The sequence below is a fragment of the Chiloscyllium plagiosum genome, unplaced genomic scaffold, assembly GCF_037043375.1.
Source record: "Chiloscyllium plagiosum isolate Xiang-an unplaced genomic scaffold, Cpla_swu_hap1 HiC_scaffold_37, whole genome shotgun sequence".
Taxonomy (NCBI): domain Eukaryota; kingdom Metazoa; phylum Chordata; class Chondrichthyes; order Orectolobiformes; family Hemiscylliidae; genus Chiloscyllium; species Chiloscyllium plagiosum.
This window is the reverse complement of record NW_028270175.1, coordinates 23,884,054-24,438,268: the sequence shown is the minus strand read 5'-3', so window position 1 is coordinate 24,438,268 and position 554,215 is coordinate 23,884,054. Positions and strand designations below refer to the sequence as shown.

The 554,215-nt window shown below is 44.8% G+C and overlaps 7 protein-coding genes and 1 long non-coding RNA gene across 12 annotated transcripts; 5 read left to right on the top strand and 3 right to left on the bottom strand.

The window, feature by feature from the left end:
• The first annotated feature begins 8,824 nt into the window (after nt 1-8,824).
• On the top strand, nt 8,825-14,354 carry fndc10 (fibronectin type III domain containing 10). 2 transcript variants are annotated; one of them, XR_015753461.1, is made up of 2 exons: nt 8,825-11,193; nt 13,122-14,354. XR_015753461.1 is itself a non-coding variant. In XM_043675440.2 (1 exon), the coding sequence occupies exon 1, from the start codon at nt 9,841-9,843 to the stop codon at nt 10,618-10,620; it is 780 nt and encodes a 259-aa protein (XP_043531375.2). In that variant the 5' UTR covers nt 8,825-9,840; the 3' UTR covers nt 10,621-11,233. The 2 variants fall into 2 exon arrangements, 1 of the variants encoding a protein (XP_043531375.2); XM_043675440.2 differs by lacking the exon at nt 13,122-14,354 and having other exon boundaries at nt 8,825-11,233.
• Nucleotides 14,355-67,456: 53,102 nt separating this feature from the next.
• ssu72 (SSU72 homolog, RNA polymerase II CTD phosphatase) lies at nt 67,457-161,044 on the top strand. 2 transcript variants are annotated; one of them, XM_043675800.2, is made up of 5 exons: nt 67,457-67,609; nt 82,816-82,959; nt 157,183-157,322; nt 157,414-157,532; nt 160,752-161,044. In XM_043675800.2, exons 1-5 carry the CDS (start codon nt 67,530-67,532, stop codon nt 160,851-160,853), a joined length of 585 nt encoding a protein of 194 aa, XP_043531735.1. In that variant the 5' UTR covers nt 67,457-67,529; the 3' UTR covers nt 160,854-161,044. The 2 variants fall into 2 exon arrangements, with proteins under 2 accessions (XP_043531735.1, XP_087836592.1); XM_087980466.1 differs by having other exon boundaries at nt 157,414-157,656.
• Nucleotides 161,045-161,353: 309 nt separating this feature from the next.
• On the top strand, nt 161,354-165,567 carry tmem240b (transmembrane protein 240b). The gene is made up of 4 exons (XM_043675801.2): nt 161,354-161,928; nt 162,101-162,207; nt 162,856-163,064; nt 163,922-165,567. Exons 1-4 carry the CDS (start codon nt 161,872-161,874, stop codon nt 164,068-164,070), a joined length of 522 nt encoding a protein of 173 aa, XP_043531736.2. The 5' UTR covers nt 161,354-161,871; the 3' UTR covers nt 164,071-165,567.
• Nucleotides 165,568-173,198: 7,631 nt separating this feature from the next.
• On the bottom strand, nt 173,199-239,074 carry atad3 (ATPase family AAA domain containing 3). Its single transcript, XM_043675799.2, has 16 exons — nt 238,836-239,074; nt 238,516-238,592; nt 235,246-235,347; nt 234,710-234,769; nt 229,661-229,730; nt 227,447-227,612; nt 224,048-224,117; nt 216,537-216,692; nt 214,397-214,453; nt 214,129-214,254; nt 206,740-206,864; nt 206,049-206,100; nt 199,618-199,688; nt 195,254-195,421; nt 189,303-189,411; nt 173,199-177,802 (listed from the first exon to the last, which is right to left on the bottom strand). The coding sequence occupies exons 1-16, from the start codon at nt 239,050-239,052 to the stop codon at nt 177,626-177,628; spliced, it is 1,803 nt and encodes a 600-aa protein (XP_043531734.1). The 5' UTR covers nt 239,053-239,074; the 3' UTR covers nt 173,199-177,625.
• Nucleotides 239,075-239,322: 248 nt separating this feature from the next.
• Nucleotides 239,323-253,699, top strand: LOC122540300 (uncharacterized). 3 transcript variants are annotated; one of them, XM_043675802.2, is made up of 5 exons: nt 239,323-239,387; nt 241,191-241,300; nt 243,699-244,617; nt 246,163-246,336; nt 248,687-253,699. In XM_043675802.2, the coding sequence occupies exons 1-5, from the start codon at nt 239,332-239,334 to the stop codon at nt 248,760-248,762; spliced, it is 1,335 nt and encodes a 444-aa protein (XP_043531737.1). In that variant the 5' UTR covers nt 239,323-239,331; the 3' UTR covers nt 248,763-253,699. The 3 variants fall into 3 exon arrangements, with proteins under 3 accessions (XP_043531737.1, XP_043531739.1, XP_043531740.1); XM_043675804.2 differs by having other exon boundaries at nt 239,338-239,866; XM_043675805.2 differs by lacking the exon at nt 239,323-239,387 and adding an exon at nt 242,776-242,815 and having other exon boundaries at nt 241,204-241,300.
• Nucleotides 253,700-254,115: 416 nt separating this feature from the next.
• On the bottom strand, nt 254,116-357,534 carry vwa1 (von Willebrand factor A domain containing 1). The gene is made up of 6 exons (XM_043675806.2): nt 357,328-357,534; nt 283,195-283,758; nt 264,969-265,247; nt 261,723-261,995; nt 258,004-258,279; nt 254,116-255,844 (listed from the first exon to the last, which is right to left on the bottom strand). The coding sequence occupies exons 1-6, from the start codon at nt 357,431-357,433 to the stop codon at nt 255,780-255,782; spliced, it is 1,563 nt and encodes a 520-aa protein (XP_043531741.2). The 5' UTR covers nt 357,434-357,534; the 3' UTR covers nt 254,116-255,779.
• Nucleotides 357,535-390,794: 33,260 nt separating this feature from the next.
• Nucleotides 390,795-513,302, top strand: LOC122540302 (uncharacterized). The gene is made up of 3 exons (XR_015753527.1): nt 390,795-390,906; nt 391,327-391,398; nt 513,202-513,302. It is a non-coding gene; the product is annotated as an uncharacterized LOC122540302 (long non-coding RNA).
• On the bottom strand, nt 491,582-527,097 carry tmem88bl (transmembrane protein 88b-like). Its single transcript, XM_043675808.2, has 2 exons — nt 526,293-527,097; nt 491,582-494,569 (listed from the first exon to the last, which is right to left on the bottom strand). Exons 1-2 carry the CDS (start codon nt 526,566-526,568, stop codon nt 494,300-494,302), a joined length of 546 nt encoding a protein of 181 aa, XP_043531743.2. The 5' UTR covers nt 526,569-527,097; the 3' UTR covers nt 491,582-494,299.
• Nucleotides 527,098-554,215: the final 27,118 nt, after the last annotated feature.

The following is a 554,215-nucleotide window of genomic DNA, read 5'->3' as shown; positions in this document are numbered from 1 at the left end:
GTTTCCAATTAGACACAAGTTTTAACAGAATAGTTTACTTTGACATGGGACTTCAGTTGGGAATGAATAAAATAGTGGAGGTGCTAAATAAAGATATTGCCTTAGTTTTTGTGGGGAAAAATGAAAATTTGGATTGTAGAATGAACAGAATTTGGTCCAGAACAGTTGGTGCTAAATACATTACTGAAACTAAGGTACATATAAATATTTTTTTCCTGATGGTTTACATTGACACTCCTGTCAGAAGAAAGTGGTGGACACAAAGTTTTGTATCTAAGCACTGAAAGATAGCATTGGGCCAGACAGCAGACTTCTACAAGTCAAGTCTTATTTAAAGATCATTGTCATTCTTTAATATGACTCTGTAGACAGGATAAATTAAGGAAATGCAGTGGATATGTTTAGATGGATTTTTGGAAAATATTTGATATGTTCCAAATAGGAGACAGAATATAGCAACTTAACGGGGCCACATTGCCAGCAGAGTATCGAGGAAAACAAAGAGGAAATGATTTATCAAATGGTGGGGTTATACTTTTCGACTAGAGTCTGTTAGAATTGCATTTATTATTCAAAATATAACCAAACCAAATTTAGTAATTCATAGCAAAATACTGAGATTTGCTGATTTGAGGGGGCTTAGTAAATCTGTGGTTATGGGAAGGCTGAATTTCCACGCTGTAATTAAAAATACCTTACATCCTTTCTCCAGCACATTTTTTTTTCATGTGACTTAGTAGATTTTTTTGATTAGATTAGATTCCTTACAGTGTGGAAACAGGCCCTTCAGTACAACCAGTCCACACCGACCCTCTGAAGAGTAACCCACCCAGGACCATTTCCCTCTTAACACTAACACTAATGGGCAATTCAGCATGGCCAATTCACCTGACCTGCACATCTGTGGACTGTGGGAGGAAACCCACGCAGACACTGGGAGAATGTGCAAAGATCCTCCAGAGTGATTTAGGAATCCTATTTAATACTGTTACACATGGAAACCATTCTCCACCAGCAGCTATAGCTCCCCTACAGTCAGGCCACGACCAAACTGGACTCATTCTGTCATCTTCGAATGACAGAGCCGGCTCAAGGGGCCGAATGGTCGTTATTTCTTTCTTTCGGAGACAGTGTTATGGTGAGTTTCAGAAGGAGTCAGTTCTGATGATAGGCCACCAACCCTTAACGCTTGGTTTCTCTGTTCACAGATTCAGTTTGACCTGGTGAATATTTTCCAGCACCTTCTGTGTTCATGTCCGATTTCCAGCATCCACGGTATTACACTGTGGTTTGGTTTTCGTTTAGATGTGCCGCAGAAGTTGAGTTCTCAGCGCTGAGCTTGATTAGGTTTGTCTGTTACAACAGTTGGAGCTTTCACAGGTACCTTTATGTCATCCAGAACATGGCTGACAGCTTTGTCATGATAAATGTGATGTTTAGTATTCAGCGGGTCAGGACTTTGGTTTAAAAAGTCTTAACTGTGCAGGCTTCTTAATCAAGTGTTACACAGGAAGCCTTGAACAACCTGGGTTAAACTTAAAAAAAAAATTGTCACAAAACCTTCTCACAGTATTCCAACTATCTTATTACAAATTTGTTTGTCAGTATTTTGTGTTTAGTTCATACCTATTTATATTACCCTTTAGGTATATATTTTACAATGATATTTTCATTCCAGAATTATGCTCAAATCTTTGTGGGGGAGAGTTGTTGGGAGATCTCATGGATGCCATCCTCCCACTGGGTGCATTTTAAATTTCATCCTCGCTGCATTGCTGAGCCTGGTTTTAGATATGAGGTTGAAGTTGGAAATCTGACCTTTAGCTAATCTTGCACAAAGAGAACTGAACTACAAAGCCCTCTCTAACCAGTTTACATCACCTGGCAGGAATTCGATTCAGTGTACAAGTTCCAATCTTTAGGGCTTTCTTTCGGGGCCTGGAATCTTTTTGGAGTTGGGTATATTGTGTAAATAGATCACAAACAAGATCTACCAAACCAGGAATGCAGCTTTTCCCCAGACTAAACTTAAGTGATCTCGGACTAAGACCCGCTCTCTGCAAGTGGATCCTCAGTTTCCTGACCCACAAGCCACAATCAGTGAAGGTTAGGGACAATATTTCATCCTCACTAACACTCAACACTGGAGCCCCCCAGGGCTGTGTACTCAGCCCCCTACTGTACTCACTGTATACCCATGACTGCATCACCAAATACCAGACTAATGCCATTTACAAGTTTGCTGATGACATCACCATAGTCGGTCAAATCTCAGCTGGCAACAAAACAGACTACAGACGGGAGGTGGTAGACCTGGAAAAATGGTGCACTGAGAACAACCTAGCTGTCAATGCTGGCAAAACCAAGGAACTCATTATTGACTTTGGGCGGGATGTTACTCATGCCCCCCTACACATTAGCAACACAGAAGTGGAATGACTGGAGAGTGTCAAGCTCCTGGGAGTGGTCATCCACATCAAGCTTCCTTGAACTCTTCATGTGGACGCATTGGTTACAAAAGCCCAACAATGTCTCCTCTTCCTCAGGCAGCTGAGGAAATTTGGCATGACAGTGAAAACCCTTGCCAACTTTTACAGAGAACATTCTGCCTGGATGTATTCACTACCTGGTATGGTAACTGTACCATTCAAGATCGGAGACAGTTACAGAGAGTGGTGAACTTGGCCCGGACAATCTCAAAGGCCAGTCTCCCATCTATAGAATCCATCTACCAGGCCCGCTGTCAAGGAAAGGCCGCCAGCATTCTCAAAAATCCATCCCACCCTGGCAATGTTTTTCTACAACCTCTACCACTGGGAGAAGGTACAGAAGCCTGAACATACGCACCAGCTGGATGTGAAACAGTTTCTACCCTACTGTTGTTAGAATACTGAATGGACTCTCAAACTCTTAACATTTGCCTGTTTTTGTTTTTGCTGCTGTTCACCTATTATTTACTTATCTATGCTACTTGACTATGTGATCTGCCTGTATTGTTCGCAAGACAAAGCTTTTCACTGTTCCTCCGCATACGTGACAATATATTCTATGCTTTGACAAATTCCCAGAGAATAGAACAGCAATGAGCAGCTGAAGAACTGAAATCTGGAATATTGTAATACTGAGGTTTCTAGGGCTGGGTTTGTAATATTCACATCTGCAATAGTGTGATGTTATAACAAGCTTTAGAATATGAAAATTTCCGGTAGTATGGTCAGTAACAATGACACATGCAAGAGGACTTGCATCATGTCATGAGGTCAGAGACTGACACCTTTCTAAAAAAAAATTAATAATTTTTAAAAATTAAATCATTTTTCATGTCACCAGATCACAATGTTAGCCTGGAGAAGAAGCTTTTCAGTCCCATTTGGTATCATCCATTCCCTCCACCCCTCCCCGCCGCCAGCCCCCAAATCAAACTGGCACTTCCCCCTGTACAACGTCCTGCCATTTCAGATGGTCCATTGTCCTGAACGATAGTAACTTTTCTTCTAATCTTTCCAGTTGTTTAATTATCCCTGTATAGATACTTAATGATTATTGGCCCTTCCCAAATCCTGTTTCTTCTTCTACACTGACATATCTGCAAGTATGTTACTGGAATTACTTTTTCTATTCCATTATGTGCCATCTTCTAGAACATTCCATCAATGATGTTTCTCTTTGTTTAATGAGGCCTGGCTTATTGGTGATCCACAAATCATGGTTCTCTCGTACTGCATTACTACAGGATCCAGGTGGTCTGTTTGTAACATGTATAGCACATGATCTGTCCCCATTTCTTCAAGCAAGAGCTTCTCAGTAACATTCTGAGTACTCCGGATAGAGTCATAGGAAACCGACGAGCCCAACCAGTCCAGGCTGAACGTAATCCCAAACTAAATTAGTCCCACCTGCCTGCTCCTGGCCCATATTCCTCCAAATCTTTCCTACTCATGTACTTCTCTAAGTGCCTTTTAAACATTGTAATTGTATCCACTTATAGAGTCATAGAGATGTACAGCAGGGAAACAAACCCTTTGGTCCAACCTGTCCATGCCAATCTAATTTAATCTAGTCCCATTTGCCAGCACTTAGCCCATTTCCCTCTCAACCCTTCCTATTCACATACCCATCCAGATGCCTTTTTAATGTTGTAATTGTACCAGCCTCCATCACCTCCTCTGGCAGCTTATTCCATAAACGCACACTGTTTGTGTCAAATCGTTGCCCCTTCGATCCCTTTTTAAATCTTTCCCCTCTCAGCCTAAACCTATGCCCTCTAGTTCTGGACATTCCCCATCCATCCACCCAAAGGAAAAGACCTTGTCTGTTTATCCATGCCCCTCATGATTTTGTAAACCTCTATTAGATTACCCCTCAGCCTCCAACACTCCAGGGAAAACAGCCCCAGCCTATTCGATCTCTCCCTATAGCTCAAATCCTCCAACCCTGGCAACATCCTTGTAAGTCTATTCTGAACCCTTTCAAGTTTCACAACATCCTTTCTATAGGAGGGAGACCAGAATTGTACTCAATATTCCAAAAGGTCCTCAGGAAATTCATTCTATACCCAAATCATCCTCTGTGCAAAAAAGAATTGCCCCTCAAGCCTTTTGTAAATCTCCTCTCACCCTAAAAATATGGCTCTAGTCTTGAAAACCCTATATTAGGGAAAAGACACCTACTATTAACTCTATCTGTACCCCTCATGATTTCAAAAAGCCTCCACAAGGTCACCTCTCAAACTCTTATGCTCCAGTGAAAAGGTCCCAGCTATCCAGCCTTTCTTTATAACGTAAACCTTCCATAATCCTGCCACATCTTGATAAATCTCCTCTGAATCCTCTTTTGGCTTAATAATGTCCTTGCTAATTCCTTCCCATCCTTCCGGGCGATTGGAACTGTACACAGTACACCAGAAGAGGCCTCACCAGTGTCCTGTACAACCTCAACATAACTTCCTGACTCCCATATTCAAAAGTCTGAACAATGAAGGAAGCGTGCTAAATGTCTTCTTAACCATACTCCAGCTGTTGATTCTCAGCACCATACTGACTACTCCAGAAATGGTTCCTAGCTGCATAGCCAGCTCCACACTCCAGCATCAGTGTTCCCAGCAAGATAAACTAGCTATGTCACACTTGCACTACATAATTAGGGATGAGGAGCAAAAACTCCTAGGTGTCTTTCAGTTATTCTTTCTTTACTAAGTTTTATCCCACCCAGAACTGCAGTCAGTCCTGCTTCTACTTCTAAAATACTAAATTCTCCTTGTGATTCAGGTGATAGATGACTTTAGGTGTAGCAAGAACCCAGATGAAGATAGTCCCTAGCTCTTGATCCCCTGTCTATCAAATCATCTTACAAAGGGGAGCAGTAATATGGTTAGTTTCAGAGCTGCTTTGCCAGACAGCTAAAAAAATAAATCAGCCTTGCCAGTCCAGAGGCTGTACATTCATAATGGCACATTTCCAGTGAGGACAGGACTGGGTCTTCTCTGATAGTTCTTCATGATTGGCACAGGGATCAGTACGCTCAAGAACAGTTGGAAGATGATTGTTGTATGTAAAAGGATAATATTTTGTGCTGGGTATGATTCAGCCCTCAGTGCAAAGGTTATGTTATGCATTGATTCACAGTTGAGAATTTGAAACACTGTAGGAAGCACAAAGGTGGAAAACTGATAGGGTCAGTCTGGTTTTTGAAGGTATTTCTAACATCCGAATTGTAATACTGAGGTTTGTAGCATCTGGGTTATAGAGTGTCTGTAATATTGATACTGGAAATACTGAGGCTTGTGTGTAATAATGAATTTTGAAAGATCAAGCCAGCTCTAGAAATTACCTTTTAAATAATTAAACAATTCCACATAAGAAAGAAGTTGCACTCTCAAGTGCATAACTGCATTACTCGAGCACCAGGGAGGGATGTGAGAAAATTAAAGATTGACAGGTAAAAAGAAAAATCAGAAAAACTACAATGGAATAGGTAGACTGTAGTGGTTCTACACAATAGAGTCAAATTATGTAGAGTTCAAAAAGTATGGATAGAGTTATGTGTAAAACAAGGTCTCTATACAGTATAGTTAAATGGCCAAGTCCTGTGCAGATTTCAAAAGTACAAAAAAGGGACTTCAGAATCAGAGAGCTCTGCAGTGGGTACCAATACAAAGTAGGTTAGCATGGTTCAGGTCAGGTTTCTGAACCTCTGAGAAAGTTCCTTTGATTTCAGGTGATAACTGAAAAGAATAGAATGTTTATTGTCTTAATAAATGGCTTTGCTTAAAACAGAGCTTCCTAATCTAGCAAGAAACTAGGTACTCAGGTACCATCTGAGTCATAGCATCCACCAGTGTTTGACTGCATGTGTGTGTTTTAATTCTGCATCTGAATGTTAGTATGTTTCTATCTGCATGTATCACACACTACATGTATTTGTATGCCTCTCCAAGTATGTAGCTGCATCAATGACTGTCTGTACATGTATATGTGTAAGAGTATGTATAACTGTGCATATCTCTCCACATATGAGTTTATGTAAAACATTGATGATTCTCAATTAACACCTCTCCTCATCACCTTCCCCAACCCAATTTCCCCCTACTTCCCCCCACCACCCACCCCACCCCCCACCTCTGCCAGCAACACCCCCCCCCCCCCCCCCGCCCCCCCAAAAAAGCCCCACGATTACAGAGACTCCTTGGAAGTGCCAGTAATGAATAAAGTATGGAGCCAATAAGGGGAAAAAGGCTCTTGAAAAAAATGTCTCTTCAGCACCATCAAACGAATGAAATAAATTCATGTGTCATGTGAACTACTAAATGTTATCTACTAAGGTACTTGATGTTTTGTATGGTGCTGCAATCTCTGCTCCAGTCAGGAACTTGTCCGGCTTCTTCTTGAAGGTAGACTGAGAATCAGCAACCACTACATCAGCCTTCAGTGCATTCTACAGGTTTACTGCTTTCTGGAGGGAAAAAAAAGACCTGCATAACATCCATTCTTGTCTCCCTCTGGCAAAATTTAAACTCATGTCCCATGCTTCTCCTCAGACTGCAGGGAAACAGACCATTCGGTCCAACTTGTCCATGTTGAACAGATATTCTACATTAATCTAGTCCCATTTGCCATCTTTTGGCCCATATCCCTCTAAATCCTTCCTGTTCATGTACCTATTCAGGTTAAATGTTGTAACTGTACCCACCTCCACCACCTCCTCTGGCAGCTCATTTCATTCCATTCCATACACACACCATCCTTTGTGTGAAAAATATGCCCCGTATGTCCCTTTCCAATCTTTCCCCACTCACCTTAATGTCCCCTTGTTTTGGACTCCCCTCCCCTGGGGAAAAGACCTTGGTTATCCATGCCTGTCTTGATTTTATAAACCCCGAGAAGGTCAGCCCTCAGCCTCTGATGCTCCAGTGAAAATAGTCTCTGTTTTTAGAGATCACTATTACATCATCTTTAAATTTACACTTCTCTACACAAATAATAGGTTATTGAGAATATCTGAGCAACTGTAGTTCTGAAAGCCAGGAATCATTTTCACTGCTCTTCTATGGTTATTTTCAAAGCCAATATATCACTCATCACGATATCAACTAACCGTACATTAAGGTCTACATTAAGGTCTAGCCAACAGTCTGAATGCTTCTGTGTTTGTAGACAAAGATTTGTAAGATTGCATGTTCCCATGTTTGTATAAGTCACTCTCTCTCTCTGTGAATACATATTTCTGTGCAGATATGTGTAAGGTTCAGGAATGAGTGCAACTCTAACAACCCTGAAGCAGCTTCAACACACCAATCCAGGGCAGAGCAATCCACCTGATAGGAATCCCATGCAGCACCTTAAACGTTTACAGACTCCAGCACCAGTGCACATTTGCAGCAGTGTGTCTCAGCCAGAAGAATCACATCTGATGTACCAAGGCTTATTCAACAACAGCTCCCAAACCACTGACCTCTATTATCTGGAAGGACAAGGGTAAAAGGGCCCTGGGAATTCTAAGTAACTGCCCAAGTCAAACACAATCCACATTTAGAAATAGACGACTTTATTGTTGCTGGGTCAAACTCCCGGAACCCCCAATCTAACAGTACTGTACCCTCATCAATGTTCAAACAGCCAGTTCACCTCCACTTTCTCAAGGAGAATTCAGGATGAGTAACGAATATAGGCCCTGCCAGCAAGCCTACACTGTTCAAAGAATGAAAAGTACAAATGTGCCGAGGTAAGTGTGTGTATTTATATTATCTTTATAGGTGTATCTCTCTGTGGGTGCCTCACTTTTTATGTGTTTGTCTGTGTGACAGATGGGAAAATGTAGTTTAGTGACGTCAGTAGTATTGAAAGAGAGGGCTAATTATTCCTCAAATGAGTTTTTACGACTGAATGGGTTTTTATTTGTAAAACAGCTATAGCTTGACATTTATCCTCTTTCAATTGTACGTGGTTTGGGATCTACTCAGGAATTATTTTGTCCTCATCTCTTTCCGAGCACTATTTGAGCTTTCGCTGAATAGGGAAGATCATCAGGACACCCAATTACTTTGAGTTATAACAATTATGTGGACATCTGGTAATGTTAACGTCAGGCTCAGATGTGATGAGCTCTATGATAAAGTAATCTATCAACACTTTCTAGACTCGAACTTGAACTATGGCCATTTGGGCAAAGTACTGGAGGGTGTGAACGAAAGGACAGCGGGAAGCCAGACCCTTCGCAAAAGGAGGAAAACAAAATCGTCAGAAGCACTGGTTCAGAGTGACACTGGCACCGACTGCTACAGGGGAATTGGATGCTGCACTGATACAGAGAGGTGCATTCGGAAAGGGTAGACCAATGAGGATTAGTTGGCAGAGTGGGACTGGGTGAAATAGAGATATCGTTTGATGAGATTGAGTGTTCTGATGGAAAACTGGAACTAGGTGGTTTGAGCTGGAGTGGCACTGTGCAATACAGTGGCTGCTGGGTACATGGAACTGAAAAGGATACAGTGAACGCAGGCTATTCGGCCCAACAAATCCATGCTAGTGTTTACGTTCCACTTGAGCTTCGTCCCATATTTCTCCATCGAAATCGATAATCGCTCACTTGGACCTGGGTTTTGCAGCAAGTGTGAGGGGCACTGGGACTGGGTATTGCAGGGGAAGGGGCGGAGCTGTGGAAGTCACCTCTCCAAGGTTCGACCCAATTCAGACGCTAATCTCCTGAAACTAAAAAGAAGGCATGGCAACAGAAGCGCCCTTGGTCTTTAAACCGTGAGCACGCTGTCTGTTGGGACTGAGTCTTTGGAAAGGGCAGGACTCCGTGAGTTTTTTTGGGCCGTTTGCCTCGCTTCGCTGCTTGGACACGGCGTGTGGCTGCAACGATCCCTGTACTTCAGGAATTCGGTTTAAGAAAGGAACATCCAGCCAAGACACGACGCTGGGAGCTGTGTGTGAGTGAGGAGAGTGGGTGTGGGGCCTGTGTACCTGACCGTGGAGGGGAGGGGAGGGGAGCTCCCAGTTATGAGGGGAGTTTGAGTCCAGTGTGTGTCTGTTTCCTCATCCCAAGGACATCAGGTGGACTGAAAGTCAAGGCAGTGACATCACAGAGAGGCTGGCTGCACTCACTCTCTCAGGCGAGCGGCAGCTACAAGGAGAAAGCAGCAGCTTCAGAGGGAGAGGGAGAGGGAGACACAGAGACCCCCTCCCCCTCATACAAACACACACACACACACACACAGGGAGAGAGGAGGCGCTGGCGGAACCCCTAGGCTGGAGGATGTGAGTGAGACAGAGAGAGAGAGAGAGCGGAGGCTCGGTGCCTTTCCTCGCCCCCTTTACCCCCAGGGCTCCGGGAGGCAGGATGCTGCTCCTGCTGCTGCCGCCGCTGCTGCTGCTTCTATGCTGGGGCGAACCCCGGCTCCAGGACGGGGACGCGCTGGTCGGCAGCTCCTGGAACACCAGCCGACCCGGGCTGCTCAGAGCGCGGGCAGGAGCAGCAGGGGAGACCGGGGCGCCGAACAACAGCGAGCCGGAGCCGCAGGAGGAGACGGGCAGCGGCCTGGAAGACAGCACTTGTGCCTATAAGGTGCTGCTGAACGGGAGAGGAGGAGGAGGAGGAGGGGGCAGGATCTGCTTCAGGAGCACGGACAGCGGGTTCCGCTGCGGCCCGGGGAGCTGCCGGGTGTACCGCTCGGGCCCCTGGCTGGTGGCGAACGTACTGGCGAACAGCAGCGTCTTCCTGCAGTGGCGGCCGCGGAGCCTGCGCCACCTTCGGGGCTTCCAGCTGAACTGCAGCTGGAGCGGCCTCTACACCCAGTTCCAGTGCGACAGCGTGCAGCTCGGGGTCGCCTGCCGCGACTACCTGCTCAGCAGCGTCCACGACAGCGTGGAGTACCGCATCTGCCTGCACACCCTGTACAGCGGCGGCGGCCGGAGGGACGAGGAGTGCCTGCAGTTCCGCGCCGAGCCCGCCGGCATGCAGGACATTGTCATCGCCATGACCGCTGTCGGGGGCTCCATCTGCGTGATGCTGGTGATCATCTGCCTGCTGGTGGCCTACATCACCGAGAATATCATGCACCCCGCCTTCGGCCGGCCTTCCGCCAAGCGGGCACGGGAGGAGCACCGGCTCGCCACCTAATAATTTACACACCTCGCCCGCATTTATAGACAGGAACAAACCAACCAAAAACAAAAAGAAAACCAAACTTTTTCAGGAGCAGCCATCAAAAGTAGCCAGGAGGGGGAGCAAAGAAGAGGAGAAAGTGCACCTGGAATCAGCCCTCTCTCTGCAGTTTGAGGAGGGACGGGGAGAAACACACACACACACACACAGTCTGCTGGCCCCCTGCCTTTCCCAGGAGGGATCTGTCTGCAACGTCTGGACTCCGGGGATGATGAAGGTCGACAGACACGGACAGACGGCTCTACTTTTGAGTTGGAATGAACACTGGGAGCAGCTGGAGTTCGCCCCTTGCTGTGTCCCACTTCAAAAGTGACTTCCTCCCCCTTTTCGGTGTCAAGGCGACCTTGGAAACGCTGACCGCCCGGAAGGAGCGGACTGCAATCGCTCTCTGACACGAAGAAGCACAACCGATAACACGAGAGACCGTTTATCTCCTGTTCGGATCAAATTCTGTTCGACTCGTGTGTTTTTTTTTTAAGATTTAAATTCTACTTCAGAGAACAGAATCTGTCCCATGTAAATATACAGGTACCGTTCGAGGGGAATAAAGTCCGAACATTGACTTGTATGCGCTTTGTACCCAGTATCCGGCTGTTTTCAAACTGAAGGGGTCTAGGTTTGACTATTTCTCGTGTTGCACAGCTGCAGTTGTATCGGATTGATGGGCTGGGAGGAGGACAAGGTGAGGCAGACCAGGATTCCGGCCGCACACATCCCGCAATCTGCGGGCGACAGGGAAGGGAGGACCTCGAGACTGACAAACAGGGAGAGGCACAGCGTACAGGCATCAGAGACACAGGCCAGGCACTCACTGAACAGATGATCAAAACCAACACTGGAAAGTTGCTTAGAGAAGGAGGGATAAAAAATGGGACCATAGCGGAAGAGAGAGAGAGCACATAAAACAATCCAGAACTCGCTGGAGAAACTCCAGCAGGGAAAGTAACATCAACTTTTCCCGTCCAGCTGATGGATGCAGCCAGACCCGCTGAGTTTCTCCAGCAATATCTGGTTTTGTTTGATTTACAGTATCCGCGCGTCTTAGTTTTGTTTGAAAGCAGAAGGAATCCACATCCCGAATACCGGGCGCTGAGTACATTTCGCTGAGCGCATTGACAGCGTGGGAAACAGTGTAAGGGAGCGAGCAGCGAGGGTCATAGAACAATACAGCGCAGAACAGTCAGAGAGTCAGGATAGCTTCTTTCTGCACGTTTACAAATCCCAACTTTCCCAGTCTCGGCGCGGAGACTCACACTGTTAGTGACAACCAGCAGAGTCTGACACTGGGGCTATGTTCCGGGAAAAGGGGTGGGGAGGGGAATGGACTATCGAGTCCATTCTTTTCGTATCCGGGAAATCTGAACGAAAATTTAATCTAATCCCGAGGAAACAACTGAACTCCGTCTTTAAAATACAAATCTCCAGTGGCTGTCGGGAGAGAGTGACAGCCCTGATTCAGAACAAGGATCCCGGAATTTCACTGAATTTCTTGCAGATTTAGTCACTTTTGATACACTGTTGGTGTAAATGTGGCGTATTCTCTGGTTTCCTGGCAAAGTGGGAGGAAGGTTGGACAGAGTTTCCCTTTTACACTGCGGGCAGAGTGAGCCGGTCACAAATGGGGAAAATAAACGAGAAATTAATCCTGGGATTGGCAGACGGTCGGAACGAGAGAAACCCGAGGTGATGGGCGAAAGCGCGAATGTGATCCTAATGATAGAGCTAGAGTCATCCAGCACGGAAACAGACATTTCGGCCCAACCAGTCCATGCTGACCATAATCCCAAACTAAACTATTGCCACCTGCCTGCTCCTGGCCCATATCCCTCCAAACCTTTCACGAACGTATCCAAATGTTTTTTTTAAACGTTGTAACTACCCGCACTCGTCACTTCCTCAGGAAGTTCATTCCACACACGAACCACCCTCTGTGTAAAAAGTTGACCCTCAAGTCTTTTTAAAATCTCTCTCCTATCATCTTAAAAATGTGTCCTCTAGTCTTGAAATCCCCCATCATAGGGAAACGACAGCTACCATTAACTCTATACCTCTCATTGTCTTATAAACTTCTATCAGGTCACCTCCGAATCTTCCGCGCTCCAGTGACAAAAGTCACAGCCTACCCATTCCTTATAGTTCAAACCTTCCATACCTGGCGGCATTCTGGTGAGTCTCATCTGAACCCTCTCCAGTTTGATACTATCCTTCTGGGACACCAGATCTGCACACAGTATTCCAGAACAGGCCTCCTGTTTTGCTGAGCGACACAATACCAAGATTTTCAAATAACAAAAACTGTACAGTGTTACTGCAAGCCAAGCGCCCATTCAGCCCATCGGTTCAGCCTATCCAGTCCCATTTTCCAGCTCGCAGCCCTGATTTCTGTGGCGATGTATTTCTAGATCCAGATTATGCCTTGACCTCCTAATTTGACAGTTTTTCTCTCTCTCTGTCAGTGCAGGAGAGGCTATGTGCGGAGATCTTTGGGGATCTGGTTCAATATCTGTTGCCAACACCATCAATCTCCCTCCACATTTGTTATATTGGAACTTTTAAACGGATAAAGTTCCCCGTTGTTGGAATCCCAGCATTAACTCTCAGCGGTGAAATGATTTTCAAAAATCATTCTAACTGAAATTATGTTTCTTTGAGACGATTTTGTCCCTGCGGAGACGGATAATAAAGTGTCATCCTTAAAATGACCGGTTTGTTAAAAGAGTGGCGTTCGTTAATATTTGACTATTGTGCGGTCTTTTTGTATAAGAATTGATATTTTATGATGCATGCAAAGCCGCGGTAGATTTGACTGCTTTCAGACTGACTGCCCCATGGGTTTAATCACTTCCCGAAGCCTAAAGTTTTAAATTCATGTGTTGTGTGAAACATTCGGAGCAGCGTTTAGCAACGAGGAGAGAGTCTTCTGTGGACAATGGGCGTTACCAATGCAACCGAATGCAAGTGTTGGTAAATGAGAAGACGAGGAAGTCCAATGGTCTGATTTGCAGAAGAATATGTGGCTGGTGGAGAAAGCGGGCGGTGTTGTCTCCAGGTAGACAACAAAGGATTTACCAAATGGACATAAAGAGGAAACTAACAGCAAACGAGATTCCATACGAAGAGATACCTATACACGTGACGGTGTCAATTAACTGATGGTGAAAAGTGATCTCAGGATTAATAGGAATGGGGCTCAAATGGCCAATCTCTGAGGGGCTGTAGTCAATGCAAGCATTAGAATACCGACTACAGAGTTCAACAGGAACACAAGCAGGAATCGCTGGCGAAACTCAGCAGGTCTGGCAGCATCTGAGGAGAAAGAAATAGTTAATTTTTGGAGTCCAGTTCTGAAGAAGGGTCACTGGACTCGAAACGTTAACTAGTTTCTCTCTCCACGGAGTCTGCTTGACCTGCTGTTTCTTTTATTGGTTTCAGATCTGCAGTTTATTTTATTACAGAGGTAATGGACCCATTGTAATGCAGTGGTACGGCCCTTAGCTCTGAGCCAGGAGACCCGGGTCCAGGTCCCACCTGTTCTAGGGGTATGTCATAATATCTCTGAACAGATTGATTAAAAAGACTCTCGAGCTAAACGGGAGAGTACACGTTCAAGTGATCCACACCAGACTGTGCTGAGCTCTGGTCAGCTTGCTCCTGGAGTTCCTGAGTCTGTTTCAGAGAGAGACATTTGGGGTGCGGGTGGTAGTTCACAGTGCAATCCCTTCAGCAGAATCCAAAAGCACTTAGACCGATATTTGGGAACAACAGTCCTGTTATGAAATTTCTGAGCTTGGTACCATTAAAAATCTGATTAAAATCTAACTCATAGAAGTCGGTAATGTTATAAGACAATAAGATATAGGAGCAGAATTGAGTCATTCAGCCCATCGACTCTTACACCTCCATTTGATCATGGCTGAAATGTTTCTCAACCCCATTCTCCTGCCTTCTTCCAGTGCCCCTTCATCCCCTTGACAGTCAAGAAACTATCAATCTCTACCTTAAATACACTCAAAGTCAGATGTCACACAACACCAGGTTAGAGTCCTGGTTTATTTGAAACCATCAGCATTCGGAACACTGCTCCTTCAACAGGTGACGTTTCCACCCCAGTCAAACACCGGCATCTCCACATCATTTAATACACTCAATGTCTTGGTCCCCACCGCCGTCTGTGGCAAATGAGTTCCACAGATTCACCAACTTCTCGCTAAAGAAATCCTTCCTCATCTCAGTTCTGAAGGGTCGTCTCTTTACTCTGAGCCTGTGCCCTTCAGTCCTACTCTCTCTGACTAATGAAAACATCTTCTCCAAGTCCACTCTATACAGGGGTCTCAGTATTCTGCAAGTTTCAATCAGATCCACCCTCATCCTTCTAAACACCATCAAATGCAAACCCAGAGTCCTCAACTGCTCCTCGTATGACAACCCCTTTGTCTCCAGGACCATTCTTGTAAACCTCCTCTGGACCCCCTCCAGTGCCAGCGCATCCTTCCTTAGATATGGGGCCTAAAACTGCTCACAATATTCCAAATGTGGTCTGACCAGAGCATTATGCAGCCTCAACAGTACATCTCTGCTCTTGTTTTCATGCTCCCTTAAAACAAATGCATATTGCATTTGGCTTCCTAACCGCAAACTGCAACTCTATGTTAACCTTAAGAAAATCCTGAATTAGGACTCCCAAGTCCCTTTTTTTTCAGATTTTTGAAACCTTTCCCCATTTTGAAAATAGTCTATGCCTCTATTCTTCCTACCAATATGCATAATTTCACACTTTTCCCACATTCACAGTATTCCATCTGCCACTTTCCCCACATTGTATTCCATCTGCCATTTCTTTGTTCACTCTCTTAGCCTATCCAAGCCCTTCTTCAGCCTTCCCATTTCCTCAACACTACCTACCCATCCAGCTATCTTTGTCTCATATAGTCACAGAGTCATAGAGATGTACAGCACCAAAACGGGCCTTTCGGTCCAACTCATCCATGCCGACCAGATATCCTAACCAAATCTAGTCCCATTTGCTAGAACTTGGCCCATATTCCTCTAAACCCTTCCTATTCAATTACTGATCCAGATGCCTTTTAAATCCTGTAATTGTCTCCAAACTTAGATAGTGGAGAAGTTGGGAACATTAGTGCTGTCTAGGACTGGGCTGTCTTTCATTTAATTCAGCCTCCTTGCTTTTTCTCCATCCTCTTTAGAATGAAGGGGTGCTTCCTCCCTTTCACTCTACCTCTCCCTCACTTTGGGGAGGGGGGGAATGCGGGGAAAGTCTGCATTGCCCTTAATGGACTTTACATGCAAACTAATCAATTGGAAAGCATGGGTGATTTATTAGTGATGGTTAATAGATGACAAAAAGTGTCATGGCTGATTTGAAGATGGGGTAAAGACATTCTGGATAGAGAAAAAAAATAGAATGAGGACTGAGATGAGGAGAAATTTCTTCATTCAAAAGGTGTGAATCATTGGATTCCCTATCTCCCATACAGCTTTAGATGCTCATCCTTTAAAATTATCAGGACAAAGATAGATACATTTTGGAAGGTAATCCTGGGAAATGACAGTACTGCAGCAAGGTGGAATCAAGATAAAAGATCAGCCATAATCTCACTGAATGATAGAGCAGCATGCAAAGGCTAAGTAAGTTAGTTCACTTTTATAATGAATTCTTCTTCCACTCATCTCTGGAAGGGCATTGATGTCTGAACAACTCACTGTGAAAAACAAATTTGCTAATCTACATTCTTTTTGTCATTTATGTCCTCGAGTTACTGACTCACCACCAAAAATTGCTTTTCCCTATCGACCATGACCAAATCCTTCATGATTTTGAGTACATCTATTAGATTTGCTCTTTCTCTTTTCTGATGCAGTCCTATTTTTTTTTCTCTTCTGTCTGCTGATTATGAAAGGGTCTCTCCCTAATGAACAACTTACTAAAAGGGACCCAGAAAGTAAAAAGGTTAAGAAAGACAGATCTGAAACAGTATTTCAAGGTAAATCATAACTGATAAACAAGAACACGTTCAAATTACAGAAATTTACATCAGAGAATCTTTCAGTAACCAATATGGTATTTCGATGAATGCCTGGATTGCACAATACCAGAAAAACATGAACTATTTTATAAATAATTGATGCAGTGATGAGAGTGAAGGGTCATTCCTGATGGGTGAACAAAAATGGGTAAAATTAATACCTCATGGGTTTTAGTGCAAGCAGATAAAAACAGGATAATGTTGTGATTTAATATGACATTAAAAAATATGTTAATAATTTGTAATATTATCTAAGATGAACAAAACTATGAGGAGGTAAGGTGCTGAACTCAGTTTAATCCCTGTAAATTTTTAATATTGTCCATCCATTGTTACAAAGTTTTTCACAAAATGTATCTACATCCTTTAAATCACAATTCACATTCCAAGAGAAAGTTCTGAACATTAGACTTAAGAGCAGGAGTAGGACATTTAGTTCTTCAAGCCTGCTCCACCATTCAATAAGAGAATGGTTGATGTCTCTATAGTTTCCATTTCACTTTCCTGTCTGAATACCATAACCCTTGACTCCCTCATCTATCAAAAATCTATCTAACTCAGAGTGTGAATAAACTTAAAGATAGCCTAAACTGTGTTCTTAGTTTTTGCCTGCACCAAGTGTACCATATCCAATCCTCTCAAGATCTTATATGAATGCCGCAGGGTGAGGCAATTATTCTGCCAGAGGTATGTTGAAGATTTATATTTGTTTCAACATAAAATGATACTTTCCTGTAACTTTCTAAAAAGTGCATACTGAATAAATTTTAGATTAGATTAGATTACTTACAGCGTGGAAACAGGCTCTTCGGCCCAACAAGTCCACACCGACCCGCCGAAGCGCAACCCACCCATTTACCATACATTTACCCCTTTACCTAACACTACGGGGCCAATTCACCTGACCTGCACATCTTTGGAGTGTGGGAGGAAACCGGAGCACCCGGAGGAAACCCACGCAGACACAGGGAGAATGTGCAAACTTCACACAGTCAGTCGCCTGAGTCGGGAATTGAACCCGGGTCTCTGGCGCTGTGAGGCAGCAGTGCTAACCACTGTGCCACCGTGCCGCCCTATTATTTTGCTTTATCCAATGTTGTTGCATTCTTGGTTTCCAATGCCTCCCTATGATGATCTGTGAATGTACCACTATAGCAGGTTACAACTTTAATGGGTTATCTAATATTTAGCAAAGACATGATGGAGACTGAGTGCAGATAGATTTGAGCAAGGGAACTGAAAATGGAGCAGACTTTGGTGCAATCTTGTATTCAGAGTGATTTGAGTGTCCTTGTGCAAGAAGCAGGGAAATTCAATATGTAAATATAGCAAGCAAATAGGAAGGCAAATGGTACTTTGAACATCACTGTAAGAGGGTTAGATTATTAAAAATAGGGTAGTCTTGTTGCAATTATCCAGGACTTAGCAGAGATCAAACCTCAAGTACTGTGTATAGTTTTGGTGGTACTACTTAAGGAAGGAAATATTTGACTTGAGGGTGTGTAAGGAAGGTTCACTGGGTTAAGAGGTTTGTCCCATGAGAAAAGATTAATAGAATGGGCCTATGCACTTGGGAAACCAGAAGAATGAAATGTAATCTAACTGCACCATATAAGACTCTGAAAGAGTTTGACAAAATAGATGCTGAGTTTCCCCAGATTTAAGAGTTAAGAATGGAGTCAGAATCTCAGAACAAGGGTATTTGAATTGAGATGAGAATGTTTTTCACTCAGTGTTTGTGAATTTTTGGAATGGTCTACCTAGAGGGTTATGAAGACTCAATTGCTGGATATATTCAAGGTTGAGATTAATAGCTTTTTGGACCGTAAAGGAATAAGGGATTTGGGTATCAGGTGGAAAAGTAGAATTGAAGCCAAGGATCAGCCATGAGCTTATTAAATGGTGAAACAGAATGAAGTGATTATAAGGCTGACACCAGCTCTCATGTTTCTTAACATCCAGAAAGGCTTCAAAACCAATTCACTGTGCACTTTCCCATCCAACAAACATCTGTGTCAATCATTCCCATTTTTACCTCAGGTACTACTTCTGAGGCATTTATCAAAGAAAATTTGCTGTGTTGCCTCTTCCTTCTGTGAGTCCATTTCTTTCTCCTTCCCCTTCACCCCACCCTCCAGCTTTTCTTAGCCCTCCTCCATACTTTTGATTTCAGGACCCCCTACCCTCTTACTTGTTCAAGTGTCTCCTCCATCTAGCCCCCTGATGCCGCCGTACCTAACATTCTTAACATCTCCCTATTTCAACACCTGATCAGTCAATGCCCTCCACTGTCTCATGCTTGCCAACATTATCAACTTGTCCCTATCTTCCACATCAAACCAGCTGTCTTTACACTGTCTCTTCTGTTCACCCCAGAGAATGAGTTGCTGGTTGTGTGCCACAGAGAGCGATATACTTAAACCACTGAACCTCTAAGAGTCTCAACAGTTGAAGGACTTGCTGAGAGTGGGAATTGAGTTCTCATTTCCCTCCAAGAACTATTCAACAGATGAAGTTGTGAAGAATGATAAATACTCCAAGCCAACAGGACTGCCCAACTTCGCTGATCGAGCTCTCCCTCATCCAGACCAAATACAGTGCCTCTTAGCTCTCAAATAATATGGTTGCAAGTCTGGTGCCAAATGGAGAAGCTGATCTGTTGGGATAGTGGAGGGGGGACATTCAACAATAAGGTCCCAATTGGTGAAGCCAAGCTGAATGAGCCACCTACATCTGGTTAATTCCTGTCCCTGAGGCTTCATCTCCCTGTTAACTCAGAGCCCTCTCTCCAACTGTTACCATCCCACATTGTTGGAAAATCTAAAAAAAAGGTAAGTGTGATAGTACATTTTGAGCAGATTATTTGAATGATTGATATGGATTATTGTGAGGGACATATAATTCAGGATGGGCAAATGTGGAGATGATGCAAGTAGTTCATTGCTTTTCGTCATTTATATAAATGATTTAAATGTGAACAAAGGAGGTATAGTTAATAAGTTTGCAGATGGCACCAAAATTGGAGGTGTAGTGGACAGCAAAGAAGGTTACCTCAGAATATAATGGGATCCTGATCAAACAGACCAATGGGCTGAGGAATGGCAGATGGAGTTTAATTTAGATAAACATGAGGTGCTGCATTTTGGAAAGGCAAATCAGGGCAGGACATATACACTCAATGGTCAGGTCCTAGTGTCACAACACTGGTTCTTTTTACAAGGTTACTATGCCTTTGAGTTTTCTTCTGATTTTAATCATAATTCAAACTGTGGTATTTCTGCTGTCTTTTCCTTCTCTCTTGCCTCTAACTCAAGCTGCTTCATTTGCAATTGAATTCTTGCAATTTCTGCAGATCCTGATGGTGTTTCCAGCAAATTAAATACTGAGCTACTGGTGAAATCATCTCATCTTTCCTCACATTAAAAGGTAAATTCAACCCCAGTTTGTCTATTAATTCCTGCAGCTTGGTCTTACTTGCCTTTTATAAAACCCTCAAGGTAATTTCTTCTACCTCCAGAACCTACTCGGTGATCAAAAGAGCCATTGCTATCCGAGCGCTGTTTAAACCAACAAAATCAGCACCCAAAATAAAAGACACTTAACGCCTACCACTCGCTGTTTAAATCCCACAAAGAGCCCCAATCTGTTATGGACTAGGCCAGACCCCTCAAAGCATTTTTAAGCAGGTAGCCCAGACTGTAACTTTGCTATTTGTTTTAGCTTAGTGTATAATGGATATTCCCAGAGTAAATTAGCTAGTTCGACTGCCAAGTTTTAAACAAATTTATTTACAAAATAACAGAATGAAACACAAAGAACAGAAAATAGAATATCAGATAACCTATTCTATCCAAACCTGACTTAGTGATGCTGTTCTGAAAATACTGGCAATAGTCCCAGTACACACATCCCTTAGCACAAAGAGTAAAAATGACACAAACAGCTTACAGTTTGCGAAGTCAGGAGAGAGAGAAGATCCCACAGCATTTTCCACACATAGTTCTGAACTGAATTAAAAAATTTCTAATCTAAATGAAGGCTAGCTACACAGCTAGCTGGCCACTCCCCTTTGATTATGCCAGTTTCTTTTAAGACATTTAAGTCTTAGGCTGGAGCTATTACCTGTTAGGGTAAACAAAAGGCCCTAACAAACCAGTCAAACTTCAGACATGATGGAACCTTGGGTCATCCGTACTTCTCTGAAAAAATACACAAAGGCATAGTAACCTTGTAAAAGGAATGAGTATTGCGACACTGGGGAATGTTGCTGAACAAAGAGACCTTGGAGTGCAGGTTCATAGTTTCTTGAAAGTGGAATCTCAGGTAGATAGGATAATGAAGAAGGTGTTTAGTATGCTTTCATTTATTGGTCAGTGCACTGAATATAGGAGTTGGGATGTCAAGTTGCCATTGTATGGAACATTGGTTAGGCCACTTTTGGAATATTGTGTGCAATTCTGGTCTCACTTCTATAGAAAGGATGTTGTGAAACTTGAAAGGGTTCAGTTAAGATTTACAAGGATGTTGCCAGGATTGGAGGATTTAAGCTACAAGCTTCATCGGATATGTGGAACAGTCCATCTTCCGCAGCTACACTGGCACCACCCCCCACCTTTTCCTCCGCTACATTGATGACTGTATCAGCGCTACCTCGTGCTCCCACGAGGAGGTTGAACAGTTCATCCACTTCACTAACACCTTCCACCCCGACCTCAAATTTACCTGGACCGTCTCAGACTCCTCCCTCCCCTTCCTAGACCTCTCCATTTCTAGCTCGGACATTTACTATAAACCGACCAACTCCCACAGCTACCTAGATTACACCTCCTCCCACCCTGCCCCCTGTAAAAACGCCATCCCATATTTCCAATTCCTTCACTTCCAATTCCAATACCGAACAACCCAGATGGCCTCCTTCTTCAAAGACCGCAAATTCCCCTCAGACCGCATCTCCACCGCATCTCCTCCACTTCCCGCTACTCCGCCCTTGAACTCCGCCCCTCCAATTGCCACCTGGACAGAACCCCACTGGTCCTCACCTACCACCCCACCAACCTCCAGACACATCGTATCATCCTTCGTCATTTCCACCACCTACAAACAAACCCCACCACCAAGGATATATTTCCCTTCCCTCCCCTATCAGCGTTCTGGAAAGACCACTCCCTCCGCGACTCCCTCGTCACTTTCCTCCAAGTCCCCAAGGGATCCTTCCATATCCGTCACAAATTCACCTGCACCTCCACACACATCATTTACTGCATCCACTGCACCGGATGTGGCCTCCTCTACATTGGGGAGACAGGCTGCCTAATTGCGGAACGTTTCAGAGAACACCTCTGGGACACCCGCACCAACCAACCCAACCGCCCCATGGCGGAACACTTTAACTCCCCCTCCCACTCCGCCAAGGACATGCAGGTCCTTGGTCTCCTCCATCGCCAGACCATGGCAACGTGATGTCTGGAGGAAGAGCGCCTCATCTTCCGCATAGGAACCCCCAACCACAAGGGATGAATGCAGATTTCTCCAGCTTCCTCATTTCCCCACCCCCACCCACCTTATCTCAGTCCCAACCCTCGGACTCAGCACCGCCTTCTTGACCTGCAATCTTCTTCCCGACCTCTCCGCCCCACCCCCTCTCCGGTTATCACTTTCACCTTAACCTCCTTCCACCTATCGCATTCCCAATGCCCCTCCCCCAAGTCCCTCCTCCCTACCTTTTATCTTAGCCTGCTTGGCACACCTTCCTCAGTCCTGAAGAAGGGCTTATGCCCGAAACGTCAATTCTCCTGCTCCTTGGATGCTGCCTGACCTGCTACACTTTTCCAGCAACACATTTTTCAGGTTTGAGCTACAGGAACATGCTGAATAGGCTGGGGCTGTTTTTCCTGGAGCATCTGAGGCTGAGAGGTGACCTTATAGAGGTTTATAAAATCTTGAGGGGCATGGATAGGGTAAATAGACAAGGTCTTTTCCTTGGGTTGGGTCAGTCCAGAACGAAAGCCCAGATTATATCTCACCTCTCTGACTCATCCTCTGTGACACATTCTTATTCAACCTTATTCGTCCTACTGATAAAGATGACTCAGCAATAAACTGCTCAACTGTCCCTGTAGCTCCTTGTTCTGTTGCACCAATAAGAGATGATGTTGCTGTATTAATAAATCTCATTGGTTACTTTCTTCTACGTATTTTAATGAAAGCTCACTAAAAATGAAGGAAATGGGGAGTTAAATAGGATTTCTGAAATGCTTGATCAATGAAAAATATAGATCTTGCCTTTGTATATTGGTTTTCATAACTTTAGAAGTTCATTTTATAATTAATGAAGTCCTTTTTGAAGTGAGGTTGGGAATGTCAGCTCCCACAACAACTATATGATGATATTAAATGTTTTAATGATGTTGAGAGAAGGATAAATATTGGCCAGGCCACTCGGGATAACCCCACTGCTTTTTGAAATAGTGTCATGGGATCTTTTACATTAATGTGAGAGCCAGGGCCTCTGTTTCATGTTTTTTCTGAATAACATTAAGTATTTGGCTTCTGGCCCTATTTTTACATATTCCCCATCAATCAGGAGAAGAATATATAAATGCGATAGCTGAATGACCATGATAACCCCTGACTATAATCTAGTCAAAGTCACAATCCCCTGTATAATAATTGTATACCCTTTAGGAATTTTTTTTATGTAAAGATGCTTAACCCTCTCTGGATTCAATTAAATCTGGCTTTCTCATAAAATGAGACACATCTCATTTTCTCAGCTCCTGCTAGGGCTGCAAAATGGAACACTAATCATCTGTAAGTCAGAGAGAAAGAGACAGATACATATCCAAAAAACAAATGTTGAGAAAATGTGAGTCCTGAATGTTGACATGAATCCAAACCAGCCAGCTGGAGCCAAATATGAGCTCTTGATCATCTGGGAGAGTGCAGTAGTTGGTCTGTGAATTGGCTGCTATAAATAATCCATCTCTGCTCATCAAAATGTATCTGTGTAGATAACAGTTCATTCAGTGATGGAGCACCCTTAATTACTCATATTGAAATCACTTAAGGGTTCATTTAAATACTGCATTTCCTTGTAATTATCCTCTTGGTTTTCCAATACCTGTCATTGAAAGTGCATTCACATGCGAATTGACCTGTGTGCAGCTGCTAGTGTTAGGAATTTGACCAATAATCTTGCGCATGACGCCAATGTCTGAATATCGGGTGCTAATCAATCTCAAGTGTGGTTTGGTAAACAGCAGACTAATGAAACAGTGAATTCTGTTTTTGGTGGTATTGTGTTTCTTTTAATCAATTTAAGTCCAAGTTTAAGGGACCAATTAAGCATTCAAAAACAAATAAAAACTAAGATTTTGGCACTATTTGTGAATTAGCACTTCCAGGTCAGGTATAATGCAGATTCGATGCAAGCTAAAATTTATTTTTTTTCTTTATTCTTTAATGGGATGTGAGTGTCACTGGCAAAGGTAGCGTTTGTTGCCCATCCCTAATTGCCTTTGAACTGACTCATTTACTAAACTATTTCAAAGATCAGGTAAGCATGACAGCATTGCTACAGGTAAACAGTTAGAAGCCATCTTAGTAACACTAATTTTTAAAATGCTAATTTCCTTATAAATGCTTCCTTGCTCATGCTCTCTCACATGCGCACGTACACATGCAAATAGGGAAAATTCGGTTATGGGGAGAGTAAATCTAGACACAGTTCAGTGGTCTCTGTTTGCGGGTTGTTGCAATGATTCTTATGCTGGTCAGAACATTGCTGATTTGTCGTCTTTCTTCAGACTAAAATGTAGATATAATCAAACACTTCAATAGCAGCGTGAAGATTGTCTTACACAACGTGCTACCCCAGTGAGGTGTGACAATATTGACTCCAATACTGTCTTCCTCAATTTATGAGTTTGAACTAATTGCAGTACTTAAACCAACCAGCTATTATTATCATGAAGATATGAATTAATCTTCAAAGGCTGCCATGATTGACTTTCCTCACTGGTGGCTGAACATTCTGCAAAATCATCAAATTGTGCGACTAATAATAGCTCTTGCACATTTTACTTAAATACAACAGTGAACCTGATCTAGATGGCTGAGGTTGTGAGTTTGAAATGTGCTGTTGGAGAAGCCTTTGTGAGTTGGTCCAGTGCACCTTGTAGCAGGTAAACGATCCTACCACAGTGAGCACTTGAAGCCACAATATTTATATGACTGGTTAATTGTGTTCCCTGAATGTTGATAATGGTGCATTCAATGATGTCAAAGAAGATGATTAGAATCTCCCTAATTGCAAATGGTCATTCTGAGGCGTTTGGTGCAATATATACCTTACTATTTATTTGGCTATCATGAATATTGTGCAGTTCATGTTGCATTTAGGCACAACTTGTTTAATTTTCTGTGGAGTTATAAATGGAATTAAACACTTTGAAATCATTACCAGACATCCTAATCTTTTGTTGAAAGGAGGTTAATCTCTTGAAAGGGTTCAGAAAAAAATTACAAGGATGTTGCCAGAGTTGGAGGATTTGAGCTATAGGGAGAGGCTGAACAGGCTGGACCTGTTTTCCCTGGAGTGTCGAAGGCTGAGGAGTGATCTTATAGAGATATACAAAATCATGAGGGGCATGGATAGGATAAATAGACAAAGTCTTTTCCCTGGGGTGGGGGAGTACAGACCTAGAGGGCATAGGTTTAGGGTGAGAGGGGAAAGATATAAAAGAGACATAAGGGACAACTTTTTCACGCAGAGGGTGGTACGTGTATGGAATGAGCTGCCAGAAGAAGTGGTGGATGCTAGTACAATTGCAACATTTAAAAGGCATCTGGATGAGTATGAATAGGAAGGGTTTGGAGGGATATGGGCCGGGTGCTGGCAGGTGCTGGGCGGCACGGTGGCACAGTGGTTAGCACTGCTGCCTCACAGCGCCAGCGACCCAGGTTCAATTCCCACCTCAGGCGACTGACTGTGTGGAGTTTGCACATTCTCCCTGTGTCTGCGTGGGTTTCCTCCGGGTGCTCCGGTTTCCTCCCACAGTCCAAAGATGTGCAGGTCAGGTGAATTGGCCATGCTAAATTGCCCGTAGTGTTAGGTACGGACTGAAGGGTCTGTTTCTGTGCTGTACATCTCTATGATTCTAAGTTATTGTTAAAGTAACTGAAGATGGTTGAGCCAAGGACATCACCCTGAAGAACTTTTAATGTTGTCTTGGGTTGAAATAATTGACTTCATAAATGATAACCATCTTCCTTTTTTGTTAGGTATTATTTCAGCGAATGAAATGGTTCCTCCACCCTTCCCGCCTGACCCCACCTTATGTAATGTCTAGAGAAGGTATTAAGCTTGAATTAGAACTTTAATGTTCCAAAGAGAGTCAATGGTCCTAATACTGACTGTGATAGGATAATCCATTTGGAGTTGGGGAGAGGTTCTATTGTCATCAGAAAATGCACAGTTTCAACTCAGTGGCAAGCGTATTTTGTAACAATAATTCCCTGCCTGGAAATCAAATTTGTTGGACAGGCAAAGAGACCACAGCCTAGAAGCAGGTGATTTTGTGTTGTTTGGGTTACAACTTGTAAAGATGGTAAATGCAGAGCATGATGTGAGGGATTAGGTGTGAATGCAGTGATTTTGAGAGATTGGGAGAAAAGGTGGTGAGTTAGTAATAGTAGAGGAGTATGTATGTGTTTGTGTTTGTGTCAAAGGTCAGGTTTTGTAAGAAAGAGCTTGCAACTATATGCTGACTTTTTACAAACTCTGAATATCCCAAAGTGCTGCCTAATCAAATGTATCATTGCTGTTATAAAAAAAATTACTGTTTTTTCCTTTAATGCAAATGCAGTCAATATGATCCCCTAAACTCGGATTTAATTTAAGAGAATTCGAGAGAAATCTTCAAGCTTTGTTTCCCTCTCGATTTTATGATTTTATTTGGTTTGTCTCAGGAGATGATCTGGCTCCAGGGGCGTTTAATCACAATGTTTCAATCATTAAGCCAGTGTGGGATGGATTGGATGAACCAGATGGTCTATTCCTGCCTGCCATTTTCTTAGTCTCATATGTCACCATGCACATATGTACCGAGTACATGGGCTTTTCATCTGCCCAATTCTAACACATTCCCATCTGAGCCACATGAAGGCTTGCATTTGTGGTACAATTGGCTGATACAAAACATGAGTAGACATCTGAAAAGAAGGAAACTCAAATCAAGGCCCTATATTTGATATGAACAATAAGTAGATTGTCTTTTGTCATGGATTCTTTGGCAGCTTCTTCCTGACTAGTGAGCATTGTTTGGGTACGGTGGAAATTCATACTGTGCGAGTGAAAAAGAATTGTTCAAGCACATTGGGATTTGATGTAGAAGACTTGATGGAAATTAGATACAACAGGAACACTGGAACATAGAAACAAGAGGTCATTTAACCATTGAGCTTGTTCTGTCATTTAATTAGATCATAGCTGGCCTACATTTTAACTGCATTTATCAACTTTAGTTCCATAACTCTTAGTATCTTTGTGAAACAATCATGTATCTCAGCTTTTTCATTTTGAATGTCTGGGCCTCAGGCGAAGTAAGGAGTTTCAGGTTTCCATTCCTTGGGCAGATAATGATTTTGTGTCAAAGTCAGAAACTCATAACGTGATTCATATTTGAATTATTCTGACAAGTTTGCAAATATATTGCTGACAGAGTTGGATCAGGTTCAATGTTGTATTTAAGTAAAATGTGCAAGAGCTATTATTAGTCGCACAATTTGATGATTTTGCAGAATGTTCAGCCACCAGTGAGGAAAGTCAATCATGGCAGCCTTTGAAGATTAATTCATATCTTCATGATAATAATAGCTGGTTGGTTTAAGTACTGCAATTAGTTCAATCTCACAAATTGAGGAAGACAGTATTGGAGTCAATATTGTCACACCTCACTGGGGTAGCATGTTGGAAATCAAGCCCTGTTATTCTCAATCATCACAAAAGTTAAATATTTGAAAATAAGTTTTTAAAAATCCCCAATTTACTTGACTTTCAGACTCAGATTGATAGAAACCATGGACTTGGTTTCTGCACTAAACAAGAATTGCAACTTATTACAAGTAATAAGACTCTAGCTACAGGTAAACAGAAGCCATCTTAGTAACACTAATTTTTAAAACTCTAATTTCTTTATTAATGGTTCCTTTCTCATGCTCTCACAAATGTGCACATACACATGCAAACAGGGAAAATTCAGTTATGGGGAGAGTAAATCTAGACACAGTTCAGTGGTCTCTGTTTGCGGATTGTTGCAATGATTCTTATGTTGGTCAGAACATTGCTGATTTGTCATCTTTCTTCAGATTCTCCTGCTAGGCAGCTGGCTAGCATTTGAAGGTCTTGTCTCTGTCCTATCAATTTAAAAGCTTACAAAATAGCATGGGGCAGAATGGTGGCTCACTGGTTAGCAATGCTGCCTCACAGTGTGACGGACCTGGTTTCAATTCCAGGCTTGGGTGACTGTGTGGAGTTTGCAGTATTCTCCTCGTGTCTGCTTGTGTTCTCTCTGGGTGGTCTGATTTCCTCCCACAGTCCAAAGGTGTGTAGGTTAGGTGGGTTGGCCTTGTTAAAGTTGCCCACAGTGTCCAGGGATGTGTAGGTTAGGTGGATTAGTCTTGAGAAATGCAGGGATAAGGTGGGGGGTGGGGGGGGGGGGGAGAGTGTGATTGGGATGCTATTTGAATACTCTGTGGATTTGTTGGGCTGAGTAGCCTGTTTCCACCCTATAGGGATTCTATGAATTGTGGAAGGAAAATGAGCTTTTTCTTCGGATTTAAAATGAATATTGACTGCAGGGAAAGAGGGACCATTTGTGTGCTAGTGGAGATCAAATCCATCTCTGAGCTTCCTCTTAACTCCAAACTGTCCAGTTAACTGAGAATGAATCACAAGAGTTGTTGGCAAGCAACAGGCCCTTGTTATCAGTAACTGGTCTCTAGTCCATAGACGAATCAATGTCTTGTTGCCAACCAGTTATATCTGAATACAGAACCCTTTATCTCTTATACATCTTCAACCACTTAAATTACTCCTTGTACAAATAACTACTTACAATGCTTGCCTTGGATGCCAATTTATTTGGGGAGAAAGTGAGGTCTGCAGACGCTGGAGATCAAAGCTGAAACTTTATTGCTGGAACAGCACAGCAGGTCAGGCAGCATCTAGGGAACAGAAGATTCGACGTTTCGGGCACATGCCTGAAGAAGGGCATGTGCCCGAAACGTCGAATCTTCTGTTCCCTAGATGCTGCCTGACCTGCTGTGCTGTTCCAGCAATAAAGTTTCAGCTGCCAATTTATTTGCTTTTCAAAACACTGATTTGAAAACAGTTCTTCCTCATTTCACTGCACAATCCTAAAAAGCAATGAAGCAAACAATACACAGGCCTTACAGTACTTTACTATTGTCTAATTCTAAACAAAAGGTTTTCGCAGAGAATTTGCAATAGGGAGCTATTGGAGGATGGAATCAGAATTCTGAGCATTAAAGAACATTAATTTTGGATTGGAACATTGCTGCAGAATGCTAAGTATTCATTACTACAAATCACAAGGATCAGCGCCAATCCTTGAATCAATAGGGTAATAAAGATCAGATATGCCTCATAATGCATCATAAGGCTGCCCTTGTCAACTGCATAGCAACGAGTTCTTGACAAATTGTATGAAGCTGGAATGAGCGCATCTACTGTGGTACATATCCCGCTACTCTCTCTCAATATTCATTGGTCAATAATAAGACATAAACTATTACTTCTATAATCAGCCTGATGGTCAGTGGGCAAACATTCTGTCCACCTACAGAATGGAGGCTTACAAAGAAGATCCTGGTGGGGTAAAGTTCCACTTAACTTTCAACTTCTTTGGATGGTGAGGATATTAGTTTTCCAGGCAAGAAATTGGCAATGGATTATTTACACAGCTTTAGTATAGCATTTGTCAAGATCAAGGGAGTTGTATTGCAGCATATAGTAAATAGAGACATAAACTCTGGCAGATTAGCAGTAGGAAAGCTACCTAAGAACAGGAATCTGTACTGTGGAAATGAGTGCCAAGTGAAGATTCCCAGTTAGGCCTGCATGGAACCGTACCTCAGTGTATCAGTGCTTGCACACTGTCTCCCCACATGGGTCACTGCGAGGTGAAGTGACCCTTCAACCAGCTAGCCCCAGTGGAATCAAGGAATTAGATAAGTTGATTAGACCTTTGCTGTATACAGGTTGAAATTCACACAAATATGTTTTCCAACTGCAAACTGGCTTTCATGCTTGCCCTGTTTCTATAGCAATGGAATTCTTGTGGGACATTTGTTTCAGTTGGAGAGAGTTTTAGTTACACTAGTTCAATGTTGTTAGACTGCTGGATGGCAATAGTTCACGTGAATATCAATCAAGTATTCTCTGGAGATCCTGAGGGGAATTATTTATAGTAGATTATACTAAATTTGTAAGTATAATGCTTAGGATGCTGCTTATGTAGATTTGTATGTAACTAAACATATCTTATATCCTAAGACTACAAAGTTTACTATCTAGCCCAGGAACTATACTGCCCTAAAACAATAAGATTTGGTGAGTGTTATAATTGTGTTTGAAACAAGAATTACAGAATATTCTCTGGAAAGAGTAATGCTGCCTTAAACAACTATAGATCGTTGGATAAGGCTGAAGATAACAGGGACTGAAAAGAGGCCAAACAATGGGCTGCTTTGTGAATGGAATCACACTATATCAGTCAGATCTGCTAAGAGCTAAAACTACAGGAAATCAGGAACTGCTGGCTATATTGGATAAGACACACATTTGGACAAAACATTCAGCATAGCTCATGTGCATGGATAAATCCAAATAAGACATGCATTTGGACAAAATGTTTAGAATTGGTCACTCCTAATTCCAAATAAGGCATATACATAGCATATGTATAAAGAGCCTGAAGTAATCCCTTTTGTTCAACAATACTTCGAAAATTAATTTTGTGAAAGAGGTACCGTACCCGACGTCAGGAGGCGTGATGAAGACATCGAGTAATTTCAGCCTGGCGAGCTGCAAACTTGCCCATGTAATAACGTTTGGGTTTAGTTACAGAAATTAGGGAGTTAAAAGTATGTGTTATTCATTTAACAATTAATAAATGAATTGTCGCTTTGTAGAGCTCTAAGTGTGTCCACTGTATCTTATTCTATGTATGTATCTCTCACAGACAGGCAACAAGATACAGTTTAGAAAGCTAACTTATTTCTTCGGAATTTGATTAATACTCAAAAGAAGTAAAATACTGCAGACTTGAACTATTCCAATTTATCAAATATTTGCTTGTGTTGACAGAATTCCTAATGTAAATATAAACCCTGTGCCTGCAGTATTGTTGCTGTTGCCAAATTCACCTCAAGACAACAGTGCCAGAAATTCTGAATGAAATATTCTCTTGGAAAACACCTATGCATTGCTGTCAATCTGATTAAATCACTGACAGAATGACTGAAAGGTTCAGGTTGTGAAAATGATCACACTGGCAATTTTTAATCCAAAGTTTAACAAGATCCAGAGCCAAACATGTTTTACCAGGTCAGGGATCAGTGGAATGCTGCATTTATTCATTGGCACAAACTAGTATTACTTATCACAAGGCTATTGGATGACATTGAAACAGCAAAATCTCTACACAATCTATTAAAAAGGATGTAATAGCAGGGCATTTAGAAATACATATCATGTATCATAATATGATCAAGTAGAGTCAGCATGGCCTCATGAAGAGGAAATCATGCCTGAAAATTTCACTTTAATTCTCTGAGGAGGTAATATGCAGGCCATATAAAGGAGAGGTGGTGGATGTAATATATTTGGATTTTCAAAAGGCATTTGACAATGTACCTCACATTAGGCTACTTAATAAGAGCCCATGGTGCTGTAGGTAGCATATTAGCAAAGATAGAGGATTAGACAAGGGAGGCAACCTGTAAGTAATGCAGTGCCACAGGGACCAATATTGGGCCACAATTATTTACAATAGATATGAATGATTTGGAAGGGGAAAGTGGATATACTGTAGCTAAGGTTGCAAATGGCACAAAAATAGGTGTGAAGGCAAGTGGTGAGGGTGATACAAAGAGTCGGGGTATAGACAAGTTAAGTAAGCAGATAAAAATATTGGTCGATGGAATATAATGTGGGGAAATATGAAGTTATGCAAATTGGCAGGGAGACTAGAGGAGCTGAAAATTATTTAAATGGGGAAAGCCTGTAGAGAGCTATGGAAGAGTGGGATTTGGTTGTCATCATCCATGAATCACACAAAAAAAAATTAGTATCCAAGTTCAGCAGGTAATAGGGAAAGTAAGTGAAATGTTGGCCTGTATTTCAATGCTCAAAGGAAAACAACCTTGGGCGGCACGATGGCACAGTGGTTAGCACTGCTGCCTCACAGCGCCAGAGACCTGGGTTCAATTCCTGCCTCAGGCGACTGACTGTGTGGAGTTTGCACATTCTCCCCGTGTCTGCGTGGGTTTCCTCCGGGTGCTCCGGTTTCCTCCCACTGTCCAAAGATGTGCAGGTCAGGTGAATTGGCCATGCTAAATTGCCCGTAGTGTTAGGTAAGGGGTAAATGTAGGGGTATGGCTGGGTTGCGCTTCGGCGGGTCGGTGTGGACTTGTTGGGCCGAAGGGCCTGTTTCCACACTGTAATCTAATCTAATCTAATCTAACCTATACAATTAAAGGTCAGGCCTTGGGCAGTGTTGTAGAACAGAGAGACATAGGTGTTCAGGTATGTAATTCTTGAAGTCTGCGTCACATATAGGTAGGGTAGTTAAGAAGGTGTTTAACATGCTAGCTTTCATTGCTCAGACCTTTGAGTATGGGACGTTGGTGAGGCCTTCAGTACTGAGTCCATTTCTGATCACCTTGTTATAGGAAGGATATCAAGCTGGAGACGGTTTAAAAGAGATTTACCAGGAATGAAGGACTTGAGTTATGAGGACATGCTGGGACTCTTTTCACTGCAGCGTAGGTTGAGAGGTGATCTTACAGGGATTTATAAAATAATGAGGAGTATAGAGAAGGATGGGGATTTAAAAGACTTGGGGGCACATTTTTAAGGTGAGAGGAGAGAGATTTTTAAAAAGACTTGAGTGGAAACTTTTTTTTCACACAGTGGTTCCCATGTGGAATGAACTTCTTTTTTAGATTAGATTCCCTACAGTGCGGAAACAGGCCCTTGGGCCCAACCAGTCCACACTGACCCTCCTAAGAGTAACCCACCCAGACCCATCTCCCACATGCACCTAGCACTATGGGCAATTTAGCATGGCCAATTCACCTCATCTGCACATCTTTGGATTGTGGAAGGAAACCGGAGCACCCAGAGGAAACCCACGCAGACACGGGGAGAATGTGCAAACTCCACACAGACAGTCACCTGAGGCTGGAATCGAACCTGGGACCCTGGTGCTGTGAGGCAGCAGTGCTAACCACTGAGCCACCATGCCACCCCAAACTACCAAAGAAAGTGTTGTACGTGGATACATTTGCAACATTTAAAAGACATTTGGGTAAGTACATAATAAGAAATGTTTGAAGGGATGCAGGCCAAGAGGAGGCAGGTGGGACTAGTTTAGTTTGAGATTATGGTCGGCTTGGACTGGTTGGATCGAAGGGTCTATTTCATGCTGTATGACTCTGTGATGAAATATGAAATCAATAAAACTCTGAAATAAAAAAATCATTAGTCTAATCGTGACCATGCAACCACTGTCAATTGCCTGTTGTTCACAGTAGGCAGGAAGATGACTCAGCTGGAATATCTTACTCTAGCTTGTTTAAAGTTCATCATTAGCAAAATGACTTAAGTGGCTGGGATTGTTCATATTTAATAAGGTACTTGCTTGTCTGAAGCTAGTATTACCAAAGTCACATGCTATGGCATTATGCTATTTTAAAAGATGGTGTTCATTTTTTCAAAAATACACCTTCAAATTTTGTAATATCTTCATGCCTGTATGAGGCATGACCCAGACTTCATGGCTGACCAATCTTCTTTTGCTCCTCTCCCAACTCTCCCAGTCAGACCTTACTGAAGTATTTACTGCATGCTAGTGTTCATTCAAATGTGCAGCATCCTGTCCACTTGACAGGAAAGGCTGGATTCTTGGATCATTGGTTATTATTTCTAATCCAGGAACATTTGAAGGCAACTGCTGTAATGCTGGGATAATAAAACTCCACCTGGTCTGTATGCCTAGGTAGCACATTCCACCATCGATTTCGCCCTTAGACTATCACTTCTCTTTTAGTTGTGGTTGTTTAGCCTGAAACTCTAGGGCCACATATAAATTCTGAACCCTGATGATCTGGACTTCAAAGCCCAGGCAAATGGTGACTGGATGTTTGGGAAAGGGTGGCATTTAATACAATAGTCAGATTGGCAGAATAATTATAAAGGAGCATAGGTCAATCTATTTTACTGAGAAAACTATGATAAATGCCAATTTTTGATTTAAAATTGCTTAGAAATTCCATGCTTGAGTTGGGGAGAGGCAAGAGCCAATGGGTTCATTTTCTCATGTCCAAGAAAGAATGTGAAGATGTATCCAAGTGAATTCTATGACTACTCCCACTGGATACAACTCTGATAGACCCAGCATAGCTGGTGTAGGTGCTGTTCTCCGCAAAATATAGGCCCCATCAGAACGGAACTCAGGGCCTACATTTTCCAGACTTGCTTGTCAATATGGGATGATCTCCTATGAACGTCTGGTGAGATATTGGCTTAGGGACCAGTAATGCCCTAGATCAGAGTGGTAAGTTGCTGCTCTGATATTCTGGTTGGAACATTGGGTACCCTTGATGGGTGACTACAGTGAATCCATGTTGAAGATTCAAAATGAGGTAATGTCCAGATCAAAGTAGTAGCTGGAGGTTTTACAGGGCTTAATATCCAGTGGTATAATGGTAGGTACTACAGAATGTGTGGCTCTGGAAACTCTGTTGTACATACCTGTCCAGACCATGAAATCACAAGATTTAATACATCTAAATGTAAGTCAGTCATTTATGTTGTAGGTATTTTATGTGTATCTGCTAATTTGAGCCTACCAACTATTTAGTGCAGTTAATGCCCACATCTGTTTCAGTGGAAACATTGGCTGTGGCCAAATATTGTTCTGATGTACTTTCACTGGAGCTTACTGTCACAAAGCTGATCCTTTTTGCTAAAAGCTGTTCCTTTTCTCAACGATACTGTGTCCTTGATTTCTTCAAATGAGTCGTAAACAGCCCCAAGCTCCAATTAGACGGGTTTGGTACAGACATTAAAGGGTATTGAGAGGCCTTTTTGTTTATACGTAACCAGATGAGACTTTAGGCCAAAGCTTTTAAGTTTTTAGAAGTAACCCGTGTAAACCAAGGGGGAGTGGCCAGCTTTCTAGCTGAGCAGTTCAGTCCAGAACTAATTGGAGAGTTCAGCTGTGGGCTATGTGGGAACAGGCTGCTAAACTCTCTCTCTTTCTGCCCTTCTAACTTCAACCTGTAAGCCTTTGTTTCATTTTTACTGTGTTTAAGGGGTTTACTTATTGGGATGTTGTGGCCATTCGGAACAGCATAATTAAGTCTCGTTTGGATAGACTGAGTTCCGTAGGGGTACTTTATTCTGTTCTTTGTGTAATTTTGTGAATAAAATTTTTATCTGTTTTAAAACCTGATAGTCAAACCCAGCTACCTCACTCCGGGTAATTTTCATTGTACACTTAACTAAACAAATTGCAAAGTTATAGCCTGGGCTGCCTGCTTAAGAATGTTTTGAGTGGTCTGGCTTAGTCCATAACAGATTGGGGGCTCTTTGCAGGACTTTAGACAGTGAGTTGTGGGTGCTAGAGTATTTATTTTGGGTGTTAGTTTGGTTGGGTAGACAAAGCCTGGGATAGTAGTGGTTCTTTCAGTTGCCAAAAGTATTCTGGAAGTGGATGCAGTGACTTTGGAAGTTTTGCAAAAGGTGAATAAGATCAGCTGCAGGAATGAGCAGACAAGCTGGGATTGGTGCTGCCTCCTTCTGTGAGGGAAGGAGAGATAATTACAGCAGTAGCTCAGCATTTAAACTTGCTGGAGAAACCATCAGAATGTATAGAGATGGCAAAGACTCAATTGCAAATGAAGCACCTTGAATTAGAGGTGAGGGATAAGGAAAGGGCAGCAGAAATGAATCACTTTGAGTTACGGTTAGAAGCAGAAGTGAAAGGAAAAGAATGAAGGGCTTTAGCAGAAGAGAAAGAAAAAGAGAGAGCTTGAACTTCAAAAATGACACTTAAACAGTGAAGACAACTTAAAAGGCTGGGGATAAAGGCTGAAGGTAAGCTTAATGTGGAAGAGCAGAGAGTTAAAATGGCAAGGTTAGCAACTGAAGTGGTTGATGGATTATGAGCTGGTCCATAAAATATGGTTTGGCTTCCAGGATCAATTTCAGTCCATGAGAGATCGAAAGAGAAGATCATAAGGAGAACTTACGACAGGGTAAAAAAGAAACCCTTGATGTGGACAAAAGTTAAAAAGCTCCAGTGTTTTCATTGTAATAAAGTGGGCCACATGAAACAACTGTGTTGGTGGGCGAGGAGAAAGCCAGCTATAGGAAAACCAGATAAGCCTGGAAGTTTTGTTGGACTAGTAACAAAAAGCACAAGGGAATTTAGACAACTGCCTCAGTGTATACAAGATTGCTTGAAAAATGTACATGCAAGGGTGAAGTTTATTCACATAGGCCAGGAGTAGCAGTTAAAGAGGTTACAATATTAAGGGTCACAGGATCCTCTCAGTCTGTGGTGCTGAAAGATGAGGAAATATGTACTCCTGAAGGACTATTGCCAGAAAAGGTACTGGTAACAGGAATTCATGGTGAGGCAAAAAGTGCTCAGTTATATAAAGTCAGGCTAGAGAGTCCAGAGAAGAGTGAAGAATTTATGGTAGAAGTACTGGTCAAATTCTCAGCTCCAGGAATATAATTTGTCCTTGCAAATGATATAGCTGATTCACCTGTAGGCATGCTGCCTATTCTAGTTGAAAAGCTAGTCGAAACTCAGGCAACTGAAGAAATGCAAGGCATTTATTCAGAGATCTTCCCAGATTGTGTCATCATAAGATGACAGAGGCACAGGCTGTAGCAGGAGAGATCAAAAGGCACAGATAAGGAAGCTGACATAGCTTTATCGGGGACTTTATTTTGGATCAGATAAGTGGGACAGAGTAGGAGCAAATTGGTAAACATGCAAGTATCTATCTCTGCAAGCTGATTGAGTTACAGCAGAAAGATGAAAATTTAAAACAGTTATATCAAGAGGCATATACAGAGATGGAGAGTGAATGCATTCCTGTGCGTTATTACCTAACAAATGATGTTTTAATGAAGAAATGGAGACCATCACATATTCAAGCAAATGAGAAATGGGCAGAGGTTCATCAAATTGTTTTGCCAGTAGGGTATAGAAAGGAGGTGCTGCAAATGGCACATGAGCTACCACTTGGAGGTCATTTAGGAGTGAGAAAAACACAGGGTAAAATACAAAGACATTTTTACTGGCCTAGACTATATAACGGCATAGTTGAATTTTATCAGATGTGTCATACATGCCAGTTAATCGGAAAATCACAAGCTGTAATAAAACCTGCACCTTTAATACCTATTTCAGCATTTGAGGAACTTTTCACAAGAGTTTTGATTGCTTGCGAAGGACCCCTAACTGAAACAAAAAGTGAGAATAAGTATTTATTAACAATAATGGATGCATCGACTAGATTTTCAGAGGCAATCCCATTACACAACATCACAGCTAAAAGGATTGTAGAAGAATTAATCAAAATTTTTACTAAATATGGACTGCCAATATAGAATCCAGTCAGATCAAGGGTCAAACTTCACATCCAAGCTATTCAAGGAGGTTATGGATAACTTGGGAATAAAGCAATTCAAACCTACTGTGTATCATCCAGAATCGCAGGTAATGCTAGAGAGATGGCATCAAACATTAAAGACTATGTTGAGGGCTTTTGGTCAGGATTATGCAGATGATTGGGATAAAGGTGTTCCATTTGTACTTTTTGCGATCAGAGATGCACCAGTGAATTGACCAAATTCAGTCCAGTTGAATTAATATTTGGGCATGAAGTAAGTGAACCATTAAAATTGATTAAGGATAAATTAATAAGTCAGAATTCAGAGACCACACATTTGGACAATGTGTCAAATTTTAGAGAATGACTAAATAGAACTGGAGAGTTGGCTAGACAGGATTTAAAAGTATCACAGCATACATTGAAACAGGAAGCAGACAAGAAATAACAAATTCACAATTTTGCCATTGGGGATAAGGTGTTGGTGTTACTTCCAGCAACAGGTTAAACTTTAAAAGCCAGGTTCAGTGGACCTTATCAAATCGAGAGGAAATTGAGTGAGATGAACTACTTGATAAGGACTCCAGACAGGAAGAAATCTCACAGAGTGTGTCATGTGGATATACTCAAAGGTATTTTGACAGGGAAAGAAAGCAAGTGGAGGAGGTATTAAAGATTACAGCACAGAAGGAATAACTGAGTTCAGAGGATTCTGAATTGGACATTCCTCAAATCAAATTGGACAATGAGGAAGTTGTCAAAAATTGGAATAAATTATTGAGTTACCTTCCACAAGAAAATCGAAATGACCTGAAAGATTAATTACTATCACATGGGGAGATATGTGGAAATAAACTGGGAAGTACTAACCTAATTGTGCATGATGTAGATATAGGAGATGCTGTTCCGTTTAAGCAACATCCTTACAGGCATAACCCTCTAAAGATGGCACAGGTTTAGAAGGAGATAGAACACATGCTCCAAGATGGCATAATCGAAGTGAGTTATAGTGACTGGAGCTCACCCATATTCATGGTGCCAAAGCCAGATGGTACCCAATGGTTATGTATAGACTATCGCAAAATCAACGTCATTACCAAAGACTGATGCATATCCAATTCCACGGTTGGAGAACTGTGTTGAAAAGGAAGGACAAGCAACTTACATTTCTAAGTTGGACTTGCTCAGAGGCTACTGGCAGGTACCTCTGTCAGACAGAGCAAAGGCAATTTCGGCTTTCGTAACGCCAAATGGACTATATCAGTTCAAAGTCATGCCATTTGGTATGAAAAATGCTCCAGCCACATTTTAGAGACTAACTAATAAGGTCATTGTCGGATTACCCAACTGTGTGGTGCATATTGATGACCTGGTGATTTTTAGTCACTCATGGAAAGAACATTTACAGCATTTACCGAACTTATTTGATCGACTTCGGAAGGCAGGCTTGGTGATAAACCTAGCTAAAAGTAAATTTGCCAACGCTCAAGTCACCTTCCTGGGCCATGTTATTGGACACGGATAAATGGCTACACGAGATGTGAAAACGAAAATAATTGGGGAATTGCCCACACAGTCGACGAAAAGAGAAGTACTACGGTTCCTGGGGTTGAGTGGATTTTACCGAAAGTTTGTGCCGAATTTTAGCAGTGTGGCAACTCCACTTGCCGAATAGTTTAAAAAGCGCAACAAGTTTCAGTGGACAGTGGACTGTCAAAAGGCTTTTGACAGCCCAAAAGCTGTGTTAACCACTGCCCCGGTATTCGCCACACCAGATTACATGAAGCCTTTCAAGGTGGCTATCGATGCCAGTGATGTGGGTGTCGGTGCGGTGCTCCAGCAGGAGGATGACAAGGGAATAGAAAGACTCATCAGGTACTTTTCCAGGACGTCGAACGTTCATCAACAGAAATATTCAACAGTGGAGAAAGAGACTTTGAGCTTGGTGTTGGCATTACAACATTACAGTGTTTATATTACCAGCAATGCATCTGAGACAGTCATATACACTGATCATAACCCATTGATGTTTGTGCAAAAATTTAAGGACAAAAATGCCAGACTGTTTAGATGGAGCTTGTTGTTGCAGCCATTCAATTTGACAACGGTGCATGTGACAGGTCACGAAAACGCGATTGCTGATGCATTATCGAGACTCGAATGAGATACAGAGGCGCTCGGTGGCAGGTGTGCCACACCCTGAATTCGCATGTGGTTGTGCATGTTTGTATGTATATAGTTAGTATAGTGTGTATGTGTGTTTTAGACTACTAACCAGTTTGTTTTTGAGGGGTTTTAAAAATGAAGCTACATCACTTGATATTGATGGTCCTTTTTTTTAAAAACGTTGTTCCTTTTCTCAAGGGCACTGTATCCTTGATTTTTTTTCAGAGGGATCATAAACAGCCCCTGGCTCCAATTAGACTGGTTTGGTACAGAGATTAAAGGGTATTGAGAGGCCTTTTTGTTTATACATAAACAGATGAGACTTTAGGCCAAAGCTTTTATGTTTTTAGAGGTAACCTGTATAAGTGAAGATGGGAAGGGCATGGCCAGCTTTCTAGCTGAGCAGTTCAATCCAGAACTAGTTGGAGAGTTCAGCTGTGGGCTGTGTGGAAACAGGCTGCTAAACTCGCTCTCCTTCTGTCCTTCTGACTTCGACCTGTAAGCGTTTGTTTCATTTTTACTGTGTTTAAGGGGTTTGCTTTTTGGGATTGTTGTGCCCATTTGGAACAGCATAATTAAGTCTAGTTTGGACAGACTGAGTTCCGTAGGGGTTCGTTATTCTGTTCTTTGTGTTTCATTGTGAATAAATTTCTGTCTGTTTTAAAACCTAGTAGTCAACCTCGCTAACTTACCCCGGGTAATTTTCACTGTACACTTACTGAAACAAATTGCAAAGTTATGGTCTGGGCTGCCTGCTTAAGAATGTTTTGAGTGGTCTGGCCTAGTCCATAACACTACTGACAATAAAAAAAAAATTAATGTGAAATCAATGAGAAAATCTAAGCACTCACATGAAGGGAACAAAATATCTAGAAAAATAAGAACAAGAAAAACTAATGTTTGTCTTGGGCTTAATAATTATGGTGAATCAGACTGAGCCATTCATTGTGCAAGGCCTGCTTCTCTCAGTTGATGTTGTTTCCAATAATGTGTTCTATGAATAACTTGTGTTCACTTAGATGAGTCTGTGTTTGCTTGAGGAGAAGCGTTTCCATCTGCCAGTGTTCTCAATAAGGCAGGGCTAATTTCATTAAAAGCTCACTCTTAATTTTTCATTTTCTCTCTGAGGTCCCACAGGGTTTGTTGTTTAAACACACGTTATTTCTCACACAGGATAATTCATTGTGCCTGTGGCAGGTCATTCTCAGAAAATGGCATTCATATTGGCTCAGAATAAAAGGGACCATTCATCAAGTTATGTTTCCTTTCAAGCTAAGTTGGAGGCTAAATCCACCTGACATTCCCAGTATACAAACAAATTCAGATGTTCTAATCACTGAACACATACATTCAGACAGAGCTTTTCTGGTGAAGTTTACTTTTAATCCATTTTTCTGTGCTGTAAATGGATCATAGAAAAGCAGAGTGAGAGGGAATGGCATTCCATTTAATACCCTTTACACTTACTGGAATCTTTTGCAGTGAGTGATTTCTCATCATTGGTAATTATAAGCTTCACTTCAACTCCGGTAACCTACTGTCCTATTGATTCAACAATCGCCCATACTTTATTGTCCTAATTAAGATAAAATCCTCTTTATTGCTTGTACGTCACCATCTCACCTGGGCTCTTTGTACCCTAGTCTTGAACTCTAAACCAATTTCTCATATCCTTTACTATCTAATGCCACCCACATCCAAACCCATTCTGTCCTGCAGTCCCACCACTTTCACCGTTACATTCATGAAAAATAAACTAAATATCAATTTACAATCCAAATTTCAACTTTACTTGCTTTTGATCCTCCACTTTCCAATACACTTTTCCATGTACTAGTTAGCCTGTTTAAACACTTCCTTACCTCTAGGTTCAATATTTCAAACCAAGACTTTATTCCAGCCTTGCAATTGTGCTGGCACAGGCCCCACTGCTGTGCTCTCTCAACTCTTGAGGATCACAAGTTCTAATGTACTTGCAGCCTAACTGGTCTAGTAGGCCGTTGTCAGATTTGGTATGACCAAAATCTGTGCTTCATTCTCTGCAAACAAGTCAGCCAACTATAAGACCATCCTGGAGAGCAAAGATAACCTCAGCACTTTTCCTCTGGCTTCTATTGCTTCACATTAATCCTTTCACTTTGTACACCAAAAATGAGGAACTCACAGATTTTGTTCACACAATCTATACAGTTGCCAATATGACTCTGTGTTCCAAGACAAATTCAATCCCATTTAGTTTATTTGTGAATTCTTTGTTTGGAAATTTTAAAAATTATTTACTGTGGGATGTGGGCATTGATGGCTGGCCAGCATGTATTGTCTGTCTCTAGTTACCCTCAAGAAGGTGGTAGTGAGTTGCTATGTCTCTCTTTGCAAATGGACGAGGTGGTTATTTAGAATATTTAGAGCTTTGTTTCTCATCTTCATTTTCAAACCAGTTTACATATTTAAAGTTTTCATCTCTTCTGTGTGCTCTCTTGCTGTCATGTTAATGATTTCTTTTTACAATCACACATGGCTTTATTTACAATGTATCTTGTTAAGGTCTCCTCTTGCTTTAAACATCACCTTTTTTAATGTGTTTCAGATTTTTCTTTGTGTTTACATTCATTAAACCTTGCCTTTCTGAGTATTTGTGGAGGCCAATTCCTTCCATTATCTCTTAATTTGTCATGAATTGACTTAGGGTCACATTACTGACTGTGTGAGTTTTAGAAATATATTTAGCCTGCAGGTTTAGCATAACAACTTTAAAGGTATTCCATCTGCTGAGGTGTTGTTGAACCACCTCCTCCAATTTATTTGCTTTAGTTGATCTCTCAATTCATTGGACATAATCTTAAATACATATCTGACACTGGGCTTAGATATTTCTGACACCTGCATCATGTTACCTTTATCATCAAGTAGTCTCTATCTTCTCTTGGATTCTACAATTTTCATTTTCTATATATTTTATGGATCACATAAATGCTAGATAAAGATGAATATTGGTGTTCATGGTTCCTTTGATACATGGGGACGAGAACTACCTCGGCACAGTGAATAACCCCTATGCTCTTGGGGTAATGTTGGAGTTCACTTGGTAATACTTGATCTCTTTAGATAGATTGATCCTTGGGAAACAGAAATGACAGATAACTTCTAATAAAGAAGCTACTGTGATTTTTAAAAATCTTTATGTAAGAAACTAGGATTGTCCTTCAAATCCAAACAGAGATGACACAAGGAAATACATTTTTAGATAACGAATTACAAAAATCTTAATGCAGAGCCCGAAAGGGCAGAGTAACAGATTGAATGATAACATTTGACAGGAAATTCGATAAATAAATGACATGAAGGTAATGTGGAGAAAGAACAGGGAATAGGATTCATTGGAAAATTCTACTGGTACTGTCCTGAGGGGTTAAATAGTCTATATTTGTATCTCGGATTCTATTAACACATTTGCAATAGTGCAAGGCATAACAACCATATCAAGTCTTCCTCAAGGCCATATATTATATCTCATTGACAGGTTGCTAGGCATTAGAAAATAGCTCTTGATATGTGACTGATGGCCTGCACCAAAAGTGCACTTTCAGAACTCCAGAAATGAGATTAAATCAATGATTAAAAATTGAAATGAGGAACAAAGAATAATTATCCACATTAGAAGAAGGTAGAAAATAGTTTTTCATAAGCATCAGTGCTTGGACATTTATTCATAATTTCTATTAATTGTTTAAACTCAAGACTAAGTAACTCAATATAAAAAGTTGTGAGTGATACCAGACTGGGAAAATGCACATAACAATTGAAGAAAGCAACTGTAAAACATTAGAAAACTGGTGGACTGGACAAATTGGCTTTACCATAGACAGATGGAGGGCTAAAACAGAAATATCACTGATACCTTAGAAAATAAGAAACTAAATATTGTAGAAGAGCAAGAAATTTAGAGAGAAAGGTGAACATTACATTAATAGCAGATTGCACATCAGCAAACAATTATAAATGGTGAAGAATGGAATTCAAAAATAGTGAAGTTATGTTAAGTTTGTATAAGACTTTGATTTTGACTCCCCTGCATTGCTCTGGTTTACATAACAAAAATAAAATAAAAATACAGAAAATTGCAAATAAAATATTTAGGGATGGTACCAGAACTGAGCTATTATAACTATTGGGAACTATAATCACTTTTGTTTGTAGACTGAGGAAGTTTTCTTTAGAAAAGTGATGACTTGAAAGTAACCTCTTGGAAGTCTTTAAAATTATTATTGGCATGGAGAATGTGAATGTGAAAAGAATTATTCCATTTATGGGAGAATACAGAACTAGAGAACATAATTACAAGACATTGACCGATAAATCAAGAAGAACAAGTGGTTAGAATGTAGAACCTGCAACCACAGGAAGTAATTTGAAGCAAGTTGCAGGATGCTTTCAAAAGAAAATCAGACACTTACATGAACAAGTAGAAATAAAAAGATTTACAGAAGCACATCATCAGTTCAGATGAGCTGGGCTGAAAGGCCTGTTCCCATGATGGATATTCAGAGTAATTCTGTCATAACCTTTAGCTGTGATATAAATTGTGGGACTGGAGTGAGAAGGAAGGGAGCAAATTATGTGGTTTATATTTGTAGACCTGATTCAACATGTCAGCTGTATAAATATGAGCCAATTTTCAAACAATGAGTATAGCAATTAGATTTGCTTCTTTAAAATTTGATTGCAATTCTAATCACAACTCCAATGTTCTGCTCAGTTTTTGGTTCCGCCATTTCTTTGAACTGTCAGTGAAATCAGGATTTGTCTCAACGTTTTAGTCATCTTGTTTCGGGAGTCTGATCACTTCGTTCCCAATTGAAGCCGTGAGAATATTTTCATCGGCATTGTTCCATAGTGCCAGTAGGGGGCAGTGGCAGTATATTTGCAGGCTGTCCATTTACGGCAACAGTACAAAGCAGCTTCAAGTGGATTAATGAACCGAATGTTAGTTTATGATTGCAGAAATGACATTTGCAAATTCAACTGCTGTACAAATCCAAGCAAAAGAGAATGGAATTATAAATGTGTTATAATTCCTTCCTGAGAGCTTCTTCCCCAATCTAGAGAATGTTCTTTTAGAATTATATGTCAAAGCTTACTTTGTTTAAAAATATTAGGCGTTTAATTAAACTGTAATATCTATTGATCAGACGGGTTGAGAGACAAAGAGAAAGGACAAGTGTTGTTCCTTTCACTCTCTGACAGTTTTCTTGACCAACTCCTATTTTCGCACCTTTATCATCCTTTCCAAATTGACTAATTGAAGGAATAAAATTAAATTGACCGAACTGGATAACTAGGTTTTGTAATGGTAACCCAAGAAGTGAGGCAGAGGACAATGGATGTTTTTCATTTCTACACTTAATTATTTTACATTGTTACTCTCATTTAACTTTACATCTACTTACTCTTCAGTTATCTTATTTGTATAAGTGGATAAATCTATAATGAAATGGATAATGACATAATTAACATTTTGAAATTTTCGTCTCTAAATAGAATCAAAAGATATAGAGAGTTATAAAAGGAAAGGGTCAGAGTGTACAAACACAGCACGTAAATTAATGGCACAAATACAGGTTAAAGGGTATGATCTCATAACCATTATGAAGACATGGTTGCAAAGAGATCAAGGCTAGGAACTAAATATTAAGGGGATATGTGAATTTTCAGAAGGACAGGCAGTAATAAAGGGGTGTGGGACAGCTTTGTTTCTACAGAATAGAATATGTATGGTAGCAGGAAATGATCTCGAATGAGAAGATGTAGAATCCATCTGGGTGGAGATAAGAAATAACATGGGGAAGAAGACAAAAGGTGGGAGTGGTCTCTTACCTGTAGAACAAAGAATAAATCAGGAGATAATGAAGGCATGTTAAAAAGACAGTAGACTAATGACTTGAATCCTTTTGCAGATTGGGAAAATTAAACTGGTGAAGGTAGCTAGGAGGAAGATTTCATAGAGTGCATTCAGGACAGTTTCGTAGAACAACATGCTGACGATCCAACCAAGCTTTAGGTTATTTTGTATCTGGTAATGAGGCAGTTTTAATAAATGATCCTAGAACAAAAGATTCCCGAGGCCACAGTAACCGTAACGTGGTAGAATTTAGCATACAATTTGAGGGTGACAAACTTGGGTCAGAAACAACTGTGCTAAACTTTACAAAGAGTATTTGGAAAGGAATGGGGGCAGATTTGGAAGAAATAGACTAAGAATAGGGTTTTGCAGAAGGACAGTTGATGAGCAACGATGGACATTTTAGAAAACAGATGACTCGCAACAAATATATATCCCAGTGAGGAAGAAGGATTCTAGGAAGGGGATAAGTCAATCATGGTTAACCAGGAAAGTTAAGGATAATATCAGATTGAAAGAAAAAACATTCAATGTGGCAAAGAGTAGTGATAACCCAGAGGACTGGGAAAATTTAAAAACTAACAAAAGATGACTAAAAAAGGTGAAAATAAACTTAGAAATTAAATTAACAAGTAATATAAAAATGGGCAGTAAATGAACTTTAAATATATAATAAAGGGAGAGGCCAAAGTGAACATAGACCTCTTAGAGGATGAAGTTGGGGAAACAATAATGGGGAATCAGGAAATGGCAGAGGAGTTAAAGAAATACTATGCATCAGTCTTCATGCTAGAGGAGACTAATAGTACTCCAACAATGCTAAATAATCACGGCAATGGTGGGGGATGAAATAAATATAACTAGAGAAAAAGCCCTAGGGAAACTAATGGGACTAAAGATTAATAAGTTCCCTTGGCGCATTGGATTGAATCTTAGGATGTACTGATAGTAATTTTCTGAGAACCCTGAGATTTCGAGAAAATTCTCAGAGGATTGGAAAAATGTCTATGTAACATCTTAAAACAAAAAGGGAGACAAAAACAGGTTTTTATAGGTCAATTAATATAAAACATTAGTCATTGGGAAAATGTTAGAGTCTATTATAAAGCAAGTAATAGCACAGCATTTAAAAATACATAAATCAAATAGAATCAGCATGGCTTCATCAAGGGGAAATCATGCTCCTTAAATTTATTAGAATTCTTTGAGAAGATAAAAAGCAGCATTGATAAAGGGAACCAGTAACCTGATTGAATTTCCAAAAGGCGTTCACATAAGGTACCACACATAAGGCTATTTAGTAAAGAGCTTATAGTGTTTGGGGAAGTATATTAGTCTGGATAGGTGATTGGTTAACTAATAGAAGAGAGTTGGAATAAGGGTCATTTTCAGGATGGCAACCTGTAACTTGGGAAATGCTGGGACCACCATTGTTTACAAAATATATCAATGATTTGGATGAGGGAAGTGAATGATAACATAAAAATAGATGGGAAGTGGTAAGGATAATAAAGAGTCTTCACAGGGATATTGACAAAATATGTGAGTTGCACAAACTTGCCAAGTGGAATATAATGTGGGAAAATATGAAGTTATGCACGTTGTCAGGAACAATAGAGGATCTGAACCTTATTTAAGTGGAAAAAGACGGCAGACACCTGCAGCAGAGAGGGGATCCTAGTATGTGAATTACAAAAAAAGCTAGCATCAAGTTCCAAGGGTAACAGGGAAGGTAAATGGAATATTGATTGTTATTTCAAAGGGAAAAGAGTATAAAAATAGGGAAGTCTTGCTAAACTATATAAGGCACGAGCCAGACCATTCCTAGAATACTGTGAACAGTTTTGATCCTGTTATCTAAGGGAAGGTATACTGTCATTGCAGGCAGTCCAGAGAAAGTTTACTAGGTTGATCCAGAGTATGGATGTATTTTCCTATGAGCAGAGATTGAACAGGTTGGAGTTCAGAAAAATGAGTGGCAAACTATTGAAACATACAAGATCCTTAGAAGGCTTGACAGGGTAGATGTTGAGACATCGTTTCTCTTGTGGGACAGTCTAGAATCAGATGGCATAACGTTAGAGTATGGGATTGCTCAATTAAGAGAGAGATAAGGAGGAATCTCATCTTTCAGAGGATATTAAAACTGTGCAATTCTTTACTATACAGCTAAGATAGAGAGTTTTAATCAGTAAGGTAATCAAGGGTTATGGTGGAGTTGAGGATTATCGTATTAGCCATTATCTCATTGAATGGTAGAACAGCATCAGTGGGCCTTATGGCCTACTTCTACTGCTGCATATTGTAAAAATGTATAGAGGGAGATCTATGAATCTTAGAAACTACCTCAATCAGCAGGATGAAATGCTGTTTTTCATTAGTTATCACTTCCTGTCTCACTTTGTTCCTTCATCCTTGTGTTTAACTTTATCACTCTCTGAAGATGATGAATTGTATTTAGCTGAAAAGCAAATCTATTCCTTTCAAAGCAGAACTAGATTCCAAATACTGTAGATAGGAATGCAAGAAGTGACATTTTTGAAGCAGGTTCTTTCCCACTCACAGAGGAAGGGAGCCTTCTTGCAACAATGCACTGGATCTGGTAGGAGTGTCAGTTCCAGCCACAATGTATCTTGCTTTATCACAGATCTTATTGGAATTTTGATGGCTGAGTCAGCACAGTCCTTGTGTGGTTATACAAAGGAACAATGCTACATTTCTGGCTGATTAATTTGAAATGCTCCATCAGCGAAAGTGCAGTATGGTCTTGCGTTCAGTGGGCCCAGACTACTAAAAAAAATCTCTCTCCTTTTAATCCATCTACATTGGGAGAAGGAATGTATTTGCTTGAACAGAACTCCTTTAACATAATCTGATTTCGAGGAACAATTTAACTTGAAGAGCTGCTGCATTGATGATTACTACATTTTCGCAATCTAATTTAAAGATAATTGATTGAAGGTTTCTATTGTCTCAAATTCTGCACTAATTATTTAAAAGTGGAAAACACTGATCGGTTCATACATAATCGCTTAGTTAATGGATAAAGAACATAGCGTTTTATTTTAGGAGCCTTTGCAAATAACCTTTACTACTTACAAGAATCCCAATGACATTACTAGTTTGGAGTTTTAGATATGTTGAGAATGCTGTTGAGAAAACACATTTTATTAAAGAAGGAAGCAACAAGTAGTTCCATGATATATAAATACAGTTAAAATTCAATTATAGTTTAAGGGGAACTTCTAATAATAATAATAATATTAAAACAAAGAAAGAGAAAATAAAAGGATGAAAGCACAGAAGGAAAGCAAAGGAAATTAGGAAAAATGTTATAAATGCTGAAAAGATGTGTGTATTTGTAAATAAACCAATAAAGGCAGAATTGTCAAAAGCAGAATGGTAAACCTGTGTGGATGGAATTGTCAATTTGTACACTATATTCAAACTTTTTAATAGCTATTAATTTTAATAGCTATTAATTAATTCATTGTACTTTATTAAAATGGGTGGCACAGTATGTAATACTGCTGCCTCAGTGCCAGGGACCCAGGTTTGATTCCAGCCTTGAGCGGAATCTATCTGTGTGGAGTTTACATGTTCTCCCTGTGTTTGCATGGGTTTCCACCAGGTGGTCTGGTTTCCTCCTGCAGTCCAAAGATCTGCTGGTTAGGTGAAGTGGCCATGCTAAATTATCCCGTTGTGTCCAGGCATGTGTAGATTAGGTGGATTAGCAATGGTAAATATGGGGTTGGGCGTGGGTTAATCTTTGGAGAGTTGGTGCAGGCTGAATGGCCTCTTTCCGCTAGATGGATATAATCCACTGGATGTAGTGTACAAAGTATTTAAGAAAAGCATTTAACAAGAAACAGAAGATAACTTGAGAAAATTAAGCAGTATGGAATCAATGAAGGATGTTAAAGGCTGTTGATTATGAACCTCAGGTTCAAGTCCCACCTACTCCAGGAGGTATGTAATAACATCTCTGAACAGACTGATTTGAAAATATCTCAATGAAGAATGGCAAATTGGATTAAAAATTGCAGGAAAGGAGAAAACTGAGTGTAGGAGTTCAAGGCAATTGAAAGTGGCTAGTGGTGTGCCTGATCCTGTGTTCATATCATTCCCTTCAATCCTGCCTAGCTTTTCATCATCCCTCAACTTTTCTCACCATACCTTTTTGTACAATATCCTTCAAACCTATCAAGCCATTTTCCTCACTTTTGTTGTAATTCATTCATGGAACGTGGGCATTAAAAGCTAGGCCAATATTTATTGTCCATCCCTTCAGATTCACATGAGCTAGACCAATTAAGACTGGCAGATTTCCTCCCCTGAAGGGCAATACTTACCATCAGGCCAGCTTTTTATAGAATTCAATTAAATCTGCCAACAGTGGGATTTGAATGCCTCATTCCTGATGAAGGGCTCCAGTCCGAAATGTCGATTTTCCTGTTCCTCAGATGCTGCCTGACCTGCTGGGCTTTTCCAGCAACACACTCTCAACTCTGATCTTCAGCATTACGGTCTCCCTATGTTCATCATGGGCTACTTCTATTCACTGCAAAAAAAGAAGTTTTTGTTAATAATTTAGAAGACTTAAATAAAACTGAAATTAATAAGAGGAGGATTTGGGCAGATGGAATTCAGTACCAGTCCACTTAAATTGATGAGATTTTGTACATTTTGGCACAAAGGTAGCATCAGTCATCATCCTTTTAATGGCTGTTTACTAATGCTTTTGATGATTAGAGGGATTACCTGATTAGATATTAAAGGCACCATAACAGGTTGATAAAGTTGTTTCAAGAAAAACTATTGGTTTACAGATCAAGATATGAAAAGTATGAAAGATAAAAACTGAGAGTTAATGATGAACTTGTTATGGGGTGATATGATAGAAATGGGGTGACAGGGTATGTGGAAACAGCCTGTTTCTATTAGATTAATGGTTATAGATGTAAGATTAACTGTCAGGAATTTAAGAGAGTTGGTTAAATCTATTTGCTTGAGGCAGAAAAAGTGGCAATATTCAAGATTTGTTTGGAGGATGAAGGTCAATGAGGAAGATGGTGATGAAGGGGTGTGAACATGGAGTTGGTCAATATAAATATGTGCTCATTTGAAGGGTGAATGCCTTCATTGTTTGATTGGGGTGAATTTCTCTGTTGTGACTTCTATTTATGGGCGTGAGCAAATTTCAGTGAACCCACAGGCTTGCATTCACATTGGGCCTGCCCTGTGATGTGTACAAATGGTATTAAGGAGAAAATTTTAATGGGAACATATTTCTGTAAAATGTTTAATAAAAGCTAAAGGAAAACCTTATTACACAAAAAGGTGACTCAGTGAATCCAGCAAATAGTGATAGAGGGCTCAAATCCTTGAAAGCAGAAGTTAAAAAAGAAAAATAACAAAAGAAAATTGAGAGAACGTTTTCATACAAGCGATAATCAAATTGTAGAATAGGTCAGTTCAGGGCTGAGAAATGGATAGCACAGGAGTTAAGCTCAACTACATTTACAAAGTAAGAGGAAGCATTGATGTAGTGGTGTTGTCACTGGCCTAGAGACTGAAGTTAATACTCTGGGGACACAAGTTCAAATCCCACTATTGGCAGATTTAATTGAATTCAGTAAAAAGCTGGCCTAATGGTAAGTATTGCCCCTCAAGGGAGGAAATCTGCCAGTCTTAATTGGTCTGGCTCATGTGAATCTGAAGGGATGGACAATAAATATTGGCTGAGCTATTAATGCTCACATTCCATGAATGAATTACAATAAAAGTGAGGAAAATGGCTTAGGTTTGAAGGATATTGTACAAAAAGGTATGGTGAGAAAAGTTGAAAAGCTCGGCAGGATTGAAGGAAATGATATAAAATCTTGGATTAAGAGATAAATTAGAAATTGAGGAAACTAGATCTACAGAAAATTGTTTCTGTATCTTTATAAACCCATCAGACTAAAATGCCTCACCGTTACCAAGATAAATGGGATAACATGATGAAACGATGACATTTCTGAAGAAGGGTTAGTCAACCTCAAATGTTAACTCTGATTTTTCTCCACAGATGCTGCCAGACCTGCTGAGGTTTTCCAGCAATTTCTATTTTTGTTTGAAAGCCTGAAGCATGCCCTGCCATTCAATAAGATTCTGAATGGTCTGCCCTCAGCCTCAACTACTACTTCATGCCAGCTCTTCATAGACCTTGACTGCTCAATATTCCAAAAATCCATCTACCCCCTCTTTAAATACTTTCAGTGGATCAGATAATTTCAGACATTCACCACCCTGAGAGAAGAAATTCCCTTGCATCTGTTTTAGATGAGTATCTCTTATTCTGGAGTTATGATCCTAATTTGAGATTCCCCACGTGGAAAAATCTTCTTAGCATCTGCACTGTCAAGCCTCCTCAAAATCTTGTGATTTTCAATAAGATCACTCTTCATTTTCTTGACTCTCGCAAATAATAGCTTAACTTTGATAAGTCAACATGTTCATCCCAGGAATCAGCCTTATAAACATCTGTTGAACTGCCAGTATATCCTTTTATAAACACTGGGACAAGAATTGTACACAGTACTCCAGGTGCAGCCTCACCAACATCCTGTAGGAGTTGTAACTTGACTTCCCTATGTTTAAACTCCAAATCCCTAATAATAAAGGCCAAAATTCCATGTGACTTCTTAATTATTAACCTGCATACTAACCACAAATGTTTCATGCACAGGAACATAAAAGATCCCTTTGTGGCTTTCATTGAGTTAAAAATGTTCAAATATTTGAAAACCTCCTAAATGCATTTAATAACAGGGTAGATGTTATGGGGCACTTTAACTTTCCAAATATTGACTGAAAATGCTATAGTTCGAGTACTTTAGATGGGTCAGTTTTTGTTCAATGTGTGCAGGTAGATGTGCCAACAAGGGGTGAGGCCACACTGGATTTGGTACTGGGTAATGAACCCGACCAGGTGTTAGATTTGGAGGTAGGTGAGCACTTTGGTGATAGTGACCACAATTCAGTTACGTTTACTTTCAAGATGGAAAGGGATAGGTAGACATTGCATGGCAAGAGTTATAGCTGGAGGAAAGGCAATTATGATGCGATTAGGCAAGATTTAGGATGCATAGGATGGGGAAGGAAACTGCAGGGGATGGGCACAATTGAAATGTGGAGCTTGTTCAAGGAACAGCTACTGCGTGTCCTTGATAAGTATGTTCCTGTCAGGCAGGGAGGACATGATTGAGCCAGGGAATCCGTGGTTTACGAAAGAAGTTGAATCTCTTGTCAAGAGGAAGAGGGAGGCTTATGTAAAGATGAGATGTGAAGGCACAGTTAGGGTGCTTGAGAGTTACAAGTTAGACAGAAAGGATCTAAAGAGAGAGCTAAGAAGAGCCAAGAGGGGACATGAGAAGTCTTTGGCAAAGAGGATCAAGGAAAACCCTAAAGCTTTGTATAAGTATGTCAGGAATAAAAGAATGATTAGGGTAAGATTAGGGCTATTTAAGGACAGTAGTGGGAAGTTGTGCATGGAGTCCGAAGAGATAGGAGAGGCGCTAAATGAATATTTTTCATCAGCATTCATACAGGAAAAAGACTGTTGTCGAAGAAAATACTGAGATACAGGCTATTAGACTAAATGGGAATGACGTTCATAAGGAGGAGATGTTAGCAATTCTGGAAAGTATGAAAACACATAAGTCCTCTGAGCTGTACGGGATTTATCCTAGATTTCTCTGGGAAGCTAGGGAGGAGATTGCAGATACTTTCACTTTGATCTCTGTCTGGCTTGCCCTATGATAGTAGTGTTGTCCCAGGGACTGCACAAAACACTATATAGGACAAACAGGAAGACAGCTAACAATCCGCCTACATGAACATCAACTAGCCACGAAACGACACGACCAGCTATCCTTAGTAGCCATATACGCAGACAACAAGCAACATGAATTTGACTGGGACAATACTACTATCATAGGGCAAGCCAGACAGAGAACAGCCAGGGAATTCCTAGAGGCATGGCATTCATCCACAAACTCCATCAACAAACACATCGACCTGGACCCAATATACCAAGCACTACAGCGGACAGCTGAAACTGACAACCGGAAGCGGCAGGGACAGACCACTATAAACACTGGAGGAAACATCAAGGAGGCGCTTCGCAGGAGGCTCACAAGCACTGATGATGTCGCCTAGCCAGGAGTTGATATGGTGTATATGGATTTCAGTAAAACATTTGATAAGGTTCCCCATGGTCAGCTATTGCATAAAATATGGAAGCATGGGATTGAGGGTGATTTAGCTGTTTGGGTCAGCAATTGGCGAGCTGTAAGAAGACAGAGGGTGATGGTTGATGGGAAATGTTCATCTGGAGTTCAGTTACTAATGATGCACCACAAGGATCTGTTTTGGGACCACTGCTGTTAGTCATTTTTATTAATGAATGGATGAGGGTGTAGAAGGATAGTAAAGTTGTGAGTGACACTAAAATCGGTGGAGTTGTGTACAGTGTGGAAGGGTGTTGCAGGTTACAGAGGGACAGAGATAAGCTGCAGAGCTGGACTGAGAGGTGGCACATGGAGTTTAATGCGGAAAAGTGTGAGGTGATTCAAGTTGGAAGGAGTAACAGGAATACAGAGTACTGGACTAAAGGTAAGATTCTGAGTAGTGTGAATGAGGAGAGAGATCTTGGTGTCCATGTGCATAGATCCCAAAACGTTGCCACCCAAGTTGATAGGGTTGTTAAGAAGGTGTACGGTGTGTTAGTTTTTATTGGTAGAGGAACAGAGTTTCAGAAACATGAGATCATGTTGCAGCTGTTAAAAAACTCTGGTGCAGCCGCACTTGGAGTACTGTGTACAGTTCTGGTTTTTTGCCGCAATATAGCAAGGATGTGGAAGCATTGGAAAGGGTGCAGAGGAGATTTACCAGAATATTGCCTGGTATGGATAGAAGGCCTTATGAGGAAAGACTGAGGGACTTGAGGCTATTTTCATTAGAGAAAAGAAGATTAAGAGGTGACTTAATAGAGACATACAAGATGATCAGAGGATTAGATAGGGTGGACAGTGTCACAAAGCTGGTCCTTTGTCTCAGAGCTGTTCCTTTTTCTCAAAGTTATTGTGTCCTTGATATTTTTCAGAGGGGGTTGTAAAACAGCCTAGGCTCCGAAACGGCTGAGTTAGTGGAGAGACGAATGGTTTATTGGGGCCCTAAACAGATGATACCTCAGGCTTTCATGTTTTAGAAATAACTTGTATAATGAAAGGGGAGTGGCCAGTCCTGGCAGCTGAGGTTTTTGGTTCAGTTATGGCAGGGGATGCGTGAAAAGCTGCTGGGTTTCTCTCTTTCCTTGCAAACTGTCAGCCTTTGTTTGATTTTTACCTTCTGTGTTAAGGGATGTGTGCAATGGGACTGTTGCCTGTATTTTTGGAATAGCATCATTAAGTCGGGTTTGGATAGGATAGGTTATCGGGTATTCTATTTTCTGTTCTTTGTGTTTTCGTAACTTAGTAAGTAAATTTTGTTTGTTTAAAACTTGGCAGTTGACCCAGCTAATTTACGCTGGGAATATCCACTACACACCTAGCTAGACAAATAGCAAAATTACTGTTTGGGCTACCTGCTTAAAGAGGTTTTGAGGGTCTGGCCTAGTCCATAAAAAGTGAGAGCCTTTTTCCTCAGTTGGCTAGCATAAAGGGACATAGCTTTAAATTGAGGGGTGTTAGATATAGGACAGATGTCAAACGTAGGTTCTTTACTTAGAGAGTAGTAAGGGCGTGGAATGCCCTGCCTGAAACGATAGTGGACTTGCCAACATTAAGGGCATTTAAATCATCATTGGATAAACATAGGAATGATAATGGAATAGTATAGGTTAGATGAGCTTTAGATTGGTTTCACAGGTTGGTGCAACACAGAGGGCTGAAGACCCTGTACTGCGCTATAATATTTTATGTTATAAGATTCTTAAAATCGGAACTTACAGTCTGTTTTTTTTTAAATTGAGCTGCACTATTCTTCTTTATCAGATGTCTGCAGACCCAGTGTAGATCTCATTGTGCATTTGAGGAAAACACTTGATATATATGATTGACTTTTTGTTCACTGTCTTCAGTCTGATGTTTCTGAATGCAAATCAGAAACTGAGACAGGAATGAAAATAAAATAATTTTCTTTTGCCAATTGTCTTCCTCCTTTCTCCTGAGATCCTGACTGGGATAAGGATTCCACAACTACCAGCCATGTTTAAGCACATTAACTGAAGGGCTTCTGTACAAAAATCTCATTTGACACCCAAATGTAATATTTCTCATGACAGGCTGAGAGGCTAAACCATGACCTTGTCTGCCCTCTCAGGTGGATGTACAAGATCTCATGTACTAACAGCGGGGGAGTTAAACCTGATGTCCTGGCCAATAGTTATCCCTTAAGCAACATAGCAAAAGAAATGCTCATCGTGTCATTATCATTTGTGGGATCTTGCTGTGCATGATTTAGCTGCTGTGTTTCCATAACAGTGACAAGACTTCAGAAAAAGGCATCACTGGCTTTAATTTGTTTAGAGGTTGTGAAAGGCACTGTATGAATCCATTTTTTTCCCTCTTGACCAAATCTTCACATTTTCCATCTAAGGTCACTGATGGTGGTTAGGAGAAATCCTGGCAGATTTTTCTCTACCTAGTATATGACAATACCTTGCTTCCTTCAGGGCAGCTAATTGCACTTTTTTTTTCATGACATATCAGCTTCTGATGAGCCTTTTGCCCCTTGCTTAAATTTGCCATTTTATCCATTTGTAACTCATGCCAGTCACTGGACAGCCAATTACACTTCAGGCAATCAGTAATTCTGAGAATAAATGGAATGCCTTTAGCAGTCCTCGAACTATTTGCAAAGCAACATCTGTCATCTCTGGGGCTGAGGGGAGTGATGATCAGACTCATCTGTCATCAAGATGCTGCTTTCGTCTCCTGCACTGACAGCTCTGTCCTGGCATATCTTCTAGATCAAGTGCTCAGCACATTATTCCCAGCAGACTGACATTGTTCAAAGAATCAGATTGCTGCTGTCAGCAACTACTCTCCATCCACTCTCCAGCTCGATTAAAAAAGAAAAGGTTTGAAATTAAATCTATTCAGTTTCCTCTAATACAAAGTGGATTTTCATTAACAATCTGTCTATTATATCTAATGTTTGTCAGTTAGTTAATGAAGGCCATTGTCAGGGAGGAGATCGATTATTAAAGTGTAAGAAATTCCAAGGACTAGTCAGATTTGTTTCCATTCAGATAATGAGTGCATCCTCCATCTAAATGTATATTGTTTGGTGTACAAACTAAATTCAATTTATATGTAAATCTGATAGACTTCATCCAGCGCAGATTCCAGGTAGAGGACAAATTCTGTAGTTCATTGTTAAAGTTAGTTTGCATCACTGAGTTATACTGCACTGCTCACACCTTGAATTAACTCCAATGATAAGGGTTTCTCACATACCAGCTGTCAACTCTGCTTTTTATAATAATGACATTTCCATGGCTTGTGTACTTATCAATGCTTGTGGCTTTGCATTCACATCAAATAGAGGGTTTCCAGAAGCAGTCAATTGTGCTTTGAAGCAGACCTACAACTTCATAAATATGGCTTGTGTGACAAAGCTACTCCTTTTACAACCTTATGCAGTCTTTGTTTTTTTGTTCAGAGAGGTCTGACACAGTCTCTGAAAGGTCTGGTTGTTGAAGAGTGTTATGACCAATTTGTTTATAGCTAACAGATACTGCCTCAGGCAGAAACTTTCAAGTTTAAAAAAAACACTTGTGCAATGAAAGGGGAGCAGCCAGTTCTCTTAGCTCAGCTTTCCTCTGGTTTGACTTGGTTTTAGCACTACTGTGAAAAGGTCCAGGCTGGTACTTTCTTTCTGATTTTCATCCTGTAAGAACTTGGGTTTGATTTTACCTTTTGTGCCAAGGAGTGTTTATGGGGATTGTTGCAAGTATTTGGAACAGCATCATTAAGTTGGGATAGTTTGTTGGGTTTTCAGATAGGATAAGTTATTCGGTATTCTATTTGTGTTTCATTCAGTGATCTTGTAAATAAAGTATGTCTTGGTTAAAATGAAGTGGTTTGACCAGCTGATTCTCTGCGGAATATCCACTTTATACCTTCTTAAAACAACTAGCAATGTTAGAGTCTGGGCTACTTTCTTAAAATGTTTTGAGGGGTTTGGCCTGGTCCATAACACTTGTAAGTTGGCACAATCTGATCTGACAATTGAGGGTAGAAATTCTGTTGTGCCACTTGTGGTGTGAAAGAACCACAGCTTCTTCTCTAGTGTCTTAAATCCTAGGGTTGGTGCTTGTGTTTGTAAGGATAACAGAATCAACTCTTGGAACCACTGTGATGTTGAAGCTGCAGCTAAGAGGTTAATTCCATTGAAGTTGAGACGAGCTTATCTGACACAAGGCTCCAACTGCAATGGCAATGCATCCCTATGGAATCAGTTGCTGTTTGCTGGTGAAGTTTATAGCGCACTTTAGTAACCAGGAAATCCATGCTGCAAAAGGCAGCAACTGCCAATGAAGGTATGAAGATGATGAGGAGTGCAAAAGACCAGATTTGCAGAAGCAGGGAAGTTGAGAAAGCTTGTTACATTTCAACACAGAGATGAGAGAAGCCACAGAGCAGAATTTTCATTTGTCGGTCCTGATCCAAGAGAAAATGCAGGTCAGGAATTGACACATGCTGGCATTGGGATCCAGAGGAATTCTGGAGGAGAAGGCTGATTAGATTGCTACATCCAAGAGCCCCAATCCTATTCAGGCTTCAATGTCTTGGGTCTGGCACTGGTATTCCTGATGCCATTTCACCCTGCCACCTCCCCCCACCCAGGTCCAAGAAGATCAGATTTAACCTGGTGCATAGTCTTCTATGCGTTAGCAACTCTGCTGGTGTTATCCCTGTAGTTGCATGCGGGGTGGTTGTATAATCAAATATCAACCGTTATAGCTTGGTATCTAGCAACACTGTAGGCTGTTTCTTCAAGTATGCCTTCAAAGTTTGGACTGCTTCCAGGAATTCGTGTGTTGAAAAAAATCCATGCAACTTTTCTATTGTTATCTCCATGTTTGATGAATGGATGCTATGCACATCCAACCAGTTGTGAGTGGGCGTCCATAATGTCTAAGAACATTGAGCCCATGAAAGGACCTGCACAGTCAATGTGTACCTGCAGCTAAGATTTACCCCGACATTGCCATGGATGTGGGGAAACTGCTGGTCATAATGTTTGTCCTTGGTGGGACACAGTACACTGCCCCACCAGTGTGGCTATGTCTGCATCCAAGCCTAGCTACCAGGTATAATGTCTCACCAGCATTTTCAGTTTGGAGACCCCGAGATGATCTTGACAGAGTTCAGCTAGTATCTGGTGGCGACATTTGACCAGGACAATCACTCTAGCTCCCATAACAATTTGCTATCCTCTACGCTGGAGCTGGTGTTTCTAAGTCCAAAAGGGTTTCAGTTGTGGTTGTGTCAGCCCTTTGGTTTCACTCATCACCATCAGTTGTTTCAGTTTTGACAGAATCTGATCTTTCTGTGACCAAAGTTTGACATTGTCTGCTGTGACTGAAAGTGTACCAAAAGAATTTCAAACTATTACAGACTCCTCCAATGGTCATATCAGTGGTGGCGTATCTGCCAACAGGAGGTGACCCAATGCTTCCACATTCGATACTTGGCCTCCCAGATGGTTACCTAATTTATAGGTACATAGTATTAGAGCCCACAGCTGAATTTGGCCTGAAGGTATAGGTGGCACTGCCTTGTCCTCTTTAAGTAGACCTAGTAGGGGTTTGTGACCCATTATTATCACAAATTTTCATCCATAAAGGTACTGATGTAACTTCCTGATTCCGAATATGACCACCACTTCTTCTTTCTCTATCTGGCTATATTTACGGTCTGTATTATCCCAAGTCCTGGATGCATATGCTATTGAGTGTTCCTCTGCATTGGGCCACCTATGAGCTAATACTATCCCAATGCTGTACTGAGAGGTGTTGCATGTCAATATCAGATCTCGCAACACCTTAGAGGATGATGGTTGTTTCTTCAATTCACTAAAGGCTTTGGCTTGGCTACGCAACCATTTCGAAGGCTGACCCTTTTTTAGGAGTTGATGCAAATAGGTCAGATTGGAGGCCAGGTTATGTATGAACTTTCCATAATAATTTACCAGCCCAAGAAATGACCTAAGCTCCTGGACAGACATGGGAGCTGAGGTATCTATCCCAAATTCATTTGCATGGAAAAAAAATGCAATGTTTTCACATACTTTAATGGCAGGGTCAAACAAGTCAAGCTTTTCAAATAATGGCATGATGTAACAAATGCTTACAGTCAATCGACGACTGTTGTGATTGAATTTCTTCAGGAATGTGCTTTACTCTCGTCACCACTGAAGTAATTCCACACAGTCTGATATCCCATCACCAAGTCACTCTTTATTTACATGTGCAACATTCTTGACTCTCTGGCATAGCTCCATCAATAGTGTCAGAATCCCTGACACTCCTCTTTTTAATCTGTCAGTCAGCGGTTCTGATTGAACCAGATTAACAGTGAACTCATATTCTATGAGGTCCAGCTGGCTGACTTCATTACAATCACTACACTTCCCAGCCACAGAGCAACATTAGCATTGGAGAGAAAATTGGGAACCAGGATGAAATCACCAGTAAGGAGCTTCCCAAGTTTGTAGAGCTTGTTCCTGTGCCATACCGTTCTTTGTTCTTCGACCAAAAATGTTCCATTTTCCAACCAAATGTTGAATGACAACATAAGATTCTATGCAGTGTGAGGTAAGAGACCTACTTGCCTGCATTAGCATGCATCAACATCTCATTATTAGTTAATATCACCTTATTAATATGCAGTTTCACATTCTTCCTCCACTGGATGTTAACTAGATAGTGGCAATTTCTAATATGAAACACTGAGCGGTAACCTGGCAAGTCCAACTTGCAAAACAAAAAATTGAAAGAACTGCTTATGCTGGAAATCTGAAACAAAAACAGAAATTGCTGGAAAATCTCAGTAGGTCTGGCAGCATCTGTGGAGAGAATTCAGAGTTAATGTTTCAGGTCCAGTGACCTGTCTTTCATTGAATTTCTGTTTTTGTTTCTAACTCCAACTTGCTGCTTTCTCATATGGCTCTCCATCTTGGACAGCAGTCACTAAATCTTCAATGCATGTTCCTTGGGCAGAGACGCATGAAACCTCCATCCATCCTCGCAGCATTTCTATAATTAGAGTCATAGAGATGTACAGCAAGGAAACAGACCCTTCAGTCCAACCATCCATGCCGACCAGATATCCCAACCCAATCTAGTCCCACCTGCCAGCACCCGGCCCATATCCCTCCAAACCCCTCCTGTTCATATACCCATCCAAATGCCTCTTAAATGTTGCAATTGTATCAGCCTCCACCACATCCTCTGGCAGCTCATTCCATACACGTACCAACCACTGTGTGAAAAAGTTGTCCCTTAGGTCTCTTTTATATCTTTCCCCTCTCACCCTAAACCCATGCCCTCTAGTTCTGGACTCCCTGATCCCAAGGAAAATACTTTGTCTATTTATCCTATCCATGCCCCTCATAATTTTGTAAACCTCTATAAGGTCTCCCCTCAGCCTCTGACGCTCCAGGGAAAACAGCCCCAGCTTGTTCAGCCTCTCCCTGTAGCTCAGATCCTCCAACCCTGGTAACATCTTTGTAAATCTTTTCTGAACCCTTTCAAGTTTCACAACATCTTTCCGATAGGAAAAATAGACAAAGTATTTTCCCTGGGGTCGGGGGAGTCCAGAACTGGAGGGCATAGGTTTCACAACATCTTTCCAATAGGAAGGAGACCAGAATTGCACGCAATATTCCAACAGTGGCCTAACCAATGTCCTGTACAGCTGCAACATGACCTCCCAACTCCTGTAATCAATACTCTGACCAATAAATAAAAGCATACCAAATGCCTTCTTCAATATCCTATCTACCTGCGACTCCACTTTCAAGAAGCTATGAACCTGCACTCCAAGGTCTCTTTGTTCAGAAACACTCCCTAGGACCTTACCATTAAGTGTATAAGTCCTGCTAAGATTTGCTTTCCCAAAATGCAGCACCTCGCATTTATCTGAATCAAACTCCATCTGCCACTTCTCAGCCCATTGGCCCATCTGGTCCAGATCCTGTTGTAATCTGAGGTAATTTTCTTCGCTGTCCACTACACCTCCAATTTTGGTGTCATCTGCAAACTTACTAACTGTACCTCTTATGCTCGCATCAAAATCACTTAGGTAAATGACAAAAAAATAGAGGGCCCAGCACCGATCCTTGTGGCACTTCACAGGCCTCCAGTCTGAAAAACAACCCTCCACCACCACCACCCTCTGTCTTCTACCTTTGAGCCAGGTCTGTATCCAAATGGCTAGTTCTCCCTTTATTCCATGAGATCTAACCTTGCTAATCAGTCTCCCATGGGGAACCTTGTCGAACGCCTTGAAGTCCATGTAGATCACATCTACTGCTCTGCCCTCATCAATCTTCTTTATTTCTTCAAAAAACTCAATCAAGTTTGTGAGACATATGATTTCCCACACACAAAGCCATGTTGACTATCCCGAATCAGTCCTTGCCTTTCCAAATACATTTCATTTACAATACAGTTTTGCATTTCACTCCTGGACTTTGGAGCACACTGACATCTTGCATTGGAATGCTGCTGCCAGAACACTTTGCATGCAGGTACAGACATCACACTCATGATTTTGACCAAGCTGCATCTCAGGGATTCTTGCTTACTCATTTTGTGTCTACTTTGATGATCACAGAATTTCTGTTTTGCCATTCAGCGAAAGCTTAGAAATTCACGTTACTTCTACCTTGCTTTGCTGATATAGATTGAACCAAACTGATTTTCACAATTATCAGTCAAGGGAGTGGACATGTTGCTGTATGTCACTGTGTCACTTAGATCTCACATTTGTACCATGTATCTGGTACATACGTGGCAAATGCACTGCACTGCACAAATGGCTATGTGTCAAAGTCTAAGGGGAGTATTCCTCAGTCAAGGGTGACATCCTTCAGTCAGGGGATGCTGGCAACTTAAGTCAAGGGCAGCCTGTGATATCAGCCCAGAGGCAGTTAGTCTGGAGTGGTCATGGTGAGAGGTCTATATCTCTACACTTCACAGAGTGGGTCATGGTCAGCTCTGTGGGTCTAGTGAAACCAGTCCAGACAGAAAAGACTCACTCCATGCTGTTCACTGTTAAATCTCAAATGGCAAAGAACTATACCAAAAATCACTATTTAAAGTATAAATGAACAACTTTATTCTTTTAAGTCTAACAGAGAATATTAAAACTAACAACTATTTACAACTCCCTTCTCTTAAATCTATCTTTTACCTCCAATTAAAAAAAATCCCGATTAAGATTTACAAAAAAAATCACATTTCAAAATCAGTCAGCTTTACTGAGTTTCGTCTGTAGATTCTCTCCAGACTGCTCACAGACAAGTACCTCTCAGAGAGCTCTTGAGCTAGCAGCCTACATGTTGGTCTTTTGGCAGTTCTCCCTCAACTGTTCAATTTTTCCTGGTTTTATACCCCAAAACATCAAATTGTTTCATTGGTTTTAATCTTATCAAATTACTAAATTCAAACTTAATTGGAGTTTGGGATCTTGGGGCATAATTTTAACTGATTGGCCGAATTTGAATTTTTGTCTCGTGGCAACCCAGCTACTGCTAGCTGTTTCGACCAAATGTTATCTTGTTCAGAACACTTTGCACTGAGTCAGGCAGGTCTTGCTAGTTTTGATTAGATTCCCTACAGTGTGGAAACAGGCCCTTTGGCCCAACCAATCCACACCGACCCTCCAAAGAGTAACCCACCCAGACCCATTTCCCTCTGACTAATGCACCTAACACTATGGTCAATTTACCATGGCCAATTCACCTGACCTGCACATCTCTGGACTGTGGGAGGAAACCGGAGCACCCGGAGGAAACCCACGCAGGCACAGGGAGAATATGCAAACTCCAAACAGACAGTCGTCCAAGGCTGGAATTGAACCTAGGACCCTGGTGCTGTGAGGCAGCAGTGCTAACCACTGAGCCACCATATCGCCCCAACTTTCTTAAAGGTACAGGACCTCGACATAGATAATTGAATACATAGAAAAATACAGCGCAGTACAGGCCCTTTGGCCCTCAATGTTGCGCCGATCCAAGCCCACCTAACCTACACTAGCCCACTATCCTCCATATGCCTATCCAATGCCCGCTTAAATGCCCATAAAGAGGGAGAGTCCACCACTGCTACTGACAGGGCATTCCATGAACTCACGACTCGCTGAGTAAAGAATCTACCTCTAACATCTGTCCTATACCTACCACCCCTTAATTTAAAGCTATGCCCCCTTGTAATAGCTGACTCCATACGTGGAAAAAGGTTCTCATGGTCAACCCTATCTAAATCCCTAATCATCTTGTACACCTCTATCAAGTCACCCCTAAACCTTCTTTTCTCCAATGAAAACAGCCCCAAGTGCCTCAGCCTTTCCTCATACGATCTTCCTACCATACCAGGCAACATCCTGGTAAACCTCCTCTGCACCCGTTCCAGTGCCTCCACATCCTTCCTATAGTATGGCGACCAAAACTGCACACAATACTCCAGATGCGGCCGCACCAGAGTCTTATACAACTGCAACATGACCTCAGGACTCCGGAACTCAATTCCTCTACCAATAAAAGCCAGTACGCCATATTCCTTCTTCACCGCACTATTTACCTGGGTGGCAACTTTCAGAGATCTGTGTACATGGACACCAAGATCCCTCTGTCATCCATACTACCAAGTATCCGACCATTAGCCCAGTACCCCATCTTTTTGTTACTCTTACCAAAGTGAATCACCTCACACTTACCTACATTGAACTCCATTTGCCACCTTTCTGCCCAGCTCTGCAACTTATCTATATCCCGCTGTAACCTGACACATACAGCTGAAGGAGAACAGGAAACACGTATTTATAAATATGGGAACACCTGTATTTCTTTGTTCTTATTCACCATTAAGTGTAACCTGGGCCATCTAAGTTCCTTCAGAAGGTCTTCTTCTTCCTTTCCCACCCACTGTCTTGATATAGTCCCGAGCTCCACAGCTGGTATGGAGGAGGTTTGCTCTACAGTGAGGTATGTGCCTTAGTATCTTGAACAGGTGACCTTGGGGTGTTTGTGCATAGAGGACCTGACATACTACATTCTGCCCACATGGAGGTTCACTTCCCTTGGCCTGAACTTCTACAAGGCTGATGGTGACAGCCATGGCGAACATGAACTGGCCATTTCTGGACCTTCATGAGATTTCTGGAGAACTAGTACATGCTTCATCTTTCTGCATATGCTTACTGGCACCCATTATCTCTTTGGGAGCGAGGGGAACCTGGAGGCACTCGGCCCCTGACTTCATTACAGCCTTGGATAAAATTTGGTCAAAAGAGCTGAACTCCAGAGGTGAGGTCAAAGTGACTGTCCTTGACATCTGGTTACATTCCACTGAATTATGGCATCAAAGATCCTCGCAAAACTGAAGAAACACGAATGTTCACAGATGATTTCACAAAGCTTAGCCCTATTAGTGACTCCTTAAATACTAAAACTCTTCAGGTCTGTATGTGGGAAAATCTGGATAACATCCAGGTGCCAGCTAAGTGGCAAGTGACATTCTCACCACACAAGTGACAGGCAATGACCATCTCCATCAAGAGTGAATCTGACGATTGCATTACGTCTGCTGAATTATTTATAATCAACATCCTGGGCATTATCGTTATCCAGAAGCTGAATTCTCAAACAGTATTAATACTCTTGCTGCAACAGTACACCAAACTTAGTGAGTAAATCATGGATGCATGGGAACACCAACAACGTTCCCCCCCAAATCACGCACATCATTCTACTTAGAACAATATTACCATTTCTTCACTTTTGCTTGGCCAAGATCATGGAATCGTTTTCCTAACAGCATTACGATATCTGTACAGACTGCAGGTGTTCAAGAAAACAGCTCACCAACACCTTCTCTCAGAAGAAAATTTGGCAATGAATGCTGGCCAGAAATGCCCACATTTCACAGTTGGTAATCAAAAAAAGGGTGCGACTAAAGTTGGTGGATGGTATGCCAATCAAGCAGGCTGCTTTGACCTGGATGATATCAAGCTTCTTCAGTATTTCTGGAGGCATACATATCCAGACAAGTGAGGGATATTCCATCACATTTCTGATTTGTACCTTGTAAATTGTGGTCAGCTTTGGGGAGTCAGGAAGCGAATCAATTGATATTTTTAAGGCAAAGGTAGATGGATTTTTGACTGACAAGGAAGTGAAAAGTTATCAGGAGTAGATAGAAATATGGAGTTGAGGTCACAATTATGTCAGCCAACATTGTATAAAATGGCAGAACGGGTTTGAAAGCCTACCTGTATTCCTAATTTCTACATTTGTATGAGCTAATGACTTCAGAATTCCCAGTCTTTGTATTACTGTTATAGCCATAGTATTTATATGGCTAAAAGCAAATTACTGCGGATGCTGGCATCTGAAACCAAAAGAGAAAATGCTGGAAATTCTCAGCAGGTCTGGCAGATGCTGCCAGACCTGCTGAGATTTTCCAGCATTTTCTCTTTTGGTTATTTATATGGCTAATCCACTTCAGTTTCCGGTAAACTGTAACACATAGAACGACATGATTTATAAATGTCTAAACATGTATTATCAGCCTAGTAAAACTAAATATCATAGTGACAATAGCTAATAATATATATAATAGCAGGTAGTATAGTTGCTAGTTCAAAATAACATTCCACATCAGTTCCTTGGGAACAAGTAGAATTATTTTGTAAATAATGAGTCTGATTGGAATTGTATAAATTAAATTGAACCTATTTATCTATAGAAATGTTTACTCAGGAGCTGTGTTGGCTGTAGTTCAGTTGGTAGTTGCCTTGAGTCTGTTTTAGAAGTTCTATTCTAGGCACAAAAGCAGAAAATTTAGGCTGTCTTTTAAAGAAGATATTCTCAGATGGAGGTAAAAATCCCACAGCACTATTACAAAGTGTAGCAGCAGATATTTCTCCATTGACTATCGTATACAGTACTTATTTCTCCATCAACATCCTTCACCTATTTTTCTAATCAATCTTTTAAGAGATGTTATTACACACCTCTAGAGCCAATGGGACTTGTACCCAGGCCTTCTGTTCCAGAATTAGGGACTCTACCTCAGCACCATAAGGTCCTATCAACATCCTGAAAACAGATTACCAAATTATTATCACATTGTTCTTCGTGAGAGTTTGCTGAGTACAAATTGGTTGCCATGTCCCCTCCAGTAAATACCCCTTAAACGTACTCAACTGATTGCAAAACGTTTAAAGACATCCAGAACTTTAAAAAGGCACGATTTAAAAAAACCCGAGGATTTAGAATCTCCTCAAAAAAGATAAAAGGCACGATTAAGAATGTTATTGTTGTAATTCCTTCGTGGGTGCTCCATCTGGACAACACTCACAAAATTGGGCAGGGTGTCTAATGACGCCATTTCCGTTTTCGGAAGTGCGCACTTGGATTATTCCCGCCGGAAGTAGGTGGTAGTGTGCCGCCATTTTGTGTCTGACCGGGCTCCGGTCGCGCGGTTGCCGCTTCCGGTCGTTTTATTTTCGTTTTTCTGGCGACGGCGCGAGGAGGAGATGCCCCAGAATCCGCTGCGAGTGGCGGTGGTGTGTTCGAGTAACCAGAACCGGAGTATGGAGGCACACAGTATCCTCAGGTAACTGAGGTTCCGCCGTCCGTCGGGCCTACCGGTCAGCAGTCAGCAAACCGGGCCCGACGTCTTGCCTGCCTGCCTGCCCGCGCTCTCTCTCTCTCTCTCTCCCTCCTACGCCCCTCCGGGAATTTGACCTCCGTCCGCCAGCGGGCCTGTCCCGTACCTTCTCGAAGCCGTTCTATCATTCTGGGCCCAAACACGCGTCCGCAAAAAAATAATTCCAGTGCCCGGGCCTGACGCCGAGAACATGCCGTCGGCCGCACCCTATAACTATGAATTGCTCGGTAACAGGACTTGATTGTGGTTCACTTCTCTCTTCCCTTCCGTTACGCCACCAAACAAATCTTTGTGCGGCTTCTGGGCCATCCTTTTCTTCCTAGCCGCATACTGTTCACTGATGTGTTTCATCTTTCCTTCCCCTAAATCTTAACACTCATCTATCTTTATTTATTTATTTATTTCGTTCTCCTATTTCTCACCCCAAATTCCTGGAATGCAAACTTGGCCTTGGCTCTTAACCATCATTCACTGTCTCCTTGAATGTGTGATGATTTCATGGCCTTTCAGATCTCCGTTCTACTTTTTTCTTTGAGTGTCTGTGCAAACTTACCTGTGTTTCACCTCCCTCCCTCTCCTTTTTGCCTCCTCTTTCTGCCACATGGCAGTGGTCCTGGACTTGAATCTTAAATCCATCTATTCTTGACCAAATAGCTGCTAAAATGTTACTCACCTAATTTTCTTTCCTGGCCTTCATGCAATCTATTAGAATAGTCCATTTTATAGTTTTCCTCATTAACATATCTCTGTTTTGTAATTGCCTCATAGAGTATCTGCCTTTTGTAAACTACTTGCCACACTTCTTCTTCCCCTTCTCCTCAAGTTTTTGAATGTTTTGCTAATTTGAAAATCAGTGCTTGTTTTAGCAGTGCTGTCTTTTTGAGCCTCTTCATTTGTGAATTTGCTACTTCCACAATACTGAAACAGCCCCTAAAGTTGCAATGCTGTCCTGCATCTGTTCAAGGTGTACTATTCCTTTTGACCTGTCTGCAGTCATTGAAATGATTGACCGACTATATTCTCTACCAATGCTATGCCTATTGTTCAAGTGAGTGGGACTGCTTTTTCCAAACACCCCTCTAAAGTGCAGAATCTGCTGTGTTGTTTTCAGTCCTGGATTATAGTAATGTCAATCAAAAACAAGTTCCACTGTGTACTGATTATGCATAGTTTTACCCCCAGCACTACTTCCCATAGCCTCATTTCAGGCTGCTTATCTAACATTAAGGTTGGCAGTAATTTTCTCTGATAGAGTATTGGGAAGACAAAAATTTTTGGCCCTGCTGCAAGTTCTGTCCCACTACTCCTTTCTTTCTATCTGTCTCAGACTGAAGTCTGTAGGTCTGTTCAAAGTCCAATTTGACTATGAACTGAAATTCCTCCACCCCCCCTGCCCCCATTTGCTGCTTTCAACTTTCATGTTATTAGCCATTTGTGCCTCTGTCTATTTGCTGTTGCAAGCCTAAAGTGTTTTCAAACTCCAAACTCGCTCTAGTCAGGCTACTTTCATATGTTTTGCTCTCAAGCTTAAACACCTTCAAAGTGAATCAAATCAAATTCAGTTTTGGTGCCTTGTTTTAATGTTTGCTAAAATCCAAATCTTTTGAATTTTGAAATCCTTCTGATTTGGATTTTTCCTCTTCTGGTTTAATTTGTTTTTTAATAGGTATTCTGTGAGGCATTCTGTGAAAGCTGTACACTTTGAACATGCAATGTGAAGTGTAATGTCACTCCTACATGCTGTGTACAAATATCTCATCATCCCACTCTAACCTGGGTACATGTGACTGGAAGGGTTCTTATTTCAGTAAAAATTGTGGTGAGCCCTATCATGGATTTGTCAGTTCATGGATATTGAATTTACATAGAGCAATATAGTTGGACTTGGTCCTGGCCGGTAACTTTGGGCTGCAGGGCTTGGGAAATTGGCAGGTTTTGAATCTGAGGTTCTGATCTTCCAGAGTTTTGAATCATTTGGATATGCTAAATTCAGGGCCAGACATAAAGCTTTATTTTCATTTTTAAAAAAAAACTTCAGTAGAAAGGTTAACAAAAAGTGATCTGGAGCTTTTCTGGATTTTAAAGTATGCATTAACATTCCAAGTGTCTGTGTATAGTTAATTTTCTGAAAGATTTGAGTGTATCTAACTTTTAAAACTATTCTCCTTGCATTTCTCCATGTTGTTGGGTTGTCTTGCACTGATGTGGAGATTTCAGTTTTATGGGTTGCCCTTTACCTTCAGTAATTTTTTTCTTGAGAAAATTTGAACTTTGAGCAAGAGTAAGGGGCTAATTCAACTCTAGGTAAAGCTAATAGTGGAATATTTTGCACCAATGGGTTTTATTTCATACGAGCAATATAGGTAGTTACACTCCGATTCCACAAAAGGCTTGCCTTTGATTAATATTCAGTAGTTGCATGTTGAGGTGGCTTGAATTGTTGGTCACCCAACAGTACTGATGTTTGTTACCTTTATCTTTACTCTTGGCTCTCCGTTACCTTCAGTTAGTTATTGTATTGAAAGTTATCCTTTAAGTACTCACTTGGGGAAAGTGATTAATTAAATGCAGAATGAGTGTCTTTATCAACAGCGCATATCCTTTGGGGCAAGTCTATTTTTAACTTTTCCCACTGAGTGGTCTCTTGGGTTTTAAGCGTGCCCAATTAGTGTAGTCCGTAACCTTAGAAAATTGTTTTTGGACCAATTCTCTCTTCACAGCTCATTGCACTTTGAAGAGCTGAGTTGTATGAACTTCCAGGTGGCAACATTCTAACATTGATCCACTGTGTACAATCTTTAAGACATGCAAGATTGGACAAATACTTGATGGAAACTGCTTGCTTCCTTCAGTTTTCTACTGGTTTTTGTGGGGATTTTATTAGACATTTAAGTGTTAAAGGTGGCAGTTAAAGAGTCAGAGATGTATGGAAACAGACCCTTCAGTCCAACCCATCCATGCCAACCAGATATCCAAACCCAACCTAGTCCCACCTGCCAGCACCCAGCCCATATCCCTCCAAACCCTTCCTATTCAGATACCCATTCAAATGCCTTTTAAATGTTGCAATTGTACCAGCCTCCACCACTTCCTCTGGCAGCTCATTCCATACACGTACCGCCCTCTGTGAAAAAGTTGCCCCATAGGTCTCTTTTTTATATCTTTCCCCCTCACTCTAAATCTACACTGTCGAGTTCTGGACTCCCCGACCCCAGGGAAAAGACTTTGTCTATTTATCCCACTCACGCCCCTCATAATTTTGTAAACCTCAATAAGGTCAACTCTCAGCCTCTGATACTCCAGGGAAAACAGCCCCAGCCTGTTCAGCCTCTCCCTGTAGCTCAAACTCTCCAATCCTGGCAACATCCTTAAATCTTTTCTGAATCCTTTCAAATTTCACAACATTCTTCCGATAGGAAGGAGACCAGAATTCCACGCAGTATTCCAACCATGGCCTAACCAATGTCCTGTACAGCTGTAACATGACCTCCCAACTCCTGTACTCAATACTCTGACCAATAAAGGAAAGCATACTAAATGCCACCTTCACTATTCTATTTACCTGCAACTCCACTTTCAAGGAGCTATGAACCTGCACTCCAAGGTCTCTTTGTTCAGCAACACTCCCTAGGACCTTACCATTAAGTGTATAAGTCCTGCTAAGATTTGCTTTCCCAAAATGCAGCACCTCGCATTTATCTGAATTAAACACCATCTGTCACTTCTCAGCCCATTGGCATCTGGTCCAGATCCTGTTGTAATCTGAGATAACCACCTTTGCTGTCCACTAAACCTCCAATTTTGGTGTCATCTGCAAACTTACTAACTATACCTCTTATGCGCGCATTCAAATCATTTATATAAATGAAAGGTAGAGGACCCAGCACTGATCCTTGTGGCATTCCACTGGTCACAGGCCTCTGGTCTGGAAAGACAACCCTCCACCACTACCCTCTGTCTTCTACCTTTGAGCCAGTTCTGTATCCAAATGGCTAGTTCTATCTGTACTGAGTTCTAACTTTGTTAGCCAGTCTCCCATGTGGAACCTTGTTGAACACCTTACTGAAGTCCATACAGATCACAGCTATTGCTCTGCACTCATCAATCATCTTTGTTACTTCAAAAAAATCAAGTTTGTGAGATATGATTTCCCACGCACAAAGCCATGTTGACTATCCCTAATCAGTCCTTGCCTTTCCAAATACATGTACGTCCTGTCCCTCAGGATTCCCTCCAACAACTTGCCCACCACCCATTTCTGGTCCATAGTTCCCTGGCTTGTCCTTACCACCCTTCTTAAACAGTGGCACCACATTAGCCAACCTCCAGTCTTCCAGCACCTCACCTGTGACTATCGATGATACAAAAATCTCAGCAAGAGGCCCAGCAATCACTTCCCTAGCTTCCCACAGAGTTTTAGGATACACCTGATCAGGTCCTGGGGATTTATCCACCTTTATGCGTTTCAAGACATCCAGCGCTTCCTTCTCTGTAATATGGACATTTCGCAAGGTGTCACCATCTATTTCCCTACATTCTATATCTTCATCAGTAAATACTGATGCAAAATATTCATTTAGTATCTCCCCCATTTTTTTTGCGGCTCCACACAAAGGCCGCCTTTATTATCTTTGAGGGGCCCTATTCTCTCCCTAGTTACCCTTTTATCCTTCATGTAATTGTGAAAACCCTTTGGATTCTCCTTAATTCTATTTGCCAAAGCTATCTCTTGTCCCCTTTTTGCCCTCCTGATTTCCCTCTTTAGTATACTCCTACTGCCTTTATATTCTTCTGGGTATTCACTTGATCTATCCTGTCTATACCTGACAGATGCTTCCTCCTTTTTCTTAAGCAAACCCTCAATTTCTTTAGTCATCCAGCATTCCCTATACCTACCAGCCTTTCCTTTCACCCTAACAGGAATATATTTTCTCTGGATTCTTGTTATCTCATTTCTGAAGGCTTCCCATTTTCTAGCCGTTCCTTTATCTGCAAACATCTGTCCGCAATCAGCTTTTGAAAGCTCTTGCTAATACCCGTGAAAATTAGCCTTTCCCCTATTTGGAACTTCAACTTTTAGATCTGGTCTATCCTTTCCCATCACTATTTTAAATCTAATAGAATTATGGTTGCTGGCCCCAAAGTGCACCCCACTGACACCTCTGTCACCTGCTCTTCCTTATTTCCCAAGAGTAAGTCAAGTTTTGCACCTTCTCTTGTAGGTACATCCACCTACTGAATCAGAAAATTTTCTTGTATATGCTTAACAAATTCCTCTCCATCTAAACCCGTAACACTATGGCAGTCCCAGTCCATGTTTGAAAAGTTATAATCCCCTACCATAACCACCCTATTATAGATAGCTGAGATCTCCTTACAAGTTTGTTTCTCAGTTTCCTTCTGACTATTAGGGGCTCTATAATACAATCCCAATAAGGTGATCATCCCTTTCTTATTTCTCAGTTCCACCCTAATAACTTACCTGGATGTATTTCCGGGAGTATCCTCCCTCAGCACAGCTGTAATGCTGTCCCTTTTCAAAGACACCACTCCCCCTCCCCTCTCCCCTCCATTTCTATCCTTCCTGTAGGATTTGTATCCTGGAACAGTAAGCTGCCAGTCCTGCCCATCCCTGAGCCATGTTTCTGTAATTGCTATGATATCCCAGTCCCATGTTCCTAACCATGCCCTGAGTTCATCTGCCTTCCCTGTTAAGCCCCTTGCATTGAAATAAATGTGGTTTATTAGTCCTACCTTGTCCCTGCCTGCCCTGACTGAGTCGCTTCTATTCTGAACTGTACCAGTCTCAGATTGATCTCTTTCCTCACTATCTCTCCGGACGCACATGCATGCATGCACCATGCACCCACACCTCCCCCCACCTTTACTAGTTTAAATGTTCCTGAGCAGCTCTAGCAAATCTCCCTGCCAGTATATTAGTCCCCTTCCAATTTAGGTGCAATCCGACCTTATTGTACAGGTCACTTCTACTCCAAAACAGATTCCAATGATCCAAAAATGTGTTTTACCACACCTCAGTCTTTGACCACATATAGCACCATCAGATTCTGCTTGCTTGCTGATTCATAGTGTAATTATATATCCAAATTAAGCCTGTCTTCCACATTTCTATTTTGACTCTCTTGCATTGATTGCTACAAATGCCAGGGAAATTGGGTCAGACTAGTATGCTGATGCAGACCTAATGCCACATTGGTGTATGGGATTGTCTCTGGCTGGAAATAACAAAAGTAAACTCTATTTCAGAAAAGGAGAAAGTGAGGACTGCAGATGCTGGAGATCAGAGCTGAAAAATGTGTTGCTGGAAAAGTGCAGTAGGTCAGGCAGCATCCAAGGAGCAGGAGAATCGACGTTTTGGGCATACACACGATTATCCTGCTCCTTGGATGCTGCCTGACCTGCGCTTTTCCAGCAACGCATTTTTCAGCTCTATTTCAGAAAAGGCATTTTTGGCACTGCAATAAATGGGTAAATATTAAATGAATCCTTAAGTACAATAATATGCTGTAGAGTCAGATGTACAGCATGGAAACAGACCCTTCGGTCCAACCCGTCCATGCCAACCAGATATCCCAACCCAATCTAGTCCCACCTGCCAGCACCTGGCCCATATCCCTCCAAACCCTTCCTATTCATATATCCATCCAAATGCCCCTTAAATGTTGCAATTGTACCAGCCTCCACCACATCCTCTGGCAGCTCATTCCATACACGTACCACCCTCTGCATGAAAAAGCTGTCCCTGAGGTCTCTTTTATATTTTCCCCTCTCACCCTAAACCTATGCCCTCTAGTTCGGGACGCCCCAACCCCAGGGAAAAATCTTTGTCTGTTTATCCTATCCATGCCCCTCATAATTTTGTAAACCTCTAGAAGGTCACCCCTCAACCTCCGACACTCCAGGGAAAACAGCCCCAGCCTGTTCAGCCTCTCCCTGTAGCTCAGATCCACCAACCCTGGCAACATCCTTGTAAATCTTTTCTGAACCCTTTCAAGTTTCACAACATCTTTCCGATAGGAAGGAGACCAGAATTGCACGCAATATTCCAACAGTGGCCCAACCAATGTCCTGTACAGCCACAACATGACCTCCCAACTCCTGTACTCAATACTCTGACCAGTAAAGGAAAGCATACCAAACGCCTTTTTCACTATCCTATCAATACTGTTATTACTGTCTTGTCTCTTTTACATAGTTTTTTAAGAAAAGAGTACTGGTGACCTGATGGAGATTTCTGAAATGACAAATGGGTTGGACAGGAAAGATGTAGAGAAAGGTAAACTCGGGCGGCACAGTGGTTAGCAGTGCTGCCTCACAGCGCCAGAGACCCGGGTTCAGTTCCACCTTGGGCAACTGTCTGTGGAGTTTGCACATTCTCCCCGTGTCTGCGTGGGTTACCTCCCACAGTCCAAAAATGTGCAGGTGAAGTGAATTGGCCTTGCTAAATTGCCTGTAATGTTAAGTGCATTAGTCAGAGGGAAATGGGTCTGGGTGGGTTGCTCTTCGGAGTGTCAGTGTGGACTTGTTGGGCTGAAGGGCCTGTTTCCATACTGTAAGTAATCTAATCTAAAATGTGTCCCTTCTGGCGGTTCAAAGCTAGGGACCCATAAGTACAAGATAGTTACCAATCCTGTATGAGTAAACTTTAAACCCTTAACCACATGGGGCAGTTGAGATATGGGATATTCAAAAGGAAACTAGAATAGGTGAGAAGAAAAACAGTCAAAATCAATGAAAAAATAAATGTAGTTTAGGGAGGAGATCAGTGTGCTAACCCATGGATTATGCATTGGTACCAACTAGTTAGGGTGAGTGGCTTGTTTCTGTGCTGTATATTCTATGTAATTTCAAGTATCTGATTTGGAAACATACATTTTTGGTAAATCTTCTATCATTTTCAACTTCTTTTAATCCTGCTTGTTGCAATCCATTTCGAGTCATAGAGATGTATAGCATGGAAACAGACCTTTTGGTCCAACTCGTCCATGCCGACCAGATATCCTAACCTAATCTAGTCCAATTTACCAGCACTTGGCCCATGTCCCTCTAAACCCTTCCTATATATATACCCATTTGGATCCCTTTTAAATGTTTTAATTGTACCAGACAGTGGTAGTTTTATTTGATCATTAGAGTGTTGAGAATTATTTAGCTGAATAATTTCAATTTTTATGCCCTTTGTGCAGTGTTTCAAAATGCTAGGATTTCTGTGTAGAATAGTTTTAGTTTTTGCAAATTGCTATCAAGTACATGTTACGATCTAGAATAATACTAGACTAGACAATTAAGTATGGATCTAAGTTTAATGACTATGTTCAGGATATAATCAAGGGATAACTTCTTCAAGCCAAATATGAAGAAATATTCAATGTTTGGTTTTGGTGCAAAACTCTTTAAAAGCAACGGTTGAAACTACTGAATCATAGCAGCATTCTGGTTTTTGAACATTACCACCTGGAACTCTGTTCTGATTCCTGTTTTGGTAAAGATAAGCCATACTTGCAGTTGTGCAGATATGTGGTGTTGTCGTCTCCTGCTTTATTGCAGCAATAGGAACAGCAAATCCTGTGCAGTTACTTGCTTTGAACTCCTCCACTGAATGTTCTTTGCTTTGCAGGTGGTGGTTTTCAACCATTTTACCACAATCTTGTGGAGCTTTCTAAAAGTGCGTTGTTCTAAATCTATGCTATTTAACCTGAATACTAGGTTGACTGCTTTCATTTTACATGGCACTTTTTAAAACTTTTTTTTCTCCTTGTTAAAGCTTCAACCTTACAAAACAGATTTTCTAGAGCCCATAAAATTTGTTTATAATATGCATTTCTTGGTTTCTCGGAATCCTAAAATGAAGCACAAAAACAGAATTCAGCTTAATGTCTAAATGAAACCCAGGCCTTTGAAATTTTGAGGTGCAGTTGCCAACAGAATAGTTAGCAAATAGGTTTAAGTACAAGTACATAGCTTGTAGTTGGAAACTTCATAGATTCTGTCATATAAAGAAATTATTGCTATACCAAATGAGTTACTATATGTTAGGTTGAATGCGCAGTTGGTTTTGATCAGAGACCCTAATTTCCCATCATGCTATAGATTTTAAGTTAGTGATTACTTTTTGAAATGGGTAATTGAATTTTTAATATTTCCTCTGCCGTCCCCAAGTGAAAGGGCGGTGACTCTGCAGTTTCTGCTAACGCATCATATGTGACAAGACCGTGTATTTTGTAAGATGGAATTCAAAGCAGATAAGTAGTGTTGCAAAAGCATATATAAAACCTAAACAAATCACATGATTGAATTAAGATAATATTTGAAGGAAATGCTGCTGAAATACTGGAGCTATCAAATTGGACCCATAATAAGACAAACATATGTGAACTTGAGTTCAAGTTGTGAATTTTTGAGGTGTAAAATAAATTTGCTTCACACAGAATCCAACTTTAAAAACCATTTGGAGAGAGTTTTCAGAATTACCATGAGCCCTATTTATCCTCTGAATTTTAAGGCTGTTGGAATATAGTATGATACGGTAAATTCTTCGAATCTCATTTTATAGTCTGCTCATTTTTAATCCGCTTTTGTCTTAACTCATTTCACTTGCTCAGCAGTTTGGCTTTGCTTTAATGTTGCGTTCAGTTCTATGGCCTGAATTCACTTGAAGTACAGAAACCTTTCACCATCCAAAGTTTCTCCACTTCCCATCAGTATTAGATTGGGCGTCAGTTAAGATTGCATTCAGGCTAGATATTGTTGACATTAAGCGAAACTACTGTGCTCTTTTTAATGTAATATGACAACCATATTATAAAGTAACGGCAATGTTGAGCTCGTGATCTAATCAAATATGTTTAAACTAGTCATTTAATAGCCAGCAATTTGAGTGCAGTTTTGTTGTGATTTATATTCTGAACATAAATCAACAGTTCAAAGCTTTGTGTAAACATGACTGAGTCTCTGCGCAACCCTTTCTTCTGGAAAGTTCAGGTGCACTTGGTCTTTGGATGGCTGTAGTTTCTTTGTTCACCTGGGATACCCTAATGAAAAGTATGAATGTCAAGTTGGGCATGTTGGGTGGCACCAGCTATGAGTTTGCCAAGCAATTTGGAGGCAGCACAATTTTCTTTCTATTAACTACTAGTTTGAATTTTGTGGATTTGGAGACTTGAGTAGCTGTGGTATCTAGCACAAGAGCTATGTAACTGGATTAAGTTAGACTTGAGGCATTACATAGGATTTTGTCAAAAAAAAATCTACAGAAGTTGATCGCAGCTCTTCAAGCCAATTTGCCCAAACATATTCTTAAAGGAATGTGAGGCATGGGAACAGGACATATGGTGGGTGAGGTCCATTACTCATGAAGGAGGTGGACTTGTTGGGCTCTTCTATTATAAATGTTATGAAAGTGCTTCTTTTGATAAAATTAAATCAATGCTCAGATTTGTTACCAACAAGGCTTCAAATGGAGTGTAGTTTTAAACTGTATGTAGTCTTGAAGTCTGGATCAGTGGTGCTGGAAGAGCACAGCAATTGCCGTGCTCTTCCAGCACCACTGATCCAGAATCTGGTTTCCAGCATCTGCAGTCATTGTTTTTACCTTGTAGTCTTGAAGTGCCTGTGTTATCCACAACAGAAAGTTTGGCTACTTCTTGTCTAGGCTAGTGCATGAAATGTTTGCTTGAGTGAAGTAAATAGCATTTGGCTAATGAGTCAGTATGTTTGGGATCTTTGAATAAACAAAAATCCTTCTAAAAAGAATATTTCAATGCGGTCAAGATCGATGAACTGCCTGTTGATCTGACACACCAAATGAATCAAATCCACAGTTCATGTGTTCTTCTGTTTTGTCCTTTTCCAGAACATAAATATTAATGTGATGCTTTCAACATCTTGTAACTATCAGTAAAAATTCAGCAAGATCTTGCGCACATCAGAATTTAACAACTTATTATTTGACAAACTAGTTGACCCCATTTGCCTCAACTAATAATGTTGCATCACTTGAATTGCAAATGAGTGCACTGGGTTTTAAACTGTCTGCTGCTAAACTTTAACCCTTCAGAACAAGTTTTCTGAAAGTTAGAGCACTGACTGACTGTCCAAGGTGTCCTTGGATGTTTTTCTTTTTATCCTGGGAATTTTATTATTCCTGCATGTCACCTATGGAGATGCACTTGAATTACTTGCCTTGTTTATTTCATGAATCTCTAATGCAGATTAAATATTAACATTCCTACAATTCATCAATCAATGCTATCCTGCCATGGAGCCATAACATTTTGCTGGGTCAAAATCCTGAAACTACTTCTGTTGGTGTACTTAAACTAGATACATGGAGTAGTTTAAGAAGGTGGTTTACCACTTTTCAACACAGTTAGGAGTGGGCATTAGAAGCTGGCCGTAGCAGTGTACTTGCATCTGATAAAATAATTTTTAAGACTACCTGGGCTTCTAATTTGAGACTACCTGATTACTAAATTCAAATCCTTCCTGAATTTCTTTATCTTTTTAAGCATAACTTCTTCTCCAGTCAACCTGTCTGCCTGGATGGCATTTGCAGCTGTTTGCAACTGTGTTCCATAGTTTTATTCACCTTAATCACTGAATTCAAAAATATGAATCTAGATCTGGATTATTTGGGGGATTTTTAGGTGAAATCAGCTTGGTGTATTGGTGTGCAGTGCCTGTTAAGAACTGGTAGTTTCATTTGACTGTCAGGTATGATGTTTCTTGAAGAGAACTTTGCCATTTGGGCATTCATGATTGCAGTGGTTCAAAATTCCGAAAGAACCACTTTGTCTAGATATGCAGACTTTTTTCAAGGATATACAGTATTTGATTCTGTTTTGCAATTTACTATTCAATCTGTTTCCATTACCTTTCTCTGGCAGCACTTTCAGATCTAAACTTTGTTGTTTTTTTTTCAAAAGAACAGTTCTCTTGATCTTAGCTCCTAAAGAGAGACACAGTAGGGATCAACAGATTCCACCAGATACAGGGATTATTGTGATGCCCTACAAAAGCACAGTATGGATGTTTACTCATAAGTGATGTTTTGGGTTCAAATGTCTTGAATAGTGAAAATGAATACTGAGTTTACTTTCCACACTCTTGTCAATTTTCTAGGTCAAAAGTTGTTTTCTTAGTTTGCATATTTTTGTTTGAATATGTTGTGTAATATATTTTTTAATGATGAGTCATCAATCTAGTGCTATCTTCTGCTTTTAATGTTTTCAATTAAATTTCTATTTCAGACCACAGTGTTTAATGGGCTGATGCACCTTCAGTTCTTCATCTGGAAAGGGATCATGATCATAAACTACTAGTCAAGTGAAAGGTCATTGCCCTTCACTGATAGTTTAATAGCTTGTTTGATGCAAATTTGACATTATCTCTGAATCTTTCTCCAATCCTCGTTATATGTAGCCTCTTGATGGGGTGCAACTCCATGGAATCTCTTGATCTCTTGCTAAAATGGCCTGTCCTTACCCAACATTTCTTGTGGACTTTCTTGGAATGAAACATTGGCAACTATTGTTTTTTTTCCCATCTTCTCCACTACCATGCGTAAATGGCGACCAGTTGACTCTAACACAATTCTGACTTAGATCAACTGACTCTGACCAAGAAATGAGCCAAGGATCTTTTATTATCTAAGGTGTAAAACCATCCCAAATATCTTATATGCATGCTCTCAATTCTACCCAACAGCTGGACTCTTCCTTCAATGTAATAATCAGTGAGATATTATCTGCCACTTGTATTATTTTACTTAAATTGTTTAAACTTTAACTTAAGTTGCTGAGTTCTGTCATGGGGCTACCTGTAATCTCCGGTCAAGGGTGCTCGATGAAGTAATTTTTTTGCAGCCTTCTCCTGTAAGAAAGGATTCAGACTTGCAATTATTTGCTTAATCTACCTACATTTTTTCCTCTTAATAGCAGTTTAGAGACCAAACAAATTTGAAACTTATGGAGTATAACTAGTCCGCAAACTGAGCAAGGAACACCTACTGTTTATGTAGGCTTGGGGCAGCCAAATAAGCATTTTATATTTATCATTGTTTGATACACCAGTTTCTATATTGACATATTAATGAAAATACTTTTGTAGTACAGAATTAGAAATATTTTGACTATAGAGGAACGCCGATTTATATCCGAACAAGGTGGGATGCTTGACTAAACTGTGTTTATCCGACATTTGATTATCCAAACAAAACAGTCCCCATCCATGTTCAGCTAATTAAGGTTTCTCTGTATTTGGAATTTGACTCCGCTTCCATTTAAGTTTGAAAATTCAGATTCTTTCTCACATGCAGTGATATCTTGCACCCATCACTACTTACAATAAAGAAATTCATCTTGATTCATAATTTTTACTTTGATTTGCCTCGTAATAAATCTTTTTGTTTAATGGCATATGCAGCTTGCTTTAGTAAATTGCTTTTTGCAGAGAGGACTGGTTTTATTCTGTTGTATTTGAAAAATTTTCTTCCACTGCTTGTGGCTGTTTGACTATTCATAGTCAATGCAATGCAGCAACAGTACTTGAAGTAACTTGCAGGATGAGTTGTACCACTCTGCAGCTGCTAGCACCACTCAACTCTTTTTAATTTCTTTTTGTTCTATCTGTATAATTTGTAGATAAACAAGAGAAATATGGTATGTGTAGGAAAATGCAAATATGTTAACAAAAACTATGGGTGCAAATTGTTGCTTGTGATTGTTTTGAAATAATCTAGCCATTTCAGCTCATCAGCGGGTATGTTACTTGAGAATTTTTTGAGATTTGATATTTTCGCTTGACAAACCCAAGCATCTCGTGACTGTTCTGGGCAAAATTTATTGTGGAAGTACATTATTAGAAAATCTTGGTTGGAAGTGTTTGGATTTGTGCACTATTTTCATAGCATCCCTACGTTGTGGGAACAGGCCATTTGGCCCAACAAGTCCACACCATTCCAACTTGACCCATTCCCCTACCCTATTTATCTGGATCTTCCATGACTAATCCACCTAGCCCACACATCCCTGAATACTATGGGCAATTTATAATGGTTAATTCACCTAACCTGCACTTTGAACTGTGGGAGGAAACCCACGCAGGCACAGGGAGACAGTTGCCTGAGACTGGAATTGAGCATGGGTCCCTTGGTGCTGTGAGGCAGCAGTGCTAGCCACTGAGCCGCCCTGCTGTCCTAATTTTGCAGACAAGCATTGAAGTAAATACGTTTCTTCAGTTGGAGTAATGTTTTAATGCTCTTAAATCAGACTCAGCCATTGAAGCGTTTTGAAACTTGGGAATGAGTGGCAGCAGCTAAATACTGAGGGCTGTGTCCAGGTAATTATCATAAATACACACCCTGTTGTCTTGTATTTCATGTTCCAAGGTGTGTTGGGTGAATAGCAAGACAGCTAATTTGGAAAGTGAATTTTGAATCGGGTTCCAGTTTGAAGTCACATTGAATCATTTGATGACTATAAATTTGCTACACAATGAAAAGTTAGCTAATCAATTGGCTGGCCAAAATACCTTATTTTGTGTGCTGTACAGCAAATTCTGAAAGCATTTTATTTAGCTGATATAAACTTGTGGGTTCATAGTGACTGGTCATAAGGTAGCTGTAGCTGAAATCTGTTGAGACCACTAAGTAATCTGTCCATGTCCAGCACTGCACTTACACTCCTTTCTTCTATCATCATCACCCAGCTAGTTTGGAAACTCAAGATTTTGCACAACTGCCCTGTCACTGTTGAGGATTCTGCAATTTGCCCCCTGTATGCCATCAGTTTAGTTGGTTTTAAATGATTAACCTTTTTAAGATATCCAGGCAAAATACTGTGGATTCTAGAAACTTGAAACCGACTATGGTGCAGAAACTCAGATCTGGGAATATCTGTGGAGAGACAGAGTTAACTTTGAATCTTCAGAAGTTCAGTTCTGTAGAGGCCTACCAGATTCGGTTGGCTCTGTTTCTTTCTCCCCAGGTGCTGCCAGACTTAGTTTCTCAAATGTTCCAGGTTCCAAGATGTTCATACAATTGATTCTTTAGAAGTTGCTTAATATTTCATGGTATTGAAATTATTTGAGATTTTCTGAATTCTAAGGTTGTTTATTTCTCTTCCCTCTTGCAGCAAAAAAGGCTTCAATGTCCGTTCGTTTGGCACAGGAACACACGTGAAGCTACCAGGACCGGCTCCGGACAAGCCAAATATATACGATTTCAAAACTACATATGATCAGATGTACAGTGATCTCATTAGGAAAGACAAAGAACTGTATCCATGAGGCACACTTTGTTTTTAGGTCACTGGTTCCAAGGTGTCTGTGTTTGTATTTTTATTGTAGTGGCGCACCTACTCTGCAGTTCTGTAAATTTCAAAGGGTAAGAAAATACAATGCCAAGGATGAGTCAGGTCTCTTGCGCCTTCTGGTGTTTTCAGTCTGCTTTAGTTGAGTAATGCATTTAATCAGTGTTACACTAAGCACAGCTTGGCGCAGGTGAAATAACTCCTGTTACAGGGTTGCACATAAACTTGTGTAGTTAATGCAGGGTCCCATTAATTTCGTCGCTCCATGTCCCAACAAACTTTCTTCACTCAGCTTTAGGTTCTCTGTATTTAGGTACTTCAGATCCTGTAATAACCTTTAATTTTCATTTGAAAGAAATAGAAACTTTGGTACTGGGCATCTCATTCTTCACTGAAGAGTAGCAGAAACATAAGAGCCAATTTATAGCTGAATGATCTCTCTGTATATTAATATGCTTGGAACTTTTTCTAATGGGGAGCAGACAATCATGACTCAACTGTTGACTAGAACAATCTCAAACAAGTATAAACAAAAGTTATTACTGCACTGAATTATGAAATTAGTGCAGTGGGATTAATGTCTTCAGTTCTGATTTGAGTATACATCTTCGTTCTGAATTCCAGTAATCTTGATTGCCAAAATGTGATACATGGAATGTGGTCTGATCCATGTTGAATGAATTCACGCTAGTATGACATCATGGAGAAAGCCAAGTATGTAATCTGCAGTAATATGCGCCAAATTTACAGTCCATTGGATAATTTAACTGAAGATTACTGTGCACAGGGTGAAAGACTAGTGACATTCACTGTAGTTGAAAGGTGAACATGAGTAAAATTATTTGAAAAAAATTGCAGCATTAAACTAAATTGTGAGCACATTAATTGATACTGCAATTTGTCTGTGACATTTTTTTAAACATTTGTGCACAGGCTGAAGCAAATACACTATATTGAAAATAATTAAATCGGTGATAATAATCACTGGCTCATCTTCAAACTAATTGCTGAAAAGTAATTTGACACTTTAAAAAAAATGGATAGTTTTTCGTGCTCCTGTAGTTTTCCTCTTGTTATCAGCTGTTTGGCTTATTTTAAGTTGTGTAACTAGATGCGCACCAAATTAATCTTTTGCGTAAGTAGTTGTCCTTATTTTTCCTAATCGAGATATTCTGCATTCAATTTGCATTTAACTACTGTCATAACCTGTTTGGAGACTGGAGAATAATTTCTTCAGTCTCCAAACAGGTTATGACAGTAGTTAAATTATTCTCTAGTAATGAAAAGTAGGTTCAAAATCTGCTTTATCAACTGGCAGCACAGTTTCTAAGAATTGACATGACTGCTGTGAAAATTCAATTAGTACACTAATTTAGCCTTTCAGGTAACATCCTAGGAACTAAAAGAGAATGATTGATTAAAGTTAAGCTTAATTAAATTGTGGCTAACTGATGCTTGTTAGCAACTGTATTCAGTATAGACTTAGAAATTTGCCACAAAAAGAGGTCATTTGGTTTATTCTGTGGTCAACCCTATTAATCCCATTTTCTAACTTCCAAACAAGTGACTATCTAAATGCTGCTTGAATGTTGAGTTTCTGCCTCAATGACCCTTACAGGCAGAATTGCAGACTCCCAGCAACCTTAGTGGGAGCAGAAAATTCTCAACTGTCCTGAGGATCTTTTAAATCTTTGCCCCTTGATTATTGATAGAAAGAGTGCCTTCCTATTTCACTCTATCTTTTACCCTCATGACCTTCTATACATGTAACAGGTGCCCTCTTGGCTTTTGCTGTTTCAAGGAAAATAACCTCAACCTATCCAGTCTTCGCTCAAAGCTCAGACCTTTCAGCTGGGGCAAGGTATGATATTTTTCCTCTGCACCATCTCCAGAGCATCCACAACTCTGCTATAATGTCACCAGAAATGAAAACATTACTCCATTTGTGGTCTCACCAGAGCTTTATACAGCTTCAGCATAACTTTCTTGCTCTTGTATTTTGTGCTGTGCTCATAAAGGCTGCCTTACCTACCTGGTATGTCACCTTTTCAAGATCTTTGGGTATACAAATCAAGATCCATCTAATCCTCAGTATTTTCCGGGGTCCTACCATTTATAGAGTAACCCTCCCAAGTGCATCACCGCATTTTTCTGGGTTGGATTCCACTTGTGACTACTAGGTCTGGTTGACCCAAACACTGTTGATAGCCTGCAGGTTACAGCTATCCTACTTGCTATTTGCTGCCCTACAATTTTTATGCCACCATGAACATCTTGATAATATTCCCTACATTTAAGTCCAATCATTAATGTATGCAACAAACAGCAATGACCACAGCACCAAACTGTGACATCCCACTGGAAAGAGACAGCACTCCACTACTATATTGACTTCCAGCCTCAAAACCCTTTCGAAGATCCACACAGACCACATCAAATACATCAGTCACATTGACTCTTAGTGCTTTAAAATAAAACAATTTGTTAAATATGACCTTTGTTTGACAAATTCATGCTGACTATTCCTAATTAATCAGTGTCTCTCCAAGTACAGATGTATTCTGTCCCTAAGAATTCTATCTAATAACTTCCCCACCACTGAGGTTGGACTGACTGGTCTGTAATTTCTTGGTCTAATCCTAATTCCTTTGTTAATAATAGAGCAATGTTAACAGAAGCCTTGTATCTGACCTGTAGCCAGAAGGGATTTGAAAATAATTCCGTGTCTGCGTGGGTTTCCTCCGAGTGCTCCGGTTTCCTCCCACAGTCCAAAATTGTGCAGGTTAGGTGAATTGACCATGCTAAACTGCCCGTAGTGTAGGTGAAAGGGTAAATGTAGGGGAATGGGTCTGGGTGGATTGCACTTCGGTGGGTAGGTGTGGACTTGTTGGGCCGAAGGGCCTGTTTCCACACTAATCTAATCTTAAAAAAAAAAAATTGCCATGGCCCCTGATATCTCCTCCCTCAATAGCCTAGGCTCCATCTCTCCAAACTTGTGGACTTATCCTCTCGATGCTTCGAAACCCACTATGCCTCCCCTTTCAAAGTCCTCCACCCTGATGTGTATCTCTATTTTCCTCTTCCACTGTATATTCCACTTAGTCTTGCTAAACTTGTTTCCTTCTTACCTAGCCCATGTTTCCTCTGCTTTCCAAACTCAGTTGCTCTCGTTTTAACTTCTAAGTCCATCTCTGCTTCTTTCCCCTTTGAACTAAAACCATTCCAACAGTATTTCCTGCAAGGCTGTTAGTCCTATTCTGGTCCAACTTGTACAGATCCACAGAAGCCATCCTTCCAGTACCATCTATAGAGCCATGGATTCATCTGCATCCTTCTATACTTTTACTACTGTATGGCATCAAGAGTAAACTGGCGATTGGTGTTTAGAGTTCTGCACTTCAATTTCTGACCTAATTCCCTGAAGCCTGCTTGTATTACCTAATTTCTCTCTCCTTTCCTTGTTAATATCAATAACATGGACCTTGACTTCTAACTGTTTATCTATTTCAGCTGTTTTGTGATATCCTGGCACCTAGGAGGCAACGTACTGGAGTCATTTTTTCATGGCTGCAGAAGCACCTGTCTATTCCCCCCTCGTACTGCTGTTGCTCTTCTAAACTTTCTACTCAGGCTGATAAAAAGTGTGGAAGCAAGGTGCATTTGGAGGACTCCCTCTCCAATGCCTGATTCCCTTCTGTCTAGTAGTCACCTATTTCCTCAGTCTCTTCTTGCTTAAACAACTGGGTGTTCATGTTCTGAGGTATGCAATCTGTGAACTTCTCTCGAGTTCATAGTGCCTCAGCTGCTGATCGAGCTCCAAACCCAGAGCTTGAGTTACTCCAGCTGGAGGCCAAAGCCATTGAGGATTTCCCACATGTTGTAGGTCTGAGCTCTCCAGACATTCTTTAGTTAAGTCGAATGTGGTCCTTTGATTTTATTTACCCTTACATAAATATATTTGAATTTCTGTTGTGGAATTTGCATATTTTTAAATAGTGCTGGCAGTGACTGAAACTACTCACAAGAATAACTTACAATGTGCATTCTCTGCGCCATTTAAGCTGTAGATCATTGCTAATACATCTCTGCTTTAACTACTGTAGAATCAGGAGTATTTACCTTTATAATTTTGTACCTTTTAGTTTTCACTAAAGGATAGAATTAACTAATACATTCAATTGGGTATTTAAAATTTCGGTATTTAGTTTTTAACTCCTCACTTGGAGTTGTTTGGCTTGCCAGTCTTCTAGATTTTCCTTTAATTTGTTTTAGATGGTTTGTTTTGCAAATGTAAGAGTCAAAATCTGAACATGGTTTGCCTATGTTTGTACAGTAACCGCAGATTGCATTGTTATGGAAGAGGGCAATTGCTCCATCTAGTAAAGACAGTCAAATTTTCTTTTTCTTTAGCTATGGAAATAGTAATTTGTTGAGAACACAGCACACTGTTATTGCAGCATGAGCAGTGGGCTATTGACCAAATTGAAGGCTGCAAAGCTCTGGAGATTCTCAAGTCCTGACAGTCTGACCCAATTCCATTCTCTTGGTATTGGGTTCATTATTTGTTTGTCCCAGAGGCTTGCAACTGGTTATTCTTGTTGCAGTTGCTGGAGGATTAAGCTTAAATTGGGCTTAAAGTTTAAAAGCTGTCAATATCAATAGTTGGACCTTAAATTTTGTGCACGTAGCCCAGGAAGATGCAAAACTTGGACACTTGTTTCTGCCAAACCCAAAAAAAGTAGTAAAATTGAAGAATTTCTGGACTGAGTTCAAGTTACATTCAGTTATTGCTGTGAAGGTTCATGGTTTTACAAGTCTTGGTGATCTTGATGCCACTTTGGTAGGTATAGTATACCATGTATTCCCTGAATACAGTCTACATGCAGGACCATTCGGCCTGTTGAGTATGCATATGATCATGGATGATCCTCCCCCTCCATGTTATGTACTGTTTTCTTCCATGCGTTTGATAAATCTTTAGATAAAAACATCAATATCTTTCATGCATGTACTCACTGACTGACTTCTGTGGTAGCGAATTCCACCCTCTGAGGGAAGAAATGTTTCCTCCTCCTGGTCTGAAATGACTAGACTAGACCCCCCCCCCCCCAAAAAAAAACAGGTGAAGCAGCCTCCCTGCATTTATTCTTTCTAGCCCTGTTTAGAATTTTATACATTTTCAGTCAGGTTCCTTCTTATTCTTAAACTCTGAATACTGGCTAAGTCAAGCCAATCTGTCCTCCTATGACCGTCCTGCATCCCTAGCCTAGTGAAACTTCACTGCACACTCTATGGCATGGGCAGTTGTGGCACAGTGGGTGGCACATTTGAGCCAGAAGGGCTGCGTTCAGGTAGCACCTGCTCCACAGGTATGTAATAAAATTTCTGAACAGCTTCTTTTAAGAATATCTACTCTTGCGTGGGGGGGCCAAAACTGCATAAGCATCTCCATCAGTCTTACAAAGGCCTTGTATAATTGCAGTAAGACATCCCTACTTCCGAAAACCCTTCCTCTTGCAAGGAAGGCCAACATATCCTTTGTCTTCTGAATTTTTGCAGCTGTTGACTTCCATTGACTGGTGTGCAAGGACAACCAGATCCCTTTCTGCATCAACAGTGCACAATATATCACTATTTAAATAATGCTGCTTTTCACAGTGAAGTGTCTAACTCCGCAATTAGCTGTGTTGTGCTGCATCTGGCGTGTTTGCCCAAAGGCACTCAACTTGTTAAGATTGCCTTGTAGCATCATGCCTTTCTCAACTGTACCTTGTTTTGTCAACAGCAAACATAGAAATATGAGTTGGTTCAGTCATTCACGTCAATTATGTAGATTGAATAGTTGTGATCTGAAAACTGATCCCTGCAATCCGTCATTAGTCACTGCATGCCACACAGAAAATAATCCAGTTATTTCCATTCTGTTTCCAGTCTCTCTCCTGATTCTCAATCCGTCATTATTACCTGCAATCCTGTTTAATTTTACTCTGTAGGCTCTTCTGTGGGACCTTATCAAAAGCCTTCCTGAAATCCAAGCACCCACATCCATTGGTTCTCCCTCAATTCCTTCTTCTAGTTACTTTTTTTAAAAGGAAGCTTAGTTTGGCATGATTTCCCTTATGTAAACTCATGTAAATAGCCTTGTTCTGTTACTATGTCTCTTATAATCGACTTCAACAACTTTTCCATTTTTGATGTTAGAGTATGTAAGTTTCATTTTAGTCACTCCTAAAGCCATAAATATTGCTAATTTGAGACCACAGTCAAAATATGAAGAAAAAATGATAATTAGCTTTTATAAAAATGAGAAATTAGTAATATAGAAAGCAGAGTATTTCTTTCTGGAATAGAAGGGTGACTTGGAGCAGAATGCACAAGTGTGTAGCTGATGTAACAACTGAAGAGTTAACAGTTTAATACCTTGTTCGTGTGGATTAATTTTATTCCTATGAAGTTGAGTCTACTGCAATTTTTTCATCCAATTTATGTACTTCGTACTCCCAAATGCACAATTCCCATCTTTGTGTTGTGCAGTTTTTAAATGTTTATTATATTGTTTTGGCTTTTCTGAGTACCCAATATCACCTACTGCACTAAATATTAGGAGTGCAGTATACAGGAAATAGTGCTGCATCCTTGCACTCCTTAGATTATTCTTGTTCCAGATCTATTTTTGAAATTGAATACTGGTAGCCTCCCTAGCCTCTGCTGTATCCAGGACAGTTGGTGTGAAAGCATTCAGTCTGTGAAAAGTGCTGATTTGGAAATTGGGTCACTACATGCACAGTTGCAGTAAGTTGGAACGGTACCTTTACTAGAGGAGCAGGTGGATCCCAGCACTTTTAATTGTGCGCACTGTAGTTGAGGCAGATTCTTAACTTGGAACCTAGAACATTACAGCGCAGAACATTACAGGCCCTTCTGCCAGTTGAATTGGAATAATACTCTGAAGAGCAAGAATGGATACTTTGGGCAAAGTATCAAGCTTCTGATTTAATTCCTGGGTTCTGTCAGGATATCTTTTGCTTGAGGAATACTGTAGCAACGCAGATTACTACTGAATTTCAGAATAAAGTTTGTAGCCTCTGTTGTGAGCCCCAGATTAAATGATGGCTTGGAACTTCCTTTCACTTCATCCATATATAGGTATTCTCTTTATAGTTTAGTTGTAATTGAAAGTTGAAAATTCTCTGGGTAACTGTGAAGTGCAGTCAAAGTTAAATTGGGAGTTATAGAAGACAAGTTCATGTGTACTCGATCACTTCAACCATTTAAACACCTCTAATACGGGAGTACTGATTGTATACTTGGATGATGTAACTCAATTGTATAAAGTTGCCATAGTCTCACCGGATATTAGGGATGTGCGCACTCATTGGTGGTGGTATAACCTCACCGTGCCTTATGAGGGGAGAGGCGGAGAAGGAGAGTTCTTCATGGTAACCTCAGCCACTGTGGGAATTGAACACATTCTTAGCGTCACTGTGCATTGAAAACCAGCTGTATAACTCTCTGCTAAAAGATTATATGAAACTGAAAGAACTGCAGATGCCGTAAATCAGAAACAAAACAGAAGTTGCTGGAAATGCTCAATGGATCTGGCAGCATCTGTGAAGAGAAATCAGTTAACATTTTGGGTCTGGTGACCCTTTCCCTGATCTGTTGAGCTTTTCTAGCAACTTCTGTTTTTGAAAAAGTTATAATCTTGCTCCAATATTTTTCTTTCCATATGAAGCATTGGATAAGCAAATTCCAAAGAGTTTTTACCCGAACTGTCAATTTTCCTCATCCTCTGTTGCATGACCTGCTGTGCTTTTCCAGCACCACTCTAATCTTGGAAAAAATCATTTTAGCCTGTGCACTATCGTGAGCATAATTTTACAGCATCTCTTGTCCTCCAACAGATGTGTTTATGCCCTAAGCCCACCTGTCCCCAGTTGCTTCATCAGTAAATCTTTCATTGGCATATGGTCAGATATAGGGATGTTTGCTGATTATGCAATATTCGGTACTTTTTATTTTTGAGACTTATCAGATGCTGAAAGCAGTCCTTGTTCAAATGCAGTAAGGCCTAGATAACATTTGCACCACAGATGTTGGGCAGTGACTATGGTCTTCAACAAGAGAGAATCTTGCTACTTTCCCTTTATATTCAATGGCATCACCATTGCTGAATACCCAACTGTCACTGCCCATGGATGGGGTTGGGATTGATTGAATGCATCCTGAGGCAGTGAGAGCAGGTCAGAGCCTGGGAGTTTTGCTGTGACTACCTCACCTGCCTCCCTAAAGCCTAACCACCACATCCATGTCATAAATACGTGTATTGGGTACTCTCCACTTGCATCTCCAACAGCACATGATGCTCAACACCATCCAGGGTAAAGCAGCCTGCTTGATCTGTATTATATTCATGACCGTAAGCATTCACTCCCTCCACCACCACTTTGAGGCAGCAGTGTGTACCATTTGCAGTTTGCACTGCATGAACTCCCCTTCATTACGACTTATGAAACATGACATTGAGCATGTAGAAGGACAAGGTGAGCAGATGCGTGGGCAACACCCCTACAAATTTACTTCCAAGCCACATGCCACCCTGGCTTGGGACCAAGTTACTGTTTCTTCACTGTTGCTCAATCAAAATACTGAAACTTCATTTACAGCATTGAATCAGTGCAAACGTTACGTTGTAGTGGTTTAAGAAGACAACTCGCTTCCCTTGGAGGTGGTTGGGGATGAGTAACAAATGCTGGCATTGCTCACACCCAGTAAAATTGTATTTGCATTAAGCCATAATCCAGTTTAGGAAGCAGATCAACATGGGAGATAATTCTCCTGGCTTAAGGCAATCAAAAGTCGACCAGGTGACCAAATTGACACTGATTTGTATAAATTACTGTGTTCTGTCATCATCCACTAAGTCGGGTATGTTTGAGGCCTAACCAGTCATCTTTTAAGACAATGTAGCACTGTTTTTAGTTTAATTGCCCTGGTAGTGCATCCAAACACCTTGAGAATTAAACACCTGAGCAATCTTAATCTTTCCCAACAAACTTCCCTCCTTTACTGTGTGGGATACAAGTAGGTGTGACATGGACTTTGATGCCTTAATAGCATCCTCTGTTAATGTGCCCCATGTAGGCCATTTTGCCATTGAATCAAGACCTTTATACTGGCGCATATCTTTGTATCATATTTTTAGGCTGGATCTTGCCCTACCACCATGCCTATCAACTCCATTTTATTCTGAGGAGATTTTCTACTGACTCCAGTTAAGTTCTGCATGGAAAGTCAGGCTAATATGCCTTTTCTATAAAAGGCAAGTATATTGTTTTCAATGCAGTTTATTTTAACAAGGATTTACTCACTCAAAATACTGCATTAAAACGCTGCCATAAAAGTGGTCCCTCTTGACATTGCTGGAAATTTATCTCCAGGTAGTTCCATAATCATTAGAAGTGCAGTTGAGTCTTAGCCCAGTGTTGACTCTTTCTATTTATCTTTAAAAATTTTTTATTAGATTAGATTGTAGCAAGTAGAACTGATTATAATCAAAAACTTTATATTAATCCAGTGTGACTGTCAAGCATACCTTCGTTTACCAACCTTAAGTTTCTTAAGATTCAGTTTGATTAGTAAGACACTGATTTTTGCAGAATTTGTGTCTTGAAGTAATGTACCATTCAGACAATCATCTAGAGCATTTGCCTATAAGGAAGCTACTGACTTGCTCTGGTGCATTTCTGCAGGGATCAGCGTTCTTTATTTCCTTGCCAAGTAGCTATGCTTCATTTGTGAATACCAGTGGTAAGTATTAAGTCTATTTCACCTCATGTGAAGAGGAGAGAATTGGTAGGATGATAAGCTGCATTGTTCTCATTTGACAGTTACACAAGCCCCTTTCAACAGGAAAGCCATGAGACCTCTGCTGCTCCATCCCATGGATTCTAAGGTGTCATGGCTAACTTTACTGAAACTTCAATTGCTTTGCACAGAGCCAGAGCCTCCCTTACTTGTCTGGCTCTGTTACCTTGAATCATGGCGAAGCTACTCTTTAGTTAATTTAAGCTTGCCTTGATTGAATTTTACTTATGATGAAACTCAAATCATTCATATGTCAGTGAAAACCATTCTTGAATTTTAAAAATGTAGAATTATCAGAATACTTTAATTTGTTTAGTTGAATTTATACAAACCTTTCACCTGTACCACTTATTGCTTCTGAGGATTTATAATTTCTCGAGTAGATGGATTTAAGAATCTGCCATGAACCAGTTGGTTTTTCTCTAACCAATGAATGATGGCACATTGCACTGGACTTCCAAATGCCTGACTAAAGGTATATGAAATTGAGTCAAGCTTCTTTCTTACCTACATGTGTCGGTTGTTTAGCATAGGCAGCCCATTTGGCCTGATGAGTTCATCTGGCATTTATGCTTCACATCCTGTTCTGTTCATCTGAATGTGTCAGCATACTGTTTTTCCTTTTATATTCCACTCGAGTGTCTCCTGTTCTCATCAGTTATTCATTGTGGCGGCAAATTTATCTTCCAACCTCTCCAGTAAAAGCTTTTTGGTTGAAAAACTTATGGCCATTTGCTTTTTTTTCTTCTACCCTTCATTTGGTGTTCTGTTCTTTGTGTAATTTTGCATGTACCGAAGGACACCAGTAGGTTAGTTAATATTTTCCCCTGTAAAATAGTTGAAGAGTTAGAGTTCTGGTGCTTGCTGTAAATACTTGCTGCACACTGAATTCTTATTTCTTTGATAAACTCTCACCAGAGCTTCCTCTGTGTCTGTTTGAAAATGTGGGGTTTAGACTATAGATTTGTTTTTTTAAAAAATTGGTTGGTTGAACTCCAGTTTGGGTCTTACCAGTCTTGAAAATTATCAGATGAAGAAATTTACTGTGAACTACTGTGGACTAAATGAGCATTCTCAAACCAGTAATGCACAGTATTCTTAATGGATCCAGTGCTGTTGTAGCTGGCTGTTTCTCAGTTTGCTATTTCTGTCTTTGTCTTTCTGCCCCACCTCTTCATTTTATTGCAACCCCCTTTTTAAAAGGACAACAAATTCTAAATTTATAGCTTTGTCCATTGATGTTATCCCTCATTTGTTTTTGCAACATTTTGGGAGTTGTGAAAAATGCCTGAAATTAACTAGCTGTGTATATTCAAAAATACAAATGAAGGATTTTTGGAATATTCATTATTGTTACATTTGCAGCTTCATGTAGTTTCTGACCTCGCTTGGGAAAACTGTACTTGAATTTTCGTGGCTTTAGATTCTGCCAAGATATGTAGTGATGGCCAGTGAATACTGTCTGTTATATAGCTACTCCCCAAATAGACTCTACAGATCCTAACTACTGCCATAATATGGTTCTGGAACCAGTAATGTCTCAAGCACTCTTTTATTCTCTTGTGGGATATTGAGGTTGCTGGCTGGTCAGCATTCACCCATCCTTAGATACTCTTAAGGTGGTGGTGAGCAGCTGTCATGAACTGCTGCAGTCCATATGCCGTAGGTCGGTCCACAATGCCCTTAAGGAGCGATGTGTAGAGATATGCTGCTGCTCAACGAACACAGGGATACTGCAATCTATAACTGGAATGTTAATGTTTGCCTCCTCCCTTTTGGCAGTGGGAACACCCTGAACAAAGGGATTTTATTTTTCCCAGGGTACAAATCATGAACCAATAGTTCAGTTCCAGAATGGGAGAGTGCTGAAAATGATTGCCTCTAATATAATCTTGCCTCCAAACCTATTCAAGCTCTTGCCCGGACCAACCAACCCAACCACCCTGTAGCTCAACATTTCAATTCCCCCTCCCACTCCACCAAGGATATGCAGGTCTTTGGACTCCTCCATCGTCAGACCACAGCGAAACGACGGCTGGAGGAAGAACGCCTCATCTTCCGGCTAGGAACCCTCCAACCACAAGGGATGAACTCGGATTTCACCAGTTTCCTCATTTCCCCTCCCCCCAGCCTGTCTCAGTCAAATCCATCAAATTCAGCACCGCCTTCCTAACCTGCAATCTTCTTCCCGACCTCTCCGCCCCCACCCCAGTCTGACCTATCACCCTCACCTTGACCTCTTTCCACCTATCGCATTTCCGACGCCCCTCCCCCAAGTCCCTCCTCCCTATCTTTTATCTTAGCCTGCTGGACCAACTTTCCTCATTCCTGAAGAAGGGCTAATGCCCGAAACGTCGATTCTCCTGTTCCCTAGATGCTGCCTGACCTGCGCTTTTCCAGCAACACATTTCCATCTCTGATCTCCAGCATCAGGAAAGTGATACACATATGGGATTATAAAATCTCCACTAATACAGCACTCCCTCAGCTGAGATGTTTGTGCTCATGTCTCCAGTTTTTGGACTTGACTGCAATTGAGTTCAATAGTTAGATCCCTTACCAGTTTGGTTTATTTTGGATGTTTCTCCTTCACGTACTTTAGACATAGCCCTTAACCAAAACAAATAATAAGCTATTGGTAACTGAATGATCTGCCTAACCTTAAGTATAGGTTGTGAAAAATGCCTGAAGTACCTGAACTGTAATTGAGAAACCTCTTCCAAAATATTTTTCCTCCTGCTGGGGAATATGGTCCAACACTCTTACTGGGTAAATGAAAGAATTTGGTGCAGCTTGGCTTCCACCCCTTGAAATTGGGTAGGTGCACGGGTATTCAGTTCTCACCTCGCACCAGGTGTGCGTTTGTTACATTCCCTATGTTAAGCTTAAAATGTCTGAAAGATGTTGGCTGATTTTGTCCAGCACTAACTGTCATTTAGTTTACAATTTTCTGAAAATGCAACAATTCCAGCAGCATTTGTGGACCTTTATGTTCAGGTTGTGGATTTGACTGGCAAAGAAGGCACTTATTACCTGTTCCAACACTGATAATAAAAGGTCAATCTGTCTGAAGTCTGGAGACCATGACTGAAGCGAAACTTGGTAGTCCAGTGCATTTGTTTTCCTTGTTCTGGGTGACAGTTTAGTGGTTTGGAAGGTGTTACTTGCAGTGTAACCTTTTGGATCGAATATGCTCAAATCACAGTAAGTTGATGGCGGATGGAGAAATTGTGAAGCTAGTGCTGTTCAAGCAATTAGGAAACAGCCTTCCTTTGACGTGGGGCACAGTTCACTATAAGCAATTGAAAGGAGTTCAGTCTGAGATGCTGTTATCTTCTGGGGCTAAAATGATTGACTTTGCAATAACTACAGCCATCTTCCTTTTGTACTAGGGACAACTGTCAGTTTTTTCCATAGATTTCCATTTAATTTCTGTTCCACTGTATTCTGCACTTTTACACCAATACAACATTCCACAATGTTATTTTGTCACTTCTGAAATTCTGCTCTTTCACTCCTGTTTGGAGTGAACGTTGGTACCCATATCCAGACAGAACCAGAATTGAGTGTTAAATGTTGTTGGTCCTGTTTGTGTTTTGGATGGGACTCACCAAGACAATTCTCCATGTTCACTGATGCTGATTGCAGGCGTTGCAGCTGTATGAGAATAAATTGAACCAAGACCATCTTTCAGTACTACTTCTGCAACTTTTACTCTAAGTGACTGCTGTTACTTAATGTTATGTGGTGAATCAAGGCTGCTGTAGCCAAGTGAAAGCAGTGGCTTTACAGAGGAGACGGAAAAGGATTGAACAGACCAACTGAAGATTTGTGCACACGTCATCCTTGTCACTTTTTAAAAAAATTCTGGGGTGGGACATGTATCTAACTGGTCAGCATTTATTGCCCATCCCTAGTTGCCCTTGAAGTGACGATGGTGAGCTGTTGTCTTGAATCACTGCAGTCCGTGTTGTAGGTAGACCCACAATATCTCCCTACAGCGAGAGAATTCCAGGACTTTGACACTCAGTGAGGGATAATATATTTCCAAGTCAGGATGATGAATGACTTGGAGGGGAATTTGACGGTGGTGGTGTTCCCATGCATGTGCTGCTCTTGTCCTTCAGGTACTAGAGACTGTGGATTTGGAAGGCTGTCTAAGGAGCCTTGGAATGCTAGATGATGCATACACTGCTGCTCGGATCAATGGTGGCTGGAGTGAATGTCGAAGATGTTAGATAAGGTGCTGATCAAGTGGGCTGTTTTGTCTTAGATGGTGTCAAGCTTGAAGGTTGTCGAAGGTGCACTTATCCAAGCAAATGGGGAATATTCCATTACACCGCCTGATGTGTGCCATGTAGACTGCGGATCAGCTTTGAGCAATCTGGTGAGTTACTTGCCACAGAAACTCCAGCCTTTGACCTGCTGTTGTAGCCACATTATGGAGCTGATTCAGTTCAGCTTCTGGTCAGTAGTGTCCCCAGGATACTGATAGTGGGGCATTCAGTGATATGCCATATGCCATGCCAAAGGATGTTTGGATTCTCTTTAGAGATGGTCATTGTTTGGCAATTGTGTGGCATGAATGTTATTTGCCATGTATCAAGCCTGACTATAGTCTGGGTTTTGCTGCATTTGGTCAAGGGCGACTTCATTTTCTGAGGAGTTACAAGTGGTGCCAAACATTGTGCAGCTAGAACGAATGGATAAAAATCTGGCTGGTTCAGTATAATGCAAAATATCAAGGTGTTCACGTTAGCATGACAAATTTTAAAAAAGCTTGTGTATTAAATGGAGAATGACTGACTGCAGAATTGGTATGTAAGGACAGAAATAATTAAGGTTAATGGAATGTCATCCTTTTTCTGTTCAGTTATTCATACGATAATGAAGAAAAGCTTCACTCCAGGACATGGTGATACCATATCTCCCATTCTGTGTGCACTTTATCTCATATTTACATCCCCTCAAATGTCAAAGCTGGTTGAGAAGAGATTTGAGGTTGCCTGGAGTGAATGGGTTATCATATAAGGATAGGTTGGATAGACTGGACTTGAGTTATTGGAGTTTAGAAAAGCAAGGGGTGACTTGATTAAAGTTTTTACGAGATCCTGAATGATCATAAAGTGAATGAGGAAAGAATGTTTCCAGTTGTGGACAAGTCTAGATCCTATTTTTTAAAAAAAGTTAGAAAATAGTTTTTTAAAAAATGTAATATTTAAGAAAATTAAATGGTAGTTGCCATTTTGTGTCATGAGAAATGTTTTATTGAATAACAACTGGCTTGAGCTGAGTGGCCAAATCTTGTTCCTAGATTGTATGTGATCATCACTTCTACCTCTGATTATATGATAATGGAAGGTCAGTGAAGCAGCTGAAGTTAGTTGGGCCTAGTATATTTCCTGAAGAACTCCTGCAATATGTCCTCTGGCTGGCTGACTGTCTCAACAACCAGAACCACCTTCCTTTGTGTAAGGTATAACCCAGCCAGTAGAGAGTTTCCCCTTTCATTCCACTGAGCCAAGTTTTTTTGCTAGGACTCCTTGATGCTTCACTCGGTCATATGATGTCAACCTCCCTTCCCTCTCTGCGCATCAGCTGTTTTGTCCATGTTTGAATTGTGACTGTAATGAGGTCAGGGGCAAAGTGGGCCAGACAGGACCCAAACTGAGCTTCATTGAATGTGTTTATGTTGAGCAAGTGTTGCTTTCCAGCACTGTGATACCTTCCATCACTTAAATTGTGTATGGACTGATGGGGTGGTAACTGATTGGAGTTACATTTGTCCTACTTACTGTAGACACATGTATGAAGAATTGTCCATGCCTGTGATATCTTGGGCAGCTTAGCTCAGGGCGCAATTAGTTCTGGAGCATAAGTTGTTTGTCAGGGTCCCATAGCCTTTATCAATGTCATTGGTGCCTTCGCAATTTTCTCATTATTGTATAGAGTGAATCAAATTGGCTGAGATGGATGATCCAACTGGCACTTCTGGTTGAAGAAAGTTGCAACAGCTTCAGCTTTGTCTTTGGTCACTGGTATGCTATGCCCCCCAACACCACCACCACATTTGAGGATATTTGTGGGGCTGCCTTCAGTAAGTTTAATTGTCCAGAACCATTCATGACTGGATATGGCAGGACTGCATAGTTAGAACATAGTACAGCACAGAACAGGCCCTTCGGCCCACGATGTTGTGCCGACCACTGATACTCATGTATGCACCCTCAAATTTCTGTGACCATATGCATGTCCAGTCGTCTCTTAAATGTCCCCAATGACCTTGCTTCCACAACTGCTGCTGGCAACGCATTCCATGCTCTCTCAACTGTGTAAAGAACCCGCCTCTGACATCCCCTCTATACTTTCCTCCAACCAGCTTAAAACTATGACCCCTCGTGTTAGTCATTTCTGCCCTGGGAAATAGTCTCTGGCTATCGACTCTATCTATGCTCTCATTATCTTGTATACCTCAATTAGGTCCCTTCTCCTCCTCCTTTTCTCCAATGAAAAAAGTTAGAGCTCAGTCAACCTCTTCATAAGATAAGCCCTCCAGTCCAGGCAGCATCCTGGTAAACCACCTCTGAACCCTCTCTAAAGCATCCACATCTTTTCTATAATAGGACGACCAGAATTGGACGAATATTCCAAGTGCGGTCTAACCAAAGTTTTATAGAGCTGCAACAAGATCTCACGACTCTTCAACTCAATCCCCCTGTTAATGAAAGCCAAAACACCATATGCTTTCTTAACAACCCTGTCCACTTGGGTGGCCATTTTAAGGGATCTATGTACCTGCACACCAAGATCCCTCTGTTCCTCCACACTGCCAAGAATCCTATCCTTAATCCTGTACTCAGCTTTCAAATTCGACCTTCCAAAATGCATCACCTCGCATTTATCCAGGTTGAACTCCATCTGCCACCTCTCAGCCCATCTCTGCATCCTGTCAATGTCCTGCTGCAGCCTACAACAGCCCTCTATACTGTCAACAAAACCTCCAACCTTTGTGTCGTCTGCAAACGTGCTGACCCATCCTTCAATTCCCCTCATCCAAGTCATTAATAAAAATTACAAACAGTAGAGGCCCAAGGACAGAGCCCTGTGGAACACCACTCACCAGACATCCAGGCAGACTATTTTCCTTCTACTACCACTCACTGTCTTCTGTTGGCCAGCCAGTTCTGTATCCAGACAGCCAAGTTCCCCTGTATCCCATTCCTCCTGACCTTCTGAATGAGCCTACCATGGGGAACTTTATCAAATGCCTTGCTGAAGTCCATATACACCACATCCACAGCTCGACACTCATCAATTTTTCTAGTCACATCCTCAAAGGACTCTAAGGTTTGTGAGGCACGACCTGCCCCTCAAAGCCGTGTTGACTGCATTTAATCAAGCCATGTTCTTCCAGATGGTCATAAATCCTATCCCTTTCCAACACCTTGCAGACGACAGACGTGAGACTTACTAGTCTGTAATTGCCGGGGATTTCCCTATTTCCTTGAAGAGAGGAATTACATTTGCCTCTCTCCAGTCCTCAGGTACGACTCCAGTGGAGAGCGAGGATGCAAAGATCTTCGCAAGTGGCGAAGCAATTGCATTTCTCGTTTCCCAAAGCAGCTGAGGACAAATCTGGTCCGGGCCTGGTGACTTGTCAATCTTAATGTTTGACAAAATTTTCAGCACATCAGCTTCCTCTATATCCATTCCAGCATGCACACCTGCTCTTCAAAGGTTTCATTCACTACAAAGTTCGTTTCTTTCATAAAGACAGAAGCAAAAAACTCATTTAGAACTTCCCCTACCACCTCAGACTCCCCACACAAATTCCCTATGCTATCCCTGATCGGCCCAGTCTTTCTTTGACCATTCTCTTATTCCTCAAGTGTAAAATGCCTGTGTGTTCTCCCCAATCCGTTCTACCAAGCCTTTCTCGTGCCCTGTCCTGGCTCTCCTCCGACCATTTTTGAGCTCCTTCCTTGCCTGCCTGTAATTCTCGAGTTGAGCTTGAACCTAGCTACCTCCACCTTTTATGTAAGCTACCTTTTTCCTTTTGACGAGAAGCTCCACTGCTCTCGTCATCCAAGGTTCCTTTATCTTACCATTCCTTGCCTGTCTCGGGACATATTTATTCATCACTTGCACAACTGTTCCTTAAACAGTCTCCACATGTCTATAGTGCCTTTACCATGGAACAATTGCACCCAATCCATGCTTCCTAACTCATGTCTAATCGCATCATAGTTTCCTCTTCCCCAATTAAATATCCTCCCATTATGCCTAATCCTCTCCTTCTCCATAGCTATGTAGAATGTGAGGCATTCTACATCAGTTGACATTTGATTTGTTGGTTGTGGGATTGTTTAGCTCTCTCCATCACTTGCTGCTATGCAGTTTGACATGCTGTATTCCCATGTTGTCAGTTCACGAGGTTGATGCCTCAATTTCAGGTATGCCTGCAGTTGCTCCTGGCAATATGTCTTGAGCTCTGCTTTGAACCAGTGTTGATACCCTGGCTTGATAGTCAGGATTGCAGATCTGTAATTTAATTCTGCTGATGATCCACATGCCTCAGGGTGCCTAGTCACGTGTTGCTAGATCTGTTCAAAATCTAATCCCTTCCGTACAATGGCAGTTCCCCACAAGGCAGTGGAGGTTATCGCCAACATAGGTTTAGGCCATTTGGCTGCTCAAGCCTCCTCCATCATTCATTAAAATCATGAATGATCCTCCAACTCAGTGCCCTATTTCTGCTTTCTCCCCGTATCCTTTTGATGTCTTTAGTCCTGAGTTATATCCACATCTTTCTTGATGGTCTTCAGTGATTTACTGTGACACCATTTCACAGGTTCACCACTCTGGGTGAAGAGATTCCTCCTTGCCTCTAGCCTAAGAGGCTTATCTGTATCTTTTAGACTGTGATCCCTGGTTCTGAACTTTCCAGTCATCAAGAACATTCTTCCTGCATCTATCCTTTTTAATCCTGTTAGAATCTTAGCGGTTTCTATGGGATCCACTTCATTCATCTGAACTAGAGGTAATATTGCAACATTTAAAAGACATCTAGATGTTTATATGAATAGGAAAGGTTTGGAGGGATATGGGCCTGATGCTGGCAAGTGAGACTAGATTAGGTTAGGATATCTGGTTGACATGGACGAGTTGGACCGAGTTGGACTGAAGGGTCTGTTTCCATGCTGTACATCTGTGACTCTAACTGGTCCACTGTCTCCTCATCCATCCATCCATCCTGTTACCCCAGGAATCAGTCTGGCAAACCGTTGCAATTTTTCCATAGGCAGCAAGTTTTTCCTTGGATAAGGAGTTGGTGTGACTTTGTCTCCACCAGACTGTGCTGTGGGTAATTTCTTCTAATGCTGTCATAGATGCATTTGCTCTCGGTAGATCGGTAAGAACGAGAGAAGTATGTTTTTAACCCTCTTGTTTCTCCCCACCATATGCTGCAGACCCTTGCCATGTCCTTTAGGACTGTAGTCAGTGTAATCTGTAGTGTGCTTCCATGTCGCTCTTTGTGCACCGCAGTGCATCCTTCAAATGGAGGATTTTTATGGTATTGGGGAGGGATGGTAATCAGGAAGCTTTCTTGTCCCGTGTTTGACCTGATGCCATGTGACTTCATGGGGTCCAGAACCAATTGAAGACTTCCAGGGCAGCCCCCACCTCTGGGTCTGTCCTGTCCTGTCAGCGAGACCGTGATAGTGATGTTTGGAGTTTGGGATTTGGGCATTCTCTCAGAATCATACGATAATGTCAGGTTCAAAAACCCCCATTGCTGGAAAAGCTCAGCAGGTCTGGCAGCATCTGTGGAAAGAAAGCACTTAATATTTTGGGTTAAGTGACCCTTTCTCAGAATGTCAGATTACATCAGTTTGCTTGATTAGTTTATGGGTCAGCTTCTCAAATTGGCACAAGCCTCCAAATGCTGTAAAGGAGGACTTTGAAGAGTTGGTGTACTGTTTGCAACAGTCTTTTCTGGTGCCTTGATTGATGCTGGGTGGCCTGTCCAGTTTTATTCCTATTTTTAAAAATTTGACGAACTACTGTATTGTTACAATTAACTGGCTTGCAGGTCCTGTAAAGCCCACAATCCATGAATGAACATTCTTAAAAAAAATTAAATCATTTATAATGCTATGGATTTGGAGTCTCACTATCCAGACCTAGTTAGGTCTTTGCTCTCCTAGAGGACATTAGTGAAGTGGATGGACTTTTACAACAATTGGTGGTTTCATTGTTGATTTGTTAATTGAATTGATACTTCACCATCTGCTGTGGTAAGATTCAAACCAGAGAGCATTAGCCCAGATTCCTGGATTGCTACTTCAGTGATGAGTTCACTGTTCCACTGTTACTATTCCAAAAATCCAAATAGAACCACCGTCTTCACTTAGATATTTGTTTGTTCACTAAATTCCATGCCTCCAAATAACAGGATTGCCAAGCTTTGGCTTGATCTGTTGGAAGTGGGATTTCGTAGTGATAGCCAGCTGCCACTGTTTATTGTTTACTGTCTTGTGCTATGCATCGAGTTAGTACATAAATTATAGTTGACTGTAGAGTAACATGCCCCAATTAAATCAGCATTGGCCACCTTTTTTGATTGAGAGGGGCAAACTAAACCATAAAACTTGTGTCTGAGCAGTTTTGTTGCTGGTCACTCAGAATGCCCTACCCCTTTTTGCTCAGTTGAGCTATCGTGTCTTTTAAGCTATCTCAACAGAATGATAGTGCCTTTTAATGTGATGGCATGTGTCTTCATTGTGAAGCGCCTTCATCTCCATGAGTATGAGATGATCACTCGTAGCTATGTCATAAACATACATTTAGAACTGGTACTACAATCGTGTACTGTGGGTTAATCCATGTTGACATTGTCATGCTCTGCTATAGGTCCAGCCTAACCGCTGCAACCTTTTGTAGCTCTGGTGCTACTGAAACAGTATTGGTGGCCATTTGAGTCCTCCATCCAGGGTACTACTTGTCCCCTTGCCTTTTGCTTCCTGCAAGTAGTGTTCAGCTTAGTAAATCATCATCGCTAGATTACCCTCTCTGAACTCTTAAACTCCTTGCTTCCAATTCTGTAAAATTGCCTGACTCCACTCTTCCTCACCTAATTCGCTGAAATAGTCATCAAAGCATTTACTGCATCCTAGACTTGATTTAATACAGTGCCATTATGGCTGGCCTACATTCTTGCCACCGTAAACTTGCTATAATCCAAAATTCTGCAGCATCTTTTCTAGCTTGTACCAGTGGCATCCATCTATTCCTCCTCTCTTTGGCATACATATTTCAGCAATACCTAAACTTCTCATTATTTTCAAATAACTCAACTCTTATTAAATCTGTAATCTCCATCATCCTCAACTCTTGGGTGTTTGTGCTCTTTCGGTTTTCACGTGCATCCTTAATTTTAATTGAATCACGTTTGGTGGCTGTGCCTCCAGCTGTCAAGGACCAAATCATGAAGAGGAAATCCCGAAGCTAAATTGCTCTTTTTCAAAAGGCGCTCCATAAAACCCACCTCTTACTTAGCTCCTGTTCATTGTCTCTAATGTATACTTTGTCAGAAATTGCTTAATATTCCCGTGAAGCACATTACTGCCTTGATTCAAAGGTGCTATATCAATACTAGTCTTCGGCTGGACGTTTGTTGATATTTGGATGTCGAGTAGTGTTCGTGTGAATATAAGCACGAGATCAGACAATAATAATAGTGACACAAAGATCATGTATCATTTGCCCACTTGTCGTTGTTATATGGTCTGTCTCTCGAATTGCCTCTCGTCTAGAATTCCCCTAACATCAGACCTCCAGGTAGATTATTCTGAAGGTAAAGAATGAATTGAGTGTTTTAAATTCCCATTTGTTTCAGTCTAGTAATACCTTGTTAATTTTTTTATACTAATGGGTGTGTATGTCACAGGCCAACATATTTATTGCCGAGTCCCATCTGCCCTTGAAAGTAGTGGTGAGCTGTTCTCTTGAATTGTTGCAATCCATGGACAGACGGTACAACTAATGTACTGTTGGAAAGAAGGTCCAGGATTTGGACCCAGTTCCAGTGAAGGGACCAAGGTATAGTTTCAAGTTAGGATTGTGGGTGACTTGGAGAAGAATTTGATTGCTTTTCTAAGTGATTAGAGCTCACAAATGCAGGAGGTGCTGTCAAAGCAGTTTTGCTGCAATGCATCCATGTAGATGATGCATACTCCTTTACTGTCAATTAGTGGTGGAGTAAACGTGTCAGATGCAAGATGGTATGCCAATCAAACAGGCTGTTTGTCCTGAATTGTCATGTTTCTTGAATGTTAGTGCTGCATTAATCCAGGCAAGTGCAGACTCTGCCATCACACTCCTTCCTTGTGCCTTGTAGATGGTGGGCAGACTTTGGGGAGTTAGTTGCCATGTGATACCTAGCCTTTAACCTGTTTTGTAGCAACAGTATTTAAATAGCTCGTTCAATTTTTGGATGTTAATGGAGTATTTACTGATGGTAATGAAACTGAATATAAGGGGGAGATGGTTGGATTCTCTTATTGAATGTTATGAATCTTACTTGCCACTTATCAACCATACTTGGAAATTGTACAGGTCTCACCATGTGTGGGAACAAGTTGCTTGAGTGTTTGAAGAATCACAAATGATGCTGAACATTGTGCAGTCAACACTGAACATCTCCAATTTTGACCACCTGGAGAGATGCTGCTGAAGATGGTTGGGCCGAGTACACTATCCTGTGGAACTCCATACAATGATGTCCTGGGACTGAGAGAATTGATCTTCCACAACACTCTCCCTTTGTTCTATTTGTGACTAAAACAGTATTTTCAATGATTCTCTAACTTCAGCTTTACTACTTGGTGCCATGATCCATCAAATGCTGTCTTGATGTCAAGAGTCGCTAATTCGCCTCACATTAGGAATTTGGCTGTTTTGTCCATGTTTACACCAAGGCTGCAATGATGGTATCCAAACTGAGCATGTTGTTGCTGCATAAATGCTGCTTAATGGCACTATCTGTGACCGCTTCAATCATTTTGCTGATGAAGACGACTGTTAAGGCAGTTATTGGCCATGTTGGATTAGTTCAACCAGTATTCATTGAGATCTGCTCTTTGTTATAAAGTACAATTGCAGAATGGTTGCAGCACAGGAGGAGACCATTTATCATCTGATGGCTATTCCAACTCACCGCAAGAGCAACTTCTGCTTTTTATTGTAGATTACAGATTAGATTAGATTACATTAGATTACATTACAGTGTGGAAACCGGCCCTTCGGCCCAACAAGTCCACACTGACCCGCCGAAGCGTAACCCACCCATACCCTTACATTTACCCCTTACCTAACACGGGCAATTTAGCATGGCCAATTCACCTAACCTGCACATCTTTGGACTGTGGGAGGAAACCGGAGCACCCGGAGGAAACCCGTGCAGACACGGGGAGAACGTGCAAACTCCACACAGTCAGTCGCCTGAGGCGGGAATTGAATCCGGGTCTCTGGCGCTGTGAGGCAGCAGTGCTAACCACTGTGCCACCGTGCCACCCAAAGTGTAGCTTTGCAAATGTTTTCTCTTCCAAGCTATGACTTAATATTTCTCCACTATACCTTTTCTAGCATTGTTTGCCCTCATGTGTCTTTGATTCTTTTGCCATTTTCCTTAAGTTCCTCTTTTCTGGTTTTCAAGCCTTCCAACAATAGGAGCAGTTTCTCCCCCTCTACTCCTGTGAATTTGAATATGTCAAATTTCTCTCATCCCTAACTTCACCTATCTGCCTACGTAACTGGAATCCATTGTCACTAGTCATTCTCATAATTTCTGCACCCTCACTAATGCCTCACATACTCCCCCCAACCTTACTTAAAGTAAACTCCATTTGAGGCCCAAGCAGTGTGTTCAAGATCTGCCATAATGCCCTTGCTTTTGTACTCTTTGCCTCCGTTTTTAAAGTCCAGGATCCTGTATGTCTTATTAACTACCTTCAACAATTGCCTTAAGTCCCTCTGCTCGTGAACCCTGATGAATCATGTCCTTATTTTCTGTTGTCTTTCATTGTTCTTCTTCCCTATATCTTATCGCCCTCCCATTTCTTTGTTACATTTTATCTGCTATTTGTCTGCCCATTCACCAGTGTATGTTCTCTTGATGTCTGTCACTGTTGTCCTTGAAGATTCTAGTTTTTTAGTTTCTGTCATTTGTCCATTTTGAAATTCTGCCCTGCACACCAAATATAGGTGACTTTAATTTAGATCAAGAAAAGCAGTGTTCCTATAGGCAAACCCCACTGCATATCTTCTCCAGTTTGAAAAAAATCACTGCTCGCCACTACTGTTTGCGATCAGAACAGTGATTTGCTGCAATACGTTTTGTAGAAAATATGCTATTGTATACTGATAGTGAATGGCACGAATGGTGAAGATGGTGATTGGGTGCTAATTAAGTGGGCTGCTTTGTCCTGGAAGGTTCAACAGATTTTGGAAGATGTTATTTGTCCCAGAATTCCCTAGCTCTGTCCTGCTCTTGCAGCTGTGGTATTTGTAAAGCTGGTTCAGTTTCTAGTTGATTATAACTTGCAGGATGTTAGAGTCTGTGGTCATGCCTTTGAATGTCAAGCGCAGCTGATTAGTTTTTTCTCTTGAACATTGCCACATGCCTGATGTGGATATTGCTTACTGTTAATCGGAATATTATACTACTTACAATGTTCTGATTTCCATTATTCAGTCTTTCATTTGGCATTTATTTGATTAGTTGCTTTAACAGATCTGCAATTCATATAGCGTCAGAGATATACAGCACAGATACAGGCCCTTTGGTCCAACCCGTCCATGCTGACCAGGTATCCCAACCCAATGTAGTCCCACCTGCCAGCACCTGGCCCACATCCCTGTAAGATGTGCAGGTCAGGTGAATTGGCCATGCTAAATTGCCCGTAGTGTTAGGTAAGGGGTAAATGTAGGGGTATGGGGCGGGTTGCGCTTCGGCGGATCGGTGTGGACTTGTTGGGCCGAAGGGCCTGTTTCCACACTGTAATGTAATCTAATCTAAACCCTTCCTATTCATATACCCATCCAGATGCCTTTTAAATGTTGCAATTGTACTATTCTCCCCCACTTCCTCTGGCAGCTCATTCCATACACGCACCACTCCGAGTGAAAAGGTTGCCCCTTCGGTCTCTTTTTATATCTTTCCCCTCTCACCCTTAAATCTATGCCCTCTAGTTCTGGTCTCTCCCACCCCAGGGAAGAGACTTGTCTATTTATCCTATCCATGCCTCGCCTGATTTTATAAACCTCTACAAGGTCACCCCTCAGCCTCTGACACTCCAGGGAAAACAGCCCCAGCCTGTTCAGCCTCTCCCTGTAGCTCAGATCCTCCAACCCTGGCAACATCCTTGTAAATCTTTTCTGAACCCTTTCAAGTTTCACAACATCTTTCCGATAGGAAGGAGACCAGAATTGCACACAATATTCCAACAGTGGCCTAACCAATGTCCTGTACAGCTGCAACATGACCTCCCAACTCCTGTACTCAATACCCTGACCAATAAAGGAAAGCATACCAAACCTCACCTTCACTATCCTATCTACCTGTGACTCCACTTTCAAGGAGCTATGAACCTGCACTCCAAGGTATCCTTGCTAAGTAGCACTCCATAGCACCTTACCATTAAGTGTATAAGTCTTGCCAATAAGGTTTGCTTTCCCAAAATGCAGCACCTCACATTATTATTTAAATTAAACTCCATCTGCCAGTTAGCCCATTTGGCCCATCTGATCAAGATCCCATTGAATCTGAGGTAACCACCTTCACTATCCACTACATCTCCATTTTGGTGTCATCTACAAACTTACTAACTATTCCTCTTATGCTCACATCCAAATTATTTATATAAATGATGAAAAGTAGTGGACCCAGCACCGATCCTCATGGCACTCCACTGGTCACAGGCCTCCAGTCTGAAAAACATCCCTCCACCACCACCCTCTGTCTTGTACCGTTGAGCCAGTTCTGTATCCAAATGGTGAATTCTCCCTGTATTCCATGCGATCTAACCTTGCTAATCAGTCTCCTATGGGGAACCTTGTTGAATGCCTTACTGAAGCCCATGCAGATCACATCTACCGCTCTGCCCTCATCAATCCTCTTTGTTACTTCAAAAAAATCAATCAAGTTTGTGGAGCATGACTTTGCCACGCACAAAGCCATGTTGTCTATCCCTAATCAGTCCTTGCCTTTCTAAATATACGTACATCCTGTTCCTCTGGATTCCCTCCAACAACTTGCCCACCACTGACGTCGGGCTCACTGGTTTATAGTTCCCTGGCTTGTCTTTACCATCCTTCTTAAACCGTGGCACCATGTTCACCAACTTCCAGTCTTCCGGCACCTCACCTGTGACTATTGATATAAGTATCTCAGCGAGAAGCCCAGCAGTCACTTCCCTAGCTTCCCACAGAGTTCTAGGGTACACCTGATTAGGTCCTGGGAATTTATCCACTCTTGTGTGTTTCAAGACATCCAGCACTTTCTCCTCTAATATGGACACTTTTCAAGATGTCGCCATCTATTTCTCTGCATTTTATATCTTTCATGTCATTTTCCACAGTAAACACTGATGCAAAGTACTTGTTCTCTTATGTAGTCGAGCAGCAGACACAAGCTCTGGAAAAGAGCTGCTTTGTTGGACTGGTGTTCACAAAGTTTCTTTTAATTCTACTCTTTCCATTGCCTTCCTGTTTCCACAGGCAGTGACCAGTGTTGGAGAACAGTTCCATAACTACCATATGACTGGTTCTAGGAATGAAGACCTTCAGTAATTGAGTCTTAATGTTTGAGCAGCACAAAAGTGGCCCTCCAGCCCATGTCCATGCTAGTTGTTAATCATCAATCTACTCTAATCCCATTTTTCAGCACTTGGCCCTTATGAGGATAGATTGGAGAAAATGAGATGGTCTTGGGGAAAAGATTGAGGTTATTTTGAGAGGTATTCAAAATGATAATTGGTCTGTTGCCATTGGGAACGTTGAGAACCAGAGCATGCACATTTAAGGAAATTGGTGAAGGATGCAATGGTAACATGAGCAACTATTTTTCCACAATGCATAAGTGATGTCTGGAACTTCCCTGAATGTGTGATCAAGGTGGTTCAAAAATCAATATTTTTAAAAATTACCTTGAAGGAGAAGAATGTGTAGGGCTAATGGGAAAAGGACGAGGTGAATTGTTCCCGCTGGCAGCTCAGCTCCTGTATTCTAATCATTCTGAGAAATCTTTGAAGCACGAGTGCATTTGGATGTTGCATGAGTTTATGTATTCACAGTTGCTGTACTATTGCCCCATTCGCAATATAATTTCTATCATGTCAAAATTATTCCCTGTAGATATCCTTTAATTTAGATGGATTTTAATTTTTCTCTGTTTGCCCTCCGAGGCTGTGTTCACAATTGGTCTTGAATGTCACTGGAACAGTAACATGCAATTGATTTAGATGCCACCTGAGTTAATGATACAAATCTATTTGTGGCACTAAACCCAATAGCCAAGAAAATGACAACTGCATTGCTATCATGAAATGCCCTCATGTCCTTACCCTGCTTGAGAGCACTTCACAACTGATTGAACAGAAACCAATTTACCCACAGTACAGTCCCACAAATAACACTTAAATGACTTATTTTGATATTAAAAACAAAAATACTGAGATCTTCTAGCGTCTGCAGAGAGAAAAAAGCAATTCTTAACATTTAAAACTTGTGAAAGGTTGGTAGAACTTGCTGTTTTTATTTCTGATTTCCAACGCAAACAATCTTGACCTTTTGATGAATTTTTGGTATTTGTTTGAGGGATCAGTGTTGTCCGAGACACTGGGAGGAGACAATACCATATGTTTACATGCAAGGGGGGCTATGGTTTAAACTGAAGGTTCAGTGCAGAAGTTCGTTAGTACCATACACCATGACCCTAGGTTATGTGGTTAAGACCCAAAAACCTTTAGAAATATGGACTATACCTGTCAAGAATAAAGATTGTTTGATTATTGTAAACTTGGAAAAAGTCTGGCACATTGATCTTGTATTTAACTTCATCAGCCTTGTGCCCAGTTATATCCTGGATTCACCCAAGTCACATGATTCTCCCAGTATGTCCCAAGATTTCACACATGGTTGCCGTTTCACTATTTGTAATGAGCCAGAACTTCCTCTTGTTACCCACAGATAAATTAATGTAACCCATCCTGCTTTCTTGAAGGGACACCACCCCTCCATAAATTCCATTAGGTTTTTGTCTGTGACTGAGCTTGTGTGTAGTTACTAATTTTCTACTTGTCTTTAAGCTGATGCTCAAACCTGTAACCAGTCCCTGTCCAAAAATACTCATTTTTGTGCTTTGCCTTATGTTGGCCTTTTTCTGTTCTTTTAACTGCTCGAACAAGACTCCCTTCAGACAAACATACCTTTAAATTAACTTGAACTTGCAACCTGTAGCCAAACTCTAATCCTAACCATTATACTGGACTATATTGTACCAGCTTGGTAAATTCAGAGTCCTTATTTACAAAGCTTAATGGCCTCATCTTAGCATTTCTAAAGTGTTCTTTTAAAGCGTGCAATTTCATTCTCTGATATATTTAAACTTCCCTGAAGTGATAGTATCACTGCCCCTCGTTATCTGAAACCTTTAACATTGAAATTTTCTTATTTGATCTGTCTGACCCATTCAGAAACCTCATCAAAATGTGTTTATCTTTCTTTTTTATGTAGAATAAATGGAGGCTAAGTCCTGGATGATAGATGAAAAAGCTGTCCAAATTTCTTTTCAGCTTTCGCCTGTCGATACACTCTTTAGGGTAGCGGAGCTAAATGGATCAAGCACTGATGCATTAACTACTATTTAACATCCATGATAAATACAACTAATATCATTAGGCTAGGTTTTAAGGATTCCATAAATAATTTGGTTAAATTCATTCAAGGTCAAAGAGTCACAACATTGGTGTGTTGTAGTATATAGGAGGAACATGTCGTTTGACCAAATCCTATTTAACTTTCACTTTAAGTACCTATTCTGTTCCTTTTGCTTTCATCCATCAATGTAATCATTATTGTATTATCTACTTCAACTACTAAACCTGTATTAACATCCACACCTTGCAGTTCTGCAAACAGATTTCTCTTGCTTTTGAATGTATGGCCTTTTGTATTGAACTACTGGAAATAATCTTACATGCCTTGTTCTACCTTTTTATAACACCTGTCATTATCACTTGATCTGCATTGCTGTGATGAAAAATCCAGAAATTTTCTCTTTTGCTTTTGTTTCCTTTTTTCATAGTACGAACTGAAAAATCAACATCTTTTCTGTAGTGCTGTTCCTGCATGCTTAGTTCAATCTTAAGTATACTAAATTAAATTGTTCAAGTTTTATGTAGACTCATTATCTACAACTTTTACGTTGTCTTTTATGGTTAAAACCTTAACCATATCAATCCAGAGAACTGTCTTTAATGTCCACGGCTTTAATAGCTCTAAACAAAAGCAACGATATTCAGACACTGGAAATCTGACACAAAAATTACTGGAGAAACTCAGCAGGTCTGGCAGCATTTGTGGAGAGAAGGCTGAGTCACCGTTTCTGGTTTTGTTTTGTGTATCTTGCTGGTAAATTTCAAATCGGTCTGTTGTTCACAGCACAACACTTTTTTTTTGCTGGTTAGCAGTTCTGCTTTTCATTGAGATGCTTGAGCTTTTTTTCCAAGGAAGCAGCCTCAGCAGTTGTCATCCATGATCATTATTACAACGGAAAAAGACCCTTCGCTCCAACTTGTCCGTGCCAGCCAAGTTTCCCAAACTAAAGTAATCCCATTTGCCTATGTTTGGACCATATTCCCCTAAGTCTTTCCTATTTATGTACCTGTCCAAATGTATTTTAAATGTTGTAACTGTATCTGCATCTGCCACTTACTTTTTTAGTTCATTTCCACATACAAACCACACTTTGTGTGGAAAAGGTTCTCTCTCTGGTCCCTTTTTACATCTACCTGCTGGTTTTGCGCACCCCCCCCCCCCCCCCCCAGTCAAAACCTAGAGAAAAGACCTTTGCCATTCACCTTACCCATCACCATATTTATGCCTCTCCTCATTTTATACACCATCTGTAAGGTCACTCCTCAACCTCCTACCTTCCAGGGACAAAAGTTCCAGCCTCTCCTTACAATTCAAGCCCTCTAGTTCCTGGTAAATCTTTTTTGCATTCTCTCTAATTTATGAATATCCTTCTTATACCAGGATACCAGCATTGTACACAGTACTCAAATTGACCTCACCAGTGTCATATACAACCACAACACAACATGCCAACTCCTGCACTCAATGGCCTGAACAATGAAGGCAAGCATGTCAAATGTTGCCTTTATCACTGTCTACTTGTGACACAACTTTTAATAATTTATGTACCTGAACCCCTAGCTGTCTCTGTTCTACAACATACCCCAGGGCCTACCATTAACTGTGTTCATCTTAGCAAAATGCAGCACCTCGTACTCATTTAAATTAAACTCCCTTCTGCTGCTCCTCGGTCCAGTGGCCCAATTGATCAAGATTCTTTTGTAACCTTAGATAACCTTCTTTACTGCCCACTATGCCACCAGTTGTGGTCATAGTCTAGCTTTGTTCTCTTTTGTACTGTGTCTTTGTTCTCTAACTTAGACATAAATAGTTTGAGATGATCTTTGAATTTTTATCTATAAATTTTCCTAACTAAACTTTAGCATTTTTAAAAACTTACTTCTAAGATCAAATACAATTTCTTTCAACTTTCTCTTCCTGAGAATTGTTTTTAATCTTCTGATGTAGGTGAATAAAGTGTTGCCTTTTACCTTAGTATCAGAAAGGAAACAACACTTAGACATAGTGACTGTTGGTGACTACCACGATTGTCAATTTGATCAAACTTTTCCATCGTATTCCGCTGCAAAGGTCCTAGCTATTTTCCCATTGGCTTTAGCATGTATCAGTTACAACACTTAAATAATCAGCCTTCTGCTCTGCGTTTTTACTTGAGACTCAACTTTTACTTTCACCAGAATCTTAGTTAGAAATTGGTGAAATTGAGATGTGAATTCATTGTCTGTAATATGATTTCCCAACATGTAAGTATCTCGCTCCTATTTTTCTAGGGATGTTATTACAAGTACTCAAGTTGCTTCTGCGCCATCTACATTTACTCAGTGTACAGACTCCTCACCCTATAATACACCTTTGACTTTTCACTTCACTGAAATTGTGTGCATGTAGTGTAGGATGTGATTTCTTTCTTGAAGGGGGCAAGGAAATCCATTTTAAACATACCTATTTGTTAAATGTTTTGCCGTCCTTCCCTAATTACATACTCAGTTAGCTATTCCATTTAGTGCTATTATATAGCAGAGTAAGCATAATTTTATGAAGGATACACCCTGTTTGACTGCTAGAATACTTTGAAGATGTAACAAGCAAAATGGATAAAAGGGGGCCCTATGGATCATAGAGATGTACAGCACGAAAGCAGACCCTTCAGTCCAACTCATCCATGCCGACCATCCATCTCAACCTAATCTGATCCCGTTTGCCAGTACCCGGCCCATATCTCCCAAGCTCTTCCTATTCATATACCCACCCAGATGCCTTTTAAATGCTGTGATTGTACCAGCCTCTACCACTTCCTCTGGCAGTTCATTCCATACACGATGTAGCATATCTGGACTTCTATAAGGCATTTGTTAAAGTGTCACAGAAACAAGTTAATATCCAAGGTTAGAAAGCCATGGAATTTGGGATAATATATTGCCTTGCATAAAGCATTGGCTAACCAACAGCCAGCAGAGCGCTAGGATAAATGGGTCTTTTTCTGCTTAGTAAGCTGTAGCTAGTGCAGTGCCACAGGGTTAAGTCCCTGTCCTTCAACTATTTACAATCTGAATTCATGACTTGGATGCAGGGATAGAGCGTATAAGATTTGCAGGTGATAGAGGTGGAAAGTCAGTTGTAATGAATCAATAAGACATTTACAAGTTGGTATGGCTAGGTTAGATGAATAGTCAAATCTTAAGGTGAAGTTTAATGTGGATAAGTGAGAAGGTTATGCATACTAGTTGGAAGAATAAAAGGCAATTTATTATCTAAATGGAGCGAGCTTCAAAATGCTTCACTATAAAAGGATCTGGCTGACCTGGTGCATGATTTTCAGAAAACCAGTACAGTTATTCTGCTATAATGTGCGTATCTTCTGTGTGAATTAGCTATCATGTAATTGAATAATTTAGACCATTATTTGTAGAATGCCAACTTTCTTTACCTGTAATGGCTATAATGTGATTCTGGTTCCATTGGATTAAATGGTGCTGTAATTACGCAATTTTTCTTCTAATGCAGGATTGCATGGGAATGGAACTGTTATATCAGTAGACTCTGTGCAGTGAAAGCTGGTAAAGAGGAGAGCATATGGAAATTTGGCATTTGTTATGGAAAGAATGGAGTATAAAAGTAGGGAAACATTGCAATTGCACAGGCATTTGAGGGACAGCAATTGGAGACTGAGTACAGTTTTGTGCCCCTTACGTGGAGGGTGCAATTCACAGAAGATTCAATCAATTAATTCCAGAGATGAAAGGCTCCTGTCATGATTGAGCAGTTCAGACCAATACTCTAGAGTTTAGGATGAGCGGAGATCTAATTGAGGTATATAAGACACTAAAGAGGATTAACAAAGTATACTTAGTGTCTGTTTTCCCCTTGTGGAACATCTAGAATGAGGCTATAGTTGTAGGTTAATGGGTGGCAAATTTATAACATGAATTACTACTTTCAAAGGGTTGTGAATCTGGAATTTGTCCTGCCCCCCAGTGTGGTAGATGTTGGGACACTGACTAAATTTGAAGAGAGATTTTTGTATTAAAGGGTTAAGGCATGCAGATAGGAAAGTTGCATTGAGTCTGAGATGAGATCAACCATGATTGTGGGACTGAATTGCCTGTTCCTGTTTCTATATGAAATACCTAAACGAAGGAACCGAAGAATTGAATCTTGATTCGATTTGGCTAGTTGAGCAGGCTAAATATTCAATCTGTGCAACTTGAGGGAAACGCGTCGAAGAAATCAAATTCTATAAAATGGGCCAGATCAAACCAGAAAACTTGCACGAATGTAGCTCTTTTCATGACCACCAGATGTCCTTTGTGCTCTATAGCCAATGAACCAGTTTTGATGTGTAGTCACTGTTTATAATAAATTGTGGCAGCCTATTTACTCACGACAAAACTTCCACTATCAGCAATGTGATGGCCACGTAATCTGTTTTTGTATGATGTGTTTTGAGGGAGAAATATTGAAGAGTCTTGAGACTAGCTTCCCTGCACTTTAACAAAAATGGTGCCATGGGATTTTTTTTTTATATCCAGTGCATTGTTTCATGTCTGTGATCTGAAAGATAGTAATTCCAGCAGTGTAGCACTGGAGCACTTTGACTTTAAAGAAAAAGTGTTACATCTGAGCTGACAACTCACATTCTTTATCTATGAACCCCGGAGACATTTCAACAGTATAGATAAGAATTCAGACAGGAGTTCAGATCAGTGATGGTTAAGATCAGATGCATGAATTCTTCATGTTTGAGCATACATACTCCCTATTAATTTAAGGGTCAAACTTTTCTGGTGGAGTGTGATGCTTCAGTATGATTAATTTTCAACTTTTACTTGAGTAGAAATGGCTTATGCTATCAAAACAGGAATATCAAGGATTCCATGCTTGGTCATTCTCTAGAAGTGCTGCAACCTGTTCTGTAGATTGGCAATCAGCAACATTCATACAGCATCTTTTCAATATAAAACAAGTCCAAAGTAAATTGGTTGGGAAGGGTGACAGAATTTTCACTTTCTTTAAAAGGTATAAGCCAGAGGAGTTGAAGTGAGGAGCCAAGGCAACGAAGGCCTCTGCCACTTTTTATGGTTAAAAAGAGGGAAAATGTAGAAACTGGAGCAAAACACTCCATCTCCATCTGTTTGGAAATCAGATATTTTCTAATCAATCTGGTCAAATGTCATGATGCACCTCTGTTGCAGGTAGGACATATATCTGGTTTAGAAGTAGGGTCACTGCCACTGCACCACAAGAGTCTTCTCTCAATTTCTTATGCTCTACATTCTACATTCCATCAATTTGTGGACATTCAAAACTTTGCCCATATTTCAAATATAAAGTCTTATTCAACCGACTCTATCTTGCTGACCTGCCTTGGCTCCCAATTAAGCCATGCATTGAATTTTAATCTCGTTTTCAAAGCTCCTCTTCAGTCCTTTTAAATAGTGTACTCCCTTAAATCTGCCTTTGGCATTCCAATTTTCTTTGCGATTAGCACCATGCCTTCAGCTGCCAGGGCCTGAAGCTTTCAAATTCACTCCCTAAAGCTCTCTGGTTCTGCTCCAGTTTATTGTAAGTTTTCCTTTTAAGACCGTTCTTTGACCAGGCCTTTGCGTATTTGCCCTGGTATTGCCTTATGTGGCTTGCTCCTACATTGGCTAATACTACTGCGAAATGAGTTGGGACATTGTAGAAGTCACTTATGCATACAGGTTGCCATGGCTTGCAGTAGATGTGATAATATCTCATGACAGTGGTTATAGGGAACTGAGATGGAGCCAGTGGTCCAAGCAGATTATCAAATGTCGTTGGGATGCTCAGACAAGAATTGATAAGGCACCATGGTCATTGCAGAGGATACAGTTCTTGACTGCAGGTAGATCAGTTTCATTACTTTGAAATCTGCACTGTTTCAAGCACGTCCAGGCAGTTTATCCTATTAAGTTCTTTGCTTCACCTCACCTGAATTCAAACTAGTGCTAGTTGTATCTCTGACACTCTTAAATAATTATTCTTTTGCAGACAAGTGTCACTGTGTAAAACACACCTGAGTAGCAGTTCAATCTTTCCCTTGGGTTATCCTATGTTGCACAGTTTTTATTGAGAGCATGCATGTTCTATTTTCAATATTAGCTCTTTTTGACTGGAAGGGAATTAGAGTAATTTTGAAGAGACCAAATCCTAAGAGCTCAAGGAGAACTGCTGTATAGGTCCTATATTCTATACAATGAAACCTGTAGTTTGATTACTTTGGGGTTTATTCTAGTAGTAATTGAAAGGTCTTCAGTTTGAAGAGTGAACACAGTCCTCTGAGGTAAGTAAAATCCAACTAAAATGTTGTCTTCTCATATCTCCTTAAGAGCTCAACTTTAAATTTTTTGAAATTGCCTTTTATAAAGAGTGGGACATTGGTGACTTCAAGGTTATCTCACTGAGGATGACTGAGCCATTGAAGATATCATTTTGTAAACTGTGGGATCAAGACAAATGTAGAATAGAGAGTTTGGAGTTAGTCTTTCCCCAAGGAATAAATTGATTACTTTTCCATCCTATAGATTACAGCACAGGAAAAAGGCATTTGGGCTGACTATTTGATTATCCTGAGAACAATTTGTGTGGTCTGACTAACCCTTCTCATAACAACATTGCAACTTTTTTTTAAACCATCTGGGTCTTCTATGATTCTTTGAAAGCCAAAGTTGAATTCTGTCAGTATTACACTCTGAATGCGTTCACAATCTTTGCCACTTGCTGCAGAATGTTATTCCTCATATCATTGTTATTGGCTTCTCTGCCAGGGGAACAGTTTCTTCCTGATTACTCTGTCCAGGTACCTCTGTTAAATCTCCTCTTAACCTTCCATAAGGGGTACAGCCCTGCCGCCTTCAATCTGAAGTCCTTGATCCCTGGAATCCTACTCTAATCTCTTTGCACCCTTTAAGTGTGGAGCCCAGCATTTTGTCAAAACACCATGGATGCTAGAAATCTGAAACAGCACAATGTTGAAGAAACTCGGCAGTCTGGCAGCATCTGTGGAGAGTTAAGATTTCAAATCCAGTATGACTCTTCAGCACTCAACGCTCCAGTTGAAATGGGGCCAGAAATCCCAACCCAATCTAGATTAGATTACTTCTAATCTAATTTATGGGGCCAATTTATCAAAAAATTATAGATTCATAGTCGTAGGGATATACAGCATGGTCCAACTTGTCAATGCTGACCAGAAATCCCAATCCAATCTAGTCCCACTTGCCAGCACCCGGCCCATATCCCTCAACCCTTCCTATTTATATATCCATCCAAATGCCTTTTAGATGTTGCAATTGTACTAGCCTCCTCCACTTTCTCTGGCAGCTCATTCCATACACGCACTACCCTCTGAAAAAGTTGTCCCATAGGTCTCTTTTATATCTTTCCCCTCTGACTCTAAACCTATGCCCTCTAGTTCTGGACTCCTCCACCTCGGGGAAAAGACCATGTTTATTTAATCTATCCATGCCCTTCATGATTTTATAACCTTCCCTCAGCCTCTGATGCTCCAGGGAAAACAGCCCTTAAACCTACTCAACTGCTCCCTATAGCTCAAATCCAACTCTGACAATATCCTTGTAAATTCTTTCTGAACCCTTTCAAGTTCCACAACATCTTTCCAATAGGGAGGAGACCAGAATTGCATGCCATATTCCAACAGTGGCCTAACCAATGTCCTGTACAGCTGCAACATGACCTCCCAACTCGTACTCAATACTCTGACCAATAAAGGAAAGCATACCAACACCACCTTCACTATCCTATTTACCTGCAACTCCACTTTCAAGGAGCTATGAACCTGCACTCCAAGGTCTCTTTGTTCAGCAACACTCCCAAGGACCTTACCATTATGTGTAGAAGTCCTGCTAAGCTTTGCTTTCCCAAAATGCAGCACCTCACATTTATCTAAATTAAATGCCATCTGCCACTTCTCGGCCCACTGGCCCATCTGGTCAAGATCCCGTTGTAATCTGAGATAACCATCGCTGTCCACTAAACCTCCAATTTTGGTGTCAACTGCAAACTTACTTCACTGTGCCTCCATCCTTGTGGCACTCCACTGTGAATGTTCCTTGTTTATAATCTGCCTCAGTTTATAAAGCCCAACATCCCTATGCTGTTTTAATGACTTTATTAGCCTGTCCTGCCACCTTTTGTGTACCTATGCCCCTAGGTTTTGCTGTTCTTTCATCCCCTTTAGCATTGCACCCTTTGGTTATGTTGCTTCTCCTTCCTCATTTCAAAATGTGTCATGTCAAATATCTGAATTTAAATTTCACTTGCCATGAGTGTTTCCCTGGAGTGCTGGAGGCTGAGGGGTGACCTTGTAGAGGTTTATAAAATTAATGAGGGGCTTGGATAGGTTATGTAGACAGGATCTTTGCCCTGGGCTGAGGGAGTCCAGAATGAGAGGGTGACAGGGGAAAGATTTTAAAAGGGACAAAAGGCAATATTTTTTCACGGAGATGGTGGTGCATGTATGGCATGAGCTGCCAGAGGAAGTGGTGGAGGCTGGGACAACTTCAATGTTTAGAGGGCATCTGGATGAGTATATAAATAGGAAAGGTTTAGAGGGATATGGGCTAAGAGCCATCAAATGAGGCTAGATTAATTTAGATATCTGATCGGCATGGATGAGTTGGGTCTGTTTCTGTGCTGTACATCTCTATGACTCTGCCATTTTCGCATTCTGTCAAAGTCTATCAATACTCTTCATGTTTTGTCAGTTGCAAATCTTGAAATTGTGGCTTGCAGATCCAGGTTAGATGATTCATATATCAAGGAAAAGTGCTCCCTTGTACAAATTCCTAGGAAACTCAACTTTTTATACCACCTTTATTGCTACTGTCTGTGGGAAGGTCAGCTATCCTTTTTAAAAATCCTTAAACTTAACCCTACCATTGCATTCTATTTAATATAATCTGAAATTTGTTGCAGTAGTGGCCTTGATGTTGCCCTTGTAAATATCAACTTGTTGCAATACGCTTGGCTGAATATCAGTAGTTTGATTCCATGTTTGATGCCAAGTTACCATGCATGCAGGTGTTAGATGGACAGTAGAGTTGTCACTGCATAATGGGCTTTTAATGCAGTGAGGGACCTTGTCTAGTCTGTCCAGTAAATCAGCATTAAGCCGCAGTTTTGTTTTCTTGCCTTGTTGGGAATGTTATATGGTGCAGCCTTGTGTCTGACTCAATCTGGAAAAAAAGCAAGATAGCACCCAGTAAAATTTCACATATTTGGTCTGTGAATCGTTTAAAAGATAAATGTAAGTAATCGTCCTTCTGTTCCCTTGAGGGTATAATGCTTAAGCAAGAAAAGGAGGTGAAAAAGCAGAGTAATCCAACAGTGTAAAAACTAAGTGACAGATTTAATTAAATGAGCCAAGGTGATTTAACTTTGCTTTCTTGCTGCTCTCACTCTCTGCTCTGGAGTATAACATGACAAGCCCTGTTCTGTCTAAATTTTGGGGTGGTGTGGACAGCCTGGGTGATGTAGTTATAGCCAGTTTTTGCAGAAGATTAGAATGAGGACTGAGAAAGAGATGCAGTTTTGAATGTACAATACATTTAACAATTCCATATCTTCAGTGCAACAGAATCTGTCCATTGACTGCATTATATTTGGAGGCTCTTGTTGCATACTCAACAAATACTTGGTTCATTTTCCTGAAGTGAAGAAGAAAATTTTAGCTTCTATCGCGTAAGTAACCAATGTAATTATTGAGACAATCCTGGCTACTTAGCATTTAGTGTAGCTGAGCAGCAGTTTGTATTATTTGTTAAAAAATATACTTCAGTCAGGACTTGAGTAACCTTCTCCCACGCCAATCTCCCACAAACAAGAGGACTAGATTGTTAAATTGAAGCTTACTAGCTGACATTTGACATGCTTCTGGTGAAGATCAGACTAATCAATTGTTAAAACGGCTTTTTACAGAGTGGTGGTAGGAATTGCAGAATTGACTATCCATTACTATGATCATTTTAAACAGCAGCTCAAATAATTGTGAAAAAGGTCAATTGAGAGTCCTGTAAATAGTTGTAATTCTACAACACTTGGGCATTTGGATTCAAGTGCAACCATGAATCTAGCAATATCTGCAGCAAAATGTAAAATCTTAGTTACCCTAATGGTTAAGGGAAGAGTTTTGAGTATGACACAAGACAAATCCTTATGTTTAGAATGGGATTTCACATCATCAAAATGGAGTCATTTCAATGCAGCAGTTTCTTGGTATGACACTTGAATGTCGACCCAGATTATCCAATGAAGTCTTGTGGTGGGTTTTGAAGCTACAAGACTGTGCCAGTATAGTGCTTCCAAGGGAGCTAAGCTGAATTACCCCATGGAAGCAAAGTTGAATTAATGTTTGCCACTACCTGGTGACTTTTCATAGGGAATGGGTTATCCACCTGGGTAGCTGTTGCATATAGACCTGAATGCCTTTGCCAGGTAAAGGCGTCAAACTTGGAAACTTAATTCTACGTCTGCTGTGCATCTCTAGTATGTAAAATTTCACCAAGTACTCCAATTCAGTGTAAGTTCCATAAGCTTTTTAAAAAATTCACCCGAGTTGGACATCATGTAGTGTGTTCAGAGCTAAAACAAAGTTTCATGTCCAATTCTCCTGTGAATTTCTGGCTTTGGCTCTGGGCACAATTGAGTGGTTGCATGGCATGAACCCCATCCCCAACCCAAAGTAGGTCAGGACGCAGGCGTTTTGGCTAGGCAGTATATATAGATTCATGAGCGGTTTGCCTCTTGGCTATGCAGAGATCATGTAAGAATCAAGAATAAGAAAGTTAAATGGAGGTTCAGTTATGATGAGCATTGAACTGTGTTGAATATGTATGTAGTTGACTTTTTAAATGCAATAAAAACAAATCTGACTTTGAAAAGGATTTGGTCTCTTGAATGTCTGAAACAACACACAGATATTCAGGTATTTTCTGCTGACAGATTTCCAAATGTAGGTGCTAAATATGGCAGTTTACCACTGGTATTTTCGTGAACTGTCAGTTTCTGGAAGTATTTTTAAGAGATGAAGTTCTAGGTTTTGCAAGCCTTGTAATTTTAACAAGTCTGGTAGGTGCTAAGACCAAATTGTTCACTTAAAGGTACCATTCACAAGTGAGTAAAACTAACCATTTTCAGGTATGCTTCAGGCAGTGTCTGCATACTTGTCAGTATTTAAGCTGCACTCTTAGCTTTTCATTATTGTTTGCCAAAGGTAATTGAAATGGAGCAGATCTAAACAGGGCGGATGAGATAGACTACTCTGTATCTGAACACAAGCATTAAAAAGTTATAAATTGAAATTTGTATAGCTTAATTTAGACAGCAGAGATGTTTTTGGATTTAAAATGAGCTGATTGAAAATTTATTTTTGAAACCAAGCTAAATCACTAGGTGTTAACCAAGTTATTCCTTTTGGTTACGAAGCAACATCATGAATGCATATGCTAGCCTTTAACCATGTGCTAGTTATATTTTAATCTGACTAAATTGTTAGTATGGCAGGGGTATACTCAAATCAATAGTGTTTCACATTTTATCCTTTTAAAGCTTGACATTCTTTAAAGTATTAGTGGTCAATGCAGCAGCAGTTTCTTGACCTTCTGAGTACTTGTAATTATGATAAACTGCTAAATTTAGTCCAACTCTTTAAGTACAGTTCTGAGTGCAGCTATCACAAAGTCCAACTGCTCTTCCTGAACTAACTGAATATTTCACTCTTCACACTACCTTCTGTAGCAGCCTTAATCCCAGCAATTTATTGGCAATATGTCCATATTTAATGGAAAACATTTTAAGCATGTTATGACAAACACTGAATACTAATTGTTTGACTTTTATAATGACTAAAATAGAGAAGTGCACAAATGAAAATTAAAGGAGCTTGGTTATTTGGATTTCTGTTTTTTGCTTTAGTCCTGGTTGTGTTGATTTGCATCTGTTGTTTTTTGTTCCTTCCAGTAAGAATTCTGGTTCTGGTAATAATCTTTAAGATATCATCACATTTGCAAGGTGGTCAACAGTTGGAATGCAGTATACTGATCCAGTATGGGAGCAGGCAAATATCTGTATATACTCACTTAAAAGTAAAATTGTTTAGACTTTAAGGTTAAATTTATGGGGTCGACTATTACATGGATACTATTGAGGCTGAAATTCATGCTACATTTCAAAATACTGTCATAAGGCCAATTGATCTTTAAACAAAGAGGAAAAACAGCCAATTATAGTAATTATGTGGCATGTGTTTGTAGTAAGTATTGATGCATCCCTTCAGAGAATCATTGTCTTCAGGAAATAATCGAGCAGTGGATAACCTTTTTGATATAAAGAAAGTTATAGACTTTCTATTTTAATCATACTTTATTCAAAAGTTACAATCTTTTTCCTGATGGTATCAGTTATACCTCTTCACCATGGAGCGCCAATCCTTCTGCGCTACCATTACTCCGTGACATTAGACAGAGCTGTTCGCTTCCTTGAGCAAACACCTGACTACTTTATCTCCTGTTCCATCTGGCCTTATTCTGCCATTGAAGAACTTCTTCCACATTTCTCACTTCCTTCAGTTAACACGTGGATTTTCACTATGCCTGCTTTTTTTTTTAGTAGAACATTTGTTCCCTGCCTACTCTAGACCCCCATCCACATCTTTGTTTACCGCTATATTCATGACTGTGTGCTGTTTCTTGTTCTCACCTTGAACTGAAAAATTTGATTAACTTTTGTTTCTGATTTTTCACATAACTCTCGCCTTTACATCCATCTCCAGGTCTCCCCTTACTTGACTTCTCTGTTTATGGGGAAAGAATGTTAACCCAATATAAGCTCATTGATTCCTATAGCGACCTTGACTATACTTTCTCTCAAACTGTACAACTGTTTCTGACATGTCTTCCTTTTTCCTCCCTGGGCCTATTTTTCACACCGCTCTGTCACACCCTCCTCTACAGAATTGCAATTAGGCCTGGCCCACCAGTTTCCATATTAAATTGGTCAACTTCTGTCACCTGCAGCATGACCCAACTTGGCATTCCTTCCACAATATACTGGTCCATTCCTCCATCAGCTCCTTGTTTTCATGGAAGCATAGGTGATGCAGCACCCAGTCTTTTGCTTTTCCCCTCACTATCTTGTGGCCCAATACTCTTTCCAGGCAAAATAATGTGCTACTTTTAATCCATGTACCATTTACACTGTTTTGTGAAATACCTCCATACACGCGCACACTTGCATATGTCCAGTCCCCTGAAACTGTACGTTTTCCACTTGGCTCCCAATCGAGTTTTTCAGTCCTGAACATACTGCAGTGTCTATGAAGCTCAACATAAGCTTCATGAATACCACCACCTCTTTTTGACTCTGCACTTTATAACTTTCAAGGCTTAACTTTGTATTTGACAGTTTGTTTTTTGGTTTACTCTTATTTTACCTTTTTATGGCAGCTATACATAGAAACATAGAAATTAGTAGTGGACTATTTGGGCTTTTGAGCCTGCTCTGTCACTGAGCACTCCTGATCCTGTGTGTTAATGCTGTAGTCTTTTTTTTTTCCCAGACCCCTCAATGCCTTTTAAAATCTGAAATTTTATCTGTCTCCTTGAATATATTTTGTCCTTTGGCCTGCAGCCTTCTGTAGCGAAGAATTTCAATGAAGTACGATCTGCTAGTATCCAAAACTGCATGCCATTCCTCTGGTCTGGTCTCACCAAGGCCTTGTATAGCTGCAATAAGGCAACTCTATTTCTGAACGCAAGTCCTCTTGCAGAAAAAATTGTACAGAACAACTTGTTATCCAAACATCAATTATCCAAATTTTAGGTTATCTGAACAAGATACAAAGGTCCTGTTTTCAAAAAATTATTAAATTTAAATAAAAGCACAGCAAGAGCAGGCAGTCTGCGCTGGAGGTGGGAGCAAGAACGGGGTCGCCACGGGAACCCAATTCCTGCTATTGCTATTGCTATTGCCACGGGAACCCTGTTCCTGCTATTGTCGCCTCCACAGGAACCCTAATCAGTTATCCAAACAATGTTATCCGAACCAAATACTCCCTGCCTGTCTCACTCAGATAATCGAGGTTGTTCTGTATAGCATGTATCTTCTAATTGCTGCTGCACCTGCTGTCTTTTTTTCACTGATGTATAAGAACACATACCTTTGTATATCCACAGTTTCTAATTTAGCACCATTTAAATAATTCTTAGTGTTTTTCACATCAGTGTATAGCTTTGTATTGAGGCAAATTGTACTATGTCTGTTATGTTTGCTCATTCATTCAAGTTAATTAAATCCTATTTGGGATCCTGTCATTCTCACTACTTCTAGATATTGCACAAAAACAAAATAGTGTGGATGCTGAAATCAATAGGTAAATGTCCGAATGACTCACCAGGCAGCATGCATGGAGAGAGAACCATTGTAATGTTTCAGTTCAATAATCTTTCATCAAAATGGTGAAGGGCCATTGATTAGATTAAATCTTTGATTCTCCACTGTTGGCTGACCACCTGAATATTTTATTTCCTGTGTTTTACTTGTTTTAAATGTCCTACACCCTTAAGCCTTACACCATGAAACCTTTTGTCATTTAATCTATCTTGTGCTTCATCCTGTCACAGATCATCCCTTTTATTCTTGTTCAAACCTTTACCACTTTCACTTCAAAACCTATAATATTTTCCAGCTTTGCTAGTTTACAGGGATCTTAGATGTAGAGAAAGCATTCATGACCTGAATATTTCAGGCTCTTATTTCAAAATCGCAGTATCCATAGTATTTTACTTTTTCTGTGAATTCAATCTCATCATTTTAACTATTTAATTTGTTTTGGTTTTCATAGACTGTTTGTTTTCTGGATGACACCTGTGAAACTGCCCTCAATTGTGGTCTCTTCTATAATCCTATGGATGTTGCGTGCTCAAAACTTAATTTGAGAAGTGTGGAGAGAGGGATTTGCACATTGTGTACCTCTCCTCCAGCACTTCTAAATTGATTATATCTCCAGTCTTAATGAAATTTTCCAGAGGTTACTTGTAACTGACCACTGATTCAGTTATCATAGCCATGTTTGTAGTGACCACCTTTTATTTGCAGGGGGTCTTTCCTGTTGAGCAGTTCAGATACTGGGGACGCTGGCAAACTTTCAGTGCCATGCTGGTATTTTCCTGGCCTCATCCATTTAGGACATGGGTTTTTAGGGCAAGATCTGACTATATTAATTATTTTATTTAACAATTGTGGCTGGTGATTTTACACAGGGAAAGGGTTATTTTGCCCCTCTGAGCATAAACTAGTGTTGTACTTCCTTCCTAAACTCGTGGAAAGCTGAATAGCTAAATGTGTATATATACCATCTCTTCCGAAAGATGAATGATAAAGCAGAATTATAACATAGTCAATATAATCTTGTTTGATTTTCTGAACAGCTTTGTCTTATGACATTTAGTATTGCAGGCACCCCCTGTACACGTACTCTGTTCTCTGCAAGTCCTCAAATTAGGTATTTATGTGGGAGCTGATGCTTCATCACTAAATTGATCAAGCGGATGACTGAAAGGTATTATGTAAATTGCATCTCAACGTTTCATCAAATGTCAACTGCAAAGCACCTGAAGAAAATGAACTACCTCACTGAACAGAGGATGATATTCTGGCATCTGCTTGAAGACTACTTCCGTAGATCCAAGCAGTTCAACAGCCATTTCATTCCATGTAAGTGGTATTGAATCAAACGATATACTAACACAAATCACTGTCTTGGTTGGGTAGTTGACCATTACTCAGTTGAATTACTGAACAATTTGGCCTTGGGAATTGAGATTTCATCTGATCAGTTGCGTGGTTATCTGTAAGCTGCTTGAGCAACTTGCTGGTTGTCATATTAACTAGTGTAAAGGTCGTAGTGACCAAACATACTTGAGTTTTCTTTAGATTTTGTCCCATTTACTTCATATCAGCATCAAACACTTTCTGGAATGCAAGGCAAAGTACGCTTGGAAACGTAGTCATAGAATTCCTACAGTGCAGAAAGAGTCAATTTGGCCCATTAGTCTGCACCAACCCTGCAGAGTATTCCACCCAGACCCGACCCACCCCACCCCCATAATCCTGCATGGGGTTTTTGCCATGGCTACCCCATTTAACCTGTGCATCCTGAACACGATGGCACGCTTTTTAGCATAGCCAATCCACCTAATCTACACAACTTTAGACTGTGGGAAGAGACTGGAGCACCTGGAAGAAACCCCTGCAGACACAGGGAAAATGTGCAAATACCACACAGTCGCACAAGGTCCCTGGTGTTGTGAGCCTCCGTGCTACAGTACCAAATGGGAGTAGCTCTTTCAGTAACCCATTATTGTCTTTCAATTAGATCATCACTGATCTGAATCTTTCATTTATTTTCCAGTGGCTTAGTACCACTAGCTAATAAAGGTGAGTTTTAGCTCAGGACTCAGTTACCTCCGCTCACAAGTGACCAGTAGAACAATTGGTGAACATTTGCGAATTTCATTTTTAAGACATTGTTAATGCCCACGCTGCCCTAGGTTTCTTGTGCCATTTGCAAATAGGGATGCACTTGGTATATGGTTCCACAATAAAAACCACCTTTTGGCATTGAAACCAAGTTACACTGATCATACATGTAAGCAACAAGACTTTGAATAAATGTCAATTTTTTAAGTAAGGATATCCCTTAACCTGTGATTTGAAAGGCTCAACTGATCCAGCACCCAATCTTTTGGAGAGTTGTTCTAAATTTCCACTCCATGTCAGTGGTTTCTGATTTATTTTCAAAATGATCTAGCTCTGATTTTAAAGAGATGTGCTCTCATTCTGGATTGCTCCACTAGAAGAATCTTGCTCATCAAACGCCTTTTTAATTTTGAATGCTTTGATATGACAACCTTGCATCCTTCTAAACTGTATGAAACAAGTCAATTTATGCAATGCAGCTTCATAGCTTCTTGAATCCTGCTATTCTGATCAACCCACACTGTCTGCCAAGCCTAGTATTTTTCTGAAAGTTCATATTTCTAGGTGGGCACTCAAGACAAGAAACAATATTTTATTTGCCTTTGAAATTTTTTTCTTACCTGTCCTCTATCTTTTTAAGTGATTTTTTTTTTGGTTTGGTCGTTTTTGAAATTTGATTATCTAAATATATTTGCTCCAAGTTTCCTAGTCTTCCACTATTGAGGACAAATTCTAGCTCGTGACCCAAAGCGGTTGAACTTGGAATTGCGACCTTGTACTCCATCTGCCATTATGCCAACTTAAACTTTCCCCTTCTAACTTCACCCTCGATCCATGCGGTTTACTTCTAACTTAGCTACCCATTTGTAATGGAGCTGTCTTTCCCTTCATTCGAGCCAATGATATGTATGGTTAAAAAGCTGATGTCCCATATGTACAAATCTGTAGGGAATGCTGTTACTACATTTCAAAAATTAGAAAATGAAATGTTATTTTTAATCAACTTGTTAAGATATGCGTCTCTGTGACAGATTTTACTTGTACTCAAATCTCTTGGATCAAATCTAGGGGCACTGAGAAAACTGACCCCCTGCGCCTCAGGACCATTTGTTAACTCATGTCATACAATTACTTTATAATTGAGCGTATACTCATTTTGGCTAATCTGGACAAAATGATCAGATTCAAAAAGTGTGGTGCTGGAAAAGCGCAACCGGTCTGGCAGGAAACCTGATAAGTGCACGCTTGAAACATGAACTCTCCTGCTTCTCGGATGCTGCGCTTTCCAGCACCACACTTTTCTATTCTGATCTCCAGCATTTGCAGTCCTCACCTTCTCAAAATTGATCAGATGCCTTGATCAGATCTCTACAATGTCCATATAGATGACATTCACAGTCCCTTATCTGGCATTCTGGTGACCTCAAAGCATGTCGCTAATCAGAGGTGACTTGGCCATCTCTGATCTAAGTTGATTCTGATCAGCTGATACTTGTAGAAGTGCTGCACAGTTGCTCTGCTTGTACAATTCTGGAAATTTGTGACTGAAACTTTAACTTTCTAGCTGTTTTGTTTCCCTCTCAGCTTAAGTGCTCATGTGACATTTTGAAGTTTTCAAATCCAACAGCAGAATGCTTGTTGAAATTGAAACTTTGAATAGTTATTCCAAGCTATGAATCCTAGAGAATTGTTTATCCAAAGTCTCAATTACTTTCTCAGCATTTATATTTTAAAAACCAGTTTCATCTTTCAAACTGTGTCCCTGGCAAGGCCACCTTTGTTGTCAGTCTGTGTTTACTCATGAAATTAGTGCCTTGCTAAGCTGTTTGAGGGCAGTTAAAGTCAACCTCATTTTTATAGATTATCGCATATAGGTCAGAGCAAGGAGTTTGCGGATTATGTTTATAAATTCATGGTGCTTTGGCATTGCTAGCTAGGCCAATATTCATTGCCCATCCCTCATTAGTCTTAAAGGTGATGAGTTGCTGCCTTAAACTGTTGCTGTTATTAATATAGGTACCCTGCAGTGCTCTTAAGAAATTATTTTAACTTAGTGATTTTAACAGTGAAAGAACAGCGAATTAGTTCCAAGTCACTCTGGTAGACACTTAAAGGGGACCATGTAGCTGGTGGCCTTGCAAGTGGTTGAGATTGTGGGTTTGGAAAGTGTTACCCAGGGAGTCTGGGTGAATATAGAGTGCATAGATAAAGCAAACAGAGGTGTGTCCTCTTGTGGGAGCTGCATCAATCCAGACAGCTACAGAGTATTCCATTTTTGCTTCTAGATGATGGGCATGCATTGTAAGAACAAGAAAGGAGATAGTTGCCATGACATTTCAACCTCTGACAGGCTCTTATAACCACAATATTTACATAACTGGTTCTGTTTGGCTTTGGTGAGTTGCTTACTGCAGGATTCATAGCTTCTGACCTGCTTTTGTGGGCAGTGTTGGATGGCTAGTCCCCTTCAATTTTTGGCCAGTGGTAACTCCCAGACTGTTGTTAGTTGGGGTTTCAGCAGTTTCAGTGCCATTGAATGTCAGGGATAGTGGTTAAATTCTCTCTCGTTGGAGGTGGTTGTCAATGTGTGGCATGAATTTTGCTTGCTACTTGTCAGAAGGGTTACACCCAAAATGTTGACTTCTCTGCCTCCTGATGCTGCCTGGCTTGTTGTGTTCTTCCAGCCTCCTGCCTGAGTACTTGTCAGCCTGAGGCTAGATATCAACCAGGTCTTGTTGCCTTGGTTGTGGACTGCCTCAGTGCCTGAAGTTGCAAACATTGCTGTTCATTGTGTTAGTAACAATGGACATCCCCATATCTGACCCTATGATGGAGGGAAGGTCATTGATAAAGCAATTTGAAGGTCTTTGGGCCTAGAACACTACCCCAAGGACCTTTTGCTTTATCCTGAGACTGAGATGATTGACCTTCAACAACCACAACAATTTTCAATTTGTGCCAGCTATGACTACAGTTAATGTAGAGTTTCCCCAGATTTCCATTGATCTCGATTTTTGCTCGGCCTAGTTTATGATACTCCGTCAAATGCTGCCTTGATGTCAAGGACAGTCATTCTTGCCTCACCCTTGAAGTTCAGATCACTTGTCTGTTTGTAATGAAGTCAGGAACTGAATGGCACCGAGGGACTGAAGCTGTGTCAGTGAGCTGTTATTGCTGAGGTCATTAGTGAATCCAATGGTTTTTTGCCATAATTGCTGCTCCATTAATAACTAGCTTTCAGTTCCAGCTCTTAAAATTGAATTTGAATTCTGCCATCAATGGTGGTGGGACTTGAACTTGAACGCTATCCTGAACCTATGAATTACCAGACCAGTGCTGTAACCGCTATGCTACCATTTTGCCCAATTTTTACTTGTATTTGACTAGTTTTTCCTTTCTGATTTTCAGGTCCCCTTTACAGAAAGCTTTAAAGCGCTGAATACATAAAACCCAGCAGTTTTGTTATTGCAGAACTTGCTCAAACGACTTGTACATGTCAACATTAGGGTCTCTGCACTGCACATTGCCTATAACCAATCTGTCAATAAAAGATTTCCAAGTTTACTTCTGTAGTTAGTAACTTGACACAATAATAACCATTTAGGTCATTGGAAATAATGAATTTGGAACAAACCGATCAATTGTAATCTTTTTAAATGGTAGAGCAGATTTGAAGGACTGATTGGCCTACTTCTATTCCTAATTAGTCTGCTCATACTTGGTCAGGAGGATAAATGCCTCTAAAAATATACCAATTCAGATTTCTCCATCATAGCTTGTTGGTTTTTAAAAGCCTTTCAAAACAGAACTGTTAATTTTTTGCAGTAAGTAAACCTGGCTGCTCATTTTTTGTTTTTGGTCAAGGGGATCACATTCTGCGCTAGCTGGCTGTCACAGCAAGAGAGGTGGTTCTATTTTCCTGATTTGCAATTTCTTTTCCCAAACTACTTCACCTTCCAAAATGTCTCCACCTGATGAACCAGGAGTGAGTTATGATGGATGCAAGATAGAAACAAATGCATCACTTACTGTAGGTACCTTGCTGTAATAGTTTTTAAAAGACAGTTCATTTGAGGCTTAACATACTAAAATAACACCTTGAGGACAAGCTTGAGGTCATTTTGTGGTCCTTGCTTTTATTGAACTGTCTCAAATGTTCAATCTGGCAGATTGCCACATCCTTCTGTGCCTGTTGTATCCCCTTAAAATGATATGGATCTAATTGTGGTTAAATTTTATTAGGAGTTAAATTTCTTTTTTAATGCTTTACATACAGCATCTGTTCAGCAGATTGATATTAACAAAGACGGGATTGGATTCTCTTGGAATTGTAATCCAGTCTGTGACTCAGAATAGAAGCAAGAGTAGGTCATCCTGTCCCTTGCTATGTTCTACCATTTCAATTAGATCAATGACCTAGCCTTAACAGCTATTTGGGAAGTGTTCTGAATTTCTTCTGTTGTGTGATGTGCATCTGACATCACTCCTGAAAAGCCTTGCTTTTATTTTAAAGTTATACCACCTTGGTCTGAGCTGTGCCACCAGAAGAAATTATTTCCTTTGTACCTACATCAAAAAGCTGTCACTATTTTCAAACATCTCCCATCGCTTTAATTTAAAAGCCTAGTTTTTGCAATCAATCCTTGTAATTTAACCCTTTATAACTCTCTCTGAATATGCAGTACATTTTTTAAAAACTCATTCATTCCGGAAGGTAAAGCCCACAACACACAACTACCTGTTGCACCTATCACCATCCTTAGTTGACCTTAAGATGATGATGGTGAGCTGCTGCCTTGAACAGCTACTGTCTATTTGGTGTAGGCTGAGAATGCTGTTAGCTGATCAGTTTCAGGATTTTGACCCAGTAATGAGGAACAACAATATATTTCCCAGGCAGGATGGTGAGTGAGTTGGAGGAAACTTGCAGTTGTTCCCATGTTTCTGTCCTTACCCTTCTAGTTGGTAATGGTTGTGGGTTTGGAAAGTACTGGTGAACTTTGGCAGTGCATCAGTTAGATGGGGCGCACTGCTGCTACTCAGCATTGGAGGGAATGCATGACACCATGCTGCTTTGTCCCGAATGGTGTCAAGCTCCTTGTTATTTGGAGTTGCTCTCGTCCAGCCAAGTGGAAAGTATTCTGTCACACACCTGACTTGTTTTGTAGATGGTGGCAGGCTTTGGGAGTCAGGAGGTGAATCAATCACCGCAGGATTTCAGCTCTCGTAACCACAGTGTTTATATCGATTGTCCAGTTTCTGGGTGAACAGGATGTTGTTAGTCAATGGATTCAGCAATGGCACTGGCACCGTCATTGTCAGGGTGATGATTGGATTCTCTTGTTGGAGATCATCTTTGCCTAACACTTGTGTGGCACAAATACAATTTGCTGGTTGTCAACCCAAACCTAAATATTGTCCAGACCTTGCTGCTTTTGGATGCAAACTGCTTCACTGTTTCAAACTGAAGTTTTACTGGAGTTAAACATCCACTTGTTTTTCACACCAGCTCCCCTAAGATGAGACTAACATACCCTTTGCTGTTTAAGTCATTTTGAAGGTATTTCAAATTATTTCTGTATCTATTTCTCCAACTTGCCAATGTCCCCATTTCTGAAATACTCTAATTCATCTAATTACTCTAAGATACGAAGTAGCTGACCCCATACTTCCTCTCATTGAACTTGTTTGTCACAGCTTTGCCCTTTCACTTAATTTGCTAAATGTCAATACATCTCTTAATTGCACACTTAATCTGCCACCTAACTGGGTTGCATAATTGGCGATGTAATTTTGTTCCTTTTTTTTCTCCCTTAAATGGAACTACAAGATCTCTGAAGAATGCCACTGGTCCACATGCTCCAATACCAGTTTACTCTCCATGTTGCTTCAGGTTCCACCACCTTTAGTTTTTGTTGATGGCCAGTTGTGTGAACCTTACCACATGCGTCCTGGAAGTTTGTATAAATAGCATCCTTTTTGAAATTGGATTACCTGGGGAAAGCATACCTTTTGTGATTCTCCCAGAAGCTGCTGGAGTTATTTGGAGTATTGAACAATGATGGAGTCACACAGATGTAGCTCAGGACCTTTAGATAAGTTAATACTTACAAAAGTAACAGCTCAAAAGATGATCACAAAACCCATAAAGGTTATAAAGACTGTAGGATCTAATCCATTTACGCCTAAAGGGTTTCAATCTTTTTTTAATGAAGAACTGCCTTCCTTCTGTCCTCAAAGGAAAAGAACATGCAGTATGTGAGTTGTTTCAGTCATGTCACTGTAGAGCAGCTATTGAATGCATCAGTGATGCAAAACTTGAACACTTAAATACTCCAGTTGTCAACAATTCCAACATCAAGAGCTTGGAGGTATAAAATGATTCTGCACATGCCACAATAGTTCTTTACTCAAATTTAACAAATAAAGTGATCTGTTGAATCACAGTAGGCATTTGACACAAAATTTAATTCAATGACTTTGACAGGAATGCAACTCTAATTTCTCTAGGACATTTCTGTATTAAAGCTACCAACAGCAGACATTTCAACCAACTGAGCGTAGCACCATGCCAGGTACTTAATGGTGATCAGAAGAATATGTAATCTGGAGAAATCTTCCATGTAAAAACTGGACACTACCCACAAACTGAAGTGATTTGAGTAACATCAACCTTTATGACATGCAAAAAAACCCATTCTTTAAGAATTTGTGCCTGTCAATGTGAGTGAAAATTAACTTTTTTTGTGATCCAGCTGACCCAAACATTTTGATGTACTGCTTCCTCACTCAGAGTTGAACCATATGCTTAACTGCAACCAAAAAGTGTGTATCTTTCATTATTCACCCAGCTTATTAAGGTTGCTGGGGAGTTCTGAGGAACTGGTAGTTTTTGCATTTGCCTCATCTTGCAGGGGCTGAGCTGGCTTTGCTGCCCCTCATTTTGTACATGGTGCATTGCAAGTAACTGTGGAGGAACTTGTCCAATGAAGATCGGCAGGATTTCAGGGCCAATTCTGGAAGTGAAAACCCTGTTTGCTAATTTACTGGGTTGTTTGTTACATCTGTTTTTAGCCAAAGATTTAAGGCTATCTTCTGGCTATTTAAAAATTCATGTTGTCTAGGTAGCAACTGATACACTTTTCTAAAATCTGAAGAAATTACAATTGTTGAGGTACAGGTTCTATGTCCCTAATCCAGCAGCCTGGAGACCAGTCCTTTGGGATGTTGAATTTGTCAGACCAAAGGAGGTCAAGTGCACAAACACTTTTAAAAATAAGCCTTTACTTGAATCAATCACATCCAGTGGGTGAATGGTTTTCCAGTTGTTCACCGGAAATAGGATCTATTTTAACAAAAAGTAACACAAAGATAAACTCAGCCACTTGATGCTACTTCAGGTAAAAACTATACCCCTCGTATCTCTTACGTGGGTGTGTCATGTTGGCAACCACACCCCATTGCCTGTTCGGACATCAGTTTACAGTTAATACTACAATTCAGTGAACTACATTTTGAATCTTTGTTCTATCCAATTGAGTCTCTGCAAGTCTTATTTTACAAATGGTAACTACTGTGAACACCTCCATTATGACTTGCTGTTGCAAGACTTGATCACCAGAGACTGAGAAAGTGGCTCAGTTTATTTTCTCACATTGGATGCATGTTGCTGGCAAGTCTACCATTTATCATTTCCTTGTACTCTTTAGAAGCTGGTGAGCTGTCACCATGATCACTAAAGTCCACATTCAAAGTGATTTTAAGAAGGGGGTTTGACTTTGACTCTGACCTATCACCTTCATCCCACCCCCATCCACCCATTGTACTCTTTGCTACCTTCCCCCACCCCCCCCGACCTATCACCTTCATCCCCACCCCCACTCACCTATTGTACTCTATGCTACTTTCTCCCCACCCCCACCCTCCTCTCATTTATCTCTCCACCCTTTAGGCACTCTGCCTGTATTCCTAATGAAGGGCTTTTGCCTGAAACGTCGATTTTCCTGCTCCTCGGATGCTGCTTGAACTGTGCTTTTCCAGCACCACTCGAATCCAGAATCTGGTTTCCAGCATCTGCAGTCATTGTTTTTACTCTCATCAAAGGAACTGCCAATCCATTCCAAGTAAAGGGGTATGTGGCTTCAAGTGGAATTTGCAGGTGGTTAGTGTTCTCCTGAATCTGCTGCACCTTTTCTGGGTGGTAGAGATCAGTGGTTTTGACAGTGTTGTTGATGTAGCTTTAGTGAATTGTTGCAATGCATCTGTAGCGGGGCATACACTTGCTGTATGCCGGTGTTGCAGGGAGTCGGTGTATGAGGTGTTTGTGTTATTGGAGCTGTGCTTATTGAGGCAAGTAGAGAGTATTTCATTACACTCCTGGTTAACATCTTATGACAGTAGGCAGGCTAGGGGAGTCAGTAACTGAGTTACCCTCTGCAGACTTTCAACATCTGACTTGCTCTTGTAGCCACAGTGTTAACGTAACTAATCCAGTAAAGTTTTGGGTTGGTGGTCATTGCTAGGATATAGTTATAGATGGGAAAAGGGTGTTGGAAAGTACCTTGGTGATTGGACCATGATGATGCATGTCAGTTTTACTCTGATACTTGCCTAGTACAACATTAGGAATTCTACATATGGGAAAAGAATGTCCCTGAAGCTCCACCTGATCCATTTGAAGCTGTCATTATTCAAAGAACTTTGTATAAAACAAAGTGAGGAATTTATTACATCACAGAAGTAACCTTCATTTTAAGGTTTTGCCTTTATGCTTCATTTGAAGCCTGTTTGTGTTCTGATGCTTGATAGGAAACTTTCTGGTGAGAGTAGCTGATCTAACTTTTTTAAAACAACTTGTATTAGCAAAGACTTCAAGGATAAAATTACATCTTTCTAATATTATGTTGGTGTGGTACTTTGAGTGTTTCATCATTTGTTTTGCTACAATTAGTATTGCTGAACATTGCATTTATCCACTATTCTCCTGTTTTGTTGTAACACATTCTATCTATCTTTGGAACCTCCAGGTTCAAGCTGCACTGATAATTGTTAATATTGCTACATAAAACCTGAATAATTCTTCGAGGAGTTAGTGATTTAAATCTTTTGATCCATGCAACCCGATAACTGCCTTGTACTGGTAGTGCAGTACCCAGTGGTGCTGGTAATATAAAACCTGTGGTGCCACATGTGGAGACCCGTTCAGAGACAATAGCCCTGTTTAGTCTCAAAGTATCTATTCGCAACTGAAGCTTCTGATTCCATTTCTTCCGTATCTCCAAGACGACTTAATTCCACCCTCTTTATTACCAGTCTCCATTCGTGACTCGGGTCATCTGTTGAAACTATTATTATTATCAAGCTCTGCTGTTTTAAGGACAGTCACATATCTTCACAATCTTTAAATTTAAACCCATCCAAATCATCATCACCTGAATCTCCTCTCCCACCAAGTTCCATTCGAGATGATTCCTCATTGCTGTGCATAAGCTTATGTTCTTCAAAAACACTGATTTTAATATTCACATGTTCAGATCCCTCCACTGCCTTGCTGACCTATCTCTAACCTTCTACAATCCTCAAATCTGTTCCTCTGACTCTTGACTGAAATCTTTTCTATCCTCCAATCAAACTTATTAACTGTCTACAGCAATTTAGACCCTTATTCTCTGAAATTTGTTTCCTGTTCCACTCTGGCTCACCTTTTCTTACCTCATTTGTTCTTTTCAACCCTTCCTCCTTGAGCAAATAGTTGGCAAACTGTTCCAACACCTGTAGGTGCAGCATCAATCTTTGTGCGCAATGGAATATTTTTCTTGATTTAAAGGTGGTCTGTGAACGCAACAAATTTCTAAAATTTGTTCTATGGGTGTAATGATTGCTGGCTGACCAGTTGTGTCTATCTCTAATTTTCCTTGAAGGAAGGTGTTAGGAAATTGCTTTCTTAGCTGTAGTCCATCTGGTGCAAATACATCAACATTTCTACTAGAGAACCAATTTGGATGTTTGTTCTAGAACAGGGAGGGAATTATCTTTTTTAATTCAAATTCAGGATGTGGTGTGCCGCCTTGGGGAACCTGCAGGAAGTGACGTTTCCATGCACCTGTTACTCTTGCTCCTTTAGCTGGTGGAGGTCACCAGTTTTGAAAATAGTCATCGGAGCCCTGGTGAATTGCTGTAGTGCACTATGTAGATGGTCTATATTGCTGTCAGTGATTGGTATGGATTCACCCAGGCTAGCTGAAATTCAGGACGTGAATTACTCACCTCAAATTCCCAGCCTCTGACCTCCTCTTGTGTTTGTGACTGGTCCAATTCAGATTCTGCTCAGTGGTAACCCCCAGAGATGTTTTTAGTTGAAGTTTTAGTGGTGATGTTATTGAATGTCAATGTAGTTGGATTCTCATTCGAGAGAATTGCCAGGTTGTTACTCATCTTATCAACTGAGGGCTGCTTTGTTCAAACACAGCTGAAATGTGTTGCTGGAAAAGCGCAGCAGGTCAGGCAGCATCCAAGGAGCAGGAGAATTGACGTTTCGGGCATGAGCCCTCCTTCAGGAATTCTTCAGGCTCATGCCCGAAACATCGGTTCTCCTGCTCCTTGGATGCTGCCTGACCTGCACTTTTCCAGCAACACATTTTCAGCTCTGATCTCCAGCATCTGCAGTCCTCACTTTTTCCCTTTGTTCAAACACAGGCCATCTCAATATCTGAGGAGTTATGAATGTTGCTGAATATTGTGCAATCATCAGAGAGTGCCTCCACTTCTGACCTTATGACAGAAAGAAGGTCATTGCTGAAGCAGCTACAGGTGGCTGGGTCTGTAACACTACCTTGCCTGCAAGGTTTGTGAAGGTTTGTAGCTCAGGTTGAGGTTTTGGGTGTAGGTTTGCTCACTGAGCTGGAGGTTTGATATCCAGACGTTTCATTACCTGGCTAGGTAACATCAGTGGCGATCTCCAAGTGAAGCGAAGCTGTTGTCTCCTGCTTTCTATTTATGTTTGTCCTGGATGGGGTTCCTGGGGTTTGTGGTGATGTCATTTCCTGTTCGTTTTCTGAGGGGTTGATAGATGATACCTAGATCTGTGTGTTTGTTTATGGCATTGTGGTTGGAATGCCAGGCCTCTAGGAATTCTCTGGCATGTCTTTGCTTAGCCTGTCCCAGGATGGATGTGTTGTCCCAGTCAAAATGGTGGTTATTTTCATCCGTGTGTAGGGCTACAAGGGAGAGAGGGTCGTGTCTTTTTGTGGCTAGCTGGTGTTCATGTATCCTGGTGGCTAACTTTCTTCCTGTTTGTCCTACGTAGTGTTTGTGGCAGTCCTTGCATGGAATTTTGTAGATGATGTTGGTTTTGTCCATGGGTTGTACTGGGTCTTTTTAGTTTGTTAGTTTTTGTTTGAGAGTGTTGGTGGGTTTGTGTGCTACTAGGATTCCGAGGGGTCTTAGTAGTCTGGCTGTTATTTCTGAAACTTTGATGCATGGTAAGGTGGTTAGGGTTTCTGGCTGTGTAACCACCTTAGTAGCCTGGCTGTCATTTCTGAAACTTCTTTGATGTATGGTAAGGTGGTTACACAGCCAGAAACCCTAACCACCTTACCATACATCAAAGTTTCAGAAATAACAGCCAGACTACTAAGACCCCTCAGAATCCTAGTAGCACACAAACCCACCGACACTCTCTCCAACAAAAACTAACAAACTAAAAAGACCCAGTACAACCCATGGACAAAACCAACGTCATCTACAAAATTCCATGCAAGGACTGCCACAAGCACTACGTAGGACAAACAGGAAGAAAGTTAGCCACCAGGATACACGAACACCAGCTAGCCACAAAGATATGACCCCCTCTCTCCTTTTGTAGCCCTACACACGGAGGGAAAAATACCACCATTTTGACTGGGACACACATCTATCCTGGGTCAGGCTAAGCAAAGACATGCCAGAGAATTCCTAGAGGCCTGGCACTCCAACCACAACACCATAAACACACACAGATCTAGATACCATCTATCAACCCCTCCAGAAAATGAACAGGAAATGACATCACCACTAACCCCAGGAACCCCATTCCAGGACAAACATAAATAGAAAGCAGGAGACAACAGCTTTGCTTCACTTGGAGGTCGCCACTGATGTTACATAGCCAGGTAATGAAACGTCTGGATATCAAACCTACAGCTCAGCGAGCAAGCCTACACCCTAAACTACCCTGCCTGTCCAGGGACTGAGATAATTGGCTTTGTGATAGCAGCCATCTCCCTTTTTGTGCCAGCAATGACTGCAGCCATTGGAGAGTTCCCCTGATTTCCAGTGATGTCAGTTTTTTTTTCTGGGCTCCTTGATGCCATACTTTCGTGTTCAAGGTAGCATTTGGCACTCGCTCTCATTTCCCCTCGGGAATTCAGCTCTTCATCAGTGTTTGGATCAAAGTAGTGCCGAATGGAAATCTCACTTCCTCCTAAAATAGTGTTGAGTTATTGTTTAGGCATCTGAGAAGGCAGAATGGCTTGGTTTAATATCTGAGCAACAAAACACCCAACTCTGCAGTGTTTTCTCATCACTGCACCACCTGGAATATCAGCCTCGTGGGGCTTAATCAAAATCTTTTCATTTGCCGGGGGCAATGTGATTCACTGAAAGTATCTGTTCAGTCCCTCACTTGATATCTCAACGTTTGTATACCTCTACCTCTCTTTTTTTGCGTGCATCATCTTTTCACTTCCCACTCATGCCCTCCAGTGTCTTTTCTGATTTTGTATTCAATGGCTGTAGCTCCCCAAAAACTCCCAAATTCCCTACTCCACCCATATGGTGTATGCAGGGAAGGTTTTTTCATTTTATATATGTTGTGTTCTCAAACGTTGAGGTTAAATTGAGTGCCATTTTGCTATTCTGTTACAGCCTGATAACTGTATTGCAGTCCATTCCTTTATAAATCTCAAATAGTTGGGAAAAACTCTGCACTCTGGCAGTATCTGTGGAGAGAAAGCATAGTTCATATTTCTGCTGCAGAGACCACCACGACCACTATCACCACCACCAAGAGAACATATTTCATCGATGCTTCAATTTGCTGTTCGGCCTGTTGAGTTTTTCCCAACAAGTTTTTTTTTTAAAATTTCTTTATAAATCTCGATTAGTTTCTGGTGTTAGATTTGTAATTTCTATGCAACTGGAATAATGATGATCTGAGCAATAACTCTTATGCTTTACATTTGATACAAATATTCTTTCAAGATTTCTAATTCTCACTTTTTTCCTGTCCTTCAACCTTATGCACCCTGTCCTTATGCTCCTATCTGCCCTATGTTATACCAGCAATGATGACCATCGTAGTATTCTAGATGAGACTATCCCATTCTGTGCAGATCAGAAAATGAATTTGGTGGTTTTGTATGATATATTAACATCTACCGGCTATCGTCTGAAGTTAACAAATGGAATGCAATATAACAGTTGCTCACTTTTCTCTCAACTTATTACATTTGTTTTAAAAGGGCTGATATGAATCTACAATTAAATTTCTAAAATTGCAGATAAATTTGTTGCTTTCTGAATTCATTAATATACTTAATGATAAAATGGGATTTCATCAAAATAGTTCCTACCATCAAATGGGAACTTTGGCAGAAGATCGAAATTGCCTTTTGCTCCCTGAGCGCAAGTTAATGAAAATGAAGTAGAATTAAATTAGCTGAACTGGATTCCACTTCAAGTCTAACTTCGCCCAGTGCCCTCTGCTATTAGGCATTCATTTTGATAAGCGGCATTCGCTTCAATGCAATGCACTTGTGTCATGTGTGTATATTGTTATTGATCTTCTGTTTATGGCCGTGGGCAGAACAGAAAGTTCCTGTTTAAAATAATCATTTGGAACGTCCTTAAAATACACACTGGGCAATCTTTCAGCAGCCCTGCTGCTAATGAAAAATAGGTTTAAGCAATCACATAGCTCATGCAGACAAAGTTATATTTTGCAAATGTGTGTTTTAATTGTAACAGGTGAAGCAATGTGATCAAGGTATAGACTACATTGTCTTCTATCTTTTTTGACTATTGCAAGTTAAAAAATTAACATTTACAGCCATTGAACACTTTGCAACAGATTCTTGAAATGTCTTCAACCCTAAAATTGTTGCAACCTTTAAATCTGCTCCACACCCCAAGATAATTATTGTAACACCTGTTGCTTTCTATAAGTAAAATACAACATTTCAGCTTCTAAAGCAATGTCCTCAGCAGGGACCTCCTGTGTTTCAGTTAAAATTCAAGGCTTTTGATGGGTAGAATAACTTGCTTTTGGCAAGATTTTAGCTTTGTTTCCATGACTCTTAATTTCAGAAAGTAACACCTCTGTCATCAGTTTCTGTACAGAAGTCTGAGTGCTAAAATACATACAAACCAAAGATTTGCTGGCTGTGCTTTACCAAGTCATGTTCCTGACGAAATGCGAAGGATCATGTTGTGACTGCCAGCAGCCCACAAGTAAGCGTTTGTGAAACAGCTAATTTAATTGTCTGCATTTTGATTAAAATCACATGGCAAAGTAGTGTTCTCCATAGAATGACTGACTGGATTTAAAATTCTATACAGTCTATAATGACTGACTGACAGAATTAACCTGAATACCTCTGGCTTAATTTCAAAAAAGTACTGTGAAATTCAGCTGATAAAGAACTGAAAACGAACCCACTTATCATCTCCATATCTAATGCACTGGCTTGCAACAGTTTTTCTAAAAGCCTTTTTCCAGCCTCCAACATGAAGCGATTCAGTCTATTCCCTGACTGTTCTGAATTACAAATACTTTGTCATATCTATCTTATAAATTATAATTTAGAATATATTGTTACCATTCCATTGTTCATTTGGAGTATCCTTGAAATTAAGAAATTTCTGATTCAGGAACTTTGAAAGTTGGCTTTAGTCCATTTTGTTCTGACACTGGGTTGTGACCGAATTGCAGAGCCATACAGCATGGAACAGGCCCTTTGGTCCAATCCGTCCTGACCAAGTTTCCTGAACTAAACTAGTCTTATTTGCCTGCTTTTGGTCCACATCCCTCTGAACCTTTCCTGTTCATGTACCTGTCCAGATATCATTTAAATGTTGTAACTGTACTTGCATCTACCACTTCCTCTGGCAATTCATTCCATATATGCACCATCCATTGTGTGAAGCAGTTGCCCCTCCAGATAGGTGGTTGTGCTTTGGTTTTTTGAATGGATCTTGCAGCTTCTTAAGGTTGATGTTTGGGTCAACTCACCGTTGATTAGTGCTCTTGGATTTCCTTTGCATTCGTGATCTGAGTGACATACTTTTTTTACTTCAATTACTGATGGAAATGGGACTGAAATTTTGACAATTTCTTAAGTGCACTTTTAAAACAATTTGTCAACTCTTAAACCAATTCTTCCAAATAGTCCCCAATTTTATGAAAGGGAGCTCTCTTTTAGCTTTGTCTAGTCTCAAGTTGTCAAGATTTTTCATCTAAAGAAACATGAAGACAAGGTGGCATTTAGTTGAAAGATGTGCAAAATGAAGCTGTAAGATTTGAGTCAGAATTTAAATTGCTATCTTAACAAAGACTGAAAGCAAGCAGATCCTGCAGATTTAAATCTGAGCATGGCAAGCTTTCTCTGAAGTGGGAGGCAGTAGTTACTTTTTGTTCTCAAGAAATTTTTCTGTTATAATGATTTGAAATACCATAATGTTTTGTGTGACGCACGTGTAGTTAAATAGGTCCAAACTACTTATTTAACTTGTCTTTTTACCCACAGTCAAATGCTCTCTTGCTCTAAGTGCCCCAGGAAAATACACCCCTTTGTTTATCTTGATGACTTTTGGCCCCTTTACCAGCTGACTGTAGTGTAAACTACAAGGAGCGATGGGTCTTGTTGAGACTGGAACTAATGCTACCTCCTTTTCATAACTCCTGGCACTCAGCTTCTCTCCCATCAGCTCTCATCAATCCCCATCTCCAGCTAAACTATTGATACCCACTTGCTCCCTCTGAACCGAACTCTTAATCCCTAAACTTCACCATCATGTTTCCTTTTCTTTGCAATGCATCTTCATTGACCCATCGATCCTTTAAAGAACATGCTGTCACTCTCCTCCTGCACAATTATGTTTCATTTCAGCATCCTTTTTTAAAACCATGGTTTTGTGACCACTCCTTACTATAGCTGCACATCATTTTTCCCTGGAAGATGTACTCTGTTAAATTTGAGTTCCAGTGCTGTCTCCAAGCAGATGTGAAGATCTTTGGTATTGGCTGGGTTTCAAGCTTGTCAATAGTTGAATCTGTTTTAGGAGTGCATTTTGGATCTAACTAACTTGAACTGGCTGCCCTGTTAGCTTTACAGAGGGCAGTGTGTGTGGGTGGATTTAAATCGGAGTCTGGATGTTTTCCTTTGATAGTGTTCCAGTTGTAATTTGCACAGTTTTTTAAGGTGTGTTGTATGCTCTTTCTGGCATAGCTAAGGTATTTGTAATATTTTGCAGCATCTAGAGAACAGCTTGCCCCTTCATGGATTGAAGCGTTTCTGCACTGTGTGCATAGTCAAAGCTTGCATTTTGATTTACTTGGAACAGTAACAGTTTTGGCACAAATAAGTTGACCAGTTAAACCAGTTGACCATGTGTTGGCTTGCATACAAAACAAAACATCTGCAGTTCTCTAATTTAAATTCCTGGTCACGGTTTTGTAATTGTCCCCAACTTCAGTGCTATGGTTGACCCATCCCTGGTGCTAATCCTAAATCCACACAAATCCCCTGTTAAATCTTTGTCACACCCACTGAAACTCCTCCAACCATCCTGCCAATGATTAAGGTTCTGGGACTGAGCAAATTGGCCTCCCAACAATTATTGTAAGTGACTTGAGTCAATGGAGAATTTTGCCCGGTTTCCCATTGAGTTTGCTTTTACTTCCGACTTTGTGATGCCACACTTTGTCAAGTGCAGTCAGTTTCATCTCACCTCTGCTTTGGAACAAGCTGGTAATGAAGCCTTGACTTGAGGGGTCCTGACACATTGAACCTGAAGACTGTTGAGTCACTTAATGGTGAAAGTGCCACTTGGTGGTACTGTTCGCATTTTGAATCATCATGCGGATATTTGGGAGTAGCCAGATTCTGGCCAGCATGTCGCTGGGCATAGGAAGATGTCATTGTAGGTGTACCCCAGCACCTTAACAAAAGTGCAGCTAGTTTTGGAGTGGAAGTCTTTGCTTGCAGCTCGATGTTGTCATGGTCCAGATTCGTTTGTATCTCGGACATTCAGCTATTTCTCTTATCAGTTGAAGTAATTGGCTAAAGACTGGCTTCTGAGATTGTGGGACCTCCAAGTGGAGGCTGTGATTGATCATTCAGCACTCCTGAATAAAAGTTACATGTTGCAAATACTTCAGTATTGTCTTTTGCATTCGTGCTCAGCTTTGCCATTGTTGACGATAGGTTGTTACTGGAGCCTAATTATCCATTAATTTTATGACATCGGTATGGCAGGACTACAGACTTTTGATTTCTTCCATTGGTTTTAGGGAATATTTCTCTTTGTGGCATGCTTGTGCCATTCACTGACCAAGAATTGGCACCTCATGGATGTCCAGTTTTGAATTTTCAGTTCTGAAACTGTCCTGTTCAGCGTAGTGGAAAATGGGACTTTATTTCCTTCAGGACTTAGCAGAGATTACTACTACCAACTCAGTTATAATGGACAGGTGTGTCTGTGACAAATAAGTTGACAAGGACAAAGTCCAGTTTGCTTTTCCCTCTTGCGACTCTTGCAGGCCCAGGCTGTCAACTGTGTCCTTCGAGAGGTTGGTCAGTAGTGGCTCACATCTTGGTTATCCAGAGTATACTTTCAACCTTTGCTACCCTTAGTCCATCTTCCAAGTGGTGTTTTAACATGGAAAGGTACTCATTTATCACTGAAGAGGGAGGTAGATGACAATCAGAAAGAGTTTCCTTGCCCGTGGTTGATTTGGAGCATGATTTGGTGATTATGATGGTTATGTGGTAATGAAGTGGGAGCAGGAGTTGTCCCTTCAGCCTGCTGTACTGGTCAGTATGATGATAGGTCTATCACCGCCCAATCTTCATTTCCTTGGTTATCCCCCATAATTTGACAAAGCCATCAAGAGTTATTTCAGTCGGCTTTGTATATGTTAGTTTTAGAGATTTTCAGCCCATTGCATCTGCACTGGTCAAAAACAACCACCTCCTGTTTTAATCCAATTTTCTAGCACTTGACCCATAGCCTTGTATGCCTTGGCTTCACAAGTGCATATCCAAATACTAATAAAATGTTATGTGGGTTTTTGCCTCTAACTCATGTAGGCTGTGTTCCAGACTCTCTCCACCCACTGAGTGAAAAAGCTTTTTCCCCCTCTCATCTTTGCCCTTCTGCCCCTTACCTTAAATCTGTGCCCCTGGTCATTGATCTCTCCACCAAAGGGAAATGTTTCTTCCTGTCTACTCTCTCTATGCCCCTCCATAATATTATACATCTCAATCACATCCCCTCTGCTCTAAGGAAAACAACCTTGGTCTATTCAATCTCTCTTCACAACTTAAACTGTCCACCATAGTAAATCTCCTCTACACCCTCTCCAGTGCTATCACATCCCTCCTATAGTGTCAATGACCAGTATCAACTATTTGCTGGAGAGAGTTCCAAATGTTAATCACCCTCTGAATAAAGAAATTTCTCCTTTTAAACTGGAGATTCTTAATTGAGAGAGCTATGCCGCAGCTAAAGCACAAGTCATTTACCAAGTGATTGGTAGATCCAGTTGTACTGCAAGTTGAATCTCCATCATTCCACCCTCCTACCAAGCCACCTAGATGAACTTTCCATCACTTCTCCATCCTGCTTTGTGCTGGGTCACTGACCTACTTCGTTTCTAGGAGTCCATATTGCTGTGCATTTCATACCTTAAATGTAAAATTAAGGCGGATTTAAAATTTGAGTGATTTGGTTTATGGACATGACGAATTTCAGTCTCATGCACCTGGCTGACCAAAATGAGAAGTGGTCCTGCACTTGTAGTTTATAAAGCTTGCTGTCTGATTTCGCACCTTCAAGAAACAGCTGTTACAGATGGAAAAACAAACCAATATGGCGACGTTGGGGGATTTAAAGGCAAAACAGAACAAATCTTTAACCTCCACATCAACTTTTTTATGAACCTGACTGCAGCTGCAGTGTAAACAGAAAGCAAGAAATACACCTAATAACTCTGGCTTGGAGTGCACTCAGATCAATCTTTAAAAAGCATCAAGTGAGAATGTGACATTTTGGAATGTTCTTTCAAATTCTGTGGTAGGGCAACTGTTTTGGGTTTCGTTTTCCTTCTCTGCAGTGGTTATAATATTTGCATCCATTTAAGAACAATTTCTCAACCTAATTTACAAATCTGTGGTCTTGCATCTTCCCATCTCTTTAATCTCTTCCATCCCTGCAACTATCCAAAGAAATCTGTGAATCTTATCACTTAAACATGATTGGCTTTGACTTCAATTCATTAAACCTTTCCACCTTGTGTACATCTTTCAAGACTCTCCTTTTAAAAAGTTAATTTTCTGACCAACTTATACAGTGCCTTTTTTTATTAAAACACACCAGGGTGCTTCACGGGAGGGTTCCAAAACCTCAAACTGCATTGGGAGTTCAGATCAGGAGAGCAAAAGATTATGACTACTGTCACTTTTCCAAGTCAGGTGAGCAGCTTTGAGGGGAACTTGCAGGTGGTGGTGTTCTAAAACATTTGCTGGCCTTGTCCTTCCAGATGGTAGTGGGTTTGTGTTTGGAAGGTGCTCTGTAAGGACCCTTGGGAGAACTTCTGCAGTGCATCTTATAGGTAGTACACGTTGCTGTTACTGAGCATCGGTGGTGGAGGGAGTGAATGGTAAAGATGGTGGATGTGGTGCCAGTCAACAGGCTGCCTTGTCCAAGATGGTGTCAAGCTTTTGTTGCAGCCACCGGCCCATTCAGGCAAGTGGAGAGTATCCATCCTGACATGTGCCTTGTAGATGGACAGGTTTTGGGGAGTATGGTGGTGAGTACTTGCAAGATTCCCAGACTCTGGCCAGTTATTCTAGCCACTGTATTTCTATGACTGGTCGAGTTCAATTTCTGGCCACTGGTAACTCCCAAGATGTTCCTGGGGATTTGCAGCAGTTATGCTATGGTTTGTCAAGGGGTGAATAGTGCTGAACATTGTATCGTCAACAGCGAACATTCCCATTTCTGACCCTTGTGCACATTGATGAAGCAACTAAAGTTCTTTGGGCTAAGGACACTGCTGAGGGACTACAGAGAAATGAGAAGACTGACCTCCAACCACAACCATCATCTTACATGCCAGGTATGATTCAATCCAGTGGCGAGTTCTCTCTCTGATACCCATTGATTCCAGTTTTGCTAGAGCTTCTTGATGCCGCAGTCCATCAAAGGTGGGCGTGGATGTTAAAGTCGCACTCTTACCTGTAGAATTTAGCTCTTTTTGTCCCAATTTGGACGAAGGCTGTAATGAGGTTAGGACCTGAGTGACCCTGCCTGAACCCAAACTGAGTGTCAGTGAGTAAGTTATTGCTGAGCAATTGTTGATTCATGACACTTTCCATCACTTGGGAGAGTGTAGACTGATGGAGCAATAATTGGCTGGGTTGGACTTTCCTGGTTTTTGCATGCATACACACCTGGGTAAATTTCCACATGGTCAGGTAGATGCTAGTGTTGAAGCTGTACTCTAGCAGCTTGGGTAGGGGAGCACCAAGTTCTGGTGCACAAGTCTTCAGTACTATTGCTGGAATGTTAATGAGGTCCAAAGCCTTTCTATATCTGGTGTCTCCAACTGTTTTTCTTGATATCACAAAATTAATCAAATTGGCTGGGGACTTGTGGAGGAGAACAAATTTGGATTGTCCATTCGGTAAATCTGGCAGAAGATTGTTGTGAATGCTTCAGCTATATCTTTTTCACTGATGTGCTGAGCTTTCCCTTGAGGATGAGGTGGTTTGTGGAGCCTCTTCCCTCCTCTGAGTTAATTATCCACCTCGATTCCCAACTGGATATGGAAGGACTGCAGAGCTTCGGTCTTATCCATAGGTTGTAGAATCACTTTGTTCTAAAATTTGCTGCTGTGCTATTTGGCTAATGTTGTGGCTTTGTAGATTGACACCACATTTTTTTATACCTGACTGACACTTCCTAGCATGCCCTTCTGAATTCTTCTTTGAAGCAGGATTGATCCCTTGGCTTGATGGCAAAAAATGTGGATGTGCTGAGCTATGAGGTTTCAAATAATTTGTTGCTGTTGCTGATGGCCTACACTGCCTTAGATGCTCAGACTTGAGTTGCTAAATGTGTTCAAAGACTATCCCACTTAACACTGGTAGTGCCTCACAACACAATGAAGGGTATTCTCAAAGTGAAGTGGGGCTTTGTCTCCAAGGACTCTGCAGTAGTCACACTATACCATTATAGAAAAGGACAGATGCACCTGCAGCAGGCAGATTGGTGAAGATGAAATAAAGTACATTTTTCTGTTTGGTTCCCTCACCACCTGCCACAGAGCCAGCTCTGTGAGGATTTTCCCACCCAGTACATTCTGTGACTTTACTGAATCCAGTGTTTCCTTCAAATGTTGTGTAGCATTGAGCTCAGCTATTGAAACTTAATTGGGAAGTTTTCTTGCCATGCCATGAGACTTAATTGAGTCAATGTTGAGGACTCCTTGATTAGCTCCTTTCCAACTCTATACCATTGTTCCACTGCTTCTGCTGGGTCTGTCCTGCCAGTGAGACAGGATGTACCCAGGGTGGTGGTGCCTGAAATACTGTCTGTAAAGTATAATTCTATGATTTATATCAGGCTGTTGTTTGATTAAGATTGTGTGGTGCTGGAAAAGCACAGCAGCTCAGGCAGCATCCAAGGAGCAGTAGAATCGACATTTCTGGCATAAGCCCTTTATCAGGAATGATTCCTGATGAAGGGCTTATGCCCGAAACATCGATTCTCCTGCTCATCGGATGCTGCCTGAGCTGCTGTGCTTTTCCAGCACCACGCTCTCTACTCTGATCTGCAGTCCTCGCTTTCTCCCTGTTGATATGCGAAAGAGAGCTCTGTTTTGACACTAGCCCCCAGTACGCAGTATCGACAAGGCTGTATTTGTTGTAAAGTGACAGGTGGTCTGTCCAGTCCTTTCCACTAGTTGATACTGTTGAATAACTTCTCAAATCTTTTCAGAAGGCAATGAAGAGTCATTACGTTGCTGAGTCTGAAGGCTGGTAGTTTTGTTCCCTAAAGATTATTACTGAACCAGATGACTTCATGGTAGTCATTAAATATTTATTTCAAATTCCCACCATAGGATTCAAACCTGGATCTCCAGAACATTATCTCTGGATTACTAGTCCAGAGACAATACACAAGGCCAGCACCACCTTTTAGAGATTGGCTGATGAGGAAGTGTTTCCATAACTGAGTTAAATGGATGAAACTATGGCAAAGCGGGTTCATTCTCCTTGAGAACAGAGAAATTGAAGAGGAAACTTTTGATAGCGCTGCTTAAAATCTTGAAGGGTTTAGATAAAGAGGAATAGTATCCCAAGGCTGAAGGGTAAAACATCAATTGAGAGATTTTAAGTGACCAAAAAAACTAGGGATAATATGGGTTTTCTTAATGCAATGATTAGTTAAGATATGGAAGCAGTTTGAAAGTAAAGGGAATTTGACACATAAGTGAAAATGCAGTAACATGGACATAATGAAGAGGGTCTAATTGGACAGCATTTTGAAAGAAGTGACAGGATTTGATAGGCTGAATGGCCTCTTGTCCTGTAAGCCATGTAATACAGCACCAAGCTTCTACTAGAATGTGAACATCTAGATCCATATTTTTTCTGTTCTGGTGGTTTGCAGCTATGATGGAGTGGAATTCGATCTGATTATTTCTACTCAGATTGGAGAAAAGGTCATCTGTTTTAATGGACTACCTGTTCTGTCTGTCTGTGCACAATGTAAAGTAATCTCCTTGTGGGTGCAGCAGTGGATTTAGATCAGGAATATCCATTTTGGCTCCAGGTGTTTTACCCTGCCTGGAGTAAGTGGTGCAGACATGAAAGGGAATATCAGCAGAAATTAAGAATTTTGTTTACAGTTTCTCTAGCCAAGCAATGATGAGAGAATAATCCTAACAGACCATTTGTACCTTTTCACAGTGTAATTGGGCTCTCTGCCACGTTGCCACTGCTTTCATACACAGGAACTAATGTGAAAAATTATTAGTAACTAAACATCATGTGCAAAAATTCTCCACTAAAATAGAATCCTTTCCAAGGATCATCTTGAGAAAAAAAAGTAGTGAGTACGGATGGTCTTCAACAAGCTGTAGTTTTCCCGTGTATGTGTAGTGTTGATGTGGAGGTGCCGATGTTAGACTAGCTCAGAGGTTTCATGACACCAGGGTTATAGTCCAACAGATTTATTTGAAATCTCTAGTTTTTGGAGCACTACTCCTTCAACCATCTAGACTGCTTGCTGCAAATACACGACTTGAAATGAGAGGACCCCTTGGCCTTCCAAATCTAATCTTGTATATTTCATGGCTGACATTCCCTGCTCAAAATGCTCCCTAATCTCCACGTGAATCCATTATTCAACACCTGTGATAAAACAAAGTGCTATAAACATTCACACTCACTGGCTCTGGCAACATCTGGTGAGTCAGAAACAAACTTTTGAAGTGTCAGAATTTGTGGAAAGGGAGAACCAGCATTAATGTATTATATATGACTTATTCAGAAGTCCATTTCTGTCTAACAATGCTGCCACACCTATTGTGCTTTTAGCAAATTATTTTTAACTGCAACTTGAATATTCATTAGAAAAACTTGGAGGCTTGATGACTAAAGTGGTGCAGTCAATTGTTCAAGTAGGTATAGTTGTATAAGTTTCTTGAATGTATGGTGTGGGTTTTGGAAAGATCCTGTGCCAATGTCAATCAGTAAAAGCAAAATCTCTCTCTCCATTTTGACATGCTTAGCTATTGGTCAGTCTTGTGTTCTACATGAAGTCTGGAAGTGACTAAGAAAGGTTGAAGCCATGCTCATTTCCCAAGATGATCCACAAATCTGTGCTTTAAATGCTCAACCACAGTTTTCCTTCTATATTTGGATGTCTCCATAACTTCCACCCCCTCAATGTCTTGATTGTTAAAATAATTTATTAAAGTGCAAAATATTTTGATGCCTCCAAGTTAGCTTCAGCATAACTTGCACCTGAAGATACCAGGGATCAAGTGGCCTGTTCTATTTGATGTGTTCAAGATGGAAAGCAAGTATTACTCATCAAATATTTCAGCAACAGATTATGGACCCTGCCTTTCTGTGCTGGGTGCAGGTATGTGTTCAACTAAATGTAAACAGAACAATTGTGGATATAATTGCTGAATTAATCTAGGGTGATTTATTTAAAGAACATCCTCAGAACATTGATGTAAAAAGTCCACAGTGGCTTGTATATTTATAATAAATCTTTGTGCTTAGCAAAATGTTTTTGGCGGTGTCATTACAAACATTCTGAATTGGCATTTGCTTTTGTTTTGCTCTATTAACATTTCCAGACAACGCTAAATTTCTAGCAATTCCAAGATTCAGCCTTGAATCTTGATCCATTTGTAATTAATTTTACCTGTACTAGTACAGGTTGTTCTGCTATAATGCGTTTCGTTAAACCTGAATTTGCTGTAACATGATTGACGAATTTGGGACACTGTTTCTAAAGCATGAACTTTTAAAATGTGTGTTGGCTGTAACGTGATTAAATTGCCAACACTTTAAGTGCTGTTTCTAAAGCACGATTTTTCTACAATGCAGAGTTGTAAACCATCACATTAACGGAGAACGACATATATCCTGGAGAAGGAATGGAATGATCTTGAGGTTTAAAAAGTCAACTGCTCTCAATACACCACACATTATAAACACAATTGCTATTGGACAGCATTCAAACAACAGTAATGCACATCCATCTAATCTTTCTTCAAATTACTAAACACCCTGTTTCGTAATGTATCTTTTGATTTTCATTTATCGGTTCCTTCCTCCACACTTGAGGTATTTTCCACATGTCTAAGGGACACCTGTTGTTTGATTTACCTTCATTTACCAACGTTTTACTTGCCTATTTTCATGGACCAACCTCTGAATAAGCCACATTGTAGTCTTTGACTTTCAAATTGCCTTTTGGTGTTGTTTTCTCTCCCTGCCCTTCATTACTAGGCCAGGTTTCTTCCATTACAGTTTGGCTATCTATCCCGTTCAGTGACTTTTTTTGTCTGGCACTGAATAATAACTGTCAATGTGCAATAGAGTTGGGGTGAAACAGATGGGCCTGGCCAGGCACAGTCCAGTCTGCACATGCCCACATTTTCTTGTTTAATATAGAAAAGAATTGGGATTGAAAGCTTTGTCTGTTTTCTCTTCCCTCTGTTTTTCCCCCTCTCTTCTCTTTTTTTCCCTTTTGAAACAAAACACAACCACTGCACTGTTACAATCACCAAAAGACTAGCTATGGTACTTCTGCACATAATTTGTATTAGTTAATGGCCCATAAATCAAACCTCTGCCTTCACTGCTGTGGTTCAAGTTACCCACTGCTTTAATAAACCTTTCTTCCCTCCAAGCTGTGGACTAACTTTAACTGGAGACAGGTGGATAGTGACATCCAACTATTTGATCGGACATGATTGTGCTCATGGCAGTATGTTCTGGAATATTCAGCAGTAATTCCTTATAAGGTGGGCTGATCATCACTACCACCCCTCAACAAGCTAGCTGAGGCTAAAGCTTCGAATAGGAGATGAATATTGGTGGATACCATAATCTTTGGTACCGAATACAGATACTGAGTTGGTCTATTCCAAAATAAGTGATTTACTGTAGTGTTTCCCTACATAAAGATGACCAGTCTTCAAAAGTAATTCATTTGGGGTTGTCCTGAAGCTATGAAAAGTGATATATGTAAAAATATTATTTTAAGTACCCGTTATCTCCAACTGAAGCTGACAATTGCTGTCTTCTCTCCCTCTCATCCAGATTTCTCATTATTTCAGAGAAGGTTGGAGCAAATTAAAATGTACCAGAATTGCCATTAAATGTTAATACCATTTAGTTCCAGTGCTAAGTTGTAAGAAATTTAAAAGCTAATTACCACAAACAATTTAACAAATCATTGTGGAGGAAAAACTGAACGGGTAGCATTCTATGGAGTCAGATTTCTGCATTCAAGAATCAATCAGGCTAAACAATTTCCTCATCTCTACTGGGGTTTGATACGTACACATACTGTAGCAGTCAAAGCACAGTGACCAATTCGAAATAAAATTCACAGCATTTTAATGTCACATTGCTTGATAGAGATACAATTCAGTGTTTGTGCAAAACCTCAGGTTTTTTTTGGGTCATTTTTGATCTTGAGAGACACAACTTGACTTTGTGTCCAAAATTAATTTGCTCTGACATTATTTTTCTGAGATTGGGGTATGTATCTTTTCACCTATGGGGTACTTCCAAAGCAACTCAAGACAATCCTTAGCACAGTTCACGAACCAGGGTTTTTTGTGTCTCAGCTGGTTGAATCTTTGGTTCGGATAGTCAGACTTCCCTGAGTTCACCAAATGTAACAGACTATTTTGCACGAATTCAACATAATCCTTGCAGAATTTGCTCATGCAGCTCTTTTTATTTTGGGAGGTAGTCTACCTAATTTTATCTTGACAGCCACCTTTCCATAACCTTATTTGTAAGATTGATTTTAAAGCATTTCTGTATTCCAAATTCCTGGTGACTTATAACTGACTGTGTAGTGGATAATTGGATCATCAGCATCCTACTCTAACCTTAAAAGCTAGACAGCTCCCGTTCTGAAACATTTGAGGTTTAAATTTATTTCCATTGATTACTATGTGCGGTAATACTGAGGAAAACCTGTCAGCTTCGGAATTCTGTGATTAAACAGCAAATTCTAGTGAGATGGAGCAAGCCATTTTGTTTACATGAATGTAGTGTTCGCATTTTTCAGCTAACTTTTGAGGTTGGGGATTTTCTTTATGGGTTACAGTTAGTGAGCTGATCACTGGTGTGCATATCTTTAAACTTGCCCCCTCATTTTAGGGAGAGAGAAAACAAACTATTCAGACAGTCAAGATATGTTTCCAAGTCAAATGCATACTCTCACTCACCTGAGTGGTTGGTTATTATTGGTGCTCTGTTTTTGCAAATGATTAAAGTAGCAGGGTTTTTTGATAGCAGTTAGGTGGCAGATGTCCAGTGAATATGATGGTTAATAGGATATTCACTCTGCCAAATCTTCATTGAAGGACTTTGGAGGAGAGCTGAAATCTCAATGGAAACAAGGCTCTCGACAAACTGAAAGCACCAAGCGGTCTGAGCTACTTGCTGCTGTGGGGTGAGATCTTGTCTACATAATGACCATATGACTGACCTTTAGTTCAATACCAAAGGAAGCTTGTTATTGAATGGGTTTTGTTGCTGTTGTATTGATCTAGTAATCATTTACCTTGTTGGGCTTTATAAAACCTTGTTCACTGCAGCCATCAAACCATTCATGCTGTAACCCATCTGATTGCAACTTTCCAGACAGTGTTATTGCTGTTTGTGATGACTGAGATGCATATTGTAGCCTGAAAACTGGGGAAGAAGCTTCTTGTTTGAACAGAATGTTGCTTTTAGTTTAAATAAGATTGGATTTTCTTTTAATGTAAACTCTTTCGGCTGGAAAACAGTTTTTCTCTCAGCAGTTGTAAAGACCTTCTTCACTGCATAAACATTAGATGATTGCGATGATAAAACACAATTCATCGTCATTCCTGTTTGGGCTGAGCTATTTCACTATGCTGATACTAAAGTCATCAGGACCAAACACTGCAGGTTTCATAACTTAAACTAGAGTCTTGTGAAAGCTGTTTTAGTTTTTAAGAGGGCTTTCTGCATATTACCATACAAGGAACAAGTAAATTTGAAGGAAACAGTCAAATGGGAGAAATTGATGGGAGGTCATCTCACTGGATTGGTGATCCAGGCCAATGTTCAATGGACATGGGTTCAGATCCCACAACAATTGAAATTAATAAATCCAGAATTGAAAGTTAGCCTTAAAGATGACCACAAAACAATCATTGATTGTTGTAACAATATATCATTTTGTTTTATTTGTTCATAAAATGTGAGTGTTGCTAGATAGGCTAATATTTATTGCCCAACTCTCTTTTCCTGGAAAAGCCAGTGATGGACTGCTCCTTTTGAACTGCATTCTGGGAGTTTAGGAGTCACTGGTGCCATTCCTTTAAGTCCTTGTGGCAGTTTAATACAACTGAGTGGCTTGCTAGGCCATTTTAGTGATGACATTACTGGTATATAGAGTCATATGTAAGCCAGAGCAAATAAAGACGACAAATTGTATTCCCTAAAGAACATGGAGAGCTTTTGTTCACTCGTTCTTTTTCTTGGATGAGGAAATCTGCCAACTGTGCCCAGTCTGGTTTATATAGGTTCCAAATTCTTGGTAATTATTGGTGGTTAACCCTTAACTGCCCCTGAAATTACTCAGCAAGTCACAAGAGCAAATAGAGACAAATAAATACTGTTCTCTCCAGCAACACCTACGTTAAGTTTTTTTTATTCCCCTGTATTCTGCCTGGATTTGTAATCTGAGTATGTAAATTAGAGATTATCTTAACTGGGTCTAGCATATAAGCTTTGGAAAATCCAAATCCTATGCACGTTTACAGTTTACTTCATGTGTACATTACGTTCCTTGACCTCAGTGCAGATATACACAGAACGGAATTCTTCACATGTTGGACAGAAACAAGCGGATAAAATCTCGACCAGAACGTTTCCAGACCTGCAAAGACCAGTTTGATCTAATAGTGACCTGTGAGGAACGGGTATACGATCAGGTGCTTGAAGGTAAAATGGCCATCCCTTGTGTTCGCCAAGCCTTTGACCTTGCTGCTTATGAAACGTGGTTTGCTGATGCCCCCGTATTATGATTTCCCAGATCTGAATTCGAGAGAACAGGAGACATTCCAGTCAGTGCATGTCATAAACGTGGACATTCAGGATAATCATGAAGAAGCCACAATCGGAGCTTTCCTCATTTGTGAACTGTGCCAATGTGTAAGTGTTGCACCTTTTGTGTATTGGGAGGACTGGGAAAGGATATCAAACAGTGCACAGCACAGAATAACATCTCTCAATGAATCCAAATGCGATCTCCTGTAATCCAGCCAAATGTTAGCAGGTGAATTTATCTGTTTTACTGAACACTTAACACATTTTATTCACATTGCAATTTTGACATTTTTGTAAGAATTTTACATAGTTACTTTCACGTGATGGACTAATGAATATGGTACATGTTTTGCAACATGTTGACACTGGTAAGTTTACCAATTTGGCATGTGTTCTACAGGAGGTGACTGTGGTTCAAGTGAGGAGCAATCAATAGAAGTTGAGCCATTTTTTGATAGAACAATAATGAAGTCTTTCAGAATGCCCAGTGCTAGGATCTTCTATGCGATGCTCCAAGCTTGTTACACCAATGCCACTTTTACTGCAGCTGTATCCTTGGCAAAATTGGATTAAAGCATGCAAGTTTGATTTCTGAAGATTCTTTGGGGTAAAGCTGATAAGCTGTTGGTGCCAAAATATTGCAATTACTCAGTTTTTTTTCTGAAGTAACTATTCTTCTGAGAATGTTGTCTCTCTTTTCACTTACGCTACCTAATCTGGACAACTATTACTATTCTATATTTCCTGTATAACAAGAAACTAAATGGCTTCTATAGTGATATTTAATGTAAGGCTGCAACTGGTTTGGTTTATATTCATAGTGTGGGAATGTTAATCCCAAAGGTCCAAAATCTTGGACAGTGTGAAAAGTGTCCTAGAGTTTCATGCTGAGTATCTTGTGGAACACTAGGATACTTACCAAGTAGCAAAATTCATAGAAAGTATCCAGTTACCAATTGATATCCATGCAGTGCAGTAACCAAATACATCTGTACTTGGGTAAAATGTGCTTGGGAGGACAAAGTGATGAAATGCTATTTCATTGCTAAAAATTAACCAGTATTCCCAGTTAAGCTCATTGTCTGCTCACTTTTAGGTCATATCTTGTCACTATTACTTTGAAGCTGATTATCTAAAACTCCTGCACTGTCAATTTGACACCTAACCATAAAACCCACCATGAAGTGAACACTGCTGGGTTTCAGGGTCTCTTGGAATTCCGTTCCTATTGGGAGATATTGAACCAAAGTATATTTAGCAAAATCGTTGAGTGCAAGTCTGCTACTAGAATGGAAATATGAACACAAATGGATGATGACTCTTTGTCCCTTTTTTTTTGTATTTGAGCCTGCTTAACTGTTCAAGACGACCGTAATTGATCTCCCCTCCCACACGATATATCCTTTTTATCTTTGTATCCAAAAATCTATCCGTCTCTGTCTTGAACATACTCAACCACTGAGCATACACAGTTCTTTGGTAGACAATTCCAAAGGTCCCTGAGTGAAGCCTGTTAAACAGCAAATCCTCTTATTCTGTGACTCTAACCCTTTGTTCTAGTCTCTGTAGTCCAGGGAACCATCCTTCCTGTACCTATCCTATCAATGCTTTTATTTTTATTTTTCAACGGGATAATCTCCCATTCGAAAAATTTAAGAGAATGTGGTCTGTCTACTTGATCTCACCTTTTAATGGCCATTTCCTCATCCTGGGAATCGGTCAAGTGAATCCTGGCTGCACTCCTTCCGAAACCAGCATATCCTTCCTTATGTAAAGAGACTAAAGCAATACACAGCACCCACAGATATGGTCTCCCCAAGATGCTATACAATTGCAGTTAAATGTTCACTTTTATTTTTTAATCTGCTTTAATTAATATACAAGGACACCTAGGTTTCTCTAATATTCCCAATGGTTGCATTTAAAAAACTGCTTTTCCAATTTTTTTCCTTCCAAAGTAGATAACTTTATACATCCCCACACATTCTACCTTCCGTGTTCTTGTCCATATTCCTTTCCAGCCTTTTAGCATCCTTCTTGCAGCTTACTGACAGAATAATCACAAACTTGGATACAATACACTCAGATGAGGGGATTAAGTTTTAGATTGTAAAGACCTGAGACCTAAAGTGGTGACATTTACAGTACACTTTGATAGAGCCTGCCCACTTTGGAAATGGCCTGTTATCCCTACTGTTTGGTTACTGTAGTTTTTCCTTAACCCTAGTCCCATGAGCCAATTTTCATATGATAACCTCATGCAGGATTGCCGACTTATTAATAGCTTTTGAAAATCCAGTGCTTCATATCTACTCTTGCTTTTCCTTGTCTAATCAGCTAGTTACAATTGCAAAAATGTCAAGATTTGTCAAACATAGCCTGCCTTTCATAAATCTGTAGATGCTGCCTAATTAATTGATATTCTAAGTATTCCATTAACACATCCTTAATAGATTCTAGCATTTTCCCTATTTTTGATGTTTGAATAACTGGTTTTCTCTCTTTTTAGAATGAAAAATAAGTAAACACTTTTTCGATGATTTTTGTGCTTAACTCAGTGGGACTTGAATCCAGAACCTTGTGACCCTCTAAATTGTTTAAATGTTGCAAGTTTCTATAGTGTTGAAGTCTTATGGGAAGGAGGGAATTAAGAGGAAAGGGAAGGCTTTGAGAAACAGGCGTCAGGGCCTTAGTCCCGACCTTAGTACAGATCGTGAAATAAAATGGGGGACGTGAGTCAGGCAGTGGGCTAACTCCCAACAAGGGGAAAACTCTCTGAAACCGCTCCGTGCAGTGCTGGTTTTGCGCTAGGGCTCCAGAGCCCAGCCTCTGGACCTGCCCCTGTTGAACTCTCCCCCAGTTGAACTCTCCCAATGATTATGGTTCACGCGAGGTCAGAACTAGGCGCAAGGCTGACCCCTCCCTCAACTGGAGCTGGGAAAGTGGATGAAATATTGATGGAAATATTTAAATTGTGGTTTAGTTTATAGATTCTCTCTCTCTCTCTCTCTCTCTCTTCTTTCCCCCCCCCCCCCCCCCGCTAAAAGAAGAGTCCAGATTGGTTTTTTAGTTGCTCAACTCGTGAGATTCCCTTTGTAACCAACCTCCAGTTGAATCAATTGGAGCAGAGGTCAGCCAGTAAACCACTTGCCATTGTAACGCTTGGGGAGCAAGAGCAATCTACTGTGCTCCTCATCCCTCTCTCTTTCACTTCCTTCTCGTTCTCCCCCTTCCGTACTATTCCCACTTCGTCTTCCTTCGCCTCTGTCCTTTCATGGTCCTACTGTTCAACGTTGACCTTTTTGCCGTGTTGCTTGTGTTTAGATCCAGCGGACTGAAGACATGGAAAATGAGATCGATGAGCTTATCCAGGAGCTAGAGGAGAAGAGCGGCCGGACCTTCCTTCACACTGTCTGCTTCTACTGAGGGCGGGGCGGTGGGCTCTGCGGTGCTGATCTGTATATAATTTATAGTTTATTTTAAGTTTGAACCGCTGCTCGGCGCTGGTACTGTAACGTGTCCGAATGAATCTCTTCTCTTGTAGCACAGTCTCCATCTAACGATGGTGCAAAGTGTCTCCAACATGAAGCTTCATTAAAACAGAACCCTTGGTCAGAGCCCAGCCTCCTGTCTGTTTATTTCTCTAATCATCACAATTCACATGTTTACACTCAATAATAATTTGGGGGGGAAGAAAGAAAGAGAAGACAGCGGTGGGATGGATTGGTTAACGGTGTGGTGCTAATTTGTGGGTTTGATGTGAGTTGTGGATGTGGTGATGAATACAGATCGGCAGTACAACCCCCCCCCCCCCCCTTCCCCAACACACACACACACACAGCCCTGCCTGGGCGCTGCAATGTCAGCACCAAGTTGGGGGGGGAGGGGGGGTTTCTGCAGCTACCACGAAAAAGGAAGGCATTGGGGGGTAACTCCACCTTCCAGCTCTTCCTTACCCCCCTCTCCAAAAAAAAACTCTACCGTTTCAGGGTTTGTATTTCTTCTCACCCTCCCTGCCCTCTGGCCTCTGCTGTTGCTGCTGCCACCTTTCCCAATTAAGCCCTGCCTCTGAATTATTTATCGACCGTGGGGCGGATCAATTTGTAACTGCGGCAGGAAGCGAGCGAGCGGCGGCAGTAATGTGGCGCATGTGAGGGATTCCGAGGGGGATGGGGGGACGTGCTGCTGCTGTTTGTGGAGGGACAGGACTGAGTGAGGGAGGACGGGGGAGGGGAGGGTGAACGGTTCAAAGGGTCCGGGTGGACTGGCCCCCCCCACTTCTCCCTTCCCCCTCCCTCCCTCACACACCTCCTCCCCCCCACCCCCCGGGACTGAGAGCAGGGGGAGAGCGGCCACTGAGTGAAGCGGTGCCCGAGGACCCGCTGCACCCACTTCCAACCCCCCACCTCCACCCCCGGCCAGGAGGAAGCAGTGGCTGCGATTTATGCTCCTCACCGCCAACACCATGATCTTCATGTTGGTGGGGACGTCCATGGTGATGGTAAGCAGCGCCCGGGCCCGCCTGCTGCATGCTGTGTGTTGCGGTAATTTGCATGAGGCTGGCGGCGGCGGCCAGGCTTTCCGAGCCGGCGGCTTGTCCGGGCTTCACACTCACTCACACACACACACACACACCCTCACCTGCTCTGTCTTTACTTGTCCGCTCTTTACAGGCGATAGCTTGCATCGTGGATATGAACGCGCTGCTGGACCGCTTCCACAATTACATCCTCCCGCATTTACGAGGTGAAGACCGGGTCTGTCACTGCAACTGTGGAAGGTAAGTGCTCACCTCCCTCTCACCCTCCACCCCCTCCCCAGCGCCATCGCTCCCAGCAGCGGGAGGGGCCTTCTCTTTTGTCTTAGTGGGACCTGACTGGTGTGACCCCACTCACTGTATCACCCCCATCCCCTCTACTCATGGTCACCCCCTGTGCCTCGATGCTCTGTTCTCATCACTCCCTCCCCCCCCCCCCAAAACATTGCATTCCCTCTCCCCAAACCTCTCATCATTTTTCCCTCACATCTCCGTCTTCCTATTCCTTCATTATTTCTGCAGCCCCTGTTTCATTCCCTTTCATCTACGTCCCCATTCCTTCTCACCACAGCCCCTTCCCTCACTCTCCAAACTCCTGTCTTCTCCCCTATACTTTTCCACCCTCTTTCCCCATAGTCCCTCCCACCACATTAACCCCCTCTTCCCTCCGCCATTTTCCCTTTCCCCTCAGACTCTTTCCCCCAAGTCTTCCCCCTTCCCACATTAGCCCCCCTTCACATCCCCCACACTTTCCTCCTCTACCCCCACATCTCCAACCCCAGTCCTCACAGCTTACTGCACCCCCCAGCCCACTTGCCAGCTCACTGAATAATGTCTCACTGCTCTCTCAGTCTTGTCTACCTCTAACTCTCTCCCCCCACTCTCTTTCAGGCACCACATTCACTATGTAATTCCCTATGATGCTGATCAGTCTGTGGTCGATTCCTCGGAAAATTACTTTGTGACGGACAATGTGACAAAGCAGGAGATTGACCTGATGCTGGGCCTGCTGCTGGGCTTCTGTATCAGCTGGTTCCTGGTGTGGATGGATGGTGTCCTTCACTGTGTTGTCAGGGCGTGGAGGACAAGCCAGCGTTACGGTGAGTGACTCACTGAGAGGATGGTGGGGAGGTGGGCAAGCCTTTCGGATGTAGCTGGGTTTCACCAAAAACCTACACTTGTTTTTAAATCTTTTGGGTTCACCAACCTATCCCTGACCCTGACCCATTCTGGGGCCAGTTTGATTCAGAAATCCACTTTGGACAGATCCTGAGGATTAACTTCATTGAAATTCTAAGACATTAAAATTTGTGATTGGTTTGTCTCGGTTTTTCTGATTTGTCCAGACCCTGTGCTGCGTTGAGCTGGATTGAGTGAGTCTCACGTACTGGGAGTAGTGAATCTGGATTGAGTGAGAGTGGTTCAGGCACTGGGCGCAGTGAATCCGGATTGAGACAGAGGTTCAGGCACTGGGCGCAGTGAATCCGGATTGAGACAGAGGTTCAGGCACTGGGCGCAGTGAATCCGGATTGAGACAGAGGTTCAGGCACTGGGCGCAGTGATTCTGGATTGAGACAGAGGTTCAGGCACTGGGTGCAGTGAATCCGGATTGAGTGAGTGTGGTTCAGGCACTGGGCGCAGTGAATCCCGATTGAGACAGAGGTTCAGGCACTGGGCGCAGTGAATCCGGATTGAGAGAGTGTGGTTCAGGCACTGGGAGCAGTGAATCCGGATTGAGAGAGTGTGGTTCAGGCACTGGGAGCAGTGAATCCGGATTGAGTGAGTGTGGTTCAGGCACTGGGTGCAGTGAATCCGGATTGAGACAGAGGTTCAGGCACTGGGTGCAGTGAATCCAGATTGAGAGAATGTGATTCAGGCACTGGGTGTGAGAGTAAGTTTTGCTGATGTGTACGCACATACGCACTTCTCTAAGATGCTGTTTCATCCCCTTTTGCAGATAATTCCTGGTCCTGGATCCCAAGGTTATGCAGTCTGAAGGATTTCAGAAGACGTTCTCACCGGCAGTATGAGGACTCAGCAGGGAACATGGTGCATATCAAACAGAAACTATATCACAACGGGCACCCTAGCCCCCGACACCTGTAACTTTTAACTGGCGGAAAGCTGGGACTCAATTAGGAGCCTGTGGTGACTCCAGACTGTTTTAAACTGGATGAAAACCAATGCTGCTGCTCCTGATGTGATGGTGGCTGTCATAAGGCAGCTGGAGTGACCTGTACATTCTGTAAATACCCTGGGTAACTGCCCAAAGCGGCTGCTTCTCTGTATTCGTTTCTTATTTGAGTACGTAGGACAAGAGGTGCTCGGAGATGACTCACTGGTAATCTGGTTTTAACTTTTTTGCAAATCACCCCATTATGTTAATATCTGCTCAAAGACCTCCTTCCCTGCCTGTGTACACTGACTTCTCTCCACCCACCTACCAGTCAACCAGAGTCTGTGTAACCTGGTAGATAAATGGGACTCCTGTCTCTTTCGAAGGTAACGTTTAAGATCCCACAGTTTGTGGATGAAATGTAATCACAACCTGAATAATTGCAACCAACCCAGGAGCACATTGGTCCTTAGGGTCACTGCAGAGTGAGAGTATCCATGTCCAGTGTTGGTTAGAAATTTAGTCCATCAATCAGTTTAGACTTTAAAATGCCCTGGTGTTTTGTTGTGGAAATCTTAATTATTTGGAAGTGGGAATGTTTGGACCTGGTTTTTGGTAATAGGAGCATCTTCAGGCAAGAAATTCAAGGCTGAAATCAGGTCCCAGACCCCATGGTTTGAAGCAATTTAGAATTGTGCAATTCTGCTGGATATTACCAAATGATGTGCAAAGATTCAGTAGTCTATAGTACTGTGTACATGCCACCACACTTTAAAAAAAATCAATTCCCATGGCTCCTCCTTTTATTGAAGTTTAATATTGCAACAGAAGGAACTGTAATTTGTAACTAAAATTTGTAATTCTTTTGTCTAGTTAGATGTGAGGGCTGTTAAATTGCCTCTTCCAGTCATTCCCATTCCCTCCAACTATCTGCCCCTTCCTATCCTGTGCATCTCTACACAAACCCTCTTGCACTGGAAGGTTGGTACATGCCATTCCTCTCCAGTCATTGCTGCGGAACAGGAGATTTAACTGGGCAGCTGGAATATCTACCTGGTGTAGAGAGCTGAACTCTGAGGGCAGCAGGTAGAATTGGTTAGTAATATAAAAACGATTGATTGGAAAATGCCCAAAACGGTCTTGCTAACTGTCTAATAATGTTGAATTCCCCCACTTTCTCAGAGCAAAATACAATAAATTCCCATACATCTCCAGAAAGACATATGTCCAATGCTATCAGCTCTCAGGTACTTGAACACAATTCTGACTGGGATGAGAGATCAGGTAAAGAGGGATATCTGAGCTGTTCCAATGCCTGTTAATTGTTAGTTTCTTTCTCACTAGTGCTGATTTGTTATCTTGTGGAAATGTGTGTGAAATGTACAAGGATGAGATGGGCTGAAGGCACAAAAAAGTACATTAAAAATATGGAACAGGTGGATGTGAAACGTGTCCAAGAAAAAAAAATTAAAAGTCATTTTGATGTTGATTTGTGTAAGGATTAGATTTTTTTTTGTGGGTGCCAGAACTCGAGTCAATTCCCTGGGATGGATGAACACTATCCAGGAAATTTACAAAGAGATGAAAGGATCAATGAATAGAATGTATATGGCTAATGTGACCAGAACTGGTAACTGGGAGCCCCATAAGCAGGATGATTCCTGGTAACCAGAGCTCCCATCCTGATAATCACAGTCCAATTAACTAAATCTCAAGAACCAGAAAGCTAGTGACCTCAATAGAACCTGTATGAAAATAACCCAATAAATGGCAGTCATTGTGGATTTAGGGGCAGTCTTCCCAATTAATGCCATTTCTTTTTAATATTACAAATTGGGAGAAGTCAAATGACTTGCAAAATTGCATTGAAATTGCAACATGGGAACAGACCATTCAGCCCCACCATGCTTGATGTGAGCAGTAATCCTGCATGCCAACTATTTTTCCATTGTCTCCCTTTCTTGTAATCTGCTATCTAATGTATTCCAAAGTGTGTACATAGCACTCCACAACCTGATGAACCTCTGCAATGTCAGAAAACTATTGGATTGTCTTTAAAACCCCATCTGATTGATACCTCTGGTGAAGGAAATCCATTAGCCTTTCCCAGCCTGGCCTGTGTAACCCCAGCCCAGAGTGATGTGATCATGCCTTAACTGCCTTTTGGAATTATCTAACGTTATTCAGTTGATTTCAAAAAGCTGATTCAGCATAACCTTCTCTGGGACTTCTCAATAAATATTGGCTTGGGAATTAAGTTTTAAAAAGGATTAAAGGTTCTAATGCTGTCTTCTAATCTTTTACACTTGAAAATTATTCCTATATCTCTTGTTTACACTCTTGAGAACAGTTTGTTCCATCTATTCTGCCATTATGGTCTAACTAAGCTCAAGTGTAAGATATGAACTGCAATGTTTAATTGGCATATTCATAAGAGAGCAGGGTACACTTAGGTAAGTATTGAAGGATGTTCACCAAAGTCCTTTGCTGAGCTGTATCTCTCTCATATGAAGTAGAAGTTAAGGCTACAGTCAGGAGGTTTGTTCTGAAGGCAGAGCTCACTCACTTCATGTGAATGAGGTTGTTTAGAGGTCATTCAAACATCAAATGAAATGTTTACTACTATCTGGATAAAATGACTTGAGTCATAATGAAAGGAAAAGAAGATTGTTTTCTCTGTCTAAACTGTGACCCACTTGGTGTGCAGTGTGCTCCCTTTATGTTGTAATATGTCATTTTTATGTATACAATCTAAACACTTCATCCTTGTGTTTACTATCAATCCTTCCATTTGTGTTACAATATGACTGGTCCTTTATGTCCAGTGACAGTCTAATATGATTAGCTGTGTATATAATGTGAATCTGACCCCAAAATTTCTATAGGATGCTGCCATTCTTAAAATTCACTCAGTGGATATGGACGTTGCTGATGTGGGAAACATTTATAGCCCATCCTTGTGTGCAGTGTAATCTCACTATGTGTCCTAAGTGACTGCATCTGTTGAGTATGACTTTGCTTTTGAATACATAATACTCCTGATGATTCAGTCAAAAATTACTGAAATTTGCATTATGCATTGTTAAATACAGGAGGGATTTATTGCTAAGGATAAATGGTCAGATAATTAGAACAAAGTATATTCAAATCATTCATACTTCAGCCCATCTTTAGCTGTATCAGCCTCAAGCTTTGGAATTCACTACCAAACTTCTCCACTTCTCTTAAGACCCAAGCTCTCTTTACACTCACCCTCTGACCAAGTTTTAATTATCCCTCTAATGTTTTTCTTTTCTCATCTTTTTTCTTGATCTCATTTATGTGAAGAGCCTTAGGTTTTTTGAATCAACATTCCTTAATGTAACCCCTTCACTGCGCATAATTTAATTTGTCCTCATTTCTCTAAACGGTGAACCTGTGTATGCAACCGTCACCACACTCCTGTTTCATGAGCAGTTTCTCTTTCTATTCACTGCAAACCTTTCATGTACAATGTGATGCCTATTCTCTTATGAGCAATGTGTAGCTCCCTTTTCTTTCATTTGCAACCTCTAGATTGGGATCCCCCACAAGTAGAAACACATTCTCTACGTTTACTCTATCAAACTCCATCATAATCATCAAGATTTCCATTGTATTACTACTCTGCTTTCTCTTTTTACCGGTATAAAGAACCTCAACCTGTTTGATAGATTTCTAGATATTGAGGGATAATGGAGGAAAATTGCACTGAAGTAGCAGATCAGCTATGATTTGGTTAAAAGGTGGAGCAGGCTGGATGGGCCAAATGACCTACTCCTGCTTCACTTTCCTATGCGCTTTTAGCTTTCTTTGATGAAAATTGTCTCCGTTCTTGTGGAACTGTTTTTAGCACTTTTTCCAAATCTACGTCATGCTGATAAGTTGAAGATCAGAACTTCAACGTTGCCTTGTCACCAGCTCAATTTCTCCACAGCCTCTGATTTGTCATGCTGTTTGTCTAATATCCCATATTGGGTGAGGAGAAATTTGCTTCAGTTAAAGATTAATTAACCCCAGCCTTTGTCTTATTTTCCTACCGGAAACACTTTCCTAGCCTTTGACTCCATCCCTGTCCTTTGCTAAAGCGAAACACTGAACTAGACCACTTGTAATGTTGACATTCGATTTCTCCTGAGAAAACCTTTCAACCTGTTCCATTTCTAAGCCTGCCTACTTATCACCTCCATAACATCACCCAACTCCACTCTGCCTCAGGTCTTCCACCGGAAATATGCTGTAAGTCTTGTTCATCTAACATCCTTTACTTGCTAAACTCTGTTGGTTCCCAATCCAGCAATGCCCCGGTTTTGAAATTCACATCCTTGCTCCAAATTTCACTATTTTAAGTGCTTTCTGTGTCTGTAACCACCTGTAGCCTTGAGATTTCTACACATCTTAATTCTTTATCCACCTTTGACAAATAACCACGTGTTCAAACATCTAGGCCCTAAGCTTTGCAAATTCTCCCAAAAACCTCCCTACCTCACACTTTTCTGAAATATTCCTTAAATCCCACCTCGGTCAATTTTCCTATAATCTTCTATTGTCGCCCAATGTTTGCACCTTGCATTACCCTTGTATCCAAATTTGGTCCTTTCTCATTTGCATACAATCTAAGATGTGACTCCATTTCTATACGTAATGTGATTTCTGTTTTGTTAGTGACACCTTTAGATTGGATTGTGACCATTTCCACCCCTAAGTTCACTTCTTTGGGGCAGGTTGCTGTATGTTGTATGTCAGGGCTTGAGTTCTGTCCAGCTTTATATTCAACAAGAAAGTTCTGAAAAGGGCTTCAGGACATCCAACATTATCTACGTTGATTTGAGATTGTATCAGGGCCATGATTTCTAATCTGAACATTTCAATACGGAGCCATTTTTACTCTTGTTCACAGCATGTTAACAGTTTAGATTATAAGAGCAGAAGACCCTTATGTTGAGTGTAGGTTAACCTGTAAAGGAAGATCCCAAACTGTAATTGTGGAATTATTGGTTTAATGGGGGTGTGCTGATCCTGTGTGACGGTGTCCCTGTTGTTTAATGCCTCATTCCTATCCATCTTTTTGTATGATTTCTGTTTGGATATATCTATAAAACATCCGGTCTGTGCAGGTGTATTCTGATATATTCCCTGGAGATAAAATGATCTATACTCAAGGACTTCAACTGGTTGAAGTTTGCACATTTGCTGAAGAACTATGATGTTAAATGTATTTTTCAAGAACAGGACTGTGCCTGCCACTGGGAAATACTCAATAGAAAGGGTATCCAATGGAATTTTGATTCCTGAACTTGGCAGAGATAATGTGGTGAGTTCACTAATTTTTGATTATAATTTGGGGGTGAACTTATGGAGAGGTCATTTCTAGGTGGACTTATTGATTTCTGGGGGTTTCACTGAGCCTGAGAGTCTGCAGGCTGCGAATTAATTTGCTCCATAGAAAGATTTGCAAATGTGGAACAACAATGCTTACAGGTGCCAGATGTGGGTGTTGGTGAGTATAGGTGATGGTGAGTAATCACTTTACAATGTGTTATGGTGCATTGTTTTTCTTTGTGGTGTCAGGGCATTGGATCAATTATTATTAATAATGTTTTCACTTTATTGATTAAAAATGTCTGCAGATAATCTGGTTCAGTGGGCATAATTGTGAGATCTTCCCACACATTGGTGTGCATCCAACTTTTAGAACATTTAAGTACTGAGTCCTTCGCTGTTAGTCCTGTGCGTTTCATTTTCTTTGTGGAGGTTGTGCTATTCTCCCACATCTGATCACTCATCAACCTTCTCTTGCTATACTTGTTGGGATGGTGATTTAGTCCTTTGGCATGTGCATCACTCCCCACTGTTTCCCTTGAGAACCCTCACCCACCACCCCCACTCACCTTCCTCACTAACCCAACCATCAATAGTTTCATAAATTCAACATAGAATGTGCAAATTTACAGGCAAATGCAAACCAAGAGTGGTAACCAAATAAAAGGAAGCAGCCTCAAAAATTCCAAATAAGTTGGATAGGACAACGGCTGGTGGGACAGTTGTGAAAAGACATGGAAAGGAAACTGATGACCCATGGGGCATTGAGACAGCGAAAGTAGGAGGAGGCCTAAAGGCCTCAGCAGATTTGATGTCCAACCTATTCAACCAATTATGAGTGGCAATCAATAGGACCCACTGAATCACTGAATACTAAATAGCACAATAACTCAAAGAATTTGAGATTGAATTCCGGTACTGAGGCAGATTGTACATAGAGTATCTAGTCCTGGTTGCTGAGACAAAAGGGAGATATCTAAGCATCAAAGAAAATGCAAGAAGAGATCCTGAAGATAATCCCTATGATCAGGATAATGGAGATGCGTAGAAACTTGGAATTTTCAATTTTGACGGAAGGTGCAAAAATAGTGACCTCTTTGTATATTTATAAAATAGTAAATAGTGTGGAAAGGATACACTTGGAAAATATTTTTGAATTAAATTACAAGCCTAACACAAGGGACAATATGGATAAAGGATCTGAAATAGTCTTGTTGAGGGAGCATAAACACTTGGACAGAACAGTTTGTGTGCTGTGGCATGTAAATACTTTTTAATACAATTTAAAGTTAGTTCCATGGATTTGTCCAAAGTCTGTGTTTCCAAAGCCGTCCATCAAACCAGATAAAACTCTCAAGGTGTTGCATCTATGACATTGTAGCAGATTGAAGAATTGCATCTATTCTATCAGGGACCTGTGACAGCAGAAGAGAGTGCTTGAGACAATGCACCAGGCATTATCATTGACCTTTAACCTGAAAGATTCATTTTGCTGAATGAGGAAAATATACTGAATTCCAAAGGAGACTTTTAATTGTAAAAGTTGTGTGAAACTCAGTACATTTCCCTTATTAAGCAGTTAATAGCTTATAGTTAAGTGAATGAACTGCACAAAATTCCAAAGGTTGCCATTTTAAAATTAGTTTGGGCTTCAAACTATATTTTCAACCAAGATGAAAGGATGTAAATAAACAATAAACAGAAGATCAGTCAGACAGCAACCAGCTCCTGTACAGTGCTGTTGGGTAGAAGTGAGTCACCTTCTATAAATGAACTCTGTAAATGGGTCAACCCAACGAAAGTTCCCCTGTGTGCTACTGTTCTATTAAGCCAAATTTCTTTCCTTCCCATTTCTCCTGAAGGTTCTAAGTGTCTGGTGCTTCACCCAAGTGGCCATTCTTGATGTGTGAGCTGAGACAGCGAGTGTCTGCAGGTATTCACTGATCCTGTTCTTGTCATCACCTGCGAAGTGTGTACAGGCATACACGAGCTTCCAGGCAGGATCACTGGATAGTAATGAGGAGCAGGCACTAAATTTCTCATCCTTAATTCAAGGACACTGAGGAACCCTCGCTGAGACCATCTGGTCTGTACAACTCAGAAATGCGAAGTTTTACTTATAAATAGAAATGCAAGTTATAATTATTACAGCAGTGGGAATAATCCCAAATGCAAGATTTTACAACTCTGGTCGTTTTATTTTAATCCCAGCGGAGTAATTAAACCATGATTGGTTTAAATGGATTTGAACCTCAGAATAGAACAAGGGGCAATTATGCCTTGAGCAAGAAAGAACAGCAGCTACATCTACTTGTGTCCTTTAATTGAGAATGTGAAAGGCAAACTGTTGTAAAAATGTTCTGGCATCTTGCAGAGCACTGAGGATTATTGCTCAGCTTCATTAGAATGTTTAAACAATCAAGATTTATAAAAATGTGCAGCATCACTTTCATTTTTTATTCATTGGTGTCTCTCAAAAGCCTTATTTATAATATTACATAGGCTGTTTAACACATACTCTCTCAATAACCATGTATTCAGAGTATGAACTGTACCCCAAAGGATTGGTGCTAAAGTGCTAAGGGAGCAATATTACTGTTCATCTGACCCTATCAATTCAGAAGATTTGAATCACATATTATAGGAATCTACATCAATTAGCTTCTCATACCTATGCCACTGATAGATTTTTAACTGTTATTCCCTCTCTGCCCCTTACAAATTATCTTAAATGCTAACCTGAGTCAATATCTTAAGTGCATTCCATATTCTAATAACCCCATGTATTACATTCTTCTGGTGATAATTCTGTTTCTGCTAAGAATTTGCTAATCAGTGGAAACAATTTCATTTGAATAGCCACTCATAGTTCTGAAAAACTCAATAGGGTGTCTACTCAATTACAGTGGAAAGTAATGATAAGTCTTTCTTAATAATTATGGTATCTCTTTTCCAGTATTACTCTACTATGATTCAAAAATCCTTTCTATAATGTTGCACACAAAACTGTGTGCAATATTCCAACCATTCTGCTTGTGTCACTTTTTCAGTTTTATATTCAATGTCCCAAAATGTAAAACCAAGAATCTTAATTGCTTTGTTTGGTATTTACATCTGAAAACCATTTTTTAAAAGACCTCTGTCATTGGTGTATACTTGCACTGTTCTTTCTTTAATGATTTACCACATTGAACTGTACTTGCTACTTCTCCAACCACTCTGAAACCACAAAAAGTGATTGCTTTAAGTGGTAGGAATTGTAACACCGCATTTGGCTAATTGCTTTGTCCTGTGAAGCTGGTTGGGATATTTCCCAACATTAAATGTGTTATAGAAAGTTTTTTGTCAGAATTTCCACCATGTCCTCAGTTTTGAGCATATCTCTTTATTACTATTTTACTGCACTTATAAAAGTTTTGCTGTTTACCTTCATGGTGATCTGCAAACTTTTATTCTCCTGCCTCATCTTTTTGCTTCAATTTTATGCTCCAACTCTATCAAACCTCCTCCGAGGTCCTTCTAAAAGGAGAATATTACCTACTTAAATGGAAAATTATTCTATATGTGGGCATAGGAATTTCTGAAACTCTTTAAATAAAGCTAGTTGTGAACTAAGACTTCTGGTCGAACTATCATAATTTTAATGTTTTTAAAAAGTTAAATTAAGTTCACAGCTTCATTTTTTTGTTTTACTTGTTCAAAGGTCAGGTGTGTCATTGAAAGCCGTATTATCCTTTCCTCAAGGTGTTCTCAAGAAGATGATGGTGTACAAAATATCTTCATACTTTATAGGGGCTTTTTTATTATAACTTTACATTAAGTTGTTAATTGCTATGAATCAAACTGCTTTTGAAGCTGTGCACAAAGTAGCATCCACATTATAATCAACAAAATCATATTTAATAATAGACTTTCTGATTTATAATCAGTGGCTTGGACTTAAAACCAAATGCTCTTGAGAGGCTGTTGATTAGCTTTGTTGATTGATCGGTAGCTTCATTGCCAAGAACATAATCTTCTCTGTAGGTTTCTGCCAATCACAGGGACACATTAAAATACCACCACAGTGATGTTGGTGTTTCAAGAGATCCTTATGACAGACATTGTTTAAACAGTTGCATTTTTAGTAATATAGTATCTTGCCTCACAATCTCAATTTAACTAATTCCAGCTGATCTCCTAATTCCTTTTTTTTCCTGAACTTGATTATATTACACAAAATTCCCACTCTCCCTTATTCATCACGACAGCATTTGCAATTTTCCTGAGAAAGTTATCTCCCACAATCAAATGCTTCTAGTCAAGTATATTGACTAGTCCTTATGGCCACTGTTTCTGATACAAATTCTATTCTTACAGGAAATCCTAGAAGGCATAAATAATCCACAACTGTTTTATTCCACAATAAACCATTTCCAGATCTGTCCTCAGCACACTCCTCTCCTCCAGATTTGATAAACTTCTTCCTATCCAAGATTGAGATGGTGTGCAGCTGTCTGCTGCCATTTTTCCTGCTGCTCCTGACACCCCTCTGATGTCAAGCTTTAGCATCCATATCAGATTCAATTAAAAATGCTTATAATCTTTGCATTGGCTCCACCCCAATGCATTTAGAATTCTAAGTTCTACCTGAAGCTCGACAGCTTCAGAGCACCTTCTTCCTACAATCTCCTCAAATCCAGTGATTTCTATCCTCCCTTAATATTACTACTGTTAACAGAGCATCCAACCTCCTGTCTCACTCTTTGCAACTCCATCCATCTTCCTTTCTCCATTTTCTTGAAGACCATGTCATGTGTAATAACTACTCACCTCCATAATTTTGTTTTAAAACTTGGAACCTTCACCCTTCCAAATTTAGAAACTGTAAATGCAGACTGCTGTTAATTCCAGGGTTGAATGGCAATGCTTTCAGCAAATTCAGACAGTGGGCACCTTCAGGCAGTGGCTCCCCTGGCACAGCACATCACATTTGTCCATTTTTAGCTGGACATTTTCTACCCACCTAAAGAATGGAAAATGACTAATTCAGAGTCAACTTGCTAAACCTTCATTTATCCATTGGCCCTTAGGCTCAGGTTACTGAGAAATTTCAAGTATGAGTCCGTGTCACTTTCCTTCAGTCCACAGGTGGATGTTTGGGAATGATACTTTCATGCGAATATTGCTTTCGAGGTTTATATTATCTCCAATGGCAATATCACTTTCTCCCAGAATCAAAGCAGCTTTAGTTATTCCACAGACATTTTTGAGTTAGAGAAACTGAACAAAGCTTCATTGTATATTGTAGGTTCCATGGCAGGCATTTTGTTGTTAGAAAAAAAAAGATAGGTACGCTAAGCCATGGTGTCATTGCTGGGTTTATGACACCAAACGTAAGCTGCTCATGGCTGTTGATACATTACTTGGCATGAACTGACTGGAGACTGCAGCTGAGTGAAGTACCAACAGCCTTAGATTCCCTTGGGGGAAGGGCTACTTCAACATAACCATGTTGTAACTATAACATATTTACGCAGTATAGAAACTGGGCCATAAGGGATTGGATACTCTAGGTTTTCATACTACTGTATGAAATTAGCCATTAAAATCTGATCTAGGCAAATACTTGCTGAGGAAACTAACATAACCCACCAGCAGATGCCCCATCCAACAGAATGAATGTAGAGGGTTGGATACAACGTTCAGAAAGATCCCATCCCTAATAACATTATGAATGGAGACAAGAATCTTGTCAGTGAGAACTAACTCATCTTTTCTCACAAAAGTAAACCATTTGCTATGTGGCTGATTCGAAGAGCTTATCTTTTGATTTATTACATAAAGCAGGATTTACATATTTAATCCAATAAAAAAGGATTTATCAAATTAAAATCATTCCATTTTTGGAATATAATTGTATGGTAGGTTTTAAATAATATTGTTCACTTTATAATCAATGTACAAGAGGAAATGCAAGCTTTCCAGACTGTAAAGTCACTAGAATTATTTCAAAAAATCATGTTTTACTTGACGTACATACAACAGACCAGAAACCCTACTTGGCCTCCTTGCCCAAACAATGTTAAGGTATTCTTGCTACTTTCATTTTGTTACTTCAATGAAGTTCACACACAGTCTTCAAAAGCAACTCTTCTTCCACTGCTACTCTGGGGAGAGAGCCAGATGAAGGTAATTTACAAGATGGCTAAAACGGGATTTGATTTTTCTTGGCAGTAATAGAAACTCCAAGCAGCTAATCCCCATTTGGACCATACATCTGTATAGGGTTCAGACTTTTAAGGGGAACCATGATCATGAACAATATTGAATAATTAACAAGCCAAATTCCAAAGCAGGTTTTTGGCCTACAGCTCAACATGCACAAATATAATGCAGTGGTCATCACTGAAAGCCAAAAGAGACAGAGGGTGGAAGTATGGAAACCACTGCCTTTTTCACACTCCTACCCACCTGCTCCAGATAAATCCAACTCTGGCCATGGGTTATAACTATTGGCCCATGAGGACAGAGTTCTCTAATTTGAAGTTAATACTCTTCCTTTATGTCAATAGTTTGGCACATACAAGGCATTTTTTTTAAGTGTCTGGAAGGAATGCTTTGATGTTCTCTCCTTTTATGCTTTCCTTACTCTCATGTGGGTAGCACTAGTGTAAAGTTGGAGATCAATTACTGCAATAGCTGACTCAAAATGTTTCATTGTTCCTTGTTGGCAAGGCCAAAAGGCCACCCTTAACAGCTCTTAAAAATGCCTACTTTCCTTTTAGGTTTGGCAAAGTACAAGTTCACTTTGTAAGGGAGGCTAAGATATGGCTTTCTTCATTCAACTTGGGCACCAGTATTAGCAAACACAAAAGGTTTCTCTGCCTGAAGGGGACTAATAAGGTCTCTGTGCCATATTCAATACCTTGTATGAAATCGATCAAGTTTAGAGACACATGAAAGAGGGTGGATGAGAATTTTTGGGCAAGGGACAGGTATAGGAATAACTAAGGAAACCTCTTGTTGTTAAGGGCCATGCTTCTTCATGTAAAAATAATTGAAAATTAGATCTAAGCCAATGCAATCAGTACTGCTTTTGGATCAGCACAAGGCCACAGAATATTTTAACTTTGAGGCTTGACTCTAATTTTTACTTTGAAGGAAAGCAACAGTTCGAGAAATAAATTTCTGCAAAATAAATGTTTTTAAAATGATTTATCGTAGAAATTGGATACATTAGTGTTTCATTTATTCAAGTTTTAATATCAAAAATCTCAGATTCTAGCTCTGGTGTTTGTGCAGTCAGCTAAGTAAGAAGGCCACCTCTCCACTAATCCCACGTACAGGAATTCCATAATCAGGTATTTAGCGGGGTCATTGGTGAGGAGATGAATAGGACAGCTAGAAAGGGCTCAGCCATCAGGCTAATTTAATTCTATACAGATGACATTAACATGCTACAACTGTATGGGATTATAACAATGGAGAAGGAGTTTCTAGTTAGTCCTCATTCTTTATTTGAAAAAGTTCAGTGACTCTAATATGGCAGTTTTAATTTCTCACAGTAAAATTCAGCTCAGTAACCCTCTGCGCTGTGATCCAATAATTACTCACATCACAATTGTACCTGGCTGTGAATCTGTAGGAATCGCTATTGAAAGATGAGTGAAAATGTTCATTTCCAGAAGTACATTTGAGGTAGGTGGACAATAAGGGATTCGGTCTCGAACATGATGAATCCAATTAGATTATAAATCATGGCCAGTGCTGAGAGGAATCCAGAACCAAAACACACATCAACGCAAAACAGCTCCTCCACATTGATACTTAACTACACAGAGTTCTCCATCACATGCTCCTCCCAGGTCAGACTAAACAATGAATACCCAGTGAATGACAGGACACACAGATGCTACAGCTGGTGTGACAGACGGAGACTGACAGAAATGCCATTTCACATCTCCTCTCTCTAACGAGCTACTTTTGACTGGTTTCAAAACGTACAGACAATCTGCTGAGGGCAAGCTGGAGGTCCAACAGGGCATCAACTGACTGCTGTCTGGGTTGAACTCGTGCAAAGCTTTTCATATCATTGGACAGTCATTGATGAATACCCCTTAAGAGTGCAGAGTGCTTATTCAAGCATGTTTTTACGTTGATGTAGTTCAGTTCATTTCCAGGGTTCTTGGCTCAGCTGCAAGGTACAGTCGTTCTGTTTGACACTTAGACCAGTGTGCCCTCTGGAAAGGGTGGCACAAGATGCTCTACATCTTTAGTTTTCTCCCTGCCCTCATTCTTCAGCCATTCCATTTTCTGCTTGTGTTGCCGAATTGCATCGGTCACCCTGGAATCGATCATTACCTCAGTCAGAACACCATCTTCAGAGGCATATGCTGCAGCCTGCACAGCAGGAAGAACACAGATACATAGGTTACCAAGAATGTACGTAGTCTTATATTAGACCAGTCATGTAGACAATAAAGGTGAAACCCAACTAGTGTCAATTTAGAAAGAAGATATTTTAAAAAGAATTCCTGCTGGATTAGGACCTTCTCCTTAAAGTGCTTAACAAACGTGCTTCAAATGCAAGATTTATAGAAAGGAGCCTTCTCTGCAGGCATTTTACAACCAGATTTTAATTCCTTGCTTTTGCTCATTTTGCAGCAATTTTCTTTAATTAAGTTAATCATCCTCAGAGCAGAATAAAGGGTACAGCACACCAGTTATTATAACCAGGTAAAGCAGTGGAAACCAGTTCCTTTTTTTAAATTCTTAGTTCTCCTTTTGGATGGTCACAAATAACATTTACTTTCTTTTTTGCACATGGCTATCACACTTTAACTGAAACTGTTTTCTTGAAAACAAAGGAGCTAATACTCAAGGTTTTACTGAGTGAAAAAGAGCAATTTTATTACCTACTAACCAAACAAACCAAAATAAAACAAAACATAATTTCAGATAGTAAGTTTAAAATGCATTAAGTCTGGTACAGAAAGGGAGACTACAAGTTACTGTTATAAAGATGAGTCTTCGAGGTATCAGATTCTCAACCTGAGTCCACAGTTGGTTAATTGTTGATGTGGATCCTCAACAGTAGCATAATTTGTAGACTGGAGTTCTCTGTGAAAGTGCACTTTTCAAGAATTATTTTCCCTTTCTGTCTACCCCCAAAAATAGCTACCAAAATATAGCTAAGTGTGTGTATTCCTGAGTCTAACTTCATTGTCTTTCCATGTTAGTTAATTGGCATGTAAGCCATTCAATCCCCAATATGTAAAATCGTGATAATCGTGAATTAATACAAATGACAATTCTTGACATTGACTCAAGTGTTTAGTTTTGATATTTTTATATAAAAATGGTAATTCCAATGCAGACATCTTTGTTTATTGCACATGGGTCTCTCAATACTTGCCTCAATTTGTGACCAGATGATCACTGTAGCCATTTTATGCCCAATTTTCTTGTTTTTATAAAAACATTTAGGTAACAAAGGGTCGAAGTCTAAAACATGACAATTAGATGATGAATTGATAGGCCATATTAGTACTCGTACTACACTGTCAGTGAAAGCAATAAGAACTTCAGGCAATTTCTTTCAAACAGACTGAAAACGACTAATGTACAAATTCTGAGGAGAGCTAATTTACTTTCTTGGAATGAATGCAAGACACTGAATTTGGGTGACACCAGCATTCTGGAATACTTTCTCAAACCAAGCCAACAGAGTCCATTGAGAGGTGGCATGTTTAACAGTGAGTAAATAGCCCGCAAACAGCCTGAAATTGAGACATGGCAACTTCCAGGCACCACAGGCATAGAATAACAGAATCCCTACAGTGGGGAAAGAGGCCATTTGGTCCGTTAAGACTGTATCCACCGTTCGAAGAATATCCCACCCAGACCCACCTTATCCCTACAACCCCACATTCACCATGGTCAATCCACCTAACCTGCACATCTTTGGACTGTGGAAGGAAACCCACACAGACATGGAGAACATGAAAACTCCAGTCAGTACCCCAAGGCTAGAATTGAACCAGAGTCCCTGGAGCTGGGAGGCATCAGCGCTAACCACCGAACTACTGTAATTAAAGAGTCAGAGTCAGATGTACAGCACAGAAACAGACCCTTCGGTCCAATTCGTCCATGCTGACAGATATCCCGCCCCAATCTAGTCCCACCTGCCAGCACCAGGCTCATATCCCTCCAAATCCTTCCTATTCACATACTCATCCAGATGCCTTTTAAATATTGCAGTTGTGCCAGCCTCCACCACTTCCACTGGCAGTTCATTCCATACACGCACCACCCTCTGCATGAAAAAGTTGCCCCTTAGGTCTCTTTTATATCTTTCCCCTCTCACCCTAAACCTATGTCCTCTAGTTCTGAACTGCCCCACCCCAGGGTACAGACTTTGTCTATTTATCCTATCCATGTCCCTCATGATTTTATAAACCTCTATAAAGGTCACCCCTCAGCCTCTGACGCTCCAGGGAAAACAGCTCCAGCCTGTTCAGCCGCTCTCTATAGCTCAAATCCTCCAACTTTGGCAACATCCTTGTAAATCTTTTCTGCACCCTTTCAAGTTTCACAACATCCTTCCAATAGAAAGAAGACCAGAATTGAACGCAATATTCCAAAAGTGGCCTAACCAAAGTCCTGTACTCAATACTCTGACCAACAAAGGAAAGCTTACCAAATGCCTTCTTCACTATCCTATCTACCTGTGACTCCACTTTCAAGGAGCCTATGAACCTGCCCCGCCAAAGTCGCTTTGTTCAGCAACACTCCCGAGGACCTTACCATTAAGTGTATAAGTCCTGGGAAGATTTGCTTTTCCAAAATGCAGCACTTTGCATTTATCTGAATTAAACTCTATCTGCCACTTCTCAGCCCACTGGCCCATCTGATCAAGGTCGCGTTGTAATCTGAGGTAACCCTCTTCGCTGTCCACTACACCTCCAATTCTGGTGTCATCTGCAAACTTACTAACTATTTCTCTTATGCTCACATCCAAATCATTGATATAAAATGATAAAAAGTAGTGGACCCAGCACAGATCCTCATGGCACTCCACTGGTCACAGGCCTCCAGTCAGAAAAACAACCCTCCACCACCACCCCCTGTCTTCTACCTTTGAGCCAGCTCTGTATCCAAATGGCTAGTTCTCCCTGTATTCCATGAGATCTAACCTTGCTAACCAGTCTCCCATGTAGAACCTTGTCAAACGCCTTACTGAAGTCCATACAGATCATATCGATCGCTCTGCCCTCATCAATCCTCTTTGTTACTTCTTCAAAAAACTCAATCAAGTTTGTAAGACATGATTTCCCACGCACAAAGCCATGTTGACTATCCATAATCAGTCCTTGCCTTTCCAAATGGATGTACATCCTGTCCCTCAGGATTCCCTCTAATAACCTGCCCACCACCAATGTCAGGCTCACTGGTCTACAGTTCCCTTGTCATTACCATCCTTCTTAAACAGTGTCACCACATTAGCCAACCTCCAGTCTTCCAGCACCTCACCTGTGACTATCGATGATACAAGTATCTCAGCAAGGTACCCAGCGATCACTTCTCTAGCGTCCCACAGATTTCTGGGGTACACCTCATTAGGTCCTGTGTGTGTTTCAAGACATCCAGCACTTCCTCCTCTGCATTATGGACGCTTTTCAAGATGTCACCATCTATTTCCCTACATTCTATCAAAAAATTCGATATTTAGTATTTCTGCATCCTATACTCCTCACCCAGCTTTCACACTGCAATATCTCTACCTAATTTCTGGAATAGTAAGGGTGGCATGGTGGCTCAGTGGTTAGCACTGCTGCCTCATAGCACCAGGGACCCAGGTTCGATTCCAGCCTCAGGCAACTGTCTGTGTAGAGTTTGCACATTCTCCCTGTGTCTGTGTGGGTTTCCTCTGGGTGCTCCGGTTTCCTCCCATAGTCCAAAGATGTGCAAATCAGGTGAATTGGCCATGCTAAATTGCCCATAGTGTTAGGTGCATTAGTCATAGGGAAATGGGTTTGGGTGGGTTATTCTTTGGAGGGTCGGTGTGGATTTGTTGGGCCGAAGGGCCTGTTTCCACACATTAGGGAATCTAATCTAATCTATATCTTCCATGTCCTTTTCCACAGTAAACACTGATGCAAAGTACTCGTTCTCTTAAGTAGTCGAGCATCAGACACAAGCTCTGGAAAAGAGCTGCTTTGTTGGACTGGTATTCACAAAGTTTCCTTGAATTCTACTCTTTCCATTGCCTTCCTGTTTCCACAAACAGTGATTAATGTTGGGGACCAGTTCCATAACTGCCTCAGACACATTGCCTGAATGACCTGGCCATGGTAAGTGGAATCAGACAGAGAAAATAAAAATCAAATCAGGAACTTTGAGTTCACCATGCAGTCCATTCACAGCTCAGTGCCACACTGGGCAGTGTATTCACACTACTAGATGTCATTTGGAACGGTGTTTGGTTCCATTGAGCAAAATAAGCAAACTGAAATCAGTTCAATGAAAATCTAGTTCCTCCATCATGTCGGGGCCTGTGTCTAAATGCTGCAGATTTACGGCTTTAATTACATTCAGACAATGCATCAATATGTGCATTCAAAACTGAATGGAGCTATTTCAGTTAGGAGTAGGTTTAACAAATTATTGAGATGGATCTTTACAGTAATTGTAGTCATGAGCACCACAGTGACATATCAGCCTTTTTAAATTCCCATCAATATAACCCCCTTTTTCTCAGATCACCAATGCAACCACCTGCATTGTACTCACGTCCAGTATATTTTAAAAAAAAGATATAGGGAATAAAATCAGAGTTAGGCAGAATAAGCCACTGTTTCAGTTCCCTCTGTCTCAAAAGGCAACACAAGTGGACTGAATTTGGAAAAATAAAATCAGGACAATAATGCTGAATAAGAAACTGTTCTGCAAGTTACATTATCCATTATTAAAACTATTCCCATTGTGATTTCTTTTTAAGCAGATCGGTGAACTTAATTCTTGCTCTTGCCCCATCTTGACACAGGTGTTGAGATGAACGAGTACTTTGATACTAAGCAATAATTCTAGTGCTGACATCAGAACAAGACTCCACTGTGTTTAGATGCAGATGTGTCATGCATGAGGATCATAGATTTTGGCTTGTGCACTATCCAATAAGCACAGTATTTGAGAATCTGCACAGACTGACATTATTTGGAAAATGCTAACACCTGCTCGTGGGAGTTGGAGCATTGATAATCTACTAAACGTTCCAATACTCTGAAGTGAGTGAATGCTTGTGTGTACAGGTGGCTGGCTCACAGATTATCCTGCTCCCTTTAGCAGTAATGTTCAACCAGTATGCAAAGGAGCCTATTCTTGTATGTATTAAAATAAATAATTTTTTGGAATAGAGTCAAACATTACCAATTATATAAATTCTGCAATTTAAAAAGTACAGTTAATGGGACAAGAGTGCTGCTGGCAATGCCATATTTACTGTCCTTCCTTAATGTCACTTGAGAAGTGCTGGTGATCTGCCTATCACTGCAGTCCATTAGTTACAGATACATCCACAGTGCTAATCGGAAGGGAGATTTACCCAATAGAGAAGCACTGGCAACTTAGTTCCAAATTAGAAAGATACGTTGCTAAAGAGTGGAATGAGCAGGTCTTGACATTCCCAGGTGGATCTTCCAGGTAGAAGCCATGGAAATGAAAGGTGCAATCAAAAAAGCCTTGATGGTGAGTTGCAGTGTTTCGTATCGGAGTTACACTTGGCAACCCACATTGCTTGTGGAGGCAGTGAATATTTAAAGATAATGGTTTGCTGTGGATGATGTTGGGCTGAGTGTTGTTGCAGTTATATTCAACCAGGGAAATGAGAAGTATTCCACCACACTCCCAATGCATGCTTTATATATGATGGAAGAGGCTTTGGGCAATCAAAACATAATTTACCAATTGCAGAATTCTAATGGATCTGGTCTTCTAGTTAAATGTGGTTGGTTCAATTGTTTCAGGTAACAGTGATGCCCAAGTTGTGGATAGTGGGGGGACATCAGTGATGGCAATGTGACTGAATGCAATGGAAGGTGGTTTAGACTCTCTGCGTTGTTCTTACTGATCTATTGTTGAGCATTCCTGACAATAATATCACCTGGTTGTGGTTTTAGGAGGATAAGCTATGGCTATGCTTTCCTATTTTAATAGGAACCCATTGTTGAATACTAATTTCCAATTGTTCTGCAAACAGATATTCTCCCAGAACTAAAATCAAGCAAAGTTCTTCATTGCAGAAACAAGAAGCATACTTGGACACATATTTTTAAAATCTGGCCCACTTTGACTGTCTCTTTTCTTTAAAATTCAATTTGTTTTTCAAATTAACCTGATCAGGAGATGTTGTTGCAGAGTTGGGACTTGAAGCCAGGCTTCCAGCTCCAAGGGTAGGGGCACTACCACTGTCCTACAAGAGGGCCCCTGACTTTCTCTCTTCTAATTAATGAACAATTAAAATCACTCAATAATAATGATTAAAGTTATCAATTTTTTGCCAATTAGAACTAGTGCAACAAGTAAACCAGTTTAAATTAGATCCTAACACAGAACAGCAAAATCAATTAATAATGCTTCATGAAAGAAAAACTTGCAATTAATAAAACAAATGTGGAATACATTTCCCGAATGAATCTCTCATGGGTCAAACATTCTTTCAAGTCTCAAGATTACTCAAGAGCAAAGTACTATGGGACCTGTTTTAGGTTTCAGATTACTCCAAACTACTGCAGTCAAAGATGTTGCTTACACTTATCTGAAGGAGGGAATTAAAAAAACTAGCATTCATTTTCGTGAGCAGTTATTTGAACTGAGTCAGAAGACAAACAGAAGTACTAAACCTAGCTTTTCAGTTAATTGCACCTTTTCATTGCTGAATTAGCTCAGGGATAGCATACTCACTAGCTTGAGAAGGCTATGTTTTCTGCACCTCCAGATGACACTCCAGTGCAGTGCTGAGCAAATATTGCTCTGTTGGAGGTTCTATTTTGCAGATGAGACATGAAATTGAATCCCTGTCTTCCTCCTCTGGTGGAGGTGAAACATTCCATTTTATTCTGTTGGGGAATTCTTTAAACTTATTTATTTCTTCCCACAGCCTTTAAATGGGGAATCTCAAACACTTTTCAAGTGTCAAGTGTTTGGGAAGTGCTGAAGATCTGCCAGGGCACTATATAAATGCAAATTATTGCCTTTGTGATGCAAAAACATGAACGTATGTGTATGCACGCTTTTTAAACTATAAAAATACTTCACTGTCAAGCAACTAACCCCACTATGGATCTGACACCATCTGTTCAGATGAGCAGCCAATCTGTCTAATGTCTGCAGCACACTAAAATTGTCGCAGGTTCCTGCTTAATGAGGGAAATGGGTAACATTGCAAAATGCTGAAGTCACTGCACCTTGATCATCACTTTGGAAGGTAGTATCAAGTCAGTCATTTGCTAGCTTTGGCTTTGACGCAGTTCTGTACTCTTACTCCTCCCAAGCAAAACACAGCCACAGCACAATTTACAAGGATACCACCGTCAAATACAACTACATCAGTTCAAGTGTTTCCCTCAAATTTTATTTTAAAGCATTTTTCAATCTTTCTTATAGCTAAATTTACATTAACTAGGTTAGCTACAAGATATGATTGCTCAGGCCTAATTGTAAGCCACTTGCACACTAGCTTTTTAAAAAATGGAGTTAACCTAACATCACAGCCTGACTGTACCCAATCTGTCTTGAAAGTTGTGTTACTCTCATTCCACAAGTTGTTTCAATTAGATCAACTTCTAATTCAGAGCAAAATCAACTGTAAACGTGACAGTGGCTATGTAAGGTAAACAGTCTAATACATTTGGAAAGCTGTAATTCTTCAAGTGGAAGTAACATGGGTCTCTCAGGATCAAAAGATATTTAATGTCCCCTGCTATTTTCAGATTTGTCAGTAGTTTCCATCAAATGCAGTAAACTTCAGCTGTAAACATACAACTGGAACAGGGTTAATAATGTTGGAAAAGTGTTAATAATCCAACTTCTGTGTCAGCAAGGATTCAATTGGATACATCATCCTGTTGAACTGAGAAGTAGCCAGAAACCTGCACGCACCTATAAGGGTGAAAGATCCACTGTATATTTACATTGGACATTCAATTTAAGTGAGGAAAACCATTTCTTTTCCCCAACCCCAACATTCCAACCCCCACCCAAAAACACACACATGTACAGGACAGAGAATATACAACGACAGCCAATTTAGTGACAAAGCCGAAATAAAATCCCATCTGTTCAAATCACTGAACACCTAGGAAAAGCGAGTGCCTTTTGGAGATTAGGCACAGGAAGTGCAATTGGAAAAACAGAGATCGTTTATAGCGCACATAAAGCCATTGAGCAGGCACATGATCAAAGAAAGGAGGCAAGCCTAAAGAATTAGAGCACTAGCCTGATTGGAAGCAGCATTTGCTGCAACCATAAAAGATATAATGAAGAAAATAAACTTTCTTTAAAAACTAAAATTCCCAATCAACATTCGTCTCACATCAATCCCCCACTTTACGAAACACCGTGAGGTTGCCAAAAGGTGTCTGCAGGCTTACTTACACATAAAAGACATTACTGGACTCTATAGCAGCCCTGTACACATTGAGAGTGAACATGAGATTACTGGCTCAGGGACGAGTTGGAGATCATGCGTGTGTGCTAGCAGCAGGAAACAGGGCCAGAAACACTAGAATGGTTCAGATCTTCTGCAGCCTTGTCTACTCTCACGGCATCCGCATCGGTCTAGGACATACAAGGGTGGTGAATAACTGACCACAGCCCTAGCCAAAGTAGTGCTCTAATCTCATCTGCTGCAGGTGGCAGCTTCATTTGAACTGGTAGCTCAGTAACTTCAGGGTGACCAGGTTAGAAAATACCACAGTGCCATGGGCCTTTAAAAATACAAATGAAGTTAACGTGCATTAGACAATGGATAGGAGAGCAAAAATGATCATTTTATCTAAAGGCAACAAAACCAGCCAGCAAACTACAAGGAGGTGGCATGAAAAAGCATCACCACTATTGTGGCTTCCATAGGAATAAAAATGCAAGAGTACCCCTTTAAGACTTGCCTAAGTTTCTCGATGTCCACCTCTCATTGGTCTGGAGTGTGGTGGTGTTTAGGTGGGGGAGCAGGGCAGCTCAGTAGGCTGGATGGCTAGTTTGTGATATAGTCAGGCCAACGTGGGTTGAATTCCTGCACCAGCTGAGGTTACCATGAAGGAATTCCCTTCACAGCTTCTTCCCACATTTGAGCTTTGGTGACACTCAGGTTAAAACACCACCAATCACTCTCTCTAATGAGAGAGCAGCCCTTTGACATGGAAAGACTATGGTGACTTTACCTTTTTATCTCATTCTTCTGAAGGCCAGAGAATACATTAAAGAACAATTACACATTCTAGAAATCAGCCATTCAGAGCCCACGATTTTTCAAATTTAGTTACATTAAGTTCTCCAATACTACCTTTTAAACTGACATTTATTTCAGTTCCTCACTCTTACTATCCTTGAATCTCAAGCATTTCAGGAGGGCTCCTTGTATCTTTCTCTGTGAAGATACATACAAGCTTTTGTAACATTCCTCGATTTCCCTTTATTAGTTCTCCTGTAACCAACCCAATTTGTCTTTGTTGATCTTTTCCTATTCACATACTTCCAGAATTTTTGCAATCCATTTTTGTTTCTCACTAACCTATTCCCCCTTTATCACTTCTCTCCATCCTCAAAAATGTACACATCTTTTTACAACATTTTAAACTCCCTCCCACGAACTAATACTATTTTTCTCCCCATTAGCCGCAGCGTCTTATTTTTCCCGTGGAGCTTTTTTGCCTTAAAAAGGAATGTATGTGTTTTTGAAAACCAAGCATGAATTTTTTTTTTTAAAGTAATTAGTCATTGCCTATCATTAAACATTTTTACATTTTCAAACCACCACAACCAACTTCCTTCTCATAGCTTCATAACTTTTAGTTTTGAGACTTATATTTTTATAAGAATTTTCATATGATGGAGATGCAACTTCAATTAGCTCAGATATGGAACACAGCAACAAGCTGGTATCCGAAGGAGCCGTTTTTGGCAGAGAAACAAGCAGCTAAGGATATAGCTTAGGTCAAGAACTCTGTCTCTTGAGATGAAAAAGTGCCCACTGATTGGAATGAAACATCAGAATGCTGAGAACACAGAAAATTGTAATATTCTATACTGCTGAGGTTTCCAGAAATCAACTAAGCAACCATGGTGTCAGGTTAAACATTATGCCTCAGGACATCACAAGTGTTTTAAATTGTACATTGATGCTGAATCTAGTGTCCAGTACAGACAGAAAGAGAGAGAGAGGCAGAGACAAGCGTAAGAGAGGGTGATGTATTTTAGTCGGAAAAATGGGAAGGTGACCTATTATCTAAATGGGGAGAGGCTTCAGGACGCTGCTGTACAGAGGGACCTGGGTGTCCTCATTCATGAGTTACAGAAAACTACCATGCAGCTACAACAGATAATAAAGAAAGCAAATGGAATGTTGGCTTTTATAACTAAAGGAATAGATTATAAAAGGTAAGGAAGTTGCAACTATACAAGGCATTGATGAGACTGCAACTAGAGTATTGTGTGCAGTTTTGGTCCCCTTATTTGAGGAAAGATGTAGTGGCTTTGGAGGCAGTTCAGAGAAGGTTCACTAGATTGATCCCAGAGGAGGGGTTTGTCATATGAAGAGAGGCTGAACAGGTTAGGCTACCCCAAAGTGCAGTGGATGCTGGGGCAGTGAGTAACTTCAAGGATGAGTTAGACAGATTTTTAATTGATAATGGGTTGAAGGGTTATGGGGAGAAGGCAGGAAAATGGGGATGAGGAGCATATCAGCCATGATCGAATGGCAGAACAGACCTGATGGGATGAATGGCCTAATTCTGCTCTGATATCTTATCAGCTTATGAATAAGTACACAGGAGAATGCGTGTGTGAAAGAGGGAGAAAGAGAAAGCATTCATGAGATTTCACAGTTCGTATGCTTGACTTTGCATCTTTGTAATATTTCTCAGGGTTGGAAAGTAACAAAAACTGCTCTTCCGTTCACTCAAGAAAACTCTATGTTGGCTCCTTATTGCTTATGGTGAAAACAGTCAACGACATTATAATTAGAGAGGCACAGCCTTACGTAAAAGAAGAAATTTTTGTTTTAGATAGGAGAGGTTGAAAGTTGGGGAACTGATCACCACTCTTCAACTAGTTCTAGTAACATTTATAATAATTTAAATCCTGAAAGGAATCAAATCTTCCAGAGATGCAGTTTCACAAAAGTCTGCAACATTTCAAATCAATAAAAATGCAAAGTGAAAGTATACTCAAGCAGTCAACTAAACCACGTACACACAAACATTGAAACTGAACATCATTTAGAGATTGATACCTAAAGTAACTGGTTCCTGAAGACATTAGCTAAACGCAATGGGAATAACAAGCAGCAGCTGGGATACCCAGAAGCTCCAGCAAATGAGGAAGTCAATAGTCTCAGTGTCAACAAGAGATTTCTCTAGTTGTTTGCTCATCCCCAAACATCCACCCCTTGAAAAACTGAAAATGTCACCAATCAGATCTGAGGAGTTGGCCAACAAAAGTGAAAGAGATTCACTGAAAATCTGTCCAAACTTTCTAGCCCTGAGGGAAGGAAAATGTTCACGTTATTTAAGGAGAATAAACCACTTTTACATCTCTTTCTCGATCCTGCTGCAGTTGGTTTGCAGGATTATTTTCGAGGAGTTAACCACTCCAATGATATTGAGAATGAAAATAAATGCCATACCTGCCAGGCTACTCCAAGTTTGGAAATCTCTCTGCCCGACATCCCTTCAGTAATTCTAGCAAGCTCCGAGCATTTCTTGCCATAGTCAAACTGTGCCACTTTCAGGCGCCTGTGAAACAGGTCAAGATTATGATCACCAAGTGCTGTAATTGACATGTCCATATCCAATTAGCATCTCTAGGTTAAACTTTGACTTCCTGATGAGAACATTATGGCGTTGCAATATTTAACATTACACAGATATTTCCTGGTGAATCGTATAAATTGTATAGGATGTAGGTTTGTTCGCTGAGCTGGAAGGTTCATTTTCAGACGTTTCATCACCTTACTAAGTAACATCATCAGTGAGCCTTCGGAGAAGCACTGGTGGTACAGCCTGCTTTTTATTTGTGTGTTTAGGCTTCTCTGGTTTGGTGATGCCATTTAATGTTCATTTTCTCAGGGGGTGGCAAACGGGATCCAAGTAAATGTGCTTGTTGATAAGAGTTCCACTTGGAGTGCCATGCTTCTAGGAATTCTCACACATGTCTGTTTGGCTTGTCCTTGGATGGATGTGTTGTGCCAGTCAAAGTTGTGTCCTTCCTCATCTACTCATCCTAACCTAAACACATAAATAAAAAACAGGCTATACTGCCAGAGCTTCTCCGGAGGCTCACTGATGTTACCTAGTGTGGTGACGAAACATCTGAAAACGAATAAATTTACATCCAGAACCTCAACCTGAGCTATAAATCTGCTCAAAACTCGATAAACTCTACCGTTCTGGACTAGGGTTCAAGTTAATTAGTTTGAGGGGTGTGTGTGTAGACAGTGTCAATTCAAGGAATATGATTTTATTGATTCTGTGGGGGCTTGCCAGGATAGGTGTTGAGAAGATGTTTTCGCTTATGGGGTAATCATTTAAAACGGAGATGCGCGGAATACTGCATATATTAAAATAGGACAGAGACTGATTTTTGAGATTGAGAAGTCCTTAGCAGCTGGCATGGAGCAGGAGTTGAGATTATCGGCTACAATGTTGTTGAATCGTGGGGCAGGCTTGAGCAACTGAGCAGTCTACTCCTGCTTTTATTTCTCACATTTGTGCACCCTGTGATCTTCTAGCCTGGGTTTAAAATTAGATACTGGGACAGAATACCTCAAGCCAAAGGATACAGTTTATGCGTCTGATCAAAACCTTTAAGCCAGTTACTACACTCTACCTTAAGCAACTCATTTATCTGGTACTTATTATGTAACATCAAGCCATCCTAAAATTCTTCAGGACAAGCATAATACTTTAAGAATAGCTGCAATGTGGGTCAACACATCAGAAAACTGGTGCACAAGGTGGTCCTGCAAAAAGTAAGGAAATTAATAATCAGTTCATCTGTTTTATTTGTAATGATTAAGGGATGAAGGCTGGTCAGGGCACAAGGAGAAAAGCCATCTTCCTCTTCAAATAAGACAAAGCTGTTTAATCTGTCTACCTGAATGGGTGGACAGTCTCATTTTATCATCCATCTCTCATCATGTTATCTGCTGTCTTACAGTGCCATTTGTATAAGGAAATAAACAGAATTTCAAAGTCTGTGAGAAGATTTGTAGCTCGGGTGCTCGTTGTTGTGGTTCTGTTCGCCGAGCTGGGAATTTGCGTTGCAGACGTTTCGTCCCCTGTCTAGGTGACATCCTCAGTGTTGGGAGCCTCCTGTGAAGCGCTTCTGTGATCTTTCCTCCGGCATTTGTAGTGGTTTGAATCTGCCGCTTCCGGTTGTCAGTTCCAGCTGTCTGCTGTGGTCGGTATATTGGGTCCAGGTCGATGTGCTTATTGATTGAATCTGTGGATGAGTGCCATGCCTCTAGGAATTCCCTGGCTGTTCTGTTTGGCTTGTCCTATAGTAGTAGTGTTGTCCCAGTTGAACTCATGTTGCTTGCCATCTGCGTGTGTGGCTACTAAGGATAGCTGGTCGTGTCGTTTCGTGGCTAGTTGGTGTTCATGGATGCGGATCGTTAGCCGTCTTCCTGTTTGTCTATGTAGTGTTTTGTGCAGTCCTTGCATGGGATTTTGTACACTACATTGGTTTTGCTCATGCTGGGTATTGGGTCCTTCGTTCTGGTGAGTTGTTGTCTGAGAGTGGCTGTTGGTTTGTGCGCTGTTATGAGTCCTAGTGGTCGCAGTAGTCTGGCTGTCAGTTCGGAAATGCTCTTGATGGTATGGTAGTGTGGCTAGTCCTTTGGGTAGCGGCATGTCCTCATTCCGTTGTCTTTCCCTTAGGCATCTGTTGATGAAATTGCGCGGGTATCCGTTTTTGGCGAATACATTGTATAGGTGTTCTTCTTCCTCTTTTTTGCAGTTCTGGTGTACTGCAGTGTGTTGTGGCCCTTTTGAATAGTGTCTTGTGAGTGGAGGGGAAATGAGGAAGTTGTTGAAATCCACGTTTATCCTGTGTGGTTGCAGGGTCCCTAGGCACTCTATGAGGAGTTCTTCCTCCAGGCGTTAGGTGGTAACAGCTTGGCGGTGGAGGAGGCCCAGGACCTGCATGTCCTTGATGCAGTGGGAGGCGGAGTTGAAGTGTTCAGCCATGGAGTGGTGGGTTTGGTGGGTGCGAGTGTCCCAGAGATGTTCTCTGAAACAATCTGCAAGGCGGCGTCCTGTCTCGCCGATGTAGAGGAGACCATACTGGGTGCAACGGATGAAGTAGATAACATTGGTAGAGGTAAATTTCTGATGAATGTGGAAGGATCCCTTGGGGCCTTGGACAGAGGTGAGGGGAGCGGTGTGGATGCAGGTTTTGCACTTCCTGCAGCGGCAGGAAAAGGTACCAGGAGGAATGGTGCCTCCGGAACGCTGATAGGGGTAGGAAGGGAAATATATCCACTACAAGCCCACCATCTCCCACAGCTACCTAGACTACACCTCCTCCCACTCTATGTCCTGTAAGTATGCCATTCCTTATTCCCAATTCCTCTGCCGCACCTGTTCCCAGGATGACCAATTCCACCTCAGAAAGTCCAAGATGGTCTCTTTCTTCCATGATCGCAACTTCCCTTCCCATGTGGTTGATGATGCCCTCTAGCCCATCTCGTCCACTTCACGCACCACCACCCTTGAACCCCAACCTCACCCAACGCAACAAGGACGGAACCACCCCCTCCCCCACAACCCCCTTTCTCACCTTCCAATGCACCAACCTTCGCCACTTCCAAACAGACGCCACCACCAAAGATATATTTCCCTTCCTACCCCATCAGCATTCTGGAGACACCATTCCCTCCGCGACTCCCTCGTCAGGTCCATGTCCCCCAACAGTATGCACCCCACTTCTGGCACCTTTCCCTGCCACTGCAGGAAATGCAAAACCTGCGCTCACACCGCTCCCCTCACCTCTGTCCAAAGTCCCAAGGGATCCTTCCGCATCCATCAGAAATTTACCAATGTCATCTACTGCATCCATTGCACCCGGTGTGGTCTCCTCCCATCAGTGAGATAGGATGCCTTCTTGCAGATTGTTTCAGAGAACATCTCTGGACACCCACACCCACCAACCTCACCAGCCCATGGCTGAACACTTCAACTCCCCCTCCCACTGCATCAAAGACATGCAGGTCCTGGGCCTCCTCCACCGCCAAGCTGTTACCACCCAACGCCTGGAGGAAGAATGCCTCAAATTGTACCGAGGGACCCTGCAACCACATAGGATAAACATGGATCTCATTTCCCCTCCACTCACATTATCCCAGTCCTAAGCCTCCAACTCAGCACTACCCTCTGGACCTGTCCATCACTCCCCCCTCTGACCTATCACCTTCTCCTTCATCTTCATCCACCTATAGCTTTCTCGTGTCTCCCACCCCCCACCCCCCCCACCCCTCCCCTTCTATTTATCTCTCAGGCCCGGCCTACAAGCCTCATTTCTGATGAAGGCCTTATGCCCAAAACATCGATTCGCCTGCTCTTTGGATGCTGCCTAACCTGCTGTGCTTTCCCAGCAACACACTCTGGACTCTGATCTGTAACATTTGCAGTCCTCATTTTCTCCTAGCTAAAATCTGGGTCTGAGGTGAATATCTATTTTATTTAACTGCACTCTTAATGGCTTGCTTGCATCCATGTAAAAATCGAAATTTAAAAAACAATAACAGCCATTCAGACTCTGGCATATTACAAGGAAGTCATGATTTCACATGTATAGAATGCAAAATCTGTACTGGTCAACTGAGCAGCTGGATATTTAGTAACAGATATTCCAGTAAAAGCACAAACACAAGATTTCCACTGGATCCTATGCTTCGGGTCAGAGCAGTGGTTTCAAAATCTAGGTACAGAGACTCCCATTCTACAGTGCCTTTGGCCGTTTAAGCAAAGTTCATTCCTTCCTGTATTCCTTTAAGAGTAACAGCCCATAGCAGGCTTAATAGGAGCTATAGTAAGGTAACTGATTTCAGACAGACGATCAGCAAATACACTATTACCAGTATCAGTCTAAGCTGCAAATCAGTTTATCTGATTCTACAAGACCAATATTTAGATAAAATAGTTTGTAGATAGAATTACTTATCTTCACAAATATGATTACTGTGTTTTTATAAAAAAGAATGCTTGTCCAATAGGATAAAACCCAAGGCACAATTTTAAAAAGTACGAAGTTGGCTGAAATGTCTACTTAGTTCACGAAGTCGTTTGCAATAGTTATTGATCACAACCAGCTCTGACCCTACACCTCCATTTAATGTGAAGCTCCCAGTGCCATCCTGATTTATAAATTAGAGTATTCTTTATCCAGACAGATTTCAAGGGGTGAATTTTACCAGAAATTGGTTAAGTGTTATTTCTGGTGAGTTTCATGGAGGGTTGCTCTCCAAGAGCAGGTTTTCTGCTGATACATTTCTAAACTCACTCTGACATACCATCACCACAGAAATGGCAATCATTGGATTCAGCATGTAGCCAGTCCACAACTGCCCAGTGCGGATCATGTTAATTGGGCAGAAGGAAAGTGGCTGCTGATTGCTGCCCATTGTGTGTAACCAGAGACACTGGTGCCTGGAGGGCGGGAGAAACGAGCAGTGAGCTGCAGTCGCCAAGTGACTGCTCTAACTTGAATGGCAAACTATCATCTAGGAAAGATGATATCATAATGATAATACTAATACATGCAAACAGGCTTATCACTGCTCACTAATGAGAATCTCGTCTCACCGTTCAACACTTGGTTGGAAACTAGGACTTGTTTGCTCCCAAAACTGGGGGGGTTCCTTGCTGGCCCGTTTCCCAATGTCGGCTCTTGCCTGTGTCATTCAGGATTTAAAGAGTAGTTCAACAGGATCTAAAAAAAGCTTCAGGTAGAAAAGACACAAGCAGAAAACTTGTGACTTCTTGTGTTCTGAAGCTCCTGAATTCAGATCAAGTGGAGTCATGATCTTTTGGGTAAATCATGAAACTGGAGACCCACCCCTAATGTATGCAAGCCATAATCAGTTCTAATTTAAACCAAACTTCTGGGGAGAACAAGAAACAGAAAATGCTAGCTGACCTGCACATCCCAATGCTACTCATTAGCAGCAATGTCAGTTGCTAGCCCAGTCTCAATATAAACCCAATGCAGAGAATGCTGGAGAAACTCAGCAGGTCTGGCAGACAGAAACAGAGTTAATGCTGAGTCTGGTATGACTTCTTCAGAACTGTCTGTTCATACCAAACTTGAAAACGTTAAGTCTATTTCACTCCAGAAATTCTGCCAGACCTGCTGAATTGCTCCAGCATTCTCTGTTTATTTCAGATTTCCGGCACCCACAGTGTTTTGTCAGCACTGATTAATATGCAGGTCGGTTACTTGAAGGGAGCCAGGTAACAATGGGAGCAAAAAAGGATAAAAAGGAATTTTTGCAAATGAGACAGTTAAAATTAGCAGAAGATGACAGCAAGATTTCCTAATAATTGCCAAACACTACCAGTAAATAGGAGCACGTACTGTTTTCCCTCTGTGGCTGGTTTCAGGACATATTTGTCAAAATATAGCCTGACCAATCGCTCCCTCTCTTCTAGTCCTGGTAGATCGAAGTTAACAATTTCATCAATACGATCATTGATGGCCCAGTCAAACTGCTCTGGTTGATTGCTAGCCAACACCAGCATAAACCTGTTAGGAAAAATAGATGAGCAATAATGAGTCAAGTGGCCAATATATCATAGAAGTGTATAATGAGCTGCACATTGCAATGTGTTTTGTTGCAAAACATTAAAAAGAGGGTAAATCATTACTTATCTCAATTAACTACGTTCCTCATATTTGTTTCTGTAAAATGATGAGCCCAGAGTAGGGTTGAATGCATCCTTTACCTCAATCATTTCTACAGCAAACAAATTTACAACAGATATGTGGATTTGTGCGAGAGGTCGTACATGGGGATGGAAACAGCTGGTATGTGCTGCAAATGTTAAGATGCTAAAGGAGGGTGGAATGTAGAAGAGATATAAGGATGGACAGCAGACAGATGAATACCTCTTATCGAAGAGGTTTGTTACTGATTATCAGTACGGTCAAACAAGCTTCCAGCAAGGTTTATTCTAAAGTCACTTTGTGTAGGAACGTTTAAAAATAATTCAGAGCCTCTGGGAATTCAGAAAAGTGCAATGGTGCATGTATGAAATTCATATTGTGCCTTCTTTATCTATGAAAATACTCAGGGGCATAATTATAGATACTCTTTGACACTTGCGTTGTTTTTAAAGGCAGGACTTTGAGGTATTGGTGGAGCGTTGGTCCAATCAAAGCTAATGTAACTTTGAAGGAAGAAATTACATAGCCTATAATGAAACATTAATGTTCTGATTTTAGGCATAAATATTTTCTACTGCAAACTGACAAAGAATGACAACTTGAAAGTGTTCACTTGCCAGGATTCCATGTTAAGAAATAAATAATCTAATGAGAAACATAATAATTGATATTTCCAACTGATTGCAACGTGAAGAATATCCATTGAAGGAAAACTTTAGGGCATAAAATTATAATACTTTGTGCTTAATAAAGAAATTTTCAGTTGTTAAATTCACATCAAGAGCTTTTACTGAAATATGAATGCTCAATATAGATTATATTTGCTTGATGTGCATTGTTAGCAGTTTCTTTTTTCCTGAAAGTAGTGTTCACTGCTGGGGTGATGGTTACACAGACAACAATCACCTTCCTGTATGAATTCAGAAGGGCAACTTCCAACTGCAAGTCTAATCAATGTGACATTTCTCAGAATGAGGAGCATCACAGCAGAACTCAATATAAACTCGAGCTTCCAGCAGGGGTTATTAATCAATGATCAGTCATGGGTCTGGATTCACCTGATAGCTGATAATACTGCCTCCACCCCTGCACTAACAGAGACTAGAGAAGTCAGTGAAAGCAACGCATTGCCAGACACCAACTTGATCTGCTACACACAGCTGCACACTAGATAAAGTTGCTGACTCACTGCAGGAACAGCTTTGTACATACTTAATAGATCAGATCTCAATCAAGGAGAAAATCTCCTCAGCAGAAAGTCAACACCCTCATCCAATGATTCAGCAGAACACCTGCAACATGTGTAGGAGTTAAGATTCTGTGACAGAGAATAAAATCCACTGTCCTGAAAAGCAAAGTCACTGTTAAGCAATTAATTACACTTGGGAAGAATGCTACTGAAATAGAGTTTAAATAATTAACTTGATAGACTGCAACAGTACAAACAGTTTCTAGTTTCTGAGTGATCTCTCAGGCACAGAGCACTGGATAAAAAACCCACTGGTAAATCTGGATTATGATATTCCTGGTGCTATCTGAAGTTTCAGTATTACTACTTTCTGGAGTGATATCAGTAGTATTTTGTTTTTCAAAACTCCAGGTACAAATGATGCTGCCAAGACATATTTATTGCTCTTACTTTCCAACCATTGAGTTATAGAAAACTACCTGCATCTTTTTATGGACCGTATACAACTCATTGGAGGGTCAGTGCTGACCCTGTCAAAATGTTGCAAGTGATATTGTTATTGCTGTGTTGACAATGGGTGTAGCCCAGTTTCTACTACTTAGAAGTCCATCGACTAACACCACCGGTCCCCCCATCGCTTCATGAATGGTTTTTAAGCTGCACCACATTCTCTCACTTCTTTTAGGGCCACAATGTACCATAAGGTTGTGGGAGAAAACCCAGTATTTTGCAACCTATTTTCAACAAGGAAATGAGATACGTACTGTTTAATTATCATTTACAACCACAATTAATGTATTGTTGAATGCATCGCCATGGCCTATCCTAGACAAACTGAACACCCATCATGCACTTCTCATTTCAAGATTCCATTTAATCAATTCAACAGTGGAAAACTCAGTTTCACTTCAAGTTGTGAGGTGAATTACAGAAGGAATGCTGTATAATTTCACTGTTTCTAACCCTTGTGTTTAGAACGTATACAGATGTACACATATGCCTTGTAAATGAAAGTCTGATCGTTTTATGTAAGTAGATGGCAACAATTGCAGAATTCTGCATTTTGCTAATCTCACTTGTCCCACATCCCCACAGTTGGATTTCAAACTGTCCTTGCAAACCCTAACTTTTAGTTTCCAGTCAACAAACTGAATTTAAACTAAGAAAATTCTGCAAGCAGAACCTCATTTACATTCCTGTGGATTTTTAAAATACAAAACTTGGATATTTAGTCAATAATTTTGTTTGAAACATAATTGCTGAATACCAAAGAAAATAACTGGACCTGGGGGGAGTTTCTTGAGTGTGACGACTTTAGGAAAATGAAAAGTAGTGGAAAAGTAGAGGACAGGGGTAAAAACACAGAATAAGATTGCACCCTCAGCTTCTTGAATTGGACTTAACTCACTTGAGTTAACTAACTTAACTCACTTAACTAACATTCCTGAAGAAGGGCCTGTGCCCGAAACGTCGAATCTCCTGTTCCCTTGATGCTGCCTGACCTGCTGTGCTGTTCCAGCAATAAAGTTTCAACTTTGATCTCCAGCATCTGCAGACCTCACTTTCTCCTCCTTAACTCACTTGAGTCAACCATCATTACCCATCTTTTACTAAATTTCAAAAAAAAAACTTAGAATGTCAAATTATAGCCAGAAACATTTTGCAACAAATGTAGGGTTTCAGATCCAAATCTGGCAAGAGAAAAATAAATCATGCTTTCTTTTGGACTTTGAACAAAACAAAACACTCTGCCATTATCTTCTCACATTTTGGTTCAAAATCTTATAATAATCTCAATTCACCCCATGTACAGAACCACAGGATTGCAGCTATTTTACAGAAATGAAATAAGATGATTCATAAAAGCAGATAAGGAATTGCAATAACTAAGAATTAATCTTAAAATAGAATATATCTTTCAAAGTGAAATTATGAGCTGCTGCTTATGAATCACCTCATTCCTTTCAGTTGAATTATAATTGTCTTCTCATTTCAAAGAACAATTTTTCCTTCAACCATTTAAAAAAAAAACAGGCTGGGAGGCTATCAATAAGCAGGACGTATGACAGAGGTTAGCTGGAAAGTGCTGATAAGGGTTCCAACTGATAAGTGCATTAGCATTCAGACTTCAGTTAATAATTATGAAAGCACATGGTCAAGAAGCACAAATTTATTCAGCTCAGCTTTGCAATTATAGACATTGTAAATGACAGCACTAGGATGCCATACCAATAGATTTTTTTTAGAAGTATAGATAAAATTAAGCATTGCAGTTCTACTTTTAATCAACAAAATTTCTAACTAAAGACAGATGATGGACTCCGACTGCTACTGTCTGTATTCTTTACACAAGTAAAAAGTTGCCTTGGTAAAGTTGCACATGTTAAAAATTATTACAGAGTCTAATTCTTCCGCAAAATTGAGATATTGTTGAAGAATACAAATAAATTATTTTGATTGGGGATTAAGGTAGAAACTTACATCGATTTAGACTCTGACTGGAAATAGTGCATTTAAAAATGAAAACCATCAGCTTGAGCGTGACTCACCAGTTAGGGGAGGCTGTGTATCCATGCAAAGATGACAAGGTTCAACATTACTTCCAATGCCCACCCAATTTGTACCCTTTGCCCAAGCTATTAGTGCAGCTCACGCATGGGGGAAGCAAAAAAAGTGGTCAATTTCAGGTAAAGTCCAATTATTATCAAGACTGGCTTGAAACTCAACTGTAGCCATCAAATGTCACACACAGCAACTTAATCCTTTTATGTTTTTGTTCGTGAAGGCATCTTGTGACGAAGGGACCGACTCTGTCCTTTGGCTCCTAAATGACCTACTGTCTTCTGATTTTGAGGCTAATACCTACTTGTTACTCTGCTCCCCTGTCCGGTACAGGAATGCATTCAATGTTGCTCTCAGGTCTTCACTAATTTTTTCCTATAAAAGCACATCAGGGCAGAAAGAAAATATGAAAGAAAATATATTGCATTTCATAAAGCAACAATTAGCAGCTGTTGAAAACTGTAAACATTTCTCAGTTTGACACCGATAAAGTACAATGAAGCTTGCAGTGCATTCTCTGATCTAGATCACAAGGATATAACATGGCAAAGTTAGTTAGTTTTGGTGTGCAATTACATTAATTCTTTTCTAGTGCCTTTGTTATTATTAATCTATGTAATACTCAATTTCTTCCTCCAAGTGTTGAAATTAATTACGACTGGAAACCAATCAATTCTAAAGTAACAAATGCAGGCAGGGGCTACCTTGCTCTGAGCCCTGTTGAGAGCAGCAGAGGTTTTTTGAAAAAAAAGCAAAACATTATTTCTTCAAAAACACTTCAAACCAAAGATGTGAAACAGAAAGAGCAGTAGCTCAGACACAAAAAAATACCACACTGAGCCAAATATTCCAAACTCAATCTTAATAGGATCATATCTAGGAATGATATTTTTCCACTGTATTTCCCAATTATTAATGGAGAAGTAAAACCAGCTTGTGCATGCTTATCCACATTGTAAGTAATCTAATCTAATCTAATCTAATCTAATCTAATCTAATCTAACCATAAGAAACAAAAACAGGAAGAGTCTGTTTAGGATCATGACTAATAAAATATTCCTCACAACCACTCAAGAGTCACACTGAAACAGATCCTTCGGTCCAACTCATCCATGCCAACCAGGTGTCCCAAACTAAACTAGTCCCATTTCCCAGCATTTGGTGCATATCCCTTTAAACCTTTTCAGATCCAAGTACCTGTGCAAATATCTTTTAAATGTCATAACGGTACCTGCGTCCACCAGTTCCTCTGGCAGTTCATTCCACATACAATTCACACTGTGTGCGAAAAGGTGGTCTCTTAGGTCCCTCTTAAATCTTTCCCCTCACCTTAAAATTATGCCCTTTACTTTTGAACTCCCCTTCCCGAGGGAACACACTGTTGTTATTTACCTTACCAATGGCCTGATTTGATAAACCTCTAATAAGGTTACTCCTCAACTTCCTACGACTCAAAGAGAAAAGTCTCAGCGTTTCCAGACTCTCCTTACAACTCAAACGCTCCAGTTCGGGCAACATCCTTGTGAATCTTTTCTGCATCCTTTCCAATTCAATAATATCCTTCCTATAGCAGGGGAACCAGAACTGTACACAATATTCCAAAAAAGTGGCCCTCCCATCTTTCGGTACAGCTGCAACATGACATCCCAATTCCTATGACTTCCCCTACTGATCAAGAATCTATCTCAGCCTTAAATACACAAGGACTTTGCCCCCATGGCTCTGTGGCACAGAGCTCCAAAAACGCTCAACCCTCTGAGAAAAGAAATTCTTCATCTCAGTTTTAAATTGGTATCCCTTCATTCTGAGACGATGCCCTCTGGTTACAGAAGGGAAACCTACTCTCAGCATTTACCCTGCCAAAACCTTAAGAATCCTATAAGTTTCAATGCGATTAGATTTGATTTCTTACAGTGTGGAAACAGGCCCTTCGGCCCAAGAAGTCCACACCGACCCTCCGAAGAGCAACCCACCCAGACCCATTCCCCTACATTTACTCCTTCACCAAACACTACGGGCAATTTAGTATGGCTAATTAACCTGACCTGCACATCTTTGGACTGTGGGAGGAAACCGGAGCACCCGGAGGAAACCCATGCAGACACGTGGAGAATGTGCAAACTCCACACAGACAGTTGCCTGAGGCGGGAATTGAACGCGGGTCTCTGGCACTGTGAGGCAGCAGTGCTAACCACTGTGCCACCGTGAGATCACCTCTCATTCTTCTAAACTCTATTGACTACAGACCCAACCCATTTAGTTTTTGCTCATAAAACAATTCCTTCATACCAGGGATAATCCGAATGAACCTGCTCTGATCTGCCTCCAAAAAATCTTTCCTTAAATTGGGGAACCAAAACTGCTCACAGTATTCCAGGTGCGATCACACTAGCGTTTTGTATAATTGCAATAAGATGTGCCTCCTCTGGTATCCATGAAATAAGGCCCAACATTTCATTAATTTCCCCGATTAGCTCCTGAACCTTTGTGCTAACTTTCTGTGCACAAGCACCCAAGTTCCTTTGTATTGCAGCTTTCTGCTGTTTTTCTCCATTTAAATAATACTGGTCTGATGTTCACCCTTCCAAAATGAACAACTTCACATTTCCCACATTATACTCCACAAAGAACAGCCAGGGAATTCCTAGAAGCATGGCACTCATCCACAAACTCCATCAACAAACACATCGACCTGGACCCAATATACCGGCCACTACAGCAGACAGCTGAAACTGACAACCGGAAGCGGCAGGGACAGGCCACTATAAATGCCGGAGGAAACACCACAGAAGCGCTTCACAGGAGGCTCCCAAGCACTGAGGATGTCACCTACACAGGAGACAAAACGTTTGCAACAAAAACTTCCAGCTCGGCGAACAGAACCACAGCAACGAGCACCCGAGCTACAAATCTTCTCACAAACTTTAAATTATACTCCATTTGCCAACTTATTGCCCACTTACTTAACCTATCCACATCTCTTGGTAAACAATTTGCATCCCCCTTGGAACTTGGACTTTCCACCTATTTTTGTGACTTCTGCAAATTTGGCTAGAGTATATATATTTCCTTCTCCAAATGTATATTGTGAACAGTTGCAGTCCGAGCACTGATCCATGTGGAATCCCATTGGTCAAGGGTTGCCATGGTGAAAAAAGAAATCCATATCTACATTTGCTGTTTCCTGCCCATTAGCCAATTTTCTATCCATGCCAATATACTACATCTAACACCATGGGATCTTATGTTTTTATGAGGTACCTTGTCGAACACCTTCTGGAAATCCAAATAGAACACATCTATTGGTTCCCCTTTGGTTGACGCTTGCTCAAATAATTCTTTAAAAGTCAGACAATTTCCCTTTCAAGAAGCCATAATGATTGTGCTTGATTAGATTGTGCTTTTCTAAATGTTCTGCCATTACTTCCTCAAAGACAAATTTAAATGCTTTTCCAACAATAGATGGAGATAGTGAGGAAAGAGATCAGTCTGAGGTGGGTACAGTTGAGAACAGAAGTGAGTCAAACAGTCAGGGTAGGCAGGGACAAGGTAGGACTAATAAATTAAACTGCACTAATTTTAATGCAAGGGGCCTAACGGGGAAGGTAGATGAACTCAGGGCATGGTTAGGAACACGGGACTGGGATATCATTGCAATTACAGAAACATGGCTCAGGGATGGGCAGGACTGGCAGCTTAATGTTCCAGGATACAAATGCTACAGGAAGGATAGAAAGGGAGGTAAGAGAGGAGGGGAAGTGGCGTTTTTGATAAGGGATATCATTACAGCTGTGTTGAGGGAGGGTATTCCTGGAAATATATCCAGGGAAGTTATTTGGGTGGAACTGAGAAATAAGAAAGGGATGATCATCTTATTGGAATTGTATCATCGATCCTCTAATAGTCAGAGGGAAATTGAGAAACAAACTTGTAAGGAGATCTCAGCTATCTGTAAGAATAATTGGGTGGTTATGGTAGAGGATTCTAACTTTCTAAACATAGACTGGGATTGCCATTGTGTTAAGGGTTTAGATGGAGAGGAATTTGTTAAGTGTGTACAAGAAAATTTTCTGATTCAACTAGAGAAGGTGCAAAACTTGACCTACTCTTGGGAAATAAGGCAAGGTCAGTGGGGGTCAGTGGGGGAGCACTTTAGGGCCAGTGACCATAATTCCATTAGATTTAAAATAGTGATGGGAAAGGATAGACCAGATCGAAAAGTTGAAGTTCTAAATTGGAGATTGGCCAATTTTGATGGTATTAGGCAAGAACTTTTGAAAGCTGTTTGGGGGCAGATGTTCACAGGTAAAGGAACAGCTGGAAAATGGGAAGCCTTCAGGAATGAGATAACGAGAATCCAGAGAAAGTATATTCCTGTCAGGGTGAAAGGAAAGGCTGGTAGGTATAGGGAATGCTGAATGACTAAAGAAATTGAGGGTTTGGTTAAGAAAAAGAAGGAAGCATATGTCAGGTACAGATAGGATAGATCGAGTGAATCCTTAGAAGAGTATAAAGGCAGTAGGAGTATACTTAAGAGGGAAATCAGGAGGGGAAAAAAGGGACATGAGATAGCTTTGGCAAATAGAATTAAGGAGAATCCAAAAGGTTTTTACAAATACATTAAGGACAAAAGGGTAACGAGGGAGAGTATAGGGCCCCTCAAAGATCAGCAAGGCAGCCTTTGTGTGGAGCTGCAGAAAATGGGGGAAATACTAAATGAGTATTTTTGCATAAGTATTTACTGTAGAAAAGGATATGGAAGATAAAAAGTGTAGGGAAATAGATGGTTACACCTTGCAAAATGTCCATATTACAGAGGTGGTGGTGCTGGATGGCTTGAAACGCATAAAAGGTGGACAAAACCCCAGGACCTAATCATGTGTACCCTAGACCTCTGTGAGAAGCTATAGAAGTGATTGCTGGGGAAGTGATTGCTGGGCCTCTTGCTGAGATATTTGAAGCATCGATAGTCACAGATGAGGTGCCGGAAGACTGAAGGTTGGCTAACGTGGTGCTGCTGTTTAAGAAGGGTGGTAAGGACAAGCCAGGGAGCTATAGCCCTATGAGCCTGACCTCGGTGGTGGGCAAATTGTTGGAGGGAATCCTGAGGGACAGGATGTACATGTACAGGAAAAGCAAGGACTGATAGTTAACATGGCTTTGTGTGTGGAAAATCATGAATCACAAACTTGATTGAGTTCTTTGAAGAAGTAACAAAGAGGATTATTGAGGGCAGAGCAGTAGGTGCGATCTAAATGGACTTCAGTAAGGCATACGACAAGGTTCCCCATGGGAGACCGATCAGCAAGGTTAGATCTCATGGAATACAGGGAGAACTAGCCATTTGGATACAGAACTGGCTCGAAGGTAGAAGACAGAGGGTGGTGGTGGAGGGTTGTTTTTCAGACTGGTGGCCTGTGACCAGTGGAGTGCCACAAGGATCGGTGCTGGCTCCTCTACTTTTTGTTATTTACATAAAGAGGTACAGTTAGTAAGTTTGCAGATTACGCTAAAATTGGAGGTGTAGTGGAGAGTGAAGAACGTTACCTCAGATTACAACGCGACCTTGACCAGATGGGCCAATGGGCTGAGAAGTGACAGATGGAGTTTAATTCAGATAAATGTGAGGTCCTGCATTTTGGAAAAGCAAATCTTCCCAGGACTTATACACTTAATGGTAAGGTCCTCGGGAGTGCTAATGAACATGGAGATCTTGGAGTGCAGGTTCATAGCTCCTTGAAAGTGGAGTCACAGGTAGATAGGATAGTGAAGAAGGCATTTGGTATGCTTTTCTTTATTGGTCAGAGTACTGAGTACAGGAGTTGGGAGGTCATGTTGCGGCTGTACAAGACATTGGTTAGGTCACTGTTGGAATATTGCGTGCAATTCTGGCCTCCTTCCTATAGGAAAGATGTTGAGAAACCTGAAAAGATTTACAAGGATGCTGGAGGATTTTAGCTATAGGCTGGGCTGTTTTCCCTGGAGTGTCGGAGGTTGAGGGGCGACCTTATAGAGGTTTACAAAATCATGAGGGGCATGGATAGGATAAATAGACAAAGTCTTTACCCTGGGGTCAGGGAGTCCAGAACCAGATGGCATAGGTTTAGGTGAGAGGGGAAACATATAAAAGAGACCTTGGGGGCAACGTTTTCACACAGAGTGTGGTATGTGTATGGAATGTGCTGCCAGAGGAAGTGGTGGAGGCTGGTACAGTTGCAACATTTAAAAGGCATTTGGATGGGTATATAAATAGGAAGGGCTTGGAGGGATATGGGCCAGGTCCAGGCAGGTGGGACTAGATTGGGTTGGGATATCTGGTCGGCATGGACGGGTTGGATCGAAGGCTCTGCTTCCATGCTGTACATCTCTATGACTCTATGTCAGCCTAAGTGGTCTACAGTTACCCACTTGTTGCCCCTCTCCCTTTGTGACTAAGGGTGTCACACTGGCATTTTTCCAATCCTCTGACACTGATCAACCAAGGTCACTCAACCTTACTGAGTCAACTAAAGTCTAACAACGGTACTCCACAGCAGAGTGGCACTGGGATAGGATTAAGAACAAATCGAGGAGAAAAAGAAGGTTGGAATAAAAAAAATTATGATGTTTGCCAAAAATGTACATTTGTTTTAAATGCTCACAATTAATTAGGACCATGGACAAGCAATACTTTGTGCCCTAGCAATTGTTTCTGTTTGCAAAGTTTTCAAAAGGACATGTGGGTAATACACTTACTGTTGCTCTCTTTCGAAGGAACGCATCCGCCTCATCCACAAACAGCAAAAGCCTGTGCACAGGAGGCAATTTATGATCATTTCTTTGACTTCAGATAAAGACATTGAAATATTTAAACCAAAAGCCCAAAATAATTAATTCTCATTATCCTGTGGTGCTGACACTAGGACCACTGATCTAAGAATAAGGCACTCCCAGGAAGCAAACAGTAAGTGGCACCAACATTTTTAAGCACATTGGTGCAAGTGGATCAAGTTGCAAATTCTGTTTCAGGTGAAAGTCTCTGATGCATGATAGTTGCAAGAGTGCTACATTAAATGAGTTTTGGCAGCCTCAGCCAAAATGTTTAAAGACATGGGTACACAACCCCTAACACAGCAATATTATGGGAGAGATTCACGTGGTTAATTGTATTTTAGTTCTAACCTGGAAGCAAACACAAGATGAAATAAACAAAAGTATTGCAAATTCTCAGCAGTAACATCCATCTCCGAGCAAAATCAGATAAAAATTAAGTGGAAAGTAGCAGAGTCCTTAAGGTCACTGCTGTACAAAGCAAGAGCCAAACAGACATTACTGCATGGAGAGGTTTTCAGTCAGTATCCCCCTCCACCAAGAACTAACATGCAATTAACTCATCTCTTTGACATACTAACACTCTTACACTCCCAAATCAAAATGACAAACTCACCCTCTTCTGCTGGTAGCTGCCCAATCAAAAACTTTGTGCATGGCCGTGACACCCTCACGACCCATAGGAGCGACATCACCACCCGTCATAATAGCATAATCCATGCCGGAATGTGCAGCTAGTTTCTGAAGGAAAAAAAAAGCAAGTCACGAGAAGAATAAATTTGGAAGTAGATATGCTTTCCTGAACCGTGAGCTTCCCATTTTCAAAGTGAATAGAAGAGGCATTGATCGCAGCTGTAGGCTCTGAGTATTCTGATTCTTGCGCCTCTTTCCCAAAGTAGGTTTAAAGATGTGCACCTGAAATGCTTTATAGGTAATCAAAATTCCTTTGAGTCTTTGCCACTGTTGTAAAGCAAGAGATGTGGCTCATCAATCAATGCACAGCAACGTCTCAACAAAAACCATGTCAGTGATTGTTTTTAAAGTGATGTTGAACTGAAGGATGAATATTGGCTAGGAAATTCAAATAACTCCCTTGCTCCTCTTCTAAAAGTGTCATGTGATCATTTAAAGCCACCAATGGGGGCAGCAGGGTCTTGGTTTAAAATTTGATCCACCAGCCTGAGTGAAGACTGATACAAAGTTATATTCTACATTGGTTTTGTCCTCACAATTTGCTTAATTGGCATGTTCAAAATTATTATATTAATATTCATGAATAGTTGCACTAACACTTACATGTGTGGTTACATTAACACTGGTACCATTAATATTAGCATACAAGCACACAGGAGGATTCAATTAAACATATTTCTTTGTTGAAGTAGGAGATAATTATATCATGGTGCACACATCTAAATCACGCATGTCAGAATTCATACATAAACTCTTATATTTCCTACTCCACATTAGAACAAAAACCCTCAAAATAAACTTAGCACCCTACAATTTCAACAACCCACCAATGGAAATGCTGCTACTGACAGAAGGGTATAAACTACAGTGTAACAGGTTTGCCCAGTTTCCAAAATAAATGTGGTCATAAGAAATTATAGGCAAAAACAGACAGGTTTGCATGCATAAGAACTTATCAATCAATCAGAAAAATGTGGTTACAACATGAATGTATACAATTAATACCAGTACATTCAACTGCATTAGGGTTTTGGCTGTGCTTCAGGTCCACTATTTCTTAGTTCCAGCACAAACTGAATCACTGCAGTGTTATATAAAAAGAAGTATGCTCTCTAAATATAGTCCTACCACACACTATAATTTAAGACTAATTTTCCTTTATGCAATTACAAGTGTTGATGCAAATCTCCACGATTAGAGTGATTAAGCAGCGAGGCTATTTACAATGGAGAGAAATCCTGTGAAATTGTGGAACTGCTGGAAGAGGTGTCAGTATAGTTATTAAACTCTCAAATGAGATATTCCTGTTGATGCTCACTTTACAGGCAATGCTGTTAAACATCTGCCCTTGGGAAGAAAATGACATCTCAGCACTGCACAAATCTGATAGGAAAGTGCCACACAGAGCAGCCATTGCATGTAATCCACTGCACAGAATAAGCAACCAAGTGTCATGCAACCAGAAATCCTCTGTGCAAGCAGTTATCATTTCAGGGACAATGCAACTTCCTTAAATTAACTAAAATAATTCACTTGCACAGACAAGGATACGCTGTCAGCGGTTTAAGTAACCTTAAACAGCCACAGCACTAATATATTTAGTGACTGTTTCACATACATTACTTGGACAGTGTCACTGAAGCTAATTGGAAAAATCGATTATAGTCTGATCAAGCAGTCTGCTATCCACACACTTTTTTTAAACCTTAAGATTTACGATTCTCCTCATTTATCAATTGTTTTATCTCCAATCCTCCTATCTTAATTAACACCAATTCACAATTCCCGACAACAGGATACATCCAACCCCATGCAGAAGTGAAGTGAAGAGTGTACTTGATGAAGTAAACGACACTACAAACAAACAGTCTTGAGACAAGTAACCCAAAGACATGTTCATTGTAGCCGGTGACTTCAATGAGGCTAACCTTCAGAATGTGCTCGCGAAATTCCACCAACACATCTCCTGCCCCAGAGGTCTGAACATCGACCATTGTTACACAAATTTTAAAGATTGCAATTTTTGTCAAGATTTGTAGTTCAGGTTGTAGGTTTGCTCGATGAGCTGGAAGATTTGTCCTCAGACGTTTCATCACCATTGCTAGCTAACATCAAGAAGCGCTGGTGTTCTGTCCCACTTTCTATTTGTGTGTCTTGGTTTGTTGTGGTGGGTGATATCACTTCTGGTTTTCCAAGAGGTTGCTAAATGGGGTCCAAATCAATGTGTTTGCTGTTGGAGTTCCAGTTTGAATGTTAGGCCTCTAGGAATTCCTGTGCGTGTTTCTGTTTAGCCTATCCCAGGATGGATATATTGTCCCTCATTGTCTGTGTGTAAGGATACTACTGATCGTGTCTTTTGGTGGTTAATTGAAGTTCTTGTCTCCTGGTGGCTAGTTTCCTGCCAGTCTGTCCAATGTAATGTTTGCTGCAGCTACCCACTTCACTTTCAACGACAAGACCTATAAACAAATCAATGGGATACCCATGGGATCACCAATATCAGAAGCAGCCATGCAGCCCTCTCCTACCCAAGCTTTGGGTCCACTATGTGGATGACACCTTTGTCATGAAATGGAACAAATTAGAAGAAACGCACAAATACAACCAACATCTTTACTGGTATGAAGTTCATCAAAAAGGAAGAGAACAGACTCCCCTCCCTAGATTTCATAGTAGGATGAAAAGCCAATGGAGATCTGCAGACCAGCATCTATAGGAAAGTGACACATACAGCCCAGATACTCAACTATAGGAGCAATCAGGCGAAAGTGATAACTGCAGATACTGGAGATTAGAGTCAAGATTAGAGTGGTGCTGGAAATGCACAGGTCAGGCAGCATCTGAGGAACAGGAAAATCGACGTTTCAGGCAGGAGTCCTTCATCAGGAATGATGATGGGTTCCTGCCCGAAATATCGATTTTCCTGTTCCTTGGATGCTGCCTGACCTATAGGAGCAATCATGTCAACATCCACAAATGGTGCTGCATCTGGACACTATTTAAAAGAGCCAGAACACACTGCAGCACCCAGGAACTATCGAGATGCCGAAGAAAAGCACCTATACAATGTATTCAAGAACAATGGGTACCTGATAAGCACAGTCCACCTATTCTTACACAACAAACCTAAAAAAGACACAACATGCCCAGAGACTCTAGCCACACTATCATACATTAAAGACATCTCGATGACGACCAGAACTACTCCAGCCCCTTGATACCCCACAAACCTACCAACACACTAAAAACAGCTCTTAATGAATCTAAGAACCCTGTAGCAACAAGCAGAACGAACGTCATATACAAAATACCCTGCAAGGACTGCAACAAACTGCACATTTGACAGACAGGCAGGAAACTAGCCACCAGGATACATGAGCACAAACTAACCACCAAAAGACACGATCAACTATCACTAGTACCTGTACACAGATGACAGGGGACACCAATTTGACAGAGATAATACACCCATCCTGGGACAGGCTAAACAAAGACATGCACGGGAATTCCTAGAGGCCTGGTATTCAAACCGGAACTCCATCAACAAAGATATCTACTCGGACCCATTTACCATACTCTCAGAAATAGAACCGGAAGTGGTATCACCCACCACAACAGACCAAAGTACTTCAAGAGGTTGGTCATGGCTCACATCAACTCAAGCCTCCCAGAAAGCCTTGATCCCTTGCAATTCCACTTCCACAACAGGTCAACAGCAAACAGCCCTCTGGTCCTACTCTCATTCCTGGAACATCTGCAAAAAATGGATACCTATGTCAGACTCCTATTTAATTACTACGCTCTGCCTTCAACATCACAATCCTAAACAAACTCATCTCCAAACTCCAGGCCTAGCTCTTTGACTCCTACATCTGTAACTGGATTCTTGACTTCCTGACCAATAGACCGCAGTAAGTAAGGACAGGCGACAACGCCTCCTTCACAATAATCCTCAACACTAGTGGCCCGCAAGGCTGCATACTCAGCCCCCCACTACACTCCTTAAACACTCATGACTGTGTGGCCAAATTCCATACCATTCCCATTTATAAGTTTGATGACGACAACGCCATCATAGATCAGATCTCAAACAACAATGAGCAGGAGTACACAGAGTGGGCAGCACGGTGGCACAGTGGTTAGCACTGCTGCCTCACAACGCCAGAGACCCGGGTTCAATTCTCCCCGTGTCTGTGTGGGTTTCCTCCGGGTGCTCCGGTTTCCTCCCACCAGTCTAAAAATGTGCGGGTTAGGTGAACTGGCCATGCTAAATTGCCCATAGTGTTAGGCGAAGGGGTAAATGTAGGGGAATGGGTCTGGGTGGGTTGCGTTTCGGCAGGTCGGTGTGGACTTGTTGGGCCGGAGGGCCTGTTTCCACACTAAGTAATCTAAAAAAGCTTGAGTGCTCAAAGGCATGGTGTAAAGACAGCAATCTCTCCCATCAATTTCAGGAAAACAAAGCAGCTGATCACTCACTTCAAGAAGCAGAGTGGAGGGCATGCCTCTGCATCAATAGTGCCGAGGTGAAGATGGTTGAGAGCGTCAAGTTTCTGGGAATGACAATCACCAACAATCTGTCCTGATCCACTCATGGCAAGAAAGCACAGCAATGCCTCTACTTCCTGAGGGGGCTAAGGAAAGTCGGCATACGCATGAAGATTTTTACAAATTTTTATAGATGCAGCTAGAAACCATCTATCAGGGCTTGGTACAGCAACTGCTCTGCCCAGGACCATAAGAAACTACAGAGTTGTGAACATAGCCTAGTCCATCATGCAAGTCAATCTTCCATCCATTGACTCAACCTATACCTCTCACTGCCTTGGAAAGGCAGCCAACATCAAAGACCTCTCCCACCCCAGTTACAATCTCTCCCAACCTCTTTCCATCAGGCAGAAAATACAAAAGCTTAAACACACATGCCAATAGATTCAAGAGCAGCATCTTCCCTGCTGTCAGTAGATTTCTAAATGGACCTCTCAAATTTCAAATGCAATATTGACCACCATCTTTGTGCAGCTTCTCTGCAGCTGTAACATTGCATTCCTTGCACTGTTCTATTACCCTTATACATTTTGTATGATATGATCTGCCTGTACTGCATGCAAAACAAAGCTTTTCACTGTACCTAGGTACATGTGACAATAATAAATCAAATCAACTCCAGTTTTACTCTCTTCCACTCTTTTCTATCGGGCAGAAGATATAGAAGTTTGTATATACATACAGATTCAAAAACAGCTTTTTCCTTCCTGTTGTCAGACCTCTGAATGGACCTTTTTAATATTAATGTTGATCTCTCTCAGCAGCTGTAATGTTGTACCCTACACTTTGTTCTGCTATCCTGAGGCAATTGTATAGTATGATCTACTCATAAAGCACATAAGATAACACTTTTCACTGCACCTTGGTAAATCAAATCAAAGAATTTTATAAATTCAGAGTGTTTCATACCTCAGTAACAGCTGGCGATATACTGATCATTATGCTACTCAATTATGGAATAAATTGCTTCATTTTATTTTTAATCCTTATTAGAGTAATGTACGAGTGCAAACTGCCATGGAGCAAGTGTTGACTCACTAAAGCAATCGTTAAAAATTTACACAATTACAGCAGCATTAATTAAAAGATTATTTCACACTGATTTTGTTAACACAGCATGGATCTGATCATAAAACAACCCTGCCTGATTGTAAATTCATCATACATTTCACTTACTGCATTTCAGCCCTTTCATCTGCACATTATTCGGTCTTTCTGCAAACTGCACTCTATAACCAGTAGAATTTAAAGACCAATTAGGAAACATGTCATTTTCTGGAACGAATGTTGCTAAACCACTCTCTTATACATTGTATTTCCTCCTCCATCGTCACATGCACAAACTATCACCATCCAACTACAATTCTGCAGGAGCAGCACATCCTAATCCTCGAAGCAGTCTGTTATTATTAATCCCCTGCTGAGCATATCTGGTGACAAATATCACAAATGATCAACACTTCACATATGCCTGCATCCCAGGCCAAGTTGGAGTATTCCACATTGAACCAAAAAAAATGTGTTGGTGAATTGATGTCAAGGCAAAGTATTGAAAATTGCAAGTTTAAGGCAAAGTTAGAAAATTTCAGTCATTCGAATAATGGTGGAAATCCTTTCAGACACTGCACTCTTTTGGGTGAAAAGCTACTGCTGATAATTAATTTGTCATTTAGCTGGAATACCACCTGTGAGATATATCTCTGCAGAGACAGAGCAAAGCTTTTGCATCATCACCCTGGCAACATACCATTAATTTAATCACAAAAGGTGAACTATGACTTTTTTTGCAACTGTGACACAAACTATATGAATTGCTTTAGTGAAAGTCATGATAAAACACAAGGAGATTTGCTTCTGGAAACATGTGCCATAGTTAACAAAAGCCAAGAAAGCAAGTAACACATTAGAAAGTTTGAAGAAATGTGACCAATGCACAGTGAGTTTTTAAAATGGATCATGTTTCATCTTTGTTTGCCTGGCTTGTTCTCATCTCTGCTCCAGCTATGGCAAAAGTCAATCTTTATAGTACTTATAGGCTGAGTTAAGATTCTAAACTCAGCCGGTGCAGGTACACATGAAAGATCTGATGATATTATTTAAAGAGAAAGGCATGAGTGATCTCCTAGTCTCTTTGTAAAAACTTTTGTTGCAAACCAGCACTGCTAAAAATAAATCACAAATTGAATATCTATATGATGGATCCTCATTGCAGAAATTGTTTACTGCATTACAACATTGACTGTACACTAAGTAATAACTTGGATGTAAAATGCTTTGGGACAACCCAAGATGACAGACCACATACACAAGCAAGGTCTGCCTTATTTTAACACTGACAGTGAACCAATAAAACAGTATGTTACCGTAACTGCCTCAAGCTGCATGCCTATGATACTTTAGTATTTTATAGCCTTAAACAGTACATTTAATGTGAATACCAGGGCTACTGGCTCATTGATTATGCATGGTAATTACTGTTGCTCAAAGCAAGTTTTCAGAGATGATCAATTACAGCAGAGAAGATAGAGGAAGGGTGATGGTGGAGGGGTGCAAGAAGAATTTTGTCAGGGTGTAATTTATTTACTGTTTATCTGAAATTTTCATAAAGGACCGAACATTATTAATCTATCTGCCCAAGAATCTATCCTTTTTGCACTACAATCTAAATCACCATTTCCCCAACTGTAATATCCCACATTCTGATATATAAAGACAAACAGGAAGCACCCCTTTCCCAATTTCTCTCTCACGCACTAAACAACAGTACCTTAGCAAAGAGGGTTTTCCCTGTTCCCGGGGGCCCATACATTAGGATATTTCGGTATAGTCCTTTGTTGCTTTTGGTGTTTCGGGTTGCAATGGCAATATCTCTGACACGTTCCTCCAATTTGGGCTATGGATGGAAATAAGAATAGAGAACAAATGCTATATGTAGAGAATCAAATTGTAAATCAATTCAGTTCTCCAGACAGAGAACTGAATGTATTAAATATTACATATGTTTTAAAAAACCGAAAAGGAATGGAGCAACTCACACTCAACACCACTCCCTCCAGTGCATCTTGTGGCTTGCTCATCAAACGCTTACCAACCTAAGGAAAAACATATCCAGTTTAAATTGCACAATTAATATTATCGTTCATACAGAGCAAATAAGCAAAACCCATTACATCACTTCTTATACCTAAAGGCAAGGAAATACAAAAGCAAAATACCACAGACTCTACAGCAGAAGATACTGGAAATTTTCAGCATGTCAGGTAGCAGCTGTAAAGACTGAAGCAGCTAACTCTTAAGGTCAATGACCACCAACATTTGAAACATTACCTCCACTTCCTTCCATAATTACTGCCTGGCCTGAGAAATTCCAGCATGTGTTTTATTTTAGTTGCAGTGCTGGGATATTCTGTTTATTATTTAAACTCAGTGTTAACTCAATGTTAAATTACATTATACACTAGAAACTTTGGTTGAAAACCAGACATCTCACACCGATTAAACAAACGGATTAAAATACCCTCTTTGCCTGATGAAAGTAATAAAAACAAGAGCTTTTAAAATACACATTGCTCATGAATGAATTTAAACATTCACATCCCTATTTGCCACCAATCCCCATTCAGAGTTTGCCCATTTGTGAATTGTTGTGACATGCTACCCTCCCGCCCACCCAACACAAATGGAACACTTGTCATATGCATCATTTGACATTCTATTGCTATTCTTTCTTCACCCCAGGAGGCACAAAGCTAGAAGTATATTGATGCATAAACTGTGGAACAGTCTGGAGTTGATATAAAAATTGCAAAAATACAAAAACCTAGTTATTAAAAATAAGGTGAGAACAGAAAGTATTTCAAGTTTGTCACAGCTGACCAAAACAGATGCAAAAGCATACATGCACACGTCTGCACCATCCAACTACCAGGAGAAGATTGCCCCTGAAGTGAGCTCTGTCCTTTCAAAACTCGGAGTGCATCAGTCAACTATTACTTCACTAAAAACTTAACTGAATCTGCAGAATTTCACTAATAACGTATACTTATTTTTGCCATTTACTATATCACTTGTTATGCAGAGTAAACAAAGTTATTAACAAAAGTCATTAACAAAAGTCATGAATCTGCTTCGGCTGATATGACTTCAAGAGTGGCTGGAGAGTGTGGCTGTGCAGAAGGATATGTAGCAAGAATAGAAACCCAGAACCATGCAGGATTTCATAATGCCACTGATTCTCATGATTGAGGTACAGCAATAACATTCTTATGGGAACAATCTAGGCCTGAACTTTGTTCAGTAACAATTACTGAAGCTTACTGGACTTTGCAATAAGCCAAGATTAGAGTGGTGCTGGAAAAGCACAGAAGGTCAGGCAGCATCCAAGGAGCAGGAAAATCGATGTTTTGGACAAAAGCCCTTCATCAGGAATGAGGCAGGGAGCCTCTGGGGTGGAGAGATAAATAGGAGGGTGTTGGGGCTGGGGAGAAGGTAGCTAAGAGTGCAATAGGTGGATGGAGGTGGGAATAAAGGTGATCGGTTGGAGAGGGAGGTGGAGCGGATAGGAAGGAAGATTGGCAGGCAGGACAGGTCACAAGGATGGTGCTGAGCTGGCAAGTTGGAACTGGGGTAAGGTTGGGGAGGGGGGGGAGAAATGAGGAAACTGGTGAAGCCAACATTGAGCTTCTGGGGTTGAAGTGTCCCGAGGCGAAGATGAGGCGTTCATCCTCCAGGCGTCGGGCAGTGAGGGAATGGCAGTGGAGGAGGCCCAGGACCTGCATGTCCTCGGCAGAGTGGGAGGGGAGTTGAAATGTTCAGCCATGGGGCGGTGGGGTTGATTGGTGCGGGTGTCCCAGAGATGTTCCCTAAAGCACTCTGCGAGAAGGCGTCCAGTCACCACAATGTAAAGGAGACCGTATCGGGATAACGGAAACAATAAATTACATTGGTGGATGTGCGGGTGAAACTTTGATGGAAGGCTCCTTTGGGGCCTTGGATGGAGGTGAGGAGGTGTGGGCGCAGAGCAGATTTCGCAATTCCTGCGGTGGCAGGGGAAGGTGCCAGGAAGGGAGGGTGGGTTGTTAGGGGGCGTGGACCTGACCAGGTAGTCACGGAGGGAACGGTCTTTGCGGAAAGCGGATAGGGTGGGGAGGGAAATATATCAATAAGCCACCTTACTTTGATCGGGCGCTTCAATGCTTCCACTAACGTGATACGGGAGGTGTCGCGAACCAGGGATGGTTTTCCCAGTCGGGCCTCAATGTATCTCCCAGCGACTCCTGTAGCATTCTTGGCAGAGTAAACACCAACAGCCAGTAGTGTGAGCCCAGCCACCTGAAAAGATGAAACAATGGACCACATAATGAGTTACAGCCATTTCTTGGAGGAAGGCACAACAATTCAACAGTTTGAATTTAGAAAGCACCAGTTCTCACTCAGAAACCTTACTCTCCTCTATTGGAAAGAGCAAGAGCTCAAGTCACACAATGCTACGTTAGCAAAATAATAAAAAAAAATGATACTAATCAGAAAACAATGGTTACACAATACCAAACTTGCTCTTCAAAGTCAGAAATTGCTGGAGAAATTGCAGAATCACAGCTCCTTAGATGATTTTGCTCTTCAAAGTCTTGTGAAGAGAATGTGAACAAGGAAAGTCAACTGATACCAGGGAAAAGATAAATTAAAAATTGCAAAAGCATGCACAACATGCCTTAGTTTTTTAACCAATGAGAATACAGGAATGATGGAGGGCAGGTATAGCAGAGCTTATTTGGAACTTCGAAGGAACAGGAGAGCTAAGGTTCTGAAATGGAATGTTATTGTTAATGCCCAAAACAACAAACTGATCTTATATTAAGTATTCATGTAATTTTCAAAAGCTTTGCGCCAACTGGTTTTATACTGTATAATTCTGAAATGTTCACCACTTTAAAAATCTGCACTGTTTCCATTTCAATTTTTAGATTAGATTAGATTACTTACAGTGTGGAAACAGGCCCTTCGGCCCAACAAGTCCACACCGACCCGCCGAAGCGCAACCCACCCAGACTCCTACATTTACCCCTTTTTAACCTAACACTACGGGCAATTTAGCATGGCCAATTCACCTGACCCGCACATTTTTGGATTGTGGGAGGAAACCGGAGCACCCGGAGGAAACCCACGCAGACACGGGGAGAACGTGCAAACTCCACACAGTCAGTCGCCTGAGTCGGGAATTGAACCCGGGTCTCTGGCGCTGTGAGGCAGCAGTGCTAACCACTGTGCCACCCACCAATGAAGTATTAGTAACAACATCACTGCTCTAAGAGCAAATAATTAAGCAAACTCCAACAACAAAACAAAACCTGTCCATTTACTTAGCCGTAAATGTAAAGGTTGGGGGGGGGTCAGGGACAGGCAGGGCGGCGTTGGACCGGATTGGGGGGCGGTGTTGGATGAGGGCAGTGGGCTGTATTGGGGGAAGGGTCTCGCGCGCTGTGTGCTGCTGCTAGTCTCCTGAACGGGGAGCCGACTTTAAAAACTCCGAGCCCCAGAAGAAAGGCATTTCATCATTAACCAAATAATCGATTATCTCAACAAAATAGTGCCCACCCATCACATTTGGATAATTGAGGTTCCCCTGTAGTAAAAGAGCATGCTCAACATTAATGGCACTACACTTGTACTGAGAGGTTTATAGCCCAATCTCTCAATTACACCCAGGACGACTATTGGACACAATATAATTTACAGCACAAAGCTGTCGTAAATAAATATTAACAAATACTATGTAAATGTCAAACTTTCTGCTGATTCATATGTACACATACCAATAATTCAAGATGGAACTTCCATACCCAGATCAAATACAACCACTTAATTTACACCACAAGTCAAAACAAGGTTAATATTTAGCATTCAATAAGAGAATGCATTCACGTTGAAGACAGAATTTTAAAAAAAATTAAACCCTTAACACACCTTTAGGTCTGCTGGAAAAGCGCAGCAGGTCAGGCAGCATCCAAGGAGCAGGAGAATCGACGTTTCGGGCATGGGCCCTTCTTTCGTTCCCTGGCTTTTCCTTACCACCTTGTAAGTCAACCTCCAGTCTTCCAGCACCTCACCCGTGAGTATCAATGATACAAATATAGAGGAAACTCGATTGTTCGAATACCAATTATCCGAAAATCAGTTTATCCGAAGGAGATCTTGAGGTCCCGATAGAAACACTACATCAAAGGAGTGTTTCAAGCAGGGATTGAGTCTTTTGTTTACAGTGATTAAATAGGCACCGTCTCCAAATGACTGACCTCCCACCCTCTCACTCTTCCCACACCTTCCCTGGAGTTCGACAGAGGGGTGTATTCTAACAACCCCCCCACCCGCTTCCCAGAAATAGTCTCTCCAACATTGTCCTGTGCAAGGCAAACATGGAACCTGTCAAAAAGCTGCAGTAAAAAGAGTGTGTGGCTGTGTGTGTGCGTGTGCGGACGCGCGCTATTTGGAGACTTACCCCACAAAGGCAGTAACAGTCTTGTTGTTGGTGTGCAATCCGGATGCCCCAGAGATGGGGCTCGCTCGCTTTGTGCTGGGGGGGGGAGGGGTTTTGACTGGGTTGGATGGGGTTGCACGAGATTGGCAGACGGGGTTGGACCGAGTTGGGAGCAGGGGGCGGTGCTGGATTTGGTTTGGTGGTGGGGGAGGAGGGGAGAAGGGAAGACGGGCAGAGGCGGGGCCACATGCGCTGGGTGCTGCTGCACTCTCCTGAACGGGGAGTAGACTTTAAAACTCTGAGCCCCAAAGGAAAGGCATTCAATCGATTTTCCGAATAATCAACTATCCAAACAAAATTGTGCCCACCTAACACGTTCAGATAATTGAGTTTCCACTGCATCTCAGTAAGGAACCCAGCATTTACTTCCCTAGCTTCCCACAGTTCTAGGGTACATTTGATCAAGTCCCGGGAATGTATCCACCTTTATGCGTTTTAAGACATCCAGCACCTGGACATTTTTCAAGATGTCACTATTTATAACCCCATGTTCGCTATCTTGCATATCCTTCACCACATTAAACATTGATGCAAAACACTCCTTTCGTATCACCCCCATTTCCTGCAGTTCCCCACTTGCGCAGCCTTGCTGTAATTGAAAGGATCCTATCGTCTCTCTAGTTACTCTTTTGTCCTTGGGCTATTTATAGAATGTCTTCGAATTCTCCTTAAGACTATTTGCCAAAGCTATCCGATTTGCTGCCTGACCTTGCTGCAGCAGGTCAGGCAGCATCCAAGGAGGAGAATCAACGTTTCGGGCATAAACCCTTCTTCAGGACCGGATAATGCCGTTAAATGGTCTTTTTGGTCAATCCACCATTAAAAACTTGATAAGATTTAAATAGGTGTTTGCAGCTGTTAATACTTGGTTGGAATCCCATCACAGCCATCACTGTCCTGAGCTTGTGATCCCAGGATCTTGTTTGCACCTCTCAGCCAATTTTGAGAAGGTTAATAAAAGAAGCAATCTTTCTTTGTCACCTCATCCAAACACTTGGAGTCATAGAGAAATACAACACAGAACAGGCCCTTCGGTCCAACCTGATACGCTGACCAGATATCCTAATTCAATCTAGTCCCAGCAGCTGGCCCATATCCCTCCAAACCCTTCCTATTCATATACCCATCCAGATGCCTTTTAAATGTTGCAATTGTATCAGCCTCCATCACTTCCTCTGGCAGCTCATTCCAGACACATACTACCCTCTGCATGAAAGAGTTGCCCCTTAGGGCTCTTTTACATTTTTTTCCCTCTCCGCCTAAACCTTGCCTTCTAGTTTTGGACTCCCCGACCGCCTTTTAGTTCTGGACTCCCCAACCCCAGGGAAAAGACTTTGTCAGTTTATCCTATCCATGCCCCTCGATTTTATAAAGCTACATAAGGTCATCCCTCAGCCTCCGCCGCTCCAGGGAAAACAGCCCCAGCCTGTACAGCATCTCCCTATAGCTCAAATCCTCCAAACCTGGCAACATCTTTGTAAATCTTTTCTGAACCCTTTCAAGTTTCACAACATCTTTCTGATAGGAAGGAGACCAGAATTGCACGCAATATTCCAACAGTGGCCTAACCAATGTCCAACAGCCGCAACATGACTTTCCAACTCCTGTACTCAATACTCTGACCAATAAAGGAAAGCATACCAAATGTCTTCTTCACTATCCTATCTACCTGTAACTCCACTTTCAAGGAGCTATGAATCTGCATTCCAAGGTCTCCATGTGCAGTAGCACTCCCTAGGACCTTACCATTAAGTGTATATGTCCTGCTAAGATTTGCTTTCCCAAAATGCAGCACTTCCCATTTATTTAAATTAAACTCCATCTGCCACTTCTCAGCCCATTGGCCCATCTGATCAAAATCCCTTTGTAATCTGAGATAACCTTCTTCGCTGCCCACTACACCTCCAATTTTGGTGCCATCTGCAAACTTAGTAACTACACCTCTTATGCTCACATCCAAATCATTGATATAAATGATGAAAAGTAGAGGACCTAGCACCAATCCTTGTGGCACTCCACTGGTCACAGGCTTCCAGGTCTGAAAAGCAACCCTCCACCACCACCCTCTGTCTTCCATTTTTGAGTCAGTTCTGTATCCAAATAGCTAGTTCTCCCTATATTCCATGAGGAACCTTGTTGAACGCCTTACTGAAGTCCATATAGATCTCAAGAGAGAAAATGCTGGAAAATCTCAGCAGGTCTGGCAGCATCTGTAAGGAGAGAAAAGAGCTGACGTTTCAAGTCTAACTGACCTTTGTCAAAGCTAAAAAAAAGGGAGAAATAGGGAGGTATTTATACTGGGCTGAGAGAAGGTGAGTCATGGCTCCAGAAGCAAAGGTAGCAATAAAGAGGTGATAATGACAGTGCACAGAGAGATTATAGGGAGATTAGGAGCTGTGAATGACCAAGGCTGAAGTCAGTGTTATGTGATAAAATATGGGGAGGGAATGGGTGAAGTAGAGACAAAATGGAAAACAGGGGAGAAGGGTAGCAAAGGGGAGGAGAGGAAAAAGGTGATGAGAGAGTGGGGAGCGAGAGAAAGAGAGACAATCAAGAATTAGGAGGTACAGAAGTGAAAAAAAACTTAAAAAAAGATAAAATAAATGAAGCAGAATGAAAACAGAGGGGTTGAGATGGGATAATCATCTGAAGTTGTTGAATTCAATGTTGAGACCAGCAGGCTGTAACGTGCCTAGTCGGAAGATGAGATGCTGTTCCTCCAGTTTGCGTTGAGCTTCACTGGAACATTGCAGCAGGCCAAGGACAGACATGTGGGCATGGGAACTGGAACATTGGAATTTGCTTTTATCCACATAGACCTCATCTGCCGTCATCAATCTTCTTTGTTACTTCCTCAAAAAACTCAATCAAGTTTATGAGACTTGATTTCCCACGCACAAAGTCATGTTGACGATCCCTAATCAGTCCTTGCCTTTCCAAATGCATGTACATCATGTCCCCCAGGATTCTCTCCAACAACCTGCCCACCACCGACATCAGGCTCACTGGTCTATAGTTCCCTGGCTCGTCCTTACCACCTTTCTTAAACAGTCTTCCGGCACCTCACCTGTGACTATCGATTATACAAATATCTCAGCAAGAGGCCCAGCAATCACTTCTCTAACTTCTCGCAGAATTCTAGGGTACACCTGATCAGGTCCTGGGGATTTATCCACCCTTTATGCGTTTCAAGACATCCAACACTTCCTCCTCGGTAATGTGGACATTTTGCAAGATGCCACCATCTATTTCCCCACATTCTATATCTTCCATGTCCTTTTCCACAGTAAATACTGATGCAAAATACTCGTTTAATATCTCCCCCATCTTCTGCGGGTCTACACATAGGCGGACTTGCTGACCTTTGAGGGTCCTTATTCTCTCCCTAGTCACCCTTTTGTCCTTAATGTATTTGTAAAAACCCTTGGGATTCTCCTTAGCTCTATTTGCCAAAGATGTCTCACATTCCCTTTTTGCCCTCCTAATTTCCCTCTTAGGTATACTCCCACTACCTTTATATTCTAAGGATTCACTCGATCTATCCTGTCTATACCTGACATATGCTTCCTTCTTTTTCTTAACCAAACCCTCAATTTCTTTAGGCATCCAGTATTTCCTATACCTACCAGTCTTTCCTTTCACCTTAAACAGGAATATACTGCCTCTGGACTTTCGTTATCTCATTTCTGAAGGCTTCCCATTTTCTAGCTGTTCCTTTACTTGCGAACATCTGTGCCCAGTCAGCTTTTGGAAGTTCTTGCCTCATACCGTCAACATTTGCCAGCCTCCAATTTAGAAATTCAACTTTTAGATCTGGTCTATGCTTTTCCATCACCACTTCAAAGCTAATAGAATTATGGTCGCTGGCCCCCAAGTGCTCTCCCACTGACACCTCAGTCACCTGCCCTACCTTATTTCCCAAGAGTAGTTTTGCACCTTTTCCAGTAGGTGCATTCACATACTGAGTCAGAAAATTGTCTTGTACACACTTAAATTCCTCTCCATCTAAACCCTTAACACTATGGCAGTCCCAGTCTATGACCATAACCACTCTATTTTCTTACAGATAGCTGAGATCTCCTTACAAGTTTGTTTCTCAATTTCACTCTAACTATTAGGGGGTCAATAATACAATCCCAATAAGGTGATCATCCTTTCTTATTTCTCAGTTCCACCCAAATAACTTTCCTGGATATATTTCCAGGAATACCCTCTCTCAGCACAGCTGTAATGCTATCCCTGATCAAAAACGCCACTCCCCCTCCTCTCTTGTCTCCCTTTCTATCCTTCCTGTAGCATTTGTATCCTGGAACATTAAGCTGCCAGCCCTGCCCATCCCTAAGCCATGTTTCTGTAATTGCTATGATATCCCAGTCCCATGTTCCTAACCATGCCCTGAGTTCATCTGCCTTCCCTGTTAGGCCCCTTGCATTGAAATAAATGCAGTTTAATTTCTTCAGTCATTCTAAATATTTTGCCTTTCTGACCTTAACAGGAAAACATATTTTTCTTTAGTTTTAACATATATTCATTTGTTCTAGCACAGAGCATAAACTGATAGAATGTTGCAGATTGTTTGCATCAACTCAATGCATTTTGTTTGCTTTTACAAACTCCACTCAAACATTTCTTTTCAAAACTCTTGGAACAACTTCTCCAAAAGCTTAATCCTTCGATGCCAGCTTCAGTCTCAAGACCTATCTCGACACAATATCTGGGTATTTACTACTTAGCTTTGTCTTGATGGTGGAAAGTAAATCAAGTATACAAGATGATCCAAAATCTTACTTACACTTAACTGACCCAGCAGTACAACTCATTCTTTGTGAACACACTTCAGCAAGAAGTATGGAAAAGGCACCGGAGAAAGGAATGCTAATGATCTCAAGGCCAAGGACCGCTTCCACCTCCTAGAAACACCTGCCAAAAGTGTAGGTGGAGATGTGGCTCTAGGAAAGACCTCATCAGCCATACAAGGACCTACAGAACCCATGACCAGTGGCACAGAATCTCCTAAGTGGAGAATCATACTTGTTAGTGAGTGATTGCGGACAATGACAATACATTAAGCATTTGTTTTCATTTATTGGCACCCTAGAGAGTCCACACGTGTCCAGGAAATATTACAACTTCCAACCGCACTCTCACTTACTGTAGCTGTCACTTTGTCCCAGTCGGAAACAAATGCACGGAATCCTTCTCCAAACACTGCACCAGCTGTCCTGAGTGAAAGAGCAAAATAGAACAATCACCACATCTCAAAACATCACAAACAGCTGCAAAGAAGTGGAAACAGTCACAGTCTCTTGGGAAATAAAACAGACTGCAGGAAATAAATGAAAGCTTTTGGGACAGTGATCACATTACATCTCACTGACTTAGAAATAGGCAAGCAAAGATTTGCTCAGTCATGCTGTTTCAAAGTGATCAAATCAAAACTTCTATCAGATTATACATTATGAAACCAGTCCTGTTATTCTTGCCTTGCTGCTAAAGTCATTAATTACATTTTCAATCAAGACACTATTATTTTTACGAATGGAACAAATCTGAGCCTAAATCTCTAAATACCTTACAACCACTGGAAAAAGTCAATGCATGAAACTTAAAGCAATCTTTGCCTATATTTTTAAGATTAAACAGCTTCTAATTTTATGGGTATAATCACTATGTATCTCAAGGTAGATGCACTTTCCTGAATTTCTGGTCTCAATACTGAACATGTGCAACACAGCTACTTATGCCTGTAAACGATTGTTAACAATATAGTAAGGGTGAGATAAATAAAGTTGGAAGAAGCACATATCAGGCTGAAACACCAGCACAGACCTGTTGGGCCGAACTGCAAATTTTATGCTGTAAAATTCTATGTATAAAGAATTCAAGGGAAAGCAGCAATAGGTTACAGAGGACTCACCTCTGCAGGTAACAGGACAACAAACTGGGAATGGCATGTTACTCATATTTATATACTCAACGTGAATCCAAATGTTTGAGAGACCAAACTTCACTATGTTGTTTCCACATTCCCATTACAGTTTGATGCTATTTAGTGTCTCCAGAGCTACACCTAATGTTTTGGACCCAAAACTGAACAGATATAAAATAATTAACATAAGGCGTTGAAGGAGGCATTTGGCATGCTTGCTGTCATTGGTCAGTGCATGGAGCGTAGGAGTTGGGACGTCATTTTTCAGCCAAACAGGACATCGGTTAGGCCACTTTTAAAAGACTGCATTCAATTCTGGTCTCCATGCTATAGGAAAGATGTTGTTAAAAGGGTTCAGAAAAGATTTACAAGGATGTTGGTGAGTTTGGAGAATTGGAGCTCGGGCTATAGGGAGAGGCTGAATAGACTCGGGCTATTTGCCATGGTGCATCAGAGGCTGAGGGGTGACCTTATAGAGGTTTATAAAATGATGAGGGGCATAGATTGGATGGATAAACAAGGTCTTTTCCTAGGATGGGGGAGCCCAAAACTAGAAGGCATCAGTTTAAAGTGAGAGGGGTAAGATTTAAAAGGGATCTGAGGACAACTCTTTCATGCAGAGGCTGGTGCATGTATTGAATGAACTGCCAGAGGAAGTGGCAGAGGTAGGTGTAACATTTAAAAGCATCTGGATGGATACATGGATAGGAAAAGTTTAGAGGGATATGGGTTCATTGCTGGCAAATGGGACTAGATCAGATTAGGCTAGCTGGTCGGCGTGGATGAGTTGGATCGAAGAGTCAATTTCCATGCTGTACATCTCTATGACTCTGTACAGAACCTCGATGTTGCGCTGACCTGTGAAACCAATCTGACGCCCATCCAATCTAAACTATTCCATTTTCATCCAATGACCATTTAAATGCCCATAGACTGCAGATGCTGGAGATCAGAGCTTAAAAATGTGTTGCTGGAAAAGCACAGCAGGTCAGGCAGCATCAAAGGAGCAGGAGAATCGACGTTTCGGGCATAAGCCTAAAGAAGGGCTTATGCCCGAAACGTCGATTCTCCTGCCCCTTTAATGCTGCCTGGGTCTACTACTGTTGCTGGCAGGGCATTCCATGCCTCTACTTCTCGGAGTAAAGAAACTACCTCTGACATCTGTCCTATATCTAACACAAATAGATGGACTGGTTGAATTGAAGGGTCTGTTTCTGAGTTGCACAACTCCTCGACTCCGTGACAGCTGAAATCCACTTTCCTACCTGCCAGTCTATATGTAAAGCAACACATTTTGCAATTTCAGTCCAGTAAATTAATACATCACTGCAACATGATTCCACAAACCATGAGTAGAAAAGCATCAATCTCCCCACAACTGAAATCGATGCACTTAGTTTACTCTCAGTCAGTTAGGAACCTGCGACGATGAGAAGGAGGTCATTTAGAGAGCAAGTGTCCTCTAACCACTACTATACAAATAGGGTTTAGATACTTACCGAGCAACCCATGAGTCTTCTGTGGCATTGCATACAAAACATAAAGATTGAACGGAATGTTCAAGTGTAAGGGGTGTAAGGAACAAAGGACAAATAACGTAGACACGCAGACGCAATTCAGTCTTCAGTAAAATGACCCTCGCGCCTGCTCTATCATTCAATGGATCATAGCTGATTTCCACTCAGTTATTTTCCTGCACTACCCCATAGCACTTTATCCTTAACTTCGAGGCATCTATCAATCGATGTACAGCGTGGCAGGTTTACAAAAGCAGTTTCCATGATAAGTGGTGACAGAGATTGGTACTGCCAGTGCACACAACCAATAAGGTTACTTCTATGTTCTTGTGGCCCAATCTAGAACATAGTTTTCAGATAAGGGATGGCAGATTTAAAACAATGAGGAGAAATTACTTCTCTTAAAGGCTCATGATACTGTGGAATTTACTGCCCAGACAGTGGTGTATGGCGGGACATTGAGTAAATTTAGGGAGGAGATAGACAGGTTTTTCTTTGCTAACGGACTGAAGGGTTATGGAGAGTGGTATGAGGTCCAGGTGAGATCAACCATGATCATATCAAAAAGCAGATACAGGCTCCAGGAGCTGAATGTCTATATATTGATTCCAACGTATTTCTCATTATCCACGCATGAAATAGTTGGTAGTTCTTAATATTGGATCTTACTCAATACACCTCCAGTAACTACAGTGAGGTAAATTCTGGTCTAATATGAGAGGGGGTTGTGGTCGTAAAAGTAGCAGCTGTTTTTTCTTAATGAGAGGAGAATCGCAAGATTAGAGTCAGATTTTAATGCTCAAACGTTAGGTGGCCAGGAAGTGTTAATTTCTTCAGCAAACAATGAGTCACTCAGATCTAGAATAGGCAGTTCAATGTCAGGCGTTTTAATTACTATCATTAATCATCCATTTGAGGGCATCTCTATTAATCTGCAAAATGTCACTGCACCTCAATGGGCAGTATATACCAAAGGCAGCAGATAAAAGCAGACCCTGATATTGATGGTAAGGAAAGAAATGCAATGGTTTGATGAGGGAGAGAGATAACTGATCAGTCACGTTTAGTATTCTGAAATCGACCCTTCTGTCTACCGAACACTTACTTAATGGAATCAAGGACAGTCTGACGATGCTCTGCAGCTTTCAAACGGATCTGTTCTCTGATCAGATCAGCATTCTCTCGCTCAACCTTCGCACGGGCTTTAGCTTCAGCCTCAATTCGAAGCATCTCATTCTTGTGTCGGAGCTCCATCTCGTGTTCAATAGTGGCTACAGTGGGGAAAGATAGATCAAAACAATACCATTCACCATGGCTGGGAAACTGAATATTTGAGTTTATAAAGACAAATTCCTTAATGCTGGACACAATTATTAGTATCATAGGGAAAAAAAAAACCTTCATTCAGTCCACTGTGTTTCTATTATCCCTAAAGGAACTATTCAGCTGAATTCCACTTTCCAGCTCTTTTGTTTAATCTGTAGGCTTGAAGGTTATGGTGATTCACATATGTATTCAGACAGTTTTAAATGTGAAGAGGGTCGTCTCTATCTCTACCACCCTTTCAGATAGTGAAAGCCAGAACTCTATCATTCATTGGATTAAGTAACTTCCATCAACACTCCCCAATCCTTACAGCAAATAGTTTAAATCTTCGTTCCCCTGGATATTGAATTCAGCAATAAAAATGGGTCTTGCATATTCACTTGTCCAGGCATTTCGAGTTCTACAGATTTCAATTAAATCACCTCTTAGCTGGCAGCTGTCCAAAGGAATCTACCCCAACCTGTCTCATCTTTCTTCAATTAAAAATTCTCTACTCCTGGTGACATTTGCCATGCCGTCTCCAATATGATCACATTCTTTCTGTAAAATGGTAACAGGGATTTTATTCTAGCTATCTGCCTTTCCACTCACTCCCCTGTCTTATAAACCTATCTTGCCTGTTCCTGATTGATGACAATTAACACTGGCCCTCAGAACATTTTCAATAATTTGCACCCACCAACATTAGGGTAGTTGACCTATTACTGCTGTATCCCTTTACAAACAACAGCCCAATGCTAGCTGTCCATTAGCTCCACATTAGCAGCCTGAAGGGACAGAAAAATGATGGCTAGAGCCTTCACTCCAACTGTCTCGTTTCTCTTAACAGCCTGGGATTCAGCTCATCTGGGCCAACTGATTCATATTTAAAGATGTCCCTCCCCCCCAAGTTTCCTTGTATTATGATTTACTATGTCTAATATTTCACACACGTTCTCAACTACAATGTCACCATTATTCCACACCTCTGTGATACAAGTGCAAAGAATTCATCAACAATCATCCCCATGTCTTCCCTTTATACAGACCTTTAAGGTCTAAAAGCCCTAGTTTCCTTTTCTTCATGTAACTTTAAAACTCTCCTAGTGTCTTCCATGAACTCAATGTTAAACTGGGAAGAGACGAGGAGACGAAAAAGGGTAGCCAAAAGACTAAATAATCGGCAGCATATGACAAAGCTTGCTGGAATCCTCAGTGAGTGAACAGCCTCATTTTACAGACAAGTTGTCAGATTTTAGTCCAATCTACAAAATCAAGCTTTCAACCAAAGATTGCACTGTACCCTGAATCCTTTCATAGTCACTTTTTAAAAAGCACCAACTCAACGTACTGGCAATATGAACACAACCTCTGAGCTGTGACCTCTTTCAAGATGTGCTTAGTCCCCAGGATTAAGTCAAAGCACAAAGACAAGGACTGCCCTATGCAATAAAAAGGAAGTCAAGAGTGTGGTACTGGAAAAGCACAGCCGGTCAGGCAGCATCCGAAGAGCAGGAAAATTGACATTTCGGGCAAAGGCCCTTCATCAGGAATGAGGCTGTGAGCTGAGGGGGTGGAGAGATAAATGGGAGGGGGGGGGAGGTGAAGTTAACCAAGAGTGCAATAGGTGGATGGAGGTGGGGGTAAAGGTGATATGTCGGAGGAGAGGGTGGCGCAGATAGGTGGGAAGAAAGATGGACAGATGGGCCAGGTCATGAGGACGGTGCTGATCTGGAAGGTTGGAACTGGGATAAGATGAGGGAGGGGGGGGGGGAAATGAGGAAACTGGTGAAGCAGGTTCCTCTCAGATTGTCTTAACATCAAAAGTGAACAGCGTTAAATTCATTACTCTCTAACTCTCCAATCCTGCACAGCTCTCATATTGGATCAGATTAATATTGAATAATTTTTCATTCAAGTTAAAAAAGAGCAACCAATTCAAGATTAACAGTTAATCTGAATTTTAACAATTAATCTGGATAAATTGAACAAGAGTATAACTGTAATACCTTACCTCTTCGCATAGATTCCTGTTTCTGAACAGATTCCTCCTGTTTCCTCAAATTCTCCTCATTCAATAATTGCTAATAAAAACACAGAATAATTGGTTTAAAATGACAATGCTTATTGCCTTGTCCATTAATCATTTATCTGGTGAAGCATTGCAACATTTCAGCTCAAGAGCCATACTGGCACAGGTATTGCTAATTCGTGATAGTTAACCCTCCACAGCAGAAGGTGGAATTTTAATTCAATAAAATCAAAATCAGGAATTAAGAGTCTAATGACAAGCACAAATCCATTTGACGATTGTTGGAAAATCCCATCTGGTTCACGAATGTCATTTAGGGAAGGAAACTGTCATCCTTGCTTGATCTGGTCTACACGTGATTCCAGACCCACAACACTTAACTGCCCTCTAGACAATCAGGGATGGGCAATAAATGCAGGCCTAGCCAGTGACACCCTCAAGCTTTAAATGAATTTTTTAAAATTCCAAATGATCTTCCTCATGCATAACGATATGATATCTTTTTCTTAAAAAAAAGGACTTATTGCTGGGACTATCAGCATCAACTGACAGTATCAGACTGTCCTGATTTCAGTAGGTTGCCTTCAGAGGGCAATTCAAGTTTTAAACAACTGGATGCTCCAATCTCATGGATCTAACTTTATATGATCTGCCATGTCCCTCAAACAAACTTAAACTGTTTATAAATCATGCAGCTTTTTGGGACTTCAGTGACTACACTGTACGTAGCTGCCCCACAAGGATTTGGTAGCAGTACTGAGTATGCGTACTTCACGCTGAAGAGATTCATGGTGACAAGCGTTAGAGCCTCCTCTGGTGCCGGATGCTGGTATTGTAATACATGACATGTGATTCATCCACAGCATTTAGAGTCAGATTAAGAATTAAGATTCAGACAGACATGTCTTTTCTCAGACAAAATATTAAAATCAAAGCAGAGTTCTTATTTGGATGGATGGAAAAAATCCCACTGCACCATTTTGAAAAGCAATATTATCCCCAGAGTTTGAGCCAATATTTATCATTCAACCAACAAATGTAAAACACATCAGATTCATTACGACTTCACTATTTCTGGGATCTTGCTGTGCATGCTGTTAGAACATAGAACAATACAGCACAGAACAGGCCCTTCGGCCCACGATGTTGTGCCGAACATTTGTCCTAGCTTAAGCACCCATCCATGTACCTATCCAATTGCCGCTTAAAGGTCACCAAAGATTCTGACTCTACCACTCCCACAGGCAGCGCATTCCATGCCCCCACCACTCTCTGGGTAAAGAACCCACCCCTGATATCTCCCCTATACCTTCCACCCTTCACCTTAAATTTATGTCCCCTTGTAATACTCTGTTGCACCCGGGGAAAAAGTTTCTGACTGTCTACTCTATCTATTCCTCTGATCATCTTATAAACCTCTATCAAGTCACCCCTCATCCTTCGCCGTTCCAACGAGAAAAGGCCTAGCACTCTCAACCTATCCTCGTACGACCTATTCTCCATTCCAGGCAACATCCCGGTAAATCTTCTCTGCACCCTCTCCAAAACTTCCACATCTTTCCTAAAGTGAGGCGACCAGAACTGCACACAGTACTCCAAATGTGGCCTAACCAAAGTCCTGTACAGTTGCAACATCACTTCACGACTCTTGAATTCAATCCCTCTGCTAATGAACACTAATACATCATAGGCCTTCTTACAAGCTCTATCCACCTGAGTGGCAATTTTCAAAGATCTATGAACATAGACCCCAAGATCCCTCTGTTCCTCCACCTCACTAAGAACCCTACTGTTAACCCTGTATTCCGCATTCTTATTTGTCTTTCCAAAATGGACAACCTCACACTTGTCAGGGTTGAACTCCATCTGTCACTCCTCAGCCCAGCTCTGCATCATATCTAAGTCTCTTTGCAGCCGACAACAGCCCTCCTCACTATCCACAACTCCACCAATCTTTGTATCATCTGCAAATTTACTGACCCACCCTTCGACTCCCTCATCCAAGTCATTAATAAAAATTACAAACAGCAGAGGACCCAGAACTAATCCCTGCGGAACTCCACTTGTAACTGGGCTCCAGGCTGAATATTTGCCATCTACCACCACTCTCTGACTTCGACCGGTTAGCCAGTTTTCTATCGAATTGGCCAAATTTCCCTCTATCCCATACCTCCTGACTTTCCGCATAAGCCTATCATGGGGAACCTTTTCAAATGCCTTACTAAAATCCATGTATACTATATCCACTGCTCTACCTTCATCTACATGCTTGGTCACCTCCTCAAAGAATTCAATAAGACTTGTAAGGCAAGACCTACCCTTCACAAATCCGTGCTGGCTGTCCGTAATCAAGCAGTGTCTTTCCAGATACTCATAAATCCTATTCCTCAGTACCCTTTCCATTACTTTGCCTACCACCGAAGTAAGACTAACTGGCCTGTAATTCCAGGGTTATCCCTATTCCCTTTTTTGAACAGGGGCACAACATTCGCCACTCTCCAGTCCCCTGGTACCACCCCCGTTGACAGTTCTGCCACATTTTCTACGTTACAACAGTGACTACACCACAAACAGCAGCTCATTAGCTGTAAGTGACACTGTTAAAGCTATTATACAGATAGTGGCTTCTTTTCATATAGAATTTACACAGTGAGACCCTACAAGTTGACTTGCTGCTTCAGCATGCTTTCGCTGGCTCAGCAGGTATATTTATTGCCCAGCATACCACTGCATCACACTGAGGTAGCTGTATCCTTAGCTATTCTCAATCACACAAAGACCGAGAATATACCAAGCAATGCAATACTAAATCACAGAAGCTAGGATGATGCCACCCTTGGCCTGTGATCAGTTACCTGCACTCAATATCCCATAGGGATACATGATGAGCGAAAGCGCGCAACAGAAAAAGCCAACCAGGTTTTCCACCCCAATCATTAACCAATACACGTGTATGCTTGAAATGATATCAGCAAAAATAAAGTCAATCAGATTCTGGATTTCCAGAAAGAGGAGAGAACATGAATCGCATAATGGCACAGCACAGGATGTCGTTTGCTCTTTGGTAACTGTGATATAATTAGACCAATTCCTGTACTTGTTCCCTGTAGCCTTGCACATTTTCCCTTCAATCATTCATGAAATTCTCCTTTGCATGCTAGTTCCACTGTCACCCTAATAACTTGGTGCATAATAAGTTTGTGCGTTGCATTTGGTTCCTTTGTCAACCATTTTAAACAGATGCATTCTTGTCACTATCCTATTGCAATGTTAAAAGATTAAATTGTACTATCTCTCTGGATATTAATGTAAGTTTGTCCTGGTACTGAGCTCGCTGTAAAACAAGGTGCCAAATTTAATCTGTGGTCTTAAAATAAATGACAATCTCAGTGTACTTTATCTATTTCTGACAAATATAAGAAAAGCCAGTCACACTACCTCTTATCAAAAGAAATGTTAGATCAATATCAATTAAATCCTGATCTAGTTGAAGTTGTTACACCATTTGTGAAGGAATTCAATTAATAACAAAATATTTGGCCTGAATTCTTTAGTTTAAAACTTGACATTTATATCATATGTAGTGTGTGTGCAGAAATTTACTATGATCAAACATTCTTCTTCTGTGCACTCTACTAAACCACAGCTCACAGCTCGAGGGTTTGTGTGTCTCGATGTTCGTGCATCTGTTTTTAAAATTGTACTATTCATATTGTCTTTCCTCAATCTTCCCCATAAAACAAACAGTTTTACCCTTCACAGCATTAAATCTCAATCACCACATGTTTACTTGTTTCACCAGTCTGTTTTCCTTGAGTCTTCTGTATGATACTCTTTACCGTTTACCATATTTTGGAGTTTCGTGCCACCTGCAAACTTTGATATGATAATCTGTCTACTAAAGTGCTCCGGTTTCCTCCCACAATCCAAAGATGTAAAGGTAAGGTGAATTGGCCACGCTAAATTGATTATGGTGTTCAGGGATGTGTAGGTCAGGGGTAAATACAGCGTAGGGGAATGGGGTCTGGGTGGGTTACTCTTCCGAGGGTTGGTGTGTACTTGTTGGGCCGAAGGGCCTGTTTCCATACTGTAGGGATTCTAATTCTAACATAATACTATGTAGTACTATGAAAAACAACTGCACACTACTATTCTTTGCTTTCTGTCTTTTAGTCAAGTTTGGATCCATGTTTCCATCAATTTAACAGAGGTTAATTTTATTAACATGTCTATCACATTGTATTTCAAAAGATTCTTTGCATGTCTACATACACATGAAACACTATCTTCAAAAAACACCCTCCATTAATCTGAAGAACTATCAATTGAGTTAGTCAAAACAGCAGCTGGCTTCAAACAAAATTTTACTGACATGCAAAATGTCAACTGCGTCCTGACATTTATCGATTAAAAGCTGCCCCATCACCAACATCATGCAAATTGCTCATTTGCTGGATTCACTCTTTCACTGTTTGTTATACAAGAGTGCAACACTTGTAGTTCTCCAGTCTGAGATAGTTTCAGAGAACAAGAACGACTGGAAAACTTCTGAGGTTTTGGCCACAGCTTCCAACCATACATCCTTCAGTAAACTAGAATGCATCCTATCCATTGCATGACTTTTCTATTTTAAGGACTGCTAACATTTGAAGCACTTGTTCTTTATATATGTTTTCCATCCAAAATCATTATTGCTTTCACCTTTAATTATAACTTTGCCAGCATTTTCTGCTCTGGTACAAAAAGTACTCACTTAAATCACTCATTATGCTCTTTGCCTCCTTGTCAGTCTCTAATTAGTTCCATTTTCTCTTCAACCATCCTTTCAATATTTGGGCATTTATAAAAGACCTTTGCATTCTATTTGATGTTAGTTATTACTTATGCAATTTGCTATGGCACTCTTCTGCCTGGTTTTAGAACTCGGTTCTTTTTATATTTAGATTTTAAAAGATTGATTACATTTCCAGACCTTCAATCACTCAGCCCTCCATTCCATACAAAATTACCAAGGACTTCATGCCCGCTTACCTGCTGGCGGAGTTGGTCATCATATCGCTGTCTTGCTAGTTTGTCCTGATACTGAGCTCGCTGTAAAACAAGATGCCAAATTTAATCTGTGGGCTTAAAACAAATGACAATCTCCGTGTACTTTATCTATTTCTGACAGATATAAGAAAAGCCAGTCACACTACCTCTTATCAAAAGAAATGTTAGATCAATATCAATTAAATCCTGATCTAGTTGAAGTTGTTACACCATTTGCGAAGGAATTCAATTAATAACAAAATATTTGGCCTGAATTCTTTAGTTTAAAACTTGACATTTATATCATATGTAGTGTGTGTGCAGAAATTTACTATGATCAAACATTCCTCTTCTGTGCACTCTACTAAACCACAGCTCACGCTCGCAAGCATTTCCCTCAGCTCAGGGACGCATGAGAATGCCCTCGCACAAATGACTCAGGACACTTGCCTCTTAATGAACTTGTAGGCATTAATTTCATTCAGTTTAGACATCCATTCCTTGCAACCAGAAAAACTACTTTAACTGCAAATACTTACAGCCTGGTGTTGCCTTGTTTCTTCAGCCAGTGTTTTCCGCTTCTCTTCTCCCTGAACTTTGATTTGATCACTTTTCAGTTGTTCCACAGCAGCTTCATATTCCTGCAAGCAGAATTACAAAAAATGTAATCTGTCAGCAGAACAAGTCACGAATAAATTTAGAGGCATCAACAGATTCAACATTTCCACCAAAATTTAGAAACATGTATCTAAGATTAGATAGAGACCGGGATCAACTGGTTCAATGAGCTGAAGCATGGCAAATAGGAGTTTAATTTGGATAAAAGTGAGATATTGCATTTTGGTAAAACAAAGACAAGACTTACACAATTAAAAATGGAGACTTGGGCAGTTTTGTAGAACAAAGAGATCTCAGGGCTCAGATGCATAATTCCTTAAAGTTTGCATCACATGTAGATAGGGTGGTTAAGAAGGCATTTAGCATGCTTGCTTTCACTGCTCAGAACATTTGAGTATAGGAGTTGGGATATTATGCTTAGATTGCACAGTATAATGGTGAGACCTCTTCTGGAGTACTATGTCCAGTTATGGTCTCCCTGTTATTGGAAATATATTATTAAGCTGGACAACGTTCAGAAGAGATTTACCAGGAATGGACATTTTTCACGAGAATTAGAAGGTCAAGATGTGACCTTATAGAGGTTTAAAAAATAACGAAGGGTTTAGATAAGGTGAATAGCAGGCACCTTTTACCCTAGGATGGGGGATTTCGAGACAAGGGGGCTTTTTTAATGTAAAAGGAAAAAGATTTAAAGACATATGGGGCAATTCTTTCATACAGAGTGGTTCACGTGTGGATTGAACTTCCAGAGGAAGTGGCGGACGTGGGTACAGTTATAACTTTTAAAAGACAGTTCAAATAAGTACATGAATAAGAAATGTTTGGAGAGATATGGGCCAAGCAGAGGCAGGTGGCACTAGTTTAGTTTGGGTTTACAGTCAGCATGGACTAGTTGGATTGAAGGGTCTGTTTCGGTGCTGCATGATTGTGAGAAAATTATACATTTTGTAAATCAGAGTTGTAGGAAGGCGACTGGACAAAACTGCATTTGAGACTTACTTTTATGCATGAGTGACTAGCAAACAAATGGCAACAAAGTTGCTCTAAACATTAAGAACCCTACTCATGCCCCAAACCAGTGGTGCTTTTAAAATGTGAAACACTGTACATGAACAATTCCATTCTCTCCTGAACATATTCAAGGTAAACAACATCCAACTAGTTAAATCAAACTTTAAAGCCCACATTATAGACCAAAATACAGTTCACAGAGTCACTAGTGAATGCTGTACCATCTCTCCAAAGGGTGGATCTGCTGAGTAAACTGTAAGAGGAATTAAGTCTCTACCTACTGATAGACCCTGCAGAAGGGTCACTCCTCTGTTCAACCTCTAAATTCTGAAATTCTCCTTCCCCGGCTAAACCGTCGCCTCCCAGGCAACCTTCTCACCTCAGGGGTTCTCCCACTCACAGCTTTCAACCTCATAGTTTGGGAGCCCTGCACTGCCCTGTTCTACCTCCTACCCAAGATCCACAAGCCTGATTACCCTGGCTGACCTGTCGTTTCAGCCTGTTCCCGCCCCACCGAATTCATCTCCACATATCTCGATACTGTCCTATCCCCTGGTCCAGAAACTCCCCACATACATTCGGGACACCACACTCTCCACCTCCTCCAAGACTTCCGTTTCCCTGGCCACCAACGCCTCATCTTCACCATGGACATCCAATCCCTCGGGCCTCCAAGCCCTCCATTTCTTCCTCTTCTGACGTCCCCACCAGTACCCTTCCACTGACACTCTTATTCGTTTGGCTGAACTAGTCCTCACCCTTAACGATTTCTCCTTTGAATCCTCCCACTATCTCCAGACGAAAGGGGTAGCCACGGGCACCCGCACGGTCCCCAGCTATGTCTATCTCTTTGTCGGCTATATGGAACAGTCTATCGGCCGCAGTTACACCGGCGCTACTCCCCACCTCTTCCTCCGGTACATTGATGCCTGCACTCATGCTCCCATGAGGAGGTTGAACAGTTCATCAACTTCAACACATTCCACCCCAACCTTAAATTCATCCAGACCATCTCTGACACCTCTCTCCCCTTCCTGGACCTCTCCATCTCCATCAACGGTGACCGACTCAACACTGATATTTTCAACAAACCCACTGACGCCCACAGCTACCTGGATTAGACATCTTCCCACCCTGCCTCCTGCAAAAATGCTATCCCTTATTCCCAATACCACTGCTGCATCTGTTCCCAGGAATACCAGTTCCACCACACAACACACCAGATAGCCTCCTTCTTTAAAGACCGCAAATTCCCCTCCCATGTGGGTGATGATGCCTTCCAGCACATCTCATCCACTTGCTGCACCTCCACCCTCAAATCCCACCCCTCCAACCACAACAAAGACAGAATCCCTCAGTCCTCACCTTCCACCCCACCAACCTCCAAATGCATTGCATCATCCTCTGCCATTTCCGCTACCTACAAACTGACCCCACCACCAGGGATATATGTCCCTCCCCACCCCTATCTGCTTTCCGTAAAGTCCATTCCCTCTGCAACTACTGAGTCGGGCCCACGCTTCAGAAAACATCTCCAGGTCACCCGCACCAACCAACACCACTGCCACGTGGCTGAACACTTCAACTCCCCCTCCCACTCTGCCAAGGATATGCAGGTTCTGGGCCTCCTCCATTGCCACTCCCTCACCACCCAACACCTGGAGGAAGAATGCCTCATCATCCACCTTGGGACCCGCCAACCCTATGACATCAATATGGATTTCACCAGTTTCTTCATTCCCCTCCCCCCACCTTACCCCATTCGAACCTTCCAGATCAGCACCACCCTCATGACCTGTCTCATCTGTCCATCTTCCTTCCCACCTATCTGCCCCACCTTCCCCTCCGACCTATCGCCCTTACCCCCACCTCCATCCACCTACTGCACTCTCAACTACCTTCTCCACACCCCATCCCTTCCCATTTATCTCTCCAACCGTCGCGGCTCCCTGCTTCATTCCTAATGAAGGGCTTTTGCCTGAAACGTCAACTTTCCTGCTCCTCGGATGCTGCCTGACCTGCTGTGCTTACGGACTTTCGCCTGTCCTACAACTGCCCGATCGCAGCAAGATTCCCTCCCGCCGACCCTGTCTCCACTCCGGAGGCCCTTTAGAGCTGGCTCTTTGCATCGCATCACTCCCTCCCTACTCCCAAATTCGATCCATGTGTTCCAGTACCTTGATGCGGCTTTGATGCTCCATTTGGAGGGTTTGCTCCTGTAGACGAGAGAGATCCAGGGCATCCTTGGCGTGACCTGAAAGAAGGAAAGAAAGAAAGAGCGGACAAGTGAGTGGAATTTGGAGAAGATGGCCAGCCGGACTCCAGTCAGAATGAGCCCACCGCCCACAAGCAGGCTGAAGGTCACAGGCCGACCCACCGTCCGAATAATTCAAGGGGAATCCGTTTCAGGACACGGGGCTTTTGGAGACTGCCTATGCCCTCAGATCTATAATCGAGGCCTCACTAAGCCCGGGTCCCCGACTTTCGGGTCACTCACGGGATGAGTCCAGGTCCCGGGCCGCCTTGGCCGCGCGTTCCAGGCCGGTCGGGTCGAAGTTGGTCCATTTGTCTTTATGCCGGTCGCGGTCAGAGCCATCGCTACCCCCTCCGGTTCCGGCAGGGGGTAAGGCTGGGGGCACGGGCGGTACTGGGGATCCCGTGTCACCGGAGCCGGGCTGCTGGCTCCCCTTGTTCAAACCAAAGATCCAAGACATGGCGACTCCCGCACGCGGCTCGGTGCGGTGACCTCTACAGCTAGCGCGCCTGCGCGAGACCGTTCCTTGACCTCGCTCTCGATTGGCCAATCCCGACCAAAACATTCAATACACCGATTGGTCAGAGTGCGCATTCTCCCTGCCATTGGCCAGGACCACGGGCAGTACGCAACGTCGATTGGTCCAGAGGCCACTAAGGAGAGCGTGTCGTGATTGGTCCCTCGGTGGGGGTCAGAGGTTGGCTGCGTTAGTCTGAATGGAGGTTCGGTTGTGGTGGCCATGGCTCTCGGCGCCGATCGTGGGTTCGTCCTGCACGGGGTCAGGAGCCCTCTGAGGTAGGCGTTGGAGCCCTGGCTTCACCGGGTCATGGTAATCCGGCTGAGGGTGGCGACGGACCTTGTCCTGGGTAGCTTTGGCCAGTCCCCACGGGCCGTTGCTAGGGCGGTTGCCATGGACGCCGCGACAGCAGCGGCCCTGTTCATTCCTGTTTATTTGTGGATACTCCGCCATTAACTTTTATCTGAAATGATGGATAGAGAATTTCATCAACTCAATCGTAAAATAAAATTCAGAGCGTTTACATTTTTTTCTGCTGACTGTGGCAGTTGTGGTTTTGGTTTTGAGCCCGGGTTCGCCTCAGTCTCCACTTTTGCCATCTCTACACTGCAGCAACTCGCCAATTCCATCCGGAAAGAGATAAGCAGCATTTCTGTGAGCAGACTTCTCACCCAAGTTTCCTTCCAAGATAAACTCCATCGTGAATTGAACTACATTTAATTCAGTTGTTGGATCACATTCTGGAATATCCTACAAGGTATCTTTTGTGGGAGTACCGCCACCACAAGGACGACAGTTTAAGGAGGAGACGCTTTCTCTGACAGCAAGGGAAAGAAATTAAATATGGGATTGCTATAATTATCTACGTATTAAATTTGTTGTTAAGAAAGCAGTTACGAATTACAGTATAATCTCTCTAGTGGCAGTTGTTTTAGCTTTTACACCCAGTTTCAGGCTTTTTTGATTGCATCTTCCATTTCCATGGCCTCTACCTGGGAATGTCAAGACCTGCTCATTTAGCAACACATCTTCCTAACTTAGAAGTAAATTGCCAGTGCTTCTCTATTGGGTAAATCTCCCTTCCGATCAGCACTGTGGGTGTATCTGTAACTGAAGGACTGCAGTGATAGGCAGATCACCAGCACTTCTCAAGTGACACTAAGGAAGGACAGTAGAGATGGTGTTGCGAGCAGCACTCTTGTCCCATTAACTTGTTTTAAATTGCAGAATTGATATGATTGGTAATGTTTGACTCGATCTCAAAAATTAGTTCTTTTTAGCTTTTACACCCAGTTTCACTTTAGCTTTAAAGTGGCAGAAAAATAGACGTTTGTGGTATATGATTCATAAAATAGTTTAAAATTTAGATAAAAGGTTCTTGATTAAGAATAGAATTTGCTTATTGAATCATCAAAAATTAACAAATTTCACTCTAAATGATGATATAGCTCAATTCCTCAACACTGGCTTGTACCAAACCAAGTGTTAATTGTATAAATTTTAATTCACTGATTACATTTCTAAGGACTTGTTCTACATGTCAAGATGTGCCCATTTTTGGATGAGATGTTAACTTCTTGCCCCATTCTCCCCTGTTATCTTGATACAAAGGATTTAATTGTACCATTTGAAGAACAGCAATAAAATTCTCCCAATGTTCTGACTGAAATTAATCTCTCTCTAAGGATCATGCATGTTGCTACACAATTTTATTTGTTTTATTTAGTTACTATGAAACTATGTAGTGTAAATGCTGATACAATGAGCAAAATTTCATGAGCAGTAAACCTGATTGTGGTTAGAGTGCCATTTGGCTCACCAGTCCTTCTAGAACCTCTGTAGAAACTATATTTTTTAATGACATGGTTCCATCCACTTGAGGTGAGTGAGCTGCAACTTCGTGGAAGTGGAAAATAGAATAGAGTGATATTTGCCCCGTTGTAGCTTAATTCATATTTGGTCGAGCCTTTGGGGTCCAATCCTGCACAAATAAATTTGTTTATCAGCCCAGAATCACAAGACTTAAGAGATTTCATGTATGTGCAACAAGGTTGTAGTGGATATATTTGTTTCCTTTTCAGGAAGAAACTAAATGGATACCTTACAAATTCTCAAAGGACATTCACCACACATCAGCAAAGGGACATATCAGCAGATACAGCAAAAGCTCTCATGGATGATAAACTGAAGGGTATGATATTATAGTATAAAAATGAGACATTAATATTTTACATGAAATTAGTTGAATCAAGTCTCAAGAATGCTGGCAATCTGAACAGTGATTGTTATGGGTTGATAAATAACATTTGTGCTGCCAATGGAGAAGGAGCATAAGAAATATGTTCAGGAGGATGCCTTTGCTCCTGGAGCCATCTCCAGGAATAAACACAATTGTGACTGATCTTCTTCCATAATTTCACTATCTTGCATTATTTCGCTTTCCATTAATTACCTTAGGCTTCATAAATCTATCAAACTATGTCTTGACCTTATCTAATGACAACATCTCCAACCCTCTGGATAAAGAATGCCAAACAGGGAAAAAGAGGAATGTAAGTAGAAAGAGAACATGAAAGCTTCACTGAAGGGAACTTACGTACCTACGATCTTCTGGTTAAATTTATAATGCAAATTATTTTGCACTACATTCCTGACAGCAACCTCACTAGCTCAGTAGAAGGTCCTAAAATACCAACAGCATCTCATCACAAGTGAAATAATATTCACTCTTTCTATGACCTCCATTTAGGCTACTCTTTGGCTATGGTTGTGAAAGGATCATCTTCTGTTCAGAAAATTTTGCAAATCGGTAATGAGGAAGGGTTCCTTTCTTCATACTAGTCTTACCGCTGGTACTAGTCACTTCCATTTCTCTGTATCACTTTAGTTTTTAAATATCGAATATTTCTTTAACAGTTACAAAAACAGAAATTGGTAGAGAAAGTTAGCAGGTCTGGTGCATCTATAGAGAGAAAGCAGAGTTTTGGGTCCAGTGACACTTCTTCAAAACTGGTAATTGTACCTTTTTAAGTACATGGAAAATAGTACAGCACGGATCATGCCTTTTGCCAGCCACAACCCCCCAACCAAACCCCTGCACGTCTATGCTGACCATGATGCCATTCTAAACTAATTCCATTTACTTGCACACAGCCTGTATCTGTCTCGTCCCTACTTGTTCATGTGTAATGCCTCTTAAACATTGCTAGCATATCTGCTTCTACCATTCACCTGGCAGTGTATTCCAGGCATCTGCCATCCTCTGAGTAAAATACTTACCTTGCACATCTCCTTTAAACTTTTTCCCACTCACTTTAAATTTATACCCCTTAGTATTTGACAATTCCACCTTCTGACAAAGTCTCTGATGATAAGTATTTCCTTTAAAGTTAATAGCACCAAGTGTGACAATACTATGCTTTAGGAGGTGTATTTTGTCCTGTTTCTTTTATCAAGAAAGGTTGAGTCAGAGGTACAAAGCAGTCTGCACCAAAGACAATAAAGTAAACAGTTGGTGAGGCCTTGTATTTTTTAAGTAGAAACAATAGAAGCAACATGAATGGGTGGGGTGAAGCTCCCACAGAACCAGTTTTAATTTTTCAGAAGCAGTTGTTGCTGAGGTCTTGAAGCTGGATATGGAAGCTGTTTTTCCTTTCTCTATTACAGCTAAAAGCTGGGGGTTCTCTTCCTGCTGCTGGAATTGCATGTGAGACAATTTATTTTACTGACTTTGCCTTTGCCAAGAGTGTCTTTATGTGATGTTACTATTTTGGAACAGTTACTGATTAGTAGTTGAATAATCTGTTATTTTGTTAAGTTTTCCATTCGAATTAAGTTATTCCAATTCTTTCTTTTGTTGTATTTTAACTATAGTGTATAAATAATGTGTATTTTGCTTCAAGACTGATAGTTTGACCAATCAAGTTGCATCCAGAATTCAATGCCTGGCATTTGCCTTTAAAATAAGAAAAAGTTAGGGTTTAGACTATCATTTTAATATTTTAAGCGGGTTTGGTCTCTTCCATAACACCGAGTAATGTGCGATTTGCTTCATGCACTGTTTAATAGTATTGCTGTGGTCCTGAAGCAAAGAGGTTGTTGTTATAGCATGAAGTCAACTTAAAATGCTATAAGTGCACACAACACCTAAGTAGCAGCACCAATATCCATCATAATCACTGAAATTGCAATTATCAGCTGCTTATTGTTAATACTGGAGGTTTGTGATAATTATTTAAAATAAATCAGAATAAAGCTGGTTTAAAGAGTGAGCTCAATTGTACAAGTATAATCTCTTAATATTCATGTTGCAAATCACTACATGTGATACAAATGAGGCAGCTGCCATGTCCTGCATTGCAATTATAGAAATTTCAGTTGAAGGTAAAGCTATTTATTCTTTTTATTAGAGATAACTTCTATCCCTCAATTTCTCCAACTTTTCCCTACAACCTTATTTGAATTGTTTACATAATTCCTTGTTAAATTTCATATGTGTTAGAACCTTCAATTTCAAGATCATTTTCATCTTGATTAAACCAATGTTGATTTTGTATAATTTACCAATTCTTATCTACTTTTTAAATTAGAAATGCCTGTGTCAGCCAGCAGCAAGGAATGTCCCAGCATTGATGAATTGGAACAAAGTTTAAGTGAACTGAAGGTGCAGGTAAAAGGCTTGACTGACAGTCTGAGCCCTGAATTATTGACAGAGTACAAGAAAATAGGAGAATCGGACGGCATCTTTAGATCCAGTGGCAAAAACGGTGACTGGCTAGGCTCAACTGGTGGAACATTTCCTGAGGAGGATGTAGTTGGACAAGCAACAAATTCTGATGAGTCGGAATGGTTTCTGAGGCCAAGGCATATAGTGCAGTCACTTGGCAGATATCCAGCACTTGAAGAACTTAGTGTTCCCGTTCATGCTATCTCACCAGTTGATCAAGTGGTGGGTCTCACAGAGAGTGAACTCTCCAGCAAAAACAACATAACGTCTCCCATCTCACCTGTAGACATTACCTACAGAGAAAGATTTCCGCTTAAGATTGGTGCGCCACATGTAATTGGAGTCAGGGCTCTTCTTCCTCCTCAGATACCCGTCCGGCCTCAATCGCCTGAACGAACCAGATCATCATTCCTCAGAGATCGAGCTCAGACTCTCAGGCGTCCTAGGAACATCCGATCACGATCTCTGTCCCCAGCTTGTAAAAGAAGTCGTTGGCTGCAGTCCCATTCGGAATCTCCCAAACCTGTTTGGAGACCAAATTCTACGAAAGTAAATGCATGTGGACAGCCCCCTCCCCCCATTAACAGGCAGAGGTCAAGGAGCAGCAAGATAAGTTCCAACAGACTGACACAATCATATTCCTACAGACCAGAGAAATTCAATTCAAGCTCCCAACTTGTGTCAAGTCAGAGCCTGGATGACAGCTCAAGCTTCTTGTGGACTCCATACAGTTTAGCAGCCCCAGCTGTGTCATCTCTTTCTGCTCAGGAAATCAGTAAAAGGTAGTCTTCTTCAGTCTGTACCACTCTGCTGCAAACAAAGTTGTAGAAATCATACATAATATCTGTTTTTTTTAAAAATACAGGACTCCGTACCAAAAATGAATCCCTCTCAATTGACAAAAACCTCAAAATACTGTCTAGTTCTTCTTACCATTTCTTATTCTGTTTGCTTCCATTACCTTCCTAGGTAGTCCAATCCACACATTCACTTTGTACAATGGCATTAAAACTGCATTTCCCTTCTTCTAAGTTTCAAACTGTATTCATGTTTCTAGACAACTTCATTGGGTTTATAGCCTTGCTTATAAATGTTGATTAATATCTATTTTGAACCTTCCCATATCTGTAAGATATCTGGGTTCTTCAACCGCTTCCCAAAACTTAAGTATCAGTTTCGTTGCCTTCAATGCTTTAATATCTTCCTTTTGGTATTAAGCCCAAAATTATCAACATTGCTCTGTGAGTGGCTGTACCAGTGTTTTCCACAGGTTCATTTTTTGCAATCTGTGCTCTAATTTCTTTGGCAATTTTTTCTATATACTATTGTTGTTTCTTTTCATGAACTATCCATCAGTACACTTTCTCTTCTATTTTATTATTGCCCATATGTTGATATTATCAAAAACTTAAAGCAAATAAGTTTTGACCCCAAAATATTTTATATTGTCTGTACACAGCAACAGCTCCAAGAACTCATCACTTTGGCACACACAACTTCCGTCCCTTCAGTAGCTTAGTTTTTTTTAGTGTTTCCATTTGCTCAGTGCCCCCATAAAGCCTAAGGACACTGAAGCCTATTGTACCTAAGCCTTCAACCTGACATCAGCTAATTTAATACAAGTTGTATAATAAAATCACAACCCTATGTAGTTTGTGTGTTAGTAAAATGCTCACTGGCTTTAACCTATTGAGCAACAGAGAGCCACCTAATTTGTTCTTATAGACTTTATGCAAAAAAAGAAATCCACTTGTAACTTCTAACCCAATACTTAGTGTCCTAACGTACAAACAAAGAACAGAAGTAGGCCAATTAGTCCCTCAAGCTTGCTCTGTCATTTAATAGATTCAGGACTGATCTGATTGTCACCTCAAATCTACATTCCCATCTACTCCTGATCGCCTTTAACCTCTTCTGCTTCTGTAATTTTCCCTTCTCTTGCCTTTGCAATTTAATTTAGTTTAAACCTAAAATCGCAAAATTGTGCAATCTGCATTAAATAAACATTTAGATTATAATATTAAAAACTAAAAATGGCTGATCATCCATACTGAATAGTTTACTAAGCTTTAGAAATCACTAGACTTGGCTGTTGTGAGAAAGTTTAACAAGAACAGCAAAAAATAAATGAACAAGCAGACACCTTTTGCAGGGAGAAACTTTTTTTAAGAGACAAATTGCATTTCAAGACATTATGTTCAGTAAGATAAAATCTAGGAGCGAAATTAATAATATACAATGATTCCAGAACTTGATATTTGATGAAGAAAGAAACATTTTGTGATGGAAACAGTTGCACCTCAGCTTCCTTAATCTTCCTCCTGCAGGTTCCTGCAGTCGTTGGCAGAGGGCGATGTCAGACAATCATTGGTGGAAATGTCACCATACCAACAAGAACTCTCCCATCTGAGGTTGCAACGTCTCCGAGTTGAGGAAGAGTTTCTCCTGGAGCTGAAACGACAACAAGAACTGGAGAGAATCCGGGGTCCACAGCCAAAGTGGTAAGTGAGGAATGAGAGAGATATAAAGTAGTCTCTTTTTGAATTAGTCACAGGAGATATTAAAAACCAAGTGCTCCCTACTGTTCATTATTGAGTATATATTCTGTGCAGGTATCTTAGCTTTAAAGTATTGAATATATACCTAAACAGCAACATCACACTTCAGGAAGGATGTTAAGACACAGTAGGGAGGTTGGAAGAGATTATGATACCAGGAATAGGAAACTTGTATGGAGAGATTAGACAGGCTGGAGTTGTTCCCTTTAAAATAGAACAAGTTAAGATGAGATTTGTCAAAGGTGTTCAGGATTATGAATACTTTGGATGCATAAACAAGGAGAACCAGATTGTAGTGAGAAAATGGTTGGTACCAGAACAAGAAGAGTGAAGATGTTACTCTAAGAAACCTAAGGTGACATAAGAAAACTTTTCTTGACAGTAGTCATGATTTGGAGATGTCGATGTTGGACTGGGGTGTACAAAGTTAAAAATCACACAACACTAGGTTATAGTCCAACAGATTTAATTGGAAGCACACTAGCTTTCGGAGCGTCGCTCCTTTATCAGGTGGTAGTGGAGTGCTCGATCCTAACACACAGAATTTATAGCAAAAATTTACAGTGTGATGTAACTGAAATTATACATTGAAAAATTGATTGTCTGTTAAGCCTTTCATCTGTGAGAATACAGTGATAGTTTCACTTCTTTCATGTGTAAATCACAAAACCTTTTTTTAAAATTAAAAAGTTGCATTCTCGGGTTAGCTGTTAACAATGGTGATAGCTGGACAATATGTTGAAGGTGTTAGCCCCTGTGTTCTCTGTCTATGTCATGAAGTTTAGATTGATTCTAATCTAAAAAGTGAGATAACGGAGTTTTACATAAATTCATGCAGGGTTACATTGTACTTTGCTCAAAACTGCATGCATTAATGTAGAACTCTGAGCTCAAAACTGCATGAATTTATGTAAAACTGTTATCTCACTTTTTAGATTAGAATCAATCTAAACATCAGGTCATAGACAGAGAACACAGGGGGCCAACACCTTCAACATATTGTCTAGCTATCACCATTGTTAACAGCTAACCCGAGAATGCAACTTTTTAATTTAAAAAAAGGTTTTGTGATTTACACATGAAAGAAGTGAAACTATCACTGTATTCTCACAGATGAAAGGCTTAACAGACAATCAATTTTTCAATGTATAATTTCAGTTACATCACATTGTAAATTTTTGCTATAAATTCTGTGTTAGGATTGAGCCCTCCACTACCACCTGATGAAGGACCGTCGCTCCGAAAGCTAGTGTGCTTCCAATTAAACCTGATGGACTATAACCTGGTGTTGTGTGATTTTTAACTTGCTTGCCAGAGTTCTGATCTGTAATACACTGCCTGAAAGGGTGATGGCAGCAAATTCAATAACAATATTCAAAAAGGAATTGGATAAATACTTGGAGATCAGAAAATCACAAGACTACAGGGAAAGAGCAGGGGAATTGGATTAATGGTTCAGGCAGTGTCAAAGGCACAGGGAGTTAAGATTTATCTAATGAAATCACTTAACATACAGGAGTCAAAAATTCAAATGAAAAAGCGTATAAAACACCCAAAAGGACAACATGGAATTGTATGACCCAAGGTGATGCTAAGTTAACCAAGCAACACTACCCTATAGCAACACTTACTGTAAAAAGAACATGTTTGACTGCTGGCACTAATCTTCCTGAGGAGTTCTGGTAAGCCAGAAGGACATGGCATGATTCATTTGCTGCTATCGCCACAAGCGAGGATGTGTGAACATAGAATATGCATATTATTTATAGACTGCGCCATTAATCACAAGTACCTGTGACTGGCTAGAGTCTGTTATAAATCATCAGTGTCTGGTCTGATTGTGGTCTGTTATAAATCATAGATTTCTAAAATTGATTACGGTATAAAAAGGACATTAGCAGGGTCTTGTTGCAGTTAGATGATTTCTGTCATGCCTGGCAACAAAATGATGTAGTGTTAAGTTGAATGCAACAAAACCTGATTCAGCCACCATTTTCTTTAAAGGTCATCAAATTCTACAAACAAATTATTCCGTAAAATGGAGACAATTTAACATGAATGTTTTTATCTGATGGTCAGATAGTTGTAAAAAATTACTGCACCCTTGCTGTCATGATTTATGACATTTGAAGCTCATATTTAGATTCCTGAACTGCATTTTCTTGAGTTCATTTTATATTTATGGTAGGTTAAGGTGATTCGTTGTATCCAAAATCTCTGGTATTTTGGGATCATTATTCTGAGACCAATTTGTTTTTGATGAGTTGAGAAGATTGATTTTTCATCTTTCTAGGTATGAAATGAAAGGATCTCGCTTCCATTATGAAGCTCACAAGAACAATGAATTGATACGAAGCAGCAAGGACTAGCGGTCTATTTTTAAATATCGGGAGGATCTGCTCTCTGCATCCAAGGACTTTGTTCCAACCAACTGTCACAGAAACCCAGATTCTATGTGATATTCAACAGTAACTATTCTGGTTTGCTAACATTCAATCATCCAGGCATTCAGAAAAATTACTCTCACATGTGTCTATTTGAAAGTAGGACTATTATCCTCTGTAGTCAGGTCTCATTGACACACTATAGTATGATCAAACGTCAATGTGAGACCTCCACCAGGAGTAAGCGTTTCATTCTGACTGGAATGAAGCAGAATGAAGTTGAATTTAAGAATTACTAAGGTGGTTTGAATACTGGGCATGTTTATGAATTCCCTGCTTTCCAATAATATTAAGTGATAATGAAATGGAACTATGTGCATAGATGTTAGCAATCAGCAGGCAGGCAGAATGTGAATTATAACTGTATGTGACTCTGTGTTGCTTATATTGTCAGATTGGTGGTATAGTAACTGCATCATGAAATGATATAAATTTGATGTAAAGAGAATGAATGATTTTCTTGAAACTTTTCTCCTGGAAAGCAAAAGTTTGCTGTCTAATCCTGATTCATTTTGATGAAGCTGTTTGTTTCAAAAATGCAAGAAAGAAAAGTGCTTGTATCCTGCAAGCATGGTGACCTTCTGTAAAGATGCAACATTATAAAAATAGATTTGCAGCAAACATTCCAATTCTTTGCCAAGAAATGAATGAGTTTTTAAAACTTGTGCTTCATAGTTCCTTAGATGCTGCATTTGCAGTTGTAGCATATGCAATATCATAGGATATATGCAGATCATGAAGGTCATTTGGCCCATCTTAACATCTGTAGATATAAGTTCTACACCCTCACCCTTCAACCCCCGTCACAGTATCTAATTGTATCATTCCATGGTATTGGTTTCCAATTATCTACCCAACTGACGTCAGTTCTAATGTGCCTTCCATTAATTTAAACCAGCAGTTCATACGTTGCTGATTTAACTTTTTCTTTAATGCTTATTCATTATATAATGCTTTAAGGTTCTCACTCAGTCACTTCCTTTCAAGGCTGAAATACTCAAGTTTCTCCAGTTTTGCCTCATAATTTAGTTTGTTTGATGCACAAAATCAGCCTCGTGCCTTCACATCACATCCTCAATGCTTGAATATTTTCCAAAAGCCTTGTTGGCCAGATGTGGTCTGCTTGCACTGCTGGCTCATTATAATTTCCTGAAATTTGTATTTTCTTGTACACAATCCATTCAGCATTTCTTTTGCTTTATTGATTCCAGTAACGTCGTGATTACATACGTCAAGCAGCAAATCTGCTTATTCAGTTTTGTCTTCTTTAACTTCACCCTTCAACAATTCTGGCAGGATACATCTGCTGCTCTTTGTAGAGCTTTCTATAATCCACTTGGTATGTCATGTCTTAAAGGAAGTAAAATAGCTTAGTTAGGCAAAATCATCCCTTTTAGTATCTACTGGCTGAAGTAATTGAACGATTTAATTCAATTCAAGATAGGTTCACTGAAAATAACTGATCAAACAATGGCAACACAAACGTTTCTTGTTTTAAAATTAGTTCTGATCTGTAACTGTAATATTAATTTTGCATGTCACCATTTAGGTGAGTAGTAAATATAAGTGATAGACATAAAAGTGTCAAAATTATGAAGAGGTTGGTGCATTTACTGTTGTCAGTAGGGATCAATGCATTTATTGATACATTTGTCATCAGTGGGGATTGGTGCATTTGTTGTCTGTGTGCTTGTTTTTGATGGGGTCATTGTGTTTATCGTCAATTGGGGGAATGGGGAGCCCTTCTGATGATGAGGGACAGAGGGTATTTTTGTTGGAAGGAGAAGGAAGACCTATCATTAATGGGAGGGAAGAAAGGCTTATTGTCGGTTGGAGCGAGGATAAAGAGTCTATTGTTGACTGGAATCAGACCGTTTATAATTTATGGAAGGTGCTTTTGGTTGCTTATTTTATTAAGAGGACAATGCATTTATCATTGATAGTGTGATGTTAGTATTAATTGGGTTGTTTGTTTTAATTATGTTTTGCACTGTTTCCAAGGTTTAAGCATCACCCTAATGTCTCTGTGAGTAAATATGATATGGCCAGAGCAGTGTATCAGCATTACTTCCTCCAACTTGCTCTCTCTTGCTTTTTCAACAATTCAGCATTCTATTACCTTTGCTTATTTACTGTTCCATAATGATGCAATATGTTGAATCACAGGCTAAGTCGTACTATTAGGAAGGTCTGTGTCAGTATCATAGGTGTGAAAGCATTATATGGTCATCATTTATTGGGGATTAGACAGTGACCAGACAGTGTTGATCACTGATGATGCAGATAGTTGGTATCAAGTGTGTGCATAATGTGTTGTTGAGGGCAGAATGTTGCTATAAAATGGTGTGGGGTGGGCCATAATTCTGAAAGCATTGTTATATTTGGCTGTGTGGATTTCATCGAAGAGAAATGTATGTTGTTATCATTAATGGTGCTGTATTTACATCATTAAATGGTTTGTGATTTAATTGATATGGGGCAGTATGTGGACACAATGTGTAATATATTTTGAAGGTTGAGTATGATTTAATTAATAGATAAATGAGAAACTGAGTGATTTTTCTGAGGAAAAGAAATGAGCCATTATATGATTAATACATGGTGTTACTGAGGGCATTTGCCTTGCTATAGATTTTGTGTCATATTTACTGAAATAACAGGAAAGGAAACATGTGAATGCTGATGCGTGCAAAGTTTGGCCACTCACCCAGCAGTGCCCTGTCATTCCCCAAGAAAAGACAAAATCAATCTTGCCTTCAGGTTAGTTATGCAAAAACGAGAAAAACACCTCCTGCCCATTCTTTATCAACAAAGATTAATTACACTTTGATTCATGTTCAAACTTCATTACAAATAGAAGTTTTAATGCTACAGTAATTAAATCTTCAATGATATTAATTTTTAAAGCAACTGAGCTACTGCTTTGATGTTACAGTATGGGGTTGTCATGATGTACTGTCATGAGAACGCTAAGTTGCTCAGATTGTATTTGAGTCAGAGTTCTGATTTTCAATAATAGCACTGAAACCTTTGAGCTGTTAACACTCCACTCTTAACATTTTTACCAGAAGTCAAATTTTACAGCAGCAGTTCAGAGGGAAGTTTGTGTGTATATATAAAGTTAAAAATCACCTGATGAAGGAGCAGTGCTCTGAAAACTAGTGCTTCCAAATAAACCTGTTGGACTATAACCTGGTGTTGTGTGATTTTTAACATATATACACACACAAACTTCCCTCTGAACTGCTGCTGTAAAATCTGACTTCTGGTAAAAATGTTAAGAGTGGAGTGTTAACAGCTCAACAACCTGGTGTTGTGTGATGTTTAACTTTGTACACCCCAGTCCAACAGCAGCTCCTCCAAATCATGTGTATATAGAGAGCAGATGCTCCATGGTGCTGCTGATTGAGGGGATAGGATCCATGTGTTTACCTTTCTGAGATGGCAGGGGGAGGGGGAGAGAAAGAGGGGTCAGAAACTAGGGAGCAAAAAATTTCAAGATAAAAAAATGCCACTGCGAAAAGAAAAAATGGTGATAATTTCCAAATGGCCATTAAGACCAGAAGATAAAAGGGGTGACACTGAATAGAAGGAGAAAATGTAAAAGGATATCAGAGGCTGGAGGATCTGTACAGGACACGAGGCAGGGGTAGGAAGGCAAGCAGTTGGTTAATTTGATTTGGCTGGTGATAGCACATTATCAAATTTAAAGGTTGTATGTTTTGAGGTAAAATACCTCTATGATGTTAGAATGCAGGGATTGCAATTAAAATCAACCTTGAAAGAAAGAAAATGGTGTATTGAAAGTAATTGCAGTGTATTTTACTGTGACAGAATTAGATTCAGTAGATTGGAGGAATGCCAACACTGCTAATTTGAGATTTTAGTGTAAAAAATTATATACCAGAACTTCATCTGTCAATGTGTGTCTACATTAGTGATTGGGTATGCAGTGAACTTCACAATGGAACATTGATAAATTACAGTATGTGGTGTTTCAGTAAACATCATGGCTTGAATTAATGTTCAAGACCTTTCACTGTGACATTGCTGAATTTTTAATACGTAATTTTGTAGATTTGCAGCACCATTTGGTGGCATTATGCTGCAGGGGGGTCAGCTTTGTCTCAGTAATGTATTATTCAGTGAGTAATTCAGCCAGTGTCCAAAAAGTCCAAGGTTTAGTTCTGTACTGACTTAACTGATCTCAATCAACATCAAGTAGAAATCCTCCAATTGACCTCGTGTCTTTAGACAGGTTATGGTCTTAGTGTGATTCTCTTCCATTTTTAGCAGCCTGAAATAAATTGCTTAGGAGATAGCATCCAAATCAAAATTTTAATTTCTAAATGGAGTCAGCACCAAAAATGACTTCAACCTTCACTCAACTGTCAGAGGCTACTAAAAATTATCACAAGGGTTGGATTTACTAAAATGGGCAAAGAGTTATGTTTCAGAGATTATTTTTCCCTGCAAAGTATATATTGAATGAGGGAACTTGCACAGTATACATCCCTTGAACCTATGCTTACAAACAGCATTAGCTGTTACCTTCCAAAGTAATGAGAAGAAAATCACTAAGGGACATAGGTTCTTTTAACTGAGCCATAGGTCTACACTTTGTTTAGATTGCATTCCCAATATCCAAGAGTATTGTGTCTGATTGCTGTCAGCATTTTCAATGCAATTACTGGCTTGTATGCCTTAGATTATTATAAATGTTGATATGTCTACAGTTTCAAATTATTTTAAATTGAATCCTTTAATCAAATATGGGCTATTTATTAATATGACATTTTTTATCAGTGCCTAAAATTTTCTATTGTATCCTAATGATGGGAAATAAAATCTTTTTACCAGTGGTTCAAAGCAGATTATTCTTAAGAAAAAGGCATTCACAGGATGCTAAACTGTATTCAATCACATTCTACATGGTTTTGCATTAATGTGCAATTGTGTTGTTCATTCTTAGATTGATTTTATAATGATTCACTTTTCTGGTATTCTGGTTAATGTGTACTGATCTATTAAAAGGTGGATTTAAAGGAATGCAAATTTACTGCAAGTGATACATAACCACCAATAACAAGATAACAAGCCTGGAGTAGAAATGGTCTAAAAATCCATAAACTCCATATAACTATTCACTGATATTAGGACTGTTGAATAACAGACAGTACGGACTGATAGCAGTGTAATTGAAAGGATCAGTTCATCCTACACACAATAATATTTTCAATGTGATTCTTTGGTTTTACAGTTGATTTTAAAAACACACTCTCAATAAAAGTATTTATTTAAAAAACCCTACAATAACAGCATTATTGTAATAGATGTCATTTGCTAAAAATATATTTTGCAAATAATGAATCAGTACTCCTTCTGAAAGAACAATCATTTTGTAAATTAGTCACTGTTAATAGTCAGGAATGATAAAATGATGAAATTTTAACCATAAATAGAAGGAAGAAAATAACTTACTGGGACACGATAGTCATGTTGTCACATTGCATACAAAGAGTCTTAAGACTAAACATTCAACTCGGGGTCTCCATCTGACAATTTTCACTATGTGTAGAACATACATTTATAGTTTGTCCATGTTCTCTCTTTAACATGACAACTACAATGAATCACATTGTTGAGTGCGGTCATCACTAACTTGACTAATGTACTTTCTATTTTAGCAGAGACACAGAATCACCAGGGCACAGAAGGAGGCCAACCATCCCATTTCGGGAAAGCTTCAAGTTATTAGAAGAGAATACGTCACTTTCAAAGCATGAGTTATAGTGTAACTGCTTGTGGAATCATTTTATCTGCACTACAAATGAATTCACATTTTACTTGATACAGGAATGGCTACTACACATTTAATGACTGTGTATAGAAACCAAACATATAGACTGCTAAATTTACAGAGTTGTACAGAGATTAGGTAGTTACTGAACTATCATGTTAGCATTTCAGATCTGATAAACAAAATCATGTAATTTGGACTTGCTTAAAAAAGTGTCAAAGTAAAATCCAGCCCCATTTCTGGCACAATCTAAGATCTTACATTTTGTCTGTTTCTCAGATTTAGTTATTGATTCTTAACCATACATTCACATAAGCACTGAGATAGTAATCAGAAGGAGGAATCCTGGTTAACATTTTAGTTGCTCTGCAGTTTGCTTGAGAAGAGCTAACTCACTGCAAAATAGGATTCAAACCTGTGACATTCTGGAAGGATCAGAATCTACCCTGGATACCTTATTTTGCCCATTGACCTAGCAAACAAAGTCATTCATTTTCAAACAGCAAATATTTTTTGTGGTTGAGGAGGCCAACTTCTTTTCAAACATGTTTATTAAAAATAAGAAAGTGCTTTGAACTGGTATGGCTGTGACACTGCCTCTTGAGATGTTTCTCAGAATAAATCCTGCAATAACAGAACTATATTACACCTTTGGCATTAGTACTGAAAACATCATAGAAAAAGCTCAACCACACTTGTGCCAAAGGTGCGTTACAGGATTGCTTGCGAACCAGATTTTTGCAATTTGATGTATCAAAGAGTAATAGCATCTTAGGAGTGTCACATCTGCATGGATCTCAGCTGTATCCAAAAAGAATGGGAAGCAGAAAATGATCCAACACTGTTATTATCAACCAAATTCTCATCAAACTCCAACACCAAGAATGTGAAGGATCGTCAGACTTAAAATGGGGAGGGTTGAGTATTTTGAGAAGTTGGATTCTCAGCACAATGAATTACTGGGAGTCTACACAGTTCAGTTGCTTGTGCAATACTGATGCAGAGTGACCATCCCCTGATTGAGTGTTATTCAACACTACAAGTAAATTGCAGAAAGTTTATTATTAATCCCAGCTAATTTCTGGTTGTGGTGAGTCCTGTTGTTTTATGGCTTTTATTGTCTTGAAGATTTATTCATCATTTTACCAGCAAGGATCCTCTTGAGTGCAGAATGATTTGGCAGATTCTGTCCCGAGAGATAAGGAATCTGAAAGAGGAAAGCAGACAAGAGTTAGAATAGATGGTTAAAATCTTACATTTTGCAAGAAAATCTAACTTAAGGATCAACAAAAGCTATTCAAATTCAAATACCACCCTCTTACATTAAACTTAACCATTGCTGTTTTTCCCTGTACTACTCTAACTTATCCATTTGTATTCATTCCTCTAGTATCTATCACAGAATGTCCCAGTGGTGTCCTCTCACCTATCAATACTTGTGTTTAGTTTTTATAATTTACTGATCACAGTGTAGCTCCCGGTACACCAAGTCGCTTATCTGTTTCCAGTACCCAACTCATTGTCACTTGTTCCTCATTTATGCAAGCTTATCAATCATAGTCTGTCCCTCTGGAACCCGATAGCCCATCGATGCATGTCTCCTCCAAGTACTATAACACACCCAAAGTTGGTTACTATATTACGCTAATTCTTCCATTAAAACCCATCCGTCTAATATGCTTCAAGTATCCCAAGTTTAATTTTGATGGCAGCTCCTCTAGAACCCAAACTAACCTAATAATGTCAGTCCTTGAAATCAACCCATCAATACTCTTGATTTCAATACCCAATATCTCATAGGAAGATAAATCCCTGTGTAATCCTAACTTGTCCATTAGTAATCCTGAGTCTCTATAATACTGCCCCATCAATAACCATCCCCCAGTGCTCTGACTGACAATACGATATTCAGCTACAGTTCAAATGCCCCTGGAATGTATGCTCATGCTCTTCTTAGAGTTCCAATACAGTCTTACTATAAGTATTCAAACAGTAAATTGAAACAATGGACAAGCTGTGAACTTAACTATCAGGCAAATCTTGAATCCGTCTGGTTATCTGATATGGAATATACTCTTAAAAATGTTCAGGCATTCCTGTGGGAAATCTGTGCTGATATGATCCTTTTACCTGAGTGCTATTATTAGGCTGCAATTAAACTGACATCCAAATCATGACAAAGCATTGAGGGCAACGGTACTGTTTGGCAGGGGTTCATTCATAATTTGGAGCTATTTTAATTATTTTATGGTTTACTTTCACAGCCAGTACTCTTGTCCATTCTTACTCACCTTTGAACTGAGTGGCTTGCTTGGCCATATCAGAGTGCAATTATTGGTCAACCATATTTCTGTGGGTTCAGGTAAGAACGGAAGATTTCCTTTCCAAAAACTGCATTAATGACCATATGGGTCATTTATTGTAATCAGTGATATTTCTCTTGGTAACCATCACTGAGACTAGCTTTATGTTGCTGTAGTGGGATGTGAATAATGTTTGCACTAAAAGCAGGGTATCAGATTTTATGGTTAGACTTTGTTGCATTTAGGAGATGTTTAATTAGAGAAGGACAAGTTGCTGTTCATTCCCTACACTTTTTCTTTCCTTTATCCTCTACCACTAAATTGCCTATGTTTCTGAATCAATTACCATTTACAAGCAAAGTCTGTCGGGGCAATACAATTACACTAAAAGTGAGGAAAAGGTAAAGGAAATAGGGAACAAAATCAAAATGGAATTATAAAGTCATACAGACTTTTCGGTCCCATCAGTGCATGCTGACCATAATCCCAAACTAAACTAGTCCCATCTGCCTGCACTTGGTCCATACTCCTCCAAACGTTCTCATTCATGTACTTACCTAAATGTCTTTTTCACATTGTAACTGTAACTGCATCCACCAATTCATGTGGAAGTTCATTCCACACACGAACCACTCTATAAAAATTGCCATTGCTGGAGAGTGAAATAAGGCAATCCACCCTGTATTGCCCACCTCTCTTTAAAGGCATTGAGAGTGTTGGTGGACACCACGTGTTTTGTCTCAAGGATGCCTGGACACAAATGTAGCCATAGAAGAGGAGCAGTCAGCTTGGAATTATGGCCTCCTCCAGAGCTTGCTGCCTGAATGTTGAAATTCATTCTCTATATGCAGCAATCTACAATTAGTCTAAAGTTATGATGAGATGTGCAAATTATCTAAAGACTGGCAACTCTAAGTGAGACAAAGGACAATCTTAATGCACTAAATATAATTATTATTGGATGCTATTGCAACATAATTTATTTGCATGTATGCATTCATAAATACAATTCACCTGACTAAATGACCAGGCGTGGTAGCCCTTGCTTGATTCAGTTACCTACCTTGTTGCTGAGGTGTGTGTACCGTCCTGCACAAGCCTTGCCCTGTACCATTTTTGTACACTGCTTTCACACAAATCCGGTTGTCAGCGCCAGGAATAAGATCTGTTAAGAGCACACTTTGGACCTGTGCCGGGATGTTTCTCACAGAGGGGCTTCTTCGATGACGAGTGCAGCGCACTCTGTAGTTGAGCACTCTTCCTTTGGCAGGGTCCCATGAGGCTATGACACTGGTGGGGCTAATGTCAGTTAGCTTCAGGTGGTTGACTTGGAAACTCACTGTTCAGATCAAAAACAGAGGACAAAAATGACCTTCAATTAGGGAAAAGACCTCAGATTGGTGATTCACACCCAGTGGTAAATAATTGTTCTGTACTTATGTTTGTTATGTTGGTGTACGGACAAGAGAGTGGCCAGATTATGGTACAGATTGTTCCACTAGAAGTATTTTGCTTTCAGCAATGTATTTCACTTGATGTGGCAATTCTTATAATCCCTTGTAACATAGATTATACTCGATGAATCCAACAGATATTTATTACTGCTAGTTATTGTAGATAAACATTACGTTTTTAAAGGCATTGAAGTGTCTGAACTAATATTAAGTTAATAGGTTACATGGAGTAGCATGTGAGAAAAAACTATCATTTTATTTTCTGTATTTTTGGTTGGGAATTGAAATGGAAAAATAACTTTTAAAATGAAGAATTATGGAAGGAATTACTGCACAATTAAAAACAAAAACTACTGAAACTCGTTATGTGTGGTGTTTATACTGCTGCTTTGTTCAAACAGTTGGGCAATCTATTTATAAATGGCTTTGCACCAGGGCATGTAAGCAAGTGAGATTTGACCAGCAAAAAAATAGCTGATTGGTTTGTGCAACTGTGACAAGTCGTGGGTGTCAAAGGTCATCAGTCCGATGATAACTGCAATTGGTTCCTGAGTAGCTGAGCAGCTTGCAGGTGTGAAACAGTGAGAAGCCTTCAGACTTCTGGAAGAACAAGCTGTGTATCTCCCATTCTGCAGCACCAGTTGCTGTAAAGTGAGTCTCCTTCAAAGAAATTAAAAGAATTGGAAAAAAGAGAATGAAGGACAGAAATTCCCTGCAACCACAAAGATAAACTCAGCAAATCTTGTGGACTCGTGCTATTGATCTAGTTCAAGATGCTTCCACTCATAAAATTAGGTTTTTTTTTGTTTCTCCATGTCAGTCTGCATGTCATAGAGTCATAAAGTCATAGAGATGTACAGCATGGAAACAGATCCTTCGGTCCAACCCGTCCATGCCGACCAGATATCCCAACCCAATCTAGTCCCACCTGCCAGCACCTGGCCCATATCCCTCCAAACCCTTCCTATTCATATACCCATCCAAATGCCTTTTAAATGTTACAATTGTACCAGCCTCCACCACTTTGTCTAACAGCTCATTCCACACATGTACCACCCTCTGTGTGAAAAGGTTGCCACTGAGGTCTCTTTTATATCTTTCCTCTCTCACCATAAACCTATGCCTTCTAGTTCTGGACTCCCCCACCCCAGGGAAAAGACTTTGTCTATTTATCCTATCCATGCCCCTCATAATTTTATAAACCTCTATAAGGTCACCCCTCAGCCTCCAACGCTTCAGGGAAAACAGCCCCAGCCTGTTCAGCCTCTCGCTATAATTCAAATCCTCCAACCCTGGCAACATCCTTGTAAATCTTTTCTGAACCCTTTCAAGTTTCACAACATCCTTCCGATAGGAAGGAGACCAGAATTGCACACAATATTCCAACAGTGGCCGAACCAATGTCCTGTACAGCAGCAACATGACCTCCCAACTCCTGTACTCAATACTCTGACCAATAAAGGAAAGCATACCAAACACCTTCTTCATTATCCTATCTACCTGCGACTCCACTTTCAAGGAGCTATGAAACTGTACTCCAAGGTCTCTTTTTTCAGCAACACTCCCTAGGACTTTACCATTAAGTGTGTAAGACCTGCTAAGATTTGCTTTCCCAAAATGCAACACCTCACATTTATCTGAATTAAACTCCATCTGCCACTTCTCAGCCCATTGGCCCATCTGATCAAGATCCTGTTGTAATCTGAGGTAACCTTCTTCGCTGTCCACTACACCTCCAATTTTGGTGTCATCTGCAAACTTACTAATTATACCTCTTATGCTCACATCCAAATCATGTTGAAGAGTTTTAAAAAAAGAAAGGTCAAGTTTCAACTAGTAGAGTCATATCTTGATGGTTCACAGGCTGTTACTTGTAATTCAAATTAACTTTGTGATAAATAAGAATTTTTGTTAAGTACAAGGACCTGCTCAGTGTATCATGTTAAGTTGATTCCAATAGACAAGTAAATACAGGACATTAAGTACTTTGATTAAATCATTAACTTTTGTTGCTACTCCAGGAATAGAATCAGGGCAATTTCCCAATTGGGAGCATAACATATCAAGCTTTAAGTGATCTGAAGTTAGGATGGAGTCTGAGATCTTTAGATTACTGACCCAGCTGAGATCACCATAAAAGGTCTCACCTTCTCATCCTTGCCCCTCATCTGAGACATAGTGACCCTCAGGTTAAACTATCACTAGTCGTTTCTCTCTAATGAGAGTACAGCCCTTTGGTCCTCTGGGACTATGGCAACTTGATCTTTGCAATTGGCCACCGAACACGTTGATGTGGGAGAAACAGTGGATACATTAAGTCACACCTTCCTGGAATGATCTATGTAACTACCAGGTCGAGTCAATCAAGAGACAAATGGGCAGTTGTAATAAGTTCACAGCCTCTGATACTTCCTAGAAATACCTTAAGCCTCGATTCAAACATTCTGAAAATGAATGTGAGATGATAGAACAGAGCTTGTGTTTGGCTGAGTGACCTACATAATTGAGATATGAGTGACCTGAAATAGAATTTTCATTGTAGGATCAGAACCCAATGTTGACTGAAATTTTTGATGCCAACCCATGTCACGTCTGGTGAGTTTTTAAAAAAAGTTAGCTGGCTAATTAGTGGATATTGGTAGTTGCTAGTATCTGGTTAATGCTGAGGACTATATGGGGGAATGCTGTTGGAAGCCCCTCCTGCAAAATCACAATGGCAGTCCTCACAGAAATGGGAGTTGCTGATGCAAGGAGTATGGAGAAAGGGTGCCTCAGGTTGGAGGAGATGGCAGAAGCGCATCCAATAGGGCCCTGCTACCTGGTGACATCTTAAAGCCGTAACTCCTCCCATGAACGGCCAGTTTCCTTGTGGACTATGGTGGGTCAGAGTGGGGAACCTCCCAGAAGAATGGAGCATTGCCATTTCTACCCCCAACAAACACCACAATCTCCACCACGCACTTATCTTTTCCTTGCCACCAAGAGGCATCTTCCATGACTACACTATGTTATAACAGAGTGCTAAGATACCAACTGGAACACTCCAGTTGGGCTCTCTAAAATGGTCTTAGTAGACTTTTCAATAGACTCATCGCTTAGAGGTTCAGTCAGTCCCCTTCGCCAGAACAGGCCTCACCGAAAAATGCCTGGAAGACTGGCATGTCAGCCAGGTTCGGGAAACTATAGGCCTTACCTTCTGGTTTCCTCTTGTGAATGAAACCTCTGCCCAGGCCATGGGTCAAATAGAGCCAGAGAGCTGTAGAATGTAAACAATATTATCACACACAGCCTCACAACTTCTCTGGGCTGCCGTCGCTGAACCTCTTACCGTCCTGAGTGCAGGCTTTGGCTGACAATGCCTTCTTCCTGCCAGAATGGTACACGGCTGAGACAGTCACCAAGTAGGTGGTGTTGGGCTCCAAGTTGTTGACAATGGTGGTATTCTGGCTACTGTCGATGTTGAGTAACCTGGGTTCACCCCCTGGCAGGATCCCATACAGAACCTCATAAGCAGCAACACCAGGTGGAGTTGGAGCCCAACTGACCCGAAAACTCCTCGGTCGTGACTCAGAGATTACAATTCTCTGTGGACTGCTCTCATCTGGAGTCACAAGAAACAAAATAATTCCTGAGTTCATTTTGTATAATTAAACAGCTGCAGGCATGCTCACAACGTTATGACATCTTGCACAATTATTCATAATAATAAATTAGTTCTTTCAAAGTGCTCATTTATGTATCCAGATTCACAGCAGTAAGTGGTTTGACTTCATTGAAATGTAAGTGGTTACCTGCTTTGAAACTCCTGATAAATATAATTATAAGTAAACGCTCATTGATATTTTTAATCAACCTGTATGAATATATTTTGATACCTGGATTGGTCATGTGGGACCTGAACCCAGATGTAGGGACACTACTACAGTGCAAGCTCTCCTGAGCTGTTTACAATGGATTACAGTTACAAGGAACAATATAGCTAATTGCCCATATATCCAACTGACTGATCAGTCCATCAGAATACTGATGCCTGCTGCTAAATTAATTATTTATGTTAATTATATGGTCTTAGATGTGCATTTTTGCTCTTTTGGTTCCTAAACTGGTACTGTGCTACTGGTTAGCCTCTTGGTACTGATAAAATCAAACACAGTACATAATGAACTCTAATACAGATCTTTTAAAATAAGCTCTGAACAAAAGAGATATTGGACTTTAACTCCGTTTTTCTCTTTCCACAAACACTACCAGACCTACTGATTTTGTTATATATCCCGATAGAGGTCTTCAAATTTATGAAGGCATTTTATAAATTGGACATGAAGAGGAGGAGCTTTAACAAGTCCTAAACTAAGTGCTCTAAGATAAATATATAAAACACTTATAAATCTATTAGGGAATTAAGGAAAAACACACACATTTACTGAAGAGCCAGTGAGAATGTGGAACTTGTGACCACATAAAATGATTGGTGTGAATAGCAAAGATACATCAATAGGAAGCTGGATAATACATGAAGGCAATTTGATAAGGTGAGATGAAGCCATGTAGGAGGCAGCTCATTGGCCCAGATAAGCTGTTGAAATGACCTGCTTCTATGCTGTCAATCTTGATACAAAGGTTGCACTGATGGACCTGCAACAGTAGACCAATGCAATAGAAGCAGATGGTACTTTGTGTACAAAACCAATATAAAAGTAGCTTTGACAAAGGGTCAGTTAGACTCGAAACGTCAGCTCTTTTCTCTCCTTACAGATGCTGCCAGACCTGCTGAGATTTTCCAGTATTTTCTCTTTTGGTTTCAGATTCCAGCATCCGCAGTAATTTGCTTTTAAAAGTAGCTATTGACTTGGCCTCAGGTTCTTGACAGCCTGTGTTAATTCTATTACCTAGATTAAAATTGTTACAATTGAACTAAGTGTCTTTCATTTATACAGAGCAGGTACTGAATGGCTGAATTGTACTGATCACTAGAAACATACATTGTGATTTGGAAGAAAAGATTTGTATTGTTGTAAGAAAATGGGAAAAACAAAATGGACTATAACAGGATGATCAAATGTATCCTGTTGGTCTTTTTCAGCCCGGATTGTGGCAAACAGTGACCAGAATAAACAGGTACCATCTGCTTTCAGTTATTGGAAATTATATTGTCTTTGCAATTACAATAGTAGATACATGTCTTACTGCAAAATAGTGTGTAAATAAACTCAGAATATTTGGTTCCCTTCATTTGAATCTGCATACAGCTCTTTCAGTGTTCATGTACAGAGATAGATCAAACACTATTTGTCTGACCCCAGGCTTGTCACAGTGACGTCTCATTGCAAGAAGCCTTGGGCATTAGGGACACAACCTTGCCCAAGCTGAGATGCCTTCAAAAACTTCACGGTTCCAGATCTCAAGGCTATTTTGCCCTGAACACACTTTTAAACTGTTTTCCAAATGCAGTAAACAGCTTCTGTTAAATACTCAGCTGATTCCTACTAACAAAGACAAGAAGCTCACAGGAGTTGCTGGAGAGAGGGCCTTAAGGGGCTTATTGAGAAGCAATATCCCCCATCAATTTTATTTTGATATGCCTTGGCCTGTTCATTTAAATCTGTGTACCTTTAACTGTTTTGGCATGCTTTCTTAAAGGAAAAATGTGTGTGTGGCCAACCTGGTACCATCCAGGCTGCTGCATAGCCATCCATGTGTTTTTACAGGGAACAATAGTGAGGAAGTGGGTTGATCTATTAGAGAGAGTCCAGTTTCTTGTACTTTACAGTCATTTGTGAATATCCTGTCCCTATTTATGCAGAAAATTAAGCATCTAGAGGTATGGATACAGATATCCCTAGTAGGAGTGACATACATCAACAAGACCATTTAAAAATAGAAGCATATTAAGCAAAGGGGCTTCCAGCAAGAGGAATTGAATGGAAATATATTACGTTGGTTAGATTGCACTTTGATGTTCCATATGCACTATTCTTGTCACATTTTTTATAGAAAATATTGGAGAAGGTGCGAGAAAAAATGTACAAGGTTAATACCAGACCTTGAAGTAATAACTACCAGGAAAGACTGAATAGGCCAGGGTTGCATAACTGTTGAAGGTATTCAGAAAGGTAGATGGAGAAAATGTTTTACTTGGAGGGGATTCAGAAATTAGGGATCAAAAGGGTAACAAAGTTATGAATAAATCCAAAATTAAACTTAGGAGAAATTTCTTTATCTGGAAATGTGCTCCAGTAAGGTGTAGGTGAGGCAAATAAAACAGATGTATTTAAATGGGAATTGGATAATTACAAGAGGAAGAATAGAAGTTTGGGTTAAATAAAGAAAGGTGGGTGGAGGCTCAAGTGGACCACAAACCATTAACTTGGGTCAAATGAACTGTTTGCCACCATAAACTTGTATAATTTGGCATTGCTACTGTAGAAACCGTTGCTAACCTTTCTGCTAGGGGGCCAGAAGAATGAAGAAATGAGAGAGGAATAAAGGAATGGAACCAAAGGTAATGTACTGGAAATTACAACTCTTTGATTTTCAGATGTGTCAGGTTACACCAAGCACAATCAGAACTCACCTTCTAGTGTAGTTACCTTTGTCATGAGTGGTTTGTTATAGTTGTTGTTGTTTATGGGAGTAAGTTTCACTTCATATGTGGTCTCTGGAAGTAGCTGTCTCAGAACAACACTTGTTTCATCTCCAGTGACAGTTTTCCAGGATTTCCTTTGAGGCTCAGTGAGTGGAGAGTACTCAATCAAATAATAATCGGAGTCACTGCTCAGCAGCTTAGGCCACAACAAGCGAAAGCTGCTTGCTGTGATGTCCATTGCCCGCAGTTTTTTAGCCCGGATAATCTCTGCAAGGGAACAAATCCAGGAGAAGCAGCTATCAGTAAACTTGAAGCAATGACGTGTATATACATGCGTGTGAGACAAGGTATGTGATGTAGAAGTGCATACAGGAAGAACCTTGGTAAAGGAGATGTGTGAGAGATAAATGTATCTGTATGTGTATGATATAATCACGAAATATTGGAATTCAGTCTGAAACTAAAGCTGCAAGTCCATATCATGCACTTTGGTGAGGTTTTACAAAAGTCAGGGAATGATGCAGGTCTGCTTTGTGCTCAATTTATTTTTCACACTTCACAAACTGATTATAGGTTTGGACCATGGATTGTCAAAATTTGAGACCTCAATTATGTTGACTGGTTTGTAGAGGGTAAATTTATTATGTTACTGCACAGAAGATACCCTTGGGGTCCCATTGTGAAGGGTTGGTGCAAAACAAATTAATCTTCTCCTGCGTGAACAAACAAACTGTGTATATTTAATGCTTTTCACCTACTTATGATGGTTCAAAGTGCTTTCCAGATGAAATGCTTATGAAGTGTTGTTACTGTTATGTCAGCAATAATGAGGGAAGACTGTGGTTTAGTGGTAATGAGACTGGGGTTGTAATCCAAAGAACCAAGCTAATGCCCTGGTGGCATGGATTCAAATCCAGCTACGGCAGCTGGTGGAATTTGAATTAAATACTATCTGGAATTGAAAGCGACTGTCTTCCTGGGAACCGTTCCATGCATAAAACTACCATTGATGGTCATAAAAATCCATTTGGTTTATTCACTTCCTTTCGGAAAAGAAATGTGCCATTTTTACCGGTCTAGTTTCCACATGATATCAGACCATATGAATGCACTTGACTCAAATGCCCTGTGAGTTCACCCAACTCAGGCAATTAGGAATTACAAGCATTGCTGGTCATCCCATCAAAAACACCTAAAGTACTCAATATTTCACCTCAGTGATACCTCCCAGGCAGAAAGAGGTGGTGCATAGTACCTGACATTTGGTTCCTCAAGCCCCCACGGAAGAGGGTCCTGACCCTGACTGTCCTGAGCAGTCAAATGACCATACTCAAGCTCTCAACTGATATTGGAGGCTGCCTTTGACTTACTCTGCCTGGACCCTGGGACTAAAGGGTGGCTCCCATGATGTGATTGGTCTTCTCCCCTTTTACTTCAGACATTTGGTCAAAGCAGAGGCAATGTGTTTGCTGCCTAGACCTCTGGCACATGGTGCAGATGTGAGAGTGGTGTAGCATGGTGTTATCTACCTGCTTGACTGATCATTCTGACAAGTTGTTTCACTTTGTGACTGTGCCAGAAGGCAAGGTAGGGATGCTGTCAGCATCCAGGTAAGCTCAAAGTGAGCAAGCACTAAGACAGTGAGTACGCAGCGCTGAGATGCAGCCTGGGGCAATCTGTGAGCTGGGTGCCTGTGTGCAAAGTGTCCCAGCAGCAAAATCCCACTGAGGAGGAGGTTGCCGAAGTGTTCCCCGACTAACACTGCAGTCACTTGCCCTGCCTTATTTCCTCTAGTAGATACATTTACATATTGATAAAAATCTTTCCTTAAACACATTTAACAAATTCGACATCAGCTACGCCTTTAACACTATAGCAGTCCCTGTCTATGTTTGGAAAATTAAAATCCTACCATTCTTACATAGATCTCTCTACATATGGGGTGGCATGATGGCCCACAGCACCAGGGACCCAAGTTCAATTCCAGCCTTGGCCGACTGTCTGTGTGGAATTTGGACATTCTCCCTGTGTCTGCGTGGGTTTCCTCAGGGTGCTCTGGTTTCCTCCCACAATCCAAAGATGTGCAGGTTTGGTGAATTGGCCATGCTAAATTGTCCCATAGTGTTCAGGGTCTGTAGGTTAGGTGCATTAGTCAGGGGTAAATATAGGGTAGGGGCAATAGGTCTGGGTGGGTAACCCTCTGGAGGGTCGGTGTGGATTTGTTGGGCCAAAGACTCTGTTTCCACACTGTAGGGATTCTATGATTCTATATTTGCTCCTCAACTTCCTTCTGACTATTGGGGGAGCCTATAGTACAATCCCATCAAGGTGACCGTTCCTTTCTTATTTCTAATTTCTACCCATATAGTTCCACTGGACGATCCCTCAGATATATCTTCTCTAATTACAGTACTAATGCTTTCCTTAATCAAAAATGCCAACCTCCCTCCTTGCTTGCCTGCCTTTCCATCTTTTCTATAGCATTTAAAACCTGGAACATTGAGCTGCCAGTCCTGTCCTTCCCTCAGCCAATTTTCTGTAAAAGCAATGACATCCCAGTCCCATGTTCCCAAACATGCTTTGAGTTAATCCGCCTTACCTGTAAGACCCTTTGCATTGAAATAAATAGTTTAATTCTTCAGTTACCTCATTTTCTGACTTGCTCTTGTCTGCCTTTTCTAATTAAGTTGCTCTTCTCTGATTCATACTCAACTTCGTCTGTCTTTCTAATTTTACTGCTACTTAGGACTCCACTGCCCACTACTCCTGAAATAGAACTAGCGAATCTCCCCATCAGGATATTGGTCCCTTTCCAATTCAGGTGAAACCCATCCTTTTTGAACAGATCTTTACTACCCCAGAAGAAATCCCAATGATCCAAAAATCTGAATCCTTGTACATTGTACCATCCTTTCAGCCATTGATTTATCTGCCCTATCTTCTTATTCCTACTCTCACTAGAACATGGCACCAGGAGTAAACCAGAGATTACTACCTTTGAGTTCTGTTTTTTTAACCTTCTACTGAATCTCTTATATTTACTCTGCAAAGTCTTAACCCTTTCCCTGACTATGTTGTTCCTACCAACATGGACTACAACTTCTGGCTTTTCACTCTTCTCTTTGACAATATGCTTCAACTGTTTTGAGACATCCCTAACCCTGGCACCAAGAAGGCAACCTATTATCCTAGATTTACACTCACTGCTGCAGAATCTCTTATCTGTGCCCCTGGCAGGAGAATCCCCTATAACAATTATTCTACTAAATAGTGAGAACCCCGCTCAATTTAAGATTCATTCTTAGTGCCCAAGATCTGACTGTCACTTCTATTTTCTTCTCAGTCACTATACCCTTTCAACAGTACCCGAAATGGAATATCTGTTTGAGAGGGGAATAGACACAGGAGGCTTCTGAACTGTCTTTGTACCTTTCCTGACAGTCATCCATCCATTTGACTGATCCTGCTGTGTGACCACTTCTCTAAATCTACTAGCTATCACACACTTTCTCTTGAATGCCCTAAGTGACATTAAGCCTAAAAAGCTCTTAAAAGCACCTTATATATTAAGAAAAACTACTCTTCCTCGCCCACAGATTTTTATCTTAAGCATGCGCAAGTTAGAAAGAATTAAACATTTCAAATTTTTAAAAAAACAAACACTTAGCCGAAACTCTATTAAAGCCTTCTCCTCAAGTCCTCTGTCCAGTTTTCAAATTTCCAGATAGCTTGAAATTGAGGGGTGATAAATATAGGACAGATGTCAGAGGTAGTTTCTTTACTCAGAGAGTAGTAAGGGCGTGGAACATGCTGCCTGCAATAGTAGTAGACTCACGAAGGGCATCTAATTGCTCATTAGATAGGCATATGGACGAGAATGGAATATTTAGATGGGCTTCAGATTGGTTTCACAGGTCGAGGGCTGAAGGGCCTGTACTGCACTGTAATGTTCTATATTCTATATATAAACAGCAAACAATTTCTCTCCGCAATCTTCAAACAAACACATGGACAGTCCTTTCCCACAAGCTTCTTCAGATCAAAACATGACAAACATGTGGAGGCCTCTCCCACAAACCCAGTGTGGAAAGAAATCGTTCCTTTACGTTTTTGTTTCTTTGTGTATTTTTGTTTTGGACTGTAAAAATTCCAAAAAATGATTCAAAATAAAAATTTTTTGCTTCTGCTATATATTAACTATAAAAAAATCCACAAAAAAGCCTGACGCTCAGGATCAACTGCAAGAGCCATGCTGCTTTCATTTCACCAGTATTTTTTTTCCTTTGTTGAGAGGTCATTGAGTTTGTTGTGTGTGTACATTATTATGTTGTAAAATTTTGGAAGTGTCAAAATCTCATCCATTAATACTGTTTCTCTCCCCACAAAGCTGCCACCTTGGTTGATTGCTCCCAGCATTTTATGTTCAACATTTGAAAAAATGTACATACCACTCAAATTGGATTTATTCCGAATTCTGACAGGTTTTTTTCTTACTGGAACCACCTAACAGGATCAGCTTTCATTATGTCCAGACCTCTCAACCTCAATCTATAAAATCAGTGAAACATGCCCAAAGAAATCAGATATTTGACTTTGCATAGAATCATTTAAATCAATATCTCAATTTTCAGTTCTGCTTTGAATTAATTTAAAAATGAACCAGTTAGGAAAGTTTGGTTCTATCGCGACTAATCTGTTTTTCCAGCAATCCTTCAAAATGGGACCCCCGGGGGTTATGTGTAGTGTGACATGATAAATACAGCTTCCCTCTGCACAGTGGGCCAAAGGAATTTAGATCTCAAATTTCAATGATCCATGATCTACACCCGCAATCAGTTTGATAGTGAAGTGTGGAAAAACAAATTGAACACCCAGGTGGACCAGCTCACTCCCGAGCTTTTGTAAAACTAATTCTACTGACCTGTAGTTTTAGATTTGGCCTGCACTCTGATATTTCAGACACAAGGCCTTGTGTACTATGTCAGATTCAGAATCACAGAATTATTATGGTAGAAGAGGCCATTTAGCCCATCATGCCTGCACCGGCTTGTTAAATGAGCATTATCAGCCATGATTCGATTGAATGGCAGAGCAGGCTTGTTGGGCTGAATGGCCCATTACTGTTGCTATTTCTCATTGGCAGTCGGCAATAAGACAATCTCCTATCCTTTCCTCATATTCCCTACACAATATTTCAATCAAATCAATCATTGAGTGCTCTCTTGAATGCCTCAATTGAACCTGCCTCCAACATACTTCCAGGTCATGTGTTCCATATACAAATTACTCACTCAATGAAAACTTTTTTTTTCCCAATTGCCCTTACATTTTTGCATGTCACTTTAAATCTGTGCCCTTAAATCTTGGTTTGTTCATTTTATAAATGGGAAGAACTTCTCCCTGTCTACACAATCCAGCCTGTTCATGATTTTGAAAACCTCATTAAAACTTCCTCTTAGCTCTCTTCTCTCCTAGAAGAACTATCCCAACTTAATCTATCCTCATTACTGAAGTTTCTAATTCCTTGAACCATTCTTCTTTAAATTGCTTCTGCTCTCTCCAATGTGTTCACTTCTTTCCTATAATGTGGAACCCACAACTGTACATACTTGATATGAAAGATTGCATGACACTTATTTGAAGAAGAACAGGGAAGTTTTGCCAGAAGTGCTGGTCAATATTTATCCATCAACCAACATCACAATGAATTAATTAACTGGTGTGAATAGTACTTTGTAAATGCCAATGTTTCTTCTTTGAATATTCGGGAATGCTGTCCTGACATTGGGATGGGATCAAAGCTCATTTGTATTTGGATTGGTTGAGAGAAATGTATAATGGAGAGCTGACAGTTTCTAAATATTATCATTATGCTAAGAACATGGAAAAGAAATGACCCATTTATCCCCACAAGGCTATTCTGCCAGTCAATCAGATCATGGCTGACCTATGTCTCAAATCTAATTACCCTCAAATTCCCTCTGAACAAAACTCTAGCTATCTCCATTTTGAATATTTTGGTTGACCCAGTATTCACAGGTTTTTGAGAGAGAAGGGACAAGCTTTCCATGACCTCTTCAATGAAAAATATTTTCTCTCCTAAATGACAAACTCTAAATTTAAGTTGTCCTTTTATCCTGCAATTTCCCTACTACAGAAAGTTGTCTTTCTGTATGTATCCCATCAAATCTTTAGTATTTTAAATGTATCAGTTAGACCATCCCACAATCTCAAGGGAATACCAGCCAAGTTTATGTCTCTTGCCTTCACAATTCAACCCTTTGAGTTCCAGTATTTTCAAGTCAATCTGTTCTGTACTCCCTCCAAGACCAATGTTTGTTTCCTAATATGTAATGCCGAAAATGGAATAGAGTGTTCCGAGTGGAGTCTGACCAGGATTCCGGATGAGCGCAGCATCACTTCCAGACGTCCTTGTAATCCAAACCCTAACTGCCAACATTTCATTAGCCGTTTTGGTTACTTTTTATATTTGTTCACCAGCATTTAGTGAGTTGTAAAAATGAACAACCTTTGCCCCTCCACAAATCTGAGTCTCTACTATTGATGAAGTATTTAGCCTCTCATGTTTAAAAATAAAGTGGATAAATAACTATTTTTGTATTAAGCTTTTAAGTTAAAAAGGTCACCAAACTTTGCTGAGAATGGCAATCTTCAGAGAGATCACAATCAGGATATTAAACAACACATAGATTACATTGCATCTAAAATTTAGTATAACTCGTTTGTTCATGTTACTTATCAGTAGTGTAGCCATAATAGTGCACATTCTATGTCTTGTTAAGTCTAAACACTAGCATTTTCAGCTAACTTCCTAGATCACCAGCATCAGATATGTTGATAAAACAGTAAAGTTTATGGAACATGCATGGACTAACACAATGAGTCAAGTTATAAAATAACTCTGGCAATAGTCGGAAGTTGGAAAATAAAACAGAAGGAAGACATTTAAAAAGTTGACCTCATGTCTGTGGGTCTGTCATTTTCTACAGTTTTCCATTGCCTTCTGATGTTTGTGTGTCCATGGAACATCTAATAACTTGGAACTTGGGAGACTTTGGCTTCTGCATCAATGACCTTTATTTCTGCTACATATACAAGGACTGTCTATGTTTACCCGCAATACAAAATGGATGACCTCACCATTCTCCACCTTGGACTCCATGTCTGAAATTTGACCTATTGACTTAATCAGTGTCCTTTTGCAATTTCCTGTTCCCATCTGCGCAACATACCAGTACAACCTGTATTAATATGGTAATGTGACCTAATATAGAAGTGAGACTCTCAGAAGTTTTAGTATAGTGAGAGAGGGGGCAACTTAATCTTTATTTTGCTTTAAGCATAATGCCTGGGTTACCCTGGATGGAGACAAGCACAGTAACTAACTGTTTACTCTCTGTCTGCGATGGCATAATCCCAGTAAACATTTGGCCCGATATCTGGGAAAATGTCAAATTCTTCAGTTAGCTCATTCTTTGCCTAGGTAACTTAGATTTATCAAAGAAAAGCAGCAAAACACTTGGAAAATCTGCAGACAAGACACCTGGTACCAATAATAAATAGAACTGGTTGTGAGGTCCACAATCTACCAACATGGCCTGAAGGCAGGAGCTGGCTGTTGAATTCAATACCATGGAAGAATTATTTTTGCACAGATTCATAAAAGTAGGTGTTTTTCAGGATCCTGTAAAATTTTGAACCTAAATCCCAAGAATCACATTTAATTCAAGTTTTCCATTAATACCTGACAAGCCTACCACAGCTTTAGATTAGATTACTTATAGTGTGGAAACAGGCCCTTTGGCCCAACAAGTCCACACCGACCCGCCCCCACCCAGACCCATTCCCCTACATTTACCCCTTCACCTAACACTACGGGCAATTTAGCATGGCCAATTCACCTAACCTGCACATTTTTAGACTGTGGGTGGAAACCGGAGCACCCGGAGGAAACCCATGCAGACACGGGGAGAATGTGCAAACTCCACACAGTCGCCTGAGGTGGGAATTGAACCCGGGTCTCTGGCACTGTGAGGCAGCAGTGCTAACCACTGTGCCACCGTGCCACCCATGTGCCACTGTGCCGCCCATACAAAGCTACTGTCTCAGGCCTTAGATCAAAACAGATTCTTCAGCTAAATTTTGTCTAGAGATTGAAACAGACAGACAGGCACAGGGAGAGACACAGCAACAGAGATAGGCAGAGGAAGCGTGCAAGAGCAGATAAGCAGGCAGATTACATATCTGGAAAGGAGAGAGAGACACACACACCTTGGAGGAAGTCTAAGTGATGTTCATGTTACAGCTTCAAAATTATAAAAGGGAAATGAAGCTCCAAGTGGAACGAGCCAGAATTCATGGCTGAGACAACACAACAGATGATCAGACAGATGTTGCATTTTTAAACCCATGCAGACACGGGAGAATGTGCAAACTCCACATAGTCAGTCGCTGAGGCGGGAATTGAACCCGGGTCTCTGGCACTGTGAGGCAGCAGTGCTAACCACTGTGCCACCGTGCCACCCATGTGCCACTGTGCCGCCCATACAAAGCTACTGTCTCAGGCCTTAGATCAAAACAGATTCTTCAGCTAAATTTTGTCTGGAGATTGAAACAGACAGACAGGCAGAGGGAAAGACACAGCAACAGAGATAGGCAGAGGAAGCGTGCAAGAGCAGATAAGTAGGCAGATTACATATCTGGAAAGGAGAGACACACACACCTTGGAGGAATCTGAGTGATGTTCATGTTACAGCTTCAAAATTATAAAAGGGAAATGAAGCTCCAAGTGGAACGAGCCAGAATTCATGGCTGAGACAACACAACAGATGATCAGACAGATGTTGCGTTTTTAAACCAGTCCCCAATCCTGAAGCAGCTGAAAAATGCTAGCTGGGAGTGGGAAGCAGCAAGTCACAGTTCACTGCAATTAAGGCTGAGGGTTCCAGCTGCTACAATGCGTGGTCTGTACTTACATAGTACTTACACATCAAGTCAAGAATGTTTTGTACAGTGTAACAACATGCCCTGGAAACATGTCCCTCTATGGCACTGGCCCTCACATGCCTCAACAATGCAGTCTTCGACTTGGGGGAGGGCAGTAGATGCTTATATGAACCCTATGTCTTTCTGTATAAATAATTCACGAAATCATTACAGATGAGGACAGTTGCTCATCTTAATCTGTCTACCTATCCTGACCACCCTTTGGTCATTACAATGTCCAGTTGTCTCTTAATCGCTTCCAAAAGCTTCTTTTCCATTCCACTCTGTGTGAAGTGGGACTTGTTGATATCAGTCCCAAAAATAAACCTTAGTTGATCATATTTACCTTATGCTTGCAATTTAAAATGGCATCCCAGATTTACTTCATGGTCCCAAGCAACGGGAGGAGATGTTGGAGGGAAAGGGTGGTGACAAGTATACCAATGGTCACAGACAGTTTGTGAAGGATGAGGACAGATGGTTTACATTGGATGTCAGTTGACAACTTAATTACCAGTACTATGCCAAGGATTGGAAACATGCAGTCACAGGAAACACGGGCCTGGATTCCTAAAATTTGTATAGGATTACTATTGTTTATTCCACTGCCTTACAGACTTTTTATATATTTCAACCAGGTCTGCTTTATTCGACATCTTTCAACTCCAAAGAGCCTCCCTCCTACTGAGTAAAGCAGTGTCACATCAGATTGTGAAAAATGATTTGCGAACTCATGATGGCCAGCAGCTGTGGTTCAGAATTATTCCTGGAACAAATTCTAAAGCCATCAATTCTCCACACAATTTAAAAACCAGTAACTGCTTCAGAAGCACTTAAAATTGGAACTTGGGGAATGGGACGATTGAGGGAGCTTGTACCAAACAACAGTGTATGGAGGCTTTTCATTCTTTGTACTCTTTACACATTACTATATCATTTCATCACAGTTCCCCACATTAAGTCAAGCCATTGGATTTCACTCTGGCTTTGCTACTGCCAATGTTCAGTATGTTTAAATCATTGGAAACTTCACATGTTGCTTGAGCCAAATGAGTCAATCACTGCCAAGTAGGGGCTAGCTAGTTGAAGGTGTGATGTCCCAGCAGTAGTGAATAGAGGCCTTGAAGGGGTGGTTCTTTAGAGTACTGAGACCTATAAAATAGGAACAGGAGTTTCAGACACCTCTTATTCTATTAATCCTGTTAACGAGAGGCTGCATTGTGGTGTATTTGCCAGAACAGCAACCAACAACTGGCAGCATATATTTTAGACAACACAGTACTATTCTGCCATACAAAGCAACAACTGTTGTAAGACAATGTTTAGCCAAAGTTTTTGAATCTTGAAGTCAATAGGGCTATATAGCCCTATTGTAGCTAAACTCCCTTGTTCTTCCTTTTCTTCATTTACATGCTCCTCCTTGGCCTAATTGTCTAAAACCAAATCCCCAATGTTATGGAGAGGCAGAGAAGATATGAAACCTGAAAACATTGCAAGGATGGAAGATGTACTAAATTTAATGGCAGAATTTCATTCGAATTCTGGGACTACATTTCATGCCAGGAGAATTTAAAAGTACAGAATGAGGAGGCAAGCAGTACAAAATCAAAGCTGTGGATTGGAGAGGAAAGAGGGAGAGAGATCATGGACATGGGGAAGAGAGGTAGTGGGCTGGTATGGAGATCTGAGAGAAGGAGGTGGAATCATGACAGAAAGACTTAAACAGTGACATTGGGGGAGGGGGACTGGTGAGGGAAGGGAAGCTGTCCTGCTTGGCCCCACCCACAAGAGGTGTTGGAAAAGGATGTGTGTTTGTCTCCGTCAATTGTAATGCCCCCTGGATGCCAGCTTCCCAAGCCGTAGGAACCCTAGCCTGCATCATTTAGAATTGTTGCTGAAAAATTAAGAACACAGACTCACACATGTAATGGTCCCTCATGAAGCTGATTACTTGCCCAATACCCAACCTAAACAAGTTAAAGAACAAATAGTGATCACAATTCTGTAAATTTTAGAATACTCGTATACAAAGATGAGAGTGGTCCTAAGGGATGAGTACTAAAGTGGGCCAAGGCCAATTATATCAAAATTAGGCCGGAGCTGGGAAATGTGATTGGACACAGCTATTTGAAGGAAAGTCCACATTTGATATGTAGGAGTCTTTCAAAGATAGGTCGAAGATAGTGCAGGATAGGAATGTCCCTTTGAAAACAAGGGATAGGAAAGGCAAGATTTGTGAACCGTGGATGACAGGAGAAATCGTGCAACTAGCCAAGGGGAAAAGCGAAGCATACATAAGGTTCAGCCAGCTAAGAACAGAATGGGCCTTGGAGGAATATTGCGAGTGTAGGACCATTCTTAAATGAAGAATCAAGCGGGCTAAAAGGGGTTATGAAATAGTTTTGGCAAGCAGAATTAGGGAAAATCCCAAGGCCTTTTATTCTTATATAAGAAGCAAGAGGGTAACCAGAGAAAGGGTTGGTCCACTCAAGGATAAGGAAGGTTGGTTATATTTCGAACCTGAGAAAATGGGTGAGATTCTCAATGATTACTTTGCAACAGCGTTCACTGAAGAATGGGAGGTGATGAATGCTGAGATTAGAGATAAAAATTTGTTTACTCTGGATCAGGTTGACATAAGGAGGGAAGATGTGTTGGTTAGGCTAAAGGATGTTAAGGTGGAAAAATCCCGGGGACCAGACGGGATCTATCCCAGGTTGCTGAGGGAGGCGAGAAAGGAAATAGCTGGGGCCCTGACAGATATCTTTGTAGCATCCTTAAACACAGGTGAGGTGCCGGACGACTGGAGAGTTGCTCATGTTGTCCCCCTGTACAAGAAGGGAGTAGGGATATTCCAGGTAACTATAAACCAGTGAGCCTGATGTCAGTGGTGGTAAAGTTGCTGGAGAAGGTACTGAGGGATAAAATCTATTTATATTTGGAAAAGAATGGGCTTATCAGTGATGGACAACATGGTTTTGTGAAGGGCAGATCATGCCTTACCAATTTAAAAGAGTTCTTTGAGAAAGTGACCAAGTTGATAGATGAAGGAAGAGCTGTAGATGTCATATACATGGACTTTAGTAAGACGTTTGATAAAGTTTCCCATGGTAAACTAATGGAGAAAGTGAAGTCACAGGGTGATCTAGCTAGGTGGATAAAGATCTGGTTGAGCAACAGGAGACAGAGAGTAGTAGTTGAAGGGAGTCTCTTGAAATGGAGAAAGGTGACCAGTGGTGTTCCACAGGGGTCAGTGTTGGGGCCACTGTTGTTTGTGATATACATAAGTGATCTGGAAGAGGGCGTTGTTAGTCTGATCAGTAAGTTTGCAGATGACCTGAAGATTGGTGGAGTAGCAGAAAGCATAATGGACTGTCAAAGAACATAGGAGAATATAGATAGACTGCAGAGTTGGGTGGAGAAGTGGCAGATGGAGTTCAATCCAGGCAGATGTGAGGTGATGCATTTTGGGAAGTCTAATTCTAGATCAAACTATACTGTAAACGGAAGAGCCTTGGGAAAAGTCGATGAGCAGAGAGATCTGGGAGTTCAGGTCCCTTGTATCCTGAAGCTGGCAGCACAGGTGGATAGAGTGGTCAAGAAGACATCTGGTACACTTGCCTTTGTCGGACGGGGTATTGAGTATAAGAGCTGGCAGGTCATGTTAAAATTGGACAAGACTTTGGTTTGGCTGCATTTAGAATACTGTGTTCTGGTCGCCACATTACCAAAAGGATGTGGACGCTTTGGAGAGGGTGCAGAGAAGGTTTACGAGGATGTTGCCTGGTTGGGAAGGTGCTAGCTATGACGAGAGGTTGAATAGGTTAGGATTGTTGCCATTAGAAAAAAGGAGATTGAGAGGGGACCTGATTGAGGTCTACAAAATCATGAAGGATTTGACAGGGTAAATAGAGATAAGCTTTTTCCCAGGGTGAGGGATTCAATAACAAGAGGTCATGCATTCAAGGTGAGAGGTGAAAAGTTTAAAGGGGATATATGTCAGCTGAGCCTTCATGTGTCTGAGTTCAACAAGTTGCAATTCCCTCCCTAACCCTTTCCACTTCTCTCTCCTCCTTTAAGACCATCCATCAAAGCTTTGACCAAGCTTTCTGTCAGTTGTCCAAATGCCTCTTTTGGGTACAGTGTCAGTTTCTTTCTGATGATTATCCCAAGATTGTATTGAGACATGTTTCCAAATTATGATTTTTATTTTATTCACAGGATGTGGATGTTGTTGTCGGGAGCAGTAACTAATGCCTATTTCTAATTACTTCTGGGCAGATGATGGTGAGCTGCCTTTTTGAACCTGCTATAGTCCTACAATTGTTATTTACTGTTGTGTTCTGTTCTCAGTGCCCAATAATTAAAACTAGGATATGTGGGCTTCACCCATGCCCGGGGGCCAATATCTTTGTGCTATGAATTCCTTCTGTGTTGCATTTACATGTTCACCATCTTAGAAAGGTCCTTTTGTTTCGCATACTCAAACATTGGCATAAAACCTGGTCAGCTGAGTAAAAGAATTTCATTATCAGGTTTTTTTGCTCTGTGTACAGGGTCACCAATGGGGAGAATGGTGGGGGAGGAGTTATGTATCAAGTGTCTTAACTTAGCTGAAAGCTGAGTAATTAAGCCACTAAAAGGATTCTAAAGGTTATTTGTAAATTTTAATTTACAGTTGGAGTAATCCCAGTTGGAGTAACTGCATTTTCTGTTTCAATTTCTTTTTGTGCAATTCAGGAAAATTGGGGTCAGACACAATGAACCACAGTCAAACATCATTAACAATTAAAGGGAAAGGATATAACCTTAAACTTATAGGCATCTCAAAGTAGACAAATCTTCTGAGGTGAAGTGTTCATAAAATCTACAGACATTTCAACTTTACTGTTTGATTAGGCAAGAGAGTGAAACAGAAGGACAATTTTTTAAAGTCTTGCCCCATTTTTCCAGATTCAGCTTTTGTTGATGGGTGAAAGAGGACATTAAGTGACTCACACATAAGGTAGACCCAGCAGGACCATGTGAATTCAAGTGCTAAATTCAAACAAACCCCCTTTTGTTGAAAGGGTCTTGTCCCCAAATCAGACAAACAGGAAGCTGGAAGAACACATCAAGCCAGACAGCATCAGGAGGTGGAGAAGTCAACATTTCAGGTGTAACCCTTCTTCAGGACTGGGGGTGGGTGTAAGGGGAGATGCAGATAAAGGAGATGGGGGGTGCAGATTGGTGAGGTGGGGATAGGTGAAGCCAGGCAGAGGGTAAAACCTGGTTGGTCGATGGAAGGAATGGAAGGGAGGCGGAAGAGAGTTGAGTGATGGGAAGAAAGGTTATTTGAATTTGGAGAACTCAAATTTGAGTCCTCCAGTCTGTAGGCTGCCCAGGTGGAAGATGAGGTGGTGTTCTTCCAATTTGCAGTTTGATTTGTTATGGCAATGGAGGAGGCCAAGGATGGTCATGTCGGAAGGGAGTGGGAAGGGGAATTAAAATGGGCGGGGACTGGGAGGTCAGGTCGGAACCGATGTCAAGAAGACCACACTGGGAGCACCTGATACAGAAAACTAGGTTGGAAGAGAGGCAGGTGAACCTCTGTCTCACCTGGAAGGACGGTTTGGAACCCTGATTGGAGGTGAGGGGGCTGGAGTGCCAGCAGGTTTTGCATCTTTTCTGGTTGCAGGAGAACACACCTGGGGGTGTTGGTGGGGAGAATGGCACGAACCAAGAATTTGCGAAGGAGACGGTCCTTGTGGAAGGCAGAGTGGTGGGGAAGGGAAGATGTTCTTGGTGGTGGGGTTTAATTGGAGTTGATAGGAAGTGTTTAAGGATGATACATTGGATGCGGAGACTGGTGGGGTGGTAGGTGAGGACAAGGGGGACTCTATTATATTGCATTTGGAAGGGGGGAGGTTTAGGCAATGGATTTGGAAATAGAGGAGGTGTGATGGAGGGCTGTCTGGATGACAGAGCAGGGAAAAGAAATCACAAATTTGTGGAATAGACATAAATAGGCTTGATGGGCAAATATGAATGATCTAACTTTCATTCGTTGATGATTTCTTAAATCCTCTGATCTTTAGACTATAAAATAAATTTCCAATAATCAGTGAAACTTCTGAACTGACATTCGGCTGTATTGCTTTAGTTAACAAACCAGGTGGTGTAGCATAGGTTCTTGAAATTTTAATAGTTGATTGTTGACAATTCCCCAAGTGCATTTTATGAATGTTTGGCTATGTTCCTGAAACTCAGTTACCTCAGCAAAGTTTAATTGACAGGTTGAAAAGTCTAATAAAAGATTTTGAATATGGTTGTTGTAGAATATTATTGTAGTTATTAGTGACAAAGCAATTGAGATTTAAAAGTTTTGAATGGGCTTTCATGACTGGAGAGTTTGTTTTACTACCAAGTCTGTTTAGTGAGAGCTATATTAGATTTTCTCGAACTTTATTCTATTTTATCTCCTCATGGCTTTTGAGGTCTATGCATAATGGATACTGAGTGAGTTGGCATTTGGGTAAAGGAGACCTGGAGTTGGGTGGGGAATAGAAGTGTCAAGATTGGAGTGGTGCTGGAAGAGCACAGCAGGTCAGGCAGCATCCGAGGAGCAGGAAAATCAATGTTTTTTCCTGCTCCTCGGATGCTGCTTGACCTGCTGTGCTTTTCCAGCACCACTCTAATCTTGACTCTAATCTCCAGCATCTGCAGTATCCACCTCCGCCCGGGAATATATGTGAGAATTGGAATGGCATGGGAAGCATAAGGGCCTGTGGAATATAAGAGGGTGTGACAGGTGAAGGGGAGAGGGCTTAAAATCACCTATCACATCTCAGACAAAGTCCCAGAGACTAGGGGTGCGTCTTCTGAAAGGCCTGCATTCTCGTGCTGCAGGGTCCATATCTGCCAGTGTTCTGCTTCAAGGATCAGTAGGTCAGACTCCATCCCACATCTGAAATCCCAAAGCAAACACATAGTGTGTCACAGCACCTTTTACCAAGGTAGTTCTGGTGAATCAGAATATTTTTTGACTTGATTTACTTGTCATAGAAGCCAAAATCCAATCCAGAGACTCTTGAACTCTATGCCTCTCTCTCCAATTACATTGTGAGCTGCTGCAACTTGTCCTATAAGTCTAAGTGAATACAACAGCCTATTTTTCTGTGCATGGTATAACATACTATTGCAGACCAACAGCAAAGAAAATGTGAGAAATAAGATCATTGTGTTGAAGGTGAATTAAAATGCCAGTTATATGTCTCAAGGCAGTTCAACTACGTGTAAGTTATGAGTCTGTAATTCAGGAATGTAGCTGGCAGTTCAAGAACTACTCTCATACAAAGGACCCTTTAATATAAGGACTGTAATTGTTAAAAGAGGTAGCTCATCACCAACTTCTGAAGAGCAGTGAAAGATGGGCAATGTACGTTGGACTTGTCAGCAATGTCGTATCCCACAACAATCTTTTAAAAAATTAAGCCGTCACATGGAGCCAACCCTGTCTCATTTAGTGGCTCAGAACAGGCGATGCTTAATCCAATAGCAGATCATACAACCCTCTAAACTCTGGCTATGAGAATTATTATGCTCATTAATTTAAATGGCACTTTAATCATTCTCCATACAACTCATCAAAGATACCTGCGTGAATCAGTCTTTGATATATAGAGTCATAGAGATGTACAGCATAGAAACAGACACTTCGGTCCAACCCGTCCATGCCGATCAGATATCCCAACCCAATCTAGTCCCATCTGCCAGCACCCGGCCCATATCCCCCCAAACCCTTCCTATTCATATACCCATCCAAATGCTTTTTAAATGTTGTAATTGTACCAGCCTCCACCACTTCCTCTGGCAGCTCATTTCATACACGTACCATCTTCTGTGTGAAAAAGTTGCCCCTTAGGTCTGTTTTATATCTTTCCCCTCTCACCCTAAACCTATGCCCTCTAGTTCTGGACTCCCCTCACCCCAGGGAAAAGATTTTGTCTATTTATCCTCTCCCTGCCCCTCATTAATTTTGTAAACCTCTATAAGGTCACCCCTCAGCCTCTGATGCTCCAGGGAAAACAACCCCAGCCTGTTCAGTCTCTCCCTGTAGCTCAGATCCTCCAACCCTGGCAACACCCTTCTGTTTCCACGTGGCACGTTCTGAGCTGGATATTTGCTCAGCTCCTGTTTATGCTTCAAAAATATTCCTATGATTTTTCTGTATTATTTGGAACACCGGCAATACCAAGGTTAGTAATAAATAGAGTTCTTATCCACATTTTTACCCTTTGCTCCTCAAGCTAATCCGCTCCTATTCCTCACCCTTTCTTTTTAACCAATTTATTTTCTCTCCAAAGAAACCTTCCCAGTGACCATAACTCAAGGATCTGATATCATTTTGTGCGAGGGAGATAACTTTTTAATTAGTTGATACTGCTACATATCAAATTGTGCTACAATGGTATTCAACTCATATTACCTTATCTGAAGCAGCACAAATTATAAAACTTTCTTCCTCCCTAATTCAGATGCTGGCAAACTGTTTCATTAGAATAGTCCTGCAACTTTAGACAGAAATATTTCTCGATATGGTTGTCTTTAATACATTTGTTTCCTTGAATACTTCAGTGGGCTGCGTTATCCTAAAGTGATCAACTCATGCCCTTTTACCATGGGCTCCAATCACATTATAAAGGAACTAGATGCCTGCATGATTCAGTAGTAAATAAACGTCTTCAATTAATGTTTCTAAACAAGTAAAAGCTCCTCATTAATGCACCATAAGAGATTCAGTATTTACTGAAGCATGGATAATCTCCATCCCCAGTTTCAGCAGCTGTTCCAGTTACAGACTTGTACAAAAACTGCCTGCAAGTGCATTAATAGCCTTCTGAAGAAATCAAGAAGTCTTGCCTTATACATGATGAAAAGTATTTCTAACTTTCAGTACAAAAGTCAAGACAACTAGGTCATCTCCAACCAATATACAACCTCTGGTACTAAATGCCTGGGATTTTGCCTCCTTTTTATTGCAGAAAAACTGAACATGGACAGTCCTTGGAGCTGCTTAGTCTCTCAAGGCAGTCGCTGAACTGCACACATAGGGGACTGAGGAGATTCTGGACCCTTCAGTGACAAAAGATGATGATATTAGGATTGGAGAGAACATATCACAGATGCAAATGATTGTATGGAAATAGTGACCAAAGCAGTGATGTACCTAGAATTTCGTTACGCAGCTCCTCAGTAATAACGTACATATCATCCGGATCCACGTAATACAGGCGCCTTTCTGATGGGTCACTAGCTGCTGCCTTCAGTTCCATATAATTGCCTCTGCCCGTGCTAACAATGAAAATTGTTGCTCCAAGGTCCTTGAGGAGCTGGATGGGCTCTAATATATCGTCTGATGATGCCCCATCTGTTAGCCATACAAGGACTTTTGGAACATCTGGTCTGGCACCAGCTTTCTGTGTGAACATGGTGTCCTTGGCACGAGTCATTGCTTTGCCAGTATTGGTGTCACCCAGTTTCTGCTCCATATTCAGAAGACCCCATTGGAGAGCAGTGTTTGACATGTATTTGTTGAAAGGAAACTCCAACACTGGGTCATCACTAATGTGCATGAAGCTGACTTGCACATCGCTGGGGCCTATGGTGAATGGCTTCAATAAATCAACAACAAACTCTTTCAATTCAGTGAACTCATAGGGCAAGATACTCCCAGAACTGTCCATCAAGAAGAGCAGATCTCCTTCTGCATCCTCTACAGAATATTCAGCTCCTGTGCAAGAAGGAAGAAAGACAATAGATTAAATTAGAATAAAGGCACAGCTATCAACTGAGCTGAAACATTAACTTGTTTCTCTCACTGATATTGCCCAATCTGCTGGATGCTTTCAACATTTTCTTGTGGATTTTATTGCGAATCAATATTTGCATTGGCACAGAATTAAATTCTATTTACAAATGTTACAAATGATTCCTGCACTGAGGTGTCAGAGATATGAGAAAGATCCTGAGAATCTTTAGGTTGCAAGTCAGAATATATTATCTGACTCCAGCAATCAATAGTGAGTACGGTTCTGGGGTAGGAGAGGCAATTTTGATAACCCTCCTGCCAAAAGGATATTGATGCATTTCTAATGGGGTTGATTAGACAATGAAAGCATTTCTGGCTGCTTCCAACTTCAAACTCGAGTCGAACACCTTTATTTTAAATTGACTTACATTCTCCCTGTGTCTGCGTGAGTTTCCTCTAGGTGCTCCAGTTTCCTCCCACAACCCAAAGATGTGCAGGTTAGGTGGAATAGCCATGCTAAATTGCCCATAGTGTTCAGGGATATGTATATTAGGGGTAAATGTAGAGTAATGGGGGAATGGGTTTGGGTGGAAGACTCTTTGGAGGGTCAGTGTGGACTTGTAGGGCCGAAGGGCCTGTTTCCACGCTGTAGGAATTCTATGAAATTCTATGACTGCTGACCTGTCTCCACTGTGTTGGGTATTGGCAGGATGAGCTGTCAATCAAATCATCTCACTCTAATCATCCACTCTATTTAAATAGTCTGCTTAAATGCAATCAATCCTGTGTTGTGCTCAGTGGGAGACAATCATTCACACATCCAGCATCCTCTCTGAAATGTATGAATGAATGCACTTGTCTCAAACTGATGTGGTCTTTGAGAAGCACAATTCTGTTTGTCCCGTCTATTAGGTTTTATTATATGCAGTTATTACAGTAAATAAATAACCTGAAATGCCTCCAAAACTGAAAATTCAATGATTTCAAAATGGAAACTGCTGGCTGACTAGCTTTACCTATGAGTTTTTCAATGTTTTTATGGCATAAGTTGAGGTTTTGCACGTGATTGCTTTCTGTTAATTATCCCACAATTGCTATTAATTCCTATCAAAGGAATAAATGGAAAGGAATACTGTACAATCAATTTTTTCGGTAAAATGGTCCACTCATCAACTACTAGGGCAAGGAAATGGAGTAAGTCAACATTTGACAGCATCGGTGAAAGTTTACAGACCTGAAACCTTAACTCTCATACTCTCTCCACAGATGCTGCCAAGACCTACTGAGCATTTCTGGCATTTTCTGCTTGGAGTTCTGCTGGTGCCCTCGACAAATTAATCCCTCATCCATCATTGGTAACAAACAACTGTCCAGCCACTTATTTCACTGTTGTTTATAGGAGTCTAGTCAGAAATTGTTTATTTGTTTAATACGAAATTCACTGCAGTTCAAAGATATTTCATTGGCTCTGGGGCACTTTGAGGTTGTGAAGAGCAGCTCTACGAATCAATCCTCATCATTACAAAGCCTTAGAAGCATAAAGGAGTACCTACTCCTGGATCAAGAGACCTGGGTTCAAGTCCCATCTACTCCAGAAGTGTGTCACAACGGTTCTGAACAGGTAAATTAGAAAGATAGGCTTAATAAAACGTTTAAAATAAAAAAAATTATAATCAGAAGGGAAAATGTGACAAGGTGGATTTCAGTAGTTTGAAGATTTAAATTATGGGTGATGGTTGCACCATTCTTCTTACTGTGGTACCCTTTCCCTCAAACCAGTTCACTGTCATACCACACTGCCACGTTCATTGGCTATACTTTGGTTCATTCCCCTCAATTCTTGTCTGACATTTGTAACTAGCAATGTATTAGGCAGGTATTACACAGCAGAACTTCACAGTGAGGTTCAAAGTTTCCAAAGTGGCCCTTAAAAGAAATATGAAACTTGCAGCTGCGAGTTAATGAAATAAAAATTAAATCTGAACAGTAAGTAAATGTGGTAGTCAGTGATTCAAGAGAGGACACACAAACCAGAATTGATGGTAATACAAGCTGCTGGTAAGGCTGACTAACAGCCATACAAAAGATTTATGTTTGGCCCCAAGCAGTGTGCAAATGCATGAGAAGTGACTCTATTGTGCTTGAAGCACAATAATATATGATTTATTCAACTTGAGACAATCATACTCCATACACAGCAGATCAAAGACAGGCACTCCCAGTGCACATAAGCCACTTAGCCTTCTTTGTCATGTACCCTTATCACTCTACTATCAATGGGTTTCTGTCACTTCCAATAAAGGTTGGTGCATAAAATAATTGCTTTTTCAGTATTTGTCCAAAATGGAGTCATAGAGCTGTACATCAGGGAAACAGACCCTTCAGTCCAACTTGTCCATACCAACCAGATATCCTAAATTAATCTAGTCCAATTTACCAGTCTTTGGCCTACATCACTCTAAACCCTTCCTGTTCTTAAGTAAAATAGACTTTTACACAACTAGTAACAGTTGCTATTTTTTTATAAAATCATTCCATTAAGACACGTTATAACGTATTTCTGTAGCAGGTGGGACTTGAGGTTCAGAACTCCTCTCCCAGAGGTAGGGACATTATCACTACATCACAAGAATCCTTCTGTGAACAGTGCTCACTACCCCCGCTCAGCGAGACAATCGCTGCACGTAAATTGCAGCTGTTGTTAATTCTTTATAAAGCCTAAACACGTTCATGCACTTAAGGATGTGCTGGATTAGGAATACACTTTACAAGAAGCTATGAACTTTTTTTCTCATGAAGGTGAACTTTGTTTGAATATTCATGAAAAACTTTGCACTTCAGACATGCAACATAAACATCAAGCATGGCCTCAGCTGGTACAGCACCAGCAGGGGGCAGAGTAAAGCTCCGTCTATACTGCCAACACACACTCAGGTATAGCATAAGTCAGAGTAACAGTGAGGAACACACAAATCAGGACCAAGAGCAGGCTATTCATTTCCTCCAGCCAGTTCTTCTATTCAATAACATCGTGCTGGTCTGATTGTAACCTCAAAGCCATATTCCTGCCAACCCCCAATAACATTTCACCCCTTGTTTAACAAGAATCTCTCTACTTCTGTCTGAAAAATATTCAAGGACTCTGCTTCCACCACCCAAATGTGAAGGGAGTTCCAAAGATTCTCAACTTTCAAAGAAAAATATTCGGCTAACCTCAGTTTGAAATCGGCAAACCCTGATTTTTAAAAAGTGACCCCTAATTCGAGAATTTTCCATGAGCAGAAACATCATGTCCAGGTCTACCCCGTCAAAACCCTTCAGGATTTTGGTTATTTCAATCAATTTATCTTTTAGTTTTCTAACCTCTGGCAGATATGAGCCTAGCCTGTCCAATCGTTCCTCCGATGCAAATCTCCCATGCCAGGTGATAGGCTAGCAAGCCTTCTCCGAACTGCAATTTACTTCCTTCTGTAAATAAGATGGCTACTATTATGGAGAGAAGTCCAGATGTGGTGTCAGCATTGCCCTGCACAACTGAAGCATAGCTTCCCTACGTTTATATTCAGTTTCCTTTATAATAAATGCTAACTTTCTATGAGCTTTGCTAATTAATTCTGTATGGAGGAAATGAGGACTGCATTTGCTAGAGATCAGGAATGAGGATTGCTCATTCTTGATGAAGGGCTTATGCCCGAAACATCGACTCTCCTGCTCCTTGGATGCTGCTTGACCGGCTGTGGTTTTCCAGCACCACACTCTTCGACTAACTATTTCTGTACCTGCATTCTAACCTTTTGCAATTCATGTTGTTCATCTTGGAGTGCCGTCACTAGCGGTGTTCCGCAAGGATCTGTTTTGGGACCATTGCTGTTTGTCATTTTTATAAATGACCTGGAGGAGGGGTTAGAAAGTTGGGTGAGCAAGTTTGCGGATGATACGAAAGTCGGAGGAGTTGTAGACAGTGAGGAAGGATGTGGCAGGTTACAGCGGGATATAGATAAGCTGCCGAACTGGGCAGAAAGGTGGCAAATGGAGTTCAATGTAGCTAAGTGTGAGGTGATTCACTTTGGTAAGAGTAATAAAAAGATGGGGTACTGGGCTAACGGTCGGATACTTGGTAGTGTGGATGAGCAGAGGGATCTTGGTGTCCATGTACACAAATCTTTGAAAGTTGCCACCCAGGTAAATAGTGCGGTGAAGAAGGCATATGGCGTACTGGCTTTTATTGGTAGAGGAATTGAGTTCCGGAGTACTGAGGTCATGTTGCAGTTGTATAAGACTCTGGTGCGGCCACATCTGGAGTATTGTGTGCGGTTTTGGTCGCCATACTATAGGAAGGATGTGGAGGCACTGGAACGGGTGCAGAGGAGGTTTACCAGGATGTTGCCTGGTATGGTAGAAAGATCGTATGAGGAAAGGCTGAGGCACTTGGGGTTGTTTTCATTGGAGAAAAGAAGGTTTAGGGGTGACTTGATAGAGGTGTATAAGATGATTAGGGGTTTAGATAGGGTCGACAGTGAGAATCTTTTTCCTCGTATGGAGTCAGCTATTACAAGGGGGCATAGCTTTAAATTAAGGGGGGGTAGGTATAGGACAGATGTTAGGGGTAGGTTCTTTACTCAGCGAGTCGTGAGTTCATGGAATGCCCTGCCAGTAGCAGTAGTGGACTCTCCCTCATTATGGGCATTTAAGCGGGCATTGGATAGGCATATTGGGGGATAGTGGGCTAGTGTAGGTTAGGTGGGCTTGGATCGGCGCAACATCGAGGGCCGAAGGGCCTGTACTGCGCTGTATTCTTCTATGTTCTATGTTCTATGTAGACAGACACCCGGAAACACTGCATCTCAGAGCTCTGACATTGTTTAGATAATATGGTTCTTTTTCATTCTTCCTGTCAAAGGAACAATTTCACATGTTCCCACATTATACTCCATTTGCCACATCTTAGGCCACTCACATTATACTCCATTTGCCATATCTTAGGCCACTCACATTATACTCCATTTGCCACATCATTGTCGACTCGCTCAACCCATCAATGTATTTTTGTAATCACACATCTCCTACCAATCTTTGGGGTCGTCAGCAAATTTTGCTTTTATTAATATAAATTATCAGTAGCTAAGGTCCAAGTACCAATCCCTGTGACACACCATTTATTACATATTGCCAATCTGAAAAGGACGCATTTACAGTTACTGTCTGCTTTCTGATAGCCAGCTAATCTTTCATCCATGTTGATGTTTGACCCTCCTAACCATTGCTCTCCCATGTCAAGTATAGTGGAGGGTAAGCATAGAATGAAGTTCTTTCAACTGTGTCTTAATAATGTGCCTCAGGTCAATACTGTACCTGTGTGACGTTGCTAATGTGTGGATTGCTGTAATTTTATATTTAAATCACATGTTTAAAAATATATTGCTAGTATATTTTTGTCCGATGTTAGAAAATCATTCAGCCCACCTTAACTCAGTCAAAAAGATCCGAAACTCTTTTCATTGCAGCATTCTATTCATTGTGAAAAAAATTTGTAAGTTTGTTTTCCCTATTAACTTTTTTCAAAGTCTGTTCCACATGTTAAACAATCTTTGTATAAAGAAGTATTTATTATCCTTTTACCAAAATGTATGTTTTACTAGGTGGAATCTTTGTTGGCTGGATCTTAAGAGTTAACAGAAAAGGCACACTTGCTGTTGACTCCTTGCAACACTCCAAGCAGTTTGGGTGGTTATATAAAATGGAAACACTGAGTTGGTGATCCACTCTATATGCTTTCTAATATTTTCTTCTCCTGACTTAACTAGGAAATTAAAGCATTGGAGGCATATAGCAAGTGATTAATTCAATCTCACCCACTTAATACCATCACATAAAGTCAAAATACCCCCTGACAAGTGTCAAGTCTATTAAGGATCATAAATTTCTTTCAGCTCCATTGATAATTACTGCAATACCATCATGGACTAAATCTACCAAATAGTTTTTACATGTGTGTGAACAAAATTTAATTTACTTCCCTTGAATTGCAACTGTCGTTCTGTTCCATGATATATTTTATCCAACTCATTCTGTAATTTCAGGGCAGTTTTCTCCAAATTCACTGCATCTCTTACTTTGGTACAATCTGAGGATTGATCACTTTGCATTTAGTTTCTGAATTCAGGTCATTTATGTAAATTAAAAATAGCTATAGTTTCAAAACCAGTCTGTCCAGACCAACTGTCCTTCTGCAAGCACTCATTTTTCCCAACTATTTGATCAATAATTTATCTAATCCGAGGGTTTACTCTGGATCACTGCCATACTGCGTTTAATCAGCAGCCTCGTTGCAGAATTACATCAAATATCTTTTAGAAGTCAATATAGGACTTTCCACAGTTGACTGGAGTTGTCACTTCATTGATGACATTGAAGGTGTATGTCAGGAAGTGTCCTTCTGAATCTATGATGATTTGTTTACTAAATTATTGTACTGATTGTCCTCAAATTTCAATCTGACATCAATTTGTCATTTTATTTTGAATTAAATGGATCTTTAGTTGTACCTCTGCTTTCCAATACAGGCACTAATTTACCCTGTTTTCAATTTTCTGCTGCCTAATTCCTACCTAGTGTCTCCCTCATATTCATTGTTTGTGTTACTCAAATCTCCTTTTTGGTCTCTCACAGCCTTCTGAGATAAACAACCATCCATCTCCGAGGACATATTTGCTTTGTGCTCTTTTAAGCTGTCTAAAAAGTACAATTTTATTTATTTGAAGTGATGGATTTTGCTTAAGCTATTCCTGTTTTGGAAGCACACATTGTCCTATCTGAATTGTTGAAAGGATGTTTATGACTTGTGTTCATGTTCGGTTTCAAACTTGTTTACAGATGTTGAAGTTATCAACAACAAATCACATTAAAATAACATCTCTAACACAGCAAAACACTTCAAAGCACTTCCCTATCTTAATACATTTTAATACTGGAAAAGACATTTAATTTCACTAACGTGCCAAGCCCTGCCTCTATAATTTTTATCTAGCTTTTTCTTTGTACCTCTGACTACAATTTTTGGATTGCTTAATTATTAATTCCAGTTTTTTTTTCAAGATTATTTATTATTCTTGTTCTCTAATTTGTTTATTAATCTGTTCAAGATCACATTTGTTTAGCTTGTTGATAACCAGGAATGTAACTAACTTTCATGCTCAGTGTTATGTCTTTAAAAGGAGTTCCACTTGACCTCTGCTGAAGCACTGTTACATGACCTCTCCAAAACTGGTGTGTTAGTTGTTCCCCCATTTCTTTGAATTGAGCCTTTTGATGGTCATTTACAATTTCCTGACTTATGTATTTGACTTCATATTGAACTTGAACATTTTGTACTCATTATTCTACAGGGGGTCCATTAATAACAGCAATGCCTGATACACAATCAAGATGCTGGAAACTTCACAAATATAATCCAAAAATGCTGGAAGCACACAGCATTACTGCTGGGCAGTAACTATGGAGAGAAAAACGGACTTGACATTTTAGGTTGTAATCTTTTTTGAATGGTCACAAATAAGAAAGTCTAATGTTTTTTAACTTTCCTGACACCTGACTAGAGTGTTATCTCCTGTCAGAGTGAGGTAAACACTGTGTCTTTAGGTTTCTAGTAATACAGTAGAACATGAAGCAGATATACAGTACATTTACCAAGACAAAACTTGAAGCCACAGATTGCTTTCATAAATCAAACCTTTCTATTAAAATAAAACTTCCCTATTCGCACATACTCTTTCCATCTCTTCACTTTACAAACTACCCTCCCTTCTGGAGGTGTGTAACAAACTGCTCTTGACAGCTTTAATGAATTTCACTTTTGGGATGTTCAACCTGAATAACGTCATTAAGATGCTTTCTCCCTAGTTCAGGAATGATAGCAGCCTATATTCCAGGTGTGAGGACTGTGTAAATGCACAGGAAAGCCCCAGTGCTCTTTGATGAGGGATTATTGCTATCTGCAATACAGTTCAAATCCAAGTTTATCGCTGGCTTGGTCCACAAACAGGAAATGGCCATTTATTGCTTACAAGGGGACCAGCTAAAATCACACCAATATGTTATCAGTAATAACTTGGATTCACGAGCCTTTGTTGTTTTGCTCATGGGGTTGGGTTGGGGTGGGGTGATCACTAGGGAGTGTGTACACATTCCAATATGACGGCTTTGTGTTTCAGGAGTGGCTAGATGTTAGTACCCAGTGCAAAGTCAATACATGTTAAACTGGAGAAAAATTCTGATCTGGTAGGTCAGAGCTGGTTGCCAGGTTGTAGCTAAAGGGGTCTGAGTGTTTGAAATTATACTGGCAATAACTAAATGTGTGGGGGGGGGGGGGGGAATGTGGTGGAATGAGGGGGGGGGGGGGGGGAGAGAGGGGGGAAGAGGGATGTCAATGAAATAACCATTAGGTTAAGCGGGTTGAGATACTACATGGCTCCAGGGTCTCTGTTGTCCACCAGGTTCACCCAATTTAGAGGTGCTGTCATTAAATGTGAGAGTGTTCTTTTATCCCCAATGCATTCTCCACATGGGGCAGGTCAACAGCTGGGACACCTCCTCTTCCTTGAAGTGCCTGCTGGATGCACCCACTTCTCAAAAGTTGCACCAAAGTCTCTTCCGACCCAGGAAGAGGAAAGCACAGAATGGGAGACAGCAAATAAGCAAGCCCTGGGGACAATATAAAAGAACTCCCCTTCCATGTCCCTCGCGTATGTCCCCCTCTCCCCTTCACTTCCCCCTCTCCCTCTCGCCCCTTCCGCTCCCCCCTCCCCCTCAACCCCTCTCTCCCTCAACCCCTCTCTCCCTCCCCCTCAACCCCTCTCCCCTTCCCCACCCCGTCTCCCCTTCCCCACCCCCTCTCCCTTTCCCTTCCCCATGTCCCCCTCTCCCCTTCCCCTCCCCCTCCCCATGTCTCCCCTCTCTCCTTCCCCCTCCCCATGTCTCCCCTCTCCCATCCCCCTCCTCATGTCTCCCCTCTCCCATCCCCCTCCTCATGTCTCCCCTCTCCCATCCCCCTCCTCATGTCTCCCCTCTCCCATCCCCCTCATGTCTCTCCTCTCCCATCCCCCTCCTCATGTCCCGCTCTCCCCTTCCTCTTCCCCTCCCCAAGTCGCCCCTCTCCCCTTCCCCTCCCTCCCCTTCCCCTCCCCATGTCGCAACTCTACACTTCCCCTCCCAATGTCTCCCCTCTCCATGTCCCCCCTCTCCCCTCCCCATGTGTCCCCTCTCCCCTCTCACCTTCCCCTCCCCTTGTCTCCCCTCTCCCCTCCCCTCGTCCCAACCCTCCCCTTCCCCATGTCCCCCCTCTCCCCTCGACTTCTCTCTCCCCATGTCCCCTCTCTCCCCTTCCCCTCTTTGCTTGACTCCCCCTCCCATTCCGCTCCCCTTGTCTCACCTCTCCCCATCCCCTCCCCATGTACCCCCTCTCCCCTTGCCCTCCCTTTCCCCTCCCCATGTATCCCCTCTCCCCTTCCCCTCCCCATGTACCCCCTCTCCCCTTCCCCTCCCCATGTACCCCCTCTCCCCTTCCCCTCTCCGCTTGTCTCCCCTCTCCCCTTCCCCTCTCCGCTTGTCTCCCCTCTCCCCTTCCCCTCCCCCTGCCCATGTACCCCCTCTCCCCTTCCCCTTCCTGGTCTCCCCTCTCCCCTTCCCCTCGCCATGTCCCCCCCTCTCTCCTTCCCCTTGCCATGTCCCCCCCCTCTCCTTTCCCTTGCCATTTCTCCCCTCTCCCCTTCCCCTCGCCATGTCTCCCCTCTCCCCTTCCCCTCGCCATGTCCCCCCCTCTCCCCTTCCCCTCGCCATGTCCCCCCCTCTCCCCACCCCTCGCCATGTCCCCCCCCTCCCCTACCCCTCGCCATGTCCCCCCCTCTCCCCTACCCCTCGCCATGTCCCCCCCTCTCCCCTACCCCTCGCCATGTCCCCCCCTCTCCCCTACCCCTCGCCATGTCCCCCCCTCTCCCCTACCCCTCGCCATGTCCCCCCCTCTCCCCTACCCCTCGCCATGTCCCCCCCTCTCCCCTACCCCTCGCCATGTCCCCCCCTCTCCCCTACCCCTCACCATGTCCCCCCCTTCCCCTACCCCTCGCCATGTCCCCCCCTTCCCCTCGCAATGATTCCCCCCTCTCCCCTACCCCTCCCCTCATCCATCCCCCTCCCCATGTCCCCCTCTCCCCTTCCTCTTCCCCTCCCCAAGTCTCCCCTCTCCCCTTCCCCTCACTGTGTCGCCACTATCCACTTCCCCTCCCAATGTCTACCCTCTCCCCTTCCCCTCCCCATGTCCCCCCTCTCCCCTCGTCTCCTCTCTCCCCATGTCCCCTCTCTCCCCTTCCCCTCTTTGCTTGACTCCCCCTCCCCTTCCCCTCGCCATGTCCCCCTCTCCCCTTCCCCTCGCCATGTCCCCCCCTCTCCCCTTCCCCTCGCCATGTCCCCCCCTCTCCCCTTCCCCTCGCCATGTCCCCCCCTCTCCCCTTCCCCTCGCCATGTCCCCCCCTCTCCCCTTCCCCATGTCCCCCCTCTCCCCTCGTCTCCTCTCTCCCCATGTCCCCTCTCTCCCCTTCCCCTCCCCATGTACCCCCTCTCCCTTTCCCCTCCCCATGTACCCCCTCTCCCCTTCCCCTCTCCGCTTGTCTCCCCTCTCCCCTTCCCCTCTCCGCTTGTCTCCCCTCTCCCCTTCCCCTCCCCCTGCCCATGTACCCCCTCTCCCCTTCCCCTTCCCGGTCTCCCCTCTCCCTTCCCCTCCCCTTGTCTCCCCTCTCCCCTTCCCCTCGCCATGTCCCCCCCTCTCTCCTTCCCCTTGCCATGTCCCCCCCTCTCTCCTTCCCCTTGCCATGTCTCCCCTCTCCCCTTCCCCTCGCTATGTCCCGCCCTCTCCCCTACCCCTCGCCATGTCCCCCCCTTCCCCTCGCAATGATTACCCCCTCTCCCCTACCCCTCCCCTCATCCATCCCCCTCCCCATGTCCACCTCTCCCCTTCCTCTTCCCCTCCCCAAGTCTCCCCTCTCCCCTTCCCCTCACTTCCCTCCCCCTCCCTAAGTCGCCACTATCCACTTCCCCTCCCAATGTCCCCCCTCTCCCCTGGTCTCCTCTCTCCCCACGTCCCCTCTCTCCCCTTCCCCTCTATGCTTGACTCCCCCTCCCCTTCCCCTCCCCTTGTCTCACCTCTCCCCTTCCCCTCGCCATGTCAACCCCCTCCCCTTCCCCTCGCCATGTCCCCCACCCTCCCCTTCCCCTCGCCATGTCCCCCACCCTCCCCTTCCCCTCGCCATGTCCCCCACCCTCCCCTTCCCCTCGCCATGTTCCCCCCCACCGCTTCCCCTCGCCATGTTCTCCCCTCTTCCCTTCCCCTCGCCATGTTCCCCCCGCTCCGCTTCCCCTCGCCATGTTCTCCCCTCTCCCCTTCCCCTCGCCATGTTCTCCCCTCTCCCCTTCCCCTCGCCATGTTCCCCCCCTCCCCTCGCCATGTTCCCCCCTCTCCCCTTCCCCTCGCCATGTCCCCCCCCCCTTCCCCTCGCCATGTCCCCCCCCCTTCCCCTCGCCATGTCCCCACCCTCCCCTTCCCCTCGCCATGTCCCCCCCCTCCCCTTCCCCTCGCCATGTTCCCCCCCTCCCCTTCCCCTCGCCATGTCCCCCCCCCTCCCCTTCCCCTCGCCATGCCCCCCCCCTCCCCTTCCCCTCGCCATGCCCCCCCCCCCTTCCCCTCGCCATGTCCCCCCCCCTCCCCTTCCCCTCACCATGTCCCCCCCCCACTTCTCCTCGCCATGTCCCCCCACTCTCCCCCTCGCCATGTCCCGCCTCTTCCCTTCCCTTGTCTCCCCTTCCCCTCCCCATGTCCCCCTCTCCCCTCCCCATGTCCCCCCTCTCCCCTCCCCATGTGTGCCCCTCCCCTTCCCCTCCCCACTTGTCCCCTCTCTCCCCTTCCCGCTTGTGCCCCCCTCCCCTTCTCCTCCCCGCTTGTCCCCACTCTTCCCTTCCCGCTTGTCCCCTCTCTCCCCTTCCCCTCCCCGCTTGTCCCCTCTCTCCCCTTCCCCACCCTGCTTGTCCCCTCTATCTCCTTCCCGCTTGTCCCCCCCATCCCCTTCCCTCTTGTCCCCCCCGCCCCTTCCCTCTTGTCCCCCCTCTCCCCTCCCCGCTTGTCCCCCCTCTCTACTTCCCGCTTGTCCCCCCTCTCCCCTCCCCGCTTGTCCCCTCTCTCCCCTCCCCGCTTGTCCCCTCTCTCCCCTCCCCGCTTGTCCCCTCTCTCCCCTCCCCGCTTGTCCCCTCTCTCCCCTCCCCGCTTGTCCCCTCTCTCCCCTTCCCGCTTGTCCCCCTCTCTCCCCTCCTCGCTTGTCCCCCCCTCTCCCCTCCCCGCTTGTCCCCCCTCTCACTTTCCCGCTTGTCCCCCCTCTCCCCTTCCCGCTTGTCCCCCCTCTCCCCTTCCCGCTTGTCCCCCCCTCCCCTTCCCGCTTGTCCCCCCTCTCCCCTTCCCGCTTGTCCCCCCCTCCCCTCCCCGCTTGTCCCCCCCTCTCCCCTCCCCGCTTGTCCCCCCCTCTCCCCTCCCCGCTTGTCCCCCCCTCTCCCCTCCCCGCTTGTCCCCCCCTCTCCCCTCCCCGCTTGTCCCCCCCTCTCCCCTCCCCGCTTGTCACCCCCTCTCCCCTCCCCGCTTGTCCCCCCTCTCCCCTTCCCGCTTGTCCCCCCTCCCCTTGCCCTCCCCGCTTGTCCCCTCTCTCCCCTTCCCACTTGCACCCCCTCGCCTTCCCGCATGTCCCCCCTCTCCCCTTCCCACTTGCCCCCCCTCCCCTTCCCGCATGTCCCCCCTCTCCCTTTGCCGCTTGTCACCCCTCTCCCCTTCCCCTCCCCGCTTGTCCCCTCTCTCCCCTCCCCGCTTGTCCCCTCTCTCCCCTCCCCGCTTGTCCCCTCTCTCCCCTCCCCGCTTGTCCCCCCTCTCCCCTTCCCGCTTGTCCCCCCTCTCCCCTTCCCGCTTGTCCCCCCCTCTCCCCTCCCCGCTTGTCCCCCCCTCTCCCCTCCCCGCTTGTCCCCCCCTCTCCCCTCCCCGCTTGTCCCCCCCTCTCCCCTCCCCTCTTGTCCCCCCCTCTCCCCTTCCACTCCCCGCTTGTCCCCCCCCTCCCCTTCCCCTCCCCGCTTGTCCCCCCCTCTCCCCTTCCCCTCCCCGCTTGTCCCCCCCTCTCCCCTTCCCCTCCCCGCTTGTCCCCCCCTCTCTCCTCCCCGATTGTCCCCCCTCTCCCCTACCCGCTTGTCCCCCCTTTCCCCTGCCCGCTTGTCCCCTTTCTCCCCTTCCCTCTTGTGCCCCCCTCCCCTTCCCTCTTGTTCCCCCCCTCCCCTTCCCTCTTGTCCCCCCCTCCCCGCTTGTCCCCCCCTCCCCTCCCCGCTTGTCCCCTCTCTCCCCTTCCCGCTTATCCCCCCCTCCCCTCCCCGCTTGTCCCCTCTCTCCCCTTCCCGCTTGTCCCCCCCCTCCCCTCCCCGCTTGTCCCCCCTCTCCCCTCCCCGCTTGTCCCCCCTCTCCCCTTCCCGCTTGTCCCCTCTCTCCCCTTCCACTCCCCGCTTGTCCCCCCTCTCCCCTCCCCGCTTGTCCCCCCTTTCCCCTCCCCGCTTGTCCCCCTTCTCCCCTCCCCGCTTGTCCCCCCCCTCCCCTCCCCGCTTGTCCCCTCTCTCCCCTTCCCGCTTATCCCCCCCTCCCCTCCCCGCTTATCCCCCCCTCCCCTCCCCGCTTGTCCCCCCTCTCCCCTCCCCGCTTTTCCCCCCTTTCCCCTCCCCGCTTGTCCCCCTTCTCCCCTCCCCGCTTGTCCCCCTTCTCCCCTCCCCCCCCTCCCCGCTTGTCCCCCCTCTCCCCTCCCCGCTTGTCCCCCTTCTCCCCTCCCCCCCCTCCCCGCTTGTCCCCCCTCTCCCCTCCCCGCTTGTCCCCCCTCTCCCCTCCCCGCTTGTCCCCCCCCCTCTCCACTCCCCGCTTGGCCCCCTCTCCCCTCCCCGCTTGTCCCCCCCCCTCTCCACTCCCCGCTTGTCCCCCCCTCTCCCCTCCCCGCTTGTCCCCCCCTCTCCCCTTCCCGCTTGTCCCCCCTCTCCCCTCCCCGCTTGTCCCCCCTCTCCCCTTCCCGCTTGTCCCCCCTCTCCCCTTCCCGCTTGTCCCCCCTCTCCCCTTCCCGCTTGTCCCCCCTCTCCCCTCCCCGCTTGTCCCCCCCTCCTCTCCCCGCTTGTCCCCCCCTCCTCTCCCCGCTTGTCCCCTTTCTCCCCTTCCCTCTTGTGCCCCCCTCCCCTTCCCTCTTTCCCCCCCTCCCCTTCCCGCTTGTCCCCTCTTTCCCCTTCCCTCTTGTGCCCCCTCCCCTTCCCTCTTGTCCCCCCCTCCCCTTCCCGCTTGTCCCCCCTCTCCCCTTCCCGCTTGTCCCCCCTCTCCCCTTCCCGCTTGTCCCCACACTCCCCTTCCCGCTTGTCCCCCCTTTCCCCTCCCCGCTTGTCCCCCCTCTCCCCTCCCCGCTTGTCCCCCCTCTCCCCTCCCCGCTTGTCCCCCCTCTCCCCTCCCCGCTTGTCCTCCCTCTCCCCTCCCCGCTTGTCCTCCCTCTCCCCTCCCCGCTTGTCCTCCCTCTCCCCTCCCCGCTTGTCCCCCCTCTCCCCTTCCCCTCCCCGCTTGTCCCCCCTCTCCCATTCCCGCTTGTCCCCCTCTCCCCTTCCTGCTTGTCCCCCTCTCCCCTTCCCCTCCCCGCTTGTCCCGTCTCTCCCCTTCCCACTTGTCCCCCTCTCCCCTTCCCGCTTGTCCCCTGTCTCCCCTTCCCGCTTGTCCCCCTCTCCCCTTCCCGCTTGTCCCCTCTCTCCCCTTCCCCTCCCCGCTTGTCCCGTCTCTCCCCTTCCCGCTTGTCCCCCTCTCCCCTTCCCGCTTGTCCCCCTCTCCCCTTCCCGCATGTCCCCCCTCTCCCCTTCCCGCATGTCCCCCCTCTCCCCTTCCCGCATGTCCCCCCTCTCCCCTTCCCGCTTGTCCCCCCTCTCCCCTCCCCGCTTGTCCCCCCTTTCCCCTCCCCGCTTGTCCCCCTTCTCCCCTCCCCGCTTGTCCCCCCTCTCCCCTCCCCGCTTGTCCCCCCTCTCCCCTCCCCGCTTGTCCCCCCTCTCCCCTTCCCGATTGTCCCCCCTCTCCCCTCCCCGCTTGTCCCCCCTTTCCCCTCCCCGCTTGTCCCCCTTCTCCTCCCCGCTTGTCCCCCCTCTCCCCTCCCCGCTTGTCCCCCCTCTCCCCTCCCCGCTTGTCCCCCCTCTCCCCTTCCCCTCCCCGCTTGTCCCCCCTCTCCCATTCCCGCTTGTCCCCCTCTCCCCTTCCTGCTTGTCCCCCTCTCCCCTTCCCCTCCCCGCTTGTCCCGTCTCTCCCCTCCCCGCTTGTCCCCCCTCTCCCCTTCCCGCTTGTCCCCCTCTCCCCTTCCCGCTTGTCCCCTCTCTCCCCTTCCCCTCCCCGCTTGTCCCGTCTCTCCCCTTCCCGCTTGTCCCCCTCTCCCCTTCCCGCTTGTCCCCCTCTCCCCTTCCCGCATGTCCCCCCTCTCCCCTTCCCGCATGTCCCCCCTCTCCCCTTTCCGCATGTCCCCCCTCTCCCCTTCCCGCATGTCCCCCCTCTCCCCTTCCCCTCCCCGCTTGTACCCTCTCTCCCCTACCCGCTTGTCCCCTCTCTCCCCTTCCCGCTTGTCCCCTCTCTCCCCTTCCCGCTTGTCCCCTCTCTTCCCTTCCCGCTTGTCCCCCCTCTCCCCTTCCCGCTTGTCCCTCCTCTCCCATGCCCCTCCCCGCTTGTCCCCCCTCTCCTCTTCCCGCTTGGCCCCCTCTCCCCTCCCCGCTTGTCCCCTCTCTCCCCTCCCCGCTTGTCCCCTTTCTCCCCTCCACGCTTGTCCCCTCTCTCCCCTCCCCGCTTGTCCCCTCTCTCCCCTTCCCGCTTGTCCCCTCTCTCCCCTTCCTGCTTGTCCCCCCTCTCCCCTTCCCGCTTGTCCCCCCTCTCCCATTTCCGCTTGTCCCCCCTCTCCCATTCCCCTCCCCGCTTGTCCCCCCTCTCCCCATCCCGCTTGGCCCCCTCTCCCCTCCCCGCTTGTCCCCTCTCTCCCCTCCCAGCTTGACCCCTCTCTCCCCTTCCCGCTGGCCCCCTCTCCCCTTCCCGCTGGCCCCCTCTCCCCTTCCCGCTGGCCCCCCATCTCCCCTCCCAGCTTGTCCCCCCTCTCCCCTCCCCGCTTGTCCCCCCTCTCCCCTTCCCCTCCCCGCTTGTCCCCCCTCTCCCCTTCCCGCTTGCCCACTCTCCCCTTCCTGCTTGTCCCCCTCTCCCCTTCTCCTCCCCGCTTGTCCCCTCTCTCCCCTACCCGCTTGTCCCCCCTCTCCCCTTACCGCTTGTCCCCCCTCTCCCCTTCCCGCTTGTCCCCCCCTCCCTTTCCCGCTTGTACCCCCTCTCCCCTTCCCGCTTGTACCCCCTCTCCCCTCCCCGCTTGTCCCCCCCTCTCCCCTCCCCGCTTGTCACCCCCTCTCCCCTCCCCGCTTGTCACCCCCTCTCCCCTCCCCGCTTGTCCCCCCCCTCCCCTCCCCGCTTGTCCCCCCCACTCCCCTCTCCGCTTGTCCCCCCTTCTCCCCTCCCCGCTTGTCCCCCCCCTCTCCACTCCCCGCTTGTCCCCCCCTCTCCCCTCCCCGCTTGTCCCCCCCTCTCCCCTCCCCGCTTGTCCCCCCTCTCCCCTCCCCGCTTGTCCCCCCTTTCCCCTCCCCGCTTGTCCCCCTTCTCCCCTCCCCGCTTGTCCCCCCTCTCCCCTCCCCGCTTGTCCCCCCTCTCCCCTTCCCCTCCCCGCTTGTCCCCCCTCTCCCATTCCCGCTTGTCCCCCTCTCCCCTTCCTGCTTGTCCCCCTCTCCCCTTCCCCTCCCCGCTTGTCCCCTGTCTCCCCTTCCCGCTTGTCCCCCCTCTCCCCTTCCCGCTTGTCCCCTCTCTCCCCTTCCCCTCCCCGCTTCGCCCGTGTCTCCCCTTCCCGCTTGTCCCCCTCTCCCCTTCCCGCTTGTCCCCCTCTCCCCTTCCCGCTTGTCCCCCTCTCCCCTTCCCGCATGTCCCCCCTCTCCCCTCCCCGCTTGTCCCCCCCTCTCCCCTCCCCGCTTGTCACCCCCTCTCCCCTCCCCGCTTGTCCCCCCCTCTCCCCTTCCCGCTTGTCCCCCTCTCCCCTTCCCGCATGTCCCCCCTCTCCCCTCCCCGCTTGTCCCCCCCTCTCCCCTCCCCGCTTGTCACCCCCTCTCCCCTCCCCGCTTGTCCCCCCCCCTCTCCACTCCCCGCTTGTCCCCCCTCTCCCCTCCCCGCTTGTCCCCCCCCCTCTCCACTCCCCGCTTGTCCCCCCCTCTCCCCTCCCCGCTTGTCCCCCCCTCTCCCCTTCCCGCTTGTCCCCCCTCTCCCCTCCCCGCTTGTCCCCCCTCTCCCCTTCCCGCTTGTCCCCCCTCTCCCCTTCCCGCTTGTCCCCCCTCTCCCCTTCCCGCTTGTCCCCCCTCTCCCCTCCCCGCTTGTCCCCCCCTCCTCTCCCCGCTTGTCCCCCCCTCCTCTCCCCGCTTGTCCCCTTTCTCCCCTTCCCTCTTGTGCCCCCCTCCCCTTCCCTCTTTCCCCCCCTCTCCTTCCCGCTTGTCCCCTCTTTCCCCTTCCCTCTTGTGCCCCCTCCCCTTCCCTCTTGTCCCCCACTCCCCTTCCCGCTTGTCCCCCCTCTCCCCTTCCCGCTTGTCCCCCCTCTCCCCTTCCCGCTTGTCCCCACTCTCCCCTTCCCGCTTGTCCCCCCTTTCCCCTCCCCGCTTGTCCCCCCTCTCCCCTCCCCGCTTGTCCCCCCTCTCCCCTCCCCGCTTGTCCCCCCTCTCCCCTCCCCGCTTGTCCTCCCTCTCCCCTCCCCGCTTGTCCTCCCTCTCCCCTCCCCGCTTGTCCTCCCTCTCCCCTCCCCGCTTGTCCCCCCTCTCCCCTTCCCCTCCCCGCTTGTCCCCCCTCTCCCATTCCCGCTTGTCCCCCTCTCCCCTTCCTGCTTGTCCCCCTCTCCCCTTCCCCTCCCCGCTTGTCCCGTCTCTCCCCTTCCCACTTGTCCCCCTCTCCCCTTCCCGCTTGTCCCCTGTCTCCCCTTCCCGCTTGTCCCCCTCTCCCCTTCCCGCTTGTCCCCTCTCTCCCCTTCCCCTCCCCGCTTGTCCCGTCTCTCCCCTTCCCGCTTGTCCCCCTCTCCCCTTCCCGCTTGTCCCCCTCTCCCCTTCCCGCATGTCCCCCCTCTCCCCTTCCCGCATGTCCCCCCTCTCCCCTTCCCGCATGTCCCCTCTCTCCCCTTCCCGCTTGTCCCCCCTCTCCTCTTCCCGCTTGGCCCCCTCTCCCCTCCCCGCTTGTCCCCTCTCTCCCCTCCCCGCTTGTCCCTTTCTCCCCTCCACGCTTGTCCCCTCTCTCCCCTCCCCGCTTGTCCCCTCTCTCCCCTTCCCGCTTGTCCCCTCTCTCCCCTCCCTGCTTGTCCCCCCTCTCCCCTTCCCGCTTGTCCCCCCTCTCCCATTCCCGCTTGTCCCCCCTCTCCCATTCCCCTCCCCGCTTGTCCCCCCTCTCCCCATCCCGCTTGGCCCCCTCTCCCCTCCCCGCTTGTCCCCTCTCTCCCCTCCCAGCTTGACCCCTCTCTCCCCTTCCCGCTGGCCCCCTCTCCCCTTCCCGCTGGCCCCCTCTCCCCTTCCCGCTGGCCCCCTCTCTCCCCTTCCCGCTTGTGCCCTCTCACCCCTTCCCGCTTGTCCCCCATCTCCCCTCCCAGCTTGTCCCCCCTCTCCCCTCCCCGCTTGTCCCCCCTCTCCCCTTCCCCTCCCCGCTTGTCCCCCCTCTCCCCTTCCCGCTTGCCCCCTCTCCCCTTCCTGCTTGTCCCCCACTCCCCTTCACCTCCCCGCTTGTCCCCTCTCTCCCCTACCCACTTGTCCCCCCTCTCCCCTTACCGCTTGTCCCCCCTCTCCCCTTCCCGCTTGTCCCCCCTCTCCCCTTCCCCCTTGTCCCCCCTCTCCCCTTCCCGCTTGTACCCCCTCTCCCCTCCCCGCTTGTCCCCCCCTCTCCCCTCCCCGCTTGTCCCCCCCTCTCCCCTCCCCGCTTGTCACCCCCTCTCCCCTCCCCGCTTGTCCCCCCCTCTCCCCTCCCCGCTTGTCCCCCCCACTCCCCTCTCCGCTTGTCCCCCCCTCTCCCCTCCCCGCTTGTCCCCCCTTTCCCCTCCCCGCTTGTCCCCCTTCTCCCCTCCCCGCTTGTCCCCCCTCTCCCCTCCCCGCTTGTCCCCCCTCTCCCCTTCCCCTCCCCGCTTGTCCCCCCTCTCCCCTTCCTGCTTGTCCCCCTCTCCCCTTCCCCTCCCCGCTTGTCCCCTGTCTCCCCTTGCCGCTTGTCCCCCCTCTCCCCTTCCCGCTTGTCCCCTCTCTCACCTTCCCCTCCCCGCTTGTCCCGTCTCTCCCCTTCCCGCTTGTCCCCCTCTCCCCTTCCCGCTTGTCCCCCTCTCCCCTTCCCGCTTGTCCCCCTCTCCCCTTCCCGCATGTCCCCCCTCTCCCCTCCCCGCTTGTCCCCCCCTCTCCCCTCCCCGCTTGTCACCCCCTCTCCCCTCCCCGCTTGTCCCCCCCTCTCCCCTTCCCGCTTGTCCCCCTCTCCCCTTCCCGCATGTCCGCCCTCTCCCCTCCCCGCTTGTCCCCCCCTCTCCCCTCCCCGCTTGTCAACCCCTCTCCCCTCCCCGCTTGTCCCTCCCCCTCCACTCCCCGCTTGTCCCCCCTCCCCTCCCCGCTTGTCCCCCCCCCTCCACTCCCCGCTTGTCCCCCCCCTCTCCCCTCCCCGCTTGTCCTCCCCTCTCCCCTTCCCGCTTGTTCCCCCTCTCCCCTTCCCGCTTGTCCCCCCTCCCCTTGCACTCCCCGCTTGTCCCCCCTCTCCCCTTCCCGCTTGTCCCCCCTCTCCCCTTCCCGCTTGTCCCCCCTCTCCCATTCCCGCTTGTCCCCCCTCTCCCATTCCCCTCCCCGCTTGTCCCCGCTCTCCCCTCGCCGCTTGACCCCTCTCTCCCCTTCCCGCTGGCCCCCTCTCCCCTTCCCGCTGGCCCCCTCTCTCCCCTTCCCTCTTGTCCCCTCTCACCCCTTCCCTCCTGTCCCCTCTCTCCCCTTCCCTCCTGTCCCCTCTCTCCCCTTCCCTCTTGTCCCCTCTCTCCCCTTCCCTCTTGTCCCCTCTCTCCCCTTCCCTCTTGTCCCCTCTCTCCCCTTCCCTCTTGTCCCCTCTCTCCCCTTCCCGCTTGTCCCCTTTCTCCCCTTCCCGCTTGTCCCCCCCTCCCCTTCCCGCTTGTCCCCCCTCTCCCCTTCCCCTTCCCGCTTGTCCCCTCTCTCCCCTTCCCTCTTGTCCCCACTCTCCCCTTCCCTCTTGTCCCCCCACTCCCCTCTCCGCTTGTCCCCCCCTCTCCCCTCCCCGCTTGTCCCCCCCTCTCCCCTCCCCGCTTGTCCCCCCCTCTCCCCTCCCCGCTTGTCCCCCCCTCTCCCCTCCCCGCTTGTCCCCCCCTCTCCCCTTCCCGCTTGTCCCCCCTCTCCCCTTCCCGCTTGTCCCCCCTCCCCTTGCCCTCCCCGCTTGTCCCCTCTCTCCCCTTCCCACTTGCCCCCCTCCCCTTCCTGCATGTCCACCCTCTCCCCTTCCCACTTGTCCCCCCTCCCCTATCCCGCTTGTCCCCCCTCTCCCCTTCCCCGCTTGTCCCCCCTCTCCCCTTCCCGCTTGGCCCCCTCTCCCCTCCCCGCTTGTCCCCTCTCTCCCCTCCCCGCTTGTCCCCTCTCCCCTCCCCGCTTGTCCCCTCTCTCCCCTTCCCACTGGCCCCCTCTCCCCTTCCCGCTGGCCCCCTCTCCCCTTCCCGCTTGCCCCCTCTCTCCCCTTCCCTCTGGCCCCCTCTCTCCCCTTCCCTCCTGTCCCCTCTCTCCCCTTCCCGCTTGCCCCCTCTCTCCCCTTCCCTCTGGCCCCCTCTCTCCCCTTCCCTCCTGTCCCCCCTCTCCCCTTCCCGCTGGCCCCCTCTCCCCTTCCCGCATGTCCCCCCTCTCCCCTTCCCGCATGTCCCCCCTCTCCCCTTCCCGCATGTCCCCCCTCTCCCCTTCCCGCATGTCCCCCCTCTCCCCTTCCCCTCCCCGCTTGTCCCCTCTCTCCCCTACCCGCTTGTCCCCTCTCTCCCCTTCCCGCTTGTCCCCTCTCTCCCCTTCCCGCTTGTCCCCTCTCTTCCCTTCCCGCTTGTCCCCCCTCTCCCATTCCCGCTTGTCCCTCCTCTCCCATGCCCCTCCCCGCTTGTCCCCCCTCTCCTCTTCCCGCTTGGCCCCCTCTCCCCTCCCCGCTTGTCCCCTCTCTCCCCTCCCCGCTTGTCCCCTATCTCCCCTCCACGCTTGTCCCCTCTCTCCCCTCCCCGCTTGTCCCCTCTCTCCCCTTCCCGCTTGTCCCCTCTCTCCCCTTCCCGCTTGTCCCCTCTCTCCCCTTCCCGCTTGTCCCCCCTCTCCCCTTCCCGCTTGTCCCCCCTCTCCCATTCCTGCTTGTCCCCCCTCTCCCATTCCCCTCCCCGCTTGTCCCCCCTCTCCCCATCCCGCTTGGCCCCCTCTCCCCTCCCCGCTTGTCCCCTCTCTCCCCTCCCAGCTTGACCCCTCTCTCCCCTTCCCGCTGGCCCCCTCTCCCCTTCCCGCTGGCCCCCTCTCCCCTTCCCGCTGGCCCCCTCTCTCCCCTTCCCGCTTGTGCCCTCTCACCCCTTCCCGCTTGTCCCCCATCTCCCCTCCCAGCTTGTCCCCCCTCTCCCCTCCCCGCTTGTCCCCCCTCTCCCCTTCCCCTCCACGCTTGTCCCCCCTCTCCCCTTCCCGCTTGCCCCCTCTCCCCTTCCTGCTTGTCCCCCTCTCCCCTTCTCCTCCCCGCTTGTCCCCTCTCTCCCCTACCCGCTTGTCCCCCCTCTCCCCTTAACGCTTGTCCCCCCTCTCCCCTCCCCGCTTGTCCCCTCTCTCCCCTTCCCGCTTGTCCCCTCTCTCCCCTTCCCGCTTGTCCCCCCTCTCCCCTTACCGCTTTTCCCCCCTCTCCCATTCCTGCTTGTCCCCCCTCTCCCATTCCCCTCCCCGCTTGTCCCCCCTCTCCCCATCCCGCTTGGCCCCCTCTCCCCTCCCCGCTTGTCCCCTCTCTCCCCTCCCAGCTTGACCCCTCTCTCCCCTTCCCGCTGGCCCCCTCTCCCCTTCCCGCTGGCCCCCTCTCCCCTTCCCGCTGGCCCCCTCTCTCCCCTTCCCGCTTGTGCCCTCTCACCCCTTCCCGCTTGTCCCCCATCTCCCCTCCCAGCTTGTCCCCCCTCTCCCCTTCCCGCTTGTCCCCCCTCTCCCCTTCCCCTCCCCGCTTGTCCCCCCTCTCCCCTTCCCGCTTGCCCCCTCTCCCCTTCCTGCTTGTCCCCCTCTCCCCTTCTCCTCCCCGCTTGTCCCCTCTCTCCCCTACCCGCTTGTCCCCCCTCTCCCCTTACCGCTTGTCCCCCCTCTCCCCTTCCCGCTTGTCCCCCCCTCCCCTTCCCGCTTGTACCCCCTCTCCCCTTCCCGCTTGTACCCCCTCTCTCCCCTTCCCGCTTGTGCCCTCTCACCCCTTCCCGCTTGTCCCCCATCTCCCCTCCCAGCTTGTCACCCCTCTCCCCTCCCCGCTTGTCCCCCCTCTCCCCTTCCCCTCCACGCTTGTCCCCCCTCTCCCCTTCCCGCTTGCCCCCTCTCCCCTTCCTGCTTGTCCCCCTCTCCCCTTCTCCTCCCCGCTTGTCCCCTCTCTCCCCTACCCGCTTGTCCCCCCTCTCCCCTTAACGCTTGTCCCCCCTCTCCCCTCCCCGCTTGTCCCCTCTCTCCCCTTCCCGCTTGTCCCCTCTCTCCCCTTCCCGCTTGTCCCCCCTCTCCCCTTACCGCTTTTCCCCCCTCTCCCATTCCTGCTTGTCCCCCCTCTCCCATTCCCCTCCCCGCTTGTCCCCCCTCTCCCCATCCCGCTTGGCCCCCTCTCCCCTCCCCGCTTGTCCCCTCTCTCCCCTCCCAGCTTGACCCCTCTCTCCCCTTCCCGCTGGCCCCCTCTCCCCTTCCCGCTTGTCCCCCCTCTCCCCTTCCCGCTTGTCCCCCCTCTCCCATTCCTGCTTGTCCCCCCTCTCCCATTCCCCTCCCCGCTTGCCCCCCCTCTCCCCATCCCGCTTGGCCCCCTCTCCCCTCCCCGCTTGTCCCCTCTCTCCCCTCCCAGCTTGACCCCTCTCTCCCCTTCCCGCTGGCCCCCTCTCCCCTTCCCGCTGGCCCCCTCTCCCCTTCCCGCTGGCCCCCTCTCTCCCCTTCCCGCTTGTGCCCTCTCACCCCTTCCCGCTTGTCCCCCATCTCCCCTCCCAGCTTGTCCCCCCTCTCCCCTCCCCGCTTGTCCCCCCTCTCCCCTTCCCCTCCACGCTTGTCCCCCCTCTCCCCTTCCCGCTTGCCCCCTCTCCCCTTCCTGCTTGTCCCCCTCTCCCCTTCTCCTCCCCGCTTGTCCCCTCTCTCCCCTACCCGCTTGTCCCCCCTCTCCCCTTAACGCTTGTCCCCCCTCTCCCCTCCCCGCTTGTCCCCTCTCTCCCCTTCCCGCTTGTCCCCTCTCTCCCCTTCCCGCTTGTCCCCCCTCTCCCCTTACCGCTTTTCCCCCCTCTCCCATTCCTGCTTGTCCCCCCTCTCCCATTCCCCTCCCCGCTTGTCCCCCCTCTCCCCATCCCGCTTGGCCCCCTCTCCCCTCCCCGCTTGTCCCCTCTCTCCCCTCCCAGCTTGACCCCTCTCTCCCCTTCCCGCTGGCCCCCTCTCCCCTTCCCGCTGGCCCCCTCTCCCCTTCCCGCTGGCCCCCTCTCTCCCCTTCCCGCTTGTGCCCTCTCACCCCTTCCCGCTTGTCCCCCATCTCCCCTCCCAGCTTGTCCCCCCTCTCCCCTTCCCGCTTGTCCCCCCTCTCCCCTTCCCCTCCCCGCTTGTCCCCCCTCTCCCCTTCCCGCTTGCCCCCTCTCCCCTTCCTGCTTGTCCCCCTCTCCCCTTCTCCTCCCCGCTTGTCCCCTCTCTCCCCTACCCGCTTGTCCCCCCTCTCCCCTTACCGCTTGTCCCCCCTCTCCCCTTCCCGCTTGTCCCCCCCTCCCCTTCCCGCTTGTACCCCCTCTCCCCTTCCCGCTTGTACCCCCTCTCTCCCCTTCCCGCTTGTGCCCTCTCACCCCTTCCCGCTTGTCCCCCATCTCCCCTCCCAGCTTGTCCCCCCTCTCCCCTCCCCGCTTGTCCCCCCTCTCCCCTTCCCCTCCACGCTTGTCCCCCCTCTCCCCTTCCCGCTTGCCCCCTCTCCCCTTCCTGCTTGTCCCCCTCTCCCCTTCTCCTCCCCGCTTGTCCCCTCTCTCCCCTACCCGCTTGTCCCCCCTCTCCCCTTAACGCTTGTCCCCCCTCTCCCCTCCCCGCTTGTCCCCTCTCTCCCCTTCCCGCTTGTCCCCTCTCTCCCCTTCCCGCTTGTCCCCCCTCTCCCCTTACCGCTTTTCCCCCCTCTCCCATTCCTGCTTGTCCCCCCTCTCCCATTCCCCTCCCCGCTTGTCCCCCCTCTCCCCATCCCGCTTGGCCCCCTCTCCCCTCCCCGCTTGTCCCCTCTCTCCCCTCCCAGCTTGACCCCTCTCTCCCCTTCCCGCTGGCCCCCTCTCCCCTTCCCGCTGGCCCCCTCTCCCCTTCCCGCTGGCCCCCTCTCTCCCCTTCCCGCTTGTGCCCTCTCACCCCTTCCCGCTTGTCCCCCATCTCCCCTCCCAGCTTGTCCCCCCTCTCCCCTCCCCGCTTGTCCCCCCTCTCCCCTTCCCCTCCCCGCTTGTCCCCCCTCTCCCCTTCCCGCTTGCCCCCTCTCCCCTTCCTGCTTGTCCCCCTCTCCCCTTCTCTTCCCCGCTTGTCCCCTCTCTCCCCTACCCGCTTGTCCCCCCTCTCCCCTTACCGCTTGTCCCCCCTCTCCCCTTCCCGCTTGTCCCCCTTCTCCCCTCCCCGCTTGTCCCCCCTCTCCCCTCCCCGCTTGTCCCCCCTCTCCCCTTCCCCTCCCCGCTTGTCCCCCCTCTCCCCTCCCCGCTTGTCCCCCCTCTCCCCTTCCCCTCCCCGCTTGTCCCCTGTCTCCCCTTGCCGCTTGTCCCCCCTCTCCCCTTCCCGCTTGTCCCCTCTCTCCCCTTCCCCTCCCCGCTTGTCCCGTCTCTCCCCTTCCCGCTTGTCCCCCTCTCCCCTTCCCGCTTGTCCCCCTCTCCCCTTCCCGCTTGTCCCCCTCTCCCCTTCCCGCATGTCCCCCCTCTCCCCTCCCCGCTTGTCCCCCCCTCTCCCCTCCCCGCTTGTCACCCCCTCTCCCCTCCCCGCTTGTCCCCCCCTCTCCCCTTCCCGCTTGTCCCCCTCTCCCCTTCCCGCTTGTCCCCCTCTCCCCTTCCCGCATGTCCCCCTCTCCCCTCCCCGCTTGTCCCCCCCTCTCCCCTCCCCGCTTGTCACCCCCTCTCCCCTCCCCGCTTGTCCCTCCCCCTCCACTCCCCGCTTGTCCCCCCCTCCCCTCCCCGCTTGTCCCCCCCCTCTCCACTCCCCGCTTGTCCCCCCCCTCTCCCCTCCCCGCTTGTCCTCCCCTCTCCCCTTCCCGCTTGTTCCCCCTCTCCCCTTCCCGCTTGTCCCCCCTCCCCTTGCACTCCCCGCTTGTCCCCCCTCTCCCCTTCCCGCTTGTCCCCCCTCTCCCCTTCCCGCTTGTCCCCCCTCTCCCATTCCCGCTTGTCCCCCCTCTCCCATTCCCCTCCCCGCTTGTCCCCGCTCTCCCCTCCCCGCTTGACCCCTCTCTCCCCTTCCCGCTGGCCCCCTCTCCCCTTCCCGCTGGCCCCCTCTCTCCCCTTCCCTCTTGTCCCCTCTCACCCCTTCCCTCCTGTCCCCTCTCTCCACTTCCCTCCTGTCCCCTCTCTCCCCTTCCCTCCTGTCCCCTCTCTCCCCTTCCCTCTTGTCCCCTCTCTCCCCTTCCCTCTTGTCCCCTCTCTCCCCTTCCCTCTTGTCCCCTCTCTCCCCTTCCCGCTTGTCCCCTTTCTCCCCTTCCCGCTTGTCCCCCCCTCCCCTTCCCGCTTGTCCCCCCTCTCCCCTTCCCCTTCCCGCTTGTCCCCTCTCTCCCCTTCCCTCTTGTCCCCACTCTCCCCTTCCCTCTTGTCCCCCCACTCCCCTCTCCGCTTGTCCCCCCCTCTCCCCTCCCCGCTTGTCCCCCCCTCTCCCCTCCCCGCTTGTCCCCCCCTCTCCCCTCCCCGCTTGTCCCCCCCTCTCCCCTCCCCGCTTGTCCCCCCCTCTCCCCTTCCCGCTTGTCCCCCCTCTCCCCTTCCCGCTTGTCCCCCCTCCCCTTGCCCTCCCCGCTTGTCCCCTCTCTCCCCTTCCCACTTGCCCCCCTCCCCTTCCTGCATGTCCACCCTCTCCCCTTCCCACTTGCCCCCCCTCCCCTATCCCGCTTGTCCCCCCTCTCCCCTTCCCCGCTTGTCCCCCCTCTCCCCTTCCCGCTTGGCCCCCTCTCCCCTCCCCGCTTGTCCCCTCTCTCCCCTCCCCGCTTGTCCCCTCTCCCCTCCCCGCTTGTCCCCTCTCTCCCCTTCCCACTGGCCCCCTCTCCCCTTCCCGCTGGCCCCCTCTCCCCTTCCCGCTTGCCCCCTCTCTCCCCTTCCCTCTGGCCCCCTCTCTCCCCTTCCCTCCTGTCCCCTCTCTCCCCTTCCCGCTTGCCCCCTCTCTCCCCTTCCCTCTGGCCCCCTCTCTCCCCTTCCCTCCTGTCCCCCCTCTCCCCTTCCCGCTGGCCACCTCTCCCCTTCCCGCATGTCCCCCCTCTCCCCTTCCCGCATGTCCCCCCTCTCCCCTTCCCGCATGTCCCCCCTCTCCCCTTCCCGCATGTCCCCCCTCTCCCCTTCCCGCATGTCCCCCCTCTCCCCTTCCCCTCCCCGCTTGTCCCCTCTCTCCCCTACCCGCTTGTCCCCTCTCTCCCCTTCCCGCTTGTCCCCTCTCTCCCCTTCCCGCTTGTCCCCTCTCTTCCCTTCCCGCTTGTCCCCCCTCTCCCATTCCCGCTTGTCCCTCCTCTCCCATGCCCCTCCCCGCTTGTCCCCCCTCTCCTCTTCCCGCTTGGCCCCCTCTCCCCTCCCCGCTTGTCCCCTCTCTCCCCTCCCCGCTTGTCCCCTATCTCCCCTCCACGCTTGTCCCCTCTCTCCCCTCCCCGCTTGTCCCCTCTCTCCCCTTCCCGCTTGTCCCCTCTCTCCCCTTCCCGCTTGTCCCCTCTCTCCCCTTCCCGCTTGTCCCCCCTCTCCCCTTCCCGCTTGTCCCCCCTCTCCCATTCCTGCTTGTCCCCCCTCTCCCATTCCCCTCCCCGCTTGTCCCCCCTCTCCCCATCCCGCTTGGCCCCCTCTCCCCTTCCCGCTTGTCCCCTCTCTCCCCTCCCAGCTTGACCCCTCTCTCCCCTTCCCGCTGGCCCCCTCTCCCCTTCCCGCTGGCCCCCTCTCCCCTTCCCGCTGGCCCCCTCTCTCCCCTTCCCGCTTGTGCCCTCTCACCCCTTCCCGCTTGTCCCCCATCTCCCCTCCCAGCTTGTCCCCCCTCTCCCCTCCCCGCTTGTCCCCCTTCTCCCCTTCCCCTCCACGCTTGTCCCCCCTCTCCCCTTCCCGCTTGCCCCCTCTCCCCTTCCTGCTTGTCCCCCTCTCCCCTTCTCCTCCCCGCTTGTCCCCTCTCTCCCCTACCCGCTTGTCCCCCCTCTCCCCTTAACGCTTGTCCCCCCTCTCCCCTCCCCGCTTGTCCCCTCTCTCCCCTTCCCGCTTGTCCCCTCTCTCCCCTTCCCGCTTGTCCCCCCTCTCCCCTTACCGCTTTTCCCCCCTCTCCCATTCCTGCTTGTCCCCCCTCTCCCATTCCCCTCCCCGCTTGTCCCCCCTCTCCCCATCCCGCTTGGCCCCCTCTCCCCTCCCCGCTTGTCCCCTCTCTCCCCTCCCAGCTTGACCCCTCTCTCCCCTTCCCGCTGGCCCCCTCTCCCCTTCCCGCTGGCCCCCTCTCCCCTTCCCGCTGGCCCCCTCTCTCCCCTTCCCGCTTGTGCCCTCTCACCCCTTCCCGCTTGTCCCCCATCTCCCCTCCCAGCTTGTCCCCCCTCTCCCCTTCCCGCTTGTCCCCCCTCTCCCCTTCCCCTCCCCGCTTGTCCCCCCTCTCCCCTTCCCGCTTGCCCCCTCTCCCCTTCCTGCTTGTCCCCCTCTCCCCTTCTCCTCCCCGCTTGTCCCCTCTCTCCCCTACCCGCTTGTCCCCCCTCTCCCCTTACCGCTTGTCCCCCCTCTCCCCTTCCCGCTTGTCCCCCCCTCCCCTTCCCGCTTGTACCCCCTCTCCCCTTCCCGCTTGTACCCCCTCTCTCCCCTTCCCGCTTGTGCCCTCTCACCCCTTCCCGCTTGTCCCCCATCTCCCCTCCCAGCTTGTCCCCCCTCTCCCCTCCCCGCTTGTCCCCCCTCTCCCCTTCCCCTCCACGCTTGTCCCCCCTCTCCCCTTCCCGCTTGCCCCCTCTCCCCTTCCTGCTTGTCCCCCTCTCCCCTTCTCCTCCCCGCTTGTCCCCTCTCTCCCCTACCCGCTTGTCCCCCCTCTCCCCTTCCCGCTTGTCCCCCCTCTCCCCTTCCCGCTTGTCCCCCCTCTCTGCTCCCCGATTGTCCCCCCTCTCCCCTCCCCGCTTGTCCCCCCTTTCCCCTCCCCGCTTGTCCCCCTTCTCCCCTCCCCGCTTGTCCCCCTTCTCCCCTCCCCCCCCTCCCCGCTTGTCCCCCCTCTCCCCTCCCCGCTTGTGCCCCCTCTCCCCTTCCCCTCCACGCTTGTCCCCCCTCTCCCCTTCCCGCTTGCCCCCTCTCCCCTTCCTGCTTGTCCCCCTCTCCCCTTCTCCTCCCCGCTTGTCCCCTCTCTCCCCTACCCGCTTGTCCCCCCTCTCCCCTTACCGCTTGTCCCCCCTCTCCCCTTCCCGCTTGTCCCCCCTCTCCCCTTCCCGCTTGTACCCCCTCTCCCCTTCCCGCTTGTACCCCCTCTCCCCTCCCCGCTTGTCCCCCCCTCTCCCCTCCCCGCTTGTCCCCCCCTCTCCCCTCCCCGCTTGTCACCCCCTCTCCCCTCCCCGCTTGTCCCCCCCTCTCCCCTCCCCGCTTGTCCCCCCCACTCCCCTCTCCGCTTGTCCCCCCCTCTCCCCTCCCCGCTTGTCCCCCCCCTCTCCACTCCCCGCTTGTCCCCCCCTCTCCCTTCCCCGCTTGTCCCCCCCTCTCCCCTCCCCGCTTGTCCCCCCTCTCCCCTCCCCGCTTGTCCCCCCTTTCCCCTCCCCGCTTGTCCCCCTTCTCCCCTCCCCGCTTGTCCCCCCTCTCCCCTCCCCGCTTGTCCCCCCTCTCCCCTTCCCCTCCCCGCTTGTCCCCCCTCTCCCATTCCCGCTTGTCCCCCTCTCCCCTTCCTGCTTGTCCCCCTCTCCCCTTCCCCTCCCCGCTTGTCCCCTGTCTCCCCTTCCCGCTTGTCCCCCCTCTCCCCTTCCCGCTTGTCCCCTCTCTCCCCTTCCCCTCCCCGCTTGTCCCGTCTCTCCCCTTCCCGCTTGTCCCCCTCTCCCCTTCCCGCTTGTCCCCCTCTCCCCTTCCCGCTTGTCCCCCTCTCCCCTTCCCGCTTGTCCCCCTCTCCCCTTCCCGCTTGTCCCCCTCTCCCCTTCCTGCTTGTCCCCCTCTCCCCTTCCCGCTTGTCCCCCTCTCCCCTTCCCGCATGTCCCCCCTCTCCCCTCCCCGCTTGTCCCCCCCTCTCCCCTCCCCGCTTGTCACCCCCTCTCCCCTCCCCGCTTGTCCCCCCCTCTCCCCTCCCCGCTTGTCACCCGCTCTCCCCTCCCCGCTTGTCCCCCCCCTCTCCACTCCCCGCTTGTCCCCCCTCTCCCCTCCCCGCTTGTCCCCCCCCTCTCCACTCCCCGCTTGTCCCCCCCCTCTCCACTCCCCGCTTGTCCCCCCCCTCTCCACTCCCCGCTTGTCCCCCCCTCTCCCCTCCCCGCTTGTCCCCCCTCTCCCCTCCCCGCTTGTCCCCCCCCTCTCCACTCCCCGCTTGTCCCCCCCCTCTCCACTCCCCGCTTGTCCCCCCCTCTCCCCTCCCCGCTTGTCCCCCCCTCTCCCCTTCTCGCTTGTCCCCTCTCTCCCCTTCCAGCTTGTCCCCCCTCTCCCCTTCCCGCTTGTCCCCCCTCTCCCATTCCCCTCCCCGCTTGTCCCCTCTCTCCCCTCCCCGCTTGACCCCTCTCTCCCCGCTGGCCCCCTCTCCCCTTCCCGCTGGCCCCCTCTCTCCCCTTCCCTCTTGTCCCCTCTCACCCCTTCCCTCCTGTCCCCTCTCTCCCCTTCCCTCCTGTCCCCTCTCTCCCCTTCCCTCCTGTCCCCTCTCTCCCCTTCCCTCTTGTCCCCTCTCTCCCCTTCCCTCTTGTCCCCTCTCTCCCCTTCCCTCTTGTCCCCTCTCTCCCCTTCCCGCTTGTCCCCTTTCTCCCCTTCCCGCTTGTCCCCCCCTCCCCTTCCCGCTTGTCCCCCCTCTCCCCTTCCCCTTCCCGCTTGTCCCCTCTCTCCCCTTCCCTCTTGTCCCCACTCTCCCCTTCCCTCTTGTCCCCCCACTCCCCTCTCCGCTTGTCCCCCCCTCTCCCCTCCCCGCTTGTCCCCCCCTCTCCCCTCCCCGCTTGTCCCCCCCCTCTCCCCTCCCCGCTTGTCCCCCCCTCTCCCCTTCCCGCTTGTCCCCCCTCTCCCCTTCCCGCTTGTCCCCCCTCCCCTTGCCCTCCCCGCTTGTCCCCTCTCTCCCCTTCCCACTTGCCCCCCTCCCCTTCCCGCATGTCCACCCTCTCCCCTTCCCACTTGCCCCCCCTCCCCTTTCCCGCTTGTCCCCCCTCTCCCCTTCCCGCTTGGCCCCCTCTCCCCTCCCCGCTTGTCCCCTCTCTCCCCTCCCCGCTTGTCCCCTCTCTCCCCTCCCCGCTTGTCCCCTCTCTCCCCTTCCCGCTGGCCCCCTCTCCCCTTCCCGCTTGCCCCCTCTCTCCCCTTCCCTCTGGCCCCCTCTCTCCCCTTCCCTCCTGTCCCCTCTCTCCCCTTCCCTCCTGTCCCCTCTCTCCCCTTCCCGCTTGCCCCCTCTCTCCCCTTCCCTCTGGCCCCCTCTCTCCCCTTCCCTCCTGTCCCCTCTCTCCCCTTCCCTCCTGTCCCCTCTCTCCCCTTCCCTCTTGTCCCCTCTCTCCCCTTCCCTCTTGTCCCCCCTCTCCCCTCCCCGCTTGTCCCCCCCTCTCCCCTCTCCGCTTGTCCCCCCCACTCCCCTCTCCGCTTGTCCCCCCCTCTCCCCTCCCCGCTTGTCCCCCCCCTCTCCACTCCCCGCTTGTCCCCCCCTCTCCCCTCCCCGCTTGTCCCCCCCTCTCCCCTTCCCGCTTGTCCCCCCTCTCCCCTTCCCGCTTGTCCCCCCTCCCCTTGCCCTCCCCGCTTGTCCCCTCTCTCCCCTTCCCACTTGCCCCCCCTCCCCTTCCCGCATGTCCACCCTCTCCCCTTCCCACTTGCCCCCCCTCCCCTTTCCCGCTTGTCCCCCCTCTCCCCTTCCCGCTTGTACCCACTCTCCCCTTCCCCTCCCGGCTTGTCCCCTCTTTCCCCTTCCCTCTTGTGCCCCCCTCCCCTTCCCTCTTGTCCCCCCCTCCCCTTCCCGCTTGTCCCCCCTCTCCCCTTCCCGCTTGTCCCCCCTCTCCCCTTCCCGCTTGCCCCCCTCTCCCCTTCCCCTCCCCGCTTGTCCCCCCTCTCCCCTCCCCGCTTGTCCCCCCTTTCCCCTCCCCGCTTGTCCCCCTTCTCCCCTCCCCGCTTGTCCCCCCTCTCCCCTTCCCGCTTGTCCCCCCTCTCCCCTCCCCGCTTGTCGCCCCTCTCCCCTCCCCGCTTGTCCCCCCTCTCCCCTTCCCCTCCCCGCATGTCCCCCCTCTCTCCTTCCTGCATGTCCCCCTCTCCCCTTCTCCTCCCCGCTTGTCCCATCTTTCCCCTTCCCGCTTGTCCCCCCTCTCCCCTTCCCGCTTGTCCCCCCTCTCCCCTTCCCGCTTGTACCCCCTCTCCCCTTCCCGCTTGTACCCCCTCTCCCCTTCCCGCTTGTACCCCCTCTCCCCTTCCCGCTTGTACCCCCTCTCCCTTCCCCTCCCCGCTTGTCCCCTCTTTCCCCTTCCCTCTTGTGCCCCCCTCCCCTTCCCTCTTGTCCCCCCCTCCCCTTCCCGCTTGTCCCCCCTCTCCCCTTCCCGCTTGTCCCCCTTCTCCCCTTCCCGCTTGCCCCCCTCTCCCCTTCCCCTCCCCGCTTGTCCCCCCTCTCTCCTCCCCGATTGTCCCCCCTCTCCCCTCCCCGCTTGTCCCCCCTCTCCCCTCCCCGCTTGTCCCCCCTCTCCCCTCCCCGCTTGTCCCCCCTCTCCCCTTCCCCTCCCCGCTTGTCCCCTGTCTCCCCTCCCCGCTTGTCCCCCCTCTCCCCTCCCCGCTTGTCCCCCCTCTCCCCTCTCCGCTTGTCCCCCCTCTCCCCTTCCCCTCCCCGCTTGTCCCCTGTCTCCCCTTCCCGCTTGTCCCCTCTCTCCCCTTCCCCTCCCCGCTTGTCCCGTCTCTCCCCTTCCCGCTTGTCCCCCTCTCCCCTTCCCGCTTGTCCCCCTCTCCCCTTCCCGCATGTCCCCCCTCTCCCCTTCCCGCATGTCCCCCCTCTCCCCTTCCCGCATGTCCCCCCTCTCCCCTTCCCGCATGTCCCCCCTCTCCCCTTCCCCTCCCCGCTTGTCCCCTCTCTCCCCTTCCTGCTTGTCCCCTCTCTCCACTTCCCACTTGTCCCCTCTCTCCCCAACCCGCTTGTCCCATCTCTCCCCTTCCCGCTTTTCCCCTCTCTCCCCTTCCCACTTGCCCCCCTCCCCTTCCCGCATGTCCACCCTCTCCCCTTCCCACTTGCCCCCCCTCCCCTTTCCCGCTTGTCCCCCCTCTCCCCTTCCCGCTTGGCACCCTCTCCCCTCCCCGCTTGTCCCCTCTCTCCCCTCCCCGCTTGTCCCCTCTCTCCCCTCCCCGCTTGACCCCTCTCTCCCCTTCCCGCTGGCCCCCTCTCCCCTTCCCGCTGGCCCCCTCTCCCCTTCCCGCTGGCCCCCTCTCTCCCCTTCCCTCTGGCCCCGTCTCTCCCCTTCCCTCTTGTCCCCTCTCACCCCTTCCCTCCTGTCCCCTCTCTCCCCTTCCCTCCTGTCCCCCCTCACCCCTTCCCTCCTGTCCCCTCTCTCCCCTTCCCTCTTGTCCCCTCTCTCCCCTTCCCTCTTGTCCCCCCTCTCCCCTCCCCGCTTGTCCCCCCCTCTCCCCTCTCTGTTGTCCCCCCCACTCCCCTCTCCGCTTGTCCCCCCCTCTCCCCTCCCCGCTTGGCCCCCCCCCCTCTCCCCTCCCCGCTTGGCCCCCCCCCCTCCCCTCCCCTCTTGGCCCCCCCTCTCCCCTTCCCGCTTGTCCCCCCTCTCCCCTTCCCGCTTGTCCCCCCTCCCCTTGCCCTCCCCGCTTGTCCCCTCTCTCCCCTTCCCACTTGCCCCCCCTCCCCTTCCCGCATGTCCACCCTCTCCCCTTCCCACTTGCCCCCTCCCCTTTCCCGCTTGTCCCCCCTCTCCCCTTCCCGCTTGTCCCCCCTCTCCCCTTCCCGCTTGTACCCCCTCTCCCCTTCCCCTCCCCGCTTGTCCCCTCTTTCCCCTTCCCTCTTGTGCCCCCCTCCCCTTCCCTCTTGTCACCCCCTCTCCTTCCCGCTTGTCCCCCCTCTCCCCTTCCCGCTTATCCCCCCTCTCCCCTTCCCGCTTGCCCCCCTCTCCCCTTCCCCTCCCCGCTTGTCCCCCTTCTCCCCTCCCCGCTTGTCCCCCCTCTCCCCTCACCGCTTGTCCCCCCTCTCCCCTCCCCGCTTGTCGCCCCTCTCCCCTCCCCGCTTGTCCCCCCTCTCCCCTTCCCCTCCCCGCTTGTCCCCCCTCTCCCCTTCCCGCTTGCCCCCTCTCCCCTTCCTGCTTGTCCCCCTCTCCCCTTCTCCTCCCCGCTTGTCCCCTCTTTCCCCTTCCCGCTTGTCCCCCCTCTCCCCTTCCCGCTTGTCCCCCCTCTCCCCTTCCCGCTTGTACCCCCTCTCCCCTTCCCGCTTGTACCCCCTCTCCCCTTCCCCTCCTCGCTTGTCCCCTCTTTCCCCTTCCCTCTTGTGCCCCCCTCCCCTTCCCTCTTGTCCCCCCCTCCCCTTACCGCTTGTCCCCCCTCTCCCCTTCCCGCTTGTCCCCCCTCTCCCCTTCCCGCTTGCCCCCCTCTCCCCTTCCCCTCCCCGCTTGTCCCCCCTCTCTCCTCCCCGATTGTCCCCCCTCTCCCCTCCCCGCTTGTCCCCCCTTTCCCCTCCCCGCTTGTCCCCCTTCTCCCCTCCCCGCTTGTTCCCCCCTCTCCCCTCCCCGCTTGTCCACCCTGTCCCCTTCCCCTCCCCGCTTGTCCCCCCTCTCCCATTCCCGCTTGTCCCCCTCTCCCCTTCCTGCTTGTCCCCCTCTCCCCTTCCCCTCCCCGCTTGTCCCCTGTCTCCCCTTCCCGCTTGTCCCCCTCTCCCCTTCCCGCTTGTCCCCACTCTCCCCTTCCCCTCCCCGCTTGTCCCGTCTCTCCCCTTCCCGCTTGTCCCCCTCTCCCCTTCCCGCATGTCCCCCCTCTCCCCTTCCCGCATGTCCCCCCTCTCCCCTTCCCGCATGTCCCCCCTCTCCCCTTCCCGCATGTCCCCCCTCTCCCCTTCCCGCATGTCCCCCCTCTCCCCTTCCCGCATGACCCCCCTCTCCCCTTCCCGCATGTCCCCCCTCTCCCCTTCCCGCATGTCCCCCCTCTCCCCTTCCCGCATGTCCCCCCTCTCCCCTTCCCGCATGTCCCCCCTCTCCCCAACCCGCTTGTCCCCTCTCTCCCCTTCCCGCTTGTCCCCTCTCTCCCCTTCCCGCTTGACACCCCTCTCCCCTTCCCGCTTGTCCCTCCTCTCCCATGCCCCTCCCCGCTTGTCCCCTCTCTCCCCTTCCCGCTTGTCCCCTCTCTCCCCTTCCCGCTTGACACCCCTCTCCCCTTCCCGCTTGTCCCTCCTCTCCCATGCCCCTCCCCGCTTGTCCCCTCTCTCCCCTTCCCTCTTGTCCCCGCTCTCCCCTTCCCTCTTGTCCCCGCTCTCCCCTTCCCTCTTGTCCCCTCTCTCCACTTCCCTCTTGTCCCCTCTCTCCCCTTCCCTCTTGTCCCCTCTCTCCCCTTCCCTCTTGTCCCCTCTCTCCCCTTCCCGCTTGTCCCCTCTCTCCCCTTCCCGCTTGTCCCCTCTCTCCCCTTCCCGCTTGACCCCCCTCTCCCCTTCCCGCATGTCCCCCCTCTCCTCTTCCCCTCCCCGCTTGTCCCCCCTCTCCCCTCCCCGCTTGTCCCCCCTTTCCCCTCCCCGCTTGTCCCCCTTCTCCCCTCCCCGCTTGTCCCCCCTCTCCCCTCCCCGCTTGTCCCCCCTCTCCCCTCCCCGCTTGTCCCCCCTCTCCCCTCCCCGCTTGTCCCCCCCTCCCCTTCCCCTCCCCGCTTGTCCCCCCTCTCCCCTTCCCGCTTGCCCCCTCTCCCCTTCCTGCTTGTCCCCCTCTCCCCTTCTCCTCCCCGCTTGTCCCCTCTTTCCCCTTCCCGCTTGTCCCCCCTCTCCCCTTCCCGCTTGTCCCCCCTCTCCCCTTCCCGCTTGTACCCCCTCTCCCCTTCCCGCTTGTACCCCCTCTCCCCTTCCCGCTTGTCCCCCCTCTCCCCTTCCCGATTGTCCCCCCTCTCCCTTTCCCGCTAGTCCCCCCTCTCCCCTTCCCGCTAGTCCCCCCTCTGCCCTTCCCGCTTGTCCCCCCTCTCCCCTTCCCGCTTGTCCCCCCTCTCCCCTTCCCACTTGTCCCCTCTCTCCCTTTCCCGCTAGTCCCCCCTCTCCCCTTCCCGCTAGTCCCCCCTCTCCCCTTCACGCTTGTCCCCCCTCTCCCCTTCACGCTTGTCCCCCCTCTCCCCTTCCCGCTTGTCCCCCCTCTCCCCTTCCCCTCCCCGCTTGTTCCCTCTCTCCCCTTCCCGCTTGTCCCCCTCTCCCCTTCCCGCTTGTCCCCCTCTCCCCTTCCCGCATGTCCCCCCTCTCCCCTCCCCGCTTGTCCCCCCCTCTCCCCTCCCCGCTTGTCACCCCCTCTCCCCTCCCCGCTTGTCCCCCCCTCTCCCCTCCCCGCTTGTCACCCGCTCTCCCCTCCCCGCTTGTCCCCCCCCTCTCCACTCCCCGCTTGTCCCCCCTCTCCCCTCCCCGCTTGTCCCCACCCTCTCCACTCCCCGCTTGTCCCCCCCCTCTCCACTCCCCGCTTGTCCCCCCCCTCTCCACTCCCCGCTTGTCCCCCCCTCTCCCCTCCCCGCTTGTCCCCCCTCTCCCCTCCCCGCTTGTCCCCCCCCTCTCCACTCCCCGCTTGTCCCCCCCCTCTCCACTCCCCGCTTGTCCCCCCCTCTCCCCTCCCCGCTTGTCCCCCCCTCTCCCCTTCTCGCTTGTCCCCTCTCTCCCCTTCCAGCTTGTCCCCCCTCTCCCCTTCCCGCTTGTCCCCCCTCTCCCATTCCCCTCCCCGCTTGTCCCCTCTCTCCCCTCCCCGCTTGACCCCTCTCTCCCCGCTGGCCCCCTCTCCCCTTCCCGCTGGCCCCCTCTCTCCCCTTCCCTCTTGTCCCCTCTCACCCCTTCCCTCCTGTCCCCTCTCTCCCCTTCCCTCCTGTCCCCTCTCTCCCCTTCCCTCCTGTCCCCTCTCTCCCCTTCCCTCTTGTCCCCTCTCTCCCCTTCCCTCTTGTCCCCTCTCTCCCCTTCCCTCTTGTCCCCTCTCTCCCCTTCCCGCTTGTCCCCTTTCTCCCCTTCCCGCTTGTCCCCCCCTCCCCTTCCCGCTTGTCCCCCCTCTCCCCTTCCCCTTCCCGCTTGTCCCCTCTCTCCCCTTCCCTCTTGTCCCCACTCTCCCCTTCCCTCTTGTCCCCCCACTCCCCTCTCCGCTTGTCCCCCCCTCTCCCCTCCCCGCTTGTCCCCCCCTCTCCCCTCCCCGCTTGTCCCCCCCCTCTCCCCTCCCCGCTTGTCCCCCCCTCTCCCCTTCCCGCTTGTCCCCCCTCTCCCCTTCCCGCTTGTCCCCCCTCCCCTTGCCCTCCCCGCTTGTCCCCTCTCTCCCCTTCCCACTTGCCCCCCTCCCCTTCCCGCATGTCCACCCTCTCCCCTTCCCACTTGCCCCCCCTCCCCTTTCCCGCTTGTCCCCCCTCTCCCCTTCCCGCTTGGCCCCCTCTCCCCTCCCCGCTTGTCCCCTCTCTCCCCTCCCCGCTTGTCCCCTCTCTCCCCTCCCCGCTTGTCCCCTCTCTCCCCTTCCCGCTGGCCCCCTCTCCCCTTCCCGCTTGCCCCCTCTCTCCCCTTCCCTCTGGCCCCCTCTCTCCCCTTCCCTCCTGTCCCCTCTCTCCCCTTCCCTCCTGTCCCCTCTCTCCCCTTCCCGCTTGCCCCCTCTCTCCCCTTCCCTCTGGCCCCCTCTCTCCCCTTCCCTCCTGTCCCCTCTCTCCCCTTCCCTCCTGTCCCCTCTCTCCCCTTCCCTCTTGTCCCCTCTCTCCCCTTCCCTCTTGTCCCCCCTCTCCCCTCCCCGCTTGTCCCCCCCTCTCCCCTCTCCGCTTGTCCCCCCCACTCCCCTCTCCGCTTGTCCCCCCCTCTCCCCTCCCCGCTTGTCCCCCCCCTCTCCACTCCCCGCTTGTCCCCCCCTCTCCCCTCCCCGCTTGTCCCCCCCTCTCCCCTTCCCGCTTGTCCCCCCTCTCCCCTTCCCGCTTGTCCCCCCTCCCCTTGCCCTCCCCGCTTGTCCCCTCTCTCCCCTTCCCACTTGCCCCCCCTCCCCTTCCCGCATGTCCACCCTCTCCCCTTCCCACTTGCCCCCCCTCCCCTTTCCCGCTTGTCCCCCCTCTCCCCTTCCCGCTTGTACCCCCTCTCCCCTTCCCCTCCCGGCTTGTCCCCTCTTTCCCCTTCCCTCTTGTGCCCCCCTCCCCTTCCCTCTTGTCCCCCCCTCCCCTTCCCGCTTGTCCCCCCTCTCCCCTTCCCGCTTGTCCCCCCTCTCCCCTTCCCGCTTGCCCCCCTCTCCCCTTCCCCTCCCCGCTTGTCCCCCCTCTCCCCTCCCCGCTTGTCCCCCCTTTCCCCTCCCCGCTTGTCCCCCTTCTCCCCTCCCCGCTTGTCCCCCCTCTCCCCTTCCCGCTTGTCCCCCCTCTCCCCTCCCCGCTTGTCGCCCCTCTCCCCTCCCCGCTTGTCCCCCCTCTCCCCTTCCCCTCCCCGCATGTCCCCCCTCTCTCCTTCCTGCATGTCCCCCTCTCCCCTTCTCCTCCCCGCTTGTCCCATCTTTCCCCTTCCCGCTTGTCCCCCCTCTCCCCTTCCCGCTTGTCCCCCCTCTCCCCTTCCCGCTTGTACCCCCTCTCCCCTTCCCGCTTGTACCCCCTCTCCCCTTCCCGCTTGTACCCCCTCTCCCCTTCCCGCTTGTACCCCCTCTCCCTTCCCCTCCCCGCTTGTCCCCTCTTTCCCCTTCCCTCTTGTGCCCCCCTCCCCTTCCCTCTTGTCCCCCCCTCCCCTTCCCGCTTGTCCCCCCTCTCCCCTTCCCGCTTGTCCCCCTTCTCCCCTTCCCGCTTGCCCCCCTCTCCCCTTCCCCTCCCCGCTTGTCCCCCCTCTCTCCTCCCCGATTGTCCCCCCTCTCCCCTCCCCGCTTGTCCCCCCTCTCCCCTCCCCGCTTGTCCCCCCTCTCCCCTCCCCGCTTGTCCCCCCTCTCCCCTTCCCCTCCCCGCTTGTCCCCTGTCTCCCCTCCCCGCTTGTCCCCCCTCTCCCCTCCCCGCTTGTCCCCCCTCTCCCCTCTCCGCTTGTCCCCCCTCTCCCCTTCCCCTCCCCGCTTGTCCCCTGTCTCCCCTTCCCGCTTGTCCCCTCTCTCCCCTTCCCCTCCCCGCTTGTCCCGTCTCTCCCCTTCCCGCTTGTCCCCCTCTCCCCTTCCCGCTTGTCCCCCTCTCCCCTTCCCGCATGTCCCCCCTCTCCCCTTCCCGCATGTCCCCCCTCTCCCCTTCCCGCATGTCCCCCCTCTCCCCTTCCCGCATGTCCCCCCTCTCCCCTTCCCCTCCCCGCTTGTCCCCTCTCTCCCCTTCCTGCTTGTCCCCTCTCTCCACTTCCCACTTGTCCCCTCTCTCCCCAACCCGCTTGTCCCATCTCTCCCCTTCCCGCTTTTCCCCTCTCTCCCCTTCCCACTTGCCCCCCTCCCCTTCCCGCATGTCCACCCTCTCCCCTTCCCACTTGCCCCCCCTCCCCTTTCCCGCTTGTCCCCCCTCTCCCCTTCCCGCTTGGCACCCTCTCCCCTCCCCGCTTGTCCCCTCTCTCCCCTCCCCGCTTGTCCCCTCTCTCCCCTCCCCGCTTGACCCCTCTCTCCCCTTCCCGCTGGCCCCCTCTCCCCTTCCCGCTGGCCCCCTCTCCCCTTCCCGCTGGCCCCCTCTCTCCCCTTCCCTCTGGCCCCGTCTCTCCCCTTCCCTCTTGTCCCCTCTCACCCCTTCCCTCCTGTCCCCTCTCTCCCCTTCCCTCCTGTCCCCCCTCACCCCTTCCCTCCTGTCCCCTCTCTCCCCTTCCCTCTTGTCCCCTCTCTCCCCTTCCCTCTTGTCCCCCCTCTCCCCTCCCCGCTTGTCCCCCCCTCTCCCCTCTCTGCTTGTCCCCCCCACTCCCCTCTCCGCTTGTCCCCCCCTCTCCCCTCCCCGCTTGGCCCCCCCCCCTCTCCCCTCCCCGCTTGGCCCCCCCCCCTCCCCTCCCCTCTTGGCCCCCCCTCTCCCCTTCCCGCTTGTCCCCCCTCTCCCCTTCCCGCTTGTCCCCCCTCCCCTTGCCCTCCCCGCTTGTCCCCTCTCTCCCCTTCCCACTTGCCCCCCCTCCCCTTCCCGCATGTCCACCCTCTCCCCTTCCCACTTGCCCCCTCCCCTTTCCCGCTTGTCCCCCCTCTCCCCTTCCCGCTTGTCCCCCCTCTCCCCTTCCCGCTTGTACCCCCTCTCCCCTTCCCCTCCCCGCTTGTCCCCTCTTTCCCCTTCCCTCTTGTGCCCCCCTCCCCTTCCCTCTTGTCACCCCCTCTCCTTCCCGCTTGTCCCCCCTCTCCCCTTCCCGCTTATCCCCCCTCTCCCCTTCCCGCTTGCCCCCCTCTCCCCTTCCCCTCCCCGCTTGTCCCCCTTCTCCCCTCCCCGCTTGTCCCCCCTCTCCCCTCACCGCTTGTCCCCCCTCTCCCCTCCCCGCTTGTCGCCCCTCTCCCCTCCCCGCTTGTCCCCCCTCTCCCCTTCCCCTCCCCGCTTGTCCCCCCTCTCCCCTTCCCGCTTGCCCCCTCTCCCCTTCCTGCTTGTCCCCCTCTCCCCTTCTCCTCCCCGCTTGTCCCCTCTTTCCCCTTCCCGCTTGTCCCCCCTCTCCCCTTCCCGCTTGTCCCCCCTCTCCCCTTCCCGCTTGTACCCCCTCTCCCCTTCCCGCTTGTACCCCCTCTCCCCTTCCCCTCCCCGCTTGTCCCCTCTTTCCCCTTCCCTCTTGTGCCCCCCTCCCCTTCCCTCTTGTCCCCCCCTCCCCTTACCGCTTGTCCCCCCTCTCCCCTTCCCGCTTGTCCCCCCTCTCCCCTTCCCGCTTGCCCCCCTCTCCCCTTCCCCTCCCCGCTTGTCCCCCCTCTCTCCTCCCCGATTGTCCCCCCTCTCCCCTCCCCGCTTGTCCCCCCTTTCCCCTCCCCGCTTGTCCCCCTTCTCCCCTCCCCGCTTGTTCCCCCCTCTCCCCTCCCCGCTTGTCCACCCTGTCCCCTTCCCCTCCCCGCTTGTCCCCCCTCTCCCATTCCCGCTTGTCCCCCTCTCCCCTTCCTGCTTGTCCCCCTCTCCCCTTCCCCTCCCCGCTTGTCCCCTGTCTCCCCTTCCCGCTTGTCCCCCTCTCCCCTTCCCGCTTGTCCCCACTCTCCCCTTCCCCTCCCCGCTTGTCCCGTCTCTCCCCTTCCCGCTTGTCCCCCTCTCCCCTTCCCGCATGTCCCCCCTCTCCCCTTCCCGCATGTCCCCCCTCTCCCCTTCCCGCATGTCCCCCCTCTCCCCTTCCCGCATGTCCCCCCTCTCCCCTTCCCGCATGTCCCCCCTCTCCCCTTCCCGCATGACCCCCCTCTCCCCTTCCCGCATGTCCCCCCTCTCCCCTTCCCGCATGTCCCCCCTCTCCCCTTCCCGCATGTCCCCCCTCTCCCCTTCCCGCATGTCCCCCCTCTCCCCAACCCGCTTGTCCCCTCTCTCCCCTTCCCGCTTGTCCCCTCTCTCCCCTTCCCGCTTGACACCCCTCTCCCCTTCCCGCTTGTCCCTCCTCTCCCATGCCCCTCCCCGCTTGTCCCCTCTCTCCCCTTCCCGCTTGTCCCCTCTCTCCCCTTCCCGCTTGACACCCCTCTCCCCTTCCCGCTTGTCCCTCCTCTCCCATGCCCCTCCCCGCTTGTCCCCTCTCTCCCCTTCCCTCTTGTCCCCGCTCTCCCCTTCCCTCTTGTCCCCGCTCTCCCCTTCCCTCTTGTCCCCTCTCTCCACTTCCCTCTTGTCCCCTCTCTCCCCTTCCCTCTTGTCCCCTCTCTCCCCTTCCCTCTTGTCCCCTCTCTCCCCTTCCCGCTTGTCCCCTCTCTCCCCTTCCCGCTTGTCCCCTCTCTCCCCTTCCCGCTTGACCCCCCTCTCCCCTTCCCGCATGTCCCCCCTCTCCTCTTCCCCTCCCCGCTTGTCCCCCCTCTCCCCTCCCCGCTTGTCCCCCCTTTCCCCTCCCCGCTTGTCCCCCTTCTCCCCTCCCCGCTTGTCCCCCCTCTCCCCTCCCCGCTTGTCCCCCCTCTCCCCTCCCCGCTTGTCCCCCCTCTCCCCTCCCCGCTTGTCCCCCCCTCCCCTTCCCCTCCCCGCTTGTCCCCCCTCTCCCCTTCCCGCTTGCCCCCTCTCCCCTTCCTGCTTGTCCCCCTCTCCCCTTCTCCTCCCCGCTTGTCCCCTCTTTCCCCTTCCCGCTTGTCCCCCCTCTCCCCTTCCCGCTTGTCCCCCCTCTCCCCTTCCCGCTTGTACCCCCTCTCCCCTTCCCGCTTGTACCCCCTCTCCCCTTCCCGCTTGTACCCGCTCTCCCTTCCCCTCCCCGCTTGTCCCCTCTTTCCCCTTCCCTCTTGTGCCCCCCTCCCCTTCCCTCTTGTCCCCCCCTCCCCTTCCCGCTTGTCCCCCCTCTCCCCTTCCCGCTTGCCCCCGTCTCCCCTTCCCCTCCCCGCTTGTCCCCCCTCTCTCCTCCCCGATTGTCCCCCCTCTCCCCTCCCCGCTTGTCCCCCCTTTCCCCTCCCCGCTTGTCCCCCTTCTCCCCTCCCCGCTTGTTCCCCCTCTCCCCTCCCCGCTTGTCCCCCCTCTCCCCTCCCCGCTTGTCCACCCTCTCCCCTTCCCCTCCCCGCTTGTCCCCCCTCTCCCATTCCCGCTTGTCCCCCTCTCCCCTTCCTGCTTGTCCCCCTCTCCCCTTCCCCTCCCCGCTTGTCCCCCCTCTCTCCTCCCCGATTGTCCCCCCTCTCCCCTCCCCGTTTGTCCCCCCTCTCCCCTTCCCGCTTGTCCCCCTCTCCCCTTCCCGCTTGTCCCCTCTCTCCCCTTCCCCTCCCCTCTTGTCCCGTCTCTCCCCTTCCCGCTTGTCCCCCTCTCCCCTTCCCGCTTGTCCCCCTCTCCCCTTCCCGCATGTCCCCCCTCTCCCCTTCCCGCATGTCCCCCCTCTCCCCTTCCCGCATGTCCCCCCCTCCCCTTCCCGCTTGTCCCCCCTCTCCCCTTCCCGCTTGTCCCCCCTCTCCCCTTGCCGCTTGTCCCCCCTCTCCCCTTGCCGCTTGTCCCCCCTCTCCCAATCCTGATTGTCCCCCCCTCCCCTTCCCGCTTGTCCCCCCTCTCCCCTTCCCGCTTGTCCCCCCTCTCCCCTTCCCGCTTGTCCCCTCTCTCCCCTTACCGCTTGTCCCCCCTCTCCCCTTCCCGCTTGTCCCCCCTCTCCCCTTCCCGCTTGTCCCCCCTCTCCCCTTCCCGCTTGTCCCCCCTCTCCCTATCCCGCTTGTCCACCCTCTCCCAATCCCGATTGTCCCCCCCTCCCCTTCCCGCTTGTCCCCTCTCACCCCTTCCCTCCTGTCCCCTCTCTCCCCTTCCCACTTGTCCCCTCTCTCCCCTTCCCTCTTGTCCCCTCTCTCCCCTTCCCTCTTGTCCCGTCTCTCCCCTTCCCTCCTGTCCCCTCTCTCCCCTTCCCTCCTGTCCCCTCTCTCCCCGCTGGCCCCCTCTCTCCCCTTCCCGCTGGCCCCCTCTCTCCCCTTCCCTCCTGTCCCCTCTCTCCCCTTCCCTCTTGTCCCCTCTCTCCCCTTCCCTCTTGTCCCCTCTCTCCCCTTCCCGCTTGTCCCCCCTCTCCCCTTCCCCTCCCCGCTTGTCCCCTCTCTCCCCTTCCCTCTTGTCCCCTCTCTCCCCTTCCCCCTTGTCCCCTCTCTCCCCTTCCCTCTTGTCCCCTCTCTCCCCTTCCCGCTTGTCCCCCCTCTCCCCTTCCCCTCCCCGCTTGTCCCCTCTCTCCCCTTCCTTTTGTCCCCTCTCTCCCCTTCCCTCTTGTCCCCTCTCTCCCCTTCCCTCTTGTCCCCTCTCTCCCCTTCCCGCTTGTCCCCCCTCCCCTTCCCGCTTGTCCCCCCCCACCCCTTCCCGCTTGTCCCCCCCTCCCCTTCTCCTTCCCGCTTGTCCCCCCTCTCCCCTTCCCGCATGTCCCCCCTCTCCCCTTGCCGCTTGTCCCCCCTCTCCCAATCCCGATTGTCCCCCCCTCCCCTTTCCGCTTGTCCCCCCTCTCCCCTTCCCGCTTGTCCCCCCTCTCCCCTTCCCCTTCCCGCTTGTCCCCTCTCTCCCCTTACCGCTTGTCCCCCCTCTCCCCTTCCCGCTTGTCCCCCCTCTCCCCTTCCCGCTTGTCCCCCCTCTCCCTATCCCGCTTGTCCCCCCTCTCCCCTTCCCGCTTGTCCCCCCTCTCCCCTTCCCGCTTGTCCCCCCTCTCCCTATCCCGCTTGTCCCCACTCTCCCTATCCCGCTTGTCCCCACTCTCCCCTTCCCGCTTCTCCCCCCTCTCCCCTTCCCCTCCCAACTTGCCCCCTCTCCCCTTCCCGCTTGTCCCCCCTCTCCCCTTCCCGCTTGTCCCCCCTCTCCCCTTCCCGCTTGTCCCCCCTCTCCCCTTCCCGCTTGTCCCCCCTCTCCCTTTCCCGCTTGTCCCTCCTCTCCCCTTCCCGCTTGTCCCTCCTCTCCCCTTCCCGCTTGTCCCTCTTCTCCCCTTCCCGCTTGTCCCCCCTCTCACTTTCCTGCTTGTCCTCCCTCTCCCCTTCCCGCTTGTCCCCCCTCTCCCCTTTCCGCTTATCCCCCCTCTCCCCTTCCCGCTTGTCCCCCCTCTCCCCTTCCCGCTTGTCCCCACTCCCCTTGCCCTCCCCGCTTGTCCCCTCTCTCCCCTTCCCGCATGTCCCCCTCCCCTTCCCTCATGTCCCCCCTCTCCCCTTGCCGCTTGTCCCCCCTCTCCCTATCCCGCTTGTCCCCCCTCTCCCCTTCCCGCTTGTCCCCCCTCTCCCCTTCCCCTCCCCACTTGCCCCCTCTCCCCTTTCCGCTTGTCCCCCCTCTCCCCATCCCGCTTGTCCCCCCTCTCCCCTTCCCCTCCCCGCTTGTCCCCTCTCTCCACTTCCCGCTTGTCCCCCTCTCCCCTCCCCGCTTGTCCCCTCTCTCCCCTTCCCACTGTTCCCCCCTCGCCTTCCCCTTCCCGCTTGTCCCACCTCTCCCCTTCCCGCTTGTGCCCCCCTCCCCTTCCCGCTTGTCCCCCCTCTCCCCTTCCCCTCCCCGCTCATCCGCTCTCTCCCCTTCCCGCTTGTCCCCTCTCTCACCTTCCCGCTTGTCCCCCCTCTCCCCTTCCCGCTTGTGCCCCCCTCGCCTTCCCGCTTGTCCCCCCTCTCCCCTTCCCCTTCCCGCTAGTCCCCCCTCTCCCCTTCCCGCATGTCCCCCCTCTCCCCTTCCCGCATGTCCCCCCTCTCCCCTTCCCGCATGTCCCCCCTCTCCCCTTCCCGCATGTCCCCCCTCTCCCCTTCCCGCATGTCCCCCCTCTCCCCTTCCCGCATGTCCCCCCTCTCCCCTTCCCGCATGTCCCCCCCCTCCCCTTCCCGCATGTCCCCCCCCTCCCCTTCCCGCATGTCCCCCCCCCCCCTACCCGCATTTCCCCCCCTCTCCCCTTCCCGCTTGTCCCCGCTCTCCCCTTCCCCTCCCCGCTTGTCCCCTCTCTCCCCTTCCCGCATGTCCCCCTCTCCCCTCTCCGCTTGTCCCCCTCTCTCCTCCCCGCTTGTCCCCTCTCTCCATCCCGCTTGCCCCCTCTCCCCTTCCCACTTGTGCCCCCCTCCCGTTCCCGCTTGTCCCCCCTCTCCCCTTCCCCTTCCCGCTAGTCCCCTCTCACCCCTTCCCGCTTGTCCCCCCTCTCCCCTTCCCGCTTGTGCCCCCTCACCCCTTCCCGCTTGTGCCCCCTCTCCCCTTCCCGCTTGTGCCCCCTCTCCCCTTCCCGATTGCCCCCTCTCTCCCCTTCCCGATTATCCCCTCTCTCCCCTTCCCCTTCCCGCTAGTCCCCTCTCACCCCTTCCCGCTTGTCCCCCCTCTCCCCTTCCCGCTTGTGCCCCCTCACCCCTTCCCGCTTGTGCCCCCTCTCCCCTTCCCGCTTGTGCCCCTCACCCCTTCCCGCTTGTGCCCCCTCTCCCCTTCCCGCTTGTCCCCACTCTCCCCTTCCCGCTTCTCCCCCCTCTCCCCTTCCCCTCCCAACTTGCCCCCTCTCCCCTTCCCGCTTGTCCCCCCTCTCCCCTTCCCGCTTGTCCCCCCTCTCCCCTTCCCGCTTGTCCCCCCTCTCCCCTTCCCGCTTGTCCCCCCTCTCCCCATCCCGCTTGTCCCCCCTCTCTACTTCCCCTCCCCACTTGCCCCCTCCCCCCTTTCTGCTTGTCCCCCCTCTCCCCTTCCCCTCCCCACCTGCCCCCTCTCCCCTTTCCGCTTGACCCCCCTCTCCCCTTCCCGCTTGTCCCCCCTCTCCCCTTCCCGCTTGTCCCCCCTCTCCCCTTCCCTCCCCGCTTGTCCCCCCTCTCCCCTTCCCCTCCCCGCTTGTCCCCCCTCTCCCCTCCCCGCTTGTCCCCCCTCTCCCCGTCCCGCTTGTCCCCCCTCTCTCCTCCCCGCTTGTCCCCCCTCTCTCCTCCCCGCTTGTCCCCCCTCTCCCCTCCCCGCTTGTCCCCCCTCTCCCCTCCCCGCTTGTCCCCCCTCTCCCCTCCCCGCTTGTCCCCCCTCTCCCCTTCCCCTCCCCACTTGTCCCCCCTCTCCCCTTCCCTCTTGTCCCCTCTCTCCCCTTCCCTCTTGTCCCCTCTCTCCCCTTCCCTCTTGTCCCCTCTCTCCCCTTCCCTCTTGTCCCCCCTCTCCCCTTCCCGCTTGTCCCCCCTCTCCCATGCCCCTCCCCGCTTGTCCCCCCTCTCCCCTTCCCGCTTGGCCCCCTCTCCCCTCCCCGCTTGTCCCCTCTCTCCCCTCCTTCGCTTGTCCCCTCTCTCCCCTCCCCGCTTGTCCCCTCTCTCCCCTCCCCGCTTGTCCCCTCTCTCCCCTCCCCGCTTGTCCCCTCTCTCCCCTCCTTCGCTTGTCCCCTCTCTCCCCTCCCCGCTTGTCCCCTCTCTCCCCTCCTTCGCTTGTCCCCTCTCTCCCCTCCCCGCTTGTCCCCTCTCTCCCCTTCCCGCTTGTCCCCCCCTCCCCTTCCCGCTTGTCCCCCCTCTCCCATTCCCCTTCCCGCTTGTCCCCCCTCTCCCCTTCCCGCTTGGCCCCCTCTCCCCTCCCCGCTTGTCCCCTCTCTCCCCTCCCCGCTTGCCCCCTCTCCCATTCCCGCTTGCCCCCTCTCCCATTCCCGCTTGTCCCCCCACTCCCCTCCCCGCTTGGCCCCCTCTCCCCTCCCCGCTTGGCCCCTCTCTCCCCTCCCCGCTTGTTCCCTCTCTCCCCTCCCCGCTTGTCCCCTCTCTCCCCTCCCCGCTTGTCCCCTCTCTCCCCTCCCCGCTTGACCCCTCTCTCCCCTTCCCGCTGGCCCCCTCTCTCCCCTTCCCGCTGGCCCCCTCTCTCCCCTTCCCTCTGGCCCCCTCTCTCCCCTTCCCTCTTGTCCCCTCTCTCTTGTCCCCTCTCTCTTGTCCCCTCTCTCTTGTCCCCTCTCTCTTGTCCCCTCTCTCTTGTCCCCTCTCTCCCCTTCCCTCCTGTCCCCTCTCTCCCCTTCCCGCTTGTCCCCTCTCTCCCCTTCCCTCTTGTCCCCTCTCTCCCCTTCCCTCTTGTCCCCTCTCTCCCCTTCCCTCTTGTCCCCTCTCTCCCCTTCCCGCTTGTCCCCCCCTCCCCTTCCCGCTTGTCCCCCCCCCACCCCTTCCCGCTTGTCCCCCCCTCCCCTTCCCGCTTGTCCCCCCCTCCCCTTCCCCTTCCCGCTTGTCCCCCCTCTCCCCTTCCCGCATGTCCCCCCTCTCCCCTTGCCGCTTGTCCCCCCCTCCCCTTCCCGCTTGTCCCCCCTCTCCCCTTCCCGCTTGTCCCCCCTCTCCCCTTGCCGCTTGTCCCCCCTCTCCCCTTGCCGCTTGTCCCCCCTCTCCCAATCCTGATTGTCCCCCCCTCCCCTTCCCGCTTGTCCCCCCTCTCCCCTTCCCGCTTGTCCCCCCTCTCCCCTTCCCGCTTGTCCCCTCTCTCCCCTTACCGCTTGTCCCCCCTCTCCCCTTCCCGCTTGTCCCCCCTCTCCCCTTCCCGCTTGTCCCCCCTCTCCCCTTCCCGCTTGTCCCCCCTCTCCCCTTGCCGCTTGTCCCCCCTCTCCCCTTGCCGCTTGTCCCCCCTCTCCCAATCCTGATTGTCCCCCCCTCCCCTTCCCGCTTGTCCCCCCTCTCCCCTTCCCGCTTGTCCCCCCTCTCCCCTTCCCGCTTGTCCCCTCTCTCCCCTTACCGCTTGTCCCCCCTCTCCCCTTCCCGCTTGTCCCCCCTCTCCCCTTCCCGCTTGTCCCCCCTCTCCCCTTCCCGCTTGTCCCCCCTCTCCCCTTGCCGCTTGTCCCCCCTCTCCCCTTGCCGCTTGTCCCCCCTCTCCCAATCCTGATTGTCCCCCCCTCCCCTTCCCGCTTGTCCCCCCTCTCCCCTTCCCGCTTGTCCCCCCTCTCCCCTTCCCGCTTGTCCCCTCTCTCCCCTTACCGCTTGTCCCCCCTCTCCCCTTCCCGCTTGTCCCCCCTCTCCCCTTCCCGCTTGTCCCCCCTCTCCCCTTCCCGCTTGTCCCCCCTCTCCCTATCCCGCTTGTCCACCCTCTCCCAATCCCGATTGTCCCCCCCTCCCCTTCCCGCTTGTCCCCTCTCACCCCTTCCCTCCTGTCCCCTCTCTCCCCTTCCCACTTGTCCCCTCTCTCCCCTTCCCTCTTGTCCCCTCTCTCCCCTTCCCTCTTGTCCCGTCTCTCCCCTTCCCTCTTGTCCCGTCTCTCCCCTTCCCTCTTGTCCCCTCTCTCCCCTTCCCTCCTGTCCCCTCTCTCCCCGCTGGCCCCCTCTCTCCCCTTCCCGCTGGCCCCCTCTCTCCCCTTCCCTCCTGTCCCCTCTCTCCCCTTCCCTCTTGTCCCCTCTCTCCCCTTCCCTCTTGTCCCCTCTCTCCCCTTCCCGCTTGTCCCCCCTCTCCCCTTCCCCTCCCCGCTTGTCCCCTCTCTCCCCTTCCCTCTTGTCCCCTCTCTCCCCTTCCCCCTTGTCCCCTCTCTCCCCTTCCCTCTTGTCCCCTCTCTCCCCTTCCCGCTTGTCCCCCCTCTCCCCTTCCCCTCCCCGCTTGTCCCCTCTCTCCCCTTCCTTTTGTCCCCTCTCTCCCCTTCCCTCTTGTCCCCTCTCTCCCCTTCCCTCTTGTCCCCTCTCTCCCCTTCCCTCTTGTCCCCTCTCTCCCCTTCCCGCTTGTCGCCCCTCCCCTTCCCGCTTGTCCCCCCCCACCCCTTCCCGCTTGTCCCCCCCTCCCCTTCTCCTTCCCGCTTGTCCCCCCTCTCCCCTTCCCGCATGTCCCCCCTCTCCCCTTGCCGCTTGTCCCCCCTCTCCCAATCCCGATTGTCCCCCCCTCCCCTTTCCGCTTGTCCCCCCTCTCCCCTTCCCGCTTGTCCCCCCTCTCCCCTTCCCCTTCCCGCTTGTCCCCTCTCTCCCCTTACCGCTTGTCCCCCCTCTCCCCTTCCCGCTTGTCCCCCCTCTCCCTATCCCGCTTGTCCCCTCTCTCCCCTTCCCGCTTGTCCCCCCTCTCCCCTTCCCGCTTGTCCCCCCTCTCCCTATCCCGCTTGTCCCCACTCTCCCTATCCCGCTTGTCCCCACTCTCCCCTTCCCGCTTCTCCCCCCTCTCCCCTTCCCCTCCCAACTTGCCCCCTCTCCCCTTCCCGCTTGTCCCCCCTCTCCCCTTCCCGCTTGTCCCCCCTCTCCCCTTCCCGCTTGTCCCCCCTCTCCCCTTCCCGCTTGTCCCCCCTCTCCCTTTCCCGCTTGTCCCTCCTCTACCCTTCCCGCTTGTCCCTCCTCTCCCCTTCCCGCTTGTCCCTCTTCTCCCCTTCCCGCTTGTCCCCCCTCTCACTTTCCTGCTTGTCTTCCCTCTCCCCTTCCCGCTTGTCCCCCCTCTCCCCTTTCCGCTTATCCCCCCTCTCCCCTTCCCGCTTGTCCCCCCTCTCCCCTTCCCGCTTGTCCCCACTCCCCTTGCCCTCCCCGCTTGTCCCCTCTCTCCCCTTCCCGCATGTCCCCCCTCCCCTTCCCTCATGTCCCCCCTCTCCCCTTGCCGCTTGTCCCCCCTCTCCCTATCCCGCTTGTCCCCCCTCTCCCCTTCCCGCTTGTCCCCCCTCTCCCCTTCCCCTCCCCACTTGCCCCCTCTCCCCTTTCCGCTTGTCCCCCCTCTCCCCTTCCCGCTTGTCCCCCCTCTCCCCTTCCCGCTTGTCCCCACTCCCCTTGCCCTCCCCGCTTGTCCCCCCTCTCCCCTTCCCGCATGTCCCCCCTCCCCTTCCCTCATGTCCCCCCTCTCCCCTTGCCGCTTGTCCCCCCTCTCCCTATCCCGCTTGTCCCCCCTCTCCCCTTCCCGCTTGTCCCCCCTCTCCCCTTCCCCTCCCCACTTGCCCCCTCTCCCCTTTCCGCTTGTCCCCCCTCTCCCCATCCCGCTTGTCCCCCCTCTCCCCTTCCCCTCCCCGCTTGTCCCCTCTCTCCACTTCCCGCTTGTCCCCCTCTCCCCTCCCCGCTTGTCCCCTCTCTCCCCTTCCCACTGTTCCCCCCTCGCCTTCCCCTTCCCGCTTGTCCCCCCTCTCCCCTTCCCGCTTGTGCCCCCCTCCCCTTCCCGCTTGTCCCCCCTCTCCCCTTCCCCTCCCCGCTCATCCGCTCTCTCCCCTTCCCGCTTGTCCCCTCTCTCACCTTCCCGCTTGTCCCCCCTCTCCCCTTCCCGCTTGTGCCCCCCTCGCCTTCCCGCTTGTCCCCCCTCTCCCCTTCCCCTTCCCGCTAGTCCCCCCTCTCCCCTTCCCGCATGTCCCCCCTCTCCCCTTCCCGCATGTCCCCCCTCTCCCCTTCCCGCATGTCCCCCCTCTCCCCTTCCCGCATGTCCCCCCTCTCCCCTTCCCGCATGTCCCCCCTCTCCCCTTCCCGCATGTCCCCCCCTCTCCCCTTCCCGCATGTCCCCCGCTCCCCTTCCCGCATGTCCCCCCCCCTTCCCGCATGTCCCCCCCTCTCCCCTACCCGCATTTCCCCCCCTCTCCCCTTCCCGCTTGTCCCCGCTCTCCCCTTCCCCTCCCCGCTTGTCCCCTCTCTCCCCTTCCCGCATGTCCCCCTCTCCCCTCTCCGCTTGTCCCCCTCTCTCCTCCCCGCTTGTCCCCTCTCTCCCCTTCCCACTGTTCCCCCTCTCCCCATCCCGCTTGCCCCCTCTCCCCTTCCCACTTTTGCCCCCCTCCCGTTCCCGCTTGTCCCCCCTCTCCCCTTCCCCTTCCCGCTAGTCCCCTCTCACCCCTTCCCGCTTGTCCCCCCTCTCCCCTTCCCGCTTGTGCCCCCTCACCCCTTCCCGCTTGTGCCCCCTCTCCCCTTCCCGCTTGTGCCCCCTCTCCCCTTCCCGATTGCCCCCTCTCTCCCCTTCCCGATTGTCCCCTCTCTCCCCTTCCCGATTGTCCCCTCTCTCCCCTTCCCGATTGTCCCCCCTCTCCCCTTCCCGCTTGTGCCCCCTCTCCCCTTCCCGATTGCCCCCTCTCTCCCCTTCCCGATTGCCCCCTCTCTCCCCTTCCCGCTTGTCCCCCTCTCCCCTTCCCGCTTGTCCCCCTCTCCCCTTCCCGCTTGTCCCCTCTCTCCCCTTCCCGCTTGTCCCCCCTCTCCCCTTCCCGCTTGTCCCCCCTCTCCACTCCCGCTTGTCCCCTCTCTCCCCTTCCCGCCTGTCCCCCTCTCTCCCTTTCCCGCTAGTCCCCCCTCTCCCCTTCCCGCTTGTCCCCCCTCTCCCCTTCCCGCTAGTCCCACCTCTCCCCTTCCCACTTGTCCCCTCTGTCCCCTTCCCCTTCCCGCTTGTCCCCTCTCTCCCCTTCCCGCTTGTCCCCTCTCTCCCCTTCCCGCTTGTCCCCACTCTCCCCTTCCCGCTTGTCCCCCCTCTCCCCTTCCCGCTTGTCCCCTCTCTCCCTTTCCCGCTAGTCCCCCCTCTCCCCTTCCCGCTAGTCCCCCCTCTCCCCTTCCCGCTAGTCCCCCCTCTCCCCTTCCCACTTGTCCCCTCTGTCCCCTTCCCCTTCCCGCTTGTCCCCCCTCTCCCCTTCCCGCTTGTCCCCTCTCTCCCCTTCCCGCTTGTCCCCTCTCTCCCCTTCCCGCTTGTCCCCTCTCTCCCCTTCCCGCTTGTCCCCCCTCTCCCCGTCCCGCTTGTCCCCCATCTCCCCGTCCCGCTTGTCCCCCCTCTCCCCTTCCCGCTTGTCCCCCCTCTCCCCTTCCCGCTTGTCCCCTCTCTCCCCTTCCCGCTTGTCTGCCCTCTCCCCTTCCCGCTTGTCCCCCCCCTCCCCTTCCCGCTTGTCCCCCCCCTCCCCTTCCCGCTTGTCCCCCCTCTCCCCTTGCCGCTTGTCCCCCCTCTCCCCTTGCCGCTTGTCCCCCCTCTCCCCTTCCTGATTGTCCCCCCTCTCCCCTTCCCGCTAGTCCCCCCTCTCCCCTTCCCGCTAGTCCCCCCTCTCCCCTTCCCGCTAGTCCCCCCTCTGCCCTTCCCGCTTGTCCCCCCTCTCCCCTTCCCGCTTGTCCCCTCTCTCCCTTTCCCGCTAGTCCCCCCTCTCCCCTTCCCGCTAGTCCCCCCTCTCCCCTTCCCGCTTGTCCCCCCTCTCCCCTTCCCGCTTGTCCCCCCTCTCCCCTTCCAGCTTGTCCCCCCCTCTCCCCTTCCCCTCCCCGCTTGTCCCCTCTCTCCCCTTCCCGCTTGTCCCCCCTCTCCCCTTCCCGCTTGTCCCCCATCTCCCCTTCCCGCTTGTCCCCCATCTCCCCGTCCCGCTTGTCCCCCCTCTCCCCTTCCCGCTTGTCCCCCCTCTCCCCTTCCCGCTTGTCCCCCCTCTCCCCTTCCCGCTTGTCCCCCCTCTCCCCTTCCCGCTTGTCTGCCCTCTCCCCTTCCCGCTTGTCCCCCCCTCCCCTTCCCCTTCCCGCTTGTCCCCCCCTTCCCTTCCCGCTTGTCCCCCCTCTCCCCTTCCCGCTAGTCCCCCCTCTCCCCTTCCCGCTTGTCCCCCCTCTCCCCTTCCCGCTTGTCCCCCCTCTCCCCTTCCCGCTTGTCCCCCCTCTCCCCTTCCCGCTTGTCCCCCCTCTCCCCTTCCCGCTTGTCCCCCCTCTCCCCTTCCCCTCCCCGCTTGTTCCCTCTCTCCCCTTCCTGCTTGTCCCTCCTCTCCCCTTCCCCGCTTGTCCCCCCACTCCCCTTCCCGCTTGTCCCCCCTCTCCCCTTCCCCTCCCCGCTTGTTCCCCCTCTCCCCTTCCCGCTTGTCCCCTCTCTCCCCTTCCCCGCTTGTCCCCCCTCTCCCCTTCCCCGCTTGTCCCCCCACTCCCCTTCCCCGCTTGTCCCCCCTCTCCCCTTCCCCGCTTGTCCCCCCTCTCCCCTTCCCGATTGTCCCCTCTCTCCCCTTCCCGATTGTCCCCTCTCTCCCCTTCCTGCTTGTCCCCCCTCTCCCCTTCCCGCTAGTCCGCTCTCTCCCCTTCCCGCTTGTCCCCTCTCTCCCCTTCCCGCTTGTCCCCTCTCTCCCTTTCCCGCTAGTCCCCCCTCTCCCTTTCCCGCTAGTCCCCCCTCTCCCCTTCCCGCTAGTCCCCACTCTCCCCTTCCCGCTTGTCCCCCCTCTCCCCTTCCCGCTTGTCCCCCCTCTCCCCTTCCCGCTTGTCCCCTCTCTCCCCTTCCCACTTGTCCCCTCTCTCCCCTTCCCGCTTGTCCCCCCTCTCCCCTTCCCCTCCCCGCTTGTTCCCTCTCTCCCCTTCCCGCTTGTCCCCCCTCTCCCCTTCCCGCTTGACCCCTCTCTCCCTTTCCCGCTAGTCCCCCCTCTCCCCTTCCCGCTAGTCCCCCCTCTCCCCTTCCCGCTAGTCCCCCCTCTCACCTTCCCGCTTGTCCCCTCTCTCCCCTTCCCGCTTGTCCCCTCTCTCCCCTTCCCGCTTGTCCCCTCTCTCCCCTTCCCGCTTGTCCCCCCTCTCCCCTTCCCGCTTGTCCCCTCTCTCCCCTTCCCGCTTGTCCCCCCTGTCCCCTTCCCGCTTGTCCCCCCTCTCCCCTTCCCGATTGTCCCCTCTCTCCCCTTCCCGATTGTCCCCTCTCTCCCCTTCCTGCTTGTCCCCCCTCTCCCCCTCCCGCTAGTCCGCTCTCTCCCCTTCACGCATAACCCCCTCTCTCCCCTTCCCGCTTGTCCCCCTCTCCCCTTCCCACTTGTCCCCTCTCTCCCTTTCCCGCTAGTCCCCCCTCTCCCCTTCCCGCTAGTCCCCCCTCTCCCCTTCCCGCTTGTCCCCCCTCTCCCTTTCCCGCTTGTCCCCCCTCTCCCCTTCCCCTCCCAACTTGCCCCCTCTCCCCTTCCCGCTTGTCCCCCCTCTCCCCTTCCCGCTTGTCCCCCCTCTCCCCTTCCCGCTTGTCCCCCCTCTCCCTTTCCCGCTTGTCCCTCCTCTCCCCTTCCCGCTTGTCCCTCCTCTCCCCTTCCCGCTTGTCCCTCCTCTCCCCTTCCCGCTTGTCCCCCTCTCCCCTCCCCGCTTGTCCCCTCTCTCCACTTCCCACTGTTCCCCCCTCGCCTTCCCCTTCCCGCTTGTCCCCCCTCTCCCCTTCCCGCTTGTGCCCCCCTCCCCTTCCCGCTTGTCCCCCCTCTCCCCTTCTCCTCCCCGCTCATCCGCTCTCTCCCCTTCCCGCTTGTCCCCTCTCTCCACTCCCGCTTGTCCCCTCTCTCCCCTTCCCGCTTGTCCCCCTCTCTCCCTTTCCCGCTAGTCCCCCCTCTCCCCTTCCCGCTAGTCCCACCTCTCCCCTTCCCACTTGTCCCCTCTGTCCCCTTCCCCTTCCCGCTTGTCCCCTCTCTCCCCTTCCCGCTTGTCCCCTCTCTCCCCTTCCCGCTTGTCCCCACTCTCCCCTTCCCGCTTGTCCCCCCTCTCCCCTTCCCGCTTGTCCCCTCTCTCCCTTTCCCGCTAGTCCCCCCTCTCCCCTTCCCGCTAGTCCCCCCTCTCCCCTTCCCGCTAGTCCCCCCTCTCCCCTTCCCACTTGTCCCCTCTGTCCCCTTCCCCTTCCCGCTTGTCCCCCCTCTCCCCTTCCCGCTGGTCCCCCCTCTCCCCTTCCCGCTTGTCCCCTCTCTCCCCTTCCCGCTTGTCCCCTCTCTCCCCTTCCCGCTTGTCCCCTCTCTCCCCTTCCCGCTTGTCCCCCCTTCCCGCTTGTCCCCCATCTCCCCGTCCCGCTTGTCCCCCATCTCCCCGTCCCGCTTGTCCCCCCTCTCCCCTTCCCGCCTGTCCCCCCTCTCCCCTTCCCGCTTGTCCCCTCTCTGCCCTTCCCGCTTGTCTGCCCTCTCCCCTTCCCGCTTGTCCCCCCCCTCCCCTTCCCGCTTGTCCCCCCCCTCCCCTTCCCGCTTGTCCCCCCTCTCCCCTTCCCGCTTGTCCCCCCTCTCCCCTTGCCGCTTGTCCCCCCTCTCCCCTTGCCGCTTGTCCCCCCTCTCCCCTTCCCGATTGTCCCCCCTCTCCCTTTCCCGCTAGTCCCCCCTCTCCCCTTCCCGCTAGTCCCCCCTCTGCCCTTCCCGCTTGTCCCCCCTCTCCCCTTCCCGCTTGTCCCCTCTCTCCCTTTCCCGCTAGTCCCCCCTCTCCCTTTCCCGCTAGTCCCCCCTCTCCCCTTCCCGCTAGTCCCCACTCTCCCCTTCCCGCTTGTCCCCCCTCTCCCCTTCCCGCTTGTCCCCCCTCTCCCCTTCCCGCTTGTCCCCTCTCTCCCCTTCCCACTTGTCCCCTCTCTCCCCTTCCCGCTTGTCCCCCCTCTCCCCTTCCCCTCCCCGCTTGTTCCCTCTCTCCCCTTCCCGCTTGTCCCCCCTCTCCCCTTCCCGCTTGACCCCTCTCTCCCTTTCCCGCTAGTCCCCCCTCTCCCCTTCCCGCTAGTCCCCCCTCTCCCCTTCCCGCTAGTCCCCCCTCTCACCTTCCCGCTTGTCCCCTCTCTCCCCTTCCCGCTTGTCCCCTCTCTCCCCTTCCCGCTTGTCCCCTCTCTCCCCTTCCCGCTTGTCCCCCCTCTCCCCTTCCCGCTTGTCCCCTCTCTCCCCTTCCCGCTTGTCCCCCCTGTCCCCTTCCCGCTTGTCCCCCCTCTCCCCTTCCCGATTGTCCCCTCTCTCCCCTTCCCGATTGTCCCCTCTCTCCCCTTCCTGCTTGTCCCCTTCTCTCCCCCTCCCGCTAGTCCGCTCTCTCCCCTTCACGCATAACCCCCTCTCTCCCCTTCCCGCTTGTCCCCCTCTCCCCTTCCCACTTGTCCCCTCTCTCCCTTTCCCGCTAGTCCCCCCTCTCCCCTTCCCGCTAGTCCCCCCTCTCCCCTTCCCGCTTGTCCCCCCTCTCCCCTTCCCGCTTGTCCCCCCTCTCCCCTTCCCCTCCCAACTTGCCCCCTCTCCCCTTCCCGCTTGTCCCCCCTCTCCCCTTCCCGCTTGTCCCCCCTCTCCCCTTCCCGCTTGTCCCCCCTCTCCCTTTCCCGCTTGTCCCTCCTCTCCCCTTCCCGCTTGTCCCTCCTCTCCCCTTCCCGCTTGTCCCTCCTCTCCCCTTCCCGCTTGTCCCCCTCTCCCCTCCCCGCTTGTCCCCTCTCTCCACTTCCCACTGTTCCCCCCTCGCCTTCCCCTTCCCGCTTGTCCCCCCTCTCCCCTTCCCGCTTGTGCCCCCCTCCCCTTCCCGCTTGTCCCCCCTCTCCCCTTCTCCTCCCCGCTCATCCGCTCTCTCCCCTTCCCGCTTGTCCCCTCTCTCCACTCCCGCTTGTCCCCTCTCTCCCCTTCCCGCTTGTCCCCCTCTCTCCCTTTCCCGCTAGTCCCCCCTCTCCCCTTCCCGCTAGTCCCACCTCTCCCCTTCCCACTTGTCCCCTCTGTCCCCTTCCCCTTCCCGCTTGTCCCCTCTCTCCCCTTCCCGCTTGTCCCCTCTCTCCCCTTCCCGCTTGTCCCCACTCTCCCCTTCCCGCTTGTCCCCCCTCTCCCCTTCCTGCTTGTCCCCTCTCTCCCTTTCCCGCTAGTCCCCCCTCTCCCCTTCCCGCTAGTCCCCCCTCTCCCCTTCCCGCTAGTCCCCCCTCTCCCCTTCCCACTTGTCCCCTCTGTCCCCTTCCCCTTCCCGCTTGTCCCCCCTCTCCCCTTCCCGCTGGTCCCCCCTCTCCCCTTCCCGCTTGTCCCCTCTCTCCCCTTCCCGCTTGTCCCCTCTCTCCCCTTCCCGCTTGTCCCCTCTCTCCCCTTCCCGCTTGTCCCCCCTCTCCCCTTCCCGCTTGTCCCCCATCTCCCCGTCCCGCTTGTCCCCCATCTCCCCGTCCCGCTTGTCCCCCCTCTCCCCTTCCCGCCTGTCCCCCCTCTCCCCTTCCCGCTTGTCCCCTCTCTGCCCTTCCCGCTTGTCTGCCCTCTCCCCTTCCCGCTTGTCCCCCCCCTCCCCTTCCCGCTTGTCCCCCCCCTCCCCTTCCCGCTTGTCCCCCCTCTCCCCTTCCCGCTTGTCCCCCCTCTCCCCTTGCCGCTTGTCCCCCCTCTCCCCTTGCCGCTTGTCCCCCCTCTCCCCTTCCCGATTGTCCCCCCTCTCCCTTTCCCGCTAGTCCCCCCTCTCCCCTTCCCGCTAGTCCCCCCTCTGCCCTTCCCGCTTGTCCCCCCTCTCCCCTTCCCGCTTGTCCCCCCTCTCCCCTTCCCACTTGTCCCCTCTCTCCCTTTCCCGCTAGTCCCCCCTCTCCCCTTCCCGCTAGTCCCCCCTCTCCCCTTCACGCTTGTCCCCCCTCTCCCCTTCACGCTTGTCCCCCCTCTCCCCTTCCCGCTTGTCCCCCCTCTCCCCTTCCCCTCCCCGCTTGTTCCCTCTCTCCCCTTCCTGCTTGTCCCCCCTCTCCCCTTCCCCGCTTGTCCCCCCACTCCCCTTCCCGCTTGTCCCCCCTCTCCCCTTCCCCTCCCCACTTGTTCCCCCTCTCCCCTTCCCGCTTGTCCCCTCTCTCCCCTTCCCCGCTTGTCCCCCCTCTCCCCTTCCCCGCTTGTCCCCCCTCTCCCCTTCCCCGCTTGTCCCCCCTCTCCCCTTCCCCGCTTGTCCCCCCTCTCCCCTTCCCCGCTTGTCCCCCCTCTCCCCTTCCCGATTGTCCCCTCTCTCCCCTTCCCGATTGTCCCCTCTCTCCCTTCCTGCTTGTCCCCCCTCTCCCTTTCCCGCTAGTCCCCCCTCTCCCCTTCCCGCTAGTCCCCACTCTCCCCTTCCCGCTAGTCCCCACTCTCCCCTTCCCGCTTGTCCCCCCTCTCCCCTTCCCGCTTGTCCCCTCTCTCCCCTTCCCGCTTGTCCCCTCTCTCCCCTTCCCGCTTGTCCCCCCTCTCCCCTTCCCCTCCCCGCTTGTTCCCTCTCTCCCCTTCCCGCTTGTCCCCCCTCTCCCCTTCCCGCTTGACCGCTCTCTCCCTTTCCCGCTAGTCCCCCCTCTCCCCTTCCCGCTAGTCCCCCCTCTCCCCTTCCCGCTAGTCCCCCCTCTCCCCTTCCCGCTTGTCCCCTCTCTCCCCTTCCCGCTTGTCCCCTCTCTCCCCTTCCCGCTTGTCCCCTCTCTCCCCTTCCCGCTTGTCCCCCCTCTCCCCTTCCCGCTTGTCCCCTCTCTCCCCTTCCCGCTTGTCCCCCCTCTCCCCTTCCCGCTTGTCCCCCCTCTCCCCTTCCCGATTGTCCCCTCTCTCCCCTTCCCAATTGTCCCCTCTCTCCCCTTCCTGCTTGTCCCCCCTCTCCCCCTCCCGCTAGTCCGCTCTCTCCCCTTCACGCATAACCCCCTCTCTCCCCTTCCCGCTTGTCCCCCTCTCCCCTTCCCACTTGTCCCCCCTCTCCCCTTCCCGCTTGTCCCCCCTCTCCCCTTCCCGCTTGTCCCCCCTCTCCCCTTCCCGCTTGTCCCCCCTCTCCCCTTCCCGCTTGTCCCCCCTCTCCCCTTCCCGCTTGTCCCCTCTCTCCCTTTCCCGCTAGTCCCCCCTCTCCCCTTCCCGCTAGTCCCCCCTCTCCCCTTCCTGCTTGTCCCCTCTCTCCCCTTCCCGCTTGTCCCCCCTCTCCCCTTCCCGCTTGTCCCCCATCTCCCCTTCCCGCTTGTCCCCCATCTCCCCTTCCCGCTTGTCCCCCCTCTCCCCTTCCCGCTTGTCCCCTCTCTCCCCTTCCCGCTTGTCCCCTCTCTCCCCTTCCCGCTTGTCCCCTCTCTCCCCTTCCCGCTTGTCCCCCCTCTCCCCTTCCCGCTTGTCTGCCCTCTCCCCTTCCCGCTTGTCTGCCCTCTCTCCTTCCCGCTTGTCCCCCCCTCCCCTTCCCCTTCCCGCTTGTCCCCCCCTTCCCTTCCCGCTTGTCCCCCCTCTCTCCCTTTCCCGCTAGTCCCCCCTCTCCCCTTCCCGCTAGTCCCCCCTCTCCCCTTCCCGCTTGTCCCCTCTCTCCCCTTCCCGCTTGTCCCCCCTCTCCCCTTCCCGCTTGTCCCCCATCTCCCCTTCCCGCTTGTCCCCCATCTCCCCGTCCCGCTTGTCCCCCATCTCCCCTTCCCGCTTGTCCCCCCTCTCCCCTTCCCGCTTGTCCCCCCTCTCCCCTTCCCGCTTGTCTGCCCTCTCCCCTTCCCGCTTGTCTGCCCTCTCCCCTTCCCGCTTGTCCCCCCCTCCCCTTCCCCTTCCCGCTTGTCCCCCCCTTCCCTTCCCGCTTGTCCCCCCTCTCCCCTTCCCGCTTGTCCCCCCTCTCCCCTTCCCGCTTGTCCCCCCTCTCCCCTTCCCCGCTTGTTCCCCCTCTCCCCTTCCCGCTTGTCCCCTCTCTCCCCTTCCCCGCTTGTCCCCCCTCTCCCCTTCCCCGCTTGTTCCCCCTCTCCCCTTCCCCGCTTGTCCCCCCTCTCCCCTTCCCCGCTTGTCCCCCCTCTCCCCTTCCCGCTTGTCCCCCCTCTCCCCTTCCCCGCTTGACCCCCTCTCCCCTTCCCCGCTTGTCCCCCCTCTCCCCTTCCCGCTTGACCCCTCTCTCCCTTTCCCGCTAGTCCCCCCTCTCCCCTTCCCGCTAGTCCCCCCTCTCCCCTTCCCGCTTGTCCCCCCTCTCCCCTTCCCGCTTGTCCCCCCTCTCCCCTTCCCGCTTGTCCCCCCTCTCCCCTTCCCGCTTGTCCCCTCTCTCCCCTTCCCGATTGTCCCCTCTCTCCCCTTCCCGATTGTCCCCTCTCTCCCCTTCCTGCTTGTCCCCCCTCTCCCCTTCCCGCTTGTCCCCCCTCTCCCCTTCCCGATTGTCCCCTCACTCCCCTTCCCGATTGTCCCCTCTCTCCCCTTCCTGCTTGTCCCCTCTCTCCCCTTCCCGATTGTCCCCTCTCTCCCCTTCCCGCTTGTCCCCCCTCTCCCCTTCCCGATTGTCCCCTCTCTCCCCTTCCCGATTGTCCCCTCTCTCCCCTTCCCGCTTGTCCCCCCTCTCCCCTTCCCGATTGTCCCCCCTCTCCCCTTCCCGCTTGTCCCCCCACTCCCCTTCCCGCTTGTCCCCCATCTCCCCGTCCTGCTTGTCCCCTCTCTCCCCTTCCCGCTTGTCTGCCCTCTCCCCTTCCCGCTTGTCCCCCCCTCCCCTTCCCCATCCCGCTTGTCCCCCCCTCCCCTTCCCGCTTGTCCCCCCTCTCCCCTTCCCGCTTGTCCCCCCTCTCCCCTTCCCCGCTTGTCCACCCCTCTCCCCTTCCCGCTTGTCCCCCATCTCCCCGTCCTGCTTGTCCCCCCTCTCCCCTTCCCGCTTGTCCCCCCCTCTCCCCTTCCCGCTTGTCCCCCATCTCCCCGTCCCGCTTGTCCCCCCTCTCCCCTCCACGCTTGTCCCCCCCTCTCCCCTTCCCGCTTGTCCCCCCTCTCCCCTCCCCGCTTGTCCCCCCTCTCCCCTTCCCGCTTGTCCCCCATCTCCCCGTCCCGCTTGTCCCCCATCTCCCCGTCCCGCTTGTCCCCCCTCTCCCCTTCCCGCTTGTCCCCCCTCTCCCCTTCCCGCTTGTCCCCCCCTCTCCCCTTCCCGCTTGTCCCCCATCTCCCCGTCCCGCTTGTCCTCCCTCTCCCCTTCCCGCTTGTCCCCCATCTCCCCTTCCCGCTTGTCCCCTCTCTCCCCTTCCCGCTTGTCCCCTCTCTCCCCTTCCCGCTTGTCTGCCCTCTCCCCTTCCCGCTTGTCCCCCCCTCCCCTTCCCCTCCCCGCTTGTCCCCCCCTCCCCTTCCCCTCCCCGCTTGTCCCCTCCCTCCCCTTCCCGCTTGTTCCCCATCTCCCCGTCCTGCTTGTCCCCTCTCTCCCCTTCCCGCTTGTCTGCCCTCTCCCCTTTTCGCTTGTCCCCCCCTCCCCTTCCCCTTCCCGCTTGTCCCCCCCTCCCCTCCCCGCTTGTCCCCCCCCTCCCCTTCCCGCTTGTCCCCCCCCTCCCCTTCCCCGCTTGTCCCCCCCCTCCCCTTCCCCGCTTGTCCCCCCCCTCCCCTTCCCGCTTGTCACCCCTCTCCCCTGCCCGCTAGTCCACCCTCTCCCCTGCCCGCTGGTACACCCTCTCCCCTTCCCTGTAGGACCACCCTCTCCCCTTCCCGCTAGGACCACCCTCTCCCCTTCCCGCTAGGACCACCCTCTCCCCTTCCCGCTAGGACCACCCTCTCCCCTTCCCGCTAGGACCACCCTTCTCCCCTTCCCGCTTGTCCCCCCTCTCCCCTATTCGCTAGGACCCCCCTCTCCCCTTCCCGCTAGGACCACCCTCTCCCCTTCCCGTTAGGACCACCCTCTCCCCTTCCCGCTAGGACCACCGTCTCCCCTTCCCGCTAGGACCACCCTCTCCCCTTCCCGCTAGGACCACCCTTCTCCCCTTCCCGGTTGTCCCCTCTCTCCCCTTCCCGCTTGTCCCCCCTCTCCCCTTCCCCGCTTGTCCCCCCTCTCCCCTTCCCCGCTTGTCCCCCCTCTCCCCTTCCCCGCTTGTCCCCTCTCTCCCCTGCCCGCTAGTCCACCCTCTCCCCTTCCCGCTGGTCCACCCTCTCCCCTTCCCGCTAGGACCCCTCTCTCCCCCTCCCGCTAGGACCCCCCTCTCCCCTTCCCGCTAGGACCACCCTCTCCCCTTCCCGCTAGGACCACCCTCTCCCCTTCCCGCTAGGACCACCCTTCTCCCCTTCCCGATAGGACCCCCCTCTCCCCTTCCCGCTAGTCCCCCCTCTCCCCTTCCCGCTTGTCCCCTCTCTCCCCTTCCCCGCTTGTCCCCCCTCTCCCCTTCCCCGCTTGTCCCCCCTCTCCCCTTCCCGCTAGGACCACCCTTCTCCCCTTCCCGCTTGTCCCCCCTCTCCCCTTCCCCGCTTGACCCCCCTCTCCCCTTCCCGCTAGTCCCCACTCTCCCATTCCCGCTAGGACCACCCTCTCCCCTTCCCGCTAGGACCACCCTCTCCCCTTCCCGCTAGGACCACCCTCTCCCCTTCCCGCTAGTCCCCCCTCTCCCCTTCCCGCTAGGACCACCCTCTCCCCTTCCCGCTAGTCCCCCCTCTCCCCTTCCCGCTAGTCCCCCCTCTCCCCTTCCCGCTAGGACCACCCTCTCCCCTTCCCGCTTGTCCCCCCTCTCCCCTTTCCGCTTGTCCCCTCTCTCCCCTTCCCGCTTGACCCCCCTCTCCCCTTCCCCGCTTGACCACCCTCTCCCCTTCCCGCTAGTCCCCCCTCTCCCCTTCCCGCTTGGACCTCCCTCTCCCCTTCCCGCTAGGACCACCCTCTCCCCTTCCCGCTTGTCCCCCGTCTCCCCTTCCCGCTTGTCCCCCGTCTCCCCTTCCCGCTTGTCCCCCCTCTCCCCTTCCTGCTTATCCCCCCCTCCCCTTTCCCTCCCCACTTGTCCCCCCTCTCCCCTTCCGTGTCACTCTCCCTATGCCCCTTCCCATCCAAAACTCCCATCCCCATGACCCTCCCATCCTCCCCAGGTCCCTCTCTCCCCTCAGTGCCCTCTCCGGGCCCGTGTCTCGCTCTCAACCCCCCCCCCGTCCAGCGGAGGACAGAGAAACAACTGGAACTTGGTTCCCTGACGATTCTGCCTCCTTTAACCGGGAAAGCCATTGAGATGCCTCAGTCCATACAGAGTGGTGTCTGTTTCCGATCCGTCCCGGCCGGGGCTGTGGATCTGAACGGAATTAGGACCCAGACAGAGAGAGAGAGAGAGAGAGAGAGAAAGAGCTCTCACCAGGTGATGAGAAACTCTGAACCACCCTCTCCCCTTCCCGCTAGTCCCCCCTCTCTCCTTCCCGCTAGGACCACCCTCTCCCCTTCCCGCTAGGACCACCCTCTCCCCTTCCCGCTAGGACCACCCTCTCCCCTTCCCGCTAGGACCACCCTTCTCCCCTTCCCGCTTGTCCCCCCTCTCCCCTTCCCGCTAGGACCCCCCTCTCCCCTTCCCGCTAGGACCACCCTCTCCCCTTCCCGCTAGGACCACCCTCTCCCCTTCCCGCTAGGACCACCCTCTCCCCTTCCCGCTAGGACCACCCTCTCCCCTTCCCGCTAGGACCGCCCTTCTCCCCTTCCCGGTTGTCCCCTCTCTCCCCTTCCCCGCTTGGCCCCCCTCTCCCCTTCCCGCTTGTCCCCCCTCTCCCCTTCCCCGCTTGTCCCCCCTCTCCCCTTCCCCGCTTGTCCCCCCTCTCCCCTTCCCCGCTTGTCCCCTCTCTCCCCTGCCCGCTAGTCCACCCTCTCCCCTTCCCGCTGGTCCACCCTCTCCCCTTCCCGCTAGGACCCACCTCTCCCCTTCCCGCTAGGACCACCCTCTCCCCTTCCCGCTAGGACCACCCTCTCCCCTTCCCGTTAGGACCACCCTTCTCCCCTTCCCGCTAGGACCACCCTCTCCCCTTCCCGCTAGGACCAACCTCTCCCCTTCCCGTTAGGATCACCCTTCTCCCCTTCCCGATAGGACCCCCCTCTCCCCTACCCGCTTGTCCCCTCTCTCCCCTTCCCTGCTTGTCCCCCCTCTCCCCTTCCCCGCTTGTCCCCCCTCTCCCCTTCCCGCTTGTCCCCCCTCTCCCCTTCCCGCTTGTCCCCCCTCTCCCCTTCTCCGCTTGACCCCCCTCTCCCCTTCCCCGCTTGACCCCCCTCTCCCCTTCCCGCTAGTCCCCACTCTCCCATTCCCGCTAGGACCACCCTCTCCCCTTCCCGCTAGGACCACCCTCTCCCCTTCCCGCTAGGACCACCCTCTCCCCTTCCCGCTAGTCCCCCCTCTCCCCTTCCCGCTAGGACCACCCTCTCCCCTTCCCGCTAGTCCCCCCTCTCCCCTTCCCGCTAGTCTCCCCTCTCCCCTTCCCGCTAGGACCACCCTCTCCCCTTCCCGCTTGTCCCCCCTCTCCCCTTTCCGCTTGTCCCCTCTCTCCCCTTCCCGCTTGTCCCCCCTCCCCTTCCCGCTTGTCCCCCCTCTCCCCTTCCCGCTTGTCCCCCCTCTCCCCTTCCCGCTTGTCCCCCATCTCCCCGTCCTGCTTGTCCCCCCTCTCCCCTTCCCGCTTGTCCCCCCTCTCCCCTTCCCGCTTGTCCCCCATCTCCCCGTCCCGCTTGTCCTCCCTCTCCCCTTCCCGCTTGTCCCCCATCTCCCCGTCCTGCTTGTCCCCCCTCTCCCCTTCCCGCTTGTCCCCCCTCTCCCCTTCCCGCTTGTCCCCCATCTCCCCGTCCCGCTTGTCCTCCCTCTCCCCTTCCCGCTTGTCCCCCATCTCCCCTTCCCGCTTGTCCCCTCTCTCCCCTTCCCGCTTGTCTGCCCTCTCCCCTTCCCGCTTGTCCCCCCCTCCCCTTCCCCTCCCCGCTTGTCCCCTCCCTCCCCTTCCCGCTTGTTCCCCATCTCCCCGTCCTGCTTGTCCCCTCTCTCCCCTTCCCGCTTGTCTGCCCTCTCCCCTTTTCGCTTGTCCCCCCCTCCCCTTCCCCTTCCCGCTTGTCCCCCCCTCCCCTCCCCGCTTGTCCCCCCCCTCCCCTTCCCGCTTGTCCCCCCCCTCCCCTTCCCGCTTGTCCCCCCCCTCCCCTTCCCGCTTGTCACCCCTCTCCCCTTCCCGCTAGTCCACCCTCTCCCCTGCCCGCTGGTACACCCTATCCCCTTCCCTGTAGGACCACCCTCTCCCCTTCCCGCTAGGACCACCCTCTCCCCTTCCCGCTAGGACCACCCTCTCCCCTTCCCGCTAGGACCACCCTTCTCCCCTTCCCGCTTGTCCCCCCTCTCCCCTTCCCGCTAGGACCCCCCTCTCCCCTTCCCGCTAGGACCACCCTCTCCCCTTCCCGCTAGGACCACCCTCTCCCCTTCCCGCTAGGACCACCCTCTCCCCTTCCCGCTAGGACCACCCTCTCCCCTTCCCGCTAGGACCACCCTTCTCCCCTTCCCGGTTGTCCCCTCTCTCCCCTTCCCCGCTTGGCCCCCCTCTCCCCTTCCCGCTTGTCCCCCCTCTCCCCTTCCCCGCTTGTCCCCCCTCTCCCCTTCCCCGCTTGTCCCCCCTCTCCCCTTCCCCGCTTGTCCCCTCTCTCCCCTGCCCGCTAGTCCACCCTCTCCCCTTCCCGCTAGGACCCCTCTCTCCCCCTCCCGCTAGGACCCCCCTCTCCCCTTCCCGCTAGGACCACCCTCTCCCCTTCCCGTTAGGACCACCCTTCTCCCCTTCCCGATAGGACCCCCCCTCTCCCCTTCCCGCTAGTCCCCCCTCTCCCCTTCCCGCTTGTCCCCTCTCTCCCCTTCCCCGCTTGTCCCCCCTCTCCCCTTCCCCGCTTGTCCCCCCTCTCCCCTTCCCGCTTGTCCCCCCTCTCCCCTTCTCCGCTTGACCCCCCTCTCCCCTTCCCCGCTTGACCCCCCTCTCCCCTTCCCGCTAGTCCCCACTCTCCCATTCCCGCTAGGACCACCCTCTCCCCTTCCCGCTAGGACCACCCTCTCCCCTTCCCGCTAGGACCACCCTCTCCCCTTCCCGCTAGTCCCCCCTCTCCCCTTCCCGCTAGGACCACCCTCTCCCCTTCCCGCTAGTCCCCCCTCTCCCCTTCCCGCTAGCCCCCCCTCTCCCCTTCCCGCTAGGACCACCCTCTCCCCTTCCCGCTTGTCCCCCCTCTCCCCTTTCCGCTTGTCCCCTCTCTCCCCTTCCCGCTTGACCCCCCTCTCCCCTTCCCCGCTTGACCACCCTCTCCCCTTCCCGCTAGTCCCCCCTCTCCCCTTCCCGCTAGGACCTCCCTCTCCCCTTCCCGCTAGGACCACCCTCTCCCCTTCCCGCTTGTCCCCCGTCTCCCCTTCCCGCTTGTCCCCCGTCTCCCCTTCCCGCTTGTCCCCCCTCTCCCCTTCCTGCTTATCCCCCCCTCCCCTTTCCCTCCCCACTTGTCCCCCCTCTCCCCTTCCGTGTCACTCTCCCTATGCCCCTTCCCATCCAAAACTCCCATCCCCATGACCCTCCCATCCTCCCCAGGTCCCTCTCTCCCCTCAGTGCCCTCTCCGGGCCCGTGTCTCGCTCTCAACCCCCCCCCCCCCCCCCCCGTCCAGCGGAGGACAGAGAAACAACTGGAACTTGGTTCCCTGACGATTCTGCCTCCTTTCACCGGGAAAGCCATTGAGATGCCTCAGTCCATACAGAGTGGTGTCTGTTTCCGATCCATCCCGGCCGGGGCTGTGGATCTGAACGGAATTAGGACCCAGACAGAGAGAGAGAGAGAGAGAGAAAGAGCTCTCACCAGGTGATGAGAAACTCTGAACCACCCTCTCCCCTTCCCGCTAGGACCACCCTCTCCCCTTCCCGCTAGGACCACCCTTCTCCCCTTCCCGCTTGTCCCCCCTCTCCCCTTCCCGCTAGGTCCCCCCTCTCCCCTTCCCGCTAGGACCACCCTCTCCCCTTCCCGTTAGGACCACCCTCTCCCCTTCCCGCTAGGACCACCCTCTCCCCTTCCCGCTAGGACCACCCTCTCCCCTTCCCGCTAGGACCACCCTTCTCCCCTTCCCGGTTGTCCCCTCTCTCCCCTTCCCCGCTTGGCCCCCCTCTCCCCTTCCCGCTTGTCCCCCCTCTCCCCTTCCCCGCTTGTCCCCCCTCTCCCCTTCCCCGCTTGTCCCCCCTCTCCCCTTCCCCGCTTGTCCCCTCTCTCCCCTGCCCGCTAGTCCACCCTCTCCCCTTCCCGCTGGTCCACCCTCTCCCCTTCCCGCTAGGACCCCTCTCTCCCCCTCCCGCTAGGACCCCCCTCTCCCCTTCCCGCTAGGACCACCCTCTCCCCTTCCCGCTAGGACCACCCTCTCCCCTTCCCGTTAGGACCACCCTTCTCCCCTTCCCGATAGGACCCCCCTCTCCCCTTCCCGCTAGGACCCCCCTCTCCCCTACCCGCTTGTCCCCTCTCTCCCCTTCCCTGCTTGTCCCCCCTCTCCCCTTCCCCGCTTGTCCCCCCTCTCCCCTTCCCGCTTGTCCCCCCTCTCCCCTTCCCGCTTGTCCCCCCTCTCCCCTTCTCCGCTTGACCCCCCTCTCCCCTTCCCCGCTTGACCCCCCTCTCCCCTTCCCGCTAGTCCCCACTCTCCCATTCCCGCTAGGACCACCCTCTCCCCTTCCCGCTAGGACCACCCTCTCCCCTTCCCGCTAGTCCACCCTCTCCCCTTCCCGCTAGGACCACCCTCTCCCCTTCCCGCTAGTCCCCCTTCTCCCCTTCCCGCTTGTCCCCCCTCTCCCCTTTCCGCTTGTCCCCTCTCTCCCCTTCCCGCTTGACCCCCCTCTCCCCTTCCCGCTAGTCCCCCCTCTCCCCTTTCCGCTTGTCCCCTCTCTCCCCTTCCCGCTTGACCCCCCTCTCCCCTTCCCCGCTTGACCACCCTCTCCCCTTCCCGCTTGTCCCCCCTCTCCCCTTTCCGCTTGTCCCCTCTCTCCCCTTCCCGCTTGACCCCCCTCTCCCCTTCCCCGCTTGACCACCCTCTCCCCTTCCCGCTAGTCCCCCCTCTCCCCTTCCCGCTAGGACCTCCCTCTCCCCTTCCCGCTAGGACCACCCTCTCCCCTTCCCGCTTGTCCCCCGTCTCCCCTTCCCGCTTGTCCCCCGTCTCCCCTTCCCGCTTGTCCCCCCTCTCCCCTTCCTGCTTATCCCCCCCTCCCCTTTCCCTCCCCACTTGTCCCCCCTCTCCCCTCCCGTGTCAGTCTCCCTCCTATGCCCCTTCCCATCCAAAACTCCCATCCCCATGACCCTCCCATCCTCCCCAGGTCCCTCTCTCCCCTCAGTGCCCTCTCCGGGCCCGTGTCTCGCTCTCAACCCCCCCCCCGTCCAGCGGAGGACAGAGAAACAACTGGAACTTGGTTCCCTGACGATTCTGCCTCCTTTAACCGGGAAAGCCATTGAGATGCCTCAGTCCATACAGAGTGGTGTCTGTTTCCGATCCGTCCCGGCCGGGGCTGTGGATCTGAACGGAATTAGGACCCAGACAGAGAGAGAGAGAGAGAGAGAGAGAAAGAGCTCTCACCAGGTGATGAGAAACTCTGAACCACCCTCTCCCCTTCCCGCTAGTCCCCCCTCTCTCCTTCCCGCTAGGACCACCCTCTCCCCTTCCCGCTAGGACCACCCTCTCCCCTTCCCGCTAGGACCACCCTCTCCCCTTCCAGCTAGGACCACCCTTCTCCCCTTCCCGCTTGTCCCCCCTCTCCCCTTCCCGCTAGGACCCCCCTCTCCCCTTCCCGCTAGGACCACCCTCTCCCCTTCCCGCTAGGACCACCCTCTCCCCTTCCCGCTAGGACCACCCTCTCCCCTTCCCGCTAGGACCACCCTTCTCCCCTTCCCGGTTGTCCCCTCTCTCCCCTTCCCCGCTTGGCCCCCCTCTCCCCTTCCCGCTTGTCCCCCCTCTCCCCTTCCCCGCTTGTCCCCCCTCTCCCCTTCCCCGCTTGTCCCCCCTCTCCCCTTCCCCGCTTGTCCCCTCTCTCCCCTGCCCGCTAGTCCACCCTCTCCCCTTCCCGCTGGTCCACCCTCTCCCCTTCCCGCTAGGACCCACCTCTCCCCTTCCCGCTAGGACCACCCTCTCCCCTTCCCGCTAGGACCACCCTCTCCCCTTCCCGTTAGGACCACCCTTCTCCCCTTCCCGCTAGGACCACCCTCTCCCCTTCCCGCTAGGACCAACCTCTCCCCTTCCCGTTAGGACCACCCTTCTCCCCTTCCCGATAGGACCCCCCTCTCCCCTACCCGCTTGTCCCCTCTCTCCCCTTCCCTGCTTGTCCCCCCTCTCCCCTTCCCCGCTTGTCCCCCCTCTCCCCTTCCCGCTTGTCCCCCCTCTCCCCTTCCCGCTTGTCCCCCCTCTCCCCTTCTCCGCTTGACCCCCCTCTCCCCTTCCCCGCTTGACCCCCCTCTCCCCTTCCCGCTAGTCCCCACTCTCCCATTCCCGCTAGGACCACCCTCTCCCCTTCCCGCTAGGACCACCCTCTCCCCTTCCCGCTAGGACCACCCTCTCCCCTTCCCGCTAGTCCCCCCTCTCCCCTTCCCGCTAGGACCACCCTCTCCCCTTCCCGCTAGTCCCCCCTCTCCCCTTCCCGCTAGTCTCCCCTCTCCCCTTCCCGCTAGGACCACCCTCTCCCCTTCCCGCTTGTCCCCCCTCTCCCCTTTCCGCTTGTCCCCTCTCTCCCCTTCCCGCTTGTCCCCCCTCCCCTTCCCGCTTGTCCCCCCTCTCCCCTTCCCGCTTGTCCCCCCTCTCCCCTTCCCGCTTGTCCCCCATCTCCCCGTCCTGCTTGTCCCCCCTCTCCCCTTCCCGCTTGTCCCCCCTCTCCCCTTCCCGCTTGTCCCCCATCTCCCCGTCCCGCTTGTCCTCCCTCTCCCCTTCCCGCTTGTCCCCCATCTCCCCGTCCTGCTTGTCCCCCCTCTCCCCTTCCCGCTTGTCCCCCCTCTCCCCTTCCCGCTTGTCCCCCATCTCCCCGTCCCGCTTGTCCTCCCTCTCCCCTTCCCGCTTGTCCCCCATCTCCCCTTCCCGCTTGTCCCCTCTCTCCCCTTCCCGCTTGTCTGCCCTCTCCCCTTCCCGCTTGTCCCCCCCTCCCCTTCCCCTCCCCGCTTGTCCCCTCCCTCCCCTTCCCGCTTGTTCCCCATCTCCCCGTCCTGCTTGTCCCCTCTCTCCCCTTCCCGCTTGTCTGCCCTCTCCCCTTTTCGCTTGTCCCCCCCTCCCCTTCCCCTTCCCGCTTGTCCCCCCCTCCCCTCCCCGCTTGTCCCCCCCCTCCCCTTCCCGCTTGTCCCCCCCCTCCCCTTCCCGCTTGTCCCCCCCCTCCCCTTCCCGCTTGTCACCCCTCTCCCCTTCCCGCTAGTCCACCCTCTCCCCTGCCCGCTGGTACACCCTATCCCCTTCCCTGTAGGACCACCCTCTCCCCTTCCCGCTAGGACCACCCTCTCCCCTTCCCGCTAGGACCACCCTCTCCCCTTCCCGCTAGGACCACCCTTCTCCCCTTCCCGCTTGTCCCCCCTCTCCCCTTCCCGCTAGGACCCCCCTCTCCCCTTCCCGCTAGGACCACCCTCTCCCCTTCCCGCTAGGACCACCCTCTCCCCTTCCCGCTAGGACCACCCTCTCCCCTTCCCGCTAGGACCACCCTCTCCCCTTCCCGCTAGGACCACCCTCTCCCCTTCCCGCTAGGACCACCCTTCTCCCCTTCCCGGTTGTCCCCTCTCTCCCCTTCCCCGCTTGTCCCCCCTCTCCCCTTCCCCGCTTGTCCCCCCTCTCCCCTTCCCCGCTTGTCCCCCCTCTCCCCTTCCCCGCTTGTCCCCTCTCTCCCCTGCCCGCTAGTCCACCCTCTCCCCTTCCCGCTAGGACCCCTCTCTCCCCCTCCCGCTAGGACCCCCCTCTCCCCTTCCCGCTAGGACCACCCTCTCCCCTTCCCGTTAGGACCACCCTTCTCCCCTTCCCGATAGGACCCCCCTCTCCCCTTCCCGCTAGTCCCCCCTCTCCCCTTCCCGCTTGTCCCCTCTCTCCCCTTCCCCGCTTGTCCCCCCTCTCCCCTTCCCCGCTTGTCCCCCCTCTCCCCTTCCCGCTTGTCCCCCCTCTCCCCTTCTCCGCTTGACCCCCCTCTCCCCTTCCCCGCTTGACCCCCCTCTCCCCTTCCCGCTAGTCCCCACTCTCCCATTCCCGCTAGGACCACCCTCTCCCCTTCCCGCTAGGACCACCCTCTCCCCTTCCCGCTAGGACCACCCTCTCCCCTTCCCGCTAGTCCCCCCTCTCCCCTTCCCGCTAGGACCACCCTCTCCCCTTCCCGCTAGTCCCCCCTCTCCCCTTCCCGCTAGCCCCCCCTCTCCCCTTCCCGCTAGGACCACCCTCTCCCCTTCCCGCTTGTCCCCCCTCTCCCCTTTCCGCTTGTCCCCTCTCTCCCCTTCCCGCTTGACCCCCCTCTCCCCTTCCCCGCTTGACCACCCTCTCCCCTTCCCGCTAGTCCCCCCTCTCCCCTTCCCGCTAGGACCTCCCTCTCCCCTTCCCGCTAGGACCACCCTCTCCCCTTCCCGCTTGTCCCCCGTCTCCCCTTCCCGCTTGTCCCCCGTCTCCCCTTCCCGCTTGTCCCCCCTCTCCCCTTCCTGCTTATCCCCCCCTCCCCTTTCCCTCCCCACTTGTCCCCCCTCTCCCCTTCCGTGTCACTCTCCCTATGCCCCTTCCCATCCAAAACTCCCATCCCCATGACCCTCCCATCCTCCCCAGGTCCCTCTCTCCCCTCAGTGCCCTCTCCGGGCCCGTGTCTCGCTCTCAACCCCCCCCCCCCCCCCCCCGTCCAGCGGAGGACAGAGAAACAACTGGAACTTGGTTCCCTGACGATTCTGCCTCCTTTCACCGGGAAAGCCATTGAGATGCCTCAGTCCATACAGAGTGGTGTCTGTTTCCGATCCATCCCGGCCGGGGCTGTGGATCTGAACGGAATTAGGACCCAGACAGAGAGAGAGAGAGAGAGAGAAAGAGCTCTCACCAGGTGATGAGAAACTCTGAACCACCCTCTCCCCTTCCCGCTAGGACCACCCTCTCCCCTTCCCGCTAGGACCACCCTTCTCCCCTTCCCGCTTGTCCCCCCTCTCCCCTTCCCGCTAGGACCCCCCTCTCCCCTTCCCGCTAGGACCACCCTCTCCCCTTCCCGTTAGGACCACCCTCTCCCCTTCCCGCTAGGACCACCCTCTCCCCTTCCCGCTAGGACCACCCTCTCCCCTTCCCGCTAGGACCACCCTTCTCCCCTTCCCGGTTGTCCCCTCTCTCCCCTTCCCCGCTTGGCCCCCCTCTCCCCTTCCCGCTTGTCCCCCCTCTCCCCTTCCCCGCTTGTCCCCCCTCTCCCCTTCCCCGCTTGTCCCCCCTCTCCCCTTCCCCGCTTGTCCCCTCTCTCCCCTGCCCGCTAGTCCACCCTCTCCCCTTCCCGCTGGTCCACCCTCTCCCCTTCCCGCTAGGACCCCTCTCTCCCCCTCCCGCTAGGACCCCCCTCTCCCCTTCCCGCTAGGACCACCCTCTCCCCTTCCCGCTAGGACCACCCTCTCCCCTTCCCGTTAGGACCACCCTTCTCCCCTTCCCGATAGGACCCCCCTCTCCCCTTCCCGCTAGGACCCCCCTCTCCCCTACCCGCTTGTCCCCTCTCTCCCCTTCCCTGCTTGTCCCCCCTCTCCCCTTCCCCGCTTGTCCCCCCTCTCCCCTTCCCGCTTGTCCCCCCTCTCCCCTTCCCGCTTGTCCCCCCTCTCCCCTTCTCCGCTTGACCCCCCTCTCCCCTTCCCCGCTTGACCCCCCTCTCCCCTTCCCGCTAGTCCCCACTCTCCCATTCCCGCTAGGACCACCCTCTCCCCTTCCCGCTAGGACCACCCTCTCCCCTTCCCGCTAGTCCACCCTCTCCCCTTCCCGCTAGGACCACCCTCTCCCCTTCCCGCTAGTCCCCCTTCTCCCCTTCCCGCTTGTCCCCCCTCTCCCCTTTCCGCTTGTCCCCTCTCTCCCCTTCCCGCTTGACCCCCCTCTCCCCTTCCCCGCTTGACCACCCTCTCCCCTTCCCGCTAGTCCCCCCTCTCCCCTTTCCGCTTGTCCCCTCTCTCCCCTTCCCGCTTGACCCCCCTCTCCCCTTCCCCGCTTGACCACCCTCTCCCCTTCCCGCTTGTCCCCCCTCTCCCCTTTCCGCTTGTCCCCTCTCTCCCCTTCCCGCTTGACCCCCCTCTCCCCTTCCCCGCTTGACCACCCTCTCCCCTTCCCGCTAGTCCCCCCTCTCCCCTTCCCGCTAGGACCTCCCTCTCCCCTTCCCGCTAGGACCACCCTCTCCCTTCCCGCTTGTCCCCCGTCTCCCCTTCCCGCTTGTCCCCCGTCTCCCCTTCCCGCTTGTCCCCCCTCTCCCCTTCCTGCTTATCCCCCCCTCCCCTTTCCCTCCCCACTTGTCCCCCCTCTCCCCTCCCGTGTCAGTCTCCCTCCTATGCCCCTTCCCATCCAAAACTCCCATCCCCATGACCCTCCCATCCTCCCCAGGTCCCTCTCTCCCCTCAGTGCCCTCTCCGGGCCCGTGTCTCGCTCTCAACCCCCCCCCCCCCCCGTCCAGCGGAGGACAGAGAAACAACTGGAACTTGGTTCCCTGACGATTCTGCCTCCTTTAACCGGGAAAGCCATTGAGATGCCTCAGTCCATACAGAATGGTGTCTGTTTCCGATCCGTCCCGGCCGGGGCTGTGGATGTGAACTGAATTAGGACCCAGACAGAGAGAGAGAGAGAGAAAGAGCTCTCACCAGGTGATGAGAAACTCTGAACCATCCACACTTTACGAAACAATCAAGTCATCTTGCACAATCCGTCTCTTCTGAGTTCGAGCAAGATCTGTCTCTGGGTCAGAAGGAGTGAAATTGGCAAGAATGAGATTTCAGGTGTAGATTTCAACCCCCCCCCCCAAACCCAGGACCGGGAGGAAGAATGGGGTTCACTCTCGATGCAAGGATTCTCCTGCCCAGCCCTGGAGAGAGAACAATTTACCCCCAAAGTGGGTCTGAGCTGCTGGCCATAAATAACATCAATGCCATTCCAACTACACACACAAACCCTGCAGGTCTGCAAACGGAGAAACCTGACATCTTACTGAGATTTCTCTTCAGCTTCTGAAATGTAACTTCTGCCTCAAGTGACAGATTTGAACCACCCTCCCTTCACGCCCCCCACCCCCTCCTCCCCAGGGTCCTGCCGCCCCCACCTGCATTCTGGCTCACCTGTGCACAGGAAGATCCAAGCGGCCAGCAGGAGGGACTGCAGACTGCTGCCCCGGAGTGGGAGCATGGCGGCTTGCAGCTCCGGATTCTGTCGGTCTCGGCTCATTTTCCAGCCAGCGGCACCTCGGCGCTGGACTCTCCGAGGGAGCGTGCGAGCCACCCGGGGCCCATTTCAAAGTTGTGCCGGCGAATGGAGCTGCTCCCGCCCAGTGCACCGCGGGGGAAGGCAGAAGGAGAGAGCTCTGCGGGTGCACTCTCTCTCTCTCTCTCTGTACATTTATTTCACGTTTTGAACCCGAGGCACAGCGTCACCGCGAACCTGGCACCGTGCCTGCAAAATAGAGAAACAAAACTTGATCAAACCCAAAGTTTAACCATCTTATCACCCGCAGAAATGAAAACTAAGGTCTCCCATAGCCCTCACTTCCTTACATCTTCAACAACTTTTAGAACTCCCAGTTGCTGCAAACACAAAACCGGAATAGGAGTAGGCCATTCGGCCCCTCCATATTACTCCACCATTGGATAGCCAATTCTTATGGTGGCTTCCATTGTCTCACACTTCCTCCTGTCTAGCCCTGGACTCCTTTGTTGATTAAGATTCTGCCTTAGAAATATTTAATGACCCCCCCCCCCCCTACCTTTCTCAGGAGAAGAAAGAAATACCAAAGACTCTCAGAGAGATAGAGAAGAATTTTTCTCATCTCTATCTTAAACCAGGTGCTTCTTATTGTTAGACAGTGTCCCTATGAGGGGAAATAGCCTTTCAGCATCTACTCTGTCAAGTTCCCTCAGGGTCTTACAGGTTTCACTTCGGTTGCTTTATATTCTTTGAAACTCCGATGGATTGAGGTCCCACCTGTCCTAGCCTCTCCTCATAAGATAACAACAACTGTCTCCTCACCCATTCCAGGAATTAGAGGAGCGAATCTTTCAGTCCAATTGCTGTATGATGCAGGTTCCTACACATTTTAAGCAGAGAGTTAGATAGATCAATATGGCCTCAGTAAGGAGTGTGCAACAACTCTCGAATTAAATGTAACATAACAGCAATGGAAAAGTGTTTGAGCGAGGGGAAGGTGTGCAAAGAGAGATCTGAAGATTTTATTGGACGTTAAATGCAACAATTAGAAGTTTGCTGTTCTGGAGAGTCTCAAAGGTTCATTTATTGGCACAACATCTGCAAGTCCACATTGCCCAATAAGGTGGGCGCCGTGCACTTACATCATGATAAAACACACTGCCTGCTACATTGACAATGCCAGAAAAAGAGGTGTCAAGGACAATGATTGAAATTGACATGAGATCTTTGGACCATGCAAATAAAGGCTCTATTGCCAATTGTAATCTCCTTTTACAAAGTTGCAGTGGCCCAAGTGCAGCCAGCTGCATGGTTCCTACGTTGTCACACTAAAGCTCAAAGGACAGTGGGAGACCAGCACTAAACAGATCAAAGTTCTTCCACTTCCTTTGTAGTGCTGAAGACTTTTGATCACTTTCTACTCTCCACCTCCCTGAGCAGTTCATTCCTCTTGATCACTGTCCCTGACTCCTAGTCACCATCTCTCTCACAGCCCCATACTTGAGAGCCGCTACTTATGAGGAATTGACCTGAAATCCAACACTAATTCACTGGTTAAGCCCCTGCAGATGACCAGCATTTCTGTCCTGCTTCGTGTTCTCAATTCAATGAGATCTGAGGCCCAATACTCAGTGTAACTTGTCCCCACTTCAATGCAAACAGGAATCACTCCTTGGGACATGGCTTGAACTCATTTCTAGACATGTCGATGGGTATTGTGTGAGAGGTGAAAGACTGAGGTGGCATGATGTTCCTGACAGAGAGAACCAAGTCTGAAATTATTTGTGGAAGCGAACAGTAAGGTAATGTGCTTACTACATGTGGGAGTTTGTCTTGTACAATTTTTTTCCACAAAAGGAATTAGAAAAGGAGTTGTATGTACTTGGGTTATGTTTTAAAGACAAGTTATGTTCGCACAAATTGGTAAAAAGGCCACTGACATGAAATAAAGGTGATTAAAATGCTATTAAGAAAGTCCAGATACATGCAAATGATAAAACCCATTACTTTGTTTGGTAATCTGTGAACCCGCTACAACTAATGTGGAGATTTTTGTTTAAAAATATGAGTGACCTTGTGTATCTTTGTCTCTTTCTTACCTCCTTGTATTGGAAGAGAGGACTTCCCATTTGAGCACTTAGAATGTTGATCTGGGAAGTGATTTTGGGATTGCAGTGTGTGCTGGCTGGAACTGTGAATCAGAGATTGAGTGAACGTATTTTATCAATCCATCAACAGGTTGCTTGAATCCAGTTTAAAAAAACATACTAGGTTCCATTAAAGGAAGGGCAGAATACATATCTAAAGAGATTGCATGATTACTGCAGTGAATACTGGCAAAACTTCAGGCTGAAGTTATGGATGCAGTCAGGATATTACTGCCTCTGTAAAGATACAGAAGGGAACGGCAAAGTTTTTTTTCTGAAAAAACAGGAAATATTAAGGAAGTTATTTCTGTTGGGAAAGAGGAATCTTCAAGGATTTCACTGTATAAATAATTGACAACAGCTTAAAAGATTATTCCACAAATAAACAATCAGGATGGAAACTGAGCCAAAGAAATTAGACTTTAGAAGGGCTATATAAACTTATGAGTAATTAACCACAGGTAAACACCCAATGGTCCACATAATTGTGTTATCTTGTGTATATATTAGTTATATAATATCTCATACAAAACCATATGGAGAGGCAAGCAAAAAGCAGAGAAAGGCAGGGCTAATTTGGGGAAACAAAACCAGGAAAATTCCTCTCAAGTTCTTTGAGACGATTGAAGCCAATCCAGGAGACCACTGTGACCCTGGACATCCTGTAGTGTCTGCATTTTTCATGAGAACAAGGTCAAGATCCTACTTGAAGGAATTAAATGAGTTGTTGCCTGCTGCCTAATTTAGCAGCTCATTCTGGAGAGTCACTATTCTCTGGGAAAAGAACCTCCTCCTGACAGTTAACTTCAATTTGACCTTTTACTTAAAATTCTGATTCAACCTTGTACAACAAACTCTGACTCCTGGTCCTCCCTCATCTATTTCACTAGAAGCTGTTACTAGAATATAATCAATTCACTTCATTATTTGATAAACTTCAAGCGGATCACCTGTAACTCTACACCTCCAAAGTACGGAGTTTTCCAAAATGTAGAGTTCTAACCCATCTTGATCACTAAGATGTTTTATACTGGGAATTTGTCCTGTGACCCTCCTCTACACACTTTCCAAAGTATCAATATCACCTACTGCTCAAAACTAGATATGACATTCCAAAACCATCTTGGCCAAAGTAATGTACAAGGACAAAATAGCATGTCTTCCCATTTATAATCAATTCTCTAAGGAATGGATTTCAACACCTTAGTCAAAGCAGCTCACAGTTCTTGGCATTGTTCATATATCTTTGCATTTGAAAGCGAAGGACTCTTTCTTTCTTGCTCATCCTTAATGCTTTTCCCTGAAGGCCAAATGTGTGCTCAGTGTTTGCTCTGCTCTCATGTAAAATAAGCCAATTCCCAAAATAAATGTTTCTTGCCAGATCAATCTCCCAAAATGTTAAGATGTGCCTGAAGACATTAAGAATTGTCTACAGTCTGAATTCACATAAAGATCAGCATTATTTGCAAATTCAGAGATAATGTCACCTACATTTGGATTACTAGTAAAAATAGTACAGAGCAATAGTCTTAACACTGATCCCTGCAGAATCCCACTAATGATAGGTCTCTAACAGATCCAAATTTATTGAAACTATTTTCTGCTTCTGGCCTGTCTGCCAGCTCTCAATTCAGCTCAATGTATTACCTTTAATACCAGAGGAGTTAATCTTGTAGACAAAACTCTTGTACAATGCCTTAAAATCTTTTTGGATGTCTAGGGAGACTACCAATCAATCTTCTCTCATCTGCCATCTTTGTACTTGTTTAGAGAACACAATAAGGTTTGTAAGATATCAATTGAATGTTCCTCTAATCCAAATTATCCAACATGTGCTAGAATAATGCTGGAAAAAGAGACATATGTTGTTGGTTGTTTGCAAGAGATAGAATACTGACTGTACTCAACCAGCCTGTGTTTGTAAAACTCAAAAGCTAGTGTCTAACATTAGATTATTATTAGGTTCCCTACAGTGTGGAAGCAGGCCCTTTGGCTGATTTGATGTTGGACAGCACATGCTAAACAATCCCAATTGTTTAAATAATGCATTAATAATCAATTTACGATTATCATTCAGGCTTGCAATGTGACTATTATTTGCTCGAAGATACACCATGGGCTCATTCATCGAATCATACAACGTGAAAACAGACTCTTCATCCAACTTGTCCACGCTGATCAAATATCCTAAATTGACCTGGCCCTATTTGCCAACATTTGGCCCATATCCCACTAGACCCTTCCTATTCATGTACGCATTCAGATGCATCTCAAATGTTGTAACTGTATCAGCCTCTATCACTTCTTCTGGGAGCTCATTCCATACACACACCAGTCTCTGCATAAAAACATTGCCCTGCAGGTACCTTTTAAATCTTTCCCCTCCCATCTTAAACCTTTGATCTCTAATTTTGGTCTTCCCTTCCCTTGGAAAAGACCTTGGTTATTCACCTTATCCATGCCCCTCATGATAATATAAACCTCTGTAAGGTCACCCCTCAACTTCTTACACTCCAGAGAAAATAACCTAAGCCTATTTAGCCTCTCCCTATAGCTCAAACCCTCCAATCCCGGCAACATCCTTGTAAATCTTTTCTGCACCTTCTCAAGTTTAACCACATCTTTCTTACAGCAGGGCGACCAGAATTGGATGCAGAATTCCAAAAGTGGCCTCGTCAGTATCCTGTACAGACCTAGCTTAACATTCCAATGCCTACACTCAATGTATTGACCAATGAGGGCAAGGGGCCAAATGTCTTCTTCACCACCCTGTCTACCTGTGACTCCCCTTTCAGGGAACTGTGCACCTGCACCCCGAAGTCTCTTTGTTGGGGTATTGCTCTCCCCGACCCTACCATTAACTGTATACCGTTGCAAACAGAAAGAATGTGTCCACACATTGTGCCTTTTTAATTAGACAAAACTTGGGGGACAAGCATTGCCTGGTACATTCTCCATTGCAATGGATCAGACTCCACTTAACACCCCTCTGATGTAGCATAAGTTGTTGTTACTTTTGAGATTTGCTATTCTTGCAATTCTGTCCCGATGAGTGCATGAGAAAAAGCTTTAATCACATGTCTCTTCTTTTCAGCAACACACAAGTTCTGGATTAGTGATTTCCTCAAGCACCTTTCTTGTTATTGGTGTCAAAGTCATGGTTCTATCATATCTGAATTAATCTTGTCACCTTTTAAAGAGGATTTGCATTAATTTCCTTTTATTCTACGGCAACCATTCCAGAGTGCAATGAGCATATAGTAGTTTGCTGGGGGCAGTTATTGTATTGACAGAAGCAAATGTGTATCTAAATGGGGATGTGTGTGGGGGTGAGTGTATGTTGAGATGGGTGAGGGTCTGTGCTAGAGCTGGAAAATTTCTTTATATTGGCAAAAGTTTATTGCGATTCAGTCTCAATCAGGGCATACCCATTACACAACTTTTAGGCTACCAAAGCATTTCAAAATAAGCTCTATTAATATCAAGAATTAATCTGTTGGCATCTGAATATTTGACACAGGTGTGTTTGTTAACTTGCTTTTTTCCACACACCCTGTTTTATATGAAAGGAACTGTTTTATATGAAAGGAACTTGACAGAGTCTTGTCAAGTAGGAGGACACACTATTGAAGAATGTAAAGATGGTGAAGGAACAGGGCTTGCTCTAACTCAAGCACTTTCATCTACCTCTCCTCCTTTCTGTCAATTTTTTTTTGCTTCAGTGAACACTCAGAGCTAACTGACTGAAGAGTTTAATGAAAAGACTCCTTTATTTAAATTCAAAAAGTGAATTCTCTTTAGCACAAGTTAGAGTATTTTGTACCCTGTGATTATGTGAACACTTTGCAGTTCATTTCCTGAATGCTGTGCATTATGAGAACTCAATTCACTGGGCAAAGGATACAATGAGCATTAGGCATGTCTTTGTCATCAGGATATGAACTATGAGATATCCTAATGGCATCTGTATAATACAGCCCACCATGAACTGTGAATGATTCCATAGAACAATAGCTACAGTTTAGTCCAAACCCCCAATCCCCACATTTTGCAATATTTGTGATGATGTAAATCCACACACCCTTGCTCATCATTCACCTTTTACTGTGGTATAATTTCCATGTGGCTTTGAGACTGTGAATGTCCTAGTCTATGCCAAGTGCAAGTGGACTATTTCCCCACAGTAACCATGGGGCAAAGTCAGTTCTCAAACTGAGGCCACTATGTTTGCTGTGATATTCAATGGGATACTCATGAAAAAGTATTCAAAGACTTCTCTTGAATGAAATCTGCTTCCTCTGTCCCACATTCATGGGTAGACATTTCAGGCTGTACTATTATTAATTGCACAGTGGAGGAGCAGGAAGCCATGTCTAAACATGATGTATTTATAGCTCAATCTGTCACATCCGCCTACTTTGTTCACAACTCAAACACCTGCACTACAAATTAAATATACGAGTTGAAGTTCAGCAAAAATAAACCTTTGAACTTTATTTATTTGCAACTTCTACCATTCTTGCCCTGTATAGCGTGTTTAAAAATGTCATTGACTTGGGGCTATTTTAGTCTCAATCAAACAATCACAGCAAAAATTCCAACAGGGACGTAAAAAGCTGCAACCATTCCAGAGTGCAATGAGCATATAGTAGTTTGCTGGGGGCAATTATTGTATTGACAGAAGCAAATGTGTATCTAAATGGGGATGTGTGTGGGGGTGAGTGTATGTTGAGAAATGCATGGGTGAGGGTATGTGCTAGAGTTGATGTTCACTGAGTGTCTAGAACTGGCTATAAATCCAATCAAGAATCAAGGTCTTGAGCCACCCTCACAAAGTCACAGAGTCATTATACCTCTGAAGGAGGCCAGTCAGCCCATCAAATCCAATCAGTCCCACTCCCCTCACTAGCCAACCCATTTTTCAAAAGCTCATCCAATTTCCTTTTGAAATCATCCACCACTTCATTTTCCATCTCCCTGCTGCTGTATGATGTGGTGGGTCTCAGGATTGAGGGAAGCTCCTTGCCATTTTTTTCAATGCTTCTGAATACTGTAGTAGAAATATTATTGTAGTAGTACTGTTTTAGTGGCTGGTTTGATTTCATGCTGACGCAGGCATGTTAGAATCTTTAGTGGTTGACCAAGCAACAGGAATTCCCCATTCCATACACAGTCCCATGAAGCCTTTAGCACTCTCCTGAATGTCTGAAACACAAGTTTCAATGCAATATGTCAACAACATGATGGCACCCTAAGTAAACAGGAGAAAGTGAGGAATGTCAGGTCCAACAAAATCATCCGAACCTATTTATACTGTCTGCTCCAATATCCCTTTACTGGTAACTCTTTCCTGAAGAAGGGCTCAAGCCCAAAACGTCGATTCTCCTGCTCCTTGGATGCTGCCTGACCTGCTGCGCTTTTCCAGCAACACATTTTCAACCCTAAGTAAACAATCCAGTTTATGAGGATAAATCCCCTAGCCTTGGTTTGAACCAACAACCTTTTTGTCCTGGCTGGACCAAAACAACAACTAAAGCAACGATGGTGAAAAATGAGTCACACAGTAATCCATGTACATGAGGTTAGTGTTTTTAGGTTGGGGAAAATGATTCACTCAAACTGAGAAACTATTTCCAAGTATGTCTTTCAGATAGTTCCATTAATGCTGGCTGCACAGTGCATGTGCTGTTGTATCATGTTTTTAGGTCATTTCTTCTCTGAGTATATGTTCATGCTCACACTTACAAAAGCTCTTTGACCTGAATTGACAACCTCACTCCACAGATGCTTCTCTTCACTGACGCTACTGTGTGTTTTCATCCTAATCTGTTTTTATTTCAGATTTCAAGTTTCTGCAGTATGTTGCTCTTTCTCTTTGCATCTTGTAAAATGTTGTATCCGTGTGGGTTAATAATCCTTCGCCTCTAGCCAGAGCTCAGCAGCAATGAACTTCATTCACTTGTTGGTGAAACATTTTTGTGGGGATGACATTTTACAATTATAAATCTTATGGGTGTGAATGCCAGGGAAGGCCACCTTGTCTAGTTCTGTTGCACATCCCATAATCGTCGTACTTACTGCAATCAATCTTGCAAATTGAGAATGGGGTGATAGACAAACGCTTTCCTGAGAAACATTAATTCTCTGCATTTGCGCTCAATGCGGCTTCTGTCTTTTCCAACTCCTGACATTAATAATTCTATATTTCTGGCCATTTTTAGACTTTGGCTTCAAATCCACTGGGAATAGGGGTGAAAGAATCAAACTCTTTTCCATTAAGGAAAGGAAACTTTCTACTTCAGATTCTTTGGCTGGAATTCAAAGCAAGTAACACAATTGAACTAGTGCTCTAGTTGGCTGCCCCGCCTAATCCCTGGTATGTTACCACCACAACTAAAAGATAGTGCTTTATCTGTATTGCAAAAAAAATGAGAGAATGCATTAGCAATGACCAATTGCAGAAAGAGTTTGTTGTTCTATATAATCCCGTCCCTACAACCACATGTAGCTGAAGTGCCTGTATGCACATGTATCTGTTTGTCAATGTTTGTTTATTTGTGTAATTGTGTAAGTCTATGCATGTCTGAAAGAGAGAGAGAGAGAGACAATGCATTCTTGACTACTCCACTCCTGATTCGTCCATTGTGTACCTGTGCTTGCATCCTGGTTATGACACTTGTTTGGATCTGAACTTTCGATCCTGGGTCCCTATCCTACCATAAGGATGAAATACAGATTGCAATAGGAGGTAACCAATTAAAGATGGCTCCTAACTCTGGATGGCTAATAGAAGCATGAACAGCCTGGTAGCTCCATTGTCAGAGGTGGGAGCTGCTGAAGTTGAGAAGGAAGTTTTGGGGGGTGACTCCATTCCTGGTTAGCAGCCACAGATTGGTTCAGAGGGTCAGGAGGACTAGGGTAGGCATTCCCAAAATGGCGGTTGGGATGCCAAGTGGGAGTCATGAGCTTTAAGGAAGCAATACAGAGTAATAACAGTTGTAGCTGCAACCCTCACTCTACTTTGTCCCATCTCTCTCAGATTACACTGAGGGGTGTGTGATAATTTTCAAGTCTTGGAATGAGAAATAATTTGGGGAACTGGATTAGTGTCTTTGCAAAGCAAAGAGGAAATACCCCTAATCCCGGCCACTCTAACAGGCATTGCCAAGCTGTAGACAATTTTCAAAATAAATTCCAGGTAAATGCCTCCTGTAGTTCCAATGCCTATCTGTTCATGGTCAGCCTCCTGCTGTGACAGCTACAACATGCTCTAGATTCAAAATGAATCAGGGTCAGGAGTGCGCCTTTATCAAAGCCATTAAGGAGCTGTTCCTTCTTCCAAAATCTCAGGGAAGTGGGACTGCATCTGAAAACGTGTGTGTGTGTGTGTGTGTGTGTGTGTGTGTGTGTGTGTGTGTGTGTGTGTGTGTGTGTGTGTGTGTGTGTGTGTGTGTGTGTGTGTGTGTGTGTGTGTGTGTATATATTTGCCCTCTGCATGTTCCGATTTATATAGATTGAACATTGTCTCCACAGAGTTACCTGTACTTGTAACTATCTCCCTGTGTTCCTGTGTTTAGGGAAAGTGAGTTTTGTCATGTTTATCTGCTTGAAGTTAGTTATTCTGTCAATGTCTGAGCTACCCATACTATGTTCTCAGGTGCAAAGATACAAGTTAGAAGATTCTAATTCATTACTGTCCTGAGTTATCATTATTCAGCCAAACAGTTAAAAGTTTGCTGGATGAACAGCTTGTGCCAGAAGAAGTACAAATGATGAACAAATTTAAAATAAGGAACTTGTAAGAACTTGAAAAAGCTGTCAGGTCCAACAAAACCATCTGAACCTACTTATACTGTCTGCTCCAATATCCCTTTACTGGTAACTCAGCAAATCACTTATACTTCTGCTTCAATATTCTTCCTTTGTAATTACCACATCATTTATTCTGTCTGCTTCAATGTCGGTAATATCTCCACCATCTGATTACTCTTTGGGTCACTGGCGTCTAATTAAAAATTGCAGACTAGCCTTGGGTGTGGCTACTAGGATGCAGTTTGAACCAAGTCTGCATATTTTAGCCAAATGCATAGACTTTTAAGAAGGTACCTTACATATGCTTATAAATTATGGTTACAGTTACTGCATGTGTGTACACTTGGATAAAAAATGCTATGATTTTGAAATATGTCGATTAGCAAGGAGAACGTAAGGGTTGTTCACAATTTTTTGTCTACCTTCATAGGATCTGGACATTGATGGTCAGGATTTAAGATCCAACCCTAAAAACCCTGGAGAAGCTGGCAGTGAGATGCTTTCTTCAGCCATTGCAGTCCATAGGGACACGGCCGTGCTGAATGGAAGGGATTTCCAGGATTTTGACCCGATAACGGTGAGGGTTTAGTAATATATCTCCAAGGTAGGATGGTGAGTGGTTTGAAAATGAACTTGCAGGTGATAATGTTGCTATGCACTTGCTACTCTTGTCCTCTTGTGATTTGTGGATTTGGAAAGTTATCAAAGGGGCCTCGGTGGTGGGTTTCTGAGAGCTGCTACAATGCCTCAGTGTGAAAAGCAGTGATTGGAGTGCCAATCAAGTGGACTGTGTTGTCCAGGATGGTATCAAACTCATTCAGGCAGATGGAGAGTTTCCCATCATACATCTGTTTGTATCTGGTAGATGGTGACAGGTACTGAGAGGGCAAGAGTGACTTATTCACCACTGATTTCTGAACCTCTGACCTGATCTTATGGCAACAATATTCTCTGGTAATTCCAATTCAGTTTCTGGTCAGTGGTATCCACCCAGAATGTTGATAGTTGGATCAATGGTAATGCCATTGAAAGTCAAGGGCAATGGTTTGATTCTGTTTTGTTTGGAAATGTTCATTATCTGGTAGGTGTGAGATGTGAACATTACTTGTCACTTATCAGGTCAAGCCTGGATATTGTCCAAATCTTGCTACATTCGGGCACTGACCATTTCACTATCAGAGGTGTCACGAATGGTGCTGGATGATGTGTAATCATCAGTGACTATCCCCACTTCTGATCATATGATGACGGGAAGGTCATAGAGTCATAGAGTCATAGAGATGTGCAGCACGGAAACAGACCCTTCGGTCCAACCCGTCCATGCCGACCAGATATCCCAATCCAATCTAGTTCCATCTGCCAGCACCTGGCCCATATCCCTCCAAACCCTTCCTATTCATATATCCATCCAGATACCTTTTAAATATTGCAATTGTACTAGCCTCCACCACTTCCTGGCAGCTCATTCCATACACATACCACTCTCTGTGTGAAAAAGTTGCCCCTTAGATCTCTTTTATATCATTCCCCTCTCACCCTAAACCTATGCCCTCTAGTTCTGGACTCCCTGACCCCAGGGAAAAGACTTTGCCTACTTACCCTATCCATGACCCTCATGATTTTGTAAACCTCTATAAGGTCTCTCCTCAGCCTCCGACGCTCCAGGGAAAACAGCCCCAGTCTGTTCAGCCTCTCCCTGTAGCTCAAATCCTCCAACCCTGGCAACATCCTGTAAATCTTTTCTGAACCCTTTCAAGTTTCATCACATCTTTCCGATAGGAAGGAGACCAGAATTGCATGCAATATTCCAACAGTAGCCTAACCAATGTCCTGTACAGCCACAACATGACCTCCCAACTCCTGTACTCAATACTCTGACCAATAAAGGAAAGCATACCAAATGCCTTCTTCACTATCCTATCTACCTGCGACTCCACTTTCAAGGAGCTATGAACCTGCACTCCAAGGTCTCTTTGTTCAGCAACACTCCCTAAGACCTTACCATTAAGTGTATAAGTCCTGCTAATAAGTTTTGCTTTCCCAAAATGCAGCACCTCGCATTTATTATCTAAATTAAACTCCATCTGCCACTTCTCAGCCCAATGGCCCAGCTGATCGAGACCCAGTTGTAATCTGAAGTAACCATCTTCACTGTCCACTACACCTCCAATTTTGGTGTCATCTGCAAACAATTAACCTTACCTCTTATGCTCACATCCAAATCATTTATATAAATGATGAAAAGTAATGGACCCAGCACCGATCCTTGTGGCACTCCACTGGTCACAGGCCTCCAGTCTGAAAAACAACCTTCCATCACCACCCTCTGTCTTCTACCTTTGAGCCAGTTCTGTATCCAAATGGAAAGTTCTTCCTGTATTCCATGAGATCTATCCTTGCTAACCAGTTTCCCAGGGGGAACCTTGTTGAACAACTTACTGAAGTCTATATAGATCACCTCTACCACTCTGCCCTCATTAATCCTCTTTGTTACTTCTTCAAAAAACTCAATCAAGTTTGCGAGACATGATTTCCCATGCATAAAGCCATGTTGATTATTCCTAATCACTCCTTGCCTTTCCAAATACATGTACATCCTGCCTCTCAGGATTCCCTTCAACAACTTGCCCACCACTGACGTCAGGCTCCCTGGTCTATAGTTCCTTGGCTTGTCCTTATTACCTTTCTTAAACAGTGGCAACACATTAGCCAACCTCCAGTCTTCTGGCACCTTACCTGTGCATTGATGAAGTAACTGAAAATGGGTGGAGCAAGGACTCCAGATCTGAGGAACTCTTGTAGTGATGTCCTAGAGCTGGGATGATTGACTTCCACCAACCATAACAGTCTTGCTTTTTACCAGTTATGACTTTAACTGGCCATTGACTCCAGTTTTGCTTGGATTCCTTGATGCCACACACAGTACAATACTGCCTTGATGTTAAGGGCAGTCACCCTTATTTCACCTCTGGAGTTCAGCCCTCTTGTCCATGTTTGGATCAAGGCTATAATAAGATCAGGAGCTGAGTGATCCTGGTAGAGACCAAAGTGAGTGTCAATGAGCAAGTTATTCCTTTAAGTGCCACTTGATGGTATTGTTGACCACCCTTTCCATCACTTTGATGGTTGAGAATAGAGTAACAGAGAGGTAATTATACATGTTGGATTTGTCCTGTTTTTCAAATACAGGACACACCTTTGAAATGTTTTACATTTTTGGGGCTCACTGCTAATATTATTGTATACTGCGCTGGAACAGCTTGGCTAGGGCCATGGCTAGTTCTGGAATACAAGTCTTCAGTACAATCACCAGAATGTTATCAGGGCCCAATGGCCTTTGCAGTATCCAGTGCCTTTAGTTGTTTCTTGATACCTTGTGGAACAAAATGAATTGATTGATGACTGGCATCTGTGATGCTGGCAACGCCAAGAGGAACCTGAGTTGGATTATCCACTTGGCAGTTCTCCCTAAAGATAGATACAAATGTTTTAGCCTTGTCTTTTACACTGATGTGTTGGGCTGACCCACCATGCAGATTGGGATACTTGTGAAGCCTCTACTTTCTGTAAGTTGTAGCATTCTCTAGATGTGGCAGGACTGAAATGCTTAGATTTGATCCATTGGTTGTGGAATCAGTTAGCCCCGTCGATCATATGTTGATTCCACTGTTTAGTCTGGAAGTAGGCTTGTTTGGTAGCTTCACCAGGGTAATACTTCATTTTTAGATATGCCTGGTGCTGCTCTCGGATGCCCTCCTGCACACTTCATTGAACCAGGGTTGCTGTCCTGGCTTGCTTGGGGGACATGCTAGATCATGAGGTTACAGATTGGGATTGAATACAGTTCTGCCATTGGAAAGATTAAAAGATAATGCAATATGGTCACCGAGCATGTGCAGTCACAGTCAGTGACATCACTTCTGTGACAGGGCACACCTCTTGTGTGTGGCTCATGTCACCACGTCCATGTGTAGTAACACCATCATCAGCGCAAACACTGCTAGTGAGGAGATGGGAGGTGAGGTGGAATCTGCAACTCGAGCTGTGGTGGACAAAGGTCTGGAGAAGAAGGAGGGTGGGGAAGGCCTATATTAGGAATGGGGGTTGAGGGGGGCCTGCACCAGGATTGGAACTGAGAGAAGGCCAATGTAATGACTCCACAGAGGCCGGTATCCCATCACCAAGACACCTTTTATTAACACATGCGTTGTACTTAATACTGATTCAGCTTCCTCAGAGCCATCTCTCAGAGTGAACAGAACCTCTGACATTTCTGTTTATCTTTTTTTTGCAATTGAAAAATCAGTCCTCGATAAAAAGGAATACCAGTTAACAAACTGGCTATATAGTTCAGCCTGTTCAGGAATCAGATTTCCTCCAAAAACAAACAGTAACTGACAGCATCAGTACACATTGGATGTGGGCAACCAGCTCAGAGTCAGTCCCCTCCCTGACACAAAAAGGAGAGTCCTTCACACACTGATCCAGCTCCCTCAGACCCAGCTCTCAGAGTGAACAGAACCTCTGACATTCTTGTTTATATGTGTCAGCCAGGGCTCCCAGATTGGACCAGATTAACAGTCCCAATAAGGGAGCTCATTCTATGAGGTCCATCTGGCTGACCTCATTATGATCACGACAGCCAGCATCAAAAGTGGGAGTGGGAGTGGGAGTGTGAGTGGGAGGAGTCTGGCATTAGGAGCAGGAAGAAGTCTGAATAGGTGTTGGCCTACTTTTTATTTGTGAGTATAGAAAGGGCTGGGAGGACATTGCGACGCCATAGGGGAAGTGAGAGAGAGTGAAGGAGAGACTGCCAGGAGAAAATAAAATAGCTTGTTTTATTGAGATGGACTGTTTTATTTTGGATGAATGTCGATTTTCCTGCTCCTCAGATGCTGCCTGACCTGCTGTGCTTTTCCAGCAACACATTCTCAACTCTGATCTCCAGCATTTGCAGACCTCATTGTCTCCCTGTTTTAGTTTACATCCTACCAATCTTGGAATGGTAGCTGCTTCCTGTCACTTGAGAATGACTTTCTGCTCATTGTGCCACCTAGAGGTGGCATTCGTTGGAAATTCAGCCTTCTGAAGCTGGCAATGGTCCCTAGGGCCTCTTGGGTGCCCAGTTTTGAGTTGCTCAATCTGTCTGAAGTCTGGCCCATTAAGCACAATGGCAATGCCACACAATATGATGCAAGCTATGCTCAACATAAAGACACAACTTCATCTCCACAAGTTATCTGCAGTAGTCACTCACCTGCCAGTACTGTCTGCAATAGGTACATAGCTGACAGGTGAGGTCAAAGGACAACCTTTTAGTTGGTTCTCTCATTACCTGCTGCAGACCCAATCTGGCAGCTATTTCCTTTAGGACTTAGCCCCCTCAGTCAGTAGTATCTGGAGTCACTCCCATTGCAACTGCCATAACAACTCCTTCCTGACTGTACACCATAGTGCCGCCAATTCTGGTAAGTAGGTCCTGCTGGTGAGGCAGTACATTTCCTGGGATGGTGATAATATTGTCAATCTTGTTTTTTTTTTGGAGCTGTTTCATTTTCATCAAGTTGCATGAAGGGTTTCTGCTTGTGAGCCCTATTGAAATCTCTAACTGGATCTCACTGAAGCCATATTTTTAGCTACATCCCCATTCTTTTATTTATAGTCAGCAGAACTGAACTCAAGCAAAACAAAGAGAGGCTGCAGTTCGCCCCCACATTGCAAACTGAATGCTGGCATGATGCGTAATGCCTGTTTTACAGTGCACAATTGTCTATGCACCCAATTCCTATCGACTGGAACCATGTGTCAGTCAGATCTGGTCTGGCTTCTAGTATTCAGTGAAGCTGAACTCTGTCAGGAACACCGAGAGTTTCTTTCTCCGCCCCCACTCCCCCAGTGTGCTTGTCTCTTTCTTGGAAGACTGCTTCTGTTCTCCCAGTTCCTCAGTACATCGCTTCATCGCCTGCTCTAATTGGACAGAACACAGCACACCAGGATGATGCAGCACATCATGTACCAGACAGTCATCCCCCCCCACCCCACCCCGGTGCACCTTTTAAGTCATTGCCACTAACATGCTTTATTGAGATGCCAAGATTCATCTTGCAAGGACCAATTGCATGATGAAAATCACCTTCGACAAGCATTTGAACCCTAAGCATGTTCACCCTGTGCACATTGAAATGACTGAAAATTAAAAGCAGTTTGCATTTTCAGTGTCCCAGTACCCAGCAGACACAGAGTCCTCCCTTTCACCCATCAAACTGACACTGATGTCTCCCACTCAGGGCATTATCCCAGCCACTTTCCAGTTACTCAACTATAGCAAGTAATGGCAGGGAAGGTAACTTGCAGTTGACACCATCAACAATGAGCTCTGCCTGGTCTCTATCCCAGAGTCTCCATGTCCCCTTTACCCCGCCAGTCCATTTCCACCATCCCCCACGACCTCCCTGAACTTCACCTCCAACTTTCTTCCTTGACCCTAGCACTATACCTCACTACCATCCACCATGGCCCTGTACACTCCCCCCTTGGAGACCATAGTGGTGGTCACTGTCAATAACCAATCCCTCCTGCTCTAACCTACCGTACTTTCCGATGCGGTACCATCTAACCACATCCCTCTGCCCTTATACCTTGACTCCTCCTCACTCTGTGTCCATCCTTGCCTCCAACACGATACATGCCTCTGATTTCTCCGCCCGCCTGGACTACTCCATCCCTTTTTTGGCAATGAGCCAACACAGCCCGCACTTGCACCGTCCTTGGCCTGTATTCACCCCAAACCTTCAATGAGGAGCTCCTAAACGTGACTAACCAGACCCCAGACTCTCTGCAGATCCCTGTCTGCCAATATGCAAATCTCCTGAGTGCTGCTGCTGGTCCTACAGCAATGATTAGTGCCTACTCCCTGGACTGTAGTCAGACATATCACCCGACCGTAAGCTGACTAAGTGGATGACTAACCATGGCCAAACCCCTGTTGTAGATTGTACTAGTGACTAACATTACTGGGACTCCCCACACCAATAGCAGCCCAGCCAGCCTTGGCAGGGGACTATCTAACACATACTTCCCAACGTGGTGACTTAGTTAAATAAATATGTTTGCCATGTAGTTAGCTGTCACATGCTGTCGATGTTAGGTTGGTGCTGGACCACATTTCTTGCCAAAGCCCACATCATTTCAGCCCTGATAAGGTCACGCTATTTAAAAAGAACACTTTGCAAAGCCAGTGATACTGCTCATAACAGCAAAAAAAGTTCTACTCACAAAGAACACGAGTTGCTTTTATGAATCGCCGACCTTTGCGACATTTTCAAATTGTCCCCACTGAGACCCCATTTGTGATGGAAAACATATTGGTTTTTGAAGTAAGGCAGGCAGGGGGAGGTTGCTGCAGGAGAAATAGCGTTTGCCCTTTCTCTGAAACTGCTGTCTTCATTGTGAATTGAAAATCCCACTGGAGGCCTCATCACTACAGTGGATGATTCTTTTCGGACATATTTGCATCTACACCACTGTCTCCAGGAAAAGAGAATTCAACATTCCATAATTGATCCAAGAAGCAGTCCTGCAATGCCAAAGGTGCTCTTTCCATGCTGTGCAAAGACATGAAGAGGCATAGATAGGGTGAATAGCCAAGCTCTTTTTTTCAGGGTAAGGGAGTCCAAAACTAGAGGGCATAGGTTTATGGTGAGAGGGGAAAGACTTAAAAGGACCTGAGGGGCAGCTTATTCATGCAGAGGGTGATGCGTGTATGGAATGAGCTGCCAAGTGGTGCAGGCAGGAATAGTTTCAAAATTTAAAAGGCTTCTGAATGGCTATATGAATAGGAAGGGTTTAGAGGGATATGGACCAAGTGCTGGCAAATGGGACTAGGTCAGATTGAGATGTCTGGCCGGCACAGAAACTTGGATCTTTGGCTTGGTTTCTATGCTGTATAACACTATGACTCTATTCCTCAATTAAACATACAAACAAAAGAGAAGCAGGGTCACTATCATATTGTTGTTTGAAGGATCTCACTAATTAGTTGTTCGGCTTCCTGCATTGCAAAGTGACTGCACCTCACATCTACTTTGTCAGCTGTAAAGCTTTGAGAAGTCCTGTGGTTGTGAAAAGTGCTATAGCAATTCATGTCTTCACTGGCAAACAGCCAAATGTCAGGGGTCACAGAAAGATGAGAATGTGTGTAGAGCTTCTGTCTAGTCCCAGACACTGAGAACTTTGTAGAGTAACCACTGCACTAAAGTGGTGACACCTGGCTTTGGAGAGAGAACTCACAGGAGGGCAACTGAACAGACATTGGGGCTGAGGTGCTTGAACCGTGAGGAGAGATCAAGGAAGCTGGGAACATCTATACTGGAAAGAGAAGAGTTTCAGGGAGGCCCAAATTGATATTTCAGTGGACATCAGTACCCTTCCAAATATAAGGATCTAACATTTATGATTATAATTATTACATGCCACTAATGATAAGAACTTTCTGCACAGACCAACAACCCAGTGTGTGCAAAATAATGAGAATGAATTGGGAAGTTGAAAGTGGAATACCACACTGACCCAGACAACTTAATTAGTTAAATTGTAATCTGAGGTATTTTTAACCAACAGTGCAGTAACTAGAGTCCTGGCTCTAATATCTGACCTGTCATCTCTTTAAAATACCCTCATTAAAATTCTTCTATTTCTGTATCCACAGTTAGTCAAGGGCCTAGATATTCAGGAAGAGGTGTGGAAGATACCCAGCAATGTCAGATACATGAAGATTCTGCCAGATTTAGCAGCAGGACATCATTATGATTTTTCTCCTTCTGTTTCCTGCACAGCATAAGCCAGAATGACACTCTGCTTGGCTCAGGGACTGGGACTGATGGCGGACGACTGTCCATGGGAGATCTTTGGGGATGACCTTTGACAGTTAGGCTGGAGCTTGTGTGATGGGGCTGATGGAGGTCAACCATGATCTCAATTGGATAGATTGTGGCTTGGGTTGAAGGGAAGAAGAGAGGCCATCACAATAACCTGGTCAGTGAAGCTGTATTGAAGAAATGGATGGGGAGGAAAGAGAGGCAACTAGGGTATAGGAGATGGAGGTGAGCGACTGTAATTAACTGGAAGGAGAGAATCCATTGGACCATGGCACAGTGGAGGTTGACAATCACGGTATAGAGTATAGAGAGATTATGTCTGGAGTGGGAATGCCAAAGGCTTCCTGAAGGGGTGAAGTTGGAGAACACTTGTTTCTTTTAACCCACACGGGGTGCCATAAAAGGCACTTACATTGAGGATTTGCCAGCTCCTGCTTTCTTTCCATTAGTAGGGTTCCCATCCTCTTAGAAAAAGGCCTGGCATTTGTAAAATTTAAACTGGGTTCCAAACGCATTGTCAGAACTCAATCGAAAGATGTTAATGAAAGTTTAATTCGTGTTGAAAGATATCCATATTATTGAGGCCAGTCCCTTTCAGGTAATGCAGGACTGACTAAATCCCAGAATTGAAGAAAAATGCTGAGCTTGTAAAATTAGACATGAAATAAACTTTCACTATTATTATGAATAGAGGCTGCCTCTTCTTAAGCAATCATAAGAAAATAAAAAACAACTCACATTGATATAACTTTCTTCAGGACCACAGAACGTTGCAAACTCATTGTGAGGCAGTGAAATGTTACTGAAGTGTAGTTTTCTTTAATAGAGGCCATTTTGCTATAATGTGCATTTTGTTAACACTAATTCGCTGTAACGTGATTGATGAATTGAGGATGCTAAAGTGTGAACTTTTAAAACTTGTGTTGGCTGTAACACGATTACATCGCCAACACTTTACGCGCTGTTTCGGAAGCATAATTTTTCTCTAATGCGGAGTTGCACAAAAATGCAAACATCGTGTTATAGAGGAACTGACGATATAGGAAATGTGGCAGTCAATTTGCATGTAGCAAGGTCTAAATGAAGAGCAATGAATGACCAGATAATTGTTTTAGTGCTGTGTTTGAGGGATAAATGTTGGCTCAAATACTCAGACATGAAGTTCAGTAATTCGTACCAGCCTGATTTAATCAACTATCAACATCTTATGCAGAGAGTTCTAAAATTACTGTGCATTGGCTCCAGTGATACTCTTTGGAATTAATCCAATGTAAACACTTAACTATTAAACTCACGTTTAATCTAAATCTCAGTTGAAAAGGTGCCAGAGCCTAGTCCGCAAATTTAATTGCAAAATAGCAAACCCTTCATTTCATTGGCCTTCATGTCACGAGAAGCTTTGAATTTGAAGTTGGAATTCTTGTAGTACACGCCAACCTACAAAACACAGAAGCTTATACACAGCCTCAAAGAGTTGGCACCAGCCCTAAAAAGCTGACAACACGAAAGAATAATTGAGAAACAGCTCTGGATAGAGGCCGATAACCAAGGCCGTTTCTAGAAAGTAATGGAATGGGTTACATTCCTTTTCAGAACTTGTGTTACAGGGTTTCTGTGAGTGTTGAGAGTTTCTGCCTTCAGTTATGCAGACGTGGCTACCTGGACTGGTGTTGTTGGAAACCTCACAAAAAGGAATCAGCTCAGCCTTTACCAACTGGTCTCTGGAGGGATAGACAGCGAGGGGAGCACAGGGCAACGGAAGGAAGTTGTTCACTGATTTTGGCTCACAATTAAATGAACGTTGGCTGCCTGTTTGCATGAAAACAGTTGGTGAGCAGGAATCTTTAAGCTCCTGAAAACAGCTGGAGATGGATTTCAATGGCAACGGCCTCATTTTGGTTATGGAAATTTTAAGAACTCTGTCAATCGGTTGAAATTTCAAAGTGGGGATAAAAACGATGAATTGCATTGTACTCATCAGTTTTTGCATGTTGGCTTATCAGAATTTGGGCCTTCAGCAATTTCAAGATTTTGTAATGGGCTTGCAAGGCTGGTTCCTCTGCCATGTGCCTAGCTTGCAAGTCTGAGAGTCCCAATTCAGCTACAATATTCCAGAGGGCATGGTCATATTTATACAAAAGCACAACTAATGATTGCGGTTGCATCTATACATCCCACCTGCTCACACTGCACACATGCCACAGTCTAGTTACACACAGACATCAGCTGAAAGAAGGAAGTATGCCAGAGTTGGTGTGAGAAAATAATTTGGAAATAACTTCCTTTCCTTTTCTGTGACTTTAGGAGCAAAGGCTGCCATCACAGTTTTGAAGGCAAGTTCCCAACCAGTCCGTGTCCTGGTGGAGAGCAGTTGTAACTGAACATGGTTGATCTCTACCTTCACTCCATCGACCCATCTTAGTTCCATAACCTCATGAAAATTTATCAATTTAAGTTTTGGAATTTTCAATTGGTTCTCAGCAGCTCTTCGGAGGAGAGAATTCCAGATGTGCCTTTTAGGTGACAAATCAGGAGGACAGTGCTGAAGAGGAGAGAGATGGGCAGTGTGGACCCAGAGGATAAACTGCTGGTAACGTGACTGATCTGACAAATTGTGAAGAGATGTTGAGATAATATTCTGACAGTCTCATTCTGTCACTGACGAGTGGTTGCCATTATCATCTGGGACAGTTTGGAGAAGTTGGGATTGTTTTACTTGGAGCACGTTAAGAGGAGATTGCATTGATTCATTCAAAGTCAATAGTGTGGATAAGGAGAGACTTCTTCCATTGATGGAAGCATTTCCAACAAGTGGCAGAAGAAGCAGTGAGGACATGAGCAAAAAGTGTTTTATACACAGCACAGAGCTGGATGCCCTGTCAGAGGGTGGTGGAGGCAGGTTCAATCACTGCATTCAACATGCAAGTGGATTTTTATCAGAGAAAGAATATGTGCTGGGTATGGGGAGAAGGCAGGGGAGTGGGTGAATTGCTCACTCAAGGAGCTGGCTGGATCAGCCTTTCAACTGCAATAACAATCCTGTGATTTTTGGTAGGCATGCAGACTGTGACTCATTCCAGAGAATCTTTCCTGGTGGCAAATTATTATTGCAGCAAACCTAATCCTGACTAATTACAAAATGGTTCAATCGGACAACACAGAAAGAGATGATTCAGTCCACAGAGCCTGCACTGACTTAATCTAAAAAGCAATGCAATTAATCCCATTGCCCGATTTTCTTCCCCCTACACCCATGGATCGAATGGAATGATGGAATGGTTATAGCACAGGAGGCCATTCAGCTCAATGTGTCCATGCTGGCTCTCTGCAAGAGCAGTGCAGCTCGTGCCACTCCCTTCTCCTTCTCCCATCGTCCTGTTTTTTTCCCTCCTATGGATAATTATCCTGTACCTATTGTAAGGTATTATTACATCTGCCTTCACATCATTATCAGGCAGTGCATTCCAGAGCCTAATCTCTCACTGGATTTCAATGTTTCTCTTGATGTCACCTTTGGACTTTTTGCCATTAACCTGAAGGTAATGCTTCCTGTTCTTCCAGCAATGGGAACAGCTTGACTCTGTTCAGCTTCCTCATCAATTTGAACATCTCTATCAAATATCTAAATTTTGTCTTCTCTATGGGGAACAGCCCAACCTCTCTGATCCAGCTTTGAAACCAAAGTTCCTGGAACTATGTTTCTACACTCTACCCTCTCTAATGCCTTCATATCCTTCCTAAAATGGCACAAGACTCCAGCGTTTTAAAACAGGATTAGCATTGTTAACTTGCCTTTGTGTTCTGTGCCCCTATTTATAAAGCTCAGGATCCTGGATACCTTTAATCATTGTTTTCTCAACTACCTGCCACTTTCAATGATTTGTGTACATACTGTATACCAGCAGAAAATAGTCAAAATACATGGGGGCAGTAGGTGAACTCACCCTTGAAAAACTGCCAAATTTCCCACAAAGATTCAATCAATGGGAAGGCCAATTGAGAAAAGTCAGACCCATCTAAGAGAGTGACAGATTATGAGGAGCTCCTCCAATCAAATCTGAGAGTCTTGCGCTCCTCAAGGATACGATCGCCTCCTCAAGGATACGATCGACAAGGGTGTGGACACTTGCCTCATTAGCCTGGACCAGGAGAAAGCCTTTGACAGGATATTGCACATGCACATGAGAGAAGTTCTCTCCAAAATGGGCTTTGGGGAGGGAATTTGCATTGTTAGTGCTGTCTCAATCAATGGATGGGAATCAGAAAGCTTTCCAATCAGATCTGGAGTCAGGCAGGCCTGCCCACTTTCTCCTGCTTTGTTAGTGTGCTGTATAGACCCTTCTGTCAAGTCCATCAGGAAAGATGCGAGGCTGAGAAGGGTGGTAGTCGCATAGCGGGGGCCAATGGGTTAAGGCCTCCCTGTACATGGATGACATTGCTGTTTTGTGCTTGGGTCCACTGTCAGTGCACAGACTCATGTGCATCTGCAACCCGTTTGAACAGGCCTCAGGGGCCAAGGTAAACTGAGGCGAGAGTGAGGCCATGATCTTTGGAAACTGGGCCGACCAATCCTCTATCCCCTTCACTGTCAGGACTGACCAGCTGAAGGTGCTGGGTATTTGGTTTGGATGGTCTGGGGCATGCGCCAAGTCTTGGGAAGAAGGTGTCACTAAAGTGAGGCAGAAACTAGGCAGGTGGGAGCACCGGTTGCTCTCCATGGCAGGTATAACCCTGGTCATCAGATGTGAGGTACTCTCAGTGTTGTTATACGTAGCACAGGTCTGCCTTATTCCCCGAACCTGCACCACCACCCGGGCCATCTTCTACTTCATGTGGAGATCGAAGATGGACTGTGTTTGAAGGAACACCACATACAAAGACCTAGACAAGGGGGGAAGAAGAAACCCAACACTACCCTCACCCTGATGGCCACCTTTGTACTGAGGTTCTACCTGTCCCTGGTGTTGCGAAGGATGGGGCTGGCCTTGTTGCTGTGGAGCACTCCAAGTAGTTGGACCATTCCATATCATCTGTCCTCTGTGGAGAAATTTGGGAAGAAAACACCTTTGACCACAAGTCCATCAGAAAGTGGTCAGCATGTGGTGTCCCTGAAACCCTTCGGGAAAAGGAGAGGGTGGATCCTGTCGAGCATTTCCCTGGGCAGACTGTCAAAGCCATTTGGCAGAATGCCTCATCGCCAGAACTTTCAAACAAGCACCAGGACATCACTCGAGAAGGGCTCTGCCTGTATGATCCTTTACGCATGCCCAGACTCTCTGCGCCACCACACCCTGCCCTCGAAGTGGCTGTGGAGGGGACGAGACTGTCATACACCTCCTTCTGGAATGTGCCTTTCCAAAGGAAGTCTGGAGAGGAAGGCAGTGGTGTTTGTCGAAGTCCATCCCTAGCAGCTCGGTGACACGAGACGCTGTGCGCTACGGCCTGTTCCCCAGGACGCACAACAAGATGAACATCAACTTGGTAAAAGACACTCTTTGCTCTGCCTGAAACTTGCTGGTCTTCCAGTTGAAGGACTTGATCCTGTCTGAGCGGTGTAGACTGGCACATTGCAAGGTCCAGGACTACGTGCTGAGGGACACACTGAAGCTTGGAACAGTTGTCACCAAGGCACAGTGGGGAAAGATCACTGTCTAAGGTCCTTCTGCCAGAAACAAAACAGAGGTCCATTCAGTATTTGGGCCCCACTGATGCCTCAGCTAATTGCCAGGAGGTTGACTGTAAACATAGACTTAATTTCTTCTCTGTAAGTAAAGAGAATTTACATCTGAACAGCCTCATTAACTGTGCATGTACCAACGATTTCTATGAATAAAGTATATTTTTGAAAAAAAGGTGACCAGAAACTCAACTGGACTCACCATATAAACACAGTGGCTACAAGAGCAGGTCAGAGACTAGAAATACTCAGAAGTAACTCACATCCTGACTTCCCAACACCTGTCCACCATGTACAAGGCATAAGTCAGGAGTGTGATGGGATACTCCCCACTTGCCTGAATGAGTGCAGCTCAAACAACACTAGCTTAATACCATCTAAGACAAAGCAACCACTTGACTAGCACTATGTCCACAAGCACCCACTTCCTCTATCACCGTAAGTCAGTAACAGTTGTATGTACTATCTACATGATGCAATGCAGAAATTCACCAAAGATCCTTAGACAGCACATTCCAAACCCACAATCACTTCCATCTAGATAGAGAAGGACAACAGATACATGGGAACACCATAACTTGCAAGCTCCCCTCCAAGTCACTCACCATCCTGACTTAGAAATATATCATTGTTTCTTTACTGTCACTGAGTCAAGATCCTTAAATTCCTTCCCATAAACATTGTGGGTCTACCTACAGCACATAGACTGCAGCCGTTCAAGAAGGCAGCTCATCGCCACCTCCTCAAGGGCAAGCAGGGAAAGGCAATTAATGCTGCCCAGCCAGATACATCTACATCCCACAAGAGAATTTACAAATTGTGATTGGAGAAGCAGGCAAGGGCAGGAAAGAGGAAAATGGTGATTGGAGGAGAGCTGCTAATGGTGATTGGAGGAACAGGCAAAGATGGGAGGGAGGGAAAAAATGATTGGAGGAGCTGGTAGTACCTGGGCTAGCGAGGCAACCTAAGTACCTCTCAGTGCAGTGACCAACTGTTGGGTGCAGGAAGTGGGGGTTGGGTAGAGGAGCAGAGCTCATGTGTTGACTAAGATAGCAGGCACCAGACCAGAGTGTCTGTTGACCTGTAATAATTGGGAGAGTGGTACCACAGTCGAGAGTGTGGTGCTGGAAAAGCATAGCGGGTCAGGCAGCATCCAAGGAGCAGGAGAATCTAAGTTTTGGGTATAAGGCCTTCTTCAAGAATGAGGTCCATCAGGGTGGTACCACAGGCTTTCTGCATTGTGTGACTATCATTGACCAAGTTTGTTGAAGCTCATAACATAGAACATAGAACATAGAAGAATACAGCGCAGTACAGGCCCTTCGGCCCTCGATGTTGCGCCGATCCAAGCCCACCTAACCTACACTAGCCCACTATCCTCCATATGCCTATCCAATGCCCGCTTAAATGCCCATAATGAGGGAGAGTCCACCACTGCTACTGGCAGGGCATTCCATGAACTCACGACTCGCTGAGTAAAGAACCTATCCCTAACATCTGTCCTATACCTACCCCCCCTTAATTTAAAGCTATGCCCCCTTGTAATAGCTGACTCCATACGTGGAAAAAGATTCTCACTGTCGACCCTATCTAAACCCCTAATCATTTTGTACACCTCTATCAAGTCACCCCTAAACCTTCTTTTCTCCAATGAAAACAACCCCAAATGCCTCAGCCTTTCCTCATACGATCTTCCTACCATACCAGGCAACATCCTGGTAAACCTCCTCTGCACCCGCTCCAGTGCCTCCACATCCTTCCTATAGTATGGCGACCAAAACTGCACAGAATACTTCAGATGCGGCCGCACCAGAGTCTTATACAACTGCAACATGACCTCAGTACTCCGGAACTCAATTCCTCTACCAATAAAAGCCAGTACGCCATATGCCTTCTTCACCGCACTATTTACCTGGGTGGCAACTTTCAAAGATCTGTGTACATGGACACCAAGATCCCTCTGCTCATCCACACTACCAAGTATCCGTCCATTAGCCCAGTACCCCATCTTTTTAATAACTGCTCACTATTTTAAATTCAGGAAAAGCAATCAGAATAGCTGAGGCCTTAGATATTTTTGTGTAAAGATACAAAATAGGAAATGGTGGATAATCAGCAAGTTATTCATCTAGACAATAGTCAGCGCTCTACATTCAATTCTTATGAAGGTTTTCAGACAGCAATTTGTAAATCAAAGTATTAATAATACATTTTTTAATCCAAGATATGTATTTAACCATTTATATAGAAAGATATGGAGTACAGGAGGTTTATTTATAATCATTTAACAAAAGCATTCTTATTTATCGATTACAGGTGAAAAGATTTAATAATCTGCTTAATGTATGTATACATTCTTTGGTGTTTGTGTTATCTTGTGTATCTAAAAGTGAACCCCTCCCAAAAAAACTCAACATAAAAACCGGCAATAATATTATTACTATCTCACTGTATCATCAAATATAGGAATGACAAAGGAACCACTCAAAATGGGAAAAGGAGCTCCTGAAAATCAAAAAAGTATCCTTTGAAAAAAATAAATGATTTTGAGTGCTGCTCCCAGGTTCCGCTGCTTCCTCTTCCCTTTTATAACTTGTAACCTTTATTTTATACTGACCCTCCTCATTTTCTCCATCAACATATATCACTTTGTACTTCTCTGCATTCAATTTTGCCTACCACAAAGACTTTGACCCGGACTGTAGGAGACGGAGTGCTGACCTTATCAGAAATATATAAAATCATGAGGGGCATTGATAAAGTAAATAGTAATGGCGTTTTCCTTAGGGAGGGGAGGTCAAAACTAAACGGCATAATTTTAAAGCAAAGAGGAAATATTTAAAAAGGACAACATTTTCACACAGTGGATGGTTCATATATGGAAAGAACTGCCAGAAGAAGTATTAGAGGTGGCTACAGTTACAACATTTAAAAGATAATTGGACGGGTGTATAGATAGGAAAGACTTAGATGGATATGGACCGAATGCTGGCAAATGGGACTAGTTTATTTTGGGAAACTTGGTTGACATAGATGAATTGGACCAAAAGATCTGTTTCTGTGCTGTATGACTCTAAGTGTAGATTTCATGCAATTTTATTTACCCAATTCCCTTTTAAAGGCAACCATTATATCTGTATTCACAACCCTATAAGGCAGTGTGTTTCAATCCTAACCATTTATTACACAAAAAAGAACATTGGTTAGAAAAGTAAAGTAACAAAGATGTTGATTTAGTTCTCAGCCATGCCTTCCCTGTGAGTGAGGCTGGTGGAGTGCAGAACTGACTGTCTCTGCCAGTTATCTAACTATGATGGTTCTTTTATCCATGTTTATTTCAAAGTAAAGAACTGTAATCACAAACTGCAACCAGTGAATTGGGAGAAAAGACAATTTTTCATTTAGATCAACTCTCTGCATGTTTGCAAGATTATTAAAAACAATTTATACCAATAGATTACCTTTGAAGTGCAGTGAATGGATCAGTTGGAGCAACTGTGAGAGGCAGTGGGGAATTTACAAGAGCTAGGGGTGTGATGGATGGCAGTTGTAGGAAGAGAGAGAAGCCGCAGATACAATCAGATAAATGGGTTAATTCCAGGGAAGTTAAGAGAGGTAGGCAGATAGTGCAGGAGTTTTCTGTGGCTATCCCCATTTCAAACATGTATGCTGTTTTGGAAAATGTAGAGAGTGACGGACTCTCAGGGGAATGTAGCACAAACAGCCAAGTTTCTGGGATCAAGACAGGCACTAATGTAATGAAGGGGACATCAGGTTCCAAGAGATCGATTGTGTTAGAGGAATCTCTAGTCAGAGGCACAGACAGATGTTTCTGCAGCCACCATCAAAAAATCAGAATGGTGTGTTGCCTCCCTGCTGCCAGGGTCAAGGATGTCTCAGAGAGGGTGCAGAATGTTCTCAAGGGGGAGAGGGGCCAGCAGGAGGTCATTGTCAACATTGGAACCAATGACATAGGAAAGGAAAAGGATGAGATTCTGAAGGGAGATTACGGAGAGTTAGGCAAGAATTTAAAAAGGAGGTCCTTGAGAGTAGTAATATCTGGATTACTCCCGGTGCTATGAGCGAGTGAGGGTAGGAAGAGGAGCATAGAGCAGATGAATGCATGGCTGAGGAGCTGGCGTATGGGAAAAGGATTCACATTTTTGGATCATTGGAATTTCCACTGGGATAGAGGTGACCTATACAAGAAGGACGAATTACACCTGAATTGGATGGGGATGGATATACTGGCAGGGAAATTTGCTTAGAGCTGCTGGAGAGGCTTTAAACCAGTATGGTTGTAGGGGTGGGACCCAGGGAGAGAGTGAGGAAAGAGATCAATATGAGCCCGGTACAGTTGGGAAAGGGAGTGAATCAAACAGTCAGGGCAGGCAGGAACAAAGCAGAGAAATTGTTGTTTTAAGTCTGTCCAAGTGAAAGGCTGCATTAGTGAGTACAGTGGGTTTTTTCTTGATTATATGTTTTTGGAGATAAGTCTCTTGATTAAACTTAAAATATAAGCCATAGCTATTAATTTAACCTGGTGCAGTGTTTTGTCGAGGAATAAGCTGGTGTTATTTTCTGGGTCTGTAGATTGTGAAGGAGCAAAAATGGCCTTTAAAAGAGTGATATGTGCTTCTTATCAGATGTGGGAGTTTAAAGAGAGTTTAAGGGTTACTGTGGATTATATCTGCCATAAGTGCTGTTGGATGCGAATCTTATCAGATCGAGTGGATCGGTTGGAGAGACAGACAGAAGCAATGAGGAATTTGCAACAGCTACAGTATGTAATGGATGGCAGTTATAGGAAGGGGGGAAAGTCTCAGATACAGTCACATTCACAGGTTAACTCCAGGAAGGGTAAGAGAGATAGGCAGTTAGTGCAGGAGTCTTTTGTGGATATACCCATTTCAAACAGGTATGCTGTTTTGGAAAATGTAGGGGATGATGGATTCTCAGGGGAATGTAGCACGAACAGCCAAATTTCTGGTATTGAGACTGGCTCGAATGCAACGAGAGGTACGTCAGCTTCCAAGGGATCAATTGTGTTCGGGGATTCTGTAGTCCAAGGTACAGACAGACATTTCTGTGGCCAGCAGAGAAAAAGCAGAATGATGTGTTGTATCGCTGGTGCCAGGATCAAGGATGTCTCAGAGAGGGTGCAGAATGTTCTCACGGGGGAGTGGGGCCAGCAGGAGGTCATTGTCCACATTGGAACCAACGATATAAGAAGGGAAAAGGTTGAGATTCTGAAGAGAGATTACGGAGAGTTAGGCAGAAATTTAAAAAGGAGGTCCTCAAGGGTAGTAATATCTGGATTACTCCCAGTGCTCTGAGCTAGTGAGGTCAGGAATAAAGGACAGAGCAGATGAATGCATGGCTGAGGAGCTGGTGTATGGGAGAAGGATTCACATTTTGGATCATTCGAATCTCTTTTGGGGTAGAATTGGAAGGGGACTAATATACTGGCAGGGAAATTTGCTAGAACTGCTTCGGAGGATTTAAACTAGTATGGTGGGGGGGAGGAAGGGGGGGGGGGACCCATGGAGATAATGAGGAAAGAGATCGGTCTGAGACTGGCACAGTTGAGAACAGAAGAGAGCCAAACATTCAGGGCAGGCAGGGACAAGGTAGGACTAATAAATCAAACTGCATTTATTTCAATGCAAGGAGCCTAACAGGGAAGGCAGATGAACTCAGGGCATGGTTAGGAACATGGGACTGAGATATCATAGCAATTACAGAAACATGGCTCAGGGATGGGCAGGACTGGCAGCTTAATATTCCAGGATACACATGCTACAGGAAGGATTGAAAGGGAGGCAAGAGAGGAGGGGGAGTGGCATTTTTGATAAGGGATAGCATTACAGCTGTGCTGAGGGAGGATATACCGGAAATATATCCAGGGAAATTATTTGGATGTAACTGAGAAATAAGAAAGGGATGATCGCCTTATTGGGATTGTATTATAGACCCCCTAATTGTCAGAGGGAAATTGAGAAACAAACTTGTTAGGAGATCTCAGCTATCTGTAAAAATAATAGGGTAGTTATGGTAGGGAATTTTAACTTTCCAAACATTGACTGGGACTGCCATAGTGTTAAAGGTTTAGATGAGAGGAATTTCTTAAGTGCATACAAGACAATTATTTGATTCAGTATGTGGATGTACCTACTAGAGAAGGTGCAAAACTTGACCTACTCTTGGGTAATAAAGCAGGGCAGGTGACTGAGGCGTCAGTGGGGGAGCACTTTGGGGCCAGCGACCATAATTCTATTCGTTTTAAAATCGTGATGGAAAAGGATAGATCAGATCTAAAAGTTGAAGTTCTAAATTGGAGAAAGGCCAATTTTGACGGTATTAGGCAAGAACTTTCGAAAGCTGATTGGAGGCAGATGTTCATAGGTAAAGGGACGGCTGGAAAATGGGAAGCCTTCAGAAATGAGATAACAAGAATCCAGAGAAAGTATATTCCTGTTAGGGTGAAAGGGAAGGTATAGGGAATGCTGGATGAATAGAGAAGTTGAGGTTGTGGTTAAGAAAAAGAAGGAAGCATATGTGAGGTGTAGATGGGAGAGATTAAGTGAATCCTTAGAAGACTATAAAGGCAGTAGGAGTATACTTAAGAGGGAAATCAAGAGGGCAAAAAGGGGACATGAAATAACTTTGGCAAATAGGGTTAAGGAGAATCCAAAGAGTTTTTACAAATACATTAAGGACAAAAGGGTAACTAGGCAGAGAATAGGGCCCCTCAAAGATCAGCAAGGCGGCCTCTGTGTGGAGGCGCAGGAGATAGGGGAGATACTAAATGAGTATACTTGATACTAAACTATGGAGAAGGACGTGGAAGATATAGAATGTGGGGAAATAGATGGTGACACCTTTATAAATGTCTGGATTACAGAGGAGATGCTGAAAGTTTTGAAATGCATAAAGGTGGATAAATCCCCAGTACCCTCGAACTCTGTGGGAAGCTCGGGAAGTGATTGCTGGGTCCTTGCTGAGATATTTGTATCATCAATAGTTACAGGTGATGTGCTGGGAGACTGGAGGTTGGCTAACGTGGTACCACTATTTAAGAAGGGTGGTAAGGACAAGCCAGGGAACTATAGACCGGTGAGCCTGACGTCGGTGGTGGACAAATTGTTGAAGGGAATCCTGAGGGACAGGGTTTAGATATATTTGGAAAGGCAAGGACTGATTAGGGATAGTCATCATGGCTTTGTGCGTGGGAAATCTGTCTCACAAACTTGATTGAGGTTTTTGTGACTTCTCCAAAAAACTTTGTTTTTTGTTCTTTGTTACTTCTTCAAAAGGATTGATGAGGGCAAAGCGGTGGATGTGATCTTTATGGACTTCAGTGAGGCGTTCGACAAGATTCCCCATGGGAGCCTGGTTGGCAAGGTTAAATCTCGTGGAATACAGGGAGAACTAGCTATTTGGATACACAACTGGCTCAAAGGTAGAAGACAGAGGGTGCTTATGGAGGGTTTGTTTTCAGACTGGAGACCTGTGACCAGTGACCACAATGATCGGTGTTGGGTCCACTACTGTTTGTCATTTACATAAATTATTTGGATGTGAACATAGGGGTTATAAGTTAGTAAGTTTGCAGATGACACCAACATTGGAGGTGCAATGGACAGGAAAGAAGGTTACTCAGAGTACTACAGGATCTTGATCAAATGGGCCCATGGGCTGAGGAGTGGCAGATGGAGTTTAATTTGGAGAAATGTGAGGTGCTGCATTTTGGGAAAGAAAATCTTACCAGGAGTTATACACTTAATGGTAAGGTCCTAGGGAATATTGCTGAACAAAGAGTCCTTGGAGTGCAGGTTCATAGTTCCTTGAAAGTAGAATCATAGGTAGATAGGATAGTGAAGGCGGCATTTGGTATACTTTCCTTTATTGGTCGGAGCATTGAGTGTAGAAGTTGAGAGGTCATGTTGCGGCTTTACAGGATACAAAGATATAAAAGGGACCTAAGGGGCAACTTTTTCATGCAGAGGAAGGTGTGTGTATGGAATGAGCTACCAGAGGAAGTAGTGGAGGCTGATACAATTACAACATTTAAGAGGCATCTGAATGGGTATATGAATAGGAAGATGTTTAGAGGGATATGGGTCAAGTGCTGGCAAATGGGAGTAGATTAGGTTAGGCTATCTTGTTGGCATGATAGTTGGACCGAAGGGTCTGTTTCCGTGCTGTACATCTCTACAGATGAATCCCCAGTGACTCTTTTGTTGTCACGCTGTTGGTTCTGGGAGGAATTTTAGTCAAAATGAAAGAAGAACATTTAAGGATCTTTAGATTGAGCTGTGCAGTATTTCCATCAACCTGAGGGTATAACAGGTCAATTCAATGTGACATCTCATTGGAGAATGTACCTCCAAAAATGCAACATTTTCTCAAAACTACACTTCAAGTGTCAACCTGGATTATATTCCCAAGTTTGGAATAGCTTTGAGATCAAAGCTCACCAGGATATGAGTGTGCTGGCAACTATTATAACCTGAAAGAGCTGTGCTGCTTAGAAACTGTTTGTGAATCTTTGTCCCCACCAACATGTGTGAATAGGTGCCAAACTCCAACTTAAAAGTCAACCACAAATTAATGCTAGAAAAAAAATGTTTCCGGCAGCTATAGTTTTGCCTGAGATCAAATGAGGGTTGTTTTAAATTTGCACAAACTGCCTCAGGATTTGCATTGTTCATGGTTGTTGGGTGGGGAAAAGGAAGTGATGTAGTCATTTGATTCCAGTTTGAATTAATGAATGAGGCACACTCTTGTTTGAGCTCTGGCTTCCAAATACTTTAATTTCTGAATAGAACCTGTTCAGCGACGTTATGGCACAGCTCTAGAACAGGTGGGACTTGAAACCAGGCCTTCAGGTTCTGAAGACAGGACACTGTCACTGCACCACAAGATCTCTCTATCTTCCAGAGTAATCATCCTTAGAAAATCAGACCAGCTGTAAAAGCAGTGGTAAGTAGGTTTTGTTCGCCACATACAATTGCTCCATTTTTTGAGTGCAATAGTGCAGTATTGGAAGAAAATGGTCGCTTTCTCTACAGTGTGCAACATTCTGAAATGCAATTACAATTGCAGAGGCTGTTCAATCCGCCATCATGAGAGCTTTATATTTAAAAGGGTCAGTTGGGCCTTGATCAGCCAGGTTTACTCATTAAAGCTGAAATGCTAACATGGCAAATACTTCCAAGTCAGAGTGATTAGAAATGATTTGCTTGTTTCTGCAGTCAGAGTTTTGATTGTTGTACAGCCACAGGTTGTGATGGGAGACAGCTTTGTTCTCAGTTTTAATGTACCCTCAATATCAATGGATCGTTTGGTTAGTTATTAACTTGACATTTGTTCCTGTTGCTCTTTATAACTCTTTACATTCAGTCCTGCAGGAAACACACAGGTTGAAATGCTTCAGTGAACAAGAATGTTGGAAATTGTGACCACGGAGCCCTTGTGAGTGACCTTAGTAGTAACATTATTGCACATTCTGTTTTATTCTATTGTTTTCGCGCAGGTGAGATGGTAATTTCCAGGAATATCTCAGTCATATGCAATCTACAGGGTGCGAAAGGCTTGCAGCTGAGCTGTGAGAAATTGTTTGCTGTTAAGAACACAACGATCTGGTGTAGATTTATGGCAGAGATAAATGATTTATTTCAGTTAAACTTAACTATGAAGCATGATTACATGTGTTTGTTAATTTGAGAAGAACCAGAAAGCATATTCAGGGAGAGGCCACAGTAGGTGGAAAAGTGTCACCACCCAATAACCATGTTTCATCCAAAACCAAGCTTCTCGTCCAATCATTTCTAATAGTGTTGTTAATATTGAGTGTTAAGTTTGGTAATAAATAAACATCAGGAGAAAAATGGAGAGAGAATGGATTTGCCAGCTGGTAGAGACCATGTGATGAATAGAAAAGTGGCTTTGATTTGATACGATTTATTATTGTCACATGTACTGAGATACAGTAAAAAGTATTGTTTTATATGCTATCCAGGCAAATCGTACCATATATAAGTGCATCAGGGTAATAGAAAAGAAAGCTACAGAGAATTGTTACAGCTACAGAGAAGTTGCTGAGAAAGATCAATTATAATATATGAGAGGTCCATTCAAAAGCCTGATAACAGCGGGGAAGAAGCTGTCCATGAATCTGTTGGTACGTGCTTTCAAAGTTTCATATCTTCTGCCCGATGGAAGAGAGTATAACCAGGATGGAAGGGGTCTTTGATTATGTTGGCTGCTTTCCCAAGGCAGCGGGAAGTGTAGCAGGAGTCAATGGAAGGAGGGCTGATTTGTGTAATGGATTGGGTTTGTATTCTCAACTCTCTACAATTTCTTGTGATCTTGGGCAGAGCAGTTTCCATACCTAGTTGTGATGCATCCCGATAGAATGTTTTCTACGGTGCATCCAAACAATTAGTGAGCGTCTTAGTGGACATGCCGAATTTCCTTAGCAAGGAAGTGGCAGTGGGATTGCTGCTCATAAGAAGATAATGTAAGATGCTCCTTTGGATAAAAACTGCATAATGTAATATTTAATTGTACAGGGTTAGATTGTGTGTGTCCATAACCTTTGCAGCATCTATTGTCTTCAGCCATTTACTGTTATCATATGGGAGTAAATTGAATTGGCTGTAGACTGATGACCTCAGAAAGTGGCCGAGGTGGATCATCCAAAGGAAGCTTCTGGCTGTTGCTGGTTGCAAGTTCTTCAGCCTTGTCTTGTGTGCTGATCATTGATTTTGGAATTTTCACCTCCTGCTCATTGTTTAATTGTCAACCACCTATTGCTGGCTGGGAATGGTCAGACTGCAAAGCTTAACTCTGACCTGTTGCTTAGCTCTGTCAAATACTTGCTGCTTCCACTGTTAGCATGCAAACAACCCTGTGTTGTAGCCTCACCAGAATTTGGAGAAGGTACATCCAGGATATCACTTTAAATTCAAGGATAAATGGACTCAAGTTTGAACTACTATACATCAATTGTTTCTTGATAGCTGAACATACAGTGATCAAGTGGTCTTCCCCATCTGGATTTACCTTGTGATCTCCAAGAGAGCATGTTTCTCTGTAAAGCAGTTGATTTACAAGTAAGCATCTTCCTGACACAATTGGGATTAAATAATCATCACCACATTCACAACTGTGGTAGTTGAATATGGAATATCTTGTCTCTACTGGCTTCAGTTCTCCTGCGTATTAAAAGTTAAAATCTAAAAGCTAAAACAAAGTTCATTCCAGCTTAGGGCACCCAATTTGATTCCACACCCTTTCAAAACTGTATCAGGCTCTAAGATTGGGTAGAAGGAACAGCATGAAGTAAGCGTAAGTCTGGCACGAGGGTGATGCCTCCTACTCCAATATGAGGGATAGATATCATCATCTCCATCCAGAAATGACACCAAATATGGAAATAATGAGGATGTTAACAGCTGGAAGTTTCTTGTTACTATGAACTGCTATGACTGTTGCTTTCTTTGTGAGAAAACCAGGCAGTAGCTGTAATTTCCTATGTACAGTAGGACGTGATCTTTTTAAACAAATACGTTGCTAAATCAGAATGGAGAGAAACATATACAGACATAATCATATTGGAATCCAGCAACATAGTCTCTCCTTCTGCACTTTGGTGAGAGTGTGAGGGCAAAGCTGGAGTCATGACCACATGGAATGAAGTGGTCGAGGAATAAATAGAGAACTAACTCTTAACAGGAGAATGATGTCTGCTTGACAGATCTGGTGCCCTTTGGCCTGTGACTGAAAATGCACTAAGATTTCTCATTTTTCCCAAACGTGGAGAATGCTATTGAAGCTACTGTAGCAAGTAGCAGAGGCAAGTACCACAGGCTGAAAGAATTTAGCAGCTGCTTGTGGGAGTGGTTCTTGGCATCATTCAGTTATTAAATTGGCTCTGACTATTAGGCTGTTTTTTTCTTGCCTTTTATCCATCATTCACTTATTCAGTATTTATTTTGTATCTGTAGAATCCTAAGACGCACTTTCTGATATTTAGTGCGATCTTGCTGCTGCCAAAATGTCAGAATAGTTTCTCCACTGCTATAATTCATCAAATGTACTAAAGTAATATAATATATTGAGTAACTCCAGACGGAAATATAACACAATGACGACATACATTTGTGTAGCATCCTTCATGTGGTTAATAATGCCTCAACTCTTCACAGAACTGATTTTCATGGAAACTTTGACACCAAGCCGGTTGAGTTAATAGAATAGTTGTATGAAAGCTTGGTTGAAGTGGTAGATTTTAAGGAATGTCTTTTTAAAATATCTATTCTTTCATGGGATATGGGTAATGCTGGACAGGCCAACACTTATTGCCCACCACATTTAGAATCAACCATATTGCTGCAGGTCGAGAGTCACATGTAGGTCAAATCAGATAAGGAGGGCAGATCTCCTTCTCTAAAAGACTGTAGTGAACCAGATGGGTTTTTAGAATGGTGAACAATGGCTACAATGTTGTTATTACTCTAACTTTTTAATTCAAGATTTTTATTGGATTCAAATCTCACTGTGTGCCATAATGAGATTCGATCTCATGTTCCCAGAATATTAGGCTGAAGTTCTGGATTAATAGTCCAATGACAAAACCACCACATATTTAATTTTCTTGTCTTAAACCTCTCTTGATCCCTCTCTCCTTTTTTAAGGAGGGCGTTTCGGAGCTGACGTGTATGTGAAAGCTTGGCCAACAACAGTGGAGTGATTTAAAACTGGGAACACATAAGAACTTAGAGTTTGAGGACCCCAGAGCTACCAGAGGCTTATGGGGTGGAGGTCAGAGATCTAGACGGCACGAGGTCGAGGTCAGAGATCAAGAGGGCATGGGGTCGAGGTCAGAGATCTAGAGGGCATGGCCATGGATGGATTTGAAAACTGGAATGAGAATTTCAAAATTGAGATACTGTCGCACCAAAAGCCAATATAAGTCACTGAGCACTGAGGTGTTTAATGCATAGAAAATGGTTTGAATTAGGGTGTTGGTAGTGCAGTTTTGGATGAGCTCACATTTTAAAGAGGGTTGAAGAAGGGATTTTGGCAAGGACTTGCCAATAAGCAAGTGGGTGGCATGGTGGCACAGTGGTTAGCATTGCTGCCTCACAGCCAGAGACCCGGGTTCAATTCCCGCATCAGGTGACTGACTGTGTGGAGTTTGCACATTCTCCCCGTGTCTGTGTGGGTTTCCTCCAGGTGCTCCGGTTTCCTCCCACAGTCCAAAAACGTGCAGGCCAGGTGAATTGGCCATGCTAAATTGCCCGTAGTGTTAGGCGAAGGGATAAATGTAGGGGAATGGGTCTGGGTGGGCTGCACTTCGGCGGGTCGGTGTGGACTTGTTGGGCCGAAGGGCCTGCTTCCACACTGTAAGTAATCTAATATAATCAAGGACTCTTTAGATTGAATATTTGTACTAGCATTTTCTTCATACTTGAGAGGCCTCATAGAACTAATATTCACAATAATATTTATCAGGAATGTAATATTTTCTTAAAAAGAAAGTTATTTATTTCACTTTATATTGCAGGTTACAGGGCCTCACAGATTGAAAAGTCTTTTCAGTTCGAACGGGCAACACTTTCACAGTGATAGTTAACCAGAGTGTGCAGGATGTTCTGTGTTTTGGGAGGACCAATATATGAGGTTCTAATCTCCTACTTTAAGTTTCCTGCGAGGCCTGTTTGACAGAAACTATGTTTGCCTCAAACATGTCCCATACGGCTGGAGGAAAGGAACTTTCAGTCTGAACATTTCCTTGACATTGGTTTGGATTGTACCAGGTGGTCAGTGTACGCAGCAGTTCCCCTGAGTAACATCTCTAATCATTGATGTTGCTATGTTTATCACCTTTAAATAACTTCCTTTCCACGTTTAATCATTTACCGCTTTTAGTCCCATTACAGTTTGAAACACTTACCTGTTACATTTTAATCAGATATTCCTTTTGCATCACTAAAGTATGTAAGTTAGCTCGTTGAGCTTGAAGGGTTGTTTTCAGATGTTTCATCACCATACTAGGTAACATCATCAGTGACAGTCTACAGTGTAGTGCTGGTGGTATATTCCACCTCTGTATTTATAGGTCTTGGTTTCTTAAGTCAATGCAACACCTGTGGGATCACCAATATCAGGGTTCATAGCAGAAGCAGTAACTCAGAGACTTGAACAAGTTGCAGTCCCACTTTTCCAAGCCAAACTTTGGGTCCGCAAGGTAGATGACACCTTTGCCATCATAAAATGGAACAAATTAGAGGAAAGATACAACACCATCAACAATATCCTGACAGGCATAAAATTCACAAAAGAGGAGGACTCCCATTCCTAGACATGACAGTTGAACGTACAGTTAACAGAGAGCTTCAAACCAGTGTCTACAGAAAAACAGCACACACGGACCAAATACTTAACTTCAGAAGCAATCATCCCAATACCCACAAATGGAGCGGAATCAGGACATTATTTCAATGAGCTACATCACACTGCAGCACCCAAGAACTACAAAAAAGCAGAAGAAGAATATCTATAGAATGTTTTCAAGAAAAAGAGGTACCCAATAAACATAATCCGCTGATTCCTCAGAAACAAACCCAAACAAGCAGACACAACACAACCAAAAACTATAGCCACATTACCCTTACATCAAAGACATATCAGAAATGACTTCCAGACTACTCAGACCCCTTGGCATCATGGTAGCCCACAAACCTACCAACACACTAAAACAGTGACTAATGAACCTAAAGGATCCATTAGATACCACCGGCAAAAACTAACATCATTTATAGGATACAATGCAAGAACTGTAAAAAACACTACATCGGACAAACTAACAGGAAACTTGCCACCAGGATACATGAACACCAAGTGGCCACCAAAAGACATGACCCACTATCACTAGTTTCTATACATCCAGACAAAGAAGGACACCACTAGGACTGGGACAGCACACACATCCTGGGACAGGTGAAACAAAGACACGCACGAGAATTCTTAGAGGCATGGCATTCTAACCACAACTCCATCAATAAACACATTGATTTGGACACTATCTACCTTCCCTTGAAAAAAGAACCGGAAATGACATCACCCACCTTAAGAAACCAAGACCTATAAATAGAGAGGCGAGACATACCACCAGCACTTCACCAGAGACTCTCACTGATGATGTTACCTTGATGTACCCCTCATTACATTAGATGTTACCTCGTATGGTGATGAAATGTCTGAAAACAAACCTTCAAGCTCAGCTCAGTGAGCTAACTTACATACTTAGCATCCACCAGAGCTACAAATCCTCTTAAAAATTGCTCTCACTAAAGTGCTGTGGAGATAACAAGTCATAAGTTGCTGCATGTTACATGTTGGACTGTGGAGCATCACTTACTCTGTGCTATTACTTGCTTATTGAGGCAAGTGTAAATCATTTCATCTGTGCTCCCCTTGCTGTCATTTACCAGGTGTCGATCATAATTACTATTGAGTTGTTATAGGTTCGACAACCTTTCGGTGTGCCATCCCCATAATCATTTGCCACCTGTTACTCATGCTATATTTTATCCACTTGCCTTATGCTACCCCTATAATCAGTTACCTCAAGGTAACCATATCATCCAATTACCTGGTGTTATTCATTACATCATGTAACATCGTGTTGCTCCTCAAATTATGAGTTGCTTTTATCACCATAATCATTTACTTGCTGTTACTCTCTATTCCTTTTTTCTCATTGCTGTCATTGCATCTCTGTGAAACACCTTTGGGGTATTTTCCACATTTTACGTGCTATGTATGCAGAAACTGAATCATATTTTCAGCTACGAATCCGACAAAGCAGCTTTATGCTAATGGGCACATGCTGAGATGTTGTGAGATCTAATGTATTTTCATTTTCTTATTCTGTAATTTTCTATTCCCTGTGAGCCTTGAAGAAAACTGGGTACTTCGACGATTTGGGTTAGCAGTGAACTGGAACGAGACTGTGGCATTCAATGAATGTAAGTAGTGTGAGATAGTCTCCCCCTGTCAGCAGGTCTGAGTCTGGTTTTGTAGTACACCAGGTTTAAGGGTCTGGATTGCACTGTGATGTGGTATTAATAAGAAGGTGGCAAGGAAACAGCAGCCTGACTGATGCCCCGATTCTTAATAGCAGACTCACTCCGCCTGTGAAAAATAAATACAAACAATAGCACCCAGCCAATGTGTGAAAGAGCTGTAAATGAATTTCAGGATGGGATCTGACTCTGGCTATCTCCATTATCTGCCTTATTTTCCGCCTGAGCACTTGTTGTCAATGGCAGTTCGATATGGTTCATCTGATTCCTCCCCTCGGCTTTCCTCTGAATTTTAACAACGTCACCCAGTATTGTAAATATTATCCTTTCTAGAATATTCTGTACCATTATGTTGTTTTGAAATTGAGTGACATGTTGGAAAAACTGATTAACTGTGTCAATTCCTTTCTCACTGCTTCCCAGAAGGGATGCAAATGTGGGGAATATAACAGTAGATAAATCTGCCTTAATGTTTAACCCTTGGGAAGGCTGGATTAGTGGTGCTGGAAAAGCACAGCAGTTCAGGCAGCATCCAAGGAGCAGCGAAATCGACATTTCGGGCAAAAGCCCTTCATCAGCCCTACCTCTTGGGAAGGTTGGTCAGCCTACCATTTCACTCTAAAACTGTTTAACCAGTGAAAGAACAGACCATTTAAATATATCTTCCATTCGTTTCTGTTATCAACGTTAGCAGCACAAGTTATAAGCTCCTGATAACACTCCACCAAGCCACTAATTGAGCTATTATTAATAACTATTAACATTATTAATTAAAATCACTATTCATTATTAATGTATAATGTTGACTACTTTCTTGCTTCTCCTATATCTAACTTACTGCACTTTTTAAAAATGGCATTAACTAATAAAACTGATTCCCATGAAAACTTCCATTTTGAAGAGTGCTCCCACTATAGGCAACCCCATGGACTCAGCAGCTTTGATTCCAGGTGATCTCCACTCATTGAATCAAGGTGGTGAAGAAGGCCATTTGGCCCATTGAGTCTGCACTGCCCCTCCAACAGCATTGCATCCATCCCACTCATTCCCTGCCCTAAACCTTATTCCTAGTAATCCTGCATTTCTCATGTATAATACACATTCCTTGACACTACAGGACAATTTAGCATGGCCAATCCACCTAACCTGCACATCTTTGACTGTGGGAGGAAGCTCGTGCACCCAACAGAAACCTGTGGGAGGGGTGTGCAAACTTCACACAGACAGTCACCCAAGGATAGAATTGAACCCGGGTCTCTGGTGCTGTGAGGCAGCAGCACTAACCACTGAGCCGAGCTACAAATCACATCAAAATTGCAGCCCCACTCAACAAAATGCGGGTCCAATAACAGTGGGATGCTCTTTCAGGTAAACCCAATTACCAGTGCCCCTTGCCACAAGCCAGCTAAACCTTTTCCCAGTAAGTGATTGTTGCTCTAGAAGCTTTGACCAAAGCTAACAAAACAGGCAGTCTCCTCCTAAAGGCTGGGATTGCTCATTAAAGTCAAGAGAGTTATAGAGGTCTGGAGATGCTAGTGCTTGAATTGCTCAAATCATAAAAACTGTTTGAAACATTTACACAGTGGCAGTCAGGGAACTTTCTTAGCTGCAGGGCACACATATTCATACATTGATTTTTCTGAGACTATTGGCAGTGGGCACAGGTTAAATAATCAAGCTCAACACTTCCTCTGCAATTTTCCCTAAAGCTAACTTCTCTGCGTGAATAAAATTACATGGTGCCACCCCAGAAATTGGACTCTATGGGAACTCCAGCACAGCACTGTAAATAGGTTATCTTAGGGATGGTTTCACCTCACCATTGTAGCTCTTCATAATCTCCCAGACTTTCCAAATTTCAATTTGCACATAACTGGGTATCCATGGTCTTAATTAACCTTAAGCACTTGTCAGAGTGCACTTACAGATCTCCTGCATTTGGATATGATTCTGACCTTTGATCCCTTTTGCATTTGAGTAAATTCTTCCTGTTTGCAATATTGGAGATGCACCTTTGTATGTTTGCCATCGGTTACTGCTGGCTATTCACAATAGTCTGATAGAAATAACTTTGCTGCCACATCTACTCCCATCTGTTAGCAAGTCCTGTAAGGTACCAAACAAGAACTGTTCCACTGTCTAGATAACAGCAATCTAGGTTTATTCACTATATCATACCAGTTGCATGACATTGTGATCTTTTGGTTTAAATTCTGTGTTTTATGATCCTGCTCCACAGTTACCTGATGAAGGAGCAGCATTCCAAAAGCTAGTACTTCTAAATAAACCTGTTGGACTATAACCTGGTGTTGTGTGATTTTTAATTTTGTACACCCCAGTCCAACACCAGCACCTCCACATAATAACTTTCCCAGTTAGGAGGGCAAACACTGCATGCAGTTCCCCTGGTGCTGACTCCTATCCTAGCCATGATTCTCATGCCCCACCTCTCCGTGGTCATTATAACTGTAACAGTTGCCTCTTGTTCTCTCAACTTCCTCCCATTGCATTTCTGTTCTTACATGGACCAGAGCTAAAATATCATATAAATTCCTTTTGGTGTTGTCTCCGAAATCTTCTTCGCAATCACTAAAGCCCCTGAAGCAATTGACCACACTGTCTTTCTGTAATCTTTCATCTGTGTGACATCACTGTGGAACAGTCCTTGTTTGGGTTCTATTTTTAATCCCATTCTGGCTAATATATTTCCCCAGGAAAGAGTTCACTTTTCCCATCTTTTGTACTGAAATGTTTAGGCTTTTTCCAAGCTTGCCTTACTCACCTTTATGCTGACCTTGGTGATATTTGCAGCCATTGGTATAGTTTCCATATCCCTTCAATAAGATCTACCTTTTACCACTCTTGTATCTTCCTTGGTTCTTCCATTCAGTCAGACTACAATATCAAAACATGAATAAGACTCAACTTTTTCAATTCAATATTAGGAAGACTAAAGTTATTAATGTTGGCCTTCACCAGAGGTTCGAATCTATCACTACAGGGTCTAATGATCTCCCAGCCATTGAAGTGTCAGACTTAGTGAGACTGTTACAATCTCCAGTTTCTGTCGATATTAAATTGAGTTTGATCGCTGCGTTTTCTCCATTCAATGACGACATCTATCCACCCAATCCTGCCTCTAACCATTTGCAATCCAAGCCCTCAGCCATGCCTTTGCTAGTTACACTGAATTGCTGCTCCAAACCTTTTTCATTGGCTTCCCAGCCTTGACCCTCCGCAAACCCCAGATCATCCAAACCATAGATATACATAAACAATCCAGCAAAAACTCCCTCTGCTTCTTGACTTCCCTCTCCTCCTTTAGCCATACGAAAGCCTACAACTTTCTTTGGCTTGTGTGCATTTTTCCTTGTACTTTCCTGAAGCAGCTTGTAATGCTTTTCAGCAGCATAGACATTAAGCGAAGACAAGCAGTTATAGTGTCATAGAGATGTACAGCACAGAAATAGACCCTTCGGTCCAACTCGTCCATGCCGACCAGATATCCTAAATTAATGTAGTCCCATTTGACAGCACTTGGTCCATATCCCTCTAAACTTTTCCTATTCATATGCCTCATGATTTTAAAAACCTCTCACCCCTCAGCCTCTGATGCTCCAGGGAAAATAGCCCCGGCCTATTCAGCCTCTCCCTAAAGCTGAAATCCTCCAAGGAGAAAGTGAGGACCACAGATGCTGGGATCAGAGTTGAGAGAGTGGTGCTGGAAAAGCACAGCAGGTCAGGCAGCATCCGAGGAGCAGGAGAATCGGGCATAGGCCTTTCATCAGGAGTGTAAGTGTATAAGTCCTGCCCTGATTTGCCTTTCCAAAACGCAGCACTTGGTATGAGTGCTGCATTTGCTGAGTCACAAAATTAAACTCCATCTGCCACTCCTCAGCCCATTGGCCCACCTGATCAAGATCCTGTTGTACTCTGCAGTAACCTTCTTTGCTGTCCACTACACTTCCAATTTTAATGTCATAGAGTCATAGAGACGTACATTGAAATTGACCCTTCAATCCAACTCGTCCATGCCAACAAGATATCCTAAATTAGTCTCATCCCATTTGCCAGCATTTGGTCCAGACTCCTCCAATGTCATCTACAAACTTGCTAACTATGCCTCCTATGTTCACATCCGAATCATTTATATAAATGACGAAAAGCAGTGGATCTGGCACCGATCCTTGTGGCACACCACTGGCCATAGGCCTCCAGTCTGAAAAGTGACCCTCTGCCACCACCCTCTGTTTTCTAACTTCGAGCCAGTTCTGTGTCCAAATGGCTAGTTCTACCTGTATTCCATGTTGTTTGGCAAATGTGCACTGTGACTTTTCCAGTACATTTTTCTCAAAAAGCAGCGAGTGCAGTGTTTTTGCTCAGGAATTCTTGATGCAAATTGTTTGGGAGCCACCTGGTCTCACCTGAACCTGCAGGAAGTGGAAAGGAAAGTGATTTACAACAGATGTCCAAGGCAACTATTTCAGAGAGCAGAAAGACAACCAGAATTTTGATTATTATGTGGCTGCTCAGCAAGGGTATTTACTGGGGGAAGGAGGAATGTGAATCAGAGTATAAAGAATAATCCTAATGAGGATATAGCCTGCTGCTTTCAATCATTTGCCAGTGTTCATCTTCCAAACATATCATCCCCAGTGTGGGTATAACTACATCACGATACAGGTACTTTAACCAACACATGACTGTCTTTCCTCAGTGGCTGGCCCCTGGTTCTGACATTGTCCCTGTCACTTCATAAAAAAAGAGAAAGACTTGCATTTCTATAACACCTATCATGGATCCTCCATGCTTCAAAGCACTTTTCAATCTTTGAGGTTTGCTCAGTGTGTAATATAGGAAATATACCTCAGCAAACTTGTATGTTTATATTTTTCTCTCAAAATAGCACCACGGAATCATTTCTGTCCTCCTGAAGACACGTGAAGTCTCGATTTAATGTCTCATTTGAGAGATAGCACTCCCTGACACGGCAGCAAGTTTCAGCTTTGCTTTTTGTGCTCAAGTCTTGGAGATGGACTTGAACTCAGAATATATTGATTCAGAGGCGATAAAACTACCACTTGAGAATCAGTCGTCAATGTCCCCTGAATGACCATCACTTTTTTTGATAAGAGGCAATGTCAGTTTGATTCAACCACTCTTACACTGTTGCACAACCAGTGTCTCGTTCCTTTTGCAGAAGTTCGAGTCTGTGAACCGTAATCGGATCCATGTCAATGTACTTACTGTTCCTTGTGTTTCTTGTGATCCCTGTGTGTGAAAGTTTTGCTCTGTTTGGAGACAATTGATAAATTAGATCTGCAAATATGAATTAAACGCACCCAGATATTTTTGGGATTTACAAGTCTGCAGAATGACAGATTGTGAACCCCGTATCATGCCTTGTGTATTGAGTCTAATTTACAAATGACCCGATTGATGAGAAACGCAGCTCATTAGTGTTAATTTGAGACAAGGAGAGCTTTCCAATTTAATCTTTTACGCTGAATGTCAGACAACATTAATGTAACTACTGAGTGCAGTGTATTTGGGAGACGCTCAGGGCTCGACACAGGGAAGAAACTTCACATAAAGGATTGTGTCGCAGCCAAAGAGAGTCCAGAGGAAACTCTTACAAAGAGTTTCGATAAAAGACATCAAAATAACGACACAGGGAGAGGGATGATTTGGCTAAAGTATTTGTTAAATTGATCTTACTCTGATAAGTGCTCTAAAGCTAATCTTGCTTATCCATTGGTTTTGACGTGTTTACCCCAGTCTGGTTGAGGTAAAATCCAGATAAAAGAGAGCGATGCAGACACAACAAGCACAGCTGTGGAGACTATCTCTGAGACTCGGGGAAGATCAATTTCAAATGGCTGCTTTTGGGAGAATGGGATGTCCAATAAACAAGAATAAGAATTGTTAGTTGAACAGCACCTTTGAAGTCAGATAGCGTGATGCTGAAAATCTTTGCTTCGGTTTGGGAGGTTGTATAGACCTTCAAACAGATCAGGGCCGTGTCATAGAAACAGCGGTCTTTCTATTCATAGGTTAGCAATGTCAAGATCTCCTCAAATCAAGATGAGACCAAATCCTGGCCATTAATATGCTCTCCCACACCACGCTAAGCCATTACTACAATCTATTGTCTACACACGCATCTGCTGAGGAGGACACTGAAGAATCGCTTGTGTAACAGACTCGCAAAGATTTGCCTGGGAAATTAAAGGTTCCATTGGACAGTTTCCTCACAACTGGAGCCCATTGAAGCTATCCATTTAAGGTGGAGGATCGCACTGTAGATAAATAAATGGCTACTCAAGCATAGTCAGATTATTACATATTTAGTCTAACTCCTAAGGAACTATTAAACTGAGCACCAACTTGCACACAACTACAAATTATCCAACAGCTCCCTCCTTCTAGACACTTTGACACCTACCACTCTATCCCATAACAGGATCCAATAACCCCCTTCTCCCTAATGCTGGACCTGACAATTCCCTACCACCCTCCCACACTGTAGCCAATATCTCCTGCCCAAATCCACCCACCGTAAACAGTCATCACTCACTGTCACCCCCTTGCCATCTTTTGCCCTGCAACTTAGTTGCTTGGCACCTGACTTACCTGGCACCCTACCCCCCCTGCCCACCTGGTACCCTCACCACTCACCTGCCTTATGTACTTGCCATTTCACAGAGCCTGTCCAGGTGGCAGTCTGCCTGTGCTGCTGGACATTTACATTTCAGAATTACAGCGAGTGACTGTTGTGAGAAAGAGAGCATTTGCCTTCTCCTAAGAGGGGCTCATCAGGAAGGAAGCATGGCTCCATATGTCTGCGTTGGAATCAGGAACACGGAGCAAATTCACTTTTGTAAAAGAGAAAGGGCAATGTGGCAATCTGCATGTGATTGGCTGTTCTTGCAAAATTCAGCCCTGAATTTTCTGTGTGATTTGCAGTTGCTTCTGGTTCATGTTTCATCTTTCTGTTTGTTGTGAAACCTCCATGGGATGCTATCAATGAGTATGTGGTACCCATCAATTGGACTGGATTTTCCCATTTTTAGGCTGTGTTACTTTCAAGGGTTTTATGACTAGAGTCCCATCTTGGCTCAGAGAGAGACCATTCTCATGGTATCTCCCAACCTTCACTTCATTCATTACGTACCTGATTCCTTTGGCGATCTGTCTGTGCAGTCACGTGGCAGGACAGGAGAAATTCCCCCCGCTGCTGGGCCCTTTTGGAGTGCAGGCTGCTGGCACCAAATTGAAAACCCATCTGAGCACCACTTCAGGTACTGCAAGCCTCACACACTGTCCTCCCAGCAAATCGAAATGTCTCAGAAAAGGAAGGTGCTTTCCGGATAGGCACCTGGCAGTTACAGGCTCTCTTCTACTCAGATGGGAAATTGTTGGTTCCCAGAAAAGGCCAACAAATTGAACGTGGTCAGACTGACACCAAGGCTTGGGTCATTGCTGTCTCCAGAGTCAAAGAGAATGTACAGCATTGCAGGAAGAAGGTCAATGGTCTTCTGCACTCTGTTAACATGAGGGCCATCGTCTTCTCTCTGCTCTCTTCTCATACTCACTCTAACTCAGCCACTGCACACAAATTGGCGGCACGGTGGATCAGTGGTTAGCACTGCTGCCTCATGCACCAAAGACCCGGGTTCGATTCCAGCCTTGGCTGACTGTCTGTGTAGAGTTTACACGTTCTCCCCGTGTCTGCATGGGTTTCGTCTGGGTGCTCCGGTTTCCTCCCACAATCCAAAGATGTGCAGGTTGGGTGAATTGGCCATGCTAAATTGCCCATAGTTTCAGGGATGTGTAGGCTAGGTGCTTTAGTCAGGAGTAAATATTGGGTAGGGGAAGGGTCTGGGTAGGTTACTCTTCAGAGGGTCGATGTGGACTTGTTGGGCTAAAGGACTTGTTTCCACACTGTAGGGATTCTAAATTATATCAATGCTCAGGGACTACCACCCTGTATAGCATCTCCATTCAGCAGCTCTTACCCACTTCATCCTCCACAAATTCCATCTCTTCCTGTCCTCAGGCTAAAGTGCTATGCAATCCAAAGGCTGGCAACTACCAAGTAAATGCCAAATGAGTCAGCATTAAGAAATGAAACTAAGAGCTATTACATACATCCTGTGAAAATACATGAGATTGCCCTGTGTCCCTGTGTGGACTCTGGGATGGTTCCAGTCGATTGGAAAACAGCAAATGTGACATGTGACGATGCTGTTCCTTTAACAAGATTATGTTGTTAGAGTCATAGAGCCATACAGATGTACAGCACAGACCCTTCGGTCCAGCCCATCCATGCCGACCAGATATCCCAACCCAATGTAGTCCCACCTGCCAGCACCTGGCCCATATTCCTCCAAATCCTTCCTTTTCATATACCCATCCAGATGCCTTTTAAATGTTGTAATTGTTCCTGGGTTTTTTTCAGAGGGGTTGTAAAGGCAGCGGTTCCAATATGTCTGGAAATATCAATTTGAAAAAGCTTTTAAGTGTTACTTTAAAAAACTTCTACAATGAAAGAGGAGTGACCAGTTCTCCTAGTTCAGATTTTGGTTTGGTTTGGTTTTAGCAAGCTGTTTTGATTTGCAGCTGGTGGTCAAGTTTTTTTTAGCTGGGAACCCAGAGAAGCTGCTGAGGACCCAAAGAAGCAGTTCCATGCTGATTCTCTCTCTCTCTCTCTAACATCTTTTTAATAATAACCTGTGTTTGATTTTACCTTTTTTTTGCCAAGGGGATATTTATGGGGACGTTGGAAGAATTTGGAACAGTATCATGTTGCAATAGAGTCGTTTGGGTTTTCAGATAAGTTAAATTATTCTGTTCTCTTTTGTCCATGTTTCATTCAATAGTCTGTAAATAAACTCTATTTGTTTAAAACTGAGTGGTTGAACCAGCTGCATCACTCTTGGAATATCCACCTTACACCTGCTTAAAACAACTAGAAATTGTTAAGGTTTGGGCAGCCTCAATGAAATGTTGGGAGGGGGTCTGGCCTGGTCCAGATACTACTGTTTCAAAAAGGAGATTGACAAAAGGCAGGTAACTATAAACCTGTTAGCTCAACTTCTGTACTGGAGAAAATGCTTAAATCTATAATCAAGGAAGAAATTGCGAGACATCTGGATAGGATTTGTCCCATTGGGGAGGCGCAGCATTGGTTCATGAAAGGGCAGGTCATGTTTCACTAATTTACTGGAAATCTTTGAGGACATTGTGAGTGCAGTAGACAATGGGGAATTGAGAGATGTGGTGTATCTGCATTTCCAGAAGGCATTTGACAAGGTGCTGCACAAAAGGCTACTGCATAAGATAAAGGTGCACAGCGTTATGTGCAATGTATTAGCATGGGTAGAAGATTGGTTAACTAATAGAAAGCAAAGAGTAGGGATAAAACACTGGGTGTTTTTCTGGTTGGCAATCAGTGTCTAGTGGTGTGCCTCAGAGATCAGTGTTGGGACCATAATTGTTTACAACTTACAAAAATGATTTGGAGCTGGGGATCAAGTATAGTGTGTCAAAGTTCAGAGATGACACTAAAATAAGTGGTTGAGCAAAGTGTGCAGAGGAACTGAAAGTCTGCACAGGTTAAGTGAGTGGGCAAGGGTCTGGCAGATGGAGTACAATGTTGGTAAATGTGAGATCATCCACTTTGGTAGGAATAAGCACAAAATAGACTATTATTTAAATGGTGAAAAATTGCAGCATGCTGCAGTGCAAAGGGACCTGGGTGTCTCGTGTATGAATCACAAAAAGGTGATTTGCAGATGCAGCAGCTAATTAAAAAGGCAAATGGAATATTGTCCTTCATTGCTAGAAGGATGGGTTTTAAAACAGGGAGGTTAGGGTGCAGCTGTATAGGATGTTGGTGAGGCCACACCTCGAGTACTCTGGATAGTTTTGGTCTCCTTACTTGAGAAAGGATGTACTGGCACTGGAGGGGGGTATAGAGGAGGTTCACTAGGTTGATTCTGGATTTGAGAGGGTTGGCTTATGAGGAGAGATTGAGTAGACTGAGGTTATACTCATTGGAATTTAGAATGGGGGTGTTTTATAGAAACATACAATTATGAAGGAAATAGATTGTTTTCACTGGTGGGTGAAACTAGAACTAGGGCATAGCCTCAAAATAAAGGGGAGCAGATTTAGGACCGAGTTGAGGAGGAACCTCTTCACCCAAAGGGTTGTGAATCTGTGGAATTCCCTGCCCAGTGAAGCAGTTGAGGCTATCTCGTTGAATGTTTTTAAAGCAAAAATAGATTTTTGAGCAGTAAAGGAATAGAGGGTTCTGGTGAGCGAGCGGGTAAATGGAGCTGAGTCACAAAATGATCAGCTGTAATCTTATTGAATGCTGGAGCAGACGCAAGGAACCAGATGGCCTACTCCTGTTCCTATTTCTTATGTTCTTATATTAAGTCAAAGATGTTCCTGAACTCCAAAGTGAAGCCCTGAAGGGCTGAATTGAATTCTGAGTTGGTCTAAGATTAGCCATGGTAATGTGGTGATTTGCCAACGTTGGTAGATGTAAGGTGATGAACGATGCTGTCCGTGGAGCAATCAAGGACTCGTTGGTGAAGGGACATGAAATAGAGCCTTCGACAAACAAGTGGAGGACTGCCAGGTAACCATTCTGACTTTCAAATTGGGAATGTCGCCACCTAGTCTCACAGCAGAGAACTGCAAGCTGCATAGTGAGGAGACAAGCTGGGATATTATTGAGGTGCAAAAACATGGAAATAAAATGGTTGCCACTTATCAGCGAAATTTTAATCTCACCCTCAAAACCTTGGGGGGAGAATTGGACATGGTTTTTCTTCTCAGCATCAAGAATCAAATCTTTTAATTCTTGCTGTATTTTTCCATGTCTCTTATCATTGTCCCCATCACTCGAGGAATTGAGGAAAATTCCAACATTTTTTCTCATTGGAACAGAACAAAGAACTGTCTGGCATCTCATCACTTCCCCCAGGAGATGAACTAAAGTCTTATGATTTATTACATTGAAATGTAATCATTGCTGCCATTCTATCTTCCATGTGGACCAATTGCCGAAAAGAACAACGTAATGAATAGCCAGTTAAACTGACATTTTAAAAAAAATCCATTCACAGGATGTGGCTAGGCCAACATTTATTGTCCACATTGCTATGGGTCTGGTGTCACAGGTAGGCCAGATCAGGTAAGGATGGCAGATATCCTCCCTGTAAAGACATTAATGAATGGTTTTATTCCTGACAATCCTGGTCATCATTTTGATCCTTAATTCCAGATTTTTACTGAATTCAAACTGATTTCCACCATCTATCTTCAAATCCATGTCCTCTGAGTCTCTGGATTAATTGTCTTCCATCACCTCCCCATGTCAGAGGTGTTGGGTAATGGTGGAGTGTCAGTCATAGATTGAAAAAACTCAACTTCTCTTCAAAACAAATGCTATGCAATTCTTTGCTTTTGCCTGAACCACATCAGAAAAAGCAGTTTACCATGTCATCTGAAGGTCATGATTTGGAGATGCCGGTGTTGGACTGGGGTGTACAAAGTTAAAAATCCCACAACACCAGGTTATAGTCCAACAGGTTTATTTGGAAGGACACTAGCTTTCGGAGCGACGCTCCTTCATCAGGTGGTTGTGAAATATAAATTTGCGAAAAATTCTGTGTCTTACAATCTTATACTCCGCAACCACCTGATGAAGGAGCAGTGCTCCGAAAGCTAGTGCTTCCAAATAAATCCGTTGAACTGTAACCTGGTGTTGTGTGATTTTTAAATCTGAAGGTCAGTTCCTTTGAATTATGCGGCTGTGTTTAAACCCAGACAATGTACAAAATGTTCAAAGGTGGGGTGATGCTTGAAACTACAATGTCCTGACACACAGATGAGTGGGCTAACAACCATACTAAACAGTGGAGACAACAACATCATGTGGGAGAGAGACTGTTTTATGAAGTCTGCACCTTAGGGCTTCTGATTTTTCTATTCTTTTCCTATTCATGGATGAAAAATGATAGACTTAAGGCAAGCAATGTCCTGTCATGCATCATTTGTGTTTGTCAGTGCATTTTGTAAACAGGCCTGGTGTGCTGATCCTCCATTATCACTGGAACTGTGAAGTAGGATACAGCACAGCGTGTACTCCAAGATAATTTAATTCTCTTTCTTCAACCAGCAGGGTGAAAGCTACAGCACGCATATGGCTTTCAGTGTTCAGTGTCTACCTTTCAACATGCAGAAACCGCATCAAGATAAGAGAGAACGCTCTCGAACATAAACTGGGTGTAGTCAAATATTAACTTTGGGCTTCATTCAAATTGTTGTGATTTCATGGAATTTAGAGAGAAGCTTAGATTAATGTAGAATTCATTTCCAAGAAAAGCCATGCTGTGAGGCAGAACAATGGTCCAATTGGCAGAGAAATAGACAAAGAATGATTGGATTATGCTCACAGATAATAACTGAAAGTCTAGAGATCTCTGTCATCAGACCAAGCCAGCTTTCACATCACAGGGACATTATGCAGGTGAAGGCTTATTCTGAATTAGAGGAAAGAAAGCAAGACTTGAATGCATAGAATGCCTTTCGCAATGGTTTCTGACCAGTTTAAACACTGAATATGAAAAATGCTGGAGGTCACAGCAGGTCAGGCAGCATCCAGGACTTCCAGCATGTTCTTGTTTTCAGTTCAGATTCCAGCATCTGCAGTAATTTGCTCCTATGTTATGTTTAAGCACTTTAAAGTGTGGTCGCTATTGTAATGTGGGAAACAAGGCAAATGATTTGTGCACAGCAGGAACCTACAAACACCGGTGGCATAATGTGCAGACAATGAGCTTCAGCGATGTTGGTTGAGGGATATTTACTGAGACACAGTGCCATGGGAGCTTTAACTGCAGGCAAACAGGACCTCATTTTAACATCTCATTTGAAAGATCACGGCTGTATTATATCACATTAAACACATTCACTGGTGCCAAGAAGGAGGCAGCTGCAGCATAAACTAATTTATATTATTTATTATTGTGATATTACATGGTGAAGTAAGTTATTTGAGTTTAATCAGGGCCCCATGTGTCAGATCTGGTGGATCAATGGGTTGTTAAAAAGTCATTAGGACTCTTTGAAGAAGCTCACACAGGGTCAAGCCAGTATTCTTCACCCTCGGTCAACACCACAAGAAGGTAGATTATCTAAGTATTCATCTCATTGCTATTTGTAGGATCTCACTTTGCACAAATGGTAGCAACCATTCATGTCAATGTGATTTATTGCGTTTGGAGTCAATTTCCACAACTGATAAGATTTTAAATTGACACAAGTACTTGTGCGCCAGCCCTGGATTTATTGATGTTCAATCTCTGTTAGCTTTTAACTTTCTCAATCTCTGTGGGTGGACTAAATTGTTGTGTCTCGAACTTGCCCCATTGGGAAAAGAAAAATAATTACTTTTTTAAAAAAAAATCTTGTTTACTGTTTTTAAAGAGACTGAAACTTGCATTTTTTTAAAAAAAGAACTTTGCTTCAGTCAAGGGTTACTCCCAGAATTGGTGAATCTGGAGCAGCAAAAGCGCAGCCACACGCAGGTCAGAATTTTCAGTGCCCACTCAGAATGTTATGAAGGATGTTAATTGAGCGGGGAACAGTTTCTGTTGAGGAGTTAGATTTTGCCTTTTGCCTAGTTCTCAGAACCATTCCTGACCTTTGAAGCTCTTTTGCATTCAGTAGCATGTTCATAAAAGTTCACTAACACTCCAGCTGTCTGGAATTATAGTCGCTAATACAAGCTCATTAGCTAAAAATGGGACACATGTTCACAAACCTGATATTATGAACATATGTATGAATTTTTTCCACCTGTGGGATGTGGGCGTCACTTGTTGGCCAGCATTTTATTGTCTGTTCCTACCTACTCTTGAGAAGGTGGTGGTAAGCTGTCTTCTTGAAATGCTGCAGTCCACCTGCTGTAGGTTGACCCACAATGCTGTTAGGGAAGGAATTCCAGGATTTTGATCCAGTGATAGTGAAGGAACAGGGATCGATTTCCAAGTCAGGATGATGAGTTGCTTGGAGGGGAACTTGCAGGGGCTGGTGGACCTGTGTATCTGCCGTCCTTTTAGATGGAAGTGATCAATGGTTTGGAAGTTGCTGTCTGTGGATCTTTGGTGAATTTTTGCAGTTCATCTTGTAGATGATACACACTGCTGCTACTGACTGTCGGTGGTAAAGGGAGTGGATTAATGAGGTTCTTTATGTGTGTGGTCTATCTGATGATGTCTACTGCTTGCAAGCTCCAGTCTGCTTCCCGTTAGTTGACTTTTTCAGAACATGCTGCTTCAGTCCACAAACGCTATGTGTTAGGGATAAAGCCTGACTAAGCCAACAGACCTGCCCACGTGAGCCACGCTGACTGTCACCAGCAAACCTGACTGGGTCAGGTAAGTTGGGTAGAACCCAGAAACGGTGGTCCACTCAAGTTGCCACCCTTTGTGGTTGCGTCATTGTCCTCTGCAAATCTTTGATGAAAAGCTATTCTCCGAATTGTGATGAAAGCTAATGGTTTATCAGATGCTGATTGTTCCTGTGTTGTGAGGATGAGCAGGGGGCAGCAGCAAATTAGTGGCTGCAATGAGTTGATTGCACATGATCTGAAGCACATGTCTGACACCCAATCTTGCTTGTGACTGTCCTCTGCAGTGGCAACCTTTGCATTTCTAACACGCACTCATGTGAGCAGAAAGCATTGAGTAGACAATGGTACATACCCTGGCAGACCACAGCAAATCCTTTTAGAGCATTGGACCAGGTTCTCACAGGCCAGCTATGGATACTGACTCTCATCACCTCTGTCCTGGTTCCTTTCATCAGTTGAGTTGAAGTCTTCTTGCTATCCCTGAGGAAAAGAACTTTCCTCCTTAGGCAGTCTTCAGAAGAACCGCTAGGGAGGCAGTGCCTGATCTCTGATGTGTGGAGGTGATGAGCAGAGGTTGAGTGATGCTCCTGGCTTGAAGAGAGTGAAGTGTTGCCCACTGGATTTTCAATATGGTGCCCAGATGTTGATGCTTGGAAGGTGTTGCCGGGTGCTTCAGAATTTCCTGCCTGTAAAATTTTGTTGCTTTATTTGCATGTTCAGTGTAATCACAAGAGAAAAACCAACATGGTCCCATGAGGACCTTCCACCCGCTTTTAAACCAGCCTCCACACTTAGCCTTTGGAATTAGAAAATTAGAAAATTCCACACCCCAGTGTCCGAGGCTTATGCACACAGCTGTTTCCTACACAGTGGTATTGTTGAGATTTGATGGGCAGTTTTTCACAGCAGAGCCCTGCAGTTCAGCTAGCTCTCTTTGATAAAAACACCTCCAGCTTTTTATTAAGCACACAGACAATGTAAAGAAGCTGGTCTAGGTTTAGAAACCATGTCAATAGCTGCTGTGAGTTTTAACAGTGCCACTTTCTGACAGATGATGTCAGGATGACCTTATTAGATAACACCCCTTGTGCTTGCACAGGGCAGAATATACGGGAACAAATCCTTTTATAGTCAGAGATTAGCTCGTATTGGTCTGTATTTGTGTGTTTGGTGAGTGCCCTCTCTGAGACTGCAGATTTCGATCATTGTAAACCACATGATAAATCCATGGTGGATCTTGCATTTGTGATCATTGACATTAGACTCCACACTGACAATTTATCCTCCTACAGTCTGGCAGCACTAAATTCAGAAAATTCAAATTGATATCTTGCTGTGGGAATGTTTCAAGTTTACAATGTCTGGCTCATCAGATCAAGAAAGTGAAATTGAATCCTTCCAACATGAAATGGGAGTGAATTTCGAGTGTCATCTGCAAAAGAGCATCTCCAACTGCTGCTAATGGAGCAACATTAGTTTATCATTAGACAACTTCCAGCTCTATCTGTCTCTCTGTCTCTCTCTGTCTCTCTCTCTCTCTCTCTATTTCTCTTCATTAGTGCCTCTGCTGCATTGCTTGTTCATAGTTCCTTGAAAATAGAGTCACAAGTAGATAGGATAGTGAAGAAGGCATTTGGTATGCTTTCCTTTACTGGTCAGAGTATTGAGTACAGGTGTTGGGAGGTCAAGTTGCAGCTGTACAGGACATTGGTTAGGCCACTGTTAGAATATTGTGTGCAATTCTAGTCTCCTTCCTATCGGAATGATGCTGTGAAACTTGAAAGGGTTCAGAAAAGATTTACAAGGATGTTGCCAGGGCTGGAGGGTTTGAGGTAAAAGGAGAGGCTGAATAGGCTGGGGCTGTTTTCCCTGGAGCATCAGAGGCTGAGGGGTGACCTTATAGAGGTTTATAAAATCATGAGGGGCATGGACAGGATAAATAGACAAAGTCTTTTCCCTGGCGTGGGAGAGTCCAGAACAAGAGGGCATAAGTTTAGGTTGAGAGGGGAAAGATATAAAAGAGACCTAAGGGGCAACTTTTCATGCAGAGGGTGGTGTATGTATGAAATGAGCTGCCAGAAGAAGTGGTGGAGGCTGGTACAGTTGCAGCATTTAAAAGGCATCTGGATAGGTATATGAATAGGAGGGGTTTAGGGAGATATGGAATGGGTGCTGGCGAATGGGACTAGATTAGGTTGGGATATCTGGTCAGCATGGATGAGTTGCAGCCAATCAGAAGGTTCTTCTAGAGTGAAAGGAAGAACTATATTATTACCTGCCTACCCTGAGGAAAGTAATGAAGGCACAATGTTAATGATTGGACCTTTTATGTGATCAATAAGAGCAGAAGTAGCACACTCACAGACATGTGCACACACACACACACCCACACACACATGCAGACCATGCATGCACACATGCACAGTGCACCACATACACACCCCACTTAAAAGGGGATTGTGTCCAGTAGAAATGAAGATAAACAAATTTATTTATGCAGAAAAACACCTTTGACCACAGGAAGTGGTTAGCACATAGTGTCCTTGAGACCCTTCGGGAAAAGGGGAGGGCGGATCCTGCCCTCGAAGCAGCTGGGGGGGGGGGGGGGAACGAGACTGTTACACACCTCCTTCTGGAATGTGCCTACGCAGAAGAAGTCTGGAGAGGAATGCAGTGGTGTTTGTCGAGGTTCGTCCCAAGCAGCGCCGTGACGCGGGACTCCGTGCTCTATGGACTGTTCCCCGGGACGCACACCGAGACAAACATCAACTGTGCCTGGAGGATCATCAACTCGGTGAAGGACGCTCTCTGGGTGGTCCGAAACCTGTTGATCTTCCAGCTGAAGGAGTTGACCCCAACTGAGTGTTGCAGACTGGCACATTCTATGGTCCAGGACTACATGTTGAGGGACGCGCTGAAGCTTGGGGCAGCTGCCACCAAAGTGCGGTGGGGAAAGACCACCGTGTAACGTTTGCCTGCCAAAGAAGAACAGGGGGCCCACGCAGTATGTGGGCTCCGCTGACGCCTCAGCTAAATATATGGATGGTAAACGTACAGACCTGTATATACGAATGATTAATTCCGATCTCTGTATGTAAAGAAATGCAAGGTGCGCCTATGAATGGCACCACCAATTGTACAGAGCATCAAAATATTTTACGAATAAAGTATATTTTTGAAATAAAAAAAATGAAGAGAAACAAATTTATATTTTAGAGTCCTCTGGGTTCCCTGTGGCATAAGGTTTTAACCTGAAGCCACAATTACTTATTTGGTTTCTTCGACCATCAGTGACAATTGCTGTTAAGCTTCTGATGAATACTGACAAACCGTTGCTTCTCAACAGAGGGAATCTTCTCAGCTTATATTCAGTTCTGAGTATAGGTTTCATCTCCTCTGGTCTGCTTAAAAAAAGAACTCCTTGCAATAGCAGCTTGATTGTACATTCCATGCCTGTTGAGGTTATGTTTTCAGGGAGATAATTGCAGGTCGGGTTTCATTTCCAGCATGTGAAGATTCCAATAATGGTGTAAATCAAATAGGAAATGAAGAGCTTTCCATGCTTCCCGGGGGACCTGGCTGACCGGTTTCACTGCCCTTGGGGGAAACGTTCCTTTCAGCTTTGACTGTCTTTAATCTAAACCACATCAGTTTTGAGAAACTTGGCCGATCTGTGTTTGGATAGCAGGGGTCATTTTACATCCTTTTTAAAACTATTGCAGTCTGTAAAATCCCACGTAGTAAATCAGCTGATGAGAAGAGATTAATTGTCCTTACTTTATACCATTGTGACGCTGCATGCTGTTGTCGTCATTGAAGATCACCAGATGACAGCAGAGAAACATTACTTTAACCCACATCAGTGAATGTAGCTCTGTTTATTTACAGTACAGAGGGGCTTAGAATTATGCAGAGTAGTTGTAGTCTGGATTACAAAATCCAAACATTGGCTAGAAATGCATTACAGAGTTCACAAATCAGGTCAGACCTCAAATCTGGCAGATACTGATTGGAACTTATGTTCACTCCAAACAGAGAAGATCTGGCCAAAGGCACCTTTCCAAGCAGTTTAATGGACAGCTTAAAATTGCTATTTGGTTCACTTTGTTGATGTGAGGATCAAATGGCTAGACAGTGCCAGTGCTCCCAACATAATATCCCCTGTTTGCTTTGGGAAATAAAGTTAAAATTTAGGAATTGACCTCCTGTGACTTCTACAATTGCAGTGGAAATACATTCTGAGACTTTCATGGACAAAAGTAGTTTTTAAAAGGACATGACTGACCTAAAATGGCTGCTATGATCATCTGACATGTCCAGGCAACTGGCAAAGATTAATCCCACATATTGAAAACTAGCTGCATTGGAATTGCCATGTTAATCGAGAGACCAGTGAGGAGACAAGAAATGTGGATCTCGTGTTTTGCTCGCAATTGTGTAGTAAATACACATTGGGAGTTGTAAGGTTACCCATAGCGTTTCAGTTTGAAAAAGAAGATGGAGCTAAGCTTGGAATATACAAGCAAACCATATTTCTGCAGCCTGCTTTTGATCAGTGAAAAAGAGAGAAAGCAAAATGGACAGATAACAGCAAGGATATTGAAAATCCTTCTCTTTCTTTTGCTTCCTCTCAATCTCTGAAACCAACCCTGGTGATGAAACACCATTCACCATGAAATCAATGTTATCTGCAGCAAATTGCTGGAGAAGCTCAGCAGGCCTGGCAGTATCTGCAGGAAGAAAGCAGAGTTAACATTTTGAGTCTGGTGACTCTTCGTCAGAACTGTTAGTAGCTGGGGAAAAGTGATATTTGTACCAAAGCTGAAGTCAGTGGTAGGTGAGAGGGAAGAGCGAGATGAGTGAACAGATGGAGACAGAGTGCAGAGAGAGAGATTTGAAAAAGGGAGGTAAAAAAGGAGATAATAGATAGTAGGCCAGGATTGAAGAAAAGTCAAATAAGAGATAATAAGAGCTAAGAGTGAGAAAGTGGGTTAGCTACGCTGAACGTAACCCATATAATGTGATAATTGGTCTAGGTGTACATGAGAGTGGGTGACTGTGCTAAAAGACTGGGTTTATGGGTGGGTTGAAAAACATCAAAGGATGGAATTAGGCTGTAAGGTTCTAGACTGGTGAAGGGCTTTTACCCAAAACGTCAATTTTCCTGCTCCTCGGATGCTGCCTGACCTGCTGTGCTTTTGCAGCACCGCTCTGATCTAAAAACTGTAAGGTTCTAGAGTCATACAGCACGGAAGCAGACCCTCAGTCCATTGCCGAACAGAATCCCAAACTAAACCTGCCTCTCCTGGCCGATATCCCTCCAAACTTGTATTGAAGTTGATGTTGAGTCCTAGAGGCTAGAGGGTCCCCAGGCAGAAGACAAGATGTTGTTCTTCCAGTTTGTGCTTAGGCTCACTGCAGCACTGCAGCTGGCCTGTGACAGAGGTGTTGGCATGGGAACATGGTGGGGTGATGAAATGACAGGCAATAAGAAACTCGGGATCATTTTTACGGTCACCCAGCCTGCATTTCGTTCCCCTGGTGTAGAGGAGACCACACTGTGAACAGCTGCAAGCTTGGTCAATCTGAGGAAACAACTAAACAATTAGGACTCACTTGCAACTTACAGATGTTAAGAACTATAAATTGATACTTCCTTTACCGTCCTGTCTGTTATAACATCTTCCCCTCATTTTCATTATAAGCTTATTACCTGGGTTTGTGAGTTATCATATTTTTATTATTTTGGATAATAAAATATCTCTTTCTTCCACTCAACAAAACCTTGGAATTAGCTTCTCCATTTTACTCCAGTTGGCTATGTTTTAATTGAAAGGCAACAGCTGCATGCTGAAAAAACAATTGTTGCGATCAAGTGAGAGTGGATTATCGGCAATTATTAGTTTAGAATCTGCCTTCATTTCGAAAGGTATGCTGGCATCTACTGGTGCCGGTATTACTGTTATTTTATAACATGGCTGCGATGTTTCTGCCACAGTTATGATGGGAATGGAGGAGCTGTAGGTTTGAACTTCCTCTTGATTTAAATCAGCGTCTGGTCTGAATTCACTCTCCCTTGTCCTGCTGGCACAGGCTCCACTGCAGGTCTGGCACAGAGAGAGTGGTACGTGCCAAATTTCACCACTGCCCTGTATTTTCGCAAGTTCTGGATTCTTTGCCAGGTGTGCCTTATCGTTCAGCCTTTGTTAAATTCTGTAAGAAGGAGACTGTGGGCTTCCTCAGGGACTGTGCAACTTGGTATCATTTCAGCAGTGCCAACTAGCCAAAGAGGAAGCTTAAATTGATCTTTGACTTCGGCAAAGTTCAGCCAAATGCTGTGTGCCTTGAAGAAACATAGCAATAGTTATCTGTATTTATCCAGCACAACTTTAACACAGGAAGGCAGAATATTGAGGAAGGTCCTTCGATGATAAAAGCCCTAATCAATAAGGAGATATGTTTCCTCGAATCCACTGTCAAACATTCATTAAGGGAATTCACCCCCTCAGGAAATAATGAGTTTCTTTATATTCACATATGCAAACAGCCTCACTGGGTTACAAGCAGCCTTCTAGTAAGGATCCCTATTTCATTCAGGAATGTCCCAGGTGAGGAGGGAGATCAACTGGCTGTCCTTCTTAGCTCAACCCTTCTCTCAATGGGCCCCAATAAGTTTAATTTGAAAAGGATACCTTTTCCCAATCCATGTATGTTTATGTTTTACATGGAGTCAAGTTAACCAAAAGAGTTGATTAGCTACTAAATACATGAAGAGACCATAAAATGTTTCACACAGACTGGAAATGTTATAAAGCTCAACTGACCAGCCAAGTGAATATTGAAACCATAGAGGTACTAGCAATGAGATTAATACTCATCTCCTGATGAGCATGGACCTTGGTCTTTGGATTACTAGTACCACTGTGCTACCATTCCTGACCAGAGAAACATTTGAAAGTTAGTTTCAGTTCCAGACACTGGAACATTCAAAGATGGAAATGGAAGGCAAGTTCCATTCCCAATGTTCAAAGGGAATAGAATATAAAAATAGGGAGATCATGTTCAAACTCTGTAAGGTGCTAATCAGACCACATCTGGAATACCGTTTTCGGCCCTTTATCTAAGGAAAGATGTCCTGACATTTACGGCAGTCCAGAGAAGGCTCAGTAGTTTTATTTCAGGTATAGTGGGACTGTCTTATGAGGAGATTGAGGAGATTGAGGAGATTGGGCCTGTACTCATTGGGGTTTAGAAGAATGCAGATGAATAGCCAAGGTCTTTTTCCTAGGGGTGCAGGAGTCCAAAACTAGAGGGCATGGGTTTAAGGTGAGAGGGGAAAGATTTAAAAGGAACCCGAGGGGCAACCTTTTTGGTGGTGAATGTATGGAATGAGCTGCCAGAGGAGGTGGATCTAATTACAACATTTAAAAGGCATCTGGATGGATATATGTATACGAAGTGTTGAGAGAGATGTGGGACACGTGCTGTCAAATGGGATGAGATTAATTTAGGATATCTGGTCAGCATGAATGAGTTGGACCGAAGAGTCTGTTTTTGTGCTGTATAACCTATGGCTCTGTAATGAGAGGCAAATGGATCGAAAAATAAGATTCTTCAGGGGCTTGACAGGGTAGACATGGAGAGAATGTATCCCTTGTGGAACAGTCTCAGACCAGAGAGCATAATCTCAGTCAAGGTCACACATTTAAAATACAAACGAAGAGGATCTTTTTCTCTTAAAGGGAGGTGAATCTGTGGAATTCTTTACCACCAAGGTCTATTGAAGCTGACTCATTAAGGCTGAGATAGATAGATTTTTTATTAGTATGGACATCAAGGAAAATAGGTGGAAAATGCGGAGTTTGAGGATTATTATATAAGCCATGATCTCAACGAATGGCATTGTGGACTAGATGGGCTGAATGGCCCATTTGTGCTCCTACATCCTATGATCTTAACATCAGTAAACCTGGCATAGCAATTATTGATAACTGGCTTTATAAGCACAATGGAATTAAACTTGAAAGCTGGATATTTATCAGCTAATCCCCAGGGAAATTCGTGAGCATCTGATTATGCTTTCCCTTGTTTTTATTTATGGCACTAAATATTGCTTTTATTCAGTACAATTTATAAGACAGACACGAAGTGAGACAAAAACCATTATTGGCGTTTGTTTGATGGGTCCATTAAGAAACAATGTATGTTTGGTATTCAGTTAATAATTTACAGAAATCAAACATGGTTTTATTCAGCCAAAGTTAATTATTTAAAGCCAGGTGACCACAATTTCTTGAACAGGATAAATCACAATCTACAGCCCACACTTGGGTTACTGTGGTGGGAGGGAATGGAGCAGCAGAAATATCAAAAATGGTAAATCCTACCCACCCAACCTGGTGTGCCCTTTTCTCGTCTAAACAGAGACTGCTTGGGCTGGGTGAGAGGCAGTGATAGAGGGAGAAAGGGCAGGAAACTACCCAGCTCATTGTAAGTGACTTCCTCATTTAAATTTTGTAAGTACATCTAATGTTATCTCTACTTCAGTTTGAAGGCTGGGTAGTAGGGTTCTGAAGGAAACAGGGGAGCGGGCAGCTGAAGACAAGTATGCATGGTCACACTGAGCTGCCAGTATCCTTTTGTTACTATCAGAGCATTCTGCCCTCAATGCCAACCTGTTAAGTTTCTTGTGAATGCATTCGTGCCTCTGACCCATGATGGGTCCCATCTCAATCGTTTTTCACCTACAACCCAGCTCTCTGACCTCCAAATAAGCCCTGCAACCATACTCCCCCACAAGTATCTCGCCTCCCCCCACCATCCCATGTCCACTTCCCCTTCTCCCCACCCCCATTCCCCCCACCTCCAAGATGAACTCATATAAGAACCTAAGAAATGGAAGTAGGCCATATGGTCCACTTAGTCTGCTCCTCTATTTAGTAAGTTCACGGTTGGACTTTGGCTTCAACAATTCATTCCCTTCATTCCTTTAGTACTGAAATATCTATAATCTCAATCTTAAAAATACTCATCGACTAAATAGTCACAGTCCTACTGGGTACAGAATGACAAAAATTTACAATCCTCTGCGTGAAGATATTTCTCCTCATAACAGTCCAAAATGGCTGTAGCATTATCCTGAAGCTATGACATCTATATTTCTAGACTTCACTAATAGCCATGAGCAGTAGCCTGTCAATGTCAACATCTCGTCCATCAAGCCCACTTAAAAAATTATATTTTGATAAGACTATGTCTCATTCTTCTAAACTCCAGAGATTATAGACCACTTCTATTTAATCTCACTGTGCAGACAGCTCTCTTGACTTATGAGAAGACCACACTCATACTTGCCCACCTCCCTACCCCTACTTTCCTACCCTACCTAGTGAGAAACCTACCTCAGCACCTGGGGGGTGAGTGAAAGGTGCAGTGAGTTGGCCTCGTTGAGATAAGCCTTGCTGGAGCTCTTATGGAATTCTGCTGCAAATGTCCCCTCATAGTCCATGTAGAGTCAGAGAGTTATAGAATTATGTAGCAAGGAAAGAGACCATTCGTTCCAACTCGTCCATGCTGACCAGATGTCCTAAATAAATCTAGTTCCATTTGCCAGCACTTGGCCCACACTCATCTAAACTCTTTTTATTCAAAAACCCAATCCAGATGCCTATTAAACATTGCAAGCGTACCAGCCTCCACCACTTCCTCCGGCAGCTCATTCCACACACGCACCGCCGTCTGTGTGCAAACGTTGCCTCCTAAGTCCCTTTTAAATCTTTCCCCTCTCACCATAAACCTGTGCCCTCTAGGTTTGGACTCCCCCACCCCAGGGAAAAGACCATGTCTATTCACCTTATCCATGTCCCTCATGATTTTCTAAACCTCTATAAAGTGTTTCAGTTCCCTGTAAGATTCTGCCCAATGTCTTCTACATCCATGCAATCAGGCTCCCAATAAAGTTCCAAAAGATATACTGTTTTAATATTTGTATTCGGATTTAATTCAATAAATTTCTGTAAAAAAAAGGCACAATTGCTTTCTGCTCCATATCTATGACATTCCCGTCACCTGACAACCAGTCTCTCTCTCTCAGTCTTGCTGGTTGTGGCTAGAAAACTGTGACCAAACACATCAGGCGGCACGGTGGCTCAGTGGTTAGCACTACTGCCTCGCAGCACCAGGGTCCCAGGTTTGATTCCAGCCTCGGGTGACTGTCTGTTGTGGAGTTTGCATGTTGTCTGCGTGGGTTTCTTCTGGGTGCTCTGGTTTCCTCCCACAGTCACAAAGATGTGCAGGTTAGGTGAATTGGCCAAGCTAAATTGCCTATAGTGTTAGGTGCATTAGTCAGGTGTAAATGTAGGGAATGGGTCTGGGTGGGTTGCTCTTCAGAGGGTCGGTGTGGACTTGTTGGGCCGAAGGGCCTGTTTCCACACTGAAGGGAATCTAATCTAAAAACAAATTAGTTTGGCAGTGTCTCTGGGTGACCAATACTTTTTAAGTTTCCGGATCACTAATCCTTCCCCTCCTTCTCTTCAAGTATCAGGGCCTCAATCTCAAAAGAAGCTGCAACAGTTTGAACATCAGCCCCATAAATAATCTCGAGAGCAGAATGCTCCATGAGAGACTGTGGCTGGAGCACAACTTATTGTCTCATTAATCACAGGGCTGGAATAATCACAAAATCTCCTCCTCAGAATGAACAAGAGTCTAACAAGCACAAGTCTTAAATTTCCCTTTTATTTACAATGCTTTCCAGACAGTTTTGGGAGGTGAAACCAGGTCTAAGTAAAAAGCTTTCAGCCAGAATTATCCTCCAGAAATTGAACCATCTCTCATCAACATCCATGACACTAATATTCACCAGTTGGCATCCTGCCCATATTTAGTATTGTCAAGTAAGCATACCCTATAAACATAAATTGTTAGAGAAACTCAGCAGGTCTAGTAGCAAATATGAAGAGAGAAATGGAGTTAATGTTTTGAGTCTGGTTTGTCTATTCTTACAGAACTCTGCTAATCCTACTCTCTGCTTGCTCCCCAAAACCATGCCCAAATCATAAGCCATTGAATAGATGCTGGTACGAGCTGTGGGGCAATATCCCCAAAGTAAACATTGAGAAGAACAGATGAAAGGTTTAACAGACAATCAATTTTTCAATGTATAATTTCAGTTACATCACACTGCAAATTTTTGCTATAAATTCTGTGTTACGATTGAGCCCTCCACAATCACCTGATGAAGGAGCGTCGCTCCGAAAGCTAGTGTGCTTCCAATTAAACCTGTTGGACTATAACCTGGTGTTGTGTGATTTTTAACTTTGTATACCCCAGTCCAACGCTGGCATCTCCAAAACATTGAGAAGAGCATTTTGCTTAACTTGATGGAGGGTTTTACCCTGCATACCATCGTTCATTCCTTAGTGCTCTGTTACCCTGTTTAACCAGCTTTGTAGATAATATAGAATTGGATTGATACATCGATTTCCCAACGTAATCCATCTATACTATGTTCTGAAGAGGATGACGCTGAATGGAAAAGGTTAGTTTAGAATCAGGCACCAGAGCAAGCTCCCTACGTGGAGGTTACCCACTCACCAGTTTCCAGATGAAGAAGACCTGTCTATATTTCTCTAGCTCACTGGTTTCAATTGCTGCTGAGGTTATTTTTGGGAGACCTAACTGAAGACCTGCAGCTTACTTCCACTAAAAGGATTATCTCAGTTTGTCCCAATAGAAATCAGCACTGCTTTGTATTTCTTCAACAAGCAGCACATTAGTCATGCAGCAGCTTATCGCAGTGTAAGAAAATGGCTGAGTTCTCTTTCGGCAAGCTTCATTCCCTTCCCAACGGAAGGCGGGAAACAAAGAAAGAGAACATCCAGTTTGTACAGACAGGTCCCACAAACAGAGGAGCAATCTGCAGAACATTTTCGGTGATCAAAACCCCATGTGCAGAATCCCCACCTTTTCATGAACAGGAAAGACTTCTGTGCTAAATGTGTGCTTCCATCAGGGAAGTTCTAGATCTTACCCTCTCCTTAAAGCCCCTGTAAGAGCCCCAGTCTCAAGGTGGTAGAAAACAAGGATGGAGTATGGTGTAAATACGCAAGGGCTCAGGCCAGCAGCTGTGTTGGAAGGACAAACAGGCTGAGATTTCAGAGCCTGGCAGTTCTGGCAGCATCCAAGGAGCTTCGAAATCGACGTTTCGGGCAAAAGCCCTTCATCAGGAATCGGGCTTTTACCCGAAACGTTGATTTCGAAGCTCCTTGAATGCTGCCTGAACTGCTGTGCTCTTCCAGCACCACTGATCCAGAATCTGGTTTCCAGCATCTGCAGTCATTGATTTTACCTCTGAGATTTCAGAGCAGTTGCTGGGAGAAGCAGCTTGGAAGCATTCTCACTCATTGAATGTACATTTCTAATCTGCCCTTCAACACAGGCATGGACTCCCTCCTGTCTGTATGCTCCTCGAAGGAGGTCAGGAGCCTTATGTCAGATATAGACCCCGGCCCTGTCTGGCTGTATTTGCACTTATAGTGCCTGTATTTTCCTATAGCACAGAAGCATGAGGAGACATTAGCATTCACACAAGAGCACTTGCCCTGCATTCATGCATAAAGAATGAGATGTGAATCCCCAGAGCTGTGAATTTCTGTATCTACATTTGCATTACTGCGAAAAACAATGTAGTTTGAAATATGTAAAGAATTAAGGGTTCTGAATGAATGGCGCATCGAAGAATGAAGTGAATACATGAAAACATTATGATGTATATGACTTGCAGCTTCTGTGGTGTTCTGACTGAAATGGCCTTTTTGATGAAGGAGCAGCGCTTCGAAAGCTAGTGCTTCCAAATAAACCTGTTGGATTATAACCTGGTGTTGTGTGATTTTTAACCTTGTACACCCCAGGCCAACACTGGCACCTCCAAATCATAACCTTTTGTTTGGTTGTGTTCTTATCCCACATCATGCTTTGGTGAAAATGTATCCGTTGTGTATGTTCTGCTATTTGAGATGTAACATCAGTGACCTGATGCTGCCTATGACTTGTAGTTCCTTTTATTGTTTTATCAGTGAACCCTGGCAGACACGTGAGAACCAGTTTCACTGCAACAAGCACAATAGCACCAGTCACTCTAATTAATTGAGATATACGCAGTACACCAAAGGCATCTAATGGAGATACCTGTCCCCCAATCTTGTGTGTGACGGACCTCAGCAACCTTATAATACAAACTTGTACTCACAGAGGCATGAAGCATTGAGCAGACTGTGGCATTTAACCCTCAGTGGGGCACAGTAAATCAATGATCCTCTCTCCCCTTCACTCGGGATGACCTCCTGTTGCCATCCCACAAAAACAGGTCCACGGGACCTACAGGAGAGCATCTAAGGAAGCATTGCTGAAGAGTGAATTGCATTTCTGCCCTGTGTCCAACATCTTGAGCTGAGGGTGATAGGCACAAATTCGAGTGATGCTCCTGGCTTGCAGAGAATGAAGTGCTGCCTTTCAAACATGGTGCCCACACATTGGAACCCAGCAGGTCCTAGCAGCCTGCTGAACTTCTTCTCCATTAGAGTGGGAGACAATGACCTAGTGCTGTTAGTGCAGGACTATGAATCCAGAAACCCAGGTAATGCTCTGGGAACACAGAATCCTACTGTGGGTTTTGAATTCAGTTGAAAAACAAATCTGGAATTAAGCGTCTAATGATGACCATGAAGCCATTGTCAATTGTCATTTGTTTCCCTAATGTCCGTTAGAGAATGAAACTGCCATCCTTACCTGATCTGAGACAAAAAAGACTGCGGATGCTGGAATCCAAAGTAGACAGTCAGGAGGCTGGAGGAACACAGCAAGCCAGGCAGCGTCAGGAGATGCAGAAATTGATGTTTCAGCTGTAACCCTTCTTCAAGACTTCTGCACCTCCTGATGCTGCCTGGCTTACTATATCCTTCCAGCCTCCTGCCCATCCTTACCTGGTCTGGCCTTCAAGTGACTCCACAAGCAATATTGTTGACTCTTAACTGCCTTCTGGGTAATGGGGAATTCTGGTCTAGCCAGTGACATCCACAATCCATGAATGTACATGTATATGAACGTAATCAAACTCCCTCCATCATCCTCCTCCACTCTGAACAGAAATACCTCCCACTTTTAGGCATGATGCCACAATTAGTTTGAAGAAATAACAAGACTCGTCCTACCTTCACTAGTGCAATATACCAACTTTCCAAATGACACTCTCCTTTAGAACATAGAACATTACAGCGCAGTGCTTACTCTTCGCCACTTGATGTTGCGCCGACCTGTGTAAACAATTGGAAGCCGATCTATCCTACACTATTAATGTGGCGTCTTGATTTTTCCATGCAGGTATTGGCTTCTACTTCACCATTCTGCTAGCAGAGAGAATCTAGTTTAATTTTGAGGGTAAAGACTATACCAAACCTTTTTAAACAGGAGATTGGATGGATGTGGAGAAAATTTACATAAATTGTTAAAAGAGCTGGAACAACTTGTAAAATCACTGGGTGTGGCATAAGAAGGAGTAAGAGGACATTTCATGCTTTCTTTAAAAAGAACCTAAGGCCTAACATTTTTCCTGCTGCAGGAGCCAGTCCACGAGGTTAATTCATTTAGGTCCTGCCCGCTGTTTGGGCAAATGCAGGGAATTAAAGCTACCTTGTAGCTGTTCACTTGGTTGGAGCTCCATGACAGTCGTTGCTGCCTCAGATTCCACTTGGAGTCACATTTCCCCCCTTTTGGGAAGCCCTGACCCAGTCCTTGAACCATCAGCTATGATTGCAAAATTTGGAAGGCCATAAACACCTATACCACATGACATGACTCTTAGTTGTCATAATCTTGTTCAGAGCTGAAAATGTGTTGCTGGAAAAGCGCAGCAGGTCAGGCAGCATCCAAGGAACAGGAGAATCGACGTTTCAGGCATAAGCCCTTCTTCAGGACTTATGCCCGAAACGTCGATTCTCCTGTTCCTTGGATGCTGTCTGACCTGCTGCGCTTTTCCAGCAACACATTTTCAGATCTGATCTCCAGCATCTGCAGCCCTCACTTTCTCTCATAATCTTGTTCAGGACATTCCTGATGAAAGGCTTATGCCTGAAACGTCGACTCTCCTGCTCCTTGGATGCTGCCTGACCTGCTGTGCTTTATCAGTGTCACACGTTTTGACTCTGACTCTCCAGCATCTGCAGTCCTCACCTTCTCATAATCTTGCTCACGTCTATTCAATCTCTTTTGCTCCAAAGAGAACAATCCCAGCTTTCTAAGCTACTCTGTGCTAACGGTCCTTATCCTTGCAGCCATTTTGGTAAATCTCTCTTCTGCACTTCACAAGGCCTCTCCCATATCTTTTGTAAAGAAATGACTAAACTGAGTCCAATGTTCTGGTTGCAGTTCAACCAGAGCTTTCACTAATGATCAGCAGGACCAGGGACCCAGGTTCAACACCAGCCTTGGGTTACTGTCTTTGTGGAGTTTGCACATTTCCCCCAAGTCCAGTTTGCCAAGCTAAATTGTCCTGTAACATGTAGACCAGGTAAGTTAGCCATGGGAAATGCAGTGTTACAAGGATTGGGTGAAATGGGATGCTATTTGGATGGTTGGTGCAGACTTGATTGGCCAAATGACCTCTCTTTGTACTCTAAGAATTCTATGATTTTGACTATTCACCATGACTGAAGTTTTTTTAGTTTTCAGAAACTAGATGGATATTGGAATTGTTGAATCACCCGAGGTGAGTGTAAGACCACTTTAACAGAGGTTAGTAGTTACTAAAAACATACTCAACCAGTGACTAATTAATGGAATTACACTCTTCAGCATCAAGAATTCTAAAGGCAGCAAGGGAAGAAACCATGGAGATGGAAATTTATGTTTTGTGGGAAAGCAAATTATCCCCAAGGAGTTATAGAAATTAAACTGGAAAGGGTTCAGAGGAGATTTACCAGGATGTTGCTGGATAGGGAAGGTTTGAGGTATCAAGAAAAGTTGGATGGCCTGGGACTTTGTTTCACTGGAGCATAGGAGGTTGAGAGGTGACCTGATAGTTTATAAAATAATGAAAGATATAGAGTTGATAGTGATTGTCTTTTCCCTAAGATGGGAAATTTCAAGAGTCTGGGTCACATTTCTAAGGTCAGAGCAGAGAGATTTCAAAAAGTCATGAGGGGCAAATTTTTTACACAAAAGATGGCTCAAATGTGGAATGAACTTCCTGAGGAAGTGGTGGATGTGGGTAGAATTACAACATTTAAAAGATATTTGGATAAGGACATGAATAGGAAGATTTGGAGGCCTATGGGCCAGGATCAAGCAGGTGGGACTAGTTTAGTTTAGGATTATGTTTGGTATGGACTCATTGGATTAAAGGGTCTATTTCCATGCTGTTTGATTCTATGACAGCTATCCTCTTCAAGAAAGATATATGAATAAGCCAGAAATATGCAAGTCAGTTAGTCTTGTGTCCTCTATTGGTAAAACAGAAAGACCTGAAATTCTGGGGAGGTTTTAGGTTCTTCCTGTTTCCATGCATTTTCTCATTGGTTTGCAAGGGTTGGATTATGCATACACATTTTGCAAACTGGAACTGGGGAAATTTCTGCTCCGATGTTCGCTGGTGTGCTGAGTGAATGGAAGTTTTTAACCTGTCATGCATATTTGCAAACATGGATTGTGTCAGTACAAATAGTCTGAAGTTTCTAAAAATGTTGTTTCCCTTTATGCTTCACAAAGCATATTGAACGCAGAAGGAAATATATATATCAATGTTTGTGCCACCAACAAACGTACCATGGAGTTGGCACAGAGCCCACAACCTTTAAATGTTTAGATGCATTTTCACAAAAAAACCTGAAAGGCATTTCAAACAAACTCAGCCCATGCTAATAACAGGGATTTTCATCAGCAAATGCTGCTGACCAGACATCACAGTAAGATCTGCTTAGGTGAGTGTGAAATGTTAACAGTTATCATGACTGAGGAAGGGATTAAGGTTCAGATAAGCACGAACTCAACCTTACAGCCTCCTGTCATCATCAAATCCAAACATACAGCATTTGCTTCTGTTTGTACCTTTTTATTTGTGGAATCCATCTAGATAAACATTTCTAGTGCAATTTCTGCTGATTGGAACCTTTAACTTAGTCTATGAGAACAGAGTCAACTCAATTATTAACTTAAAAATCACACAACACCAGGTTATAGTCCAATAGGTTTAATTAGAAGCACACTAGCTTTCAGAGCGACGCTCCTTCATCAGGTGATAGTGAAGGGCTCGATCGTAACACAGAATTTATAGCAGAATTTATATGCTATAAATTCTGTGTTACGATCGAACCCTCCACTATCACATGATGAAGGAGCATCGCTCCGAAAGCTAGTGTGCTTCCAATTAAACCTGTTGGACTATAACCTGGTGTTGTGTGATTTTAATTTTGTACACCCCAGTCCAACACCAGCATCTCCAAATCACAATTATTAACTGTTATTCTCCACATTTCCATGAATGCAAGCCAGTCCATCTGATGCAGGGTCGAGAAAGCATGCTAAATGCAGCATGAACCCAGACATCGTTGTTTTTCATTCGTTCACGGGATGTGGGTGTCACTGGCAGGCTAGTATTTATTGCCCATCCTGAGTTGCTCTTGAGAAGGTGATGGTGAGATGCCTTCTTGAACTGTTGCAGTCGATTTGGTATCCATAAACCCACAATGCTATTAGAGAGGCAGTTCCAAGATTTTGACCATGGTCATCATTAGACCTCTAATCATATTGCAGAAAGGTAGATTGAGAACAGTATTGGGGTGATGACACAGCCCTGCTTAACGGTGGTCCAATCGGGGATTGGGTTGGTGATGGAGCCATTTGTCATTACCATGACTTCCATGTCATTGTGGAGCAGGTTAAGGATGTTGACAAACTTCATGGTGCAACCAAAGTGGAGAAGGTTTAATTGGAAACGCTAGCTTTTGGAGCGCTCCTTCAAACCACTTGATGAAGGAGCAATGCTTCAAAAGCTAGTGCTTCCAATTAAACCTGTTGGACTATAACCTGGTGTTGTATGATTTTTCTTTACTTTGTAAACCCCAGCATCTCCAAAAAGTGAAGAAGGACACTCCACAATGCTTCCCAATTGACAGTACCTTTGTAAGGTTGGGGAAGGCCATGTAGGGGGTAAGTTATTTTCTCTGTATTTCTCCTGGAGCTAAATTCCACCATCTGGCCCAGACCCAGTATTGGAACCCAGGTCCTGAGAATATTGCCTGGGCCTCTGGATTAATTGTATCATAATAATACCACTTAGACATTGCCTTCCCACTCTGAAAAGTACCAGGACATGATTCCTTACATAGACTCTGGATACGGTCTGGTTGTAGAGTGCATCATTTGAGTGCTTTAGTGTGAATATTGGGTCTGTGTGTGAGAACATTTGGGTTTGAATTGGTTTCCAACCCACTCTCTATTCCATTTTGGGATGAGAATCAATAATATTTATTCAACTTTATAGCAACTTTAATGAATTACTGCCTAGCAACTAGGGAAATTAATGAGCTTTAACTGCCCCACTTATTAAAGTTAAGAAAATTATGTAATAAAGGGCTGAAGAAAATTTATGAGATGTACCATCTGTAATTAAGGGAATCAAAAAAAAGATTAATCCCAAGTGACAATTTTCATCTATTTGAGTTCTGATAAGTATAAATCAGTTAATACTGTGAAGGCCAAGTTCAGAGGGATGAATAAATTCTTCTCTTTTTTGCTCCTGAAGTTAGTATAATAGAGTTTTTAATTTTTAAACAGATGTGCTTTCTTCCCAATTCAATATGTACTTGAGAATAGCTTTAATATATGAAGAAACATAAAAATGTAAGGGATCAGATCACAGTTCTCCCCCATCAGCGTGGGTTTCCTTCGGGTGCTCCGGTTTCCTCCCACAGTCCAAAGATATAGAGGTTAAGTAGATTGATCATGCTAAGTTGCTCATAGTGCCCAGGGGTGAGCAGGCTATGTGGGTTGGCCATGAGAAATGCAGGGTTACGGGATTTGAAGGGTAGGATGCCCTTCGAAGGTTCAGCGTGGACTCGATGGGCCGAATGGCCTGCTTCCACACTGTAGATTTCTATTTCTATTAAACAGGCCAGGCAAATATTGAGTTTATCGATATTAAGGAGAGAGTTTATTGAAAACTACACAAATAATACTTTCTAAGAAGGATAAAAAATTTGTTCCCAAATTCAATGACACACACGCACACTTGCATGTAAGGAAACAAGGTGAAAGGAGGTAGAATGCCCTAAAGTTACAGATTCGCCTGGATGTAGCAGAAGAACTTCATTCAACGTTGCTTTTCCCTTGGGGCTGATCGATTTTGCATCACTTCCAAAAAGAGAGAGAGAGAGAGAGAGACGGAGCTGCTTGATTCTGCAAGGAGTTCTTGTACTTGATGTTACTGGCTGTTTCCTCCTTTCTCTAGAAAAAAACCCACAAGCTTCTAATCATGACTTCTGACAGAACAGGGCTTCGATGTGTGAACCCTGGCTGTTGGCACACAATTGGGACAATCAATTTTTAACAAAGAGTTTCAATATGGTCCATTCTCAAAGTTCTCCTGTTATTAAAATGGAAAGAACTGGGAATACTGTAAATAGAGACAAAAATAAAACAAAAAATAAGCACAGGAACAGCCCCTTTGGCCCTCCAAGCCTGTGCCAATCATCATGCCCTAACTAAACTAACAAAACAAACCTTCTGCCCTTATTTGTCAGTATCCCTCTAGTCCCTCCTTATTCATGTAACCATCCGGATGCCTCTTAAACGTCACAAATTTGCCCATTTCCATCACCTCTCCTGGCAGTGTATTCCAGGCTCCTACCACTCTTTGTGTGAAAAGACATTCCTCACACACCTCCCTCAGACTTTCCCACTCTCACCTTGAACCTGTGCCCCCTTGTAATTCAAACTTCACCCCTGGGAAAAAGCCTCTGACCATCCAGAAGTTCTGAGGAAAGGTCACTTGACCTGAACTGTGAACGCTGGTTTCTGTCCACAGATGCCACCACACCTGCTGAGTTTTTCCAGCAAATTTCTCGGTTTGTTCTCCTGTTATTCTTTGATATAGATAGGGAAGCCACTTCTTTGCGTAAGGAGATTGGGATTTAAGTCCTTTCTTTCCAGCAATATCTTTGGTGAGAAGTCTCGTCGCTCTTGAGCTTGGCAATTTTCAGGTCAGATGATTTTGTCAGCCATTTTGAAGAAACTCAGTTTGTTTTAAATTTATCTCCCAAACCAAAGGCCAAGCTAGTCAATGACACTTAAAGATTAATAATTTAAATATTTATATCATCAGGTCCTTAGCTGTACCTGTAATTGCACACTGGTATTATAAATGGTGGATATTTGGTCCAATGTTGTGTGATCACACGAGTGAGTTCTAAACATTAACAGCCACAGCTTCCATATTGTTGTAGAGCCATGATCGTCACCAGGAAATAGTTGCATCATTTTCAGTTGATGTTCAATGCCTGGAAGGATTTGTGTAAACTAACAGCATACTTCCAGGAGATTTATTTAAACTCTTGGCAGGTTATCTACCCTTTGCATCCTGTGCTTCTGCCAACTCTTTCAAGACGAATGTAATGTCTGTTTGTAACAATTAGATTTGGCAATTTATTGTTGAACTAAATGTTCTTTATAGTGCAGCGATAGTAACTGTTACACTTGACTTCCATTGAAATATATCAAATTAATATTTGAGCCTGAAGTTAAAAGTAAATCAACAAAGTAATTTAGGTCATTGCTGCACTGTTTTTCTTCCAGTTACGTAGATGGTCTTTAGCTTCTCATCTTTGTGTAAGCCTGTGTAAAAGGATGCTAGTTGGGACAACAAGGTAACTCAGTGGCTTGCACTGCCTGCCTCACAGTTCCAGGTACCCAGGTTCAATTCCAGCCTCAGGCGATTGTCTGTTTGAAATTGGCATGTTTTCTCTGTGTCTGTGAGAGTTGCCTCTGGGTGCTCTAGTTTCCTTCCACAGTCCAAAGAGTGCAGGTTAGGTGGATTGGCTGTTTTAGTAGGTGGGTTAGCCATGGTAAATGCAAGGTTTCAGGGAGAGAGTGGGGTCTGGGTGGGATGTTCTTTGGAGGGTTGATGCAGACTGGTTGGGCCGAATGGACCCATCTGAATCATTTGGCCTTGTTTTAATGAATGATTGAACTACATTCAGATTCGCATCTTTTAGATAACTTGTGACTCTCTCTTTGCAGTGCCCTCACTGTCTGAGGGTTGCTAACTGGGACGTATGCCACGATAGCCCTATGGGGAATGGCAAGAGCAGGATTAGTGACAGAGACACAGTGAGCTCAATCTGTTCACCCCGGCTCAGTGACATGGACACAGTGAGGTCAGTCTGCTCTCCCCGGGTTAGAGACAGAGACACAGTGAGGTCAGTCTGCTCTCCCCTTGGTCAGTGACAGGGTCACAGTGAGGTCAGTCTATTCTCCCTGGGTTAGAGACAGAGACACAGTGAGGTCAGTCTGCTCTCCCCTTGGTCAGTGACATGGACACTGTGAGGTCAGTCTGCTCTCCTTGGGGCAGTGACAGGGTCACAGTGAGGTCAGTCTATTCTCCCTGGGTTAGAGACAGAGACACAGTGAGGTCAGTCTTCTCTCCCCGGGTTAGAGACAGAGACACAGTGAGGTCAGTCTGCTCTCCCCGGGTTAGAGACAAAGACAAAGTGAGGTCAGTCTGCTCTCCCCTTGGGGCAGTGACAGGGTCACATGAAGTCAGTCTGCTCTCCCCTTGGCCAGTGACAGAGACACAGTGAGGTCAGTCTGCTCTCCCCGGGTTAGAGACAGAGACACATTGAAGTGGGTCTGCTCTCCCCTGGGTCAGTGACATGGATACAGTGAGGTCAGTCTGCTCTTCCCTGGGCCAGTGACAGAGACACAGTGAGGTCGGCCTGCTCTCCCCTGGATCAGTGACATGGACACAGTGAGGTCGGTCTGCTCTCTCCAAGGTCAGTGGCATAGACACAGTGATGTCAGTCTGCTCCTGGGTCAGTGACAGAGACACAGTAAGCTCTGTCTGCTCATCCCTGGTCAGTGATTCACACACCTCACCCAGAATCAGTGACAGAGACAGAGCAGGGTCACAGCATTGCCAACATGTATATACAGACAAGTGTGAAGCTGAAACAGAGCATACCCTCATTATTTGTGCAGCCCAGCGGGAGTCCTTTAGGTCACTGTTTTTTTCTTTGAACTGAATCCCATGAAAAGGTATACACAGTTATAATAATGTCTCCCAAACTGGCTACACAGGTAACGAAGGTGTGCTCTGTTTCAGCTTCAAGCTTGCCTCTATCTCTGTGTTGGCATGCTGTGACATGGACTATTGAAGCTCAGCAAGGAACTAATAGCAGAACATCTAAAAAATCATAATCTAATCAAGCGGAGTCAGCATGGCTTAAGATAGGGAAATCATGCCTGACTAATTTATTAGAATTTTTCACACAAGTTTCAATCAGAGTGGAATAAGTAGATGTGTTGAATTTGGACTGGCAGAAGGTGTTTGGCAAGGTGCCTCACAAATGGTTAAGTCATAAGATAAGACCCCACGGTGTTGGAGGTGGTAAATTGTGGTGGATAGAGAAGTGCCTAATGGGCAGGAAACAGCAAGTGAGGATAAGGATTTCTTTATCAAGTTAGCAACCCGTAATCAGTAAGGTTGCACAGGAATCAGTGCTGAAACCGCAACTGTTTACAATAAATATTTGTATTGGAGGAAGGAAGTGAATATACAGGAGCCACATTTGCAGATGACACAAAAATAGAAGGAAAGGCAGGTTGCAAAGAGAATGCAAGCAGTTTATAGAAAGATATTGACAGGTAAAGTAAGTGGGAAAAAGTTTGGCAAATGGATTGCAATGTGGTAAATGTGAAGTTGTTCGTTTTGGAAGGGAGAACAAAGGAACAGAATATTATTTAAGTAGAGAAAAACTGCAGAAAGCTGCAACACAAAGAGGGTTGGGGATACTTGTGCTTAAAACACAGAAAGCCAGCACGCAGATGCAGCAGGTAATCGGGAAGGTTAACGGAAGGTTGGCCCTTATTTCAAGGGAGTTGGAGTAGAAGAACAGGGAAGTCTTACTGCAACTGTACATGTTGCTGGAGAGACCACCTCAGGTGTACTGTGAGCAGTTTTGGTCCCCTTATTTAGGGAAAGATATCATATACTTGGAAGCACTTCAAAGAAGGTTCACTGGCATGATCTCCAGTGTGGAGGGATTGTCTTAGAAGGTTGAATAAGTTGGGATTCTACTCACTGGAATTCAGAAGAATGACAGGAGATCACATGGGATCTTAAGGGGTTTACATGGTAAATGCTGAGAGGATGTTTTCCCTCACGGGAAAGTCTAGAACCAGAGGGCATAGTTTCAGAATAAAGGAACACCTTTATAAGACTGAGATGAGGAGGAATTTCTTCTCTCAGAGAGTCATTAGCCTTTGGAACTCCTTGCCACAGAGAGCTGTAGGGGCAGAGTCTTTGTGTATATTTAAGGCTGAGACAGATAGATTCTCGATCAGTAGAAGAATTAAGTGTTATAGGGAAAATGCAGGAAAGCGAACGTGAGGAATGTTGGATTAGCTATGATCCTATCGAATGGTGGAGCAGGCTGAATGGCCTACACCTGTTCCTATGGTCTTATGATGTCCAGCAACACTCTGTAGTCACTCTGATCCCAACAACCTCTTATAAAACCACTTCATTCCAGCACATGACAAGATTCTTTATTCTTATTTTTTTTAAATTCCATCACGCTTTAACCATGGCAATGGCTGTAAAAGGGCTGAGATGAGTCTTCAAGCTTTTTAACAATTTGTAGACTATTTGTCAAGCAATTATGCCACATTATTTGTCCTGTATTTTTGATTTGTGCACAATTTTCCACTCTCCTAAATAGTGTGCTGTTTCCACCCACCCACTTAAAGCTGTGAATATTAATAAAAACTACAGACTTCAGCACTATTAACATTTGCCTTTCAGGTTGGATTAATGTCAGTCCCTACTTAGCCCCTTCAATTGACAGACAGAAATCTTTCTCTCTACCATCCCAGCCTAACATCACCACCATAAGGACTGAAGCAGACCCACACTCACCTTTCGAAGGCAGACTGAGGGATGCCTAACAGCTGGAACCTTGCTCATGTTACTCACAAGCTGAGAAAAGGTTAATAATTGACAAAACGAACGCAATGTTAAATTCCAAATGATGTGGCATTGATGTAAGAACAACTAGCGCTAAAACTCCCCCCAAAGTAATTTCCAAATATTCTTGTGTTCAGAGATCGAAGAGAATACAATGAGTACTCAGAATGCGAAATAAGAACAAAGTGAGGGAAGTGCACAGCTGGAGAGTCAGCACTTCATCTTGAAAATCTAAAAAAACGTTATGTTTCATTAACTCTCCACATGTTCTTTCCACATTGGCTGAGTTTCTCCAGCACTTTCAGTTTTCATCTCTTATTGAAAAGCCAGCAGAGGATGGGGATTGAGGACAATCTCTCATCCTGTGAGTTTTGTATGTAGCTGACACTCAAGGCAGTGTGGAATGTAGCTATACTACCCCTTATTGGCGAACCTGGATTGATAAGAATTGGAATGAAAACAGAAAATGCTGCAAGTACTCGGCAGATCTGGTAGCTTCTGTGGAGAGAGACACAGAGTAAACAGCATTTCAGATCTGTGACCTCATCAGATAATTTGGAGGTGCCAGTGTTGGACTGGGGTGTACAAAGTTAAAAATCACACAACACCACATTATAGTCCAGCAGGTTTATTTGGAAGCACTAGCTTTTGGAGCGCTGCTCCTTCATCAGGTGGTTGTGGAGTATAAGATCAGAAATTTGCTATAAATTCTGTCTCTTACGATATTATACTCCACAACCACCTGACGAAGAGGCAGTGCTCCGAAAGCTAGTGCTTCCAAATAAACCTGTTGGACTATAGCCTGGTGTTGTGTGATTTTTAACCTTATCAGATAAAATTGCAATTGTTTACAGACACAACAATGATGTCTGATTGAACATTTTGGGATATTGCACAGCCGAGCTGATGCAGGAATACATGGGATGATCCTAGCTCATACATAGATTTGAAAACATTCGCTGATCCTGTTTGCTATATGAGTTTTGGAAACGGAATTAACATGATGCTACTGGTCTCACAGTAGAAAATGAGTGCTGGAAATCACTAATTCCTAGCTTGGTCATTTACAATAATTTGATTGCAATGTTCAGCGTACGTTCTAACTAAATCTAAAGTAACAAATATTCTTTATAAAGTCCCACTGCTTGAACAAAATCTGATATGTGGAAATCTTTCATCAAAGTGTCTGGCAATATTAAATTGGAAGAATGATGCTGTGTATTGCTAATACTGGGGCTGACAGATCCTGAACAATATCATTATTTCCAATTTTCAACTCTCAAGAATTTTAGCTAGAAACTGCTTTCCATAAAATTACCTTAACTGGGCAATTACATTATCTGTCCCAAGGTGTAATAATCTCCAGGAGTATTAAACTGTCTCTTTACTCTCTGTTTATGTCATTCCCTTCAATGACAGCATCTGGTTGAGTTTCAAATCTGTGAACCTATTGATTGTTCAGTTAAAGCCATTAATCCTAACATTTACATTCCCCAGCGTTGCTCTTCTGGTAGAGGTGGTTTCACTCTGTGTATATTACTTGAAAATTGGGCATGAAACCTGGGGTTCTCCATGTTCTTGTGACAACCTTCCCTTTTGGATAACCCTACATGTCTACCACTGATTAAGGATATCTCACTTCGATTGTGAGATTCAACTCCCTGCAAGTGACAATTGCTCTCTAAGGTTGGAATTTCATGGCTTGTTATGTCGTGTTTGGTGGCAGGAAAAGCACTTAGCTAGCGGAGAAGGTAATGTTGCTGAATTTTGCTGCTTCTGTGTTGGGAAAGCCTGGCCCATTCTATTGTCCATTGAGGCCCTTGAATGGCCAATGAGTGATCCTTCGTGGGCTGTTGGTGCCAATCAAGTGGCAGCAGGGCATATCAACATGTGCTGTGCACAACAGGTAAAACTGTGCAGCCTGTTTGTGATTCCCAGAAGGAGGGGAGTCTCTCATTCAAAGGAACTCAGTGCTTCATAAGGGATTGACACCGCTATAGTCCTGCCACTGTTGCTAGCCTCTAACAATCTTTTCCCGTAGGAACCCCTTTCTGGCACTACCTACCTCATGCCTGTAATTCCAGCAGCAGTCATGACCACCTCAGTAGTGGTGCCATCAAAAGTGCCCATTTGGCACAGTGAGCCTTTCCTAAGGGAGCAACATGGTAGGTCTCCCATTGGCTTTTCAGCCCAAGGCAATCATAAAGTCCAGCTCCAATTGTAGAATTCCCCCTCTGCTTCTGAATGTTTCTTTTTTGCTATGATCATAACCATCTGGCAGTGAACATTAGCTTAAACAGTTCCGAAATTGAATCTTATCTTTTATCAAATGACGCTTTTCCCAGAAATACTTTGAGATTTGACCTCAAAGCTTCCTTTGCTTTGCTTTACATCAAATTGACATGAGCTGAACATTAGATAGCAGGATTCTTCCCTTGATAATTCTGGTGAGGTCATTGAATTTTTTCATGCATTGCAGCCATGTCCTGGGAGCTGAGCTCCTGGCATTAATATCTTCTACAAATGCTTCCAACTGGCAATTTAATTATTGTCTGGAGAGTATGCTAACTTCCCAGACCGATAGGAATAGCATCAGGTCTCACAACGTAGGATCGGAGAATTCCTTTCCATTCTTAAATGGGACACGGCTAACACATTGAATGCCTCATTCATTATACGCTGTTAAAACTGTGTTCAAAGATACTCAGTGCCAGATCAGGGGATGTAATGTTGACAAGGGGAGCACACATGTAACAGATATAAGACTTTTTCCACTAGCATCCATGTTAACCATTTTCTATGCTTCAGTGTTGACTTGGTTAGTTATTCCAGACACAATTCCTTCTCTCTCTCCTGTAAATGTGGCTTCTGTTTCCCAGGTGGCTCCTTGTAAGTTATTTTGTATGTTGTTGTCTGCTGGATTTTACCATTATTGATCACCTACCGAAAATGATCGATGAAATTGACAAAAACAACTCTAAAATGACACAAACATCAATACTCTAATTTAGACATACTTTTATGGACAACACTGGTGCAGAGAGATATCCAATTCATCAGCTGCAGGGCTCAATATTTGAAGAATTAATTTGCTTCTTTGCAATTCAGAAGGAGATCAGTTGCAATGAGCAAGTGATGAGTTTCCCTGCCGTATTATGAGGCAGTTGGAAGGTGAGTGCTGTTGTCTGATGTGGTGTTTATAAATGTTATAACTCCCTCTGTGCACTCTCATTTATGCAAGAGGTTATTTATTCAGCATCTAACATTTGACCAAATTGTCCCAATTTCAATCTTTATATTCTGAAATAGAGAGAAAAGAAAATCAGCTTAAATGATCCATGGTCTGACTGTGCATTGAGCACTTGACATCATTCAACACTTCCCTCACCTGGCTGAGTCATGTTAGATAATGGGTCATAGTAGGACTGAAAACTTTCACTTTTTCTATCCAAACTTCATTGTTGCACTAAGATGATTGTGACCTACCCTAGGTCTCATGTCATTAACATTAGTAATCACAACAATAATTTTTTATGAAGCTGATCTATCAACCTTCCTTTGCTTTTATTTCTCTGCCTTTGATCCATTGCTTAGGCCATTTTTGGAATATTGCATTCAATTCTGGTGTCCCTGCTATAGGACAATTTGAACTGTAGGGAGAGAGTGGATAGGCCGGGGGTGTTTTACCTGGAGCGTCGGAGGCTGAGCCACAATCTTTTAGAGGTTTATAAAATCATGAGAAGTATGTACAGGGTGAAGAGACAAGGTATTTTTCCCAGAGTTAGGGAGTCCAAAAGCACAGGGGATAGGTTTAAGATGAGAGGGGAAAGATTTAAAAGAGACCTAAGGAGCAACATACACGCAAAGGGTGGTGCATGTATGGAATGAGCTGACCGAGGAGGTGGTGGAGGCTGGTACAATTACAATATTTGAAACGCATCTGGATGGGTATACAAGTAGGAAGGGTTTAGAGGGATATGGGGTAAGTGCTGGGACTTAGATTAATTTAAGATATCTGATCAGCATAGATGACTTGGACCTCTGCAATTGCCCTACAACACCCGTTAAACTAGATAAGGAAAAGCACACAATCTCTCTTGATTCAGAAATCCTTACATTCTGCATTACTTGCCAGATTGTTATCATCACATGTCGTCTGAGAGGGATGCCTCTGACTTAATGGAACTAGGGGACAGGCAATGGAGAGCTATTCATTAAGGGGTAACTGGGTATATAAAATGTAGCAATCAAATAATCAATGCTGTTGGAGTTGATGATGTGTGAACCAGAAATAAAGCTCTGGCTGGGGAAGGCTATCACTAGACTCTGTCAACTTGCATATTAACTTTCAGTATTTAACAAAATGAGCCCCACTCTCAGAATTATAAAAGAAGGTCATGAAGGAAACAATGAGATTCTGACGTGATAGACTAGAAGGAGCTGAAGATTAGTCAAATGTTGGAAAAGGCTTAGAGAGGAATAAATAGTCACTGGATGCTAGGGAACTCACTATACATCTTCACTTATTATTCAGTCCCCAGTTTATTTGAGATATAACTGTGAAGAACAATAATTACTCAGGGAATGTTAAACTCTGCAATTCAGCAATCTATTCAGTAAACAATTAATTTCTCAGCCACCAATGAACTCTTGGATAATGAGAATCTACAAACAATTCATATTAAAATTAATTTATGCAGCAATGATTTGAAACCTAAGTCATTTTTTCAATTATTATTTTAGATATTCATTATCTTAAACCACTGAGAATTTACCAAACTCATTTCTATTGTACATTTAATTCACCTAACAATCTCCCTTATAAAATTAATTATTCTCAGTCACCTTCTGTTACTGTTTAATTTATTGGGGTTGTGTTACTCAGCTACTTATTTTTCAATAGTTGTTCATCACCCATATTGATTTCCATAGAAATGTATGCACTAACCAAGAAATATATATTAATCCAAGGGTCCCCGGTCTTAATTCATCAAGAGGAGGTGGATTTGAGTCTAAACATGTTTTCAGAGCTGATTAATCATTTAGGTATTATGGTCCTGCAGAGCAAGTATTTTCTTTTCTCTGTTAGCCGGAATCCTGAGGTTTCAATTTCTGGTCAACTGGGACTCTTACCTCTAAGCTAGAGGTCTTTCACTCAAGTCCCACTCTGGCTCTTGAGCATATAATCTAAGGCTTCATTGCAGTCATGATACCTACCCTTGACCTCTTCATTTCAAACTGCTGCTGTGACATCGACCGCCTCAACCTGTCCAACCGCTTCCCCCTCTCGCCCTCACAACGCGCAACCCTCCACTCCCTCCGCTCCAACCCCAACCTCACCATCAAACCAGCAGACAAAGGAGGTGCAGTGGTAGTCTGGCGCACTGACCTCTACACCGCTGAAGCCAGGCACCAACTTGAACACACCTCCGCTTACTGCCCTCTCAACCATGACCCCACCCCCCATCACCAAACCTTCATCTCCCAGACTGCACACAACCTCACCACCTCAGAGGATCTCCCACCCACAGCTTCCGACCTCATTGTTTGGGAACCCCACACCACCCGATTCTCCTTCCCAAGATCCACAAGCCTGACTAACCCAGCCGCCTTTCGTCTCAGCCTGATCCTGCCCCACCGAACTCATCTCCACCTACCTCTTTACTGTCCTGTCCCCCCTGGTCCAAGAACTCCCCACATACATTCGGGACACCACCTACACCCTCCACCTCCTCCAAGACTTCCACTTCCCCAACACCCAATGCCTCATCTTCACCATGGACATCCAATCCCTCTACACCTCCATCCGCCATGACCAGGGCTTCCAAGCTCTCCGTTTCTTCCTCTCCTGACGTCCCCAACAGTACCCTTCCACTGGCACTCTTATTTGTTTGACTGAACTAGTCCTCACCCTCAACAATTCTCCTTCCAATCCTCCCACTTTCTCCAGATGAAAGGGGTAGCCATGGGCACCTACATGAGCCTCAGCTATGCCTGTCTCTTTGTCGGTTACATAGAACAGTCCATCTCCCGGAGTTACACCAGCACCATTCCCCACCTCTTCCTCCGCTACATTGATGACTGCATCGGCGCCACCTCGTACTTCCATGAGGAGGTCGAACAGTTCATCGATTTCACAAACACATTCCACCCCAATCTCAAATTCACCTGGACCATCTCTGACACCTCTCTCCCCTTCCTGGACCTGTCCATCTCCATCCACAAGGACAGATCCAGCACTAACATTTTTTACAAACCCCTCGACTCCCACAGCTACCTGGATTACACCTCCTCCCACCCTACCTCCTGCAAAAATGCCATCCCGTATTCCCAATTCCCCAACCTCTGCCGCATCTGCTCCCTGGAGGACCAATTCCACCTCAGAACACACCAGATGGCCTCCTTCTTTAAAGATCGAAATTTCCAATCCCACATGATTGAAGATGCCTTCCAATGCATGTCATCCACATCCCACACCTCCTCCCTCAAACCCCATCCGTTCAACCGCAGCAAGGCCAGAACCCCTGTGGTCCTCACCTTCCACCCCACCAACCTCCGCATAAATCGCATCATCGGCCGACATTTCTGCCACCTACAAATGGACCCCACCACCAGGGATATATTTCCCTCCCCACCCCTATCCACTTTCCGCAAAGACCATTCCCTCCACGACTACCTGGTCAGGTCCATGCCCCCAAAAAGGCACCCTCCCCTCCTGGCACCTTACCCTACCACCACAGGAATTGCAAAACCTGCACCCGCACTTTCCCCCTCATCTCCATCCAAGGCCCCAAAGGAGCCTTCCACATCCATCAGAGTTTCACCTGCACTTCCACCAATGTTATTTATCATATCCGTTGCTCCCGATGCGGTCTCCTCTACATTGGAAAGACTGGATGCCTCCTCGTGGAGCGCTTTAGGGAACATCTCCGGGACACCCGCACCAATCAACCCCACCGCCCCATGGCCGAACATTTCAACACCCCCTCCCATTCTGCTGAGGACATGCAGGTCCTGGGCCACCTCCACTGCCACTCCCTCACCACCCAACGCCTGTAGGAAGAACGTCTTATCTTCTGCCTCGGGACCCTTCAACCCCAGGGCATCAATGTGGACTTCACCAGTTTCTTCAATTCCACCTCTCCCTCCCTCACCTTACCCCAGTTTCACCTTCCAGCTCAGCACTTCCCTCATAACCTGTCCCACCTGTCAATCTTCCTTCCCACCTCTCCGCTCCACCGTCCTCTCCAACCTATCACCTTTACCCCCTTCCTCCATCCACCTATTGCACTCTCAGCTACCTTCTCCCCAGCCCCACCCTCCTCCCATTTATCTCTCCACCCTCCCCTCCCCAAAAACTCCCAGCCTCATTCCTGATGAAGGGCTCTGGCCCAAAACGTCAATTCTCCCACTCCTCGGAATCTGCCTGACATGCTGTGCTTTTGCAGCAACACTGACCTCCAGCATCTACAGCCCTTACTTTCTCCATGTGTTGAATGTCATTATTCAGGTGGGAGTTGTACAATAGCCCGGGTCATTTTTTGGTAGGTACAAATATTCTTGTGGTGCTTTTTGAAGAGCAGGTGAATTCTTGCCAAATCCTGACCTGCAACTATCCCTCAACCTAAAAATTGTTTTCTTATTTTCTTGCGGGTTGTGTTCTGGAGTTTCCTACATTCTACCAGTGACTGTAAAAGTGGTTCACTGGCTGTGATGCTCTTTGCGTGTGAAAAACGCTAAATAAATGCACGCTCACAATGGCTTTCTAATTGTCTTGATATCTCAGGAACAAAACTGTGACATATGGCCATCAAATAAGGCTGCCTGTTCTTGTAAATAATGGGAGATGCCTCATTAAAATGTTAGAATCACAAGAAGCCTGGGACTGGAAGGATAGCTTCTTCATTGCACAGCAAAGTCTCAAAACCCAACTGGCAGAGTGATAGGAAAGGGAGATCATGTTCTAAATAAATGAATGACACACAGGAACCAATAACGGCATGTTGATGAATTAAGAAGTAAGGAGGTCCTATGGTGCAGACAGTGACATCTTTATCTCAAGGCTGAAAGTTCTGGGTTTCAGTCCCATGTTGGGACTTGTTGGCCACTGAAGGTAATTGGCTAAACCAATTGATTGTAAGGCTGTAAATCCTTCTGAAGTGCCTGATGGTAAACTGTAAGAGCTGCAGTCTTCTGATCAGCCATCCTGCGGAAGGCCATGGGAAATTACTGCCGTACTTTATTCAGAAACAAACACCAACCCAATGGAAATGCAAGACCAAACCCTCAGGAGTGAGCACAGTGAGTACGACATTAAGAAGCTGTGGCTATGGAAGGGCAACTGATTTTAGGTAAGGTGACTCTCACTGTCCCCATTTACAGACAAGAGCTGAAATAAAAGGGTACTTGGAGCTGAGCTCAGTGATAATGTGGAGCTGGGGTCCTATGGTAGCGTGTCAGGGATAATGAATACAGTTACAACTCCTGGCTACAGAGTGGCCCCAATAGCTAATAGGGTGACTGATTTAATCAGGCTTTCTAATATTTAATTCTACTTGGATCTGAAACGACAATAAGCCACTAAATGTATGATCGCTGAATGTGCCCATTTAAACAACACAGGAAATCAGAAAGAAATTATTCACCATGGAAATGCCCCCTCCCATTCGTGTATCGTTGAAAAAGCTGTTTAGATGCACAGCAGGATAGAATTGAATAGATAACCAAAGTGCTGCAGCTGATTCTGCAAAATGGATTTTTATTATAAAATTAATCCAATTTTCATTCCTCCCCGCAGGATAATGGACAGGCTGAGAAATAGTCACCAGCTTGCAGATGGCAACATGAATAACTCATAGCACAGCCAAAGCAATGCATGTACATTCTGTGGGGAATAAGCCAATGACAGTTGAGAGAGGTTTATTGTATAGAAGCAGGCACACATTCGGTTCCTCTGGCCTTCTTCATGACGGTTCACAATGACCTGACATCCCATAGCAATGCAATGGTGATGTTTGCTGCTATCACACTAGTGGCTCAGTGGTTAACACTGCTGCCTCATAGCACCAGGAAACGATTTCAATTCCAGTCTCGGGCGACTGTCTGTGTGGAGTTTGTACACTCACCCCGTGTATGCGTGGGTTTCCTCCTGGTGCTCCGGTTTCCTCCAAAGATGTGCAGGTTAGGTGGATTGGCCAAGCTAAATTGCCCGTAGTGTTCAGGGATGTGCAGGCTAAGTCATGGGAAATTCAGGGTTACAGTGATAGGGTAAGGGAGTGGGTCTGGGTGGGATGCTGATTGGAGGGTTGATGTGAACTTGAACACTGTAGGGATTACAAATCGGGACCACAGTATTTACCTAGGAAGTTTACACTTCCAATAATGATGCTGTCTGTGGCTCCTCCAAGAGTGTCTCTGACCTTGACTCGAGCATCGGAAACTTGGACTTCAGTGGATATTGCTGCTGTCAATCGGAAGTGCAGGATGTTGACAGTGACAGCTGTCTTGAGAAGGCCTAAAAATGTATATTAGCCTGAATAATTCACACCAAAGTCCCCCATCCCTGACCTAATGACGCTCATTTCTCTTGCCTCTGTTACACTCTCCACCTCCCCATCCCTGGTCGCTGACAGCCCCCCCACCCTCTACCCTAACAATGTTTACAGACCAAAGGAGACCAAAGAGTCTCTCTTCTTTCACATCTTGATCCATCTGTAATAGCTGTAGAAAAACAAATGTTGAGAATTAATTACGAAGAGTTTGGCAACTAATGGATATAACCAATACGCGCATTAGAGATGCAAGCAAGTTTTAATTCACCTAAGGAGGGCACTTCTCCATTTCTGAAATCTCGGAACCTCTGCTTCTTTCAACTTGAATCTTAGCATTTGTGGAAAGTGCAGAAATAAGCAGTTTTGTGCATGGGCTCCTCCAAGCCGTTAAATGGTTTCACGTGATTGAGGATAGCCATCTTTTTCTGGCTAAGTGAGAGTCCTGTTGAGTGAACAATATGAAGTTTAACACATTACTCAACAATTTATATGAATACGCTGTACATTATTGCAGGTTGTTGGGAGCACTAGAGCCTCATGTCTGTCCCTTACCAACTCCTTTTCAACTCTGACTAATTCCCCATAGCATCATCACAGTGGGTATTGTTTACTGCACTCAATTAAATCCCAACGGCAGGACAGACTCAGCAGAGGTGGTGACACGGTGGTATACAGTGTTCAGCGTTGACTCCAGACCCTATGAAGTTTCATGGCGTCAGATTAAACATGGCCCATGAAACCTCCGGGCACTCAGTAGCAGCAGTGTGTACGATCTACAAGATGCACTGCAGAAATCCACCAAAGATCCACAGACAGCACCTTCCAGACCCATAATCACTTGCATCTGAAGAACAAGGATAGCAGAGGGAACACCGCCACAACCTTCAGGTTCCCCTCCAAGATATTCACCTTCCTGACTTGGAAATACCTCGCCATTCCTTCACGGTCGCTGGGTCAAAATCCTGGAATTCTCTCCTTAATGGCATTGTGGGTCAACCCACAGCAGGTGGACTGCAGCAGTTCAAGAAGGCAGCTCACCCCCACCTTCTCAAGGGGAACTGGGGATGTGCAATAAATGCTGGCCCAGCCAGTGACACCCACATTCCAGGAATGACTTAAAAAAAGTTTTAATTTTGTCGGACCCTTATACAGCACGCAGAGATTCTGTAATAACTTCAACAGCGTTTGAATTGCCGGCTTAATATATGTAAAGGTTAAATATGCCTTTCGAACAATGGACCAGGGATACAGAGACAGAGACACTGCCGAAAGCAGAAACAAAGTGTGCTGTGGCAGACGTGAAGATATTGACATGTATACAGATATGAGTTGCTCACACAGGTGGAGAAACACTGATACAGCCAGCATCACTTATATAGTCATAGAGATACCAACATGGAAATGGGGGCCGACAATAATAGAGAAACTGCATGGATAGAGACTTGAGAGGAGATAATACAGATGGAGGACTGGCAGGAATATCAAAAATACAGCAGGAATGAAATGTTGAGAAGAAATTTCGCTTGTGATGTCCTATATTATTCACTATGACTGTAATTTTGCCTCAGAAAAAGCAATGCAGAGAATCCAGCATCAACCAGTGTATTATTCTGCTTTTCATTCACTGTGAATCTGAATGCAAACTCTGCTCCCCTTCATTGATCTGAATGGGATTGATAGCCAAAAACTTCTCAAGACTGCTCCTTAACTGCTGTACCAGCTAACAGCCAGCTCCATCATATCAATAACACTTTTTTAGCCATAAGTCTACATAAAGAAAACATAGCTAAATGCAAATGAAGCTGCCTTGATGGTCACAATTGTATTAATAGGTCAGCAATCCTGTTGTCTTGCAAACAGTTCTTTGCTAAATTATATTACAGACAAGCTTGGCATTTCAGGGTCTCAATGTTTCAGGATTGTGCTAAAATGTTTTGAATTATCATTTTGTCATTGCAAAGTTTTCTTTTTTTGCCACAAATAAACCTGAATGAAGTTTAATGAAGATTGATAGCTCCTCAATTGAAGCCATGTTTTTAAACAGAAGTTGCTCCCCTTGGAGGTTATGCTTTACTCAGCTGAGAAAGATCAGGCAACCCAAAGATGTGGTTACATTTACCAAAAGAATGCTGGAAGTACTTGAATTTACATAGCAGCTCTCAAGGCCACCAAACTTCTCACCGAAAGTCAAGGGAAATGGGGTAATTAATTTTAAATGCAGTCACTGTATACTAAAGCTAGCAGCTACTCTGTTTACAAAGAGCTCCCAAAACCTGTAAAGTGATAACGGCCTAGTAATCTGTTTCTGTGATGTTAATAAAAGGATAAATATTAGCCAGGACATTAAGGATAAAGTAGTACCATGGCAACTTTTATGTCCATCTGAAAAGACAGACAGGCAGACCCTCTGTTTAATATCTCAACTGAAAGATGGTACCTCCATGCAGTGCTCCATCAGACCTGTGCTGGAATGTCTGCTTTGATACTTGGAACAGAAGAATGAATTTGTGTGCCCACATTAAAGCTGATGGTTAAAAACTGAAAGAACTGCAGATGCTGGAAATCAGAAACAAAAACAGAAGTTGCTGGAAAAGTTCAGCAGGTCTGGCAGCATCTGTGGAGAGGTTCTGAGGAAGGGTCACTGGACCCAAAACATTAACTCTGATTTCTCTGCACAGATGCTGCCAGACCTAGAGTCATAAAGATGTACAGCATGGAAACAGACCCTTCGGTCCAACGTGTCCATGCCGACTAGATATCCCAACCCAATCTAGTCCCACCTGTCAGCACTCGGCCCATACCCCTCCAAACCCTTCCCATTCATATACCCATCCAAATGCCTCTTAAATGTTGCAATTGTACCAGCCTCCACCACTTTATCTGGCAGCTCATTCCATACACGTACCACCCTCTGCGTGAAAAAGTTGCCCCTTAGGTCTCTTTTATATCTTTCTCCTCTCACCCTAAACCTATGCCCTCTAATTCTGAACTCCCCGACCCCAGGGAAAAAACATTGTCTATTTATCCTATCCATGCTCCTCATAATTTTGTAAACCTCTATAAGGTCACCCCTCAGCCTCCGATGCTCGAGGGAAAACAGCCCCAGCCTGTTCAGCCTCTCCCTGTAGCTCAGATCCTCCAACCCTGGCAACATCCTTGTAAATCTTTTCTGAACCCTTTCAAGTTTCACAACATCTTTCCGATAGGAAGGAGACCAGAATTGCACGCAATATTCCAACAGTGGCCTAGCCAATGTCCTGTACAGCCGCAACATGACCTCCCAACCCCTGTACTCAATACTCTGACCAATAAAGGAAAACATACCAAATGCCTTCTTCACTATCCTATCTACCTGCGACTCCACTTTCAAGGAGCTATGAACCTGCACTTCAAGGTCTCTTTGTTCAGCAACACTCCCTGGGACCTTACCATTAGTGTATAAGTCCTGCTAAGATTTGCTTTCCCAAAATGCAGCACCTCACATTTATCCGAATTAAACTCCATCTGCCACTTTTCAGCCCATTGGCCCATCTGGTCCAGATCCTGTTGAAATCTGAGGTAACCCTCTTCGCTGTCCACTACACCTCCAATTTTGGTATGATCTGCAAACTTACTAACTGTACCTCTTATGCTCGCATCCAAATCATTTATGTAAATGACAAAATTTAAAGGGCCCAGCACCTATCCTTATGTCACTCCACTGGTCACAGGCCTCCAGTCTGAAAAACAACCACCCTCTGTCTTCTACCTTTGAGCCAGTTCTGTATCCAAATGGCTAGCTCTCCCTGTATTCCATGAGATCTAACCTTGCTAATCAGTCTCCCTTGTTGAACGCCTTACTGAAGTCCAGATAGATCACATCTACTGCTCTGCCCTCATCAATCTTCTTTGTTACTTCTTCAAAAAACTCAATCAAGTTTGTGAGACATGATTTCCCACGCACAAAGCCATGTTGACTATCCCGAATCAGTCCTTGCCTTTCCAAATACATGTACAACCTGTCCCTCAGGATTCCCTCCAACAACTTGCCCACCACCGAGGTCAGGCTCACTGGTCTATAGTTCCCTAGCTTGTCTTTACCACCCTTCTTAAACAGTGGCACCATGTTTGCCAACCTCCAGTCTTCCGGCACCTCACCTGTGACTATCGGATGATACAAATATCTCAGCAAGAGGCCCAGCAATCACTTCTCTAGCTTCCCACAGAGTTCTCGGGTACACCTGATCAGGTCCTGGGGATTTATCCACTTTTAACAGTTTCATCCTTTGTAATCTGGACATTTTACTAGATGTCACCATCTATTTCCCTACAGTCTATATCTTCCATATCCTTTTCCACAGTAAATACTGATGCAAAATATTCATTTAGTATCTCCCCCATTTTCTGTGGCTCCACACAAAGGCGGCCTTGCTGATCTTTGAGGGGCCCTATTCTCTCCCTAGTTACCCTTTTGTCCATAATATATTTGTAAAAACCCTTGGATTCTCCTTAATTCTATTTGCCAAAGCTATCTTATGTCCCCATTTTGCCCTCCTGATTTCCCTACTTTCTTTATACTTTTCTAAGGATTCATTCAATCTATCCTGTCTATACCTGACATATGCTTCCTTCTTTTTCTTAACCAAACCCTCAATTTCTTTCGTCATCCAGCCTTCCCTATACCTACCAGCCTTCCCTTTCACCCTAACAGGAATATACTTTCTCTGGATTCTTGTTATCTCATTTCTGAAGGCTTCCCATTTTCAGCCGTCCCTTCACCTGTGAACATCTGCCTCCAATCAGCTTTCGAAAGTTCTTGCCTAATACCGTCAAAATTGGCCTTTCTCCAATTTAGAACTTCAACTTTTAGATCTGATCTATCCTTTTCCATCACGATTTTAAAACGAATAGAATTATGGTCGCTGGCCCCAAAGTGCTCCCCCACTGACACCTCAGTCACCTACCTTGCCTTATTTCCCAAGAGTAGGTCAAGTTTTGCACCTTCTCTAGTAGGTACATCCACATACTGAATCAGAAAATTGTCTTGTATGCACTTAAGAAATTCCTCTCCATCTAAACCTTTAACACTATGGCAGTCCCAGTCGATGTTTGGAAAGTTAAAATCCCCTATCATAACTACCCTATTATTCTTACAGACAGCTGAGATCTCCTTACAAGTTTGTTTCTCAATTTCCCTCTGACTATTAGGGGGTCTATAATACGATCCCAATAAGGTGATCATCCCTTTCTTATTTCTCAGTTCCACCCAAGTAACTTCTCTGGATATATTTCCGGTATATCCTCCCTCAGCACAGCTGTAATGCTGTCCCTTATAAAAAACGCCACTTTCCCTCCTCTCTTGCCTCCCTTTCTATCCTTCCTGTAGCATTTGTATCCTGGAACATTAAGCTGCCAGTCCTGCCCATCCCTGAGCCACGTTTCCGTAATTGCTATGATATCCCAGTCCCATGTTCCTAACTGCCAAGTTTTTCCAGCAATTTCTGTTTTTGTTAAGGATGATGGCATGGTCCACTTTACCTGTTTGGTATCTTCATCACCCCAAGACACCTATGCTAGCATAAGGAGACCATCTGCAGTCAACGGCGCTGAGAGCAAAGGTAAGGAATCTCTGTTTGTACCCAATGTTCCCACTGGGCTGCACATTTGGCCATGCAGTTGCTTGGAAGGTACAGCACAAGACTTGTTCTGTGTTAAATACTGTGCTGTAAGGACAAGCAAAACAAATTTTGAGGCACTGAAAGTTGCTAGAGTTGATTAAACATGAAGCAATTTGAGAAACTGGGAAGTCAGGGCTGTTCGAACATTGACAAGCCTTTATGTCAGCCTTTTTGAAGAAACTAGTCATGGACGGTCACACAAAATGTTAATGAATTGACTGTTGTTTTACATCATGAGCTTAAATGAAAGAGAAAATTGGGCAGTGGTGGAAAAGGCTTTCTGATTCATTAACACCTATTTTATATTGCTGAGCAGAATCAATTTAATCCCCATTGTTATGATGCTTTCCGTCTTCATGGTTTAAATTGAATGATTGATTTATTTGTGAGGTACACTGTAATTTGTCTAAAGCTGTATCTGTCCATTGATTCTGTATCTGCTTCAGTTGTAAGGGAACATTTTGCAATATCGTGTCTGTCATTGCTCTGGTATGGACTTTGTAGTTTCTGGAACATTCCATGCTCTTTTATCTATGTTCTTTCTGTCAGCATTGCGTTGTGTAGAAGATAATTACCAAGAATTACCCAATTTATTCAGTTCAAATTTCATAAATGATTTCCTCCATCAAAGTTTTCATGAGTATCCAATCAGAACAATGTAAATATAGAGCAGAGTATTTCTGTACTTGAATTAAGCAGAGAAGCTGAAGTGGATTGACCAGTTTTTAAGTTATTTTCAGTTGCCTCTCAAACTGTAAACCCACGATAGAAGATTTCTCAGCTCCACACATTTCATTTAGGAGGCAGAGTTATGGACTTTGAGTGCTTTGGATTGCTTGGCCTAACACCATTTGGTTTTGTGTGAATGAACTTAGATCCTCCTCAAAGTTATACCTCTATAACACAGAGCTACACCACAGTTATATTACAGCTATTTATGTAATGTTACTGAAATCCTCATTAGTGCCTTTGTCACTTCTAGACTCACTTATCCTGATTGACCCTCTATTCTCTACTTTCCATGGTCTTCAGCTTAATGTCCATTTGCTAATAGCACAAATTCTCTCTTCTGAGGGAAATGCAAATTGGACTTGAAATGGTTAACTCTCTTTCTCTTTCAACAGACATTACCACACCTACTGAGAGACTCCAGCACTTTTTATTTCAAAAGCCCAGCATCCACAGGACACTGCTTTTACTACAAAATCCCTTATATTTGTCATCCCAGTCCTTTCTGGACTATGATTATTTTTTATATAATCTTTTTGGACATGTTATGACATACTTCTGGGGTGGGTGGCCTTGTACCTGGACCTCTTGGCCAAAGGTATGTACATTACCACTGTACCACAACTGCCTCCTCCCTGCTCTATACTGTTAGAGTAATGGGGTTAACATCTGAAGTGTGTGTGATGATGATAATATAACAATGATGCCTGACCCACATAGTAGATAGAGAGATCTGCAAGAGATCTGCACGGTGGCTCAGTGGTTAGCACTGCTGCCTCACAGCGCCAGGGACCTGGGTTTGATTCCAGACTCAGGCGACTGTCTGTGTGGAGTTTGCATGTTTTCCCCGTGTCTGCGTGGGTTTCCTCCCAGTTCTCCGGCTTTCTCCCAAGGTCCAAAGATGTGCAGGAGAGGTGGGTTGGCCATGCAAAATTACCTAGTGTTCAGGGATGTGTAGGTTATATGCATTAGCTAGCGGAAATGTAGAGTAATAGGGCATGGGAATGGATCTGGGTGGGATACGCTTCTGAGGGTTATGGTGGATTTGTTGGGCCAAATGGCCTGTTTCCACACTGAAGGGATTCTATGATTTTAAGACAGAAGCTCAAACCTCGTGTAAAGGTGATGAGGTACAAGTTTGGCTGTACATAAAGAGTTCATTATAGAAAACCATGGATTCAAGCAGCATACTTTTGCAAGAGTAATCCAAACAATATAACATTTTGGCAGGGAATGTCTCTCATTTACAATTGTATTTTTTTTATTTGTAAATCCTTCTGGACCTCCTATCCCTGTTCGATCCTAAAAGTTCCAAAGCTTTCTGAAATAACTCTTCAGAGGCTGGTATCCCATCACCAAGTCACCCTTTATTTACATGTGAGAGTCCTTTACGTTGATCCAGCTCCCTCGGAGGCAGTTCCCAGAGTGAACAGAAACTCTGATACTCCTGTTTATATTATATTTTATTTTTCTTCACCTATTTTTCTAACCAACTTGTTTAGAGATGTTTTTACACCCATCTGGAATAAGTGGGACTTGATCCCAGGCCTCCCTGGTCCAGGGCAGGGACACTACCACTGCATCACAAGAGGGCCCTTCCACTTCTGTTTTTTTTCTCTTTAGACAGGATGTCTGACACTCCCGTTCTTTTCCGTTTAAAACCCCCACACTACCGCCTAACTGCGATCGTGCTTATTCTTCCCTAGCACTCATGTTGTGGGTGTGCAGGTGTGAGACACAGTGAAAGACATAAGGTGTACAAATCCTTATTCAATTTCCACCACCGGGAAGACAGGAAACACCCAAGTGGCTCATCAAAGGGCAATGCTGCATGATCAAACAGTGAAGGGGGGGGCAGGGATTAAATCAAAATAGAGTTGGAGGAGGAAATAATACACTCCACTCCTTGTGGTGCCCACCTCTCCCTGAACAACTCCAGGGTGTCAGTGGATACCGCATGCTCCTTTTCCAGAGACACCCGGGTTCTGACATAACCGCGGAAGAGGAGCAGACAATCGGCCCTAATGACCCCCTCCATGGCCCACTGCCTGGACCTGTTTATGGGCAATTTTGCCAGGCCCAGGAGCAGACCCACGAGGAGGTCCTCAGACCTGCCCCCCCCCCGCTCCGTACCGAGTGCCTGAAGATCAGGAGTGTGGGACTGAAGTGTAACCAGAAACAGAGAAGAAGGTTTTTAAGAAAATCAAAAAGGGAGTGCAAACGCCCACACCCAATATACATGTGGTCCACGGACTCCACAGCACCACAGAACAAGCAGTTGGGCTGGGAGTCCGTGAACCACTGCAATCTGCGGTTGCAGGGGACTGCTGTGTGCAGCACCTTCCACCCCAGATCCCCGCGAGAAAGGAGGAGGACTCCTGTTAGAGAGCCCTCCACTGGGATGCCCACCACCCGGTGGCAAATGGGCACGCCAAGGCGTGTCCTGGCGGTGGATGAGGGAGAAGAGGTGGATGGTGTTCGCAGCAGTCAATACAGGGCCTGCATAAAAGGCACAAAACTAAAATTCCGGAGGAGGATCAGGTTATGGGGCACAGGTTCCCGCGGGAAGTACGGGACTTTGGGGCCAATGTGAAATTCCATCCAGGCAGGGGTGAGCGCAGATGGAATTCCACCACACACCTGAGCATCCTCCAACTGGTGCACTATGTCGTGTCCGAGCACCGCCGTTTTAAGGTGTCAAATGGCAGTGGCCACGTCTACCACCACCCTACTTGCTGTATCCTGCGGCAGCGTCCGGCCCAGGCCCTGGCACCCAGCACATCCCCGAACCTGGTCACCCTCACTTGCCATGGCCTTCCCCTCCAACAGCTACTCGAACCCGCGAGTGCAGAGGTGCGGATTCCTGAGCAATGGCTCCCTGACGACAGCCGCTACTCCTGCCCACTCCTGTTTATTTTTTATATTTTATTAAACAAATTACAAACAAACAGTTTACAAAAAACATTTACAGCTGTACATAAGAGACAGCAATGTTACAAGGGAGAGGAGCAGCAAAGCTAGGCCCCAAACCCTACCATTCAACCATTTTACAGGGAGATGAGGACAAACCTCAAATCCCAGTTCCACGTATGACAAGACAGTGACAATGACATTTGTACATTAGACAATACCGTTACATACAAAAGTGCAAACAATACAGACCCAGCAAGCCCCCACCCCTCCCACCTTCCGACCACTCTAAGGCAGCCTGCCCCTACCCACCTCCCACTCCTGTTTATATCTGTCAGCCAGGGCTCCCTGATTGGACCAGATTACCAGCACCAATCAGGGAACTCCTAATTTACAATGTCCTCCAGGCTGACCTCATAACAATCATTGCCATTTTTCCACTCCTCTAAATTTAGCAGCTTCTGCACAGTCTGGCCTTTCATTCCACAATGGCAACTGTGCTTTCAGTCATGGAGGCAATATTCACAATAAAGTTTATTATGACGTCTTCTGACTTTCTTCTATTTTCTACTTCAATAAAGATTCTGGTGACTTTCTCAACTGCTGCTTTCCATTGTTTGGAAATGTTAAATGTCAAGTTCTATGTTCAACTTTGTTCTGAGCTGTTTGAAAAGCCACTCAGGAAGTATATGTGTTGCTCGGGTCCTGTGCCTGTGCAGTACTTTATGATTGACAATTAAGTTTCAATTGCCTTTGATTAATGTGAATTGGGTTTGCTGTCCAAGTCACTTGATGTCAAATTGGTAAGTCTGAGTTACTCCACTTAATGCTTTACTTGACATTGAACTTGTACACGTTCCACTCCAGCCAATCTTTTATTTATACCCAGGATTTTACTGAGTTTCACAACATTTAAGGTTAACTAGAATCAATCCATGTGCAATCTTTGTTAAATCCCTTATAAAAATTGAAGCATTACCTATCACAGTGTTTTGCATAGTCCAATTCTGGTGTCCTTCTTGTTAGTCCACTGATTTATTGCTGTTTAAGGCTTCATAATATGAAAACGGTTTATACAAATCAAGAGCAGGAATAGACCATTCAGCCCCTCAAGTCTGGTCTGCCATTCATTTAGATCATGGTGGACCTATTTACTCCACATTGCCTTCTGCAATAACCTTTCACTCCATTGCTTGTCACGAATCTATCTATTTCTCTCTTAAAGATAGACAATCAAAGACTCTACTTCCTCAGCTTAGGAAACCGGAGTTCCAAAGACTTATGAGCCTCTATAAAACATTTTCTCCTCATCTCTGTCTTAAACGAACGAACCCTGATTTTTAAATAGTGGCCCCCCCTATTTCTTGATTCTTCCATGAGTGGACATATCATTCCCACCCATCCAACCTGTCAAGACCCCTCAGAATCTTTGGTGTTTTAAATCCTGGAATTCCTTCTCCTGTTGGAGGGGAGGGCCATGGCGGGTGAGTCTCTTCTTTCATTCTGTTCACTCAGCACTCCCAGGATTATTTTTTTCAGGAAACCATGAGGTCAATGATACTGTCTGCCATTGTAGGCAGATTTCCGATGATCCCTGTGTGGGTGGATGCAGCATGCTGGCCTCTGATAGTCATAGCTAAAAATGTGTAGCTGGAAAAACGCAGCAGGTCAGGCAGCATCCAAGGAGCAGGAGAATCAACGTTTCAGGCATGAGCCCTTCTTCAGGAATCCTGAAGAAGGGCTTATGCCTGAAACGTCAATTCTCCTGCTCCTTGGATGCTGCCTGCCCTGCTGCGCTTTTCCAGCACCACACTCTTCGACTCTGATCTCCAGCATCTGCAGTCCTCACTTTCTCCTCTGATAGCCATATCTGAGCTGAACTCAAAAGCAGATATGAACCTTAATGAATAACTCTTCCTAATAAAGTCTTTACAGGGTGTGCTGAAAAGCAAGAAACAGAATGTCGACGATAAAATCAACAGTTTATTTTGTTGATGGAAGTAAGGGAATAGATGCAAGCACTTATTTACTTTGTCAAGTCAGATATTAAACCTTTTCATATGTAACATCTGAAAAATACACACTAAGAATTGTAAAAAATTAAGGTAAGAGAAAAGAAATGGAGTTACTGAGCAGTTAGTTATAATATAGCTTAATCAAACTGATAACAGCTCGATACAAATTTGGATAATCCTGATATGTTTGAAACTAGTGAAAATTTGCACAATTAAAAATAATAGCCCTGTGGCAGGAGGATTAGTCTCTAAACTGCAGCTTGCTAATGATGCCATTTGTAAACTATTGCTCTACACAACCAGATGTGTCACTCATTCTCCAGATAAGTCAGACTCAGAGCTGAATAATTGGCTCAGATGTTCTGTACATCCTCAGTTTCATCTGTCTCACTCTGAAATTGCAGTTTTTTTGAGTTCTCAGTTCTAACTCTGACATCATTACCCAATTTGCTGATAATGGGACTAATACAAATGGCAGGAGACAGGTGCCTGCCTGAGGTGAATGGTAACAATCTGACTCTATTTTTTCTTCCGAGCTGATATTGAACTCAGAATCATCATTTCTCAAGCCACATGATTCTTTTGGATGGTTTTGCATTTTAAATTCCACAAAGCTCCTTTTTAACATCCACTCCAGGCAAACAAGTCAGTTGTAATCAGCCTTCCTAAATGCCTGAACAAAATCCCACCTTGAATCTTTTAATTATATCCACTTTTTGGGGTAAAAAGATGCCACTATGAGAAACCTCATACACTCTTTGCTTCAGTCCTACCCAGTTTCCCTTCCTGTGAACTTCTCTTTTGACCTGTATATCGCTGGGACCTTTCCATTCTGTACATCGTGATGGGTTTAATCTCCCTGCAAATCTGCTTTAATTCTGTAATTCATTCTAATCACTCTGTGATTGTTTCCATCAACTTCAATGCCAGCTTCAGGAGCAGCATCTTATCTCCCTGCTGCACACTCTGGAGACCTGTAATAAGATTTGTTTCAGCAATTTCATATCTTATCAGCCTATTCACAATTTTCTTACAACATCAGGGGTTTGGGAATGTACAACAAAGCAGCCAATATCTAGGGGAAAAGAGAAGGTTGTTCATATTATTGGCATGGATTCATCATGAACATTGATATTGCTAGAGATGAAAGTTTGATCTATGACTGCGGTATCTCTTCGCCAACGTTGCAAGAAAAAAAAGTTTCTAATTCTTACAGCTTGATAAACCATTTCTTTTCATTTTAGTTTTTGTTTAGAGCTGCTTTTCTATTGCAGCCATGGAAATGGGTTGGGTCAAGGTTCAAAGTCTTCATCGGCAGTGGACTTGACAGACTTGGCTAATGAATGATGTGCACTAAAAATAAAATCAGTACACGGTGGTCAGCTTTAATTAACAAGTCTATTTATGGTTGGCATAAAGTGCATGTAACGCACACAGAGAAGGTTGTTGTCACTTGCTCTGATACCAAAGTAGATTCTGGTCATCGCATTCCAACCCCTTTCAGGCCCAATTGTACTTTCAATGCTTTTTCACTGTCTCTGTGATGACCAACATTCACTCTTTACAAGAATTCACAAACACTCTACTTGTTGACATTTGACTTCCCATCACTTCTGTGCCTGGGCTCAGTGCTTCTCACTTCCGCCTTTTTTATCTTTGTCCAACCCAGTTAAGGAGTGGTCTTGTCACTGGACTAGTAATCCAGAACCCCAGTTCTGGGGACTTGGGTTATTGTCCTACTTTAGCAGATGGTGAAATCTGATGTCAAGAATGTTTAGAAGTTATCCAATGACAACCATGTAACCAATGCTTAAAACCCAACTGGTATAACACTACGCTGTGGGGAAGTAAATCTGCCATCTTTGTCTGGTCGAAATTTGCCTCTGCACCCACACCAAAGTGGTTGACTCTTGACTGCCCCCTGGGGGCAATTTTAGATGATCATTTAGATCATCACTAAATGCTGGCCTAGACACCCACAGCCCGTGGACAAATAAAGGATATCTTTTCATGGGATGATGGCAGTATTGGCAATGACAACATTTGAGTCCATCTCTAATTGCACTGCACCTTATTAGTTTGCTAGGCCATTTCAGACAGCAGTTAGGAATCAACCACATTGTGTCTGGAATCATGTGTAGGCCAGACCAGATAAGCAAAGCAAAATTCCTTCCTGAAAGGATATTAGTGAACCATGTGGGTTTTTATAACAATTGATTATTGTTTTGTGGTCATCATTATTAAGGCTAGTTTTCACTTCCAGATTTATTAATACATTTATGAATACATTAATACATTTTAAATTTGAATCCATGTCCCCAGAACATTCGCCAAGGCCCTCTTGATTATTAATCTAGTGGTTTTACTACTTGTTATCATTGCCATCATTAACAAGCAGTCCTTTTTGTTTCAGGTGTGGGTAGACCTGCCATTTATTATTTGCATTTCTAGACTAGACCAAGATTCACTAAGAGTTAAACCCTGTCTTTACTAATGCCTTGTCCCTCCAATAGCAACAGCCAAGAAATTGGGGTGGCACAGTGGCTCACAGAGCCAGGGACCTGGGTTTGATTCCTGCCTCGGGCGACTGTCTGTGTGGAGTTGTATGTTCTCCCTGTGTCTGCATGGGTTTCTTCTGGGTGTTCTGGTTTCCTCCCACAATCCAAAGATGTGCAGGTTAGGCAAATTGGCAATGCTAAATTGCCCATAGCGTTAGGTGCATTAGTCAGAGGGAAATGGGTCTGAGTGGGTTACTCTTCAGAGGGTCGGTGTGGACTTATTGGGCCTAATGGCCTGTTTCCAAACTGTAGATAATTTAATGTAATCTAAATTAACTTTAATAAGCATCCATGTCACAGCCTGTTATTTCTTCCTATGGAACTGTTTCTGTAAATTGTTGAGAAGCTAATTATTGTTTAAATGAGGACAGAGCCTTGTGGCAATTAGAGAATTATCTGCCATGGAAACAGTGGGAGACTCACTGGCTGTGACTGCTTTAAGGGTCAGGGAGTGGGAGGCTGAAAATGGGGCAAGATCAAATAGATGTTTGTGACAAACTAGAGAATATAAATCTCAGCAGGGCAACTGACATTTTATGTTTTCTACAGAGCCATATTTTTTCTTTGAAATTCAGATTGGCAGAACTTTATTTTCCAGTCAAAAGGGTAAAGGTCACATTTGGGGTCTTTATTGTGGGAGATGGAGATTGTAATTACAAAGTGTTTGGCACATTGACAGTTGGTAACATTTGAGGGGGAATTTCTTCTTGAATGTAGGACTATTAAAGGAACATTGTTTTTGCAGTCTACTTGTAACACCTACACGGGAACAAATCAGGGTCAATAATGGCATCACTCCTCAGCAGAGGATCATTGTTTGCAACATCTCAATCAAGCAAGGAGATTGTCATAACAATCACAACCCAAAACACATCAACACCAATCCTGCCAGGCTAAGGTTCAAAATTAAAGCTATTTAACGAGATGTAAGATGCAAAAAATCCAGCCTTGCTGGAAGCACTACTGTGTTAAAATGGCCAAAAGTCACACAACACCAGGTTATAGTCCAACAGGTTTATTTGAAATCACATGCATTCACAGTGTTGCTCCTTCATCAGGTGAAGTGGCACCTGGTGTTGTGCGGCTTCTGACCTTGGACATCCCTGTCCAACACCAGCACCTCCGCATCATGTTGAAATGGTACAGAGAAGAAAACCTTGTTTTACTGAAGAAGCCCAGCGGATGGGGAAGATGAATAGTGTCGGAGTCATGGGTCGAATCAGGGGATAGACAGAGCAATAGAACGGAATGGTAGAGCAGAGTAATAGAGTGTGAGGACACTGAAAATGAATGCAGTGCTAAAGTGATGGGAAGTGATTTGCTGTGGTAGAAAAATTCAGACCAAGAAATCACAATCTTAAAATGAAAGGATTACCATTTTGAAATAGTCAAACAGTGAATGCAATAGGTAGTGAAAAAAACTAGAATTCTCTCCCCTAAAGGTTGAGTTAGTTGAAATTATCAAGACTGAGCTTCCTTTGTTTTTGATAGCTAAGTGTCTGAAGGAATATGAATCAAATACAGTAAACAGAGTTGATACCGATCTGCTACGATCAGATTAGATCAGGTTTGGGATGAATAGTCTGCTTCTCTTCTTATGTACCCTGCATAAGCAATGAAATCAGACAGCACAGTAGCATATCGTTTTAACAATACAGTTATTGTGGGCTGTAGCAGGCTTACATTTGAAAAACAGCCAATCGCTTTTGGAAATGGCAACACAGCGTAACTCGGATAGCTGTTTATTTAACTTCTGTAACCAGATTAGTTATAAATTAGTAAAACTAATTAATCCATATACACAAAATAACTGCTTAATGTTCTCAGCATGTTCTTGCTCTTTGTATACTGTCTGTAATTTTCATATTCCTGATTTGTTCTTGGCTTGCTCTAAATAAGCAGTCAGTATGTTAGTGTCGTTGTTGTACGTGCCGTGTGCTGATTTTATCCTCAGTGGGAAAGTCATTTGGTTATTCAATGATGGTTACTTGTTCAGCTGCAGTTATCAATATGGTCAAATTGAGAAATTGCAAGTCCTGCAGCTAATAATAACCAGCGAAGAGCTGTCCTGTTTCTGCAGCGTTTGTTTCAGGTTTATTCCCAGCAGATTGCTAACTGGGCAGAAAAGATGCCATGTGGTGGCAGATGGGTGGAGACCATCTGAAAAATAAAAAGAGGGAACAATTAAGACTAATGAAGGGTCTTTTCTAGAAAGATGCACAATGCATTAGAATTGCAATCCACAGATATTTCCTGCAGCACACATGGTGCAGCGCTGAGTAATGACTTGAAACCTTTGCATGTCTGGATACTTGAATTGCTGCTGTCAACTGGTAGTGCTTTCACCTAGGTTAATATCAAAGGCTTGAATACAGAAATTCAAGCTGGCACTCCAGTGCAATGCTGCAGGAGTACTGGTTTGTTGCAGGTGCTGTCTTTCAGGTGAGCTGTTAAACTGAGGTCCCACAATCTGCCCACTCAGCTGGAAAAGATCCTATGATGTTGCTTCGAAGAACTGGGATGTTATCGCTCTGGTCCTACCCTGTCTTTATCTTCAATGTTTATCCATCGCAAAAATATTAACTAGACATTCTCATATTTCTGTTTGTGGGAGCTTGCTATGCTGAAACAGGCTGCTGCGGTTTCTGCATTATGACAGGGACTACACCTGTAAGGGTCTTGGGATGTTTGTTCCACCTGCTCACACGCTCACTTGCCTGTCCTTGGGATGCTGCAATGCTCCAGCGAATCACAGCACAAATTGGAGGAACAGCGTCCCATCTTCAGACTACACACTTTACAACCTTCTGGACTTAATGTTGAGTTCAACATCTTCAGTTTACGAACCCAGTCCCATTCCTTCCTTTTCTTTTAACTTACCTTGTTACATTCTCTGTCACCACGTCCTCTCTCCCCTCCACCACATGCCAGTGGGACTGTCCGTTTTTTCCAGTCTGGCAGTTAGATGCAGCATTGTTCTGCCATTCTCACATTCCTATCATTTAATCTGCACTATCAACAACCTTTCTGCCACAGCACTCCATCCTCTCTCTGCCCCCATCCCCTTCACACCCACCATTGCATAAGTGCTGTCAGCTCTGATGAAGAGTCCTCTCAACTCGAAACGTTAGCCTGCCCCTCGCCATGGATGCTGCCTGACCTGCTGTAATTTTCAGCATTTTTTTGGGTTTCAGTACAGATTCCAGAATCTGCAGTAATTTGCTCCTACTATAAAATTGCAACTTTTTTCTGCATTTCCTTATCATGCAGCATGCACCTCCCAGCATTAGGTGGCACTATTGTGATTCCTCCTTCCATCTGGTAACTGACATGGCTTTTGACAGCAACTTGATCTGAGCCACACTTCTGAGGCCAGCCTTTGATGCCTTGCCTTATCTTTTCCAAAACCTCTCTTCATTATCTTGCCACTGAAAGAGCCTCCACCATTTCTGATACCAGTTCATGGCTGCGTGCTGTTTCTCTTAGCAACCTGTCCTCCAGGACTTACTCGTTGACAGTTCCCAAAATCAGATTGCTGTTGGGATAAATAGGATTATATTTTACTGTATGTTTCAAAATCTTTAAACTTTTGTTGTATCAAAATAATTTCATTTCTTCCATTTTTGATTCATTTCTTTTGTGACAATAAACTTGGGTTTCATTGCTAAAACCAAATCCACAGCATTGTATAGGTGTGTATCAGTGAAAGACCATCTCAATAAAACCAAAAAACAACCCCAAATATGATCAACAAGCCAAATTTCATTCTAAGATCTGACTTGGCCAGCAATAACATCAACTGGGGTGATAACACTCACTAGATTTTGAAGCAAGCAGTTTCTTTTTAATACACCTATAAAGATCATATATTTATAGCAAAGGCATAGACTAAATGTCTTGTGCACCGTATACATTTGTGACTAGTTGTTATACTTGTTTGCAGTAAAACAGCAGAAAATCAGATTTAAAGAGGTAGGTTTGCAACAAGAAACATTATAGCCATATAATCTGTGACATTGTTGCTATCAATATGACCACAGCAAGCATGCGGGCAGAATGGTCTCTGACCTGTGAATTTGCATAGATCATTTAAGTCACTTTTTAGTGTTTCAAGTGCTCAAATTTAAAAATAACAAGCAGCAAAACTTTAGTCTTGATAAAAATTAGTTTATTACACACCTATTACCAGAAGTTAAATTAAAAAGTGATACAATGATTAACTGAAATACAGTGACAAAGATTAAGAGAAGGCACTGGTAAATTATAATTATATTATCGGTCTGTTGGAAAACCTGTTTGCTTGCAGATTTCACTTTCTGAGGTGAAGTGGTTGAAAATTTGAAGTCTGCAGCTGTGATGACTTTGTAATCAAACAGTTGAAAATTTCTCCTGTAGGTGGACTGAGCAGAAAAGGTTCTGAGAGGGAGTGAAAAGCTCTTTTGTTTCATTTCCATCACACTGCAATTGTCCTTAGCTGATTTGACTTTGTCTGTTTTGCTGTTGAGAACTCTCTCTCTCTCTCTCTCTATCTCTCTATATCTTTCTCTCTCTCTCTCTCTCTCTCTATCTGCAATGGTGTCTGTCAGAATTCATCTTGGAGTTATTTACAGAATGTTATGACTCAGCCTGGCTTACTAGAGCCAAAGTAAAATAACGTCTTTGTTAACTTTTAATGAATCATTGTTCCACAAAGCAAAGACAATTATCCTGGTGCCCTTCCAGTCTCCTGTTCTGTCAGAAATTTTGACTTCACACACCTTTAGAAGGACATTCCATTGTCTAAGGGTTATTCAGATTCTAAAGATCGCCTATTGTGATTGATGCTTAGATGATGTATCATTCATTTAGTCTGCATTTTAGTTCATAATGAATCAATAAGAGCTGTCATGTGACTTCTAGGAACCATTTTGTAAAATTGTGTCTATTTTAAAGGCAGAATAACCTTTCTTACAAATTATAGGCATTCACTGGCATAGCTTCTACTGGTGTCCATTAACAGGTCCTTTAACCCACTATTAAAATGGATGATGTGTGAAACAGAGAAACATAGAAAATGGGAGCAGTGGTAGGCCATTCAGCCCTTCAAACTTGCTCTGCTATTCAGTATGATCATGGCTAATCATCCACCTCAGTAACCTGTTCCTGCTTTTTCACTATATCCTTTTGGTCCTTTTAGACCCAAGTGCTATGTCCAATTCCTTCTTGAAATTATGCAATGTTTTGGTCTTGACTGCTTTGAGAGGTAGCTGTCCACAGGCTCATCGTTCTATAAGTGACAAAACTCCTCCTCATCTCAATTCCAGATAGTTTACCCCATATCCTTAGTCTGTGACCCCTAGTTATGGACTTCTCCACTTTCAGGAATGTCCTTTCTACAACTAGCCTGTTGGAATTTTATATGTTTTTTTTATGAGATCCCCCTTCTGAATTCCAGCAAATATAATCATAACCTATTCAACCTCTCCTGATATGTCAGTCCTGCCATCCGAGGAATCAGTCTGGGAAACCTTCACTGTACTCCCTCTATAGCAAGAGCATCCTTCCTCAGATAAGGAGACCAAACCTGCACATAATATTCCAGGTGTGGTCTTACCAAGGCCTGTATCTTGTACCATTTACCTTCTTCACCACCTGTTACACCTGCACTCTCACTTCAGTGGTTGACGTACAAGGGCACCCAGGTCTGATTGCACATTCCCCCCCTTTAGTTTATGGCCATTCAGATAAAAATCTACCTTCCTATTTTTGCTACCAAAGTGGGTAACCTCTCACTGATACAGCATCTGCCGTGTATTTCTCCATTCACTCAGCTTTTCCAACTCACACTAAAGCATCCCTGGATTGTCCTCACAGCTCATCCTCCCACGCAAATTTGTGTCATCTGCAAATATGGAGATATTAAGTTCACTCATCCAAATCATTCATTAGAGATGTAGCTGATCTCTGTGGTACCCACTTGTCACTGTCTGTCATTCAGAAGTTTGCCTGTTTATCCCTATTCTTTGTTTCCTGTCTGCCAGCCAGTTTCGATCCATCTCAATGTCATGTACTTTAATTTTACATAGTACTCTCTTATGCGGGACTTTATTAAAAGCCTTTCAAAAATCCAAATATTCCACATCCTCTGGGGCCCTCTCATCAACTCCACTAGGTACATCTTCAAAGGATTCCAGTAGATTTGTCAAGCATGATTTCCTTTTCAAAAAACCAAGCTGTCTCTGTCCAATACTGCCACTGTTTTCAAGTGCTCTGTTATTAAATCTTTCATAATGGACACAGCATTTTCCACTACCATCGTCAAGCTGACTGGTCTATAATTCCCTGTTTTCTGTCGATCTCTCTTTTTTAAATAGAGGGGTTACATTAGCTACTCTCCAATTTGTAGTAACAAATCATGAAGTAGTCAGAGGGTTTGGAGAGAACAGACTGATCCAAACAGAACTATACTGAGAGCGGCCCAAAACGATTGAAAAGGTAAGTTTTAGGAGTAAAAGGAACAACGCTTAAGACAGGAGTTTTGGACAATAACACTTTGACTAAAATCTCTGCCACCAATTAAGAAAGTTGATAGGAAAAGGCATTAAAAGCCATGTCCATAGAATTAAAGACCTGGGGTTAAAGGAATTCCGAATGTACTTTGGGGAGAGAGGAATTGCTAAACAAGACCAGGATTTTGATTTCAGTGCTGCTGGAACCAGTGAAGGTTGGCATGAGCAGGGGTGAGGAGTGAGCAGGACACAGTGAGGGGAAAGTACAATAACAATTCCTGTGGTGAGGGGTTTGGAAGCCAGCAAGGAGAATCTATAGAATCTTTGGAAGATGACCACCATTTCATCCATTCTTTCTAGGGCTGCTTCCTTAAGTACTCTGGGATATAGATCATCAGGGCTTGGGGATTTATCAGCCTTCACTCCCATGAATTTCCCCAATACCATATCCCTACTAATATTGATTTCCTTCAATTCCTCCCTCTCACTCAATCTTGTGTTCCCCAACATTTCTGGAATGTTATTTGTGACTTCCTTTGTGACAGAACCAAGATATGTATTGACTTGGTCAGCAGTTTCTTTGTTCTCCATTATAAATTCCCCAGTGATGGAACCCTTAGCTATTATGAAATGATAGTAGACAGTGCAGCACCAAACCTGCCTGGTACTGATCCCTTAGTTCTATATTGTATCTTGTTCAAACTCACCAAAGATGGAACATGTCACAGCATCTCCCCACCATTGTACACAAAGTCAATAACTTTATTCCCGTGAACTCAAAGTTTGTAACCACTGTCATGCAAACAACCCATTTCTAATTTTAAAATGCTGCATATTGCGTGTTTAGCTGGAATGAGAGTTTCACACATCAAAGAGCAACTCAAATAGAGGAGATCAGCAATGAGTCAACTTCACAAGCCTTTTATCCTGAGTGGATAACTTGTCAACTGCAAAATATCTGACAATCCAGGCTCCAAAATGAAAGGAGAGAAAGTTTAACTTGCTATAAACCAGAAGGTGAGAACATTTACCACAAACAATCAGATATAATGGCATGGAATTGAAGCAGCTTTGAAATGACTCAAGTAGAAAGAGCCAACTTGTGTTTGAATTGTGCCTTTAATAAGGATTTGACAACACTGCATGTGGAAGGGGAAAAGAGCAATGAAGAGTGAAAAGATTGAAATTGGCTAGGTAGAGGGCCAGCTGGAGGTCATGGATCAAAGGATAATGGGAGACTTGGACAAGAACAGGTCATGAAATAATTCGAGAGCTTGGAAAGAACAGAATGATCCAAACAGAATTTTACTGAGAGTTGCCCAAAACAATGAAAAGGTATATTTTAGGAATAAAAGGAACAAAGCTTAAAAATGGAGTTTTGGATGATAGGACTTTGACTAAAACCCCTGCCATCAATTCAGAAAGTTGAAAGGAAATGGCATTCAAGTCCATGGACATAGAATTAAAGACCTGGGGTTGAAGGAATTCCAAATGTACTTTGGGGAGAGAGGAATTGATCAACAAGACCAGGATTTTGATTTCAGTGCTGCTGGAACAATGAAAGTTGACATGAGCAGGGGTGAGGAGTGAGCAGGACACAGGGCGGGGGAAGTACAAACAGCATTTCTTGTGGGGATGGGTTTGGAGGTCAGCAAGGGGAATGCGGAGAAAAGTTGAACCTTAAAACAATGAAAACTTGAAGGAAGTTCTCAGCATCAATGAGACAAGAATGAAGCTGGGTGTGGGCTCACAAGCCTTTTTCTGGATTGGATGGCACGTTGAAGCAGCTCGTTAAACTGCATAGGTAAGGGGACCTGCACCATGTGCCATGTAGAGCGAGCCGGAGATGTGTTGCTGGAAAAGCGCAGCAGGTCAGGCAGCATCCAGGGAACAGGAGAATCGATGTTTCGGGCATAAGCCCTTCTTCAGGAATGTAGAGCGAGCTATGTAGAGCGAGCACAGAGTGAAAAGTCAACAAGTACAAACGAATTACTACAACATTCTCATCTCTGTTGGGAGGCTGACAGGATTCTTGGAATTATCATTGAGTTTATCAAGATCATTAAATATTTTGGTATGCCTTGCTATGTATCTGCTTCACAATGCTGAAGGTTTCTCTCCAGACATTAATTTAAAGGAGATTTTTGTTGATCCAAACTCATGGAAGACAAATTCAATGGTTATTAAAGTCATTCGTTCTTTTTCTTGTCTCTGAGCACCAATTACCATCATAGAATGGATATTGAAGCTGAAGATTCACAGGTTTATTACCAGGAACAGAGGAATAAACTTACTGTATCAAATTTTCTTAGACGTATTCTCAGGGAAGGTTCAGGGATGTTTCATGTTGAGTGTTTGAAAGTGCTTGAGAAGCTAAATATTTCAAGATTTTTCTGCTGGTTTAGTGAATTAATAATGAGAGGTTAGAAGATTAAGACAGGAAGCTTAAAGGGAGGAAGTTCAAGGATGTTTTCATGTGCAGTTATTAGAATGTGGCATCTTTTTCTATGAATTATTGTTGAAACAGAGTCAATCCCATCATTTAGAAGTGCATTAATGTCTGAAAAAGCAAAGCAGGGAAACATAGCTTGAGTTAACGGTCCTCATTTCCTCCCCTTTTCCATTGTGTGATTACGTACTTCTGAGTTCAGTGGAAGAGCACAATGCCAGCAATGCCAGGTGGAATACCCGTGAATGTGGTGGCACTCATCCAATGGAGAGCAGAAATTTCTTTCGCTTCTTGCAAGCCTTAAAAAGCCACAACAGCTTAAAGTCTCCATTAAAAGTTCTTCTGGACTGAAATGTTTGAAAACAGCAATAGGCAAGGTGCCCTGCTCTGATGACATAATGTTGCAGGGAGAACAATAAAGCATCTGATCATTGAGTCCAGATGCCTGTGGTCCAGCGAGCTTGGCAGGAGGTGATTGATAGCATCATTCAATGTTCCTCCTTCTTTGGGTAGATTAGCTGATTAGGTTAGGGATGTCCTCACAACATCCCGGAATAGCTCAAAAATATCCCTTTAAAGTCATGGGAGCTCTGGCTTGTAGCTGACCATAATGGAGAAGGTGCATTCAGAAAGGCAATTAATACATTGAAAGAATTTGACAGGACGCAGATGCAGCGATGCAGTCAAACCACCAAGCTACCATCTACCCCAGCTTTCAATACCATCAACTTCACATATGGCAGAACCTGCAGTCACACATTAGACATACCAACCACCTCAGAACCCATTGAAACAAGGGTGGCATGGTGGCTCAGTGGTTAGCACTGCAGGTTCGATGTCAGCCTCGGGTGACTGCCTGTGTGGAGTTTGTACATTCTCCTCATGTCTATGTGGGTTTCCTCCGGGTGCTCTGGTTTCCTCCCACAGTCCAAAGATGTGTAGGCCAGGTGAATTGGCCGTGCTAAATTGTCCATAGTGTTAGAGGGAAATGGGTCTGGGTGGATTTCTCTTTGGAGGGTCGGTGTGGACTGGTTAGGCCAAAGAGCCTGTTTCCACACTGTAGGGAATCTAATCTAATTGGAGGGAAGTCATCCTCGGTCATGAGGGACTGCCTCAGAGGAGAAGAATAACTGATCTGTTTGTTTGAGCGGAACAAGGTTGTTAACTGTATATCAATTGTATTCAATATTATGCAGGTGGAGGTTATTGAGTTAATAGAAATTCAATCACATATGACGCATTGACATTGGAGGTGAATGAATCATAAGACATATGATTATAATGTGTCCCTCTATGGATATGTCTATGACTAAGCAAAGATTGACTCCATAATTATCCTTCATCAACTGGCATTTGGTACAATAATGAAGATATATCAGAAATGTGAACAGTATCATTGCTCCCTGGAGGCTGTTCAACTACAGATCAGTGAGCCTGGTAATTTGGAGACCATGAACATGGTCAAATAAAGTGCTATAAAATAATGCACCTCTGTCTCTCTCTTAATGGCCCTCAGTTCCATTGAATTCACAAGAAACAGAAAACAGGAAGGCTGCGCCCATAGTTAGAGCCTGGTGCAGTGCAATGTGGGAGAACCACCCAGGAGAATCTTGCAATTGCTGTTCAGCTTTGAGTCCTTGGATATCAAGAGTTCCTATTTATTGTGATTAACTGGCCTTCAATGACGAGTAAATTTTATTTAATTGGGAAGCAATATCGACATTTCAGAAGAATATTATTGTTTCATTCAGTGTTTTTGACAATGATGGGAATTGCTATTAATTCACAGGCAAAGCAGAAGATATTGAAACGTAAGGCGTCTAAATGCCTGCTTAGGAAAAAAGTTCCTTTGTCAAGGGTGCCGAATGGTACGAGTGGATGCTGAAAGATTTTGCACACATCTTTTCCAGGCTTTACATTGACATGCTCCATTTGTGGGTTAAGCTTTGTATGGTGCAGAATAGAGCAAATGCTACTAATCCTTGACACTTTGGCTATATTATACTGGAAGACAACCGCCAGTGCCCCATTCTCTATCGCAAAACCTATCAGGAATGTAACTTAATGCCTCTAATTTCTGTGATAATGCATCTAGTGAAGGCACATGCTTTGTTGCATCTTCCTTCTGCAACTGTCACTAGATTCCACAGAGAGGTTGTGAGCTAATATTATAACAGACACTCAGCCAACACCCATCCGCTTTTTTTTCTGGATATCAGCCAATTATTGAGGCACAACACGTGCTCTGATGACTATTGACGAAGTTAAATCTTGTTTTCCTCCCCCACATCCTGGTCTATTGTTTGGGGGTTGACAATACTTTCCATCAGCTACGAGCAAAATCAGTCCCTTTCGAATGAGGTGTATGTGGTAGCATGTAACCTGGGTCTAACAACTAACATCTCAAACACTGGTGAATATTTTGGACAGCAGCCGCATTTTCCTCAAAAATGTGGAAAATACCACAGTTGCAGATTCTGTGTACAGACAAGGAAAGACACTTCACAATACAGTAATTAAACCTGCTTTGCTTATAAACTATGCTATAGCTCTTAGAACTCCCCTTATCCAGGTCTCAAACTGCACGCCCTGCTGCTATTAGCTTGCAGATCATGTTTCAGCAGTGAGCTGAATACAATGCTTGAATAGTACAGCTGGTCTCTGAAGTTAAATGGCTGCAGTCTAGATCTGGAGGAAGGCACTGATGGAACAATACACATATTTGCAGGCCACGCAAAAACCTATACAGGAGTTGGGAATGTGGACCAAATAAATACTTTGATTCAGATTCACAGGGAAGTGGGCAGGTGTCTGATGTCATGACCGTGGATTATAAACCCAGAACACCTATCCTATATCAAACTTTCATTGTAATATAAGAAAAAGGACATACAGCCAAACATTGAGTGTAGATTAAATTCAGTGGCTGTCTGAAGAGAGAGACTTTAGAATATCACACCTGACAGGATGTCAAAGAAGCTGCAAAATGAGAAAGTTTCATATAAACGGAGCTTTAATCTCCTGGGAGTAGCTCAAAATGTGAACATGATGGGAAAAAGCAAGGGACATAGTTGCATTTCCCCACTTTCAAAGATCCACAGGGACAGTGGTTAAACGTGAGTTTCAGCTGGTGTCTGTATGTGTGTGTGGTCTGACATCCTGGTGTGTGCAGAGTGTGCTGTGAGGGTCACATCTCTGAGAACAGTCATTGCAGCAAAAGAAACGGGAAAGAACTCTCTCTTACTCTGAGTGCTGCCAGCCAGCCTGCTGAAAGAAATCACAACAGTTCCAGTCTTCCAAAAAGCTGAGAATTTTGCAATTAACTGTTCAACTACCAACGTCATCCACCGCAACAGCCATAGTGTTTGACTATCTGTTATTGTCAAACAGTCCAGAATTTGATCTCTATCACTACTTTAGACTTTTATTTATTTGGAAGTAATTTTCAATTCCAATCTATGTGTACATTTTTCTATTAGCATTTCTTCTTGCACTTAATAATTAGTAAACTCAATTTTATTCATTCACAAAAGCCTGGTTAAATGCATTCCTTTTACAATGTATGTTAAAGTAAGACTGATAGAAAGGTATCCACAAAGGGAGAAAGCTCTTTAAAATTAACTTTGCTGTGACCAGCAGAGGAGATGGGTGAAAAATCATTGTGAGCCAGATCATCCCTCCCCCCCCACTGAAGTTTAACAGTTTGAGGCATCCCATCTGGGTCTGTCCTAAATGGAGAACCTCTCCTGGAACCAGCCTTAAAAGCAGTGTTCTGCATCTGGCCCTGGAGGACCCCGGTCTTTGGTGTACAATGCCAGGGCACATATGACATGATTAGAGTCAGAATAGATAAGTAAAAATATATAAGCATTTCAAGAAGACCAAAGAGGTAAGGAGAACTGGTAGAAAAGTATAGTTGAAGCCCAAAATCATCCATTGAAATACAGAGAAGGCTTGATGGCTACATCTCCTTTTCCTGCTTCCATTTCTTATTTTCCAAAGATGTGGATAACTGTTACATATCTGCACCAGATCTACATGAATGGACTTTGGAGCAGATGGTCTTTTCTGTCCTTTCCATATGTGCTAGCACAGATATGACTGGCAGAATAGCCTTGTTCTCTACAGTAATCATTCAGTGGTTCAAAGTCCCAGTATCACAACATCAGTCAGTTACAAATTATTTTTAATTAATCTTTTTCTGAATTTTTTTTCACACTGCCTCTGTGGCAGGTGGGACTTATAAACGCACCTCAGAAAGTCCAGATATATCTCCATGTCATTAATTTACAGCATGGCAAAATCACAAGGCCTGAGTTGTAATTGAAGCTCTATGTTTCAGAGGCAAGTGGACAAGTAGAAGTTAACATAACAATCTTATGATAAATGTCTTCTGGATGGCCAGCATGAGCAAGTTCAGTATATTTACAAGGTTAAAAAGAGGCTTGCTCTATCTCTGTGAACAACTAGTTTAGTTCAAAGTTGTTGCTGGTTGTGGGTTACATTAATATTGGGATTACATTCATACCACACAAATGCCAGTTAATAACAATCTCCAATAAAGCAGAACCCAGCCATAATCTCTTGACATTCAATGGCATTGCTATTACTGAACTCGCCACTATCCACACCCTGGCATTTTCATAAGCCAGGAATGAAATAGACCAGCCATACAAATACCTGTGGCGGCAAGATCACGTTAGAGGCTCGAAATTCTTCAATGAGTTGCTCACTTCCAGATTCGCCAAAGCCTATCCAATATCTACGAGGCTCAAGTCAGGAGTGTGATAGGAATACTCCCACTTGCCTGGATGAGTGCAGCTCCAACATCACTCAGGAAGCTCAGAAACCTCTAGTCCTCGGCAACCCATCCCTTAGGTTAAACACTCACTGTCTTCATCACTGATGCACAATGCACTGTGGTAATGTACCAAGGCTCCTCCAACAGCACCCTGCAAAACATCTAACACCTGGAAGGACAAGAGGGACAGGCCCATGTAACACCATAAGCTCCCCTCCAAGATACATTTGGAACTATATATCTGTTCTTTCACTGTTGTGTGGCCAATGTGCCGGAATCCCTTTCTGAACAGCACTGTGGGTGTACCTACTACAGATTGACTGCAGTGGTTCAAGACGTTTGCTCACCGGCACCTACCCAAAGGCAATTAAGGATGGACAACAAATATTGCACATCACATGAACGGATAAAAAATAACTGTTCACTCAATGGCAATTTTCAGTTGATTATTGCTGTTTTTATGTAACATTTGGATTTAGTTACTGTTGAAATGTATGTAGCAAGAAATGATATAAAACAACAATGATCTACATGTAACATATTCTAATGAACATGTGAAGAGTTCTTCATGCATCAAGGTTTGGGAATTGGAAGATTGAAAGCAATGAAAAAGTCATTGAATTATAAAAATGCAATGCCATTGAACTTCAAAAGAATTTTTTTGGAGCACTGAAGTGACTATAAATCCAATGTTCATTAACAAATTTTATCATGGATTCATCACGGATACTAGCTCACAAGGGGAGACAATAAATTTAGTCATTGAATATCAGTCTAGTATTTCAGACATTTCAGTTATTTGTGCACCTAAAGAACACTTGTTTAATTCCATCTTTCCAAAGTAGATGGTAGCCAATGACAGCAAATTTCTATCATGGTTACTGTGGCAACAAATGGTTTTTAGTCCTTCAACAGTAATGTATCAGTGTTATTACGTAGCTCTCTTCAGTCTACAATAAATGGCAAACCGGGATATGACTTTCTGCCTGCCTCTCTATGCTGCTGGCTTGGTTGTGCATTTTCCTCTTTTAAGTTTTATTTGTTCGTGGTATCTGGGAACCACAGCATTTATTACCCACCCCTAATTGCTCTTGAGAAGATGGTGGTAAGCCACCTTCTTACACTGTTGCAGATCTTGAGGCAAGGGTGCACTCACAGTGCAGTTAGGGGTGTGCATTAATTGCTGGGCCAGCCTGTGACACCCACATCTCATGCAGAAATGACAAAATGAAGGAGCCTTAGTGAGTTGCTGCAGTGCACCTTGTAGATGGGGCATTCTGCTGCCACAGTGTGTGAGGAGGACATTTTTTCTCTCCAAGAGTATTGAATCTGTAGAATTGTTCACATCAAAGACTTATATAGGCTCAGTTCTCAAGTACATTCAAGAGTGAAATAGACAAATCAGAAAGGTAACAGATCAGACAATCAGTAAGGGAATCAAGAGTTATGGGGAAAAGGCAGGAAAGTGGAGTTCAGGATTATCAAATTGGCCATGACCTTGTTGAATGTTGGATCAGACTCAATGGGCTTAATAGCTTACTCCTATTACTATTGATGTTCTTACAGACTCTCCCACCCCGCTCTGAGGTTAATGGTGGAATATTCAGCACTGATAGTGTCCTTGAATGTCAAGGGCAGATGATGAGATTCTCGCTTGCTGGTGTTTGCGTGGTGAAATTGATATTTGCCAATTATCTATTCAAGCTAAAATGTTGTCCAGGTTTTGATGTATATGGACACAGACATGCTTCAGTAATTGAGGATTCACAAATGGTACTGAATGATGAACATCCCTATTTCTGACCTTATGATAGAGTAACTTAAGATGGTTGAGCCCAGGACACTCTCCTGAGGAATGCCTGCAGCATGGTCTGGAACTGAGGTGATTGACTTCAACTGCCTTCCATTTTTGTTTGTGCCAAGTATGACTCAAACCAGTGAAGAATTTCCCTGTGCTTCCCATTGACCCCAGTTTTGTCATGACTCCTTGATGCCACACTTAGCAAAATGTTGCCTCAATATCAAAAGCAATCAGTCTCCCCTCACCTCCAGAAGTCAGTCTTTTGTACCTGTTGGAACAAAACTGTAATGAAGTCAGGAGCTCAGTGACCCTGGCAGAAACCAAACAGAGTATCAATGAGTAGATTATCACTTGGTAAGTGTTATCCGGATGCATTGATGACTATCTTTTCCATCACTTTACTGATGATGGAGAGTAGGCTGATGGGGCGGTAATTGACTGGGTTGGATTTGTCTTGACTTATCAGGACAGGAAATACCTGGGCAATTTTCCACATTGTTGAAAGATATGCACATGAATTTCAATTTCTGGAACAAGAATGCTCCATCTCTGTGCTAGTTGGCTGCCTTGGGCTGAAATTTCACATTCTTTTTCATGTGTGTTTATTACTTTGGCAGACTTGCAATGGCTCTAGTGACTGTGGTAGGTTGGGAGGTGAGCAAATGTGCCTCTGATTTAGGTGCATGATTCTCTATGCATGTATATTATCCTGCCTTTGAAACCTCAAAAATCTCTGTATTTCAAGCTCTCTGCCCACTGGCACACACACTCTTCAAAAATATCTAGAGCTCAGTAATGACTCTTTAGTTTTAAATACAATGGACTGGATGGTCACTTTCTATGTCATAATAACTATAGATCTCTATTACTAAAATATTGTAACTTATTTTCACCTTTTGAAGTTGACTAGCTAACTCATGTTCAATTTTCATTTCCCCTTCCACATTTGTGATATCCCTTAGATTTCCCATTTAATTTGATAGTCTTACTTAAGTCACATTTCCATGATAACTAGTTTAAATTTTATTTAGCCAACATGATATATACTGTGCAGAATGCTACGGTAAAATATTCTCAAGAATTCCTGAACTGAAATGATTGTTTGAGTCTCTTGCCCTGATCAATCGAACTCTTGTCAGATATTAGTTCTTTGTCTTTAACTTTTTCCCAGCCTTTATCAGCTTGAATCTGTAATTGGCTACTTTTTTTTAATATTTAACCTATTTTTCTAATCAACCTGTTCAGAGACTTTATTACACATTTCTGGAGCAGGTGGGACTTGAACCCAGACCTCCCAGTTCAGGGATAGTGACTCTATAGTGTGATGAATTACATTTTTTTTGTTGGGCCCAATTTGTGCTGAAAGCAAGCACTCTGTGAAAATGATATTGTTACAATTTTCAGCGGTACAGACAGGTCTGAAAATGTGTTGCTGGAAAAGCGCAGCAGGTCAGGCAGCATCCAAGGAGCCGGAGAATCGACGTTTCGGGCATGAGCCCTTCTTCAGGAATGAGGAAAGTGTGCCAAGCAGGCTAAGGTAAAAGGTAGGGAGGAGGGACTTGGGGGATGGGCGTTAGAAATGTGATAGGTGGAAGGAGGTTAAGGTGAGGGTGATAAGGTGAGGGTGATAGGCCGGAGTGGGGGTGGGGGCAGAGAGGTCAGGAAGAAGATTGCAGGTTAGGAACAGAAAGGTTTGTCATATCTGACTGCTCCAAAACTAAATACAGTACATTCGATTTCTGGCTAGTGATAGGGGGTAGATCTTGTTGCAGGAATTTCAGTAGGTCATTCAAAATAGTTCAGAGGTCACTGAAAAACTCTGGCAGGGTCATAGTTAGTGACAGACTCAGGAGGCACACTCCATGATAGGCAAAACTGTGCTGTGCTGCTAAAGGCAACTGAGCTATGTAAGTTCTGTCTAGCTGGGGTTCAGAGAAGTCTTAGGGAGAGAGAGAGAGAGAAGAAATGTCCATGCAGAGCATCTTAACATGCATTGTAGAAAAAACTTAACTACATTGAACCTGTTGGTAAGGCACTGGCAAAAGTTGGTCATCTCTGCACTGTTCGAATTCAGACAGAAGTTCTAGAAATTGGTAGGCAGTGAAATGTTGGGGTCAGGGCTGTGGAAAAGTCCTGGAAAACTTGGGGTTCAGAAGAAGCTGTATGCCATTAATCGCTCTGTGCAGTAAACAGTGAGTGAAAAAATCCTATGAGCAATATTTGCTTTGGGCAACCGAGGTAGATTAGAGCTTGGAGGCAGTGCAGGTTTGGGGATGCCCATGTGGAAAGCTGGTATTATCCTTAACACTAAGCGCTGGAGCACAATTTCCAAGATCCCAAGAGACCATACATCTAGGAAAGGAAGATGAACCATTTGAATGTGAGCACTCATTGAGGCTGTCCTTGATAGAGCAGATTTGAGGGTGTTTCAAAGCCAGGTCATCAAAAGTGAAGAATCATAATCTCTTGTAAAGTTTCATAAGAATTGATGAGCTACAGTGTCACTAATCTCTGACAGGATTGCTGAAAAATCCTAAAGGTCTGTTTAAGTGTATTTGCTATTTAATATGTTCTATAAGATGCTCAGCCATCATTTGCCTACTACCCTTACTGCCCTCATGTTAAGTTTGGGATGTTAGAATATAAGGAATATCTATCTTTGCACAGTTTAAATTTTTTTTGACAATAATCACTGTTTGTTTAAGTTGTGTTAGTGATAAACATGCTATTGATTAAAAAAAACTCAGTTGGTTTATTCTTAATACTGAACCTGACACAGTCTGAGACTATTCAACTGTCCATAACACCAGCCTGGGTTATATTTAAAACATATTATGACTAGTGGGCGAGTAGGACTAGAAAGGTATTCGTGCACCCCTCTTACCTTAGTTCTAGCCACAGAAACAGGCTTAATGTATAATTATTTATCTAGCAGTTCTTTAACCTTAATTCATTTATAGATGATCCTCTCCCACCGCATCTGTGAAATTCCTTAGATTTCCTATTTAATTTGGTAAGGGCTTACTTAACCAAAACAGCTACGATAAGTCACTTAAATTTTAATTAGCCAACATGTGACATCATCATATAGGCAGAGTCATAATTCACTGTGCAGATTGCTACAGTACAATATTTTTAAGAAATCCTGGACTTAAAAGATTCTGTAACTCTCCTTTTTCCCTTATCAATCTTGTGGTAATTCTTGTCAGTTATTAATTCTCCCTATTCATCAATTGCTGCAATTTTATTGTTCACTCAGAGTACCCAAGCATCAATTTTGCAAATTCAAACTCTATGCTCATCATTACTTTTGATTTCAGTTCCTCTCACATGTACCTGTGTCAATCCCAATGGTTTCATTAAATATTGATTTCTCTAGAAGCATGTGTCAGTGCCTTGATTTCTCACTGTTCTGAGCTACTTTAAACTTTCCAGGTCTCGCTGTTGTTATTAACTGAACACGGCTGAGGCCTATTCTTCACTGTGCATCTTCATCATACATTTCAGCATCCTGGGTGCCTCAGAAGCTACAAGTTATATATTTCAATATTTTGTGACGCATAACATCTGACCCAAGCTTGGGCTTTCCAATTACATTATCAACTAGGTAAAAACAATGACTGCAGATGCTGGAAACCAGATTCTGGATTAGAGTGGCGCTGGAAAAGCACAGCAGTTCAGGCAGCATCCAAGGAGCAGGAAAATCGACATTTCGGGCAAAAGCCCTTCATCAGGAATACAGGCACAGTGCCTGAAGGGTGGAGAGATAAATGAGAGGAGAATGGAGGTGGGGAGAAAGTAGCATAAGTACAATAGGTGAATGGGGGTGGGGAAGAAGGCGATAGGTTGGGGAGGAGGGTGGGGGAAGGTAGCAAAGAGTACAATGGGTGGATGGGGGTGGGATGAAGGTGATAGGTTAGAGAGGAGGGTGGAGTGGATAGTTGGAAAGGAAGATAGGCAGGTAGGAAAAGTCATGGGGACAGTGCTGAGCTGGAAATTTGGAACTGGGGTGAGGTGGGGGAAGGGGAAATGAGGAAACTGGTGAAGTCCACATTGATGCCCTGGGGTTGAAGTGTTCTGAGGCGGACGTTGATGCGTTCTTCCTCCAGGCATCGGGTGGTGAGGGAGCGGCGGTGAAGGAGTCCCAGGACCTCCATGTCCTCGGCTGAGGGGGAGGGGGAGTTGAAATGTTGGGCCACAGGGCGGTGTGGTTGATTGGTGTGAGTGTCCCAGAGATGTTCCCTAAAGCGCTCTGCTAGAAGGCGTCCAGTCTCCCCAATGTAGAGGAGACCGAATCGGGAGCAACGGATACAATAAATGATATTGGTGGATGTGCAGGTAAAACTTTGATGGATGTGGAAGGCTCCTTTGGGGCCTTGGATGGAGGTGAGGGAGGAGGTGTGGGTGCAGGTTTTGCAATTCCTGCGGTGGCAGGGGAAAGTGCCAGGAAGGGAGGGTGGATTGTTGTGGGCGTGGACCTAACCAGGTAGTCACGGAGGGAACGGTCTTTGCGGAAGTGGAAAGGGGTGGGGAGGGAAATATATCCCTGGTGGTGGGGTCCGTTTGGAGGTGGCAGAAATGTTAGCGGATGATTTGGTTTATACGAAGTTTGGTGGGGTGAAAGGTGAGACCAGGGGGGTTCTGTCCTTGTTACAGTTGGAGGGGTGGGGTCTGAGGGGGGAGGTGCAGGATGTGGACGAGATGCATTGGAGGGCATCTTTAACCACGTGAAAAGGGAAATTGCGGTCTCTAAAGAAGGAGGCCATCTGGTGTGTTCTGTGGTGGAACTGGTCCTCCTGGGAGAAGATACAGCGGAGGCGGAGGAATTGGGAATACGGGATGGCATTTTTGCAAGAGGTAGAGTGGGAAGAGGTGTAATCCAGGTGGCTGTGGGAGTCAGTGGGTTTGTAAAAAATGTCGGTGACAAGTCGGTCGTCATTAAAGGAGATGGAGAGGTCCAGGAAGTGGGGGGGGGGGGGGGGGGAGGTGTCAGAGATGGTCCAGGTAAATTTAAGGTCAGGGTGGAATGTGTTGGTGAAGTTGATGAATTGCTCAACCTCCTCGCGGGAGCACGAGGTGGCGCCAATGCAGTGATCAATGTAGCGGAGGAAGAGGTAGGAAGTGGTGCCGGTGTAATTACGGAAGATGGACTGTTCTACGTAGCCAACAAAGAGACAGGCATAGCTGGGTTCCATACAGGTGCCTATGGCTACCCCTTTGGTCTGGAAGAAGTGGGACGATTCGAAGGAGAAATTGTTAAGGGTGAGGACCAGTTCAGCCAAACGAATGAGAGTGTTGGTGGAAGGGTACTGTTGGGGACGTCAGGAGAGGAAGAAACGGAGGGCTTGGAGGCCCTGGTCATGGCGGATGAAGGTGTAGAGGGACTGGATATCCATGGTGAAGATGAGGCGTTGGGGGCCAGGGAAACAGAAGTCTTGGAGAAGGTGGAGGGCATGGATGGTGTCTCGAATGTATGTGGGGAGTTCCTGGACTCGGGGGGATAGGACAGTGTTGAGGCCGGTAGAGATGAGTTCAGTGGGGCAGGAGCATGCTGAGACAATGGGTTGGCCAGGATGGTCAGGCTTGTGGATCTTGGGAAGGAAGTAGAACCGGGCAGTGTGGGGTTCCTGGACTATGGGGATGGAAGCTGTGGGTGGGAGATCAACAGATTGTTGGTGTTTCGGGAGTTTCAATCTGACGATCCTTGCTCATTTCCCTTTATATTGTCCCAAGGTCTTTGTTCGTGGACAGGTTATCAGATTAGGTTTCCTTATTGTTTAGTATTAATAAGAACAGCAAATATCTTACAGCAGGACCATTCTTAACTATGGTTTGCTCCCTTTCCCTGGATTATACATTGGTACCTGATCATCTGGTGAATAGTGCTCAGATGAAATCATAGACAGCCTTTCCCTTTGGAATGATTCTAACTAAACTAAGAAAAATATCCCACTTGGTGGTCTAATTTTAATTACTTTATCCCATTCTGTGCGGTAATTACCATTTAAAATCATTCATGAGCCCTAGAGGAATTTCACTCTCCAATACAATATAATAGATGGAAAACCTTGATTAAATGTTCCCACCTGCTTCAATTTATTAGCACATTTTATTTGTTGACTTTACATAATTACACATCTTCTTGGGAGCTATTGTTACCAAAGACACTCATTTACATTTTGCCTGAACCAATTGATTGTAGGATGAACCTGAATCTGAAGAGCAGTATTATCTGACTGATAATACCTGTCAATGTTACTTCTATTGCTCCACCTACAATACAAGCATTCACCTTGCTCTTTTGTTCTAATTAATATTCTGGTTTCATATTATGTAATATCTGGCTATCCAGTTAATTGTCAGAGTTTTCAATAAATAGAAGTTCTGGGAGTGCTCAACATTGACATCAGGCAGCATGAAGTCTCATGGCACCAGGTTAAAAATGGGCAGGATACTTACTGGTGGTTGCCATCTCCATCCCCCTCTCCCTCTCTCCCTTAGTATTCCTCCATGATAATCACTAAGAAGAAGCAATGAGGATAGCAAATGCATCATATGTATTTTGTATTCAAGGTCAATTAGCAAGAGCAGCACTGAGCTTGTCACATGAAGAAAGACTTAGCTGCCAGAATAGACTAATGACAGGTAGTAACTCAACAGTAGGAAAAAGTCTACTTGGCCTAATCCTCACCAATTTACTAGTTGCTGCTGCAGATGCATCTGTCCATGACTGTATCAATAGGAGAAACCACCAAACAGTCCTTATTGAAACCAAGTCCAATATTCCCACAGAGGGCATCTTCCACTGCATTAATTGTGTAGTGGTAACCCTGTGCTAAATGGAATTGATTTAGAACATATCCAGCAATTCAAAGCTTGGCATCCATGAGGCCCATCAGTAGCAGTGGAATTCTATTCCTTCACAATCTGCAACATCATGTCTTGGTGATGCTAGCAAAGCAGGAGCTCTGAAGGAATGGAGAAGAGGATGCCAGGCACAGCATCAGGTGCACTGATAAATGAGTGTGGCCATGGTGAAGCTATGACACAGAACTGCAGGTATATCAAACAGCAGCAACAACATACTATAGACTGAGGTAAGTAACACCATGATCAAATGGATCAGAGTTTGACTCTGCAGTGCTATCACAATCAATGTTGAATGATGGTAAATAATGAAGCAAATAGTGGGAGGAGGAGGCTTTGCAAATATCTTCATCTTTAATGATGGCAATGTCAAGCACTTGAATATAGAAGACGAGGCTGTAACATTTGCAATCATCATCAGCGAGAAATGATTCATTTCAGTTTCACTCTGAAATCCCTGTCTTGAAGCCAGTCTCTTGACTATCTATTTCACTCCACATGAAATCAGGAAACGGCTGATTGCCTGATAATGTCCCAGTTAGAATCAGGCCTTGGGGAGAGTGTGAGTACAAATGGTGCTAATCACTAAGGCCCATGCTCTGGGAGTACCAGGTCTCATTGATCACATTGCAGCACTCAAAATACATGGAAGCTGAAGGCTAATTCAATCACAGAGCACTGGTAGTTGAATGGCTAGAATCTTTGAAGATCTGCTTCCAATTTCATCGGATTTCATGGAGGGTTTCTCTCCGCGCGGCCTACTGAGTTTGTGCTGCCAGCATTCTCTGGGAATGCCAACACTGGCCTTTCTCAGAACTAAGAACATGTTCCGTTCCTAATACTCCCAACACAGTATGGGCGGCACGGTGGCACAGTGGTTAGCACTGCTGCCTCACAGTGCCAGAGACCTGGGTTCAACTCCCGCCTCAGGCGACTCTGTGTGGAGTTTGCACATTCTCCCCGTGTCTGCGTGGGTTTCCTCCGGGTGCTCCGGTTTCCTCCCACAATCCAAAAATGTGCAGGTTAGGTGAATTGGCCATGCTAAATTGCCCGTAGTGTTAGGTGAAGGGGTAAATGTAGGAGTATGGGTCTGGGTGGTATACGCTTCGGCGGGTCGGTGTGGACTTGTTGGGCCGAAGGGCCTGTTTCCACACTGTAAGTAATCTAATCTAATCTAAACAGGACTTTGGCAGCAAGGGCGATGGGTCCAGCCACAGTGAGATGTTCATCACTGTGTCTGCCTGGCTCAGAAGGTGATGGAGGAGGAGCAGATGTGATAGCAAGCAAACCTCACAGAGGGGGAAGAGCTTACAGCACAGGAAGAGGTCACAGCTGCAGGACCCCTCAGAATGTGTTGGAGGAATGGGGGGGAGGGGCAGTCATTTCCCCAAGATGAATGAGGTGCAGCATCAATGCCTTACTATCTGGAGAGCCCTTCTCAAAACCATTTCAACTCTCTTCCTCCTTCTACAATGCTGTACGACTCCTGCTTCTTTAACCAAGCTTTTGGCTCATTTTTTCTGATTGCATTCATACTGAAGGCCTTGAAATGTTTCAATTTATTAAAGGCACTATATGAATGCAATTCTGTCAGTGAGTGATTTATTGTGCAATAATCATCTTGCATTTATTTTTATTGCCTGGCCATGTGTGTGAACTGAGCTGGCGTTACTCAGTTACTTTGCTTTCATTGGAAAAATGTTCATGTTCCTGTTGGTGTCTCACAACTCAGCTGGAAAAGTTGAAACTGGACAAAGTAATTCTTTGTCACACTGTGCACTGCTGATAACATTTTCCAAAACAGCAGTTATTTCACCAATCTTGCCAATTGGACCTGAAGATAAGTGCACACACTGCAACATTTTGAGTCTGTAACACAAGACATTGTTTGCCTGTTAAGGAGAGATTTGCAACTCCTTGCTGAGCAGTCTTTTCATTGTATTCTGAATTAGCAATTAATATTATTCCAGTTGTGAACACCCGAGATTTCACCACCTGCTGCTTTTCGATCTTGTTGCTTTCAATTTTATTTAACTGACGCATCTGAATGTTTTTCATGAATCGAAATCATGGGAACTGTGACCACAAACTTTGGAAAAGTTATAGGAAACTGGTTGTTATTCCTGTAGGACATAGCCCCACTGGAATTGCTTCAGAAATTCTGATAAAATGATATCTGCAACAAAAGAATTGGTAATACTGTGTCATTATCAAATTCCTAATTATCTTTCCATTAGTAATCAAAAAAGAGACTTCATATTTTTATACACCTTAAGGATAACATAGTTCAACCTAACATACCCATTACTTCTCAGACAATGTTGAGACAAAGTAGGCTTTTAGTGAGTGCAGTTTAGGCATATGAATGACCTTCCCATTCCGTTACCAGTGGAGCTAATTAATTCCCTTTGAATTTAGTGCCTGTTTGAGGAACCCAGCATTGAGGAGGGATTTCCCCCACCCTTGCCAAAACCCCTTCTTTTCCCAGAAACCCCTCACCCAATCACAGGCAATCACAGGCTTCGAGTGGGCATGGTACCAGTAGCAGCTATCACCTGCTGGGCGGAGCTGTCAAGTCAGGAAGACCTAGTGGCCTCTGAGTGGATGATAGCTCTTGGCAGGTGCCCTTGGAGTCTTTAAACCTCAGAAAGGCCAGAGAGACGCTATAGTGAACATTCCCAAACAGAGGGGCTATGGAGTTCTCAGCAGCTCTCTAGGTGGCAAAGAAGATCACCTTCGCTTCCATTAAACACTGCCCATAGCCTCTCCACCTGGTTGTGTGTTCTGACATTGGATATACCAAAACTGTTAGTAATATTGGACAAAAACACTCAATCCTTCCAGTGCTCCTATCCAGAGTTTAAATTCTATTGAACTACTCAACCAATACCTTCATAGAATTGTTACGGTGCAAAAGGAGGCCTCTTGTCCATTATGCCTGCACCAGCTCACCGAGCATTTTAAGTTGATGCCAAACTGCTGCCTTTTCACCATGACCCTGTGCAATTTTTATAATGTTTGTAATTGCAACCTTCCATTAGCTACTCCATGGACATTGAACTGTATCTGTGTGTGCATGTGCTTTTATGTGTTTGTGCCAGTGAGTGTATGTGTGTGTGTGTGTGTGAGTGTGCATTTGTGTGTGTCAGTGAGTGTGTGTTTGTGTAAATGTGAGGAGTGTGTGTGTGTGTGCATGCGTGAGTGTGTTTATATGCGTGAGTGTGACTGTGTGCATGTGCATGTGTGAGTGAGTTTGGGTGTGTGTGCTGGGCCCCAGTAGCAGGACATTGTGCTGGAAGGGTAGTTTTGCATTTGTTTTGTGTTCTGTTTTCAGTTCTCTGGCACAGATCTTGTGAGACACTCCTTAGACTTGGACGAGCCCATTCCACCATCAGCGAGCAGAACTTCTAGAAAGAATTCAAAAGTCTACTGACAACTTTAAATGTTATTTATTTTTTATGGGAATAGGTATCTCTTCTATCTATAGAACATACAGGCAGTCAAACCATAATGACATCTCCAGATACCTATTAGTTTTTAATAAGGCAGCCATTCAAGTCCAGTGTGAAAAATAAATGAGAATACACTGGAGTGTCAACCAATCAAGAAAATAATTTTCATTTCTGTATCACTGCAACAGTCGCCTCTCAATTGCCATGGTGATACCTAGTACATACTTAGGATGGTAAAGCATTAAATGACTATTTTGCCGCCTGAGAATTTTGCAGAATAAATTTGTCGATACTAGACGTCTAACCAGAAGCTGCACTGGAGGCTGGGTGGATTGAAGTTAATGCTGCAGAACTTCATTATCTAACATCTATTATTTTCCAATGTGGCTTCTTACTTGGTGTCGGATATTGATGAATTTATCCCAGCAAACAGCTTTTAACTCATTTTACCATGTAGTGGTCAGGCAGAAAGCTTCATACTTGCTTCCCAGCATTATCAATCTGATAGAAAGGGAAAGTGGCAGATTGAACAACTGATATAAACAAAGCCATTCTATCAATATTTTCAGAGAGAAACCATACCCTTTACACTTTTTAATATAGCAGCCTCTGGTTATGTCATAGTTCTAATACATACCCAGTGGTCAAACACTTCCCTACGTTATCGTGGAAAACTGTAGCAGTGCGTCTATCCAGAGATAAAATGATGTGTAGCTTTTGAACTATCTGAATATGGATTACTATGGCCATGCATCTCGTCAATGTAGGAATATCATCAGCCTGTGTTTACCATGCAAAGAAGTGCTGTGACTCTGTATCTACCCAGTGATGGGAAACTGCAGCCCCAGTTTCTATCCAATGACAGAATCTAGCTTGATGTGGAAGGCTGTAATCCTGTATTGAGAGTTGCCTTGTATTCACTGTCATGACTGACAGGAGTGAGGCATTGGTAATCAAGCCTCACTATTCATGAAGTTGTCACACGTGTGAAAAGTTGATTGCCCAGTTTTACCTCACTGCCTAATTCAGGTTAAAAGAACATCAGTTTTTTTTAACATTGACAAGAGAATAACTGTTCACTGTAACTTTGTTTAACCAATGGCAAAAAAATAGACAAGTTGAATTGCTTATTGCTAATGCTATAACTGCAGCTCGACCCCTTGTTTAGAAATTCCCATCCACATTCAAATAGACATACGAAAAGGCAAGATTGAACATATATATTGTAGTAGGGAAGACAAGAAAGGTCAGAGAAACACAGTTCTGCCATCAGTCTGGATCTCAAACAATGAGTTGCTTTCTCTTGGTTTTCAGCTGACTCCTTCCGATTTTCAGGTAATGGGGTGAGATTTTGGATATACCGCTCCTCAAGTTTTCCCTCCCCAGTGGAGGATTCACTCTTTCAGTGTCTGTGAAGGTGTTTATTCTCCAATTTCCTTTCAGCAGGGAATTTGCAGAGGCAGCAGTTTACAGAGCAAGCTGAGAAAGAGTAGTGAGCTACGAAGGATTTTCTTTTACTTAGAGTCATAGAGTCAGAGAGACGTACAGCATGGAAACATACCCTTCGGTCCAAATTGTCCATGCTAACTAGTCCCATTTACCAACACTTGACCCATAACCCTTCCTATTCATGTACCCATCCAGATGCCTTTTAAATGTTGTAATTGCACTGGCCTCCACCACTTCCTCTGGCAGCCCATTCCATCACCCTCTGTGTGAAAAAGTTGCCCTTAGGTCCCGTTTAAATTTTTCCCCTCTCACCCTCAACCCATGCCTCTAGTTCTGGGAAAAGACATTGTCTATTTATCCTATCCATGCCCCTCATGATTTTATAAACCTCTATAAGGTCTTCCCACAAAAGAGAGGGAGTGAGATGGATGCTTTCTTTTCGCAGTCTGAATGTTTCTGCCTCATCCTCTACACTCAAGGCTGTGGCCTACTGTAATGTAAAGATGTTAGTATCTTGATTCCTTCTGAGCCCACATTTTGCAGATTACTATCTTGATCCCTCATATCTGACCCATGAATTAATACTGCAACCTTGAATTTAGTCTGATGGAACAGTGCTGTTCACCATGGATGCTACAGCTTTGCAATTCTTCTTCGAAGCAGTGATAAAATATATATACTTTTGCACTCTCTCTACCCAAGAACTGGTATACTTTAGCCCTGTGTGCTGCCAACATGGCTAGATGTCAGCATCTGTACTAAGACTTTAGCTTTGCATTTCTATACTGTCAGCACTGAGAGATAGTTTTTGTAGTGATGAGGGTTTTGTGAATCTTTCATCAGTTTAGGCTGCAGACCACTGATTGCCCTGTAATTTGTGCTCCAGTGCATGGGAATAATGTACAGGCTTGCTCTCCCACCTGGAGCCAATTACAGTGAATAGAATTTCTGGCTTTCAAATCCCTTTTAAAATGATGTATGAATCTAAATATGAGGGTCTGCAAATGGAAAAGGAGGTTATTTTATTTAATCAAGCTTCAAAATTGGTTTTACATGTATGTGATCCTTGGTGAAGGATGGGTTCAGAGGTGAAAATAGACATAAATGGAATGAAAGGAAACCTAAAGTGAATGCACAGCCATGCTTTTGTGAGTATGTGAGTGAGCAGTATAGCAACCACTCCCCTGTTTTAGGGAGAGGTAGATGGACATGCAGTTGACTGAGGAACCTTAGGACGTCCTCCACTCCAGGAAACCAGGGAACCTTTGATGGCAGGTGCAGGCTCATTGCTGTGCACATATTGCTGTCAGGAAATGAGTCTGGATCAAAAACAATTCAACACCCAAAGGAAGCTGACAAGAGAATGATATCCAACCGTATCCTGGATGGCTGTGCAGTTGGATGCATTAAACCCTGCCAACACCAAGCTGTTGTGCAACCGTAGAGATTACATTTGTAAATCATGAATATCTATGCCTGAGGAAGGAACAGAATACAATTTACATGATAAATCTGGTCTCCACACACATCTTTCAAAGTCCTTTATCTTTGAGTTTGTTTAGAATAACATTAGCTGCGAAATGAATTCCCGACACCCAAGGTATGTAAATTGTGCACTTACTGTGCATGTACGGTTTCCAACTGCATATGAAGATGATTTTGTCCTTAACTTTGAAGACTCAATAATGGAAATCTTTACCAAATTTCCTGTGATGTGGTGAAAAAGGGTTTGTGAATTGTGGGCCACCATACCTGGATGCTACTTATCATGGTTACATTCCCCTGATTAATTCCCTGGGACTCATCCTGGTTCAGGAAGCACAAGATGCATTTTGAAAGAATATCTCTCCCAACAGCAAGAGCAGTTTTACACTGCAATAATCAATGGTAAATAAAAACATTAAACAGTATTAAATATTAAAAATATTAAGCTAAAAAAGCTAAAAGAAAATTGCTTCCAAACCCATCTTACTCAAGATACACTTGTAGCTTGTTGTTAAGGAAATAGGCAAGTCCATAAGACCATAAGAACAGTAGCAGGCCATTCGGCCCTTGAACCTCTTTTGCCATTCAATAAGATCATGGCTGATCTGACATTCCTCACGTCCACTTTCCTGCCTTTTCCTTGTAATCCTTGATTCCCCTACTGATCAAGAATCCACCTACTCAGCCTTAACTACACACAAGGACTCTGTCCCCACAACTCTCTGTGACAAGGAGTTCCAAAGACTCGTGACCCTCTGAGAGAAACAAAATCCGCCTTACCTCAGTCTTAAATTGGTGCCTCTTTATTCTGAGGCTATGCCCTCTGCTCCTACACTGTCCTATAAGGGGAAACATCTTCTCAGCATTTACTCTAATAAAATCCCCTTAAGAATCATGTATGTTTCAATGAGATCACCTCTCATTCTTCTAAACTCCAGTGAGTAGAGTCCCACCCTGTTTAACCTTTGCTCATAAGACATTTCCTCCATACCAGAAATCACCTGAGTGAACCTCAACATTGATCTCATCATTCAGACATGTTCCCAGTGGAGGTGTGACCAATGCTGACACCATTGATTTTGCTGAGGCCTAAGTACAAATTCCCATTAATCCTCAGCACTTTTAGTTTAGGCATGCAACAGTTATGTACAGCAATAGAGGCAGGTCCAGATCAAAGCCTACCCTTGATGCCAGAATAATAAATGTCCAAATTGTAATAACAAATTAACAGCTCTGAGAAATCGTCCTGTGATGACTTGGTGAGAGCATTCAGAGCTGTCAATATTGTTGTGATATTGTTCCAGTGTTGATTGATGTCAACATCATAATATTATTCCACCTGCAATGATGGATGTTGGTGTTAACCCGACATTTTGATAAATGTTGCTATAATATCAACATTGGTAACAGCCAGTATTGTAAATATATTCCATTGGCACTGACCGATTATGCAGGACTTATACACTTAATGGTAGGGTCCTGGGGAGTGTTGCCCAATAAAGAGACCTTGGGATGGAGGTTCGTACTTCTCTGAAGTTGGAGTCACAGGTAGACAGGGTAGGGAAGACGTTCCAAAACGTTAACTCTGATTTCTCTCCACAGACTTGCTTAGCTTTTCCAGCAATTTCTATTTTTGATCGTGAAGAACGTGTTTGTAATACTTGCCTTTTTTGGACCATACATTAAGTAACCGAGTTGGGAGGTCACGTTGCGACTGTACAGGACATTGGTTAGGCTACTTTTGATATACGAGGTAAAAATAATGACTGCCGATGCTGAAAACCAGATTCTGGATTAGTGGTGCTGGAAGAGCACAGCAATTCAGGCAGCATCCGAGGACAGGCAAAATCCGAGGACAGGCAAAATCGACGTTTCGGGCAAAAGCCCTTCATCAGGAATCGATGAAGGGCTTTTGCCCGAAACGTCGATTTTGCCTGTCCTCGGATTTTGCCTGTCCTCGGATGCTGCCTGAATTACTTTTGATATACTGCATTCAGTTCTGGTCTCCCTGCTCTAGGAAAGATGTTGTTAAACTTGAAGGGGTACGGAAAAGATTTACAAAGATTTTGCCTGGACTGGAGGGTTTGAGCCATAGGGAGATATTTTCCCTGGAGTATCGGAGGCTGATGGGTGACATTATGGAGGTTTATAAAATCATGAGGAGCACGGATAGGGTGAATATCCAAAGTCTTTTTCCCAGGGTAGGGGAGTCCAAAAGTAGATGGCGCAGGTATAAGGTGAGAGGGGAAAGATTTAAAAGCTTCCTAAGGGGCAATGTTTTCACATAGAAGGTGATGCGTGTATGGAATGAGAGGAAGTGGTGGAGGCTGGGACAATTACAACATTTAAAAGGCACCTGGATGGATATTTGAATAGGAACGATTTAGAGAAACTTGGGGAAATGCTGGCAAAGGAAACCAGATTAATTTTGGATATCTGGTCAGCACAGTCGAGTTGGACTGAAGGGCCTGTTTCCGTTCTATACATTTCTATGATACTATGACACTGAGATTCAGAAGCTTCTGTTGTTGAATACTGTCGTACTGTTGTTGAATAGTAAAATTACAGGACTTAGGTTTCAGAGCTGTTTATTGCATGTGTGAATGATAGGAGTCACTGAAAATACTCTGTTCAAATCTTTATGAAATTTCAAGTAAAGATGCCTCATTCTCCCAGTTTCTGCATACAGTCACTTTATTCATTTAGCATTTTTTTACAAGTTAATTATTTTTAACAGTTTGCATTTTGTTAATTTTGTTCTCATGAGCTGCCCAATCTGAAGCCAGTCATTTAGGTGCAAGCAAAGGGTTAAAACGATCACGTTATTAGACACGGCAGACAGTGATAGCAAAGTTATTCTGGTTGAACCTTACTTCAGGCATTTCAGAAGGTATCTGAACAAACAAGCAGCATATGTTAACTGTTATTTACACTTCAGTATTAACTGAGGATACGGGTTCTCACAATTGTGTTGGAGCATCAGCAAACATACAAACCAGATATTGATATTCGGGGCACTGCAGGTAAACATTGCCATGACTTCAGCAGAGAGTGAGTCCATCATTAAAAATCATGTTTCTCGCTCCTCTATTCCTGCATTGATTGAGGCACCAAGGTAAAGTGAATCTTTAAGTTCTAGATATTTGTCCTCCCATAATGTTTCTCCTCAGATGGGATTGACTTTCGCAAAAGGGTCATGACTTGCAAATACAGACCAGAATTTACAAGCTGGGACTGTTTCGATCCATCGAATACTAATCCTTAAAGCAACCTGGGACAACAGATTTGGAAGTTGTCAGCTTTGCATCAGAGAAAACTTACCCTGATTATTAATTTGACAAAAATTGGATAGCTCTTTCTTCGTTTGCCAGCCATTCTGTAATTGAAGTGTGTTAACCTAGACAGCAAGGTCCACACTCTTGTTCCCGTTTTGATGATATTTTAAAAAATGGTTGCAAACTCTAAATTTGGCAATGAACTATTGACGTTAGGATAATCAATCTGGTTTTCAAAGCATTGTAATGGGTGAATTTATTTTCTTGAAATCTTATTACTTTTTGTGGAATTTTCCTTCAGGCTATTTTTCAAACACTGTACAGTCTGTAGCTGTTCTACCACAGAATATAACAATGTGCCATCACACTACAGCCATCAATAGTATTGCAGCATGAAGTATTCCGATACAAAAATAGAATTTGCTGGAAAAGCTCAGCAGGTCTGGCAGCATCTTGGACAGAAATCAGAGTTAATGTTTCAGGGTCCTACGGTCACTGAAATGTTAACTCTGATTTCTATCCACAGATGCTGGCAGACTTGCTGAGCTTTTCCAGCAATTTCTATTTTTGTTTCTGATTTGCAGCATCTGCAGTTGTTTTGGTTTTTATTAAGTATTCTGATCATGGCTGTCAATGGGATATTGGGACTGCAACTTTCTAACTGATAAAAGTAGTTTTGGTGCATGTTAATACAAAGGTGGCAGAGAAAATCGGGGAACTACTGATGTACAAAAGACCTGAGCTGAGGGAAGACTGTGGCCCCTCAGTAATATCACAGGATTAATAATGTAATGGCCCATGCTAATGCCCTTGGAGTGTGAGTTTAAATCACACAGATGGGATTTGATTCAATTAATAAATCTGGAATTAAAGTTTAATTAAAAACTATCTTGATAGTTGTAAAACTCTATCTGATGCACATGAATCCTTTATGGAAGGATATCTGCTATCCTTACTTGACCTCCAGATCCACAGTAGTGAGGTTTACTCTTTAAATCTCTCAGTTCCAACAAATGCAAGCCTTGCCAGTGATACCGTTCAAGAAAGAATAAAGAAAAATAAAGTCTGCAGGTCTCATGTAATTTACTAACTCATTTATCATTTTGATCCTAATTAGAGGGTTTTAACCCCGAAGAAATCGGAAGTTTTGGGTGGGATGGAATAATCTATAAAAATCTTAAATCTTGATCTCTCGCTCTGCACCTCCTCTGCAGCTGTAACACTGTTCTGCAACTCTGACTCACTTTGTGTGGTGTGATCTGCCTGTACAGCACACAGAGCAATCTTTTTCACTGTAGCTCGGTACATGTGACAACAATAAATCAAACAAATAAACTCCGTCTGCAAATCTGCCCAATGGTAGTTCTGACAGTGATGGCTAATCAGTCCGCTCACAAATGTGCATTGCTCTTTTAAATAGATATATTTAAATATATATAAATATTCTGCCTCCATTTTAAATACAACTGGTAGGGAGGCAAGAACAGCTCTGGGGAATGTTTCAATCCCTGTCCGGCATGGCGTGTGGGCCAAGTGATTCAGGCTTTTAGCATCCTAACCAGCTTCCCTCCCAGCAATCGGGCTCTTTGCTGTAATCAGTGACAAACCTACGCTAGATAATGCAGGGAAACCTTCCCGCCAGTGTTAGCGCTGCAGTATCCCAACTGGAGGGGAAAAGTCTTTACCGTGTGACGTGTTTACATAGGCAGCTTAAAACATTCAGATGCACAAATATTGCACATAGATGTGTATAATGTAGGCAAAGCTAGTAAAAATAATTGAAAATACTCGAGGCTACTCGTCTTGAAAGAGACTAGAATAAATATTTAATACTTCAAATTATAGGACTAAAAATAGATGGGGGGAAGCTGCATTGTTGGAACTACACATCAGCTCTGAATGATATCTTAGCTCTGATATCTCTCAACCCAAGACATCAATCTTTCCTTTCCCTTTACAAATGTTGAGGGACCTGGTATGTATTCCCAGTAATCACTGCTTTGATCTTAATGCTAAAATGTCACTGTCAATATTTTCACAATGCAGGAGACAGAAGATGGAGCATACAATTATGATGCAAATGCAGTAACAGGCTGCAGTACATACAACTTATCATCAAACTCGATCAAACCCAAGCCTTTAAATTGCTATCCCATTCTCTTCCACAGCAACAGAAGCTGGGGTGGTCATGCCCAGTCCACTTCAAGCCTTTGTAGATGGCTCGGGAGTAGGGTAGGAAGCAAAGGAAGAGACGCAGACGGCGTGCCACACTGCAGTAGGTCACCATGGCAATCACAATCAGGGGAGACATTAGGACAAAACCGAGAATGATGAGTGCAGAGGAACTGTTATCATCGAGGATAGTTTTACAGTAATAGGCATCGGAATGAATAACCTGCAGTTCAAATATAAAACAAAAATTAGTCTCAACTCACATAAGTAATTTGCTTGTGTAAAATTCTATAATAAGATTTATATGCATTTTATTAGAAATGGTTATGAATAATAACAAATTGTAATTAATACCAATAATTGATAATACATTTTTGTTACATATTTTGAACACATTTTGTGATTAGCGAAGTGAGAGACAGCAACATTCAAACGTCAGTCATTGTGACTACTCTGCCAATTTTATCATTTTGACATATCGGCCCAATTTTTAGATGGATTTTATCCTCATTCTCCGTCTCTTAAATCCTTTTACCTGACAAGCACAAACACAATGTCCTTGATTGCAGATTCCATCACTTTTCCTTTTCTGACGTCAATCTAAATGATTTGTAGTTCATTGTTTTGTATTTCCATCCATTTTTAATAAGGTTGTAATTTGGCTATCTTCTGAAACCCACAGATTTATTGCTTTTCATTACAGATTGGCGATAGTTCCATCGATTGGGAATGATTCATTAGATGATCATTGTTTCATTGATTCACAGACTAGTCTCTGTGATGACCTGTGGTGCACCTCTTTGATGGAAAGTCCTTGTGTGTAACAATAATGTTTCATAGAACAGACACCACTAACCTGAATCTTTCCTGAATTTATTTTCCCATGTCCTTCAGTCGTAACATATTCTATATAGTTTGCTGAATCCAAAGTGACATTCTCTATTCAACGTCAACTTTCAGTTTCAACATTAAAATCATGAGAAACAATATCTGAATAAAAGTTGCACACAGGACAAAGAAAATCTTATAGTCTCAGAACATCAGGTTCTAATGTGTCAGTAGAGACTGAAAAGGGATTGTGCTGAAAATATATTTGGTCTGGGCGATGTCACACTGACAGCAAATAAAGCTTCTTCAAAATAAGACAAGCAAGCAAAACGTTTGCACATTAATAATGAGTGTGAAGCACATCTCCCAGCTCAGAGTCTCCATGAAGACAACAAAAATAGGAGTTAAAGCTCCAGGGTTCCCTCTTTCAATCACAATCCAATTATTCCTGCTGGAAATGAACATGTGTGGGCATTCAGTGGGAAAAGGGTCAAGCAATGACTGTGATACCCCATATTGTTAACACCCACAGTTAGACTCACACCTGAAGATTATCTAACTGAGCAGGATCTCTGAGACCAGTCAATGTGCTCCTACCAGCAGGAGAGGAATAAAAAGATAAGTAAAACAAGGTACATGTATGGAATGAGCTGCCAGATAAAGTCGTGGAGACTGGTTCAATTGCAGCACTGAAAAAGCATTTGGATGGGTATATGAATAGGAAGGGTTTAGAGGGATATGGGCCAAGTGCTGGCAAATGGGATTAGATTGGGTTGGGATATCTGGTCGGCATGGACGAGTTGGACTGATGGGTCTGTTTCCGTTCCATACTACTCTATGACTCTATAACTCCGGATGCTAGAAATATGAAAAATATGGAGAAATTCAGCAGGTCTGGCAGCAGCTGTGGCGAGAAAGCAATGTTAATGTCTCGGGTCCAATGACCATTCTTGAAGATAAAAAGAGAAACATTGAGGGAAGAAGAGGATAAATATTTGCTAAATCATTCAGAGCAGTTGTATGCATATGCAGGTTTGTGAAATTAAATGTCTGCCCTTGAGGACTGATTAAAGCTGTGTTGTTCAGCAGAGTACAGGGAGCTTTGCTGAGGAGCCAGCTTAGATTATCTGCTCAGAATCTTGCAACACAGTTTGAGCTGGTGGCATTCTGCCTCAGAGGTCATGCTGGAAAACAAGCGTCAATCCCTGGACAGCTCAGTCACCGCAAACAGTGATAGTGCAAGGACAACACGACCATCTGTCTAAGTGTCTCTATACTCCACCTTCACTTTCTCAGGCAGTATTTGTGTTTATTTGCATTTATTACCATACATTAGTCTGTGTGAACTGTTGAATTGATGCAGTAGACTGGAATAATAGCCAACAGTCATTTATTTTTGGATGTCTTTCGGACAGATGGACCTTTAGTCACTGTGCCACAGGCTGGGAATAAAGCAAGGTAACAGATGATGTGCAGAAGTCTAATAGAGGGCAGGGATGAAGAAATTCCTTTGGCTAATTTTAACTTGGTCTCCACATTTCCCAAAGTCATTATTAGGCCTTTCAAACCTTTCTGTAACATCATCTTGATGATTGAATATATATCTATAAGTGTAAGATTACAACATATTTATATTGTATCTTTAATATAAGACACTTTATAGAAGCATTAGCAATCAATATCTGACACTGAACCAGATGACCAAAAGTTTAATCAAAAAGTTAGATTTTAAGGAGCTTTGTAAGGATGATGAAAGAGAAATAGAGAAACTGAGAAATTTAGGAAGCAAATTACAGAGCTTAGGGACTCAGCGAGTGGACACACAGCCACCAGTGGTGGAGCAGTTAAACTGGGGATTCAAAAGATGCAAGACTTAGAAAATTGTTAAATATTTCAGAGGTTTGTAGGGCTAGAGATGGTTACAGATATATAGAGGACAAAGCCTTAGAGGGATTTGAGATCAATGACAAGAACTTTCAAGTCAAATCATTGCATAACTGGGAGCCAGTGAGCACAAGGATGATGGGTGAACAGAATGCTGGCAGCAAAGATTTTGAAGAACTTAAGGTGGAAGATGTCTGGCTGGCCAGGGAATAATCAAGTCTAGAATTTTTTTTTTAAAAAGGGCCTGGATGAAGTCTCTGCAAAAGGTAAGCTGAGGCAGAGTGGCATTGAAAGATGTTACAGAGGTGGAGAAAGACACTCTTCATGATGTTGTGTATATGTGTTCAGAAGCTCAGAAAATTATGGAAGAGGGATTGTGACCAGTCTGGCTCATCCTCCTGCAGTTGTTCAAAAGAATGATGGTGTCAGAGAGAAGGCCAGTGTCAGTGGCGAGGAAATGGAGTTGGTGGTGGCAATCAAGGACAATGTACTCAGATTAATTGGCACAAATGAGTGATTGTCTTCTTTCAACCATTTCTGATGCATAATAATTGGTTTAATGGGTTAGTTTGCTTAATTCACTGGAAGAAAATTGCAAGCTGTAGTATTTCCTGGGGTAGCTACCAATTTAGCAATACCAAATAATTACATTATTGCAGGTCAATTGGAACCTGATAACTTTGATTTACTTTGATGCTTTGATTCTTGATCCCAATTCTGATATAAAACATGTATCACTTTCAAACTAAATAGTGGCGCCATTTAACATGAACATATTTGGCTCATACATTCTGCTTGTTTTCCATTTGAAACTTCATGTTCACAATGCAAAGCGTTTTCATTCCAAGTGTGTGTTGGGCCTGCAGTGCTATCTCCTCTAAAGGATGCCAAACATTTTCCTAGTAATCTAACAATGAAAATATATACCATTATAAAGAACATGCCCAGTTCGCAAGGCTTCACTTTATAGAAGAAAGGTTACATTTCCATCAACATGAGGCAATGCATTTTTCACAGATGAAGTAACAGGATTTCTTTGTTAAGCTTACTGCCTGTTTTCATTTGTGTGATGTTATGCATTAGAAGTAGTTAAACCCTACTGACAGAATAGAGTTATTATACTGGCATACAGTAAGAATCACAGTGACAGTAAAATTTCTATTATGCTGCTAACTGCACATGGTCATGTATTGGAAAGATGCCTTGCACTCATTAAACTGGCACCCAGCTCAGTCCTCAGCATCCAGAAACATTACTTCACATCAGTCAGAGGAGAAAAAATCCTCTGGCTTTTTAGTGAATGATACTGCTGGGTTTCTCAAAGTGAATTGAAAGTCATTTAAAAGCATACAGAGTAGAGTCTGGATAAACAAATCCATTATTTGTACCTGTTGCACTCACATTCGTCTCAGTTACAGTGAGTGCCTCTTAATGATATGTTGAATCTTCCACAAAAAGACTTGAAGAGAACTGCAAGCATTTGCCAAATCACATTTCCACAATGAAAAGTCAACCCAGGCATTTCAGAACCAGTAACTGCTCAATGGTTGGGTGCACTGAAAGTTGCAAAGTGCTGAGAAACATTCCCACTTGTAAACTTGGATTTACATCCTGGACCCGTAACAAATCCCTGACTCACTTTGCCCGCAAGGCCATGAGGCTAATTGCCCAAAGTGGCCCAATAGATCTATTGAAAACTACAGGGATACAGCAATTCAAACATTCCATTGTAAGAATCCATTGTAAGATCTGAATGCTCCTGAACTTGGTATATCAGTGAAAGACTCCCATTGCAAACCAATGTGCACAGTCAGGAACGCAGCATTTCTGCAGAATTTGCAGTAAGTTTTCCTAACTCATTTCCCTTTGTAGAGTGGCAATTAGAAGTCCATCCCCAATGTTAGGCCGAGGAAGGCTATTCGGTTCAAAGGTTGACCCACTCTTAAAACGTTTTGCAATTGAGGTCGAAATGGGTGATGCAAAGATGAGTGGCAGGCTTCAATCCACGCCATATGTCAGATGCCTTAAGCTGATGTCAATGAGTGTATTTGGGACCACATTTGTAATTTTTATTATATATTAAAATGTTGCATTCAATATTTATGTTGTCCAACTTTACTCATTCATTCATTGAATATGAGCATCGCTGGCGGGGCTAACATTTAATGCTCATCCCTCAGTGCCTTTGAGAAGATGAAGCTGAGCAATCTTCTTTAAACCATTGTAGTGCATGTGCTATAGGTACACTCAACTGTCACATTCAATTGCTACACTTACAGTGTCATTTGAGCCATTATTCCAATTACTTTCAAATTTCACAATCATAAAGCCAACAAATGAGTATCTAGCATTGATGTTGCTCTTTCTCTGGGCTGGACAGTCCAAAACTATGAGGTCAGCCATTTAGGGATGAGATGAGGAAGAATCTCTTCACTCAAAGAATTGTGAATTTTTAGAATTCTCTACTTCATAGTTCTGTTGGGAAGAAAACTTTTGACCCAGAGGCAGTGAAGGAATGATGAAATTTCCATGCTGATGTGTGGCTTGGAGGGGATCTTGCATGTGATTGTTGTATTTGTCCTTCTGGGTGATAGAAGAGGTAATTTTGGAAGGTGTGGTTAAAAGTGACTTCTTGAATTGCTGCACTGCATTTTGTAGTTGACATTACTGCTGCTTCTGTGTCCTTGTGATGGAGGATATGAATGTTTAAGGTTGTCCCTTCTTGAAGTCTTTTGTTGCCTGCTATTGCGTGAATGTTACTTGCCACGGAGCAGTCCATTCCTGTGCATTGTCCAGATTTTGCTGCTTCAACTCTGAGGACTTGTGAATGGACCTCAACACTGGGCACTCATCTCCAACTTTGTGGGGAGAGAAGACCTTTGATGAAGCAGCTCAAGATGACTGGGGCTAGAAACAACCATTAGCTCAAAATGATTGGGCATAGGGCATAGCCCTGAGAAACTCCAGCAGAGATGTTCGGAAACTGAGAATATTGATTGATTGATTGTCATGTGTATCAAAGTACAGTGAAAAGCTTTGTTTGTGGGCAGTATTGGCCTCCAAGAATCATAATGACTGACTTTTGTGCTCACAAAGACTCCAATCAGTGGAGATCTGTTTCTTGAATCAATTGGCATAATTTTACTGGGGCTATTCAATGCCACACTGTCAAATGCTATTTGGCTGTCAAAGATAGTCATTCTCATCTCATTTCAGGAATTCAGCTTTTCCTTCATACTTGCACTACAATCCGTTAAAATCTGGAGTTGAGTGCACTGGCAGAACCTCAATGGAGCATCAGAGAGCAGGTTATTGATAACTGTACATAGAAGCCTTTAGTCACTATGTTAGTTAATCTTGACTTCAAACTCCATGCAGCAGCTCCATAATCTAGACTGATATTTCAGTGCAGAAGGAACATTATCACAGTGAATTTTATATATTGGAGCTTTTACCTATGGAACACGGAGAATTGACTGTTATGTAGAGTTAGAGTTCTAATAAAATACTGTTTATTTTCTCAATTATTCTTTGTCAAATGAAAAATGATGTTTTGTGTTAATTTGATCTCCTGTGGATTGGATGCGTGGAGCTTTTTTTATGATTACCGATAAGGAGGATATCTTTGTCGGCTGATTATTTCTGTCAGTTTTCTTTTCAAGAGCCAGCTTCAAAAATCTCCTCAAGCACCCCATTTGCTTGGAATCATTCAGGCAGCAAATTAGAAACCATTCAAATGCTGACATCCAATTTCTTTTTAAGGTTATTTGTTTGAAATCCATTTTCCAGAGAATTCCTCTCCGCCCCCAAACCTAGTCACGATATTAGCACAGGAGAGGAGTCTGCCAGCTGCTCCCAAGTTGGTAACATAACAAACACTCACTTTCCTTGTCTGTTAGTGGTTTAGCCTCTTAAGTGTTCAATTAAAATCTGTCATCAATGATTTAGCTGAAAGCACCTGATCAACTGTTTTGTGCAGTGTTCAAATTGCTGAGAAATTCAGACCAAGCACTGGGTAAATCCCTGTAACAATCTCAGCATTAAATATTATATCTAATATTTCAGAAAGAAAATGTACTTATCATTTCAGTATTGCAGAATTTTTCAAAACAAAAGATGGCCATTTGGCTCTATTGCATTTGAGCTAGATCTCTCAGAGAGCTAAGTGATTGTTCCCAACACAGTGTGGGGTCAAGATTGTTATTTGACAGGGACCAAATCACAAAATTGTGCCCCTGATTTCTCAGCTAGAGAGAAGAAATCAACTAGGTTTGTGATCAATGTCCAATGATTCTTCCTGAACAGTGATTTTTGGGTGAGAATGTAGTCAGGTGTAGCTGTGGCATCATTGCTCAGACATGGAGGGTGCCCACTTTGATGTAAGAAAAGCCTCTCCCTTCGTACGATGTGGGAGCAACACGTCTGTACGTGAATTCTGACACACAACACCATCTTGTGATCTTGGAATACAATGAGTACTGAAGTATGAATTATGTTTGACACAGCCAAAATCAAATTTGAAAATTGCTGCTTCATTATAACACAAAGATTATTCTGTAACTAATAAGTTTCTGTGCATGAAGTTATCAGTTTTAGAAACAGAGCAGGAGGAGTCCCCATTCAGCCTGTTCTCTCATTCAACATGATCATGGCTGATCTTCATTCTCAACACCATACTCTCTCCTCAGGGCCTTGATGTTTTTATCCTCGAGAAACCTGTTTCTCCCTGAAGCAATATTCAGTGAATTGGCCTCCGCAGGTTTCTGAGGTAAAGAATTCCACTGGTTCGCTAACCCCAAGTGAAGAAATTGCACCTCCTCTGTTGGAAACTGGGGTCTTCCCTAAAACTGAAATTCTTTCTGTAACATGTGTGTTACAGCATTAACTAGCCACCTACAAATATAAACAGATCTCCAGTACATGAAAATAGAGGAGAGGTTATAAAGATCACTGAGGTCATAACTCACATTAGAGATTTATCAGGCACCATACTACACTATTACCAATACAGTGTTTTGAAAAATGACAAGTTTTTGTTCTTAAAAGGATTGCAAGTTAACCTTCAAATGGAAATAGGCAAGGGGATAACAGTCATCCTGACGTCATGAGCTTGTGGTTATCACAGTCACACTTCCTCTTTTTGTTTCATTATCAATGTATCATATCTGCTTCTTAACAAACTCAATAAACTATCAAAAAATTGCTATTAATTATCAGCTGCCTATATTAGGTGACTGTGATCACCAAGGCCCCAAAACCAACACAGCTCAGTCTGACATAACCTCCACCCTGAGACCATGACCTCTTATTCAGGGAGCGCGGAGGTGGGGGGGAAAGCCCACCGGCCAGGGGGCACACCGTTCCTGCATCCAGTTTATTCAATCACATCAGAATCTTATACATTTCTTTGAGATTCCCCCCTCACTTTTCTGAACTCCAGTGAATACAGGTCCAGTCGACCCAATCTCATCTTGTCCAACAAACCAACCCGGAATCACTCTGATGAACCATTATTGCTTTCCCTATGTGGCACCTTACTTTTTCTGTAATGCTTGATTGTATTGTGCAGTTGACAATGAACAAGAAAGCAAAGATAATAATAAATAACCACAGATAAGAAAATCCAAGGCCTCGGAAGTTGTTTGCTTTATTGGCCTGGAGGAGACATCTCATCACCGACAGCTCAAAACCTCTCTTCACAAGAAAAGGACAACATACACCTTTTAAAACCATAGTGTCATCACAGCAGTTGCCACTAAGTAAATAGCGATGCAAATTTAACTTGTAATGGATAATTCCTGCACATTTCAAAATATTTTATTTATTGATTGCATTTTCCATTCTTCCACCATCACTTTAAAATGGGGACGTTCAAAAAGGTTCTCAGATGACTCTGTGTGTAATGGCCCTGGGTACAATTATATGCTGTTTGAGAGTTTTCATATTGCAAATTTCCCACAGGACATTTTAGAGTCTTAGAGTCATAGAGTCATACAGCACAAAAACAGACCCTTCATCCATCTCATCGGCACCAACCAGACATCTCCATCTGACCCAGTTCTATTTTCCTGCATATCCCTCTAAATCCTTCCAATTCATATCCCCATTCAGATGCCTTTTAAATATTGCAATTGTACCAGCATCCACCACTTCCTCTGGCAGCTCATTCCTTACACACACCACCCTCTGTGTGAAAAAGTTATCGCTCAGGTCCTTTTAAATCTTTCCCCTCTCACCTTAAACTGATATCCTTTAGTTTTGGACTCACCCACACTAGGAAAAAGACCTTGGCTACTCACCCTATCCATAGTCCTCATTATTTTATAAACTTCTATCAGGTCACCCCTCAGTCTCTGACACTCCAGGGAATTGGGTGGCACAGTGGCTCAGTGGTTAGCACTGCTGCCTCATAGCACCAGGGACCCAGGTTTGATTCCAGCCTCGGGTGACTGTTTGTGTGGAGTTTGCACATTCTCCCTGTGTCTACGTGGGTTTCCTCCCACAATCCAAAGATGTGCAGGTCAGGTGAATTTGCCATACTAAATTGCCCATTGTGTTGGGTGCATTAGTCAGAGGGTCTGGCTGGATTACTCCTCGGAGGGTTGGTGTGGACTTGATGGGCCTGTTTCCTCACTGTAGGGCACCTAATCTAAAGCCCCAACCTATTCAGCCTCTTCCAAAACACAAACCCTCCAGTCCCAGTAACATCCTTGTAATCCTTTTCCGCACCCTCTCAAGTTTAATAATATCTTTCCTACAGCAAAGTGACCAGAATTGTAAGCAGAATTACAGAAGATCCCCCGACCTATTGCATGGTGTTACTAAACATTGGCTAGAGGTGAGAAAGAACAAGTGAAAACAGTGTTTCCTTTCAAAGTAATGAATCCAGAATCATTAGCGCCTACACAAATGGACAGAGGGGGCTCTTTTGACATCGCATCGCTACATCTATTCCTCAGCCAATCGAGTGCAGTGGCTCATTTTTCTTGTGTGTATGTTGCTGTTTCTGTTTCTCCTTCTCTGCGATGTTCTCACATCGATGTTTTTCTGTTTTTTGACTGAGTGCCCCGATTTTCCTCTTCGCTGATTGTACCAGTGTGAAAGGCATTGGGCCCTTCAGGCAGGCTCTTTATCTTTGCGCTTGATTTAAATTGCTTTACTGGGTAGAATCTCTACCCTTGCTTCGGAGCCCATGTTTTAAGTAAAGATGTAGGGGCCTTGAAAATGAAGTCTACTTGGAGGCTCTGTTGCTGAGATTAGCTTCTTGGTCGGCACGTTGGCTCAGTGGTTAGCACTTCTGCCTCACAGCGCCAGGGTCCCGGGTTTAATTCCACCCTCGGGCAACTGCCTGTGCGGGGTTTGCACGTTCTCCCCATGTCTGTGCAGGTTTCCTCCAGGTGCTCCGGTTTCCCCTCACAGTCCAAAGATGTGCAGGCTAGGTAAATTAGACATGCTAAATTGCCCATTGAGTTCAGTGAAGTGTGGGTTAGGTGTATTAGTCAGAGGTAAATGTAGAGTAATCGGGTAGGGGAATAGGGCTGGGTGTATTACTCTTTGGAGGGTTGGTGTGGACTTGTTGGGCTGAAATGACCTGTTTCCATGCTATAGGGATTCTACTCTTATAGGGATTCTATTTTATGATTCTGCAAGACCAGGAAAACACTTTCAGCTTCTCTCAGATCCAGCCTGGATATGAGTCAGATGTCTGACACATGAAGGGAGACTGGATCGGTTAGGACTATATTTGCTGGAGTTAAGAAGAATGGAGGGGGAGGTCTCATAGAAACTTATTAAACTCTAACAGGGCTAGATGCGGTGAACCATGGGACAAAGTCTAAGTGCACTGACTAGGCCAGTTAGGGCTGAGATAAGGAGAAATTTCTTCACTTGTGGAGTAGTGAGGGGTGACCTTATAGAGGTTTATAAAATCATTATGGGCATGGATAGGATAAATAGGCAAGGTCTTTTCCCTAGGGTGGGAGAGTCTATAACTAGAGGGCATAGATTTATGGTGCGAGGGAAAGATGTAAAAGAGACCTAAGGGGCAACTTTTTCACGCAGAGGGTGGTACGTGTATGGAATGAGCTGCCAGAGGAAGTGGTGGAGGCTAGTACAATTGCAACAGTTAAAAGGCATTTGGATGGGTATATGGATAAGAAGGGTTTGGAGGGATATGGGCCGGGTGCTGGAGAGTGGTTGGGATTAGGTTGGGATATCTGGTCGTCGACCGAAGAGTCTGTTTCCATGCTGTACATCTATGATTCTATGACTCTAGTGAACCTGTGGAATTCCCTGCCACAGAAAAAGCAGATGAGGCCAAAACACTTTCAAGAAGGTGTTAGTTATAATTGTTAAGGCTAAAGGGATCATAGGGTATGAAGAGAAAGCAGAAACAGGGGACGGAGTTGGATGATCAGCCATGACCATATTGAATAGTGGAGAAGGCTTGATAGGCTGAGTTGCCTACATTCCTGATGAAGGGCTTATGCCTGAAACATCAACTCTCCTGCTGCTCGGATGATGCCTGACCTGCTGCGCTTCTCGAGCGCCACACATTTTGACTCTATTCCTGCACCTGTTTTCTATATTTCTATGCCAGTGCCTCTGAAGTTTAGCCTCCTTTTGCCCAGCAACATTAATACTGGTAAGGAAGGGACGTACAATGTATGAGCCTGGATTTTACATAAAGAGATACGAAAGAGGACCAGTTAACTGCCAGCATCAACCATCTATTCCTTCCCTGTCAATCAGAGCCACGCTAACCCCTTCCATTGCTGCCTTCTTTGTTTCATTAGTTTCACTCTGAGTTGGTGTTTCCTCTGTATTCGTGGAGTTGAAACGGGATGATTAACAGATAGAGATGCAGCGGCACATGCCCAGAGCCCCTGAAGCCTGAGTTTTAATGTGAAATTGATGTTGTCTAAGAAGAAAACACTGCGAATGGCTACTCCTTAAGTAGCCTGAGATTTTTATCTGCTGCATATCATCTGTTAGCATGAATTCTGTCTCTTTCAAATGAGCTCTCACCAACACATTATCATCAGATAAGCAACTGTCAGGCATAACGTCTCTTGGAGGCAGGTTCAGACCTGCAGATCTAAAAAAAACTTTGTGGATCTTGGTTGAAACCTTCTAAATGACATCACAGAAAGATTCAGTGTCTTTAATGGTGATCAAACCCCAAAATTTAATTTTGCAAAGTGGTTTTGGAGGTGGGACCAGAAACAATATAACAGATTCCTGTGACAGGTCAATGCCCTGACACATTCCCAGCTTTGAGTGCTGTTGCTGGATGAGGGATCTGACAAACTCTGCCTACTCAACCGGCAGCTACAGTAAACAAAGTCTGCGTAACAAAGACCCCAAACGGAGCTCAAATATTGACACTACTGGATTCATCCCAAAGGTGGACAGGGCTCGCATTACGGCTGAAATCTGGTCATTACATTGAGACAGCTCCACAGCAGGGAGCCAATGGGCCCTCAACGCCTCCTTTAAATAAGTCCCTCTCTGATTTGCAGGCGTCAGAGGGCGATGAGCCATCCTGTGAAAGATTCCCTCACACCAACATGAGCTTTGCTTTGTCAAGCATTTCTAGATTCTTCAGAGCACCTCTGCATTGAGGCACTATTGTGATCTCGCGCCTGTGTCAATGGTGCCTGCCTTTCCTGGTGAGGTCACAAGTGAGACACCGCTGTTGGGTGCTCTTGCTGGGTCTGCCATTGTAACTGGGACAATGTTGAAGAGTGTGGAGCTGGAAGGAGGTCAGGCAGCACCTGAGAAGCAGGAGAATCAATGTTTTGGGCATCAGCTCTTCATCAGGAATGTCACTCTCCGCCAGTAACTAAGCTTATAATACTGCCAACTTTAATGGCTGTAGAAAAGAAGACACAAGGTAATATTAAAGGAAGAGAAAGATGAACAAAACTGGTAGACAAAGCAATTAAAAGATCTAGCAACTCCTAGGTATGTAGAATTCACAACTACGAACATTGTGTTGAACTTGTAAAGGACCCTGATCCGGCCGCTCTTGGACGACTATATACAGTTCTGAACTCTGTACTTTGAAAATTACATAGACACACTGGTGAGAATGTAACAACACCTTACAGGAATGGCAACAGAATTGAGAGAAGTCAGATATTGGGAAAGGGGCTGTTGTATCTGGAAAAGAGGAGACTTAGTGGAAACTTGATGGAGTTTTTAAAACTGTAGATGGACTGGATAGAGGAGACATGAAGCAAATGTTTCCATTATGGAAAAATCTGAAACAAGGCTTGTGAAAATATGATAGTGACTAGTAAATCCATATGAGAAATTAGGGGGCATTCCTTAATTCAGACAGCAGGCACAATATGGGAGCTACTGCCAGAGAAAAAAGTCAAAAGAAATGCCTTTAGATATGGCTGAGAAAAATGGCTGAGATGATGCCGATTGAGTCAGAGAGGACTCATGTGGAATGTGAACAACAGCAGAGGTTAATCGAACCAAATGACCTGTTTCTGTGCTGTTGCAGCAAGATACAATTATAAAATTCCTGGTGTGTTTAGGTGCAAGCTGAGCTCTCTACGAAAGGAACGTCAGCCTTCTGTTAGACAGAAGGAAGTGAGATAAAACTGTCTAAGCTCTTGTGGAAGTGATTTACAGCCAAGCTAAAAGGTCTGGATTCTAAAGGCAATATGAATAAATCAGGCACGCAAATGAATTGGAAGTTTGAATCAGAGAACCTGATTGTGAAATGGGCATTAGTGGTTACTCAGTTAGAAAGGAGCTATGGAAAGCTACGCCATCAGAACTAATGTGACCACATTGAGAAATGGTCTGTTCCCATGTGCTTCGTTGGTGTTAACCATATACAGGGGAACTTGGATGGAATGCAATTGTCAAAGAATGTGACTCAAAAACTGAATCTGTTCAGGGGAAAGTGAATGTTCTGGCATTCCAGAGATTGCATGCAAAAGTCTTTGTATTTATCTGTTGTGCAATACCTCTATAAGGAGTCTCCTTGTGGTCACGTAAGACAGAAGCTTTTTTGTTGTATTGTCAATTTCAAGTGGAATTTACCTTTCTCTTTGAAGTATCATTAACCTGATTATGCAAGTATAATTTCCATTACTTCTGTTTTCTGTTAAGGTAAAGGACACAAAAAGTGGAACAGTCACTTGATTCTATAAAATCTAGGTATTGCTGAGAAAAAGACAGGCTGAAAAATCTTTTCACCTTGTAAGTATCAGGGCAGAATTGCAAGAATTTCAAATCTCACTGGGAACAACAACTTATACTGCAGGAGATGAGGGTGCTGATTAATTTGCAAATGGATTCAGATTAGTAGAGGTGTTGCCATGGAGAATGTTAACTGTCAAACCTTTGTTCAAATTCAAACTAGGTAGGTTGACTTTGATTGGCCAGAGCTTTGCTGGGTCATACACCAGGGAATGTCTATCATCCAACCTTTTGTTCAACTGGGCATCTTCTTTCTGGGTTGCAAAGGACAGGATCCTGTGTGTTAATATATGCAGCTGCTTGCACACTAAGTGAGTCACATTGTAAGTCTAACTATTAATCTTAAATTAGTTATTAGTGCAATTATGATTGTTTAGCAAGTTTTGTCCAATTACAGGATGGCATCCAACATAAGGCACTAGGCTAGGAGTTCTGCAAGCACATGCTGGTTGGAGACAGTTTTTACTCTGCTTGTTCTGAGCAGCTGAAGGATGTGTTGCTTAATATGACCGGCCAGTCTGATCTGGAATTAAAAGCTTACCAGCTTGGCATTAAGCCAACACTAAAATTCAGACACCATAATTAACACGATAGGGTAGGCTTCACCAATATTATGGAGGGGGTCAAGGGAAGGAAATCAACTGTTCTGTGATGGATCCAACAGGATAATTGGAAACATGACAGCTACCTCAATCAGGGTCAGCATGGGCAAAGCTATTGTAGAAGGAGTAACTGCAGAATTGTTGAGGTAGTGACAGACAGTAGCAGAGGAGACAGCTGCTTAGCAGGAGAGAGAGGAGGGCTGGCAGCATTGCCAGCTGCACATCAGTACTATTGACCACATTTAATCAACCAGAGCAAAAACAGAAAATCTAAAATGTGAAACATCCTTGTATTGACTTGAAAGATTGGTGATCTGGGGGAATGGAATAGTAAAACATCCTGGTCAATGTTTATCCTTCAGTCAAATTATTTGTTCTCTATCGTCGTAGTGATTGGAACCAGGTTGATGCTGTTAACTATGAAGTTCTTGATTGGTCTAATCAGGAAAGCCTTGGCTGACCAACATAACCAGGAGATTAGAATCTCCTCAGTTGAGGACTGATTCGAAGCTGGCTGTGTACTAGTGAACAAAGGGTGACATAGTGATGGGACACTAGCCTCGGTAAAGTTATTTCGAATGTATTGCTCTTTATTGGATATTTTGGTGTGTAAATTAGCAGTTCAAAAGCGCTTCCTTTACTGTGGCATACTTTGGATGTCATGCACAATGTAAGAACAAGACATTATTTTCATCTTTTACAACTGAGAAACCATTTGGCCCATCTGATCAGTGCTGGTGACTATGCTTCACACAGGTTTCCTCCCCCCCCCGCCCCCCATCAGCAGATTCTTTCTCCTTTATGTACTTATTTGATTTTCCATTAATTGGATCAACACTATCCAAATCAACGATATCATAAGGTACCAGGTTACACACTTTAATGTTCCCCATGTAAAGATATTTGTTCTAAATTCTTTATTAAGTTTAGTAGTGAGTTTCTTATAATCATGACTCTACATGTGGAATATCTTCTCTGCATCTAATCTATCAAATCCCTTCATGATGTCAAAGATCTCTGTAAAGAACTTCTCAACCTTCTCTTTTCGAGTGAAGAAAAAGCAACTGCCTATTTATTTTTTCCTTAAAGTCATAATCACTCAGATCTGGCATTATTATGGTATTTTTGTTTCACTTTCTCAAGTGCCTCTGTATTCTTTTCTCTACTGTGTGTGTTGGTGGGTGGTGGGGGGGGGGCGGCGCAGAACTGTGCACAGTGCTCTTAGTGTGCTCAACGTGCTATCCAAGTTCAGCATAACTTTGCTGTTTTTAAATTCTGTTCCTCGAGAATGAACAACAGTACTGCATCGACATGTCCATGGTCATAACAATCTGCTTTAAGGCCTAATTAATGGGAATCATTGATCTAGGAGCACAAGGCATTAAGGTGGAAATGGAGAATGTAACTGTGTCTCTGTTGTCATGTGGGAGAGACTCTGCTGGAGAGTTGGAAGTAGGGCAGTTTAGGTTAGAGAACTCTGCTGCAATAACACCGTGTACATATTGTTAATAAAATCCATTTAAAGACACCCCTTAATGCCTGGCCAGTGCTGAACTAACAGATAAACTTAAATTCCAACATGGTGGCAGCGATGAAAACTGGAGAACTGGCAAGTGACCGCATTGCCTCTTCCAAAGAAGACCCACCAAACCACATGCCAATCAGGCAGTGATAAGGCCAGCAGGGAGCTTTTGATAGGCCAAGGGCCAGAAGTCCCACCTGATAACAGCTGCCAGCCAATCAGAACCCTGCAGGTCACACTCAGCCATTCCATGGAGGAGGCAAATGCTGCTGCCAGAAAATTATTCCCAGAATCTGAGGATTGTGTAGAACCCCAAACAAACAAGCTTGATGTGTGGGGGGGGGGGGGGAATGATGTGGTGTTAGGTGGTCATAGACAGAGAGGGAGGGAAGGGGAGGGGGTGTCACTAGTCAGAGTGATGGTGTGATTTGCTTCCAGAAAGCACACCCATACCCAATATCCAATGTTTCTGGTCGCTAAGGATCTTTGATCGAAGGGCAGCCCCAGCCCAGGGAGACAATCCAGCTGCAGTGTAGTAGCTCTCATGAACATTGCTTAGCAACAGGCCAGTCAGGACCAGTTCCTGACTGGGGTGGGGGAGGGGGTGTTACAAGTGGCTGAAGTCCCACAGTCATTCTTTATGTGCCACAAAAAAAAGGATAAAGTCCTCTGCTCCTGGTACAGGCAGGTTCGGAGGCAAGAACGGAACCTATTTAAGTGGGATAATGGCGTACCTAAACTCCACCACCTTCTCGCCTCCATCAACATTAAGCTCTGGTTGGGAGGGTCCATGGACCTCCTTCTTGCCTCTCTGTCAATTGTGGTCCATTTGAGGGCTTCACTTGCCCCATTGGGATTACCCCACCTACAATGGGCTGTTGCCATGCAACATTCTCATCACTGGGAACAGAGAATTTCACCCCCAACCACATTTATCTCATCCCACTTTGCCCACCCCATCCCAAAATACACTTACTAAGCCACACTGAATTAATTCCTCATTTCCTACTTTCGCGCCAAAAGTCGTCAAAATCATCCAGCAGCAACATTATTAATAACGCCCACTCTATGCCTTCATGCTGACTGTGATCTTGTGATCCGCTACACATGTGAATTAATAGATTTCATCGTGAATATTGCACTGAGAAATGACACAATATGAGACAAATCCATCACTTCAACTCTGATGCTTACTCACTCTCCCTTCCACTCGTTTCATTAGCTGCCACTGACTGTCCCTTCCCATTACCTCACACCACCAGATTCTCAGAACTTCATTTTTTTAATCTACCTTGATATTGTGTCTCTGAATTTATGGATGCGGCTCAAAGACTGAATTAGAGGCCATGAAACATGAAATAGATTTGCAGTAAGTGACAGTCAAATTAGAGATAGCTCTCCATCAAATGTGCTATCTAGTCAGTGTTGCCTAAGCCATCGATTGTTCGTGTGTCTCTGGAAATATCTGTCAATAATCCATCATGGTTATATTGAAGGTAATAGGCACCAAGCGAATAATGAAACTGGTGAAGTGCGACACTGCACTTTGACAACTAATTTAACAGCTTCATTCTGTAGAATTTCTCGCTGGGACTGAACCTAAACTGCATCAGTTACTGCCTCCAACCTGGTCTTCCATTGCACTTCATGTTTTTATTCTGTGAGATAAGATTGTTTCTATGATCTGGAGACAAGTAATTAAATATAATTCTCAATCTTGATCTCAGTCTGAAATTCAACCCAGTCTCCATATGCGAAGGAATGGCTAAGGTTAAAAGCGAATAAATAATCAATAGCACAGTTTATTTGGCTATGAAGCACAAATGTATTTTCCTTGTGATTCTTCCTTCCAACATTCTGGTCCCCATTCCAAAGAGGCCAATCTGCTTCAGTCACCTTAAAATCAAAGTGGAAATAATGCAAACAACTGGACCGAATGCAATGCATGCAGGGATATTGAGGGAGACAAGAGGGGAAATTGCAGCAACATTGGCAATAATTTTTTTGTCATCTTTGGGCGTGCAGGAGAATTGGAGAATTGCAAACATTACACACTTGTTCTAAAAAGAATGTAAGGGTAAATCAAACAACTACAGACCCGTCTATTTAACTTTGGTGGTTGGAAACGTACAGAAACGAGTGTTCAGGACAAAGTGAATAGTTGCATGAACAGGGTTAGAGGGACTGGGTAATGGAGGGTGGGTCTAGGGGGGATGCTCTTTGGAGGGTCAGTATGGACTCAAGGTGCCAAATGGCCTGCTTCCACACTGTAGAGATTCTATGATTCTATGAAATGCAAAGAGATTCAGGATGGATTTCTTTAAGGAAACTCGTATTGACCTAACTTACTGGAGTTTTTTCTTTGGAAGAGAATGGGTTATGCTTTGTTGTACTCAGAAAACTTTGGATATGGTCCTGCACAAATAGACTTGTAAGCAAAGTCAGAGTTCATGGAATAAGAGGAACCACAAAAAAACCCATCTGGTTCCCCAATTCCTTTATTGAAGGAACTGCCATCCTGATCCACTCTGGCCAACATGTGACTCTAGTTTCTTAACTGCCGTCTGACTGCTGACCCAATTGGTGATGCCCACATCCTACGAATACATTTTTAAAAGATAACATGGATACAAAATTGAATGAGTGAAAGGACACAGAATATTAATTTATGAATGTTTTTCAGGCTGGGACACAGCTTGTATTGGCATTCCCCAGGATCGTTGCTTCTCCTGATTTATATTAATGATGTAGATTTTGGTATACAGGGTACAATTTCAACATTTGTATTTGTTACAGATCTTAGAAGCATTGCGAGCTGTGAGGAGGATGGTGTAGGACTTCTAACGGAAATAGGCAAGTTGGTGAATGGCGTGGATAACGGCTGATGGATTTCAATGTGGAGAAATGTGAGGGGATATATTTTGGTGGATGAACATAAACATACAATAGAAAATAAAGGGTACAACTCTAAATGGGGTGCAGGAGCAGAGGGACCTGGATGTACATGCAAGCATACGTCATTTAAAGAGGCAGAACAGCATAAAAAAGGAGTTGATAAATCAAACAGTATCTGGGGCTTTTTTAACTGGAGTATGGAATACAACAACAAGGAAGTTATACTGATCTTGTACAAGACACTAATTTGGCCTCAGCTAGAGTTTTGTGGTCAGTTCTGGGTGTTGCACTTTAGGAAGAATGTGATGGCATTGGAAGGGCTGCAGAAGAGGTTTAGGAAAATGGTTCCAGGGATGAAGGGCTGCAGTTATGAAGAATTGGAACTCTCCACCTTGGAGACTGAGAGGAGATCTGATTGAAGTATTCAAAATCATGAACGGTCTGGACAGAGTAAAAAGGGACATTTCTCACTTGTGAAAGGATCAAGAAAGAGAGGGCACAGATTCAAAACATTAAAAGGAAAGGAAGCAAAAGTGACATTGAGAAAAACATTTTCTGGCAGTGTGTAGTTAGCATCTGGAATGTACTGTCTGACAGAGCGGTGAAGGCAGGTTCAATAAAAACTTTCAAAAAGAAAAATAAATGGTTATTTGAAAAGGAACAATGAGCAGAGTTGCAAGGAGAAGACAGGGGAATAGCACCATGTGATTTGGAGAACAGGTTTAAATCAGATGGGCCTAATAGCTCCTTTCTGAGACTGTAACAATTCTGCATGGAATGGAGAGGGAACAGGTAAACAAAAGCCAAAGTGGTGTGCCTGTTGGTCTGTCTCTTCTTTTCCTGATTTTAACCATTTCAGCTAAGGACTGGGGATAGGACATAGGGAGCAGTTACTGGGCAACAAAGTGAAGCCATCCTTTCCATCAGTTGGGTGAATCACACTCCTTAGGGAACTTGTGGGAGGCTCTTCCTCTGACCTTGGTGATGAGATTTGCACAGGGGCGCACGGCCTTTAGGGACTCCTGTGAAGGGGATTGGTTGCATTCTGGCAGGAATAGGATCAGCAGTGATGCAACAATCTTATTAAATGCAAAAATAAGCGAAAGCTTGAGCAAAGAAGCTGTGAGAGCATTTTACTGTGGAGAAGTAAGTAATAAGTCAGAGATATCATGAAAGACCTGAATTAAAGAAGTACTGAGATTCAGAGATTTATTGGGCTGAAGCAGGTTCCAGCCATGGGAAGAGGTGAAACTTTGGAGGAACTTGGAAACAAGAATGAGACAATGTTGGATGAGGAGACAAAGTAGGCCAGTGAGAATGGTCACCAGTTGGTTTGACAGGCTAAATGACTGGACTTGGTGCAAGGAAGATGATGAGCAACACAGTTTTTGAAGAACTCAAATTTACATAGGGTACCAAGTAATGGACCAGGCAAGAGACTATTGGAATACTCAAATACAGAGATTACTAATGCATGAATAAAGGTCTCAGGATCAGATGAACTGAGGCAGAGACAGCTGACATTATTGAAGCGTATGTGGAAGATCTTGGTGATGAAGATGCGACTAAGTTGGTACCTCAGCTCAGGGTCAAATGGGATGCCATGGTTGTCAATGGCCTGGTTTAAGTCAAGCTGGTATCTTGCAAGAGGGATACAGTTGGTGTCTCGGGAATGGAATTTGTGGTGAAGACTGAAGACGTTAGCTGCAGTCTTCTCAGTATTTAGTTGGAGAGAACATCTGCCCATTTATTACTAAATGTTGGACACAGTGAGGAATCAAAGGGGTTGCGATGTTGGATTGAGCTGCTGGGTAAAATTGTGTTTGGAACACAACATTGTCTTTTCTGATTAATTCTCTGAGAGGCAGATGGGAAATGTCACAATGCAAACTCTGGATCATGGAGTATGGGCAGACAATCCTGCAACTGCCAGTTCTTTGGGGTATAGTTCAGTAATATCTGAAACACTGCTCTAACTCTTTTGAAGTCTGGCTTTTTGCACCGTGACAAAGTTTAACAGGACAGCTGCTTTTAGCCAACCAAGTCCAGATTTCATATAGAGGTTAACAGTACCAGTTCCCAGCTGAGATCAGTGCAATACTTCTGTAGCAATAAACAAGGATTTGCTTCTGAACTCTCTCTCAGAGGCAGCCAGTGCTTGGCTACAATAATCAATTCTGTTATCACAAAAACAAGTGGCAATATACAGAAATCCATCTCCCAAACCACGAACAGCTAAAATTCTTTCTCACCTCTCATTGATAAAAAATACACATAATGTCAACAAAATAATAACTGAGAATTATTTATATTTTACCAGTGTAAAACTAACAAAATTATAAATAACAGCAGTAATAGAATGAAGCTACGTTGTGAATTCATATGAACATGTTAACTTGAACTTAATATGACCGAGTCCACTGCTTATTTCCTGATCTGAAATTACCTGCAACCTAATCATACTCTCCAATGACTTTAAAAAATGAGAGAGAACAAGGCACCCTGTTAAACAGGCAATCAGTTCAATCTCAGCATCTCTTCACTCAGCAGACTGGTTAAAATGACCTAGAGCGACTATTTCTGGGTTTGCACAGAGCTTTTCGAAGTGTGGGCGAGGGAACTTAATTGAGTGAGAAGCAAAATTCAGCTTCCTGATGGCAGGCCAAAAGGTTTGCCTCTTAAGAATGCCATGAATAACTAAAAATGACATTTATGAACTGAAACTTGTCAGGCAAAAAATGGGAAATACATGGTTACAAATCCGACTCCAAATATGAGGAGTCTACTTGGCAGGGTACACTGCTTCCTGCATTCTCCAGTGAGCACAGGCATCTTCAGTTACTTGGCTCCTTCATAACTAAGAGTCTAGATTAGAGTGGTGCTGAAAAAGCACAGCAGGTCAGGCAGCATCCAAGGAGCAGGAAAATCGATGTTTCAGGCAAAAGCCCTTCGTCAGGAATAGAGGCAGTGTGCCTGCAGAGTGGAGAGATAAATGAGTGGGGGGTGGGGGTGGGGAGAAAGTAGCATAGAGTACAATAGGTGAATGGGGGTGGGGATGGAGGTGACAGGTCAGAGAGGGGGGTGGGGGAAGGTAGCAAAGAGTACAATGGGTGAATGGATGTGGGGATGAATGTGATAGATCAGAGAGGAGGGTGGAGTGGATAGGTGGAAAGGAAGACAGGCAGGTAGGACAGGTCATGAGGGCGGTGCTGAGCTGGAAGGTTGGAGCTGAGGTGAGGTGAGGGAAGGGGAAATGAGGAAACTGGTGAAATCCATATTGATGCCATAGGGTTGAAGTGTTCCAAGGCAGAAGATGAGGCATTCCTCCTCCAGGCGTTGGATAGTGAGGGAGCGGCGGTGGAGGAGGCCCAGGACCTGCATGTCCTCGGCAGAGTGGGAGGGGTAATTGAAATGTTGGGCCACAGGCCGGTGGGGTTGATTGGTGCAGGTGTCCCAGAGATGTTCCCTAAGGCGCTCTACTAGGAGGTGTCCAGTCTCCCCAATGTAGAGGAGACCACATCGGGAGCAATAGATACAATAAATGATATTGGTGGATGTACAGGTAAACTTTGATGGATGTGGAAGGCTCCTTTGGGGCCTTGGATAGAGGTGCGGGAAGAGTGTGGGTGCAGGTTTTGCAATTCCTGCGGTGGCAGGGGAGGGTGCCAGGAAGGGAGGGTGGGTTGTTGGGGGCTGTGGACCTGACCAGGTGATCATGGAGGGAACGGTCTTTGCAGAAAGCGGATAGGGTGGGGAGGGAAATATATCCCTGGTGGTGGGGTCCGTTTGGAGGTGGCGGAAATGTCGGTGGATGATCCTTCATAACTAAGGCACTCCTTGCTCAAGCATTTACAGTGTAAGGGGTAAAGCCTTACCAGCTCATGACAAGTCTCTGTTATAAGCAGTCTGGCTCATTGGTATTAACTGCTTATGACTGAAAGGGTGAAACATGACTCAGCCAACAAGCTTGTTCAAGAGAGGTAACCACACTGGCTAGCTGACACCAGCAAATCTGACCAGGGCAGCCAAGCGGGGCTCATCTCACAAGGGCCGAAATATGTGGTGCTGGAAAAGCACAGTTGGTCAGCCAGCATCTGAGGAACATGAGAGTCGATGTTTCGAGCATGGGCTCTTCATCAGGAATGATGATGAAGAGTTCATGCTTGAAACAGCGACTCTTCTGCTCTTCTGCCTGACCAGCTGTGCTTTTCCAGCACCACACATTTCGACTCTGATCTCCAGCATCTGCAGTCCTAACTTTCATCTCAGAAGGGCGTTCAAACCAAAACGCCAGGCATCCTGAAAACAAATGTAAAAAATGGTGGAGAAAGAATGAATTGATCTTACGTTGCTCTAAACTGTTAAGTCTACTCTGTGAATGGTGGAGTTGATCATTGATGACCATGTGATCATCTTGTGTGGTAATGTTGTTCCATCTAGGGAGTAGGTTTTCCTTTAGGGCCAACGGATAACTCCTTTGAATAAGGCATTGATCTCCTTGAGGGGAAGAGAATGACCCCTTGTATCTTCACTCCACCTTAAAGAGTGTTGGTCCAGTTTAATTGTATATTTTCTCAACTACTTCACTTCAACTGGAAAGGCTTTCCAACAACTTACATCCTGATCATAAAACCTTGACTAATTTTGAATCCCATTAGCTGATCAACAGCAGGTCCATCACAGGAGCTGGGAGGTACAATCCGTATCAATCAGCAGTGAGTACATTCTTGCTTACAAGTGACGACAAGAACAGACCAGAGGCTAGAACTACCACGTCGAGTAACTCATCTCCTGATTCTTATTCTGGATTAGTGGTGCTAGAAGAGCACAGCAGTTCAGGCAGCATCCAAGGAGCAGTAAAATCGACATTTCGGGCAAAAGCCCTTCATCAGGAATAAAGGCAGAGAGCCTGAAGTGTGGAGAGATAAATGAGAGGAAGGTGGGGGTGGGGAGAAAGTAGCATAGAGTACAATAGGTGAGTGGGGGAGGGGATGAAGGTGATGGGTCGGGGGGGGGGGGGGGGGGGGGGGAGGGTGGAGTGGATAGGTGGAAAAGAAGATAGGCAGGTAGGACAAGTCATCCACTAATGCACATCCACCAATATCATTTATTGTATCCGTTGCTCCCGATGCGGTCTCCTCTACATTGGGGAGACTGGACGCCTCCTAGCAGAGCGCTTTAGGGAACATCTCTGGGACACCTGCACCAATCAACCACACTGCCCTGTGGCCCAACATTTCAACTCCCCCTCCCACTCTGCCAAGGACATGGAGGTCCTGGGCCTCCTTCACCGCTGCTCCCTCACCATCCAACGCCTGGAGGAAGAACGCCTCATCTTCCACCTCGGAACACTTCAACCCCAGGGCATCAATGTGGACTTCAACAGTTTCCTCATTTCCCCTTTCCCCGACCTCACCCTAGTTCCAAACTTCCAGCTCAGCACTGTCCCCATGACTTGCCCTACCTGCCTATCTTCCTTTCCACCTATCCACTCCACCCTCGCCCTGCCCCCGACCTATCACCTTCATCCCCTCCCCCACTCACCTATTGTACTCTATGCTACTTTCTCCACCCCCACCCTCCTCTCATTTATCTCTCCACCCTTCAGGCTCTCTGCCTTTATTCCTGATGAAGGGCTTTTGCCCGAAACGTCAATTTTACTGCTCCTCGGATGCTGCCTGAACTGCTGTGCTCTTCCAGCACCACTAATCCAGAATCTGGTTTCCAGCATCTGCAGTCATTGTTTTTACCCTCCTGACTCTTATTGACTACCATCCACAAGGCACAACTCAGGGTGAGTCCAGTTCCAACAACACTCAAGAAGCTTGACACCATCTAGGACAAAGCAGCCCTCTTTACTGGCACCATGTCCACAAACATTCCACTCCCTCCGTTACCAATGCTCAGGAGCAGCTGTGTGTGCTACCTACAAGGTGCACTGTAGAAATGCACCAAAGATCTTCAGACAGCACCTTCCAATGTCACAACTGCTTCCACCTAGTAGGACAAGGGCAGCAGATACATGGGAACACCACCCTCTGCAAGTTCCCTTTGAAGCCACTCACCATCCTGACTTGGAAATGTCACTGGGTCGAAATTCTAGAATTCCCTCCTGAATGGCATTGTAGGTTTACCCACAGCACATGGACTCCAGTGATTCAGGAAGGCAGCTCACCACCACCTCCTCAAGGGCAATAAATGCTGCCTCACCCAGCAACGCTCGTGTCCCATTTCCCATGTCTCATGCCCCACAAGTGAATAAAAAAGGGATGAGTAGTCCACTAGGAAATCCCAGAGCCATCATCACAAAGTGAATGAATGTTTCTTTTAATCTGTTGGAAAAACTCAGTAATAGTGGTGAGCTGGACCTACTCACAGTCCTGAGCGACATAGGGCCTTGTGCTGTACTCTTTGTGGCTGCACACTACATTTATTTTCACTTTCCTGCATCCCCCATCTCTCACAAGTTTCTTGGTGGCAGTGAAGTTGCCAGGGGAACCCTTATTAGCACTGATTTTCCAAGACAGGATGAAGGGAAACAGCTGTCTCTGTTGAAATAAATCAACAGTCGTCAATGTCCATTTCAGGAACAAAGTGGTTTCTGTGAAAATTGGTTGTGATGGGTGTTATCTTATCGGCTGATTGATGTTTCTGATCTATGGGAACCACTCACCTGCCCATCATTTAAAAGTAGTCAGTGTCACTCACTATGCCCGTAAATGCTTCATCCTGCTGTTAAGAGAAGTTCGCTCTGTGAAAAATCCACTCGTACTGATGATAGCCTGACTGGCAGTGAGGCAGGTCGTTTATAATGCTCTCTTACTGCAATTCAATATTACAAAGGAAGTGGCTTTCATGCTGTTCTCTTTCTCTGCCACTACAACTAGACCCCCACCAACCACCAACCCCTCCCAAAATATTCAAATTATTCTGGGAAAAATATAACCATTTTGAAGGTGTGAAAGATCAAACAGAGAAATAATAGTGAATTTACTACTTAACAACTAGCCCCTGATACAAGTGAAATTATGAAAGCCATTATTTAAAAAACAAAATTCAATGTCAAAATTCCAAATCTAATTGATTTGCAGAGTGAATTTAATTTAAATCTACAGATGACATTTATATAGCACAGAAAGCTTTATGGTCCATCAGAATGACCAAGGTTAAATCTTGAACTGGAGCAGCCTAGTTTAATCACTACCACTTTTACTATATTATTTTATATTTTCCATTTTATAATATTAAATAAAATACCTTCCAAACAATTTTAAAGCTGTAGCCTCAAAAACCACCAATGTTAATGCTTTCCATCGATGAATTTGGGGTTCTTAAAGCTGTTGGTTTGAGCTGTTTTGGAGACCAACCTCTCATATTAATTAGGGTGTCCTCTGATGAAATCTAGAGGCCAGTGTGAAACTCTAAGACATTGAGCATTGTTGGGGTGGGTGGGGACCTGTGCATTAGCTTTGAGTTTGTAATATGTTCATCAACCCTAATCAATTTCACTCTAAATTCCAAGGTATTCACCCCTGCACAGTTATGGTCTCCTGGTATAGATAAAATGTGAAATCTGAAAGGGTTCAGAAAAGATTTACAAGGATGTTGCCAGGGTTGAAGGGTTTGAGCTATAGGGAGAGGCTGAATAGGGTGGGACTATTTTACCTGGAACACCAGGGGCTGAGGGGTAATATTTTGGGTTTATAAAATCATGAGGGACATGGATAGGGCGAATAGCTAAGGTCTTTTTCCCCAGGGCAGGGGAGTCCAAAACTAGAGGGCATAGGTTTAAAGTGAGAGCAGAAAGATTTAAAAAGGACCTAAGGGGCAACTTTTTCACACAGAGAGTGGTGCATGTATAGAATGAGGAAGTGGTGGAGGTTGGTACAATGACAACATTTAAAAGGCATCTGGGTGATTAGGAAGGGTTTAAAGGGATATGGGCCAAATCCTGGCAAATCAGTCTAGATTAGTTTAGGATATCTGGTTGGCATGGACGATTTGGACCGAAGGGTCTGTTTCCATTCTGTACATCTCTATGACTCTATGTAACGCCTCTTGCAATTTAATCCTCACAGCCTAGGTTTCATTCTGGTAACTCTCCAATGCCAATATCTCCTTCTCAAGGTGTTCAGAGTGCCTTGAACTGCAAATGCCAGATGTTATAGAAGCAGCATTTTGTGTGGCTGAGGCGTGACATTTACGTCCTTGGGTTCCACTCCTCTAGACATAAAGGTCAGTGTTCCATTAGCCTTTTTGATCATTCTACAGTTCTCACCTTCATCTCCAACCTGCAGAAAATAGCAATCCCCTTGGGCAAGCAGCTTCAGCAGAAACCATTTGTATTTATCACTTTGTAATGAGGTGGTATTTCTTGCCCCTGGAAGGAAATTACTGCATCATTTATATTGTGGCACAGACTCCAAAGACTGGGCTGTCATCCAGCAGTGCAGAGAACAGCTGTAAGTATGGCTCACTTAAAGATTCAATTTATTGCATTTGCAGTTTGTAAAGTTTAAAGGCTGCAGAAACCTTACCAAGAGAAACTTAGCGAGAAAATGAGCTCACTGGCAGGACAAGAAGCAAATAAAGCACAAAGAAGGCAAAAGTAATGAGGAATAGGCATTACACAAATGGAGGCTGGGGATGAGAGGTTAGCTGGTTGGTTAACAATGCAACAGAGTGTGGTGGAGCCAAGGAGAAAGATTATTTAAGATCTGATGACTCCAACAGGATTACATTGGATGCCATATTAAGGACCAACAGATATCATCAATAAATTCTCCAGGTCTTATAGAGATATAAATTCTGTACATGTGGAGCAGAATCATGCAAAATAAATTGAATAGCTGTACAGGCCAGAGAGCCATGACAGAATGGTGAAAGTTAGGAGGATTTGAATAATCCACAGTTTTGCTTGATCTTAGATGAATAGCAAGTATTGGTGTGGACATTTCAATAGGTAGTGTTGATTTTGTGGTCCACTTTCTCACATGACAAGATATGGTTAATGTCTGACTACAAGAGACTCTATGTTTTACACTCCTTTACCTCAGTTTAACCTGGATTTGCAGTGATCACGACATTCCCAAGAATTAAATAATTCTGTAAAATAAGATTTCTCTTGATCAACATTAAGGACTGAGAAAAGGTAATTCTATGTATTTTGCAAATAACGTAGCTTACCTTAAACATATTGGTCCATGGTTTACCCAGTGGCCAGTGCACACTGGAATGTCTTTGCTGTGAGGGGTCTTGCAGCAGTAAGCATTGTGTTGCTTATTCTGGGTTTCTGCACTGTTTATCACAGGTGTTTCTCAAACGGAGGCAAGTTCTGGCAACTTAAAAGGACGTGGAAGAAGTTGTCACCCACAGAATGCCCTATCTCATCTCTGGTGCCTTCCCATGAAGCAGATTCTCAGAATGCTCATAAAGGTGGAAGCAAGGATCCAGCAACTTCTGAGAAACTGCTTTCACAACAGCAACACTCTCCTGGCGAAGGGTCCTTCCTTTTTTATGGTACAGGCCTCCACCAAGCTACTTGCAACATAGGGTTTCAATATTTCCAGCGCAGATTAATTACATTGTTGGGCTGTGAAAATTCAGATAGGAATTGTATTCCTAGTGGGGGAGTCCCCTGTTGTGGTAGTGGAACAGAATTGCAGGTCCAAGACCCCATTGTTTGTTGCTACTTAACTTAGTTTAAACATTTGAACCATCAAATAGCATACATTGCTGTTAAACAAAATAGGAGATTCTCAACTTACACTGTGATTAAGACATGTTATAAATAATGGTGTTTACAGCATCCAACTGCATCCCAACACTTTACTGCTAATCTCCAATCAGTCACTGCAGCTTTAACAACCCCCTTGGCATTTACAGGAGTGTTATGGCCACAGAGGGTGATTCACGATACGTCAACAGCACTTTGAAGTGAAAGGAACCCTGGGACCTGAAAGTACAGGTCTACGTGCAGAATACTGAATAAAGACTCGTGACAAGAAGTGAAAACATGGAGAAGAGCTGCCAACTGTTTCCACTCAGTATTCCAGCTCCTAAACATAGGAGCTCAGGGTATTCTTTAAAGTCAAATGGAAATGATTGACGTACATAAAATATTGATCATTTGTATCAGGCACAGCACATGAAAGAAACCAACAATTTAGGTGGATGCTGCACTGCAGTACTGAAGGAATGCTACACTTTCAGAAAAGACACTAAACCAATATAGAAGTGCAAGATAGTATGGCACCATTTGACCAAGAGCAGGTGAGTTCTTCTAGGGTATTACCCATGATTTATCTCATGAATACATTCCTCAGAAGCAAATTGCCTGATTGATTATCCCATTGTGGTTTGTGGGATCTTGCTGTGCATAAACTGACAGGCCCATTTCTCCATGTTGCAGCAGTGACTAATCTTCTACACCTAATTCATTGGTTGACAAGCACATTAGAACCTCATGAGGTTATGAAAGTTGCTAAATAAATACAAGCTCCTCATTTAGGGGCGGCACAGTGGCACAGTGGTTAGCACTGCTGCCTCACAGCGCCTGAGACCCGGGTTCAATTCCCACCTCAGGCGACTGACTGTGTGGAGTTTGCACGTTCTCCCCGTGTCTGCGTGGGTTTCCTCCGGGTGCTCCGGTTTCCTCCCACAGTCCAAAAGATGTGCAGGGTCAGGTGAATTGGCCATGCTAAATTGCCCGTAGTGTTAGGTAAGGGGTAAATGTAGGGGTATGTGTGGGCTTCGCTTCGGCGGGTCGGTGTGGACTTGTTGGGCCGAAGGGCCTGTTTCCACACTGTAATGTAATGTAATCTAATTTGCCTTTCTCTTACGTTTACACAAACTAATGTGTAATATGGATTCTGCTACACTCTAAAATAATCTGAATAAAAACCTTCGCGTTATCTGGACAAATGAAAACAATTTGCTGCAGAACTCATTTCTACCAGATATCCATTATTTGTTGGCCTTCATAACCCTTTTTGCCCAGAAATGTGGGGCTTTTCTTCCTTCTCATCCCCATCAGCCTGATTGATTATCCCATTTAAGGCTTGATTTAAGGCTTGACCAACAAGTATTATAACTGGATACCATAAGACTTGTACAAAGAGAACCCTGGGATGTAACTAAAAGTTTGAACAGCAAGACCTTAGCCAGACATGTCTCTGCCTCCCACAACAGGGTGACATAATAAATACTGTAACAAAAACAGAAATTACTGGGAAAAGTCAGCAGGTCTGACAGCATCTGTGCAGAGAAAGCAGATTCAGGTTAGGCGACCCTTCCTCAGCACAATAAATACTGTGTCCATCTCCACCAAATGCCACAGTCATGTCAATGTCACAGCATCAGGTATAAGCTGTAATCATCAGAGAAGCAAAACAAAAATGTGGTCCTCTGAGTAGCTCACTGTGCGTTGCTAAGGTACAGTGTAATCTTAGTTTCACATCATGTCTCATTGTTTCCCTCATGAATTTGTGTTGAGATTACTTTAGGTTTAGCAACACACAACTATTCATTCAATTTCACTGTGGGTTTTCAAATGAAGCTAATTTTACATGTCATCTTCAAATGAACTGGGAAAGTTTCTTAAGGCTATACGCTTAAAACTCAGAAACATAGAGAGGGGATTATTTTAATACAAAAAGGAAATTTTCCAATGGGTACAGACCTGTTAATGGAAAATACTGACTCACTCTATCACTTGATAGATTTTTAAGTTCTTTGATGCTGAAGCAGTTTAAAAGTTACTGGTAATTTCAGTTTATTTCTCCAGTTTAAGTTCTCATACATCAACATCTGGGAATGCAGACAAGGAAGCAACTTGATCCCAGATTTTCACCTACACCCCTTCCCGAGATATACACAAGACCACGGATCAAAATTCTAGAACTCCAATTACACTGTGGGTGTATCTACACCATTTGGACTGCCATGGGTTCAAGATGGATCACGACCATCTTCTCAATGGCAGTTAGTACTAGGCAATAAATGCTGGTCTAGCCAGCGAAGCTCAATCGCATGAAAGAACAAAGAAAACATGGCTCAGCAGGTAAGTTGTCCACGTTTTGCAGTCCTTGATAATTAAATGTATGTGGTCACAAGTAACCGGATCCCCCTAAAGTGGGAATTTGGGAATTTTGCAGTGACTTACTGACAGGTGCAGATGTGAATCAAACCTACACTTCCACGTAGCCTGCGGCCCATCATTAAATCAAACAATAGCCTGGTTTGTGACTTATAAAAATGGATCAAGATTCCCTTATGTATTCTTTGTTTTTACATTAAGACATGATTTTTTTCTCAAAGGAAGCATTGTTAAAGGTAATTCTGAGATCCTGTTTAAAAGGTCGATCATTGCAATCTCTACCATGTGTGGAAGATTGAAACTTGAGTTCTTTTACCTTAAAAGTACACCTTTAGATAAAAATTTGCTTTAACGTAAGATAGCTACAGAAAATAGTCTACTATGCCTCATTGACTAAAGTTTCTGGCTATATTGTTACAGTATGATTCACACCCGAGGCATCACATGCAGCTGCAGAGCAGTAGCTAAGATTCACTCACTGGCACTGCTGACAGAACTGGAGCATTTTAATGGTTTTTTTGCTGCACCATCTGTTTGCGTTTGAAAGTTTTTTTTATTAATATTAGACAAGCTTTAGGGAATGTTACTTCCTCACTAACAGGTCATCATCAGTAGCAATCCTCTATCACTCAGATGAAGAGGTGAATTTAGATCCACATAAAAGGAGCACGATCCCTTCTCTCTATTCATCACAACCGGTGCAATTCTATCCTTTAACATTCAACGAGAACACCTCACCCACAATCATGGAAAAGGCATAATTATCGAAAGATTCATGCAGTCTTTACAACCGACTAAAGTTAAAGGATTGTATCTTCAACTAGGGCAGAAGGCCCCTCAGCTTCATTTCACAGCCACTACAAAACAAATTGAGAATTAGCCATGACTTACTTACCCTGGAGTGACATTGAAACCCAAAGTACACCACCACGATAGTGGGCAGCAGCATAATGCAAAACACAGTGCCCATGAGGACAAAGTTCAGGAGGAACAGCAGAAAGTTAAAGGCAGTGACCAGGAAAGCCCATCCCCAGAACTCGCACATGCTGCGTGTTTCCAGAGGCCATGGCTGGTCATCAATGCTGTACGGTGGAGGGTGAACATGATTGAGCATGCAAGCTGTGTCCGATACACTGTCGGCATCAAAGTCCTCAATTTCTTGCCCTGCCATTTTACCACTGCAGATATTTCTTTTTTGATTTGTCTTCCACAGTTAATTGATTTTTTTGCTGCAGCTCCCAGCTTCAGCGTTCAGGGTCCGACGAGATACTGGGGCTACAGGCTCCGATCCACACAAATAGTTTCCTTGTCGGTCACTCTGTTATTCCCACATTAACGGTGCCCCGTCCTGCAATTGATATGAATTACTCTTAGCGTTGAGGGCTGGTGAGGAGTTCCAGCCTTGCCTGAGCAGCATCCACAAACGGCAGCTGATTCTATCAGTCTTTTGACACTAAGCCAGTTAGTCGAGATTAACAAGCAGCCTGAGGATGCAGTCCTTCCCGCCACGAACCAATCCCCTTGTGCTGTATCCCCAGCCACAGAATGCACCACCCAGATCAGCACCTGGGTATCAGACAGTCAGGATAAACTGAAGCAGCATCCACCAGGTACCAGCTGCAGTTACATACACAAGGTGCAAAATCTTAAAGAAGTACCATGCATTCTGTGCTTAAGAACAAGTAGTGGACTGAAGTGTAGCATTTTTCAAACCTGCATTTAGGAAATAAATAGTCCTTATGTTCTCAATCCAACATTAGGAGTAATTCCCAATAGCATTACCTTAATAATATTTTGCTACACAGCACAATGCAGTTTTAAAATTTTACATTGATTCTTACACTGCAGCATCGAGAAACCATAAACAAATAAAATTACTGTTCTATAATTCGTGTAGAGTAGCTCATAGCAATACTTATATTACATCATACTTTGTAGCCAACCAATGCTTAAAATAGATGAAGCTCTGGTAATGGAATAAAATTTATACATAATTCAGTTACATGACCAACAATTTATTTAAATATCAATAACTTTGCAATCACTTTATTAATTTCAGAAATTAAAATAAAGCAAAATTAATCATTTAATTGATGAAAGGCTGTATCAATTCTGTCATCATTTGCCAAAGGGATTTATGAGTTTTTAAATCTGCCCCCATTCTCTTTTTCATATTCTGCCATCAACCCATTGACAAATGTGTTTTAACAACTTAATTCCTCATCTCCATTAAGCGCAGCACCAAACCCCCCCTTAATTGGAACCTAGAGTCCACAACGTGAATCTGTATCAGCACGAAGGATGGCTTTGCAATAGCCCAGTTCACCATGGAGTATGCAGCACCTGCAAGATTATCTGCAGTGCAGACACCTTTCCCAGAGATCCAATAGGATAACTGTGAATCCTGGTATGGTGAGGAGGCCTTGATAATACCGCAAGGTTAACAAGTTATAGAAACCATCCTGCACAGTAATGTTCACTCCATATTCTCACAGATCAGCGGCCGTACAGAACCTGACCTGCAAAGTGCAAGGTAGGAGTCCATTCACATGCAGCTGCTGTGTCTAAGGATAGTAGAATGTGTGTGTCTTACTAACAGCCCTTTCAGAGGCCTAGACATGTGGCAGAAGGGAGACAGGGTCGCACTGCCTTTGTATCAGTGCAAGAATTGCATCTTGCCACAGCTCAATAGCAGAACTTTATGAGGAGGTGATCTCAAAATGTTGCCGGAGGAACACAGCAGATATTCTTACTTCTCAAATAACACATATTGGGAGCAGAGGCATGTTTTAAGAGTCACCAAACACTGACACTCAGGTGAATATAAAAAAAACAGACACTTTTAATTATAATTTTAATTCTTCTGAAGCTGACTTGTAGAATAAGCAATGTGAGTGATGTAATGAGTAGAGAGAGGGGAATGTAGCGTAAGAGGTTGATTTTAATATTTGAATAAAGTAGCCTACATTATCAGGGAAAGTGATGTAAGGTCATACGGCTACCATATCGATTGAGAGATGGGTCTGTCAAACAACCTCATGTAGAGCCTTGTCCTGTGAACAGTTAGTAGTTACTATGTTTAATAAACAGCCACGTTTACTGACAATGTAGCCTCCTGTAATCTATATCAGTCAATGCTGCAGACAACCATATTAGAACAACAGATATCAGAGATCCAGATGTTGACATTGTCATTACCAAATATCTCATTTGTGGAACTTTGCTCTGTCCAGTATCTTCCCACAATATAACAATGACTACATATCAATGGTATTTTCTTGCTAGTCCATGTTTTTGAACATACGGAGGATGTGAAAGGTGATATATGAATGTAAGTTCTTTCCTACCACTTCATTAAAATCTATATGCATCTTACTTCTTTTGCTATCCATTGACCTTCCCTTTCATTGCCACTGATTTTCCCTTGCCTTCATCTCTTCATTTCCCTTCCTTTCTTCCATATCATTCTTTCCCCTATTTCTGTCCTCCTCATCTATTTCTTCCCCATTGCGATGCCTTTTGGCTCCTACCTCCTCACATTCTGCTTCCACCTTTTACAATATATTTTCACAGCCCTTGGTAACAAATTCAGAGCTGCTGCTAAGTCCTGAAAAGCATCAAACAATCTGGACAAATCATTCATTCCTTAGTGAGCAGAGGACTGCAGCAGTGTAAGATGGCAGCTCACCACCACCTTCTCAAGGGGAACTAGGAATGTGTAATAAAGGCTGTCGCAGCCAACGAGGGCCAGATCCAGATCCCCTGACTGAGTTTTAATAAAAGATGTCCCCTCTTATCCACTTGAAGCTCTGACAGCAGCTGACTTCAGGCTGCTGAAGGTGAGGTTACTCCACTGGAGTTCTCACTTTGCTAAGAACATACGAGCAGGAGTAGGCCGTCCGGCCCTTCGAACCTGCTCCACCATTCAATAAGATCATGGCTGATCTTTTCATGGACTCAGCTCCACGTAACCGTGCTCTCACCGTATCCCTTAATTCCTTTATTTTATAAAAAAAATCTACCTTAGCTTTATAGTATTTACTGAAGTAGCGGCAACTACTTCCCTGGGCAAGGAATTCCATAGATTAACAACCTTCTGGGTGAAGAAGTTCCTTCTTAATTCAGTCCTAAATTTGCTTCCTCTAATCCTGAGGGTATGGCCTCTTGTCCTAGTTTCACCTCCCAGTAGAAACATCCTCTCTACTTCTATCTTATCCATTCCCTTCGTAATTCTACATGTTTCTATAAGATCCCCCCTCATTCTGCTGAATTCCAATGAATATGATCTCAATCTACTCTGCTCTCCTCATAAGCCAACCCCCTCAACTCTAGAATCAACCTAGCACCCACTTCAGTGCCGGTCCATCCTTTCTCAAGTAAGGAGACCAAAACTGCACACAGTACTCCAGGTGTGGCCTCACCAGCATTTGTACAGCTGTAACATTACCTCTCTGCTTTTAAACTCAACCCCTTTAGCAACGAAGGACAAAATTCCATTTGCCTTCCTAATTACTTGTTGCACCTGCAGACCAACCTTCTGTGATTCATGCACAAGGACACCCAGGTCCCTCTGCATGCTGCAACTTTTTACCATTCAACTAATAATCAATTTTATTGTTACTCCTATCAAAATTATGAATTCACATTTATTAACATTGTATTCCATCTGCCAGACCTTTTCCCACTCACACAATGTACCTATGTTCCTCTGCAAAGTTTCGCAGTCCTCTGCACACTTTGCTCTGCCACTCATCTTAATACCATCTGCAAACTTTGTTACAGTACACATGGTTCCCAACTCCAAATCATCCATATAAATTGTAAATAGTTGCGGTCCCAACACTGATCCCTGAGACATACCACTAGTCACTGATTGCCAGCCAGAATAGCACTCATCTATCCCCACTCTTTGCTAAATGTATACATGTTTGAAAACAACCACACGGCAGCTCATACAGAGACTCCAAGGAGCCTGAAACCAACTGGATTTCGCCTACCAGCACAAATAGGGCCTGGAGACTGTGTCCACATGAAACGTGGCTAGATCACTGTGTCCGCTGGACCTCTTGCCTCTGACACACAAGGTCATGACTTCAAGTTCCACTCAATGTCCTAAGCACCAAAACCTAGGCTGATGTTCCACAGAATGTTGCACTGTTGGAGGTGCTGTCTTTTGGTTGAGACACTAAACCCAAGCTCAGTGGATACAATGATCTATTTGTCTGAAGTCAGAAGTCACATGACACCAGGTTATAAACCTGTTGGACTATAACCTGGTATCGTGTGTCTTCTGATTTTGTCCACTTCAGTCCAACACTGGCACCTCCACATCGTGGCTATTTGGAGAATGCTGGGAAAGTTATCCCTGGTATCCTGGCCAATACTTTCCCATTAGTCAATATTACAAAAATAAATGATCTGATCATTAGCACATTGAAGGTGGGGGAGCTTTCTGAATGCACATTTGCTGCCATGTCTCCTGTATCATAGCAGTGACTACATTCCAAAATGGGTGTAAAGTGTTTTGATTCAACTGGCGGTTGTAAAAGGGCTATACAAATGCAGTATTTCCTTTTGGTCAACAAGTACAGGTATCGTCAAATTTGGGATCATCAGTCCAACCTTGATACCATTTTCCACTGTGTGTCTGAACCATTTAGGGAACCATTTACGGAAATAAGGAAGGACCCAGCACATGTTCCTGGAGCAAGCAATACCCACACCCTCCCTATCAAGCTGACAATGATCTCATTACCATCACTCAGTGCTTTCTGTATCTGTGGTATGGTAGATTGCTGCTGTCATTAGGTGATTATTTCAGCGTATTCTAAATTATCTAAGAAGAGAGGCCTATCATTAGTGATGGTTCATTGTTAAGTGGCCATCAACAACACTAGCTCAAACATGAGAAAAAGCAGATTTCACCATATTTTCCTGCAAGATTTGCCAATAAACTGATTTTAAAAAATCAATTTGCATTTTATTTTTGTTCCCTCTTTCTCTTCCTTTTTTTTCCCACATTACCGCCTAACTGCGGTAGTGCTTATTTTTCCCCAGCACCCATGGTGTGTGTGTGCAGGTGTGAGACACAGTGAGAGACACAAGGTGCACGAATCTTTATTCAATTTCCACCACCAGGAAGATAGGAAAACACCCGAGTGGCCAGTGACAAACACTGCCCTTCACATCAAAGGGCAATGCTGTGTGATCAAAACAGTGAAGGGGAGTGTAGGGACTAAATCAAAATAGAGTTGGAGGGAGAAATAATGCACTCCACCCGCTGCAGTGCCCACCTCTCCCTGAACAACTCCAGGGTGTTGGTGGACACCGCGTGCTCCTTCTCCAAGGACACCCGGGCCCTAACGTAACCCCGGAAGAGGGGCAGGCAGTCGGCCCTAACGACCCCCTCCGCAGCCCGCTGCCTCGACCTGTTGATGGCCAGTTTGGCCAGGCCCAGGAACAGACCCACGAGGAGGTCTTCAGACCTGCCCTCCCTCCTCCATACCGGGTGCCCGAAGATCAGGAGCGTGGGACTGAAGTGCAACCAAAAGCAGAGGAGGAGGTTTTTAAGAAAGTCAAAAAGGGAGTGCAAACGCCCACACCCAAGATACACGTGGTCCACGGACTCCACAGCGCCACAGAACAAACAGTTGGGCTGGGGGTCCGTGAACCACTGCAATCTGAGGTTGCAGGGGACCGCTGCGTGCAGCACCCTCCACCCCAGATCCCCGAGAGAAAGGGGGAGGACTCCCGCGTATAGAGCCCTCCACTGGGGATCCCCACCGCCCGATGGCAAATAGGCACGCCAAGGCATGTCCGGACAGTGGATAAGGGAGAAGAGGTGGACGGTGTGCAGCAGCAGTCTACACAGGGCCCGCCTTTTTACCCCCTGAAAGGGAACAAAATGAAAATTCCGGAGGCGGCTCAGGTTGTGGGGCACAGGCTCCCGCGGGAAGTATGGGACCTTGGGGCCAATGTGAAATTCCGTCCGGGCTGGGGTGAGCGCGGACGGGATCCCACCGCACACCTGAGCGTCCTCCAACTGGTGCACTACGTCGGGTCCGAGCACCGCCGTTTTAAGGCGTCGGATGGCGGTGGCCACGTACTGGACGTCTACCGCTGCCCTGCTCACTATGTCCTTCGGCAGCGTCCAGCCCAGGCCCCCGGTACCCAGCACGTCCCCGACCCTGGTCACCCTCGCTGCCACGGCCCTCCCCTCCGACAGCCACTCAAACCCGCGAGTACGGAGGTGCGGATTCCTGAGCAACGGCTCCCTGACGACAGCCGCTACACCTGCTGGAGGGTAGACGTGGCGCGATTCGACCATGTTCCAGACAGTGATCAGGTCCTGGTAAAAGACAGGCAGCATCTTGAGGACGATCTCCAAACTGTCACGTTCGACGAACAGGAGCTGCGTGTCGTAGTTGAGGTTATGCACCTGGCGGAAAAAATACATCACCAGGGCACACCACCTAGGAGGAGGCTCGACGTAAAGGTATTGCTGCAAGGTCTGAAGGTGGAACGTCGCGACCTGGGTGCGGACGCACACCAGCGACTGACCGCCCTCCTCAATAGGGAGACTCAGAACCTGCGCGGTGACCTAGTGCATCTTTTTGTCCCAGAAGAAGTCGACCAACGTTCTCTGGATGTCAGCGACAAAGCCAGGAGGAGGGACCAAAGTGACCAGCCAGTACCACAGCATGGCGGCCACCAGCTGGTTTATGACCAGCACTCGACTCCTGTAAGATAGCACTCGGAGCAGTCCTGTCCAGCGGCCTAGGCGAGCCGAGACTTTGGCCTCCAGTTCCTGCCAGTTGGCTGGCCAGGATTCCTCAGCCGGGCTGAGGTAGTCCCCCAGGTAGAGGAGATGGGTGGTACTCCAGCTGAACCCCTGTAACTCCTTCGGCAGAGAGTCCACCCGCCACGGACCGACCAGTAGTCCGGAACATTTGGCCCAGTTAATCCTGGCGGAAGACACTGCTGAGTACACAGCCTGGCACTCGCGCATCCTCCCCAGGTCAGCCGGGTCGGTGAAAGTGAGGAGCACGTCGTCGGCGTAGGCCGAGAGGACCGCCCCCGTGCCCGTGCCGCGCAGAACCAGCCCCGACAACCTCCTCCGCAAGAGGCGCAGGAAAGGCTCCACGCACAGGGAATACAGCTGGCCGGACAGGGGGCAGCCTTGACGCACTCCTCTCCCGAAGCGAAGGGGCACCGTCAGGGACCCGTTAACTTTAACCAGACACTCTGCGGCGGCGTACAAAAGTCGGATCCGGGCAACGAACTGCGTCCCGAACCCGAATGCCTGCAGAGTCCCGAGCAGGTACTCGTGATCGACCCTGTCGAACGCCTTCTCCTGGTCGAGAGACAGGAAGGCGCTCGGCAGACCAGCCCATCGACAGAAATGGATCAGGTCCCGGACCAGGTGGAATTTGCATTTTAATTTGCATTGACACTTTAGATTTATGAAGAAAACTTGGCTGAGTGCTCATAAACACTGATTGAAAACTTGATATTCTATTTTTATGCTTATCTATCACTTTGTCAAGTACCATTAGAGAAAATGTAGAGTCAGTCCAGCTGTTCCCATGGTTACTATCTCCAAAGAAAGAGATAATACATTTGTCCCTGGACCTTATGACCTGACATCGGAAGATTGTTGATCTTTTTATTGAGCTGAAAAGTCCATGACCATTCTGATGCATTCTCTCAGTGGCGCCATGGAAGGATGGTTAAGACATCAGTAACTTGGGGAATGCCAAAAGCTTGCTGGAACCCATAAATGCTGGGTCCTGATAATTGCAATCCCCATGGAAACCAGCAAAGCAAAAGAACCAATTCACTGAACAACCCCAAAGAAAAAAAAATTAGGAGATATTTCACCTTTTATACATTTTGCTTCAAAAATCAAATAAAAATGGGGAATTAACAGGCAAACTGTGGTCAATATAAACAATTAATGACATATTATCTCGCAATAAAGAAAGATAGATCTCATGGATTTACTGCTGCCCAGTTAGCACATCATTGCAGCCACAAGTCTTTCAAAGATCTGAATTTGCTCTTGTCGAACTCCAGTTTATTTTCTTTGGAGACTTAATTACTGATTCTCATTTGACCACAGATTCCAATCGACTCACGCTCAATGGACATGATCTTTATCAAAATGATGCTTTTTTTCCCCAGCATTCCTTAGCTCTGGTCATTACAGTCTCCATGACAAGGATGCTGAGAGCCATCTTCATTGATGACTGCCCTCTGAACTGTATGGTCAGTTCAGGACCATCAGTTATCTTAAGTAATAGAAATAGCAGCAAGCTCATGTGTTTGTCTGTTGTGATCTCCTGGATCCAAGTCCTTACTTTGGCCTTGTTTGTTCTTTTGTAGGATATGGATGTTGTGGGCTCAGCCACCATTTATTGCCCATCCCTAATTGCCCTTGAGAAGGTTGTGGTGAGGCTCCTTTTTGAACTGTTTGTAGGCCATGGAGGTGGGGGGTTGGGGGTGGGGATGGAGGAGGTGATACTGCTGTTAGAAAGGCAGTTCCAGGATTCTGACCTATTGCTATATTGCCATATCAGGATGGTGTGTTGTGCGGAGGGGATCTTTTTGGTGGCCATGTTCCCTTGCTTCTGATACCTTCGTCCTTCTCGGTGGTAAAGGTTTAGGTTTGGGAGGTGATGTCAAAGGAGCCTTAATGAGTTACTGCAGTATAGCTTGTAGATGGCACACACTATCGCCACTGTGGCAGAAGAGGGTATAATTGTTGAGGATGGTGGATGGAGTGCCAATCAAGTGAATTGCTTTGTCCTGGATTGTATCAAGCTTCTTGTGTGCTGTTTGTAGCTGTAGTCATGCAGACATGTAGATAGTATTCCTTCACACTCTGGATTGGTGCCTTGTGAATAGGGCACAGGCTTGAGGAGCCGGAAGCTGAATTACATCTCATAGAATTCCCAGTCTCCTACTTGCTCTCGAGACTTCTAAATTTTTATATCTGGTCCAGTTCAGTTTCTGATCAATGGTAACTCCCAATAATAATCGAGACACAGTGATGGAAATGCTTTGAATTTCAAGGGCAAATGGTTAGATTCTCTCTTTTTGGGGATGGTCATTTCTTACAAATATTACTTGCCACTTATATCAGCCTAAACCTGAAAGTTCTTCCAGGTCTTACAATGTTTGGACATAAGCTGCTTCAGTATCTGAGGAGTGCTGGATTGCACTGATCCTTGTACAATCATCAGTGAAAAGCCCCATATCTCTCCCTCTGATGGACGGAAGGTAATTGATGAAGTAGCTAAAGATGGTAGGGCCTAAGACACTACTCTGACGAATTCCTGCAATGATGTTCCACAACTGAGAGGTGTTCCTTTATGTTGGGAGTTACTCTAACCAGCAGAGAGTTTCCCCCTTATTCCCATTGACTCTAGTTTTGCCCAGGCTCCTCGATGTCCCAGTGCTGCCTTGATGTTACTCCCAGCTCATCTCCTGAGTTTGGCTCTTCTGTCTATTTAGGACTAAAGATGTAATGAGGAGAGGAGCAGTGACTCTGGCAGAACTTTACCTGAGCAACAGTGAGCAGCTAATGATTGTGCAGGTGCCACTTGATAGCACTGTCAATGGTGCCTTCCATTACTTTGTTGATGATCGAGCATTGACTGATGGGGAAGTAATTGGGTGGGTAGGTAGAGTTAGTTAGTCCTGTATTTTGAGCTGAGAACCCACCTGTGCAATTTTCATGATTGTCAGACAAAAGCAGTGTTGTAGCTGCACTGGAACAATTTGATTGGGGATGTGGCTATTTCTGGAACACAGATCTTCAGTACAATTGTTGGAATGTTGACAGGGCCCATGGCCTTTACAGTATCCAGTGCTTTCAGCTGCTTCTTCATATTGTATGGAGTGAATTGAATTGGCTGAAGACTGACCTTCATCCATGATGCTGGGGAGCTGAGGAAGAGGCTGAAATGGGTCACTGGTGGCACAGTGGTCAGCACTGCAGCCTCACCATGTCAGGGAACCAGATTTGATTCCAGCCTCAGGCAACTGTCCGTGCAGAACTTGCACATTCTCCCTTGTTTGTGTGGGTTTCCTCAGGGTATTCTAGTTTCTCCCACAGTCCAAAGATGTGCAGGTTAGGTGGATTGACCAATTTTTTAAAAAAAGATAACCAGTATAGTGTTCAGGGATGTGCAGGTTAGGTGGGTTAGCCATGGTAAAACCCCATGTGGGCCATGGTGATGGGGTGGGATGCAGGGTTTGTGCAGACTTGAAGGACCGAATGGCCTCTTTCTGCACTGAAGGATTCTATGATTCTTTCAGCATTTTTGGCTTATTGGCCACAGTTGTTTCAGCCTTATCTTTCACACCATTGAGCAGTAGGATATGTCTCAAAGCTGGTCCTGTTACTTGTTGAATTGTCCACGACCACTCATGTCTGGATATGGCAGGTTGTGATGGTGGTGACGTTGTTTAACTCTGCCTATCCTATACTGTTGACATTGTCCCACACTCCTTCCCAGATTGCTCACCCTGCTCCTGCTTATACACAGCCTGTGGTGGAAGGGGTGCTGCTCTGCTCCAAGCTTCACATCACTGGCCATATCAGACTAGACACCCGACAGCACGGCCAGACCACTCCTAAACAACTCCTGGAGAAGACCATGTCAGAGGACACAAGCTGGAGGAACAGCACTTCCATTTCTGGTTCAGCAATTCACTGCTCCCCGGACTCATCATTGAGTTCAACTAAATCAGGCCATGAATGCTGTCCTCCACTTAAATAATATCTCTCACCCCATCCTCCCACCTGTGTCTGCATCTTGCTTTTCAGAGTCTTGTTTTCAGCCAGAGCACCTCTTCATTCTGTTATTAGCTTCTGAATCAATATCTTGTCCTCTCTACAACCATTTCCACTTCCTTTGCCATTTGGGGATGAAAGGTGTCACAGAACAATCTCCCTTAACCTTTTCTCTGACACGACCACTCCACCCTCCCTCCCAGTCCTTTCCAACAACATTGATTCCATCACCCTTTCACCTCCCTTCAGGTCTGAAGAAGAGTCATGTTAGACTTGAAACATTGACCCTGCTTCTCTCTTGACAGATGCTGAGTTTCTGTTTTTATTTCAGACAATTGCATGTTTTGCAGGGGAAAGGTCCTCTGCACATTATAAGTGGGGGTGAGGAGGTGGCACTGCGGCAGATGGTTATTGCCCAGTGACAGCCAGAGTTGGCATCCCTAGAATGACCAACACAGAATCTAGCCCATGCCAGCAGTGGCTGCAAATTCCCAGACAAGCAGAGTTCATCGTGCAGACTCAAAGCAGATATCTCGTATTAACATTGTAACAGTTTACATCAAGAGCTTTTAGCAATTCAGCTCTCTGAGGCAGGTGAGTAGCAATATACTGGTAGACGTCAGGCTGCCTAGTTTTGAGCTTAGCATCAAGATCATAAATCCTCTAAAGATTAACCACCAGCTTTTCAAAAAAAAAATAGTTAAAGGAAGACCTACAATTTCCATCCAGTTAGGAATGTGTTGAGGCCCTGATACTAAGCCCCCAGCAATGTTGCAGTTTTTGGCTTGATCTTTGCAAATATTTCAGATGCTTTCCATGTAGCTGTGATCAGTGCCATTTGAAGGCTAATTAGAACATGTCCAGCTGATTCTGAAGCATCAAATTGCGTTATAACAATGTAAGATATTGTTGTCCTCACTTTTGCATTATACAGTCATACAATCATACAGTCGTACAGCAGGGAAACATACCTTTCAGTCCAATTCTTGCATGCCCACCAAGTTTCCCAAACTGAACTTGTCCCACTTGCTTGCAGTTGGTCCATATCCCTTTCCTATTCATGTACCTGTCCTAATGTCTTTTAAATGTTCTAACTGTACCTGCATCTACAAGGCAGTTCATTCCACATGCGAACCAGCCTGTATGTAAAAATGTTGCCCTCATTTCCCTTTTAAATTTTCTCCTTTCACCTTAAAAATATACCATCTAGGTTTGAACTCTCCCCCTCTGGGGAGCTATTTGCTTTTCATCTTATCCAAGTCCCTCATGACTTTATAAACCTGTATAAGGTCACTCCTCAACCTCCGACACTCCCTGAAAAAAGTCCCAGCCTCTCCCTAGCACTCAAGTTCTCCATTCCCAGCAACAACTTGGTAAATCTTTTCTGAACACTCTCCAATTTAATAATATCCTTCCAACAGCCGCTTGTCAAAAAAGCTACAGAGCAGTAAAGCAGAAAAGGCTAATTGAACAAAGCTGCTGAGGTCCCAGTAAATGTTGGGCCTGTTTGCCCACATCAGGGAAATACCCTTTATCAAAATGAACATACCCTAACTACCAGGGCAGCATGGAGGCCCTACTGCCTCACACCACCAGGGTCCCAGATTTGATTCCACATTCGGGCAACTGTCTCTGTGGAGTTTGCACATTCTCCCTCTGTGTGTCTGCATGGGTTTCCTCTGGGTGCTCTGGTTTCCCCCACAGTCCAAAGATGTGCAGGTTAGGTGGATTGGTGGTGCTGAATTGCGCATAGTGTCCAGAGTTGTGCAGGCTAGGTGGATTAGCCAAGGGAAATGCAGCATTACTGGGATAGGAATGGGGGTGGGGGGGAATTCTGGGTGGGATTCTCTTCAGACGGTCGGATTGTAACTGATGGGCCGAATGGCCTGTTTCTATACTGCAGGAATTCTATTCTCTGATACTTTCACCCAATACCACTTACCACAGGGCAAGAATAACAATTGGCATTTTTTTTTGCACAACAGCTAACAAGGCTTTTCAGAATTCCTTCATTCATCATTTTATTGGATGGGGACATTGATAATAGCTATTATAGATTGTGGTAGCAACTAATGTCATGACAAAGGAATCCCGAAGTTTTTAAGACATAGAATCATTGAGCCCTACAATGTGACAGCAGGCCATTCGCTCCATCAAGTTTGCACTGACCCTCCAAAAAGCATCCCACCCAGACCCAAACCCCTGTATTTCCCATGGATAATCCACCTTGCCTGCACATCCTTGGACATTACTGCATGGTCTAACCGCAGACATGGAAAACATGCAAACTGCATACAGTCAGTCACCCAAGGCTGGAACTGAACCCAGGTCCCTAGTGCTGGGAGGCAGCAGTGCTATTACTGAACCACTGTTAACATATTGAACTTTTAAATCAACTTTTTTGTTAATAAGAAGTCAAAAGCTGACTGCAGATGTAAATTCAGTGTCTGGTGGAGACAGAACCCTGAATGTCACACCTGACAAGGAAGTTTCAAAGGGATGGGCGTAAAAGGGAGAAATGCTGTACAAATGGACACGTCATCCTCTGGGAGTTATGTCAGACTGTGAACATAATGGTAGGAGAGATAGCAGTCTGGATGTGAGACATGTGCTGTGTTTTTCTCTTTCATGAGGCCACTTAGCCCATTCTGTTCATGCTGGTCAATGCCAGTGCAACCCAAAATGAATCCCATTCCCTTTAACCTTTCTTTGCTTCAAATATTAAAGCTGTATCACTCCCCAATTAATAAAGCACCACCCAGTACAGAACAGTTCACTTGATTGTTGTCTTGCTACTGGACTCTAAAACCAGTCCTCCCTTCCTGACTCGTGCGTGTTGTCTGTAATACACCCAATCTGCTGGATGCACTTTCCTATCAATAAGAATGAGGGGAGATAGTAGGGTAGTGGGAATGTCACTGGACATTCGAGGAACAAATATTCAAATTCTAACATGGCAGCTGGTGAAATTCAAGTTCAATTAATAAATTTGGAATCAAAAGCTAGACTCTGCAATGTGGAATACCAAACTAGTAACAAAACCTCTCTGGGAGACTAGTGTCCTTCACAGGGAAGAAGATCTGCCATCACGACCCAGGTCTGGACTCCAGGTCATTAACAAAAATGTGGTTGACTCTTAACTTTCGAGCAAGCTATTCAGTTCAGTTTGTGATGCTGAGCTTGCGGTAATGCCCACTGAAAGAACAATAAATAAGATTACCAAAAGCAGCAATGTTTGTCAGCCCCTTCACCTCCGAGTCCCCCATCGTCTTAGGCCATTCCCCTGCTGTTGCTGGGCCAGAACTCTGGAATTCCTTACCTGATTCCATTGTGAGAATTGTAACAATTCACAGAAAAACCCGGCAGCATTTTCTCAACACATTTACAAATGGGCAAGGAATCATTTTCGAATTCAGGGGTCAGGGTGTTACCTGCAAGGCAAGTGTTTATTATTCATCCAGGTACAACTGCACCACCTGCTGGACAACTGCAGGAAGTGTCAATGAAAGTCAAATAACCAAATAAAGCCAGACTAAGGAACGATGGCAGATTTCCTTCCCTACAGCAATACCGGATGGGTTTTTAATAGTAATCTTTAGTCTAACACTCACAGAAACCAGCTTTTTATCTGTTTTCCCTGGAACGTTGGAGGCTGGGGAGTGACCTTATAGAGGTTTATAAAATCATAGACAATAGACAGTAGGTGCAGGAGTAGGTCATTCGGCCCTTCAAGCCAGCACCACTATTCACTATGATCATGGCTGATCATCCACAATCAGTATCCTGTTCCTGCCTTATCCCCATAACCCTCGATTTCACTATCTCTAAGGGCTCTATCAATCTCTTTCTTGAAAGGATCCAGAGACTTGGCCTCCACTGCCTTCTGGGGCAGAGCATTCCATATATCCACCACTCTCTGGGTGAATAAGTTTCCCCTCAACTCTGTTCTAAATGGTCTATCCCTTATTTTTAAACTGTGTCCTCTGGTTCTGGACTCACCCATCAGCGGAAACATGCTTCCTGCCTCCAGAGTGTCCAATCCATTAATAATTTTATATGTCTCAATCAGATCCCCTCTCATCCTTCCAAACTCAAGTGTATACAAGCCCAGTCGCTCCAATCTTTCAACATATGATAGTCCCGCCATTCTAGGAATTGATCTTGTGAACCTACGCCGCACTCCCTCAATAGCCAGAATATCCTTCCTCATCATGAGGGGCATAGATTGGATAAATAGACAAAGTCTTTTCCCTGGGGTGGGGGAGTCCAGAACTAAGGGCATAGGTTTAGGGTAAGAGGGGAAAGATATAAAAGGGACCTAAGGGGAAATTTTTCCCACAAAGGGTGGTGTGTGTATGAAATGAGCTGCCAGAGGAAGTGGTGGAGGCTGGTACAATTACAACATCTAAAAGGGATCTGAATGGGTATATGAATAGGAAGGGTTTAGAGGGATTTGGGCCAGGTCAAATGGGACTAGATTAGGTTAGGATATCTGGTTGGTATGGATGAGTTGGACCGAAGGGTTTGTTTCTGTGCTGTACATCTCTATGACTCTATTAAATTAATTTAAACATCTGTGGTGGGATTTGAACTGACATCCCTGAATCATTAGCCCTGTAATGTAAGGATTAAGCTGCTGTGCTATCACACAAATGAGGAGTTGGAGTCAGCCCTTTGAGACTTGCCCACCATTCAGTAAGATCCTGGCTGTTCTATTTGCCTACTCTGAAGGAGGTCAGCTCTTGTGTGCCCACATCCCAAACAAAACAAAAATCACTTAACAAATGAGGCTGTGCTGGAACCATTCCCTGTAGCTCAGCATTTCATGCCTAAAAATGTGTTTTGTAATTTCTCTCCTTGCACTCCTACTTTGAAATGATAGTCTTGTGCTGACTCCCCACCCAGAGAAAATGAATACTATCGATCAAAGCTCTTAATCATTAAAAACTAAACTGAATTAAATGTCCTTTTCTCCATTAAGTGACATAACACCACAAACTGTCCTTCTAACTCTAGTTTCTCAGCCATCACATCATCCTGATGAATATATTTCACACTGTAGCTTCTCTGTTGATTTAACGTATATTTGATGCAGCATTTACCATCCTAACTGTGGTCTGATCGCTGTTTGTAGAAGTCTATCATTAGTTTGATTTAATTTTCTTTAATTGAGGTACAGGCCAATTAAAATACCCTCTCAAATAACACAGGAAGACGGTGAGTGAAGGACAGGGTTGGTGGGCAGGTGGAGGAGAGGATGTAGGCAGCAGAGGTTTTAAAATGAGCTGCAGTTAATGGAGGATGTAAGTGGGAAACCATCAAAGACCATCTGTGGTAACTAGGAAGATATAAAATAATATTGTCTGGGTTAAAGAGAAGTTGCAAAGTAAGACTGTCTGATTTTTTCACAGACCTGATCTGCAATATTAGATAGCTGTATTCAGTTATTACACGTAGTTGCCTTGTGCTGAAAATTAGTGGCAATTGAAACTGTCATCTCTGCCTTGAGATTAGGTCACCGTTGACACAATCCTCAAATCAACTTTATCCTTTAACATAATAGGAGGCAGATAATGAATGTAGGGCAGACACTTAGGTGTTCCTAATAGGTATATCTTTATACATAGAGAGAGCAAGAGTGGATACTAAGCCATAACAGGCAAACTGAATTGTTTGCAACTTCTGAATTGCAAACGTGATTGGAATTCTACTCACAATCTCTTCAATATGACAATGGGGTTCCACACATATCAGCATCCAGCAGACAAAACACAGCCAAGCCAGTGAGTAGCATCAATAAGTAAAATGAATAATGTCATAATGATCCTGCATAGATATAACCCAAGCCTGGGAATTGTTATTGTGCAAAAGGAACCATTCACCCCCATCATTTATTGCTAACCACTACTGGAAGGAATTAATTCGTAACTGATGAGATGGTTCACTGTCTCATTAATCAGATAATTATGCATAAAGAGGTTGGCTTAGTACAGTTCCTGATTCTGTATTTACAATGTGATGTAGACGACACCAGAACTCTTTATTACACCTGTTTATTCAGTGTGTTGTAGCCAATACCGTATCAATCTCTGTTCCCAGCTGTGTAGACCATGTGGTGTACTTGTTCATGTATAATTCCCTGTTACAATAGAATATAACTTTTCTCATAAACATTTCTGTTTGTTTGCAGAGAAAGGTAACATTGAACAGGGTCACTTAGTATCGATGGGTGGGATTTGTGGATTCGCCTCAATATGTGGATGTTGTCCCAGGAACATTCAGCAGGTTATGTTTCTGCTATTGTGTAGGTCATCAGATGGTATATATGATATCGCCTGGGTTTGACCAGACCCTAGCTCTCAAAGTTTGTTTTCAATATTGTCTAAACAGCCTCTTCCAAAATGGTATTACACACCTCTGAAGGAGGTGGGACTTGACCCAGGCCACCTGGCTTCAAGATAGGGACACTACCACTGTACCATTAGGTTTGTTCTATGTTAATTGTGTTAACAATTCTCACTCAAAACATTGCACTTAATTGAGAAAAACGATTAGGATATGAAAACTTTCAAGCAGCCTTTATTAGTGGAACAAATTAAAACTCAACGTTGCTCAGTAAAAGCAGGCAGTGTTAAGGTGGGAATGAAATAATGACACAATCCTTTAATGCTGTTTGGGATGACATGGAAGCAGAACCCCAATGTGAATGAATTGCATTTTTCAATGAGTAGCCTGGTCTGAGGAAGCAGTCAAAGAGCTAGAAAATGGATTTTATAGAATCTGTAAATAGACAGAACTGTGCCAGAAAACATTAATCACAGGCAGGAGCAAGACATTGCATGTTGGATGCAGAGGTGGGTGTTAGACTTGTGGTGTAGACAGTGGTAAAACATAGAAAGGTGAAACAGAATGGCTTATTTCCCTCAGTATGATTTCTGGTCCTTCTGTAATATTTAATATGTATTGTCTATAGTACACTCCACAATACAGTACTAAGTCAGGACAGATTGGAAGCTGTCCAAGACATTGTTGACGATCTATCATCAGACTTGCTTATACATAGTAACCATACAAGTCTTATGGTGCTGTGGTGATGTCTCGGTCTTTGGCCCGTGTTCAAGTCCCACCTGCTCCAGACATGTGTCATAATTCAACTCAACAGGTTAATTAAAGATACTGGCAAGCCTATACTAGGGGCTCTAGTGGCAGGGTGATAATGTGCCTACCTCTGGCCCAGGTTCAAGTTCCACCTGCCCATGTTGATTCAGATAACTATGTCTGTCTGTAGGTCAAAATGTACATGTGCCCTCATAATCAGGGTGGTCCGACCTGAGCAATTAGTGGGAAGCTCAGCATTGGTAGTACACAGCACCAGTAAAGAGTCTCTTTAGAGAGCGATACAGGAATCATTAGACAAATGCAGAGTGCTAGCAAGACACCAGGAGCAGTTAACAGTTTAGGAGTAATGCTGGGATTAGACGAGAGAAGAGGCAACACTGGGAATGGATAAAACAGGTAAAACCTGAAGATTTATTCAAGATCAGCAGTGTGGAGTTGGGCAGATGGCTTTTTTTGGGGGGGGGGGGAGTGAAGTGTTGGCTAACTAAATGAACATAGGCTGAGCAGCCTGTAGTATAAAATCATACTGAATGCCAGCTGGTGTGGGTGATTGATAAACTCTAAATGGGTGGATTCTTTGGCTGTGATGCTACATCAGGTGGAATACCAGTAAATGTTTATACGAGAAAACTGTGTTAAAAGATCGTGGCCATCCACCTTTCTGAACCCCTTCCTGATGGCTGGATCATGGCATTCCATAGTTCTGGTATTCCAGTTTACCTGCACTGATGGTTTCATGGTCATGATCTTATTTCTTGGGAATAAGAAGCATCAGGGTAGGAGATAAATTCAGTAATATGTTATAAAAATAATTTTATGCTTTATTTTCTGATCAAGGCTGTGATCTATGTCCGGAAAAGCTTTGTGAATCTGGTGGCACTCTTTTTTTTTCATTATTTGTACATAGGATGTCGCATCATTGGCTAAACTAGCATTTGTTGCCCCTTCCTAATTGAGTTGTCTCCGTGAATCGCTGCAGTCCTTGGGCTCTTCAAGAAGGTGACAAAACAGGTGGATGAAGATAAAACAGTTGATGTGGTGTATATGAACTTCAGTAAGGCGTTTGATAAAGTTCCACATGGTAGGCTATTGCACAAAATATGGAGTTTTGGGATTGAAGGCGATTTAGCAGTTTGGATCAGAAATTAGGTAGCTGAAAGAAGACAGAGGGGTGGTGGTTGATGGGAAATGTTCATCCTGGAGCTCAGGTACTAGTGGTGTGCTGCAAGGATCTGTTTTGGGGCCACGGCTGTTTGTCATTTTTATAAATGATCTGGATGTGGGCTTAGAAAAATGGGTTAGTAAATTTGGAGATGACACTAAGATAGGCAGAGTTGTGGACAGTGCCGAAGGATGTTGTGGGTTACAAAGGGACATAGATAATATGCAGAGCTGGGCTGAGAAGTGGCAAATGGAGTTTAATGCAGAAAAGTGTAAGGTAGTTCACTTTGGAAGAAGTAACAGGAATACAGAGTTCTGGGCTTATGGTAAAATTCTTGGCAGTATAAATTAACAGAGTTATCTCAGGTGCATAAATCCCTGAAAGTTGCCACCCAGGTTGATATGGTTGTTAAGAAGGCATATGGTGTGTTGGCGGTTATTGGTAGGGGGTTGAGTTTCAGAGCCACAAGGTTCATGCTGCAGCTGTGAAAGACACTGGTAAAGCCGCACCTGGAGTATTGCGTACAGTTCTGGTCACCACATTATAGGAAGGATGTGGAAGCTTTGGAAACAGTTCAGAGGAGATTTACTAGGATGTTGCCTGATCTGGAAGGAAGGTCTTACAAGGAAAGGCTGAGGGAACTGAGGCTGTTTTCATTGGAGAGAAGAAGGTTGAGAGGTGATTTAATTGAGACATATAAGATAATCAGAGGGTTTAAATAGGGTGGACAGTGAGAGCCTTCTTCCTTGGATGATGAAGGCTAACATGAGGGGACATAGCTTTAAATTGAGGGGTGATAGATTTAGGACACATATCAGGGTAGTTTATTTACTCAGAGAGTAGTAGGGGTGTGGAACAGCCTGCCTGCAACAGTAGTCACTGATGTTCAGGGCATTTAAATGGGTATTGGACATACATATGGATAATAATGAAAGGGTGTAGGTTAGATGGGCATCAGATTATTTTCACAGGTCAGCACAACATCGAGGGCCAAAGGACCTGTTCTGCACTGTAATATTCTATGTTCTATGTTCACAGTACAGTACAAACTTTCTGGAGGAACATTGAACACACACCTCACAGGGCTTACAGAGTCATGTCAAAAGCTCTCCCCAAACAAAGGAAATAGTCCTTCCTTTATACAAAATCTTTACATCACAATTTGTGATGCCCACAAGACAACCCACAGTCTCATGCCACTCAAGACACAATGCAGTGACCACATCGTCTCCAGAAACAATGTAATGCAAATCATCCCTTAATGGTCAAATCTGTTGCAAATCATTTTGTTGTAACTATAGGGGAGTAGTCAAATTCCAAGTGTACTGTTCTTATTGATTTCTGAATAGGGGATGAAAATGTAAATAGTAGGAGATGACAATGCAAATGGCTTCTGAATGGCAAGGAAATGGCCATGTAAATGGCTCTGAGAAATAAGAGATGATCATGTAATTTCTTACAATCCATCTGTAAGGCAGAGGCATCCCACCCTAGCCTCAGGACATCCAATTTCCTGCAGTTCAGCAGAGCAAGTTAACTACAGATCAGGAACTATAGACCAGTGAGCTTGACATCGGTGGTGACCAAGTTATTGAAGGGAATCCTGAGGGACAGGATGTACATGTATTTGGAAAGGCAAGGACTGATTAGGGATAGTCAACATGGCTTTCTGCATGTGAAATCATGTCTCACGAACTTGATTGAGTTTTTTTGAAGAAGTAACAAAGAGGATTGATGAGGGCAGAGCGGTGGACGTGATCTATATGGACTTCAGTAAGAAGTTCGACAAGGTTCCCCATGGGAGACTGATTAGCAAGGTTAGATCTCATGGAATACAGGGAGAACTGGCAATTTGGGCACAGAACTGGCTTGAAGTTGGAAGACAGAGGGTGGTGGTGGAGGGTTGTTTTTCAGACTGGAGGCCTGTGACCAGTGGAGTGCCACAAGGATTGGTGCTGGGTCCACTACTTTTCATCATTTATATAAATTATTTGGATGTGAACATAGGAGGTATAGTTAGTAAATTTGCAGATGACACCAAAATTGGAGGTGTAGTGGTGAGCGAAGAAGGTTACCTCAGATTACAACAGGATCTTGATCAGATGGGCCAATGGGCTGAGAAGTGGCAGATGGAGTTTAATTTAGATAAATGTGAGGTATTGCATTTTGGGAAAGCAAATCTTAGCAGGACCTATACTTAATGCAGGACTTAATGGTTAGGTCCTTGGGAGTGTTGCTGAACAAAGAGACCTTGGAGTGCAGGTTCATAGCTCCTTGAAAGTGGAGTCGCAGGTAGATAGGATAGTGAAAGAGGTGTTTCTTATGTTTTCCTTTATTGGTCAGAGTATTGAGTACAGGAGTTGGGAGGTCACGTTGTGGCTCTATAGGACATTGGTTAGGCCACTGTTGGAATATTGTGTGCAATTCTGGTCTCCTTCCTATCGGAAAGATGTTGTGAAACTTGAAAGGGTTCAGAAAAGATTTACAAGGATGTTGCCAGGGTTGGAGGACATAAGCTTTAAGGAGAGATTGAATAGGCTGGGGCTGTTTTCCCTTAATGTCGGAGCCTGAGGGTTGACCTTATAGCAGTTTACAAAATCATGAAGGGCATGGATAAGGTAAATAGACAAGGTCTGTTCCATGAGGTGGGGGAGTCCAGAACTAGAGGGCATAGGTTTAGGGGGAGTGGGGAAAGATATAAAAGAGACCTAAGGGGCAAGCTTTTCACACAGATGGTGGTACGTGTATGGAATGAGCTGCCAGAGGATGTGGTGGAGGCTGGTACAATTGCAACATTTAAAAGGCATCTGGATGGGTATATGAATAGAAAGGGTTTGGAGGGATTTGGGCCGGGTGCTGCAGGTGGGACTAGATTGGATTGGGATATCTGGTCGGCATGGACGGGTTGGTCTGAAAGGTCTCTTTCCGTGCTGTACATCTCTATGATTCTATGACTGTAAATATGTTCAAACCCTTGTTTGAAAATTAATCACAAAAAGGCAAAAAGCCCTGAGGAGTCACCACAGCACTGTCACTCAGTACATCACCTGTCAGTTGCTGGAAGTGGGAGGCTCATGTCGAGAGTGACTGCTATCACTGAGAGAGGACACAATGGTGGTTCTGTGATCAGATAAGAGAAACCAGCAGAGGTAGTGCATTGTGGAGTGCAGGTTTCCACTGGGTGGAGGATCAAGTATGTCCCTGGGCCCGTTGGAATCATTCTTTTCATATAAAGGCAAAGTATTGTGTGCAGAGGCTGGAGACCTGAAATAAAAACAGAAAGTGCTGGAGATACTCAGCAGGTCTGGCAACATCTGTGGAGAGAGAAACATAGTTAACGTTTCAAGTCAGGTATAACTTCTTCTGGTGCAGTCTTTAACCCTCAGAGTGAAAGCTATTCCAATAGGTCAGGGCAGCTGATCCAGTCTATTGTATTAGAACATAGAACATAGAACAATACAGCGCAGAACAGGCCCTTCAACCCTTGATGTTGCACCGACCTGTGAACTATTCTCAGCTCGTCTCCCCACACTATCCCAAAATCATCCATGTGCTTATCTAAGGATTGTTTAAATCTCCCTAATGTAGCTGAGTTAACTACATTAGCAGGTAGGGCATTCCACACCCTTACCACTCTCTGTGTAAAGAACCTGCCTCTGACATCTGTCCTAAATCTATCACCTCTCAATTTGTAGTTATGCCCCCTTGTACAAGCTGCCATCATCATCCTAGGAAGAAAATTTTCACTGTCTACCCTATCCAATCCTCTGATCATCTTGTGTGTCTATCAAATCCCCTCTTAGCCTTCTTCTTGCCAATGAGAACAGGTTCAAATCTCTCAGCCTTTCCTCATAAGACCTTCCCACCAGATCAGGCAACATCCTGGTAAATCTCCTCTGCACCTTTTCCAATGCTTTCACATCCTTCCCGAAATATGGGTACCAGAACTGTACACAATATTCCAAGTGTGGCCGCACCAGCGTTTTGTATAGTTGCAGCATGGTATTGCGGCTCCGGAGCTCAATCCTTCTACAAATGAAACCTAACACACCGTATGCCTTCTTAACAGCACTATCCACCTGGGTGGCAACTTTCAGGGATCTACGTACATGGTCTCCAAGATCCCTCTGCACATCCACACTACCAAGAATCTTTCCATTTACCCAATACTCTGCCTTCCTGTTATTCTTCCCAAAGTGCATCACCTCACATTTAGCTGCATTGAACTCCATTTGCCACCTCTCAGCCCAATTCTGCAGTTTATCCAAGTCCCCCTGCAACCTGTAACATTCTTCCACACTGTCCACTACTCCACCGACTTTAGTGTTGCCTGCAAATTTACTAATCCATCCACCTATGCCTGCGTCTGAGTCATTTATAAAAAATGACAAACAGCAGTGGTCCCAAACAGATCCTTGTGGCACACCACTAGTAACTGGACTCCAGGTTGAGTATTTTCCATCAACCACCACTCGCCGCCTTCTTTCAGAAAGCCGACTTCTAATCCAAACTGCTAAATCACCCTCAATTCTATGCCTCTGCATTTTCTCCAACAGCCTACCATGTGGAATCTTATCAAAGGCTTTACTGAAGTTCATGTATACCTCGTCAACTGCCCTATCCTCATCTACATGCTTGGTCACCTTCTCAAAAAACTCAGTGAGGTTTGTGAGACACAACCTGCCCTTCATGAAACCATGTTGACTATCTGAAATCAAATTGCTGCTTGCTAGATGATTATAAATCTTATCTCTTATAATCCTTTCCAAATCCTTTCCTACAACAGAAGTAAGGCTATGAAGGATTGTATTATACAGCTGACTTCTTGAACTGGTAATGTACAGGGAGTTATTGAGAAATTGGTGCCATCTGCAGGAGAATCGTAGCAGTGCATGCAGAGGAATATTCTCACAGATGTATCTCTGAGGCACATGTCAGGCAGGCCCAGGCACTGATCAGACAGTGTGTCCCAGAAGAAGGACCAGGTAATGTTTTGTCCAGGAAGCTATTTTATTCCCACACTCACTCCGTGTTGCTGAGAGGCTCAAGACCTAAACGTTAATGATGTGTTCGAAAGAAAAGTCAAATGGGACTTGCCATGTTAACTCTTTTTGTCTTCCCCACTGATGCTGCCAGACCTGCTGAGTATCTCCAACATTTTCTCTGTTTCTATTGTTAACAAAGATCTTGGTTTCATTCCTTGAATAAACCATCACCTGATTCAGCAGTTCTCAAACTATTCTGTTCCAGCAGAAAGCTTTCAAATCTCAAATTACCTCAAAAGAGAATTGTTCTTGGTTGGTCTGACACTCCTCCACCTGATGAAGGGCTTTTGCCTGAAACATCGATTCTCCTGCTCCTCGGATGCTGCCTGACCGGCTGTGCTTTTCTAGCACCACTCTCATCTAGACAACTCCACATTTGTCTGTCTCCTGCCTCAAGCTTGTTTCATTTTTTTTCTTCCCGTTCCTTCCTTTTCTTGGCTCTTACATTACTGATTTCTTTAACCCCATCTCTCTTTTTACCTCCTTCATCGGTTTTCTTTCTATCTATCCTTCTTTCCTTCCCATCTCCTCGAGATCCTGACTGGGCTATCGTCTGGGAACAGTGAAAGAAACTAGTGGATCTGGTGATGAACTGGGTGCAATAAACAGCAGGGCAAACAGGATTTGTAAAAATGGGATCGGGGAATCTAAACTAAAAAAAAGCAAGGAGCACGCAGATTTGTCAAAACAAGTAAGAATGTTTTAATAAGAAACAGGAACTGGGGGTTCCAAATACAGGTGGTGAGCACATGGCAGAAACTGGGATCCCAAGAGAAGGAGGAAGAGGAGCTTTGAATAATCAAGGGTCAGGAATTTAGAAGCCAGTTTCAGCTAAATGGCTACCAGAGGTGTCCCATCAAGTTCCAAGTACTGCCAAGTTTTGTTTGATAACTCTCCTCTGAAGGACTACGGATTGTTAAACAGTCAACACTTCCATCTGCTGATATTTAGCAGTACTGCAGTTAAATGCAATTTTCTTTTCCAGAACAGACATTGACTAAATTACAATTACTTTCTTCATCAAATTTCACTTCAGTTGAAAGGTAGACTCCTTCTGAAATGACTGTTGAGTTATGTGGTGCTGCAGGGGCTCCACTCTGATCAGGTGAGAATGAGGTCACTGCAGAACTGCGCCAGTTTACAAAAAGGTTGATCATGGGCATCACTGGCTAAACAACAGTTCTTGTCCATCGCTAATTGCCAGAGAGCACCTAAGAGTCAATCATTTCACTGTGTGTCTGGAGGCACATGTTGGGTAGATCTGGTGAGGCTGGCAGATTTCCCTGTCCTGGAGGACATTAGTAAATCAGATTCAAAACCAGAAATTGCAGGAAAAACTCCGTAGGTCTGGCAGCATCCGAGGAGAGAAAGCAGAGTTAATGTTTTGGGTCCAAAAACACTTCTTCAGAACAGAAAGGTGACTGGACCCAAACCGTTAATTCTGCTTTCTCTATACAGACACTGCCAGACCTGCAGTTCTTTGTTAGTAAATCAGATCTTTTTTTAAAAAAATACATCATTATACTAGTATTTTTAAAATCACTAGACGTTTATTGAATTTAAATGTCATCATTTACCATGATGAGATTCAAACCCATGTCCCCAGAACATTAGCTAATCTAGTGTGTGCTAGTGAGCTTACCACTGCACCACCAATTCCTGCACAGGTACCATATCATGAAGCTTTTAATCCTGGTCAAAGAGGTGGAGAAAGGGTTAATGGAACTATTCTCCTAAGGTCTCTCCCCAATCCCAGCACAATGTCTGTAAAAAATGAGGTTGTGCTGTTAGCAGTTTGTGGAGCTGCTTACAGGGTCTTCCCCACAAATTACTGAATCTGTTCTCTCTACGATTTGGATGGATGCAGGTGATCTGTGTTGACCTATAGGTACCCTTTTCAATGCAAGTAAAGCATCAGGGCAATTCAGCTCAGTCAGTAGCTCCATTTCTAAGAAAGATGGTCTTCAAGAGTCTCAACATTGGGCAAAGGAGAGTGTGTGACCAGATGTTTTCTGAACTTGGCCACTGGATCCTAGATTTGGAAAGTTCCCTTAGTTCCTGTGGTGGGGAATCAACAGGAGACTATTTGTAGCTCTGCCAGAAAGCCCATTACAGTGCAGAAGGCCACCACATTGTCTACTTTATTTGTTTGATTAAATTTTAACAAAAACAGGATGTTCAACGTTAAGCAGCTGTGGGAAATGCCAGGAGTGTCGGCCAATTATTGAAGTTCTAACATATTTCAGAATAAAGGCACCTTTCTGTAATACGATTGGATCAATCACTGTGGGAATGGCTGCAGTTTCAGGCTGCTGTCCAACACTCTTCCTGGGATGTATCGACTACTTAATGCCTCATTACAGCTGAGAAATAGGTCATTCAGCCCAACAGGTTAATGCCCAAAGTCCCCACCCACTTCCTTCTCCTTAGTGTGAAATCCTCATCTCAAAACACAGGAGGTGTTTTAAGAGCAAAATGCTGGGCATTTGCAATTTTACACAATGTTTTTTCCTCCTTTTTTGAATCAATCTTTTGGAGTTTTCTTCTGTAGGAAACTCCAGGACCAGTCCAAGTTCAGGTTCCTCAAGAACCACTCAGTACTGTCTAATTTAGCCTCCTACCTTGCCTGGTTTCCCTTGACATGCTTAGATTTTGAAGTAGACCACTAGCAATCAGACAGAATACATGTTGCTCCATGTCCAAGACAAGGCCTATGTTGGACTGCTGCAGGATGGAGACATGAAAAGAAGGCAGGAAAATCGACGTTTTGGCAAAAAGCCCCTAATGAAACGTTGATTTTCCTGCTCCTTGGATGCTGCCTGACTGGCTGTGCTTTTCCAGCACCACTCTAATCTAGACTCTGATCTCCAGCATCTACAGTCCTCACTTTTGCCTACATGAAAAGAAGGGCCTAGAATGGGGAATCTGATGAAATGGTTAGCCCTGTCAAATAGTAAATCTTGCATGTGCTTCATGGGAGTGTGCCCCACAGTATATCGAAGGTTAGCTTTGTCTCCTGAAATGAGCTGACCCTGAACATTCAGACTGCGGCAACTTTGATGGCCAAAGGTATCAGAATGTTAACTGGGGTGAAGGCCTGCAACACTCCTCAGAATCTCCACTGTATGAAGACCAAACTCTGTCTACACTACTGCTCACCACTATTCAAGCCCAAGTCTGGCCCAAGAGACCCTGTGGACAAGGTGGGCCACCTTCAAACGGCCCTTTTCCCTCCTCGATTGGCCATGTACTACATGTACAACATCCTGATGTCCCTTCACATGTGATTGCTGCTGCTGTTCTGCTGCTTTGTAAAGGATGGTCACTATCACATCCATTTTAAAATGAATTATATCCAGCTAGTTATCCGGAGCTCTCCAACCTAAATTTAACTACATCAGCATCTCCTTCACTCTCTAATACCAGGGGAGATTATAAATTACCCATTTCTTTATTGGTATCACATATATTGAATAGAATTAGCTTTATTGTCACGTACTCAAATGACTATAGAAAAAAGTTGTTCAATTGCTAGTTACAGTGTCAACTTAGATACAAAGGTACAGAATCTTCAGTTACAAGACTAGTTACAGTGTAACAGTGTCACCAATATACGGCACCAGCTTAGCTACAGGGTAACTCGGTACAATCCTTAGTTACAGAATAGAAAAATAAAGGAAGAAACGTTACAA

What these genes read in the sequence shown, in the direction of transcription:
- fndc10 (XM_043675440.2), top strand. Translation starts at nt 9,841, where the DNA reads ATGCTGCTCCTGCTGCTGCCGCCGCTGCTGCTGCTTCTATGCTGGGGC.
- ssu72 (XM_087980466.1), top strand. Translation starts at nt 67,530, where the DNA reads ATGCCCCAGAATCCGCTGCGAGTGGCGGTGGTGTGTTCGAGTAACCAG. An exon ending in ATTAGGAAAGACAAAGAACT is followed by an intron (nt 82,960 to 157,182) that starts GTATCCATGAGG and finishes ACCTCAGTGCAG; the next exon opens with ATATACACAGAACGGAATTC. An exon ending in ATACGATCAGGTGCTTGAAG is followed by an intron (nt 157,323 to 157,413) that starts GTAAAATGGCCA and finishes ATGATTTCCCAG; the next exon opens with ATCTGAATTCGAGAGAACAG.
- tmem240b (XM_043675801.2), top strand. Translation starts at nt 161,872, where the DNA reads ATGCTCCTCACCGCCAACACCATGATCTTCATGTTGGTGGGGACGTCC. An exon ending in TGTCACTGCAACTGTGGAAG is followed by an intron (nt 162,208 to 162,855) that starts GTAAGTGCTCAC and finishes ACTCTCTTTCAG; the next exon opens with GCACCACATTCACTATGTAA. An exon ending in GAGGACAAGCCAGCGTTACG is followed by an intron (nt 163,065 to 163,921) that starts GTGAGTGACTCA and finishes CCCCTTTTGCAG; the next exon opens with ATAATTCCTGGTCCTGGATC.
- atad3 (XM_043675799.2), bottom strand. Translation starts at nt 239,052, where the DNA reads ATGTCTTGGATCTTTGGTTTGAACAAGGGGAGCCAGCAGCCCGGCTCC. An exon ending in TGGAGGGAGTGGTGTTGAGT is followed by an intron (nt 214,255 to 214,396) that starts GTGAGTTGCTCC and finishes TTCCATCCATAG; the next exon opens with CCCAAATTGGAGGAACGTGT. An exon ending in TCCTTCGAAAGAGAGCAACA is followed by an intron (nt 199,689 to 206,048) that starts GTAAGTGTATTA and finishes GTGCTTTTATAG; the next exon opens with GAAAAAATTAGTGAAGACCT.
- LOC122540300 (XM_043675802.2), top strand. Translation starts at nt 239,332, where the DNA reads ATGGCTCTCGGCGCCGATCGTGGGTTCGTCCTGCACGGGGTCAGGAGC. An exon ending in GGGGTCAGGAGCCCTCTGAG is followed by an intron (nt 239,388 to 241,190) that starts GTAGGCGTTGGA and finishes TTTCCTTTTCAG; the next exon opens with GAAGAAACTAAATGGATACC. An exon ending in CGGGGTCCACAGCCAAAGTG is followed by an intron (nt 246,337 to 248,686) that starts GTAAGTGAGGAA and finishes TCATCTTTCTAG; the next exon opens with GTATGAAATGAAAGGATCTC.
- vwa1 (XM_043675806.2), bottom strand. Translation starts at nt 357,433, where the DNA reads ATGAGCCGAGACCGACAGAATCCGGAGCTGCAAGCCGCCATGCTCCCA. An exon ending in GCTGCGTAACGAAATTCTAG is followed by an intron (nt 265,248 to 283,194) that starts GTACATCACTGC and finishes GTTCCCTTGCAG; the next exon opens with AGATTATCCGGGCTAAAAAA. An exon ending in CAAAGCCTGCACTCAGGACG is followed by an intron (nt 258,280 to 261,722) that starts GTAAGAGGTTCA and finishes TGATCTGAACAG; the next exon opens with TGAGTTTCCAAGTCAACCAC.
- tmem88bl (XM_043675808.2), bottom strand. Translation starts at nt 526,568, where the DNA reads ATGGCAGGGCAAGAAATTGAGGACTTTGATGCCGACAGTGTATCGGAC. An exon ending in GGTTTCAATGTCACTCCAGG is followed by an intron (nt 494,570 to 526,292) that starts GTAAGTAAGTCA and finishes TTTGAACTGCAG; the next exon opens with GTTATTCATTCCGATGCCTA.